This window comes from Thalassophryne amazonica, chromosome 6 (assembly GCF_902500255.1).
Source record: "Thalassophryne amazonica chromosome 6, fThaAma1.1, whole genome shotgun sequence".
Lineage (NCBI taxonomy): Eukaryota > Metazoa > Chordata > Actinopteri > Batrachoidiformes > Batrachoididae > Thalassophryne > Thalassophryne amazonica.
In genome coordinates this window covers 115,708,940-116,252,442 of record NC_047108.1, presented here as the reverse complement: position 1 = coordinate 116,252,442, position 543,503 = coordinate 115,708,940, and the positions used below count along the sequence as shown (strand labels likewise).

The 543,503-nt window shown below is 42.6% G+C and overlaps 11 protein-coding genes across 16 annotated transcripts; 6 read left to right on the top strand and 5 right to left on the bottom strand.

Moving 5' to 3' along the window:
- Positions 1 to 1,942: 1,942 nt before the first annotated feature.
- On the top strand, positions 1,943 to 4,810 carry LOC117512963 (5-aminolevulinate synthase, erythroid-specific, mitochondrial-like). Its single transcript, XM_034173213.1, has 4 exons — positions 1,943 to 2,189; positions 2,961 to 3,229; positions 4,316 to 4,478; positions 4,639 to 4,810. Exons 1-4 carry the CDS (start codon positions 1,982 to 1,984, stop codon positions 4,800 to 4,802), a joined length of 804 nt encoding a protein of 267 aa, XP_034029104.1. The 5' UTR covers positions 1,943 to 1,981; the 3' UTR covers positions 4,803 to 4,810.
- Positions 4,811 to 8,925: 4,115 nt separating this feature from the next.
- Positions 8,926 to 16,336, bottom strand: LOC117511533 (tetratricopeptide repeat protein 34-like). The gene is made up of 7 exons (XM_034171540.1): positions 15,029 to 16,336; positions 12,784 to 12,919; positions 10,872 to 11,038; positions 10,148 to 10,338; positions 10,067 to 10,103; positions 9,688 to 9,900; positions 8,926 to 9,503 (listed from the first exon to the last, which is right to left on the bottom strand). The coding sequence occupies exons 1-7, from the start codon at positions 16,334 to 16,336 to the stop codon at positions 8,958 to 8,960; spliced, it is 2,598 nt and encodes an 865-aa protein (XP_034027431.1). The 3' UTR covers positions 8,926 to 8,957.
- A 14,551-nt stretch (positions 16,337 to 30,887) lies between these two features.
- si:ch211-112c15.8 (tumor necrosis factor receptor superfamily member 25) lies at positions 30,888 to 51,639 on the bottom strand. The gene is made up of 4 exons (XM_034171633.1): positions 51,079 to 51,639; positions 50,374 to 50,411; positions 50,144 to 50,246; positions 30,888 to 31,433 (listed from the first exon to the last, which is right to left on the bottom strand). The coding sequence occupies exons 1-4, from the start codon at positions 51,194 to 51,196 to the stop codon at positions 31,045 to 31,047; spliced, it is 648 nt and encodes a 215-aa protein (XP_034027524.1). The 5' UTR covers positions 51,197 to 51,639; the 3' UTR covers positions 30,888 to 31,044.
- Positions 51,640 to 52,561: 922 nt separating this feature from the next.
- Positions 52,562 to 69,633, bottom strand: LOC117511721 (tumor necrosis factor receptor superfamily member 1A-like). The gene is made up of 5 exons (XM_034171632.1): positions 69,408 to 69,633; positions 64,732 to 64,828; positions 64,505 to 64,630; positions 52,805 to 52,918; positions 52,562 to 52,700 (listed from the first exon to the last, which is right to left on the bottom strand). The coding sequence occupies exons 1-5, from the start codon at positions 69,420 to 69,422 to the stop codon at positions 52,663 to 52,665; spliced, it is 390 nt and encodes a 129-aa protein (XP_034027523.1). The 5' UTR covers positions 69,423 to 69,633; the 3' UTR covers positions 52,562 to 52,662.
- A 1,387-nt stretch (positions 69,634 to 71,020) lies between these two features.
- On the top strand, positions 71,021 to 99,167 carry znf362b (zinc finger protein 362b). 2 transcript variants are annotated; one of them, XM_034173212.1, is made up of 9 exons: positions 71,021 to 71,167; positions 74,374 to 74,437; positions 74,726 to 74,960; positions 75,890 to 75,994; positions 78,525 to 78,843; positions 78,953 to 79,177; positions 80,118 to 80,196; positions 80,274 to 80,432; positions 96,539 to 99,167. In XM_034173212.1, the coding sequence occupies exons 2-9, from the start codon at positions 74,375 to 74,377 to the stop codon at positions 96,653 to 96,655; spliced, it is 1,302 nt and encodes a 433-aa protein (XP_034029103.1). In that variant the 5' UTR covers positions 71,021 to 71,167; position 74,374; the 3' UTR covers positions 96,656 to 99,167. The 2 variants fall into 2 exon arrangements, with proteins under 2 accessions (XP_034029103.1, XP_034029102.1); XM_034173211.1 differs by having other exon boundaries at positions 74,699 to 74,960.
- Positions 99,168 to 105,578: 6,411 nt separating this feature from the next.
- Positions 105,579 to 137,501, bottom strand: ccdc30 (coiled-coil domain containing 30). Of its 4 annotated transcripts, XM_034173208.1 has the most exons (28): positions 137,412 to 137,501; positions 135,104 to 135,338; positions 132,931 to 133,113; positions 132,710 to 132,830; positions 131,681 to 131,871; positions 131,283 to 131,372; positions 130,993 to 131,067; positions 130,352 to 130,505; positions 127,223 to 127,294; positions 126,309 to 126,421; positions 126,081 to 126,202; positions 125,819 to 126,011; positions 125,526 to 125,624; positions 118,049 to 118,177; positions 117,712 to 117,849; positions 117,102 to 117,280; positions 116,694 to 116,961; positions 115,583 to 115,702; positions 112,811 to 112,981; positions 112,477 to 112,686; positions 112,227 to 112,384; positions 111,985 to 112,150; positions 108,687 to 108,808; positions 108,201 to 108,342; positions 107,479 to 107,615; positions 106,901 to 107,018; positions 106,598 to 106,662; positions 105,580 to 106,445 (listed from the first exon to the last, which is right to left on the bottom strand). In XM_034173208.1, exons 2-28 carry the CDS (start codon positions 135,116 to 135,118, stop codon positions 106,232 to 106,234), a joined length of 3,765 nt encoding a protein of 1,254 aa, XP_034029099.1. In that variant the 5' UTR covers positions 135,119 to 135,338; positions 137,412 to 137,501; the 3' UTR covers positions 105,580 to 106,231. The 4 variants fall into 4 exon arrangements, 3 of the variants coding, with proteins under 3 accessions (XP_034029100.1, XP_034029099.1, XP_034029101.1); XM_034173209.1 differs by lacking the exon at positions 127,223 to 127,294 and having other exon boundaries at positions 105,579 to 106,445; XM_034173210.1 differs by lacking the exon at positions 130,993 to 131,067 and having other exon boundaries at positions 105,582 to 106,445; positions 137,412 to 137,500.
- A 2,210-nt stretch (positions 137,502 to 139,711) lies between these two features.
- Positions 139,712 to 146,248, top strand: emp3b (epithelial membrane protein 3b). Its single transcript, XM_034173207.1, has 5 exons — positions 139,712 to 139,895; positions 142,092 to 142,179; positions 142,258 to 142,360; positions 142,495 to 142,635; positions 145,257 to 146,248. The coding sequence occupies exons 2-5, from the start codon at positions 142,102 to 142,104 to the stop codon at positions 145,430 to 145,432; spliced, it is 498 nt and encodes a 165-aa protein (XP_034029098.1). The 5' UTR covers positions 139,712 to 139,895; positions 142,092 to 142,101; the 3' UTR covers positions 145,433 to 146,248.
- Positions 146,249 to 152,204: 5,956 nt separating this feature from the next.
- zmynd12 (zinc finger, MYND-type containing 12) lies at positions 152,205 to 183,587 on the top strand. The gene is made up of 8 exons (XM_034173206.1): positions 152,205 to 152,391; positions 162,599 to 162,722; positions 165,141 to 165,312; positions 165,402 to 165,571; positions 165,752 to 165,874; positions 165,984 to 166,062; positions 168,796 to 168,941; positions 183,433 to 183,587. The coding sequence occupies exons 1-8, from the start codon at positions 152,252 to 152,254 to the stop codon at positions 183,553 to 183,555; spliced, it is 1,077 nt and encodes a 358-aa protein (XP_034029097.1). The 5' UTR covers positions 152,205 to 152,251; the 3' UTR covers positions 183,556 to 183,587.
- Positions 183,588 to 183,736: 149 nt separating this feature from the next.
- rimkla (ribosomal modification protein rimK-like family member A) lies at positions 183,737 to 234,065 on the bottom strand. 2 transcript variants are annotated; one of them, XM_034173203.1, is made up of 6 exons: positions 233,863 to 234,065; positions 214,314 to 214,544; positions 204,571 to 204,657; positions 201,542 to 201,745; positions 200,440 to 200,941; positions 183,737 to 183,860 (listed from the first exon to the last, which is right to left on the bottom strand). In XM_034173203.1, exons 1-6 carry the CDS (start codon positions 234,023 to 234,025, stop codon positions 183,836 to 183,838), a joined length of 1,212 nt encoding a protein of 403 aa, XP_034029094.1. In that variant the 5' UTR covers positions 234,026 to 234,065; the 3' UTR covers positions 183,737 to 183,835. The 2 variants fall into 2 exon arrangements, with proteins under 2 accessions (XP_034029094.1, XP_034029095.1); XM_034173204.1 differs by lacking the exon at positions 183,737 to 183,860 and having other exon boundaries at positions 200,300 to 200,941.
- A 33,482-nt stretch (positions 234,066 to 267,547) lies between these two features.
- Positions 267,548 to 499,183, top strand: LOC117512957 (forkhead box protein J3-like). Its single transcript, XM_034173202.1, has 12 exons — positions 267,548 to 267,751; positions 306,564 to 307,065; positions 359,078 to 359,152; positions 383,831 to 383,914; positions 437,532 to 437,633; positions 459,582 to 459,725; positions 468,688 to 468,904; positions 484,472 to 484,747; positions 485,780 to 485,869; positions 489,754 to 490,017; positions 494,438 to 494,521; positions 498,190 to 499,183. Exons 2-12 carry the CDS (start codon positions 306,709 to 306,711, stop codon positions 498,312 to 498,314), a joined length of 1,818 nt encoding a protein of 605 aa, XP_034029093.1. The 5' UTR covers positions 267,548 to 267,751; positions 306,564 to 306,708; the 3' UTR covers positions 498,315 to 499,183.
- Positions 499,184 to 515,059: 15,876 nt separating this feature from the next.
- On the top strand, positions 515,060 to 542,931 carry si:ch211-156j16.1 (uncharacterized protein LOC564557 homolog). Its single transcript, XM_034173201.1, has 4 exons — positions 515,060 to 515,439; positions 531,309 to 531,695; positions 535,031 to 535,139; positions 538,708 to 542,931. The coding sequence occupies exons 1-4, from the start codon at positions 515,376 to 515,378 to the stop codon at positions 538,712 to 538,714; spliced, it is 567 nt and encodes a 188-aa protein (XP_034029092.1). The 5' UTR covers positions 515,060 to 515,375; the 3' UTR covers positions 538,715 to 542,931.
- Positions 542,932 to 543,503: the final 572 nt, after the last annotated feature.

The window sequence follows — 543,503 nt, the reverse complement described above, 5'->3', positions numbered from 1 at the left end:
TTACTGATAGTGATTGTGTTGTACCTTTATAAGTTTACCCCATACCTCTGCACAGTACTGTAATATGGTAAAACCAGTGAGGCAGTAAGAATGCGGAGTGAGTTGTGTCCAGAATATGTTTCGCTTTGTTTAGACTGAAATGCTTCTTGACAGTTTACTTTGTATATGTTTTACATGAGTCTTCCAGTTATCTTATCATCTATTATCACCCCCAGAAACTTATTTTCATGTACCCTTTCAATATCTACCCCCTCGACTTGTAACTGAACCTGTATGTCTGTATTACAATAGCCAAATAACATGTATTTTGTTTTACTTAAGTTTAATGATAATTTGTTTCTGTCAAACCATATTTCAATTTTCCCATTTCTATACTGATCCTCCTCAGTAACTCCTGCAAATCCCCCCCTGAACAAAAAAATGCTTGTGTCATCTGCAAATAATACTAATTTTAAATTTTGGAAACATTGACAATATCATTTATATAAATTAGAAACAGTTTTGGACCAAATACTGACCCTGTGGGACGCCACAAGCATTGTCCAAGCATGATGATGTATATTCCCCCAACTTCATAAACTGTTTTCTGTTACTTAAGTAGCTTCTCACCCAGTGCAACACCAACCCCCTAATCCCATACTGTTCAAGTTTACTGATTAATATGTCATGATTGATTGTATCAAAAGCCTTTTTAAGGTCTATAAATATTCCAACTGAATGTAATTTGTGGTCTATGGCGTTTGTAATCTCCTCAACTGATTCTATTAATGCAAGTGATGTTGAACTATGTGCTCTGAATCCATATTGACTATCAGTAAGTAATTTAGTTTATTTATGAATTTGTCTAATCTATTATTGAATAGCCTTTCTAATAATTTGGAAATTGTGGAAGCAAAGAACAGGTCTATAATTTGTGAAGTGGTGTCTATCCCCAGTCTTATACCTGTCTGAGTTATTTTCATTAGTTACTTCATCAAAACCACTGTCTGGGTTTTTGATTAATTAATAAGCTGGAATGGAAGATTGCTGATAATCCTCCGCCTCGGCCCGTGCTACGAGCATTCTGACAGTTAGTGTGACTCGGGGGTGTTTGACTCATTTAAACTAACATATTCATCCTGCTGTAACCAGGTTTCTGTAAGGTAGAATAAATCAATATGTTGATCAATTATTATATCATTTACCAACAACTTAGGGACTTAGAAGAGAGAGACCTAATGTTTAATAGACCACATTTAACTGTTTTAGTCGTGGTGCAGTTGAAGGTGCCATATTATTTTTTCTTTTTGAATTTTTATGCTTAAATAGATTTTTGCTGGTTATTGGTGGTCTGGGAGCAGACACCGTCTCTACGGGGATGGGGTAATGAGGGGAGGCAGGGGGGAGAGAAGCTGCAGAGAGGTGTGTAAGACTACAACTCTGCTTCCTGGTCCCAACCCTGGATAGTCACGGTTTGGAGGATTTAAGAAAATTGGCCAGATTTCTAGAAATGAGAGCTGCTCCATCCAAAGTGGGATGGATGCCGCCTCTCCTAACAAGACCAGGTTTTCCCCAGAAGCTTTGCCAATTATCTATGAAGCCCACCTCATTTTTTGGACACCACTCTATGACATAGTAATTATGTTATAGAGAAATTTACTGACTATTATCATTATCATTATTATTAACATTATCATCAAAGATGAACTTGAAAAGAACATGAGTAATTAGTTGTTTTAATTGGTTCATACACACCAGTCAAACGTTCGAAACAAATTCAAGGATTTGACAGACATTTTGCAGTAATATGAAATATTGTACCTTTATTTCCAGCCGACTGTGGCAGATGTTTTCTTTATATTGCAGTTTATTTATTTATATTACCTCCAACACCCACAAAATGTCATTTAGTTTTAGTCGTGATTTAGTCGTCTGTTGTTTTTCATTTTAGAATAAATATCACACGATTCATTTTGAAACTAAACCAAGATCTGCTGTGAAGATGAACACTGAGCCGTCCGCGGTTGGTTTTCTGTGGTTTTCAGGTGCTATCTGTCCTCTGGAGGAGCTGTGTGACGTCGCTCACCGACATGGAGCTCTGACCTTTGTGGACGAAGTCCACGCTGTGGGACTGTACGGAGCCCACGGAGCCGGCGTGGGAGAAAGAGACAATGTTATGCACAAGATTGACATCGTCTCTGGGACCTTAGGTGAGTGTGTAAATATGCATTTCCTTTTTAAAAATGTCTGCACATAAAGTCTGCTGTTGTTTGTTTCCATTTGCTCGCTGAGTTCATGATGAGACATCCTTCTTATCAAAGAGAGCAGAAGTCACGCCCTCTCTGATAAGCTCCCATCAGACACAGCCTCGTGTGTGTGTGTGTGTGTGTGTGTGTGTGTGTGTGTGTGTGTGTGTGTGTGTGTGTGTGTGTGTGTGTGTGTGTGTGTGTGTGTGTGTGTGTGAGATGACCCAGAGTGAAGGTTTCATGACATCAATTGCAACATCAATGTTCTCCAACCATTTTTGGGTTCTGAAGTAGCTATTATGTTGCAACCAATCAATATTCTAATTAATGTCAGTAATGTGATGAATGCAACTTTCCATAAATGTGTCTGTCTCCAGATTCTTAGTCAGATAAGAATTATTTATCAAATAATTATGTCAATGGCAGGAACAATTGCACTGAGACTTAACTCGCTGGCAAAAAATCTTTAAGAATCTTTAAATAAACTCATATTCACAGAAAGAGGAATTAGTGACAATACTGGCAATTAATTTGCTCGGGGTCCTCACAGTGTATCCGGTTTTACACCGGATGCTCTTCCTGACCCAACTCCAGGTGCACATGGAGAATGTGGCACATGGGGAGCACTGAACCGGGAACCTTCTGTCTTTGTGCACACAACAGCAAGACTTTTAATATTTATTCCTTTGTCAGGATGTCTTCTTACCTTTCTCACTGTGTCTTTGGGTGCTCCAGGAAAAGCTTTTGGCTGTGTGGGGGGCTACATTGCCAGCAGCGCCGCCCTGGTGGACACAGTTCGCTCCTACGCAGCAGGCTTCATCTTCACCACCTCTTTGCCTCCGATGATCCTGGCTGGAGCGCTGGAGTCCGTGAGGGTCCTGAAGAGTCCCGAGGGACAGCTGCTTCGCAGAGCCCACCAGAGGAATGTCAAATACATGAGGCAGCTGCTGATGGATAAGGGCCTGCCGGTGCTCAACTGCCCCAGCCACATCATCCCCATACGGGTACCTCATCACACGACACTTATCCTTCAGATCAGAAACTGTCGGCAGGGTCAGGAGAGTGCAGGAAACATCATTTTAAAAAAATAAATACTGCATCTGCATCCATACTACACATCAGGAATCTAACCAGGATAACTTCAAAACAAAAAGGTCAAATAATGAGGATAAACTGATTAAGCATCTGTTCACTTTGCAGCAGCAGATCAATACAAAAACAATGTCTATTTTGCTTATGTTATATATTATACACATATAAATGTCTGCCATCTCTTGGACATATCTGGACTTGGTGCAGAGAGTCATCTTATCATTACATCCATGATGGGAATTAGGAGCAAGTGTGGTTGAAGTTGCTGAAATGAGCATGTTTGACTGTTGTTGTTTTTTTCCAATGCCTCAATGGGTCCCCAAGGCCACCGTTCCTTGTACATCGTAGTGATGGAAGTGAATACAGACAAAAGGCAGTTAAAATACTCTAGGCTACCTTAGAAGTAAAACTGATTAAACTACATTGAAAAGCATTAATTTAATTAATATTTGTAATCCATATTACACAAGTAGTAGTAATGCTAGTCTGTACTTTTAAAAACAAGTTAATTATTTTGTAGTCCAGAAATTGTGGTTTTGGTTGAACTGGGTCAGGATTATTTTTAAAAAAGGGGGTTGAGGTTTCCTTTTCTTTTTGTAAATTAATTAGTTAATTAATTTGTTTATTTATATCTTTATTTATGATTATTATTATTATCATCATAATGACTAATTATTTATTTATTTAGTTAGTTAGTTAAACGTAGACACAAGATTTGATGTGGCCTGAAATTGAATTAACACAATTTTGGTGCAAATCCAAATAAAGGAAGTGGGAAATTTAACAAACAAGCCAAGTAATTTAAATGATGTCATTAGATGGTTTAGTTCTCAAGTGGACGTATGAATTCTAAGGTGTGTCTGCTAGTTTGTTATTCATTCATTTGAATTAAAGTGTAATTTTAAGTGGTGACAAAAAGTACTACCTGCAGAAACAGGTTTGATTCCTTTTGTGTAAAAGCGTCCACCAAAGGCCTCGTCTGGTTCATCATTTTCTAGGTGGGCAACGCTGAACTCAACACTAAAGTGTGCGACACGCTGCTGGAAAAACACAACATTTACGTCCAGGCCATCAATTACCCCACAGTGCCGCGGGGCGAGGAGCTGCTGCGTCTGGCTCCGTCTCCTCATCACCACCCTGCCATGATGGAGTACTTTGTGGGTGAGTGTGGAGTTTGCAAGAGTGACAGGTCAAAGTTCATCTCAGTCAGGTTCACTGGGGACTATATCGTTGTGCTGAAGCGCACACTGGATCTGTCTGCACACCACGTCCACACAAAACCCTGCTTGGCATCTAATTCGGAATTCTGTTTCCTTCACAGACAAACTGGTGGAGGTGTGGCAGGAGGCAGGGCTCTTGCTGAATGGACCAGCCACAGTCTCCTGCACCTTCTGCGATCGCCCGCTGCACTTTGACCTGATGAGCGAGTGGGAGAAATCCTACTTCGGCAACATGGAACCACAATACATTACTGTGTCTGCCTAAAGCCAAAGTGCATCCAAACACACAGCACGCTTTAAAAAATAATAATGATCTGTTTGAGCTCATTTCTAATGCGAATGGGTTCTGATGTGTGCACATCCTGCTTGGTAGAGAAACTTGAATCTTCGACTGGACTGGGTTGCTTGACTCGAGGACGTTTCGCTTCAAATCGCAGAAACTTCCTCAGCTAAAATTCTTGCTCTGGTAGTCTGACTTCTGTCTTGACTCTTGTAGAGAAGAATAAACAGAAGCCAACAAAAGCTGGAGTTTTTTTTTTTAAACCTAACCAGACCCCTCCTACCGAGAGGCCGACTGCTATAGGCTAGTGACTAAACAATAGCTCTAATTAGCATCTATTGTGCTCTAGTTAGCACCCTCCTAATGTCAGGGCAGCTGTCCCCCCTAATGATGGGACGGAAGCCTCCCCTGATGGCTCCCTTGACGACTCTCCTGATGACGTGAATGACTCATTACCATGAACATAAGACTGAAACTGCTTTGACCTGAGTACCCCATTGTAAACAGGGGATAAAGCGTGTCTCAGACACCCTCCCGGTTAAGGCTGTGTTTCAACTGTTTCACATAGAATGCTTCCTTGACACCTCTCTCAAGGAAGGAAGGAAGCATTCTATGTGAAACAGTTGAAACCCAGCCATAACTGGGGAGGGGGTCTGAGACACGCTTTGTCCCTGTTTACAATGGGGTACTCAGGTCAAAGCAGTTTCAGTCTTATGTTCATGGTAATGAGTCATTCACGTCATCAGGAGAGTCATCAAGGGAGCCATCAGGGGAGGCTTCCGTCCCATCATTAGGGGGACAGCTGCCCTGTCATTAGGAGGGTGCTAACTAGAGCACAATAGGTGCTAAGTAGAGCTATTGTTTAGTCACTAGCCTATAGCAGTCAGCCTCTCGGTAGGAGGGGGTCTGGTTAGGTTTAAAAAAAAAAACTCCAGCTTTTGTTGGCTTCTGTTTATTCTTCTACAAGAGTCAAGACAGAAGTCAGACTACCAGAGCAAGAATTTTAGCTGAGGAAGTTTCTGCGATTTGAAGCGAAACGTCCTCGCGTCAAGCAACCCAGTCCAGTCGAAGATTCAAGCTTCTCTACTATGGAAACCACCTGGACAACTGAGAGCCTACACAGAAACACATCCTGCTTGGTTTTAAAAGACATGATTCCATATGAATGATCTGCACTAAAACAGTATTTACTGATCATTTATGTATTTTATTGGCATAACTTTGAATTTGTGGTTGATGGATATAATCAGGCAGTATTTCTGGTAAACATATTTAAAATGCTTATTCTAAGTACAAAATAGTAATTTGTATTTGATGGAGGTGTTGGAATTGCATTGTAATGGCCGTGGTATTCTGTATTTTTGCATTTTAAAACTACTGAAATGGCTTTCCCCTGTCAGTCCTTTATTAAAAAAGTGGAAATTATAGGTTATACAATTTTGTCATTATTTAATAAGTAAATTGGCCATAAGGGCAGAGACACAACTACAAGTTGATTATTGTCAAAGTTAACTTCTCAAATGAATAAACAGCCAAGACTTGCTGCACATTTGAGCAGCTTTTTGTCTCCGCGGGCGATGAGAGCAATTCAGGGCTTCTGTATACTTCCTACTTGAAACCCAAACTTAATAAAAAATGCATTTATAAATGTAATAATGCACATTTTAAAATTTTTGGCAGGCAGATTTTTGACCTCCCAGTATAAATGTATAAAAATTTCAATTTTGAGAGGTTTTATGGTTCTTGAGTTTTAGGACGTGGAAAGTTTTGCCGTATGGACAAACGAAAGGACATTCAATTCCTCTTGACAAGTACACTTACAGTTGTGAATATTTAGTATGATGACAAACATAATGTGTTAAACCAGCACAAAACATTTGTTCATTTTTTTGATGTGCTGAGGAGAGAAACACTGCAGTTTTCATGCATTTTTGGATTTCATGGAACTTTTTTTTAACTCAGTGCACTGATGAATTATACAACCCCTGGCAAAAATTATGGAATCACCGGCCTCAGAGGCATGTTCATTCAGTTGTTTAATTTTGTAGAAAAAGCAGATCACAGACATGACACAAAACTAAAGTCATTTCAAATGGCAACTTCTGGCTTTAAGAAACACTATAAGAAATCAAGAAAAAAGATTGTGGCAGTCAGTAACGGTTACTTTTTTAGACCAAGCAGGGAAAAATATGGAATCACTCAATTCTGAGGAAAGAATTATGGAATCACCCTGTAAATTTCATCCCCCAAATTAACACCTGCATCAAATCAGATCTGCTCGTAGTCTGCATCTAAAAGGAGTGAACACACTTGGAGAGCTGTTGCACCAAGTGGACTACATGAATCATGGCTCCAACACGAGAGATGTCAATTGAAACAAGGAGAGGATTATCAAACTCTTAAAAGAGAGTAAATCATCACGCAATGTTGCAAAAGATGTTGGTTGTTCACAGTCAGCTGTGTCTAAACTCTGGACCAAATACAAACAACATGGGAAGGTTGTTAAAGGCAAACATACTGATAGACCAAGGAAGACATCAAAGCGTCAAGACAGAAAACTTAAAGCAATATGTCTCAAAAATCGAAAAATGTACAACAAAACAAATGAGGAACGAATGGGAGGAAACTGGAGACAACGTCTGTGACCGAACTGTAAGAAACCGCCTAAAGGAAATGGGATTTACATACAGAAAAGCTAAACGAAAGGCATCATTAATACCTAAACAGAAAAAAACAAGGTTACAATGGGCTAAGGAAAAGCAATTGTGGACTGTGGATGACTGGGAATGAAAGTCATATTCAGTGATGAATCTCGAATCTGCATTGGCAAGGTGATGATGCTGGAACTTTTGTTTGGTGCCTTTCAATGAGATTTATAAAGATGACTGCCTGAAGAGAACATGTAAATTTCCACAGTCATTGATGATATGGGGCTGCATGTCAGGTAAAGGCACTGGGGAGATGGCTGTCATTATATCATCAATAAATGCACAAGTTTATGTTGATATTTTGGACAATTGAAAGGATGTTTGAGGATGATGAAATCATTTTTCAAGATGATAATGCAGCTTGCCGTAGAGCAAAACTGCAAAACATTCCTTGCAAAAGACACATAGGTCAATGTCATGGCATAGGGTCAATGTCAATGAGCAGATTGATTTGATGCAGGTGTTAATTTGGGGGGGATGAAAATTTACAGGGTGATTCCATAATTAATTCCTCAGAATTGAGTGATTTCCATATTTTTTTCCTCTGCTTGGTCTAAAAAGTAACCGTTACTGACTGCCACAATCTTTTTTTCTTGATTTCTTATAGTGTTTCTTAAAGCCAGAAAGTTGCCATTTGAAATGACTTTAGTTTTGTGTCATGTCTGTGATCTGCTTTTTTCTACAAATTAAACAACTGAATGAACATCCTCCGAGGCCGGTGATTCCATAATTTTTGCCAGGGGTTGTACAATCAAAAACTGCTTTTTGCAGACAAACAGGTTTTGGATTGTTTTAAAATACAAAATACACTATTTTACTTAAACATATTTGATGGAACTGGTCTTTTGTGGTTTATTTTAGTATACACTTGTATTTTGTTGTATTTTTGCCTGTCTGTGGACATGATTTAAGAAAATTGTGCCTCTTCTTCATTGAAACCATCAAACCTGCACGTTGGGCACTTTCTTAGATTTGTTATCTTCAGTAGGTGTGATCTGAATTATGCTACTTTATGCCGCATGATTTATTTCATATCATATTGTGATTGTTCACAACAATTAGACCGTTACATTACAGATGTGAAACAAAATCCAGCTTTAATCCAGAAGGTGTGATGTGCAGAAGTGGTTCATAAAATAAAGCCGGAATGAAAAAAAATGTTCCTAAATTTCACCATATTTCAAATTTATTGTGAAAATATTAAATACTACAAACACAAATGTTAATACTATGAACTTAATTTGAACATCAAACATTCTGTAACCCTGCATAAAGTCCTCATCGTAAAATTATCAGCACACTACATGTTCTGAAAAGTTTGTAAAAGATTTTTAAATTCTAGATTAGATTCACATTCATTTAATCCTGTTAAACAGGAACCAGAGGTGACATATTATTCTGTGCTGTTTAAGATCCTGTGCAAATGTCAGCACTAGCCAACAATGCAGGGGCTGGAGACCTCTCGTTTGACCTTTGCCCTCAGTCCACGGAGTTCTGTGTTCTCACCGTCCACCAGCAGTCCGGATTCAATCATTGCCCAGGCTTTACTGAGCTGCTGCTCCCCGTACTGCTGCAGCGCCCCCCGCAGGAAGCATTCGGACACATGCTGCCTCCCTAGTCCAGCTTCTATGCATCGGATGGCCTGGTCCCTGTGGAGCTCCAGGGCTCGGCTAAAGTCCTCCACAGCCAGACCTTGTCTGCTACAGAGCACGTGGCTGCGACCTCGCCGACACAGATCCTCGGCCTGGATGCATGCGTCTTCTGAGCAACTGGACTCACAGCGACTGTGTTTCTGGATCACTCTGTCCAGGTCGGCGACAGCCTGCTCATGTAAGCCCAGCTGGGCGAGGCAGGCGGCTCGCTGGCGTAAGTACTGGAGTTTATGGTTACCTGTTACTTGGACTGCCACAGTCAGCAGGGGCAGAGCCAGGTCCCACTGACCCCCTGAGGACATGCTGCTCGCCTCCTGTGCTGCAGCCTGTTGGAACATAAACACACAGCAGTGAAACGGAACATGTAAATGTACATGTGTCAGTTTACAGTGCAAATTACTGAAATAAACAGCAGCAAATTATAAAAGTTAATCCAGAAAAAAGCGACAGTCTGTACCAATAAATTTGTCCTGGCGTGTACTCGGACTGGGGTCCACGGTCACTGCTTACCTGTGCCACGCGTTTTTGCTGATTTAAGGGGATCAAATCCAGCAAAAACTCCAGACTCGAGGGGTCTTTCTCAATCAGTTTGCTGAACCTGTGAGCTGCACTGTGGTAGTTCTGCTGCCACGCCTCCACCACGCCCACCCGGCCTGGGCCGCGCCATCCCTGGGCTCCTGGCCAAACACCTGTACCAGGTGAGCAGCTGCTGCTTTCATTCTCCTTGGAGCAGAACAACCAGAACAACAGGAATAAGACAAACTGCACTCAGGAGTTCAGTGGTCCATTTTTTCATCAAATAGAAATGTCTCACAGCTCCATCCATAACCAGAATTCAGGATCACACTAAGGATTAAAGAGGAAATGTTTGGCCCCGTTCCCATCTCACCTTGGCTAAGAGTATGTCAACATGGAGGAGATGCCATCTAGGATCTCTGCAGTCAGTCGTCATTAGAGCTGTGCTGATTACAAAGTCTCTCTGAGCTGCTCCTCCTGACAGGGGACAGCATTTGCAACAAGGACATCTGACAGTTTGGACCGACACAACTGATGCATCCAATCACAAACCAGCTTCTGAGCCTTGTCCTTGAGCGACAGGATGTCCTTAGTGACCGTGTTGCTGTTAATGTGAAGAGCCACCAGGATGTCCTCAGTGCACTCCTGTGGAAAAACTCCATTTAAACATTAGCTCGTTATAGATGCAACAAACAGGTGACAGAAGAATATCTGAAGTGGAAAGTCTATAAGACAGTAGTGAAGATGTAGCGAATTTTTGAGAAGAGTAATGAGGATGGACAAGATTGGGAATGAACGTATCAGAGGACAGCTCACTTAAGACGGTTTGGAAACAAAGTTAGAGAGGTGAGATTGAGATGATTTGGACATGTGCAGAGTTACCCAGGGTATATAGGGAGAAGGATGCTGAGGATGGAGCCACCAGGCAGGAGGAGAAGAGAGAGGCCAAAGAGAAGGTTTATGGAGGTGCTGAGGGAGGACATGCAGGTGGTTGGTGGGACAGGGGAAGATGTAGAGGACAGGGTGAGATGTAAACGGCTGACCTGCTATGGCGCCCCCTAATGGAGCAGCCCGAAAGTAGATTAAAAAAAAGAAAAGTTATAAGAATGCAAAAGAAAGGTGAATTTTTTCCTTTAAAATGTTTTATAAAATTTACAAAATTTTATTTCCGAAGTTACCTTTTGTTGGTTGAGCATGAGATAGGTGAAGCCTCTTCCACACAAGGCCTGCACATGTTTCGGGTTCTCTTTCAGAATAGTGCTGAAATCAAAGATGGCAGTTTTTCGTTGGCCCAGCAAGGCGTAACACCTCGCTCTCTCCAGCAAGGAGTCAGCAGCCTCACCACCTTTAACAGTACATTCAGTTGATTTAATTCACATAATCTTCAGTGTATTCTGTCTTCTATTCTGAGCTACATGTCTCCATTTAATATATGCACACAAGTATTTTACCAAAGCCATTGTTTAGCAGCAAATAAAAGTTATCTGATGTCATATGCACTCATATTTACAACTGTCATGTGTCAGTATATTTAAAGCTCTATGGCTCTTCAAATTTTACAAAAACTGACAAAATTGAGTTTTACAAAAATCCATGCATTACTATGTTGGTTTATTTTTGTAATATGTTGCAAAATTACAGCTCATTTTAAGAGAACATATTTTTCTGTGGGAAATTCCATTGTGAATATTGTCTTCCTACTGTCCTTCTAATGCCTTCGTGCAGACAAAATGTAGGCGCGTGAGGATTTGAAGTTACTTTGGACCTGACCCACTTGTTATTAATTCTTGTATTATTCCTTGTTATTACTTGCTAACTTTTACTAAATATATGAGAAACAGATTTATACAGAAATAAGCTGTTGCAGAGCGTATTCTGCCATCTTGGTTTATTTTGTTCGAGCAAGCAGCCAGCTGTCTTTCTTTACTCTAACTGGCTCTCACTCAGTCCTTCCCAGGATTCCTCACGCGTATCAGTGGAAGCCCCCATGTGATCTATGATGTCACTACCAAATGTAGATCATGCAGTCTGATTGCTCGAATTCTACCCATCAGGGGTCATAATTCTATGTTGTTTCCAGACAGCACAATTTTTTATCATATTGGTGATAATATATTATGAATCCCTTAACCAAATGCTATGTGGTTCCTCTCCAGAAACCATCACTCATCATGGTGGAGAGGTTCGTCTATCCCTATGAGCCGTCATGCTCCTGGTAGGTTCTCCCAGGTCAAATGTGGTCTCAGGCAAGGGGCCTGGACTAGATGATTCACAAAGACTCCATGAAAAAATGAGGCAGAGGACACATGACCCGGTCCAGAGGAAGCCTGCTGGCTGGGCTTGCCATGGAGCCTGGCCGGGCACAGACTGATAAGGCAACGTGGACTTCAGCTCCCCAGCTGAAGGGAGAAACGCTGGCGTCGGGTGCACTGTCCCCATGGGTGGGCAGTGAAAGTCGAGGGCCTCAATGGACCAGATCAGGGTGGGAGAGGTAGCTGTGGGGGCGGCATCCCTCGATGCATCTTTTTTCTAAACAGAATTTCTTTTGTCTCACGTCTTTAATTAATCCCATAGCAGGCCAGAGGAGTGCCAAATGGTTAGTGCACTTGGTTTCAGTACGAAAGGTTCCCGGTTCAAACCCCACCCCTGCTGCATATCTCCATGTAATGTGGAGATCCATCAGGAAGGGCATCCAGTGTAAAATTTGTGCCAAATCAACATGCAGATCCAAACTGGATCTGATGTGAAACCAAGGGGGACAGCTAAAAGTTTTAGTTTTTATTAATAAGACAGAGTAAAATTCAATGAACATATTCAGTTGATAATTGCTTGTAAATGTTTACTTGAGTTATTGTTTTAGATAAACTAATATATGCAAGTAAAATTTACTTGGAATTTCTGAGTGGAAAAACTTGCCTAGGTTTTTTCAAGTAAATATCACTCCAAAATTTTTTCAGTGTAATGAAAGCTGAAAACTTAAAGCCAGGCCTAGAAAAGTATCTAATTTCCCAGATCAAGATTCCAGTAATGACTCACTGTTAATTAAAGCAGCTCACAGATTCACACCAAAACAATCAATTGAATCTTCACCAGAAGCCATGATCGCAATGGACAGATACGCCACCCGCCTCCCTGACAGCGCTCTCTTCCACTGTGCCATCCAGGATGCGTTTTGCAGCAGAGTGACAGTGTCCCTGCAGAAGGGCCCGGTCCTTCTGTTGTGCCACTGCCAACAGGGGGCACAAGCAGCTGGTATCGCCACACTGATGAGCTTTTTCAGAAGCTGCACTGAGAAAGAATTAATCTTTGATACCTTTGCTCTGAAACACTATCTGATCCAACACCACAGTGGTGGCTCCAGGGTTTGTTTTTTTTTGTCTCTTGGTGGGCTACATGGGGAGTACGCATGATGATTTGTGGTTCTATAATCTGTAGCAAATGTACAAAATGCATTTTAAGGTATATTCCAGTGCCGACCAATTTTTTTGGTCATGTGGCACATTTCTCTGGACATGATCCTGCATGCAGATGTCTTATGCTACACTCACATTAGCAACAAATGACAGCGATATGCAGTTGGTTTTGCCGCTTGATGGGCCTTCTTGGGGCGTGCCCACTACAGCTCCATAAGATGTCCTGTAAATCACTTCAGAGATGTTATCTGGTTACAGTGTTTTAACATTTAGAAGTGTTTATGGCTTGCTAACTTTACAGAACATATAAGAAACAGATTATACACAAGCACAGCTGTTTCAGAGGGCATGCTGCGATCAAGGATTATTTTGTTCGAGTGAACACCTAGCTGACATCACCCTGCCTATTCACTCAGACTGGCAGTCGCCGTGTGGCGTCGCTCAGTACTAGCATAAAATAGACTTCTGGTCTATTTTGGCCCCACCTAGCAGGCGGCAGAGCAACCCATGTCTCTTGCTGCTACAAAACACCCACTCAGACTGAAAATGAATACTAAGTTGCCGCTCTGTCGCTTTCTGTCACTTGTAGCTAATGTGACCGTAGCTTTCGTGTGAGGACCCCGACGGCTGGAAGAGGTCAAGGAGATGCCCACGGTTCACCTGGCTGCAGTAGATTTAGACTTTCAAGATATGAGGCCTGTCTTTTGTTGATTTTGAGCAACTGTAATTTGAAACAACTACCATATTTTTTGGAGTGTAACTCACATTTTGTTTTGTTTTTGTTTGTTTTATGTTGTTGTTTTTTGCTCATTTTTTGAGGGTCTGCGACTTATACTCCAGTGTGACCTATATACCAAAAAAAAAACACGTGTTATTAAAATAATAATTGGAATGACTATTTATATCGGACTTATATCGTCCCATCCTGTCTATGGCTGTTGCTGAGACTTTGATTCATGCATTTGTCTCTTCTAGATTGGACTATTGTAATGCTCTATTTTCTGGCTTACCGCAGTCCAGGATTAGGGGTCTTCAACTGGTTCAAAACGCTGCTGCCAGACTTTTGACACAAAGTAGAAAGTTTGACCACATTATGCCCGTTTTGGCGTCCCTGCACTGGCTTCCTGTTTCTGCAAGTTCAGATTTTAAAGTACTGTTATTAGTTTATAAAATTGTTCATGGACTTGCACCTCCCTATCTGGCTGACCTGGTAAGCCCCTATGTACCGCCCTCGGGCCCTGCGTTCTCAGGGTGCAGGACTTCTGTGTGTTCCCAGGGTGAATAAAAAGTCTGCCAGTCACACAGCTTTCTCCTACCGTGCCCCAATCTCCCGGCACACATTCGGCAGTCTGATACTGTGGAGACTTTAAGTCATGTTTAAAGACTCATTTGTTTTCCCTGTTTTATCATTAGTGTTATGATGTGTTTTTATTCTTGTATTCTTTTATGGTTGTCTTTCTTTTATGGTCGTCTTTTTATTGTGTTTTAAATTTTTTATTGTTTTTTTTATGTTGTGTGAAGCAGCTTGAGACAATTTCATCGTGAATTGGCGCTATATAAATTAATAAATTTGATTTGATTTGAAATGTTGACTTTCACAGGAATCAAATAATAAACAGTACGCTTCAAGAATGCATAAAAATCCAAATTTAAGAGCTGAAAATACAGGAAGAAAAGGTGCGACTTACACTCTAGTGTGAGTTATATATGGGTTTTTCCTCTTTAAGGAGCATTTTGTTTCCGCCCCTTCATGTGGGTCTACATGGCACAGACTGAACAGTCCAGAAATGCAGGACGGTGTCGAGTTTATTTGGAGAGATGGCAAGAACAGAATATGAAAAATGTCATGAAATCTTGACAGGAAATAAAAACGTATTTTCAATTTCCATATTCGGAACAACGTTATCTCAAATGTCTTAGACCGTGTTAGCATCTCTGGGTTCCACGTTCAGGCTCTCCAGCCTACATTTACATACCTGGTTGGTGTCATAAAGGAAGCCTCTGTGTAGCTGCAGCAGTGTGAGGCGCGCCAGGATGGGTGCTCGGGGGCTGGTGGGCCCAACAGCAAGCAGCAGCCGGTATGCTTCCTCCACTCGGCCAAGCTGATACAAGGCATCTGCTGCCAGGATTTGAGCTCCATCAGCACTGGGCTGGAGCTCCATCAGAAGTGCTGCCAGTGACTGGACTCCAGCAGGTGTCCTAAGATGGAAAGAAAGCAACTTCGCACATGACCAGGGACAAAATCTTTCAATAAAATCTGGTTTGGCTGCGTGCGTGTACGCTGGTGCTCCATCATACCCAGTTCTGTTGGTGTCTCTCTTAGATGGGGGCTGGAGCTGATCTTCTCCCAGGTGCAGATGGGAGTGCTCATCAGTGCTGCAGGTGGGTTGCTTCTCCTTCATTCCCTCCAGCATCACTCTTCCTTGCTCCAGTAAACAGGTAAACAGCAGCCCTCGGCAGTTCCATGGCACCAAGCAGCGCACCGTCAGTGCAGCTTCCCGAGGCTGCAGCCTGCTGGCTGTCACATAGTCCAACGCCGCAAGGTAGTACGAGCTGCTCAGCATGCGCAGGAGACCCCTGCCACAGAGCGCCCGCACACAGCTGGAAGGATGCGGGGCGCTGTGTCCAATCACAGCCTGAAAATCCTCTAGCGCTCCTTTGTGGTCATCGGAGAGAAGTCGCGCATACCCGCGAAGGACCCGCACTGTGTTCTGGTAGCTCTGCTGACCTTTGGAAGCAGCAAGCTGACCACATATGGAGAGGGCCTCTTTGTGCTCCCCTCTGAGAAGGAGACAATCAGTCAGACGAACCCGCAGCTCTCTGCCTCCACCGTCTGGCTCCAAATGGCACAGAGTCCGTAACTGAGTTATGACAGGGTCCAGAAGCTCTACTCCATCAGTGGACCGAAGGTCTGGACGACTAGTGACCCTCTCCCTGTAGCCAGACAGGCCCCGCTCCGCCTGCTGGCACAGGTGGTTGCGTGCGGCCATCCCTGTGCCCTTATCGGTAAAGAGCTTTTGGAAATAAACTTGAGTAGTGGCGGGATTGATCTGGAATGCCTTGCCAAGATCTTGGCAGGCTTCCAGTGTGCGGTCTCCTGCTGAGAAGCAGGCAGCTGCTCGAGCTGTTAAGAGTCTGGCTCTCCTCTCAAGTGTCTCTTTGATGGACTTTTCTGCACTGCTGCCTGTTTCTTGCTGACTATGACTTTGCTGTAGGATAACAGAGTACATCTCTATACTCTCCCCAAACCTGCCTGACAAAACAAATGTGCTGCTTGAAGTTCCTGCGTGACTACATTACCTGGTGAATAGCCAACACAAACTCCAACATTTCAGCCGTATTCATGTCTAATTCCTCCTTTGTCGCTGTGGAATGTTTGCTTTCAAACACCAGAGAGGGATTCAAATGTAGGATTTGATCTGTAAAGGCCTTCAAGATTATGGAAAGGTGCTGAGCTTGTCTGCTCTTGACCAGTGTGATGGTTTCAGTCTTGTTATTGTGGAAAGCTTTGAGGTACAAGTTCAGCCCCTTAACGCTCTGAGGCTCTGAGAACAAACATGCAAGGGCCCGAGTTATCTCCAACACCACACGAGTCGAACCTTCTGGATAAGGGTTTCGCTTCCCATCAAGCAGGGCAGTGCAGCGAGCGGAAATCTCCTCGCAACCATGACCACCACTCAAAAGCAGAGACTCCATTTTGAAAATGGTGGCAGATATATTGTTCGGGGCAGAGCGTGGACAAAAACACAGCCACCAGGCCTCTATTAAGACCCTCGGGGAGATGGACTTCCCCGTCACTGTCGAGCCAGCATTCCAGGGTAGAGATTACCCCATCCAGGCTCAATCTCGCCAGGTTTCGCATGTGAGATACAGTGGATGCTGCGTGAGTTCTAAAGGCACACATGTAGAGAGACGTGGCCCTCCCCAGCTCTCCGGCCTCCAGGAACTTGTCTGCATCCTGGCACAGCTCTATAATGGTGGCCCCGGGTCGAACAACAGCCGTCATGGTCAGGCAGCGGTCAGCTGGGAGTGAAACAAAAACAGTGAGAAGATCTGTGTTAATTCTGTCTGCATATTATCACAAACATTTCAAACAGCTGTTGAAAATATGAACACAGCTTTAGTAATCGGGTCCATAAGTATTTGGACAATCACAATTTTTTTTTAATTTTGTCTATGTACACCTCTGTTGTCATGGCAATCTTTCGGTGGCGAGGAAGCTTGTCTCTTGTTTGATTCCTGAACAAGATGGTGGAATTTTTTATCCAGGGTCAATCAAGAGATGTCTGTGCATGTGTGTGTTCAATGTGGAAATGTCGACAAACACACGGTCCTTGGCAGATCCTTAACCTGGTCTGATGGCTGGGAAATCTCAGATGATCAGGGTCTGAGGACCTGCTGCAGCCTTCATCTGCCTTCACAAACATTGGGTTACAAACCATCACCTCCTTTGCCTGATCCACAGTTGAGGACTTCCTGTTTCATCAGAGACCCGTTAGCCGTCTTCTGTTCAGAGTTGTTGTTGGGCCTTCATGGTTGCTGTAACGGTCACAGGGCACACAAGGTCTCCATCATATTTTACCGCAACAGGCAATCCCCTACTTGATCCAATACTTTGGTGTTATGACACGGGCAAGGGGCTGGATTTTGACACCGAATTTTGCCTCCGTATACCACCAGAATGGAGTTGGAATGAAACAATCCAGATGTTTTTGTAGTGTCGACGTACATCTTTAATTCCAGGAATTTAACTAGAATACTACCATTTAGGAATTACAGCCATTTCTACATACTGTACCTTCATATTCAAAGACCATAAGTAATTGAACAAACTAAATATATTGTTTCAATAAAATCAACACATTTACAGTCGAATTTCTTTCCACAAGTCATTGGATGGATACATGAATATCTTAGAGTTCATTTACATCCATCACAACTGTACAGTAAACCTGGAGCAGGCATTTCTCAAAAATGGACTGACTAGTGAGGGAAGCCACCACACCAATGACAACTCTAAAGGGATTATAGACCTCTGCAGCTGTGATTACAGAAACCTTTGTCTGTTGCACCATCAGTCGCAGATTCAGGTTGGAGTGGAACAGAGAATGATTTTCATACCAGGAATCAAATCAAAGGCTTGAGCGTCTAATAGTCCTTATGGCAAATGGGATGAAATTTCATGTCTTCTTTATAAGAAAATCCTTTCTGAATATCACAATCCTTCACAGACATACACACAGACTGCGCCTCTATTGGCCAGCACTCAGAGAAGATGTGTTAACCAACGATAAAATCATATCTAATCCTATGGCCAAAACAGCCTCTTTCTTTCTTATATCATTGTCCCCATTACTCTTTCAAAATTCTGCCACAAAATAGAAAACAATTTTCCACAATATTCTGGCCATTACTGCCCGTAAGTACAGCTAAATGCCTGGTTTCAGCTCATGAGGAGTGAGTCTTTTCTGCCTTCTTGCCACATGACAGATGAATTCATTGAAGACTGTAATTTTTGTTATCTTAAACTATAAAGTGTGGGTAGTATTGGTTAGTCAAGGAGTGAAAGCATGCTAACAGCATGCTAACATAGCTCTCTGTCTAGCTAACTGATCGTTAGCTAGCTGCTGAGAAACGGCATTTTCTTCATACAGTCCAAATATGTTTGCTGAAAATGTCCTGCCCTACTGTGACTTAATAAAACAAGTGTTAAGTTTAGCCTGCACATAAACTGTGAAATGTAGAATGATAAAATTAGCTAATCATGAAAAGGCAGTTGTAGCAGTTAGTGGGTGTCAAAATCTAACCCTTCATCCATGTGGTGACACCTGGGTAACAGATCAGATGGAGGAGGTGATGGTAACCCAATAACTGTGAAGGCAGATGAAGGCTGCAACAGGTCCTCAGACCCTGATCGTCTGGGATTTTATTTCCCAGACATCAGACCAGGCTAAGGATCTGCCAACGACCGTGTTTGTCAGCGTGCAACAAGAAACCCATGCAGAGGCATGATCTAGATCCACCTGGATATAGATTCCCACCATCCCATCCAGGAACTGACCAAGAGGTGGTCTTCCTCGCCACAACGATGCACAATGAGCCATATTTATTTGTTGTTATTTGTTGTGCCTTTCATCCGGTCTTGATAGAATGTCCAAAACAGATGGCCACCCCACTGAGTCTGGGGTGCTTGAGATTTATTCCTGTAAAATAACAACAAAGTGAGTTTTTTCCTTACCATTGTTCACAGTGTGCTTGCTTCTTAGGTTGGGGGGGAGGGTGAGAGCAGAGGTTCTCAAATTCTTTCCTTTGAAAGGTCCTAAATTAATCTGAATGAAGAGCCACAGGCCAAAAATTTATATATACACACACACACACACACACACGCACACACATTGTGCATCCGGAAAGTATTCACAGCGCCTCTCTTTTTCCGCATTTTGTTATGTTACAGCCTTATCCAATCTTCCCGCTGTGAGGCAACAGTGCTAACCACTAAGCCACCGTGCTGCCCGCCTTATTCCAAAATGGAATAAATTAATTTTTTCCCCCAAAATTCTACTCAACACTCCATAATGACAACATAAAAAATGTTTTTAGGATTTTTTTTTTTTTTTGCAAATTTATTAAAAATAAAAAACTAAGAAATCACATGTACATACTGTATGTATTCTCACCCTTTGCTCAAAACTTTGTTGATGCACCTTTGGCAGCAATTACAGCCTTGTGTCATCTTGAATATGATGCCACAAGCTTAGTGCTCCTATCTTTGAGCAGTTTGGTCCATTCCTCTTTGCAGCACCTCTCAAGCTCCATCAGGTTGGTTACGGAGCATCGGTGCACAGACCTTTTCAAATCTCTCCAGAGATGCTCAATTGGGCCACTCAAGGACATTCACAGAGTTGTCGTGAAGCCACTTTGATATCTTGGCTGTGTGCTTAGGGTCACTGTCCTGCTGAAAGATGAACCGTCGCTCCAGTCTGAGGTCAAGAGCGCTCTGGAGCAGGTTTTCATCCAGGATGTCTCTGTACATTGCTGCATTCATCTTTCCCTCAATCCTGACTAGTCTCCCAGTTCCTGATGCTGAAAAACATCCCCACAGCATGATGCTGCCACCACCACGCTTCACTGTAGGGATGGTGCCTGGTTTCCTCCAAACATGACACCTGACATTCATGCCAAAGAGTTCAATCTTTGTCTCATCAGACCAGAGAATTTTGTTTCTCATAGTCTGCGAGTCCTTCAGGTGCCTTTTGTCAAACTCCAGGTGGGCTGCCATGTGCCTTTTACTAAGGAGTGGCTTCTGTCTGGCCACTCTACCATACAGGCCTGATTGGAGGATTGCTGCAGAGATGGTTGTCCTTCTGGAAGGTTCTCCTCTCTCCACAGAGGAATGCTGGAGCTCTGACAGAGTGACCATCAGTTCTTGGTCACCTCCCTGACTAAGGCCCTTCTCTCCCGATCGCTCAGTTTAGATGGGCGGCCAGCTCTAGGAAGAGTCCTGGTGGATCTGAACTTCATCCATTTATGGATGACGGAGGCCACTGTGCTCATTGGGACCTTCAAAGCAGCAGAAATGTTTCTGTACCCTTCCCCTGTCTCTGAGGTCTACAGACAATTCCTCTGACTTCATGCTTGGTTTGTGCTCTGACTGTCAACTGTGGGACCTTCTATGTAGACATAGTGTGTGTGTCTTTCCAAATCACGCCCAATCAACTGAATTTACCCCAGGTGGACTCCAATTAAGCTGTAGAAACATCTCAAAGATGATCAGTGGAAACAGGAGGCACTTGAGGTCAATTTTGAGCTTCATGGCAAATTCTGTGAATACTTACGTGCATGTGATTCCTTAGCTTTTTATTTTTAATAAATTTGCAAAAAAAAAAAAAAAAATGCATTGTCATTATGGGGTATTGTGTCTGGAGTTTTGAGGGGAAAATCATTTACTCTATTGTGGAATAAGGCTGTAATTTAACAAAATTTTGAAAAACTGTAACAATGTGAATACGTTCCGGATGCACATTACATATATTATGTTGCATGGTGGTTGTCCTCTTTTCTCACAGCAAGAAGGTCAAGGGTTCAAAGGTTACCCATTCTTCAGTATCTTTTGAGCAAAATGGCAACATCTGAAAGAATCACAATTATATCAAAAATTAACATTACAAATCTAAAATAACACATCAAAATAATAAAACACTGGCCTTTAATCTACTCAATGGTAATTTCTACATTTGCAGAGCTCGTCATTGGCCAAGGTCACCATCATTAGGTCCAGACCACTGGGCCTCTTGCTCCCCATGGTGCACCTCAACCACCTATTCAGTCTATCTTCAACATCAATCTATACAACACTAAAGAGCAAAAGTGAGGAAAATACTTAAGTACTCAAAATAATTACCCTCATATATTGCAAACATTTTAATAAATTTCTCCAGTACATCAGCAATGTATGTTACCTTATTAATATAGAATATACAATCGAAAATTCGGCCACAAATTTAATAAAAGGGGGGAAAATACAGGTAACTTTTTTGTCCATCAGAACATGCCTATTTTGTTGCTAGATTCCACCATTTAAATTCCTGTATTTTTAATTTCAAGGCCCTCACCTGTACCCCCCACCCCACCACTTTCTTCATGCTCTGGATACGGCCCTGACATAGGTAGCTATTTTTCCACTTTAATACAGTAAAATCTAACGTCTTTTCTTTGATTTTCGTTAGCTCTCTGCCACAAAAGTAGACCGAGCTTCGGTATTTTAAGACTCACCCAGGGACTCGGTGTCGGTGGTTTTGTTACTGTTGTACGTCCTAAAAGCACAAAACTTTTAGGCCTCATTCTTGCAATTCAATAGCTGTAGCTTCCACGTTGCCATGACAACACAGTGTGTCCACTGGTACAACAAGGTGGGTGCAAGCGGAGCCTTCTTCAAAAAAAAAAAAAAAATTTAAATAAATACAGACCGACTGAGAAAGAAAAGTACGAAGACAAAGAAGAACTGTCCAGGAGTTTGATCGTGACAGTAAAGTTTTGTTAAAACTCCACCTGTCTGAGCAGACCGCTGCGACTGGTTACCATGGAAACCGCTCATGTTGGCTCCTCCTCAAAATGAGACTACGGTTTAAACAAGGACAATAATAATAATATCTGTTACAATTCCTCTAATTATGATTATAGTTAGTTATTACTGAGCAGTATATTTTGGTAGCTATTCTTTTTTATTTTCACCTAAAATGTATCAACTCCAGCGCCCCCTGTAACGTCGTTTGTTTCTTCATGAAATCCGAAACGTGTTCAGTGACTTGAAAATGTTCATGTATGAATGAATGAATGAATCAAAATGAATGAAAACTGTTTATTTCGAACATCTGATACAACAACAATTACAAGATAGATCAGTAAAGACAACAACAAAAAAGTTCCTACTGTGTACCCAACATGTCCGAAAAGGGGTAGGGTGAAGCATCAGCTTATTTATCCCTACCCCTTCTTCCCCACAACCAGTAATACCCTTTGCCACATATACACATAGATTCCTACACACCTAAACCGATATCAATATATATATATATATATATATGTATATATATATATATATATATATATATATATATATATATATCAACATACATACACACATATACACACATATATACATATATATATACATATACACATATATATACACAAACATAAATATACACCTACACATACCTACTTACATACAAAATACTATATATTTACAAGCCGAAGCAAAAAACAAAAACACCCTAACCCTCATTACCCTTCCTCTTCCCTATACCTAGAAAAAAACATATTTTTGTACTGCTGTTTGAACTGGTTCATGCTTGGACATTGCTTGAGCCCCACTCCCAATCTGTTCCACATCCTCACCCCACAGACAGAAATACAGAAACCTTTTAATGTTGTTCGTGCCCACTGATGCTTTAAATTAAATTTCCCCCTCAGACTGCAATCCCCTGATTTGTTAAAAAACATATTTTTTAATATTTGCTGGAAGTAAATTGTTTATTGCTTTATACACGATTTGTACTGTTTGAAAATGAACCAAGTCTGTGAATTTTAAGAATTTGGATTGTAAAAATAGTGGATTTGTATGATCTCTATAGCCAGTATTATGAATAATTCTTATAGCTCTTTTCTGCATTACTGATAGTGATTGTGTTGTACCTTTATAAGTATTACCCCATACCTCTGCACAGTACTGTAAATATGGTAAAACCAGTGAGCAGTAAAGAATGCGGAGTGAGTTGTGGTCCAGAATATGTTTCGCTTTGTTTAGAACTGAAATGCTTCTTGACAGTTTACTTTGTATATGTTTTACATGAGTCTTCCAGTTTATCTTATCATCTATTATCACCCCCAGAAACTTATTTTCATGTACCCTTTCAATATCTACCCCCTCGACTTGTAACTGAACCTGTATGTCTGTATTACAATAGCCAAATAACATGTATTTTGTTTTACTTAAGTTTAATGATAATTTGTTTCTGTCAAACCATATTTTCAATTTTCCCATTTCTATACTGATCCTCCTCAGTAACTCCTGCAAATCCCCCCCTGAACAAAAAAATGCTTGTGTCATCTGCAAATAATACTAATTTTAATATTTTGGAAACATTGACAATATCATTTATATAAATTAGAAACAGTTTTGGACCAAATACTGACCCCTGTGGGACGCCACAAGCATTGTCCAAGCATGATGATGTATATTCCCCCAACTTCATAAACTGTTTTCTGTTACTTAAGTAGCTTCTCACCCAGTGCAACACCAACCCCCTAATCCCATACTGTTCAAGTTTACTGATTAATATGTCATGATTGATTGTATCAAAAGCCTTTTTAAGGTCTATAAATATTCCAACTGAATGTAATTTGTGGTCTATGGCGTTTGTAATCTCCTCAACTGATTCTATTAATGCAAGTGATGTTGAACTATGTGCTCTGAATCCATATTGACTATCAGTAAGTAATTTATGTTTATTTATGAATTTGTCTAATCTATTATTGAATAGCCTTTCTAATAATTTGGAAAATTGTGGAAGCAAAGAAACAGGTCTATAATTTGTGAAGTGGTGTCTATCCCCAGTCTTATACCTGTCTGAGTTATTTTCATTAGTTACTTCATCAAAACCATCAACATGTTTATTAGACCCCATTCCTGCCAGGCTGCTCAAGGAAGTCCTACCATTATTTAATGCTTCAATCTTAAATATGATCAACTTATCTTTGTTAGTTGGCTATGTACCACAGGCTTTTAAGGTGGCAGTAATTAAACCATTACTTAAAAAGCCATCACTTGACCCAGCTATCTTAGCTAATTATAGGCCAATCTCCAACCTTCCTTTTCTCTCAAAGATTCTTGAGAGGGTAGTTGTAAAACAGCTAACTGATCACCTGCAGAGGAATGGTCTATTTGAAGAGGTTCAGTCAGGTTTTAGAATTCATCATAGTACAGAAACAGCATTAGTGAAGGTTACAAATGATCTTCTTATGGCTTCGGACAGTGGACTTATCTCTGTGCTTGTTCTGTTGGACCTCAGTGCTGCTTTTGATACTGTTGACCATAAAATTTTATTACAGAGATTAGAGCATGTCATAGGTATTAAAGGCACTGCGCTGCGGTGGTTTGAATCGTATTTGTCTAATAGATTACAGTTTGTTCATGTAAATGGGGAATCTTCTTCACAGACTAAAGTTAATTATGGAGTTCCACAAGGTTCTGTGCTAGGACCAATTTTATTCACTTTATACATGCTTCCCATAGGCAGTATTATTAGACGGTATTGCTTAAATTTTCATTGTTACGCAGATGATACCCAGCTTTATCTATCCATGAAGCCAGAGGACACACACCAATTAGCTAAACTGCAGGATTGTCTTACAGACATAAAGACATGGATGACCTCTAATTTCCTGCTTTTAAACTCAGATAAAACTGAAGTTATTGTACTTGGCCCCACAAATCTTAGAAGCATGGTGTCTAACCAGATCTTTACTCTGGATGGCATTTCCCTGACCTCTAGTGATACTGTGAGAAATCTTGGAGTCATTTTTGATCAGGATATGTCATTCAAAGCGCATATTAAACAAATATGTAGGACTGCCTTTTTGCATTTACGCAATATCTCTAAAATTAGAAAGGTCTTGTCTCAGAGTGATGCTGAAAAACTAATTCATGCATTTATTTCCTCTAGGCTGGACTATTGTAATTCATTATTATCAGGTTGTCCTAAAAGTTCCCTAAAAAGCCTTCAGTTAATTCAAAATGCTGCAGCTAGAGTACTGACGGGGACTAGCAGGAGAGAGCATATCTCACCCATATTGGCCTCTCTTCATTGGCTTCCTGTTAATTCTAGAATAGAATTTAAAATTCTTCTTCTTACTTATAAGGTTTTGAATAATGAGGTCCCATCTTATCTTAGGGACCTCGTAGTACCATATTACCCCATTAGAGCGCTTCGCTCTCAGACTGCAAGCTTACTTGTAGTTCCTAGGGTTTGTAAGAGTAGAATGGGAGGCAGAGCCTTCAGCTTTCAGGCTCCTCTCCTGTGGAACCAGCTCCCAATTCAGATCAGGGAGACAGATACCCTCTCTACTTTTAAGATTAGGCTTAAAACTTTCCTTTTTGCTAAAGCTTATAGTTAGGGTTGGATCAGGTCACCCTGGACTATCCCTTAGTTATGCTGCTTTAGACGTAGACTGTGGGGGGTTCCCATGGTGCACTGTTTCTTTCTCTTTTTGCTCTGTATGCATCACTCCGCATTTAATCATTAGTGATCGATCTCTGCCCCCCTCCACAGCATGTCTTTTTCCTGGTTCTCTCCCTCAGCCCCAACCAGTCTCAGCAGAAGACTGCCCCTCCCTGAGCCTGGTTCTGCTGGAGGTTTCTTCCTGTTAAAAGGGAGTTTTTCCTTCCCACTGTAGCCAAGTGCTTGCTCACAGGGGGTCGTTTTGACCGTTGGGGTTTTTCATAATTATTGTATGGTCTTGCCTTACAATATAAAGCGCCTTGGGGCAACTGTTTGTTGTGATTTGGCGCTATATAAAAAAAAAGTTGATTGATTGATTGATTATACAGCGGCACAACCTTAGCTATTTTCATTTGATTGGGAAATTTACCGGTTTGAAATGATAAGTTACAGATGTATGTTAATGGTTCTACAATCCATTCAATGACCTGTTTTACCACCACCATATCAATTTCATTTAAATCGGTAGATGTTTTATATTTACAATTATTCACAATGTCTATAATTTCTTTTCCATCCACTGCTGTGACGAACATTGAACAGGGATTTCTTTCTATGAGATTATTATCCCAATCCTCAGGTTGGGAATTGGGAACTTTTTCTGCCAAGCTTGGTCCAATATTTACAAAAAAATTATTAAAACCGTTGACTACCTCATCCTTATTTTCCTTCTTGACATTATTATCAATGAAATACTGAGGGTAACTCTGTTTTTTATTACCATTTTTGATAATGCTATTTAATATATCCCATATTCCATCCAATGTGATATCTCAAAGTCCTGGAATTAAAAGCTGAAAGTCGACAGACAATCGTATCGCTAATATTCTATTTCCATTCAGAAACAAAACTGTATAAAAATTGTGTCACTGTCAAAATACTTATTTCTCACTGTAAATGCAGCACAACCTGCGTAACGTCTCCGGCAAACACAAAAACAAGTAAATGCGTCACGTACTTTACAGATTGTGGATTTAATGCCAGGAATAGAAACACTGCCACCTTGCGGCAAAGAGTGTTTTACACGTCAGTCATCAGGGGGTGTTTATTGTACTTAATTAAATCCTTTACATTTGTACTGGGAGGCAGCAACTCACTGAGCAAAACAAAATATACATTCATCTGGGAATGATGAAAATAAAATATTAATACAATATACAAACATGTATAAAGCAAAAAAAAATTACCAAGATGGAATTCCGGTGCTTGGAAGGACAAGTCTGTCTTTTTCTGTTCTGTCCATGAGTGAATTTAACCAAAAAAATTCTCAAAGTAAGATATATCAACATCACAACAGGAATCCATTAAGTCTGGATCAAGCGTGAGTGGAACTGAACCCCACATCCAGTCACTGGACATTGGGGATTTCAGATTGTTTTTCTTTGTGTGAGGGTTTGCTCGGCTGAGATGTGACGATAGGCTTTTGTCATTATTGAGAATTCTCCAAAAGAAGCTTGAGGGCTTCCTGTCAGTTCCTGTGTATCATTTATAATCATGCACATTATTTTACAAGGCAACTGAGACTCCTGCTCAGGTTGTATCATCCTCTGGTGCCACTTGTTGCTGCATCCACCACACCAACCTAGATCCTGGAGGCAAACAATTGGTCCATTCCCACCTCTTGAAAGTAATAGTCTAGCTATTTGCCATAACCAGGTCATACATGGGCCTCCCCTTGGCCTTTTGCAGCTGTTGGGGTCCTCAACACCGAGCCACCTGTATGCTGGGTCATGGGCAGAGCAACACACCACATGGACAAAATGTTGTAGCTGATGCTCCCTCACAATGCAAGTACAACTCTTCATCTTAGTCTCTTTAGGTAACCCTTTGCTTGAAACAAAATAATTCCAGTGGTACTCAAGAATCCTTTGAAGAGACCTCATACCAAAGACATGCAGTCGTAGTCTTACGTCACAGGTTAGTGTCCAAGTCTCACCAACCATACAGTGAGAGGAAGAAGCACCAAGACCCTAAACGCCTCTATCCAGAGATCTTCCTGAATTTCTCCTGATAACAAAAGCCGAAGATACAGAAACATGAACATCACTGCCAAATGAACATTTGTACAAGTTCAACGCTTTCACTGCATGCAGATACACTTCTGATAGCCAAGACCAGAAAGTCATTGAAAGCCTGGATCTTAGTCTTGATGCAGGACTATTGCAAATCCAGACCTTGTGATTCCTCGCTCAGATTGTCGAGTGCTCCAATCAGGGTATCCGCTGATTCCACAAAGATTACAGCATTCACACCCACACAGCACCCATGGCACAAATGAGACATTTCAAGGGCATCTGTGTGACCTTAACTGTGCGATCAAGGAAACAAACAGAAGACTCGATCACAATTACACAACACCTTTCTAAATCTCTCTCACACAAACTTCAAGACTCTCTGAAAAAAAATTAATAAAAGCATTTTTAGAACACTTCAACCACCAAACAATGGCAGTATAACTCCTAAGACAAGTGCAGTTTAGCACTTAGATGAGGTTCCTTCTACAAATCATTCACATTTGACATTTTTTGTCTTTTTGCACGCGTGTATTAAATATACAAACAAATAAACAAGACATTAGTAAACAAGTGTAAACTCTGACATCTGGATGACACGTATGTACAGATCAGCGGCGCGTGGAAAACCCACAACTGACCTTTATGAAAGGTCACAACAGAAGCTGCAGGTTAACTGGCATTTTAACGGCTACTTTGATTGTATTACTGATGAAAGGTATTTTCCCATAACCACCCTTCTTTTTTTCTTCTCACAGCTGAATTCTTTTCCTCCAAAATGATCAGATTTTCACATTACAGTTGAACGTTAACAAGCAAAAGTTCCATAAGAGTCACACTGTTTTATATAGAGGTACTCGGCTTCGTGCAGGTGAAGAACAAATAAGCACATTCAATATTTCACTGGTAAACTCTGTAGAAGAGAAGGCTTTTGTTTTCTATAGCCTTTAATTGCTGTGAGCTTAGATTTTTACATTTAAATGTTTTTCTTTGACAGAGATATGAACTGTATGTGTGCTGTAGTTTATTTACAGCCCCAATTGACCACGCTGGTGTATATAATGTTTTTCTACTCCCTGTAGGTCCAGAATTATAAGTGTTTTTCCGTGTCGACGGTATGGACTCTGTGAGTGCTATGTAGTTTGTTTATAACCTAAAACCACAAAAAAGGGGGAGAAGATTCTCATAGAAGCATATGTTAAAATGTTCAACTTTACATGGAGCAGAAATAAACATGTACAGACTGGTGCAACTTCACGACAATGGTATGATGGGGTTCTACAGCCTCAGTTTTAGACAGTTTAAGCCATAAAGTTATGCACATTTAGGGGCATGGTTGCTTTGAGTGGCAACCCATGGGGTCTTGCTCATGCTCCACCTCTTTGCCCACATAAGGAATAGCAGTTGAGGTTTTTGTGGCTACAGCATGCCTGCCCATGGATTGAGCAGTACAGAAGAACATTTACAGTGGGGAAAATAAGTATTTGACCCACTGTCAGTTTTGCAGGTTTACCCACCTACAATGAATGGAGAGGTCTGTAATTTTTATCGTAGGTACACTTCAAGTGTGAGAGGCAGAATCTAAAAAAAAAAAAAAAAAAAAAAAAATCCAGTGAATCACATTGTATAATTTTTAAATAATTAATTTGCATTTGACCAACTTGACCAAGTTTTCACACACCACAGCAGGCATTTTGGTCCACTCCTCCATACAGATCTTCTCCAAATCTTTCAGGTTTGGAGTTTCAGCTCCCGCCAAAGATTTTCTATTGAGTTCAGGTCTAGAGACTGGCCAGGCCACTCCAGGACCTTGAAATGCTTCTTACGGAGCCCCTCCTTAGTTGCCCTGGCTGTGTGTTTGGGTCATTGTCATGCTGGAAGACCCAGCCATGACCCATCTTCAATGCTCTTACTGAGGGAAGGAGGTTGTTTGCCAAAATCTCGCAATACATGACCCATCCATCCTCCCTTCAATACGGTGCAGTCGTCCTGTCCCCTTTGTAGAAGAGCACCCCCAGAGTATGATGTTTCCACCCCCATGCTTCACGGTTGGGATGGTTTTCTTGGGGTTGTTCTCATCCTCTAAACATGGTAAGTGGAGTTGATTCCAAAAAGCTCTATTCTGGTCTCATCTGACCACATGACCTTCTCCCATGCCTCCTCTGGATCATCCAGATGGTCACTGGTGAACTTCAAACAAGCCTGGACATGTGCTGGCTTGAGCAGGGGGACCTTGCTGCCCTGCAGGATTTTAAACCATGACAGCATCATGTGTTACTAATGTAATCTTTGTGACTGTGGTCCCTGCTCTTTTCAGGTCATTGACCAGGTCCTCCTGTGTAGTTCTGAGCTTTCTCAGAATCATCCTTACCCCACAAAGTGAGATCTTGCATGGACTCTCAGACTGAGGGAGATTGACAGTCATCTTGTGTTTCTTCCACTTTCTAATAAATGATCATAACAGTCGTCTTCTACCAAGCTGCTTGCCTGTTGTCCTGTAGTCCATCCCAGCCTTGTGCAGGTCTACAGTTTTGTCCCTGGTGCCCTTAGACAGCTGTTTGGTCTTGGCTATGGTGGACAGGTTGGAGTGTGATTGATTGAGTGTGTGAACAGGTGTCTTTTATACAGGTAACAAGTTCAAACAGGTGCAATTAATACAAGTAAAGAGTGCAGAATAAGAGGGCTTCTTAAAGAAAAATTAACAGGTCTGTTTGAGCCAGAATTCTTGCTGATTGGTAGGGGGTCAAATACTTATTTTATGTAATAAAATGCAAATTAATTATTTAAAAATCATACATTGTGATTTTCTGGATTTTTTTTTTTTAGATTCTGTCTCTCACAGTTGAAGTGTACCTACGATAACAATTACAGACCTCTCCATTCTTTGTAGGTGGGAAAACCTGCAAAACTGTCAGGGATCAAATACTTATTTTCCCCACTGTGTGTGTGTGTATGTGTATATATATATATATATATATATATATACCGGTTAGTGCGCATAAATTCGCTCTGAGTCAAAATCTATGATGGCACCAAATAACGACAGAAAACGTTTGAGTTCCATTCTGGACAGATGGATATAGGGTCATTTTCAAGTTTCTGGTTTTGTGCATTGACTGTTGGGACATTAAGAAGCCCCCGTCGTCCTCAGATGTCCTGCTTTGTCCCTATGAAACCCCGCCCTGCATAATGTCTGCATCCTGTGAAGTCCTGCATCTGTTCAGTGGTCCACTGTAGCTTCTCCAGGTCTTCCTGCAGCAGCTGGGCACAGCCGGATAAATCCATGTGGTGCAAAGCAGAGTAGACTTCGTCCAGACTGGCAGAGGGGCGTTGGCTCCACAGCCGGAGCATCTGGTACTGCTTCTCACCCAGGCCCAGGCCGACCTCCATGTCCACCTGATCCAGCTGCTGGTCCGTCAACTTGAGCAGCCGCAAGAACTCCTTCCACCTACGCAAGGGCACTTCTTTAATAATTGCGTAGAGAAGGATGGCAGGCCAGCGCTCCGGCGGCCCCGAGTGCTCCTCTTGTCTGGCAGCTGTGAGGAGAAAATCACAGGCAGAGATTAAAAAAAGAGAGAATGATGCAACACCCCTTAAATTCACACTTTTGGGTCAAAATTTAACACATCTGCAGTAAATGCAAAATGCAGCCACTAAAGGTTTGACTGGAAAACCACCAGTGTTAAATTAACACTTGTGCTCACAGGATGCAGACGGATGAAGATGGTAAATAATATATGGGATAAATGGGGAAACGTGACTGGGATTCAAACCCAGATCCACAGACTGGTAGGCAAGTGTCTTTACCATTCTACTGACCTACCTAGTAAGTACCACAGCAGATCTGAGGTGGATCTGCATGTTGATTTGGCAGAAGTTTTAAACCGGATGCCCTTCCTGATGCAACCCCACATTACATGGAGAATGTGGCAGGGCTGGGGTTTGAACCAGGAACCTTCCTCACTGAAACCAAGCACGCTAACCATTTGTCCACCACCCCCGATGGCACGCACTGTAACGTATTCAGTTCTTGTTTGGAATCTCAAGCTGACTGATTAAAACAAAATGGAAAATGAACCAGAGCCGCACGGTGCAAACTACAAAGGACAACTTTTCCTTTAACGAGATGTGCGTTTTTGATCATTTCAGCATAGAATTTCCCCAGTAAACAGGAAAAGCAAAGTGAAAACCGCAGTCAGTGACCTCAAAGGTGAACACAGTCCTCAGTGCTAAACTACTGCAGGGAGCGTTTGACACTGCCACAACAGAAAAACAAAACCGTGTGTCACCACATCTGTCGGGAAATCCTGTTTAAGAACTCGCAACACCTTTCTGCTGAAATGGAGCATCACATGCTGTTACATCCTTTTCCTATTGGTGGCGCACTACTCAAATTTCTTTCAAAATTTAATTTGTGTGTGTGTCTGCGTGTGTACGTGTGTTTCCGGCACTAGAATACTTGCATCTCATTTTAAATTAGCAAGACTGTTAGGCTATATGAATACATTTACCATTAAAACCGCAAACAGAAAAGTGACAGCGTAATTCTGATGTGTAATTTATGCAGGGTTTTCAAACTTAATTCCCCGGCTCATCCCATACTTCCCTATCTTGACTCAATAGGGAAGCGTGGAATGAATTGATTCGTATACTGCCACCATGACCTGGACCCAGATAAGTGGCAGAAAATTAATTAATGAATTTTCAAACTAAAATCAGGTTTAAATTCATGAAATATTTCAAATTTTGTGAATACATAGGTTTGAATTACAGCAGACTCATTGCAGATGGCGCTTACTACAGGTCTGGACTAACTTTGTTCATACCTACAAATAAATACATAAAGGAAAATTGGTGAACGCAGGAAGTTCTCTAAAATCACTCATACAATCCACTCATAGAAAAATCCACTCTTAGTGATAATAGCAAATTACATTAATCAATCAATCAATCAATCAATTTTTTTTATATAGCGCCAAATCACAACAAACAGTTGCCCCAAGGCGCTTTATATTGTAAGGCAAGGCCATACAATAATTATGTAAAACCCCAACGGACAAGACGACCCCCTGTGAGCAAGCACTTGGCTACAGTGGGAAGGAAAAACTCCCTTTTAACAGGAAGAAACCTCCAGCAGAACCAGGCTCAGGGAGGGGCAGTCTTCTGCTGGGACTGGTTGGGGCTGAGGGAGAGAACCAGGAAAAAGACATGCTGTGGAGGTGAGCAGAGATCGATCACTAATGATTAAATGCAGAGTGGTGCATACAGAGCAAAAAGAGAAAGAAACACTCAGTGCATCATGGGAACCCCCCAGCAGTCTACGTCTATAGCAGCATAACTAAGGGATGGTTCAGGGTCACCTGATCCAGCCCTAACTATAAGCTTTAGCAAAAAGGAAAGTTTTAAGCCTAATCTTAAAAGTAGAGAGGGTGTCTGTCTCCCTGATCTGAATTGGGAGCTGGTTCCACAGGAGAGGAGCCTGAAAGCTGAAGGCTCTGCCTCCCATTCTACTCTTACAAACCCTAGGAACTACAAGTAAGCCTGCAGTCTGAGAGCGAAGCGATCTATTGGGGTGATATGGTACTACGAAGTCCCTAAGATAAGATGGGACCTGATTATTCAAAACCTTATAAGTAAGAAGAAGAATTTTAAATTCTATTCTAGAATTAACAGGAAGCCAATGAAGAGAGGCCAATATGGGTGAGATATGCTCTCTCCTTCTAGTCCTCGTCAGTACTCTAGCTGCAGCATTTTGAATTAACTGAAGGCTTTTTAGGGAACTTTTAGGACAACCTGATAATAATGAATTACAATAGTCCAGCCTAGAGGAAATAAATGCATGAATTAGTTTTTCAGCATCACTCTGAGACAAGACCTTTCTGATTTTAGAGATATTGCGTAAATGCAAAAAAGCAGTCCTACATATTTGTTTAATATGCGCTTTGAATGACATATCCTGATCAAAAATGACTCCAAGATTTCTCACAGTATTACTAGAGGTCAGGGTAATGCCATCCAGAGTAAGGATCTGGTTAGCACAGAACCTTGTGGAACTCCATAATTAACTTTAGTCTGTGAAGAAGATTCCCCATTTACATGAACAAATTGTAATCTATTAGACAAATATGATTCAAACGACCGCAGCGCAGTGCCTTTAATACCTATGGCATGCTCTAATCTCTGTAATAAAATTTTATGGTCAACAGTATCAAAAGCAGCACTGAGGTCTAACAGAACAAGCACAGAGATGAGTCCACTGTCCGAGGCCATAAGAAGATCATTTGTAACCTTCACTAATGCTGTTTCTGTACTATGATGAATTCTAAAACCTGACTGAAACTCTTCAAATAGACCATTCCTCTGCAGATCAGTTAGCTGTTTTACAACTACCCTTTCAAGAATTTTTGAGAGAAAAGGAAGGTTGGAGATTGGCCTATAATTAGCTAAGATAGCTGGGTCAAGTGATGGCTTTTTAAGTAATGCCTGTGGTACATAGCCAACTAACAAAGATAGATTGATTATATTTAAGATCGAAGCATTAAATAATGGTAGGGCTTCCTTGAGCAGCCTGGTAGGAATGGGGTCTAATAAACATGTTGATGGTTTGGATGAAGTAACTAATGAAAATAACTCAGACAGAACAATCGGAGAGAAAGAGTCTAACCAAATACCGGCATCACTGAAAGCAGCCAAAGATAATGATACGTCTTTGGGATGGTTATGAGTAATTTTTTCTCTAATAGTTAAACTTTTGTTAGCAAAGAAAGTCATGAAGTCATTACTAGTTAAAGTTAATGGAATACTCAGCTCAATAGAGCTCTGACTCTTTGTCAGCCTGGCTACAGTGCTGAAAAGAAACCTGGGGTTGTTCTTATTTTCTTCAATTAGTGATGAGTAGAAAGATGTCCTAGCTTTACGGAGGGCTTTTTTATAGAGCAACAGACTCTTTTTCCAGGCTAAGTGAAGATCTTCTAAATTAGTGAGACGCCATTTCCTCTCCAACTTACGGGTTATCTGCTTTAAGCTACGAGTTTGTGAGTTATACCACGGAGTCAGGCACTTCTGATTTAAAGCTCTCTTTTTCAGAGGAGCTACAGCATCCAAAGTTGTCTTCAATGAGGATGTAAAACTATTGACGAGATACTCTATCTCACTTACAGAGTTTAGGTAGCTACTCTGCACTGTGTTGGTATATGGCATTAGAGAACATAAAGAAGGAATCATATCCTTAAACCTAGTTACAGCGCTTTCTGAAAGACTTCTAGTGTAATGAAACTTATTCCCCACTGCTGGGTAGTCCATCAGAGTAAATGTAAATGTTATAAAGAAATGATCAGACAGAAGGGAGTTTTCAGGGAATACTGTTAAGTCTTCTATTTCCATACCATAAGTCAGAACTAAGATATGATTAAAGTGGTGGGTGTACTCATTTACTTTTTGAGCAAAGCCAATAGAGTCTAATAATAGATTAAATGCAGTGTTGAGGCTGTCATTCTCAGCATCTGTGTGGATGTTAAAATCGCCCACTATAATTATCTTATCTGAGCTAAGCACTAAGTCAGACAAAAGGTCTGAAAATTCACAGAGAAACTCACAGTAACGACCAGGTGGACAATAGATAATAACAAATAAAACTGGTTTTTGGGACTTCCAATTTGGATGGACAAGACTAAGAGTCAAGCTTTCAAATGAATTAAAGCTCTGTCTGGGTTTTTGATTAATTAATAAGCTGGAATGGAAGATTGCTGCTAATCCTCCGCCTCGGCCCGTGCTACGAGCATTCTGACAGTTAGTGTGACTCGGGGGTGTTGACTCATTTAAACTAACATATTCATCCTGCTGTAACCAAGTTTCTGTAAGGCAGAATAAATCAATATGTTGATCAATTATTATATCATTTACCAACAGGGACTTAGAAGAGAGAGACCTAATGTTTAATAGACCACATTTAACTGTTTTAGTCTGTGGTGCAGTTGAAGGTGCCATATTATTTTTTCTTTTTGAATTTTTATGCTTAAATAGATTTTTGCTGGTTATTGGTGGTCTGGGAGCAGACACCGTCTCTACGGGGATGGGGTAATGAGGGGATGGCAGGGGGAGAGAAGCTGCAGAGAGGTGTGTAAGACTACAACTCTGCTTCCTGGTCCCAACCCTGGATAGTCACGGTTTGGAGGATTTAAGAAAATTGGCCAGATTTCTAGAAATGAGAGCTGCTCCATCCAAAGTGGGATGGATGCCGTCTCTCCTAACAAGACCAGGTTTTCCCCAGAAGCTTTGCCAATTATCTATGAAACCTACCTCATTTTTTGGACACCACTCAGACAGCCAGCAATTCAGGGAGAACATGCGGCTAAACATGTCACTCCCGGTCTGATTGGGGAGGGTCCCAGAGAAAACTACAGAGTCCGACATTGTTTTTGCAAAGTTACACACCGATTTAATGTTAATTTTAGTGACCTCCGATTGGCGTAACCGGGTGTCATTACTGCCGACGTGAATTACAATCTTACCAAATTTATGCTTAGCCTTAGCCAGCAGTTTCAAATTTCCTTCAATGTCGCCTGCTCTGGCCCCCGGAAGACAATTTACTATGGCTGCTGGTGTCGCTAACTTCACATTTCGCAAAACAGAGTCGCCAATAACCAGAGTTTGATCCTCGGCGGGGAAAAACGGTTAGAATTGTGTATGGGTTGGCGGTGTACACGGGGCTTCTGTTTAGAACTACGGTTCCTCCTCACAGTCACCCAGTCGGCCTGCTTTCCCGGCTGCTCGGGATCTACCAGGGGGGAACTAACGGCGGCTAAGCCACCTTGGTCCGCACCGACTACAGGGGCCTGGCTAGCTGTAGAATTTTCCACAGTGCGGAGCCGAGTCTCCAATTCGCCCAACCTGGCCTCCAAAGCTATGAATAAGCTACACTTATTACAAGTATCATTACTGTTAAAGGAGGCCGAGGAATAACTAAACATTTCACACCCAGAGCAGAAAAGTGCGGGAGAGACAGGAGAAGCCGCCATGCTAAATCGGCTAAGAGCTAGTAGCTACGCTAAGCTAGCGGATTCCTAAAAACACGCAAAGTGAATAATGTGTAAATAATTTAGAGGTGATTCAGCAGGAGTGCTTTAGTTAAGGCACGTAAAGATTACACTGGGAAACAAATCGTAATCTAGATAACTAGATCAATCTAACTGCGCAGATTAAACAGCTAACAGATACAGAAAAACACCGCTGTGCTCCGGAACAGGAAGTGATACAATACCGCAGTGAGAGCCAACCACCAATAGAGGCAAGCAAGAGCCATTAGCTAGCAATATAATCTCACACAACTTAATTCTTCCCAAAAAAGTATAAACTGTTGTAAAAACAGATCACTATAGCCTGCAGACAAGCGTGAACACCATACAGTACAAACACAGTACTTTCAATTCATGTACAACCCCAATTCCAATAAAGTTGGGACATTGTGTGAAATGTAAATAAAAAGAGAATACAATGATTTGCAAATCCTCTTCAACCTATATTCAATTTAATACACCACAAAGACAAGATATTTAATTTTCAAACTGATAAACTTCATTGTTTTTGTGCAAATATTTTCTCATTTTGAAATGGATGCCTGCAACACGTTTCAAAAAAGCTGGGACAGTGGTATGTTTACCACTGTGTTACATCACCTTTCCTTCTAACAACACTCAATAAGTGTTTGGTAACTGAGGACACTAATTGTGAGGGTCATGATTGGATATAAAAGGAGCTTCCCCAAAAGGCTCAGCTGTTCACAAGCAAAGATGGGGCAAGGATCACCACTTTGTGAACAACTGCGTGAAAAATAGTCCAACAGTTTAAGAACAATGTTTCTCAACGTTCAATTGCAAGGAATTTAGGGATTCCATCATCTACAGTCCATAATACAATCAGAAGATTCAGAGAATCTGGAGAACTTTCTACACAAAAGTAGCAAGTCCAAAAACCAACATTGAATGCCCATGACCTTCGATCCTTCAGGCGGCACTGCATTAAAAACCGACATCATTGTGTAAAGGATCTTACCGCCTGGGCTCAGGAACACTTCAGAAAACCATTGTCAGTTAACACAGTTCGTCGCTACATCTACAAGTGCAAGTTAAAACTCTACCATGTAAAGCTAAAGCCATACATCAACAACATGCAGAAACACAGCCACCTTCTCTGGGCCCAAGGTCATTTGAAATGACTCAAAGTGGAAAAGTGTGCTGTGATCTGATGAGTCCACATTTCAAATTGTTTTTGGAAATCCTGTATGTTGTGTCCTTTGGACAAAAGAGGTAAAAGACCATTCAGATTTGTACCAGCGTGTGATTTTGATGGGTGTGTTAGTGGCCATGGCATGGGCAACTTACACATCTGTGATGGCACCATCAATACTGAAAGGTACATCCAGGTTTTGGAGCAACACATGCTGCCATCCAAGCAACGTCTTTTTCAGGGACGTCCCTGCTTATTTCAGCAAGACAATGCCAAGCCACATTCTGCACATGTTACAACAGCGTGGCTTCGTAGTAAAAGAGTGCGGGTACTAGACTGGCCTGTCTGTAGTCCAGACCTGTCACCCATTCAAAAAAAGGTGGGGCGCATTATGTACCGCAAAATAAGACAATGGAGTCCCCGGACTGTTGAACAACTGAAGTCGTACATCAAGCAAGAATGGGAAAGAATTCTACCTACAAAGCTTCAACAATTAGTGTCCTCAGTTCCCAAATGCTTATTGAGTGTTGTTAGAAGGAAAGGTGATGTAAGACAGTGGTAAACATACCACTGTCCCAGCTTTTTTGAAATGTGTTGCAGGCATCCATTTCAAAATTAGCAAATATTTGCACAAAAACAATAAAGTTTATCAGTTTGAACATTAAATATTTTGTCGTTGTGGTGTATTCAATTGAATATAGGTTAAAGATGATTTTCAACTCATTGTATTCTGTTTTATTTACATTTTACACAATGTCTCAACTTCATTACATCAGTGGTGTCTGAACACTCACTTAAGTTTACAGTTTCGCTGCCGTGTTTAGTGGAACAACAACCTTATATATCATTACGGCGAAGCATCAACTCCTCAACTAAGACTGAACTCGAAGCTAGACTGCCTGATGTCTTAGCTTCACATTTGACAAATACCCAGTCAGTAGACAGACTTGTGGATAGTTTAAACTCAGTGCTCAAAACTACACTCGACATGATTGCACCACCTGTGTTAAAACCGCGCTCCCCCAAATCACAGTCACCTTGGTTCAATGATTATCTGCGTGACCTCAAGCATAAAGCAAGAAGTCTAGAAATGGCGTCGTTCAAAAATAGAAGTATTTCACCTTGCGTGGCGTGATGCTATCTTAGACTATAAGCATGCATTATTGGCTACAAAACGGACCTACTACTCTGATTTGATCAACAAAAACAAGCATAACTCAAAGTTCTTGTTCGACACGGTGGCAACACTTTTGCATGGACAACCACCTGTAGTTTGCTCTCCTTTTACAGCACAAGATTTCCTGGATTACTTTGGGAAGAAAATAGAAGGTTAAACATATCCTGGCATGCCTTAATCCAGCCACTACACCCTGCTATTGAGGTGGGCGCCACTACTGAGGTATTACCTAGATTTACAAAATTTTATAGTATCTCACTAGGCATGCTGACAAAACACGTAATGTCAACAAAAAGCACAACCTGTTTATTTGATCCTATACCAACAAAACTGTTTAAGGACCTGTGGCCCACTCTTGGGCTGACTGTGCTGGAAATTATTAATTTTTCTTTAACTTCTGGATCTGTTCCTAAATGTTTCAAATCTGCAGTGATTAAACCATTACTTAAGAAACTTAATCTTGACCCTAATGTATTAACAAATTACCGGCCGATATCAAATCTTTCATTTTGCTCTAAAATTCTGGAAAAAGTGATGTCACGGCAGCTCGTGTTATGTGTCGGACGCAGCTCGGAGAACCGACCAGCGTTTGAAGGACCCAGTATGAAATAAGCAGAGCACGGTACAAAGGCTAACTGAATTTAATACATAACAGTGATAATATAATAACAAAAGGTGCGGCCTGGCGTGGTGCGCTCCCAGCAGCGCTAACGGTCCGGAGCCAGAAGCTGTTTCGGACCCAAGGACCCCGCTGACACCCCCCAGGTGGCCGCAACAACCGAGTCTGTGAAAGAAGGAACCATTATGTGAGTCCACACTCTACACACAGAACACTTAAAGGTGTACAAACAGCAAACACTTCCTGGCTTGATTACTGATCAGCTTCCCAACCTGCAGGCATGGAACATCCAGTTCACAAAACTCCACTGCAGTGGAAGCTGATACATGACTAACAAACAGCTCAATACAATAAGGTGTGAGGGACACCACATTTACTGACTGTATAACTGTTAGTCACAAAATCTAACGTACCTCAGGAAGTGTGCTGACGAGCGTGAGACCTCACCCCCTCCTCTTTCACAGACTGTGCATCAAACCTGGACGTTCTCAGCATCCGCTGCTGATGAGATGGCTCCCGAGACGACGATCTCACCCGTCTGGTCACAAGGTCGAGTCTCTGGCAAATACATACTGTGCACTCCAGTCTTAAATGCCAACATGTTCCAATCCATCCAGATGCACCACAGCTGTGAGTCCTGACGAGTCGCAGGTGATCAGGGTGAGGTCCTGACAGCCTCAGCAACACAGCCACTCAGTCCCAAATGCACGCCACCTGGGAGGAAAACCAAAAGACAGAAACAAACCGGCAGCCAGGCCCCCCCAGCCATATAACAGCTCGTACACTATTTTACTGAGAATAATCTCTTTGAGCCACTGCAGTCTGCTTTTAGAAAATATCATTCCACAGAGACGGCGCTCACTAAAGTGGTGAATGACCTTCTTCTTACAATGGATTCGGACACCACTACGGTTCTGTTGCTGTTAGATCTCAGTGCTGCATTTGATACAGTGGATCATCATATTCTACTTGATAGGCTGGAAAATCATTTTGGGATTACTGGGAGTGCCCTTGCATGGCTGACGTCATACTTGACCAGTCGTTCTCACTGTGTTTTGTACAGTAACACTACCTCTAACCTTAGTGACATGAAATTTGGGGTTCCACAGGGGTCTGTCTTAGGCCCCCTGCTTTTCTCCTTTATATAGCACCCCTTGGGCACATATTGTGGTGTTTTGGGATTACCTTTCACTGCTATGCAGATGATACTCAGTTATACATGCCAATAACTGCTGGTAATCTCGTTCACATAAAATCCTTAGAAGATTGCCTTGCAGCAGTGAGAAGTTGGATGTCTAGAAACTTGCTACTTTTAAACTCTGATAAGACTGAAGTGATGGTTCTTGGTCCAGTAGGACATCGGCATCAATTTGACCAGTTAACGCTCAGCCTCGGCTCGTGTGTCATACATCACACTGACAAAGTGAGGAACCTTGGGGTAATTTTTGATCCTTCGTTGTCCTTTGGCCTCCACATTAGAAATATTACTAGGACTGCTTTCTTCCACCTGCGAAATATAGCGAAGATTTGTCCCATCCTGTCTATGGCTGATGCTGAGACCCTGATCCATGCATTTATCTCTTCTAGATTGGACTACTGCAATGTTCTATTTTCTGGTTTACCGCAGTCTAGCATTAGGGGTCTCCAATTGGTTCAAAATGCTGCAGCCAGACTTTTGACATGAAGCAGAAAGTTCGACCACATTACAGCCATTTTGGCATCTCTTCACTGGCTTCCTGTCCCAGTGAGATCAGATTTTAAGGTTCTGCTACTAACCTATAAAATTATTCATGGACTGGCACCTCCCTACCTAGCTGACCTAATTAAACCTTAAGTACCGGCCCGGGCTTTACGTTCTCAGGGTGCAGGACTACTTTGTGTCCCTAAGGTGAATAAGAAGTCTGCGGGTCATAGAGCTTTCTCTTATTGTGCCCCTGTTCTGTGGAATGATCTCCCTGCGTCAATAAAACAGTCAGATTCAGTGGAGATTTTCAAGTCCAGACTTAAGATGCACTTATTTTCCCTTTCATATGGCTAGCATACTGGTACAGTTTTGTTTTACGCTTTTTACTCTTTTAATTCATTTATTAGTAATTGGAGCGGGCTGCGGCCTCAACTTTACCTAAATTCAATCAATCAATCAATCAATCAACTTTTTTTTTATATAGCGCCAAATCACAACAAACAGGGTCAGGGTCTTTTAGTGAAATTTAGGGCTAGTGGCCGGCGATCACCTTAGTATTTCTCTGTTTTTCTTGTTGCTTAACGCTGGCAAATTATACAGTATTCTTTTGTCTTTCTGATGCCTGATTCTGTTTTTTCTCTCTGTTTAAGGTGCAGCTCCATACAGAGATGGGAGTTGTATTTGTGTTGGTGATCCTCCTGTCCTGTGTGCCAATAGCATTTCTTCTATATTCATCCATGAATTGTTCTGTAATTTATGTTTGTAGCATGGCCCAAGCAGAGGGTCACCCCTTTGAGTCTGGTCTGCTTGAGGTTTCTTCCTCAGAGGGAGTTTTTCCTTACCACTGTTGCTCTGGGGGTTGGTAAGGTTAGACCTTACCTGTGTGAAGTGCTCTCAGGCAACTCTGTTGTGATTTGGCGCTATATAAATGAAAATAAATTGAAATTGAAATTGAAAATTCATTGGAATTGGCATTGAATTTTTTGAATTTGTGACCTCACTAGTGAGCTAGCTAACCTAGCCCATGCGCTATAATCACTTTCCATGCTAGCGGTTCAGAAGACTGATGAACTCTATATTCTGCTCATGTGTGTTTATCTGTAATTATATAATGGCTGAGTCATTTGATTGGTCATGGCCTGTCATTTGATTGGTGCTTTGTATGTCACGTGACATGGATTATGCGTCCCATTTGTGTTGCATTGCATTTAGTGTGCAAATTTTGGTCCATTTACCATGCAAATTGGTTCCATACATTTTGTACCATTGCACGCTGCGACCACCCCCCCCCCCCCCCCCCCCCCCCCACACACACACACACACACATACACACACTAGCGTGGGCGACATTTAGCTAAACATGCCAGTTTGTTTTGCTGACGGACAACGATTTGATTGAGCTAATTGATGGTGCTAATTACTCTAACACACACACAAACACACAAAACAAATCCACGACACCGTAAGATGTCTGGAGGCATTAAGAGCTGTTAGGATGAAGAGGATGAAAAGCTGGACAAATTTCTGATGTGATTTTTCACTGGAGTGAGGAAGTACACAAAGTCTTTTTGGGGGGCGGGGGATAAGTACACGAAGTCAGTGCACGGCATCATGGATTACATCTTCAGATTTATGTTTGAACTCCTATTTAAAGTTCATGGACTGTTGACGTTGTGACGAACACCAAAATGTAAGTCCATTTTCTGTTGTTTATAAATTAATAAAATTTGGCGCTTCCACACCCTAAAACGCAAGAATCTTAAATCTCTCACAACTGAAATTTTTGTACAATACTAGGAGGCCAAATTTCTGCCTGCCAAAAAAATCATGCATCTCTGACATTTATAAATGCCTTTTTTTTTCTTTTTTTTTTTACTGAATTTTGGATTTCAAGTAGGAAATGTACAGAGGCCCTGAAATGCTCAAATCGCTCACTAGATGGTATCAAAAGCTGCTCAAATGTTTATTCATTTGGAAGTAAACTTTTGGTGAAAATACGATGGGCTGACAGTCCTTACAGGCAACTTAGTTTTGTACTATAAGTAACAACATGAATAACTTTAACAAACAAGGTAACTCTTGAAGATACTTATTGAATGTGCGGTTTTCATGGTATAAAGACAAGTCAAGTCAAGTTGAACCATTCCCAAAATCTCTAAAATAACCCTCTATCTGCTGCAGTGAGGTTCAAGCATATTACTCAAAGCATGTTTCTGTGTAGGCTCTCAGTTGTCCAGGTGGTTTCCATAGTAGAGAAGCTTGAATCTTTGACTGGACTGGGTTGCTTGACGCGAGGACGTTTCACTTCAAATCGCAGAAGCTTCCTCAGCTAAAATTCTTCCTCTGGTAGTCTGACTTCTGTCTTGACTCTTGTAGAGAAGAATAAACAGAAGCCACAAAAGCTGGAGTTTGAAACCTAACCAGACCCCTCCTACCGAGAGGCAGACTGCTGTAGGCTAGTGACTAAGCAATAGCTCGAATTAGCACCTATTGTGCTCTAGTTAGCACCCTCCTAATGACAGGGCAGCTGTCCCTCCTAATGATGGGATGGACGCCTCTCCTGCCGGCTTCCTTGACGATTCTCCTGATGATGTGAATGACTCATTACCATGAACAAAAGACTGAAACTGCTTTGACCTGAGTACCCCATTGTAAACAGGGGACAAAGCGTGTCTCAGACCCCCTCCCCGGTTAAGGCTGGGTTTCAACTGTTTCACATAGAATGCCTCCTTGACCCCTCTCTCAAACCATTTCTTCTCTCTGGCTAAGATTTTAACTTCCTTGTCCTCAAACGTGTGGCTAGTGTCTGTAAGGTGGAGATGAACTGCAGACTGAGGTCCACTGGCGCCCTCTCTGCGGTGCTGGTATAGCCTTTTGTGTAAAAGCTGCTTAGTCTCACCTATGTAGTGTTTGTTACAGTTTTCCTGACATCTGATAGAATACACTACATTGCTCTGTTTGTAACTAGGGATCCTGTCCTTAGAGTGAACTAATTTCTGTCTCAAGGTGTTAACCGGTTTAAAGTAAACCGGGATTTTGTGCTGTCTGAAGATCCTCTGTAGTTTTTCCCCTACTCCTGCTAAATAAGGGAGAGACACTCTTTTTCTTGTCTCTGTCTCCTGTCTATCTGGTCTCTTTGTTCCCTGGGACTTCTGCACGTTGTCCAGGGACCATCGTGGGTACCCACATACTGTGAGGGCTTTCCGGACAAGTTGTTGTTCTTTAGCCCTTCCCTCTGCAGTTGTGGGCACCTGTAGGGCTCTGTGTTGAAGAGTCCTGATCACCCCGAGCTTGTGTTCAAGGGGGTGGTTTGAGTCAAAGAACAGATATTGGTCAGTGTGCGTGGGTTTTCTGTAAACCCCTGTCTGGAGTTGCCTGTTCTCTCCAATCATAACATCACAGTCCAAGAAGGCTAAATGGTCGTTTCTGGCATCCTCATGTGTGAACTTGATATTGGAGTCCACCGAGTTGATGTGTTCTGTAAAGTCCTCAACCTCCTGTTGCTTGATTTTAAGCCATGTGTCATCAACATATCTGAACCAGTGACTGGGAGGGATGCCCGTGAAAGACGTCAAGGCTGTCTTCTCCACTCGCTCCATGTACAGACTGGCCACAATGGGGGATATCGGAGACCCCATCACACAACCATGGATCTGCCTGTAGTAATTCCCCCTAAACAGGAAATATGTGGTGTTAAGACAGATCTCCAAGAGTTGGCAGATGTGGTCTGGTGTGAGTTTGGTCCTTTCAAGTAGAGACACATCCTCCAGCAGTTTCTGCCTCACAGCAGAGACAGCCTCAGCAGTGGGGATGCAGGTAAACAACGATGTCACATCAAATGACACCATAGATTCATCTGCCTCCAGCTGCAGGTCCTTGATCTTGTTCACAAAATCTTGTGTTCTCCACATGGTGGTCTGAGTTACCCACTAGAGGAGCCAAAATCCACTTGAGGTGTTTGGCCAAATTGTACGTGATGGAATCTGTGCTACATACAATAGGCCTGAGTGGCACGTCCTGTTTGTGGATTTTGGGCAGTCCATAGATGCATGGAGTGGCGTCCCCAGGGTACAGTCTGTAGTATGCCAATCTGAGGCAGGCATATTGTATGTAGCACAGATCTCATCACCTACAATTTGGAGAACACACAAGATTTTGTGAACAAGATCAAGGACCTGCAGCTGGAGGCAGATGAAACTACACACATGAGAATGCCAGAAACAACCATTTAGCCTTCTTGGACTGTGATGTTACGACTGGAGAGTACAGGCAGCTCCAGACAGGGGTTTACAGAAAACCCACACACACTGACCAATATCTGTTCTTTGACTCAAACCACCCCGTTGAACACAAGCTCGGGGTGATCAGGACTCTTCAACACAGAGCCCTACAGGTGCCCACAACTGCAGAGGGAAGGGCTGAAGAACAACAACTTGTCCGGAAAGCCCTCACAGTATGTGGGTACCCACGATGGTCCCTGGACAAAGTGCAGAAGTCCCAAGAAACAAAGAGACCAGATAGACAGGAGACAGAGACAAGAAGAAGAGGAGTGTCTCTCCCTTATTTAGCAGGAGTAGGGGAAAAACTACAGAGGATCTCCAGACAGCACAAAATCCCAGTTTACTTTAAACCGGTTTACACCTTGAGACAGAAATTAGTTCACCCTAAGGACAGGATCCCTAGTGGATCTCCTTAGGATCCCTACAAACAAAGCAATGTAGTGTATTCTATCAGATGTCAGGAAAACTGTAACGAACACTACATAGGTGAGACTAAGCAAACTTTACACAAAAGGCTTTACCAGCACCGCAGAGAGGGCACCAGTGGACCTCAGTCTGCGGTTCATCTCCACCTTACAGACACTAAGCACACGTTTGAGGACAAGGAAGTTAAAATCTTAGCCAGAGAAAAGAAATGGTTTGAGAGAGGGGTCAAGGAGGCATTCTATGTGAAACAGTTGAAATCCAGCTTTAACTGGGGAGGGGGTCTGAGACACACTTTGTCCCCTGTTTACAATGGGGTACTCAGGTCAAAGCAGTTTTAGTCTTTTGTTCATGGTAATGAGTCATTCACATCATCAGGAGAATCGTCAAGGAAGCCGGCAGGAGAAGCGTCCGTCCCATCATTAGGAGGGACAGCTGCCCTGTCATTAGGAGGGTGCTAACTAAAGCACAATAGGTGCTAATTAGAGCTATTGTTTAGTCACTAGCCTATAGCAGTCTGCCTCTCGGTAGGAGGGGTCTGGTTAGGTTTAAAACTCCAGCTTTTGTGGCTTCTGTTTATTCTTCTCTACAAGAGTCAAGACAGAAGTCAGACTACCAGAGCAAGAATTTTTGCTGAGGAAGCTTCTGCGATTTGAAGCGAAACATCCTCGCGTCAAGCAACCCAGTCCAGTTGAAGATTCAAGCTTCTCTACTATTACTCAAAGCACAAAATTTTTATCTGATTTGCCATTTCCCCTGAAAGTCAAAGTCATCAGTGACAACAAAAAGCGAGGCTGGCTGCCCCACTTTTCCACTCAATGCTGCAGAAGCCACGCAACTGATTAATGATAAGCTACGTGCTCAGAGATTAAAGGTCGACTGTTCTCATTTTGAACGCCACGCATGAAACAGATATGGAACTGTGGCCTTGTGATGTTTTCAGTTCTGAAAGTTGCAAGTTGTTGTGTGGAGTAACTGGGATCCCAAACCAGACCTTACTGTATGAAGCATACATGCTTCATACAGTAAGGTCCTTGGTAACTTGCTCAAGTATATCTGAGCAAGATACTGAGGACCCTATTTTGTACCAGTGACGCACACCAAAATGGATCTATTTTAGGCGTTATATAAAACAAATAATGGATTTTTTTTTTTCATTTGTGCAATGGTAAGAATATTTCATTTGGTGAAAGATGAAGCATTCCATTCAACGAGGCGCAAGTCAACATTCAAGCAACTGAAATGAAAGTGCTAGCTTGTTAGCTTTCCAAAACGTATTAGCTTTCCAATGTTCATGTCCTGGCACACAGCGCATTTGTAATACGAGGCAAAAGTAAAAACAAAAATTCAACACACTTGAAACATGTATAAGAAAATTCTTCCAGAATCCGTGTCAAAAGAAGACATGCTGAATGCTGCCACCTGCTGGATTGTTCACAAATGTGCATCCATATTAAAATATGCATTTCATTTTTAAAGGCTACATTCAAACCAGGTTTTCTATGAGCATTAGCATGCTTGTCACATGACACTGGTGATATTTTACAGTAAACTAGTGGCAGGTTGGGTTTCCAGCATTATACTGTTATTCTACAATACTGTTTGTCATGATATTGTGTTACTTTATTTTTACTCTACAGTGTGCCTACTGTAACACACAACAGCTTATTACTGTAAAACGATTACAGTACTGCCCCACTGACCAGACTAGTTCTGCAAAAAAAAAAAAAAAAAAAGAATAGAAAAATACAATAAAACTATTCAATGAAATTTTATCGCAGTTCTTCGGTTTTGCTCTGGCTCACCACAGGAGGTTCAGTTTTGGATCCACATATTGATTTGTCATTTCTAACATAATTCCAGCTGCACAAGTAGGCACGTGCACAAACTGCATGTGCCATGCTATAACCAACTCAATTCTAAACAGACATGATATTTTTCATAATTCTAGTTTGCATATTGTACATTGCACAGTGCACACATATATTTTATGGAATTTATTGAGCCTTATGTGCCTTCTCGCACCCTGGAGTCTCAGCATGTGGGCTTACTTTGTGTAGCAAGGATTAGAGAAGTTGGCCTTTGTGAAAGCCCAGAACTACATGGGAGGACCTGGTCAATGACCTGAAGAGAGCTGGGACCACAGTCACAAAGATTACATTAGTAACACATGATGCTGTCATGGTTTAAAATCCTGCAGGGCACCCAAGGTCCCCCTGTTCATGCCAGCACATGTGCAGGCCCATTTGAAGTTCACCAGTGACCATCTGGATGAACCAGAGGAGGCATGGGAGAAGGTCATGTGGTCAGATGAGACCAAAACAGAGCTTTTTGGAATCAACTCCACTCGCCATCTTTTGAGGATGAGAACAACCCCAAGAACACTGTCCCAAACATGAAGCATGGGGGTGGAAACATAATTTTTGGGGGTGCTTTCCTGCAAAGGGGACAGGAAGGATGGATGGGGTCATATATTGCAAGATTTTGGCAAACAACCTCCTTCCCTCAGTAAGAACACTGAAGATGGGTCATGGCTGGGTTTTCCAGGATAACAATGACCCCAAACACACAGCCAGGGCAAATACTCCGTAAGAAGCATTTCAAGGTCCTGGAGTGGCTGAGCCAGTCTCCAGACCTGAACTGAAACTCCAAAACTGAAAGATCTGGAGAAGTGGACCAAAATCCCTCCTGCAGCATGTGCAAACTTGGTCATGGAAATAGAAACGTCTGACCTCTGTAATTGCAGCATGGTGGCTTAGTGATTAACACTGTTGCCTCACAGCAGGAAGGTCATGGGATCGATTCCCACCTGTGACCTTTCTGTGTGGAGTTTGGATGTTGTTTGTGTGGATTTGCTCCAGTTCTGTCTCACATTTAAAGACATGCAGGTTTGGTGAATTGGAAACTTTATTAATTGTCCAGCCCTCCCTTGCAAAAGAGATCTCGAGCTCAATGAGACTAACCTGGTTAAATTAAATAAAGGTTAAATTAAATTTCAAAGGTTTCTGTACCAAATATTAAGGTCTGTTTTTCTATTGTATTAAATACTTATTTAATGCAATAAAATGCTAATTAATTATTTAGAAATCACACAATGTGACTGATTTTCTGATTTTTTTTTTTTTTTTTTTTTTAGTTTCTGTCTCTCACATTTGAAGTGTAACTAACTATGATAAAAATTACAGACCTCTCCATTCTTTGTAGGTGGGAAAATTGACAGTGGATCAAACACATATTTGCCTGACTGTATATGACCTATATTGGTTGACGATCTATATGGGTGGTATTGAACTGTATAGGAATAATGATGACTAGATGAAAAAGCGTAGCATCAAATAAGGGAAAACTTCTTCAAGGTCCTTTTTGAACATGTAATTTTTACTATTTAAATAGTTCATTTTTGCTATTATTATTTTTTATGTTTTTGTTCAATTTTATATTTTATGTGTTCAAAATAAAGAAATATCCATCCATCCATCCATTTTCTTCCGCTTTATCTGGAGTCGGGTTGCGGGGGCAGCAGCTCAAGCAAAGCCGCCCAGACCTCCCGATCCACACACACCTCCCCCAGCAAATCCAGGGGAACCCCAAGGCGTTCCCAAGCCAGCCGAGAGACGTAGTCCCTCCAGCGTGTCCTGGGTCTTCCCTGGGGCCTCCTCCCAATGGGACGTGCCCGGAATACCTCTCCAGCGAGGCGTCCAGGGGGCATCCGGAAAAATATCCATTAATTCATATTATTATTATTATTATTATTATAATTGCCCTGCAATATACTGGTACCCTTAACCCTTAACTAGAGTAACTGCAAAAATGGATGGAACTCAAACACAGAATCTCACCTTTGTATTTTGGCACTAGAGGAGTGATGTGGGTTGGATGGTCTGGTGTTTGCAGACACTGAAGGAGGGCCATGTTGGGCTGGTCTTGGTATATAGTAAATGCCTTTAAAAAAAAGGGGGAGGGGGGGTAGTCAGAATCCTTGTGCATTAGACATGATTGAAAGTTTTTGGTTTGATATATTTTTTGCTAAAGTCAAATTTTTTATCTCAGCACAAAAATAAGCACAAACCAGTGTGGGTGGGCTGTTGGACCGATGACTGTGTTCTTCTGTAAAAAAAAAAAAAAAAAAGGAGAAGACAGAGAGGAAAACTGATATTATCAAGAACAGCTTGAGCTAAGATCTAACATCCGCTTTTCTAAAGCCTTTTGAAAAACAGCACATTTTGCACATGAAAGTTCATCTTTACCATCGTCTCCTACAAACATATAATGTCTTAACTTCACACTGTAAGAAATTTAAAAGGGGAAAAAACTTCAAAAACATGGCAATCAGCTGCAAAACTTCCTCCTTATTGCTCATTGCTTATTTTCATTCTATTAAATATTAACTTTAATCAAATTAAGTTAATCAATCAAATCAGCTCGGACCAAAGGTTAAAGTTACCCAACATGACAAAGTTTCCGTGGATCAAAGAGTGCGTATGGGTTTGGGTTTTGGGGTGTGTGTGCTAACATTTATAACAAATATTTTCATTATTACCAAAAGAAACAACTGAACATTTCTGAGCTTAGCACAAATTTCCATCATGCAACACTTTCATACAGGTTAATCCAACTCTTTCATTAACTAAATTTAATGACTTTAGTTGGAATAACATGAATGAATTTGGTCAGCTCCTATTTTAAAGTTGGTGTACTTTGATCATTTAAGCCTTTGAGGTGAAAAGAGCTTTGAAAGTATTCTGCTGTGCAAGTCAACTTGCAAACATGATACCGTTGAGTTCGGGGTCATCAGCAGGAATCCCAGCATCATTGTCTGTTGTCCAGTGAGGCCAACAGCAATGGCTGAAAAAGGACAGAAGGACCACCAGCAGAAGCAGCAGAACCATCATCCCCACGGCCAGCGGGATCAGTTCAGGCTCATGGGTCTCTGCGTGAAGATCAAGAAAAACATTTATCTATCAATACCAACATTTCATTTTTCCACTTGGAATACATAAATAAATAAAATAAAAAGATAATACTTGTTGAAATATGGAACACAGTATTTGTAACTAACGGCTCTGAGTCACTGGCTCAGACACAGGATTTGATGTGGTGGTGTTCGGCGTGATAGATGTTCGAACCGGAGTACTCGTCTTCACAGGAGGGCTACTGGAAGGGGCTTCTGGACAGTACTTCCGACAATCAGGGGCATCCTGACATTCTTTTCTGAAAAGTAAATAAACCAATATAGACAAAGTGCAACACAGATGACCAACTGAAATCCTGAAAAATATGCATGTGCTTTACACATTCACCGGCCAGTTTATTAGGTACATCTGTTCAATTGCTTGTTAACACAAATACCTAATCAGCCACTCACATGGCAGCAACTCAACACATTTTGTCATCTAGACGTGGTGAAGACGACTTACTGAAGTTCAAACCGAGAATCAGGAAAGAAAGAGGAAAAGAAAGAAGATCTAAGTGACTTTGAACATGGCATGGTTGTTGGTACCAGACGGGCAGGTCTGAGTATTTCAGAAACTGCTGATCTACTGGGATTTTCACATTCAACCACCTCTAGGGTTTACAGAGAATGGTTCGAAAAAGAGAAGGTGTCCAGTGAACGGCAGTTGTATGGATGAAAATGGCTTGTTGATGTCAGAGGTTAGACTGGACAGACTGGTTGAATGAGCGACTGTGTGATGCCATCTTGTCAATATGGACCAACATCTCTGAGGAATGTTTCCAACACCTTGTTGAATGTATGCCACAAAGAATTAAGGCAGTTCTGAAGACAAAAGCGGGTGCAAACTGGTACTAGCAAGATGTACAGTGGGTGCACATTTATGTATAGCTATAGAAGGAGTACAATAAGCAATATTTTATGTAAGTGAGGTCTGCAACATTGATTATGATTTACATTATCATCTTCAGGTCTTTGTTGTATAGTTGTGGTCAGAAATGTGCATACACTCATCATAGGTATCAATTTCATGGTGATTTTAAGCTTTTAATGATGTCTTTGAACTGTTCTTTTGCCAGGATGTACAACAATTGTACAAGATACACCATTACTGACTTTAAAAACAACAACTAGATGCACAGGTTTTTGCATCTTGGATTTTGGATCTTCTCTAACCCCCCCCCCCCCAACACACACACACACACACACACACACACACACACACACACACACACACACACACACACACACACACACACACACACACACACACACACACACACACACACACACACACACACACACACACAACCTGCACAGGGAGCCTGTCTATCACAGGATCTGATGTGGATCAATTTAAAATAATTATGAATCTGACTGCTCATGAGGAAAAAGAAACACAATCTCCTACTTTTTGCAGTTTTTACACTTCTTGCTGAGGACACCTGAAAAAAAAAGATTACAATGTTAATGTTAAAACGAGACATCGGTTATTAACCAATTTAACACCTGCAAGCTCTGAAAACTTGATGCGTTTAAGTTCACTTACTGAAGCATTTTGTGCACATCAATTCTTCTGGCCTGCCCATGTTGTAGTATCCCTTTTCACAGCCACATAGAGTGTTTCTGTTATGGACACAGGGCTGTAATTCAATCCCATGCTCTGGGGAAGAAATCAGAGCGCATAACGCTCAGTCCACAGCATTAACAGAGCCTCAGATTTCCTACTGTGTCATTTACAAATCAATGGCATTCAGGCATAAAAATGAAAACCCAGATATGAATCTGTTGTGGCCGACCGAATGGTCCCCCCTAAAAATCAGTCCGCCCTGCCTTCACTGCGCATGCGTCATTAGCTGTGGTTCACGGATTATCACCTCATTTCTGCTTAAAACTGCACTCGAGTCCTCAACTATCTCAGTGACAGATATCTGAAGCTTTTTGTACAACAATAATTTACACATAAATTCAGCATTATTTCATCATAAATGACAGATGAAGTGATCAGAGCACAGCGGCTAACAAGCTGATGCGTTTACTGCGCGTTGTTCATTTCAAAGCGTCACCGAGTTTCCCCTCGTTTCTGCTTAAAACAGCCTTGTTTCGGCTTAAAATTGATTTTAGAATGATTTAAGAGGTTTTACTTTGTCATCTGATGGTTAATAATCACATTATTCTCTTTGATCGCTTTGGGTGAAGAGAGTCAGACTCAGATGAACTGCTGTGGTCCCAAATGATGCATGCGCAGTGAAGGTAGGTGGACCAATTTGTGGGGGGGGGGGGCGTTCACACCAGGCGCGATCAGACGCTACTAATTCGCGGGGGTCGCGTGGCGACGGACGCGCCTCCTTCGCCCAGTGTGTCGCTCTGCTTTTGCTGCAAAAATCCGCCCCGGTGCATCATCAAATAGGAGGAGCTTCCATTCCGCTTGCCGGCTCCAGTTGTTAAGTCAAGTTAACATGACGGACCTTGATCACACGGAGCGAGTTGTTGTGGAAAGCTCCCAATTCAGGGAGTATCATTATTTGCTGCAGGAGCTGCGTCTGGATGACTGCTGCTTTCAGCGGTGCTTCCACCTCTGCGGGACCCAGTTTGAGGACCTCCTGTCCCATTCATGCGCACACATGGAAACAATAAAAAAAAAAAAAAGAAACTCTGCTGCTTGCTGCAGCTCGCTGTTCTCCCCCAAAACCTCTGTCATAATTGTGTTTAGAAACCAGTCACCATTTGTTTTATTATACATCTGTGTAGTTAATTAATAAAATATTCTCCACAGAGGATTCGCTCGCGCGCGCACGTAAAAAAAGAGGAAAGAAACTCCGCTGCTTGCTGTGGGGCTGCTCCTCGCTCTTTCCCAAAAAACTCTGTCATAATTGTGTTTAGAAACCAGTCACCATTTGTTTTATTATACATCTGTGTAGTTAATAAGTAAAATAATCTCCACGGACGATTCACTCGCACACGCACGTAAAATACAAAGAGAAAGAAACTCCGCTCCACTGCTGTGGGGCTGCTGCTTACTCCAAAAACTCTATTGTGAAATAAAGGACAAAAGAGACATAAGTCCGGCTCAAAGGCTGCTACCAGATACAGGACATGTTCACATCTTCAGTCAAACTCCAAACATCTCTACGTGACTACATATTCAGTCCCTGATTGGTCATCGCAGCGCGACGAGACGAAAAAGTTCAGATTTTTCAACTTGGGGAGGAGGGCAACGCGACGTTATGCGACGCAATATCGTGCCACAAACGCGCCAATCGCATCACTTCACTTGCGTCCATCGCGTCGCGCTGCGTGACTTGGCGCCAAAACGCGTCATTCCATAGGGATTACATGGCAACCTGTCGCTGCTGTCGCTCGATTCGCACCCGGTGTGAACGCGGCATTATGTTCATCCCTAACACTGTAATTAAGAACAGCATACAGAATCCCCATGTATCCGCCGTGATCTTATCCTTTATGACATCGTGTATGCCACCGATGTTGAAAATAGTGTTTGAGCTCAGAAATACAGTCCGCAATGGTTCATCATTTACTTTATTTGATGAAATGAAACATGTTATCACCTCAAACAGAAGTCATTTCAATTCAATTTATTTATATAGCAATAAATCACAACATAACTCACCACAAGGCACTTCACAAGAGTAAAGTCTAACCTTACCACCCCCCACCCCCACCCCACCCCCAAGCAAGCACATAGACAACTATGGTCACTGTGACAGCACCACACCATCATCATGTTGTTCAGTCATGTTGAATTTCCTATTTGAGGTTCATGTTGATTTTTTTTTCATAATGTTTCATTAAAGGCCGGGATTTTCAGTCTTGATCCTGGACAATCACAAACCCAGATGCTTCAACTATTCACTCAGTGCTGCAAATGTGGCATCCAATGATTCCACAAAAATCCCACCATCAGCCAAGTCAAACTCAGTAAACATTTCAAAGGCACTAAAACCATGCAAGGACTGAAGGTGCAGTGATCCCAGAACACATCCCTGAGGTATGCCAGAATTAACTGGGAGAAGTCAGAAGTGAACAAATAATTTGTTGTTGTTTTGTTTTGTTTTTAATACAGTGAAATGTATATTAAAGGTTGCCCAAGAAGCAATTGCCTTTGCCTGTGTAGTTTTACTATCATACCTCCACCAGGCATGTTAAGTTTGATGATGTTTTATACAGGATTACTGTTGTGTGGGCCGCCGAAGAGGAGGTACTGCTGGCCCACTACCAAAGGACGCCCAGCCTGAAGTGCGGGCTTCAGGCACGAGAGGGCGCTGCCGCCTCACAAGAACAGCCGGGGGTGACAGCTGTCACTCATCAACTATGACAGCTGTCACCAATCACCAGGTCGTCTACCTACAAGGTAAATTCTCAGCCGTTGTTATGCTGACGCACGTTACTTGTTTTCGTGTTTGTTGAACTGTTTGCAGGTGTCTTGCTCGCTACTTTCAGCTGGAGGCTGGGTTCGCGGATGGTGGAGGAGTGACGCACTTCACTCCTCACTCCGAACTTCAATAAGTAGGAATACAGACTCTGCATAAACTGTGTACTTGAGGTGGAGGTGTCTTTCCCACCGTACCAGAAACTATTGTTCCAGCTGACTGTTTACTGGGTGTGTTTCCACACACTCATTACATCTGTTCTCTGCTTCCTGCCAGCAGTACCAGATCCGACAGTCGGAGACGGTGACCACCTGGGGACTCAGGACTTGGCGGCTCCAGTATCCTTCAGGTTCGGTGTCAGTGGAAATCGTGTGGGATCCGGTTCTTCTCGGGACAGACGTCTCCTACTCTCGAGCCTGCCCACACGTCACCTTGTACATTTTGATTGTAACCCAAATTCTGTGTTTGTCTGTATTCTCGTTGTGCACATTTCACAACAGTAAAGTGTTGTATTTTGGCTCATCTATTGTCCGTTCATTTACGCCCCCTGTTTTGGGTCCTTGTCACTACACTTTCCCAACAGGATATCTGGCCAACGTCATGGATTCCGAGGGGCGTCAACCATCTGTTGAACAACCAATGGAAGAGCAGGGTGCACAGGCACCAGCAGGAGGCGTGTTAGGTGAGTTGCAGCGCATCTTAACCGCCTTCACTGCTCGGATGGACTTAGTGACCGAGCAGAGCAATATACTCAACCGCAGGATGGAGGCTCTCACCACGGAGGTAAAAGCGCGCGCACAGGGCGCGGCTGCCGTTCCTCCTCCTGCTGTCCTGGTGCCGAATATAGACATTCCACTGGGCGTTCAATGAACCCCCCCACCGTCCCCTGAAGCATACATAAGTCCCCCGGAACTGTACGGAGGTTGTGTAGAGACGTGCGCAGACTTCTTAATGCAGTGTTTGCTTGTCTTTGCACAGCGTCCCGTCATGTACGCGTCAGACTCAAGCCAGGTGGCTTATGTGATTAATTTCCTTTGAGGTGAGGCACGCGCCTGGGCTACGGCACTTTGGGAGCAGAATTCACGGCTCCTAACGGTGTATACTGAGTTTGTGAGGGAGTTCAGACTGGTGTTTGATCACCCACATAGAGGCGAGACCGCTTCAACGGTGCTGCTGTCTATGAGTCAAAAAAAAATGAGGTGGGCTTCATAGATAATTGGCAAAGCTTCTGGGGAAAACCTGGTCTTGTTAGGAGAGACGGCATCCATCCCACTTTGGATGGAGCAGCTCTCATTTCTAGAAATCTGGCCAATTTTCTTAAATCCTCCAAACCGTGACTATCCAGGGTTGGGACCAGGAAGCAGAGTTGTAGTCTTACACACCTCTCTGCAGCTTCTCTCCCCCTGCCATCCCCTCATTACCCCATCCCTGTAGAGACGGTGCCTGCTCCCAGACCACCAATAACCAGCAAAAATCTATTTAAGCATAAAAATTCAAAAAGAAAAAATAATATAGCACCTTCAACTGCACCACAGACCAAAACATTTAAATGTGGTCTATTAAACATTAGGTTTCTCTCTTCTAAGTCCCTGTTAGTAAATGATATAATAATTGATCAACATATTGATTTATTCTGCCTTACAGAAACCTGGTTACAGCAGGATGAATATGTTAGTTTAAATGAGTCAACACCCCCGAGTCACACTAACTGCCAGAACGCTCGTAGCACGGGCCGAGGCGGAGGATCTTCCATTCCAGTTTATTAATTAATCCAAAACCCAGACAGAGCTTTAATTCATTTGAAAGCTTGACTCTTAGTCTTGTCCATCCAAATTGGAAGTCCCAAAAACCAATTTTATTTGTTATTATCTATCGTCCACCTGGTCGTTACTGTGAGTTTCTCTGTGAATTTTCAGACCTTTTGTCTGACTTAGTGCTTAGCTCAGATAAGATAATTATAGTGGGCGATTTTAACATCCACACAGATGCTGAGAATGACAGCCTCAACACTGCATTTAATCTATTATTAGACTCAATTGGCTTTGCTCAAAATGTAAATGAGTCCACCCACCACTTTAATCATATCTTAGATCTTGTTCTGACTTATGGTATGGAAATTGAAGACTTAACAGTATTCCCTGAAAACTCCCTTCTGTCTGATCATTTCTTAATAACATTTACATTTACTCTGATGGACTACCCAGCAGTGGGGAATAAGTTTCATTACACTAGAAGTCTTTCAGAAAGTGCTGTAACTAGGTTTAAGGATATGATTCCTTCTTTATGTTCTCCAATGCCATATACCAACACAGGGCAGAGTAGCTACCTAAACTCTGTGAGTGAGATAGATTATCTCATCAATTGTTTTATATCCTCATTGAGAACAACTTTGGATGGTGTAGCTCCTCTAAAAAAGAGAGCCTTAAATCAGAAGTGCCTGACTCCGTGGTATAACTCACAAACTCGCAGCTTAAAGCAGATAACCCGTAAGTTGGAGAGGAAATGGCGTCTCACTAATTTAGAAGATCTTCACTTAGCCTGGAAAAAGAGTCTGTTGCTCGATAAAAAAGTCCTCCGTAAAGCTAGGACATCTTACTACTCATCACTAATTGAAGAAAATAAGAACAACCCCAGGTTTCTTTTCAGCACTGTAGCCAGGCTGACAAAGAGTCAGAGCTCTATTGAGCCGAGTATTCCTTTAACTTTAACTAGTAATGACTTCATGACTTTCTTTGCTAATAAAATTCTAACTATTAGAGAAAAAATTACTCAGAACCATCCCAAAGACATATCGTTATCTTTGGCTGCTTTCAGTGATGCGGGTATTTGGTTAGACTCTTTCTCTCCAATTGTTCTGTCTGAGTTATTTTCATTAGTTACTTCCTCCAAACCATCAACATGTCTATTAGACCCCATTCCTACTAGGCTGCTCAAGGAAGCCCTACCATTAATTAATGCTTCGATCTTAAATATGATCAATCTATCTTTATTAGTTGGCTATGTACCACAGGCATTTAAGGTGGCAGTAATTAAACCATTACTTAAAAAGCCATCACTTGACCCAGCTATCTTAGCTAATTATAGGCCAATCTCCAACCTTCCTTTTCTCTCAAAAATTCTTGAAAAGGTAGTGGTAAAACAGCTAACTGATCATCTGCAGAGGAATGGTCTATTTGAAGAGTTTGAGTCTGTGCTTGTTCTGTTAGACCTCAGTGCTGCTTTTGATACTGTTGACCATAAAATTTTATTACAGAGATTAGAGCATGCCATAGGTATTAAAGGCACTGCGCTGCAGTAGTTTGAATCATATTTATCTAATAGATTACAATTTGTTCATGTAAATGGGGAATCATCTTCACAGACTAAGGTTAATTATGGAGTTCCACAAGGTTCTGTGCTAGGACCAATTTTATTCACTTTATACATGTTTCCCTTAGGCAGTATTATTAGACAGCATTACTTAAATGTTCATTGTTACGCAGATGATACCCAGCTTTATCTATCCATGAAGCCAGAGGACACACACCAATTAGCTAAACTGCAGGATTGTCTTACAGACATAAAGACATGGATGACCTCTAATTTCCTGCTTTTAAACTCAGATAAAACTGAAGTTATTGTACTTGGCCCCACAAATCTTAGAAACATGGTGTCTAACCAGATCCTTACTCTGGATGGCATTACCCTGACCTCTAGTAATACTGTGAGAAATCTTGGAGTCATTTTTGATCAGGATATGTCATTCAATGCGCATATTAAACAAATATGTAGGACTGCTTTTTTGCATTTGCGCAATATCTCTAAAATTAGAAAGGTCTTGTCTCAGAGTGATGCTGAAAAACTAATTCATGCATTTATTTCCTCTAGGCTGGACTATTGTAATTCATTATTATCAGGTTGTCCTAAAAGTTCCCTGAAAAGCCTTCAGTTAATTCAAAATGCTGCAGCTAGAGTACTGACAGGGTCTAGAAGGAGAGAGCATATCTCACCCATATTGGCCTCTCTTCATTGGCTTCCTGTTAATTCTAGAACACAATTTAAAATTCTTCTTCTTACTTATAAGGTTTTGAATAATCAGGTCCCATCTTATTTTAGGGACCTCATAGTACCATATCACCCCAATAGAGCGCTTCGCTCTCAGACTGCAGGCTTACTTGTAGTTCCTAGGGTTTGTAAGAGTAGAATGGGAGGCAGAGCCTTCAGCTTTCAGGCTCTGCTCCTCTGGAACCAGCTCCCAATTCAGATCAGGGAGACAGACACCCTCTCTACTTTTAAGATTAGGCTTAAAACCTTCCTTTTTGCTAAAGCTTATAGTTAGGGCTGGATCAGGTGACCCTGAACCATCCCTTAGTTATGCTGTTATAGACTTAGACTGCTGGGGGGTTCCCATGATGCACTGAGTGTTTCTTTCTCTTTTTGCTCTGTATGCACCACTCTGCATTTAATCATTACTGATTGATCTCTGCTCTCTTCCACAGCATGTCTTTTTCCTGGTTCTCTCCCTCAGTCCCAACCAGTCCCAGCAGAAGACTGCCCCTCCCTGAGCCCAGTTCTGCTGAAGGTTTCTTCCTGTTAAAAGGGAGATTTTCCTTCCCACTGTCGCCAAGTGCTTGCTCACAGGGGGTCGTTTTGACTGTTGGGGTTTTTCCGTAATTATTGAATGGCCTTGCCTTAAAATATAAAGTGCCTTGGGGCAGCTGTTTGTTGTGATTTGGCGCTATATAAATAAAATTGATTTGATTTGATTTGAGACAGGGGCGTCGGAGTGCAGCCGAGTATGCAGTCGACTTCCGCATCGCGGCTGTGAGGTACGGCTGGAATACTGCTGCACTCCGCGCCGCCTTTGTAAACGGACTGTCTCTGGTCCTAAAGGAGCATCTGGTGGCTAAGGACGAGCCGCCGGATTTGGACGGGCTTGTTGATCTAGTCATACGATTAGACAATCGGTTAGAACAACGCCGTCGGGAGCGAGACGAAGGGCGTGGCCGGGCACACGCCGTCCCTCTCCCTTCCGGGTCCGAAAAGGTTCCGCCCTCCCCATGCTCCACAGCCTCAGCACTCCGTGTGGCAACAGCTCCCCCTGCTGACGTTGCTAGTGAGACGAGCAGGGCCAAAAGGAGATCAGATGACAGAATGAGGAGGCTGGCCCACGGGGAGTGTTTTATCTGCAGCTCAAAAGAGCATGTACAGAAACTGCCCCAAATGGCCAAAACGACAACACTCACCTTTAGAGACTGGGCTAAGGGTGGGTCATAACATTCATGTGGGACATACACGCCTATCTGCACGTCTCCCAGTCACGATCCTGAGTGGGGATCTAACCCTTCAGGCCCCAGCACTGGTGAACATGGGGTCAGAAGGGAATCTGCTGGACAGCAGATGGGCAAGGGAAGTACGGCTCCCTCTAGTTGCGCTCCCTTCACCATTGAAGGCGCGGGCACTAGATGGCACCCTTCTCCCTTTAATCACACACAAGACACTGCCAGTAACTCTGGTAGTGTCTGGGAATCATCGGGAGGAGATTGAGTTTTATGTGACTCCTTCTACCTCCCGCGTGATTTTGGGCTTCCCGTGGATGATTAAACACAATCCCCAGATTGATTGGCCGTCTGGGGTTGTGGCTCAGTGGAGTGGAGGGAAACCTGCACCGGGAGTGTTTAGGATCCTCGGTTCCCCCCGGTGTGACGGCTAATGAGGAGGCTAAAGTCCCCCCCAATCTGACGGTGGTGCCCGAGGAGTACCATGATCTTGCTGACGTCTTCAGCAAAGATATGGTACTCACTCTTCCCCCGCACCGTCCGTATGATTGCGCCATTGATTTGATCCCGGGCGTTGAGTACCAGTCCAGCAGGCTGTACAATCTCTCACGCCCAGAGCGCGAATCAATGGAGACCTACATCTGGGACTCGTTAGCTGCCGGGCTGATCCGGAACTCCACCTCCCCGATGGGAGCAGGTTTCTTTTTTGTGGGTAAGAAAGACAGGTGGCCTCCGTCCATGCATCGACTACAGGGGACTGAACGAGATTACGGTTCGCAACTGATACCCTCTCCCCCTGTTAGATTCGGTGTTCACGCCCCTGCATGGAGCCCAAATATTCACAAAACTCGATCTTAGGAATGCGAAGCACCTGGTTCGGATCCGGAAGGGAGACGAGTGGAAGACGGCATTCAATACCCCATTAGGTCACTTTGAGTACCTGGTCATGCCGTTCGGCCTCACCAACGCCCCCGCGATATTTCAAGCCTTGGTGAATGACGTCTTGCGGGACTTCCTGCACCGATTCTTCTTCGTATATCTGGACGATATTCTCATCTTTTCCCCAGATCCTGAGACCCATGTCCAGCATGTACGTCAGGTCCTACAGCAGTTGTTGGAGAACCGGCTGTTTGTGAAGGGCGAGAAGTGCGAGTTCCACCGCACTTCTTTGTCCTTCCTGGGGTTTATAATCTCCTCCAACTCCGTCGCCCCTGATCCGGCCAAGGTTGCGGCGGTGAGAGATTGGCCCCAACCTACAAGCCGCAGGAAACTGCAACAGTTTCTCGGCTTTGCAAATTTCTACAGGAGGTTTATTAAGGGCTATAGTCAGGTAGTTAGCCCCCTGACCACTCTGACCTCCCCCAAAGTACCATTTACCTGGTCGGATTGGTGCGAGGCCGCGTTTAGGGAGTTGAAACGCCGGTTTTCGACTGCACCAGTTCTGGTGCAGCCCGATCCTAGCCACCAGTTTGTGGTTGAAGTGGATGCCTCGGACTCAGGGATAGGAGCCGTGCTGTCCCAGAGCAGGGAGTCCAATCAGATTCTCCATCCTTGTGCCTATTTTTCACGCAGGTTGACCCCGGCTGAACAGAACTATGACGTGGGCAATCGGGAACTCCTCGCGGTGAAGGAGGCTCTTGAGGAGTGGAGACATCTGTTAGAGGGAGCCGCGGTACCATTTACGGTTTTCACGGACCACCGGAACCTGGAGTATATCAGGACCGCCAAGCGGCTGAACCCCAGGCAAGCCCCCTGGTCATTGTTCTTCGGGCGTTTTGACTTCCGGATCACCTACCGCCCCGGGACCAAGAACCAAAGATCGGATGCCCCGTCTCGGGTTCACGAAGTCAAAGTCAAAACAGAGCTGTCGGATCCGCCGGAATCCATCATCCCCGAGTCCACTATCGTGGCCACCCTCACCTGGGACGTGGAGAAGACCGTCCGGGAGGCCCTGGCACGGAACCCGGACCCGGGGACGGGCCCAAGGAACAAACTTTACGTCCCACCTTTACGGCCCACCTGCGGAGATGCCGTCAGGTGTGGCACACCGCCCGTTGAAAGCCCGGATGAGGGCTAAAGCCCATGCAGACCGCTGGCGTTCCCTGGCCCCTGCATACCAGCCCGGGCAGGAGGTATGGCTATCCACGAAAGACGTTCCTCTGCAAGTGGACTCGCCAAAACTCAAGGACAGATACATTGGACCGTTCAAGATCCTTAAAGTCCTCAGTCCTGCCGCAGTGAAGCTCCAGCTCCCAGCTTCACTGCGGATCCACCCGGTTTTTAATGTTTCCAGAGTTAAACCATATCACACCTCACCCCTCTGTGCTCCCGGACCGGCGCCGCCTCCTGCCCGGATCATCGACGGAGAGCCAGCTTGGACTGTGCGTCGGCTCCTGGACGTCCGCCGGAAGGGCCGGGGTTTCCAGTACTTGGTGGACTGGGAGGGATATGGACCTGAAGAACGCTCCTGGGTGAAGAGGAGCTTCATCCTGGACCCGGCCCTCCTGGCCGATTTCTACCACCGCCATCCCGACAAGCCTGGTCGGGCGACAGGAGGTGCCCGTTGAGGGGGGGTCCTGTTGTGTGGGCCGCTGAAGAGGAGGTACTACTGGCCCACTACCAAAGGGCGCCCGGCCTGAAGTGCAGACTTCAGGCACGAGAGGGCGCTGCCGCCTCACAAGAACAGCCGGGGGTGACAGATGTCACTCATCAACTATGACAGCTGTCACCAATCACCAGGTCATCTACCTACAAGGTAAATTCTCAGCCGTTGTTGTGCTGACGCACGTTACTTGTTTTCGTGTTTGTTGAACTGTTTGCAGGTGTCTTGCTCACTACTTTCAGCTGGAGGCTGGGTTCGCGGATGGTGGAGGAGTGATGCACTTCACTCCTCACTCCGAACTTCAATAAGTAGGAATACAGACTCTGCATAAACTGTGTACTTCAGGTGGAGGTGTCTTTCCCACCGTAACAGAAACTATTGTTCCAGCTGACTGTTTACTGGGTGTGTTTCCACACACTCATTATATCTGTTCTCTGCTTCCTGCCAGCAGTACCAGATCCGACAGTCGGAGACGGTGACCACCTGGGGACTCAGGACTTGGCGGCTCCAGTATCCTTCAGGTTCGGTGTCAGTGGAAATCGTGTGGGATCCGGTTCTTCTCGGGACAGACGTCTCCTACTCTCGAGCCTGCCCACACGTCACCTTGTACATTTTGATTGTAACCCAAATTCTGTGTTTGTCTGTATTCTCGTTGTGCACATTTCACAACAGTAAAGTGTTGTATTTTGGCTCATCTATTGTCTGTTCATTTACGCCCCCTGTTGTGGGTCCGTGTCACTACACTTTCCCAACAATTACTTTAATATTCCTGGACCTTCAGTGTGCATGGCAGAGCAGTGGGTCAAGGAAAACCCTTTATATTTTAGAACAGACTGAGAAAATTAAAAACTAATTAGGTGCATGGTCTTATTCCCAACCATGATAACACAAAAGGAATGATAACTTCTTTAAAAATGCTGATTTCTCTACAAAATTCAGTTAAAAAATGTAAAAAAAATAAAATAAAAATACCCCTCAATTTTCTGTAAGATACATACTGTCAGAGTTGCAGGCTGTGCACGTCAGGCAACTACCATGCGTGTTGTAAATCTCTGTGAATGTTCCCTTTTGACAGATTTTGCATGTGTACTTTTCATCATCACATTTTCTCGAGCTCCTATATCCTGAGAAAGACCACAGAAAGAGAATGTGTTTACAAAAAGTTTTGCCAGAACCAGGACAATCTCTGTTTTGGCACTTCACTCAGTTCATAGTTACAACTTACCAGCTGGGCAGGCCGAATAACAGTTTTCGTTGTCTTGTGGTGTCGTTATCTCAGCGTAACACCAGTCAATGAGAAAGGAGGCAGTTAACAGGGAAACCTGTCGGATGGGAAAAACTTTGGTTTGCATGTGTGAGTAAAGCATGCGGCTGCAAGAGCTATTTAACAAATACATAAATAATTCATAAAATTTTAATTGTGCATTTATTTTATCTATTTGTTTATTTTCAAATTTAAAGAGCGGAAGAAAATGGATGGATGGATGGATGGATGGATGGATGGATGGATGGATGGATGGATGGATGGATGGATGGATGGATGGATGGATGGATGACAGTTCACAAGTAAGAAGACAAAATAAGCAGAGGTGGCCTTGGTGGTCACTAGACCAAGTCTTTGGAAATGAAAGAAAACTAACAGGCTCATTTCAAGCTGCATGCAATTTGAAATCTCCACAGGTGTTGAGAACAGAGGTGCCCAAATGATTTCCTTCGAAGGGCCATAAATTAATTAGGGTGTCAAAATCCAACCCCTCGTCTCCGTCGTTACACCTGGATGACGAATCAAGTAGGGGATTGCATGTTGGGGTTACATACAGTGGGGACCTTGTGTGCCCCATGGCTGCTACGGTAAACATGAAAGTCCAATAAGAACCCTGAACATGAGATGGTTAACATGGCTCTGGTGAAACAAGAAGTCCTCAATGGCAGATCAGGTGGAGAAGGTGATGGTTTGTCCTCCGATCCTGTTCGCCTGGGATTTCCTCGCCGTCGGACCAGGCAAAGGATCTGTCAAGGACCGTATGTTTGCCGGCATGCAAGGACATTCAGTATGCCATCTGAGAATCGATCTAGAGACAACCGTCCTCGCCATTGAGGGAATGCCTCAGAGGTAGGAGTAAGTCACTGTCAAGTCATTCTCAAGTCATGAATCAGCAAGTCCCAAGTCAAGTCTCAAGTCAGCTTGCAAACTGGTCATTATAACTTGAGACTTGACTTGGGACTTGCTGATTCATGACTTGAGAGTGACTTTATGGTGACTTACTCCCACCTCTGGATTGCCCTGATGACGATAAATTAATCTGTCTGGAAAGTCATAAAGGAAAAGTAAAGCAATTACAAGCGATTACAAGCAAATAAATTATAACAAATATAAAAAGTAACATTCATTTTCTAAACCTGCTTCATCTAATTAAGGGGATGGCGGAAGGGGGGGAGAGGAAATCCCAGAGGTCATTAATTGAGAGGTGGAGTATAGAACACCAATCTGTTCAGATACGCACATTCACATCTACGGCCAATTAAAAACTTCCAGTTCACCCAGAGGTGTCAAGTAACGAAGTACAAATACTTCGTTACTGTACTTAAGTACACTTTTTAGGTATCTATACTTTACTCCATTACTTATTTTTCTGCCTACTTCTGACTTCTACTCATTACATTTTCACACAAGTATCTGTACTTTCTATTCCTTACATTTTTAAAACAAACAGCCTCGTTACTCTTGCCTTCAGTTTAGTGTTTTATATATATATATATTTCACGTCATGTGCGCCTGTAATCAACTTTTCTGCAGCACGGCTTTGCTTTGAACCGTGAACCAATCCAGGCAGTGGTTCGCGACTGAAGCAATGCTTCGACCTATTGCTTCGTTTATTCTTTCTTTCGCTTAATTTCCCCCCGCTAAAACCCTAAAGAGCATACTTCTGTGAGTATTATTTATCTTTTCTATGTTAAACCGACCTGTTATGGTCTTCTGAAACAGTTGATAGATGTATTTTATAACTTAAAAACGGGAGCGACGCTAACCCGTTAGCATGTCTATGGCATTTTCAATGTTAAAAGTTAGCATTAAGCAGCTCTCATCACGTTCGGGTGCATTTGTTTTCAAATTGTAATATTTCTTAAATTTATTTTTGTTTATATATTAATAATCTAATGATTATTATATACAATTTTAGAGAAAGAGGCAAAAAGAACCTGAATAGAAAAACAAAATATAAACGCAACTAACAATGAACATACATATATAAATACATACATAAATAAGTGTTTCCTGTGAACACCTAGTGACTCTTACACCTCCACTTCATCCCTGTCTTATTTAATGACAATTTGTTTTGGTCAAACCATATTTTCAATGTGTTAATTTCTTCAGTGATTTCCTCCAGAACTATCTGACAAACTAGAAAACTGCTGCATCCTTGTAAGAGCAGAATACTACTGGAATAAATTTGAATGAATTTCTTCACTAAATGGATGCTGCACTCACTCCAGTTTATTGTCTGGAATAGTCCCAGATTGCATTTCAGAGCTTCTAGAATTGAAACATTTTCGTGCAGGTGGTGTTGGGGGGTAATTTTGGGTCTTGGGCCACATGTAGAAGGAATCAGTTTTTAAATTAAGCTTTCAATTCATATAGTGGCATCTACCTTTTTTTTTAAAGGTTACTTTATACTTTTATACTTTAAGTAGGTTTTGGGGCACATACTTTTTCACTTTTACTTGAGTAAAGAAGTCAAGTTGATACTTCAACTTTTACCAGAGTGTTTTTAAACTGCAGTATCTATACTTCTACTTAAGTAACAAATGTGTGTACTTTGGACACCACTGAGTTCACCTAACACCTGCATGATTCTGTAGGAAGCCGGAGCACCCAGAGGGGAACCCATGTGAACACGGGGAGCACAAGCAAACTCCACACAGAAAGGACAAAAGTCAGATTTGAACACAGGACCTTCTTGCTGCGAGGCAACAGTGCTAACCACTAATCCACCGTGCTGCACAAACTGGCCAAATGTGGAGAGTGAACTGCACAAGCCCTGGTTGAGTACAAGACAGGGAAGAAAGGCTTCAGCTACAAAATCTTTCCTGCGCAGAAAGTTTGTTTTTGAATGATGAGTAAACCTGCAATTAATCAATCACCAAGCCAACATGATGATGGAACAACACACACACAATGACAAAATTGAAATCCTGACATACCTTTACCTGAATATATATGTAACGTACTTCAGGACAATATTTGGGTAAAGACTTTTCAGCTGCTGACAAACTCTTCTGATACTCTTCACATGTTGTCGAAACATGGCTCACTATGATTCAAGTGTTTTTAGTTGACACATATTCAAGTCAGGTGTGTGAGTATGTGCTGGTGCCGTCCACACTAAAGAACCGCCTTGGATCCTGAATGGCAACCATCCATGCAGAGAACCGGTCCATCCATGTTTTAAATTTTATTGTATATGTTTTATTTTTGTGAATTTGTGTTTTTAATAAGTGCTTTGGACACCAGTTGGTGTTGTAAAGTGCTCTATAAATAAATGTTGATTGATTGATTGATCCATCACCTCTTGAAAGAAACCACATCTGTTGTAACCAGCTGAAAGGTGAGCGTGCCCTTTGTGTCTACCAACCGCTGGGGCTCTCAACACTGCAATACCTGTGGTTGGTAGATACCATCATAATATCAGAGGGCCAGCACAGGTAGGACAGTTTGGAGACAAAGTCAGGGAGGCAAAAATGACATTGTTTGGACATGTGCAAAAGAGGGACCCAGGGTATACAGGGAGAAGGATGCTGAGGATGGAGCCACCAGGCAGGCGGAGGGGAGGAGGACAAAAAGTAGGTTTATGGATGTGCTGAGGGAGGACATGCAGGTGGTTGGTGTGACGGAGGAAGAGACAAGAGTACAGGGAGAGATGGAAATGACTGATCTGCTGTGGTGCCCCCTAAGGGGAGCAACTGAAAGAGGAAGAGCGATGATCAATCACTGGATTGCCTCCACCAAGGAAGTTGGGCAGAGGTTATGTTTTTGCCCATTTGTTTGTTTGTCTGTTAGTGAACAGCCTAAAAGCCCAAAATTTTTCATATATTGATATGAAATTTTTTACAGAAGATTCATATCCTGATAGGCAAGAACTGATTAAATTTTCAAAGTGAAAGGTCAAAGTCAGAAAGACATCTTGGAAAAATGGAACAATCCTGATCTTTAACATTGAACAAATTTTCTAAAATTCATAACTCTGTCACAAAAGACTGAATTACTTTCATATTTGTTATGTAAGATGGTATCCTTTATTGATGGACAAAGTTTGATCCAGATCTGATCAAGATTAGATTTTGTGGTCATTTAAATTTAACATTGAAAACCCCATTTAATGAAGATTTTTTTTTTATATCTTATATATTATATCTTAATCAAATGTGCCCCAGTCACTCTCATTTTTCTGTTATGGATTTACCTACACCACAAAACTGGATGGAGGTTCCAATTTGATGTCTGTTTATCTTCCAGTTATCAGTCGGAAACCAAGTGCCAAAAAGCAAAGACAAATTGTGGATGGCAAAGATAATCAACGTTCTGTGAAAATCATCTGAAATCTGAGGTAAAAATTTATGGAATTGGAAACTAGTGTTGGCAGAGGTTTGGGCTCTACGAGTGCGGTGCTCTAGTTTTCCTTGTAACATGACAAACAGTCAAGGACATACAAATAAAGTCTTGAAATGGAAACAACTATTTAAAGAGTGGTCTAAATATTGGTGGTGTAATTAACTGCTTTCATACCAATATCTTGAAGAAAGATCTCACAACGAGTGAATAACTATTAAACAACACTCACTCATACCAGAAATAAAACATAGAGACATTTAAAATGACCCGTGGACTGGTGTACTCACCAAGACAAAGTCCATTCTGGAAGTAGTCCTTCACGTGAGTCACCGGGCAGTGTGAGGGGACTGTTGGCTTCTCTCATTTGAAAAGTCAGATTATCATAATGTATTGTTTGATCATCAGGATAATAATAATAATAAGAAAATACAAGAGGATTATGTCTATTAAATTTTAAGCCATCACCCTGATTTTTTTTCTTAAAGTGACTTTGGCGAAGTGTTTGACGAGTTAAAGGAAGTATCTGTCTGTCTGTCTGATTTTGAGGTCTGAGCTGTCAGTCCTGTAGTCTTCACAGAAACGGTTCCAGAAACAGGAAGCAGGTGGCGTCATGTAAACCCACACAGCCCACCGCCCACAGCCATTGGTGGATAAGGACATGATGTCAGCATGAGTTCCTTTGACAGCTCGTTTCTCTGAATCCAGTGTAGATGTTGGACGTAGGAGGAGGCAATGTACCAGTGTATATTTTCCTTGGTAACATCTGATTATTTGTGGTATTTTAGTGACAAATGTTTCACTTTGTCACCTTTTTAATCATTAGTAATAGGCAGTGGCTATCAGTGAACTTGTCCAAGTTACGTTCATTTAGAACAGGGGTGGCCACCAGAGCCACCTTCCTGACTTTTAATGAACAGGGAGACAACTAAGAGTGTCAGGAAGGTGGCTCTCGAGGACCGAACTTGGCCACCCCTGATTTAGAGTGTCCAATTCAAATGTGGTGAAAATCAAACAGCGATCAGCACCAAGGGGATTTGTCTCTTATGAACCAGGTGACAGGTTCAGTTATAAAGGGTTTAATATGACTGGAGGTTTTTTTTTTCCTGTTTTTTTGGTGGGGGGAGGGGGGGGTTGTGATTCTTTGGTGGATCCTAAAACCAAGAGACATCTCAGAAACATTACTAATTATGCAGATTCATGCATTTTATGATATTTCTGTCTATAATTAAAAGTAATTGGCAACAAAGGTGTAGGAGGTGGGGTCTATTTGGGGGGGGCGACACCAAATTTGCCCGAATTTCAGAAACCCCCATGACTCTTTAAATTACCATATATTTATATACCCACAGTTATATTTATATTAGTGACCAAATAGCAGTTTGATTATTTACATTAATAGCGAAAATAAGTCTGACATTTTAGGTCATTCTATTCTGTATTCAGAGTCTACATGGCCCATGCCCAAATTTCCCAGCCCATCTGCCCGAATTTCAGCATTTTGCAGAGCCCAGGGAGGGCAGTCCCCCCCCCCCCCCCCCCCCCACCTCCTACGCCTATGATTGGCAAAGATATTTCAAATGGGAATCTAGTGCAGTTTTGGCCATTTTTGTTTCGTTTTAGACACAAAACAATTTCTCTATAAATCGTTCCCCAAACTGCATTATATTACCCCATTTAAAACGTCTTCTGCAATATTACCTTTAATTATAGACAGATATATCATATTCATCTACACAAGTCTCCGAATGTTTCCGGGTTTTAGGATCTACCTTATTTATTTATTTATTTTTAAGGCATTCCCAACCGAACGCACTTTCATAAAACCGTACGACATTAAAGCTCCGCGCTGTGGAGACGTCATAAAGCGGGCCGACATTGTGCGCGTGCAGCAGCGGCACCCAGAAGTGAACAAAGCGACCCGGAAGCGGTGTTCCGACTGGAGGCAGGCAGAAAGAGCATCAAGCTTTTTATATACATATATAGATATATATATATATATATATTACAGCTCAACTCCCAAGACGAGCATCGGCACTCGGGACGCAAGGTAATTTGTGCGTGCGTGTTCTGGTGTCGTGCGTGGGTCGAAGAAGCGGGATGAAAACGCGCGCGTCGCGCAGCCGCTGCCCTTTGATTCGTCCAGAAGTTGCACAATGTGGGAAGGAAAAAAAAGAAAAGCCGACTAAAAGTGGGGGTTTGGGTCGAGCTGGCCGAGCGGGGTTCGGGGAGTCCGGGCGGGTTCTGACCACGTTGCGTCGCGGTGCGGAGTGCGAGCGGAGACCTGCTCCTTTTCTTTTTTCTTTTCTTGCAGAGGGTTCGGGTTGTTGTAGGAAGTGTCAGGGTTTTTTTTTTTTAAGGAGGTGGAGGCCGGGCTATTCAAACCTGCAGTAAACAATCATTCATGCCTTTGTGGCCGTAAACACGCCTTTTGTGTTCGCATCCCGATTCGGCCTCCTCGCGACACAACATGTTCCGAAAATAAATTTTTTTGTGCTCTGCAGAATATGGCGTCCCGCCTTATAAAAATAAGGCTGCCATTTTTGTTTCTCTTTTGTCTGCAAAGTGTTATTATTAGTATTTTTTTTTTTTTTTTTTTTAAGAAACTGTGATGAGGAGGTTCAGAGGAGCAGCAGGAGGTTCGAACCCCCTCAGCGGCTCCCTCACACCGAGAAGTGACTGAAGTTATTCACCTTTTAAAATCTAATTTTTCTGGAATTCAGTCCCCAACAAAAGAGAAGCTAAATGCCTTGAGCTAACCGGCTAAAGAGCTTCATTAACTTTACAGGATCACTGGTTTATTTAATAATAACTACAAAAATTAACCCTCTCAAATCTTTATTCAGTGGCAGATATTATTATTACTGTTATTGTTATTATTATGTTTACTATAAAACTTAAGGTTCTTAAAATGTCCAACATTCAGTTCTATTTTTACCTCTACAACCAAGTTATTATCATTAATAATTAACTGATTAAACTGTTAATTATTTTAGTATTATTATAAATCACTTAGTCTGTAAATGCTTATTGCAAAAAAAAAAAAAAAGATATCTCAAAGCGCCTTTTTTTTTTTTAGTACGTGGATATCATTACGTTAACCATTACTGTGTGTTGGTAGGTTGTTATTACAGCAGTGGTGATGTGACATCCTAACCCTTAACCCTAATAGTCCAAATCTTACAGATATATGAACGCAAAGAATATAATAGCTGAAACAAAATGTTGGTTGATATGAAGTCTTCAGTCAGAAAATCGAACCCATATCCTGCATGACAGCAATTTAAGGCAGCTGTTGTAAGAATCAGTCACAAGAATCGGCTGCAGTAACTGTAACCACTTCGTTTTTTGTTTTGTTTTGTTTTTTTACCCGGTTATGGAATTGGACCTGGATCTTATCAGTGTGCAAAGTTGTGGTCTTGTAGCAATTCACTTTCAATTTATTTTATTTCTACATCACCAAATCACAAAAAACCTGCCTCGAGGTGCTTCACATGAGTGAGATCTAACCTTACCAACCCCTAGAGCAAGCACACTAATGACAGTGGCAAGGAAAAACTCTGATGTTGAGGAAGAAAACTCAAGCAGACCAGACTCAGAAAGGTGACCCTCTGCTTGGGCCATTCTAAAAGTTACAAGGTTTTTACAAAGTTTTTAACAAGCTGAAGAAACAGAAAAACCAGAACAACATGAAAAATTAAGTGCATTATCGAGAAGAGCATGCAGTCATTGGCGCCACAGGCAGGGCGGCGTGAGGCGTTGTAGCAAAAGTATTCTTCAGATTTAAAAACTTTATGTATTTCACAAACACTTAACTGTTTTGAACCTTAATCCAAACCCTTATCTGAACCATAACTCTTATCATCTTAACACTTATTCAAACCCTACCTCCTGACCCTGGATAAACAGTTATCCAAACCCTAACATGTATCCAAACAATAACCCTAATACCTAACCCTTATCCTAATGGTTTGTGGAGTGGTGTGGACTCAACAACCTGCAGCTCAATGTATCTAAGACGAAGGAGCTGATGGTGGACTTCAGAAGACAGAAGACTTGTCCGAACCCAGTTACCATCAATGGAACTGAGGTGGACATTGTGGACTACCTTGGTGTCCACATAGACAACAAACTGTACTGGACATGTAAACACAGGTGCTGTGTATAAGAAGGGTCAGAACTGACTGTACCTGACTGTACTTCCTCAGGAGGCTCAGATCTTTCAGTGTCAGTTCAGTGCAAGAAATATGTTGCAGATGTTTTACCAGTCAGTGGTCTCCAGCATCATCTTCTATGCTGTAGTGTGATGGGGCAGTAGGCTGAAGGCAGCTCACACAAACAGCTGGCTGTGTCCTGGGGCCTGAGCTAGAATCTGTGGTGGAGGTGTCTGAGAGCAGGATGTTGAGGAAACTGCTCAGCGTCTGGGACAGCACCTCCCACCCCCCTGCATGCCACACTGATGTCCTGTCAGAGCGCCTTCAGTCGTATACTGAAACCACCAAGGTCCACCACAGAGCACCAAGAGGTCTTTCCTACCTGTGGCAGTCAGACTGTATAATTTCTCCCCCTTCTGCAGGATGAGTACGTAACGAACAGAGTTATTCAGTTATTCAAAGTAAATTTGTTGTACTTGTTTTAAGAAAAAAAAACATTATTCACCATTTACTGTTTCTGTGCTCTGGTGAAATAATTGACTTCGGGATAAATAAAGTTGATCTTAGCTTATCTTATGCTAATGGTTATCCAGACAGGAGTGATGGTTAGTGCACTTGGTTGAAGTGTAGAAGGTTTCCGGTTGGGTCCTTGATGGCAACCACCAAGGCAGACAACCGGTCCATTCCCACATCTCGTAGCAATGTGCCATTATTGAATTCCTCAGAGCAGCGGGTTGGGCACCTGTTGACCAATTCCCCTGATGGTGAGTCTAGGGGGACACCTGTGTTGACGTCAGTACAGTCAGGAGGTGGGCAAAAAGGCAAAAATCCAGCCACACAGTGTCTGCACCATAAGGCTTGTAGGAGGCGCCCCATAACAGCCACATATGCACAGCATCAAGTGTGGGTGTGATGGCATAGTCCTCACAGAATTATGCTATGAGACCTCTGTTTTTGACAGTTGACGTCTGACCCTTATCCGTCGATTTAGGTATTAACCAAATGTCTTGGAAGAACATCCACTTCATCAGGTGTTTGGTCTTCTGCGGAATTACTTGCAGTTTGAATGCCACTAAAATGGGTGTTTATTTTTTCATTCCAGGATGGCAGAGCCTCGATTTAACAACCCGTATTTCTGGCCTCCACCTCCATCCATGCCGGGCCAGGTACGTCTCTTCTAACACACGCGACGTCTCCGTCTGCCGCTGCCATTTGTTTCCATGTGTGAATGTCTTTTTCAGCCATTCGGTGCCAGCTTAACAAATTCTCAGAATGAATTCTTCACAGTCCCCTCAGTAGAAGGAACATGGTGTAACGTGTAGTGTGCTGGTCGGCGTTTTCCGACGTAAGATGTGTCTTTGGGGGCGTGAATGATATTCACACACGGTGGCCGTTTTCTGTTGAGCATGACCCGTTAACCCTTACAGCTGGATAACCTGGTGCTCATTAACAAGATCAAGGAGCAGCTGATGGCTGAGAAGATCCGACCACTGCACCTGCCGCCTACCTCCAGCCCTTCCCAGCAGCCCTTGCTGTTGCCCTCCTCCTCACCGGACAGCAGTGCACAGCACGGCATGCCAGTGTCAAAGCCACAGCCGCAACAGGTGTCGGGTCACCACCCGCAGCAACAGGGCTCAGGCCAGCCGGACATCGCCCTGCATGCCCGCCCCGCCTCCAGCTCTGGACCAGGTACAGACTCACCTGTGGTCGTTGGCTGCACATCGGACCTCAGTATGTTCTGAGTACACACCAAAAGTGTCTGCATAAGATCAGATAAACAAAACTCTATTGAAGCATTGTTTTTTTGTTGGTGTTGATCAGGTGCTACTCTTTGATCAGGTGGTAACTGATATAAATCAGGGACTTTGCTGATTTTGTGTTATAATGTTTAAAGTTGTAAGCAGTAGAGCCTCACTGATATTGGTTGGCCAATAATATTGGCTGATGTGAGCCTATCACAAACATTTTGCAGTTATGATTTTTTTTTTTCCCCCTTAATAAACAATGCGGAAAAACACATTGGCTGTTGGGAATGGTGCCATTACATAATTTGTCTGATGGCACAGTTTACAAGCATAGTTGGGACCCCATCACCCCTTGGTCATATTAGCTACAAGAGCCAGAGGCAAAGTGATCAGCTGCCAAACATTTTCAATCAGAGTCTGCATTTTCCAGCGACAATGGCACCAGTTAGGATGGACCAAAATGGATGGGAAGTCTATCTTATGCAAATGCTAAGTTATGTGGCATGGCAAATGCCAGTCTGAATGAAGGCAGTGTGACGTACAATTAGTTGATTGTTGGTTATATTTATAGTGATTAATGATAAAGTTCATGTTTAAATTGTGAAACATCAAGCCTCAATTACATTTCTTTGTCATAAGGATTTGATAATGAAATGTTAAGAATTATTTCCAATTTTAATGTATACGTATAATGACTGATATCGGTAAATTTATTTTATTCTCGAATATGGGTCAGCTGTAAATCCACAAGTCTGTTTGCATTAACATGTATGGAGAATGTTCAGATCCACCTCATAGGAGACATAAGTGTACGTTAGCAAACGATAAATGTTTCTCTGCATAAAGAAACTTTTTATTCTGCACTGATCTCAGATGTTAATATGGATGACAAGTCGGCAGTGAAGACCAAAGGACTGTGGGAAGACTGGCACATGAGACAGCTCAGCGAGCAAGCTGGTCGAGTCAACCATCGCTCAGGTACTTCATCTCGGTGCCGACTGTCCGAGCAGTGGGTGGGGTGGGTTCTGATTTTAAACGACGTCCAGCATCACATTTCAATGAATCAGTCACATCATCAAATTTACAAACCAACTCATCGATAACTTGAGCTCTTGGCGAAATTCTGTTGTACCCGCATTAATGGTAAATCTCCAGCAGGTGTAGAAATTCAATTTCAAGAACCTTGGTATATACTGATAGAGTAGATGAGTGCAGTTCAGCGTTCTGACAGTAGACTAAGCATCGACTTCAAGATGTCAGTTTTCAAAAAGCTTAAGATCATGACAAAAAAAGGGGGGGGGGGGCTCATGTAGGAACCACTCAAATTCATTTGTAATTCATACGTAGGAGTGATTTAAGAGAACTCACATTTGCAAATTTTCTCATTTTGAGTTTTTGTAGGTCTGAATAAAATTTTATGAGCGGTTTAGATCTGCAGCAGGAGTCATGTACAGTTAGTTTGCTGCCTTCCAGACCTGTTGTAAATTATTGTTTTGTATGTTTCATGACTTTGAAGCAGTTTTAGCTTGAAAATCCTACCCAGGATACACATCATAATCACGTCAATGGTACAGTTCGAATTGTAGTATAATTCTAAGTGGATTCGTATAGCCTAATTAAATTTAAGGTAAAATGCTCCTTTTTTAGTCCCGCAACGGGGGAGGAATAAAGTTCGCTCTGCAGGAGTAAGCCTCCGCCAGCAGGATCTCTTTGACTTTGATACCTGGAGGGGTCCAGGGCAGGTGGGTTGTAGTTGGAACTATCCAACCTGAATGGATGCCTTGGAGTGACACCCCATCACCGATCCCAGTGTCCTTATTAGACACCTCTGACATATGTGGTGGGGCGTGTAGCATTACATGGTTGTTTTGTAGTGTTATTTATGTGAACTCATTCTTCTTGTGAACTGCTGTATTAGACAGATGATTTACAACATTATCTACACAAGCTTTTCCTGAGTCTGACGCAGGCACTCATGCAGGCTACCCAACTAAAAACGTTTCCGACAGTGTTCTTACAGCAGGTCTACTCTTTGCTTCAGATGTGTAGAAACTTGTCTGCATCTCAGAATTGTGACTTCTAAGATCTATGCTTCGATCTGAAAAGGTAGAGACTTTATATAGTAAAAGTAAAAACCTTTTTTTGATCATAGATTAACTTCCAGGTAAATACTGGATTTCTGGATCTGGAGTGTGCCACCATGTACAGGATGGGCCAATAAAATGTTACCGCTTTTTTAATTCGTACAATTTCCAAAATAACAAAGATTTATTTTTCATTTTCAGGAATATTAATTCCTGAAAATGAAAAAGAAATTCGGAGAATCCCTCTTGAGATGTGTGGCAATGTCATCACAAACTTCAATGTGTGTGTTGCAGCTGTAATCCAAAGAAGAGTGTGGATTGAACATGTCATCAATGATTGAACTGTGCGGAAAATGAGAGAGAAAGTGGGAAAACGTTGGTATCAAATGTTAAGTTTATGCTTCTGTTACAAGTCTGTAAATAAAGTTTTCCAATAGGTTCTCATTTCAAAAACTTGTGTACGATCAAAAAGTGGTAACATTTTATTGGCCCACCCTGTGTATTGGACAGTGTCACGTTGTGGTGTGTTTGACAGGCCATATTACTTGCTCGACCCCCTGTGCTTGCTCACAGGGGGTCATTTTGACCATTGGGGTTTTTACGTAATTATTGTATGGCCTTGCCTTACAATATAAAGCGCCTTGGGGCAACTGTTTGTTGTGATTTGGCGCTATATAAATAAAATTGATTGATTTGATATTAAGATATGGCCGTGTGTTCATGCTAATGACTGTTGATGCTAACATTACCATTAACAGCGGTGAGCATACGAAGACATGCTAACAGCAGCTGACAATTATAGTTAGCCTTTTCTTACGGAGCAGGTAGCTGCCAATATATAGACCTTGGTTCAAATCCCACTTATGCTGCTGTTTATGTATGTCCTTGGACAAAACACTTAACATGCATTGTTTCAGTGCACCCCGTGGGAAAATGGGTATTGGCCTTGGCTGGGGAGTAACCTGCGATGGACTGATGTCTCGTCTGGGGTGGGGCTGAGGGGGCATGTACTCTTGTATGCTTCACACAGGAATCAGACAAATACTGGCCTGATGGGCCTACAAGGACTTGCTGCCTGCTGGTATCCAAATGCACCATGTTAACGTAGCATTTGATAAAATGGTGGAACACTCCACATTCAGAAATCCAGTCATTCCTGGAAAACTTTCATCACTGTTGTCAAGTGACTGCTTATTAAGAATAATTGAAAATTAAGACTCATTGTTTTCTGCCAGACAAAAGCTGGTTTCACTTAATTTGTGTATGTTGTACAAATCAGTTTGCAAAATCTTGATTTCTGGAATACATGAGTACAAAAAGTTATTTGTGCTACATTATTGTTATTCATTAATAAATATGCAGGTTTATGTGATGCACTACAGCAGGTGTTAGAACTCTTGTTGTTTTGGTTGCTACCACCACAGCTCTTGCTCCTTCATCCCGACCCGACAGCCACAACATTTCAGAGGCCCTGACGCCTACAACTCCAACCTCCAGCGCCCAGAACCGCCTGGGCGGAGCTCCATCTGTGAACCTCATCTCCGGACTGGCTAGCGGCCCTGGCATGGACCACATGAAAGTTGGAGGCCTGGCCGGACTTTTGGGCCCTCCCCCCAAGGCACCCAGAGGACGAAAGAAGATCAAAGCTGAAAACCCATCTGGTCCTCTGCTGGTGGTGCCCTACCCCATGCTGGCCGACCAAGGCTGTGTCACTGTTGCACCCAAAGAGGGAAAAACCTACAGGTTAGACACAAGGGAGTCATAAAAACAATTCATTTACCCGATTGCATTGCAGAGTTAAATACATATATTTAAGTTTCTTTTCTTTTTTGCTTCCCCTCTCATCATCTAGATGCAAAGTGTGCCCGCTTACCTTCTTAAGCAAGTCAGAGATGCAGATACACTCAAAGTCCCACACAGAGGCTAAACCCCACAAGTGTCCCCACTGCTCCAAGACGTTCGCCAACGCCTCCTACCTGTCGCAGCATTTGCGGATCCACCTGGGGATCAAACCATACCACTGCTCCTACTGTGAGAACTCCTTCCGTCAGCTCTCACACCTGCAGCAGCACACCAGGTAGGCCCAGTTATTCCACCAAGTCCAGCTACACGTTTCTGATGTTGAATAAATGAGATACGGCAAGATCTAATCCCAGTATATGAACATACAAAGTGGCAGTGTGGTCAACTTTGGTTTGGTTCCTGCTCAGTCGATGGTGATGTCAGCTTGGAAGATTAGAAAATCCCATCTTTGGACTGACTCTGGGGAAAGTACTGCTGACAGCTGGGAAAGACGGCATGCTGGGATCCTTTTTGGGGCATGTAAGACCAACAGGCCATTTCTGAGCTTGTTCAGTGTCAGTGGGTGGTAACTCTCTTGCTTAGCTAGGTTTTTTTTTTCCCAGTAGGTTGTCTCTTTTTGACTTAGTGAGGGGTGGGCGGGGTGCCCCACGTGCTTGCACGGTGTAACACGTCAGGGTCGCAGAGTGGAGCAGAGCTGCTGAAGCTGGTGGGTGACCTCAGATGGTATTGCTCTTTAGTCCCGCTCCACTGCAAAGTGTATTTGAAGATTTCTACCAGTGTTCTGTGGCATTGCAAAAAACCGTCAGAAAAAGTGGGGCAGTGGCAGCTGCAAAGCCGAACATGCACCTAGCCTAGCCTAATGAACGCCTTGTTTTGGCCAAGTAATGAACTGATTATGAAAATAGTTAACGGCTGTTTTTGTTGAACTAATAATGGTCATTTAAGCTTGAGTACGTGCTCCTGTCGGGCCAGAACGGCTTTTCTTGCAATGCTAGCTTGTTATTTAATATTGTGGCTCCACCCCTTTTCTAGAGCTGCTCTAAAAAAAGTACTCTCTGATCTTGGCCACAACAAAACCTTTCACCAACTTCTCTGAAACCCTCTTTATTCCTCTTTGAGTTGTCAAACCAGACAAACGTAACCTTTTTTACTCAGGTAGCTTGTAAAATTCAACAACTTTCTTTACTTTCATTCATCCACTCATTCTTCCACAGAATCCACACGGGGGACAGGCCTTATAAATGTGCTCACCCTGGATGTGAAAAGGCTTTTACCCAGCTGTCCAACCTCCAGGTAGGTGCACACGGTCACCCCGCTGTGGCGCTAACCGTTTCTCATCACATTTTGCTGCCTGTGTTCCTTTTCGACAGTCTCACCAGAGGCAGCACAATAAAGACAAGCCGTACAAATGTCCCAACTGCTACCGTGCCTACTCAGACTCCGCATCACTGCAGATCCACTTGTCAGCGCACGCCATCAAAAATGCTAAGGCCTACTGCTGTAGCATGTGTGGCCGGGCTTACACCTCTGTGAGTAAACGTTATCTCAGGCTTTCCCCAAACATGTTTCTGCTTTGTAAGATGACCTTTGATATGTGTGTGTTTTTAACTGAAACCTGTAGTGTTCTGTTTGATATTCAGCTTTCTGGCCTGGTCTTGCTCTTCTTCAAAAAGAAAGTAAGTGCAGTCAGGCAAAATTGGGGTCATGCAATATTCTTCGAGCATCAGCGTGATGTGAGCGTACGCAGTCGTCACACCAAGAGACCTGCGACATCAACTAAGACAAATCAAACACGTGACCTGACAACTGTTTTGTTGCTCGGTGCACTGTTCTCATCTTCAGTGTATAATCTACAAGAGACATCTGATCTGTTACAACTGACTCAGACTTATGGGGTGTTGGATACCTGGAGTTTATTACTCATGACTGACACACAGGCTCCGCAGATCAACTTGACAACAAGCAGTTGATGGAATATCTTTTGTTAGGGGTTTCGTGGTAACTTAACCTAGTGTGCAAAGCTGCCATCTACTGGCCTGTCATGAGTATCCCAAGTATTCTCAGCCAATTGTAACATTCACAGATGAAGAGTGCAGAGAAACGTAGCCTAAAGCAGGTTCCGTTTAATTTACCACCCCGTCATATGCAGCACAAATGGGTGAAAACACACCCAAATATGGCAACACTGGTCAGCAGTGACTTAAATTGCGTTACCTATTGTAATTCCAACAGTGTTCACCTGAAGTGGATGTAATTACAGTAAAACTCGCATATGCAGTGGGGGAAATAAGTATTTGATCCACTGTGTTTTGCAGGTTTTCCCACCGACAAAGAATGGAGAGGTCTGTAATTTTTATCGTAGGTACACTTTAACTGTGAGACAGAATCTAAAAAAAATCCAGAAAACTCACATTGTATGATTTTTAAATAATTAATTTGCATTTTATTGCATGAAATAAGTATTTGAACACCTACCAACCAGCAAGAATTCTGGCTCTCACAGACCTGTTAATTTTTCTTTAAGAAGCCCTCTTATTCTGCACTCTTTACCTGTATTAACTGCACCTGTTTGAACTTGTTACCTGTATAAAAGACACCTGTTCACACACTCAATCAATCACACTCCAGCCTGTCCACCATAGCCAAGACCAAAGAGCTGTCTAATGACACCAGGGACAAAACTGTAGACCTGCACAAGGCTGGGATGGACTACAGGACAACAGGCAAGCAGCTTGGTAGAAGACAACAACTGTTATGATTATTTATTAGAAAGTGGAAGAAACACAAGATGACTGTCAATCTCCCTCGCTCTGGGATTCCATGCAAGATCTCACATGCAACAAGATCAACACATGATGCTGTCATGGTTTAAAATCCTGCAGGGCAGCAAGGTCCCCCTGCTCAAGCCAGCACATGTCCAGGCCCATTTGATGTTCACCAGTGACCATCTGGATGAACCAGAGGAGGCATGGGAGAAGGTCATGTGGTCAGATGAGACCAAAATAGAGCTTTTTGGAATCAACTCCACTTGCCATGTTTAGAGGATGAGAACAACCCCAAGAAAACCATCCCAACTTGAAGCATGGGGGTGGAAACGTCATACTCTGGGGGCGCTTTTCTGCAAAGGAGACAGGACGACTGCACCGTATTCAAGGGAGGATGGATGGGGTCATGTATTGCGAGATTTTGGCAAACAACCTCCTTCCCTCAGTAAGAGCATTGAAGATGGGTCATGGCTGGGTCTTCCAGCATGACAATGACCCAAACACACAGCCAGGGCAACTAAGGAGGGGCTCCGTAAGAAGCATTTCAAGGTTCTGGAGTGGCCTGGCCAGTCTCCAGACCTGAACTCAATAGAAAATCTTTGGAGGAAGCTGAAACTCCAAACCTGAAAGATCTAGAGAAGATCCATTTCTGCTTCCTGTTTGGCGCTGCTCTGCTGGCGACTCGGGCTCTCGCTGTTGTGACCGAAACAAAATTGTTTGTCTATCGTTTATTGTCTTTTGTTCCTTTTTGTCATATATTGTTTTGTTTTTGGGACTGAGTGGCTTGTTGGTGCTCCAAGCAGTGGTTCTCCAGGAACTGCCAGCGTTTTTCTGCGCAGGGATTGGCGTTGCCAGTGTCGACCTACAGGGCACGACATGGCACCCAGTTCCGTATTCTTCCTCCTCACTTTGCTTCTGATATATCTGGTAACTTCTTGTCAACAGTTAGTATGTGGCACAACTGCAGTATCACGCTAACATACGTACACGAGAGATATCCTTTTGTCCCTGCGGTTCTCAAATATCTCCGCTGGTTCGGACCTGCCTAATGAAATTAGAGCCCAGTTCACAGGCGGACGCCAACGGAGGAGAGGCCGCAGAGGAGGCGTCAGACAGCGGGTTCACCGGCGTCGATACAAACCACCCTTGCCGTCAATGATCCTGTCTAACATAAGGTCACTGCAGCACAAAATCACCGAACTTCGGATTAACGCCAAAGCCTACTATGAGTACCGTGAAGCAGGCGTTATGGTGTTTACTGAGACCTGGTTGCTTTCGGAAATCGCGGATTCCCTGGTTGAAGTGGATGGATTTTCACTTTTTCGGGCGGACAGAACATCAGCCTCAGGAAAGAGCAGAGGCGGAGGCATTGTGGTCTACGTGAATGACAAATGGTGTCGACAGGTTACGGCGAGAGCAATGGTATGTACTCCTGACGCTGAACTCCTTTGCTTATCTTTGAGGCCCTGGTATTTACCTAGGGAGTTTGGGAATATTATCCTGTGTGCAGCATACGTCCCCCCCAGCGCGAACACAGCAAGGGCTGCGCGTCTTACAGCTGACTGTATACACGATCAACTGCAACGCACACCGGGTGCGCCGGTTTTTATTCTGGGTGACTTTAATCACTGTAAATTGGAACTATTGCTACCGGATTATGAACAATATGTGAGATGTGCTACACGAAATAACAGCATATTAGACAAATGCTACGGAAATGTTAAAAATGCCTATACTGCCCCCTGTAGCCAACTCGGACCATAGCACTGTTCACTTATTATCTTCATACAGGACTGTATTAAAGAGCTCTAAGCCAGAGACAAAACGGGTAACATTATGGTCTAATGACAGCATTGAGACTCTAAAAGGTTGTTTTCTCAGTACAGACTGGAACATATTTCACAGCCAGGACCTTGACTCTGCTACAGAGGCAATTACAGACTATATTCATTTCTGTATTGAAAGTGTTGTCATAAAAAAGGATGTTGTTATATATCCAAATAACAAACCCTTCATTACTAAGCAAATCAAAGACTGTATTAACAGAAAGAAAATTGCTTTTAAAACTCATGATAAGGCTGCACTGATATCAGCACAAAAAGAACTTAATCAGCAATTGCGTGTAGCAAGGAGAAAACAGAAAGAGCTTTTAGAACTTAATTTTAATATTTCAGACACCAAGAGAGTGTGGGATTCTATGAAGGCTATCACAAACATGAACCCTTATAAAAAGCATTTTATATCACTTGATGACTCCAAAATGGCCAATGAGTTAAATTATTTTTATTTGAGATTTGAGACGCATGATTTCTCTGAAAAGTGTAACAAGGAGCTGGACTCCCTACCCCCCTCTGATAATGCGTCACATAGACTGTGGATTGATCCACAACAGGTCGAATGTCTCTTTCGGCATGCTCCGTTAAAAAAGGCTGCAGGGCCAGATGGGATTTCATCATTTTTGTTAAAAACATTTGCACAGGAGCTTACTGCAGCTTGGTGTCCTGTTTTTCAACAGTCTATAGACACCCATACAGTCCCTGCCCTGTGGAAATGTTCTATGATCATCCCGGTGCCCAAGAAGGCAAACCCCAGCGAAGACAATGATTTTAGGCCTATAGCATTGACATCAGTTGTGATGAAATGTTTCGAGAAATACATTGTGAGCAGGCTGAAAATAGATGTAGATGGCAAATTAGATCCATTTCAGTTTGCTTACAGACGAGGGCGATGAACAGATGATGCGATTTCCACCATCATGCATCTTGTTTTAAAACATCTTGATGACAAGTCATCATATGCCCGATTACTTTTTATTGACTTCAGCTCCGCCTTTAATACGCTTCAGCCATACTTACTAATTCAGAAACTTAAAGCGTTGGATGTCAACCCGTCACTTATACGGTGGTTTCACTCTTTTTTGACAAACAGAACACAGCAGGTTAAGGTAAATTCTAGCCTGTCCCAAATCAAAGACATCAGTACTGGAGCACCACAGGGATGTGTGAGCTCACCTGTCCTTTTTACTTTATATACTAATGAGTGTTCAGCCAAGCACCCTGGGAACTATATATTTAAATATTCAGATGACTCAGCACTTCTGTGCTTACTTCAACAGAATGATGATTTGAATATCTATCATTCAGAGGTGAGGCAGTTTGTTGAGTGGTGTGATTCCAGTTACCTTACTTTAAATGTTAAAAAGACAGAGGAAGTCATTTTTGACCCAAAGTTAGTTGGCAATCACAACCCTGTAATTATACACCAGCAACCAATCACACAGGTGCAATCGTACAAATATCTTGGTGTCTGTATAGACAGTTCCCTTACATGGAACACTCATGTTGACTGGTTATGTTCCCGCTTGAATCAACGACTCTATTTTCTATGGCGTTTGCGTTTTCATGGAGTCGACCAAAAAATTATGTTACTGTTTTATCAGGCAGTTCTTGAAAGCATTCTAAGATATGGCATAACCACTTGGTTTGGGAACCTTCCTGTGTCCCTAAGATCAAAATTAAACTACCTTGTTCTCACAGCAATGAAAATCATTGGTTTGAAACAGTATAACAATCCTCAGTCAATTTTTGATCAGTGCGTGATGAAGCAAGCGGACAGAATTCTTTCTGACTCCTCCCATGTTCTGCACACGCAATACGAGTTGCTACCATCGGGCCGGCGTTTCAGAGTCCCCCATTGCAGACTGAATAGATATAGGAACTCTTTTGTTCCTATATCAATCATAGCCCTTAACAAATATCATAATAAACACCGCTAACAATCAGGCACATTAGGAGGTTTTAGTACTTGTATGTTTTTTTAAATTTTATTTTTATTCTTTATTTATGTATTTATTTATTTATTGTTATGAACTGTTTGTCTTGTTCTGTATCTTTGTATGGGTCATGATTTTTGAGAAGTCCAAGACACATTTCCCCATGGGGACATTAAAAGTATCTATCTATCTGTCTGTCTGTCTGTCTGTACCAAAATCCCTGCTGCAGTGTGTGAAAACTTGGTCAAGAACTACAGGAAACATCTGACCTCTGTAATGGCAGACAAAAGTTTCTGTACCAATTGTTAAGCTCTGTTTTTCTAGGGGATCAAATACTTATTTCATGCAATAAAATGCAAATTAATTATTTAAAAATATACAATGTGATTTTTGATTTATTTTTAATTTTTTTTAGATTCTGTCTCTCACAGCTGATGTGTACCTACGATAAAAATTACAGACCTCTCCATTTTTTATAGGTGGGGAAACCTGCAAAATTGACAGTGGATCAAATACTTATTTCCCTCACTGTAATGGATTCAGGTAGACCAGTGAATTTTGTTCGTTATAATTGAAATCCGCTATACATACAGTAGTGTTCAGAATAATAGTAGTGCTATGTGACTAAAAAGATTAATCCAGGTTTTGAGTATATTTCTTATTGTTACATGGGAAACAAGGTACCAGTAGATTCTCACAAATCCAACAAGACCAAACATTCATGATATGCACACTCTTAAGGCTATGAAATTGGGCTATTAGTAAAAAAAAAAAAAGAAAAGGGGGTGTTCACAATAATAGTAGCATCTGCTGTTGACGCTACAAACTCAAAACTACACTCAACAAAAATATAAACGCAACACTTTTGGTTTTGCTCCCATTTTGTATGAGATGAACTCAAAGATCTAAAACTTTTTCCACATACACAATATCACCATTTCCGTCAAATATTGTTCACAAACCAGTCTAAATCTGTGATAGTGAGCACTTCTCCTTTGCTGAGATAATCCATCCCACCTCACAGGTGTGCCATACCAAGATGCTGATTAGACACCATGATTAGTGCACAGGTGTGCCTTAGACTGCCCACAATAAAAGGCCACTCTGAAAGGTGCAGTTTTGTTTCATGGGGGGGGGATACCAGTCAGTATCTGGTGTGACCACCATTTGCCTCATGCAGTGCAACACATCTCCTTTGCATCATCCGTGAAGAGAACACCTCTCCAATGTGCCAAACACCAGCGAATGTGAGCATTTGCCCACTCAAGTCGGTTACAACGATGAACTGGAGTCAGGTCGAGACCCCGATGAGGATGACGAGCATGCAGATGAGCTTCCCTGAGATGGTTTCTGACAGTTTGTGCAGAAATTCTTTGGTTATGCAAACCGATTGTTTCAGCAGCTGTCCGAGTGGCTGGTCTCAGACGATCTTGGAGGTGAATATGCTGGATGTGGAGGTCCTGGGCTGGTGTGGTTACACGTGGTCTGCGGTTGTGAGGCTGGTTGGATGTACTGCCAAATTCTCTGAAACGCCTTTGGAGACGGCTTATGGTAGAGAAATGAACATTCAATACACGAGCAACAGCTCTGGTTGACATTCCTGCTGTCAGCATGCCAATTGCACGCTCCCTCAAATCTTGCGACATCTGTGGCATTGTGCTGTGTGATAAAACTGCACCTTTCAGAGTGGCCTTTTATTGTGGGCAGTCTAAGGCACACCTGTGCACTAATCATGGTGTCTAATCAGCATCTTGATATGGCACACCTGTGAGGTGGGATGGATTATCTCAGCAAAGGAGAAGTGCTCACTATCACAGATTTAGACTGGTTTGTGAACAATATTTGAGGGAAATGGTGATATTGTGTATGTGGAAAAAGTTTTAGATCTTTGAGTTCATCTCATACAAAATGGGAGCAAAACCAAAAGTGTTGCGTTTATATTTTTGTTGAGTATATTATGTTCAAACTGCATTTTTAGCAATCCTGTGAATCACTAAACTAGTATTTAGTTGTATAACCACACGTTTTCATGATTTCTTCACATCTGTGAGGCATTAATTTTGTTGGTTTGGAACCATGATTTTGCTTATTTACTAGTGTGCTTGAGGTCATTGTCTTGTTGAAACTCCCATTTCAAGGGCATGTCCTCTTCAGCATAAGGCAACATGACCTCTTCAAGTATTGAAGTACCTGGTATGCGATATATAGGCCTAACACCATAGTAGGAGAAACATGCCCATATCATGATGTTTGCACCACCATGCTTCACTGTCTTCACTGTGAACTGTGGCTTGAATTCAGATTTTGGGAGTCATCTCAAACTGTCTGCGGCCCTTGGACCCAAAAAGAACAATTTTACTATCATCAGTCCACAAAATATTCCTCCATTTCTCTTTAGGCCAGTTGATGTGTTCTTTGGCAAATTGTAACCTCTTCTGCACGTCTTTTATTTAACAGAGGGACTTTGCGGGGGATTCTTGCAAATAAATTAGCTTCACACAGGCGTGTTCTAACTGTCACAGCACTTACAGGTAACTCCAGACTGTCTTTGATCATCCTGGAGCTGATCAATGGGTGAGCCTTTGCCATTCTGGTTATTCTTCTATCCATTTTGATAGATGTTTTCCATTTTCTTCCACGAGTCTCTGTTTTTTTTTTTGTCCATTTTAAAGCATTGGAGATCATTGTAGATGAACAGCCTATAATTTTTTGCACCTGCGTATACGTTTTCCCCTCTCCAATCAACTTTTTAATCAAACTGCGCTGTTCTTCTGAACAATGTCTTGAACATCCCATTTTCCTCAGGCTTTCAAAGAGAAAAGCATGTTCAACAGGTGCTGGCTTCATCCTTAAATAGGGGACACCTGATTCACACCTGTTTGTTCTACAAAATTGACACTCACTGACTGAATGCCACACTACTATTATTGTGAACACCCCCTTTTCTACTTTTTTTTTTTTTTTTTACTAACAGACCAATTTCATAGCCTTAAGAGTGTGCATATCATGAATGCTTGGTCTTGTTAGATTTGTGAGAATCTACTGAATCTACTGGTACCTTGTTTCCCATGTAACAATAAGAAATACACTCAAAACCTGGATTAATCTTTTAGTCACATAGCACTACTATTATTCTGAACACTACTGTATAAAGGGACAAAATCTATTATATGTATGTAACCGGTTTAGTTACAGTCAGGAGGCGCCGAACAATCTACAGGGAATCCTCAGCACCAATTAGGCTTACGTATTTCCTTGATTAAACACCTGACCTTGAATCGGGACCTGCCTCATTTAACAATCGGGTCATAACCTCATCTGATAAGTGTCAGACATCATGTGCATTAAAAAGGATTACATTTATTCGAGTCACTTTTTTTTTCCTCTTTTCTCTAAGTGAGCTGCGGGGTGGTACCTTAAAATCCTAAAGCCCCTTTCACATTGGGCCTATGTAGAGTTGCACAGTTCTGTGTATCGAGTATGCTGGAATGGCTGCATCATGAAAAAAATGTTATGTGCAGGGTGCAGCTTGGTCTGCCGCCTCTTCTGTGGTTTTGAAACTTCACTGCCAACAAAGTTCAGCGGGATGAATAAATCTAACAATGTAGATATGTACTGATTTAAAAAAAAAAAAAATAAAAATTTTCGCTGGACTAGCGTAGGGTAGCCTACAATTGAGTCGGCATGGTGTACAGTAGTGTAGTATTGCACAGACTTGCCAAATGTCTGTGGAAAAATTCAACATGTTTAATTTTTTGCGGCCATTTTGCTTGGCATAGTCTGTACGCCGCATTACAGCCCGGTGTGAAAGGGGCTTACAGCGTGATTTATGCTTCTCCATCTCCGTAATTCCATTACCATGCAATGATGTTTCAGACTCCGTGTTGTGAAGTTGGTCATACGAGTATTTGTGGACTTTTCTGCCAAACATATTTGATCCATGATCGAAAAGTAATCGGTGGGCGCACTGCAAATTAAAATATGATGGGAGAGGAAGGAGTGAAAACGTAAAAGTGACAAATCGCAGCCTTTTTCAGACTCGGTCATTTAGCAGGTGTACGTCACGGGGAAGGTTTGCAGCAATGCAGAGGGCTGTGATCTAAAGCAGTTTGGTTCGTCACACCCAGAGATGTGTGTGAAACAACACCATATTACAGTGCAGGCAGCAAACTGCATTTTGTTAATAATCACTGACCTTGAATTACGCCCAGCCTCGTTTAGGTCCTGTGTCTGAGCAGTTTTAAAAAAATAAGCAGCTGTCTTTTAATAACAGAAATACAATAACGCTGAACTTCATTTCATACCTCTGGCATGGCTAGACTGCTCTCTCCGGTAAATATGAGGGGTTTTTAATGGAAATGCATTATGATGGGACGGGACGTGTTGTACGACGCGAGTGAAAATCTGGTATATACGGGGTTTATTACATGGAAAATCATACAGAAGCATTGGGACTTTTGCTTTTAGATTAGATTAGACTAGTGAGAACTTTATTGATCCTTTGGGAAGACTCCTTCAGGGAAATTGAGGTTCCAGCAGCATTGTATACCAGCACACAGGGTAAGAAGCACACAGAGTATCAAAAGTGAAAGTAAAAAAGAAAACAGTTTGCAAATATAAATATAAATATCAGACATACTGATCACTAGTGGTTTACTGGCTACTACTGGTCCCCTCCTTCCCGTCCTCTGTCTTCCTGTTACTCCTCCTCCCCCTGAGTGAGGAGTTGTACAGTCTGATGGCCTGAGGGACAAAGAGTTTTTCCAGTCTGTTGGTCCTGCACTTGGGAAGGAGCAGTCTGTGGCTTAAGAGGCTCCTCTGGTTGCTGATGATGTTGTGCAGAGTTTGACTGGCGTCATCCATAATGTCCAGTATTCTCTTCTCTACCACCATCACCAGAGTATTCAGCTTCAGAAAGTACAGCCTGCTCTGTCCCTTCCTGTACAGGTGATTGGTGTGGGTTGTCCAGCCTGAGGTACTTGTAGGGATCGACCAGTGGTGGGCACAGCTAACCAAAAAGGTAGCTTCGATAACTGGTAATCAGCTAACTGAAATTTTTTATTATTTTTTTTTTTTTTACGCTAAACTGATAAACTGCCTGAAAACTTAACGGAAGCTACAGATAACCGATAACTTTAAATTTTGCCTCCCATACGCTCTCAGAAGAAGCTGATTTTGAGTTTAAACACCACAAAGCTTCTGATAGAACCAACAGTGATCAAACAGCCAAACAGCCAATGAGCAGCGCTTCTGTCATTGTGCGCTCTGCCCCCTGCTGTAGGAAAGCATCTTTTACCCTGACAGGATACAGTGATCCTGTGATGAGGCAGAGGTCTTGAAATGGAAAGCAGGTTTGAATTATGGTTTTATTTGAAAAATAAAATTATTCCGGATAGAATAACTACATTAATGTAACCTCTTAAAATGTACAAAAGTGATATATAACACATATCTGTTCATTTTAAAATAATGCACTAATTCTGAAGATTTTAACATTAACACACAGAGCAAAGGGGATTATGGGTAAACTTATCCTCTGCTCATACTGATTGGTTGACTAATTCATTCTATGTAAAAACCAACACGTGAATCAGTGTAACGTGTTGGTGTTTACAAATAAATGTGCTTTTGTAAAATGTAATATTTTTTCATTTGTATATAAAAAAGAACGAAATTTAAGATCCTGCTAGACAGCGCCTAAGCGCATGCGTGATGACATCATGACTATCTGGTTAGGGACACAAGGTTTCTTTCAATAACAAGAACTCAAAAAACTTTGTGTGTTGGAATTGTGTGGTGATAGGAATCACCTTTTGAATGCTTGAATAATGATGTCAGTCGCACAAGGAAATCAAATAATAGTGAAAACATGTTTGGTGCGGTGTTATAACAGATCAGTCAGTCGCTCCATGAGGCGTCATAACATCAAGCCTGGTTCACATGGCAAGATAATTAGGCCGATATCGGGCCCGATCTTCCCACAATCTTAAGGATGCCAGACAATCGTGATGATGTAAATGTAATCTTATCAGATATTCCTGCTGTGTGTGGTTTGTAAGAGCGCTCTGATCTGCTCAGAAAGACGTGAGGAGCTAAATGTGACATGCAGCCAATCAAAAAGTGAGGTCTGACCTGGGAATGTTAGTGTGTGAAGTCTGTTTGTGTGTGTTGTTTTTACCGTGTGGCTGACACCACACACTGTACAACTAAACCTGTCAGATCTATGATTTTTTTGTTTTGTTTTTGGTTTTTTATCTCCACATGTGGGGTCTCTCAGGTTTTGGAAACCTACACATAATTTTAAAATCCTGCGGTCAACAACACTGTGATATAACCGGTTGCCAGTAGATGGCAGTGTTCTATGCATTTTGACGCCGGTTATATCACACGGCCTAAATCACAATTTCGGCTTTTGGAAAAGCAACCTGGGCTTCTTCTGGCATTTTTACATAAAACAAACACAATAATAACATCTGTAAACCCAGAGAATATATTCACGAAAGTTTTAGGCACAATATACAAAGAGTTTAATGCTGTTGTCCGTGTGGAGCCTGATCAGAGCGTCTCAAATGCATTTCTCATATCGTGAACTGTTAGCCATAATGCACTGCGCACACGCCATGTCCACACTAAAACCTTCAAAATTAGTACATTACTTTAAAACTTAAACATGTATCTGATGTTTTCACTTTATAAAACTTCAGACGTGACGTTAATTTAAATAACTTGTCCGAAATTAGTTTGGTTAAAATTCTAACCATAAGTTAAAACTCTATGCCTCTGGATGACTTGGGTGCTATTGCCAGCGTATTAGTATGGGGTCAAAAGAAATTAGTTTTTTCTTTTCTATGACCAGTTCTCCTTTGCCTGCAGAGGATAGAGCAGTTTATTCTGGAACCAGCTCTTCTCTGTTTGTAGAAGATAGAACTGGGCCTCTACTACAAAAAACTACGTCTGCAAAAATGTTAGCGGTCTAAAAATTATCGGACCAAAACTTATCGGAAGATAATTGGTCCGATGATGGTTTTCAAAGTTATCTGAAAAGTTAATCCAACAGTGGTGGGCACAGATAAACAAAAAATTAACTTCGATAACAGATAATGATTGATTGGCCTCTCTTCATTGGCTTCCTGTTAATTCTAGAATAGAATTTAAAATTCTTCTTCTTACTTATAAGGTTTTGAATAATCAGGTCCCATCTTATCTTAGGGACCTCATAGTACCATATCATCCCAATAGAGGGCTTCGCTCTCAGACTGCAGGCTTACTTGTAGTTCCTAGGGTTTGTAAGAGTAGAATGGGAGGCAGAGCCTTCAGCTTTCAGGCTCCTCTCCTGTGGAACCAGCTCCCAATTCAGATCAGGGAGACAGACACCCTCTCTACTTTTAAGATTAGGCTTAAAACTTTCCTTTTTGCTAAAGCTTATAGTTAGGGCTGGATCAGGTGACCCTGAACCATCCCTTAGTTATGCTGCTATAGACTTAGACTACTGGGGGGTTCCCATAATGCACTGAGTGTTTCTTTCTCTTTTTGCTCTGTATGCACCACTCTGCATTTAATCATTAGTGATTGATCTCTGCTCCCCTCCACAGCATGTCTTTTTCCTGGTTCTCTCCCTCAGCCCCAACCAGTCCCAGCAGAAGACTGCCCCTCCCTGAGCCTGGTTCTGCTGGAGGTTTCTTCCTGTTAAAAGGGAGTTTTTCCTTCCCACTGTCGCCAAGTGTTTGCTCACAGGGGGTCGTTTTGACCGTTGGGGTTTTTACGTAATTATTGTATGGCCTTGCCTTACAATATAAAGCGCCTTGGGGCAACTGTTTGTTGTGATTTGGTGCTATATAAATAAAATTGATTGATTGATAATCAGATAACTGAAAAGTTATTTTTGATAAAGACAAAACGATAAACCACCCATTAATGTATTGGAAGTTACAGATAACCAATAAATTCCAGTGTTTTCTCTGGTACATTTGCAACTACTAATCAACTGAATTTGAGTTTTAACGCCACGATCGCTTCTGGTAGCATCAAAAGCGACAACAAACCCAAACAATGAGCCCACACTTCTGTCTTTGAACATCTTGCCCCCTGCTGGAAGCTCTTGTTTACTACATGGCTTCCAGCACAGAAGCAAGCTGAGAGCAGCCACAAAACCCAGCTCTCTACCCAATCACAACACTCCGGTCAGGCGGAGGTCTTGGAAAATAAAGCAGTGCTGACTTATGGTTTTGATTTATAAATAACATTAATACTGATAGAATAACTCCATTAATGTCAATTCTGTCATTTGTACAAAGTTAAAATATAACATATATATTTTAATAATGCACTAATTGTGAGGTTTTGTAACAAACACAGACAGATCGCAAAGGATTCTGGATAAAATGTGCCTCTGCTAAACACTGGTTGAGTCATTCATTATGTAAACCAACATGTTAATGTGACGTGTGTCATGTGTTGGTGTTTACAGATAAATGTGCTTTTGTAAAATATTCCTTTTTTTATTTGTAAAAACAGACATTTTTATGGAGCCCTGGAAGTGTCATCGCAAAATGTTTTGCATGTGGAGAGAATGTGCGCTCATTTTATTATGTTGGGCGCACGTTTTATTATATTGTGCACATTTTATTATATTGTAAAACGTGCACTCAATATTGTCTTGACACATAAATGTTGGCTTTACACTGTGTGAGTTTTGGCCCTTTTTCAGCTGATTTTTCATTCGTGCGAGAATTTTTTTGGACAGAGTTTCAGGTTAATCGCGCGTCCTGCATCGTGTAGTGTACATGGAGTAACAAGCTGCGTTTAACATCTCACGACCACCTCCTGATCGCCGATCGTATGGTTGAATGAAAATCAAACCCGTTTGATATTATTCTGGTCGGCCATCGTGAGGGTATCCTGCTGCTGAAGAGCTACAAGCATCCAACCGCTCGCACTGTGCAAGTGCAAACACCACAGAGCTGTCTTGTAATGGTTTTTTTGTTGTTTTTTTGTTTTTTTTAATTTGATGTCTCCCATCGAGAGTTTATGTAAATTACGTCTGGAAAAAAAAGGCTTATGTTTTCTTCTGGAAACACAAGTCCGACGTGTGGTTTTTGAACGTACAATGTGTGTGAGAACATAAATCGGGCGCTCTGAACCTTTACACCGTGCGGTTCTCTGGTACAGTTTGAACTGAAACCGAGTACAGTGATTAAAAATATCATACAGTGTCTGCCCAGCTTCAGGACGAATACTGCCATGAACACTACTGGCCAGTAGATGGCAGTAGAGACTGTGAAAACTTGCCAAAACGAAATTCCAGATAATCCGTGTCTGCTACATTTAAGATGCATGGAATTTAACAAACGCAAATACAGTAACGTCTATAAACCCAGAGAATATATTCACGAGAGTTTTAGGCACTAGAGTTTAATGCTGTTGTCCGTGGAGCCTGAACAGAGTGTCTGAAATGCATTCGTCCTGTCGTGAACGTACTGAGATTACCCTGTCCTACCCATAATGCACTGCTGGGCACAGCATGTGGTCACTAAGACCTTAAAAAATTAGCGCATTACTTTAAAACTAAAACATATATCTTATATTTTCACTTTATAAAACTTCAGACGTGACAGTAATTTTAAATAACTTGTCCAAAATTAGTTTGGTTAAAATTTGAACCATAAGTTAAAAATGTATGCCTCTGGATGACTTGGGTGATATTGCCAGCCTATCAGTATGGTGTTAAAGAAATTTTTTTTTTTTTTGTGACCAGTTCTCCTTTGCCTGCAGAGGATAGAGTGGTTTCTCATAGAAGCAGCTCTCTTCTGTTTGCAGAGGATAGAACTATACATCTGTTAGGAAACGTTTAACAGATAGGTGCTCAACTGATTTTAAAAATTGTCGTTGTTCAGCTTTGTTTACTACTTTATCGGTCTAAAAGCTAGACAAAAATTTATGGGACGATAATTATGTTATCGGAACTGTGCCCACCACTGTAATCCAATAATGAAAACATTATCTTCGATAATTAGCAGTTAGCGGAACTGTGCCCACCACTGGATGGACAGCCTCCACCTCAGCTCCCTCGATCTGAACTGGTCGCGGACTTGGTCTGGACTTCACAAAGCCATACAAAGCCCAACACATGCTTCGAGGTGTTGAGCTGTAGATGGTTTGTGTGGCACCAGGCAGTAAAAGTCCTTCACTAGGCTCCTGTACTCTTGGACATTCGCACTCACTGGACAAGTCGAATGTCCAGTTTACACGATGACTGTTTAGGAGTGTTTTACTGTACTCTCAAATTGAAACTGACAGTCACACTAAGAATTTAAATTCATGATCGGATTTTGACTAATATGCCATTATTAATGGTAAATATAACAACACTGTGAGCCTCCAGAATCCAGACATATTTAGAACCGACTCTGTAATTCAAACCGCTTCACTGAGAGGAACAGGAAATGTCTCATTTACAAATTTGTATCTGCCCAGACCAACTGAAAGAGATGACAAATTGAGATATGTAATTATTTATAGGCTGTCCCCCCGCCCCCTGTGACCTTTATTTGGAGCAAGCGAGTATAGAAAATGGATAGATATATAATTATTTATTAATTTGTGAGAATCCCACATGTACACTGATAAAATATTTAGTATTTCGGAATATAAAAGTATTAATAAGTTAAATATGTGATCACTTTTTACTGCGATTTTTTTTTTTTTTTAAGTCTGCATTTAATCAAGTTTTTAAGTCATCTTATTCTTCAGGAAACACTGACACCTCCTGCACCTACAGAGAAATGGAAGTATGATTTGGTTTATTTAAAATTTGATAATTAAGATTGTAAAAATTTTGTTAAATTCTAACTTTTACCAATGCAGCGCCACGGTGTTGCGGTGCGCTAAAGATTAAGATTGTAACATTTTTTAGTTTTTTCTCTCTCCTTTAGTGATATTTTGGCTCTTATTTGCAGCGCACACCTCAGTGAAATAAATCCACAAAAAAAAAAAAAAAAAAAATCTGGTTCAAATCGGAATCTCGTGGCATGGGCATTGATGTTTTACTGGCAGGCTGTCGATGTTGATTGTGGATGTTTTTATGTGTGTGTGTTTGTAGGAGACGTACCTTATGAAGCACATGTCCAAACACACAGTGGTGGAGCACCTGGTGAGCCACCAGTCACCCCAGAGAACCGAGTCCCCCGGCATCCCCATACGCATCTCCCTCATCTGAGCCCCTCAGCTGCTCGGCAGCAGGTCACGTCCAGAGTCCGGATGAAGCCGGAGCTTCGCGGGTGCTGCACCTACAGCCATCTACATAAGGCTTACATTAGCATTACCACAGCTGACATAAGCATTCGGCGCTCGATCACACGCACGGGCCGCCTCCATCCGTCTCCACGCAGGCTGCCTGTCAAAGTGAGCACAGCGTTATTTCCTGAATGTAACGTTAAACTACATGTTGCCCCGGACGATCAAACGGCAAAGAATGTCTTGCGTCAGGTTTTAATAAGCACTTTCGTAAGCGTCACGTAAACCGCCAGATGCGTCGGCCATCTGGGTTTTTTTTGTTTTGTTTTGGTCCCCTAATTTTTTTTTGTCCCTCTTCCATGAAATGGTTTTCTAAAATGTGCCAGATGACATTGGTGAACCCTTGTAAGGAATAAAAAAAAAAAAAATTAAATTAAATTTCTGCTGGGTGTATCGTGGAGGCATCCAAAGATAATCTTTTAAAGCACTTTTTTATGCCTTGTGGTTTTGGCTCAAATGACTTCAATCTTGGACGGAAAATGCCAAAGGGGCATTAACGTGTGGCAGCTACGAGTAGCGACTGTGTACAAGCGACTGTTTTTACTGTTACCTTCTTTGTTCTAAGAAAAAGAGGGGAAAAAATTTGGTGCACAAGTACAGGGTCATCTGAATTTTAATGAAGGCAATCGATAAATAGCAAATTTAAGAATACAGCCGTGTTGACAAAAAAAAAAAATTAAAAACAAGAGGGAAGGAAGATGAATGTTTCACTCCATAGTTGGTTTTTAACGTTACCCTTGTGTCTCATTTCTAACGAGTGCCATACTGACCTTACTGAGATTTTTAAGACAGCGTAAGCGCCATTTGAGTATTTGAATTTAAATAGATTAAAGACATTGCACACATACAGTCTGGTCCATAATTATTTGGACAGGGGTGCGATCTGCGTAATTTTGCCTCTGTTACACCACAACAGAGTTAAAATGAAACATGGTTGTAGTGTAGAATTTTTAGCTTTCATAAAGTTTTGGTAACCATTCAGTAAAAGTTTTTTTTGTGATGAAAAACTTAACAAACTAATCGATGTCTGTACTTGTAATTGATAAAACATAATGGTTTTTTTGTTTGTTTTTTTGTAAGACAACAAAAGTCCAGTTTTCTCTCCATGAAGACATCAGACCAATTAATTTAACTTTATTTGTATAGGGCCAAATAACAACACTGCCTCATGGCGCTTCACGTGAGTGAGATCTAACTGTGTACCCCCCACCCCCTATAAGCATACAGGCAACAGTGGTGTGAGGGGGAAAAAAAAACTGTCTTGAGTAACTGTGCAAGGAGACAAGTGAGGGTAGCCACCAAGACACCCAGGCTAACTTGGTTAACATCAGTTGTTAACAGTGAAGACATCTTTTTGACATGCTTTGAAATAAAGATGAAATCCTACACTAAAATCACATCTTGTTTAATTTCAGCTCCACTGTGGTGGTTTACAGAGGCAAAATTAGAAAAAACAAAAGTCACTGTCTAAATGTTTATGCACCGAACTGTGCTTCAGAATTTCTTTTATGTGTATGTGTTAATCCTTACTTTTGGACCAAAATGTGAAATTGTTGTACAGCTACTCTGACCCTGTATTTCTTTTAAATAATTGATGAGCTTTACCCTTTTTAACTGCAGTATGTCATATTCCTTATAGGCCTATATATCATGTGGAGATGATGCTTTTCCTTTCATTTGTCTTGTCCTTAGTTTTTTGTTTTATTTTTCTAAATTGTACGCAGTATTTTTATTTTTTTATAACTAACTTTAGCATCTGGACGGTACTAACAGGCTCTCCTGTATTTTTCACGGCACTTGAGATAAAAGGTGCTAGAGTTAGATCTTACATTTGAGATGGGACTGAGAACAGTGTAAAATACAGTATACAGTGTGTTTTCAAAAGAAGTAAAAAAAATTTACTCAAGCCACTGGCCCGAAAACAGACATTTAAGCCAACAACACACCCTGCCTCCTCAACTCTGCTTTCCGTTTTTGAGATGATGGGAAAATGTACATGTTGCTGTACTGTAAAACATGTAACTCGTTTATAGTTCCTATTTTAAGTTTTCATAAACATGTTCTATTTGTTTATGTATAAAACTTTAGTCTACCTTTTGTTAATATTGTTTTATATTTACATGTAAGCCTTAACGGTTTTTATCATCCCATTTCCATTATTATGTTCTGCAGTATTCAGTCGTGTAAACATTTTTTTTTTCCTTCCGCATGGAGTATCTGAGCTGTAATCTGTATAACTGTTTAACCCATGTTCTCTATGAAAAGATATTGCGTAGATTTATTACTTTTTCTTGTCCTGCATTGTGGTTTCATATAGTTTCTAGACAACTAAATATGCACAGCAAAGACTGAGAAGTAAAACTAAGGATATTGATGTTAAAAAAAAGGACAAAAAGCTTTGTATCTACCTTGTTTAATAAACAGACTGTTAAAAATGCATCAGAATGTTTTTGTACATAGATGTTTTTTTTTTCAGTAGTTCTCAAACAGTGCCTGGTGGTACTCCAAATCTATCAGAAATGTCTGAACAAATACACCAGTAAGTATAATTACATTAGAAAGTGGGGCGGGGGTTACAATACTACATAAAACTTCAGTATGTGCCAACAGTTTTGCAGATCTTAAAAATAAATGTAACTCAATGCTAAAATACCCTCGGCCATGAGCATAAAAATGGGACTGACCTTTTGACCTCTTAAAATAAGTCAAGGTTAGCCATCTTTGAACTTGTCCAAGGTCTGTGTCCCAAGAATGGTCCCTGTGAATTTGAAGACCCTGGCAGTAACAGGACTGGACTTATGCTGAGCACAGACGGACAGAGGCAAAGCCTTCTCCATACCTGATGGCCATATTTTGGCCTCAGGTAAAAACTTGTCAGTGGGCAATTCCTTGGTTGGTGAGGAAAGGGTTTTGATTCGATTCTTAGACAGGATGGTGAAAGCAAAGGAAAATCTACATCCAGGGTCAATCCAGACACGCTTGTGTGTGGGTTTGTTTAATGGAGGAATGTCTTTGCATGCTGACAAACACACAGTCCTTGACAGATCCTAAGCCTGGTCTGATGGCTGGTAAATCCCAGATGATCAGGGTCTGAGGACCTGCTGCAACCATCATTCATCATTTCACAGTTGTTGGGTTATAAAACATCATCTCCTCTACTTGATCCACTGTTTTGAGGACTTATTTCACCAGACCCCATTAGTCATCTCATGTTCAGGGTTCCTTTTTGGGTCTTCACGGTTACTGTAGTGGTCACGGGACACACAAGGTTCCCACTGTGGCAATCCTCTACTTGATCCCTTACACAGGTGTCACAGTGCGGATGACGGGTTGGATTTTAACTGATGTTATCGGCAGGATTAACTGATACTTTTGGGAATGATCATATACAGACTGAAGTTTATGTTTATGACCTTTGTAGAATTTAAATTTTTATGTGTTGGTTTTTTTGTTTGTTTGTTTTTTGGTCACCCTTTACCTTTCAAATTTCTCCCAAAATGTCTTTGCCAAGGGCGTGTTTTACGATGAACTAAAGACAATGTTAAACTCACTTAACCCTTAACTCAAACACAGAATTAATTATACTTGGTGATTTTAACATCAACTGGGATGACAAGAAAGTAAAAAATTTAAACAACAGAAAATTTTAGCTTCGAACAGTTAATAGACTTACCAACCAGAATGACTACTAAATCACAAACAAGAATAGACCTTTTGTTTACAAAAAAGCCTGATAGAATTGCAAAGACATAACTTTCTTACTGGCATTTCAGATCACAATTGCATATTTTTGTCTAGGAAGCTCACCAACTCAAGATTTTCAAGATGACTTAAAACCACCTCTCCCACCTATGTTAATGTGATACCAAAAAGCCAAATGCAAAATTTTAGTGAAGCAATAAACAGAATTAATTGGGAAGAAACTCACATGTACCATAGAAACAAGTAGTGAATTTTTTATTAAGAAAATCAAAGATGTAGTATCTGCTTTTACTATGAAGTTTAACTTCAGGGTCAAGAAAGGTCAAAAACAATTGGTTAGATCAAACCTGTAAAGATCTGATGAGATCTAGAGACATGCAGCTTAAGCTCTATTTGAAAACTCGATTGCTTACAGATAGGTTAAAATTCACTCATTTGCGGAACAAAGTTACTCAAACTTTAAGGAAAGCCAAAGCCAATTTTTTTTTTTATCTCAGTTACTGAAGATTCAAAGGGTAATGGGAAGAAAGTTTGGTAGACACTAAATAGATTACTTGGTAAAAATAGCAAATTGACAATAACACTTTTGAGTTAGATATTGATAATGCTCTGGAGAAAGATCCTAAAAAAATAGCGAATACTTTGAAATAGTGTGCTCAATATAACAAATCAGTTTTCCCCCACCTCTATTGCACCTTGTTTTCTAAACTGTGACCAACCCATTTTTCAACTGGACAAAATAACTGAAGACGAAGTATTAAAAATTACTAAAGGATTTAAATGTTCCAAAGCTAAAGATGTATACGGTATGGATACAAACTTTATAAAAACACACGCTAATGCCTTAGTACAACCTATCACTCATTTGGTTAATTTGTCAATTCATCATAAAACAGTCCCAACAGCCTGGAAAGTTCCCTCAGGGACTCCCATTTTTAAATCGGGCTGTAAAACTCAAAGTAGCCAATTACAGGCCAATCAGTATTCTTCCAGTTATCGCCAAGGTAGCTGAAAAATGGGTTGGAAATCAGCTGATCAAACACCTTGATAAAGGGTTCACACCACTACATCAAATGCAGTTTTGGTTTCGGTGACACTGTTGTTGTTCATTCGGCTGCTCCCAGTTTCGTTCGGGGTCGCCACAGCAGATACAACCAGATCCGCATTAGTAATTGGCACAAGTTTTACGCTGGATGCCCTTCCTGACGCAACTCCAGTTTTACCTGGAGAAACACACACAGTCACTGGTGTTCCAAAGAGATCTCCCATCCAAGTACTAACCAGATCCTGCCCTGCTTAGCTTCTGAGATCTGACGGGATCAGGGTGACACAGAGCAGACACCACTCAACTGAAACAGCCAACAACTGTATGTTAACTGAAAAGGTTAAGTGTTTATTAGATAAGTATTCCTATGTAGGTGCAGTGTTTCTTGACTTCAGGAAGGCATTTGACACTGTCAATCACAAAGTTTTGTTAATAAACTCATACTTTAATTTAAACGCATACTTTAATTTCTCACCTGGTGCAGTTCAGTGGTTTGAATTGTATCTTTTAAATAGAACTCAATGTGTTACAGTTGATGGAGTCAAATCCTCCTTTTGCAGCTGTCCTGTAGGTGTCCCACAGGGGTCAATCCTGGTGCCCTTATTATTTTCATTATGCATAAATGACCTTCCAGAGGTATGCTGTGATCTCAATACTCAAATGTATGCAGACGATGCAGTCATTTACACCTATGGTTCAACAACTGATATAATATCTCACAAACTTACCAATATTTTAAACAAGGTACAAGACTGGCAAGACTGGCAACTGCCTGATGCTTAACACAATTAAAACAGTTTGTATGGCATTTTCAAAAATGGGAGTAGAGAACAGTCTCAAAGTGTCGATAGGTGGAGAGGTACTTGAAACGGTATCCCATTTCAAGTAACTTGGAATCATCTTGAACTCTAATCTTTCCTTCAAAAAACATGTGAAAAAAGTTGTCAACACTGTAAAATTTAACCTTCAAAACTTTAAACAAATCAGGCTTTGTATTTCGACTGATGCTGATAGATCGTACCTTCACTGTATGATCCTGTCTCATATTGAATATTGCTGCACAACATGGTCATTTGCTGGTATGACGGTACTAAAACCTTTAGAGCAACTTTATAAAAAGCCATCAAAGTGTTTGCTAAAAAGCCATATTCCACTCATTACTGTGAAATTCTGGAGAAATACCATCTTTTAAGTTTTAAACAACTTTATAATGTTTAAGTGTGCTTGTCTCATCTACAAAACTCTCCATGGCCTAGACCCTCCTCTGGAGGATTTTATTAGACATAAAGACTGGAACCTCAGGACTCGGTCTGCTTCTAGAGGGGACTGTGAGGTGCCCCTCAGACGAACTGCCACAGGACAAAACACCATCTTTGTGAAGGGTTGTACAAACTGGAACAGCCTTCCAACAATTATATGAGACAGTCCCACCCTGAGTGCTTTTAAAAATGAGCTTAAAAATGGCTCAAAAACAATCAAACCTGTCAACACAGGTGAGATGCATTGTTTTAATTTATTCATTGTAATTACTGTTTGTTGTTGTGTGTCTAAGGACTACAGATGGAAAGTAGCTTTTAGCTAAATCTGGCATATTTACACTAAGGCATGAAAATGTACAAAGTGTTCATTAATGTGCATTGTCCTCATCAAATAAACAATAGAGAAAGAAAGGGTAGAGTTCATCATTTTTCATTATCAGCACGTGGGTGAAGTAAGTTTACGCTTACTTAGATGACAGCTTTAACTGAAGTTGTTACTATATATATATAATGTGTATCTAAACAGTAGAATGGCAGAGGCAAAAACAAATATCAAGTAATGCCTTTGCGATTCATCACTTTTTATTTATGAAAATAGTCTTTTTTTTATGCATTTACATGGTTACAAAAATACTGTTTTCTTCTGCCCTTACAGAGTCTTTCCACGCAGCAGCAAGACAAAACTTCAGGCACTTTATCAACAGTAGTTTCTACGGTATACTTAAAAAAATAATAACAGTGGCATTAAATAATTAGTGTGTATTTGATCAAATCTCTAACTGTCGCTGTTTTATCTCATTTATCTGGAATATACTGCACGTACATCGGTTTAAGGCTTTATCGGAGTATAAATGTCGCCAAACATTTCATAAAGTACCAAATACATGGATTTACGCAGAGTAAACAAAACAAGTGACTACTGCATGTGAATTATATCCACACCATTATTCATAACTTGTGAAATAAGAAATTTGTAGCTGTTTAAAACAATTGCAGATGTGTGTGAAGGACCCAACAAAACCATAAAATTACAGTCCAGACAGCTTTAAAAATAATAATAAAAACACAGAATACATTTTGACTCAAAGAAAATACAATTTTTTTTTCCTACTGCTACTTTTCCCAATATGTAAACAAGCCACAAGTACAACCCCTGGCAATAATTATGGAACCACCGGCCTCGGAGGATGTTCATTCAGTTGTTTAATTTTGTAGAAAAAAAGCAGATCACAGACATGACACAAAACTAAAGTCATTTCAAATGGCAACTTTCTGGCTTTAAAAAAACACTATAAGAAATCAGGAAAAATAATTGTGGCAGTCAGTAACGGTTACTTTTTAGACCAAGCAGAGGGAAAAAAATATGGACTCACTCAATTCTGAGGAATAAATTATGGAATCACCCTGTAAATTTTCATCCCCAAAACTAACACCTGCATCAAATCAGATCTGCTTGTTAGTCTGCATCTAAAAAGGAGTGATCACACCTTGGAGAGCTGTTGCACCAAGTGGACTGACATGAATCATGGCTCCAACACGAGAGATGTCAATTGAAACAAAGGAGAGGATTATCAAACTCTTAAAAGAGGGTAAATCATCACGCAATGTTGCAAAAGATGTTTGTTGTTCACAGTCAGCTGTGTCTAAATTCTGGACCAAATACAAACAACATGGGAAGGTTGTTAAAGGCAAACATACTGGTAGACCAAGGAAGACATCAAAGCGTCAAGACAGAAAACTTAAAGCAATATGTCTCAAAAATCGAAAATGCACAACAAAACAAATGAGGAATGAATGGGAGGAAACTGGAGTCAACGTCTGTGACTGAACTGTAAGAAACCGCCTAAAGGAAATGGGATTTACATACAGAAAAGCTAAACGAAAGCCATCATCAACACCTAAACAGAAAAAAAACAAGGTTACAATGGGCTAAGGAAAAGCAATCGTGGACTGTAGATGACTGGATGAAAGTCATATTCAGTGATGAATCTCAAATCTGCATTGGGCAAGGTGATGATGCTGGAACTTTTGTTTGGTGCTGTTCCAATGAGATTTATAAAGATGACTGCCTGAAGAGAACATGTAAATTTCCACAGTCATTGATGATATGGGGCTGCATGTCAGGTAACCCTTACCAAAAAGTAGTATATGCAAGTATGTTTCAAGTATACTTCTAGTTTACTTTTTATATACTTATAAGTACTATTTTTTGGTAAGGGAAAGGCACTGGGGAGATGGCTGTCATTACATCATCAATAATTGCACAAGTTTACGTTGATATTTTGGACACTTTTCTTATCCCATCAATTGAAAGGATATTTGGGGATGATGAAATAATTTTTCAAGATGATAATGCATCTTGCCATAGAGCAAAAACTGTGAATACATTCCTTGCAAAAAGACACATAGGGTCAATGTCATGGCCTGCAAATAGTCCAGATCTTAATCCAATTGAAAATCTTTGGTGGAAGTTGAAGAAAATGGTCCATGACAAGGCTCCAACCTGCAAAGCTGATCTGGCAACAGCAATCAGAGAAAGTTGGAGCCAGATTGATGAAGAGTACTGTTTGTCACTCATTAAGTCCATGCCTCAGAGACTGCAAGCTGTTACAAAAGCCAGAGGTGGTGCAACAAAATACTAGTGATGTGTTGGAGCGTTCTTTTGTTTTTCATGATTCCATAATTTTTTCCTCAGAATTGAGTGATTCCATATTTTTTCCCCTCTGCTTGGTCTAAAAAAGTAACCGTTACTGACTGCCACAATTTTTTTCCTGATTTCTTATAGTGTTTCTTAAAGCCAGAAAGTTGCCCTTTGAAATGACTTTAGTTTTGTGTCATGTCTGTGATCTGCTTTTTTCTACAAAATTAAACAACTGAATGAACATCCTCCGAGGCCAGTGATTCCATAATTTTTGCCAGGGGTTGTAAAATATTTATAAAGTGCTTCTTTTAAACTGGTCTCATTAAGTTGTCCCTCCTGCAATATCTTTGACATTTCTAGTACTCTAAGAGTACAATGCTGAAGATGTACTATTAAAAAAGAAAAAAAAAAAGTAGAAGGGCACTTATTTGAGTACATACCTACAATACACCATGTTCTAGTGTAAAAAATATTTTTGGATAATTTTCTGGCTCTGTGCCTTTATCTTGATAATTTTGTGGATTCTCGTATTTCAGGTTCGGCCTTGTTCACTGAGAATCAGAACACATTAAGTTCTGAAGTAATTATCTGTTTCTCCAACAAACAAACTAATGACTACGTCCATCAAAGAGATTCTCTACCCACACGCATTCTGATTGGTTGCAGCGTGCTCATTCAAATTAGTTACTTGGTGAATTGGAGCATCTGTGCACGAGTTGCACTTCCAAATGTAACCTCGAGTGTCTGTTGAAGACAACTCCTTTGTTATGATTTTTTGTCAAACATGAGAGTGCTGACTGAATTCGTTTGGTTCACTTTGCAGTTGTCCTCCTCACACTAATTAAGCTCCTCTCATACCTCGTCACCATTACCCATACTCTCCTCTGTGCGTCTGGTACCTGGAGGAACCGCAGGGGAGGTTAGGTTCAGGTAGCCCTGCTCTAATGGCTGAGGGGGAGGTGTGGCAATAGACGCTCGGACGCTCTCCGCCGTCGTGGAATCTTCTGCCTTCACATGGTAGATGGCATCCAGGATGTCCAGCGCATCACAGGATCCTAACGTGAGACTGGTGACACAGACATAATGTAAAAGAGCTGAAAACCAGCATGCGAGCGTGTACTTCCTGCACAGCAGACATTCCAAAGATCTTCCACGTGAGTAAGGTTCTTCATAAATTAAAAATGGGTTCAAAATTAGGAAGCCTCTAAAAATCCAAACCTTAGCGAGGACGCATGCAGGACGCCATCACACAGGCTTGCAGAGGGAACCGCCATTTTGGCATTCTGGTGAGAAATTGATCCAAAAATCAACTCACCAAACTTTACCTTTGCAAGAAATGGACTTAAAAAAAAAAGACCTTTAACTGCTTTTTCCTTACCTTTGAAACATTTTTGCACCATTTTCAGTCAGTGTAAACTAGTATTTTCCCATCCACTAATGCTGCTTTACAAAGCCGAGAAACCCTTTGTGAATGTTTGTGTTTCATTAACACCTCAGGGATGAAGAAGCGTGTCGTTTTACCTCTTGGCCATATAATGACTGGGCGTTCCTCAGGGCACGCTCTAGTGAGCTGACCTGATTGGAGAGCTTCAGGGTACGCTCCTGCAGCTGTCTGTTCTCCATTTCTAAGACGCTGACCCTAAAAAAAGACAGTATTTTTTCAGTTGAAGTTAAAATCAGCACTTTTTTTAAATACTACTGTAGAATTCCTTTATCAGCCATTTCCTTCCTGCTTCTCCATCAGTGGCTAATATATCAACCAATTGGCTGCCAGCTGATGAGACATTTTGTCAGCCAGTATGCAAAACAAATAATAATCATTTTTTAAAAAACTACACAGTCACCCAGTGAAAAATACAAATGCAGCATAATCTAGATTCTAGATTACACTAGATTCTAGACCTAATGGGCCTGTCGTACCTTGGCAATTTACCCAGCGTGTGCCAACATCCCTGTTTCCACCGAGTGGTCCGGGTCAGTATGGAACGGGTTGGAATGGTTAAGTCTGGCTTGACTTGCATTTCCGCCACCAGTAGAACGCTTTTGTTTGGCAGGCGGAGCATGTAAGGAGCGTGTAAGGAGTACTGTTAGTGCAATACCTGTGTTGGACGGCGGAGGCAGTCCTCATGCCACTGCTGCCCATTTCTTCAGCCTCACTTATCTTATGTAACAGCTCCCTCCTCTCTTCCAGAAGCTTCTCATTCTCCTCTGTAACTGTATGGATCCACTCCTTCTCCTGGACACCATCAAGGAGGAGGTAAAAAAAGTATTGAGGGGGAGGAAACACAAATAACCTTTACAAAAGCCACGATAGTGGGGCGTCACAGTGAACATAATTTGCTCTTTGAATAGTTTGTATTTGTAATGCTCAAACCCCTGTCTTAGCTACACAAACCACTACATGTTTCTTTGTGTGCAGTAGGTTCCTGTTCAGTTTAAACCCTTTACAATGGATGTTTTTATTTTATGTATATGTAAATATGTATGTGTACATGCACTGAATGGAGAGATAAACTGACTGTACACCTGTCAACAATTCTTTGGTCAACAATGAAAACAAACAAAAAACAAAAATCAGTAAAGTAAATAAACTAACAGATATGACACTTCTCCAGCATAAATGCCTGCAGGACATACAGAAATAAAGAGATCAAAGCAACACTGTAATCTATTATTACAGCAAGACAGAGACTGGGTAGTGACCTGTTTTGTGTGTGTGTGTGTGTGTGTGTGTGTGTGTGTGTGTGTGTGTGTGTGTGTGTGTGTGTGTGTGTGTGTGAGTGAGTGAGTGAGAGAGAGAGAGAGAGAGAGAGAGAGAGACCTTCTGTGCGAGGCTGGAGGTCAGTACCAGATCATTCTCCAGTTTCTGGATGGTGCGGTCCCGCTGTGCCATGGCCTTCAGAAAGACCTGCTTGGCCTGACGCAGCTTCGACTTGTGCTGATTCTGCTTCTCGTTGTATTTCCTGGCAAAATAAGCACCAGAACTAAATAAATAAATTGAATAGAAATCTGTGCCTCAGACAGATCAGTACCACAGTATACAAGCAGAGTTACTGCAACCTGCTAGTGTTGATAATGCATGAGAGCTGAAAATAAGTAATTTATTGAATGTTTTATCAAAAAACGCTAATAAAACAGTGACTGTTTATTTCCTCTTTACTGATCAAGGAAGTAACTGCAAAAATCACACTGGCTGATGCTTCATTAGTGACACAGAGATGAAAAGGAAACTGCACATCTTAATTCTTGTATTGACTGTAAACAGGTCATGACGTACTGCACAAATGTGCAGCTGTGATTATGTCACCTGATGTGCGTGTCCAGTTGGAGGAGAACCTGCTGCAGCTCCTCCTGTAGTCCGCTGGACTCCTGCTGACTGGCTGACAGCTCCTCCTGCAGCCACTGGCTCAACGTCTGGCTCTCTCTGCCCTGGAAGGAACAACAAGGAAAAGAATAGATAAATAAACATTAAGATGAAATGCACTTGTGTTCAGGTACTGTTGGGGTGTCGTTTTGAGCTTCAACGATTATGAAGCAAAAAACAGAAATCAAATTATGTCTAAATTGTGTGGAAGTGAGACACAAATATTCTGGAAGACTAGCAGATTACAGCAGACAATGTTTGAAAAACCATAATTTATCGGGGGTTTAGGGGTGTTTCCGTTTCTTTTTCCTGTTTTTGTCAGAATTTGCTGGTTTGTAGTGTCTGATTTAAATCTGAACATAATTAAAATAACTGAGTTTATACTCTGCTAAACATCATTTTGGATGTGAGCTTTCAGCACAATGCCCCATGAAAAATATAAATCAGGAACTGTTGAATTCTTTTTACAACTTCTACATTTTACGTATCACCAGCAGCAGAAGACAAACAACAAAACAATGCAACAAGTAAAATAAATAAATAAATAAACTCTAGTCTTGATCATCCAGCACTTCTCCTCTGTCTGCAGCTGGAGGGAAGGTCGTTCAACAACATGTGACAAGGCCCTGGATTTGTAAATATAATCAATGGGTGCTGACTGGCTGAGAGCCTCAACGTCATCACTCACACAGCTCTAATACAGACCGCAGCGCCTTCTAGTGGTCACAACCAACTGTTCCTGATTCCTGTGGTGGAGGTTTCACAGACAGGAGGAGACGGCAATAAAATTAAAAAATTACAGTCTGGACCAGAGTGATCTTTGAGACAAAACTGACTCATGGTGACACCACTCCTTGTTGAATATTTTGAAATAAATTAAAGGTATAGCATTAGAAATGCAGGCAAGGAACAGGCTACTAGATATATCAGTTTTTATATAACAGCTGAGTGGATTCTTGCCATTTGATTGGTGCTTTGTATGTCACATGACATGGATTAATTCATCCCATTTGTGTTGCATTGCATTCAGCGTGCGGCTTGGTTCCATTTAGAGTGCAAATTTGGTTCCATACGTTTAGTACCATTGCACTCTCACATGCACGCAAGCATGCATACGCAAGTCCTCGGGGGACACGACTCTCCTGAGACATAACTTGAGCTAACTGACACTGCTAATGCTTGTAAAATACACACACACACACACACACACACACACACACACACTGTGCTGTTAACAGGAAGAGAAAGAAAACCTGGTCTCATTTCTGACATGACTTTTTTTCACTGCACTGAGGAGGTACACAGCTCAACCGAACCAACTGTGTGTGCGCACGCGCGCGTGGGACAGCGGCATGATGACTTGATTGAGTTAACTGATGCTGCTACACACACACACACAAAATCCACTCCGCTGTAAGCCGTCTGGATGCACGAAGAGCTGCTCACATGAAACACTCGTGATTTTTGGCTGGACTGAGGAACTACACAGTCTTTTTTTTAATGGAAGTTCGAAGTCAGTGCACAGCATCACTGGACTAGACGTCACAGTGGAACACCAAAATGTAAGTAAGTCCCGTTTCTGTTGTTTATAAATTAATAAAATATCAAATGACAATGATCTATTTTAGCCATTATATAAAACAAATAATGAATGTTTTTACATTCTTTCAATGGTATGAATATTTAATTTGGTGAAAGCTGGAACATATCATTCAACGAGGCGAAGTATTTGAAATATTGTACCATCGAACTCATAAACATTCATTATTTGTATAATACAGTGTTTCTAAAGACAGCATGGAAACTGTTCAAAATATCATACAAAAGGCATTCTTCACAGGACACCGACTAATTCAATTCAATTTATTTATATAGCACCAAATCACAACGCAAGTCGCCCCATGGCAGGGTAGAATCTGACCTTGCAAAACTAAATACTAATTCTTACACAGGGTGAATAAAATATCAGAACATTTGTGTGTTTGTGTTTTTTCCAGTACCATTCTGAGGTATATCCATCCATCCATTTTCTATACCTGCTTACTCTAGTTAAAGGTCACGGGGGGGCTATCCCAGCAATCATAGGGCATGAAGCGGGGTTCACACCTGGACAGGACTCCAGTCTGTCACAGGGCCACAAAGAGACAAACAAACACATTCACACCTGCAGGTACATCTACAGTCAATTTAGAGTTTCCTATTCACCTAACCTGCATGTCTTTGTATGTGGGAGGAAGCTGGAGCACCCAGAGGGAACCCACACAAACATGGAACATCATGCGAACTCCACACAGAAAAGCCCCAGGTGGGAATCAAACCCATAACCTTCTTGCTGTGAGGCAAAAGTGCAAACCACCAAGACACTGTGCTGCCACCCCCCCAGGTGTTTGGGCCAATTTCCACAAAAACTGCTGCATGTAGGTTGACCCCAGAATAACCCTCAGGGCTTTTTCGTTGTTGTTTGTTTTTGTTTTTTGGAGGGGGGAGGGGGATTGAGCTCATTGGGTCAAACACCAAAACAGGGATTTATCTGTGTCTGCCCCCTACCTTTCCAAGGTCCTGTGACCAATTTCCATCAGCTTGATATTTAGCTGACAGAACTGCCCTGAAAAGGATTTGGTTGTGGAAAAAGTCAAGGTCATTGGTGTCAAATGTCAAAATTATAACCATGTAGAGTTGTGTCAGGAAGGGCATCCAGTGTAAAATTTGTGCCAAATCAAAATACAAAGCCATATCAGATCTGCTGTGGTGACCACAAATGAAAAACAGAGAAGCTACAAGAACTTACTTTATTCTGATGTCCATCAAACGTCGCACACATTTGTTGGTGGGTTCTGGAATTGTCCAGGAGAGATCAAAATCTTTGGAGTCAAAGATCAGGTGCGTCTGTTTGTTTCTTGCTTTACTCCTATCAATGGCCATATGTCCATGAAGACTGGACCCAAAATTGATGTCAAAAATTTGGTTGACAAAGGTTCAGGAGTTTGCTTTTCAACCCCATTTGGACCAAATATGGCACACACTTAGGTGGATTCCAGAACTGCTCTAAAAAAGTCAGTCAGAGGTCAAACCTATGGGTAAAGGTCAAGGTCACAGAGGTCAAATGTCAGATTGTCATAGCCCCTACTGTCTTCTTGCCCATGGTACTATTACTTAGGAACTAAAAAGTAAAAATAAACCATCGTAGGATGTTTTTACTGCAGTATTAAAATGTCTGATGATTATTTATCATCTTCCTAACCTGCTCTCTGGCCTTGCTGAGCTCAGCCTCCTGCATGGTCAGACGTGTGTCCAGCTGCTGGACACGGTGACTGAGCTCAGAGTTTGTCCTGGTCAAGGAGACCTCCTTCAGCCTGAAGGAGCGTACTTGCTGCTGGAGCTCCTCTTCCCGCTGCTCCAGCAGCTTCCTGAAAGGAGGGGAAATATGACTCAAAACCTAAAGCAGGTCCAGGCTTATGCGATCATTCGGAGTGTGTGTGAGACCTAGCAATGTGCTCCTCCTGTTGCTGGGCTCTCAGGGCTGACAGGGTGTCAGATAGGTCCCTGCTGTCTCTCTCCAGGCGGCTGCTCTCCTCAGCTCGAGCCTCCTCCACTCGCAGCTGATGCTGGGTGCTCTTCAGCTGCTGCTGGAGCTCCAAAACCTGCCATTAGAACAGAACCACAGGACTCACACGTCTCCATTCTCCAAAATGAGGAAAATGGGCAATTCTGCATTTCTGGCTTCAGCACTGACCTTCTTGTCAGCAGCTATGAGTCGAGCCCTCTCAGCCTGCAGCTCCTCCTGCAGACTGGTGGTGGAGCTGCGGGTTGTGGAGCTGCGCACCAGTTCCAGCTCCAGATCCCTGATCCTGTGTTGTTGGCGTTCAATATCAGCCACCTGAGTCTGAACACGCTGCTCCGCTTGGGCCAGCTTCGTCTGCACCTGCTTCAGCTCTGCAGACAGCTGAGGGATGTGCATGTGCACGAACACACACATATAGCAGAAACGGAACGCAAAAAAACAGACAGACGATCTGTCAATAAATCAACTGGGACTTTCAAACAAACATGCTGTGGTTGGACACAACCTTCAGTTTCTCCTGTTCCAGCAGCGTGTTGTGTCTCTTCAGGTCCGTGTTCTTCTCCTTCTCGTAGCGCAGCTCTCTCTCAGCCGAGGTGAACAGGCTCTGTGCCCTCTGCACGTCCTGCTTCAGCTGTTTGGCTTCCTCTGCCTTCTGACTCAGCACCGAATCCTGCAACTGAACACGGGCACGAGACGGCGCTATGTAATATTTACACTGGACCAAAAGCAGCTCAAAAAGTAAAATGAGATGTAGCCGTTTATGAAACCATCAGGCTAAAGACTGAAGAACAGGATGGCTGTACATGATCTGCAATAATTATCAATGTCTACTGTGGAATGAGAGCAGCCAGATACACAGTTAGATCCATATATATTTGGACAAGTCGCAAATAATGAAAATGTGCTTATAATCCAGTGTCGGCTATAAACTGAGGACAATTTCTCCAAATCTGGGGTACAATGTCAGAATTATATCGCTTTGTGTGTTTGTGTCCCCATTATATGACCAAAGGTAATTAGACAATTGGCTTGGCTGCTTCATGTTTAATTTCCTCATTACTGCATTGTCAAGACAAAAGATTAAACACCGAGAGTTAATTTCAAGTGTAAATCCATCCCCTATCTTGCCACCCTCAAAACCTGAGTAACTGTGCATGTGCACAGGAAGCAACCAAGGCACCAAAACAACTCAAGCATTGTGTGGTTTCACTTGCAGTTATCTGAGAGACCGGCCGCGCCTTCACGGGAGAGTGGCAGCAGAAAAGTCAATGTTATAAAAGAAGACATGAAATCAAGGCTACTGTGTTCCACATGGCATCTTACAAACACCAGCTTAAATTTTACAAGCCAGGAAACAGGTCAGCAGCCAACTGGCCGAATAAGCCCCGGTCACAACCCACCGCGCGTTTTTTATTTCGCCATACGTTTTCTGCGGATGCCACAGCCACTACATTTTTGTGAAAACGTACGGAGGCAGTAGCAAGAGGAGGGAGGGAGTACGTTCAACGCACGTCTCTAGGAGCGTAACGATAAAGAGAGATGACAATAAAGCAGTGTGTGTGTGTGTGTGTGTGTGTGTGTGTGTGTGTGTGTGTTGGGGGGGGGTCGCTTTTCTTTTTTTATGAGCGGGACCGGAGCGGCAGGTGTTTTTCGGCGTCGGCGATGCATGAGCATGTCCAGCCTGCAGCGGTCAGTTGTACGAGTGTTTACTTGCCTCGAAAAGTTAAAGCTAGTTATCAGACTGAAGCTGTGGAGTGTGTGTTGCTGACGTTTGGAAATAAAGTCCAAGTTCAAGTGAGAAGCTGCGTTGTGCATGCAAGTCTGTCGGCCTCCAAATCCGTACTGCCTATGTACGGATTTGGTTAATTCGATAGTAACTGAATGAAAATGTGCTGCTTTGAATCCATACTGAGGCAGTACTCACAACGTGCGTCATCTGTACTGCTGGTGAATCCGCAGCCTGACCGCAGCGAAAGTTCTGCATGCACTAAAACCTCTACAGCGTGTCTGCATGCTCCTAAATTCGTACTGAGGCAGTACTTACGACGTACGGATCTCCAAATTTAGCCCACGTTTTTGCAAGTAGACTGCACGCACAAGTACGGCGGGTTGCGACCACGGCTATACATTTGGTCCATTTAAAATGCCCACCCCCAAAAACAAAAAAACATGTACTTTCCTACACTGTTCAGTCAGTTTGGAAGCAGCTGCTCTCATATTAACAGCCTGAGCTCATACTACATATTTGTATTCAGCTGTAATATGTGAGCATAAGTGAAAACAATACACTTGCTGATGTCCAAATATATATGTGGACCTACCATAAACACAGGGTTGGCTACGGGGAAGTAAAAAAAAAAAAAAAAAAAAAAAAAAAATGCCTTTGATTCCTCACAAATACCCATTCAGACCAATAACTTTCTGTGAGAGGACACAATGAAACTGCTTGTGTTTAAAAAATAAAAGTCTGGTCACAAAATATCAAACCCAAAGGTTAAAGCTGTACCACCTTTGTTTTTTTGTTTTCTTTCAGATTTAAGTTATAAAAAGAATTTTCTTTGGCACCACTATAATTTTATTCCTTAGCATTTAAATAAAGGATTCATAATATGATATTGCCAATATTATCAAAATTCACACCAACTGGAAACATTTTAGAATTCTGACCCGTGATGGGGCGAAATTCAAACAATCAGATGCTATGATTTGCATTTGGTAGTGATGTCATAGATCACATGATCTGCGTGAGGATGCCGGGAAGCACATGGTGACTGACAATTGGAGTAAAGAGACGAAGTAAATCAAGATGGCGGAAAACACTCTAAAACAGCTTATTTCTGTGTAAATTGTTTCTCATATATTTTGTAAAGGTTAGCAAGAAATGAACACTTCCACATCTAAAAACGCTGTTTTTTGTAACCAGATAACACCTCTGAAGCGATTTTCAAGACATTTTACAGATGTTAGGGTATCAAGCAAGTAGGTCAGGTCAAAGGTCATCTCAAAACCTCACACATGCGCTTCTTCCTGACAGTATTCGCCATGGAGTTCCCCACAGATAAATATGTTCTGTTCATTAAAATGAGCTGTATTTTGTAGCATGTTACAAAGATAAACTGATATTATAATGCTTGGATTTCTTTAGAAACTAATTTTGTCTGTTCTACAAAAAAGGCCATACAGCTTTTATTATAAGGGGTTGTTTTTTGTGTTTTTTTTTGTTTGTTTTTTTTTAACCATAAGAAAGAACACTGGTATGCGTCTGAATCTTATGTACCTTGATGCGTGCCTGGGCTTCATTGACCTGTGCCTGCAGAGCGAGCTGGTGCTGAGACGCCAGCTGTCGCTCCTCCAGCGTCATCTGAAGGTGGCTCAGCTCCTGCTTCACACATGAAAGCTACAAAATACAAAAGCAGATTTTAAATGTAAAGAACAACAAACATATGGTAAGTAAATCCAACACCTGCTCAATAGATGGTAAAGGTGATGTTTGACAGCAGTCGCCTCTGTCACTGTGCTGTGTATGAGAAGTATCAGCAGGGTACAGTTCTGCCACTGCAGCTATAAACCCCATTCGTTTAATGGTTTTCCAAGTATCAATATTCCATGATGGAAAACACCAAACTTTGCGAAATAGGAGAACATCTGATGCACAAAACGTATAAATTTATATCCACTCAACTATATAACATTATGCCACGGCATCCAGAGTGGTACTGGTAGTGATACAAGTTCTGTACAGGTTTGAAATGCCCCCTGGTGGCGATTGCATGAAGTAACGTACCTAAAGTAATTCACACAATTGCCACCAGGGGGTATTCATGTCATGCAAAAGTAGAGACCATTGTCTAGAAAAGTATATGAATTTGATCTTTATTAAATTATTCTCAAATCATGAACATAACCAATGTATTCCAAATATTTTGGAATAAAATAATGTGCCTTTAGTTGCACTTTGACAGGCGTGAAAGTTTTTCCTATAGGATCATTAGGTCAAGACATTCAGATGCTAGCACAATCTATCAAGATTGCATCTGGTTCCTTAAGTTGCAACACGTGAAGCCACAATGAAAAGCTGAGCAACTGTGATCTGGCAAAATGATGCTCATGTTTTGTTTCGTTTTTTTTGAACTGGTGCCTACTGCCACACTTAGATTCAAAGGGATGAAGGGGGCACCATATCGGTGCGTGGAAGTGCCTTAAAGAAGTTAGAAACCATTTTTGAAACTATTTTGCCTGAGTCTTTCTCCTCTCCAGCGTGGTCAGGTATCATCAGCTCGTCCACCGCCTGAATAAAGTCTTGGAGCCTGAACTTCATGCAGCCCTTGCTGCAATTGTTTTTATGTACTTATGTGTATCATAGGACACCTCTAAATGCATGTGTTTACCTGATCCAAGCTTTCATCGCTTGTCTGGCCTACTGCGCCAAGCGTGGATTGTGACTGAGCTTTCTGAAGGTCCAAGCTGTGGCTCCTATCAAGTGCTTGTTTTGTAGCGGTGTTCTGCTCCTGCTGCAACAGGAGCTGCTGACGGAGGTGCTGCACCTCCAAACTCAGTCTCTCTCTCTCTCCCTCAGCCGCCAGCTTCGCCTGAACACTTGAGCTGAGCTTGGCCTGGAGCTCGACGCTCTGCTGTCGCTCTGCAGCCATCTCTTCCCTAGAAGAGACACACACTGTCTCGTCCTACTATAAACAAAGATCTGATTCTCACAGAACTCCTCTAATCACCATTTCAACCACTTATGATGCTACACTGCACAAACCTGTGTGTGCTGTGAACTCTGGATGAACACCAACCTCAGTGTGCTGTGCGCCGCCTGGAGGGCAGTCAGTTCAGCAGTCAGCTGGTCCACTTGTTCCTGCAGCTGGTTTACCTGCAACTTGTTTTCCTTCAGATCATCATGGGTTTGATCAGCGTTCTTGTAATGTTCCAGTTCAGTCTGCAGACGACTGTGGGCGCGCTCCAACTGGGCCATCTCAGAGAAGAACAGACAGACCAAGATAATATTGTAAAGACACACACACACGTGCACATATGAGCCTTACAGTTTCACTGTGTGTGGAAGTATACACATTTGAATAAATGTACAAACCTGTGTTTAGCACTGAAAAATTAATGCGATTAAAATTCTGATTGGCAGGTAAAAAATATACTGTTTTAACTTTTTGTTTACCAAGCAAAAGCACAGAGGAAAAAAGTTCCAAAGTCACTTGTGTGAGACACAAAAATCTGCTTTATAAATATGGCAGAAAAAGTGTTCTCGTTGAACCCAGTCACTTATGGTATAAAGCTGCAAGAATGAGGAAATCAGAAAAGCCACGCAAAAAACAAATCTATTTCCCCATTTTCACCACATTTAACTATGAAAAGTGACAGTTAAGCAGAATCAGACATAATCTGACAAACCTTTTCCTCCAGAACAGCCTTTTCCCCCTTGACCTGGGTCAGGCTCTTGATGAGCGTTTTTCCTTGTTGGCATTCTGTTTGAAGACTTTTAACCTCAAGTCTCAGTTTCTTCAACTCTCTCTCGCCTATCTGCAAAGCCTTTGTTGTGCAGAGAATTACTTTCAGTTCAAGAAAGTGCATAATTTTAAAACAGGATTAATGAACAACACACACACACGCCAAAGTTTCACGTTTTGGCTGTAATTATGACATATGGCCTTTTAATAAACATCTTTAAAAAAAAACTTATTTTTATTTTTAGCAGCTGGTATTGTTGTGGGATGTGTGTCATCTTTACCTCTTTGTCTTTTTTTAAAGCAGTCTGAGCAGCACCAAGGTCGACCTCCAGCTGTTTTCTCCAGTCCTTCTCCTCAGTCAGACGAGCCTCTAACAGAGCCAGTCTCTCCTGACTACTGTCCCTTAGGTGCTGAAAACAAGCCAAAATAAATACACAAATCAAACAGGAAAAAAAACCTGTACAAATACAAGTTTAAAAAAAAAATACATGTTCTGCAATTTAAAAGTAAAAATAAATCTCATGTATCTGCTGTCAAAACAAAATGACTGCAAAACTATGGATTCCCTTTCATGCAAGACACCCAAGAGCATAATTTTTGTAAACATTGTATAAATAAATTTGAATTTTGTTTTAACCTCCATCACTGTGTCAACATTGAATCTCTGAAAGGTGATTAAAAAACACAGGATTACATTCTTGTGTCCAACATGTTACTCAAGTATGGTTTAAAAAAAGTGACTGTAAATCCTGAATGACAATACAACTTTTGACCAAATTTCTATATTTATAATAGACACTAATTCTGGTGGAACTGGAGATGACTAAGCAAAAATAACCTGTATTTTTGTACAGGGAGTACTTTCCCATTTTGATCAAAAACATTATCCTGGCAGAATTCATACTATTGAAATAATAATAATAATCTCATACACTTCAATTTCAATTTATTTTCATTTATATAGCGCCAAATCACAACAGAGTTGCCTCAACGCGCTTCACACAGGTAAGGTCTAACCTTACCAAACCCCAGAGCAAGAGTGGTAAGGAAAAACTCTCTCTGAGGAAGAAACCTCAAGCAGACCAGACTCAAAGGGGTGACCCTCTGCTTGGGTCATGCTACAAACATAAATTACAGAACAATTCACAGAACAATTCACGGACGAATATACAAAAAATGCTATTGGCGCACAGGACAGGAGGCTCGCCAACACGAATACAACTCCCATCTCTGGATGGAGCTGCACCTTAAACAGAGAGAAAAAACAGAATCAGGCATCAGAAAGACAAAAAAATACTGTATAATTTGCCAGCATTAAACAACAAGAAAAACAGAAATGCTAAGGTGATCGCCGGCCACTAGCCCTAAACTTCACTAAAAGACCCAGAATTTAGGTAAAGCTGAGGCCGCGGCCCGCTCCAATTACTAATAAATGAATTAAAAGAGTAAAAAGCTTAAAACAAAACTGTACCAGTATGCTAGCCATATGAAAGGGAAAATAAGTGCGCCTTAAGTCTGGACTTGAAAGTCTCCACAGAATCTGTTTTATTGACGCAGGGAGATCATTCCACAGAAAAGGGGCACGATAAGAGAAAGCTCTGTGACCCGCAGACTTCTTACTCACCTTAGGGACACAGAGTAGTCCTGCACCCTGAGAACGTAAAGCCCGGGCCGGTACATAAGGTTTAATTACGTCAGCTAGGTAGGCAGGTGCCAGTCCATGAATAGTTTTATAGGTTAGTAGCAGAATCTTAAAATCTGATCTCACTGGGACAGGAAGCCAGTGAAGGGATGCCAAAATGGGTGTAATGTGGTCGAACTTACTGCTTCATGTCAAAGGTCTGGCTGCAGCATTTTGAACCAATTGGAGACCCCTAATGCTAGACTGCGGTAAACCAGAAAATAGAACATTGCAGTAGTCCAATCGAGAAGCAATAAATGCATGGATCAGGGTCTCAGCATCAGCCATAGACAGGATGGGACGAATCCTCGCTATATTGTGGAATGATATTTTCTAAAAGCAGACTGCAGTGGCTCAAAGAGATTATTCTCAGTAAGATAGTGTACGAGCTGCCGTGACACCACTTTTTCCAGAATTTTAGAGCAAAATGATAGATTTGATATCGGCCGATAGTTTGTCAATACACTAGGGTCAAGATTAGGTTTCTTAAGTAATGGTTTAATCACTGCAGATTTGAAACATTTAGGAACAGATCCAGAAGTTAAAGAAAGATTAATAATTTCCAGCACAGTCGGCCCAAAAGTGGGCCACAGGTCCTTAAACAGTTTTGTTGGTATAGGATCAAATAAGCAGGTTGTGCTTTTTGTTGACATTACGAGTTTTGTCAGCATGCCTAGTGAGATACTATCAAATTCTGTAAATCTAGGTAATACCTCAGAAGTGGCGCCCACATCAATAGCAGGGTGTAGTGGCTGGATTAAGGCATGCCAGGATATGTTTAACCTGATGTCTTCTATTTTCTTCCCAAAGTAATCCAGGAAATCTTGTGCTGTAAAAGGACAGCGAACTACAGGTGCTTGTCCATGCATAAGTGTTGCCACCGTGTCGAACAAGAACTGAGTTATGCTTGTTTTTGTTGATCAAATCAGAGTAGTAAGTCCGCTTTGTAGCCAACAGTGCATGCTTATAGTCGAAGATAGCATCACGCCACGCAAGGTGAAATACTTCTAATTTTGAACTACGCCATTTCCGTTCTAGACCTCTTGCTTTATGCTTGAGGTCACGCAGATAATCAGGTGGTGCAATCATGTCGAGTGTAGTTTTGAGCACTGAGTTTAAACTATCCACACGTCTGTCTCCTGACTGGGTATTTGTCAAATGTGAAGCTAAGACATCAGGCAGTCTAGCTTCGAGTTCAGTCTTAGTTGAGGAGTTGATGCATCGCCGTAATGATATATAAGGTTGCTGTTCCACTAAACACGGCAGCGAAACTGTAAACTTAATAAGTGAGTGATCAGACACCACTGATGTAAGAGGCATGATGTCAATATTCATGACAGCAATACCACATGCGAGAACCAGATCCAGGGTATTTCCACTAATGTGCGTCGAATCACGAATGCACTGCTGAAATAAAAAAAAAAAAGTAAAAAAAATCAAGGACGAGACATCGCCCGGTATGGCAGAGCCGGGGCCCCACCCTGGAGCCAGGCCTGGGGTTGGGGCTCGCGAGCGAGCGCCTGGTGGTCGGGCCTTAGCCCATGGGGCCCGGCCGAGCTCAGCCCGAAAAAGCAACATGGGCCCGCCCTCCTGTGGGTTCACCACCTGCAGAGGGGGCCATGGGGGTCGGGTGCAGAGAGAATTGGGTGGCGGTCGAGGGCGGGTGGCCCAGTGGCCCGGTCCATGCTCACAGCCCCTGGCTGTTGGGACGTGGAATGTCACCTCGCTGGGGGGGAAGGAGCCTGAGCTTGTGTGGGAGGTTGAGAGATACCGACTAGAGATAGTCGGGCTCACCTCCAAGCACAGCTTGGGCTCTGGTACCCAACTCCTGGAGAGGGGCTAGACGCTTCATTATTCTGGCGTCGCCCACGGGGAGAGGCGGAGAGCTGGGGTCACATTGCTTATTGCTCCCCAGCTCAGTCGCCATGTGTTGGAGTTCACTCCGGTGAACGAGAGGGTCGCGTCCCTACGCCTTCGGGTCGGGGACAGGTCTCTCACCGTTGTCTCGGCCTACGGGCCGAGCAGCAGTGCAGAGTACCCTACCTTCCTGGAGTCCCTGGGAGGGGTACTAGATAGCGCTCCGACTGGGGACTACATTGTTCTCCTGGGGGATTTCAACGCCCACATGGGCGGCGACAATGAGACCTGGAGGGGGTGATCGGGAAGCACGGCCTCCCCGATCTGAACCCAAGTGGTGTTCAGTTGTTGGACTTCTGTGCTAGTCACAGTTTGTCCATCACGAACACCATGTTCGAGCACAAGGGTGTCCATAAGTGCACGTGGCACCAGGACACCCTTCGGCCACGTGTCTCGGTCACTCGAGTGAAGAGAGGGGCAAAGCTGTCAACCGATCACCACCTGGTGGTGAGTTGGATCCGCTGGGAGGGGAGGAAGCCGGTCAGACCTGGCAGGCCCAAACATATCGTGAGGGTCTGCTGGGAACGACTGCCGGAACCCTCTGTCAGCGAGGTCTTCAACTCCCACCTCCAGGAGAGCTTCTCCTAGATCCCGGAGGAGGTTGGAGACATGGAGTCCGAGTGGACCATGTTCTCCACCTCCATTGTCGATGCGGCCGCTCGTAGCTGTGGTCACAAGGTCTCTGGTGCCTGTCGCGGCGGCAATCCCCGAACCCGGTGGTGGACACCGGAAGTAAGGGATGCCGTCAAGCTGAAGAAGGAGTCCTACTTATCTTTGTTGGTAGGTGGGACCCCAGAGGCAGCTGACAGGTACTGGCAGGCCAAGCATGCCACAGCCCGTGCGGTCGCAGAGGCAAAAACTCGGGTCTGGGAGGAGTTCGGGGAGGCCATGGAGGAGGACTATCGGTCGGCCTTGAAGAGATTCTGGCAAACTGTCTGACGCCTCAGGAGGCGGAAGCAGCTCTCCACCAGCACTGTTTACGGTGCAGGTGGGGAGCTGCTGACCCTGACTGGGGATGTTGTCGGGCGGTGGAAGGAGTACTTCGAGGATCTCCTCAATCCCATCGTCACGTCTTCCGAAGAGGAAGCAGAGACTGGGGACTCAGAGGCGGACTCATCCATTACCCAGGCAGAAGTCACCGAGGTGGTTAGAAAGCTCCTCGGTGGCAAGGCTCCTGGGGTGGATGAAATCCGTCCTGAGTACCTTAAGTCTCTGGATGTTGTGGGACTGTCTTGGCTGACACGCCTCTGCAGCATCGCATGGCGATCAGGGACAGTGCCTCTCGATTGGCAGACCGGGGTGGTGGTCCCTCTGTTTAAGAAGGGGGACCGGAGGGTGTGTTCCAACTATAGGGGGATCACACTCCTCAGCCTCCCTGGTAAGGTCTATTCCAGAGTACTGGAGAGGAGAATTCGACCGACGGTCGAACCTCGGATTCAGGAGGAGCAGTGTGGTTTTCGTCCTGGTCGCAGCACACTGGACCAGCTCTACACGCCTATATATGGGCCTATATACAGTGACAAAGTAATACGACTGTTTTTTTTATTCTTCTGACCTTGGCAATGTGTAATATCCTGAGCAGAGAATCAAATGCTCAAACGAGTGATATTTGTAACCCCCAACAGCTAATAAGCTAAACCTAGATTTATAAATAAGAGCAGCACCCCCGCCTTGCTTTGCATCACGAGGGACGTGACTAAATGTATATGCTGGTGGGCAGGCCTCATTTAAGGGGAGGACAGATGTAGGTCTAAGCCAGGTTTCACATAGCCCAATTATATCTAAGTGATGATCAATAATTAGATCATTGATCAATAATGATTTTGAGGACAGTGATCTTATGTTAATGAGACCCAGTCTAAGGACCTCAGTGGGGTTGACGGTTAAACTGTTTGGGTTTAGGGGTTGTTCCAGAGTAGCATATATAAGATGCCTAGAAGTAGGTTTAGGTTTAAGACATTCCACGCGCGTTGTAGGTAGCAGACACGAAATCTTTGCTATTGCTGGAACAACCACTGGGCCATCCTCAATTTCAACATCATCCAATATAGTAATGGGTATTAAGTTTGGAAAGCATATCCCTCTATGATTTTTATGGACACGACTACGGAAGCAGGCCATAGTCTCAACTTGTTGAAATTCCCTCCCTGGCAAATAAACTGCACTATCACCATAGTGGATATTCTGCACTAAATTCTCCACTAAGCTAATGGATTCACACCCACATCTGTCATAAGCCTTGCAGGGTCTCTAATCACCTGCTCCGTGGCCTGTTGTAGATTCCTAATGTTACCCTCCCTGTAGAGCTCTATCTATGTTCGCAGACAAGATGGCGGTGCCTTCCCCAGTAGGGTGGAGGCCGTCCGGCATCAGCAAGCCACGGCGGCCCCAGAACGAAGGCCAGTTATCAATAAAGCTAAAGCCTTGTTGTCTACAAAACTGCGCCAGCCACCTATTTAACGATGTCAGCCTGCTAAACGCCCCATCAGTACCCCGGGAGGGGAGGGGACCAGAGACTATTAATCAATGCCGACATCTTTCTGGCAAGGTCACAAGTCCTCTCTATGTCCATTTTTGTGACCTCTGAGTGCTTCATCCTGATATCATTGGTGCCAACGTGAATAACTATGTGACTATATCTCATGTCATGTTCCTTCGTCTGTCTTCCCTTCTGCAGCGTCAGCACCCTAAGATGAGATGCAATGTCGGGAGCTCTGGCCCCAGGAATACATTTAACGTCAGCCGGCGTCTGTAACCTGACTTTGCGGGTGACAGAATCCCCTATCAATAAAGTCCGGTGTTTCGGCCTGGAGACAGGAGTGGAAGTCATTGTGGGCTCAGAGAATTCACATCTGGCAAATCCAAGGGGGAGAACCGATTCACATTTCGCACTGGCGAGTGTGATCGGGGTGCCACAACCGGGCACCAAGCCCTACGGAACTTCCTCCACCTAGCCACAGTCCGAAAGCCGTCCTCCACAGCCGGCATTTCTAAGCTGATGCTAATGGGCTCGATAGCAGGCCCAACACTAACCTCATCTGGAGTGCCCGTAACATCTAACTCCACTGCGCTAAGAAGCTGCTCTAACATACGGACACGGCTCTCTAAGAGAGCCACCCTATCTTCCAACATCACACAGGATTTACAGAGGGTGTAAAGTAGAATTAGTAGTGTACTCTGTGCACTAAGAAATTCAAGAATGTAGCTAAGCAAACACGAGCTAACCAATAATGGATAAGCTAACTACTGCTAAGGCTCACACAGACGCAAATAAATTTATTAAAATTCACAGCAGTTACACTGAAAAACTAACAGAAGTTTTAAACAGGTAAAAAAGCAACAGCTATAAAATACACTAAACAGTTAATTAACTAACAGGAGTGTAAAACAAATTAAATGAAAAAATGATGATGGAGTCCGAAATAGCTAACGCAAGCTAACCACTAGCGAAAATGCTAGCCGCTCCTAAGATTTTACACAGGAGTAAAATAATTACTTAAAATTCACAGCAGTTCAACTGAAAAACGAACAGAAGTATTAAACGGGTAGAAAAGAAACAGCTATAAAAAGTAACAATGGAGAGGGGAGGTGTCGACCTAGCTAGCGAAAGCTAACAGCTAGCGAGTGCTAACTGCTAGCGATTCACAACAGGACTGTTGTTAAATAACGTTCAGAGTAAATACAATTAATAACCAGAAGAGTGCTAAACAGAAATAAAAGAAGTGCATACAACCGTGTGAAGTTCAGAGTGGCGTCACAGCAACAAACAATCCGTCAGAAGCACTATTACACTATTTTATTGTACACAAAATATAATCTGCAAATAACAGTCATGTTTTGCCTTTTGTGTTATAGTTCTTTTTCACAAAAAAGATTCACAAATTAAAAAAAAAAAAACACCTTGGACATATGTCTGTACATTGTGAAAAATAAACATTCCTGAAGGTGTAACGTTAAGAAAAAAACACATTTCAGTGGAGCTTTAATTTCAATTACACATCTTCATACTGCATAAGGACTTTTGGCAAAATCACTAGCTAATTGCTATTTTGTGTCACTGTCTTGCTTTGGTGTAGTTTTTGTGTTCTTCCTAGTTTGACACAGCACTGTGGAATGAACTGAGGAAAAATTAAGACATTCAACAGTGAATGATTTATTACCAGCTGCAGGTATGATTCAGTTGTTTTCACCTCTTCTCCATTCTTCAGTAGTTTACCCTGTATATCATGTTTCTTCAGCTCCCCCTCCAGGTTTTTGATCTGCATAAAAATACTTCTCAATAAGGACTGGATCAATAAATGTTCAAACTTCAAACTTCTCATGGATACATATCCTTTATAATCCTTAAGTCTGAACTAAAAAAATAGGATAATTAAATAATGCATCAATTATTTTACTGCGCTACAAATATTCATGCAGACTTTCTGAGCAACACTTCATGGCAGCTGCTTACCCTCCTGTGCAGTCCCTCCAGTTCCCCCTCATGGCGATGCCTCTCCTCCTTGCTGGCATTCTGGGTCTCCCCAAGCAGAGCCTCCAGCTCCTCGTTACGCTCCTCCAGCTCCTCCTTTTCCTTACGCTGTCTCTGGAGTTGCCTTTGCAGCTCCTTCACCTGTACAAGGCCGTCTTCCATTGCCTCGCGACACCTGAGAGACAACAATAGCGAATCAGGCTGGTGGGAGTTCACCGAACTCAAACGATTTCAAGAAAGGTACCGTTTATGGATTTGATCCTTTTCTTCAGATGACAAATCAGACACATTGTTTGCCCGGTCACTCCCACTGTTCTTTTGATCATCTTTGCCTGAAGGATCTTGGACGGAATCTTTCTTTGCTGACTAGAGAGAAGAGATTAAAAAAAAAAACAATAACATTTTTGTTTTTAAACTGGAGTTGCTGTCACGTTCATCATCTTACTCCTACATTCGGTAAACTAGCACCCACCTCCAGAACACTTTTCTTCTCACACTCCAAAGTGCGCACTCTGTCCCTCAGAACTCTGTTTTCAGCATGTAATATCTCATTCTCCTCTTTAGCTCTCTGAAGCTTCATCATGTCTAAGGAGAGACAAAAAACTTGGCCATGACATCATCAGTCACACGTGTATTGCTTTATACTGCACAACTACAGATTCAAATAATGTGTTATAAAGAGAAGCAGGGTTCTCACCAGGATTTTTTCACAGCATAGGGGTGAACTTAGTGGGGCATAGCCACGTGACAAACGTTGCAGGCATGAGTATTATAGGAGAGTCCAGGGGCATCCACCCCTCCACTTCCAAGAAACTTTTTACATTTTTAACCCTTTGAAACACTATTTCCTGTATTTTGAGGGCCACTTTGTGTTGCTAATTGGGACTTTAAATAACATGCAACATGTCCTTTAAAAAAAAAAAACAGAAAAGCCCCCTATGTTGGTTAAGTCACAGCATAGGGGATCCAAATCACAGCATAGGGGCTCCCTATACTCAGCTGCGCTGGTGAGAACCCTGGGAAGTATCTGCAAACACAACCACTATATAAAGATATAAGACCATTAAAAACACATTATACATGCAGCTTGTCACAGCACTTCACAGCTGATGGTCCCTCAAAGTGCAGACTAATAATGGCAGATCATCGCCTTTATGATCAAATGTCAGTGAGGGGTACTATATAAATAAAGTTTCAAAATTACTGTGATTGGTGGGCAAGGACACAAGTGAAATTTTCAAACTGAACTCTTCAGTTTCCTCAAAACTACCATAATTAACACATGTAAGATTTAACACCAACATAATTCAGAAATCAGACTGCACTGGTTCCATCATTCAGCTGGGTGTCACTTTTTTCTGAAATTCATACCCAAGTCTGTCTCACCACAGTGTTTTAGTTTGTCCACTTCTTCTCTCAAGTTCTCTACTTCTTGGAACGTCCCTTGAAGGTCAGATCCTAAGATTATGAGCATATATATACAGTAGTGTTCAGAATAATAGTAGTGCTATGTGACTAAAAAGATTAATCCAGGTTTTGAGTATATTTCTTATTATTACATGGGAAACAAGGTCCCAGTAGATTCAGCAGATTCTAATAAATCCAACAAGACCAAGCATTCATGATATGCACACTCTTAAGGCTATGAAATTGGGCTATTAGTAAAAAAAAAAGTAGAAAAGGGGTGTTCACAATTAATAGTAGTGTGGCATTCAGTCAGTGAGTTCGTCAATTTTGTGGAACAAACAGGTGTGAATCAGGTGTCCCCTATGTAAGGATGAAGCCAGCACCTGTTGAACATGCTGTTTTCTTTGAAAGCCTGAGGAAAATGGGACGTTCAAGACATTGTTCAGAAGAACAGCATAGTTTGATTAAAAAGTTGATTGGAGAGGGGAAAACTTATACGCAGGTGCAAAAAAATTATAGGCTGTTCATCCACAATGATCTCCAATGCTTTAAAATGGACAAAAAAAACAGAGACGCATGGAAGAAAATGGGAAACAACCATCAAAATGGATAGAAGAATAACCAGAATGGCAAAGGCTCACCCATTGATCAGCTCCAGGATGATCAAAGACAGTCTGGAGTTACCTTTAAGTGCTGTGACAGAAGACGCCTGTGCGAAGCTAATTTATTTGCAAGAATCTCCCGCAAAGTCCCTCTGTTAAATAAAAGACATGTGCAGAAGAGGTTACAATTTGCCAAAGAACACATCAACTGGCCTAAAGAGAAATGGAGGAATATTTCGTGGACTGATGAGAGTAAAATTGTTATTTTTGGGTCCAAGGGCCGCAGACAGTTTGTGAGATGACCCCCAAACTCTGAATTCAATGGTGGTGCAAGCATCATGATATGGGCATGTTTCTCCTACTATGGTGTTGGGCCTATATATCACATACCAGGTATCATGGATCAAAATACTTGAAGAGGTCACACTGCCTTATGCTGAAGAGGACATGCACTTGAAATGGGTGTTTCAACAAGACAATGACCCCAAGCACACTAGTAAACGAGCAAAATCTTGGTTTCAAACCAACAAAATTAATGCCTCGCAGATGTGAAGAAATCATGAAAACTTGTGGTTATACAACTAAATACTAGTTTAGTGATTCACAGGATTGCTAAAAATGCAGTTTGAACATAATAGTTTTGAGTTTGTAGCGTCAACAGCAGATGCTACTATTATTGTGAACACCCCCCTTTTCTACTTTTTTTTTACTAATAGCCCAAATTCATAGCATTAAGAGGGTGCATATCATGAATGCTTGGTCTTGTTGGATTTGTGAGAATCTACTGATACCTTGTTTCCCATGTAACAATAAGAAATACGAGGTCTGTTAGAAAAGTATCCGACCTTTTTATTTTTTTTCAAAAACCATATGGATTTGAATCACGTGTGATTGCATCAGCCAAGCTTGAACCTTTGTGCGCATGCGTGAGTTTTTTCACGCCTGTCGGTTGTGTCATTCGCCTGTGAGCAGGCTTCGCGTGAGCAGTGGTCCACGATTTGGAGCTTTGCTGCATCAATTTTTTCCAGAAACTGTGAGAGACCTCCAGGTGGTAACCATTCGGAAAATTCAAATGGCTTTGAGGGATGATTTTATGGGGATTACACAGATTAAGGAGTGCTCCAGCCGGTTTAAAGACCGCCCACAGCTGCTGAGAGCGCACCGCACTCCGAGCGCCGATCGACAGGCTGAAACCCCACTGAAACAACCAGATCATTTCCAACGTGAAGGCTTTGTTGATCCGGGACGTCGTCTGACTTACCCAAAAATGGCAGGAGACGTGAACATCAGTACTTTTTCGGCACATTCCACTACACAGGAGTTTTTTTCATGGAAAGAAAAGCGGACAGATGTGCCACCGTGCCACTCACAGTGTTGGTCTCACAGGACGGCTTTGAGATGGCTTTCAGACGGCTGTCGGTGAGTTTTCAGTCATGTGACTAACCGAGAAATTGTGGATGAGCCTGGACATGCCAGAACATGTCCTGTGAGGCTTCATCAAGGCATTGCTTTACGCCATGCGGCTCCACCGCGACGCATGGAGTTCCTCCGCTCCGACGAGAAGGGTGGACCACTGCTCACACAAAGCCTGCTCACAGGCGAATGACGCAACCGACAGGCGTAAAAACACTCACGCATGCGCACGAAGGTTCAAGCTTGGCTGATGCAATCACATGTGATTCAAATCCATATGGTTTTTGAAAAAACAAATAAAAAGGTCGGATACTTTTCTAACAGACCTCGTATACTCAAAATCTGGATTAATGTTTTTCGTCACATCGCACTACTATATTACTACTGTATGCACCACTCTGCATTTAATCATTAGTAATTGATCTCTGCTCCCCTCCACAGCATGTCTTTTTCCTGGTTCTCTCCCTCAGCCCCAACCAGTCCAAGCAGAAGACTGCCCCTCCCTGAGCCTGGTTCTTCTGGAGGTTTCTTCCTATTAAAAGGGAGTTTTTCCTTCCCACTGTTGCCAAGTGCTTGCTCACAGGGGGTCGTTTTGACCGTTGGGGTTTTTCCGTAATTATTGTATGGCCTTGCCTTACAATATAAAGCGCCTTGGGGCAACTGTTTGTTGTGATTTGGCGCTATATAAATGAAATTGATTTGATTTGATTTACTATTATTCTGAACACTACTGTATATTTTTTATATATATATATATATATATATATATATATATATATATATATATATATATATATATATATATGTGTGTGTGTGTGTGTGTGTGTGTGTGTGTGTATAATTTTAATTCTGTAATCTCATTTTATACATTTTTCCCCTTTGGTTGTTAACTGATTCTAAGAAAAAATGTCCTTACAAAATGAACTGATTAGAAATGTGGTTTGAAGGTAAGCAGAAGCAAAAGTGGAAAAAAAAAAAAAAACGACTGAGCTTTATCAACTGAGACAACAGAAAAAGAGCATTTGTTTGCAGTTTAGCACCACCTTCTTGGTATAAATTGCTGACTCTAAATCACTGTATCATTGTAGCATACCGCTCCGTTCCAGGTTGTTGCGTCTGGCAGCATCCAGTTCATTGGTGAGTCTGCGGATGTCCTGATGCGCCATCCCCAGCCTCCTTGATGCTTCCTCCAGGTCTCGCTCCAGCCGCTGCTGCTCGATCCTCTCCCGGGAAATCTCAGTGTGGGCCTGACGGGAAAATAACAAGAATGTAATATTGGAGACGGGAGGTCGCAAAAGGAGGTCAAACTTGCTGTTCTCAGGAACATGCATTCTGTAGCAGAGACTCAACATTGCCGCAAGCCTGGAATGAAAGAAACGTTGAAATTTCATGTTTCAACTTTTACACCTGCAGAGGGAAATAAGTGTGGAGGCGAGTGAGTACGCATGCTGTTGTCTGACATGCCACCACCGTTCCTCCCATATAAACCACACTGAGCACACATCAGATGTTAGAACACCTCATTCATAGTCGTGTTAGCGAGGCGACCGGTGCGGTCTTGGTCGTACGATTCATGCAGGCGTCACAGAAGCGTGAACAGTTTTAAGGCGTCACTGTGAAAATAAAAATAAAATTAAATAAAAAAAAAAAAAAAAACATTGCTAACATAATTTGGCCTTTCGTCACCATTCTGATGTTAGTTGACAGACGGGACATTTTACAGTGGGAACCTACAGGAGTGACACTGTGTTTGCTCTGAGCAGACCTGTGCAGCCCAAACAGCTTCTTCCACGCACTCTGGGATGAACTCTGCTGAGACGAAAAATCAACAAGTGCAAAGCCGCAGCAGACAAAATTAAACCATCAATTAGGTCCAAGTATTGAGACAAGAAAAATAAGCAAACAAAAACAAATAAATATTCCCTTTGCAAAGGTTTTTCAAACTGAAAAGATGAACTTGCAGAGACCTTTTCCTCACCTGGGGGGGTGGGGGGGGGTGGGGGGGGGGGTTTGCTTGACCTCACCTTGTTTATATCATCAGTCGTCTTCTGTATATCTTCCCTCTTGTGACGCAGTTCCTCCCCCATTGTCCGACGGATGTGTTCCAGTTCCTCCTGTTCAAGTGACAAAGGCCTATTTTAGGGTGATGATGTCATCTCTGAATTTGCTTTGACAAAATGTAATTTTATTCTGTCATGAAGCTTTGAGAAAAATGAATTAAAAATATTAATGTAAGCAGTCATTTTTCTTCTATGGTATCACAGATTACCGGAATCCTAATATTCAATAGTGCCAAAATTTAAAAATGAAGTACACAACTGCACACATTAGTTTGGCTGTTATAAAACATACTAAAGCAAACCAGTTAATCGCAGGACCCTTCTGATACAAAACGGCCCACAGATATAAGTCAGAGGTGTACCTGGAGGTGGATCTCTGTTAAGTTGTCGGTTAGACTCCGACTGTCCAGCCTCCGCTCAGCAGCTTCCAGTCTTTCCAGCAGAGTGGCCCGTTCCACCAGTAAATAAGCCACCTGCTCACTGGGGCTGCTCAAGCCCATCTCTCCCAAGTCCTCCTGGGCCAAAAGCTCTTCCATCTCCTTGCTCTGGCTCTCTGAGAGAAAGGAGTGTGTGTGTGTGTGTGTGGGGGGGGGGGGGGGGGGGGGGGGGGGGTGCTTGGTCCATCAGAACTCCAACATGAATACTTCACACAAGAAAGAATCACAAACCTATGTTGCTTTTGCTAATGTAGCAACAAATGAACAAACATCCACAATCACATTAACTATGTGTGGTGAAATAAATCAGATTTGGTTAAGAGATGTGGACACATGAGGAGAGAAATACAGGAGTCATCAGGAGCTGGAAAGAAGTGCAATGGAGACGTTCTAACATCAACAACCACTGTTCAGGACTTCGTGATATTAAACAGTACTACTGCTGACAGCAAAATAAAAATAAAATAAAAAAATAAATACAAAAGAGATTAAGATAATGCATGTGTTGATAATATCCTGGTGACAAGGATTCAGGGGGCAGGTCAAGCTCCTATCCAAAGGAAATATGGCCAGTCTCCCATTTAAGACATATATATATATATATATATATATATATATATATATATATATATATATATATATATATATATATATATATATATATATATATATATATATATATATATATATCTTTTTTGGAAAAGTATTGGTAAAACACAGAAGTAGTGTTGTGCGCATGTGTCGGTATAAAAACAACTGTGTAATGGGAATCATATATATTTGTGTGTATTCAGCAGATAAACGGATATAAAATAGTAAGTAATACAAATTTTTTCCTCTATTTAAAATAAATAACTAAATAAATATCCGGCCTGATTTCCTCAATTTTGAAACTGGGACAAAAAATTGGGGCTTCCTCAGGGTAACATTTGACAGCAGTGCCAGTGAACTCACCTTGCTGTTGTCTAAGCTGGTGGAGTTCCAGGCGGAGCTGTTCATTGTCTCTCTCGTAATCTGCAGTCAGACACTCTCGCTCCTCCAGAAGCTCACGGATGTGCGCAACATAGCTCTCCACCTCAGACAAAAAAAAAAAAACAAAAAAAAAAACACAGATAACTAATTGACCAGGATAACTGAGTGTTAGCAAATACAGCAAAGGCACCAAAGTGTCTCACCTCCTTCATCTCGCTTGTCTGCTGAGTGCGTATGACCTGCAGCTCCTCTTTGGCTGTTTTAAACTGGGCCTCACATTGGAGCAGCTTCCGCCACAAGTGGCACTGGCGTTCCTCTGCGGTGGCACCCGCGGATACACCATCCTCCTGAAGACGCACAGAAATCTGGGCCAGCTGTGTGCACACCTGAAGTCCCAGAATGGGAGCAGAATAGAGTGCAGATAAGAGTTTTATTACTGCACTGTTGTGTTCAGCTGTACCGCGTAGTATCTTCTAGCAGTGAAACATTCCAAACTAGAGGGACACTCAGAGTGCTTACTGGGTACCGCAACCAAGGCTGAACAATCACAGAGCTCAGTTCAATTCAAATTTATTTATACAGCACCAAATCACAACATAACTCACCCCAAGCCGGGTCTACCCTTGCTTCCAAATTTTATAAACATGATGAATATTCTCTGAAGCTTCACTGTGTGTCTGAGCGAGGGAGATGTAACCTTCAACGCAAATTTGGTATGAACTTCAAAGCCTTCTTCGACAACAAGAATCATTCAGCAATTTGATCTCTGTAGAGCAGCAATGTTACTGCTGCAGAATGTTAACTAGATTATAAAAAAATATCAGAATCAAAACATAAATTTAATGCCTTCTTAATAAGTACAGTCCTGCAACACACACAACTAGCCCACACCTAAACACCTTCTTAAGGACGATTCCACTATGTCTCCTGGAGATGTGCAAGAATCATTCCCAGTAATTCAGCTAATCAACCAACACAGGGAAAATCCTAACCTCCTCTGCAGGAGTTAACAATACACTGAATCTACTAGAAAAAGCAAAACATTATTACTGCAGTTTCTGGAGTATAATCAGTTTTTTTTTTTTTTACTAGTGTGGGAGATCCAGTGACTTATACTCTAGTGTAATTGATATACCAACAAATAACACATTAGATATCAATTAGAATAATTATAATGGTTATTTATAAAAGGACCTTCCCAGGAATTAAAGCAAAAAACAAAATAAACTCTAATAACACGATGTAACACAATTTTTGTTCCTGGCTTCTAAGCGTTATATTTCAACTGCTTATGTCTAAAGTCTATGGAAAAATGACTACATTCAGCACAAACTTTGATTTTATCTTTTTTAACGTTCTAGAAAGTTCTAAAAGTTTCTTGAAATTTCTAGATAATTCTGGAAACTTCTAGAAAATTCTGGACAGTTCTAGCAGTTAAAGAATATTCTAGAAGACTACTCAGTAGTAGTGAAGGCGAATCGAGAATATTCGTGAAAACAGACAAATTTCAAAATATCATTGTCCTGATCACAGAAGCAAAGTTTCTGTGGAATAACAGCTATTTTCTATTTATTTAAGGCATAACAGGTTAGGAAAACATACTGCGTACCCAGGAACAAAACAAAAATAAAAATTTGTTACATAGTGTAATAAAAGAATAAATGCCAATAATAAGTACATCACAACAATACACAAAAGCCCCAAATTAAAGAGCTGATACTACAGAAAAAGGGTGCGACTTATACTCCAGTGGATATTATACACAAGTTTTTTCCTCTTCAAGAGGTATTTTTTAAGAGATGCAACTTGTACCCCGGAAAATATGGTACTTGGAAATCATTTTAAAAAAACAAGTAATGAAAGCTTCCAGACTGTAAACTGGTGTAAATACAAGTGTCTAACATTAAAGCTGTCAGCACAGCTGCAAACCGAGCCCTTGTGTGGCTCACATCATCACGTCAGTGCTGAACACCTGTCACTGAATACAATACTGTACTCTGCAGGTTCTGTAATATGAGCAGCAACACCATTTAGCAATTAGACTGGACATTGTCCCAGACAGAACCAGAGCATCAGGTCTTGTATGTCTGTATTTAAATGTCATAGTAACATTTCTGCACTGTTGGCTATTGTGGACTATACCACAAACTGACAAATATGGACTTGAGGGTGAATTTTAGGAAAAACTTCGCCATCTACATGATCCTTTATTTTTATTTATTTATTTACAGTAAATTAAGTGGCAACAGGCAGCAAGCCATTTACAAAAATTCAATTACTATATTTCTACTTCCCGGGAGATGTCCTCTAATGCCTAACACTGGCAATGAAAGTAAACATTGACTGGCACTGTGGTGAGGAAGCTGTGAATGTTACCTCTTCGTAATCCATGGTCACACATTAGCTTGATAGAGCTCCATCTGAGAGCGATGCTTTTTTTGATCCTTGGAGGTCAAAGTACTGTCGTAATTTCAGACAGCACGTCAGCCTACAATATGTCTCACAGGCCACAATATTATTTGACAAAAAAGTGTCAGAGCTCAGTAGCTGCTCAAACTTCAAAAGTCCCATTGTTGGTCATCCATGGCAACACCTCCTGCCCTTGAGCTCCCTGAAAAGGATGAGATACTTTTTAGAACAACACTATTCATGCATGTTGGGACTTGCAGTAATAACTTTCCTTTTAAACGTAGCCTTCATCACTAAACTATACTTCAGAAAATAATATAGTCTTTGATTACAGTCTGTATTCAGCTAAATTTTTTTCTTTTTTAAATCAAAGTTCTACCATGTTTTAAATAACCTGACCTGTCAGATAGATATTTTAGATGAAACATAAGAAATTAGAACTTTCTTTAAAAAAAAGAAAAAAAAAAGACATGTCTTTCAATCTATCAAAAAGTAGATATCTGTATACCTGTACCACTCAGAATACTCTTGGATTGACCAAAGCATTGTTTTATGTGTGTATTTGTTTATGAACCAAACCTCCCATGAACACTTGGAAAACCAGAACTGTCGTATTTTGCAGTTTGACAAATATTCAACACTTTCCACTCACTATGGGAAATATGGATGGAAATTCAAAATTCCAATTCCATTCACGTGTGACCCTCTGAATCTAGTTGTAATGGTTGAAATTTCTGACTGGTCCAACAAGAAGCTTTGGAGGAGTAGCAATTTGAAGTTTTGATCTGATTTCCTCTATTTCCACTTCTGTAAGTAATTGTGGATGAAAATGAGCAATTTTAGCCAGACTGGTTTGTACCTCTAATGGTGTAAAATACATGACAGACATTTCAGACTGTTTCAATATGAAGAACAGAAGCAGCAATTTGAAGTTTGATTTGACTTCCACTTCATGTGATAATTAAAAATGGAAATTCATAAAAGACACAAGACATCACCAATTAAAATGTATTACAAATATGAGAAACAGGTTGAACTTCTGCCACCAGTATGTTTGTACGAGGGTACTTCAAAAGTTCTCGGCCTCACCTAGAAATCATCACAGAAGAATGATTGTTCTTGCATTATTTTCAACAAAGACTTCCTCAACGTCAATACACTTGGTCCACTGAGGTTCAAGCATCGTAGCAATCACTTGGTGGTGAGGAAGCTGGTCTCTTAGTCGATTTGCAGATGGGATGGTGGACCTCCAGGGTCTATCTAGACAACTGTGCATGTTGGTCCAATGGCTGGGAAATCAAAGACGATCAGGGTCTGAGGACCTGCCGCAGCCTTCATCCGCTTTCACAGCCGTTGAGTTACAAACCATCACTTCGTCCGCCTGATCCGCCGTTGAGGACTTCTTGTCAAACCAGAGCCCTGTTAGCTGTCTCCTGTTCAGGGTTTCTGTTGGACCTTCATGGGTACCATATTCACCCAAACAGGCAATCCCCTACTCCAACTGTTACCAAGCTGTTATGACATGGACGAGGGGTTGAATTTTGACATCGTAAAAAAAAAAAAATTTAACAGTTTGTTGAAACATAACATGACAGATGTCTTCAGCATCACTTGTCTCCTCTCTTCCTCTTAGAGACATTTAGGAACAAAAGAACCCACAGCCCTACAATATGAGCTCTTCCCAGACTTGAAGTCTTAAGTTTGACCTTAAATGCAAAACTTTATGGCAATAAACTGGTTGCTGTTGTTCTCAGGACATATTTCACAAAGGTCATGCGACTGCTCGGAATAGGGACGCTCAGTCATAAAATCATATACAGTAATTCACCGAAATATACACATCACATTTGCCTTTCATCGACACAAATGACGATTTTGTTCTCAAATCATAAGTTTCTCACAAGCCCCAAAATGTCTGACGAGGAGGAGCAACAGTATTTTTGTGGCTCAGCGGCCACTTTATTCCTTTTTTGGCCACACAAGTTCACTCACTCGCCGCTCCAAACGATGCTGTTATTGAAACTAGCTGTAAACGGGCTGATGCTGGTACACAAGTAAACAAGCAAAACAGACAAATGTCTTAGTCGCCAGATAGTAAAGTTAGCTGCAAACTTAGCGGGATTCACCGTCAGCTAGCGCGCTAACTGTTAGCCACCAGTCGATTAGCAACAAACACGGATTGCTGTTCCGTTTTCCGTTCCAGTAACATTTGTAAAATGCAAAACACACCAGTTTACGCTAACAGTGAAGCAGCCGTAGCTTTTTTTTTTCTCACCCTCCAAACGACAGAAGCAGTAACAAAAGTCAGTAGCTGAAGAAAGCAGGCGTGGTGGAGCCAACTGGCTTCTGTAAGTATCCAGGCAACGGACCGTACCATCTAACAAGTGGGGGGGGGGGGGGGGGGGGGGGGGGTCAGCGAGGCGAGCAATGTAAATGTCCAACATTACAACTCAGATTAATGCACTTTATCCTTCTTGGACTGGATATTTTGACATTTCATAGATGTATATGTAAACAGTTCCTCAAAGTATACATGTCAAGTTGAGTCAGGTCTGACAGCATTCATGGATGCTGAGCATAGTCGTATCCACAACACTGTGGAACTGCCCCAGGTCATGGATGGTAACCACCAAGGCAGAGTACAAGGTCCTTCTTCAAATTGCAAAAGTAATCATCTAGCTGCCACAGCCAGATCAGATGTCTCGATGTTTTCCCATTCCTTGGGTCCTCAGCACTGAGGTACCTGTGAAACAGACTCCGGGTCATTCCAGTGGTACCTAAGGATACTCTGAAGAGACCTGGAACCACAGACATCCAGTTGTTGCTTTATAGGTCACTGGTAAGCATCCACATCTCACAACCATACTAAAAGACAGGAAGCACCTGGACTTTCATTCTCTTGTAAAGATATTGGCTTCGCCAAACACTTTATGAGTCCATAAGATCATCCCCGTGTTCTTTCAATCGCAAAGACTTTCACCAAATATAGATCAGAGATTAGATAGAACTTTATTAATCCCTTGGGAAGACTCCCTCAGGGAAATTGAGGTTCCAGCAGCATTGTATAGCAGTACACAGGGTAAGAAGCACACAGAACAGCAAAAATGTAAGTAAAAACAAAAATATTGCAAAAATATAAATATAAATACCAGACATACTGATCACTACTGGTTTACTGGCTGCAACTGCTCCTCTCCTTCCCGTCCCCTGTCTTCCTGTTACTCCTCCTCCCCCTGAGTGAGGAGTTGTACAGTCTGATGGCCTGAGGGACAAAGGAGTTTTTCAGTCTGTTGGTCCTGCACTTGGGAAGGAGCAGTCTGTGGCTGAAGAGGCTCCTGTGGTTGCTGACGACGGAGTGCAGAGGGTGACTGGTATTGTCCATAATGTCCAGCAGTTTGTCCAGTGTTCTCTTCTCTGCCACCGTCACCAGAGAGTCCAGCTTCTTGCCAACCACAGAGTCCAGATAGATACACTGTCTGTACGTCTTGATCCAGGACCAAAGCAAACTCAGACATTCTGACTCTTACACTGCAAAAACTGAAATCTAAGAAAGTAAAAAAAAAAAGACTTGTTTAAAGAAAAATTGACTTAGTTTTTATCTAAATAAAAAAAATCTTGTCAAGCATTTTTTACATAAGAAAAAATGTCTTATTTTGGGAAAATGTATCTCACTTTTTCTTAATAAGTTTTTCCAGCTAATATCAAGCTGTATTTAACCAGTAACAAGGAAAGGCGATGGATTTCAAATCATCCAAGCAAATGAACAAGATTGTTTTCCTTTAAGACAGCAGCTAATCTTAAAATAGGAATTCTGTCTAGTTTTAAGGCACATTTTGACTATTCAGTGCCCTAGACATTTTGCCAATTCTAACCAAGTAAATTTTTCTTACCCCATTATAGCAGATTTTTTTTAACTTAATACAAGACAATTTGGCTAAATTTCAGCTTATTTGTCTTATTTTGAGAGGGACAGTTTTTGCAGTGTATATAGACACTTAACCCAAAGTTGGACTTTTGTCTGTGAGGTTGACTGATAACAGATTTATTCTAAAATTATATGACTTTGTCCGTGGCTGATCCTTACTCACTCCTGTAAGTCTGGTCGAAACAGAATCAAAACTCTTTGAGGTATTGTGTTCAGAGACAGATGGATGGACACAGAAGACAATACCTCAGCACACGTGCAGGGTGTAAAAATAGAAGAAATCTCGAAGGGTTTGTTTTTATCTTTGTTTATCACGACACCGTATTTAGATTGTCACGTATTCAATGCCTGGAAACTAATTTCTCCACTGACCCTCCTGCATAAACCCTGTGCACGGTTTGTCCCACCCAGATGTGTCACCCATAGAAAACCATACATACTGTATCCTGCAGCAGAAAGTCAAACTGTGTGTTTATTTTTCCTGCCTGCTCCATTAAGAAGTGGATAACAGATGTGTGTGAGGTGTGGTGGAGGGTTTTCTCCGTATCTCCAAGTGGGCTCTGTTTACAGAATGCATCTTTTCATGTGGTTTCATGGGTGGGTCTCGCTGGAGACGCTTTTGGATGGTATAATGTAGTACTGAGGGACTGTGAGGCAGCAGCCAAAGGCGGCTCTGTTCCGTGCAGGGGAAATGGGCGTGCTGGCTGGAATCTTTGGATGGACTGATTCAGAAAACAAAGTAGGTGTGGCTGGAAAAGGAGAAGACCATCAGAAGTGAACGAGTGCTGTAGAGTTTATAGCACGGCAGCTCTGAAGAACAAGCAAAACATCAGGGTGAGTGAAGACTGAATTCATTTTTCTAATAAGTTTGATGAATTGTTTCAGATGTTGTAAATATAGGTTGTACAGAGTTAAATTAAAAACAGATCCTGTTGTTGTGCCTCATCCCATCTCCTCACTAGAAGGGCACACACAGTCCATCTGCTGTGTTCTGGATACACGTACTTGCGAGCTTTACGTACTACATGTACTACAAACACCAAATCACAGTATCGTGGAAATGTTGGGACAGTTTGGATTCAGACAGAATGTGACACATTGCACAACATCAGTGTTCACACAACCATATAAACAAAGTAGCTGTAGAAAATTATGAACTTTATGATGTCAGATGTGAAAGAACATAATCAAAGAGATTAAAAGGCACCTACAGTACTATGTAAATGTGATGGCTGCATTTACTGTGATTTTGAAAACTATTTAAAAACTATATATAAATATACAAAATATATGTAAATGATGAATATAATCTCTTATGGCCAGTAATTTTATTTATTTCCTATTTATTCTTCTTTTTAATCAGTGTGATCCATATGTTGCTATTTATTGTCTTTTTTACGGTACTTAGTTGTGTGCAGCACTTTGTATACACACTTGAGAGCACTGAATTAATTAATGTATTTATTATTATTATTATTATTATTATTATTATTATTATTATTATTACTGAGTAGTTACCTTTCTATAAATTTATTTAGATGACACTTTTTTAGGTTACAAATTTGAGGACACTGCCTGAAGGCACACCTGATCCCATCAGATATGTGAAGCAGAGCAGCTCCAGCTTAGGTTGTGGCTTGGAAACCACTTGGGAACATCGGGAACATCAGGTGCTGTATGCGCCTTTCTCTGTGTTGAACTGGAGTTCTGCAAAATCGTCTTGTAGATTTCTACCGGATATGCTGTAGAGTAATTGTACGGTAACGGAAATATAGTCAGAGCAAAAATTTAATGGTATGCTAACATATGGCCATATTTTGTTGTGAATAAAATTCTGCTATAGTTGATTTGCCCTGTAACAACCTCAAACAACCTCAACATTTTAAAAAAATAAAGAAAGAAATAGAAATTGATGAAGCTACAGAGATATGATGCTAAACAGTTTCTGGAATCAAATATATCTTTCATGTAAGGTTCTGGGGTAGCACGGTGGCTTAGTGGTTAGCACTGTTGCCTCACAGCGAGAAGGTCATGGGTTTGATCCCCACATGTGCTCTTTCTGTGTGGAGTTTGCATGTTCTCCCCATGTTTGTGTGGGTTCCCTCCGGGTGCTCCAGCTTCCTCCCACATCCAAAGACATGCAGGTTTGGTGGATTGGAAACTTTAAATTGTCCGTAGGTGTGCGCACAGAGGTGGATGTGTTTGTTTGTCTATATGTGGCCCTGAGACAGACTGGTGTCCTGTCCAGGGTGTACCCCGCCTTGCGCTCTATGACTGCTGGGATAGGCCCCAGCCTCCCGCGTCCCTTGATTGGACTAAGTGGTTGAAGATGAGTGTGTGTGAATGTGCAAGGTTCTGTTGGAAGAAACCAGACTACACAACTGGAAACACTTTCATTAAATATGTACATAAACTGAAAACATTTTCGATTTATTTAGCAAACTATAGGCTGAATTCTGTGAGAACATTATTCCTCCCCACTGAAATGGGCTGGAGCCGCCCATGGTTAAAGGCAGCATATCATTTTTGGGGGTTTGTCTGAGCACTAACACTGTGCACAATGTGAAACCTGTGGGGTTTTTTTCCTCAAACTTCAATTTCCTCAAGGTTTACAAGTAGAGCAACCTTAATGAAATCCAAATGGTTGATGAATCACAGACTGTTTATCCCCTAAAATGGGGAGAAAAAAGGTGAAGACATTCACCAGTGTAGAGATTTTGAGTAAATATTTTGCCCTGTTTGGATTTTTTGCGGGCCCGCCCGGGTTTTCTCGCACTTGTACAGCCTCACACAGGCTTATTAATAACTTCTCACACTGAGTTTTGAAGTCTTACATAACAGAGGGTGTTCTGTTCAGCTGCTCACTTTTTCCACTTTATGTTGCAAGTCAGTCAAGTTCCTGAATTTCAATGTGCAACCGACAGTTAAAGTGTTAAAGTGCTGACATTTTATTTATGCAGGAACTGTTGTGCTGGATGCAGTTACTAGGGAAACTTAGTTTGAAATGTTTTTTGTTTGTTTGTTTTGCAGGGGATTAAAAATGCCTTACTTGCTTATGTTTGTGATGCTGTTGCATCTGATCACACTGGCCATGCTCTTCATTGCAACCATGGAGAAGGTAGAGTCACCTTCACAAATACACTTTTCCCTCATGTTTTCTGTGTTATTTTTATTATTACTTTTGCTCTGGCTGCAGTCCTGGTGGGTGTGGGACGGGCTGGAGAACTCTGACCTCTGGTACAACTGCATGTTTGACAATTCTTCAGGAACCTGGTTGTGTGCATCCTCCAAAGAAAACGGTCAGTAATTTCGTTTTAGTGAATTGTGCCTCCTTAACGGTAGGTTTATAGTGGAGCTACGGCTCTTTGTCACAGCTCAAACCTGAGGAAAAATTACAGTGGTGTCTGAATTTAGGATTGTTTTGTTTTCTCAGAGTGGCTTCAGGCAGTGCAGGTCCTCATGGTCCTCGCCGTAGTCTTCTCCTCCATCTCCTTCTTGGTCTTCCTGGGTCAGCTGTTCACCATGTCCAAAGGGGGACTCTTCTACTTCACCGGCCTGTGTCAAATCTTTGCAGGTATGGTGCGTTGAAACAACAGTGTGTGTGTGTGTGTGTGTGTGTGTTAAGACCGCTGCAGTGTGTAGGATGTAGCAGTGCTTTTTTATAAAGTAGAAATGCAATTTAGCATTCACAATCAACTGTTCATTAGTGCACAATTAACTGCCGCAGTAGATCAGTGTATTTTCAAAAGTTTAGAATGAGCCCTTCATATGTGTATGTGAGTGCGCCCCCTAATGGAGGCTGCAATATTGCATCACTATGTTAATACAGAAGGAACACACAGTTACTCCATCTTTCACATTTTGCAGCACCACCAAAAGATGAAGAAGCAAGATGAATCAGTGGCTTCTCCCCCTTCAGGATATCTACAAGTTGCTAGCGCAGGCTAACAAGTAAAATAGAGGATTGCACATATCACTTATCGCAAGGGAGCATGAATCTCTGTTGCAAAAGAAGTGAAAACATGAAGGGAAACTAAATCATGAACAGTGATGACATAATGCAATCTGCAACCTCTCACCACAAGATGATGCTAAATCCAACACACTGCAGCTTTAAATTTAAATAAGTGTCCTCTGTAGCCTCACTTTTCCTCAATGCTGATGCACATTCATGCATGATTATCTGTACATAAACAGCATTGATGACCCCAGTGGCTGCAGAAGGTCAAGGGGACGCCCACGTTGCCCCCAGCTGTGGCAGATAGATGGTCATTTTAAGAGATGGGAATGGGCCGGTGGTCTGCCTGGGTGGTTCCCATTCAGGAACCAAGGCGATACCATGGTGTCGTGAATGCAGCAAAGCATGGCACCAGCGCATGCTCACAGATTTGACATGTCCTTTGTGATAGTCACGATAAGCATCAGAAAATTGTTGGACCACGCACTTGATGTTTGAGCTTCATTCAGTCTTTAATGGGTCAGTGTCCATTGGGATCGGCTCCAACCCACCAATAACACTCAGTCAAGAATGCAGCTGACTGTTTGAGGCATTCACATGACCAGAAACCAGATTCATGTCAGATCTCAGACCAGATATTGAAGGTTACGTTCACATTCGCAGCTAAACTGACTGAACCTTTTTTTGTGTGTGTTTTGTTTTGTTGTGTTTTACATGCATGTGACAGATTTATTTTTTGTCATCTGAAGCTTTTCCCCTCCCAAATATTTATTTATTTTACCATTGCTGCCTTCACATTACTGGCTGAAATAACCTAAAACTGTCTTTTTGTTTGTTTTTTGTCAGATTTGATCCTTTGTTTCTGGACATTTCCATGCATGTTTATGACTAAAGTCTTGTTTACATTACCACTCAAAATCAAATTATTTGTTGTGTGGGCCGCTGAAGAGGAGGTACTGCTGGCCCACCACCACCAGAGGGCGCCCTGCTTGGAGTGCGGGCTCCAAGCACAAGAGGGCGCCAGACCCAGAGGAGGTGACAGCTGTCACCCATTACTCCAGCTGTCACTCATCTACACCACCATATAAGCCGGACTGCAACTCCACCTCCCCGCCGAGAAATCGACTACCAGTACTAAGGTAAACTTCTCTGCTGTGATTATTGCGAATAATAATCTGATCTGTTTTGCAGCTGTTTTTCCTGTTGGTATTCCTTATCTGGGATTTTTGGCGTTTGGTGTGACTGCGACGACTTCGCCTCACACCCCAAAACCGATAAGTGGTAAACAGGAGCTGCACGTGTGTATGATTGGAGGTGGAGGTGCTCCCTCCTAACGGTGTCTGGACTGTTAATCACTGAGTGTGCGGACTCACACTCACACATCATCTTTCTGTTTTCTGCCAGCAGTACCAGGGTCGACAGCCGAAGACAGAGGCCACCTGGGGACTCGGGACTTGGCGGCTCCGGTGTTCTTCAGGCCGTTGGTGGTGGGAGCCGTGTGGGACGCGGCTTCTCTCTCGTCGGGCGTCTTCTATCTTCGAGCCTGCCCACACGTCACCTGGTGTTTATTGACTGTGAACATTAAGACACGTTTCGTTGTGTAATATCACAACATTAAATTGTTACCTTTTGGCTTACTCATTGTCCGTTCATTTGCGCCCCCTGTTGTGGGTCCGTGCTACGACACCTTCACAACATTATTAGCATATTCAGATTGGATTTAGTTCGGTTTTTCTTGTCAGTCTGAACACCAAAAAATAAAAAAAACGCACATGAGATTTGATTTTTCTAAAGAGGATTCAAACCACATACAGAGGTGGTTTGAAATGTAATTCCAATCACATTTTTGCAAATCTGTTTCAATCTGAATGCTTCAGTCACTCAAACAGGATTTTAAAGTGTCCTCTGAGTCACGCGTACCACAACACGAACAACAGTGACATAGTTCTTGATGGACAGAAGTTGGTTAGAGGAATCTTACCTGTGAAGTCGGAGTAAATGGGGAAAAAAGTGGAAGAAAACAGTCAAAATCAATATGGATAAGACTGTCAATGAGGGCACAGATCAGACCTAGTCACTTGGGATTTTATATATATATATATATTTTATAATATATATTTTAGTCACTTCATGTGTTAATGTGAACGCAGCCTTTGGTAATGTAGGGTAGAAATGGTTACTGCCATTTCTGCAGCTTGGAGATATAACATGTTTTCTGCATTCTTAATTTGTTTCAGCTCTGATGGCGTTTTCAGCAGCCCTCATCTACACGCTGCACAGAGAAAAAATCCTTCAGCACAACAAAGATCTAATCACGGGTCACTACGGCTACTGTTTCATCTTGGCCTGGGTGTGCGTCCCGCTGCTGCTGTGCAGTGGCGTCCTGTACATCCACCTGCGTAAGAAGGAGTGAACACAAAACAAACAAACAAAAAAAAACCCAACAACCAAAAACTGTCAGCACTGAAGGAAACAGCGCCACCTTGACTTCGGTGTCACCACACGTTATAATTGTTTTGTCATATGTCACTGTTATTGTTGAATATTTCAGCATTATTGCCCAAGTTTGATGTCATTTTGCAAAACTGCACTTATATTGCAAAAAATATCATCAAGCGTATGATGAATTATCACTAAATAGACAATACTATCCATGCATAGTAAGGGCTACAACAAGCTGACATTTGACCCCATTGACCTTCACAAAACTGACTGACCCCTGGCTTACCTTGCCAGGGTAATTCTGAAATCCACCCAAGTGTGTGCAACATTTTGACCAAATCAGGTTGAAAAAATAAAAATCAATTTTCCTTGACTTTTGCTCAAATTAATTCCAGAACACACTTCTGTATGTGAGTCACGTTTGTTGAAAATCAAAGTAAACAGACACCAATGACCTTGACCCTACTGACTGACTTGTGGCAAATCTGATCTCCTCTTATTAATTCTACCTGCACATGTGTGCCAAGGTTGGTGCAAATGAGAGTGAAAAATTATCATTTTAACCTTTGACTCCAATGATCTTTATCTTTTGCCTTTAAAAAATATTTCTGGGCTTGACTGTCAGCCCCATGTCAAGTTTAGTGGAAATTGGCCTAACGACCTGGGAGAAGCAGGGGAATAAAAAGATAAGCCAAAATTTTGACCTTTGACTCCAATGACCTTGCCCTTTGCCAAAAAAAAAACCTCTTAAAGTCAGTTCTGTTTGCTGTAAATTTCCCCTAAGACCTCAAATTATACAACCTTAATTCCAATGAAGTTGGGACGTTGTGTGAGATGTGAATAGAAACAGAATACAATGATTTGCAAATCCTCTTCAACCTATATTCAACTGAATACACCACAAAGACAAGATATTTAATGTTCAAACTGAAAAACTTTATTGTTTTTGTGCAAATATTTGCTCCTTTCGAAATGGATGCCTGCAACACGTTTCAATGTGTTACATCACCTTTATTTCTAACAACACTCAATAAGCGTTTGGGAACTGAGGACACTAATTGTAAGTGTCATAATTGGGTAGAAAAGGACCATCCCCAAAAGGCTCAGCTGTTCACAAGCAAAGATGGGGTGAGGATCACCACTTTGTCAACAACTGCATGAAAAAATAGCCCAACAGTTTAAGAACAATGCTTCTCAACATTCAATTGCAAGGAATTTAGGGATTCCATCATCTACAGTCCATAATATAATCAGAAGATTCAGTGAATCTGGAGAACTTTCTACACAAAAGTAGCAAGGCCAAAAACCAACATTGAATGCCCATGACCTTCGATCCCTCAGGCGGCACTGCATTAAAAACCGACATCATTGTACTGGATACTTCTTTATCTCCAGGGCAGTCAAATATTGGATACCTCTGCCAAGGCCCTGCAGCACTGTCCTTTACCATCCTTAATGGGGTTGAATTACAGTAGGAGGTGCTGTTTCTTTAGGATAAATTCTAAAAATACAAATTACAAATGAGTGTTTATTTGTTTATTTATTTGGATCCCCATTAGCATCTGCAGTATAACTGCATCAGTTACTCTTCCTTGGGTCCATTCATGTTTTAATCACAGTTTCAGTACAATAACATAATACGTAGATTTCCATTAAGACCTATAAATCATAATGAAAATTCATAATATATTCAGAATAAATTCATTCATAATCAATTCATAATACATCACAATACTTCAACCATTTGCCTCAGATAATACTTTTTAGTTCCTTTTTAAAACCCAGTCCACTGCTCAGTTCCCTTAACTTTAGTGGTAAATGATTCCATTCTCTCATGGCTCGAAACATCACTGTCCGTTGACTCTGGTTTGTTTTACATTTAGGCAAAATGAAACACAGTCCTTTGGCATGCCTGGTTGGATAAAAATGAGTATCCTTACTAAAAGGCAGTTGTTAGTAAAGGACAGACAGTATCTGAGTTGTAATAATATTTCTTAAAAAGTTTGCTTTTGCATATAGCCACCTGTCCCTCACCAAAAGCCAAGAGAGGCGCTTATGCATTGTATCCACACTCGTCCTAAAACCACATTTTAACACCACACGTGCAGCTTTATTTTGCACAAGCTGTAATTTTTTTACATTATTTACTGAAGTATTTGACCAGACAGCTGCACAATAATCCAACTGAGACAACACCAAACTTTGAATGACATATGGTATCACTGGTTTAGTTAAATATCTTGAACATCTTCTTATCACTGCCAAAGTCCGTCCCATTTTAGAGACTACATTATTTATTTGTTTGTCCCAGGACAGTTGGCTGTCAATACAGACTCCAAGGAGTTTGACTTCTTCCACTTGTTTAACAACTGTATTTTTCATTACAAGATTTAGTTGTGGTTCGGCTCTTAAAGAATGTTTAGTTCCAATAACAATGCTTACTGTTTTTCCTACATTCAGAATGAGTTTGTTGTCTTCAATCCAATTTTCAATCTTTTTAATTTCCTGCTCAAGTTTTGTTTTAACTTCCTCAATTGATTTCCCAGCCATATAGACTGTTGTGTCATCTGCAAACATTGAAATGCTTGCTGTATCAAGCACTAATGGTAGATCATTTGTGAAGATAGAATATAAAAGCGGACCAAGACAACCGCCCTGTGGCACACCATGTTTCACAGTTAAAACATTTGAAAAACATCCATTATAATACACTAATTGTTTTCTGTCACATAAATAATCACTAATAAATTGCACAGCAGATTTGGAGAAGCCATAACATTCAAGTTTTTTTTTGAAGAATTTTGTGATCAATGAGATCAAAAGCAGCGGAGAAGTCCAATAATACTGTCCCAATAATGTTACCTTTGTCCATTTCCCATAACCAGTCATCAGTCATTTGGGTCAGTGCAGTCGCTGTTGAATGCTTTTCTCTATAAGCATGCTGATAATTTGTTATTAAATTATTCTCTCTAAAATAAGCGTTAATCTGATCATACGTATTTTTTTCCATTAATTTACTCAATACTGGAAGTAAACTGATAGGTCTACTATTCGTTGCAGAAAATGACACTTTTTTATTTTTTGGCAATGCTATAATTTTTGATATTTTCCAAGCTGACAAAAATTTATTTTCATTAAAACATTGATTAATTATATGGGTTATGGCTGGTGCAGTTATTGAGGCTACAGGTTTTAGGAGGCACCCATCTAGTTCATCTACTCCTGGAGGTTTGTCTTTTAGTGTCTTGAAATATTGTTCAACTTCATTTATACTTAGAACCTTAAGGCAAAAATTACACTTTTTTGATTTCATATTTTCTTTTATGATCTCAAATGACTGATTTTCATTTTTTGATTTTAACTTATTTCTGAATGCGTCTATCTTTTCTATAAAATAATTATTTAAATAATTTGCAATTTCGTCAGATTTAGTTAAAAATCCCTCATTTGTTTCCAAGACCAGTGGAGTTGATGTATTACCATACAGGAGGGAATTGAGACTTCTCCATAACTGTTTACTGTCCGTAAAAGTTTTAAATTTCTCATAATAGTATAATCTTTTCTTGTTTTCTTTCACCACAAAGTTTCTAAGTTTACTATATACTTTCCAGTCAAACTCCCTTCCAGATATTATTGCAGTCTGCTTGGCTTTATCTCTTTCCTTCATTTGTGCTTTCAAGTTGACATCCAGCCATGGACTGTTTGAGTTGGATACAATACATTTCTTAATAGGTGCATATTTGTTGACAATTTTTGTTAATAGACCGTCAAATATTTGAAAAACTTTCTCTGGATCTTTTTCAGTCATTACTTCAGACCAATTTACATGTATGATTTCATGCACATACTTGTCAAGATTAAAATATTTAAAAAATCCCTTCCTTATAATTTTAGGACCAGCTTTGGGAACTTTTGTTCTCCTGACAATGCCTATTAGGTTGTGATCAGTAAATCCTACAGATGTAGAAGAGGCATTCAAACAGAGATTTGGTCTCTTTGTAAATATATGGTCAATACATGTTGCCACCTCAGTTCCATCAATTTTGAGACTCACTCTGGTCGGTTCAGATATCATTTGTGTCAGACCATATGCCATTGCTAGTGTCATCAGTCTAGATTTCATTGGACAATTCATAGTCCAGTCAATGTTCAGGTCACCGAGCAAAAACACCTCAATCTGTGCTAGTGGCATGATCAAGCATCTGATCAATTTTATCTAAATAATCTTTACATGAATTTGGAGGTCTATAACAACATCCTATGAGAATTGGCTTGAGATTTTTTAAATATACCTGTATCCAAATGGATTCAATAGAATTTGGCATTAGATCATATCTCACTTTTACTGACAAGTGACTTTGAACATAAATTGCCACTCCACCTCCATGTGCATCTCTGTCTCAACGGAATATATTGTACCCATTGACTGTAACATTGATTATAACCATTGAGTGTGAAGCTGGAATTGGTTCTGAGTCTATATTCATTCTTCCTTGAACCAAGGTGTATCACCTCATCAAATTTCATGAAAGTTTATGTGTTTTTGAGATATTCTATGAACAAATAGGCAGAAAAAGAGGGCAGAAAATATTTGCAGACAATAATTTAGCTTTACTAACACTGATCAACAGGAACAACAAAATAAAGTTAAGAAGAAAACAGATTTCAAAATTTTTAAAAATGTTCATTGTGTAATTATTCACCATTGTCAAGTCAGTATTTAGTACAGTTTAAAAACTGTTTCATTTGGAGAAATATTTTTACAGACTAACAAATGTTCAACCAATAAATTTCTTGTTTCACTGATATTTGTGTGTTTTTGTTTTTTTATTATTTGTGCCTATTTTCACTGTTATTGAATATGTCTGGGTTTAGGTCAAACTGCTGCACTATCATTAATAACAAAAACGACAACAGTAAGTTGCACATAAGAACAAGGAGCACAACTGCACGTTGATTTTTGGCTGTCAGCTCATATTATTTTTGGCAAAAGTTAATTTCTCAACAGTCAATACCTTGGCGCACATTTGAGCAGCTTTTGTCGCCATCTAGAGGGCAAGGTGAGCATTTCAGGGCTTCCGCTACATACCCTACTTGAAAAGCAAAATACAGCAAAAAAAAAAAGAAAAGGCATTTATGAATGTCAAAAGTGCAAGATGTTTGGCAGGCAGAGCTTTGACCCCCCACCCCAAGGATGAATGTATAAAAATTTGGATTTTGAGAGTTTTATGGTTCCTGAGTTTTAGGACATGGAAGGTATAGTGTACAGACAAATGGAAGGCCGGACAGAACAACTATAAATTGTGTTTGTCAGGAGAAATTCTGTCCTACTGGCAAACTTTCATTTAAACTCAAGAACCATGAAACTCTCAAAATCAAAATTTTAATACTTTAATACTAGTTATCAAGCCGTACACCACACTCACAAACACTAAGGAGCCATAAAAAGTAACAATAAATAATAAGAATTTTGAACACACTTAATCTAAGTTGTTTTTTAATATGTCTTTAAAAAAACACCATCAGGGCATTTTACATCAAGAGAAGTCAGTTTGTCTTAACTGGTTACACCTATATGAGGTCACCAGTCTCTAGTTGGGAATTGTAGTTCTCTAGGTACACAAGTACACCTATACAACACACGCCAATAAACAAATTAGGCACAAGAACAAAACACAACGTAAGCCCCCATCATGCAATGCAATGAATAGAAATCATATCACTGTTGCCTCACAGCAAGAAGGTTAAGGGCTCGATTCCCACCTGTGGCCTTTCTGTATGGAGTTTGCATGTTCTCTCCGTGTTTGCGTGGGTTCCTTCCAGGTGCTCCAGCTTCCTCCCACATCCAAAGACACGTGGTAGGTGGACTGGGAACTTTAAATTGTCTGTAGGTGTGTGTGCGGGTGTGAATGTGTTTGTCTGTCTGTATGTGTCCCTGTGACAGACTGGCGGCCTGTCAGGGCTGAACCCCTCCTCACACCCTATGACTGCTGGGATAGGCTCCATCCCCTGCAACCCGATCTTGGATAAGCAGTTGAAGGTGTGTGTGTGTGTGTGTGTGTGTGTGTGTGTGTGTGTGTGTGTGTGTGTGTGTGTGTGTGTACGTAGGAAATGTACAGAAGCCCTGAAATGCTCACATTACCCACTAGAGGGCGAGAAAAGCTGCTCATTTGCAGCAAGATCTTGACTTTTTAATCATTTAAGTTAACTTTTGTTGAAGATAAGATTCGTTTGACATCCAAAAACCAACTTACAGTTGTGTCCATTGTCCTTAAGGTCAATTTACATGTACTACTACTACTACTACTACTACTACTACTACTAATAATAATAATAATAATAATACCCCTTTAAACTTTTTTGTATGAAAACCTAGTAAACAAGCTATTCTATAAATATCTGCTGTCTGTAGTGAGGATGACAGAAAACAAATCCCTGTGAATCTTTTACATCATTTGATTATTTGTTGTCATGATTTACTCTGTCTGTAACTCCGCCCCCAAACATGGCGTCGTTGCCATGAAGGATTGTTGCCATGGTGACGGCGGAAAGGGTAACCGTCGCAGATCAATTCATTTATGCAGATTTTTTGCGTTTCAGGCTTTTATTTTCTTAAGTGTTTGGATTCTTGTGTTACATTTAAACACGGCTTAGTTCTTAAAATGTAATATATAACGACAATAAGGACGGAAGCGCTTTATGAGGCGTTTGAGACGAAACCGAAATCTGAGCTTCTGCCTCTCAGCGTGAAGTACTGCGTTTCACTTTGCGGAGAAAAGTGTTTTTAACGATGGAAGAAAAACCTGAAGATCGGCAGACGACGTCGGAGATTTTTCCTCTCGCTTTGCCCAAAGGAACCAAAAAGTTGTGTGAACTTTGTCAAAGAAGAGCGAAGCTGCAGTGCGTCAACTGTCGGGTGACTTTTTACTGGTGAGCTTTGTTCTGTGTGTCAGTGAAAATAAAGAAAGAAATCAAATCTCACAGATTCTCAACACGAACACAAATACAGGGTACTAACATGGGAATTAATATAGGCTGCGATTTTTTTTTTTTAAAGATCAGTCATCATTAGGAATTTAAAACACAAAATGAAGTAAAACACATCAGCAGCACGCAGTTATGAAACTTTTTTTTTTTTTTTTTAACAAAAAAACAAAAAGTACAGCTGAGGGCAATTAAATTTTACAACAAAAGAAAAAGTAGGCACTGAGCTGCAAATACATTATTATTATTATTATTATTATTATTATTATTATCTAGAGATAAATACAGGCCATAAATTAGAGACACAAAACTCTTGCTACAATACAATGCACTTGTTGTTGTCATGGAGACCCAAGGACACGCCTCCACACCTACATCCAAAATGGTGTCAGGTCAGTTCCCCCCTGGATAACTGGATAACAGACATTTGCCCCTGACAGCTGCCCCTTGGGCAACTCCCACCTAATGCAATTGCCAGCAGTGATAATTGCCACCCAGTCAACTGCCCCCTTGGGACAACTGCCCCCAGACAATTGCCAAGATGCTATATCACTCACTCACTCATCTTCAATCACTTACTCCAATTAAGGGTCACAGGGGGCTGGAGCTTATCCCAGCAGTCACAGGGTGTGAGGTGGGGTTCACCCGGGACAGGACGCCAGTCTGTCACAGGGCTGCATATGGACAAACAAACACATTCACATCCGTACGCACAACTACGGACAATTTGAAGTGTCCAATCCACCTAACCTGCGTGTCTTTGGAGGTGGGAGGAAGCCGGAGCACCCGGAGAGAACCCACACAGACACGGGGAGAACATGAAAACTCCACACAGAAAGGCCACAGGTGGGAATTGATCCCATGACCTTCTTCTTGTGAGGCAACCGTGCTAATCCACCATGCTGCCCCAGATGCTATATCAGCGAGTTATTATTATGGGTATTATGTTATTCCACCTCAAAATTGAAGAAACCATAATAGCGACAAACTTAAAACACTCTACAACTCTGCATCTATAAATGATCTTAGCAGCTACAAAGGCTGGTCCCTCCTCAGTCTGATCACTGGTCATAATTGTAAGGCCAAATGCAATTTGGGACTGTAAAAAATGATCCTAAAAGTGAATTCTAAGGTGGTTGTATTTCTGAAACTTTAAATGCATGAAAACATAGACATAATTTTGGGATTGCTGAAAAATGGTGGTATTTTTGAGGTGTTCTTAGTTCTGAGCTGGTTGTTAGGTTGCACTGTATGTGCACTTATAGTGTCAGCAGTTGTCCAGGAGACAATTTTCCTGGGGGCTAATTGTCCCAAGGGGGCAGTTGACTGGGTGGCAAGTTTCCTAGTTTGCAATTGTTCTAGGTGACCGTTGTCTGAGGGCAGTTTTCCTAGAACCGCCCAAACTATTGTGTGGGTCAGTGATAATACACGTCAACCTGATTGCATTACTGTAACATCCATTAATATTTTATTTTTACAATTTATTAATTATTTTATTCTTAGGAAAATAGAGACACAACATTTCCCCATGCGTGTGTGTGTGTGTGTGTGTGTGTCCGTGCGTGCGTGTGTGTGTGTGTGTGTGTGTGGTCCACATTTATAGTCATATGCACATTTCCCCATTTAAGTGAAAAGTCATCACAAATTCTTGATGCTGCTGTTATAGATTTTTTTGATTTAGATTTTTTTTGTGTGTGTGTCGTTACCTCACAGAAACACATTTAATGTTCTGTAAATTCTGTGAGGTAAAGTATTCATGTAATAGAATGTTTTCTGTTTTATTGTGGTGTTTTTCTTGACTAATATTCAAAGCGTTTGCAGCACAGATTAGATATTGTGGTGAATTAGTGGGAACTGTCTTTTGGACGCTAGGGGGCAGTGTTCACTATTTATTTTTAAATGGCAAAACAACAGAACACGTCAGCATGAAGCTTTCATGTGACTGTGGAACAGCTGGAAATGAAATTACCACAAAGCGTTTTTTTGTTTGTTTGTTTGTTTGTTTGTTTTTTGTCTGTTCATGTGACTGTCAGAGAATTGTTTCCTGTAGCTCTTCAATACGTTGGACAACAACAGACTTTTTCAAATTAGTTTTTGTATAATAGGATAGGATCACAGAGATTGCAAATCCTGAAGGTGGCTGGTTGGGTTACTTCCTCCCTGGAACAATGTAGGGGTGAACAAGAGCACGTGGTGACATAGTTCCCTTTGAGATTTAAAGGAATGAACTTTTCAAACTGGCCTCTGAAGTTTACAGTCACTTATTTTAGACTTTAATATGTATAAGATGTGAAAATAACAAACAGCAGCAGCGTAGATGTCCATGGGGGGGGCGCACCTGAAGCCTGCTGAAGACGCTGGATCTCAATGTATTCTGAGCCTCTGTAACTCATTAGTAACACATGGAAGACACTGGATACTTACACCACAGGTACACCCTGGTCATAGATGAGCCCATTACAGTTTAGAGTGTAAGCTGCATACATTTCTATATTAATGAGGATGAATACATTTTTCTTGAGGTTTCTTCGTCAAACCATCAGAGGGAGTTTTTTTCTTACCACTGTCGTCTGTGCTCTTGCTCTAGGGGTTGGTAAGGTTCAACCTTACTTATGTGAAGCACCTTGAGGCAGCTTTGTTGGGATTTGGTGCTATATAAATGAAATAAATTGAAATTCTTGTGGATTAATGAAATAGTTCATTCACATTTCATGGTAGACACTTCATGCTTACTCCACAGGTATACCCTGGTTGGAGCTGACCTGATTGGATTTTACAATTGTTTTGAATGTTTCCATTTTAACAAAAGTAAGTGATTTTGGGAGGTGGTTTTCATGAAGAATACACAGTCAAGACATGATACTGGCACCATGGGTATGTATTCCCTGGGGAGTAGATGATGTGATGAGAGTTTGGACTTGTTTGGTACATATATTTCCATATTAATGAATATTACATAAGTGTTTTTTTTTCTTGTAAACAATAATTCATAAACAATGTGTGATGGTACTTCATACTTGCACCATAGATAGACAATGGAGAAAACATAAATTGATATAGATTTTAGAGTTGTTGGGTATGTATACATCCCCTGGCAAAAATTATGGAATCACCGGCCTCGGAGGATGTTCATTCAGTTGTTTAATTTTGTAGAAAAAAAGCAGATCACAGACATGACACAAAACTAAAGTAATTTCAAATGGCAACTTTCTGGCTTTAAGAAACACTATAAGAAATCAGGAAAAAAAAATTTGTGGCAGTCAGTAACGGTTACGTTTTTAGACCAAGCAGAGGGAAAAAAATATGGAATCACTCAGTTCAGAGGAATTAATTATGGAATCACCCTGTAAATTTTCATCCCCCAAACTAACACCTGCATCAGATCAGATCTGCTCGTTAGTCTGCATCTTAAAAGGAGTGATCACACCTTGGAGAGCTGTTGCACCAAGTGGACTGACATGAATCATGGCTCCAACACGAGAGATGTCAATTGAAACAAAGGAGAGGATTATCAAACTCTTAAAAGAGGGTAAATCATCACGCAATGTTGCAAAAGATGTTGGTTGTTCACAGTCAGCTGTGTCTAAACTCTGGACAAAATACAAACAACATGGGAAGGTTGTTAAAGGCAAACATACTGGTAGACCAAGGAAGACATCGAAGCGTTAAGACAGAAAACTTAAAGCAATATGTCTCAAAAATCGAAAATGCACAACAAAACAAATGAGGAACGAATGGGAGGAAACTGGAGTCAACGTCTGTGACCGAACTGTAAGAAACCGCCTAAAGGCAATGGGATTTACATACAGAAAAGCTAAACAAAAGCCGTCATTAACACCTAAACAGAAAAAAACAAGGTTACAATGGGCTAAAGAAAAGCAATCGTGGACTGTAGATGACTGGATGAAAGTCATATTCAGTGATGAATCTCGAATCTGCATTGGGCAAGGTGATGATGCTGGAACTTTTGTTTTGTGCCGTTCCAATGAGATTTATAAAGATGACTGCCTGAAGAGAACATGTAAATTTCCACAGTCATTGATGATATGGGGCTGCATGTCAGGTAAAGGCACTGGGGAGATGGCTGTCATTACATCATCAATAAATGCACAAGTTTACGTTGATATTTTGGACACTTTTCTTATCCCATCAATTGAAAGGATGTTTGGGGATGATGAAATCATTTTTCAAGATGATAATGCATCTTGCCATAGAGCAAAAACTGTGAAAACATTCCTTGCAAAAAGACACATAGGGTCAATGTCATGGCCTGCAAATAGTCCGGATCTTAATCCAATTGAAAATCTTTGGTGGAAGTTGAAGAAAATGGTCCATGACAAGGCTCCAACCTGCAAAGCTGATCTGGCAACAGCAATCAGAGAAAGTTGGAGCCAGACTGATGAAGAGTACTGTTTGTCACTCATTAAGTCCATGCCTCAGAGACTGCAAGCTGTTATAAAAGCCAGAGGTGGTGCAACAAAATACTAGTGATGTGTTGGAGCGTTCTTTGTTTTTCATGATTCCATAATTTTTTCCTCAGAATTGAATGATTCCATATTTTTTTCCCTCTGCTTGGTCTAAAAAAGTAACCGTTACTGACTGACACGTTTTTTTTTTCCTGATTTCTTATAGTGTTTCTTAAAGCCAGAAAGTTGCCATTTCAAATGACTAGTTTTGTGTCATGTCTGTGATTAGCTTTTTTTCTACAAAATTAAACAACTGAATGAACATCCTCCGAGGCCGATGATTCCATAATTTTTGCCAGGGGTTGTATTGCCAAATTAATGAGAATGAAGTGATGTTTGTGTTGGAAATGCTTTAGTTTATATTTAAAATACATCATATTCATAATATCTGTCTGAATGTGAAATGATGCCTCAAGTCAGTTAAAATAACGTTTTAAAAAGTCTCTTAAAAGCCACACTGCAGCATGTTGAACAGGTTGTTAAGTGGTTTGCATTCAGGTTATGTGTGTTTGCAAAGAAAGAGCTTCAGCAGGACCCTTCTGGCCCTTTGTCCTGAGAAGAGCCACTGATGTGCACGTGGAGAAGCTGTGTCTGTTGGGAAAGTGTAAGTACACGGACCCACAACAGGGGGCGCAAATGAACGGACAATGGAATAGGTCAGATAACACACTTTACTGTTGTGAAAATGCACAACAAGAACAACAGATTACAATAATGGACAAAGTCAAATTCACACAGGTGTCGTGTGGGCAGGCTCGAAGATAGGAGACGCCTCTCCAAAGTAGAACCGGAACCACACGGTTTCCTCCGCCACCAGACCCCGGGAATACTGGAGCCGCCAAGTCCCGAACTCCCAGGTGGCCACTGCCTCCGCGTGTCGGACCTGGCACTGCTGGCGAGGAACAAAGGACAATTAAATGAGGGCGCGTTCGCACCCAGGAATCCGAACGGCAGGTAAGTTACCTCCACCTCTCGTTGGAAAATACTCTCAGAGCAATGCACAAAAGTCACAAAGATCACTGTTAAACAGTCAGCTGAGCACGTTACCTTCTCGGTAGAAACGATATCTCGGCAAAGAGGTGGAGACGTCGTCCTGCTGATATACTCCTGCCGATCAGATGATTGGTAACAGCTGTTGCAGGTAATGCGTGACAGCTGTCACCCTGGCTGCTCCTGTGAGGCGGCTGCGCCCTCTGGTGCCTGGAGCCCGCACTCCAGACAGGGCGCCCTCTGGTGGTGGGCCAGCAGTACCTCCTCTTCTGGCGACCAGGCTTGTCCGGGTGGCGGCGGTAGAAATCGGCCAGGAGGGCCGGGTCCAGGATGAAGCTCCTCTTCACCCAGGAGCGTTCTTCAGGTCCGTACCCCTCCCAGTCCACCAAATACTGGAAGCCCCGGCCCATCCTACGGACATCTAAGAGCCGGCGCACAGTCCAAGCCGGCTCGCCATCGATGATCCGGGCAGGAGGTGGTGCCGGACCGGGAGTACAGAGGGGTGAGGTGTGATGGGGCTTGATCCGGGACACGTGGAAAACGGGATGGATTCGCAGTGAGGCCGGAAGCTGAAGCCTCACTGCGGCTGGACTGATGACCTTGATGATTTTGAACGGACCGATATACCGGTCCTGCAGCTTAGGGGAGTCCACTTGAAGAGGTATGTCCTTGGTAGACAACCACACTGCCTGCCCTGGCCGGTACGTAGGGGCCGGGGTCTGCCGACGGTCTGCATGGGCCTTTGTCCTCATCCGGGCCCTCAGCAAGGCAGAACGGGCGGCACGCCACACCCGACGGCACTTCCGTAGGTGGGCCTGGACCGAGGGCACACCGACCTCTCCCTCAACCACCGGAAACAACGGGGGCTGATACCCCAGACACACCTCAAAAGGGGAGAGGCCAGTGGCTGAAGACACCTGGCTGTTATGGGCATACTCGATCCAGGCCAGATGGGTACTCCAGGCCGCCGGGTGCGCGGCTGTCACGCAACGCAGGGCCTGCTCCATCTCCTGATTGGCCCGTTCTGCTTGCCCGTTGGTCTGGGGATGATACCCGGATGAGAGACTCACCGTGGCCCCCAGTTCCCGGCAGAAGCTCCTCCAGACGTGCGAGGAGAACTGGGGACCGCGATCGGAGACGATGTCTGTTGGGATCCCATGCAGCCGGACGACGTGGTGAACCAGGAGGTCCGCTGTCTCCTGGGCCGTCGGGAGCTTCGGGAGGGCCACGAAGTGGGCCGCCTTGGAGAATCGGTCCACTATCGTGAGGATGGTGGTGTTGCCCTGGGACGGCGGGAGGCCCGTGACAAAATCCAGGCCGATGTGGGACCAGGGGCGATGGGGCACGGGCAGCGGCTGGAGCAGTCCCGAAGCCCTACGATGGTCAGCCTTGCCCCTGGCGCAGGTGGTGCAGGCCTGGATATAGTCCCGGACGTCGGCCTCTAGGGACGCCCACCAGAAGCGCTGCCGGACAACTGCCACGGTTCTTCGCACCCCTGGATGACAGGAGAGCTTAGAGCCGTGACAGAAGTCCAAGACTGCAGCCCTAGCTTCTGGTGGGACGTAGAGTCTGCTCTTCGGCCCAGTTCCGGGGTCCGGGCTTCGTGCCAGGGCCTCCCGGACGGTTCGCTCTACGTCCCAGGTGAGGGTGGCCACGATAGTGGACTCCGGGATGATGGGTTCCGGTGGATCCGACAACTCCATTTTGACTTCATCTTCATGTACCCGGGACAAGGCATCCGATTTCTGGTTCTTGGTCCCGGGACGGTAGGTGATCCGGAAGTCAAAACGGCCGAAGAACAGTGACCAGCGGGCTTGCCTGGGGTTCAGCCGCTTGGCGGTCCTGATATACTCCAGGTTCCGGTGGTCAGTGAAAACCGTGAATGGCACGGACGTTCCCTCCAACAGGTGTCTCCACTCTTCAAGGGCCTCTTTCACCGCAAGGAGTTCTCGATTGCCGACGTCATAGTTCCGTTCGGCCGGGGTCAACCTGCGGGAAAAATAGGCACACGGGTGAAGGACCTTATCGGTCTTCCCGCTCTGGGAAAGCACAGCTCCTATCCCTGAGTCCGAGGCATCCACTTCAACCACTAACTGGCGACTAGGATCGGGCTGCACCAGAACGGGTGCAGACGAGAAGCGCCGTTTCAACTCCTTGAACGCGGCATCGCAACGATCCGACCAGGTGAAGGGGACTTTTGGTGAGGTCAGGGCTGTCAGGGGGCTAACTACCTGACTGTAGCCCTTAATGAACCTCCTGTAGAAATTTGCAAAGCCGAGGAACTGTTGCAGCTTCCTACGGCTAGTGGGTTGGGGCCAGTCTCTCACCGCCGCAACCTTGGCCGGATCAGGAGCGACGGAGTTTGGGGAGATGATAAACCCCAGGAAGGACAAAGATGTGCGGTGGAACTCACACTTCTCGCCTTTCACAAACAGCCGGTTCTCCAACAACCGCTGCAGGACCTGACGTACATGCCGGACATGAGTCTCAGGATCCGGAGAAAAGATGAGTATATCATCTAGATATACGAAGACGAATCGGTGCAGGAAATCCCGCAAGACATCATTAACTAATGCTTGGAACGTCGCGGGGGCGTTTGTGAGGCCGAACGGCATGACCAGGTACTCAAAGTGACCTAATGGGGTGTTGAATGCCGTCTTCCATTCGTCTCCCTTCCGGATCCGAACCAGGTGATACGCATTTCTAAGATCCAGCTTAGTAAAGATTTTGGCTCCATGCAGGGGGGTGAACACGGAATCTAATAATGGCAACGGGTATCGGTTGCGAACCGTAATCTCATTCAGCCCCCTGTAATCAATACATGGACGAAGTCCGCCATCTTTCTTGCCCACAAAAAAGAAACCTGCCCCCATCGGGGAGGTGGAGTTCCGGATCAGCCCGGCAGCTAATGAGTCCCGGATGTAGGTCTCCATTGATTCGCGCTCAGGTCGTGAGAGGTTGTACAGCCTGCTGGACGGGAACTCAGCGCCTGGAACCAAATCAATGGCACAATCGTACGGACGGTGCGGGGGAAGGGTGAGTGCCAGATCCTTGCTGAAGATGTCAGCAAGATCGTGGTACTCAACCGGCACTGCCGTCAGATTGGGAGGGACTTTGACCTCCTCCTTAGCCTGGGAACCGGGAGGAACCGAGGATCCTAAACACACCCGATGGCAGGTTTCGCTCCACTGAACCACCACCCCAGACGGCCAATCGATCCGGGGATTGTGCTTTAACATCCATGGGATGCCCAAAATCACGCGGGAGGTAGAAGGAGTTACAAAAAACTCAATCTCCTCCCGGTGGTTTCCAGACACCACCAGAGTTACTGGTTGTGTCTTGTGTGTGAGTAAAGGGAGGAGGGTGCCATCTAGTGCCCGCACCTGCAATGGCGAAGGAAGCGCCACCAGAGGGAGCCCTACCTCCTTTGCCCATCCGCTGTCTAGCAGATTCCCTTCTGACCCCGTGTCCACCAGTGCTCGGGCTTAAAGGGTTAAATCCCCGCTCAGGATCGTGACTGAGAGTCGTGTGGCAATTTGTGTGTGTCTCACTTGAATGTCTTGACCCCCCCTTAGCCCAGTCTCTAAGGGCGAGTGTTGACGTCTTGGCCGTTCAACAGCCGGTTGACGCCCCTCGGGATCCATGATGTTGGCCGAGATATCCTGTTGGGAAAGTGTAAGTACACGGACCCACAACAGGGGGCGCAAATGAATGGACAATGGAATAGGTCAAATAACACACTTTACTGTTGTGAAAATGCACAACAAGAACAACAGATTACAATAATGGACAAAGTCAAATTGACACAGGTGTCGTGTGGGCAGGCTCGAAGATAGGAGACGCCTCTCCAAAGTAGAACCGGAACCACACGGTTTCCTCCGCCACCAGACCCCGGGAATACTGGAGCCGCCATGTCCCGAACTCCCAGGTGGCCACTGCCTCCGCGTGTCGGACCTGGTACTGCTGGCGAGGAACAAAGGACAATTAAAGGAGGGCGCGTTCGCACCCAGGAATCCGAACGGCAGGTAAGTTACCTCCACCTCTCGTTGGAAAATACTCTCAGAGCAATGCACAAAAGTCACAAAGATCACTGTTAAACAGTCAGCTGAGCACGTTACCTTCTCGGTAGAAACGATATCTCGGCAAAGAGGTGGAGACGTCGTCCTGCTGATATACTCCTGCTGATCAGATGATTGGTAACAGCTGTTGCAGGTAATGCGTGACAGCTGTCACCCTGGCTGCTCCTGTGAGGCGGCTGCGCCCTCTGGTGCCTGGAGCCCGCACTCCAGACAGGGCGCCCTCTGGTGGTGGGCCAGCAGTACCTCCTCTTCTGGCGGCCCACACAACAGTGTCAGTGCTGCTGTTGATGTGACATGGCCGGTCCACGCCGGCTCATTCTCCTCAAGACTTCAAACACAAACAAACTGCAGCGAGCACATGTCCTCGGTGCAAAAGAAAGAAAGCAAGAAAAAATCCAGGAAACTCCAGACAGTTTCCACAGAAGAGAAGAGCCAGATGAGCAAAATTATAGACCTGTTATGTAATGGTATACAATTTAATGTGTCCTCTGTGAACTCGCAAGATATAGTGCATACTGTGGAATGAAAGCAAGAATCACATAAGGATGGAGGTGAATGTGATTACAAACTGCAACTGCAAAATATAAATAGGATTTTTTTTTTCTTTGATTTTATCAGCAATCAAGAGCATCAGCAAGTTGACTGGTCTGGAATCCACGAGAGGGTCTGTGAGCTGCTTGTTCCTGTTCGCAGCACGTCACCGACCGACTGTTTGGATGACACTCAAATACGGCTTAAACAGGTGCGAATAGGAGCACGACGTAATGTGGAACGAAGCCAACAGCAGACTTTCTGTCAGAGTTTCATTTTTGTCAATTCTGCAGTTTTGTTTAGAAGAAGTTCACAACTCCACTGGGTACAGATTTTTCTTGTAACCGCAACGTAATATAAGTAAATGTCAGGTTAGTTCTGGGTGCATGTGCTGGTGCCATGCCTGCCATGGTTCGTCTGGGTGGCAGCCACCCAGGCAGATAATCAGTCTGTCCCCAACTCCCCAAGGTAGACCCCCGTGTGCTCCAGCCAGGTGAAATGTGGACCTTTTGCAGTTGCTGCACATGCTGGATCATGCTCAGAGGATCATGCCACATAGCCAAAATCTCACAGCCGCCGTACCCTCACAATGTGAACAGTATGACTCATCTGCGTGTCCCGAGGTAACCACTTGTTTGACAACAAGTCATTCCAGTGGTACCCAAGGAACCTCCAAAGAGACCTAACATGAAAGACATCTTGCTATCACCTTAGGTCATTGGTAATGATTAGCATTCAAGTCTCACAACCATACAGTAAGACAGGAAACAGCAGAAGCCTTCTGGGTCTTTTCATCTTTGTAGGCAGGCCTATAGCAGTGATCTGATAGTCCTGCAGTTTTCATCAGCTACTCTGCAAGGTCGTGGCTGAGCAGCGACCCTCATGGTTGATGTGTCTGATGTTAGCTCGACAGGCTTTCCCACAGAAGACGCAGCACATCGGCAGTCCTGCTCTCCTTGGCAGCTCTGTCCCAGTGTTTATTGCTGGCCTCTGCCTGCTTCTGTCCATACCTCTCTGTTCTCAGCTAACTTTGCTGATGGAGAACTCCTGAAGGGTAGATTTGCATATATCCTTGTATCTCAGCTTTGGCCTTCCTCTGCATCGCCTCCCAGTCGAAATCTCACTGTGCAACACTCTCTTTGGCAGCCTGGTGTCGTCCATCCTACTCACATGACCCAGCCAATGTAACCTGTTTCCTGTAGAATTTGGAAAAGCGATGGTATGCCTTCTCACTGCAGCACCACCTCACTGATGATCTGATCCTGCCATCTTATATGTGGTATCTTCTGCAGGCAGCTGAGGTGGAAACTGTTTAGTCTTTTACTTGTCCTGAGTACAGTAGCAGGACCATAATAATAATAAGAAGAACAAGAATAATAATTGGCTAATTACAAATTCATATGTAATAAAATATTTACCATTACATTAAATTTAAGTAAAAAGGTAAAAGGTTTCTAATCCTGATGGATCATATGGTTTTGGAGATCAACACTTGTGCATTTATTTTCCTCTTTTAGCAGATGAAGCAACCACATATATGACAGTAGGTGACACACTGAGGTAAAATCCATCTTAATATTCAGCAACAGGAATGAGCGAGAACCTTCTACTGATAGACGTCACATACTAATAAAAGAAATCAAATTCAAACAGTCACTTTTTTGAACAAGAACTTTACCTGTGGGCCAGACTGATGGACAGTGAGGGCCGTGTGCAGCTCCCGGGCTGTCAGTTGTCCACCTCTCATGTACAGTCCCATGTAGACATCTAGCCCCTCCCTGAGCCTGGTTCTGCTGGAGGTTTCTTCCTGTTAAAAGGGAGTTTTTCCTTCCCACTGTCGCCAAGTGCTTGCTCATAGGGGGTCGTTTTGACCGTTGGGGTTTTTACGTAATTATTGTATAGCCTTGCCTTACAATATAAAGCACCTTGGGGCAACTGTTTGTTGTGATTTGGCGCTATATAAATAAAATTGATTGATTGATTGATTGATAGTTCGGAGGATGAGTCATATAAACCTAAATAAGAGTTTTACTTCCAGCTACAAAAGCTTTAGAAAATGGTCCGTTCCTTAGGGAGAACTACTTTAGTTTCCAGTCACTGTCACTTATGTAACTCAAAGGAAAAGCTTGAAAAAACTGTCCTGTTCTGCAAATGGGAAGACTTGTAAAAACCCGTGCAAAAATATTTGGTTGAAAAATCCTGGAGGAATGTGATGGAGGAATGTTCATTTCTACAAGCTTCACTCTCAGTGTCACCCGATATACTGTAACATATATATATATATATATATATATATATATATATATATATATATATATATATATATATATATATATATATATATATATATATATATATATAATACTGAATAAGGATTTAATGAGAAAAAGGAGAAAATAAAACTCTCTTTGCTTATTGCTGATAATAAAATTGCAGAAATGCAGCAGATTTGAATGCAAACCCAGTTCAGTGTTTTTGAAGTGATCCGACTGACGTGGCACTGGATCCTTTGTGAAGTGGGAGGGGTTCAGCCCTTTTTGCCGTTATGTAATCTTCTGAGAAGAGCAGTTTTTTAGTGGCTTTGTGTAATTTAAGGAAACAGTGACCTTCCTACTGGTTTTTGACTTAGGTGGAGCTGATTGAGATTTCCAGGTCGGTGGCTGAGAGCAAACTGGCGGAGGGGAGACACAAGGAGGCGCTCTCTGCTGCACACTTCTGTCTGCGCTGCACCCTAGACGTCCACGGCCCCAGAACGGTTCAGCTGGTTCCGGCCTACAGGCTTCTAGCTGAAGTTAACATGGGTCAGATGAATGTCCATGGTGACCCCTTGGCTCTGCTCAATAACGTCTTACACATGAAATCTGTCTGGATTTGTAATTTCAAATTCCAGGTTTGGATAATTTGGCAATGGCGGGGGAGTTCTTGTCTCAGGCGGAGTGGGTGGTACTACAGAGCCCGGAATGTGGTCCAGTATTCCAGCACCAGCTGCACAGGAGTCTGGGTCACCTCAACATGGCGATGGGAAATCTGGAAGCAGCTCTGCTCCACTTTGCTAATGACGTGGGTATCTAAACTCATCTAAAACCTCTTCATGTGCTCCTCAAGTGGGGCTTTGAATATGTCTCCTGATTTGTAGTCACTGCACGGTGAACAGTGCACAGGTGCAGCTGCAGGAGTTCAGACATGTTTATAATATCTCTGGTTGTATGAATACAATAAAAACTGCGCTTGTGTCTGTAGATCTACTACGCCTGTGAGGAGTTTGGATTGGACAGCAGCGTCACATGTGGAGGTTACTTCTTCATGGCCAACGTGTTTGTCCAACAGGAAAAGCTCCTCGTTGCTTCTTCTTTGTACTCTAAGGTAAACATCACACAACTACCCTGGAAGAAGTTGCACCATGCTTCTTTTTGGCAAAATCTATTTTTGTATTTGTAGTCTAAGATTTTTATTATTATTTTTTAAATCATAGGTAGCATGTACTTGGCATTCCCGTCTGACCAGACTCATCAAGACCCACCTTGAAGATGTCCAAACTCCAACCTGCTTGGGTGCGTCTTACAAACTTGGGGAGTGACGTGATGCAGTTACAGTCAGATCTGGTGTGGGAACATTTGCTGGTGTTCATCAACCACTCGACAGAACCACACTGGGTCCTGGTGGACACCAGTGACCCCTATACACCTACTGAATGTAGCCATCTACCTTCTGCAGCCAGCTGATATGTGGGCGTCCCTTTACATTTTCCAGTGGTGTGGTTCCTCTGCGCTGAGGCACCTGCCTGCTGGATTGTGCAGAGGGAAGAGCGTCACACGACCGTAGTGTCGGTGTTGGCATTCCCTCACAGTTGATGTGATGTGCCTCTTCTTGAGAGCCATTACAGTCAGAGAGGAGAACAAACCATGTCCGCAATTCAGACTGTAACAGAAACACCAGAGGTGGCGCTGCAGGCAGATGTTTGATTTCACAATTCCTTGATGCACTCCCTTTTTCTCTGAATTCACAGTTCGTCTTAGCCCGACAGCTGGCCATGAATTGGTCCAGATACTGGCCTCTGTCTCCTAGCCTGTGATTGGTTGGCGGCCGAGGCACTGACGTCAGCCTCACTTTGATAGGGCGCAAGCGCTGCTCTCCTATTGGTCATTTGGGAGTGGGAAATGGAGGTGGGCGATACCGGAAATTTTGGTATTGATCCGATACCAAGTAAATACAGGCCCAGTATTACCAATATCAATACTGATACTGATACTTTTTCATATTTAAGCTTCATAGATCCAAAGGATCCAAAAGTCCTAGGATAGAATTTTGCCAAATGTTGTACATGACAACAAAATACTTTATTATCACAATCAACATTTTTGTTTAAAAAAATATTACTCAAAACAACTTAAAACAAAATCTCCTGAGGTAGAGGGCTGACAAATCACAATACAAGGGTGCGCTGCTCCGTGTTGTGTGACACAGCGCAGCACTGCTCTTACAGTCAGAGAGTAGACTTTGATGAATCTGCGTGTGCAGCAGTTAGTGTGTGCGGGAGAGAAAAAAAGCTTGAGTATCAATCTTTTTACAAGAGGATCATTCAATATCAGTACCAGCATTGGTATTGATATTATCGATATTAGGATCGATCCGCCCACCTCTAGTGGGAAATCTCACTCCAAGATGGAGGCCAGTATCTGGCCCAAATCATAGCCGGGCCGGTCATCAGGCTAGATTCATCTGTAACTGGATGGTTTCGTTACTTTGTGAAGGAACCTCTTCTCCACCTGAAAACCAATCATCAGAGTATCACCTTCTTTCAGTGCATTTAGACATTAAAGGCTTTACTGCTGCGGTTTTCTGCAAAAACACACATTGCTACATGGTTATAGCAAAACATGAGCTATGCAAATGACATAGTAATGACACATATTGAATGTTTACTGACATTTTATTTATTAATTTATTTTTTAAAAATTGGAAGTAGTAGTGGTGGTGTACAGACATATCTCTTGATCACATTGAGCTCTCGAACATTTCAAAATAAAAAATAGAAAAAACTTCTAAAAGCAAAATAAGTGAATGTCACGGTGCAGATTAGCTCTTCATTTCGTTTTCTGAGGTTGTAGTACATTTTTCTGTTGTGCTGAAGAAAAAATATGTACAAAAAGTAATCTCTCTTGCCTGTATTTGCTATTTCCCATTGAAAGAAGGTGATTAAACTGTTACAAATTGTGAAATGATGTCACAGACTCCATTTTTAGCAGGTAATATAATATATTCTCAAAATAACTTTTCCTACCAAATATCTGTAGAATAAACTACTTGGCTGAAGTTGTTTTAGTACATTTAATCTGTATATAAAAAAGGTGAAAAATAATGAAAGCCACCTTTTGAACGAGTATTTTATATATACCGTGTTGATAAGTAAAATATTACTTTAATATGACGTTTAACCTGCTGTTTGATAGTTTTTAACTCACATAGCTAGTTATTTTTTAAAAGTGGCCTGTAAAGGAAAATGTAAAGGAAAATTGTGTTAAATCAGGTTTTTGCTAACATTTCATTGTTGAACATTGATCAGATGTCGTGTATGATAGGCTACTCCTGAACAAAGTTTGTGGCTTGATTTATTAGCTAATTAATAGGCAGTTAATTGGTAACATCAATGAAATAAAATTAAATGAGATTTTTGAGATTTCAAATTTGATTTGGATGTAAATGTAGGGTGTCTAAAACTATCGTATGGTTGTGCATATGGTGCATAAATCTGAATGATTTGAAAAATTCAGATTTGAAAAGTCCTGAGTGATTTCAAAAAACATTATTAGTGATTTAAATGTATTATTATTTATTATTAGTGATTTTTTTTTTTTTGAAATTCTTTATTGATATATCTCATTCTGTACTATTTCAACACTTCTCTCAAAATGTGATGTCGTCAGAGTCTCCATTGCTCCTCCTTCTTATCTGTAGAGGGCTTCATTGGTGTATTGCTGAAAAAACAAACAAACAAAATGAAGGTCAACAGTCCTATATTTAGCTGAGCTGTTTTAAAGCCCAGATTTACGCTAACGTGCTTATGGCTGAATGGAGACCACCGCTGGCACGACTCTGCTGCCCCACGACACCTGCACTACACCGTAACCGTGTTTTCTGCATCATTTTCTGGGGGAAACTGGTGTCTGACACAAAATACAGATTTCATTTCATCTTCAAACTTCTTCTGTCTGAATGTCAGGTTAATGAAATGCACAGCTGAAATGTATATTTATTTATTGACATATTACATCTGCGTCCATCAGATAAGGCCGAGCAAACTCAGGCTGACGAGATGTTAAGAACCATCTTGCAGTTTGAGGAAAATGACTCCAGAAGAGATTTGGGTCAGATTGCACTGGCGGCCCATTGTCTGGCCACGCTGTGGTTCCTCGGAGGAGACTCCCTAAAGGTGAGGTTACTGACACATTTATCCAGGATTATGCGCTCAGTTTGACACAATTCCCATTTCCTGTTGTGTGCCTGTTTTAAACTGCTGTCTCGAAATGGGATTATCCCTAACTGGTAAAGCCTTATCAACAAGGTGACGATTAGTAAGAGATGATGTAAGTGACGTTTTCCTTTGTTGTTTAGTTTCTAATGTGAGAAACCTCTCAGAGGATCCTTGGGTACAGCTTTGTATCTAATGGGTGGTTACTTGGATGCCACTTGAAATGTGAGGGTGCATCAGCTTCGGCATTTTGGCCACGTGGAGCATTTCTCTGGGCATGATCCAGTGTGTAGGTGCCTGTAGGACCCCACTGGCTGGAGAAGGCCAAGGGGACGCCCACACGCCACCCGACTGTGGCAGATAGATGGTTACTTTTGAGACGTGGGGATGCACTGGTTATCTGCCGAGGTGGTTGCCATCCAGGACTCAAGGCGGATCCGTGGTGTTGTGGATGTGACGAAGCATGACACCAGCTCATGCTCTCAGACTTGACTTTAGTTGTGAGAAAGAAATTGAAAGCACTGAAAGACCTCTCCAAAAAAGCAACAGACCTTTCTACTGGATTAACCCAAACCCATAATCCAGCAATTTGACCTCTAAGCCTTTAAACTACCCATAACCACTTGTCTAACTTAGTGGATCTGCATGTATCACTCCAGCCAATTAATAATCAACAGATGTGGATCAAACGTGTAGCCTCCATTATTGAAGTCATTGGTTTATTTAAAGAGACACTCCCAAAATTAGATTTTGGCTCCACAAGTTTTAGCGTAATACTGGTGACAAATAAACCAAACAAACACATTATCTCCTTGGCAGAGGCAGAAATCACAATAATTGAGAGCAGAGTGTGATGTTGCTCCCTAAACAAAGATCAGCCTTTAATCTGGGACTCTACTTGTGCTGTCTTTGAGTGTGATGAAGGTGATCACTGTTGCAATCGCGACATTCCACCTTTCTTTCCCCTCTCTTGGGGAAGATTGTGCATTCAGGATGGAGTGAACAGCATTGTAGTCCCCAGGGTAGAGAAGCTTGAATCTTCGACTGGACTGGGTTGCTTGACGCGAGGACGTTTCGCTTCAAATCGCAGAAGCTTCCCCAGGCTGGATGAGTAGCTCTGTAGGGCTTTGGGCCAACTCACATGGCAAGGCATCAAGGGTTTATGTGAATGGATCTGTGTACCAAACAGGTGACGGGCGCAGACTTAAAACCTTGTCTGAATTAGGGTTACTAAGTCTCTACTGGGGTGTTGGGTAATGTCTTCTGGCTAAGTCCATTATGATGTGCAGTTGGTGATCAAGATTCAGCTCTAGGCTTTCAGTGACTTCCTGAACTCAGCCATCAGAAGAGTTTGTGTTTGTGATAAAAGTGTCATACTTGTAGAGACATTCAGTTATATCTCTGCAGTGACTTTCATGTCTCTGGGTCCTCTGCCTTTGAGGTAGACTCCAGAGGCGCATCATAATAGGTGGTTTAGTCATGAGGTCACGGCACAGAGGTTTTTGGCAATGTCAATATTTTGGCAAGAGAAAGGATAAAGTCTTTAGAGTCCTGGTGCTTATTGTCTTACTGTACTGAGACTTGGATGCTGACCAGTGATGCAACAACTAGATGTCTTTGGCACTAGTTCTCATTGGATGGCCCTTGGCTGCTGCTGAAATAAGCATTTACTTTGGGAAACATAGATGGGAGTAAAAGTTGCATTGTGAGGGAATGTCACCAATGTCTGGAACCCAAGACCAACAACCGTTGCTGAGTTTCCTCTCTTGAGTTGTTTTGCCAGGCCTTTATTAGAGCCTCCTCCTACCTTTAGTCATGTCTTCAGTAAATTAAATCCTTGCTCTATTGGGTTGCGGTCAGATGAATATTCCATTTCATTGCCTTAAGTAGATCTTGTGTTGTTTTTACAGTATGTTTTAGGTCATTATCTTTTTGCACTGTGAAGCTCCATCCTATTGGTTTGGCAGCGTTTGACTGGATCAGAGCAGACAGCGTAGACCTCAACACTTCAGAATTCATTCTCATCAGCACCTACATCAACAAACAATGATACAGAACAAACGTCAGTTCCAAAATTCTGGTTTCATGGAGTGCTTTTATGGCCATGACCCTTGCAGGATCCAAGCAACTGGAGACACCCACCTTTCACCTGGCTGAGGAGATTGATGGCTATTTTTGAGAAGTAACGATGGACCAGTTGTCTGCCTGCATGGTCACTGTCCAGGACCAAGGGCGGCTCTGTGGTGTTGTGGCATCAGAGCACATTCCTAGACCTGACCTGTCCCAGTTCTTTGATTTGATCATTTATTTAGTCCCCATGGGGGCAATTCAGGTGCAGTCAGCAGTAAAAATTACATTACATTCATAAAACCACATCATACAAATTCATAAAAAACATAAAAACACAGCAGAATAAATATATAAAACAAGAGCCCAGAAATAAGGTGCGAGTCAGTATAGACTTAAGTGCAACAGTGAGTCCTTAGGTGTTATTTAAGAGAGCAATGGCTGTGGGAATAAAAGAGTTTTTTAGTCTGTTGGTTCTGCATCTGGGCATTACCAGGCGTCTGCCCGAGGGCAGAAACTTAAATTGTGGGTGCAGAGGGTGTGGCGAATTGGCCATAATTTTCCTGGCTTTTGACACAACCCTTGTTTTAAAAAGGTCCATAATGTCCGTGCACTGAGTTCCCATAATTTTACCACATTCCTTGACAATATTACAAAGACGATTGCGATTCTTAAGGTTCAATAGGTTAAGCCAACACAGGAAGGAAAAGGTTAACGCAGACACCATCTACATTATAATTCCTAAGTTTTCGCAGAAAGTACATTCTCTGATGAGCCTTACTGCACACTGCATTAACCTGCATTTCAAAAGATAATTTATTGTCAATTTGGGTGCCCAGATACTTATAATTCTCAACAATATCTATGGGCTTCCCATCAATGGACATATGATTCAGAACAGGTGGTGTTTTCCTGAAATCAGTGTGCATTTCTTTGGTTTTATCCACATTTATATGTAGAAAAGATGAATGGCACCACTCTAAAAAGTCCAGCAAGACCAAACTATGGTCTGTGGAGTCATCACCGTGCAAAAGGGACAGGATGACTGAATCATCTGGATATTTTATGATGTGATGATTATCATGTTGGCTTTTACAGAGATTAGTATAAAAAACAAACAACAAAGGGGATAAAATGCAGCCCTGAGGGACTCCAGTGGATCCACTGGCAAGCTTACATGTCCATGCCATACTACTGTCTCCACCATGTTTGACTGATGTAGTATAATTTGGATCACATCCCATTTCTTCTCCACACTCTTCCAGTCATTTTAGTACAAGTTGCTTTTGGTTTGAACTATTCAAGGGATCTTGCCTCAGAAGTGAGCAGGATGTATTTTATTTTTTTAGATGTTTTCTGGCAAAGTCTCATCTGGCATTCCTCACTCACTCTCACTCATCTTCACCCGCTGACGGGGGCGGCTGGATCCTATCCCAGCAGTCACAGGGCGTGAGGCAAGGTACGTCCTGGACAGGACATCAGTCTGTCTCAGGGCCAATCTGGCATTCCTGTTCTTGAGTATTACCAGCGGGTTTGCATGTTGTCCTACAGGCACTGGATTTATGTTTCTGAAGGTTTCTCTTGATTGCAGATTCTGACGATGATTCGCTGACCTCCAGTGTTGTTCGCTTGGAGAGATTTTGTGAACTAGGTTTTCCTCACAAGTAAAGAATTCTGCCATCATGCACCTCAGGTGTCATCCAGGTTTTTTTTGTGTTGTTTAGTTCATCAGCGCATTCCTTCATTTTAGGAATGTGGTGACTCTTCACCTCCTCCTTGCCAGATTGTCTCGTGCTTCTAGTGGTTAAAGTGGTACGCTTGAGACCAGAGGATGCTTGGTTCAAATCCCAGCCTGACCGGAAAATCACTAAGGGCCCTTGGGCAAGGTCCTTAATCCCCTAGTTGCTCCCGGTATGTAGCAAGTACCTTGCATGGCAGCACCCTCACATCGGGGTGAATGTAAGGCAGTAGTTGTAAAGCGCTTTGAGCATCTGATGCAGATGGAAAAGCGCTATATAAATGCAGTCCATTTTTTCTGTGTTGACCTTTACCGCCTCTCCAGTTTTCTTGCTTTACTGTTGCTGGCATTTGCTGTCTCTCTTGGCCTGATCCCTCAGATCCTGGTGTCTGTGATGCTTGGTCTGACCACCTACAGTACCTGTTCAGTAGACTTTTCCTAGTGTAGTGATTTGACTCCTTCGCCCCAATTGATTATTTTGTGCTTTTTGACCCATGCCTGTTTTTCAACTGAGAATAAAGAACTTTTTATTCACTATCCTGTGTCACTCTCCGGAAAGGGGTCCTGGGATGTCCTTTTCCTGTTACACAAAGGTGCAATAAAATATGGAAAAAAATCTTGCACAAGTAGTTTTATTGATGAATGCTGCTGCTTACAGAATTAGATTTCCCATGTTTAAAATAAAACTTGTGCATTAAAAAGGGTGACAAGAGTAAATATTTAGCTCCCTGGCAGACATATGGCAGGAAAAAGGCTATAGATCGTAGAATTTTGGAGCTAGACCTGCCCCTGATGGCTTACAGAGTGATGAGACCCTGAAGCATGTCTTCCAGATTCACGCTGATGTGACACTGTATTGATACAGCGGATTCAGATTCTGCCGGGCCTTCGGTGGAGTTGGAGGAACTTCACTTCTGTCACATTTGCGTCAGTAAAGTCTGGTGTGTGAAGGGTGATTCACTCACTGCACAATGGCAGTGAATCAGCAGCCACGTCGACTCGTCTGCTTTGTTTTTCCATCACACTGAACCGTTAAAACAGTAAAATAGGCGTGGAGTGGTAATACCAGCTTCCATTGCTTTTATGTCACAGTGTGTGAGGGTAACCTTGGTGTGACTTCAATGTCTGCCTATTGTTGTTGAAATTATGGCCTCATAGTGGGTTATAGTGCAGCAAGTCTTCCTTAAAAACATATCCCGGCATGCCTTAATCCAGCTGCTACACCCTGTTATTGATGTGAGCGTGACTACTGAGGTATTACCTAGATTTACAGAATTTGACAGTATCTCACTAGGCATGCTAACAAAACTTGTAATGTCAACAAAAAGCACAACCTGTTTATTTGATCCTATACTAACAAAACGGTTTAAGGACCTGTGGCCCACTGTTGGGCCGACTGTGCTGGAAATGATTAATCTTTCTTTAACTTCTGGATCTGTTCCTAAATGTTTCAAATCTGCAGTGATTAAACCATTACTTAAGAAACCTAATATTGACCCTAGTGTATTCAATCAAATTCAAATTTTATTTCTATAGCACTTTACAACAGTTTTCACTGAACCAAAGTGCTTTCCAATAGCACCAGCTAGAGATAAAATAAAAAGAAAAGTACGAAAAACACAATAAAACACAATAAGAGCATCCAAAATAGAATAAAAATAGACAAAAAAGTGTCAAAGCAATTATGTGCAAAAAGCTGCCCTGAACAAGTATGTTTTCAACTTAGCTTTAAACAGAGGCAAGCTATTAATGAACCTCAGTTCAGGAGGTAATGCATTCCACAACTTAGGACCTGCTACTGCAAAAGAACGGTCACCCCATTGTTTGGACCTGGACCTGGGAACCTCAAGAAAGTTTTGGTCAGCAGACCGAAGTGCTCTGACAGGGTTGTGTGTTTTTAACAGGTCACATAAATAAGAAGGTGCAATGCCATTTACAGCTTTAAAAACAAACATTAACAGTTTAAAATCAACTCTAAAACGGACTGGAAGCCAGTGCAGGGAGTAAAGTACAGGAGTGATGTGGCTGTGCTTCCTGGTATTGGTCAACAGGCGAGCAGCATCATTCTGGGCCAGTTGGAGTCGGTTTAGAGAGCCTTGAGTGATACCAACATAAAGTGCATTGCAATAGTCAATCCGGGAGCTGATAAAAGCATGCATAGCCTTTTCAAGGTCCTTTTGGCTTAGAAAGGGTTTGACTTTTGCCAGGAGTCTCAGCTGGAAAAAAAAAACTGCCTCTATTGATAAACTATCGGCCGATATCAAATCTATCATTTTTCTCTAAAATTCTGGAAAAAGTGGTGTCACGGCAGCTCGTAGACTATCTTACTGAGAATAATCTCTTTGAGCCACTGCAGTCTGCTTTTAGAAAATATCATTCCACAGACACGCTCTCACTAAAGTGGTGAATGATCTTCTGCTTACAATGGATTTGGACACAACTACGGTTCTGTTGCTGTTAGATCTCAGTGCTGCATTTGATACAGTGGATCATCATATTCTACTTGATAGGCTGGAAAATCATTTTGGGATTACTGGGAGTGCCCTTGCATGGCTGACGTCATACTTGACCAGTCGTTCTCACTGTGTTTTGTACAGTAACACTACCTCTAACCTTAGTGACATGAAATTTGGGGTTCCACAGGGGTCTGTCTTAGGCCCCCTGCTTTTCTCCCTTTACATAGCACCCCTTGGGCACATATTGCGGCATTTTGGGACTACCTTTCACTGCTATTCAGAAGATACTCAGTTATACATCAATCAACTCAATCAACTTTTTTCTTGTATAGCGCCAAATCACAACAAACAGTTGCCCCAAGGCGCTCCACATTGCAAGGCAAGGCCATACAATAATTATGAAACACAGTCTACGTCTAAAGCAACATAACCAAGGGATGGTCCAGGGTCACCCGATCCAGCCCTAACTATAAGCCTTAGCGAAAAGGAAAGTTTTAAGCCTAATCTTAAAAGTAGAGAGGGTATCTGTCTCCCTGATCTGAATTGGGAGCTGGTTCCACAGGAGAGGAGCCTGAAAGCTGAAGGCTCTGCCTCCCATTCTACTCTTACAAACCCTAGGAACTACAAGTAAGCCCGCAGTCTGAGAGCGAAGCGCTCTAATGGGGTAATATGGTACTATGAGGTCCCTAAGATAAGATGGGACCTGATTATTCAAAACCTTATAAGTAAGAAGAAGAATTTTAAATTCTATTCTAGCATTAACAGGAAGCCAATGAAGGGAGGCCAACACGGGTGAGATATGCTCTCTCCTGCTAGTCCCCGTCAGTACTCTAGCTGCAGCATTCTGAACCAACTGAAGGCTTTTTAGGGAACTTTTAGGACAACCTGATAATAATGAATTACAATAGTCCAGCCTAGAGGAAACAAATGCATGAATTAGTTTTTCAGCATCACTCTGAGACAAGACCTTTCTGATTTTAGAGATATTGCGTAAATGCAAAAAGGCAGTCCTACATATTTGTTTAATATGCGCTTTGAATGACATATCCTGATCAAAAATAACTCCAAGATTTCTCACAGTATTACTAGAGATCAGGGAAATGCCATCCAGAGTAACGATCTGGTTAGACACCATGCTTCTAAGATTTGTGGGGCCAAGTACAATAACTTCAGTTTTATCTGAGTTTAAAAGCAGGAAATTAGAGGTCATCCATGTCTTTATGTCTGTAAGACAATCCTGCAGTTTAGCTAATTGGTGCGTATCCTCTGGCTTCATGGATAGATAAAGCTGGGTATCATCTGCGTAACAATGAAAATTTAAGCAATACCGTCTAATAATACTGCCCAAGGGAAGCATGTATAAAGTGAATAAAATTGGTCCTAGCACAGAACCTTGTGGAACTCCATAATTAACTTTAGTCTGTGAAGAAGATTCCCCATTTACATGAACAAATTGTAATCTATTAGACAAATATGATTCAAACCACCGCAGCGCAATGCCTTTAATACCTATGACATGCTCTAATCTCTGTAATAAAATTTTATGGTCAACAGTATCAAAAGCAGCACTGAGGTCCAACAGAACAAGCACAGAGATAAGTCCACTGTCCGAAGCCATAAGAAGATCATTTGTAACCTTCACTAATGCTGTTTCTGTACTATGATGAATTCTAAAACCTGACTGAAACTCTTCAAATAGACCATTCCTCTGCAGGTGATCAGTTAGCTGTTTTACAACTACCCTCTCAAGAATCTTTGAGAGAAAAGGAAGGTTGGAGATTGGCCTATAATTAGCTAAGATAGCTGGGTCAAGTGATGGCTTTTTAAGTAATGGTTTAATTACTGCCACCTTAAAGGCCTGTGGTACATAACCAACTAACAAAGATAGATTGATCATATTTAAGATTGAAGCATTAAATAATGGTAGGACTTCCTTGAGCAGCCTGGCAGGAATGGGGTCTAATAAGCATGTTGATGGTTTGGATGAAGTAACTAATGAAAATAACTCAGACAGAACAATCGGAGAGAAAGAGTCTAACCAAATACCGGCATCACTGAAAGCAGCCAAAGATAACGATACATCTTTGGGATGGTTATGAGTAATTTTTTCTCTAATAGTCAAAATTTTGTTAGCAAAGAAAGTCATGAAGTCATTACTAGTTAAAGTTAATGGAATACTCAGCTCAATAGAGCTCTGACTCTTTGTCAGCCTGGCTACAGTGCTGAAAAGAAACCTGGGGTTGTTCTTATTTTCTTCAATTAGTGATGAGTAGAAAGATGTCCTAGCTTCACGAAGGGCTTTCTTATAGAGCAACAAACTCTTTTTCCAGGCTAAGTGAAGATCTTCTAAATTAGTGAGACGCCATTTCCTCTCCAACTTACGGGTTATCTGCTTTAAGCTACGAGTTTGTGAGTTATACCACGGAGTCAGACACTTCTGATTTAAAGCTCTCTTTTTCAGAGGAGCTACAGCATCCAAAGTTGTCTTCAATGAGGATGTAAAACTATTGACAAGATACTCTAACTCCCTTACAGAGTTTAGGTAGCTACTCTGCTCTGTGTTGGTATATGACATTAGAGAACATAAAGAAGGAATCATATCCTTAAACCTAGTTACAGCGCTTTCTGAAAGACTTCTAGTGTAATGAAACTTATTCCCCACTGCAGGGTAGTCCATCAGGGTAAATGTAAATGTTATTAAAAATGATCAGACAAAAGGGAGTTTTCAGGGAATACTGTTAAGTCTTCTATTTCCATACCATAAGTCAGAACAAGATCTAAAATATGATTAAAGTGGTGGGTGGACTCATTTACTTTTTGAGCAAAGCCGATAGAGTCTAATAATAGATTAAATGCAGTGTTGAGGCTGTCATTTTCAGCATCTGTGTGGATGTTAAAATCGCCCACTATAATTATCTTATCTGAGCTAAGCACTAAGTCAGACAAAAGGTCTGAAAATTCACAGAGAAACTCACAGTAACGACCAGGTGGACGATAGATAATAACAAATAAAACTGGTTTTTGGGACTTCCAATTTGGATGGACAAGACTAAGAGACAAGCTTTCAAATGAATTAAAGCTCTGTCTAGGTTTTTGATTAATTAATAAGCTGGAATGGAAGATTGCTGCTAATCCTCCGCCCCGGCCCGTGCTACGAGCATTCTGACAGTTAGTGTGACTCGGGGGTGTTGACTCATTTAAACTAACATATTCATCCTGCTGTAACCAAGTTTCTGTTAGGCAGAATAAATCAATACGTTGATCAATTATTATATCATTTACCAACAGGGACTTAGAAGAAAGAGACCTAATGTTTAATAGACCACATTTAACTGTTTTAGTCTGTGGTGCAATTGAAGGTGCTATATTATTTTTTCTTTTTGAATTTTTATGCTTAAATAGATTTTTGCTAGTTATTGGTGGTCTGGGAGCAGGCACCGTCTCTACGGGGATGGGGTAATAGGGGGATGGCAGGGGGAGAGAAGCTGCAGAGAGGTGTATAAGACCACAGCTCTGCCTCCTGGTCCCAACGCTAGACAGTCACAGTTTGGAGGATCCCAAAAAATTGGCCAGATTTCTAGAAATGAGAGCTGCTCCCTCTAAAGTGGGATGGATGCCGTCTCTCCTAACAAGACCAGGTTTTCCCCAGAAGCTTTGCCAATTATCAATGAAGCCCACCTCATTTTTGGACACCACTCAGACAGCCAGCAATTCAAGGAGAACATGCGGCTAAACATGTCACTCCCGGTCTGATTGGGGAGGGGCCCAGAGAAAACAACAGAGTCCGACATTGTTTTTGCAAAGTTACACACCGATTCAATGTTAATTTTAGTGACCTCCGATTGGCGTAACCGAGTGTCATTACTGCCGACGTGAATTACAATCTTACCAAATTTACGCTTAGCCTTAGCCAGCAATTTCAAATGTCCTTCGATGTCGCCTGCTCTGGCCCCCGGAAGACAATTGACAATGGTTGCTGGTGTCGCTAACTTCACATTTCTCAAAACAGAGTCGCCAATAACCAGAGTTTGATCCTCGGCGAGTGTATCGTCGAGTGGGGAAAAACGGTTAGAGATGTGAACGGGTTGACGGTGTACACGGGGCTTCTGTTTAGGGCTACGCTTCCTCCTCACAGTCACCCAGTCAGCCTGCCTTCCCGACTGCACGGGGTCTGCCAGGGGGGAACTAACGGCGGCTAAGCTACCTTGGTCCGCACCGACTACAGGGGCCTGGCTAGCTGTAGAATTTTCCACGGTGCGGAGCCGAGCCTCCAATTCGCCCAGCCTGGCCTCCAAAGCTACGAATAAGCTGCACTTATTACATGTACCGTTACTGCTAAAAGAGGCCGAGGAATAACTAAACATTTCACACCCAGAGCAGAAAAGTACGGGAGAGACAGGAGAAGCCGCCATGCTAAAACGGCTAAGAGCTAGTAGCTACGCTAAGCTAGCGGATTCCCAAACAGGGAATCCGACACTAGACAGGCTGTGGAGCAGCACAGGTAACGCACGACAACAGTGCTAAAATAAAATAAAAATCCACTGGACAGGCTGTGGAGCAGCACAGGTAACGCACAACAACAGTGCTAAAAAATAAAATAAAATAAAAATAAAAATCCACTGGACAGGCTGTGGAGCAGCACAGGCAACGCACGACAACAGTGCTAAAACAAAATAAAAATCCACTAGACAGGCTGTGGAGCAGCACAGGTAACGCACGACAACAGTGCTAAAATAAAATAAAAATCCACTAGACAGGCTGTGGAGCAGCACAGGTAACGCACAACAACAGTGCTAAAAAATAAAATAAAATAAAAATAAAAATCCACTAGACAGGCTGTGGAGCAGCACAGGTAACGCACAACAACAGTGCTAAAACAAAATAAAAATCCACTAGACAGGCTGTGGAGCAGCACAGGTAACGCACGACAACAGTGCTAAAACAAAACAAAAATCCACTAGACAGGCTGTGGAGCAGCACAGGTAACGCACAACAACAGTGCTAAAACAAAATAAAAATCCACTGGACAGGCTGTGGAGCAGCACAGGTAACGCACAACAACAGTGCTAAAAATAAAATAAAATAAAAATAAAAATCCACTGGACAGGCTGTGGAGCAGCACAGGCAACGCACGACAACAGTGCTAAAACAAAATAAAAATCCACTAGACAGGCTGTGGAGCAGCACAGGTAACGCACGACAACAGCGCTAAATAAAAATCCACTGGACAGGCTGTGGAGCAGCACAGGTAACGCACGACAACAGCGCCCAAAAAAATAAAATCAAAATCAAAATCCACTGGACAGGCTGTGGAGCAGCACAGGTAACGCACGACAACAGTGGTAAAAAATAAAATAAAAATCCACTGGACAGGCTGTGGAGCAGCACAGGTAACGCACGACAACAGTGCTAATAAATAAAATAAAAATCCACTGGACAGGCTGTGGAGCAGCACAGGTAACGCACGACAACAGTGCTAAAAAAAAAAAAAAAAAAAAAATAAATAAATAAATAAATAAATAAATAAATAAAATAATAAAATAAAAATCCACTGGACAGGCTGCGGAGCAGCACAGGTAACACACGACAACAGTGGTAAAAAATAAAATAAAAATCCACTAGACAGGCTGTGGAGCAGCACAGGTAACACACGACAACAGTGCCAAAAAAAATAAAATCAAAATCAAAATCCACTGGACAGGCTGTGGAGCAGCACAGGCAACGCACGACAACAGTGCTAAAACAAAATAAAAATCCACTAGACAGGCTGTGGAGCAGCACAGGTAACGCACGACAACAGTGCTAAAATAAAATAAAAATCCACTAGACAGGCTGTGGAGCAGCACAGGTAACGCACAACAACAGTGCTAAAAATAAAATAAAATAAAAATAAAAATCCACTGGACAGGCTGTGGAGCAGCACAGGTAACGCACAACAACAGTGCTAAAAAATAAAATAAAATAAAATAAAATCCACTGGACAGGCTGTGGAGCAGCACAGGCAACGCACGACAACAGTGCTAAAACAAAATAAAAATCCACTAGACAGGCTGTGGAGCAGCACAGGTAACGCACGACAACAGCGCTAAATAAAAATCCACTGGACAGGCTGTGGAGCAGCACAGGTAACGCACGACAACAGCGCCCAAAAAAATAAAATAAAATCAAAATCCACTGGACAGGCTGTGGAGCAGCACAGGTAACGCACGACAACAGTGGTAAAAAATAAAATAAAAATCCACTGGACAGGCTGTGGAGCAGCACAGGTAACGCACGACAACAGTGCTAAAAAAAACAAAAAAAAAAAACATGCTGATAACTGCTGGTAATCTCGTTCACATAAAATCCTTAGAAGATTGCCTTGCAGCAGTGAGAAGTTGGATGTCTAGAAACTTGCTACTTTTAAACTCTGATAAGACTGAAATGATGGTTCTTGGTCCAGTGAGACATCGGCATCAATTTGACCAGTTAATGCTCAGCCTCGGCTCATGTGTCATACATCACACTGACAAAGTGAGGAACCTTGGGGTAATTTTTGATCCTTCGTTGTCCTTTGGCCTCCACATTAGAAATATTACTAGGACTGCTTTCTTCCACCTGCGAAATTTAGTGAAGATTCGTACCATCCTGTTTGTGGCTGATGCTGAGACCCTGATCCATGCATTTATCTCTTCTAGATTGGACTACTGCAATGTTCTATTTTCTGGTTTACCGCAGTCTAGCATTAGGGCTCTCCAATTGGTTCAGAATGCTGCAGCCAGACTTTTGACACGAAGCAGAAAGTTCGACCACATTACACCCATTTTGGCATCCCTTCACTGGCTTCCTGTCCCAGTGAGATCAGATTTTAAGATTCTGCTACTAACCTATAAAATTATTCATGGACTGGCACCTCCCTACCTAGCTGACCTAATTAAACCTTACGTACCGGCCCGGGCTTTACGTTCTCAGGGTGCAGGACTACTTTGTGTTCCTAAGGTGAATATGAAGTCTGCGGGTCACAGAGCTTTCTCTTATCGTGCCCTTGTTCTGTGGAACGATCTCCCTGCATCAATAAAACAGTCAGATTCTGTGGAGACTTTCAAGTCCAGACTTAAGACGCACTTATTTTCCCTTTCATATGGCTAGCATACTGATACAGTTTTGTTTTATGCTTTTTACTTTTAATTCATTTATTAGTAATTGGAGCGGGCCGCGGCCTCAACTTTACCTAAATTCTGGGTCTTTTATTGAAGTTCAGGGCTAGTGGCCGGCGATCACCTTAGTATTTCTGTTTTTCTTGTTGCTTAATGCTGGCAAATTATACAGTATTTTTTTGTCCTTCTGATGCCTGATTCTGGTTTTTTCTCTCTGTTTAAGGTGCAGCTCCATCCAGAGATGGGAGTTGTATTCGTGTTAGCGATCCTCCTGTCCTGTGCGCCAATTTCTTGTATATTCGTCCGTGAATTGTTCTGTAATTTATGTTTGTAGCATGGCCCAAGCAGAGGGTCACCCCTTTAAGTCTGGTCTGCTTCAGGTTTCTTCCTCAGAGGGAGTTTTTCCTTACCACTGTTGCTCTGGGGGTTGGTAAGGTTAGACCTTACCTGTGTGAAGTGCTCTCAGGCAACTCTGTTGTGATTTGGCGCTATATAAATGAAAATAAACTGAAATTGAAAATTAAAAAGTCATAAACACTCCACTTGTTGTACTCCCCCCCCGGCCAGGGAAGCGGCTTTTACATGGACAGTATCAGACATGGGTTCCTTCCTACTTACACGCGTTCCTCTGGAGTGGATCTGGATTTCCTCCACATTTGGTACAATGTGTATCAAACCTTGCATGATGCCGGTCTTACCAGAATTTAGTTTGCAGTGCGTGTTTGTGCATGTGAGGCATCATTGTAAAGCACCTTGAGCATCTCCAATGGATGGAAAAGTGCTTTTACCATTCTTCATGTTTAAGTGAAGGCATGTTTGATTGGGGGGCACATCGATACCATTCAGGGTGCTAAAGAGGACTTTAGGATTATCCTGGAGTTTAGATATTAACTGGTCAGTTTGTGCCACTTTAAGAGTCTTGGTATGATGACAAACATCTTAGAATTTCAAGTGAAACATTTCTTTTTTTTCTGTTTGCACTGTTTCTTATAAACTGGCTTTACTCAGCCTGTAGTCGAACAGCTGCAGCTACTCTGTTTCCGTTTGTGTTCCAGGCACTGGGATTTGTCAAAGCGGCCCTGGAGGCCATCCAGATGATACCACATCACGACCTGACAGAGCCCATCCACAACCTGCTGCAGATTATAAGCACAGACCCGCATCCTGGCTCGGAGTAGCCACCATACCCTGCCTGGACACGGGGAATTATCAGTAGAGTTGGTGAATGTGATTCTCCTTTTTTTGTTTTATCCAGATGTTGTGAGTTAGTATCAGACAGATAATTTTACAATGCCGGAGAAACATCCATATTAGACTGCTCAACTGCTTCAAGGAAATAACCCTACGAGCCACTGACAGTCCTTCAGTGTCACCCTGCTGTTATTTAATCCTCGTCTCTCTCTGCGACACTCAAAAACATCACCGGATGTGCCAGACACCTCCAGAGTCCAGTTCTGCTTAAAGTTTCTTCTCGTTATCAACACTGACTTGATGAAATTTTGAAGAACAAGTAAAACATACAAGAAGGTGATCACGTACAACAACAGGAGAATAAGATGGGAAATGTCAGATTTTGGGGGAGAAAGTGCACATCTGTAGCCTGCTTTATGCCCTCTGGTGGACCACCTGTCTGAGCACTGTTATCCACTAGATGTGGATCGCCAACTGTGAAGACAGTCATGGGATTCTGGACACTCACCTTTGATCCTGGTTGTGCACCTGTGATCCCGAGTCTTGTTCATGATTGAGCATCTTTGATCCTGATATGCTTACATTTTTCTCCTGACTACTCAAGTTGCACCGTGATCACTGACCTTTGAGCCTGACTTTTGTTTCTGATCTCTTAACTTGTATCTTTGTCACTTATAATTGATCATATTCCTCATCTTTCATCCTGAACCTTGCTCCTGATCACACGATCCAGAATGCTGACATTTGTCCCTGATTACTGACCTTTGATCCTGATCCCTGACATTTGTTCCCGATTCATGAATTTGCATCCTGATCACTCATCTCTGTTCCTAATTGCTGATATTTAAACCTGTTTGCTGACCTTTGATCTTGATTGCTGACGTTATTTATCTCTGAACTTGGATTTGATCACTCATTGTTGATGCTGATTTTTGATCATGTTCTTGATTTATGAACTTGCATCCTGATCACTCATCTCTGATAGGAATTGCTGATATTAAATCCTGCTTGCTGGGCTTTGATCCCGATTGCTGACATTTGCTCCTGATCTCTGAACTTGCATCCTGATCAATGCTCTTACATGTTCCAGACCTTTGAGTCTGATGACTGAATTTCAAACATGACTTTTGATCCAGATTGCTGAACTTTGATTCTCTAATCAGGATCAGGGATCAAAACTCAAAGGCATAGCAGCCAAGTTCAAACGTATAAAGCAGGACCCAACCTTTGATCCAGCTGTGCACCAACATTTAATGGGTTCATCCTTTATCTGAGTTCTGCCTCTGCAACAAATCTCACTGAGTGTGAGAGACCGAAACCGGTGTGTCTGTAGATTGGAACAGTGCGGCTGTCAGGCAACAGAAGAAGGAATAAACAGTGAGCTCAATGACGGTGGGAAACCAGGGTACAGATTGTAACATGTTTTATTTTAATCTATGATGATAATAATAATAATAATAATAATAATAAAGTGGTTGTGGGAGGATTTCCAAATTTGGATATTTGTAAATGAGAAATAATTCTGGGATCCATGTAGTAACACTGTCAGAGAGTTATTAACAGAGTAAAGATGGAGTAATTGCTAAAATATATATTATTTTGTTACTGTTTTGAGCATACAGTGGATTTTTAACTCCTAGGCCGGTGTCCTCATTGGGTCTGACACCAACTGGATGACTCCTTTCAAGAGCTGGGGATCTACTGGTTAACTATCTGAGTGGTTGCCATCCAGGACCCAAGGTGGGTTTCATCGTATTGTGGCTGGACTGAAGTGCGACACCAACACGTTCTCCCAACTTGAATACTTGATGGCTACCTCGTTCACTCCAGTGATTTAACTTCCTGAACTAAGTTTTCTTTAAAAGAAAATAAAATGAAAGAAAACAGATTTCTCATAAATGAATTGTCAAACGTGGGTCTTGTATTCAGAGGATCCAGATTATGTACTAACAATTTTGCGTGACTACTACTCAGCCTTTAACTGATCCTGGGATGCCACGGCCATGAATAGGTTTTGTTTCCCTCATCTGACACAATCAACTTTTGGTTAGCTAATAACAACAATCATTCATTTTCTGCTGCTTATCCAGGTCTGGGTCATGGTGAAACCAGACAAAGCAGCTCACCCCACACTTCCCTATCCACAGTAAAGCCCTGTAACTCTTCCCGGGGATCCTGAGGTGTTCCCAAGACAGTTGGGAAATATAATCCCATCAGCATGTCCTGGGTCTTTCCAGGGCATCCTCCCATTTTGTTGTGCCTGGAAGACCTCCTTAGGGAAACAACCAGGGAGAATCAGGTGTCTGAACCACCTCAGCTGGCCCCTTTTGATGCAAAGAAGCAGCGGCTCTATTCCGAGCCTCTCCTGGATAGTTGAGCTTCTCACCCTGTCCAGTAGTGTGAGCCCAGATACCTGACAGAGGAATCTTATTTCCACTGTTGGGTTTCATGACCTTATTCTTTCATTATTATTTCATATTCTTTACCCAAAGCACGTGACCACAGGTGAGGATAGGAAGGAGTGTAAATTGCGAGCTCCCCGACACTGCGACGGTCCGGTACAGATTCCGTAAAACTTAAGATGCCGCCCCAATCCGTCTGTCAATCTCACATTCCAATCCTCTTTCGTGATGAAGACCCCGAGATACTTAAACTCCTCCACTTGGGGTAGTGACTCTCCCAGGAATAATCCCCCCTTTTTTGACAGAGGACCATGGTCTCAGATTTGGAGGTGTTGATTTTCATCCCGGTTGGTTTACACTCGGCCTCACACCTGCTCAATTTGTATCGGAGGTCACCATGTGATGAAGCCAACAGAACCACATCATCCGCAAAAAGCAGAGATGGAACTCTGAGGTCACCAAACTGGACACACTCCAGTCCCTGACTGCACCCTGAAATCCCATCCATGAACATCACAAACAGGATTTGTAACAGGAGACAGCCCTGGTGGAATCCAACACCCATTGGGACCAGGTCTGATGCAATGCAGAGAATGCAGACATAGCTCCTGCTTTAGTAATTTACACACAGGCTCGCACGTTGCAGCAAATCCAGTACTCCATACTGCCGCAGTGCCCCCCCCACAGGATACCCAGAAGGACCCGGTCATGCACCTATTCCAATTCTACAAAACACATGTAGACTGGCTGGTCATACTTCAAAGACCTCTCTAATATCCTTTCGAGGGCAAAGAGCAAGTCCAGTGATCCACGACCAGGGCAAAACCAACTTGGCTCCTCCTGCATCTGAGGTTCGACTAACGGTCTAAGTCTCCTCTCTAGTACCCCGGCATAGACTTTCCTAGGGTGGCTCAGTAGTCTGATTCCTCTATAATTGGAACACACTGTCCGCCCCCCTTTTTTCAAGATAGGGGCCACCACCCCAGGTTGCTAACACAGAGGTACGGTGCCCAACTTCCATGCAACATTGTATAAGCATGTCAGCCACGACAGCGCAACATCCAGACTTCAGCAACTCAGGACAAATCTCGTCCCAGGTTTTTGACTACTTCAGTGACTTCTGCAATGGTGAAGACACCAGATTTGCCCAAGTCTTCCATCCCTGCCTCCTCAACAGAGGGCATGTTAGTTGACTTGAGATCCTCAAAATGTTCTTTCTACTGCCTGATGATATCCTAAGTCCAGTTTAACACTTCTCCCATCTTGCTGAACACAGCCTGGGCTAAGAAATGGCTCCTCTTCCTGAGACACCTGAGAGTGTGTCAGAACCGCTTTGAGACTGATCAGAAGTCATTTCCCATGGCCTCTCCAAACTCCTTCCATGCCTGAGTTTTTGCTTCAGCCACCACTGAGGCTGCAGTCCTTCTGGCCTGCCAGTACCTGTCCGCTGATTCCGGAGATGCCTGTACCAACTAGTCACCAAAGGCCTCCTTCAGCCTGACGGCATCCCTTACCACCAGTGTCCACCAGCATGTTCTTGGGTTGCCACTACAACAAGCACCGACAACCTTCTGACCACAGCTCAAAGCAGGTGCCTCAGCAGTGGAGGCCTTGAACATGGAGCACTCTACTTCCATGTCCCTGACCTCCCTCGAGATGTGGGAGAAGTTTCTTTGGAGGTGTGCATTAAAGGCCGTCCAGACAGGCTCTTCCACCAAATGTTACCAGAAAACCCTCACAGCATGTTTAGACCTTCCAGATCAGCTCAGTGGCTTACCCCACCATGTGAGCCTACTCATCACCAGGTAATGATCAGTTGACAGCTCCACCCCTCTCTTTACCCGAGTGTCCAAGACACACGGTCTCAGGTCACATCACATTACAAAACCGATCAACCTTTGAGCTCAGATGTTCTGGTACCATGTATACTTATGAACACCCTTGTGCTCAAACAAGGTGTTTGTTATGGACAATCCGTGACCAGCACAGAAGTCCAGTAACAAAACACCACTTGAATTCAGATGGGGGGGCCATCCCTCACAATCACTCCTCTGCAAGTTTCTCCATTGTTGCACACGTGAGCACTAAAGTCCCCCAGTAGAACTAAGTAGTCTCCAACAGGAACCTTTTCCAGGATCCCACTGAGAGTCTCCAAGAAGGCTGGATACTCTGAATTGCTGTTTGGTCCATCTGGACAAACAATAATCAGATTCCTCTTTGCAACACGAAGTCGCACTGAGGCAGCCCTCGTGTTCACCGAGGAATACTCCAAAATAACAACACTCAGTTGGAGACTTGTGAGTATCCTCACACCCACCTGGCACCTCTCACCCTGGACAACTCCGGAGGAGAGAGTCCAGCCCCTCTCCAGGAGTTTGGTTCCGGATCCTGTGCTGTGCGTGGAGATAAGCCCAACTATTTCTAGTTAGTATCGCTCAGCCTCTAGCACAGGGGTGGGCAGTCATGTGCCATGAAGGGCCGAGACAGTGCAGGTTTTCCTTGCTACCAATCACCTCAGCAGATGATTTCATTGACGACCAGGTGTTTATGATCAGGGGAGAAGCTCATCAGAAACCCACCTGCTGAGGTGACTGGCTGCAAGGAAAACCTGCAGTATCTCTGCCCTCATTGCCCACCCCTGCTCTAGCAGAAGCTCAGGCTCCTTCCCCTCCAGAGAGGTATCGTTACATGTTCCAGGAGTCAAGTCCCATAACTGGACCCTTTGACAACACAGGTCTCAAACTGATTCCAGAAAGAGACAAGAGGATGCAAGGTTTCTTTACAATCACCCTCTGCACCAGCTGATTTCACTGATTAACATTACTTTGAGCAGGTGGAATCAGTTAATCAGTGGGTGGTTGTCAAGAAAACCTGCACCCTCTTGGCTCTTTCTGGAATCAGTTTGAGACCTCTGCTTTACAGTCCACACGGAGGATGTGACCTCCACTGTCAATCAATCAATCAATCAATCAATTTTATTTAAATCACATCACAACAAACAGTTGCCCCAAGGCGCTTTATATTGTAAGGCAAGGCCATACAATAATTATAATTACATAAAAATTACATAAAAACCCCAATGGTCAAAACGACCCCCTGTGAGCAAGCACTTGGCGACAGTGGGAAGGAAAAACTCCCTTTTAACAGGAAGAAACCTCCAGCAGAACCAGGCTCAGGCAGGGGCAGTCTTCTGCTGGGACTGGTTGGGGCTGAGGGAGAGAACCAGGAAAAAGACATGCTGTGGAGGGGAGCAGAGATCAATCACTAATGATTAAATGCAGAGTGGTGCATACAGAGCAAAAAGAGAAAGAAACACTCAGTGCATCATGGGAACCCCCCAGCAGTCTAAGTCTATAGCAGCATAACTAAGGGATTGTTCAGGGTCACCAGATCCAGCCCTAACTATAAGCTTTAGCAAAAAGGAAAGTTTTAAGCCTAATCTTAAAAGTAGAGAGGGTGTCTGTCTCCCTGATCCGAATTGGGAGCTGGTTCCACAGGAGAGGAGCCTGAAAGCTGAAGGCTCTGCCTCCCATTCTACTCTTACAAACCCTAGGAACTACAAGTAAGCCTGCAGTCTGAGAGCGAAGCGCTCTATTGGGGTGATATGGTACTATGAGGTCCCTAAGATAAGATGGGACCTGATTATTCAAAACCTTATAAGTAAGAAGAAGAATTTTAAATTCTATTCTAGAATTAACAGGAAGCCAATGAAGAGAGGCCAATATGGGTGAGATATGCTCTCTCCTTCTAGTCCCCGTCAGTACTCTAGCTGCAGCATTTTGAATTAACTGAAGGCTTTTCAGGGAACTTTTAGGACAACCTGATAATAATGAATTACAGTAGTCCAGCCTAGAGGAAATAAATGCATGAATTAGTTTTTCAGCATCACTCTGAGACAAGACCTTTCTAATTTTAGAGATATTGCGTAAATGCAAAAAAGCAGTCCTACATATTTGTTTAATATGTGCTTTGAATGACATATCCTGATCAAAAATGACTCCAAGATTTCTCACAGTATTACTAGAGGTCAGGGTAATGCCATCCAGAGTAAGGATCTGGTTAGACACCATGTTTCTAAGATTTGTGGGGCCAAGTACAATAACTTCAGTTTTATCTGAGTTTAAAAGCAGGAAATTAGAGGTCATCCATGTCCTTATGTCTGTAAGACAATCCTGCAGTTTAGCTAATTGATGTGTGTCCTCTGGCTTTATGGATAGATAAAGCTGGGTATCATCTGCGTAACAATGAAAATTTAAGCAATGCCGTCTAATAATACTGCCTAAGGGAAGCATGTATAAAGTGACTAAAATTGGTCCTAGCACAGAACCTTGTGGAACTCCATAATTAACCTTAGTCTGTGAAGAAGATTCCCCATTTACATGAACAAATTGTAATCTATTAGATAAATATGATTCAAACCACCGCAGCGCAGTGCCTTTAATACCTATGGCATGCTCTAATCTCTGTAATAAAATTTTATGGTCAACAGTATCAAAAGCAGCACTGAGGTCTAACAGAACAAGCACAGAGATGAGTCCACTGTCTGAGGCCATAAGAAGATCATTTGTAACCTTCACTAATGCTGTTTCTGTACTATGATGAATTCTAAAACCTGACTGAAACTCTTCAAATAGACCATCCCTCTGCAGATGATCAGTTAGCTGTTTTACAACTACCCTTTCAAGAATTTTTGAGAGAAAAGGAAGGTTGGAGATTGGCCTATAATTAGCTAAGATAGCTGGGTCAAGTGATGGCTTTTTAAGTAATGGTTTAATTACTGCCACCTTAAAAGCCTGTGGTACATAGCCAACTAATAAAGATAGATTGATCATATTTAAGATCGAAGCATTAAATAATGGTAGGGCTTCCTTGAGCAGCCTAGTAGGAATGGGGTCTAATAGACATGCTGATGGTTTGGATGAAGTAACTAATGAAAATAACTCAGACAGAACAATCTGAGAGAAAGAGTCTAACCAAATACCGGCATCACTGAAAGCAGCCAAAGATAACAATACGTCTTTGGGATGGTTATGAGTAATTTTTTTCTAATAGTTAAAATTTTATTAGCAAAGAAAGTCATGAAGTCATTACTAGTTAAAGTTAAAGGAATACTCGGCTCAATAGAGCTCTGACTCTTTGTCAGCCTGGCTACAGTGCTGAAAAGAAACCTGGGGTTGTTCTTATTTCCTTCAATTAGTGATGAGTAGTAAGATGTCCTAGCTTTACGGAGGGCTTTTTTATAGAGCAACAGACTCTTTTTCCAGGTTAAGTGAAGATCTTCTAAATTAGTGAGACGCCATTTCCTCTCCAACTTACGGGTTATCTGCTTTAAGCTGCGAGTTTGTGAGTTATACCACGGAGTCAGGCACTTCTGATTTAAAGCTCTCTTTTTCAGAGGAGCTACAGCATCCAAAGTTGTCTTCAATGAGGATGTAAAACTATTGACAAGATACTCTATCTCACTTACAGAGTTTAGGTAGCTACTCTGCACTGTGTTGGTATATGGCATTAGAGAACATAAAGAAGGAATCATATCCTTAAACCTAGTTACAGCACTTTCTGAAAGACCTCTAGTGTAATGAAACTTATTCCCCACTGCTGGGTAGTCCATCAGAGTAAATGTTATTACGAAATGATCAGACAGAAGGGAGTTTTCAGGGAATACTGTTAAGTCTTCAATTTCCATACCATAAGTCAGAACAAGATCTAAGATATGATTCAAGTGGTGGGTGGACTCATTTACATTTTGAGCAAAGCCAACTGAGTCTAATAATAGATTAAATTCAGTGTTGAGGCTGTCATTCTCAGCATCTGTGTGGATGTTAAAATCGCCCACTATAATTATCTTATCTGAGCTAAGCACTAAGTCAGACAAAAGTTCTGAAAATTCACAGAGAAACTCACAGTAACGACCAGGAGGACGATAGATAACAAATAAAACTGTTTTTTGGGACTTCCAATTTGGATGGACAAGACTAAGAGTCAAGCTTTCAAATGAATTAAAGCTCTGTCTGGGTTTTTGATTAATAAATAAGCTGGAATGGAAGATTGCTGCTAATGCTCCGCCTCGGCCCGTGCTACGAGTGTTCTGGCAGTTAGTGTGACTCGGGGGTGTTGACTCATTTAAACTAACATATTCATCCTGCTGTAACCAGGTTTCTGTAAGGCAGAATAAATCAATATGTTGATCAATTATTATATCATTTACTAACAGGGACTTAGAAGAGAGAGACCTAATGTTTAATAGACCACATTTAACTGTTTTAGTCTGTGGTGCAGTTTAAGGTGCGATATTATTCTTTTTGAATTTTTATGCTTAAATAGATTTTTGCTGGTTATTGGTGGTCTGGGAGCAGGCACCGTCTCTACGGGGATGGGGTAATGAGGGGATGGCAGGGGGAGAGCAGCTGCAGAGGGGCGTGTAAGACTACAACTCTGCTTCCTGGTCCCAACCCTGGATAGTCACGGTTTGGAGGATTTAAGAAAATTGGCCAGATTTCTAGAAATGAGAGCTGTTCCATCCAAAGTGGGATGGATGCCGTCTCTCCTAACAAGACCAGGTTTTCCCCAGAAGCTTTGCCAATTATCTATGAAGCCCACCTCATTTTTTGGACACCACTCAGACAGCCAGCAATTCAAGGAGAACATGCGGCTAAACATGTCACTCCCGGTCCGATTGGGGAGGGGCCCAGAGAAAACTACAGAGTCCGACATTGTTTTTGCAAAGTTACACACCGATTCAATGTTAATTTTAGTGACCTCCGACTGGCGTAACTGGGTGTCATTACTGCCGACGTGAATTACAATCTTACCAAATTTACGCTTAGCCTTAGCCAGCAGTGTCAAATTTCCTTCAATGTCGCCTGCTCTGGCCCCCGGAAGACAATTGACTATGGTTGCTGGTGTCGCTAACTTCACATTTCTCAAAACAGAGTCGCCAATAACCAGAGTTTGATCCTCGGCGGGTGTGTCGCCGAGTGGGGAAAAACGGTTAGAAATGTGAACGGGTTGGCGGTGTACATGGGGCTTCTGTTTAGAACTACGCTTCCTCCTCACAGTCACCCAGTCGGCCTGCTTTCCCGGCTGCTCGGGATCTGCCAGGGGGAAACTAACGGCGGCTAAGCTACCTTGGTCCGCACCGACTACAGGGGCCTGGCTAGCTGTAGAATTTTCCACGGTGCGGAGCCGAGTCTCCAATTCGCCCAGCCTGGCCTCCAAAGCTACGAATAAGCTACACTTATTACAAGTACCATTACTGCTAAAGGAGGCCGAGGAATAACTAAACATTTCACACCCAGAGCAGAAAAGTGCGGGAGAGACAGGAGAAGCCGCCATGCTAAACCGGCTAAGAGCTAGTAGCTGCGCTAAGCTAGCGGATTCCTAAAAACACACAAAGTGAATAATGTGTAAATAATTTAGAGGTGATTCAGCAGAGGGAGTGCTTTAGTTAAGGCACATGAAGATTACACTGGGAAACAAATCGTTATCTAGGTAACTAGATCAATCTAACTGCGCAGATTAAACAGCTAACAGATACAGCAAAACACCGCTGTGCTCTGGAACAGGAAGTGATACAATACCGCAGTGAGAGCCAACCACCAGTAGAGGCAAGCAAGCAACAGGAAACACGTGAGGACCTCACTCAAAATGAGGAAGTAGCAAAGCTGAAACACTCAAAACCAGGTAGAATGTGTGTGTCCTCTGTCACGGTTCCCAATGAAAATACGTCATCTTTCAAGAAATGCTCTGGAAATTTCCGAGTGTAGGTCAGGCGTTTCCCATCTCCAGTGGAGCTGTCAACAGGCTTGCCTTTCTTGGGAGACACAGAAAATAACCAGGGCAAAACAAACAAGCTAAACTAACCAGCAAGCAAATCAGTTACTAAAATAAGCTTTTGTTTTTGCTGTTTGTGCAGGTTTTAGCAGGAGTGCATTTTAAGGACACGCTGAACAAAGTTAGCATGTTAATTGAATGAGTCAGAGCACGAATCAAATGAAACATCAGCTTTTATTGGACCATTTGTGTCCAGTTATGTAGCGGGAACACAATGGATGCAATTCCTAATTTTGACTTCTCACTTCTGAGGTAAGACCAAGGCTGTAGTAAGAGAAGCGGTAACGGTGTGGTTAACTCGCCATGCTGCGATATTTCACCTCGTGGCTAAACAAACCCCAGAACAGCAACTACGAAAAACAACCAGTTTTTTTTTTTTTTTTTGCAAATAAGGCCGACTGTTATTATTCTTACTATGAAATGGTACATTATAAATACTTTTATACTTCTCAGAACTGAGACAAACTATGTGAGTGACATCTCCTGGTTTAGTGGGCGGGGCCTGTGACAGATGCAAATGCCAACTCCAACCAGGAAGTGAAAACCCCTTTATGGCTTATGGAGACACTTTATGATCCCGTGTCCACTTCTCTTAATACATCCATGGATCCACGGAAAAGGCAATTGCAACACGGGATGTTAGCTCTCTGACAGTTCTGATTTTTGTTTTCAAATCAACATTCTTAAAAAGAAAGAAAAAAAAAAACTGGACAAGAACAAGGCATTCTGACAGTTGTTATGACAGTTATATGAACCTTAAAAAAACGCAGGTGAAATGTGTTGTGTCTGCACGTGGACCCCGTACAAGTGACGGCAGGACAGAAGTAAACATTTTGTCCTTTTTTATGTTTTTGTTTTTTAAAGGATATGTGTTCTATGATTTACATTTATGTACAAAACATGAAATGACACAGGCTTTGAAACGACGACTTGAAAAGTGGTGGAACAGCAACGACGGGAGACATGAAATGTTTGTTTGTCCTGTAATGACTCAATGTTGGTGTCCTGTGACGCTCGCGTGGCATGTGGAATGTCAGGGTGTCACAGTTTGCCAGATACTTTACTGGATGACATAACAGTAGTGTAAACGGCGTCATTCGCACAGTGGAACCCGCTGTGATTACTTGACTTTACACAAAAAAAAAAAATAAAATTCCATTTTCCTCTTACACTTTTTTTGGCACTCTTCAAACAGGCCTGTTACTTTACAGACAAGTTCCATGCACAAAACTGGGAAAATAAAATCAAGGTTCACAGCGGTCTCACTTTGACACATTAGTGCACACAAACCATTTCTCTTTTTTTTCTCGTTAAAATACCATAAATTAGGAAGAAGAAAAAAAAAACCTGGAACAATATAAAACAAGGAAAAAAGTGCATGTTCATCTCAGTATACACGCCTTCTCATACTGTAGTTTACAACCTTTATTCAATTGTTTGTTTGCCAATGGACGCTGCATAATTTTGATGTTTCTCGCGCTCAGGTGGATACGTCACGTTTTTGGGGTCGGACTGAGATCAAGGCTGCTTCCCTGAGTTGTATTTACAGTGCATCCGGAAAGTATTCACAGCGCTTCCACAGTTTATGTTACAGCCTTATTCGAAAATGGATGAAACTGATTTTTCTTCCCCTCAAAATTCCACAGACAATACCCCATAATGACAATGTGAATAAACTTTTTTTTATTAAAAATAAAAATGAAGAAATCACATGTACATAATTATTCACAGCCTTGGCAGTGAATCTTGAAAATTGAACTCAGGTGTCTCCTGTTTCCACTGACCATCCTTGAGATGTTTCTACAGCTTAACTGAAGTCCACCTGGGGTGACAGTGCATGTCAGAGCACAAACCAAGCATGAAGTCAAAGGAATTGTCTGTAGACCTCTGACACAGGATTGTCTCGAGGCACAAATCTGGGGAAGGGTACAGAAACATTTCTGCTGCTTTGAAGGTCCCAATGAGCACAGTGGCCTCCATCATCTGTAAATAGAAGCAGTTCAGATCCACCAGGACTCTTCCTAGAGCTGGCCACCCATTTAAACTGAGCGATCGGGGGAGAAGGACCTTAGTCAGGGAGGTGACCAAGAACCTGATGGTCACTCTGTCAGAGCTCAAGCACTCCTCTGTGGAGAGAGAAGAACCTTCCAGAAGGACAACCATCCCTGCAGAAATCCACCAATCAGGGCTGTATGGCAGAGTGACCAGTGACGGAAGCCACTCCCTAGTAAAAGGCACATGACAGCCCACATGGAGTTTGCCAAAAGGCACCTGAATGACTCCCAGACCAGGAGTAACAAAATTCTTTGGTCTTTTGTGTGAATGCCAGACGCCATGTTTGGAGGAAACCAGGCACCATCCCTACAGTGAAGCATGGTGGTGGCAGCATCATGCTGTGGGGATGTTTTTCAGCAGCAGGAACTGGGAGACTAGTCAGGATTGAGGGAAAGATGAATGCAGCAATGTACAGAGACATCCTGGATGAAAACCTGCTCTATCTGTTCATCTTTCAGCAGGAAAATGACCCTAAACACACAGCCAAGATATCAAAGGAGTGGCTTCACGACAACTCTGTGAATGTCGTTGAGTGGCCCAGCCAGAGCGCAGACCTGAATCTGATTGAACATCTCTGGAGAGATCTGAAAATGTCTGTGCACTGACACTCTTCATCCAACCTGATGGAGCTTGAGAGGTGCTGCAAAGAGGAATGGACCAAACTGCCCAAAGATAGGAGCACCAAGCTTGTGGCATCATATTCAAGAAGACTTGAGGCTGTAATTGCTGCCAAAGGTGCATCAACAAATTATTGAGCAAAGGGTGTGAATACTTATGTACGCATGATTTCTTAGTTTTTTATTTTTAATAAATTTGCATATATATATATATATATTCATTCATGTTATTATGGGGTATTGTGAGTAGAATTTTGAGGGGAAAAATAATTTACTCCATTTTGGAAAAAGGCTGTAACCTAACAAAATGAATACTTTCTGGATGCACGGTGTGCGTATATTTTTAAACACAGACATTGTCTCCACTAAGCTGGCTGGGTTTGTGCTTCAGATAAATACTGTAAATTATTGGTGAATGGAAACTATAAGTAATGTGCATTTGGCCATTAAAATCCCTGGAAAAGTGTTTTTTCTCTCTCTCTCTCTCTCTGAAGTTGAGAAAACAACATTCTGTTCAAACAGACTGCAAAAATATAATTTCTTTTTTAATTTATACATCATACGAACAGTTTGGAAATTAAACCATTTCATTTTTATTATTAAAAAAAAAAAAAGCTAAGTGTCATCTACAACTCATTTGTCTACAAAAAAGAAAGAATAACAAAATTTAATGAAACCCACAAATATTATCACCAAATTTTAGTTTCAACCTTTCATAACAGTTCTGTACAAACATATTTGTCCAAGTTAGCTTAAAAAATGTTAAAGTAAAGCTATTCCAGTTCCATCAGCTCGAAACTAAATTCACTACATAAATATTTACAAAAATATATATAAAATAGAAAAAAAATTAAAAACAATTAAAAATATTCACAGCCACCATTTCAGCTCCGAGACATTAAAAAAATGGAGCGGCTGGTATGTCGGGCACAATGATATGTCTGAAATATTGTCTGACAGCAGTGTGACGTCAGTATTCTGAGTTTGCTTGTTTTTTTTTTTAAGATAAAACACTTTGCTAAAGATGTCCAAAAATGTATTTGTCATAAAATGCTCTATAAATTTTAAAGAGCAGCAGCTGCTGGTAAGGCTAATGGCTAAGCTAAAACAAACAGCAGTGCTAGGTTAATTTTTGTTTATTTTTTATTTATTCCTGATGGTGACTTTTGAACAGAACTACTGTCTGTCCAAACTTCACACTTTACAGTAAAGACGGCAAACACCCGACCTGTGAGTGTTCGAGACATGCTTTATTCACAGTGAACTAAAAAATAGTTTCAAATTACAGAATTTTGTGCATGAAATCCAAATAACTGACATTTAGTGCAGGCGCGTCAGGTGGGATTACTTAACATGGTTAACCAGAATACTCGGGACTACTCATTGTATAAAATCAAAAAAAAAAAAAAAAAATACAGGACTTTGTGCACACAGAATGGGCCGAACCCTATGGTCACGTTAGCTAAAAGCGAAAGAGGCAACGTGATGACGTGCCGTTCATTTTCAATCAGAGTGGGAGTTCTGCAGCAACATGAGATAACCGGCGCTACACCACTAGCAAGGCTAGGCCAAACTAGATGAGAAGTCTATTTTATGCTAAGGGATGCAACACTGCGACTGCCAATACGAGTAAAAAGGCACATTACACCAGCTGGCTGTTCGTACGAACAAAATAAACCAAGATGGCGAAAAATGCTCCAAAACAGCTCATGTCTGTATAAATCTAACAGGTTTCTCATATATTTTGTAAACATTAGCGAGGAATAAATACTGGCGAACCCTGTTAACTCACGCATGCGTAAGTCGCGATTTGGTTTTACTCGCAGTTGATTCGTGGACCCCAAAAATTTAGATTTTATTTTTGTATAATATACTGTATATATATATATAGGTCAACTTCATTAAATTGCAGTTTCAGATAACTCACGGCCCGATTTTGTGGACCCTAATTTATGTGAGTTAACGGGACTCAAGTGTACTTCTAAATCTAAAAATGCTGTTTTTGAAAACAGACAACACCTCTGAAGTGATATACAAGACATTTTTTGGATGTTAGCATGCTAACTAGCGATACAGGAATGTCACTGTGAAAGCCGTTGGACTGAAACAAATCAAGTCAACTTTAGTTATGTTAAGCAGTCAAGCATAATGTTAAAACTCGCAGTGACCGTGTCGGGCTTTCCCGTCCTTTATAATCTATTATTAATCATTGTGCACGTTAACGCCAAGTACCCACGAGTTGGCCACGCCAAGAGAACACTCATCAACTGACAAATGCCAAGGGCTTGTCGCCCTCATTTGTAGGTAATGGGACCATAGGGTAAAGCTTCTGTCCACGGGCGCGGTTTCACGTACAGGAAAATATCTCAGAGACCTACGTGTTTGTATTGGTGCCCATTTTGAATTTATCTCCGTATTTTATTTTCAAACAACTAATCTTACTAATCTTGGCTGCTGGGATAGGCTCCAGACGCCCGCGACCCTTAATTGGACTAAGCGGTAGAAGATGAATGAATGAATAATCTTCTTATGCTGTAACAGACTGGTGTCCTGTCCAGGGTGTACCCTGCCTCACGCCCTATGACTGCTGGGATAGGCCCCAGCCCCCGCGATCCGATCTTGGGTAAGCGGTTGAAGATATGTGTGTGTGTAAAATCTTCTTATAAGTCAAAGAAACTCATTAAAATCCGCAATCGGTCAACACGAACAAGTTTGCTGGGACCAGCGGCGATCTGATACCTGGAGTGCAACCGTTCATAATTCACCATTCACAAACACTGTACATTAATTTAGTGTTGATTTAAGAGTAAATTTATTTCCAGTTTGAAATTAGAAACCTGAATGTGATCTCAGTAGGAAACCATTTTGGCCAACTTATCCCCTCTGGCCACTGTGTGGCAGTGTAGAGCTAAAATGATCAGATCAACTGACAATCAGTAAAATCATCAGCTATTTGAGGAGAGGTGATGTCTATGGTTGTCTATGTCTATTTCTGTGGTTAAAGCGTTGGGCTTAAGACCAGGGGATCCTCGGTTCAAATCCCAGCCTGTCTGGAAAATCACTAAGGGCCCTTGGGCAACGTCTTTAATCCCCTAGTTGCTTCCGGTGTGTAGTGAGCGCTTTGTATGACAGCACCCTGACATCGGGGTGAATGTGAGGCATTATTGTAAAGCGCCTTGAGTGTTTGATGCAGATGGAAAAGCGCTATATAAATGCAGTCCACTTACCATTTATTTTGAAAATTCATGAAAAAAAAATGTAAATTCCTCGATTGATATCTGTATCATTACAGTTACGAAGGTTTTAAACAGCCAGACACGAGCGACTTCTGTCTTTAAACGGGTTTAAACTAAATAATTTGTACTGGTTTTCACAGCACCAGGAAAACAGATTAAACTCATTTCAAGACTGCAAAATTAGAGCTAATGAATTTTGGGATAGGATGCTAATCTGTCTCATCAGACAGATTAACTTTATTGTACAATAATTTAAACTGGATGCTTAATCTAACCAAATCTGACAGGTTATAAAAAAAAAAAATTCTTTGGAATTTGGACCTTTGGTTGAATGAAACAAGCAATTAGAAAATGTCTCACTAATGGTATTTTTGTCGCTCGTCTAACATTTGACATGCTGAAGAGTTCATTGGATGATCACGAGTTATTCTCTAGTGTAAGAAGACAGTTTTGGACAGTTTTGCTGATTTGCAATGCGAGAGTGGAGGCGGAGTCAGGGGAGCAGCCTCAGATCTTCATGAACGGCGGTATGAGGAGAAGGCCTGTGTTTCTGTGGTCTTCTGGGTTTTTTTGTTTATTTGCTTTTAAAACCTTACATCCTAAAGTTGAATCATTTTTGGACTGATAACGCGTTTTGTTAAAGGAATGTCTGTTGCCAGGTGTGTGTGTGTGTGTGTGTGTGTGTGTGTGTGTGTGTGTGTGTGACAGAGACGCTGCTTCAGTCTCACTCAGTCAATAGGTTGATCTCACTGGTGAGGAGGGCATTGAAGTTGTACGCTGGATCAGGAAGGTCGGGCAAGGCCGGGGCCTGTCGGGGTGAGGACTGGGGGGGTTCAGCCAGCTCGGGGTCGCTCTCGCTGGACGTGGAGCCCACGCTCATATTGCAGACAACCTCGGGCAGTGAGCCGCCCCCTCCAGGAACAGGACAAACCTCGGGCTCACTGCTGGTCTCACTGGTGCTGGACACCACGGACAGCAGGGACATCTTGCGGGTGAGGCGGTTCGGCAGCATGGACAGGGCGTAGTCTGCAACGATGCCGGCGACGTCCATGCCGCAGGCCTGGTCGAAGGCGATGAAACCCACGTTGGCATTTGCCTCACAGACAACGAAGGAGCCGTCGTTGAGCTGCAGGAGGTCGATGCCGCAAACGTCCATGCCGAGAATGTTCGACACCTCTGTGGCCAGCTGCTTTCCCTGCTCGCTGAGCGGACACATCATACCGACACCGCCTGGAGAGCCAACAAACACAAAGAGAGGCAGCCAGCATGTCAAGAACCACCACAAACTACGATCAACCACGTTAGCACGAACCAGGAGCTGTCACACACGGTGCATCTGTTACTACACTAATCTAGTCTCAGGGTCAAACTAAACGATCCGCTTACAACGGAAATGGGACTTGAAGCAGAGTGTTGAAGGACATCTCAAGCTAGTAAAAAAATTAACCAACCAACTAACCAAACAAAAAAACGACTAAGTAAAATATAGAAATTAGATTACTGTTGACTCCTAGTGTGACCTTAAGGTAATCATAACATGCTGTTTACATGTTGACAGTTCAACAGATCTGTCTGCCACCTGCTAATCCTGTAATTCTCTGGTTTTCTGGTGCTTGTTGGTAAAAACTGTGATCTCTGTGGAATAATCCACAGACAACCAACAACTGCAGGTACCACATCCTCCACTATGTATTTGCTAGAAATATCTAAATTAAACCTTCAGTCTACAATCTGGTGGTCATTTAAGGCACAACAGGAGTAGAAAGACAAAGAGGGTTCATGGGTTTAAGAACCCGTCGTGTCATCTTTGACGCTCTGAAGTCTGCCTACCCAGCGAGCAGTTGCTCTGCATGCGTCCATCAGTTGAGCAGCGTAACATGGAGCCGATGACGCGACCACCAACGAGCACCACACGCACATCACGGCCGTGAGACTCCTTCACGTACTCCTGAAACAGGTAGGGAGTTTCGTGCCGGATCAAGTGGCACAGATCTGTCAGGTGGTGTTTGTCCCGTGCCAGGAAGACAGCTTTACCTGGGAAAAGAAATTAAAAAACACAACCAAATAGCTGTAACCAAATGTGACGTGAAATAACTTTTTTTTTGACATCCACCTCTTTTACACATGCAGAGCAACCCCAAACGAGGACCCCCAGAAGTCTGTAAGTGAGGATGCAACGTCTGAATCTCTTGGACGAGACATTAAATAGACTTTAAAGTGCCAGGTTCAGAGTGCAGGCCAGTGTGTGAACAGCACAGGTCATCGTTCAGAGGATTCACAGTGAGTGTGTGGGAGTGTTGGTGTCGGTTTCACCATCTGTTGCGAAACTGTAAGAATACAAACATCTAATGCTGAATAAGAAAGAGCCAATTACATGAAGACGTGTGAAAATGAAAAGATGAGATTCGAAATAGTCAAGACAAGTGGTGCAATGGATCACAGCTAACCAGTGATCTGTACGACACGCCCCCCCCCGTTCCATTCACGTTTGAATAAGTTGAGGACAAAGTGTCTGTCGTCTCTTCTCTGCAGCCATGAGCCCACTGAACTGAGTGTCACACTCAAAGTGTGTGCACAGCCGAGTTGCCTGAAAGTCCACAGCTAAGGAAAAACAACAAGTATTCCCGACTGTTTCTGAATGTCAGCTTGCCATCAGTGGGGAAGATGAATGTATTTACACAGAAAGAGTAATAAATAAAATTATTATTGTTACCTTCTCATCAGACAAACATATTGATCTCTTGTGGGGGAAAAAAGAAGCTGAAGTTATAAACTCACATCAGGTTTGCGCCTTTTCTCTTTTTTGTACTTTTCTTCAACAAAGTATTTTATTTTAAAATATTACGTAAAACATTGGACGCCTTGTTTTTATCTGAGACAAAAGTTCCTTATTTTCATTACTCAAGTTATTTTTAAAACTAAATTTTAAGTAGCATTTGTGTGTGTGTGTTTTCTGTTGCTGATCCAAAAAATGATCCGAGCTGAAACATGGCATGACTGAACATGTGTGGAATTGCAGAAGCGCTTCTCACACAGGCTAGAAAACGCCTGATTGAACTGCTTGTCAAACCTGCTGACAAATTGAATGTGTCCATAAGTAACAAGATGACTAGGCCGCTTCTTCACAACTCAACGCACATCAAGAAAACCTCTGCAGGGTGGCTTGGCGCTCCCTTAGAGATAGGGTGAGGAGCTCGGTCACTCGGGAGGAGCTCGGAGTCGAGCCGCTGCTCCTCCACGTCGAAAGGAGTCAGTTGAGGTGGCTCGGGCATCTTTTCCGGATGCCTCCTGGACGCCTCGCTGGAGAGGTGTTCCGGGCACGTCCCACTGGGAGGAGGCCCCGGGGAAGACCCAGGACATGCTGGAGGGACTACATCTCTCGGCTGGCTTGGGAACGCCTTGGGGTTCCCCCGGAGGAGCTGGGGGAGGTGTGTGTAGTTTGGGAGGTCTGGGCAGCTTTGCTTGAGCTGCTGCCCCCGCGACCCGATTCCAGATAAAGCGGAAGAAAATGGATGGATGGATGGATGGATGGATGGATGAAAAAAAAATGCTTCAAATCTAAAAAGCAGCTGTTACAGAATTTTTTTTTAAGAGAGTAAGTCAAATTTTGTGTATTCTGGTGAATTTTAATGGGTATGAAGCCCTCTGAAACATAAAAGTCACTTCAAACTGTGAAATAAAAACACAGTATTTATTCTGGGGGGTCTGGAGGTGCTCTTTAAAAGAGCAAGTCAAATTTTGCATGCGCACTGAGAAACTTGAAACTGAAAATGTTCTCACTTGTAAAACAAACTTAACATACCGCAAATTAAACTTCATCAAAGCCATTTGAAGATATCAATCGTGATTCAGCTTTTTTGTCGATTAAAGTCACTAACCAGGACTTTGGTGCGATCAATAAACGAGGCTCGTCCGCTGTGTCCCACCAGACTTTTTATTTGTTCCTCGTTAACGTGGCTTTTCCGAGGGGCAGCCAACCCTCAGACCAGGACTGGATCATTAATATCTGCCACTTCACCACTTCATCAACTGAAGTTACAGATAATGTCCTCCCTTATGTGAAACATGACTAGTTCCTTCAAATGCGCGCAGTGTTACCGGTGTCACGTGGGCTCACCGACAAGCTGAAGTTACGGCCCCTCGTGTAAAAAGGAAAGAAAAAAAAAATTACATCTTTTATGTGTGGTTTTTGTGGAACTTCACTGATTAAGCACTTTTCTTCCAAGTTACTCATTCTCTGCTGCTGCCACCGTCTGTTAGCAGCTGGGTGTCGGTCCTCCGGGCCGCAGGTCAGACAGATAAAGACGTTTTGTCGCAACTTATGAACTGGGATAGTGATGCAGAGGAAGAGATTTCAGAGACGGAGGATCCATCAGAGCCAGAGGACAATGCTACTGATGATCCAGATTGTCAATTTTCCCACGATGAGGAGGATTCAGAGGATGAGTCTGCCGGTGTCCCTTCGTAAGCAGCGGCACGTGAGGGCGCTGAATTGGGGCTGTAACTGTGCCCTGGTGCAACCACAGCAACAAGAACAGCATTCTTGTTGCTGTGGTTTAATGTTATGTTCTCACTTTTGCTCACAGCTGTAAAAAAAAAAAAAAAAAAACCCAAACAGGTGCCACAAATAGAACAGCAGACGGACTCGAGGTCACAGATATTTGGACGCTGACTACAGCTGTAATTTGAGTTCAGTACAAACAAATGTTAATAAACAGAGAGCAGCAGAGTTTGGTCAATCTGTCTGAAACACAACATCGTTAAAAAAAAAAAAAAAAAAAAAAAAAAAAAAAAAAAAAGCTCCTCTCAGAAGGGGCTGAGACATGTTTGGGATCTGGAGTCTGGAGTTGGTGTCGTACCTCTGTGGCCGCGTGCATTCTTCACCACCACGGGGTATCCTAGCGGCTCTGCCTCGTCAATCATCTTACGGAAGTTGTCATGGCCTCCTGGGAAATGATCCAACACACAAAACACACAAATATCACTTTAAAAGCAGCAATCACACGTTGCTGTCCACAAATACAATTGGGGTGGAGGTGTAGTTCATCACTATGGTAACAGAGGGGTTGGGGTCAGGACCGTTGTCCCGTGGCTGTACTTATTTTCCCGCCTGATCCGTGACAGTGGAAATGAAGAGCAGCTGAAGGAGGCATTCATTCGAACCAGCTGACCGTGTCCGACACTGATTCACAGCAGCAGCTCGCAGCAACAGATGTGCCTCAGCTTTTTCTGACGTGGCTCGCTTGGGATCTTAATTATTCTTCTGCTTTGCTCGACTTTTGCGGTTCGCCGCAGTGGATCCGCTGTGGGTCTGTACCTTGACTTGGCACAAGATTTATGGCGGATGCTTCAGATCTACAAGGAGAAAGAACCGAGTGTGCATGTTTTTGATGGCGGGAGGAAAACCACACACACACACACACACACACACACACACACACACACACACACACACACACACACACACACACACACACACACACACACACAGAAAGGAACTGATGGGGTTGAACACGGGACCTTCTTGCTACCTGGCAGGGGACCTCATGCTGCCTCCAATATGCAGGTTGAGAGACTATTGAAAAAGGCTACAAAATATTAACCACATAAACTCTGTCTTGCGCCCCCCCAATCTGGTCTAAACTGGATTTTCAGTCAGGGGAACAGATGTGAGCTACGCTGTCACATGGGCTTTTTTTATTTTTGCAGACACACACACACACACACACACACACACAGACTCATGTTTTTTTAGTAAAAGGGGAAAAGATCGCGACAGAGACAACACCAAACCTTCAACTGAGCTCGACAGCGCCACAGGCTGCAGAGGTTGGGGGAGTTTTATTGTGAAAAACCACCGGGGGCCACATGGTGGGGGTGGTGTTACATAAGCAGCTCTCCTGCTGCTCTGCATGCATCGCCTGGCCTACTGTGCAGACACAAATGGAATGTAGGACAAACACCCCCTTCTTTCTCTCCGTCTGTAGCTTGCACAGGATTTTTTTTGGGGACTATGTGGTGTTAGCTGTCAGCATTTGTCTTGTCTTAAATGGTAAATGGACTGCATTTATATAACGCTTTTCCATCTGCATCAGATGCTCAAAGCACTTTACAATTATGCCTCACATTCACCCCGATGTCAGGGTGCTGCCATACAAGGCGCTCACTACACACCGGGAGCAATAGGGGATTAAGGACCTTGCCCAAGGGCCCTTAGTGATTTTCCAGTCAGGCTGGGATTTGAACCAAGGATCTTCTGGTCTCGACCATCACCACAATAAAACCAGCAATCTGCTCTGTCTTAGGAAGCCTGTATCTGCGCATGTGCTGCTCTATCAGCAGAGCGCCAGTGAAGGTGTTGGAATTGTAAGTGGCGCTGGTTTAGTGGACAGATACCGGGATTTAATCTGGGACGAAAATGGGATTTTCTGAGGAGGGCGGAGTTGATAATCTCATTATTCTGGGCTGCAGTACATGTGGAATAAAGACTGTGATGTGAATCAAACATCAAAGTCACACGAGGCTTGTGCCAACGCCAAGGTGAAAACAGAATTGTGACAGTTCACAAAATGTTCTGTGGATTCTCATGAAAAATTCAGAGCAGACCAGTAGTGCACAAACATACGTGCATATTTGTACATACTTCATACGTAATGCATATTTGTACGTAATTGGCAGATCAAGAAAGCAAAAAATAAAAACTAGTGGTGTTTTACTTATTATAACCCTCGATTTGCAGTTCATCTGGAAAGTATTCACAGCGCTGCACTTTTTCCACATTTTATGGGAAAATAGGTTAAATTAATTTTTTTCCCTTAAAATTCTGCTCACAACACCAACATAAGGACAACATGATTTCTTTTTACATTTTTGTACATGTATTAAAACAAAACAAAACAAAAAACTAATCACATTTACATATGTACGAGGTCTGCGAGAAAAGAAACCGGCAATTTTATTTTTTTTAAAAACTATATGGATTTGAATCACGTGTGATTACATCAGCCAAGCTTGAACCTTCGTGCGCATGCATGAGACGGATTGGCGTGTTGGCTCGCAGCCGGTGCGGCGTGCACGCCACAGGAAAAACACCTCCGTGTTGATAACCATTTGTAAAATCCAGATGGCTTTTGGTGGCTTTCAGTTGAGTGAGTATCTGAGAAATTGTTTAACAGCAGGGCATGTTCCAACTTGTCCTTAAGGCTTCCAATGGAGGTGTTTTTCCTGTGGCGGGTGTGCCGCGCCAGCTGCAAGCTGATGCGCCAATCCGTCCGCACGTCTTTCATTAAAAAAAATCTCCTTTAACAGTGGAATGTCCGGATAAACTGCTGATTCTGACCTCTTCTGAAAGTTCTCTGTTCTCTCACGACATCCTGGGTCAACAGAGGCTTAAATTTGGAGGTTTTCAGCTTGAAAGGATGACGACGTCGCCTCGGAGCGCTGCGCGACATCCCGCTCCGTGGGAAGTCCTTAAAGCGATAGAAACAATCCAAAATCTCTCATCAGCCCTTAAAATTTTCACCGAAAACCAGCTGAATTTCTCGAATGGTGTCCACTTGGCTGTGCCTCACAGTTTTTGAAAAAATTTTGATCAAGCACAGCGCCAGTCTCTCAGTAACTTCTCAGACAAAGGAATTCCGACGAGTGGGCTGGATCACTCCTTCCACAAAGCCTGCTCACAGGCGAATGACGTCACCGACAGGCGTGAAAAAACTCTCGCATGCCCACGAGGGTTCAAGCTTGGCTGATGTAATCACACGTGATTCAAATCCATATGGTTTTTTTAAAAAATAATGTCGGATACTTTTCTCACAGACCTCGTATTCACATCCTTTGCTCAGAACTTTGTTGATGCACCGTTGGCAGCAATTACAGCCTCAAGTCTTATTGAATATGATGCCACAAGCTCAATGCACTTATCTTTGGGCAGTTTTTCCCATTCCTCTTTACCCCAGGTGGACTCCAATTAAGCTGAAGAAACATCTCAAGGATGATCGGTGGAGACAGGAGGCACCTGAGCTCAATTTTGAGCTTCATGGCAAAAGCTGTAAATACTTAATGTACATGTGATTTCTTAGATTTTTATTAATAAATTTGCAAAAATCTTAAAAAAAAAAATCCCATTATAATTATGGGGTATTGTGTGTAGACTTTTGAGAGGGAGGGGGATGTTATCCATTTTTGAATAAGGCTGTAACATAACAAAATGTGGAAAAAGTGAAGCACTGTGTTTCCTTTCCGGATGCAAACTAAATCTGACCAAAGTGCTAACATGCTTTGAATTCATGTCAGAAAAAGCCAAATGAATTTTACCAGCACGTTATTCATTTATAAAACAGAAACCAACCATTTATTAATGTTATTGTGTGAGGCACAAAGAACTGATGCGTAAACAGCTTCTTTTCACCTTTTCCCCCCTCTTATTGCACATTTTATTTTACTTGCACATTTCATTTGCACATTTTTTCCTGTGAATTATTCATTATTTAGTGTATATTTATTCATGCTGTACAGTGAGAGTGCAGCTCACACTTAAGTCAAATTCCTTGTATTCTTGTGGATGCTTGGTGAATAAAGGCTATTCTGATTGTGAACAGATGAAAATGTCAACGTGGAGCTACATGTCTGCACATTTACCTCACTAAATGTAAATACATTTTTGAAAACAACTATATATTTTTAAAAACTGTTACAGTTATTAGCCCTACCTTAGCCTAGCTGTAATCCTTATTGCAGTTCTGACTATCCAGAAAGTGCAAAAAGTCAAGTGTTGAGTAGTATAAAGGCTACTCCCTATGACTATTCAAGAGCATATGAAGGTTATTCCTTGTCTTGATTCAAGAGCATGGTCTTTCACTTTGAGACCATAATTTACTAATTTCACTCATCCTCTAAGTCCCAGCATTTCCTCCTCTTTCAGATCTTCTTTTAGTTTAACAGTGGTTGGCATCCAGCTTAATGGTGTCAAAGAACCAGCGAAACAAGTAATATAAGTATGACTTGCTGTTGGCATAAACATGGCATTTAAATTATTATACTTTCTATTGGCTGGTCCCCTTTTGCTCAAGGGCTGCCTTCACATATCTAGTAAGGAGACACATGCTGATTACACCAGATATCCTTCTTGGAGCAACTTTATTTGTACACAGAGAATTGTGCACAGGTGGCCTTGAACATTTGTTTTCTTTTACTAACAAATTTCTAAAATTACATCAAAATATCATTTGCATTATTTTGTCTTGCTTTTTGTTGTTTGGTTCCATGTCTTGTATGCAACAGCAGGTAGAATCAGTATCCCCTTTGTCTCACACTATTAGATTGTGATACTGTCATGAAATGTAGTAGATTTTCTTGATGGGATTGTCTTAACCACCTAAACGCCCCAAGGTAGGCCCCGCAAAACACTCCCATTCCTCAGCCAATACTTTGTGTAATTCATGAAACTGCCACAAAAATGTATGAGGGGTGATTGAGAAGTTTTGAGCCTGACCCAGAAATAGTTGGACGTGGTTCTCCATCTTTTGCAATCTGAGAAACCACCGTTTCTCAGAATAGCACCCAGTGAGTCAAAAGGTTACATGTTCTCGAGAAATGTCAAAGCCAAAACAAGAGTGTTTATAAGTATGTGCCCCCATTAAGATCATTCATTCATTCATTTCATTCATCTTCTACCGCTTAGTCCAATTAAGGGTCACGGGGGGCTGGAGCGTATCCCAGCAGTCATAGAGCGCGAGGCGGGGTACACACTGGTAGGGCTGCAACAAATGATTATTTGAGTAATCGATTAATCTGATGGGGTTTCGACACGATTAATCGGATTAGTGGGGAATTTTTTAAAAATGTGCCAGGGAAACAATTTTTCTCTCCTTCCATCTCTTATTTAACAGTAAGTCCCTTCGGCTGCTCCCTTGTTTGCATTTGGGGTCACCACAGCAAATCCAAGGTGGACCTGCATGTTGAACTGGCACAGGTTTTACGCCGGATGCCCTTCCTGACGCAACTACACATTACATGGAGAAAGGTGGTGGGGGTGGGATTTGAACCCGGAACCTTCTGCACTGAAACCAAGCACATTAACTACTTGGCCACCACCCCCTTCATCACTTTATTTAACAACAGAACATTATTTGAAAACTTAAAATACTTGAAAATCAACAAATTGCAAAATGTCCCTTGGCTGTTGAAATATAAAATAATAAAGAATAAAACAGTTTATAATAAAGAACAAAAATAATTATTTCAAATGACATTGCTTTATCAAAGTGCTGAGTTGCCATAAAACAACATTGAAACATATCAATGTTATAAAATATATGGTGAAAAAAAGAGTTTTTATTGCTGCAAATGAGCAATTAGCATAACCAGTTAACCATAAAACCTAAATCAAAAACTGTAGCCTGACTCATTATATGTGAAACAGTCTCTGTATAACTTGTAAACGATGTGCTCATTTCACAATGACACACGTGACTCATCCCACTTATACGTATTTCTCCTTCTCCTCCTCTCTCTCTCTCTTTCTCCCTCTCTCCTTCTCCTTCTCCTCCTCCTCTCTCTTCTCCTCTCTCCTTCTCCTTCTCCTCTCTCTCTCTCCCTCTCTCCCTCTCTCCTCCTCCTCTCTCTCTCCCTCTCTCCCTCTCCTCTCTCTCTCTCTCTCCTTCTCCTCTCTCTCTCTCTCCCTCTCTCCTTCTCCTCCTCCTCTCTCTCTCTCTCTCTCCTCCTCCTCTCTCTCTCTCTCTCTCCTTCTCCTCCTCCTCTCTCTCTCTCCTTCTCCTCCTCCTCTCTCTCTCTCCCTCTCTCCTTCTCCTCCTCCTCTGTCTCTCCTTCTCCTCCTCCTCTCTCTCTCTCTCTCCTTCTCCTCCTCCTCTGTCTCTCCTTCTCCTCCTCCTCTCTCTCCTCTCTCTCCTTCTCCTCCTCCTCTCTCTCTCCTTCTCCTCCTCCTCTCTCTCTCTCTCTCTCCTTCTCCTCCTCCTCTGTCTCTCCTTCTCCTCCTCCTCTCTCTCTCTCTCTCCTTCTCCTCCTCCTCTCTCTCTCCTTCTCCTCCTCCTCTCTCTCTCTCTCTCCTTCTCCTCCTCCTCTCTCTCTCTCTCCCTCTCCTCTCTCTCTCTCTCTCCTTCTCTCCTTCTCCTCCTCCTCTTTCTCCCTCCCTCTCTCCTTCTCCTCCTCCTCCTCTTTCTCCCTCCCTCTCTCCTTCTCCTCCTCCTCCTCTCTCTCTCTCCTTCTCCTCCTCTCTCTCTCCTCCTCCTCTCTCTCTCTCCTCTCTCTCCTCCTCCTCTCTCCCTCTCTCTCCCTCCTCTCCCTCCTCTCTCGCTCCCTCTCTCTGCCCTCTCTCCTCCTCCTCTCTCTCCCTCCTCTCGCTCTCTTCTACTCCTCTCTCTCTCCTTACCCTCCTATCTCCTCTCTCCTCCTGACTCACCTCCCTAGCTATCTCTCTCCTCCTCCTCCTCTTTCTCCTCTCTCTCTCTCCGCTCATCCTCCATCCTCCTTTCGCCCTCTCTCTCCCTCTCTCTCCCTCCTCCTCCTCTTACATGTCTACTTTCGCCCTCTCTCGCTCTCTCTCCCTCCTCTCTCTTTCGTCCCCTCTCTCGCTCGCTCCTCCTCCCTCCAGCTTTCCCCCTCTCTCTCCTCTCCTCCTCCTCTTCTCCATCTCTTCTTCTCCTCCTCCTCCTATTCTCCCTCTCATCTACTCCTCACTTCTCCTCCCTCCTCTCCCCTCCCTCTCTCTCCTTCCTCCATCCTACTCCTTTCGCTTCTCTCCCTCCCTCTCTCCCTTCTCTCTACCCACATCCACCTCTCTCCTTCTCTTTCTCCCTCTCTCCTTCTCTCCTCTCTTCTCTCTCCCTCCCTCCTCTCCCTCTCCCTCCCTCTCTCCTTCTCTCTCCCTCCCTCTCTCCCTCCCTCGCCCTCCCTCTCTCCTTCTCTTTCTCCCCCCCTCTCTCCTTCTCTTTCTCCCCCTTCTCTTTCTCCCTCTCTCCTTCTCTCCCTCCCTCTCTCCCTCCCTCTCTCCTCTCTCTCCCTCCCTCTCTCCTCTCTTTCTCCCCCCCCTCTCCCTCCCTCTCCCTCTCTCCTTCCCTTTCTCCCTCTCTCCTTCTCTTTCTCCCTCTCTCCTTCTCTCTCCCCCTCCCTCTCTCCTTCTCTTTCTCCCCATCCCTCTCTCCTCTCTTTCTCCCTCTCTCCTTCTCTTCTCCCTCCTCTCTCTCTTTCCTTCTCCCTCTCCTTCTCTTTCTCCCCCTTCTCTTTCTCCCCTCCTCTCCTCCTTCTCTCCCTCCCTCTCTCCTTCTCTCTCCCTCCCTCTCTCCTTCTCTCTCCCTCCCTCTCTCCTCCCTCTCCCTCCCTCTCTCCTTCTCTTTCTCCCCCTTCTCTTTCTCCCTCCCTCTCTCCTTCTCTTTCTCCCCCTTCTCTTTCTCCCTCTCTCCTTCTCTCCCTCCCTCTCTCCTTCTCTCTCCCTCCCTCTCTCCTTCTCTCTCCCTCCCTCTCTCCCTCCCTCTCTCCTTCTCTTTCTCCCCCCCTCTCTCCCTCCCTCTCTCCTTCTCTTTCTCCCCCCCTCTCTCCCTCCCTCTCTCCTTCTCTTTCTCCCCCTTCTCTTCTCTCCCTCCCTCTCTCCTTCTCTTTCTCCCCCCCTCTCTCCCTCCCTCTCTCCTTCTCTTTCTCCCCCCCTCTCTCCCTCCCTCTCTCCTTCTCTTTCTCCCTCTCTCCTTCTCTTTCTCCCCCTTCTCTTTCTCCCTCTCTCCTTCTCTTTCTCCCTCTCTCCTTCTCTCTCCCTCCCTCTCTCCTTCTCTTTCTCCCTCTCTCCTTCTCTTTCTCCCTCTCTCCTTCTCTCTCCCTCCCTCTCTCCTTCTCTTTCTCCCTCTCTCCTTCTCTTTCTCCCTCTCTCCTTCTCTTTCTCCCTCTCTCCTTCTCTTTCTCCCCCTTCTCTTTCTCCCTCTCTCCTTCTCTTTCTCCCCCTTCTCTTTCTCCCTCTCTCCTTCTCTTTCTCCCCCTTCTCTTTCTCCCTCTCTCCTTCTCTTTCTCCCTCTCTCTCTCTCCCTCACACACACACACACATCATATTTGAGCAAATTTTGGAAACAAGAAGACTTTCAACAGTAAAATAAAGCCTACAAATGAATTTCTGGAGCTATACATCCAGAAGGAGCTCGTTTTATGTGAACACTTTGACAGAGTTTTTTTACGCTGCAGCGTCTGCGGGGGAGGGGGGGCGGCCACTTTTGCACAAACAGCCTGGCTGAATTTTTAAAAACTACCTGAGCACGGCAGAGTGTGACGGCGCTGTCAGAACACTGATGGCGCAGCGTCGTTGTTCCACTGTCTGGGGAGAACTCGGTGTTATCATGTTTTCTGATTGTCCACTGCGTAAAGTGTGGCAGGAAAAACCGAAGACGGAAGGAAAAAAAAATAAAAATGCCACTTGTCCGGTCGGACAATGATTTAGAGTTATTACTTGTCCGATCACATTTTACACTTGTCCCGGACAATCGGACAAGCGTTAATGTCGATGGTAGGACTTTGACAACATTAATAAAAAACTGTTGGTGCTGTTAATGTTCTTTCTTTTTCTCTCCCTCTCTGCCCCTCACCTTGCTGCTCTGGGAGACGTGCAGACAGCCTGAGCCTCCCGTGCCATGCGAGGTCTGACTTGCAAATGTTGCAGTTAACAAACGTCTTTGCATTGTTTAACGTAAAGTGCTCCCACACTTTTGAAGTCTTAACTTTCTTTCGTCTACTTGCATCTGCCATATTCTAACTGTGTAGTTCTACGAAACAGCGTCTGATCTGCTCTGTGCACTGGTCACTACTGGCATCAGAAGCGGCCAGCAGCTTCTGGCGCCATAATCGCTCGACACAACGCATCGATGACGCAATGTGTTGCCAACGCCTGTTGTAATCGATTTTTATCGATTTTATCGATTCGTTGTTGCAGCCCTACACCCTGGACAGGACGCCAGTCTGTCGCAGGGCCACAAATAGACAAACAAACACAGACACACCCACACACACACCCACAGACAATTTAAAGATTCCAATCCAACTAACCTGCATGTCTTTGGATGTGGGAGGAAACCGGAGCACCTGGAGGAAACCCATGCAAACACGGGGAGAACATGCAAACTCCACACAGAAAGGCCACGGAAACTGAACCCACAACCTTCTCACTGTGAGGCAACCGTGCTAACCACTAAGCCACCGTGCTGCCCCCCCCATTAGGATAATGTACCTAAATAATCACGTTTACAGCCACTTTGGATACATGAACATAAACTGAGGCGAGTTGTTTTTTATCCCCCAAATAGGTTAGTCCACTCAGGAAATTACCGTCTGCATTGTGTAGCTGGTACAAACACCCTCCAGCCACATATAAGAGAGACAATGTAGAGTGCACACATGCACTACGCTTCATCCAACTTGAAGCTATCATCAACACACTGAAAAGACGCCGACACACTGGGCGTCAGGGATTCACAGCATCCCGAGGAAAAAAACACGTGCCTCATTATCACAGATAAGTACCTTTCTTAAAACACAACTCTCCTCTCGCTTCCTTCTGTGCCAATACGTGTAATAAAAGCATTCAAAATGACAAAGAACTCAGTGGTCAGTTTACCGTAGGAGAAGGTGTCAGGAAGAGGAACCCCGTGGCCGGCCAGCTCCTGAAAGGTCCAGAACTTGTTGACGCAGTTGAGTATGGCTTGAGGCCGGTTGATCAGCCGACACCCCATCTTCTCCAGGTGGCGCAGCACAGTGATGTCACTGTCTGATTGCACCCAGGGTGTGGGCACCCTCACCACCACCACCTGTGGATAAGACGTCACTACCTCCTGCTCTACCCGCAGACCTGCCGGCGGAGGATGGACGGGTGAGAAAACAGAAGGTAGAAAAAAAAGCATTAGACAAAAACTCTCTTTCACAGTGGGTGAGTTTACCCAAATAATCGCATCAATTTGTCTACTCTTCCCTGTTCGCCACATTATCATGCGAAGCGCCACCATTTATAGCTCCAGTCCGTAATAAAAATTATATACCCACAGCAGCTGGAAAATCGTGAAACTGGCTGGTACATTTTGAAATCCACCAACCACTGGTGGAAATGTTTAGTGTTCTCGTGGATACTGTCTTTGTAAACACGGCTCCAGTCACCACTGGGCAGCACTGACACAGAACTGGCTGGGTTACAGAGTCAGACAGAGACTCGGCTGAAGCTGGCACCAAGGCTTCGCATCAAGGAGGCTCGGGAACCAATGGGCAAAAACACGGACACAAGTTTAGCAACTCAAAATGGCTTTATTTAAACCAAAAATCTAGACTGACTGATGAACAAAAGCAGATGAATTCAGGTGCAAATTCTGATAAAAAAAAAAAAAAATGCAGCTCTGTAGTGCGACTGATGAGCCACCAGAGGGCGATAGTTAATCAGCAGTTGACTTGGGAACTCAAGGGGATTAGAGGCAGTCAAAAAGTATGCAGTTCTGCAGAGGAAAAACAGGAAACCGGTTCCAAAAATCAAATGGACTCTTCCAAAATGGGAGAAAGGAGTTAAGGTGGATAACTAGGATTCACCTGTTTCACACTCGGAATAACCCAAACAATCACCAAGATACGATTACCAAGGTACGAGAGGCCAGGTCACGACGACGGAAGGCAGCAGAGGTCGAACAACGAAATATCAGAATCTAAGAAAAATGAGCTTGTGGGAAAACTCAAATAGGACACTCAACGAGAGCGGCAGGTAAGCACTGAAAAAGGTGACATTCTGGCACGCAGTAAAAAAAAACTTGAATAGAACACTACGAGAACGGTGGGGAAGCGATGCGCATGTCAAAAAACTTAAATGCAACGCCACAAACTGCAGCGCTCCACAAACAGTGGCCACACTCAGAACATGGCGATGTTCCAGTGTAGTATGGCATATGGGCCCCTTCAAAATGGACCACATTCTGCAGCAAATGCACATAAAGTTTAATCTTCTTGACTAGAAAGTCAACCAAACCATTTATTATTAATAAAAGTAATATTAACAAACCCTGAACCATCCCTTAATTATGCTGCTATAGACTTAGACTGCTGGGGGGTTCCCATGATGCACTGAGTGTTTCTTTCTCTTTTTGCTCTGTATGCACCACTCTGCATTTAATCATTAGTGATTGATCTCTGCTCCCCTCCACAGCATGTCTTTTTCCTGGTTCTCTCCCTCAGCCCCAACCAGTCCCAGCAGAAGACTGCCCCTCCCTGAACCTGGTTCTGCTGGAGGTTTCTTCCTGTTAAAAGGGAGTTTTTCCTTCCCAGTCGCCAAGTGCTTGCTCACAGGGGGTCGTTTTGACCGTTGGGGTTTTTACGTAATTATTGTATGGCCTTGCCTTACAATATAAGGCGCCTTGGGGCAACTGTTTGTTGTGATTTGGCGCTATATAAATAAAATTGATTGAAATTGATATATAGACTATAGGATATGCCCCCCTACAGCAACAATCTGGACCTTATCAACGTTTGGACAGAGATACGTCTGGCAGTGCTACTCCCCTCTAGCAGATGTGCCATCACTATGTTCTCCTTCTGGCAAACCCATGCTTTTGAAGAACATGCATGAGCAGCATTCTGAACCTGTTGATACTGTTTAATAGTTCATCTTCAATAAAACATTGATGATATCTGAACGGATCGAACTGAACGTGACTCGTCCACGTGTGGGACGAAAAGCAACGTTGTCATACAGAAACAATAGCGGCAAGAACATTTGATCAACTACTTTAACTATTTATGCATGTTCCAGCTGTCTCTGGATCACAGCATCAACGTCGCCGTTCACTTAGTTTTTCTTTTGTTAGTTTCGGTTTCGTTTCGATCTTTTATGTGCTGTGTACTTGCAGGCTTTTCGATAATGGGAGACGTGCCCGCTCATTCGTCCACTTTTTCTTGACGATTTGTGGTTTCGTGACTTTTTTCCTTTGTTCAGCAAATGCTGTGTGCCGTGTGACTGGGCCACAAGATGACAGGAGAACAAGGGAGTCGTAAGAGAACAAACTGAATGTTGCACAAACTGAATGTTGCAAGTGTGCACAATGCAAAAGTATCCCAAGGGACACCTGTTCGCTGTGCCACGCACGCATGGACTACCCCCCCCCACAACACACACACACATATATACACACATTAGAACAATAACTGACAGCCAGCCAGAATATCACAAGAGATGAAATATACAGCCATGAATAATACCAAGAGGTTTGAGGGGAATAGAGAGGCGGAACGAAGGGCATTAAAAGAGACACCTGTTCACTGCCCTCCCTGCACCAGGAGGAGGTGCTTGCAGAAGAACCCGAAGGGACACCACCTGGCTGTTCTGTGTGCAGAAGCTGTAAAAAAAAAAAATGCAGGGGTGAAATAAAAGCAAATACAGAGAGAAGCTCTGAGAGAATGAAGAGAAAAACACCGCAACCCTCCAGGCTCATGACACTTTGCAGCTCTGATGTATGTACATGTTCCTCGTTGGTCCAAGAAAGCTGCAGTTACTGAGCCACCATCGGTTATTATCACACACCCTGGACAGGCCACCAGTCTATCACAGGGCTGACGCGCATCAACACATTCACGCTCTCATTCACAACTACGGCCAGTTTAGAGTAGCCATTTTCAAAGCGTGGTCCGCTGACCACCGGTTGTCTGTGAGTGCCCCCTCGTGGTGGGTGAGTATATCTGTCAAACTGTTTAAGCACAACTCCAAAAGTTAACAGATAATACTATATTTAATACTATATTTGTGACTGATTCAACAAAGCTATTTGTAAAAAACGGTCAATACTCGGTTATAACCTGTAATGCACTGTTAAGTGGTGCAGTGGTAAGCCGACCTCTTGTATATATTTGGAGAGTTAGGTAGTCCTCCAATTTTTTTAATTATCTCTGCCAATTACCACCGGAGTTTGTCTGCATTTTCTGTTTGATAACTCAAAACGTTTTGAACGCATTTGAACCAAATTTGGTGGAAGGAAGGGAAATATGTCCAGGATCAATCGTTTAAAATTTGGTGATGATCCAGATTAAACTCTGGATATATACACTCAACAAAAATATAAACGCAACACTTTTGGTTTTGCTCCCATTTTGTGAGATGAACTCAAAGATCTAAAACTTTTTCCACATACACAATATCACCATTTCCCTCAAATATTGTTCACAAACCAGTCTAAATCTGTGATAGTGAGCACTTCTCCTTTGCTGAGATAATCCATCCCACCTCACAGGTGTGCCATACCAAGATTCTGATTAGACACCATGATTAGTGCACAGGTGTGCCTTAGACTGTCCACAATAAAAGGCCACTCTGAAAGGTGCAGTTTTGTTTTATTTGGGGGGGGGATACCAGTCAGTATCTGGTGTGACCACCATTTGCCTCATGCAGTGCAACACATCTCCTTCGCAGTTGATCAGGTTGTCAATTGTGGCCTGTGGAATGTTGGTCCACTCCTCTTCAATGGCTGTGCGAAGTTGCTGGATATTGGCAGGAACTGGTACACGCTGTCGTATACGCTGGTCCAGAGCATCCCAAACATGCTCAATGGGTGACATGTCCGGTGAGTATGCCGGCCATGCAAGAACTGGGACATTTTCAGCTTCCAAGAATTGAGTACAGATCCTTGCAACATGGGGCCGTGCATTATCCTGCTGCAACATAAGGTGATGTTCTTGGATGGCACAACAATGGGCCTCAGGATCTCGTCACGGTATCTCTGTGCATTCAAAATGCCATCAATAAAATGCACCTGTGTTCTTCGTCCATAACAGATGCCTGCCCATACCATAACCCCACCGCCACCATGGGCCACTCGATCCACAACACTGACATCAGAAAACCGCTCACCCACACGACGCCACACACGCTGTCTGCCATCTGCCCTGGACAGTGTGAACTGGGATTCATCCGTGAAGAGAACACCTCTCCAACGTGCCAAACGCCAGTGAATGTGAGCATTTGCCCACTCTAGTCGGTTACGGCGACGAACTGGAGTCAGGTCGAGACCCCGATGAGGACGACGAGCATGCAGATGAGCTTCCCTGAGACGGTTTCTGACAGTTTGTGCAGAAATTCAGGAGTTACAGTCAGAGGAGGGAGAGGAGCAGGCCAAGGAGGAAGAGCAAGGCAAATTCACACCATCACACCTGCGACGTAGATGAGGTCCTGTGGCCTGACCCAGCTCGACGACGTGATGCTGCACAATGGTGTGTGTGGTATAGTTCAATAAATGAAAAAACCATCAGACCCTGAACATTGTGTCTTCAATGAATACTGTGTGTAATAGATCCTCTGTAGTGTTTGCATTGAGTTGTGATACAGTAGTGTACATACTGTAGATTTACATACTGTTCATATGAAACACACAAATCTATGAATGCTACATACTCTACAGTAATATATTTTGAGAACAGATACTGTTCAGATACAGATACTATGCTTTGGCAGTTGCGAACAAATGTAAAAAGGACATTCTCACACACTGAACATTGTGTTTTCAGTTGTTTTGTTGTAGTGTGTAATGATGCATATAGTGTCTACATTTTTGCAGGCTTTGAGCAGCTGTTTTGGTGTGACAGTTTGTGTTTTGAAAAGAGGTGTGGTTTTGTGTATGTAGCTTTAGAAAAGTGTTGTGTTTAGCGTTTTGAGAAAATGGGGGAGAGTTTTGTGAAATGTGTTTTAGCAATTTAAAAAACTGTAATATATTGTGCACTCGTTTTATTATATTGTGTGCTCATTTTATTATATTGTGCGCACGTTTTAAGCATCGTTTGAGTAAAACAAAGGCACGATCTACTTAAACATGGCCACAATTTATAAAACGTGCATTCAATATTGTCGTGACACATAAGTGTTGGCTATTAGTCAACAAACCAGCAGACAGTGTAATACATTTCCCCATTAGAAATGGATCTGGTCAGGGTATATCATGGTTTGGGCGCAAAAGGACATACAGAGAACTCTGACTACCCAGCATGGCATCATCTGGAGTCTGTGAATTAAAAAGGATGCTGAAGGTGAAGCGTCTCCCCGTCGTGAGGATGGCAATTTAGGTCATATTATGTTCATTTTGAACAAAAGGAAAACGTGTGCACGTTTTATTAATTTGAGGGCTCGAATAAAGGAAAACGTGTGCACAAATTATCATGGCCAACGTGCCAAATGCCAGCGAATGTGAGCATTTGCCCACTCAAGTCGGTTAGGACGACGAACTGGAGTCAGGTCGAGACCCCAATGAGGACGACGAGCATGTAGATGAACTTCCCTGAGACGGTTTCTGACAGTTTGTGCAGAAATTCTTTGGTTATGCAAACCGATTGTTTCAGCAGCTGTCCGAGTGGCTGGTCTCAGACGATCTTGGAGGTGAACATGCTGGATGTGGAGGTCCTGGGCTGGTGTGGTTACACGTGGTCTGCGGTTGTGAGGCTGGTTGGATATACTGCCAAATTCTCTGAAACGCCTTTGGAGACGGCTTATGGTAGAGAAATGACCATTCACTACACGAGCAACAGCTCTGGTTGACATTCCTGCAGTCAGCATGCCAACTGCACGCTCCCTCAAATCTTGCGACATCTGTGGCATTGTGCTGTGTGATAAAACTGCACCTTTCAGAGTGGCCTTTTATTGTGGGCAGTCTAAGGCACACCTGTGCACTAATCATGGTGTCTAATCAGCATCTTGGTATGGCACACCTGTGAGGTGGGATGGATTATCTCAGCAAAGGAGAAGTGCTCACTATCACAGATTTAGACTGGTTTGTGAACAATATTTGAGGGAAATGGTGATATTGTGTATGTGGAAAAAGTTTTAGATCTTTGAGTTCATCTCATACAAAATGGGAGCAAAACCAAACGTGTTGCGTTTATATTTTTGTTTAGTGTATATAGCATAATGTATTAGTTAGCTCTTTTGTGAATCCACATCCTTCGATATCGATATGTGGTGTGGTGGAAGAATGCGCTCTACCGAGTGCCCTTCTAGTTGGTTAAGTAATGGAAACTTAATTACCACAAACTGTGGGTCTGACCATATATCTGGACGACACTGGGCACTAATAAATGGCGGATGGCAAAGCTGGAAAAGCTTCAAAATTGTCACTGAGTTTCTTGTACATCTGCACTTTAGTTTGCATCCTTTCTGGGTAAACTGTGTCCAAAATATTGTTTATTAACTCCTACACCCTGATAATAATGACTGTTTTATTGTGAGTCTTCTTGTGTTTCAGCGTGACACTCTTTCAGATTGTATTATGTAATTGTGGCCTCTGTAAACACAAAAGACATGTGACTTTGTCATTGCTCAGCAACTTTAAATCACAAGCAACTCAGAGTCAGGACCAGACTTCAGCAAAAGCACAACGTCTGCTCATAGCTATCACCATCTGCAAAACGCAAAAAGAAATTTAAAAAGCACTCAGTCGTCCACACATTGCAAATTAAAGGTAAATTCACATCTCCGGGCAGAGATTTGGCAGCATTTTTCTGGCAAATCTTGTTTTTTTTGTCACTTTGTCTAAGAAAAGAAAACACACTGTAAGATATGTGAGTTGGAGCTGTAAATCCACAGGAGGGCCAGATTGGGCGAGAACGGAATGTGTGTGTGTGTGTGTGTTTGTTCCCAAATATATATCTAGCAACAAGAGTGAAGGACGAGGACACATTTTCTGCAGACACAGAAACGTCACCGCGATCCTGAAGTGAATTTCAGCCATCTTAAATTCTTCAGGCTCAAAACAATATCAACAGCAGCACTGCTTCCTGAGATCAACAGCCAACGCGGGAAGCTTGATATCTGTCAAAAATGTCGTAGCCACGTTTAACAAATCCGCCTCATAGCGGGAGCTGTATGTATGGTGGAAGGGTGGGCGGGGCGATGACACAAAGACAAAGGCAGCCAACAGAAAAGGTCAAAAATGTCTTCAATATAGAGCTAAGGCAGCAGCAAGGGGAAAAAAGGCAGACAAGAACAAAGCATGAATCCATGGAAAGCACGCCGCCCACCCCCCTCCTTTTCTCCTCTGCCTCGCAGTCTTGAAGACCCGGAGAATCCGCTGTCTCCCGATGCCCGTTTGACGCTTGCAAACACTGCTCTGATTGTGAAGCCACTGAGAGCACTTTGAGTCGTGTTACAGTGGGAAGTGTCCGGGGATGCGGTCTCATGGTTCTTGACAGACAGTATTCACTGTTCACGGCGCTCGTCTCCATCTCCAGAGGAACGGAGACCAGCCAGGCCGCATGATGAATCAGGCCCATTTATGTGTCTCTGCGCTCCGTAAATCTTGCAGAAACAGATAAATCAAGTGATCAATAGAGTTAATTTACACAACCAAACAGGACCACATGCACTTGCTGCAGTGTTAATTTAACACAGACAAATTTATGGTGCATGGGCAGTCACGTGCAAAAACGATCGCAGAAGCCTCATGACCGCGTCAATCTAAGAAATGAAGGAGCTAACATGGTCGACTGTGGAAAAGTCATGAAACCTGTTAAAAAATAATCTGCAGTTCATATGCAAGCCAAACCGTGGGAAGCCGTCCGTATGGGTCACGAATCAGTTATCATCTGTCATGGTAATCGCTCAAAGGCAAGGAAGACTGTCTCTAGGTAGATTCTGGGACAGGATGGTGGAATTCTACAACCAACCTGTGCCTGAGTTTAATGTGGGAATGTTGCTGCACACCAACAAACACTCGGTCCTTGACAGATCCTTAGACAGTTCCAATAGTTGAAAAGTCCCAGATGATCGGGTCTGAGGACCTTTATCCGCATCACAGGCGTTGGGTTACAAGCCATCACCTCCTCCACCTGATCTGCCATTGAGACCTTATTAGCCGTTTTGTGTTCAGGGTTCTTTTTGGGCCTTCATGGTTTATGTAGTGGCCAAGGGGCACACATCGTCCTCACCGTAATTCACCCAAACAGGTAAAACCCTACATGATCCATTTCCTAGGTGTCACAATGCGGACTATGGTCCATTACACCACTAAATGCAATACAAAAATAAAGTATACCTTTTTGGGTATTTTTGGAAAAATGCATCTTCAGAGGATCTCACTTGTATGGTGTATATGAAGTCATGATTTTCATATTTTTTTACTCCTGATTAGTTAAGGTTGAAGTCACAGTTATTGTTCTTGAAAATTTCACTTTCACCATAATAAAATGTACATTTCGACAACAGGGAAGGCAAAATACCCAACAATGACAAAACGTCAGAAACGTTGTGAGGCTGAACCCCTTCGATGATGTCCAGAATGACGACATTCAATTTCACAGGGTGACAAGACTTTTTTTTTTTTTAATTATGACAAAGATCACACACAATGAATCGCAGTGATGGATTAATGTCGTTGTCTCTGCAATAGTTTTGGCAGCATTCACACCAAAAGAAACCGATGCACACAGAGATGTGTAGTCAACAATCTCTTTCTGGTCCTCGCACCGCGTCCTGGATTGCAGGAGACAGCTGAAGCAAAGTTCACCCGCAGCCTAACTGCCAGGCTTTAAAGGTTTGTATTTGTCAGTTTACTGAAATAAAGTTAGACTTTGTGTTTTGAAAAATCGCGTCCTGCCAACATGGCAGTTCTTCTGGTGGCTCCGGCTCCAACTTTACAAAGATATTTTATGTTGTTTTTTTCTTTAATTGATCATTTGTCTTTATGTTTTCTGTGCAGAAGCCTTTCCTATATGCAGAAGCAGCATTTTTTGGAGGTGACTTCAGGTCACCAAACGTTATAATTTGCAAGTCCAGGCTACTAGCAAAGAAACTGGAATCACAGGCCGACGATGGTCAACAATCACCCATATCCAGGGCCGTACTGCCCAGCTGGCCTCCACACATTTTGCCTCCCTTCTAAATTTGACACATTCCTTATGACTAAGTCCAATTTATCTAACCGCAAATCTCTAAACCCTCACCCCCTAAAAAGTGCACCAAAACGGGTAGTCGATTAAAAATGCTCAGAGAGAACAGCAACGCCACAACCACATTGGAAAGTATCAGGCAGGTGAGGAAAATCTTACATGGGCTTTTAAACCCATATAAGATTTTCACAAACAATAAAATATCTGAGCTTCTATCGAGGTCTGTCCAAGTTTAACCTTGACCTTTGACCTTGATCACTGACTGATCTGAACCAAAATCAAATCACTTTGACCTTGATCACTGACTGATCTGAACCAAAATCAAATCACTTCTCCATAGTCCCAATGAATCTGCCATGTGTGATCACAATCACATTGAGTGCTCTTAAGATATCTTGATAATATACAAAACACACACACACACACACACACACACACACACACACACACACACACACACACACACACACACACACACACACACCAAATGCCTCCAGCGGAATCACTAAAATAAATAAAACTAAAAAAGGGAATTTTTACCAAATTGGAATGGCAGCAAATCAAATGGGAAGTTATAACTGAGCTGCATCTACAATGCGGACCTTTGTTGAGCAAGAACACACTCTGCTGGTTTCACAACACAAAGGGTTTTACTTCAAAAATCAAAACAACATGCCCTGATATTAACCCAACAGTGACAACAGATACACTGCAATCATCTACTCTTTACATATACTATTATTTTCACTGGAAAACCTAAGTTCTGACATGAAACATCTTATTGGTTTTAAATTTTGTGTCTGTTTTTTTTATTAATTATCTGATATTGTGCTGGGTTTTGTATATGTTGTTAAAGTGCTATATGAATAAAATTAAACCAATCACATATTAAAAACTGATCTATATTTTCTTTCCGTTTATGAAAATTAACCATGATTATGAGATCCATAAAGTATGGTGACAGATTCATGAGAAATATAATTAACAGGACAATCAAAGCAGCTACGCCCACGCCGCTGTGTTCTCGCCGATTTCACTCACATGTCTGATGATAAACGTGGTGGTACTGCCTCAGTGTTTCCTTTGCAGCAGCACAGAGGTGTTGCATTTATTATCTTTGGGTCAAAAGTGCAGCCTGTGGGATACACGGGGATCAGTATGGAATGTGCTGTCATCTCATATCCGGTCGTCGGTCCAAACATCTCCCAGCTGGTAAAAATGAAGGGTTGTTAAATGGTTCTAGTGCTGAATTTGGCTTTCTTATGTGAGGACCATCACTGGTCATATTAGGACAATATTTCACGGGTACAGTGGTACGTCCTTCTGCTGCACCGTTAGCATATACGTTAATGTGGACACATTAATGGTGAATGTGTTAATGTTGATGTGAAAAGTGAAACTCGGCCCAACGTGAGTCACAAAATAAAGAAAGGGAATGACAAACCTTTGAATTATCGAGCTGCTGTTAACAATCTCACGTTTATGACTGAGTTTTGAACTATAAATATTACATTAGGCGCTTCTTAGTTTTGGTGATGAGACTGGCTGTGGAAACGCCTCAAATGTTATCAACTGGTCTTATCATTGCTGCCATGTTTTTGACAGTTTTTTGCTGCAAAAAACTCATATGTCACAATGCCAATCTCAAAGGAAAACGGCTGCACTGACACACAAAACCAGAGGAGATCTACAGTTTTCTACACACACAAAACTGACAAGGAACTGAGAAAGAATTGGACCCATAATCAATCAATAATGGCATTGACAGATAAAATCTCATCCTTACATGAGATGTTAGTCACAACAAAGAGAAGTGTGATTTTTATTTGGTACTTGTGTGACACTCCCCCTTTCTAATCTTCTTTTAGTTTGCATTTTACGTCAGAGAAATGTTGCACATTGAATCAGCACAAACCTCACTTCCTGTTACAAGTTTCTGTTGTATTTTTTGGCGAAGCATTTTCTTAACCAGCGTATTGCTGAATCAGCAGACAGCAGAGACGGACAGGAGTTCAGTTTAGGGCTGAAACAATTAGTCGAGTAACTGGAATAATTCGATTAAAAAAAATGTTCGAGGCAAATTCTGTGCCTCGAAGCTTCGTTTAACATTGTAGTACATGTGCCAGGCCTGTGTGTGGCACTGCAACGTCCCCAGAACCCCCCCCCCCCCAAAAAAAACAGAAGAAGACTGGAGCATAGCAGCTTATCAAATTAGCAATGATAGCTACAGCTTCCCAATGCAACACAGAGAGTAAAATTAAGCCTTTTAAGAGAAAGAGGGTGCACGCTGATCATCTGAAATAGATTGATTCAGCATTCAGTGAAGCAGTGTGTTTGTCTATTTTTAAAAAACACATGGTCCGCTCGATGTTAGGGATGGGTATTGATAAGATTTTATCGATATCGATACCATTATCTATTCCGCTTATCGATCTGATTCCTTATCGATTCCGTTTGTGAATTTTCTGTGTACTAAATGTAGGCTTTACAGGTTTTCTATGTCAACAACATTTTATTCAGCCTTAAAATAAATAAATGTGCAATTGGTCACTGGACCCTTAAACTCTGGACATAATAAACTCTACATGGCAGATCATTGATCTCTGGACATAAATAGAAATAAATAAAATCTGTAGTTTTTTCAAAAGCATTTCCTTTCAGACATTACTGGCATGAATGTCTTTCCATACATCTGAGCTGAGCTCTTGCAGCTGGCTGTGCTGCACGTCAGGATGCAATTCATAAAGAATGCAGGACGTCTCATTTAGGGAGGAAAAAAACATTTTAATCGATTGTAGTTTATTGTTTGCATGACAGCATTTGGAAAGAGGTGTCATTTTATTTAAAGCGGCGATTCATTTTGAAGACATCAATTCCGACTGGACTCTGTCTCGGCAGAGAACCATGCAGCATTTGGAACTGTGCCAACAGAACGGAGGACGATTATCGTTTCTTGACTGCAACAAGACAAGAGTCCCAGTTAGTGACTTTAATCCACACAAAAGTGACTCACGATTGACATATTTTAATGGCTCTGAGAGGGGTTAAGAAGTGAACTTGCCGCTTCTGAAGAGCAGTGGATCAAAGCACTGCTTCATTGGTTCACACTTCAAAGTGGAGTTGCGCTGCAGAAACAGTTGATTACAGACCCACTGCAGGGTCTGCAGGCAACGTAAAGAAATTATCATTTTCCCGAAAAACACCCTCAAAAACAACGGCTGCTCTGAAGGACCGATAAGAGAATTGTTAAGCTGATACACAAAAAGAACCGGTTCTCGATACCCAACCCTATTCAATGTGGGGAGTGACTATTGACCCGGCGGCCGGCTCCTGTCTCTCTCTGCGAGTCACAGCTCTGTCCCCGGCTACACTGACAAACGGCAGAAGTCCAGTCTTTCTTCTGTGTGTTTGCGTTTTAATTTTCGCTTTTTTGGGCAACACACAAGACTTCATAAACACGGTAACTTCAATAAAATAATAATAATCAAAAAACTGCAAGGCTTGCATGTTCAACCTCCAGCTGAAATGTATCTGCTGAATAGCAGAGAAAGAGGGATAAAAAAAAATAAATAAAAAAAATCACGTAGGGACCCAGTCCACAAACCTTAAAAAAAAAAAAACTTAAAAATGGTTAAATTTTACAACTTGGAGAAAAAACAAAACAAAACAGAGGGCCACATCCCATCAACATTTCAGTGACATGTCAACACTTTGGCGCAGCGATATTGTGCCACTGCTTAGTAGGGAGAGCCCTGGACAATTGACGATGTTTAAAAATGCAAAAGTACTTTTTATCCGATTACACAATTAATCATCAGAATAATCGATAGAATACTCGATTACTAAAATAATCGATAGCTGCAGCCCCAGTTCAGTTACCAATATGTAAACTCGGGTTTAAGTCTCGGCCATGCTACCTGTTTCTGTCCTTGCACAATAAACGTCACCTGCATGGTCTTGGTCCACACAGCTGAAAATGGGTACCAGCCTTGGTTAGGGGGATGAACCTTCAATGTCCTGGTGTCCCGTTAAGGGGTTTGCCCCAGATTCTCATTTGCCAGTGTACCTCAGGGCCAATATAACATTTAATTATTGGAGTTATTACATTTATAAAACTATATATCACTGATTTGTAAATCTCTACCAGCGGTAATTCATACTGCTGTACATTTTACACAGTACAAATGTATTAATCTGAGCTAATCACTTAACCACAAACCACAGGGAGAAACACAATGTCTACTATGTCATCAAATAGGGAGGTGTTCCAAGGACATCCAGCTGGGAGAAGACTCCAGGGAAGACCCAGGACTAGGTGGAGAGATTATATGTCTACAATGGCCTGGGAACACCTCAGAATCTGCCAGTCAGTGGTTGTTAATGTGGCTCGGGAAAGGGAAGTTCGGGGTCCCCTGCTGGAGCTGTTGCCCCCGCAACCCGGCCCTGTATAAGCGGAAGAAGATGAGTGACAGAGCAAGTAGTGACTGTACGGTCTGCACGTGCACGAGCACGAACCTTTGTCGTGAATTAAGTACAGATCATTTTTAGCTGGATACAACCTGCATGCTTTACATGTAGGGGGAGCAACATATCACAAAACCCGCCATTCAGAATAGATCACAATTTCAAGGATCATTTTTCTGATCAGCAAATAATGAGGAGACAAATATAGGCTCTGCCCTTAAGTCCTGATGTTTAGCAGTGAGTCTTTCTGTGTTTAGACCCTGATGTGTGTCAAGCCTACACCAGGCTCATCTCAAGGTGGCAGAGGCTGTTTTTATCATGTTCTCTTCTCGTGAATGCACAACCACTTTTCCCCTGCTCACGCAAACACAGATCTACTTTGATTTCATTGCAACTCTGTGTTGAGAATTTTGACAATAAATTTGTATTCCACGCTATTACGTAAACTTTGCAAATAATATGTAGCTTATAAGCATGCCGAACCGTGAGGGGCAGTCCGTACGGGTCACAGATCAACTATGTGCTCTTGCTTACGATACATACCGATATTCCTAATCTTTGGAAAAACCTACACATTTGACCTATAAAATACAGTGAGTGATTAGATACGGCCAACTCCCCAAACTGTGAACACAATAACAAAAACAACATCTGGTATCATTTTGTAAATCTCCATATTTAGGTTAAACTGATAAACATTTGTTAACTTTAATGCACCAGATCAAGACACAAAAGCAAGTTTGTTTTATTTTTTAAATATATCATGTACTCATTTGTCACCTGCTGGATTTGTCTGTGATTGTTGCTGAGAAGAATCTTATTATCATCACATGCATTTGATATTAATGTGGCTGAGGTTACATGTAGCATGAAATGAGCCTGTCTGTTTCTGCTGACTACAAGGCCATCACTGCCGAAAAATATACTCTGAGGGTTCCCGTGAAATAAACTACTGGAAACATTTATGGAGATTTGGGATCAGCATGGATTACTAATCCTGCTAAGTTTTTTATTCCAGTGACATCTCTTGCCAAATTACACAACTACACAGCAGTCGACTGACCTGGCTGCATCCGTCAGCGTGCTCTCCTGTTCCACGCGACTCCACGGTGTAGTAAGCCACTTATGTTTTGACACATTAGCCCACGCCTTAAGGTGGATTATGCAGTCATGTTTAGGGATGAGTATTGATAAGATTTTATCAATATCGATACCATTATCGATCCGATTCCTTATCGATTCTCCCTGTGAATTATCTGTGTACTATAAATAGGCTTTACAAGTTTTCTATGTAAACAACATTTTATTGAGTCTTAAAGTAAACAGATATGAAATTGTTCACTGGATCCTTAACCTCTGGACATAAATAGAAATAAACTAAATCTGTAGTTGTCAAATGCATTTCCTTTCAAACATTAAGCGGAATTGATAATGGTATCAATATCGATAAAATCTTATCAATACCCATCCCTACTTACAACTGACATATTTTAATGGCTTTGCGAGGGGTTAAGAAGCGGAGTTGCTGCTTCTGAAGAGGAGCGAAGCAAAGAACCTATGAAGCAGCAGATTGAAGCACTGCTTCATTGGTTCAAGGTTCAAAACAGAGCCGAGCTGCAGAAACAGTTGATTACAGACCCGCTGCAGGGTCTGTAATTGACGCCGAGAAACAATCATTTTCCTGATCAACACCCTCAAAAACAACGGCCACTCTGAAGGACCGATAAGGGTATCGTTAAGCAAAAAGGCTATTGATATCGGTGGATCCAAACATTTCTTAACGATTCCCGAACAGAACCGGTTCTCGATACCCAACCCTAGTCACGTTAGCAAATCACCTTAAATGTACACAACCTGAAGAACTGCAAATGTTTAATTCTGCTGTAATATGGCACATAAACAATATGTGACTTCCTAACTGGCCCACGCTAACAGTACGTTGTTGGCTTTAGAATCTACATGCTAAAATGGAATTTTTGCCATAACTGAACTGCACAGTGGATAGAAATGCCCACTCTCACTCCCGTTCACACTACCCCACCCTCCACATCCTGCTGACTATTTGTCCTTTGCCAACGCCAGCCTCTACACTTATGTGTTAACTGAGACTGACTTGCTCTGATTTGGTGCCCTGGCCTCATTTCCCTCCACTCTTACAAATTACACTGCTTGCTGACAATTTCTAATATTATCGTCAGCCCATCAAGTTTCTTCTATGAATGCCATGAAATATTTGTCCTTTAAATAACAAGCAAAAATCACTAGTAGCATGATTTGGAATTATGAAAGCAGCAACAAAATGACACACAAAAAAATGACTGATGGCACTTTATCATCACTGGCAACATGCAAAGCACGACACTGTGCAGTGAAACCACACCAGCACAGATTGTCTGGACAAATGTCACAATGCACTGATCGGCTGACAAAAGCATACAATTAAATTTATAAGGATGTTGTTTGTAATAACTTTGCGATTACATTCACCCCACATTTCTCCCGTTTCAGTTCAACTCAGTTTGATTAACTCAGTTTATGTAGTAATGTGTCAAATGTGCTTCATTGTGCCGGTCACACTTTTTATTAAGCCCACGTTGTGTAGACCTTATTTCTAGCATGACAAACTTTCATTCACTGCTAAGAGGTTGAAACATTCAGATTCACTGGTTGTCCAGAAGGGTTCTGGCTATTACTGCTGTTCACCATTAACTCTCTGGGGCCGACGCCATTGTTTATGACGACTAGGACCAAGCTTTACTAAAGTGTAAATAACTTTTTATTGATATGAGATAGAAACTTACTTTTTTTTTTTTTGCTGAGAAGTTAACTCTGCGGACTTTCGATCCACCATCGGCCATCTTGGTACTCCTCATAGAAGATGTGTGATGACGTGTGCAATGTGAGTGTCCAATCGGAATTGGTTCTCCGTCACATGGTTTTCCAAAATCCAATCGTAGGGCAGATTTACCTCACGTGATATGGCAAAGATCGTTTTCAGGAGTTTTCAGTTTGTGTATATAAACACACAAACTTACAGTATCGCCTATATATGAAAGCTGCTGCTGACGGTATTTGGCTCGTAGTCAAACCCGTTCACGTTCTTCACCTCCATTAGCTTAACAGATGCTCCAGTCCTTTGATTTTCTCTGCAAGGATTTTCATTGCAAGGAAAATGGCGGAATGACTGAAGCAGCGCTACTGCATCAAATTTTGCCAGAAACCGGGCAACAGCCAGGTGAAAACCATTCGTGTTGACAGGTGTGAAAAAAATGCATGCAGGTTCGAGGTTGGCTCATGCAAGCACGCTTGATTCAAATCCATCAGGTTTTTGGAAAAAAAAAAAAAAAAAGGTCCAATACTTTTCTAACAGACCTCGTATATGTATTAAAAATGAGCGATTCCAAACAAGAAAAAAAAGTATGCAGTGATGATGTATGGTGATGAAAAATAAACAACTGAAAGAAATAGGAGGGACCACAAAAACTCCAGTTGTTAGTTTCTTCTGTATGTTTCAAATGAGTATTTATGAACTGCGTCTTTGGTGTGGCACTAAGTCAAAGTCAAAGCTGTTTTATTGTCAATTCTTACACGTTTACCACATAGAGAGAACTAAAACTGTGTTTCTCTCTAACCTTAACACTAAGGTAAAATGTGAATATAAATATAGAAAAACCTAAAGTCATCATAAAAAAAGAGCATTAAGTACAACAGGCAAATACAACAGACACGTTCCATGTCACAAAAAGCCAGTGCAAAATGCTTATACTGAGGTGGTGGTAAATAGGTGCATGAAGTAGTCTGGTTTCTGCATAAAGTGGCTGGTGCAGTCCCTGACAAGCACACCTCGTTCAGAAGCACCTACACACAACCAACCTACTGTGCAGTGTTAGTTAGCACAAACAGTGGCAACTCAATGGCAAAGTGGCGAAATACTGGCAGCTGCCGTGGCAGCTCTTTTGGCAGCTATATTTGCCACACTGCCACAAAATACATCAGCCCCGAGTGGATCAAGCTGCCACAGTGGAGTTTGTTGCAGGTCACACAAACTGCCAGAGGAGAGAGTTAAGTTATTCACTTGTAGTTTAAAATAGGTGAAATAATGAAGATCTAAATAGTACTACTGCATTGCTCATCCTTGAATATGTAGGATTAGCCACCGAAATCAAGAGCCTTGATGGTCTATAGAGCCTGAGCAAATGATAAAACAACCTGTGGCAGCCATCTTGGAAAATGGCCACCTCTGCAATGCCCCTATAACCAAAAATTTACTGGTTGGTATCCTCTGACTGTGTGTTAAATTTCATGCTTTCATTGTCAAAGTCACGATTCATATTGCGCATATCTGCTCCACTATTAGTACAAACAGTGGCAACTCACTGGCAAGTGGCGAAATAGCTAAAGTTGCTGTGGCAAGTGGCAAAATACTGGCAGCTGCAGTTGTCACCGGAAGTGCCGAGACAACCTGCCACTGCCACAAAACTCCCTTGCCCTCGCTGGGGATTGAAATTAGAGGTGGGCGATACCAGGAATTTTGGTATTCATCCGATACCAAATAAATACAGGCCCAGTATCGCCGATATTGATACAGATACTTTTTCATATTTAAGCTTCATACATCCAAAGGATCCAAAAGACCAAGGATAGAATTTCGCCAAACATTGTACATGACAACAAAATACTTTATCATCGCAATCAACATTTTTGTTTAAAAAAAATATCACTCAACACAACTTAAAACCTCCTGAGGTAGAGGGCTGACAAACCACAATATACAATATACAATACAAGGGTGCGCTGCTCCGTGTTGTGTGACACAGAGCTGCGGTGCTCTTACAGACAGAAAGTAGACTTTGATGAATCTGCGTGCGGGAGAGGAAAAAAGCTTGAGTATCAATCTTTTTACACGAGAATCATTCAATATCAATACCAGCGTTGGTATCGATATTAGGCTCGATCCGCCCACCTCTAACTGAAATAGTTTGGGCATGTACAGAGGAGAGACCCAGGGTATACAGGGAGATGGATGCTGAGGATGGGTAGGAGAAAGCCAACCAAAGAGGAGTTTTATGGAACTGGTGAAGGAGGACATGAAGGTGGTTAAAGATACAGAGGACAGGGTGAGATGCATCCAGAAGAACTATAATGACAGACGGAGAGCGAGCAGGTGTCCCGTCGAGATGAGGTGCATTGCTCTACTGCGCATGCGCACATCGCTCTACCCCGGACTTGAAGACGTCACCCGTCGAGATGAGGTGCCTCGCGCAACTGCACATGCGGAGATGATGTAACTCGCTCCACGTGCAACTGCGCATGCGCATTTTGGTTTTTGGTTTTTCCGTCAAAGTTTTTTTTATTATTAATTGCATTCAGTGTATTTATAGCCTAGTAAGTAAACCATTTTCTGTATTTTACGTTAGGAGCATAAATGTATGTATATTTTGCCTGTCGAAATAAGGTAACTCCAGGTTAAAAATACTTATCGTTTTATAGTGAGTACATTTTATACATTACTACGTTCGGATGAACAATTTATACATTTACTTGCCCATCAAAATAAGCGAACTCCGTCAAGTTTTTTTTTTTTCAGTGCACACATATGCAGTTACGCGACGCACCTCATCTCCACAGAACACCGTTTTCACGTGGACTCAGTCTGAAAGTGGGTTAGACGGTCACGGTTAGCATCCCCCCCCCCCACCGTGTAGCCCCCAAACAATAGCCAGGAGCTAGCAGCTGCAGCTTGCTCTACTACTACCACAACAACACTCACTCACTTACACACACAAACCCACACAGTGTGTCTTTATTTTACTTGCCTAATTGTCCTTCGCAGATGGTCAGAACGATCTGATCCATGAGCAGCGAGCGGAACTCCACCTCGTCCTCGGCGCAGCGCTGCTTCAGCGCCCGCAGGATCTGGACCTGCGGGTACTCCTGGCTGATCCGCCGGTCGGTCACGAACCAAACCCGGGCGCACATGTCGGATATGTGGAGAATAAAAAACCCCAAAAAAGAAAAAAAAAAAAAAAAAAAAAGGAAAACCCGAGCAGGGTTTAGCAGGTGTGTGGCGGCTCACACAAAGAGGCTTTAGCGGCTAGCTAGCGGCACTGCGATGCAATAAAAACACAACCAACTGCCGTCCGCGCCCAAACAGTTAGGATAAAGAATCTCTGTCTCCTCTGCTTCCCTTCATTTGCAGTCATTTACTCCTCCCGACGGGGCGCACAGACCGCGAAAATTCAGCACAAAAAGTTGCCTCTTGGAGAGTTTGTCCGCCCGCCGAGCGAACGCGGCTCAGGCTGCACCACCGCGCGGAGTCTTTTTTTTTTCCTTTTTTCTTCTTCCGATCGTCGTGTCGAACCTATCAATAAAGTTCCGTCGTGTTAAAATTTTAAAAAAATTACGATTCGCACAATCCACGTCCGCACGATCCCGTGGTTCGTTTGGCTGCTATCCACGAGGTGTTGGTGCTGAAAACTGCACGGTGGTTTTTGGGGAGATAGATATTTTTTTTTTCCCACCCACTTCATCCTGATGCCGCGTTGCCAGATCTGTTACTGTACAATAAACAAGCAACCAAGCCAAAGAAGAACATAAAGCATAAGAAGAAAAGCAACAACTCTCAAATTCAATTTCAATTTATTTTCATATAGTGCCAAATCACAACAAAGTTGCATCATGGCACTTTACACAAGTAAGCTGTGCCTTACCAACCCCCAGAGCAAGAACAGAGGTGACAGTGGTGAGGAAAAACTCCCTCTGAGGAAGAAACCTCAAGCAGACCAGACTCAAAGGGGTGACCCTCTGCTTGGGCCATGCTACAAACATAAATTACACAACAGTTCACAATACAATATCCAGGAAATGTTGCCGGTGCACAGGGCATCAGGTTTTCCAAAGCCGATACCATACCCACCCATCTCTGGATGAAGCTGCACCTCAAACAGAGAGAAAAAATAGAATCAGGCATCAGAACGACAAGAAATACTGTATAATTTGTCAGCATTAATTAAACAAGAAAAACACTAAAAGACCCAGAATTTAGATAAAGTTGAGGCCGCGGCACGCTCCGTTTACTAATAAAATTAATTTAAAAGAGTACAAAGCATAGTAACATACTATACCAGTATGCTAGTCATACAAAAGGGAAAATAAGTGCGTCTTAAGTCTGGACTTGAAAGTCTCCACAGAATCTTACTGTTTTATTGACGCAGGGAGATCATTCCACAGAACAGGGGCACGATAAGAGAAAGTTCTGTGATCTGCAGACTTCATATTCACCGTAGGGACACAAAGGAGTCCTGCATCCTGAGAACGCAGAACTCAAATTATTATTATTTATGCTACACTGTGTGATTTGCAATTTATCCATTTACTGAACTGTGCAACTTGCCTCCATTAACTCAACACACATCATCAAGAAAAACATAAGATAAACTTTATTGATCCCACAGCAGGGAAAAAAAATCACTTGTTGCAGCAGCAAGAGTCATATAGTAGTAAAGAAATAAAAAATATTTACATTAAAGAAAGGTGACAAAAGTATTTTGCTGTGTTTGCTGGTGGGTGCATAAATACTAATATGAATAGATTATCTGAAAAATAGTGTGTGTATGTATGTGTATGTAGTATAGTATGTATAGATATGGTAAAATTATTTCACAGGATAAATAGCACAGTTGTGCATGTAATAAAGCACAAAAGATGGAAGAAAATGTAGTTAATAGTGCAAAATCAGCAGATGTAAAGACGTTAAGATTAACATTAAGCGATATTTGCCACTTGTGCTCCACCAGGTGTATTAATTTTTTATGGTGTGTTGTGTGTGGTGTGTGTGTGTGTGTGTGTGTGTGTGTGTGTGTGTGTGGGTGTGTGTGTGGTGTGTGTTGTGTGTGTGTGTGTGTGTGTGTGTGTGTGTGTGTGTGTGTTGTGTGTGCAAAGCGCTTAAAGTCAGTCATACAAAATAGATGAGAATCAGAATAAAAAATAAAATAATAGGAAAGAAAATAATAAAGAAACAACACAAAACGTAAAAAGAAACAGCATCCTGTGCATTAACGTTCCTATATAAAGATATAATGAAATGAGACTGTAACGTTGTAAAACCAGTTACCCACCTTTCAGGATATTGCACGTTTGCATATTGCACATTTCAAATAAAATACCCTGACATGACATCACACTACTCAGCCTCCCTGGTAAAGTTTACTCCAGGGTGCTGGAAAGGAGGTACGGCCAGTAGTCGAACCACTGATTGAAGAGGAACAATGCAGGTTCCGTCCTGGTCGTGGAACAACAGACCAGCTCTTCACTCTCACAAGGATCCTGGAGAGGGCCTGGGAGTATGCCCATCCAGTCTATATGTGTTTTGTGGACTTGGAGAAGGCGTATGACTGGGTACCCCAGGAGATACTGTGGGAGTATAGAGTGAGGGGGTCCTTTCTCAAGGCCATCCAATCTCTGTACTCATACCGCAAGAGCTGTGTTTGGTTCCTTGACAGTAAGTCGGACTCATTTCTGGTGAAGGAGTTCAAGTACCTCAGGGTCTTGTTCACAAATGAGGGGACAACGGAGCATGAGATTGGCTGGAGAATTGCCGCAGCAGAGACGGTATTGCATTACCATACTGTTGTGACGTAAAGGGAGTTAGATTATATCTTCACACTGGCGTGGGAACACCTTGGGATCCCCCAGTCAGTTTGGGGTCACCCGCTGAAGCTGTTGCCCCCACAACCTGATCCCGGACAAGCATTTGAAGATGTGTGGTACCCACCGTTACTTCAAAGACTGGCTGAACATGTGCATATTGCACATTTAAAATGAAAGACCCCCAGATTTCTCATTGTTAATATAAGTGATACCAATCCATCCATCCATCCATCCATCCATCCATCCATCCATCCATCCATCCATCCATCCATCCATCCATCCATCCATCCATCATCACAGTGCTGCCCCTGGATCCAGATCCACGCCCCAGTATAATGGGTTATTTTAACCCACACCCACCCATCCAGTTTAATAATAAAAACGCAGTTTTACAGTAATATAATTGTTATGATAACGTTATTGTAGGTTTATGCATAAATGGCAGTACATGTAGATATTCAACAAACACCACAATGAACTCAAAATAAGCCATTACAAAAAATAACAAACAAACAAAACAACTGCTAAATTTCCAAACTGGTATTTCGAAAATATTTACAAGTACTAAATTCGCTTATATAGAAACCTGGCAACACGATTTCACCTCAACTCAGCCGCGTCCCCGTGAAGTCCACGCGCCTTCTTCCAGTGACGCTCGGAGTCAGGGAGCGTGTTTTTTGCGTCGGCATCCACCAATCCGCTGTCTCATCGACGCTGCTCTGCGCATGCTCGCTGCTCATTCCAGAGATGCTGGGGGATGTGGGCGAGACGTACCAGTGACAGCCAATGAGAAAGGACCTAAACGGAAGCAGAGGGTGGTGCCCTCTGGGGGCGGGGCGGGAATTTTCAGTGCGTGTTTTTGTCTTTGCGCGCGAGTCCGCCACGCATTTTCCGAACCGGTTTAGACCGGACGGCGCGGGAAGGTTCGGCGAAGCTCGGCGCTGCTGCTGTGTGTCTCCATGCGAAGAGGCAGGAAATGAAACAACGTCACCGTAAACACACACACCCCGTGTTTTCCATCTTGACTTTTCTTCTCTTTCCGGCGTGGAATGCGAAGTTTGAACGGCGGAGACGGTTTTCATTTGCGCTGTTTCACGGTGTCGTTTGGGGGGAAGAAAAAGTGTGTCGAACGGATCGAATCTTTCATCAAAATGAAAAAAATCCTTCATCAGCTTTGAACACAAAGTTTCCACCACAGCCGCAGATAAATGTGGAGTTTAAGTCCAGAAATAACACAATGCTCTCAACAAAATTAACACACACACACATATATATATCTTATGACTACAACCCTAAATGAACCATTTGTTTTTCCATTTCCCTGATCTCTAGTAATACTGTGAGAAATCTTGGAGTCATTTTTGATCAGGATATGTCATTCAAAGCGCATATTAACAAATATGTAGGACTTGCCTTTTTGCATTTACGCAATATGCTCTAAAATCAGAAAGGTCTTGTCTCAGAGTGATGCTGAAAAACTAATTCATGCATTTATTTCCTCTAGGCTGGACTATTGTAATTCATTATTATCAGGTGTCCTAAAAGTTCCCTAAAAAGCCTTCAGTTGGTTCAGAATGCTGCAGCTAGAGTACTGACGGGGACTAGAAGGAGAGAGCATATCTCACCCATATTGGCCTCTCTTCATTGGCTTCCTGTTAATTCTAGAATAGAATTTAAAATTCTTCTTCTTACTTATAAGGTTTTGAATAATCAGGTCCCATCTTATCTTAGGGACCTCGTAGTACCATATTACCCCCATTAGAGCGCTTCGCTCTCAGACTGCGGGCTTACTTGTAGTTCCTAGGGTTTGTAAGAGTAGAATGGGAGGCAGAGCCTTCAGCTTTCAGGCTGCTCTCCTGTGGAACCAGCTCCCAATTCAGATCAGGGAGACAGATACCCTCTCTACTTTTAAGATTAGGCTTAAAACTTCCTTTTCGCTAAGGCTTATAGTTAGGGCTGGATCGGGTGACCCTGGACCATCCCTTGGTTATGTTGCTTTAGACGTAGACTGTGGGGGGGTTCCATGATGCACTGTTTCTTTCTCTTTTTTGCTCCGTATGCATCACTCTGCATTTAATCATTAGTGATCGATCTCTGCCCCCCTTCTCGGCATGTCTTTTTCCTGGTTCTTTCCCTCAGCCCCAACCAGTCTCAGCAGAAGACTGCCCCTCCCTGAGCCTGGTTCTGCTGGAGGTTTCTTCCTGTTAAAGGGAGTTTTTCCTTCCCACTGTGGCCAAGTGCCTTGCTCATAGGGGGTCGTTTTGACCGTTGGGGGTTTTTCATAATTATTGTATGGCCTTGCCTTACAATATGGAGCGCCTTGGGGCAACTGTTTGTTGTGATTTGGCGCTATATAAGAAAAAAAGTTGATTGATTGATTGTTTCAGGAAATTTCTCAATTTTAAGACACAATGCTCCGATGAGTAGATGATACAGTTGCTTTTAAAATATGTTATAAAAGCTAAAAAAAATAAATAAATAAATAAAATAAATAGCGGTCATTTATTGATATGGTATGATAACAAACAGTGAATATTACAGCACCCATTGTTATTAAATCAGCCCCCCAGTCTCACACTTTTTTCGTGCCCTCCTCATAAAATGAGTCACATTTGTGATGTTTTTTTTATTATTATTATTTTACTATTTCTAATCTTTCTCCTAACCATAACATAATGTCATTAAGTCTCCCTTCCCCTAATCCTAACCATAACTCCTGACCCCCCCCCCCATGTCACCCTGCATTTCATGCCCCCACAGGGGCGCCACCAGGGATTTTGGGCCCCATAAAAATAAATCTTACTGGGCCACCCCCCCCCTCATATTATTTTGTCAGTATTATAATTGTATTAGGGGCCTCTCTGGCTCCTGTCAATCATGGGCCCCTAGAATCCTTCTTATTCTCCCCTTTTCGGCACCCCTGTGCCCCCGTCACAAAAAGACCCTCATTTTCATGACTATCACAAACTGTAGATTAATTTGCTTTTCATAATGCCATCACAAACTGCTGTGGGTTTTATTAAATCAGCCAACAACTCTCAGTTCATGCACAAACTCTAAAATTTGTTCAGCTTCAACACCGTGATGTCCTTCTTTATCTCATGATAATTATGGCAGTTTGTTTTTGGATGCTTTTGGTGTTTTAGGACATACAAAGTGGCTGAATACGGTATCGTATCAATAACCAGTTTGTAAGAAAAAAAAAAATGCTCCACACAGTGACTTACTGTTTTCCAAAGTCTCAACCTGATTTGGTGTTTTGAAATGTTCAAAGCCCAAATAAAGTAGTTGCTTCAGAAAATAATTCACTCTTTTGAAATGTTAAAAAAAAAAAAAACGTGGAGCTCAAAACACTAGGTGAAACAGTTGTATATTTCAGTCTGTATTTTCCCACATATCAGCCTTCCTGTTTCTTCAAAGCGGTAAACTTCTTGTCTCACACCTTCCTGGAAGTCCAAAATCTTGCAGTTCCTTGACTGGCCACTTGAGGTTGGCTCCAAAATAGAGCACATTCCCATAGAACTCTGTGTTAAAATGTAATATTTTATATTTTAGAGCAGAAATAAACATGTTTACAGTCTGGTACAAAAGCGATTTTGATCTCTGTAGATAGTTTCCTCCTCCATGACAAACTGTACGGGGTTAAATTTTTTGGGGACTTCTAGTTTTAGATGTTTTAAGCTATAAAGTTCTGTATAATTGTGGGTGTGTTGTTTTGAGTGACAGCTGCTGAGCCCAGTGTCTCCTCCTCTCGTAGGGTCTTTAGCTCAGAGGCCTCTGGATGCGGTGGCCCACTTGCTTTTTGGAGCTTGTGTTTGTCTTTTTGAGTGTTTTATGGTAAACAACTGGAATAATCAGCTTGTTGTGTGGTGAAACATCCTAACGGATCATCTTAAGATGTCTTTGTTGTGATATTTGCACTGAGTGAAATTCTTGTTGCATTTAATGTTGAATGCTAGCCATGTTAGCACTTTTAGCAGCTATTGGTAGCTTCATTTGTTAGGTCCATTTAATGCACAATTACTAAGAATTGTGTAATTGCATTGCTCATCATTTTTTATGTCCACACCTACAGAATCATATTGCATTCACTGGATAAAAAAATTAGACCCTGATCTCATAATTATGAAATCTTTTCTCGTAATTACGAGATCAGGGGTCTAATTCTTTTATCCAGTGAATGCAATATGCTTCTGTCACACCAAGCAAATTGTTAGGAAAACCACCGCACCATCCCCAAAAATACACTCAACAAAAATATAAACGCAACACTTTGGTTTTGCTCCCATTTTGTATGAGATGAACTCAAAGATCTAAAACTTTTTCCACATACACAATATCACCATTTCCCTCAAATATTGTTCACAAACCAGTCTAAATCTGTGATAGTGAGCACTTCTCCTTTGCTGAGATAATCCTCCCACCTCACAGGTGTGCCATATCAAGATGCTGATTAGACACCATGATTAGTGCACAGGTGTGCCTTAGACTGTCCACAATAAAAGGCCACTCTGAAGGTGCAGTTTTTTTTATTGGGGGGGGGGGGGGGTACCAGTCAGTATCTGGTGTGACCACCATTTGCCTCATGCAGTGCAACACATCTCCTTCGCAGTTGATCAGGTTGTCAATTGTGGCCTGTGGAATGTTGGTCCACTCCTCTTCAATGGCTGTGCGAAGTTGCTGGATATTGGCAGGAACTGGTACACGCTGTCGTATAGGCCGGTCCAGAGCATCCCAAACATGCTCAATGGGTGACATGTCCGGTGAGTATGCCGGCCATGCAAGAACTGGGACATTTTCAGCTTCCAAGAATTGTGTACAGATCCTTGCAACATGGCGCCGTGCATTATCCTGCTGCAACATGAGGTGATGTTCTTGGATGTATGGCACAACAATGGGCCTCAGGATCTCGTCACGGTATCTCTGTGCATTCAAAATGCCATCAATAAAATGCACCTGTGTTCTTCGTCCATAACAGACGCCTGCCCATACCATAACCCCACCGCCACCATGGGCCACTCGATCCACAACATTGACATCAGAAAACCGCTCACCCACACAATGCCACACACGCTGTCTGCCATCTGCCCTGAACAGTGTGAACCGGGATTCATCCGTAAAGAGAACACCTCTCCAACGTGCCAAACGCCAGCGAATGTGAGCATTTGCCCACTCAAGTCGGTTACGACGACGAACTGGAGTCAGGTCGAGACCCCGATGAGGACGACGAGCGAGCATGCAGATGAGCTTCCCTGAGACGGTTTCTGACAGTTTGTGCAGAAATTCTTTGGTTATGCAAACCGATTGTTTCAGCAGCTGTCTGAGTGGCTGGTCTCAAACGATCTTGGAGGTGAACATGCTGGATGTGGAGGTCCTGGGCTGGTGTGGTTACACGTGGTCTGCGGTTGTGAGGCTGGTTGGATGTACTGCCAAATTCTCTGAAACGCCTTTGGAGATGGCTTATGGTAGAGAAATGAACATTCAATACACAAGCAACAGCTCTGGTTGACATTCCTGCTGTCAACATGCCAATTGCACGCTCCCTCAAATCTTGCGACATCTGTGGCATTGTGCTGTGTGATAAAACTGCACCTTTCAGAGTGGCCTTTTATTGTGGGCAGTCTAAGGCACACCTGTGCACTAATCATGGTGTCTAATCAGCATCTTGATATGGCACACCTGTGAGGTGGGATGGATTATCTCAGCAAAGGAGAAGTGCTCACTATCACAGATTTAGACTGGTTTGTGAACAATATTTGAGGGAAATGGTGATATTGTGTATGTGGAAAAAGTTTTAGATCTTTGAGTTCATCTCATACAAAATGGGAGCAAAACCAAAAGTGTTGCGTTTATATTTTTGTTGAGTGTATGATTTAATGGGGCAGCACAGTGTCTCCTTTAAACCCCTGCATGATATTGTGGGATTTGACCACTTCTGGGGACAGCCTGCGCAAACACAGCATCACTTCACACAAGAAAAATGGTGTACTGTTTTGTTTTTGGCTGCAATCACCGAAGCAGTTGTAAAAAATACATTTTTTTTTCGGTTCCCAGTGGAGAAGGCAAGACAAGGTAAATGGGAGATGTCATGTCACTAAGTTTTAGTTTAGTAGCTGCAGTCTCTCTCCTGCACAACCACCTCGACATGTTTGAGCTCTGGGTCATAAACAAACCGCGACACATGACCGCTTTCCACCACATTGTTCTTTGCATTTTCACTTTGTTTGCTGTGTAATTTCCACAAGAACTCAGAGAAAGTGCAATGTTTCTGATGGGGACAGACAAGGGCTGTCTCTGGAATTAAAAGTATTGCGTAAAATGCATCATATTTTAACCCTTTAGCGCCCACCCTCAAACGAAACTATGGTGTCCAATAAATACCCGAACTAATGCTAGCCTGTAAGCTGATTCAAACTTGAAGAGGGGGGCGTGTTCAGGCTTATTTCATGACACACTGAGCCACCCACACTCCACCCCTTTATGCATTAATGAGTTCATTGTGAATCAGTGCGGGAGGGGCTCTCAATATAGAAAATCAATGGTGACATCACACAGGCTCTGTCCAGTATATATACAGTCTATAGTTTCTCCCCAAGGGTGTTGGTTTGTCAGCTGACTCTCACGTGAAAGTGGTTGCTCGCATGAAGGTGGTTGCTAACTGATGCTCACATGGAGGCGATTGCCATTGGCTGCTCATGCAAAGGTGGATGCTAGCTGATGTTAACGTGAAGGCAGTTCCTCATGGAGAGGCAGTTGCTAGCTGAAACTCATGTGCAGGTGGTTACTAGCTGATGCTCACAGTGAGGCGGTTGCTATTGGTTGGTCACGTAGAGGCAGTTTGTACGAGTTGCTGACATGGAGGTGGTTGCTAGCTGACGGTCACAACATGAAGGCAGCTGCTATTGGGTACCACAGTCTCATTTGAGGGTGGGCTCTAAAGGGGTAAAGAGTTTAGAGTATAGAGTTTTTGGGCAAATTACAAGCAAATAAAATGAAAATGCAAAGAAAAAGTGACGATGCGGACATGTGTTGCAGTTTGTTTATGACCCGGAGCACAAACATGTCAAGGCGGTTTTGCAGGTGAGAAAACATAGCTACTCTGGTTAGCTGTGTAGGTTAACACTTACCGACACGACGTTTCCCACTTGCGTCGTCTTCCCTCCACTGGGAACCGAAAAAAACACTTTTCGCGACTGTTTCAGTGATTGCAGCTGGAAACAAAACAATACACCATTTGTCCGTGTGAAGTTAAACTGTGTATATGTTGCACAGCGGGAGAATAACTCCCCATAAGTGGTCAAATCCCACAATATCACACAGACTGCGGTGCCCTATTGGTTGGACATGTGGAGGTGGTTGTTACCTGACACTTACCTGGAGGTGGTTGCTAGCTGATGCTCACATGACGGCAGTTGCTAGCTGAAACTCATACAAAGGCAGTTGCTAGCTGATGCTCACATGAAGGCAGTTGTTACCTAAAGTTCGCATGAAGGCAGTTGCTACCTAAAGCTCATGCGAAAACAGTTGCTAGCTGATACCCTCATGAAGACAGTTGCTAGCTAAGGCTCATGTGAAGGCGGTTGCTAGCTGATGCTCACGTGAAGGCAGTTGCTAGCTGAAGCTCATGTGAAGGTGGCTACTAGCTGATGCTAACACTGAGACGGTTACTATTCGTTGCTTATGTGGAGGCAGTTTTATGAGTTGCTGACATGGAGGCGGTTGCTAGCAGACCCTCACGTGGAGGGGGGCAGGTATTTCTAATTTTCCACAATCGATCCAGTGTCCACTAACAAACCAGCAGGTGGCACACACATCTATGTGATATTATATAAAACAAAAGGAAAAACAAAGTTGTTTTTGGCATTGGGTCTAATGCTTCAAGTTACCCACCAACTAATCACCTCATCCTCATTATGTGCTCTTCTGACTTGCTGAGTTACAAAATAAAAACAGTTACTGTTTTTGAGTTATTGTCTACACACCCGGCCGGGAAGTGCTAATCCACCCACGCACGCCAAGATCTCAACTGTTACCAGCGCAGGGAAATATTTGACTTTTAGTGTAAAAATGTTGAGAGAAAACTTAAAATGTTTGGTTCTGTTTACAACAAACACTAAGCTAGAGTCGCCTTTGAGTCCATCCAAGCTGCTTTAAATCAAACCCAGAATTGTTTCTAAATGGGCAGTTTGCTAAAATACTCACAAGCCTGGCTGCTGAACTGAATATGACTGGTCAGAAAATGAGTTATAAAACCTATCTTTTCCCCTGAAGGCCTGGATGAAGTGGATGAAGAACAATTACGGAGGGTCGCCGGGGTCATCCAGCTGGGGGGAGCCGTCAAAGCGCACACACATTCCTGCTGTGAAACATCTTTATTTTCTCTTACAACGCTGACGTCCCTTTCTTATTTCTGTTGCGTTTACAACCAGCTGGAGCTGTACATTTAATAATAATAATAATAATAATGATGTTATTACTTCAGGATTAGTACTTAATTTACAGAATAGAAACCCAATAGTGTTTGTATTAAAGACAATAAAAATTCACATTTTGTCATCACAAGTTGAACATTCCATTGTTTGTTTCTGAGGTCTATTTTGTATTTGATGCGAAGGAGATCAAGCCATGAGACGCTCGTACAACCACCTAAAATCCAAGAGCCTCTCTCTTTTTTAAAGAATTATTCACAGTTTCCAGTTTGTTTTATTAAACCCATTTGATCGACTAATTTAAAACATGTCAACGGAAACATAACATCTTAGACAAGAGTGCAAGCGTGCCCTCTGGTGGTGGCTTCTTAGACTACAACAGTTGGCCTTGCAGAAATTCCAATAAGTTTTCGATTTTTTTTTTTTTTTGTGTGTGTGTGTGTGTGTGTTTTCACTTTTCATTCTGCAACATACTTTAAAATAATTATTTGGCACCTTTCAGGAAAAAATGAATGCAGTCATTGAAAATGTAACAGAGCTTTTCCATGCACTTGTATTGAAGCAAAGTAATTTACACCAAATATATTATTGCTGCAAAACACGTGCGCTTACCTGTTATTTGATAAGTTCGTTGCAAACACCACTAATATCCAGTAGAGGGGAGCACTGAACTGTCTGTGGGCCAAAAAGTGGACAGAAACGCACACTTTCAGACAAAAACACATCATTTTGATCCATCCAAGTCAAACTGCAGTGGTCATGCGGGATCTGGTGAGAAGGTTTTTACTGTAATAATACGCAAGAGTTATTCATCACAAGAAAGGAAAAAAATAAACAAATAAACATTGCAGAGCTGGTGTTTGCAGGAAGCCAAAATTAGTCCCATCTACAAAACATCTAACATTCTTCTTCCTGGGGAAGATCACCGCCTTCACTGTCATCAAACGGCATCATCCTTCTGATGCTCCAGCAGATCCAGTGGATGGCAGGATGCAGTCTAAGAGGCTGGAGGTGAAGACAGGCAGCGTGTTTCTGGTGTATCACCTTTCTGCCTCTGTGCAGTCTACCGAAACCCAGACTTCACACAGGAAGATGGTCCTAATCACTGAGGGTAGGTGACCCATCGGTTACTGTCAGCCTAGTTTAACCGACCAGTTGAAGCCGCTGCCTGTGGTGTGGCCACTGTGTGTGCTAAAGTTAAAGGTCACTGGATCAGTTAGTGGCTGCTCCTGTGTCAGAGTGTTCCTAATAGGGGTGCACCAAGACTGAAAAATCACACTATTTTACATACACCAATCTGTGGGCTGTGTAACACTTAAAAACCAAAACACAAAGCTGAAGCCTGCCAGAGTGTGAATTATGTGGTCATGTTCAGATGTTTGTATTTCATACGATTACACAAAATGCAGCATAAAAACTTCATGCAAAATATTCAGGATGTGGCAGCTGTGAACCCTCAAGTCAGCGGTTGAACATGTCAGGTGATATTATTCCATCTTTTTAATTTTGTGTCATGCTCTTACTTTGGACCTGTATGAGGAAATCTGCCAGTAATGTACTAGGACGTGAACTGTACTGTGACCATGAAACTGTGATTTATGCAGAACCTTGAGGGAGATCTATTGATGTTCTTCTAGTTCCATTGTAATAACATTCAGAGGTTTTTCTTCAAGAAATGTTTCTGGCTATACAAACATAGGAAAGCCCATATTGTCTTAATTGTTTGTTATATCTGGGCGATATGTTTTAAAGGTTTTTGTAATATTTTGGACTTAGCCATTCATGGTGGAACTTGTAATCTTGTCATCCTAAGTGCTAATGTTGTGCTTCTTCTCTGTTTTATATATATTGCCTGAGCACCAATAAATTCACAGAGCTAGCTAGCACTTAAACCTTTACAACAGATGACTGTGAAATCTGTTTGTAAGGAAAGTATCAAGAAATGCAGCATAGCATAAGTTCTGCCAGAGGACTCAGACCTTTAAGTAGTCACTCACTGGCAACAATTGTTGCCGAAGTGTATCACTGTCATTTTCTACTCACAATAAAGAATCTCAAAGGGACTAATGCAACTTTTTCCGCTTATATGCTAGCTTCAAAACAAAGTACAAAATGGAAAAAATGAATACATAACATGATTCAGAGGGACTCAACTGACAAAATTATAACATCAGCTTTAATCTCTAAACTAAGCAGGTGTTTGCTATAACTCATCAGCTCTCGACTAATAGGAACTGTGCACATTGTTTAAAACATCAGTGTTCTTGCTCACATCTCGCTGTTTACAGATCACTGGCAAGATGTCCCCTCCTCCACTCCACTGCCACCAGTTGGTCCTATTCCTCTGCCTGGAGGCAGGCTTCGGCTGCAGGATTTGTGATCATCTCGAGACAACTCTCTGCCATAATGGAGACCGTAGACTACAACTTTCTGTGCTTTATCTTGTCATATTAAAATGATCAACTTTAAGTAGACTTCTGATTCCTTCTGGTAGAACTAGGGTACAGGATAAAACTGTGGTTCTTGCTTAACCATCTCAGAATGGACCGTGGACTCCATTCTCTGGAGGATTCCTGTGCATTTGACTGAAATATTAAATAAGGTCCTATCTCTCAATGCAAAAGAAGAAGAAATAAGCCCATAGTGTGAAGAGCCCCCATTTACTTCTCCCTCCAAAATACAGCCTCCACAAACAAATACGCTACATTAAAGAGGGAGGTGATGGTCTAGTGGTTAAGGTGTTGGGCTTGAGTCCAGAAGATCATGGGTTCAAATCCCCGCCTGACTGGAAAATCACTAAGGGCCCCTATGGGCAAGGCCTGTAATCCCCTATTGCTCCCGGTGTGTAGCGAGCGCCTTGTGTGGCAGCAACCTGACATCGGGGTGAATGTGAGGCATAATTGTAAAGCACTTTGAGCATCTGATGCAGATGGAAAAGCGCTATATAAATGCAGTCCATTTACCATTTAAAGAATTAAACCATTATTTTCTGATTGCTTCAGAGGAGTTATACATTCTAAAATTCAAATAGCATGTTCATACATCACACAAACCTCAGAGAAAGGATTCTGCATGAATTTAGCCACTAAAGAAGAAAAAAAGCAATAGAGATGGTTGAGGGACGTATGCAGTGAATGGGGTCAGAGAGAGAGATTCCATGTAGAAATATACTAAATCAGAGATGTATGCTGTTGTTTTCTGATTAAAACTGCTGGTGTTCTTTAAATCAAATAACACTATAATAGGTCCATACAACCCCGCAAAAAGGATTTTTAATGAATGTTGCTGCAAAAGAAACAAAGTGAGGAAGATGGATGGACAAGGTTCAAACAACTTTATTGATCCCTAAAAGGGCAATTCATATCACACCCAATTACCTCAGACAAAAAATACAGCATTTAACCCACAATTATTACTAGTTGAACGAAATAATAGCACATATCAGAATTAAAACACTGCACACAATGAGAAGAGAGCGAGAGATTCCACAAAGAAATGTATTATCAGAGCTGGAAACCATTATTTTACATTTCTGATCTTAAATAACAGTCACAAGTCCTCACAACTCTGCAGAAAAGATTTGTTTGAATAGCCCTCTGTCTCTGTTAACATATGTGTAGCTTTGAAATAATGCATAGTTTGAAATTAGCTTTTTGTGAGTTTCTTTCATTAACAAAGCTTAGATCTGGTGGTCATGAAGACCACTTCTGCTTGTGCTCTCTGTTCTTCTGCTTGATAAAACTGACCATTTCACCAAACTGCATCGAGACGTTTTCTGAAACAATATTCCCCTCTTGTAAAGTATCCAACGATATGGAATCTATATCCAATCACAATCAACATCTGAAAATTGCCCTGTCTTATTTATAAAGGAAGTTGGAGGTAGAAGTCATCCAGAACCAATTCTGGGTTTCAATCAAACGTCCATAGTGATTAGCTGAAAAACTTGTTTTTTTTAAAAAGCACGTGGAAAATGGTCCTATTATAAAACAGTAAAAGCAAACAAACAAATCCATGATCTAATCCTGCATCCTGATTACAAACAAAATGTAATGGTTTCATCATCTCGATGAGATCGAGTGTTCCACAAACGCTCACGCAACGGAAATTATTTGATTATTTGAAACCTCAAACCTCATGTCATTCCTAGGTTTTTGGAAGAGCATGGGATGCACTCTGTAAAATGCAGTGAGTGAATAAACAGATAAATGGCTGGGTGGGGGGGGGGGGGGGATCCCTTCCTGGTTGTTAACACAATAACGCAGAAACAATAAATGTTTCCATCTTCTCCATCTCTGCATTAAACGGGCATACGTATAATCAGGATGAACTGATTAAAAGTCCATTTTCTGTATTTTACGTTAGGAGCATAAATGTATGTATTTTTGCCTGTCGAAATAAGGTAACTCCAGGTTAAAAATACTTATCGTTTTATAGTGAGTACATTTTATACATTACTACGTTCGGATGAACAATTTATACATTTACTTGCCCATCAAAATAAGCGAACTCCGTCAAGTTTTTTTTTTTTCAGTGCACACATATGCAGTTACGCGACGCACCTCATCTCCACAGAACACCGTTTTCACGTGGACTCAGTCTGAAAGTGGGTTAGACGGTCACGGTTAGCATCCCCCCCCCCCCCACCGTGTAGCCCCCAAACAATAGCCAGGAGCTAGCAGCTGCAGCTTGCTCTACTACTACCACAACAACACTCACTCACTTACACACACAAACCCACACAGTGTGTCTTTATTTTACTTGCCTAATTGTCCTTCGCAGATGGTCAGAACGATCTGATCCATGAGCAGCGAGCGGAACTCCACCTCGTCCTCGGCGCAGCGCTGCTTCAGCGCCCGCAGGATCTGGACCTGCGGGTACTCCTGGCTGATCCGCCGGTCGGTCACGAACCAAACCCGGGCGCACATGTCGGATATGTGGAGAATAAAAAACCCCAAAAAAGAAAAAAAAAAAAAAAAAAAGGAAAACCCGAGCAGGGTTTAGCAGGTGTGTGGCGGCTCACACAAAGAGCTTTAGCGGCTAGCTAGCGGCACTGCGATGCAATAAAAACACAACCAACTGCCGTCCGCGCCCAAACAGTTAGGATAAAGAATCTCTGTCTCCTCTGCTTCCCTTCATTTGCAGTCATTTACTCCTCCCGACGGGGCGCACAGACCGCGAAAATTCAGCACAAAAAGTTGCCTCTTGGAGAGTTTGTCCGCCCGCCGAGCGAACGCGGCTCAGGCTGCACCACCGCGCGGAGTCTTTTTTTTTTCCTTTTTTCTTCTTCCGATCGTCGTGTCGAACCTATCAATAAAGTTCCGTCGTGTTTAAAATTTTAAAAAAAATTACGATTCGCACAATCCACGTCCGCACGATCCCCGTGGTTCGTTTGGCTGCTATCCACGAGGTGTTGGTGCTGAAAACTGCACGGTGGTTTTTGGGGAGATAGATATTTTTTTTTTCCCACCCACTTCATCCTGATGCCGCGTTGCCAGATCTGTTACTGTACAATAAACAAGCAACCAAGCCAAAGAAGAACATAAAGCATAAGAAGAAAAGCAACAACTCTCAAATTCAATTTCAATTTATTTTCATATAGTGCCAAATCACAACAAAGTTGCATCATGGCACTTTACACAAGTAAGCTGTGCCTTACCAACCCCCAGAGCAAGAACAGAGGTGACAGTGGTGAGGAAAAACTCCCTCTGAGGAAGAAACCTCAAGCAGACCAGACTCAAAGGGGTGACCCTCTGCTTGGGCCATGCTACAAACATAAATTACACAACAGTTCACAATACAATATCCAGGAAATGTTGCCGGTGCACAGGGCATCAGGTTTTCCAAAGCCGATACCATACCCACCCATCTCTGGATGAAGCTGCACCTCAAACAGAGAGAAAAAATAGAATCAGGCATCAGAACGACAAGAAATACTGTATAATTTGTCAGCATTAATTAAACAAGAAAAACACTAAAAGACCCAGAATTTAGATAAAGTTGAGGCCGCGGCACGCTCCGTTTACTAATAAATTAATTTAAAAGAGTACAAAGCATAGTAACACTATACCAGTATGCTAGTCATACAAAAGGGAAAATAAGTGCGTCTTAAGTCTGGACTTGAAAGTCTCCACAGAATCTTACTGTTTTATTGACGCAGGGAGATCATTCCACAGAACAGGGGCACGATAAGAGAAAGTTCTGTGATCTGCAGACTTCATATTCACCGTAGGGACACAAAGGAGTCCTGCATCCTGAGAACGCAGAACTCAAATTATTATTATTTATGCTACACTGTGTGATTTGCAATTTATCCATTTACTGAACTGTGCAACTTGCCTCCATTAACTCAACACACATCATCAAGAAAACATAAGATAAACTTTATTGATCCCACAGCAGGGAAAAAAAATCACTTGTTGCAGCAGCAAGAGTCATATAGTAGTAAAGAAATAAAAAATATTTACATTAAAGAAAGGTGACAAAAGTATTTTGCTGTGTTTGCTGGTGGGTGCATAAATACTAATATGAATAGATTATCTGAAAAATAGTGTGTGTATGTATGTGTATGTAGTATAGTATGTATAGATATGGTAAAATTATTTCACAGGATAATAGCACAGTTGTGCATGTAAGCACAAAAGATGGAAGAAAATGTAGTTAATAGTGCAAAATCAGCAGATGTAAAGACGTTAAGATTAACATTAAGCGATATTTGCCACTTGTGCTCCACCAGGTGTATTGAATTTTTTATGGTGTGTGTGTGTGTGTGTGTGTGTGTGTGTGGTGTGTGTGTGTGTGGTGTGTGTGTGTGTGTGTGTGTGTGTGTGTGTGTGTGTGTGTGTGTGTGTGCAAAGCGCTTAAAGTCAGTCATACAAAATAGATGAGAATCAGAATAAAAAATAAAATAATAAGGAAAGAAAATAATAAAGAAACAAACAAAAACGTAAAAAGAAACAGCATCCTGTGCATTAACGTTCCTATATAAAGATATAATGAAATGAGACTGTAACGCTGTAAAACCAGTTACCCACCTTTCAGGATATTGCACGTTGCATATTGCACATTTCAAATAAATACCCTGACATGACATCACACTACTCAGCCTCCCTGGTAAAGTTACTCCAGGGTGCTGGAAAGGAGGTACGGCCAGTAGTCGAACCACTGATTGAAGAGGAACAATGCAGGTTCCGTCCTGGTCGTGGAACAACAGACCAGCTCTTCACTCTCACAAGGATCCTGGAGAGGGCCTGGGAGTATGCCCATCCAGTCTATATGTGTTTTGTGGACTTGGAGAAGGCGTATGACTGGGTACCCCAGGAGATACTGTGGGAGTATAGAGTGAGGGGGTCCTTTCTCAAGGCCATCCAATCTCTGTACTCATACCGCAAGAGCTGTGTTTGGTTCCTTGACAGTAAGTCGGACTCATTTCTGGTGAAGGTTCAGTACCTCGGGGTCTTGTTCACAAATGAGGGGACAACGGAGCATGAGATTGGCTGGAGAATTGCCGCAGCAGAGACGGTATTGCATTACCATACTGTTTGACGTAAAGGGAGTTAGATTATATCTTCACACTGGCGTGGGAACACCTTGGGATCCCCCAGTCAGTTTGGGGTCACCCGCTGAAGCTGTTGCCCCCACAACCTGATCCCGGACAAGCATTTGAAGATGTGTGGTACCCACCGTTACTTCAAAGACTGGCTGAACATGTGCATATTGCACATTTAAAATGAAAGACCCCCAGATTTCTCATTGTTAATATAAGTGATACCAATCCATCCATCCATCCATCCATCCATCCATCCATCCATCATCACAGTGCTGCCCCTGGATCCAGATCCACGCCCCAGTATAATGGGTTATTTTAACCCACACCCACCCATCCAGTTTAATAATAAAAACGCAGTTTTACAGTAATATAATTGTTATGATAACGTTATTGTAGGTTTATGCATAAATGGCAGTACATGTAGATATTCAACAAACACCACAATGAACTCAAAATAAGCCATTACAAAAACAACAAACAAAACAACTGCTAAATTTCCAAACTGGTATTTCGAAAATATTTACAAGTACTAAATTCGCTTATATAGAAACCTGGCAACACGATTTCACCTCAACTCAGCCGCGTCCCCGTGAAGTCCACGCGCCTTCTTCCAGTGACGCTCGGAGTCAGGGAGCGTGTTTTTTGCGTCGGCATCCACCAATCCGCTGTCTCATCGACGCTGCTCTGCGCATGCTCGCTGCTCATTCCAGAGATGCTGGGGGATGTGGGCGAGACGTACCAGTGACAGCCAATGAGAAAGGACTAAACGGAAGCAGAGGGGTGGTGCCCTCTGGGGGCGGGGCGGGAATTTTCAGTGCGTGTTTTTGTCTTTGCGCGCGAGTCCGCCACGCATTTTCCGAACCGGTTTAGACCGGACGGCGCGGGAAGGTTCGGCGAAGCTCGGCGCTGCTGCTGTGTGTCTCCATGCCGAAGAGGCAGGAAATGAAACAACGTCACCGTAAACACACACACCCCGTGTTTTCCATCTTGACTTTTCTTCTCTTTCCGGCGTGGAATGCGAAGTTTGAACGGCGGAGACGGTTTTCATTTGCGCTGTTTCACGGTGTCGTTTGGGGGGAAGAAAAAGTGTGTCGAACGGATCGAATCTTTCATCAAAATGAAAAAATCCTTCATCAGCTTTGAACACAAAGTTTCCACCACAGCCGCAGATAAATGTGGAGTTTAAGTCCAGAAATAACACAATGCTCTCAACAAAATTAACACACACACACATATATATATCTTATGACTACAACCCTAAATGAACCATTTGTTTTTCCATTTCCCTGATCTCTAGTAATACTGTGAGAAATCTTGGAGTCATTTTTGATCAGGATATGTCATTCAAAGCGCATATTAAACAAATATGTAGGACTGCCTTTTTGCATTTACGCAATATCTCTAAAATCAGAAAGGTCTTGCTCAGAGTGATGCTGAAAAACTAATTCATGCATTTATTTCCTCTAGGCTGGACTATTGTAATTCATTATTATCAGGTTGTCCTAAAAGTTCCCTAAAAAGCCTTCAGTTGGTTCAGAATGCTGCAGCTAGAGTACTGACGGGGACTAGAAGGAGAGAGCATATCTCACGCATATTGGCCTCTCTTCATTGGCTTCCTGTTAATTCTAGAATAGAATTTAAAATTCTTCTTCTTACTTATAAGGTTTTGAATAATCAGGTCCCATCTTATCTTAGGGACCTCGTAGTACCATATTACCCCATTAGAGCGCTTCGCTCTCAGACTGCGGGCTTACTTGTAGTTCCTAGGGTTTGTAAGAGTAGAATGGGAGGCAGAGCCTTCAGCTTTCAGGCTGCTCTCCTGTGGAACCAGCTCCCAATTCAGATCAGGGAGACAGATACCCTCTCTACTTTTAAGATTAGGCTTAAAACTTTCCTTTTCGCTAAGGCTTATAGTTAGGGCTGGATCGGGTGACCCTGGACCATCCCTTGGTTATGTTGCTTTAGACGTAGACTGTGGGGGGGTTCCCATGATGCACTGTTTCTTTCTCTTTTGCTCCGTATGCATCACTCTGCATTTAATCATTAGTGATCGATCTCTGCCCCCCTTCTCGGCATGTCTTTTTCCTGGTTCTTTCCCTCAGCCCCAACCAGTCTCAGCAGAAGACTGCCCCTCCCTGAGCCTGGTTCTGCTGGAGGTTTCTTCCTGTTAAAAGGGAGTTTTTCCTTCCCACTGTGGCCAAGTGCTTGCTCATAGGGGGTCGTTTTGACCGTTGGGGTTTTTCATAATTATTGTATGGCCTTGCCTTACAATATGGAGCGCCTTGGGGCAACTGTTTGTTGTGATTTGGCGCTATATAAGAAAAAAAGTTGATTGATTGATTGTTTCAGGAAATTTCTCAATTTTAAGACACAATGCTCCGATGAGTAGATGATACAGTTGCTTTTAAAATATGTTATAAAAGCTAAATAAATAAATAAATAAATAAAATAAATAGCAGTCATTTATTGATATGGTATGATAACAAACAGTGAATATTACAGCACCCATTGTTATTAAATCAGCCCCCCAGTCTCACACTTTTTTCGTGCCCTCCTCATAAAATGAGTCACATTTGTGATGTTTTTTTTATTATTATTATTTTACTATTTCTAATCTTTCTCCTAACCATAACATAATGTCATTAAGTCTCCCTTCCCCTAATCCTAACCATAACTCCTGACCCCCCCCCCATGTCACCCTGCATTTCATGCCCCCACAGGGGCGCCACCAGGGATTTTGGGCCCCATAAAAATAAATCTTACTGGGCCACCCCCCCCCCCCCCTCATATTATTTTGTCAGTATTATAATTGTATTAGGGGCCTCTCTGGCTCCTGTCAATCATGGGCCCTAGAATCCTTCTTATTCTCCCCTTTTCGGCACCCCTGTGCCCCCGTCACAAAAAGACCCTCATTTTCATGACTATCACAAACTGTAGATTAATTTGCTTTTCATAATGCCATCACAAACTGCTGTGGGTTTTATTAAATCAGCCAACAACTCTCAGTTCATGCACAAACTCTAAAATTTGTTCAGCTTCAACACCGTGATGTCCTTCTTTATCTCATGATAATTATGGCAGTTTGTTTTTGGATGCTTTTGGTGTTTTAGGACATACAAAGTGGCTGAATACGGTATCGTATCAATAACCAGTTTGTAAGAAAAAAAAAAATGCTCCACACAGTGACTTACTGTTTTCCAAAGTCTCAACCTGATTTGGTGTTTTGAAATGTTCAAAAGCCCAAATAAAGTAGTTGCTTCAGAAAATAATTCACTCTTTTGAAATGTTAAAAAAAAAAAAAAACGTGGAGCTCAAAACACTAGGTGAAACAGTTGTATATTTCAGTCTGTATTTTCCCACATATCAGCCTTCCTGTTTCTTCAAAGCGGTAAACTTCTTGTCTCACACCTTCCTGGAAGTCCAAAATCTTGCAGTTCCTTGACTGGCCACTTGAGGTTGGCTCCAAAATAGAGCACATTCCCATAGAACTCTGTGTTAAAATGTAATATTTTATATTTTAGAGCAGAAATAAACATGTTTACAGTCTGGTACAAAAAGCGATTTTGATCTCTGTAGATAGTTTCCTCCTCCATGACAACTGTACGGGGTTAAATTTTTTGGGGACTTCTTAGTTTTAGATGTTTTAAGCTATAAAGTTCTGTATAATTGTGGGTGTGGTTGTTTTGAGTGACAGCTGCTGAGCCCAGTGTCTCCTCCTCTCGTAGGGTCTTTAGCTCAGAGGCCTCTGGATGCGGTGGCCACTTGCTTTTTTGGAGCTTGTGTTTGTCTTTTTTGAGTGTTTTATGGTAAACAACTGGAATAATCCAGCTTGTTGTGTGGTGAAACATCCTAACGGATCATCTTAAGATGTCTTTGTTGTGATATTTGCACTGAGTGAAATTCTTGTTGCATTTAATGTTGAATGCTAGCCATGTTAGCACTTTTAGCAGCTATTGGTAGCTTCATTTGTTAGGTCCATTTAATGCACAATTACTAAGAATTGTGTAATTGCATTGCTCATCATTTTTTATGTCCACACCTACAGAAGCATATTGCATTCACTGGATAAAAAAATTAGACCCCTGATCTCATAATTATGAAATCTTTTCTCGTAATTACGAGATCAGGGGTCTAATTCTTTTATCCAGTGAATGCAATATGCTTCTGTACACACCAAGCAAATTGTTAGGAAAACCACCGCACCATCCCCAAAAATACACTCAACAAAAATATAAACGCAACACTTTTGGTTTTGCTCCCATTTTGTATGAGATGAACTCAAAGATCTAAAACTTTTTCCACATACACAATATCACCATTTCCCTCAAATATTGTTCACAAACCAGTCTAAATCTGTGATAGTGAGCACTTCTCCTTTGCTGAGATAATCCATCCCACCTCACAGGTGTGCCATATCAAGATGCTGATTAGACACCATGATTAGTGCACAGGTGTGCCTTAACTGTCCACAATAAAGGCCACTCTGAAAGGTGCAGTTTTGTTTTATTGGGGGGGGGGGGGGGGGTAACAGTCAGTATCTGGTGTGACCACCATTTGCCTCATGCAGTGCAACACATCTCCTTCGCAGTTGATCAGGGTTTCCAATTGTGGCCTGTGGAATGTTGGTCCACCTCCTCTTCAATGGCTGTGCGAGGTTGCTGGATATTGGCAGGAACTGGTACACGCTGTCGTATAGGCCGGTCCAGAGCATCCCAAACATGCTCATGGGTGACATGTCCGGTGAGTATGCCGGCCATGCAAGAACTGGACATTTTCAGCTTCCAAGAATTGTGTACAGATCCTTGCCAACATGGCGCCGTGCATTATCCTGCTGCAACATGAGGTGATGTTCTTGGATGTATGGCACAACAATGGGCCTCAGGATCTCGTCACGGTATCTCTGTGCATTCAAAAATGCCATCAATAAAATGCACCTGTGTTCTTTCGTCCATAACAACGCCTGCCCATACCATAACCCCACCCGCCACCATGGGCCACTCGATCCACAACATTGACATCAGAAAACCTCTCACACCACACAATGCCACACACGCTGTCTGCCATCTGCCCTGAACAGTGTGAACCGGGATTCATCCGTAAAGGAACACCTCTCCAACGTGCCAAACGCCAGCGAATGTGAGCATTTGCCCACTCAAGTCGGTTACGAACGACGAACTGGAGTCAGGTCGAGACCCCGATGAGGACTACGAGCGAGCATGCAGATGAGCTTCCCTGAGACGGTTTCTGACAGTTTGGTGCAGAAATTCTTTGGTTATGCAACCGATTGTTTTCAGCAGCTGTCTGAGTGGCTGGTCTCAAACGATCTTGGAGGTGAACATGCTGGATGTGGAGGTCCTGGGCTGGTGTGGTTACCGTGGTCTGCGGTTGTGGGCTGGTTGGATGTACTGCCAAATTCTCTGAAACGCCTTTGAGATGGCTTATGGTAGAGAAATGAACATTCAATACACAAGCAACAGCTCTGGTTGACATTCCTGCTGTCAACATGCCAATTGCACGCTCCCTCAAATCTTGCGACATCTGTGGCATTGTGCTGTGTGATAAAACTGCACCTTTCAGAGTGGCCTTTTATTTGTGGGCAGTCTAAGGCACACCTGTGCACTAATCATGGTGTCTAATCAGCATCTTGATATGGCACACCTGTGAGGTGGATGGATTATCTCAGCAAAGGAGAAGTGCTCACTATCACAGATTTAGACTGGTTTGTGAACAATATTTGAGGGAAATGGTGATATTGTGTATGTGGAAAAAGTTTTAGATCTTTGAGTTCATCTCATACAAATGGGAGCAAAACCAAAAGTGTTGCGTTTATATTTTTGTTGAGTGTATGATTTAATGTGGCAGCACAGTGTCTCCTTTAAACCCCTGCATGATATTGTGGGATTTGACCACTTCTGGGGACAGCCTGCGCAAACACAGCATCACTTCACACAAGAAAAATGGTGTACTGTTTTTTTTTTTGGCTGCAATCACCGAAGCAGTTGTAAAAATACATTTTTTTTTTCGGTTCCCAGTGGAGAAGGCAAGACAAGGTAAATGGAGATGTCATGTCACTAAGTTTTAGTTTAGTAGCTGCAGTCTCTCTCCTGCACAACCACCTCGACATGTTTGAGCTCTGGGTCATAAACAAACCGCGACACATGACCGCTTTCCACCACATTGTTCTTTGCATTTTCACTTTGTTTGCTGGTAATTTCCACAAGAACTCAGAGAAAGTGAAATGTTTCTGATGGGGACAGACAAGGCTGTCTCTGGAATTAAAGTATTGCGTAAAATGCATCATATTTACCCCTTTAGCGCCCACCCTCAAACGAACTATGGTGTCCAATAAATACCCGAACTAATGCTAGCCTGTAAGCTGATTCAACTTGAAGAGGGGGGCGTTTCAGGCTTATTTCATGACACACTGAGCCACCCACACTCCACCCCTTTAATCATTAATGAGTTCATTGTGAATCAGTGCGGGAGGGGCTCTCAATATAGAAAATCAATGGTGACATCACACAGGCTCTGTCCAGTATATATACAGTCTATAGTTTCTCCCCAAGGGTGTTGGTTTGTCAGCTGACTCTCACGTGAAAGTGGTTGCCTCGCATGAAGGTGGTTGCCTAACTGATGCTCACATGGAGGCGATTGCCATTGGCTGCTCATTCAAAGGTGGATGCTAGCTGATGTTAACGTGAAGGCAGTTCCTCATGGAGAGGCAGTTGCTAGCTGAACTCATGTGCAGGTGGTTACTATCTGATCTCACAGTGAGGCGGTTGCTATTGGTTGGTCACGTAGAGGCAGTTGTACGAGTTGCTGACATGGAGGTGGTTGCTAGCTGACGGTCACAACATGAAGGCAGCTGCTATTGGGTACCACAGTCTCATTTGAGGGGTGGCTCTAAAGGGGTAAAGAGTTTAGAGTATAAGAGTTTTTGGGCAAATTACAAGCAAATAAAATGAAAATGCAAAGAAAAAGTGACGATGCGACATGTGTTCAGTTGTTTATGACCCGGAGCACAAACATGTCAAGGCGGTTTTGCAGGTGAGAAAACATAGCTACTCTGGTTAGCTGTGTAGGTTAACACTTACCGACAACGACTTTCCCACTTGCGTCGGCTTCCCTCCACTGGGAACCGAAAAAAAACACTTTTCCGCGACTGTTTCAGTGATTGCAGCTGGAACAAAACAATACAACACCATTTGCCCGTGTGAAGTTAAACTGTGTATATGTTGCACAGCGGGAGAATAACTCCCATAAGTGGTCAAATCCCACAATATCACACAGACTGTTGCGGTGCCCTATTGGTTGGACATGTGGAGGTGGTTGTTACCTGACACTTACCTGGAGGTGGTTGCTAGCTGATGCTCACATGACGGCAGTTGCTAGCTGAAACTCATACAAGGCAGTTGCTAGCTGATCTCACATAAGGGCAGTTGTTACCTAAAAGTTCGCATGAAGGCAGTTGCTACCTAAAGCTCATGCGAAAACAGTTGCTAGCTGATACCCTCAATGAAGACAGTTGCTAGCTAAGGCTCATGTGAAGGCGGTTGCTAGCTGATGCTCACGTGAAGGCAGTTGCTAGCTGAAGCTCATGTGAAGGTGGCTACTAGCTGATGCTAACACTGAGACGGTTACTATTCGTTGCTTATGTGGAGGCAGTTTTATGAATTGCTGACATGGAGGCGGTTGCTAGCAGACCCTCACGTGGAGGGGGGCAGGTATTTCTAATTTTCCACAATCGATCCAGTGTCCACTAACAAACCAGCAGATGGCACACACATCTATGTGATATTATATAAAACAAAGAAAAACAAAAGTTGTTTTGGCATTGGGTCTAATGCTTCAAGTTACCCACCAACTAATCACCTCATCCTCAGTATGTGCTCTTGCTGACTTGCTGATTACAAAATAAAAACAGTTACTGTTTTTGAGTTAGTGTCTACACACCCGGCCGGGAAGTGCTAATCCACCCACGCACGCCAAGATCTCAACTGTTCCAGCGCAGGGAAATATTGACTTTTAGTGTAAAAATGTTGAGAGAAAACTTAAAAATGTTTGGTTCTGTTTACAACAACACTAAGCTAGAGTCGCCTTTGAGTCATCCAAGCTGCTTTAAATCAAACCCAGAATTGTTTCTAAATGGGCAGTTGCTAAAATACTCACAAGCCTGGCTGCTGAACTGAATATGACTGGTCAGAAAATGAGTTATAAAACCTATCTTTTCCCCTGAAGGCCTGGATGACGTGGATGAAGAACAATTACGGAGGTCGCCGGGGTCATCCAGCTGGGTGGAGCCGTCAAAGCGCACACACATTCCTGCTGTGAAACATCTTATTTTCTCTTACAACGCTGACGTCCCTTTCTTATTTCTGTGCGTTTACAACCAGCTGGAGCTGTACATTTAATAATAATAATAATAATAATGATGTTATTACTTCAGGATTAGTACTTAATTTACAGGAAGGAAACCCAATAGTGTTTGTATTAAAGACAATAAAAATTACACATTTTGTCATCACAAGTTGAACATTCCATTGTTTTTTCTGAGGTCTAATTTTGGTATTTGATGGCGAAGGAGATCAAGCCATGAGACGCTCGTACAACCACCTAAAATCCAAGAGCCTCTCTCTTTTTTAAAGAATTATTCACAGTTTCAGTTTGTTTTATTAAACCCATTTGATCGACTAATTTAAAACATGTCAACGGAAACATAACATCTTAGACAAGAGTGCAAGCGTGCCCTCTGGTGGTGGCTTCTTAGACTACAACAGTTGGCCTTGCAGAAATTCCAATAGTTTCGATTTTTTTTTTTTTTGTGTGGTGTGTGTGTGTGTGTGTGTTTTTCACTTTTCATTCTGCAACATACTTTAAAATAATTATTGGCACCTTTCAGGAAAAAAATGAATGCAGTCATTGAAAAATGTAAACAGAGCTTTTCCATGCACTTTATTGAAGCAAGTAATTTACACCAATATATTATTGCTGCAAAACACGTGCGCTTACCTGTTATTTGATAAGTTCGTTGCAAACACCACTAATATCCAGTAGAGGGGAGCACTGAACTGTCTGTGGGCCAAAAAGTGGACAGAAACGCACACTTTCAGACAAAAACACATCATTTTGAATCCATCCAAGTCAAACTGCAGTGTCATGCGGGATCTGGTGAGAAGGTTTTTTACTGTAATAATACGCAAGAGTTATTCATCACAAGAAAGGAAAAAAATAAACAAATAAACATTGCAGAGCTGGTGTTTGCAGGAAGCCAAAATTAGTCCCATCTACAAAACATCTAACATTCTTCTTCCTGGGGAAGATCACCGCCTTCACTGTCATCAAACGGCATCATCCTTCTGATGCTCCAGCAGATCCAGTGGATGGCAGATGCAGTCTAAGAGGCTGGAGGTGAAGACAGGCACGTATTTCTGGTGTATCACCTTCTGCCTCTGTGCAGTCTACCGAAAACCCAGACTTCACACAGGAAGATGGTCCTAATCACTGAGGGTAGGTGACCCATCGGTTACTGTCAGCCTAGTTTAAAAACCGACCGATTGAAGCCGCTGCCTGGGTGTTGCCACTGTGTGTGCTAAAGTTAAAGGTCACTGGATCAGTTAGTGAGCTGCTCCTTGTGTCAGAGTGTTCCTAATAGGGGTGCACCAAGACTGAAAAATCACACTATTTTACATACACCAATCTGTGGGCTGTGTAACACTTAAAAAACCAAACACAAAGCTGAAAGCCGGCCAGAGTGTGAATTATGTGGTCATGTTCAGATGTTTGGTATTTCATACGATTACACAAAATGCAGCATAAAAACTTCATGCAAAATATTCAGGATGTGGCAGCTGTGAACCCTCAAGTCAGCGGTTGAACATGTCAGGTGATATTATTCCATCTTTTTAATTTTGTGTCATGCTCTTACTTTGGACCGTATGAGGAAAATCTGCCAGTAATGTACTAGGGACGTGAACTGTACTGTGACCATGAAACTGTGATTTATGCAGAACCTTGAGGGAGATCTATTGATGTTCTTCTAGTTTCCATTGTAATAACATTCAGATGTAAGGTTTTCTTCAAGAAATGTTTCTGGCTATACAAAATAGGAAAGCCCATATTGTCTTAAGTGTTTGTTATATCTGTCGATATGTTTTAAAGGTTTTTTGTAAGATTTTGGACTTAGCCATTCATGGTGAACTTGTAATCTTGTCATCCTAAGTGCTAATGTTGTGCTTCTTCTCTGTTTATATATATTGCCTGAGCACCAATAAATGCACAGAGCTAGCTAGCACTTAAACCTTTACAACAGAATGACTGTGAAATCTGTTTGTAAGGAAAAGTATCAAGAAATGCAGCATAGCATAGTTCTGCAGAGGACTCAGACCTTTAAGTAGTCACTCACTGGCAACAATTGTTGCCGAAGTGTATCACTGTCATTTTCTAACTCACAATAAAGAATCTCAAAGGGACTAATGCAACTTTTTCCGCTTATATGCTAGCTTCAAAACAAAGTACAAAATGGAAAAAATGAATACATAACATGATTCAGAGGGACTCAACTGACAAAATTATAACATCAGCTTTAATCTCTAAACTAAGCAGGTGTTTGCTATAACTCATCAGCTCTCGACTAATAGGAACTGTGCACATTGTTTAAAACATCAGTGTTCTTGCTCACATCTCGCTGTTTACAGATCACTGGCAAGATGTCCCCTCCTCCACTCCACTGCCACCAGTTGGTCCTATTCCTCTGCCTGGAGGCAGGCTTCGGCTGCAGGATTTGTGATCATCTCGAGACAACTCTCTGCCATAATGGAGACCGTAGACTACAACTTTCTGTGCTTTATCTTGTCATATTAAAATGATCAACTTTAAGTAGACTTCTGATTCCTTCTGGTAGAACTAGGGTACAGGATAAAACTGTGGTTCTTGCTTAACCATCTCAGAATGGACCGTGGACTCCATTCTCTGGAGGATTCCTGTGCATTTGACTGAAATATTAAATAAGGTCCTATCTCTCAATGCAAAAGAAGAAGAATAAGCCCATAGTGTGGAAGAGCCCCCATTTACTTCTCCCTCCAAAATACAGCCTCCACAAACAAATACGCTACATTAAAGAGGGAGGTGATGGTCTAGTGGTTAAGGTGTTGGGCTTGAGTCCAGAAGATCATGGGTTCAAATCCCCGCCTGACTGGAAAATCACTAAGGGCCCCTATGGGCAAGGCCTGTAATCCCCTATTGCTCCCGTGTGTAGCGAGCGCCTTGTGTGGCAGCAACCTGACACGGGGTGAATGTGAGGCATAATTGTAAAGCACTTTGAGCATCTGATGCAGATGGAAAAGCGCTATATAAATGCAGTCCATTTACCATTTAAAGAATTAAACCATTATTTTCTGATTGCTTCAGAGGAGTTATACATTCTAAAATTCACATAGCATGTTCATACATCACACAAACCTCAGAGAAAGGATTCTGCATGAATTAGCCCACTAAAGAAGAAAAAAAGCAATAGGAGATGGTTGAGGGACGTATGCAGTGAATGGGGTCAAGAGAGAGAGTTCCATGTAGAAATATACTAATCAGAGATGTATGCTGTTGTTTTCTGATTAAAACTGCTGGTGTTCTTTAAATCAAATAACACTATAATAGGTCCATACAACCCCGCAAAAAGGATTTTTAATGAATGTTGCTGCAAAAGAAACAAAGTGAGGAAGATGGATGGACAAGGTTCGAAACAACTTTATTGATCCCTAAAAGGGCAATTCATATCACACCCAATTACCTCAGACCAAAATACAGCATTTAACCCACAATTATTACTAGTTGAACGAAATAATAGCACATATCAGAATTAAAACACTGCACACAATGAGAAGAGAGCGAGAGATTCCACAAAGAAATGTATTATCAGAGCTGGAAACCATTATTTTACATTTCTGATCTTAAATAACAGTCACAAGTCCTCACAACTCTGCAGAAAAGATTTGTTTGAATAGCCCTCTGTCTCTGTTAACATATGTGTAGCTTTGAAATAATGCATAGTTTGAAATTAGCTTTTTGTGAGTTTCTTTCATTAACAAAGCTTAGATCTGGTGGTCATGAAGACCACTTCTGCTTGTGCTCTCTGTTCTTCTGCTTGATAAAACTGACCATTTCACCAAACTGCATCGAGACGTTTTCTGAAACAAATATTCCCCTCTTGTAAAAGTATCCAACGATATGGAATCTATATCCAATCACAATGAACATCTGAAAATTGCCCTGTCTTATTATATAAAGGAAGTTGGAGGTAGAAGTCATCCAGAAACCAATTCTGGGTTTCAATCAAACGTCCATAGTGATTAGCTGAAAAACTTGTTTTTTTTAAAAAGACACGTGGAAAATGGTCCTATTATATAAAACAGTAAAAGCAAACAAACAAATCCATGATCTAATCCTGCATCCTGATTACAAACAAAATGTAATGGTTTCATCATCTCGATGAGATCGAGTGTTCCACAAACGCTCACGCAACGGAAATTATTGATTATTTGAAAACCTCAAACCTCATGTCATTCCTAGGTTTTTGGAAGAGCATGGGATGCACTCTGTAAAATGCAGTGAGTGAATAAACAGATAAATGGCTGGGTGGGGGTGGGGGGGGGGATCCCTTCCTGGTTGTTAACACAATAACGCAGAAACAATAAATGTTTCCATCTTCTCCATCTCTGCATTAAACGGGCATACGTATAATCAGGATGAACTGATTAAAAGTTGGCCAACTTTGATGCATCACATCAATCCAAAAATCAACTCTTTATTTCTGTAATAACCCATAAACCTATCTGCCACCTGCTGAACACGACCACGTTGGTGTTTTTGTGGGTGTCGGATGCCACCTAGTGGCTTTAACTGAGGAAACAGTCTCGTGTATGACGAGTCAAGTTCAACACAAGACAATTTATTGCCTTAAAAACCATTAATTTTAGTAAAGTTAAATAATTCATACATTCTAAATTATTTTATTTGAAGTAAAATGAACTTGAATTACTTATGATTGCATAATGTTGTTGGTGTTATTTTATTATTATTATTATTACCAACACGGAGGAGGTTTTGTTGTCATTTGTGGTTGTTGGTTTGTTTATTAGCAGGATTAAAAAAATGAAAGAAACACCGTGGATTGGTTGGGTGTGATCCGAGGAGGAAAACAACAACTTTGTGGAGATGGGCAGATCCGGGAATTTGTTTTCACTTTCGTGAATGGTTTGAGATAGGGAATTGTCTAATCAAAGGTCAGCAATCACGATTAAAGTAAAAAATTCAGGGTGAAAGTTCAAACTGCAATTAAAAATCAAAGTGATCAAAGGTCAGGGATATAATCAAAGGTGAGCAAGCAAGATGAAAGGTCAGGATCAAAGATAAGTGCTCAGTCAGCAATCAGAAACAAAGGAGGGATCCGGGTCAAAGTTCAGGGACATTATCAAAGATCAGTGAGCAGGAGGAAAGATCAGGATCAAAGAGGAGCAATGAGCAACACACTTCTGGAATGTGATCACTGAAATGAATGTGAGAGAACAAGGTCAGGATCAGAGGCCAGGGACAAAGGAGCAGGGTGAAATATAAGGATCAAAGAGGAGTGGTCAGGAGTACATTCCAGAACTGGGATCACAGGAACAAAGGTGTGAGATCAGGATCGGAGAGCAGGATGAAGGACGAGGTTCAAGGCAGAGTGATCAGGTACACATTTCAGGGTTGGGATCACAGAAATGAAACTGAGTGGTCAGAGTCAAGATTAAAGGTTAGGACATAATCAAATGTGCGAATATGATCAAGACAACAATCAGGATCAGAAAGCTGAATGAAAGATAACGAATACATTTGTATTAGGATCACAGAAACCAAGATGATAGATCAGGATCAAGGTCATGATGATGATCAAAGGTCAGAGACAAAGATGAGTGAGCATGATAAAAGACCATGATCAAAGAGGAGTACATTTCACAGGAACTGGGATCACAGGAACAAAGATGAAAGATCAGAATCAGAGAGCAGGATGAAAGCTCAGGATCAAAGTGGAGCAATCAGGAACACATTTGAGGATTGGGATCACAGAAATGAAGATGAGGATCAAAGATTAGCAACAATCAAAGATGAATGAACATGATCAAGAGCACCACAGGATCAAAGCTCAGAGACAATCAGAGAGGAATGAGCAGTATGAAAGACAAGGATCAAAGAGGACTGATCAGGAGCACACTTCCAGGATTGTGATGACAGAAACGAAGGTAAGAGATCAGGATCAAGGTCACGATCAGGATCAAAGGTCAGGGACATAATCAAAGATGAATGAGCATCATGAAAGACCATGATCAAAGAGGAGTGATCAGGAACACACTTCAGAATTGGGATTACAGAAAGGAAGGCGTGAGATCAGGATCAAGGTCACGATCATGAGTGTTTAGATTGTTGATCCAATTGTAAATTGATCTGGCTCTGGTGGACAAAAAAGTATGCTCGCAGAGGGTTGGTCCCAGAGAGTGAATTCACATTTGAAATTTGGTTTGAATTCCACGGGACTGTGCAAGCTTGGGGATGCATGCGCTCCACCGAGTGCTGCTGTAGTTAATATAGTAGTAATCATCATTATCAGTCTTATTTGCATTAGTATCCTATTATGTGTTCTAATTACGGCAGGTAAATCAAATCCCGTTCACAGTGACACGGGGAACTATTTAAACGGAGCTGATTTCATTTTTTCCTATTGTGGTGCATGAATTCATCTTCTTCGTGCTCCGGCTGCTGTTGGAAGTAGTTCCGGCGGTTTCGCCGCCGTGCAGCGGAGCCGTGCGCACAGCTGCTGGGTTCTTGGTCTGGCGGAGCGCGAACGCGGACAGCGGGGTCGAGTCCCGGTGCGCCCCCAGGACAGTCTGATGACCGGAGCCGCGGTCACTTTAACGCCCGCAGCGCCGCGCGTGGAGCCGCAGCGGCAGCAGCAGCAGCGGGGCACCGCCGGAGCGTTTTTGTCTGCGAGGGGACCTTTCGTCTGGAGCTCCAGAAGGAGCGCGGACTGAGTCCCGGTCCGGTTCCGCCGACGCGGTGAGTGTTCCGAGAAGAAGTGCAGCTCGTACACAGGGATTTGCGATTAAATACTAATTTACCGGGTCCGCCTGCTGGTGTATTTTTATTGTGCATTCTGATTTAAAAGACGTTTTTCTTCATTAGCGGGTCGCGTGAAGTCAACTTCTACAAGTTCTGCACGCATCCGTGCAAGAAAGTGCAATTTAAGGAAAAAAAAAGAGGCCGGGATGTTCACGCACACAGGTCAGCGTGCACGCTCGTCTCTCACGCATTTGGCCCACAGTGTTAAAATGACACCCCGCAGAGTTAAATTCCACTTCTCTCTCTCTTCTCTTTTTTTTTTTTTGGTGGCCGGCCAGGAAACCAAAAACCGAGACGAACCAGTGTTCATGTTCGGGGCTGCAACATCTGGAAATGCAAAATTTGAGGAAAAGTAAAAAAAAAGTTGATTTGTTGCTGAGAGCAGGAGTGATTCACCAGAAGGCGGCAACTGGTGGTGGAGGAGAGAGAGAGAGAGAGAGAGAGAGAGAGAGAGAGAGAGAGAGAGAGAGAGAGAGAGAGAGAGAGAGAGAGAGAGAGAGAGAGAGAGAGAGAGAGAGAGAGAGAGAGAGAGAGAGAGAGAGAGAGAGAGAGAGAGAGAGAGAGAGAGAGAGAGAGAGAGAGAGAGAGAGAGAGAGAGAGAGAGAGAGAGAGAGAGGAGAGAGAGAGAGAGAGAGAGAGAGAGAGAGGAGAGAGAGAGAGAGAGAGAGAGAGAGAGAGAGAGAGAGAGAGAGAGAGAGAGAGAGAGAGAGAGAGAGAGAGAGGAGAGAGAGAGAGAGAGAGAGAGAGAGAGAGAGAGAGAGAGAGAGAGAGAGAGAGAGAGAGAGAGAGAGAGAGAGAGAGAGAGAGAGAGAGAGAGAGAGAGAGAGAGAGAGAGAGAGAGAGAGAGAGAGAGCATCCTTCCATCACATCCCGACATTCAGTCAAACCTCCTCCTGACTACAAAAAAAAAGCAAAGCGGTTCAGGTTGGAGATGATGTTCTTACAATGAATTTTACATCAAGGTCTTCACAGAAATATGAACTGAAGCTTTAATATGTATGAACATAACTGCAAACAGGAATGAGGCGGGACGAACAGCGCCCCCTGGAGGTCACTACATTTTGTTACACCTCCTAACAAATGGTTCATATGACCTCACGTCTTATTTGATGGCTTCAACACTGAATTCGGTTGACGGTGACAGATGATCGTTTTGAGTAATTGTGCTGTCATGGAGATGGAATTTTGAATCTTGGTCTCAAGATCAACTGTCTAATTATTGTGGGAATATTAAGAATCCAAAATATCCAGTATAGTCATAAATGACTTTGCAGGGTTTATTGATCTGAGGAAACCAAACGTGTATGTTTTTTGGTCATGGGGTTCATACGTTACGCACACCTGCATAAACACACCTCCACATTTGACCCATTGGTGGTGGTAGACTGCTGGAGGTGCTGCAGACTGAAGCTTGATGGGAAGAATGATGGGACTATTCCCACTAAGTTTTCCAAACTTGAGAACTTCTTAGCATAAAAACAGTGGAATGAAATGAACAGCGAAATGCGACAAATTGACACATGTACACTGATGGACAGAGTGCGATTCTGTATCTCTGGTCTATCAGATGGCAGGGAAAAACGAGGGGAAGGAACTGAGGTCTCGTGGAATTTGGGAAATCACCAGCTTCCTTTTGCATATTCCTGTTGTTAAGGTCTGACGTAAAGCATCACGTGATGAATCTGTTTCCGGGTCCAAACAAAACAATGTAGACAATTGTAGTGGAACCTCAATCAATCAATCAATCAATTTTTTTTATATAGCGCCAAATCACAACAAACAGTTGCCCCAAGGCGCTTTATATTGTAAGGCAAGGCCATACAATAATTATGTAAAACCCCAACGGTCAAAACGACCCCCTGTGAGCAAGCACTTGGCTACAGTGGGAAGGAAAAACTCCCTTTTAAACAGGAAGAAACCTCCAGCAGAACCAGGCTCAGGGAGGGGCAGTCTTCTGCTGGGACTGGTTGGGGCTGAGGGAGAGAACCAGGAAAAAGACATGCTGTGGAGGGGAGCAGAGATCGATCACTAATGATTAAATGCAGAGTGGTGCATACAGAGCAAAAAGAGAAAGAAACAGTGCATCATAGGAACCCCCCAGCAGTCTACGTCTATAGCAGCATAACTAAGGGATGGTTCAGGGTCACCTGATCCAGCCCTAACTATAAGCTTTAGCAAAAAGGAAAGTTTTAAGCCTAATCTTAAAAGTAGAGAGGGTGTCTGTCTCCCTGATCTGAATTGGGAGCTGGTTCCACAGGAGAGGAGCCTGAAAGCTGAAGGCTCTGCCTCCCATTCTACTCTTACAAACCCTAGGAACTACAAGTAAGCCTGCAGTCTGAGAGCGAAGCGCTCTATTGGGGTGATATGGTACTACGAGGTCCCTAAGATAAGATGGGACCTGATTATTCAAAACCTTATAAGTAAGAAGAAGAATTTTAAATTCTATTCTAGAATTAACAGGAAGCCAATGAAGAGAGGCCAATATGGGTGAGATATGCTCTCTCCTTCTAGTCCCCGTCAGTACTCTAGCTGCAGCATTTTGAATTAACTGAAGGCTTTTTAGGGAACTTTTAGGACAACCTGATAATAATGAATTACAATAGTCCAGCCTAGAGGAAATAAATGCATGAATTAGTTTTTCAGCATCACTCTGAGACAAGACCTTTCTGATTTTAGAGATATTGCGTAAATGCAAAAAAGCAGTCCTACATATTTGTTTAATATGCGCTTTGAATGACATATCCTGATCAAAAATGACTCCAAGATTTCTCACAGTATTACTAGAGGTCAGGGTAATGCCATCCAGAGTAAGGATCTGGTTAGACACCATGTTTCTAAGATTTGTGGGGCCAAGTACAATAACTTCAGTTTTATCTGAGTTTAAAAGCAGGAAATTAGAGGTCATCCATGTCTTTATGTCTGTAAGACAATCCTGCAGTTTAGCTAATTGGTGTGTGTCCTCTGGCTTCATGGATAGATAAAGCTGGGTATCATCTGCGTAACAATGAAAATTTAAGCAATACCGTCTAATAATACTGCCCAAGGGAAGCATGTACAAAGTGAATAAAATTGGTCCTAGCACAGAACCTTGTGGAACTCCATAATTAACTTTAGTCTGTGAAGAAGATTCCCCATTTACATGAACAAATTGTAATCTATTAGACAAATATGATTCAAACCACCGCAGCGCAGTGCCTTTAATACCTATGGCATGCTCTAATCTCTGTAATAAAATTTTATGGTCAACAGTATCAAAAGCAGCACTGAGGTCTAACAGAACAAGCGCAGAGATGAGTCCACTGTCCGAGGCCATAAGAAGATCATTTGTAACCTTCACTAATGCTGTTTCTGTACTATGATGAATTCTAAAACCTGACTGAAACTCTTCAAATAGACCATTCCTCTGCAGATGATCAGTTAGCTGTTTTACAACTACCCTTTCAAGAATTTTTGAGAGAAAAGGAAGGTTGGAGATTGGCCTATAGTTAGCTAAGATAGCTGGGTCAAGTGATGGCTTTTAAGTAATGGTTTAATTACTGCCACCTTAAAAGCCTGTGGTACATAGCCAACTAACAAAGATAGATTGATCATATTTAAGATCGAAGCATTAAATAATGGTAGGGCTTCCTTGAGCAGCCTGGTAGGAATGGGGTCTAATAAACATGTTGATGGTTTGGATGAAGTAACTAATGAGAATAACTCAGACAGAACAATCGGAGAGAAAGAGTCTAACCAAATACCGGCATCACTGAAAGCAGCCAAAGATAACGATACGTCTTTGGGATGGTTATGAGTAATTTTTTCTCTAATAGTTAAAATTTTGTTAGCAAAGAAAGTCATGAAGTCATTACTAGTTAAAGTTAATGGAATACTCAGCTCAATAGAGCTCTGACTCTTGTCAGCCTGGCTACAGTGCTGAAAAGAAACCTGGGGTTGTTCTTATTTTCTTCAATTAGTGATGAGTAGAAAGATGTCCTAGCTTTACGGAGGGCTTTTTTATAGAGCAACAGACTCTTTTTCCAGGCTAAGTGAAGATCTTCTAAATTAGTGAGACGCCATTTCCTCTCCAACTTACGGGTTAACTGCGTTAAGCTACGAGTTTGTGAGTTATACCACGGAGTCAGACACTTCTGATTTAAAGCTCTCTTTTTCAGAGGAGCTACAGCATCCAAAGTTGTCTTCAATGAGGATGTAAAACTATTGACGAGATACTCTATCTCCCTTACAGAGTTTAGGTAGCTACTCTGCACTGTGTTGGTATATGGCATTAGAGAACATAAAGAAGGAATCATATCCTTAAACCTAGTTACAGCGCTTTCTGAAAGACTTCTAGTGTAATGAAACTTATTCCCCACTGCTGGGTAGTCCATCAGAGTAAATGTAAATGTTATTAAGAAATGATCAGACAGAAGGGAGTTTTCAGGGAATACTGTTAAGTCTTCTATTTCCATACCATAAGTCAGAACAAGATCTAAGATATGATTAAAGTGGTGGGTGGACTCATTTACTTTTGAGCAAAGCCAATAGAGTCTAATAATAGATTAAATGCAGTGTTGAGGCTGTCATTCTCAGCATCTGTGTGGATGTTAAAATCGCCCACTATAATTATCTTATCTGAGCTAAGCACTAAGTCAGTCAAAAGGTCTGAAAATTCACAGAAAAACTCACAGTAACGACCAGGTGGACGATAGATAATAACAAATAAAACTGGTTTTTGGGACTTCCAATTTGGATGGACAAGACTAAGAGACAAGCTTTCAAATGAATTAAAGCTCTGTCTGGGTTTTGGATTAATTAATAAGCTGGAATGGAAGATTGCTGCTAATCCTCCACCCCGGCCCGTGCTACGAGCATTCTGACAGTTAGTGTGACTCGGGGGTGTTGACTCATTTAAACTAACATATTCATCCTGCTGTAACCAGGTTTCTGTTAGGCAGAATAAATCAATATGTTGATCAATTATTATATCATTTACCAACAGGGACTTAGAAGAGAGAGACCTAATGTTTAATAGACCACATTTAACTGTTTTAGTCTGTGGTGCAGTTGAAGGTGCTATATTATTTTTTCTTTTTGAATTTTTATGCTTAAATAGATTTTTGCTGGTTATTGGTAGTCTGGGAGCAGGCACCGTCTCTACGGGGATGGGGTAATGAGGGGATGGCAGGGGGAGAGAAGCTGCAGAGAGGTGTGTAAGACTACAACTCTGCTTCCTGGTCCCAACCCTGGATAGTCACGGTTTGGAGGATTTAAGAAAATTGGCCAGATTTCTAGAAATGAGAGCTGCTCCATCCAAAGTGGGATGGATGCCGTCTCTCCTAACAAGACCAGGTTTTCCCCAGAAGCTTTGCCAATTATCTATGAAGCCCACCTCATTTTTGGACACCACTCAGACAGCCAGCAATTCAAGGAGAACATGCGGCTAAACATGTCACTCCCGGTCCGATTGGGGAGGGGTCCAGAGAAACTACAGAGTCCGACATTGTTTTTGCAAAGTTACACACCGATTTAATGTTAATTTTAGTGACCTCCGATTGGCGTAACCGGGTGTCATTACTGCCGACGTGAATTACAATCTTACCAAATTTACGCTTAGCCTTAGCCAGCAGTTTCAAATTTCCTTCAATGTCGCCTGCTCTGGCCCCCGGAAGACAATTGACTATGGTTGCTGGTGTCGCTAACTTCACATTTCTCAAAACAGAGTCGCCAATAACCAGAGTTTGATCCTCGGCGGGTGTGTCGTCGAGTGGGGAAAAACGGTTAGAGATGTGAACGGGTTGGCGGTGTACACGGGGCTTCTGTTTAGGGCTACGCTTCCTCCTCACAGTCACCCAGTCGGCCTGCTTTCCCGGCTGCTCGGGAATCTGCCAGGGGGGAACTAACGGCGGCTAAGCTACCTTGGTCCGCACCGACTACAGGGGCCTGGCTAGCTGTAGAATTTTCCACGGTGCGGAGCCGAGTCTCCAATTCGCCCAGCCTGGCCTCCAAAGCTACGAATAAGCTACACTTATTACAAGTACCATTACTGCTAAAGGAGGCCGAGGAATAACTAAACATTTCACACCCAGAGCAGAAAAGTGCGGGAGAGACAGGAGAAGCCGCCATGCTAAATCGGCTAAGAGCTAGTAGCTACGCTAAGCTAGCGGATTCCTAAAAACACGCAAAGTGAATAATGTGTAAATAATTTAGAGGTGATTCAGCAGAAGGAGTGCTTTAGTTAAGGCACGTAAAGGTTACACTGGGAAACAAATCGTAATCTAGATAACTAGACCAATCTAACTGCGCAGATTAAACAGCTAACAGATACAGAAAAACACCGCTGTGCTCCGGAACAGCAAGAACAGAAACTCAACATGCAAGTTTTTTGAAATTCCATATTTTTGAGTTGGAATACAAGCGGAAATCTGAGTTCGAGGTCACGCTTCAGAGAGAAGAAGGGGGAGAAGCTTCTAGTGTGAATGTTAAGGCAGCAGATTTTAACCTGCATGGAATTTAATAAATGCAAACTGAATTTCAGACATCTTATACATATTACTCTGGAACAGAGAGGACAAACAGTGTTGTAAAGGACAATTAACAGGATGTTAAAGTGCAAACTTCACTTTTCCTCCGAACGACATGAACAGGAAGCGATCGCAGCTCACAGCAACTCCCATTGAAAATAACGGAGAAATGACCTGAGCTTCTGGCATTTTTACATAAAACAAATACAATAACAATGTCTAAAAACCCAGTTAATATATCCAGGAGAGTTTTAGGTGCAATATACAAAGAGTTTTATGTTGCGATGTTAATGCTGTTGTCCGTGTGCAACGGTTTAAGTGCAGCCTGATCAGAGCGTCTCAGTGCAGTTCTCAATGTTAATGACAGCACGCCTTTTTTGTTTGGACTCAGAAGTTGAAAATCAAATGATGCGTTACATCACACTTAACAACCGGATTTGCCCAGGTCCAAAAGGAGGAAGCCCTAGGTTGGGGTTGGAAACCTGAACCTTCTTGGTATGAGGTGACTGTATTAAAGGGGAAATCTGACAGTTTTCTGCCCAAAACTGAGCCCAATAACAACCTGCGGTATGTTTTTGGGCTCAGTTTTTCACTCAAGTCAACAACTTGGGCTGGTACAGTTTTGATGCTAGAATGTAAACATCGTCACGGGCTGAAGGCCTTTATATGCTTCAGCTACTCCATAACTCCGTGGTCATGCAATCGCTTCAACCCAGTCGTGAACCTTTCAAAGTTCTCCATCGGGATTAATGCACTGGTGAGTGTTGCAATGCAATTCATCACCAGAACAGTAGGAGGCATGCCATTTTTTTGTGGACCCTGGCTTACTATCACATGACATCTGTGGCCGGGAAAGTCATTCTGGGAATAAGTTAGATAGCAGACCAATCACAGCCTGTGTCTTCTCAACATGTAGTTATACTTTTTTGGAGGTGCACATCAGGTTATGGAAAGGGGCTCAGTGGGGTTTCACAATGGCACAGAGGGCTCTGTGTGGCTACGGAGTGGCTGATACAGAGTAGCATAAATTGGGCTTAACCTGCTACATAATGTGATTGTATGAGAAATACTTAAAACAGTAAACAGCTTCTTGTCAGGACCACTGCAGAGGTGCAAGTACATGCTTCGCTTATGAAATTTAAAGAAGCCTTTTAAAACAACCAGTTATATGGTTAGCTGCTTACCTTAGCCTTCTCGACATCAAGGCAGTGCTGGTCTCCACTGAGACAGATTGTTGTTGTGGTGTTTTGTCTTTTTTCCTTACAACAGGAATATAAATGGAGATGAACTATGTTTAATCAAAGGGTTTTCAAAGGTTGTCATGTAAATACATCTCCATCTGAATGGTCCAAAAAGACAGAAAAACACAAGAAGTCCTTTACAAAAGTGGTTGAAAAGCTCAAGTCAGTACATGGATACAGTTAAAAGCCCAAGTGACTGAGTATCTCCCAAAGCCCTGTTATGTCAATCATTAAGAAATGGAAGAACGATGGTATAATATCTACTTAGCAGGCCGCCATCCAAACCACTGCTGGTGTTCTTCACCAGATGCAGCTTTATAGTAGCGCAGCAAAACCCATGTTATCCAGCCAGAAGGCACTCGAGACACTTGGATGTTCTACGTTCGATGATAATGAAACCAAACTCTCCAAGTGTCCAAACACGGTGTTTGATATCAACGCAACATTGTAGGTGCACCATCCTTAATAGATTGGTGTATCAAATCACAAACTTTAACAGCCACTATTTAATGATGGGTAAACATTGAAATCATTTTTTTTGGCACAAATTGTGTCTCTTCTTTGGCTCCAGCTTTTCATTTTGAGAAATTCCTGTTGCTCTCATTTAGATCCAGTGATGTTGAATTTTAGACGGTTGATTGGACCAAGTGAAATGTGAAGGCGTTGCTTTGGATCAGGAAATTTTGAGGGGAAGTTGTTATGATATTCTATCATTTTAGGGTTTAACCCTAAAGATAGATGTACGTAGAGTATGTAGAGTGACTGATTCCTCATCAACATTCTCTTGTGTAGTCGATCCATTGTGACCCCAAGCAGAAGTTTGTCTTCGTATGTGCATGCTCCACATCTTCTCCCTTTTTTGTGGGAACCTTACAGCACCACATGCAGGCCTTGCATATCTACTGCAGTGTTTTCAGTTGTTTTTCCGTGGCTTCTTGTGGATGCGGATATTTCTGGAATCCGTGACATTTTTCTGGGACACCTTTTGAAAATGACAAAGAAAAAGATCGTATGGGGAAAGTTTGGTTGCCATGTGGTCAAGGTGTGAGAAAACGCATTCTGAGACAGTTCCTTTGCCCCCCCTGCTGGATGGAATGGTTCCATCATACATGCAGTGGAGCCCTGAACTTTTCCAGATGTTACCTGGAGGAGCTTCCCTGTGAGAATTCAAATGTCCAATTCAGTTGGATCGGACCCTAAACGGACTCTAACCTGGCAGCTCTCTGTTACAAACTGCGTGTGCCGTCTGACTGAGCAGACGTATGAATAATGCACGTTGATGTCTGGAGATTCAAAGCAAGTGAGAATGTGTGTTGATGACGATTATATCACGCAGCTGGCATGAAATTAGAGCAGTCAGTCATTCGAGAGTGAAGAAGTAACGCTAACTGGCGATACAACAAATTCATCTCTGTAAGGTCCAATGTCAAAGTAATCAGACATTCTCCAGGAACAGCTAGAGATACTCCCACAGTGCACCTTCTGCATTTTGTTCTATCTCCTGTATGCTCTACCTCGGGTGCCACCCCTTGCCAAAACTAGATGGAGTATTTCCAGTTGGCAAGATCGCGCGTTTGACCCGGACAAGGTTTGCCATGTTTGGGGAGAAAAGGAGACTTCAAACAAAGTCCAACATAATGCTTGGATCATTCAGAACAGAACCAACAGTGAACTGAGTCATATCTTATTCTTTCAGCTGGGGCAAAGTATAAATAGTCACCATAATGTTTGTGTATTATGTGGTTTTTGATGTTTTATGTTTCTTAGTTCAATTAGTTAGTTTCTGAATTTAAATTTTTGAAAAGAACAACCCTGAAATGTTAGATATTTTTCCCGTTTTTGTTGGAATAAATGCTGTATCAGCCTGAATATAAGATACCGTATTTTCCGGACTATAAGTCGCACCGGAGTATAAGTCGCACCAGCCACTTTATCCATTATAAAGAAAAACAAACCATAAATAAGTCGCACCGGAGTATAAGTCGCACCAGCCACTTTATCCATTATAAAGAAAAATAAACCATAAATAAGGTCCACTGGACTATAAGTCCCATGGACATACAGGTATGTTAACATGAAAAGTTCAGATGATAATATTGTGACCGCTACCGTTTTCGGATGCATATTTCACCAGTCGCAACTTGTAATCTGCAGAGTATGATTTTCTTTTTGGTGGCATTTTTTCGGGCCTTCTCCGTTGTCTTGTTATGTTATCAGTAACATTAAAATTTTTATTTTTCTATGGTAGTCAGAAGTCGCAGGAACAGTCACACAAGCCTCGAGTGCCCTCTCGTGAGCTGCATTTTACCTACGGATATGTTTGTATTTTGCGGACCACATTGCGAGCCGAACCATGCAGCACCTACCTGCGCAGCTCATGACCTCCCAGCGGTGTCGATCCAGCTCCTTCCAAGTGCAGACGCTAATCCTCCGCCGTCGCTCAGTGCTCCCATGCAGCTCTCAGCGTCAACTCTGCTCACACTGATATCCAAGGGTTGAAGCTGTCTTGTTAGCCGTCCCGGAATAACACCATGTTCGTCTGCTTCAAACGCTTTTCACAATCATCGACGCCAGCTCCTTCCAAGTGCACACGCTAATCCTCCGCCGTCGCTCACCCAATGCTGCCACGCAGCTCTCAGCGTCAACTTAAACACTCTGCTCACATTGATATCCAAGGGTTGAAGCTGTTCTGTTCGCCATGCCGGAATAACAGCAAGCACCGTGTTCGTCAGCTTCACACGCTGTGGGTGAGGTGAGGAATACGCATCCAAAGTTCTGTTCTCTGATTGGTTATCGCGACCAGCGTGAACTATAGGATGGCCGTCATACTACAGTGTCCATGATGCATTGCATTTCCTTTTCTGGTGGCCATTTTAAAACATAGATCGACTTTGTCACGTAAAATTGTTTTGTTACAGTAAATTAATTGAGATCCTACCGGTATATTTTTCATTTATAAGTCGCACCGGAGTATAGGTCGCACCCCCGGCCAAAACATGTAAAAAAGTGCGACTTATAGTCCGGAAAATACGGTAACCAAGATTATAAGACAACTCTCCCTTTTTTCCTAAGACATTAAAAACATTGGGAAAAAAATCTGTTTAAAGGCTGTTTGAAAAGAGTACTGCATTGTAGTATAGTCATCTCAGTCAATTTGCCACAGTTGGGACGTTGTACACATGCTCACGACTTGCTTAATTCATAATATCAGAGGCATACTCTGAAAATTTTTCAGGCGGTTAAGTGTCCAAAATGTCCTCACAGATTTGTGTGAAGGGATTTTAAAAGGCTTTAATAAAATGTTGAGTATGTTAATGGCCCTAAACAAACCCAATGAAGAGTTTTTGTGTAATGTGCATGAATGGCCATTGTTTCAGAGTCTAGTCTAAAACAGAAACAGGTGTAAGCAAAAGGTGCACGATGTGGTGTGATTCTGATGTTCTCGTTATGAACTGTAAAATGTTTCTCTTTCATCTGCATCTGGTTGTTCTGGGTCACCATAGCTGATTGATTACCAATCTGCATTGGGATTTGGCACAAGTTTTACACCGCTTGGGCCCTTTCTTTCTGGCACAACTCCAGTTCTACATGGAGGAGCACACATGGCTCCTGGTCTTCACAGGCGGTCTCCCTGCCAAGTACTCATCAGGACCTACTCCGCTCCACTTCTGAGATCTGATGGGTTCAGGTGTACACAAAGCAGGATGGCTGTACCCTGGGTGAACTGTAAACAATCAGGGTTTTCACCAGGATTTTTTCACAGCATAGGGGGGAACTTAGCGGGGCAAAGCCATGTGACTGGTGTTGTAGGGATGAGTATTTATTGTAGGAGAGTCCAGGGACATCCCCCCCCAGAATTTTTTTTTTTTTAATTTTTAACCCTTTGAAACACTATTTCCTGCATTTTGAGCGCCACTTTATGGTGTTAACTGGGATGTTAAATAACATGCGACATGTCCTTTAACAAAGGAGAGAAAAAAACATAAAAGCCTAGGGGATCCAAATCACAGCATAGGGGCCCCCTATGCTCAACTGCGCTGGTGAGAACCCTGAGGATGATTTATTGTAGGTGAATGTTATCTTGTGGTTCTTGTGTTGATGTTGTTAAAGTTCAGTAGATAAGTGATTATGGTATTAAAATGCAGAGAATCATTTGGGACCATGAGTGTAAATTGTAGCTGGCAAGAAGTCAAAGACACACAGAGGGGCTCACTTATTTGATGGGTGTTTGGAGCCACCTGCTGTTGTGGATGACATATCTGCAAATATAAGACATATTATTAAAGGTCTAGGGCCACTAAGCTTTTACAGATTTAAAGCAGAAAATAATTTTCTTTGGCACCAGTAGAGTTTTATTTATTATCCTTTAAATAGGGGATTCATCATATGATATTGCCAGTGCAATCAAAATTTGTGTTGATTAAAAAAAGTAATAAAAAGTTCCCCTGAAGGGTCAATTTTCAAAAGAATAGCCGACTTTGAGCTACAGTCTACAGATGACAGTGACATCATAGATCACGTGAGGGCTTTCACAGATTGTGCGAGGGATCCTGGGAAGGACACGATGACAGCCAGTCAGAATAGGGTGTCAGGGTTTGAGTTTTGTTTGGTTATCTGTTTTTATTTCTTTCTTTTGATATGTTTGTTATTTTTCATATTTCATTGGGTTTTGTTTGTTTATTATCTTGCTCGGTTTTTCTGCTTGGGTCTGTCTGTCTCTGCTTCTCTTGTCTTTCTCTTGGTTCTTGGTGATGGGTGTGTCCCTCTCTTTGGCCATGCCCCTGTTCTGGTGCTTTTGAATCCACACCTGTTTCTGATTTGCTGATTATCACCTGGGGTTATATAAGCTCACTGAGTGTGTTAGTCCCTTGCCACTTTGTCGTGCCTTGTCCCTTCATTTCAGCTCTGTACCTGCGTTCCATAGTCCTGCCTGCCTCCTTGTGTGTTCCTGACCTCCAGCCTGTTGCCTCGACCAAGCCTTTTTGCCTGATGATTTTTGTACTGCTGTTTTTCTTTGACTGCCTACTTGTGTACTGACCTCTGCTATCCACGACAGTAAAGTCTTCTAAAAACCAGAGCTGTTTGTTCGAGCCGTACATTTGTGTCCAGCAATTTCTGACCATCCAGCCTGATGTAGAGAGGCACTGTGATGTCACTGGCTGGTCTCTCTCTGGCTGCTAATCCAGCATGCCAGAAAACGCTCCAAAACCACTGCGTTTTTGTGTAAATCTAACATATGTCTCATATATTGTGTAAAAAAAAAAAACACTTCTAAAACTAAAACACTGTTTTTGTAATCAGATAACACCTCTGAAGTGATTTACAGGACATCTCAAGGACATCACCGTGCACACTACATGCGTTCGCATCAGCTGAGGTCAAATGTAACTTCTGGTCTTTTCAAAAGCTCATGGCAGCACACACACGCATGTCCTTCTGCAGGTGGCCTTTAAAAGACAATATACATTATGGAATTCCCCCCAGATAAATATGTTCTCTTAATTAAACTGAGCTGTAGCAGGGGTGGTGGCCAAGTGGTTAATGCGCTTGGTTTCAGTTCAGAAGGTTCCGGGTTCAAATCCCACCCCTGCCACATTTGTCCATGTAATGTGGAGTTGCGTCAGGAAGGGCATCCGGCGTAAAACTTGTGCCAATTCAACATGCAGATCCACCTTGGATTTGCTGTGGCGACCCCAAGTGCAAACAAGGGAGCAGCCGAAGGGACTTTCTTTTCAATTAAACTGAGCTGTAGTTTTACAAGACGTTTCTAAAATAAACTGACATTACAATGCTTGGATTTCAGTAGAAACTAAATTTTGCCAGTTTAGTGAAATTGTTGTGGCCCTCTGGCTTTAAGGTGTAGTTCCAAGAATAGAACACTGTGCTATATTTAGGTCAGTATGGTAACACACCAGCGGTAAACTTCGATGGTCTCAGATGAAGCCCTACAGGAAGAAGAAAAAGTTGCAGTTCCTTGACTGGCCAGCGGAGGCTGGCTCAAAAAGTGAACATGTTCCCATTGAACTCCATGTTAAAATGTCCAACTTTGCAGTGCGGTAGAAAAAAAAAAGCTGTTTTGGTTTCTGTAAAATCTGTTCATGTCAGAATCACGATATCCTGAACGATTCAAAATCGATTCAAAACTTTAAAATTCATTTTTTAAAAATAACATCTCTTTTGCTTCAGTTTCTCCTCACTGCCCTAAATGTCATTGCTGTTGTGTGATATTCTAGGCTTCCATAGGGCAGTTTGGAAGAATAAATAGAATGGGTTATTTTACCTTTTTCTTCCAAAATAAGAACCTAAAAAGTAAAAGCCTACCGATCCACATTTGTGTTGCATCATCATCCCCGACTGTGCTGCATGCGTGTTGAGGAAGACAACGCCACCAATTTATTACAAACACTCATGTTTTACGAGGTCTGTCAATAAAGTATAGGTCCTTTTTATTTTTTTCAAAAACTATATGGATTTCATTCATATGTTTTTACGTCAGACATGCTTGAACCCTCGTGCGCATGCGTGAGTTTTTCCACACCTGTCAGTGACGTCATTCGCCTGTGAGCACTCCTTGTGGGAGGAGTCGTCCAGCCCCTCGTCGGAATTCCTTTGTCTGAGAAGTTGCTGAGAGACTGGCGCTTTGTTTGATCAAAATTTTTTCTAAACCTGTGAGACACATCGAAGTGGACACGGTTCGAAAAATTAAGCTGGTTTTCGGTGAAAATTTTAACAGCTGATGAGAGATTTTGAGGTGATACTGTCGCTTTAAGGACTTCCCACGGAGCGAGACATCGTGCAGCGCTCTCAGGCGCCGTCGTCAGCCTGTTTCAAGCTGAAAACCTCCACATTTCAGGCTCTATTGATCCAGGATGTCGTGAGAGAACAGAGAAGTTTCAGAAGAAGTCGGTTTCAGCATTTTATCCGGATATTCCACTGTTAAAGGAGATTTTTTTTTAATGCAAGACGTGCGGACGGATTGCAGCGTCGGCTCGCAGCCGCCGCGACGCTCCGCCACAGGAAAAACACCTCCGTTGGAAGCCTTAAGGACAAGTTGGAACATGTCCAGCTGTTAAACAATTTCTCATATACTCACTCACTTTCTTCTTCTTCTTTGTCTTTCGGCTGTTCCCGTTAGGGGGCGCCACAGCAGATCAATCGTTTCCATCTCACCCTGTCCTCTGTATCTTCCTCTGTCACACCAACCACCTGCACGTCCTCTCTCAGCACATCCATAAACCTCCTCTTTGGCCTCCCTCTTCTCCTCCTGCCTGGTGGCTCCATCCTCAGCATCCTTCTCCCTATATACCCTGGGTCCCTCCTCTGCACATGTCCAAACCATCTCAATGTCACCTCTCTGACTTTGTCTCCAAACCGTCCCACCTGAGCTGTTCCTCTGATATGTTCATTCCTAATCTTGTCCATTCTTGTCACTCCCAAAGAGAATTTCAGCATCTTCAGCTCTGCCACCTCCAGCTCTGCCTCCTGCCTTTTTGTTAGTGACACCGTCTCTAAACCGTACAACATAGCTGGTCTCACTACTGTTTTCTAAACTTTCCCCTTCACTCTTGCTGATATTCTTCGGTCACAAATCATTCCTGCCACCTTTCTCCACCCACTCCACCCTGCCTGCACTCTCTTCTTCACCTCTTTGCTGCACTCTCCATTACTTTGAACAGTTGACCCCAAATATTTAAACTCATCTACTTTCACCACTGCAATGTTCTATTTTCTGGTTTACCACAGTCTAGCATTAGGGGTCTCCAGTTGGTTCAGAATGCTGCTGCCAGACTTTTGACAGGAAGCAGAAAGTTTGACAACATTACACCCATTTTGGCGCCTCTTCACTTGCTTCCTGTCCCAGTGAGATCAGATTTTAAGGTTCTCCTACTATCCTATAAAATTATTCATGGACCGGCACCTCCTTACTTAGATGACCTAATTAAACCCTACGTACTGGCCCGGATTTGCCGTCTCAACATGCAGGATTACTTTGTGTCCCTAGGGTGAATAAAAAGTCTGTGGGTCATAGAGCTTTCTCTTATCGTGTCCCTGTTCTGTGGAATGATCTCTCTGCATCAATAAAACAGTCAGATTCTGTAGAGACTTTCAAATCCAGACTTAAGACGCACTTATTTTCCCTTTCGTATGGCTAGCATACTGGCATAGTATGTTGTTATGCTTTTTACCCTTTAATATTAATTTAATTATTAAACAGAGTGGGTCTCGGCCTCATCTTTATCTCAAGTCTGGGTCTGCTAGCAAAGCTTAGGGCTAGTGTCCGGCGATCACCTTAGTGTTTCTTCTACTTTCCTGTTGCTTAATGCTGAAGAATTATACTTTAAGTGCAATTTTTCTGACCATCTGATTCTGTTTTCTTTTTCTCTCTGTCCGAGATGTGGCTAGATCCACGTGCTGGATTAGATGGTTTCTGTAACGGATGCAGAACAAACTCTACTGCAGGAACAGATCCACTGAGTATCTCAATGACCCCCCCCCCCCCCCCCCCCCCGACAGTGGACTGGGAGCCTGCATGGACACTTATCAATTGTTCTTGCTGTTATGTTCTGTATTGTAAACCTTTTTGGTAGCATGGCCCAAGCAGAGGGTCACCCCTTTGAGTCTGGTCTGCTTGAGGTTTCTTCCTCAATATCATCAGAGGGATTTTTTTTTCTTACCACTGTCACCCGTGTTCTTGCTCTGGGGGTTGGTAAGGTTAGGTCTTACCTGTGTAATGCGCCTTGAGGCAGCTTCGTTGTGGTTTGGCGCTATATAAACTAAATACTAACTCGAATTGTGAGATATTGAAATATTCTCACCTTTACTCAGTAGTTTCCTACTTCATGACAACTGTGTAGGAGTGTAATTTTTTTTCTAACTTTCTAGTTTAATATGTTTTAAAACAGAAATTTATGTATATTTGTGGGTGTGGTCACTTTGAGTGACAGATGCTGAGCCTAGTGTCTCCACCTCTCTGAATACTCAACTTGTCCACTCGATGTTGCCGCTAGCTGTTGTGGGGGAGTTGTGTGTCTGTTGTGTTTAACATGTTATTACAAACACCTGGAATAATCTGGTTTGTTGTGTGGTGAAACATACTAACACAACATCTAAGACATCCTCCTGCAATATTTGCATGTAGTGAAACTCGTGTCTTACAAGAGAAATAAACATGTCTAAAACTAAAAACACTGTTTTTGTAACCAGATAACACCTGTCAGAAGCTTCATCTATTAGGTCCTTTTTAATTTAACCTTTATTTAACCAGGTTAGTCCCTTTGAGATCGAAATCTCTTTTGCAAGGGAGACCTGGACAATTATAAAGTTTCCAATCCACCGCGCCTGCATGCCTTTAAATGTGGGAGGAAGCCAGAGCACCCGGAGGAACCCCACGCAAACACTGGGAGAACATGCAAACTCTACACAGAAAGGCCTCAGGTGGGAATCAAACCCATGAACTTCTTGCTGTGAGGCAACAGTGCTAACCACTAAGTCCCTGTGCTGCCAAATGCACAATCAGTGAGAAAATAAGCGGCAACAACCCCCATGCAATCTCCAAAAACTATATATTAAAAGCCAAGTTTTCTCTGTGTGCATGTATGCCTGCATGTATCTTTGATCACGGAGAAACTGGGGAGAGCTGACATTTACTGTTTGGTATGATTATGTATTTTGGGTCAAGGATGAACACCGCCAAAACAGAATGTTGGTAGGACTAATATTTTTGTAGAAATTATGGCTATTACGTAACAACACTGGACAATGGCCGTTGGTAATTACATTCTGGACTCAGACATCATTCCAAATCATTATAGAAACTTTGCATAATTTATTACTGCAGTTGAAAAATGTCAGCTACCCACTCAACGCACTAGTATAATTTAATAATCAACCAGAACTAGGTTAGCCTGTTGGCTTAGGTGGTTAGGTTTCTTTTATCACGCATTGAACCATCCACAGGCCACCTCTTTATGCATGAATGAGGTCACCGTGACATAGCCAGAATCTGTGCTTCCACTGACATCAACATGGCAACGACGAGCTATAGGCTGTTCTGGATCTCTGTCGAAAACATACGGGTGACATCACATAGGCTTTGTCTGGTATATGTACAGTCTATGGTCTAGTTAGCTGAATTGAATAATGGAGCAGATATGTTCGGCCATTGTGGATTTCATCCACAGGCTGCTTCAAGTGGACCAAATGAATATCGTCTGTTTCTGTCAAAAGACCACATCTGCCCGGGGGTGGAGTGGGGTGGGGTGGGGGGTGTGTGTGGATGAGAGCGGTGACTATCTTGCGCTGTAAAGCCGTCATTACCTTTCATCATGTGTCTGTAAAAAGGCCCAGACAAGGGGAGGTGGGTGTTTGTGGGCAACGGCGAGGCGTTTTTTTTTTTTTTTTCGAGCGAACCCTTCTCCTGATTTGGATGCGCCTCTAATTTCTATCAAGATGAGAGCTGTCTGAACAGATTTCTCTCATCATTATTTGCTCTGAGATTTACTTGCGCTTGTAAATGGTGTTGATTGAGGGTAATTTAGCTTTTTAATTGCTCAACAGCTGCCACACTCGCTGCTGATTGCCATTGTAGACTTTCTCAGTAGATCACTCATAGACCCCTAAATACCTCATTAAAACGTTATGCAGAATCACATGAAACGCCAGGAGAAGGAACCCTCATAACGTTTTACTGATTTGTGTTTTATCATCGAAAAGGTCGTTGTAATTATCGTCAATGTCAGCAAATGCGCTGCAAAGGAACGAGCGGCGTAATGGCTTTTTGAAAGTTGAATTAAGGGCTATTTATGGATCAGCTGCGCGGATTTCAGCTTCTTTGAGGAAGATGAACGCCGTGCATGAATCTGTCATGGATGTTGTATCCTTGTGTGTTTTTATCACAGTTTCTAACGTAGTGTTTGTCAGCGACTTCATGTGGAGCGGCGGCCAGGCAGTTTTTCTTCTCGGTGTTTGCCAAGAATTATTTGTCACCTCATTAAAGCAAAAATGCAAGTTAATGCACCGAACTTGTCACAAGTTACAATTAAAAAATGTGTGTTTCTCTCAAGACAGTTCAGTTGTAAACAAGCATCTGCTTTTTTTTCCCTCCTCCCTTCCTTAACCGCTTGTCTAAATATTGGCCGCAGCGTTATTGTCATTATTAGTGCACATCTGTTTGTCAGTTGACCTGTGCTGTTGATCACCAGGCTGTTGATCGCCAGGCTGCGGCCCTATTAAACACACACATATAGATAGATAGAGACTGTTTTTATATAGCACTTTTCCATCTGATGCAGATGCTCAAAGTACTTTAAAATGGTTGCTTACATTCACGCACACACACTGATATCAGTGTGTTGCTGTGCACGGCACTCAGTGGCAACTTAAGAATTAAGGGCCTTGCCCAAGGGACCGTCATGATTTATTTCTTTATTTATTTCTTGTCTGAACGGAATTCAAAATGGTCAAAAGGCCATTTCTCTGGAGTTTCCATTTGTTTTCTAAATCTGCTTAGTCGCGGTAATGGTTACAGGGACGGGGGGCGGAGTCTATCCCAGTGGTCGCTGGGCGAGAGGCGGGGCACACTCAAGACAGACCGCCAGTCTATTGGAGATCATTAGAAATTTTTATTGATAAATTCCAATAAATATACAATACAAACAATACAATAATTTACAAATGGACCTTTTTTGTGGATTTGGCTACTTGTTGAATTGAAGTGCTTTGGCATCATTATTTTCAGCCAACATTATTTTATGTTTGAGGTACTTTTACAAATAATCCCCAACAGAATCAACATCTTGGAATAAATGATGGTCCTGTGTTTGACCCAGTATGGTATATTGAATTTATTACATTTTAATTTTATTATTTTTGTATTTATTAATAACTAAATAAAAATGAATTATAAAATAAAAATGAATTGCACTCAAAAATCGATTTTATTGTGATTTTCTGTCCTGGGGGTTCAAGAAGTGCATTTTTCAAAAGTGGAGCACTGAAATATGTGGATTCATTTTTAGCAGCATTTTTCATGGGGGGAAAAATAGCATGTGAATGTATCAAGATCATAATGGTGATCTATGGATCATGACGTTACAAATATTGCAAATATATTAGGCGCTGTCAGTGTTAATTTATGTATGCTTTTAAGTACTGTAAATCCCTGCATCCTGATTGTAATGAGTAACACACAGCATTACTGAAACCATTACTGAAGTGTTTTGGGCGGAGCGCATCGTGTCTCTCTGTGTAGTTGCTAGCTCATTAACTGGGCCGAGGGCGTTGTGTCTTTCCCCCTAGTTGCTAGCTTGTTGACTGGGTGACAGACATTGCATCTCTCCTTGTAATTGCTAACTTGTTAACTGGGCAGAGGGGATCGCGTCTCTCCTTGTAGCTGCTAGCTTGTTGACTGGGTGGAGGGCATCATGTCTCTACGCATAGTTACTAGCTTGCTAACTGGGTGGAGGGCATCGTGTCTCTCTGCGTAGTTACTAGCTTGCTAACTGGGTGGAGGGCATCGCATCTCTCTGCGTAGTTGCTATCTTGTTAACTGGCTGGAGGGAATCGCGTCTCTGCTCGTAGTTACTAGCTTGTTAACTGGGTAGAGGGCATCGCATCTCTCCACGTAGCTGCTAGTTCGTTAACTGGGCAGAGGGCATTACGTCTCTCCTCGTAGTTGCTAGCTCATTAACTGGGCAGAGGGCATCGCGTCTCTCCTCGTAGCTGCTAGCTTGTTAACTGGGCAGAGGGAATCGCGTCTCTCCTCGTAGTTGCTAGCTTGCTGACTGGGTGGAGGGCATCATGTCTCTCCGCATAGTTACTAGCTTGCTAACTGGGTGGAGGGCATCGTGTCTCTCTGTGTAGTTACTAGCTTGCTAGCTGGGTGGAGGGCATCGTGTCTCTCTGCGTAGTTGCTAGCTTGTTAACTGGATGGAGGGAATTGTGTCTCTCCTCGTAGTTACTAGCTCGTTAACTGGGTAGAGGGCATCGCATCTCTCTGCGTAGCTGCTAGTTCGTTAACTGGGCTGAGGGCATCACATCTCTCCTCGTAGTTGCTAGCTTGTTAACTGGGCAGAGGGCATCACGTTTCTACTCGTAGTTGCTAGCTTGTTGACTGGGTGGAGGGCATCATGTCTCTCTGCATAGTTACTAGCTTGGTAACTGGGTGGAGGGCATCGCATCTCTATGCGTAGTTGCTAGCTTGTTAACTGGATGGAGGGAATCGTGTCTCTCCTCGTAGTTACTAGCTTGTTAACTGGGTAGAGGGCATCGCATCTCTCCGCGTAGTTGCTAGCTCGTTAACTGGGCAGAGGGCATCACGTCTCTCCTCGTAGCTGCTAGCTTGTTAACTGGGCAGAGGGCATCACGTCTCTCCCCATGTTGGTTAACTGGGTGGAGGGCATCGTGTCTCTCCCAGTGGCTGCTAGCTCGTTAACTGGGTGACAGACATTGCATCTCTCCTTGTAATTACTAACTTGTTAACTGGGCAGAGCGCATCGTGTCTCTCCCCATGTTTGTTAACTGGGCAGAGGGCATCGCGTCTCTCTTCGTAGCTGGTAGCTCGTTAACTGGGTGGAGTGCATCGTGTCTCTCCTTGTAGCTGCTAGCTTGTTAACTGGGCAGAGGGGATCGTGTCTCTCCTTGTAGCTGCTAGCTTGTTAACTGGGCGGAGGGCATCATGTCTCTCCTTGTAGCTGCTAGCTTGTTAACTGGGCGGAGGGCATCGCGTCTCTCTTTGTAACTGCTAGCTTGTTAACAGGGCAGAGGGCATCGCGTCTGTCCTCGTAGTTGCTAGCTCGTTAACTGGGCGGAACGCATCGTGTCTCTCCCCATGTTGGTTAACTGGGTGGAGGGCATTGTGTCTCTCCCAGTGGCTGCTAGCTCGTTAACTGGGTGACATACATTGCGTCTCTCCTTGTAATTGCTAACTTGTTAACTGGGCAGAGCGCATTCTGTCTCTCCCCATGTTTGTTATCTGGTCAGAGGGCATCGCGTCTCTCTTCGTAGCTGGTAGCTCGTTAACTGGGTGGAGGGCATCGCGTCTCTCAGTGTAGCTGCTAGCTTGTTAACTGGGCGAGGGCATTGCGTCTGTCCTTGTAGCTGCTAGCTTGTTAACTGGGCGAGGGCATCGCGTCTCTCTTTGTAGCTGCTAGCTTGTTAACTGGGCAGAGGGCATCGCGTCTCTGCTCGTAGTTGCTAGCTCGTTAACTGGGCAGAGCGTGTCTCTCCCCATGTTGGTTAACTGGGTGGAGGGCATCGTGTCTCTCCCAGTGGCTGCTAGCTCGTTAACTAGGTAACAGACATTGCATCTCTCCTTGTAATTGCCAACTTGTTAACTGGGCAGAGGGCATCGCGTCTCTCCTTGTAGCTGCTAGCTTGTTAACTGGGCAGAGGGCATCGCGTCTCTCCTCGTAGCTGCTAGCTTGTTAACTGGGCAGAGGGCATCGCGTCTCTCCCAGTGGCTGCTAGTTAAATGTTTAGAGGAAAAAATTATATGAGTTCCACAGTTCTTTGTAGGTTTTTGATAATTTATCCAGCATCCACTAACTGTCCAGTAGGTGGCAGACTTTTACATTCATTGTTGCAACCATCATGCTCCTTTAATTGTAATCCCCCCCAAGCTGTTTGTTAATGTCGGGACGACTCCGTGTACTTCACCCGTCTGTCATGTGGTTGAAAAGAAGAAGAGTTTGACAGATGTCCTCTGTTTTTAAGTACCTTTAACTTGTCTGAGTGCTTCCAGTCACTTTAATTTGTGCGGCGTCCTTAATGCAGAAAATCATTTTATCTTGTCAAAATCCACTTTGATCCTGTTAGGAAAACACAGCTATGATATGAAAGAGGGTAAGATGTAAAAGATAAAATTGTGGGTGATCATTTTTAAAGGGCTGGGGCACAGTGGCGGCGGCGGCGGCGAGCGTTCACTGCAGAGTATCTGCTGTGAAGCTGGTGTCTTGCACAAGCTGCGAGCATTGTTGCACCGCGCTGGTTACGTTTTAATGAGCTGCAATTGTTCGCCATTTTGCATACAAAACAATGCAATTATAAACAACCATCAAAAAACTGTGCTACTTCTAAAAAATGTAAATTACTCTCCATTATAAAGCGCCACAAAGCCGGAGTGGCGCCTCCCAGGCGGGGCCTCGAGGTTTTGGAGCCTCACTTCCATTATTAATGCTTTCCACAAGCCAAACTTTTTAGCTCGGTGCAGTTGGGTGCTTTAATCTATTTTCGCTGTAAATTAATGAATTTTTAAAGAGTCGTCGTCCGCGCTGAAGAGGGCTGGATGTGGGGATATAGCTGGATTCGTGGTGACTCAGTGCTATAGCCCCGCTCCAACTGTGCAGAGCGCGAGTTCACAAACAGCATCCCGTCTCTCCCTCTTGGGATCTGTCATTGTGGGAGTTTGCCGAAATGCCGCACTCCTATGTTTTATTTATGACAAAAAAACCCCCCAAAAAACGCCTTTTTAACTTTGCAGTTGTCAGAGTCTGGAATTGCGATTGCTTTTTTCCTCTTCTGCAGCGGGCGGTAAGTCTGCAGGGTTGCGAACTCCCTCATCCTTGGCAGCTGTTTGCAGGTGTTGTGTTCCGTGTGGGGGTTAGTGAGGTAAATATTTCATCCAAGACGTTGAGGGGATTCACGGCTTTTGCTTTTCTCTCCGATCCATCTTTCAACAAGCTTTTCTTTCATACCTGAGAAAAATGGTGGAATTCGATGCTTTTCTGATTCCGCTGAGATTCCGGTGAGCTACCAGATAGCAGCTGCTGAAAGTGTTGGTCAGTCGTGGATAAGTTATTATTCCCCACGTCTTATTTTCCCTTTGAAGCATTATTCTGCCTGATGCTTGGCTTTAAAAAGAAAAAAAAAAAGAAGAAAAAAGTCAAAGGCCACAAAACACTTCTCAGTTTGAGATGCCAAACACCATTGATGTGGCTCCAGGTTGCCTTTGAGAGCAAGTAAACGGTATCTGACGATAATTGCTTAACCCCTCGCCATTGAGGGATGAGCGAGCAGATGCCATAAGGGCAGCTGATTTGCCTTGATATCTAATAATTGGACCTTTTCAGGGGTATGTTTGCTCAGAGTGAAGCAGAAAGTAATTAAGATATTCAGTGCTTCTTTTTGGACCTTTTCCTCCTTCTCTTTGAAAGGCCCACTCTCTATAGACGTGTTGACGCTCAGCGTGCCTACAGACTTTCTTTTGACACATTAGCCTTACCCTTGCCAGACAGTCCTTGACGCTCCGGGTGGGTATTTTGTCATTACTTCATTTTCCTCTGAAAATATTTTGATGCCCATTTCCTTGGGCTCCCTCCTCCCCCCCGTCACTCCATTCAAAGTTGTCTATTAAAATGCAGAACTGTAAAGCCTCTCTCGGTCTAAAAACCTTCTAGCAGCGGGAGGCTGTTAGCTGTTAGTGATGCATACAGCTGAGTGAGAGCATCACAGCTACAAAGTCTAATGGGTGAATGCATTCAATCACTCACAAGCCGCTCACACTCCAAGAGCGATAGATGTGGAATGTTTGGAATTATTTTTTTTTCATCGTTGTTCGTAAGTGTGCCTTACCCTTTGCTCTTCTTTTTTTTATTATTATTATTATTATTATTCAGTTTTTAAACCACAAATTTTAAAGGTGTAATTCCTTTTTTGAATATTAACACTTAAAGCTGCCCGGCCTTTGAGATTTCACAAAATGGACAAATGTTAGTTTCTACCAAAATCCAAACATTGTGATGTCTATTTATTTTTGTAACATGTTGCAGAATTACAGCTCATTTTTTAGCTGGGAGGAATTCCACGATGAATATCGTCTTTTCCTTCTAACGGCGTCTACAGGAGGAAGTGCGTGTGGTTTAGAGATCACCTGTGACTTGACCCACGTGCTTGTTGCGTGTTCCTGGGATGTGCACTCTGAAGGCACCTTGACACTTGGCACAAATTTGATCCCCGCACTGGCACACAGTCTGGCGTGCTGATGAGTAAACCCGTTATAAACTGGGCATGAACTGTGTGCGGCAGTGTGCCAGTGCGCAAAGAAAATTTTGAAATGTTCAAAATTTCTGGCACGCATTAATTTGGGCCACTTGCTTGAACTAGCCGTGCACATTGCGCAACCTATTCCAAAACATTGCGTGTCATTGCATGTCATTGTGTGCAGGGCATCTGAACAATTATTACATCTATAATAAACATAAATTTACAGATACACAGTGGTGGGCACAGCGAACCAAAAAGTTATCTTCGATAACCATTAATCCGATAACTGAAAAGTTATCTTTTATGACACTAAACTGATAAAGTGCTAAAAAAATGTATCGTTATTACAGATAGCCAATAACTTTTAGTACTGATTTGGACGCGGCCACATCAGAATACAGTGTCAGATTATGATAAACCAGTTTCACTTTAAGCGCCGCAGGGGCTGCTGGGTAAATTCAAGGATCACAAACACATAAAGAATGCATGAAAAATGAGTGAATAAAAAAAATCTATTTCAGTTTTCAATTTATTTTCCTTTACGAGGGCTGTCAATAAAGTAACAGTCCTTTTTATTTTTTTCAAAAACTATATGGATTTCATTCATATGTTTTTACGTCAGACATGCTTGAACCCTCGTGCGCATGCGTGAGTTTTTCCACGCCTGTCGGTGACGTCATTCGCCTGTGAGCACTCCTTGTGGGAGGAGTCGTCCAGCCCCTCGTCGGAATTCCTTTGTCTGAGAAGTTGCTGAGAGACTGGCGCGTTGTTTGATCAAACTTTTTTCTAAACCTGTGAGACACATCGAAGTGGACACGGTACGAAAAATTAATCTGGTTTTCAGTGAAAATTTTAACGGCTGATGAGAGATTTTGAGGTGATTCTGTCGCTTTAAGGACATCCCACGGTGCGAGACGTCGTGCAGCGCTCTCAGCCGCCGTCGTCAGCCTGTTCAAGCTGAAAACCTCCACATTTCAGGTTCTATTGATCCAGGACGTCGTGAGAGAACAGAGAAGTTTCAAAAGAAGTCGGTTTCAGCATTTTATCCGGATATTCCACTGTTAAAGGAGATTTTTTTAATGAAAGACGTGCGGACGGGTCCGCGCGTCGGGACGCAGCCGACGCGGTGCGGCGGCACAGGAAAAACACCTCCGTGTTGATAACCATTTGTAAAATCCAGGCGGCTTTTGATGGCTTTCAGTGGAGTGAGTATATGAGAAATTGTTTAACAGGCAGGACATGTTCCAACTTGTCCTTAAGGCTTTCAACAGAGGTGTTTTTCCTGTGGCGGAGCGTCGCGTCGGCTGCGTCCCGACACGCGGACCCGTCCGCACGTCTTTCATTAAAAAAATCTCCTTTAACAGTGGAATATCCGGATAAAATGCTGAAACCGACTTCTTCTGAAACTTCTCTGTTCTCTCACGACGTCCTGGATCAATAGAACCTGAAATGTGGAGGTTTTCAGCTTGAACAGGCTGACGACGGCGGCTGAGAGCGCTGAGCGACGTCTCGCACCGTGGGAAGTCCTTAAAGCGACAGAATCACCTCAAAATCTCTCATCAGCCGTTAAAATTTTCACTGAAAACCAGCTTAATTTTTCGAACCGTGTCCACTTCGATGTGTCTCACAGGTTTAGAAAAAATTTTGATCAAACAACGCGCCAGTCTCTCAGCAACTTCTCAGACAAAGGAATTCCGACGAGGGGCTGGACGACTCCTCCCACAAGGAGTGCTCACAGGCGAATGACGTCACCGACAGGCGTGGAAAAACTCACGCATGCGCACGAGGGTTCAAGCATGTCTGACGTAAAAACATATGAATGAAATCCATATAGTTTTTGAAAAAATAAAAAGGACCGTTACTTTATTGACAGCCCTCGTATATAGCGCCAAATCACAACAGAGTTGCCTCAAGGCGCTTCACACAGGTAAGGTCTAACCTTAGTAACCCCCAGAGCAACAGTGGTAAGGAAACACTCCCTCTGAGGAAGAAACATCAAGCAGACCAGACTCAAAGGGGTGACCCTCTGCTTGGGCCATGATACAGACATAAATTACAGAAATAATTCACAGAACAATTCACAGACGAATATACAAGAATTGCTGTTGGTGCACAGGACAGGAGGGTCGCCAACACGAACACAACTCCCATCTCTGGATGGAGCTGCACCTTAAACAGAGAAAAAAACAGAATCAGGCATCAGAAAGACAAAAAATACTGTATAATTTGCCAGCATTAATCAACAAGAAAAACAGAAGAAATACTAAGGTGATCACCTTAATCAAACCCCAAACACTGTGATCATCTTTCAAAAGCAGTAAAACACAGTATTAGAAGTCACAGTTTATCTCGGTATTAGATACACCGTCATTTGCAAACTAAAAGCTACTGCTTTTTTCACACGCTTTGAACCCTGCGGCTTACACAACCGAAATACCTCCATTAATACATTGATTGGCATTAATGTGGTAAAAATAAATTCTTACCTGTGAGTTTCAGTGGGATTCATTAAATTCTGAAGAAAATATTCCACATGAAGCGTCCTGATTATCCAAAACGGTGTGTAAACGGGGAAGAAAAGTCTCTCACAGCTGTGGTGTGAGATCTCCTCTCTCCCACCGAGTCTTGGCGATTAAATTATCCCGTGCCACAAAGAAATAAAATTAAATAATGTTTAAATTAGTCTGTTTTGTTTGTGTTGAGAGAACAGTAACAGTGTAACGTCCAAAGTGAACCTGAACTACACTACCCACAATGCTACCTGCGTCGACCGGCCAATCACTCCTTGTGCTTAATGATGATGTCATCAGCAAGCGACAGCCAGTCTGCCATAATCCACTGAGCTACACACGACAGGGATTAAAATGTTTGATTTTAGGGTTTACAAATGTTTTTGACCGTTAAACTTTGCTCACTTTAACCAGCAAAAAAATGTCAGTGGACTGAAAGTTATCAGAACTAAATTTATTGGAAGATAATTGGTCCGATGATGGTTTTAAAACTTATCTGAAAAGCTAATCCACTAACAAAAACATTAGCTTTGATAATTGTTGGTTATCGGATTATCTGAACAGTGCCCACCACTCTAAATACATTATCTAACTTATAAGAAGAAATGAAAATGCAACTGTTTTACCAATCCACTACAATATCTATCTATCTATCTATCTATCTATCTATCTATCTATCTATCTATCTATCTATCTATCTATCTATCTATCTATCTATCTATCTATCTATCTATCTATCTATCTATCTATCTATCTATCTATCTATCTATCTATCTATCTATCTATCTATCTATCTATCTATCTATCTATCTATCTATCTATCTATCTATCTATCTATCTATATAAATGTATTATAAATAATTACCTTTGACACAAGATTCCAAATGTGTTCTCCACCACACGACGTGCACAAGACAACCTGTAGTTGTCGATAATTTCTCTGTGATTCTGGCAGCGATGTGAGAATGGTTTCATCAGCCAACTTCTGAGAGCAAATCCATCATCTGCAATGAAATTGTATGGCACCGGCTTTATTTTATATAGTGTGGCATCAAGCGGGAGAAAGAGGGACTCACTGGCACAACGATTTGCGCGGCAGTGCAGGGATCAGATTCGTGCAGGTGTCAAGGTGGATTAACAAATGTAACAAGGCTTTTCCATAGGGTGCTGTTTCACTGCGATCACCCACAATCCAAATACGGGGTGAAACAGCCTAATCTGACTTTCATCTTAACAGGCTGCCTTATAAAATGCAGACCTGGCAACTCGCTGGCTTATAAAGGGCAGACCTGGCAATCCACCCAACAACTAAAAAAAAAAAGAGCAGCAAACGCTGCTTTGGCTTCACATTTTTACCCTGATGGAGCACAATCAAACAAGTTTCAAGACGTAGTCACTATGAATACTCCATTTAAAGGCGTTTGAACATGATTGCAGTTGTTAAGATGACGCATCGAAGTTACTACGGTACTATCAGTGAGTTTGAGAATTGGAATGACATTTGTGAACAGTTCAAAAATTTGATCCCAATTTCAAATCTGGTGCTGATGATGGCCATAACTACTATGTATTCAAGAAGACTTGAGGCTGTAATTGCTGCCAAAAGGTGCATCAGTGTTGTGAATATTTATGTACATGTGATTTCTTAGTTTTTTATTTATATATATTTTTTATTTGTAATAAATTAGCAAAAATGTCAAAACTTTTTTTATGGTGTCATTATGGGCTGTGGTGAGTAGAATTTTGAGTGGAAAAAATTTATTTACTCCATTTTGGAATAAGGGTGTAACATAATAAAATGTGGAAAAAATGAAGCGCTGTGAATACTTTCCGGATGTAGTGTGTGTGTGTATTAGTGCCAATAATCTGTCGACCCCCAGAATGAATTGCGCTTAAAAATTTAGTGATTTTTAAATTTAGTTATCTTTAAAAAAAAAAACAAAAAAAAAACATTTCTCTGTTTCTTCATGTGGTTACTTCTAATTAATTTTGTTTGAATGCATCTGTTTTTTTATTTGTCAAATGGAATGTTAGCCTTTGCAGTTTTTTTTTTTTTTTTTTAATTGTGATGTAACTAAAAAGTTTATCACTCACATGCACCATTTTGCATAAATAAGTCACAGAGTTTTGTGGTCGACTATCAACTTTAATCATTTAAAGACATCTAATCTTGACACTGCTGTCATCGTTTTGCCACGTTGATGCCTCTGAGGTTCAGGTGAACTTTAGCCAGCAGGCCCTCAGCAGCATCAGCTTCGGTGCTGAATCCAGCCCGGTCACCGTTGGACCAGCTGAGTGAGTCGACTGGGTAATCAGTTGTTTCTACCCGCCTGCCTCCCCAGAAGCTAAATCCTACCCCGTCTTCCTCCTATATTACTCATCAGCTCAACGCTTCGCCAAGCTAGCGATGCCACGCTACACCGTGCCGCCGGCCCACGCTTCTAAACTTCTCAGCAACGACGGCCACGGCAGCACAGCAGGTCGGGACTTGTGTCAGGCTGATTTGCAGTTCCAGCCTGCTTTTTAATGAGGGGAAAATAAGTACTTGTTGTTGTGTGTTACCACCCCCTCATCCCCATCCACCCGCCACCGCTACAGCTACAACCTTCAGCTGAAAAAAAGAAAGGTGCACTAATTAAGATGGCTTCCTGGGATTAAGAAGAAGGGCTTGCTGTGGCTTCTCCCACAGTGGCAGGGCCTTGAGGAGGAGATGGCGGTGGCGGCGTACAGTAGCTCTTCTCTCTTTTTCCCCGAGACTCAGAGTGTTTGGCTTGATGAGTCTTTGCTAAACATTTGTTTTTCTGCTGGTAATTAAGATTTTTTTTTCTCTTCTTCTTCTTCCTCCTCCTGCAGTGTTGTCCTCTCTGGGGGGACTGGTGGAAAGAGAGACGAGGGGTTGTGCTGCTCCCAACAGGCAAGTTCATTGATGTTCTTCTGCCTTGATTACATACAGTGAGCATGAATGGACCAGTAGGTGTTTTTTGTTGTTGAAGGACATGTGAAGGTTACTGTAGTGGATGCAGACTTAAAGTGGAGATGAGGAGTTTTTAATTTATATATATTTTAAAATCTGGAATCCATCCTTCTGGTATCCATGCTTTGATGCTGTTCAAAGACCATACCACCAAAATATTTGCACAAACCGCTTTTATAGCTTTATTTTCACTGTCAGAACTTGACCTACTTTTCAGATGTTGTAAATATTTACAGGAATGACTCCATAGCTGTTCTTCTTGCCCGTTGTGTCTCCATTGTGGTGAAGACCACAGATTATATATATATACCGGACAAAGCCTGTGTGATGTCTCCCACTGATCTCTATATAACACTGGATTGCTCATTGGCCAATATTTTTGAAGCAAACCGGCCGCCATATTACCACTCGGATGTCTCACTCCTGAACGCTCTTTTCTGTTGATCTTTAATGAGGCGCACGCAACTTTATTCTTTGTAATTTTGTATAAAAAAATACCTTCATGTGCAGCTATAAACTGCGCAAATCACCAGATCAAAGGCTGTGGACGAACATTTCACCTGTGAGTCTGGTTGAAATGGAAAGTAGTGAACAATAATTTGAAGAGTTCTATCCCTTATTCCATCATATCGGCAAATATTATAATAATAAGTGGCTTATTAACTCAACATGTGCAGCCACATGTTATATTTTGTGTTGGATGAACTATTTTAAGACATTTATTAGGTCTCTTTGTGTATAGTTTTGGAGCTTTAGGTGTTGTTGCTACAAGCTTTATTACTTATGTTAGGTTGAAGCTCATAGAGCTGTGTGTAATAAATGTTGTCATTGCAGGGAAAACTAACTCTCCTGTAGCTAGTTAAGTGGTGTTTTATTCTTTTAAGTGCAACTATTTTAAAAAAATCCACTATTTCTGTATTATCCATCATGACTTTTATTATCCATCCACTTTTGTTCATGATATGGTACCAATACACACACACACACACACACACACACACACACACACACACACACACACACACACACACACACACACACACACACACACACACACACACACACACATATATATATGTGTATATATATATATATATAAAAGCTTGCTGATAATTCCACAACACTTGTATAAACTTTGATTAAAGAATGATCATTTTTAGAATTATTTGTCCCAGTGAGATATGAGTAATTAAGAATAGAAGGGAAGAAAGTGTCAAAGTAATAAAAGAAGGAAAGAAAATAAATAGCTAATCATGGCAGAAATAGATTAGGAGGGATCAATCTTACATTATCCAAAGAACAAAAATATGTAAATGAGAGAATCAACCCAGTTTTTACTTGAAATTGTTGATGTTCTAAGAAGATGTCTATGTGTGGTCTGCATAAGTTGGGAGTGGCAAGATGGCCGCCAGTTTGCTTCAGCAGATTGTACGGAGTGTGTGGGCCAGTGAGCTATCCAGTAATATATACAGATCAGTGACGCCACCATTAGCTTTTTTTTTTTTTTTTTTTTTTTTTTTTATAGAGACCAAGTTAAATCAAGTCCGGGAGCATGCGCTGCTGCTGTGCTTTGCCACATCCACAACACCACTCAAACACCTTGGGCCCTTAATGGCAGCCAACGAGGCAGGCAACTGGTCCATTTCCACATCTCTAAAATAACCATCTACAACCCCTGGCAAAAGGTATGGAATCACCGGCCTCGGAGGATGTTCATTCAGTTGTTTAATTTTGTAGAAAAAAAGCAGATCACAGACATGACACAAAACTAAAGTCATTTCAAATGGCAACTTTCTGGCTTTAAGAAACACTATAAGAAATCAAGAAAAAAAATTGTGGCAGTCAGTAACGGTTACTTTTTTAGACCAAGCAGAGGAAAAAAAAATATGGAATCACTCAATTCTGAGGAATAAATGATGGAATCATGAAAAACAAAAGAACGCTCCAACACATCACTAGTATTTTGTTGCACCACCTCTGGCTTTTATAACAGCTTGCAGTCTCTGAGGCATGGACTTAATGAGTGACAAACAGTACTCTTCATCAATCTGGCTCCAACTTTCTCTGATTGCTGTTGCCAGATCAGCTTTGCAGGTTGGAGCCTTGTCATGGACCATTTTCTTCAACTTCCACCAAAGATTTTCAATTGGATTAAGATCCGGACTATTTGCAGGCCATGACATTGACCCTATGTGTCTTTTTGCAAGGAATGTTTTCACAGTTTTTGCTCTATGGCAAGATGCATTATCATCTTGAAAAATGATTTCATCATCCCCAAACATCCTTTCAATTGATGGGATAAGAAAAGTGTCCAAAATATCATCGTAAACTTGTGCATTTATTGATGATGTAATGACAGCCATCTCCCCAGTGCCTTTACCTGACATGCAGCCCCATATCATCAATGACTGTGGAAATTTACATGTTCTCTTCAGGCAGTCATCTTTATAAATCTCATTGGAACGGCACCAAACAAAAGTTCCAGCATCATCACCTTGCCCAATGCAGATTCGAGATTCATCACTGAATATGACTTTCATCCAGTCATCCACAGTCCACGATTGCTTTTCCTTAGCCCATTGTAACCTTGTTTTTTTCTGTTTATGTGTTAATGATGGCTTTCGTTTAGCTTTTTCTGTATGTAAATCCCATTTCCTTTAGGCGGTTTCTTACAGTTCGGTCACAACATCTGCTTTTTTTCGACAAAATTAAACAACTGAATGAACATCCTCCGAGGCCGGTGATTCCATAATTATTGCCAGGGGTTGTATTTGCTGCAGCCAGGTAAAATGTGAGTGTCCCCTTGGCCTTCTCTAGCTACTGGGGTCTTCAACACTCAGGCACCTACGTGCTGGATCATACACAGAGAAACGGATCACATGGTCAAAATGTTGTAGCTGACGCTTCCTCACAATGCAAACGATCCTCCTCATCTTAGTGTCTTAGTAACCATTTGTTTGATACACAGTCATTCCAGTGGTACCCAAGGATCCTTCGAAGACAACTAGTACCAAAGACGTACGGTTGTCACCTTAGGTTACTGGTTAGCATCTAAGACTCACAACTGTATAGCAAAACAGGCAGCACAAGGATATATATACAGTGAGGAAAATAAGTATTTGAACACCCTGCGATTTTGCAAGTTCTCCCACTTAGAAATCATGGAGGGGTCTGAAATGTTCATCTTAGGTGCATGTTCACTGTGAGAGACATAATCTAAAAAAAAAAATCTGGAAATCACAATGTATGATTTTTTTTTTTTATTTATTTGTATGTTACTGCTGCAAATAAGTATTTGAACACCTGTGAAAATCAATGTTAGTATTTTGTACAGTAGCCTTTGTTTGCAATTACAGAGGTCAAACATTTCCTGTAGTTCTTGACCAGGTTTGCACACATTGCAGCAGGGATTTTGGTCCACTCCTCCATACAGATCAGGCCAAGCCACTCCAGGACCTTGAAATGCTTCTTACAGAGCCCCTCCTTAGTTGCCCTGGCTGTGTGTTTGGGGTCACTGTCATGCTGGAAGACCCAGCCATGACCCTCTTTAGTGCTCTTATTGAGGGAATCAATCAATCAATCAATTTTTTTATATAGCGCCAAATCACAACAAACAGTTGCCCCAAGGCGCTTTATATTGTAAGGCAAGGCCATACAATAATTATGTAAAACCCCAACGGTCAAAACGACCCCCTGTGAGCAAGCACTTGGCTACAGTGGGAAGGAAAAAAAGGAAGGAGGTTGTTTGCCAAAATCTCACAATACAACCCCTGGCAAAAATTATGGAATCACCGGCCTCGGAGGATGTTCATTCAGTTGTTTAATTTTGTAGAAAAAAAGCAGATCACAGACATGACACAAAACTAAAGTCATTTCAAATGGCAACTATCTGGCTTTAAGAAACACTATAAGAAATCAGGAAAAAAAAATTGTGGCAGTCAGTAACGGTTATTTTTTTAGACCAAGCAGAGGGAAAAAAAATATGGACTCACTCAATTCTGAGGAATAAATTATGGAATCACCCTGTAAATTTTCATCCCTAAAACTAACACCTGCATCAAATCAGATCTGCTCGTTAGTCTGCATCTAAAAAGGAGTGATCGCACCTTGGAGAGCTGTTGCACCAAGTGGACTGACATGAATCATGGCTCCAACACGAGAGATGTCAATTGAAACAAAGGAGAAGATTATCAAACTCTTAAAAGAGGGTAAATCATCACGCAATGTTGCAAAAGATGTTGGTTGTTCACAGTCAGTTGTGTCTAAACTCTGGACCAAATACAAACAACATGGGAAGGTTGTTAAAGGCAAACATACTGGTAGACCAAGGAAGACATCAAAGCGTCAAGACAGAAAACTTAAAGCAATATGGGAGGAAACTAGAGTCAACATCTGTGACCGAACTGTAAGAAACCGCCTAAAAGAAATGGGATTTACATACAGAAAAGCTAAACGAAAGCCATCATTAACACCTAAACAGTAAAAAACAAGGTTACAATGGGCTAAGGAAAAGCAATCGTGGACTGTGGATGACTGGATGAAAGTCATATTCAGTGATGAATCTCGAATCTGCATTGGGCAAGGTGATGATGCTGGAACTTTTGTTTGGTGCCGTTCCAATGAGATTTATAAAGATGACTGCCTGAAGAGAACATGTAAATTTCTACAGTCATTGATGATATGGGGCTGCATGTCAGGTAAAGGCACTGGGGAGATGGCTGTCATTACATCATCAATAAATGCACAAGTTAACGTTGATATTTTGGACGCTTTTCTTATCCCATCAATTGAAAGGATGTTTGGGGATGATGAAATCATTTTTCAAGATGATAATGCATCTTGCCATAGAGCAAAAACTGTGAAAACATTCCTTGCAAAAAGACACATAGGATCAATGTCATGGCCTGCAAATAGTCCGGATCATAATCCAATTGAAAATCTTTGGTGGAAGTTGAAGAAAATGGTCCATGACAAGGCTCCAACCTGCAAAGCTGATCTGGCAACAGCAATCAGAGAAAGTTGGAGCCAGATTGATGAAGAGTACTGTTTGTCACTCATTAAGTCCATGCCTCAGAGACTGCAAGCTGTTATAAAAGCCAGAGGTGGTGCAACAAAATACTAGTGATGTGTTGGAGCGTTCTTTTTGTTTTTTCTTGATTTCTTATAGTGTTTCTTAAAGCCAGAAAGTTGCCATTTGAAATGACTTTAGTTTTGTGTCATGTCTGTGATCTGCTTTTTTTCTACAAAATTAAACAACTGAATGAACATCCTCCGAGGCCGGTGATTCCATAATTTTTGCCAGGGGTGTACATGACCCCATCCATCCTCCCTTCAATACGGTGCAGTCGTCCTGTCCCCTTTGCAGAAGAGCACCCCAGAGTATGATGTTTCCACCCACATGCTTCACGGTTGGGATGGTTTTCTTGGGGTTGTTCTTAGTGCTGGGAGGTATACGTGTTCATACCGAATACTGGTGTTTTTTTTTTTCTATGATATGAATTTTAGAAATACCTCCATACCGGTGAGTGCGTTGCGCAGAGCGGTGGAACGCCGTGCCCGCAGGGCATTATTTGAGTGGGGACAGTTTAGAGGTTGCACCAAGCAAGCAGCATGAGTACAGCCCGTGTAGAGTGAACAGATGTTTAGCGGTGAGCATAATGGCAAAACAGGGGGAACGTTCTGAAACTGAACAACCAGAACGAGAAACTGAAACGGTAGAACTTGTACCGAAACGAGGAACTGTGTCCGTTGTTTGGAAGTACTTTGGGTTTAAAAAGTCCAACGTCGACCAAACTACAATACTATGCAAATGCTGTCACGCTAAAGTTGTAGCAGGAGGAGGAAACACGAGCAATTTACTCCACCACCTCAGCCGCAAACATGTCCTGGAATATCAGGAATGTAAACTACGAGCTTCGTCCTCCTCGTCTGCAGGTAAAGTTAAAGCAAGCTGCACACCTTTTCTGTTTATGTTATTTATTTATTTATGGATGATTCCAAGCCATTTTATTGCAGTAATTATTCTCTAAATCATTAGAAAATAAGGCAAACACCCAGTTGTGCTTGAAAAGAAAAAATACTGTCAAATACCGTGAAACCGATATAATTTAGAAAAATACCGTGATATACATTTTTGGTCATACTGCCCAGCACAAGTTGTTCTCATCCTCTAAACATGGTAAGTGGAGTTGATTCCAAAAAGCTCTATTCTGGTCTCATCTGACCACATGACCTTCTCCCATGCCTCCTCTGGATCATCTAGATGGTCACTGGTGAACTTCAAATGGGCCTGGACATGTGCTGGCTTCAGCAGGGGGACCTTGCTGCCCTGCAGGATTTTAAACCATGACAGCATCATGTATTACTAATGTAATCTTTGTGACTGTGGTCCCAGCTCTCTTCAGGTCATTGACCAGGTCCTCCTGTGTAGTTCTGAGCTTTCTCAGAATCATCCTTACCCCACAAAGTGAGATCTTGCATGGAATCCCAGACTGAGGGAGACTGACAGTCATCTTGTGTTTCTTCTACTTTCTAATAAATAATCATAACAGTTGTTGTCTTCTACCAAGCTGCTTGCCTGTTGTCCTGTAGTCCATCCCAGCCTTGTGCAGGTCTACAGTTTTGTCCCTGGTGTCCTTAGACAGCTCTTTGGTCTTGGCTATGGTGGACAGGTTGGAGTGTGATTGACTGAGTGTGTGAACAGGTGTCTTTTATACAGGTAACAAGTTCAAACAGGTGCAGTTAATACAGGTAAAGAGTGCAGAATAAGAGGGCTTCTTAAAGAAAAATTAATAGGTCTGTGTGAGCCAGAATTCTTGCTGGTTGGTAGGTGTTCAAATACTTATTTGAAGCAGTAACATACAAATAAATTATTTAAAAAAAATCATACATTGTGATTTCCAGATTATATATATTTTTTTAGATTATGTCTCTCACAGAGACCCCTCCATGATTTCTAAGTGGAAGAACTTGCAAAATCGCAGGGTGTTCAAATACTTATTTTCCTCACTATTTATAATGCAGTTATTCTACGGAGATCGGAGCAGCTGATCTGAAGCTCATGTCTGGGTGTCGCCATATTGACAGTGGTGGCTGTGCTGATTTTGGCTATACCCCAATGAACTCATAAAGAGGTGGAGCTCAGTGTGTGACAAAAAAAAAGCCTGAACCCATACCTGTCTCTTCAGGTCCGAACCAGCTAAGCTAACAGGCTAACCTTGGTTAAGGTGTTTATTAAATTATATTTTTGAGGACCATACGGAAGTTGTCATAATGGTTTGCTTTGTTGTGGACATTAAAAATTATGAGCCACTTATTTTCTCATTAAGTGTGCATTAAAGGGCTGGGGGTGACTCTTGCTAAAGTTGGTCTACAATTGCAAACTGGCCAGTTTCTTGTGTTTTTTGGAAAAGCTGAAACTTTGACCTTTATAGAATGCAGAGGGATAACTTTAATTTCAAGAAACGAAAGAGAAAATTTCCTTTGTTGAATGAGATTGTTGTCTGAAGGTAGAACTGATGAGTCACATGACATTCTCAGTCCAGAAGTGACAAATCTGTAACTGATTGAAGTCCAGAACAGTTGGTGAGTAATTCTCGCACATATATCAAACGGTTTGCTTTGTTTCGTTGTGAATCATTACACAAGTATTTGAGAACAAAACAACAAAACAAAAAACTCAGACTCCAACTCCTCTGACACGGGACACATTTTTCAAGTTCAGCGTCGCTGTAAAAATAGCCCCCAAATTAAGATGTTGAGGCTTTGTCTTTTTTCTTTTTTCCTCATTGTTCATGTCTGTCGTCCTCTGAGGAGGATGTGTGACGTTAGCTTGGTGGTGGGGGCGAAGGTTGGGGGGGTAAAGACTTGACAGGAGAGTGAGGCACGTTGAGAGTCAGAGAATGGGAACATGTGTGTGTGTGTGTGTGTGTGTGTTGGGAACGGACTGAAAGGGGACGAGTCTTTCAGCTCCTCTCGAGGGTTGAAATTCCTCCCAAGCTGCCCCCCCCTAACCATTTGGCATGCACTTGTGAAAACAATTCCCCAGCTTTTAGTCACTCTGCAGATCCAATTACCATTTCCACTTTGGAAGCAGCAAGAGTGAGAGGCAGCACAGACACAACACGGCGAGAGGAAAAGAGAAGAGTTTTAATCGAGTTGGACAGATGCCGAAGCCATTTGAGTGCTTGTGTGATATTAATATCTTATGAACGCTGCGTGGCACCGCGAGCTCACCGTCTCGTGTGGTTGTGTGTCTGTGCGTTGCAGCAGCAGAGCATTGCAGGGGATAAATGAAGAACTTGTGAGCATGCACGAGGGAAGGACCCTACCTTTCTCTTCTGTGACTGCCACAGATGCTTTGGCCCAAAGAAAGATGGAAAGGAATAGGAAGAGTAAGACACTTAACTCTTACCTCGTCCCCGTATCTGTCAGTGCACGTTTTTGGATAGCAGTTGGAATTTCGTGCCACTATATGGTGATAATATTTGGAGAATATGTAACATGTTGGCTGACTAGTAAACAAACCTTTTACTCTTCCAGACTCGAGCCAACACCGCTGCACAGCATCCATTCAGTGAGCCAGCAGAGATCATCCAAACGCCACGTCGCCAAGCTGCTCCCCCCCCCCCCCCCCACTCTCCCCCCGGCACGCTTCCCCTTTCACCCCTTTTGACCTACAAGCACCATGACGTCCGAACTTGAGAGCAGTCTGACCTCAATGGACTGGCTCCCCCAGCTCAGCATGAGGGCGGCCATCCAGAAGGCGGACACGGGACACCACCACGGACACCTCCACGGACAGTACCACGGTCACATTCACGGACACGGCCTGGGCAAGAAAATCTCCCATCTGGACCGAGGAACAACACTGGACCAGGAGGAGGCTGCACAGCACAGGGACGGCAAACCACCGTACAGCTACGCCAGCCTGATCACCTTCGCCATCAATGGTTCGCCGCGCAAAAGGATGACTCTCAGCGAGATTTACCAGTGGATCTGCGATAACTTCCCGTATTATCGAGAGGCGGGCAGCGGCTGGAAGGTAGGAAGACACAGGAAAAAAGTTCCTAATTTGGGACAACACACAAAATGAACAAGTTCAACTAAATGTTGTTAAATTAAATTGGCTAAACCCAACTCAAGTGTGACCAGTTGAAGCTTTTTTTAAAAGTTGGTCCAACAGTTCTCTTTTTTTTCCACTGTTTGGGTCTTACTTGTGCACCATGAAAAACAAATTCTGCGGTTTGCAGTGAAGCGCACATAAAGGTAGACCTGTTTGGCGTCGTCAAAGTCGCTACCACTTCCTTCTAACGACACAAATTTATGTTCAAATCGATTGGACGCGTGCATACGTGGACTTCCTGGCATGCACTCTTGCAGAAAGCAGTTCAAGATGGTTGCCAATTTGTAGTCCAGTCACTTCAGATGTGAATTTTTTTTGGTTTGTGGATTACCAGCCGATTGGCCGCTAACCCCATGTTTCAGTGCGATGTCTTAGTCGCCGTCTTTGTCCGTTTATTGTGATATCTCAAAAGCTGTCTGATAACTTTTTTCTAATTTGTCAAGGGCATAGTGTGTGTCTTTGACATATTTCACATCAAAACATTTATAGTCATAGATTTGTTCGTTTGGAAGTGGTGGCGATTTTTATGCCGAAAACAATTTGGGTATATGGACCCAATTTTCTAAAAACTGTCCGATAACATTTCTTTTAATTTAGCAAGGGCACAATATTGGTCATTCACAGTGTTCCATCCCAAAATTATTTGTGCAGATTCATTGCTTTGGAAATGGCGGCCATTTTTATACTGAAAATAGCCATTTTGCCTTTGGCTTTAATTGAGCCGGTAACCCACAGGGCCCTTGGCAGTCTTTGTTTTTTTTGTTTTGTTTTTTTGTCTTTTTTTTTGTCTTTTTTGTCGAAATGCAGCATAAACACAGCAACAAGAAGATAAATGGAGGTTTTCTGTGATCATTTATTGAAGTTTTGGGCACACTTGCAGAGGATTGAGCACATTGAACTTAAATAAAAGTCTGTAGGAAAGATTGTTGGTTACAGCATGGCGTTGTCCGAAGAAAGCGGCAACATCGACAACGCCAAGTAGGGCGAAAACAAAGGCTTCAGTAAGAAAGCTTGATGGATGTGTTTCTCATTCAGGTGACATTATTAAGTCCTTATGCAGGTGATTCTCATGAAATCCAGGTTTAAAAAGAATCCAACTTGAAAATTTTCAATTTGAAGACAAGTGCCCTTTTTGAGCATTTAAGATTAAGCTCTGAACTTATTCAAAACATTTTCAGATTTTTTTTTATGGAGGATGTTCTCTGTATATTTACCAGCATTTTAGGATAGAGTCTAGAAAAAGAAATTCCCGCAACATGACATTAAATCAAATAAATGGTTTAAAACTCAGGAGATGTGACATTTTTATATTTACTTTTATAATTTTCTTAATTTCTCTTATTACCGCAACATACATTTTTTTTGGATCTTTTATTGAAAACTGACAGGTATATATTTTGTCTGTCGCAGATATTATTTAAGAAGTGCTAGAAATTGCATAAATACAATTACAAACCAAATGTAATTAAATTATTTGCAAATAATCACATATTGCCGTAATGAGAATGGTCTTTCAGAGATTTAGTAATGCCAGTTGCAAACACAGAAAACCCAAATACATTGCTTTAACTGGTTAACACTCACTTGACCTGGACGCTAACCAGTGACTTAAAGTGATGGCTGGATCTCTTTGGTAGAAGGTGCCTTTGAAGGATCCTTGGGTACTGCTGGAATGACTTTGTGTCACGTGCGCAATTACTAAGAGAGACTAGGGTGAGGGAGCGTTAGCGACGGCATTTTGGTCATGTCGTCCGTTTCTCTGTGCATGATCCAGCACACAGGTGCCCGAGTGTCGAGGCCCTCAGCAGCTGGAGAAGACCAAGGAGGCGTCCACGCTTCACCTGGCTTTGACGGACAGACACTTATTTTAGAGATGTGGGAGTGGACCAGTTGTCTGCTTGGGTGGTTTCCATCCAGTCCAGGACCAAAGGCGGCTCCATGGTCTTGTAGATGCTGCAAAGCGCAGCACCAGCACATGCTCCCAGACTGGACTTGGTAACGCTCAAATGAATTGGGAGTTGGCTAAAATATTACTCATTAAATTAACTTGTATCATCTTAATTCATTTGAGTGTTTTCAACTGAAGTCTGTTTTTAAGTTGGTCCAACAATTCTGTTTTTTTTTTCCCCCTTGTGTTTGAGTCTAGCTTGTGCTCGTGATGCAGAAATCAGATTCAGAAGCTTGCACTGAAGTGTGCACAGAGGCTTTGGTGAAGCGGGCTTGATTGACAGCCGTGATGACATTATTAAATCCTTATGTAAATGTTGCGATGCAGATCCTGGCTAATACGAGCCGAAAGGTGGCTGTCTGATTGGAGATGAATGAATACGTCTCTGCGGCTGTCTCTTGGGGTTGTCTCTGCCTTATTAGTGAATATGTGGATGGATATAGTCCTGCTGCTGACATACTGAAGATTTCTTCAGACTAACAACCGTTTCAGCTTTTTGAGAGCAGCAACATTTTTCTTCTAGTTTTTTTTATTGCTCTTTCCCCAATTTTGCTTTCCATCTTCATCACCAAAAACACCCTTCTCTTCTTCAGACTCTCAGCCCCCCCTCCCCCCCCCCCCCGGTCTCCCTCTTTCTTTTGCTTTCGCGAGCCGGCGTTTGTTCCCTTCCTCTAATCTTCAGCACATTGTTCCCCGAGCTGAGAGACCTGCCAGAAACCGAGACAAAAAGGTTACGATACAAGCCAGGTTGTGTTTGGCAGCGCTTCTTACCAGCACGGAGGATTCAATCAATTAGTTTTCTGTTCAGAGACGATATGGAGACTATTCAGTCTGTCTTTTGACTGCAGCTCCTGACTGACATCACTTAGTGATGTGTTCGGATGCCAGGACGTTTCTGCGTTTTGTAATTACGCCTGTAGAGTCACTGATTCATGTGTGTGGCCGCATTCTTGCAGCATCATTAAAGCGCCATGCTGATCTCGTGGGGTTTTTGTTTTCAGTGTTTCCTGCAGGATTTTCTTGGAGACTGGGTGGTCAGCCCCGTGAGGGCCCCCCCCAGTGCGCTGTCAAAACACGTTTCCAACAAAGCGTGCTGATGACGTTAAAATCTATTACGTTTTTAGCACTGTGGGATTTTCTGTGACTGTTGATAGAAACTAGAGGTGTCAGTCATCACCAGTGTGATGAGTGCACCACAATTAGGGCTGCAAGATAATATCGTTTGAGTCTCACCGTCGCGATGTGCACATGTGCAATAGTTACATCTCCAGGACTTGCAATGTGTCCTAATTAATTTAAGCATGCCCCTTTACATTGCCTAGTGATCAGGGTAAAAATACAAAAAAATGCTGAAGACGTTGAATTTACATGAATAAAGAACGCTGGTAGTGCGAGTGTGTGACATGCGCCTTCCCCCTCGCTGTGCTGCACGCATCAGTCACGTTCTCAGCAGAGGAATTAAAAAAAGAAAAGAAAAAGCAGGTTGCTCCCTCACAACTTGTCTCGTCTTCAGTTGCCTGAAAACAGGTCCCAGAGTGGATAAATCTGAAAACGCTGGATTTGCGTCTCCTAGCTAGGGCTGAAACGATTAGTCAAATAATTTGAATAATTTGATTACAAAAAAATGTTTGAGGCAAATTCAGTGCATTGAAGCGTCGTTCAACATTGTAGTACATACGCCAGGCCTGTGTGTGGCACTGTGATGTACCCAGGAAACAAAAACAGAAGAAGACTAGCTAATCAAATTAGCACCTAAAGCTACTGTTTTCCAGCGTGACATACAGAGTAAAATTAAGCCTTTTAAGAGAAAGAGGGTCCACACTGATCATCTGAAATAGACTGACTGCACATTTAAAGCAAAGCTGTGTGTTTGTCTAGTTAAAAAAAAAATCACATGTCCACTCGACGTGGGGAGTGACTATCCAGTTGTTCTGACGTAACGCATCACGTGATAAATCTGTTTCTGGGTCCAAAGACTTGCAAGTTTACAATTAAAGTTACGTCTGTATGATTCTTTTAAGGATCTACAGTTTAAGTTTAGTTTATGTTTACAGTGTGCGCAACCCTCCGTCCCTCCGTTAACCGCATTCGTCTGTTTCTAAGATAAGAACACTTAATAAAACTTTTTTCTTTTACTTTATATATTTTATTATGCACAGGTAAAATATACATGTCTGTTAATAAAAAAAAAATTTAGAGTGATTTGGGGATGTTTTACAAGGCTGGAACAGATTAAAATATTAAAATATTTTAGTTATTTTCAATGGGGGAAATTTTTTGATATATGAGCAGATTGGCTTATGAGCTTGGTCACGGAACAATTTAAACTTGTAAAATCAAGGTTCCACTGTACTACTAAAATGTAATATTTTAAAATGCTTTTCATCACGTTAATAAGAGACTGCATCCATGAGACCTTGAAAACTTGCTAAAACAAATATTACCAATAATCTGCGTCTGCTACGTTTAACCTGCGTGGAATTTAATAAACGCAAACCGAATTTCAGACATCTTACACACACACACACACACACACACACACACATATATATATATACTCGTATATATATTACTCTGGAACAAAGAGGACAAACAGTGTTGTAAAGGACAATTAACAGGACGTTAAAGTGCAAACTTTGCTTCCCCCTCGAACGACATGAACAGGAAGCGATCGCAGCACACAGCAACTCCCACTGAAAATAACGGAGGAACAACCTGAACGTCTGACATTTTTACATAAAACAAACACAATAACAACGTCTGAATATACAGTTAATATATCCAGGAGAGTTTTAGGCGCAATATACAAAGAGTTTTATGTTGCGATTTTAATGCTGTTGTCTGTGTGCAACGGTTTAAGTACAGCCTGATCAGAGCGTCTCAGTGCAGTTCTCAATGTTAATGACAGCGTGCATTTTTTGTTTGGACCCAGAAGTTGAAAATCACATGATGCGTTACATCACACTTAAAAACTGGATTGACTGGATGGCCGTCTGCTGTCTCTCTCTCTGCCCAGTGTGAGAGGCCGGGCGAGTCACAGCTCCATCCCTGGCTACACTGATAAACAGTTTCTGAAAGATCCTCTCAGCAAAAGTCCACTCTTTCTTCTTTGTTTTGCTGACTCGCACTGTTTCACTTTTTAATTTTCGCTTTTGCTTCATAAACATGGTAACAAATAAAATAACAATAATAATAAAAAAAAATGACTGTGAGGCTTGCATGTTCAACCTCCAGCTGAAATGCATCTGCTGAATTGCAGAGAAAGAGGGATAAAAAAAAAAAACGCAGGGACCCAGTCCACAACCTTAAAAAAAAAAAAAAAAGGTTAAATTTTACAAGTTGGGGAAAAAACAAAACAGAAACCACATCCCATCGCAATTTCAACAAAATGTCACAAGTTTGGCGCAACTATTTTGCTATTTGTGTCCAAATAAAGCTTTTATTGTTTTGATATGTCTCTTTTTGATCCAGCACGCCTTTTTTACACATCTTGGATGTGTGTGTCTCTTCTGATTTACTAAGATTTTGGCAGAGACATTGTGCCATTGCTTAGGGAGAGCCCTGGGCTGTTGATGTTGTTTAAAATGCAAAAGTACTTTTTATCTGATTACTTTATTAATCACCAGAATAATCGATAGAATACTCAATTACTAAAATAATTGATAGCTGCAGCCCTACTCCTAGCCCCACCTCTGCAACCTCAGCCTCTCATTATGAATGACTTGCTGTTAACAGTGTAATTTTAACATACTTTTTTTTTTGTCTTTGAGAATCATTAATGGGATTTATTTTCATTGCAAGCACAAAGCTGAAGAGACTACGGATGGCTGTGGTGAACGCTTGTTGTTTCTAAATGGAGTGCTGTGGCACTGATAAAACAAATGCAGAAAGGACTTTCATCTTTTAAAATAAGTTATTTTTCTTCTTGCTGGTGGCTTCCTTCACCTCAGGCTGAGAAACACACCCAGAGCATCATATTATAACATGGACGGGCTTCTTTAAGAGCACTGTTTATTCACAAGCAGTTTCCACGATAAGGAATTATTTCCAAACGACAAGGGGTGTCTTCTATTCGTAAAGGTTTTCCACAGGCTGTGATGATTAATCCATCTGAGAGCACAAAACTGATCAGATAAAGACTTTATTTACTCAGTTTGCTGCTTTGAAAGATTTTAACCTTCTGCTCCAACATGGATTACACCGGTTATGCGCATGCTCCTGCCTTCATCTCTGTTTTTGTGGAAGTGTTACAGCACCACATACAGGCTTGGCATATGTACTACCACGTTTTCAGTAGTTTCGTGTGGACAGAGATATTGCTGGAAACAAGCATATATCGTTGTGGCCAAAAAAATATTGCAATGTCAATTTTTTCTAATGTTGTGCAGCTCCAGCTACAATATGTACTGGGCGACATACCAGTGAAACCTTCCACCAGGCCAGAAAATTACATTTATTTTTTTTTAACGAAGCCTACGAAAAATAATGCGGGAAAAATAATGCCAAATTTCCATTTATTTGGAAATCAGTAATCATTTCAGCACATCTGCAGCTCTCATCAGCACGGCGGCTCTGAGGCTGTGATGATCAGAGTTGTGTTAATGTCCTGATCTACAGATCTCCAACCGTCAGTCCTGTTCAGTCTTTTTCTTATAGATGTAACTGGCTAGAAAGTCATTTTCACATGAAGACATAAAAGTTAACATTCATGGAAAAGCATTTATATTTATAGTTTCACTTTATTTATCCTTAAAAAGGAAATTTATTGTGCAACAGGATGTCCAAAACACATGTACAACAAAGCACCACCAGACGCCCACAACAAATTGGTGGGGAGGTGATGGTCTAGTGGTTAAGCGTTGGGCTTCAGATCAGAGGATCCTCAGTTCAAAACCCAGCCAGACCGGAAAATCACTAAGGGCCCTTGTGCAAGGTCCTTAATCCTCAGTTGCTCCTGGTGTGTAGTGAGCATGTTGCATGGCAGCACCCTGACATCGGTGTGTGAATGGGTGAATGTGAGGCAGTGAGGGTGAACGTGAGCTTCTGATGCAGATGGAAAAGCGCTATATGAATGCAGTCCATTTACCATTTAATACAGCTGCGGGTTTCCAACCGTGAAAATCTTAGGTTCATGAAGCTTTTCATCCAGGATTTAGTTCCGTTAAACTCTTGTTCAAATAAGATAATTATTAAAGGAATCTTACAGTGGAAAATACATATATAATGGCATCAAAAAGTGAAAAAAATAATTAATTTTATGTCATATCACCCACCCCCAGCTGCAGCTGATGATTATTTGCATTATTGATTAATGTGATTATTTTCTGGATTAGTTATGTGCATAAAATGGTGAAAAATGTTGATTGGTGTTTCTCAAAGGTTAGTTTATGTTGTCAAATGTCCTGTTTTGTCCATAACACACAGATGTCCAGTTTACTTATCAGAGAGGAATAAACAAACCAGAAAATATTCTCATTTAATTTAATGTTAAACAGAGAATTTGGATGTGTGTGTATATACACACACATACTTCACTTTCAGGGTGTACAAAGACATGAGAATGTGTATGTGGGAAGCTAACTGGCTTCAAGTCAGGTTGCATATCCAATCTGAGTAAATGATCTGATGCAATGTTTGACTCTTACATTCGCCAAACCAGATTGTGCTAGTACCAACTTGCACCTGTGGTGTAGCCATGGACAGATAGCAGCACCAGTATACAGTTGTTGTTGTTTAAAGCAAAGGGAAAGTTGGCTGAAGGAATAAAAAGCTGTCGCAGGCTACGATGAGATGAAATGTCAAGGTTTTGAGCTTCCCAGCCAATTGCTTCACCAAAAGCTTCATTACTTGAACCCTCATTTAACAGGTAATTAGAGACTACTGACATCTACTATTTAATTAATGATGGTAGACTGACTATGATATTCCATGTTGGAGGCTATTTTACAGAATTTCTGTGCACATCATCAAGCAGTATTATAATCATAATCGACACAATAAATAGAAAGAAAAACAAACATTTTAAAACAAATTCAAGTTAATTTCATGTCATTGAGATTTTTTTAATGTTTAATGTTTTATTCTATGTATTTCATAAATGCTGCTATTTATGAATTTTCAGGTGACACTTTAAAGAATAAAGATATTTTTGGTGTCTCAGTTTTTGGAAGCGAAGTGAAGCATCCATAAGTGGGATCTGTAAGAAACAAACACCCAACCCTACAAAGAGGATGAAAACACCCCTTAAAACGAAAAACCAAATGCACTCATACCTCTGAGAGCATCAAAACAGGGAGCTGTGATGTCAGAGAGTTGGCCCAGAATGACCTTTGATGACCCTTCAGCAGTTATAAGGTTAATTAGCATAAATCTGATTCCCTCCAGTTGAGGGGATTGCCAGAGACACGCACGCGTTCAGCAGACGCCCTCGTCTTAATGCTTTTGAACTGGGTCTTTACTTCACACGTGACATGCGGCGAACACGACGGTGTTCACAAACGTCTCATATGTGGTTTGCTCGCGGTCTCCTTTATCCTCTACCACATGGGCCAAACTTGTACGCACTGTGAGAGAGTCCCGCTCAGGTAGGCAGTGTATGTGTGCAGTCTACAGATTACACCCGGCGAACTCAGCAGGGGAGGAGACGTGTGTGTGGGGGGTGGGGGGGAGGAGAAGGAGAAGAGAGGAGTTTTTACTACCCAGCACACGCACGCCGTCTGCTCTGTATGATAATGTGAGAGCGCCGGAGCGGCAGAGTTGAAACCAGGACAACGCGCATTCAAACGCAATCACCGCAAAAATCACATTGATACCGCCGGTGGGGCGAACACCAGCGCTGTCGCACGCATGAAGCGTCTACACACACACAGATGCACACACGCACAATCATTCACACATAATCACGTGGCTTCTCAAGGTCATGAAATTCCACAGTGGAAATGAATATGGAGAAGTCTTTTCATCTGAGCAGTAACGGTGAGGCGGCTCCTCCGGAGCTGCAGAGGAGGATTTTTATCTGGAACAACAACAAAAATGACAACATTAAACGACACACGTATGCACAAGGCATTTGTTTGTGGAGCGCTTTGACACACCTGAATTTATCATGTGCGGCGGGAATACAACGCTTTTCTTTGTCCTTTTTTTTTATTTAAGGTGGTGGAGGTACAGTAAGCACGAGCGGAATACAAACAGATTTTTCCAGGCCGCGTCGTTCCCGTTTTACGTTACCGTCGCTGGTGTCGTTTGATGTTCCCGCGGCCTCTGCAGCCTTTTCACGCCCACGTGTCCCTCCCCTCTGGCGGCCTGAGGCACCACCTTTACCTCCCGTAATGACTACAGAGAGAGAGAGAGAGAGACACACCAAAGCTCTTCTGCTTTCTCAGTGCCTTTTTACGAGTGGCTTTGTAACAGTAATGAAATCTGTTATTAGTGTTTTGAAGATGTTTTCCAGAATTCCAGGTGCAGTCAGCGTTTTAAAGTCTATAAAGTGACCTGACAGACCTGAGCTGCAGTATTAAATGATCTGTGTTTAATGTGTTGTTTTAATTAGTTTTTATTTGATGCAGTTTTATAGTGTTTTATTATTTTTTTAAGGTTGAGCCATATTTCCATTTAACAGCGTGACATGCATGCAGACTATGCGTGTCACGAGCGTACTTGTTTGCATGCATCTTTTGCGTATGTGGCTCATGTTAAAGACGGGATTCACATCCTCGCTGGCCAACAGCAGAATATTGGGGTTTTTTTTAGCAGTCTGTTCTGGAATATATGTCAGAGTGGAGCAGCATGGTGACATAATTGCTCACAGAGTTCCTCTTCAGACTTTCTGCCGTTGTTGTTTTCCATCTCTGTGTCTTGTGTGCTTATGCTACCCCTGACAAACACAGGGTTGCCAGTAGAAGATATCAGACATTCGGGGTGGGAGGAACTCTGGCATCATCGTCATCACTCGAGTGGTAATGCACCATGACATGGAGTGTGCAATACCAAAATCCAACCCCACGTCTGCGTCATGGCGCTTGGGTAACGGCTCAAGTAGGGGATTGCCTGTTGGCATGCAAATGCAATGGGGACCTTGTGTGCCCCGTTGCTGCCATGGTTACCATGAACGCTCAACAGGAACTGTGAATACGAGACAGCTAATGAGGCTCTGATTAAATAAGAAGTCCTCAGTAGTCGATCACGTGGAGAAGGTGATGGTTAGTAACCCATGAAGGCTAGAGCAGGTCCTCAGACCTCCATCGTCTGGGATTTCTCTGCAGTCGGACCAGACTAAGGATCTGTCAGTGACCATGTGTTTGTCAGCATGCAGCGACATTCCCAGGTAAAACAAACCCACGCACAGGTGTCTCTAGATCGACACCTGGATGTAGATATCCCATCCGGGAATCGATCAAGAGATGATCTTCCTTGCCGCACAGGGATTGCCGGTACAGAGTACAGAACATACGCTGGGTCAATAATAATTATAATAACAATAATAATTATTTTATTTTTTATATGTCAAGGAAAAATAATGCATACAAAATGATGAAAACTATATATATTTTTTTGAGATCAATAAATATTTTAGTGCTGAGTAGATCAGCGAAAGTGAAGTGCTCACTAACATGGAAATTAATAATAATAATAATAATTATTATTATTATTATAATATATATATATATATATATATATATATATATATATATATATATATATATATATATATATATTTTTTTTTTATTTTTTTTTTATTTTTTTTTTTTTTGGATCTTCAATTTGTGAAAAATGAGAGCAAAAATTAGTGTTGCATTTATATCTTGCAGATGTATTTTTGTCCTGCGGACTTCTTTATTTATGAAATGCTCCATCAGGCGATACAGCGTAAGGTTCTGATCCATTACCTGAAACTCCTCTAAAATCGAGCAGCACCTGTAAATCTTGTTGCACAAAAGATGTGCATGTGTGGCAGCTGGGGAACATCTTGGATTATCATTTCGGAGCACATTACCAGGTTACAGCATGAACACTGCGTGAACACTGCATGCACGCGACGTACGGATCCACCCCAACATCTGTTAGACTCCAGGTGTGTTGCGTAAGTGAGACAGCTGTGGACTGTTTTGTTATTTCCACTTCAGCCCACATGCTCCCAGGTTATAGCTTGCACTCTGTGCACGTGAGATGCATGGCTTGCACACTGTGAACTCAAGACGCGTGCTTTGCACACCTCCAGTCACGTGTCTCGTGCCCGGTGTTCAAGTTATAACCTGGGAGCATGTGGGCTGAAGTGGAAAAACAAGATACTCTTCAGCTGTCCTGTACACATAGCGCATCTGGTGTGCAATAGGTGGCATGACTCACAAAAGGCCGGGACGCCGGGGCTGCGCGTCTCGTGCGTGCAGTGTTCAAGCCCTGAAATGAAAACCGAGGGTGCTCTCCAGCCATCGTAACGGGATTTACAGACGCTGCAAGGCTGGAACGTGTCACCACATGTTGCACACCAGATGAGTTGCGTGTGTATGATGCTTGTGTTGCTGAATGCGGCTCACATGAGTATATGTGTTTAGACTGCAAGCTTTTCTGCTGTGGCTTACTGCTTTTCAGAAGGAGAGAGAGCGAGCAATCGTACCCGATGCAGTTGGAGTTAAATTAAACTCTTGAATTCTGCCAGTTGGGGACGGTGAGCTTTCTGCCAGTAAATGCTTTATGCGCATTAAATTTTGCTGAGACCGAAATGTATTGTTTGCACCGATGCAGCAGGGTCAGTGGGTTCGTGTTGCTGAAACTGAGATGCCATCGTATGTGGGTGTTCTGTGACATGTTCATGTTTTTTATTTTTTCCCATGTGATGTCATATGAGGACTCTGTTGTGGTGCATACTCAATAATAAATGACCCCAACTGAGATCACGTCCTAAAAATCCTGTTAGGGACATCCCTGCTGTTTGCTGTTGTGTTTTTTTTTTTCCATCCTTATTTGCTACTCGGTGAGGCTACCGCAAACAATTATTTTGATAATTGACTTGTCGGTGATTATTTTTGCGATTAGTCGGCTAATCGGTTCATACGTAAATTGCATCTTATCGCACCAGCATGCAGCTGTTATTTGTCTTTGAATGTTGCTATTGTTTATTACATCATTTAATTAATTATTTATTTTACTTTGTGTTGTTGTTGGCAATATTGTTTTAATACATTCATACCAATAAAGCAACTTGAAATTGAGACAGCAAGCGAAAGAGACAGACTGACCTTCTCAAAGGTTGTATCATATTTCTTTTCTGTCATTGTGGTGAAGTGAAATCGGCCTGGTAGGTAGTTTTCATGGTATTCTGGGTTGAACTGCTTGATCATCTCTTTGAAACCTTGATGGCCAACCATGGACGGGGGTCTCATATCAGTCACCAACATGTTCAAGATTTGTTCAGTCAGGATATTTCCTGGCTGAGGTGGGCATGTTGTTGGTTTGGTAACAAGGTCATCCATTGAAGAGGAACATATTATTTTTTTACCACTGTAGCGTTATAAAACATTATCGTTATCACATTTCCTACACAAACTTGATGTCGCTGTTATACGTTACAGCAAGCACATAACATATGTGTGCTAAGGCCAATGAAATCATCATTGTTAACCCTCTCTGGAGTCCAGGGTATAATTGGACGTTTTTGACTACGTTTGGTTTTAACATCATAATTTACCTTACAAAACTGTTTTTGCCTTGTTTTGTGGCATTTTTGTTTCAGCACCTCACTTGTGTGACTTTACAGTTTTTCTTTCATTTTGACATAAAAATCTAAAATCCAAATGTATTATTTTTTTTTACTGTGAAAACCACAAACGTTCAACAAACCATTTTATAACTCAGAATGCAAATATAAATTGTAATTTTCAAAAACACATGTACAAATGTAGCAAACAACAAAGTTATATACAATTATTTACATTAAAATGCAGGAAATGCTTCATGCGGTTTTTGTACAGCTATTTCCAAAACCATAATCAATCAATCAGTCAACTTTTTTCTTATATAGCGCCAAATCACAACAAACAGTTGCCCCAAGGCGCTCCATATTGTAAGGCAAGGCCATACAATAATTATGAAAAACCCCAACGGTCAAAACGACCCCCTATGAGCAAGCACTTGGCCACAGTGGGAAGGAAAAACTCCCTTTTAACAGGAAGAAACCTCCAGCAGAACCAGGCTCAGGGAGGGGGCAGTCTTCTGCTGAGACTGGTTGGGGCTGAGGGAAAAAACCAGGAAAAAGACATGCCGTGAAGGGGGGCAGAGATCGATCACTAATGATTAAATGCAGAGTGATGCATACGGAGCAAAAGGAGAAAGAAACAGTGCATCATGGGAACCCCCCCACAATCTACGTCTAAAGCAGCATAACCAAGGGATGGTCCAGGGTCACCCGATCCAGCCCTAACTATAAGCCTTAGCGAAAAGGAAAGTTTTAAGCCTAATCTTAAAAGTAGAGAGGGTATCTGTCTCCCTGATCTGAATTGGGAGCTGGTTCCACAGGAGAGGAGCCTGAAAGCTGAAGGCTCTGCCTCCCATTCTACTCTTACAAACCCTAAGATGCCACATAAATTATTTGTGCCCCTCAAAAAACAATTCCTGTTCAAAACAAGACAGATTGGACACAGCCTCACCCACAGGAGTGTCACTCCTCCTGTTGTCCACCTGGAGACAGTGTTGGTATGTTTGTCTGTTTTTGGTGGTGTTTGACCAGAATGTCCTACGGGGACTGGTGATCAACCCACGTGGGGTTGGTGATTTTTGATTGCCTTAGCTTGTGCGTTTCCAGCAATGATTAAGGAGAAGGCGTGATTTATTTTTTTCCTCTGCTTCTCCTGCCCCGAGTCTGAGCTGAACCAGGAAATGAGACTGTTTATGAGACCATTTGCTGCACCTTTCTGCAAATACACACACCAAAAATGACCATAATATTCAGGAAAAACATTGCGGAAATTATTAATCATAATTAAAGTTATACTAGACCTATTAACATAATTTAAAAACTGGTATGTAGTTTGAAGTCAGCACTTTCAACACACATTCAAATGGACACTCAGACTGGTGAATTTGATGGGAGGAGTCCTTAATTCGATCATGTAACTTTTACGTACTGTGTGTCAGACGACTGCAGAGGGTTAATGTTAATGTTTACAGCTATCAATATAAGTAAGTAACTCACAATAGACATTAATGTTAGCGGCTAACTAGCCAATTAGCTTACCGAGATGACTGTCCCTTGCATCAGAATCAGTCACAACGTGTTTCCTTCTCAGATGCTCCTGCATCACCGTTGTATTGCTGTGGAAGACAAGTTCTGCCTTGCAGATTTTGCATTGCATGTTTTTCTCTTTAATTTGGTTAAAATGCTCTCAAACATTTGAACTCCATTGCCTGCTAGCCATGATGTTATTTGGGGATAACTTTTCTGGTGACATCACGTCTGTCCAGGAATACCACAACTGCGCATGTACGTCAAGGACAGAAAGGCAGCAGAAGGTACAGCGGCAGTTTTGAGAGGAAAAACTGAGATTAAAAAATAAACAATGACGTTGATTATTAAATTAGTCACAGCCGATTTTGATAGCCGAATGACAAAACGTGACTAGTCGTGGCAGCGCCGCTACTCAGCCAATTGTTGAATGACTGGACATTAGCTGCAGCCTTAGCATAAATTTGAAACAAAGTTCATATTAATCACCTCATTGTTTGTCAAAACGTGTCATGATGACATCACTAAACCACACCAGGAAATCATGTCGCCATCGTCCGAAGAGCACATTTATTATGTGTCCATGCACCGTGTCCGTCGCCACTCTGATGCCTTTTATTTGTCCTTATTTTATGTTTTCTCCAGTTAGACAGGTTTCAACCTCGCTGCACAGAAATATTTTATTCTCTTCAGGCTGGAGTGAAACAGTGGAATTCCGTTCTTCAATCTGGATCAATTTCAATCAATCAATCAGTTTATTTAATAGCGCCAAATCACAACAAACAGTTGCCCCAAGGCGCTTTATATTGTAAGGCAAGGCCATACAATAATTACGTAAAAACCCCAACGGTCAAAACGACCCCCTGTGAGCAAGCACTTGGCGACAGTGGGAAGGAAAAACTCTGTTATGTGCTGACGCGGGTCAGAGAACCGAACCAGCATCTGACAATGGCCCAGCGCTAAATAACCAGAAAGCGGTTCCAAGAAACAAATTTATTCCCCCTCATGTGCAATAATCTGTGTACAACATAATAGTCAGCTGTCTTGGCAGGTGAAGGACGGCGCGCTCTCCAGCGCCCAGATGGATCAAAGCCCGGCACTTCTGGACTCAGATTCACAGGCGAACACCCCCAGGTGAACACGACAAACTGACTCTGTGAAGGACGGAAAAGGTGAGGTAAGTCAACAGAGCTACAACAAATATCCTTCAGAGGCACACACTATCAGCAGCACATTCAGGTCTGAATTTAAGCCTTATGTAAATGAGCAGCTTCTCACAACAGGTGGAGGATCATCAATCCGTACGCCACGGCAGTGAGAAGCAAACTGCACAATTCTCATCAATGTTCAAATATACTGCGTAACAAAACGCCAAATTACTATTAACGATTATTCAGACGATAATCACCTCTGATGTGTGCTGACAGCATGTGTCCCTCACCCGTCCTCCTTCACAGGCACGATGTGTCAAACCCTGGCGCGGTCCTCAGCGTCTCACAACCGAACTTCACAAGGTCGAGTTCCTGGCAATTCTGCTCAAATCACTCATGGCTTAAATGCAGAACGCCATCTCATTATCTGCTTCAGCTGAAAGTCTTTAAGTCTGCACGTGAGCATCATCCACAGGTGCTGCAAGTTGTTAGGCCTGCACGTGAACATCCTCCACAGGTGCAGCCAATAGTTCTGATGAGGGTGAAGGACTCTTCCGCCAGCACCTTCTCCACAGAAAAAAACAGTTTGCATACCACCTGGAGAGCAAAGAAAAGAAAACAGCACCCAAATGTCCAGCCAAACCCCCCAACACACAACAAACTCCCTTTTAACAGGAAGAAACCTCCAGTAGAACCAGGCTCAGGGAGGGGCAGTCTTCTGCTGGGACTGGTTGGGGCTGAGGGAGAGAACCAGGAAAAAGACATGCTGTGGAGGGGAGCAGAGATCAATCACTAATGATTAATGCAGAGTGGTGCATACAGAGCAAAAAGAGAAAGAAACACTCAGTGCATCATGGGAACCCCCCAGCAGTCTAAGTCTATAGCAGCATAACTAAGGGATGGTTCAGGGTCACCTGATCCAGCCCTAACTATAAGCTTTAGCAAAAAGGAAAGTGTTAAGCCTAATCTTAAAAGTAGAGAGGGGTCTGTCTCCCTGATCTGAATTGGGAGCTGGTTCCACAGGAGAGGAGCCTGAAAGCTGAAGGCTCTGCCTCCCATTCTACTCTTACAACCCTAGGAACTACAAGTAAGCCTGCATCTGAGAGCGAAGCACTCTATTGGGGTGATATGGTACTATGAGGTCCCTAAGATAAGATGGGACCTGATTATTCAAACCTTATAAGTAAGAAGAAGAATTTTAAATTCTATTCTAGAATTAACAGGAAGCCAATGAAGAGAGGCCAATATGGGTGAGATATGCTCTCTCCTTCTAGTCCCCGTCAGTACTCTAGCTGCAGCATTTTGAATTAACTGAAGGCTTTTCAGGGAACTTTTAGGACAACCTGATAATAATGAATTACAATAGTCCAGCCTAGAGGAAATAAATGCATGAGTTAGTTTTTCAGCATCACTCTGAGACAAGACCTTTCTAATTTTAGAGATATTGCGTAAATGCAAAAAAGCAGTCCTACATATTTGTTTAATATGCGCATCGAATGACATATCCTGATCAAAAATGACTCCAAGATTTCTCACAGTATTACTAGAGGTCAGGGTAATGCCATCCAGAGTAAGGATCTGGTTAGACACCATGTTTCTAAGATTTGTGGGGCCAAGTACAATAACTTCAGTTTTATTTGAGTTTAAAAGCAGGAAATTAGAGGTCATCCATGTCTTTATGTCTGTAAGACAATCCTGCAGTTTAGCTAATTGGTGTGTGTCCTCTGGCTTCATGGATAGATAAAGCTGGGTATCATCTGCGTAACAATGAAAATTTAAGCAATGCTGTATAATAATACTGCCTAAGGGAAACGCTGCCGAGGATCAAAGTGAATAATGTGTAAATAATTTAGAGGTGATTCAGCAGAGGGAGTGCTTTAGTTAAGGCACGTGAAGATTACACTGTGAAACAAATCGTTATCTAGGTAACTAGATCAATCTAATTGCGCAGATTAAACAGCTAACAGATACAGCAAAACACCGCTGTGCTCCGGAACAGGAAGTGATACAATACCGCAGTGAGAGCCAACCACCAGTAGAGGCAAGGCAATTTGTGATGCTTTTCCCATCATGCAGCAGCAGCCAGGTCGTGTACCTTTTATCAAATGGCTTGTGCACTCCGTGCAGACTAATCTGCTCTCTTGCGAACCCCGTCGCCTCAGGCTCACTCCCTTCAACCAGACTAATTGCCTCCGAATTAGCAAGGCCTAATGTGTCGTTGTAAAGGGCAGCACTGCCGCAGTGGCCTTTGGCCTTTGGCTGAACGCTACATGTCACAGGCAATCACCTGACATGAGTCAGCGCTGGGCCATTACTCTGGCTTCTGTCCTCTCCTACCTTCTCTGTGGGAGAGCTGAGATAGAGCGGTGCAGTGGATGTTGGTGCACAGTGTCAAGTGTAATCATGTATGTGGATAAGAGCTGCTGTCTTTGGCTGCTGGAAGTTGTTATGCGTCTGTAGCTGCACAAAGGCTCCTGAGCTTCTGTCTCACGAGCACATCTGAAGTTGTGTCGCTGTAATGTGCTTATTGTGATTCAGCTTTGGAACAAATCTGTGGGAAACTGTTTTCAACTGTCTGCTGCAGCTGTGGTTTGCACAACAGGGTTTTTGCACATGTAGGTGGAGTGCATCTCTGTGTGGAAACCAGTGCTGCTGTTTCTGTTTGCACGCACCACAGCGTAGATATGCATTTGGCGGCACAGTGGATTAGTGGTTAGTACCGATGCCTCACAGAAGGAAGGTCATGGGATCGCTTCCTGCGATCATGCAAATGTTCTCCCTGTCTCTGTGTGGGTTTCCTCTTGGCACTTTGGTTTCCTCCCACAATCAAAACCATGCGTATTTAAGGTCTGCTCCTTTCTCTGCTCCTGACCAAGGCAGTATCTCCACATCTGGAGTTGGTTGCCGGGTGCCGGACTGTGGCTGCCCACTGCTCCTAGTGGCTGGATTGTGTCTAACTGTAATTAGGATGGTTAAATTTGTATGTATGTACAATGACAATAAAGGAAATTCTTTTTCTTATTATTATTCTGTGCCACTGCACAAGTTTGTGTTTGCATGCGCTGCTGCACAGTCGTTTGCTGCTGCACAGGTACACAGTTGTCATGTGCCACTGCAGAGGCGTGCACCTGTGTGAGGTGATGAACAGCCCCCAGCACGTCGGGATCGGATTTTAATCTATTGATAACATTATTGATCCTGCCTTTAGGTCTGATTATTTTTCAAGAATCAACGCTGAATCAGTCTGTGTGGGGAAAATGAAAGCCATCTTCACTTCTGCCAAACTGACACCGGAACTTTCAGAAGCCCAGAATGAACCATCAGCTGCAGGAAAAGTAGAAGACAAAACTCTCCACCTGATCACTGCTGAAAGTTTTAAACACACGAAAAAGTTTGAGAAACTCAGCAGACATTAGCTGACAGGGAACTCCATTTTGCGCTTTTTAACAGCACTTTATAAAATGAACTTTATTCATCAAAATCACGGCAAACGGCCCCAATCCTTGTGAGTTCATTCAGCATCCATTGGGTGGTCATGGTGTTGTTTGTGTGTGGCCTGTGTATCATTTGAGTGTCCTCCAGCTTTGGAGTCTCTTCTACACTCAACAAAAATATGCAGATGAGCTTCCCTGAGACGGTTTCTGACAGTTTGTGCAGAAATTCTTTGGTTATGCAAACCGATTGTTTCAGCATCTGTCCGAGTGGCTGGTCTCAGACGATCTTGGAGGTGAACATGCTGGATGTGGAGGTCCTGGGCTGGTGTGGTTACACGTGGTCTGCGGTTGTGAGGCTGGTTGGATGTACTGCCAAATTCTCTGAAAAGCCTTTGGAGGCGGCTTATGGTAGAGAAATGAACATTCAATACACGAGCAACAGCTCTGGTTGACATTCCTGCTGTCAGCATGACAATTGCACGCTTGCGACATCTGTGGCATTGTGCTGTGTGATAAAACTGCACCTTTCAGAGTGGCCTTTTATTGTGGGCAGTCTAAGGCACACCTTTGCACTAATCATGGTGTCTAATCAGCACCTTGATATGGCACACCTGTGAGGTGGGATGGATTATCTCAGCAAAGGAGAAGTGCTCACTATCACAGATTTAGACTGGTTTGTGAACAATATTTGAGGGAAATGGTGATATTGTGTATGTGGAAAAAGTTTTAGATCTTTGAGTTCATCTCATACAAAATGGGAGCAAAACCAAAAGTGTTGCGTTTATATTTTTGTTGAGTGTATGTGTCAGTTGCAGCTCTGTGCTTCTTAGTGGCCACGGCGACCATAGTGTGTAGTGTGCATCTACCAAGCGTGCCATGTAGGGTTCTGGTGTGTGCTGTGCATTTCTATGGCATATTGTGGTATTCTCAGCAATTTCCTGCTCACACAAGAGACGCGGAAAGGCTTCCTTCCCTGTGTAATGGGGGTATTAACTTGTCACTCACTGGTCCTACGACGTGTCTAATGCATATGAGCGCATAGCGACGGTGATGCTCTTACGATTTATCTTACAGCCAGAGTGCAAAGCGTTGTTGAAAAGATGTTATTTAGATTTTTTAATACCTAATCATCTGGTAGTGCAGCAGATAACTGAAACAATCATGCAAATGCTGATAAAACCATAAAATTCCGCAGAAATAGTCCTTAGACACTCATCTTTTGAAAAAAACGATTGGCCACTTGACTTTTTAATGTGTGGTCAGGTAGGGGTCAATTGAAGAATTACATAGAGGTCAAAATTAAAAGATGCTCCAATCATATTGAAACATATTCCACATTATTTGCCTGATCATAAAGATTCCAAAAAAAAGTATAGTTTGGACAATCTGTGACTGAATTCTATGGAGTTACAGGATAAAAACAGCAAGAATGGTGACAGCTCAGTTTCATTTTTGTACAGGGGTCAAAAGTTAAAGTTGCTGCAATTTTGGTAAAAGTGATGCAAATTATTGGTTGAGCTAATAGTATTAATAAATTAAATAGTTTTGACAGTGTTGAATGCTTGGTCTCCAAAGTAAAGGTCAAACAAGGTCTACATCTATTGGATTCTATGACATGTGACATATGTTACCCTGTAACGTGATAAGTAAGGATGATACATGGTCCAAACTATTCCTTTTTAAAACTGTGTTAACTCAACTAGTAATTTGCATCACTTACCAAAATTGGAGCAACTTTAACTTTTGACCCCTGTACAAACTGACCCTGACCTTTGTCACCATTCTTGCTGTTTTAATCCCATTACTCCATAGAATTCAGTCACAGATTGTCCAAACTATACCTTTTTGCACTCTTTATGATCAGGCAAATAATGTGGCATAGGTTTCAATATGATTGGAGCATCTTTTAATTTTGACCTCTATATAATTCTTCAAATGACCTCTACCTGAACGCCAACTGAAAATTCAATTGGCCAATCAGTTTTTTCAAAAGAGGATTGTCTGAGGACTATTTCTACTGAGTTTGATGCTTTTATCACCATTTGCAGGATTCCGCTCTAAATATTCTCTTATCTGCTGCACTATGGGCTGCAGGTGTGAGTCCAAGGACTGGCTGATGATTTCTGGTAGATTTGTTGACGAGAACAGGAGAGAGAGGTGGTTTCTCTCCTCTGGTGCTCTCAGGCCAGCTGGGGAATCGAGCTACCATATTTTCTCGACTGTTAAGTCGTGGCAGAATATACGGTGCATCTGTCAAAAAATGCTTGATGAAGAGGGGAGGAAAAAAAACCTGTGTATGTCACACGGGAGTATTTTTGAAACGTATATTTCACAAAAATTTAACAAAAAAAATAAAATTGTAACAAACTGGAAAGACTATGTAGTCACACAATAAACAAACAGAACATCGGCTAAAATCTTTAATGTTGTGTTTCTTCTTTCCACTGTACTGAAAATGTACAGAATTGTGATTTTTTTTTTTTCCGTTACACCCCTATTTCTTTTATATAAGTTGCACCACAGTGTTATGGCCCATTCACACTCTGACAATTAGCCGGACGTTTACCACTGAAGAGTGTGAATGTACTTACCGTTGACCAGTACCGAGGTCCGCCAGGCTCCGCAGGAGCTAAGCTGACGTGAGTTGGGCAACGCTGAAAATTTGGGAAAAACGTGCTTAAAATCTTCGACGTTCATGCGAAAACACCAGCAAGAGTTGAGCTCTGCTACCGCTGCGTCACCTCCCCTAATAGCGCCATTGTTGTTCCATCCTCCTCCCCCCCCCAGCCTCCATTGGCTGACGTCGGAGGCGTGACTGGAGGTTCTTGCTAGTAGACTCTCTGGTGGCCTTTGTTCACTCGCTCTGTCCGTCACTATGTTTCATGTTTCTACTTCAAGTTTTCTGTGACCTTTTTGGACTTTCAGCCACAGTTGAAGGTCTGCTGCTCCATGATACTGACCAGGTTTGCTGTTAAGAAGGTCCAAAAAGCCCTCACATCATCTATGGCCTCATTTCTGCTCAACGTTACACACTCATACAAACAGAGCCTTCTGTCCAAATTCTGCGTTCATTTCATCCGTATTTGTCTTTTTACTGACGTCTTGCAGATATGGACTGAACGAAGCAATACCACATGGTAACTGTGGGGGCAGTGTAAGCAACATTCTACCAAGTCACAACCTCAAAGCAAAAGGACATAAAGAAGACATTCAACACTTGTATAATATTTTTATGAGAGTTTTACATACGTAATTTTGTGAAGTATTTAATGGCCCACAGTCCACCATCTACACCTTTATTTTACTGTTTTGTTTTGTGGTAGAAACATTATGACTTTTTCAGATGTTGCCGTATTTGATGTCAGAACCCTTGAAGAGGGTCTGCAGTTTCATCAAGTGGACATTTTTCTGAACGTCTGTGTCCAAGTTAAGGACATACAGAAATTTGTGGGCTGCAACTGATAGTTGCATAAATAAGTAGAGCATAAATGAGCCTTAATCCAGATTCCTTTGATCCTCAGGACTGTTTACTCGGTGCAATCAGGATAAAACGGCAGAATGTGCTCCTTGATGTTGAGTTTTATCGTGATTAAAGCAAGACCCTCTGACAGACAACAAAGACCCCTCATTCAAAGATCAGGATGCAGGATCAAAGATGAATGATCAAGATCAAAGATCAGGATAATCGATGAATGATCAGGAACAGACATCAGGATCAAAGTTCAGCAATCCATGTGAAAGCTCAGGATCAAAAATAGATTCACGTTCATAAATGGAGCAGAAATGATCCTTTTGAAGTCGCTACATATTTATGACCCATGTGGGTCATAAATTGTTTTCAGACAAGAAATGATGATATTAAACTTGTGAATATTTTATTTAAATACAAAGGAACAAAATTATAGTGGAGCCAATGAAATATTTATGATTTATTTTAAATAAATGGAAAAAATTCAAAAAGGGCTCCACCTTTAATGAGCGACTCCACATATTTTGAGGTTTTGCACGTGGTGCTGTGGTTTAATATCTTTGAATTATAAGCTGTGTGTCTTTCCTTACGGACTGTTCCACAGAGTTCCGCTCCTTCCTGTTTAATCCAGACTAGGAAATCAGGGAGCGTTTGAAGCATCACAGTAACTTCTTGATCCATCTTTGTCAGTCTTGAACAAACTTGGTGTACGTAGTAGTTACGACCATCATCGGTACCAGATTTGAAATCGGGATCCAATTTTTTTAACTGCTCAAAAGTTTCATCCCGTTTCTCAAAATCGTTGATAATATGTGGTAACTTCTGGATATTCGTAGTCTTAATGGCTTCAGTCATGTTCAAACTTCTTTAAATGGTGTATTCGTAGTGACTACGGCTTGAAACGTCTTTGATCGTGTTCCACCGGGGTAAAAATTTTAAGCCAAAGCAGCGTTTGTTGCTCCGTTTCTCTTGTTTTTGGTGGGTTGCCAGGTCTGCATTTGATAAGGCAGCCAGTTGCCAGGTCTGCATTTGATAAGGCAGCCTGTCAGGAGGTAAGCTGGATTGAGCCATTTAACCTTGTCGTTGCACTTTTTTGAATCGTGTGCGATCGTAGTAAAACGCGCACTATTATAAAGATTGTTTTGAGATGATAACAGTGTACTTTATGAAAAATCAGATGTGTGTGTAAGAACAAAATAAGATGTGGAGTTTAATGATTTTTGCCTTATTCTTTTTTTTAAAGAAGAAATAAAAAACCTGCCCACATCTTGATAAAGGACACTTCTTGCAAGTTTTCTTCTTGTGTGTGTGTGTGTGTGTGTGTGTGTGTGTGTGTGTGTGTGTGTGTGTGTGTGTGTGTGTGTGTGTGTAAATCACTGATGCAGTATGAAGACTAAGTTTATACCAACACAGTGTCATTTTCCGGCCCCTCCTCCCTCCATACGCATACACACCTACATGTGAAAACGTTCCACATAGATTCAGCAATTAAAGTTGTATAAGTAACGCTGCTAGGGCTTTTAATTACATACTAATCACCAGTATTAAATTCTTAATTAAAAGCGGGGAATTTTAACTTGGTATCTCCTTGAGGATTTGGCGCGCATCCAGCACCACATTCCCATCTCTAACCACCAAGACCTGTAGTGCGCTCCATATGGCTAATAATAGGCTGAAGGATGGTTTCTCCAGCACTCTGGAATGCAACAATTATACCGCAAAATGAGCTTATTTGATCTGCCCTGGTTTACTATCCAAAAAGAGGCACGGGCCTGTCTTTTGTCAAACTCCTATGTTACAGCCTTATTCCAAAATGGAGTAAATAGTTTTCCCTCAAAGTTCTACTCACAATACCCCATAATGACAATGTGGAAAAAGTTTTTTTTTGAGATTTTTGCAAATTTCTTAAAAAAAAAAAATCAAAAGAATCACATGTACATTTGTATTCACAGCCTTTACCATGAAGCTCAACATTGAGTTCAGATGCATCCTGTTTCCACTGATCATCCTTGAGGTGTTTTTACAGCTCAGTCCAACTGGGGTAAATTCATTTGACTGGACATGATTTGGAAAGACACACACCTGTCTACATATAAGGTCCCACAATTGACAGTCAGAGCATAAACCAAGCATGAAGTCAAAGGAATTGTCTGTAGACCTCTGAGACAGGATTGTTTAGAGGCACAAATCTGGAGAACAGGACAGAAGCATTTCTGCTGCTTTGAAGGTCCCAATGAGCACAGTGGCCTCCATCATCTGTAAATGGAAGAAGTTCAGATCTACCAGGACTCTTCCTAGAGCTGGCCACCCGTCTAAAGTGAGTGATCGGGGGAGAAGAACCTTAGTCAGAGAGTTGACCAAGAACCAGATGGTCACTCTGTCAGAGCTCCAGCATTCCTCCAGCAGGAACTGGGGGACTAGTCAAAAACCCAGACAGAGCTTTAATTCATTTGAAAGCTTGTCTCTTAGTCTTGTCCATCCAAATTGGAAGTCCCAAAAGCCAGTTTTATTTGTTATTATCTATCGTCCACCTGGTCGTTACTGTGAGTTTCTCTGTGAATTTTCAGACCTTTTGTCTGACTTAGTGCTTAGCTCAGATAAGATAATTATAGTGGGCGATTTTAACATCCACACAGATGCTGAGAATGACAGCCTCAACACTGCATTTAATCTATTATTTGACTCTATTGGCTTTGCTCAAAAAGTAAATGAGTTCACCCACCACTTTAATCATATCTTAGATCTTGTTCTGACTTATGGTATGGAAATAGAAGACTTAACAGTATTCCCTGAAAACTCCCTTCTGTCTGATCATTTCTTAATAACATTTACATTTACTCTGATGGACTACCCAGCAGTGGGGAATAAGTTTCATTACACTAGAAGTCTTTCAGAAAGCGCTGTAACTAGGTTTAAGGATATGATTCCTTTATGTTCTCTAATGCCATATACCAACACAGTGCAGAGTAGCTACCTAAACTCTGTAAGGGAGATAGAGTATCTCGTCAATAGTTTTACATCCTCATTGAAGACAACTTTGGATGCTGTAGCTCCTCTGAAAAAGAGAGCTTTAAATCAGAAGTGTCTGACTCCGTGGTATAACTCACAAACTCGTAGCTTAAAGCAGATAACCCGTAAGTTGGAGAGGAAATGGCGTCTCACTAATTTAGAAGATCTTCACTTAGCCTGGAAAAAGAGTCTGTTGCTCTATAAAAAAGCCCTCCGTAAAGCTAGGACATCTTTCTACTCATCACTAATTGAAGAAAATAAGAACAACCCCAGGTTTCTTTTCAGCACTGTAGCCAGGCTGACAAAGAGTCAGAGCTCTATTGAGCTGAGTATTCCATTAACTTTAACTAGTAATGACTTCATGACTTTCTTTACTAACAAAATTTTAACTATTAGAGAAAAATTACTCATAACCATCCCAAAGACGTATCGTTATCTTGGCTGCTCTCAGTGATGCCGGTATTTGGTTAGACTCTTTCTCTCCGATTGTTCTGTCTGAGTTATTTTCATTAGTTACTTCATCCAAACCATCAACATGTTTATTAGACCCCATTCCTGCCAGGCTGCTCAAGGAAGCCCTACCATTATTTAATGCTTCGATCTTAAATATGATCAATCTATCTTTGTTAGTTGGCTATGTACCACAGGCTTTTAAGGTGGCAGTAATTAAACCATTACTTAAAAAGCCATCACTTGACCCAGCTATCTTAGCTAATTATAGGCCAATCTCCAACCTTCCTTTTCTCTCAAAAATTCTTGAAAGGGTAGTTGTAAAACAGCTAACTGATCATCTGCAGAGGAATGGTCTATTTGAAGAGTTTCAGTCAGGTTTTAGAATTCATCATAGTACAGAAACAGCATTAGTGAAGGTTACAAATGATCTTCTTATGGCCTCGGACAGTGGACTCATCTCTGTGCTTGTTCTGTTAGACCTCAGTGCTGCTTTTGATACTGTTGACCATAAAATTTTATTACAGAGATTAGAGCATGCCATAGGTATTAAAGGCACTGCGCTGCGGTGGTTTGAATCATATTTGTCTAATAGATTACAGTTTGTTCATGTAAATGGGAAATCTTCTTCACAGACTAAAGTTAATTATGGAGTTCCACAAGGTTCTGTGCTAGGACCAATTTTATTCACTTTATACATGCTTCCCTTAGGCAGTATTATTAGACGGTATTGCTTAAATTTTCATTGTTACGCAGATGATACCCAGCTTTATCTATCCATGAAGCCAGAGGACACACACCAATTAGCTAAACTGCAGGATTGTCTTACAGACATAAAGACATGGATGACCTCTAATTTCCTGCTTTTAAACTCAGATAAAACTGAAGTTATTGTACTTGGCCCCACAAATCTTAGAAACATGGTGTCTAACCAGATCCTTACTCTGGATGGCATTACCCTGACCTCTAGTAATACTGTGAGAAATCTTGGAGTCATTTTTGATCAGGATATGTCATTCAAAGCGCATATTAAACAAATATGTAGGACTGCTTTTTTGCATTTACGCAATATCTCTAAAATCAGAAAGGTCTTGTCTCAGAGTGATGCTGAAAAACTAATTCATGCATTTATTTCCTCTAGGCTGGACTATTGTAATTCATTATTATCAGGTTGTCCTAAAAGTTCCCTAAAAAGCCTTCAGTTAATTCAAAATGCTGCAGCTAGAGTACTGACGGGGACTAGCAGGAGAGAGCATATCTCACCCATATTGGCCTCTCTTCATTGGCTTCCTGTTAATTCTAGAATAGAATTTAAATTCTTCTTCTTACTTATAAGGTTTTGAATAATCAGGTCCCATCTTATCTTAGGGACCTCGTAGTACCATATCACCCCATTAGAGCGCTTCGCTCTCAGACTGCAGGCTTACTTGTAGTTCCTAGGGTTTGTAAGAGTAGAATGGGAGGCAGAGCCTTCAGCTTTCAGGCTCCTCTCCTGTGGAACCAGCTCCCAATTCAGATCAGGGAGACAGACACCCTCTCTACTTTTAAGATTAGGCTTAAAACTTTCCTTTTTGCTAAAGCTTATAGTTAGGGCTGGATCAGGTGACCCTGAACCATCCCTTAGTTATGCTGCTATAGACGTAGACTGCTGGGGGGTTCCCATGATGCACTGTTTCTTTCTCTTTTGCTCTGTATGCACCACTCTGCATTTAATCATTGGTGATCGATCTCTGCTCCCCTCCACAGCATGTCTTTTTCCCGGTTTTCTCCCTCAGCCCCAACCAGTCCCAGCAGAAGACTGCCCCTCCCTGAGCCTGGTTCTGCTGGAGGTTTCTTCCTGTTAAAAGGGAGTTTTTCCTTCCCACTGTAGCCAAGTGCTTGCTCACAGGGGGTCGTTTTGACCGTTGGGGTTTTACATAATTGTTGTATGGCCTTGCCTTACAATGTAGAGCGCCTTGGGGCAACTGTTTGTTGTGATTTGGCGCTATATAAAAAAAAAAAAAATTGATTGATTGATTGATTAGTCAGGATTGAGGGAAAGATGAATGCAGCAATGTACAGAGACATCCTGGATGAAAACCTGCTCCAGAGCGCTCTTGACCTCAGACTGGGCTGACAGTTCATCTTTCAGCAGGACAATGACCCTAAGCGTACAGCCAAGATATTAAAGGAGTGGCTTCATGACAACTCTGTGAATGTCCTTGAGTGGCCCAGTCAGAGCCCAGACCTGAATCTGATTGAACATCACTGGAGAGATGTTGTGTGGGCCGCTGAAGAGGAGGTACTGCTGGCCCACCACCACCAGATGGCGCCCTGCTTGGAGTGCGGGCTTCAAGCACGAGAGGGCGCCGAAAACCGTGGAGTGACAGCTGTCACATCATCACCACCAGCTGTCACTCATCTACGTCAACCTCCATAAAAGCCGGACTGCAACTCCACCTTCCTGCTGAGAAATCATCTACCATACAGGTAATTCTCTGCTGAATCTTAATCGAGCATTAGTCTGATCTCTTTTGCAGCCGTTTTCCTGGGACGGATTCCTTGTCTGCTGTGTTGGCGTTTGGTGTGGACTGCGACGGCTTCGCCTCCCACCCCACCCAGATAAGTGGTTGTATCAGGAGCTGTCCGAGTGTGTTATTGGAGGTGGAGGTTCTCCCTCCTAACTGAACACAGACTGTGGGATTACTGAGTGTGCGTACTCACACTCATCAAACTGTTTCTGTTCTCTGCCAGCAGTACCGGGTCTGACTGTTGAAGACAGTGGCCACCTGGGGCGCAGGGCTTGGCGGCTCCGGTGTTCTTCAGATCCGTTGGTGGTGGAAGCTGTGTGGGATCCGGCTCTTCTATCACCAGACGTCTTCTATCTTCGAGCCTGCCACACGCCACCTTGTGTATGATTGACATTCCGCAATATTGTTATTGTCTGTACTTCGTTGTGCGCTTCACAACATTAAATTGTTACTTTTTGGCTTATCCATTGTCCGTTCATTTAACGCCCACTGTTGTGGGTCCGTGTCACGACACCTTCCCAACAAGAGATCTGTAAATGTCTGTGCACTTACGCTCCACAGCCAACCTGATGGTGCTTGAGAGGTGCTGCAAAGAGGAATGGACCAAACTACCCAAAGATAGGAGCACCAATCTTTTGGCATCATATTCAAGGCTCTAATTGCTGTCAACGTTGCAGCAACAAAGTATTGAGCAAAGGGTGAGAATATTTATGTACATGTGCTTTCTTAGTTTTCTATTTTTAATAAATTTGCAAAAAGAAAAACAACCTTTTTTCATTTCATTATGGGGTATTGTGAGTAGAATTTTGAGGGGGAAAAAAAAAAAACTTACTCCATTTTGGAATAAGGGTGTGACATAACAAAATGTGGAAAAAGTGAAGCACTGTGAATACTTTCTGGATGCTCTGTACCAACATTTTCAGAATACAGTTGAGAAACATGAGATTTATGCTTTTTTTTCTGTCACACTTGAACTGTTTACGTGTATTTGGGGCTTTTCAGAGTAAAGCTAAGAAGATAAATATGGCATTAGAAGTTGGCATGGGGGGGGGTCTTTCTTTTTGCTTGGACTGTTATTGGACTGATATTTGTTTTTGTCCTTTTTATGGAATTCATGAGTAAAAACTATTTGTGTGAATGATCAATATGATAGTCATCTCTGCCAAAGCCAAATATTTTTTTTTCTTTTTAGTTAACTTACTGCATCACTCCTTGTTTGCAGACAGAAAAGGATCCTGATCAGCAAACTGATTTGGGGAGGGTCAGCTTGTTGAAAAAAACAAAAATTCACCAGTGAGCAGGTTTTATTCAGTCCACCGTTCTGCACATCCTGCAGAGTTTGCAGCCCTGTTAAAACATCTGTTAGCACCTGTTATCCCATCCATTCTGTCATCATTTGTGTAGCAATTGAATTGACAAGCCAAGGTTGACCAGTTGGTGCAGTTTATTGCACCGCTGTCTGTTGTACTTCTGCTTTATGCAGTCTTGACTGTTTTTCTTTTCTTCTGTCAATGTGAGTTGATTAACATTTAATTTTTTTCAAAAAAATGTCTTCTGTTTCAATAACAAGATTTTGTCTTCAGAAAGTATTTTTCAAAACATGCGCCTTGAAAAAGAGGAATAGTCGTATAATCAGGGCCGTCTTCTATTCAGGCCAATGCAGTAATTAAAATTAAATGTTTGATTCTGAAAGAATCTTGATTAGGAGACACTTTTGGCTTGAGTGGAAGGGAAGTTTTCTGGCAAATAGAGTACTAGAAGAAATACCTGTTGGAGAGAATTCATAATTCAGAAGTAAAAAACTAAAATGCATTGACCATATTATATAAAACCCAATAAACTAAGTACTCTGTCATCAGCATAATGAGAAAGCGTACAGTAATGGTAGTCCCAGGCAAGATCATAGTGGTTGCTGAATTGGCCAACGCTGAGGGTATCTCTGCAAATTCCGGCATTCTCATCGCTATCAAACACGCACAGTCTGCAGTATACCTTTGACGTCAAGACAGTCCAGAGTTCCTCCACACAAACTGATGAACAAGTGCATTTCCATCTGTCATTAAGAACTCGTGAACCTCTGTGAAGTTAATAAGTCAGATACTTGCTCTAATGTGGCCAAGTTGGTCTTCGTTACATATGAGCCAGAACAAGTAAAAGGAGTCTGTCAAACATTGTAAGTACGCAGAGTAGAAACAGGACTCTGCTTCCTCCCTCCCTTTCTTCCTTCTTGCCCGCTGCCGGAAAGTCGCTGACAGAAGCTGTCACTTCACCGCAGCGCTGCACTCCACACAGGCGGCAATAACACCTACTTTGGTCTTTCGTGGGATTTTTTTTTTTTTTTTTTGAAAACATGAGATTAAAATAGATTTATAAGTAGAAAATCTACAAATGATTTGAAAAGATATATATGCAAAGTGAAATACATATACTGTGTATTGATTATTATTATTGAATTAAAACATTTCCTCTCATACTGTGGTTCTAAACCCTGCTGCTCTGGACTGCACGCGCTGCAAATGAAATGTGTTGCATTGTTGAACTACTTCTTGAATGATTGTGTGCATCGTAGAGAAATGTAAAATCTGCAGGAGGTATGATGGTACTGGCGTACTGGCTCTGCAGCGGTCTGGAACAAGGCCGTTCTGGACCCCTGCCATTACAGCTGGAGATAACTTCCAGATGTGGGTCACTGTCAAGCCACTCTCAAGTCTTGGCAGTGCAAGTTACAAGTTACCAAATCATCACAAGCAAGTTGACTTGGGACTTGGGAAAATTACTTTACTGTGACTTTGTCTCCACCAGTCTCGATTGCTCATGAGTACTCATGCAAGTCATGATTGCTTTGATCTTTCTTGGATGTATGAATAAATGCATGTACTTTATTCCCTTCCTTCATCCAGCCTGAAGCCACCAATCCCTCCAGTAGGTCGGAGTAGGAGTAGATCGATGGGGGATTTCCAGTGAACGGACTGAGAAGCTGACTGTTATTGCTATAAACCTGTTACTCTGATCCGATCCCAAACGTGTTCTAACGGTACGCCTTGACATGAATTAACTCTTATGCAGACTGAGTGCAGGCTGCCTTGGTGCACGTGCTTATCTCCGGGTTCCATAGTGTGAAGAAGAGTAGCATCTACAACTTTCTCTGCACAGGGAATCAGTCTAATGTCTAATGCAGGGTAATTCCGCTGCCAAAGGCGGTATCCATTTATAGCTGGATGGACTAGAACAATGCAGATGGTGTCTTGACCAAGAACACAGACAGGTGTGACTGGGAATCGAACCCAAGTTTACACATTGGTAATCACTGTGGTCCAACCCCCATTTGGTTGTACCTAAGTGGAGGTAGTCCTTAACTGACCCTGTGCTGACTCCAAGGACTATGATGTACCCTTGTTTAGCAACACAAAATAACTACTGGCCCAATCATGTGGCAGAAACTCATTGAATTTAGGTATGTGGTCAAAGGATCTGCTAAAGTTCAAGCCAAGCATTGAAATAGGGAGTAAATTTGATTTCAGTGACTTTGATGGTTGTTTGGTATGTGGGCCAGTTTGAGTATTTCCCAAACTGCTGATAATTATCAAATTAGGATTTCACCCACAACTATCTCCTGGGTCTGCAGATAATGGTCTAAAACAGAAGAAACTTGGTGTTGGTTGAAAATGTGTTGTTGAGGGCAGAGGTTCGAAAAGAATGACCAAAGTGGTTTGAGCTGATACACCATGATGGCACCATTATCTCAAATAACCACAACCACAATATGCAGAAATCTCTGAGCACCTCTTGAAACTTGAAGCAGATGTGCTACACCAGCAGAAGACCACACAGAGTGCCATTTCCCATCAGCTAAGAACAGTAAACTGAGGTTACAGTGGGCTCACCAAAATTGAAAAATGGAAGGTTGAAAAAAAATACCCTCAGAAGGCAGAGTAAGAACATGTTGTGGATCCATCCTGGTTTGTATCAACTGTTCAGACTGCTGGTGGTGTGATGATCTGGCAACTTTGTGCTGCTATCGTGTCAATATGAAGCAAAATCTATGGGGAATATTTCCAGCATCTTCTTGAACCAATGCTATAAAGAATTAAGGTACTTCAGGTAGTCCTTCATGGAAAAGTGAGTCCAACTAACTGTCAGATTGTAAATGGACCTCCATTAGATTGGAATATGGACCACTCCTATGTGGAGTATTGATCTGTATGATAAATGGGATTTCGATGACCAGTGAGAAATGTATTTTGGTCAAAATGATTTGGACAGAAGTTTATTATTTCTGTAATTCCACAAAATGAAAATACCCACCACCAGCCTTGTTGGTGTTGGGGGTGGAGTTGGTCTGGGGGTTCCAGTTTGTTTTGTTGGTATGATCATCAGTAGCTGTATTCAGCTGGGGAGCATCATTAGTGAACCTTTGTAACAGCTCCTTATTGTGCAAACAGATGGGCCCATATTCCACTGTGGAAAATGTCCGCGGGTACATATTTCACAGGGTCCATATTCAATACGACACCTGTCCTTGCAAGATGTGCCTAATGAAGTGGCCGGTGAGCGTGCACGTGTGGATCAGTGTGTGCACAAACAAAAAACTAGTGTGTATAATACACACTTGTGCAGATGCTTGCATAAACAACTGCACGTGAACACCAAAATGCACACACGGCTGCGCACTCTTGTGCACACGTCTCATCTTATAGATGACTTTTGTGGATTAGTTGAGCGAGGCAGAGCATGAAGAGGGTGGGGGAGGGGTCCATCAAATGAAATGAATATGTATCAGCCAGGGTTTGAAGGAGTGACTTGTATTCAGCGGTGCATTCTCGCGGCGCGTCTGTCACTCTCTCACCATCAGGATATAATAAGGCGTCGCAGCACTCAGGAGAGTTTGACTTCTAAGACACCTGTCCGTATGAGCGCGCACCCCCACGCTCCCTCTCTCTGTCAACTTTGCGTCTTTGGTGTCTTTGTGCCTCTTGCACCCTCCCGTTCTCCCTCTTTGTCCTCTGCCTTACTTTCACACCTTGCCACCTTTCTGCATCTTTTTATGCACTGTATGAGTTGAGATGAAAGTTAATAAAATCTCTTCCGTCTGCCTTCTCTCCAAATATCCTTTCTTCTGCTACAGTGCTTCTTACTTCCTTTTCTCTTTCTCTACCTCTGCTTCCATCTGTTAGTGGGCGCACAAGGACTGCGTCTCTGACGCCGCAGTGCATTATGGTGAAGGGCACGGCAGAGACTCCTGAATACTTACAGTGTGGGTGTGTTATTCGTGTGGAGGCGCTGCTGAGGTTACTTACCTTTGCCAACAAACCTTGTGCCCATTGACTAAACTTTCATAGCAGATCCACATAGGCACAGCTTAAAGCTGTACGGCCTTTGGGTTTTTAAGATTTAAGCCACAGAAAGAATCTTCTTTGCCACCACTACAATTTTATTCCTTAACATTTAAATAAGAGATTCATAATATTATATTGTCAGTATGACTAAACTTTGCGAAGTCTGGAAACAATTTGTAATTTTGACCCCTGATGGGGAAAATTCAAGCGATCAGACGGCATCAACTAAGACTAACTATCATAGATCATGAGGGGGCTTCTCCCAATCTGTGCAAGGATGCTGGAAAGGACACAGCGACTGCCAGTCAGAGTAAAAAAAAAGAAAAAAGAAGCAGCGTGACATCAGCTGGCAGCTCACGTGAAATAAATAAACCAGGATGACAGAAAACGCTATAGAAATGTCTTATTTCTGTATAAATCTGTTTCTCATATATTTTGTAAAAGTGAATGATAAACACTTGTAAATCTAATGCTGTCTTTGTAATTAGATAACACCTCTGAAGTGATTTACAAGACATCTTGTAGATGTTAGCGTGTACATCCTGAAAATGCACAACAAGCAAGTGGGTCAGGTCAAAGGTCAGTTCAAAACCTCATGCATGCACACATGCACTTCCTCCATTAGAAGTAAAATAAAATATCTGTTATGGACACCCCCCCCCCCCAAAAAAAAAATGTGCTCTTAATTAAAGTGAGCAGTAATTGTGAAACGCGTTATCAATCAATCAACTTTCAATCAACTTTTTTCTTGTATAGCGCCAAATCACAACAAACAGTTGCCCCAAGGCGCTCCACATTGCAAGGCAAGGCCATACAATAATTATGAAACACAGTCTACGTCTAAAGCAACATAACCAAGGGATGGTCCAGGGTCACCCGATCCAGCCCTAACTATAAGCCTTAGCGAAAAGGAAAGTTTTAAGCCTAATCTTAAAAGTAGAGAGGGTATCTGTCTCCCTGATCTGAATTGGGAGCTGGTTCCACAGGAGAGGAGCCTGAAAGCTGAAGGCTCTGCCTCCCATTCTACTCTTACAAACCCTAGGAACTACAAGTAAGCCTGCAGTCTGAGAGCGAAGCGCTCTAATGGGTTACAATGGTTACAAAAACAAATCAACATTATAATGCTTGGATTTTGGTAGAAACAACAGTTTGTCAGTTTTTCAAAATATGAAAGGCCATACAGCTTAATTAACCACAGATATGAATTATTTAAAAACAAATAAGACTGTTACGTGTGTTACTGGTGGAATTGACATACAAAAAAACCTATCTTCTTCACTAATTTTAAGGCATCAAATTAAACACACACAAAATGGAATGAACACATCTTCTACCACATGTGTGCTGTGTTGTCTTTCAAAGCATATTTGTTTGTGTTTGCTAATTATATTTACTGTGGTGTATATTTCTGACTGATTTAATTAAATTTGAATGAATATACAGTAAATTTACAATTCAGTGACCATAGAAACAATTCAAAACCAAAAATCAAGTATTTTTCTATTTTCAATTGTTAATATGTTCGTTGTTAGTTTATTACTGAATGCTCAGTAGGTTTTAACTTATTTAAAAAATGTTTGTGTAGCTTTTACACATTTGAATTTTGTTGTTTTTATTGCTGCTGCTCCTGTTTTTTTTTTTTTTTTGTTCGGGGTCGCTACAGCAGATACAGCCACATCCACATTAGTATTTGGCACAAGTTTTACGCCAGATGCTCTTCCTGACACAACTCGAGTGTAACCTGGAGAAACACACACAGCTGCTGGTGTTCCAAAGAGGTCTCCCATCCAAGTACTAACCAGGTCCCACACCGCTTAGCTTCTGAGATCTGACGGGATCAGGCTGACACAGAGCAAACCGGCTGCACACATTTGAATTGTTTAATGACTAATAATAATAAATTAAGGGTTCTTCATATTCAAATCTCTACAGCATGACAAATTAAATAAAAACATATAAAAACCAAAACAATGGCATGCATAAGTATACATACCTTTTAAATATAACAAATAAATCATTACTTTTATAGCCAGTTTTCTTGAGACAAGTCAGAGTATGAACACATGAACATTTCCACATCACTGAATGTCTTGTACTTGATTTCCATCAATCATTAAGAAATACAAACAGTATGGTACAGTTTGGTGATAAAACCCTGTGGAGGAGGCATTTCTCAAAAAAAAAAAAAAAAAAAAAAAAAAAAAAGACAGAACGTGCAAGAACAAGACTAGTGAGGGAAAGCCACCAAGACACACATGACAATTCTGAAGGAGTTATAGGCTTCAATTGACTTCATGACTGTGTGGAACAAAGTAGGAGTTTCTCCTAAAGATATGAAATTTCAGCAAGTTTGCCAGAAGCCACATGAGAGGTGTGAGCCTAGATCATGTGATCTCTTTTCTTGTATAAAACTCCTCAAAAGTTCCATTTTTGCAGCAGTAATTTAATCAGAACACCAACAACTGTACCCCCCCCCCCCCTTTTTAAAAGAGAAATATTGTTCTTGATCCCTGATTAATTCCAATCAATTCTGCTTTGTTGTACTTTCAGAATGTCAGGCTGCTGCTGATTGATCCCAAAACTCAGTGGAGATTTTTTTCACAGTAAAGGAACACGTGTCAGGAGAGAGACCCCACTGTGGGGTGTGCAGAACAGGTTAAATAGGAAATAGACAAGAAGGTTTTGAGGTTACATTGAGGAGGGACAGCCAAAAATGGGGTAGTTTTCTACTTAGAATCATTAAGCAGTACCTGTTTTACACCAGATGCGTAGTCTGCACTTTGTGGCTGAACTGTTGCACTACAGCTGCTCAAGTGCGTACATGTATTTACACCGGCAGGACTTTGGCTGCATTTCTGTTGTGTTGCTTGAGCCAGCTCAATCTTTTCACCTCATTTGTCTTTGGTTATGGCTTTCCCCCACACGCTTGATATTCTGTGATGTAGCCATTTGTTGGAAATGATTTTACTGGGTGCTAATTGGCTTGTTTTTGTTTGTTTTTTTCTTCAAACCGCACACAGCAGATTTTAGCGGCAGTCAGCTGACATCCCCTCCCTGAGGGTGCATGCTGTGTGGAATGTGTTATAATGTGTACCAAATATATGCACGTGGACTCACCATCTGAACCAACAGCTTTTCCTCTTTTTTTGTTTGTTTTTAGATTATCTTTATAAAATGGATCCTGTCAATGACCTCTTTCCTATGCACAGAAACACCAGTAGGAGAGGTTGAGTACGTAATGCTTTCACTTTGATGTAATAATTTCTTCATACAGTTTATTTTTATTCCCCCAGTGTAAAATACGGGGATTATAATGATCAGCATATCCGTCCGTCTGTCTGTTGTCACTCATTAGCATGATATCTCAAGAACCAGTTTGGCAATTTCATTCATATTTAGCATAAGGGTGTACTTGGATGATCCCCCGACACTTTGTATTACTAATAACCTTTGTTCTGCTTTTGCCGCTTGCATCGTGTTTGACAAATAAGAGCAGAATCTTGAGAGAGGTGTGACAGTGGTGACCTGAGGTGTGCCTGGGATGCTTCTGTCACGCAGGCAGCGTTCACTGCTGTAACCTGTTAACAACGCTGGCAAAATGAAAATCAACATGTTACAAGCTGCCGTGCACCCGCAGCTCATCGAGTGAAAAACAGTCCTCAGGAACTAAGTCCTGCCTCAAATGTCAGTCTGTAGCCCCTTAAATAACGGAGCCTCCTGCAGCAGAAGAAAGTAAAATGTTCAAAACTGAAAAGAAAATCAGTAATCCCATTAGATAAAGTTCTGTTCAATTAGTTACAGTAGCAGTAGTGTTTGTTTTTGGTGATCTAAACTTCACCAAACAGCATCATCATCATCACCATCATCACCATCACCAGCACCACCATCATCCGTTTGCAGGGTTAAGAGCAGCACATTTCATGTTGCCTCTTCAGCTGCTGTGACCCAGATTTTAACAAAAGATGATCACTTAATGCAACTTCAGTCTTCACCACGTGACGGTTTCACACACACACACACACACACACACACACACACACACACACACACACACGCACACACACACAGAGCGTCCATGGTGATCCTGTGTTTAACCTTTTTAAACATTTCTCTCGACCGTCTCTTTCATTGATCACTTTTTCTTCCTTCACTCCATCCCTCCTTTTCTCTTCTCCGCCCATAAGCATGTTTCCAAAACCTGACTTGTTTTAATCACACGTCTTACTGTGTCACATCACATTTCATCAGAACGTAACCAAACCTCAACACGGGCTCGTGCAACTAATCGCTTCATCTCGCTGCCCCCCCACCCAGAATATGTACAGTACAGTATGTGCATGTGTGTTCATACAGCAGTATTTCACCCACGTTGATTGCAACTGCACTTTTTTTTTACCCCATTTTTCTGTAACACAGCTTTTAATCTCCAGTCTCTAAAACTGGAAAACATAATGCAAACACATAAATTAAGTTTAGAACACAGAAACAAGCTTGGCAGATTTATGTGCACTTTCAGTTAGATATTAAAAAAATAACCCTTTCTCTGTAATTTTCTTTCATTAATGTTTATATTTTTGCTTCACTGTATTAAAAAACTGAAACATAAAATACAGTATTTGCTCTACTTTATTGACAGGTACAGTAGTGTTCAGAATAATAGTAGTGCTATGTGACTAAAAAGAGTAATCCAGGTTTTGAGTATATTTCTTATTGTTACATGGGAAACAAGGTCCCAGTAGATTCAGTAGATTCTCACAAATCCAACAAGACCAAGCATTCATGATATGCACACTCTTAAGGCTATGAAATTGGGCTATTAGTAAAAAAAAGTAGAAAAGGGGGTGTTCATAATAATAGTAGTGTGGCATTCAGTCAGTGAGTTCATCAATTTTGTGGAACAAACAGGTGTGAATCAGGTGTACCCTATTTAAGGATGAAGCCAGCACCTGTTGAACATGCTTTTCTCTCTGAAAGCCTGAGGAAAATGGGACGTTCAAGACATTGTTCAGAAGAACAGCGTAGTTTGATTAAAAAGTTGATTGGAGAGGGAAAAACCTATACGCAGGTGCAAAAAGTTATAGGTTGTTCATCTACAATGATCTCCAATGCTTTAAAATGGAAAAAAAAAAAAAAAAAAAACCAGACGTGTGGAAGAAAACAGAAAACAACCATCAAAATGGATAGAAGAATAACCAGAATGGTAAAGACTCACCCGTTGATCAGCTCCAGGATGATCAAAGACAGTCCTGTTAATTCTAGAATAGAATTTAAAATTCTTCTTCTTACTTATAAGGTTTTGAATAATCAGGTCCCATCTTATCTTAGGGACCTCATAGTACCATATCACCCCAATAGAGCGCATCGCTCTCAGACTGCAGGCTTACTTGTAGTTCCTAGGGTTTGTAAGAGTAGAATGGGAGGCAGAGCCTTCAGCTTTCAGGCTCCTCTCCTGTGGAACCAGCTCCCAATTCAGATCAGGGAGACAGACACCCTCTCTACTTTTAAGATTAGGCTTAAAACTTTCCTTCTTGCTAAAGCTTATAGTTAGGGCTGGATCAGGTGACCCTGAACCATCCCTTAGTTATGCTGCTATAGACGTAGACTGCTGGGGGGTTCCCATGATGCACTGTTTCTTTCTCTTTTTGCTCTGTATGCACCACTCTGCATTTAATCATTAGTGATTGATCGCTGCTCCCCTCCACAGCATGTCTTTTTCCTGGTTCTCTCCCTCAGCCCCAACCAGTCCCAGCAGAAGACTGCCCCTCCCTGAGCCTGGTTCTGCTGGAGGTTTCTTCCTGTTAAAAGGGAGTTTTTCCTTCCCACTGTCGCCAAGTGCTTGCTCACAGGGGGTCGTTTTGACCGTTGGGGTTTTTCCGTAATTATTGTATGGCCTTGCCTTACAATATAAAGCACCTTGGGGCAACTGTTTGTTGTGATTTGGCGCTATATAAATAAAATTGATTGAATTGATTGATTGATTCTTGGATTTGTGAGAATCTACTGAATCTACTGGTACCTTGTTTCCATGTAACAATAAGAAATATACTCAAAACCTGTATTAATCTTTTTAGCCACATAGCACTACTATTATTCTGAACACTACTGTATACAGTTTTGCCTGCATTTGTAAATTAAGTTGTTGGCAAGTTTTTTCCAGACTACTCTGATCACTCCTTTGATGTCAAAAGGTTTATATAAATCACCTAAATGGATCCTTGTCATTTGATTTGTGGATCCTGTATCACCTGACATTTGTTGTTTTTTTCTCATTGTATGAATGACGTCACTACCGTGCACTTTTCTACTGTGTACCATGTACTTTTTTACTATTTACCCTGCATTTTTCTACTACAGTGTAACCCCCCACCCCTAAAGAAAAAAAATACAAAAAACACAACCCATAGAAATTGTAATAAATCCTACAAAGGTCAAGCATATTTCTCTCAAAATTAGGCTCCACATGGTTTGAGGTTCTGGCAAAAGACATGTTGGGGAAGACGATTGGAACAACGTCTTGATCAATCAAGGAAAAGACATTTTGCCTGGAGGTCTATTTTGCCAACACATCATACTATTTGGAGCATAATTTTGAGAGAACATGACTTTTATGTAAAGCGACCAAGATAACTGAAAGTTTGGGGAATGATCGTACAGACTGAAGTTTAAGTCCAGCAAATTTTTAGGATTTATTACAATTTTTATGGGTTCTGGTTTTTTTTTGTTTGTTTGTTTGTTTGTTTGTTGAGGGGGGGTGTCACCCTGTATTTATCGTGCACTTTTCTCCCATCTGGTTCGCTCTATTGCATGTTCATTAGCTTTTTGTAAAAGTGCTTCCATGATGTAAGGAAGTGAAATCCAGTAGCCACAGTGTTTGTGAGGATATCTTTAGCGACTGTAGCGGCTGGGCGCTTTTTCGCATCTTGGCTTGCCTGCAGGCCAGGGTGAGTGCACTGCTGCTCAGGCACAGAGCCTGCTCTGCCCCCTGCTGTCATCTTCCTGTTCCTACAAAACACACCTTTCTAATTTTAAGCCAAATTTCAAATACGGTGCATCTGTTTATGTTTCATATAAAACAAATAATGAATGTTTTCCATTTGTGCGATGGAAAGAATATTTGCTGATGCCATGTTGAATGGAACGTTCATCTTTCAACAAATTAGAATATAATGTGAAATACTCAACGTTCTATTCAGTAAGGCCTCATTGAAGGAGAAGAGCATATCTCACCCATATTGGCCTCTCTTCATTGGCTTCCTGTTAATTCAAGAATAGAATTTAAAATTCTTCTTCTTACTTATAAGGTTTTGAATAATCAGGTCCCATCTTATCTTAGGGACCTCGTAGTACCATATCACCCCAATAGAGCGCTTCGCTCTCAGACTGCAGGCTTACTTGTAGTTCCTAGGGTTGGTAAGAGTAGAATGGGAGGCAGAGCCTTCAGCTTTCAGGCTCCTCTCCTGTGGAACCAGCTCCCAATTCAGATCAGGGAGACAGACACCCTCTCTACTTTTAAGATTAGGCTTAAAACTTTCCTTTTTGCTAAAGCTTATAGTTAGGGCTGGATCGGGTGACCCTGAACCATCCCTTAGTTATGCTGCTATAGACATAGACTGCTGGGGGGTTCCCATGATGCACTGTTTCTTTCTCTTTTTGCTCTGTATGCACCACTCTGCATTTAATCATTAGTGATCGATCTCTGCTCCCCTCCACAGCATGTCTTTTTCCTGGTTCTCTCCCTCAGCCCCAACCAGTCCCAGCAGAAGACTGCCCCTCCCTGAGCCTGGTTCTGCTGGAGGTTTCTTCCTGTTAAAAGGGAGTTTTTCCTTCCCACTGTAGCCAAGTGCTTGCTCATAGGGGGTCGTTTTGACCGTTGGGGTTTTACATAATTATTGTATGGCCTTGCCTTGCAATATGGGGTGCCTTGGGGCAACTGTTTGTTGTGATTTGGTGCTATATAAAAAAAAAAAATTGAATTGATTGAATTGATTGAATCTATCAGTGAATGAAAACACTCTTTCTGTTGCCTTCAAACATTCTTTATTTGTATACTATCCTATAAAAGCATCCATTAGGATTTGGAACAGATCCTAATAAATGGGTGGAGCCAGGACATTTTAAAAAATATTTTTAGCAAAGCAAAATTAGTAATTTTACAAGTGATTTTTTTTTTTTTTTTTTTTTTTTTTTTACGAAACATTTTATGAAACGTCCACCCTGGAGAGGATGCCAGACACATAATTGTAATTGGCATTTTATTTTATTTTATGTCTTGTTCATTATTTTGTGAACACGGTCATAAATCTGACATACTATTTGGTGTCTTTAAGGATCGTTTTCTCCTCCAAAACTTTCTTGAAGCCTTTTTTGGGGCATTTGTGAACACATCACTAAAGATGGGCCACTGTTGTCTTCAAAATCTAACAGATTATAGTCTATTTTATAGATTTATAGTCTATTAAAAAATGTACAAGTAAACACCTGCATATTTTTATAAGTTGCGATTAAAACTACCTACATTCCTCAATTGGAAACCATCAGCGTTAATGTGTATATAACTGTATTGGAGGACAGAAGCAGCAGTCCTCAGTGTCCTTCCAGCGTTTTCACACAAACACGCAGACACACGTACGTACGGATCATTCGACTGTGTGATCCATCACCTACTGGGCAGGAATGGCATGGCCCCGGCCTGGTCCGATACGCTCATTAATCAGGCCGGGTGAGGAGGCGTGGATGGAGGAGGTCATAGCAGCGAATCTCATTATCTTACTCTGCGGCACCGCTAATCAGTTCAGTTATTGATGATAACCATTCCCATTCAGTGAGCTGCGCTTTCTGCTTCCGTAACATAAAACACAGACTGTTTCACACCGTGCATTTGTACATATACCTGCCCGTTGCAAGCTGCCTTGCAACAGGCAAGGCAGCTACCATCCGTGTCCATCTTCTACCATATCTCTGGATCTGGATCACATTGGTAGCAAGGTAAGAGACCTCAGACGTCGTATCCACAGTCTGTTCTGGTCACTGCCTGGTGTTCTTGAAACCTTCCTCAGGTTTGGAACTTGCGTTGGCAGGAACATTGAGTGTTTCATATTCTGACACAGGTTTCCCTGCAGCCCAGGTGGTCTGACACAGTAAATCAAATCATTAAATCAATTTTATTTATATAGTGCCAAATCACAACAAACAGTTGCCCCAAAATGACGTTAAGCAGCCCAACATTCACACTACACGCTGCACACCGTCGTGGTCTGAATTACTGCAGTTGTCTACTCTTAAATAGAGTCTGTTTAAGTAACTGTGCTCATTCAGCTTCTCTTGAAAACCCTTAAAGAAAGCTCTGATCAGGGATCCTTGTCAGGGTCATTCATGTCACAGTGTAGTTTAGGTACTCCATATGGAAACCGGAATTAGGCTGATAAGATTTTGTTTGTTGTTTGATTGTTTGTGTCAGGTACACCACCCGTTCCCACTTGAGCACCGGTGAACAAGTGTTCCTGGAAGTGGAAGGTGCCAGCGTGTGCACGGCCTGAAATATACAGGGTTATGCAGGCATTGCAGATTGTGCACAGGTGTTGAAAAATTGCTTGGGTTCTAAAAACACAAGGTAAATAAATGGTTGGTAAAGTTAACCAGACCGGCTGAAACCGGAGTGACTGGCGGAATCTGTTTTAATGATTGGTACTTTCGGATACTTTCAGGTATTTCTTTGGTGGACCACCAATGACTCCCCCCCACTTCCCCAAGCAGAGCAAGTTAACATTTCTGAAGCTTTTCCCCCCACCTACAGGATGTGGCGTAGGTGGAGTAGAGTTTTGTATGAAGAGAAAGAAGTTGGTTTTGTGCGAGACACAAAGCTGTTGGTGCTCTGCTGCAAGCGATGTCAACGTTGACGTCCCAGTTTGGCTGAAAACAGACTCACAGTCCAGCGTTGCTCTCAGTCCATTTAAAGTTTCTAAATATTTGTCGGTGAACTTTCTCAGTTCAAGTAGACAATGTTTCAAGTGCACTTTTTGTTTCATCTTCAGAAAGGTTGAATGTAATGCTCCTCTAATCCCACTAAGCAAACATTCCAGCAGTACCCAAGGATGATCTGAAGAAACTGAGCACCAAAGACATCTAGTCATTGCCTTGGGTCACTGGTTAGCATCCAAGTCTCACAACCATACAGCAAGATTGGAAGCACAGGACCCTAAACATTTGCTCCATTATTCTCCTGTCAAGATATCCGTATTGCGAAACGGGGCCGCCCAGTGACCTTGTGACTCCATAAGCTCTCCTCTGTCACCTCTCGACCTCAAGGCGATCTGTGGGCCGAGGACCCAGAAACATCAGTGCCACTGTCAAGACAAGTGAATCTCTCTACATGTTTATCACTTTAACCACATAGAGATATAGTTCTAATGGCAGAGTCCAAGAAGTCCTTTAAAGCCTAGATCTGAGTTTCGATCCAGGACAATCACAAACTCAGACACTCTGATACCTCACTCAGCTCCTCAAGTGCTGCAATCAAGGTATCCACACAGCATTCATGCATGAAGTTGAGGTAGTGTAAACATGTCCTCTCCAACCATACGCAATTTCCAATCCTTGCAAGCATCGAAGAGTGTCTGAACAAGAACGCGTAATTACCTGCAACAGTGAATCCATGCATCTTCATGCTCTTAGAATATATGTACATGGGAACGGGCCTCCTCATGGAAGCCCCCATGCAGAACCGCCATGTTGATACCGTAGCCCAAAAGAGACTGTGCCTTTTGTATGTTGCAGTGGTTGCTAGAGGCTAGGCTAACAGGTTTGAGAGTCCCCATTTTTGTGAAATGGGGGATTATACATATGACTTACTTGTCACAAGAGAAGGCAAGGAAGCATAAACCAAAGAGGCAAAAAAAAAAAAAATAAAGAGAATAAAATTGTAGCTGGTGAGGGTATAGTGCAGTCTACAGTTAAATGTGGTCTATTAAACATTAGGTCTCTCTCTTCTAAGTCCCTGTTGGTAAATGATATAATAATTGATCAACATATTGATTTATTCTGCCTTACAGAAACCTGGTTACAGCAGGATGAATATGTTAGTTTAAATGAGTCAACACCCCCGAGTCACACTAACTGTCAGAATGCTCGTAGCACGGGCCGGGGCGGAGGATTAGCAGCAATCTTCCATTCCAGCTTATTAATTAATCAAAAGCCCAGACAGAGCTTTAATTCATTTGAAAGCTTGACTCTTAGTCTTGTCCATCCAAATTGGAAGTCCCAAAAACCAGTTTTATTTGTTATTATCTATCGTCCACCTGGTCGTTACTGTGAGTTTCTCTGTGAATTTTCAGACCTTTTGTCTGACTTAGTGCTTAGCTCAGATAAGATAATTATAGTGGGCGATTTTAACATCCACGCAGATGCTGAGAATGACAGCCTCAACACTGCATTTAATCTATTATTCGACTCTATTGGCTTTGCTCAAAAAGTAAATGAGTCCACCCACCACTTTAATCATATCTTAGATCTTGTTCTGACTTATGGTATGGAAATAGAAGACTTAACAGTATTCCCTGAAAACTCCCTTCTGTCTGATCATTTCTTAATAACATTTACATTTACTCTGATGGACTACCCAGCAGTAGGGAATAAGTTTCATTACACTAGAAGTCTTTCAGAAAGCGCTGTAACTAGGTTTAAGGATATGATTCCTTCTTTATGTTCTCTAATGCCATATACCAACACAGTGCAGAGTAGCTACCTAAACTCTGTGAGTGAGATAGAGTATCTCGTCAATAGTTTTACATCCTCATTGAAGACAACTTTGGATGCTGTAGCTCCTCTAAAAAAGAGAGCTTTAAATCAGAAGTGCCTGACTCCGTGGTATAACTCACAAACTCGTAGCTTAAAGCAGATAACCCGTAAGTTGGAGAGGAAATGGCGTCTCACTAATTTAGAAGATCTTTACTTAGCCTGGAAAAAGAGTCTGTTGCTCTATAAAAAAGCCCTCCGTAAAGCTAGGACATCTTTCTACTCATCACTAATTGAAGAAAATAAGAACAACCCCAGGTTTCTTTTCAGCACTGTAGCCAGGCTGACAAAGAGTCAGTGCTCTATTGAGCTGAGTATTCCATTAACTTTAACTAGTAATGACTTCATGACTTTCTTTGCTAACAAAATTTTAACTATTAGAGAAAAAATTACTCATAACCATCCAAAAGACATATTGTTATCTTTGGCTGCTTTCAGTGATGCCGGTATTTGGTTAGACTCTTTCTCTCCGATTGTTCTGTCTGAGTTATTTTCATTAGTTACTTCATCCAAACCATCAACATGTTTATTAGACCCCATTCCTACCAGGCTGCTCAAGGAAGCCCTACCATTATTTAATGCTTTGATCTTAAATATGATCAATCTATCTTTGTTAGTTGGCTATGTACCACAGGCTTTTAAGGTGGCAGTAATTAAACCATTACTTAAAAAGCCATCACTTGACCCAGCTATCTTAGCTAATTATAGGCCAATCTCCAACCTTCCTTTTCTCTCAAAAATTCTTGAAAGGGTAGTTGTAAAACAGCTAACTGATCATCTGCAGAGGAATGGTCTATTTGAAGAGTTTCAGTCAGGTTTTAGAATTCATCATAGTACAGAAACAGCATTAGTGAAGGTTACAAATGATCTTCTTATGGCCTCGGACAGTGGACTCATCTCTGTGCTTGTTCTGTTAGACCTCAGTGCTGCTTTTGATACTGTTGACCATAAAATTTTATTACAGAGATTAGAGCATGCCATAGGTATTAAAGGCACTGCGCTGCGGTGGTTTGAATCATATTTGTCTAATAGATTACAATTTGTTCATGTAAATGGGGAATCTTCTTCACAGACTAAAGTTAATTATGGAGTTTCTCAAGGTTCTGTGCTAGGACCAATTTTATTCACTTTATACATGCTTCCCTTAGGCAGTATTATTAGACGGTATTGCTTAAATTTTCATTGTTACGCAGATGATACCCAGCTTTATCTATCCATGAAGCCAGAGGACACACACCAATTAGCTAAACTGCAGGATTGTCTTACAGACATAAAGACATGGATGACCTTTAATGTCCTGCTTTTAAACTCAGATAAAACTGAAGTTATTGTACTTGGCCCCACAAATCTTAGAAACATGGTGTCTAACCAGATCCTTACTCTGGATGGCATTACCCTGACCTCTAGTAATACTGTGAGAAATCTTGGAGTCATTTTTGATCAGGATATGTCATTCAAAGTGCATATTAAACAAATATGTAGGACTGCTTTTTTGCATTTACGCAATATCTCTAAAATCAGAAAGGTCTTGTCTCAGAGTGATGCTGAAAAACTAATTCATGCATTTATTTCCTCTAGGCTGGACTATTGTAATTCATTATTATCAGGTTGTCCTAAAAGTTCCCTAAAAAGCCTTCAGTTAATTCAAAATGCTGCAGCTAGAGTACTGACGGGGACTAGAAGGAGAGAGCATATCTCACCCATATTGGCCTCTCTTCATTGGCTTCCTTTTAATTCTAGAATAGAATTTAAAATTCTTCTTCTTACTTATAAGGTTTTGAATAATCAGGTCCCATCTTATCTTAGGGACCTCGTAGTACCATATCACCCCAATAGAGCGCTTCGCTCTCAGACTGCAGGCTTACTTGTAGTTCCTAGGGTTTGTAAGAGTAGAATGGGAGGCAGAGCCTTCAGCTTTCAGGCTCCTCTCCTGTGGAACCAGCTCCCAATTCAGATCAGGGAGACAGACACCCTCTCTACTTTTAAGATTAGGCTTAAAACTTTCCTTTTTGCTAAAGCTTATAGTTAGGGCTGGATCAGGTGACCCTGAACCATCCCTTAGTTATGCTGCTATAGACGTAGACTGCTGGGGGGTTCCCATGATGCACTGTTTCTTTCTCTTTTTGCTCTGTATGCACCACTCTGCATTTAATCATTAGTGATCGATCTCTGCTCCCCTCCACAGCATGTCTTTTTCCTGGTTCTCTCCCTCAGCCCCAACCAGTCCCAGCAGAAGACTGCCCCTCCCTGAGCCTGGTTCTGCTGGAGGTTTCTTCCTGTTAAAAGGGAGTTTTTCCTTCCCACTGTAGCCAAGTGCTTGCTCACAGGGGGTCGTTTTGACCGTTGGGGTTTTACATAATTATTGTATGGCCTTGCCTTACAATATAAAGCGCCTTGGGGCAACTGTTTGTTGTGATTTGGCGCTATATAAAAAAAATTGATTGAAAAATTGATTGATTGATACCTCACCACTAGATGACACTAAATTCAACACAGTGTAGCTTTAAGAACAATTATTTGTTGTAAAATTGTCCACTAGAAGAAAACGGCACAATTTTACAAGACTGCCAACAACTTTATCACAGATTATCATGTCTGGTGTGCCACTTCACTGCCATTTCATTGGCGTGTTGGCAGCGTGCACCATAATTCCAGACTGTCTCTGAATGCTGTGGTGAACGAGATGAAATCTTGCCTGTTAGTTCATTCTCAAACACATTTTATTTTGCACTTTTTTTGTGCAGCCTTTGGAAAGTCTGGCTGATGTCACCTCAGTTGGATCAACAGGTTGTTGCCACTGTATTGTACAGTTTACACCTGCCTTCTTGGTTTAACCCAGTTCATCTTTGACCAACATCCATAATGGGTCCTGAAATCAACTTAGTTGTGCCAGATTTGCAGAACTGATTTTTTTTTTTTTCTCCCCCATTGTAGTTTTAGTTAAACAGGCATAGAGCCATCTGCAGATCTGGATTGCACCGCAACTCTACAAGTACTCACTGAGAAACAACATTGATTCTGACATCATTGTTGGAATCTTGAGATTTGGTATTCAGCTGCAAGTCCAGATTAAGAGAAAAATTGATATTTATACACATCCCTAGTGACACGCCTGGAAAATGGGTGCAGCCGCTCCCATTCCTCTGTGTTCCTCCTGCTCCCCAGTGGTATTAATTAGCAGCAGCAGATGAGTGGAGAATGGGAGCCTGAAGGGAGAACGGGTTCATTCCAGGTTAGCAAACAATGATCTGGTCTCTCTCTCGCTCTTGCTTTTATTAGCTGTTTTCACGAGAGCACAGCAACCCTGAACTTGTCTAGACATTACCTGAAGGAGCTCTAGGGGAGAACACAAATGTCTGAATCTGTTGCAGCTGGCGTTAAATGGACTTTAACTGGCCAGGTCCTTTGTACGTAGTCTGTGTAATGACTGATAGAGCACATTGTTATCTGGAGGATTCACAGTGATTGAGTGGGTGTATTGACATTTTAGAGGGGAAGACAGTGGCATTTTTGCGGAGATACCCACATAAATGCAGAACTGGGGATAGAACAAGATTCGAGAACTTCTGCTGGAAAGTTGGCAATGACAAAATTATCAAATTCAAGGAAAGATGAAAGCAATTTCCGTAGCGTGTTTTTGATGCCATATCCTTATACACAGGCTCTGCCCCTTGCCAAAACCAAATGGTGTGCTTCCAATGGGTGAGTAGGCATCTCTGCCGTAGACAACCTACTGGTGTGTGCTGCGTGTGTAAAGGAACAACTCTGATGTCCAAATGTACTTCTGCCGGAAAGGCCGAAGACATAAATTGCCAAAATCAAGGAAAGTCTAGTGTTATTTCTACATCATGGTTTTGCATCATGTCATCAGGGGAGGTGATGGTCCAGTGGTTAAGCGTTGGACTTGAGACCAGGGGATCCTTGGTTCAAGTCCCAGTCTGACTGGAAAATCACTAAGGGCCCTTGGGCAAGGTCCTTAATCCGGTGTGTAGTGAGCGCCTTGTATGGCAGCACCCTCACATTGGGGTGAATGATTGCATTGTTTGCAAAGTGCCTGATGCAGATAGACAAGCGCTATATAAATGCAGTCCATTTATCATTTACCATGTCCTCCTTGCTGCATGTTCTAAATAGTGACCAGCTATCAAATAAACCAGAGTATTTCCTGTGGGTGTGAACATCTGATATGGACTATGTCCGGTTGTGTGCTACGTGTGTGGACTCTTCTTGGCAATGTCTGAACTAGAGTTGTAAGAGTTAATTGATTATTAAGCAACTACTAAAGTAATAAACTATTTTGCTGACCAAGTAATCATTTTGAGTCTTATTTTTTTTGTTTTAAATGTCTGAATTCTTTGATTTCAGCTTCCTAAATGTGAAAATTTTCCAGTTTCTTTCCTCCTGCCTGACAGTGAACTGAGTATCTTTGGGTTGTGGACAAAGCAAGACATTTGTGTCCATCGTCCTGGGTTTTGAGGAACACTGATGGATGTTTTTTAAGGTTGGGATGACTAGTCATAATTGTCACTAGCTGGTATGCTACTAATATTCTATTTTTATCCCCCCCGGGGGGGGGATATAGCAGTTGACATGCAAGTCCGTCTGTCCTTCCATCTCAAGATCCAGTTGACCAGTTTCATTCGTGTTTAGCATAAGCGTGTACTTGGGTGATCCCCCGACACTTTGTATTGCTGGTTTGTGTGGACCGGGGCTTATATGTCATCTCCTGAGGACTCTTGTTCTACTACTCAACTAGTCAGGGCTGCTGGATCTTGCCCCAGCAGTCATTTTGCATTTACGCAATATCTCTAAAATCAGAAAGGTCTTGTCTCAGAGTGATGCTGAAAAACTAATTCATGCATTTATTTCCTCTAGGCTGGACTATTGTAATTCATTATTATCAGGTTGTCCTAAAAGTTCCCTAAAAAGCCTTCAGTTAATTCAAAATGCTGCAGCTAGAGTACTGACGGGGACTAGCAGGAGAGAGCATATCTCACCCATATTGGCCTCTCTTCATTGGCTTCCTGTTAATTCTAGAATAGAATTTAAAATTCTTCTTCTTACTTATAAGGTTTTGAATAATCAGGTCCCATCTTATCTTAGGGACCTCGTAGTACCATATCACCCCAATAGAGCGCTTCGCTCTCAGACTGCAGGCTTACTTGTAGTTCCTAGGGTTTGTAAGAGTAGAATGGGAGGCAGAGCTTTCAGCTTTCAGGCTCCTCTCCTGTGGAACCAGCTCCCAATTCAGATCAGGAAGACAGACACCCTCTCTACTTTTAAGATTAGGCTTAAAACTTTCCTTTTTGCTAAAGCTTATAGTTAGGGCTGGATCAGGTGACCCTGAACCATCCCTTAGTTATGCTGCTATAGACGTAGACTGCTGGGGGGTTCCCATGATGCACTGTTTCTTTCTCTTTTTGCTCTGTATGCACCACTCTGCATTTAATCATTAGTGATCGATCTCTGCTCCCCTCCACAGCATGTCTTTTTCCTGGTTCTCTCCCTCAGCCCCAACCAGTCCCAGCAGAAGACTGCCCCTCCCTGAGCCTGGTTCTGCTGGAGGTTTCTTCCTGTTAAAAGGGAGTTTTTCCTTCCCACTGTAGCCAAGTGCTTGCTCACAGGGGGTCGTTTTGACCGTTGGGGTTTTACATAATTATTGTATGGCCTTGCCTTACAATATAAAGCGCCTTGGGGCAACTGTTTGTTGTGATTTGGCGCTATATAAAAAAATTGATTGAATTGATTGAATTTGGCAAGAGGCAGGTCCACCCTGGAGAGGACGCTGGTCTATCACAGGGCCAGAGACGAGTTGATATAAACCTTTCCGTTGTGCGATTGATTTATGATGCTTCCTGACTTGAAAATGATTAATTGGACTCTGATACAGTGGATGAACTTCTGTTCCCACACAGTTACCAGAAAGACTGATACTTTGCAGCATTTTCTTACATTTTTTCCATGACTGCTTGTTTAATTTTTGGCATAATTTCCATTAATATGTTGGGGTTTTTAAATATGTGTAAAATAAGTAATTTTTATGACAAACTAAAGTTGAAACTTACTGGTAGAATTCTTGGTCAGGCAGCACTTTAAAATACAGTGATCCGTGTTTTTATTTTGTCTCGTTATGATTACTGGAATTCACTTTATGTGGGAGTCAATCAGTCGCTACTTTAGTGTCAGCAGTGGTTGTGTTAAAGCGTTTCATAAAGAAAGTTGGTATGTTATGGTTAGACTTTACTGTAAATTAACCACAGGATAATTGAGTAACCCAAAAATAATAAATAGAAACATAAAAAATAACTATTAGAATCATCAGTTAATTGCTAAAATCCTCTTTAGTTGAGGCCCTCGTCCAGAGAATTCGGTCTGGATGTTGTCCAGCATTCACATGAGAGAAATGTTTTTTTTTTTTTTTTATCTCTCACTCTCATCCAGAGCACGCACACACAGTGATCGTCGACATGGGAAAATACTGCAAAAATGTCAGTTTTCCTCATTATGGCCCAAAGTAAGGATTTGTTAGATGCTTCAAAAATGGTAAACCATTTCCTTTTGTTTCTTCTTTCCTCCTGCTTTCCCTTCCCTTCACTGTGCCTCTCTCCCTGCAGAATTCGATACGACACAACCTGTCCTTGAACAAGTGTTTTCTCAAAGTGCCTCGCTCCAAAGACGACCCTGGAAAAGTAAGTATTTCCCCCACAATGTAATGCAACTGAAAAGCTCCAGCTTGAATTACGGTGAAACACACACAAGGAAAATGAAAGTCTATTTCAGCGGTCTTACAAAAAAGGCAACGGCAATTAATTTTTGCATGTTTAGTATGCTCCCACATGCTGTATGTGCGTGTGCACGGCGCTGCGCCGTAGAAACATAGCCACTGGTTCCCTTGTTTGTCACGCAAATCAACACAAGCAGACTTTTTGTACTTAGCAGCAATTTGTAAGTGTGTAACCGGCTGTGCTGAATGCATAATGTTGCTTTCTCTGTTTGTGCTGCTCTTCTGATATTGATTCTGCCAAGTAATAATGTGGTACAGGGAGTAATGAATAATAAGTATATGTAGGTACACTCCTTCAAATGCAAGACTGTTCATGCATCCGTTATGCTTTATTAGCCGCCGTGGCGCTCACTTTCTCTCTCTATTTATCTCACACAAATATATTCCTGTTCATCTGGTCTTGTGAGGACTCTTTTTGCTGATATGGCCACACACTGTGTATAAGATGGACAACACGTCAGCTACAGAGACGTGAAGCCAAAAGTTTACTATCGCCCCTTCTGGCTGGATGCTGGACCTCTGCTTCCTCCAATAATATTCATTTTTATATAACAGCTGAGTGCATCCTTGTCATTTGATTGGTGCTTTGTATGTCACATGACATGGATTAATTCATCCTATTTGTGTTGCATTGCATTTTGAGTGTAGCTTGGTTCCATTTAGAGTGCAAATTGGGTTCCATACGTTTGGTACCATTGCACTCTGCGCACACACACATGCATGTGCGCACGTCTTCATGCACGCACACATGTGCTCGCGCATGCACATGTATGCGCACACGTGCTCGTGCACGCACATACACGCGCGCACAGACAACACGCGCGTGCACGCACACACAAAACAAATCCACTGTGCTGTCTGGAGGCTGTTAGGAAGAAAGAATGAAAAGCTGGACTCATTTCTGACATTCTTTTTTTTTTTTGCTGCGCTGAGGACGTACACAGTCTACCGACCCGATTGCATGTGTGTGTGCGCGCACACGTTGGGGACAACAACACGATGATTTGATTGAGCTAATTGACGCTGCTAATTCTTGTAACATATACACACACATGATGAGGTCTAGTTAGACACAGCTCTGTACGTTGCTTTTGTGAAGAAGCAGAAAGCCATTGTACCATAGGCCAAAAATCTGGTCTGAAGTCAAGTATAGGCCCTTTATATTTACATGGTGCAGTATTCAGATCTGCCGTCATCCAGCGGGTCCACAATGGAAATTCACAAGGGGATGCACATCAGTGTAAACACTAGTCTAAAAATACAAAGGTTCACATCACTGCTTCACCTCAGGGAGCTGTGGTGGCCACTCCCTGCTTCCTGGCTTTTAAATGGACGTCAATGGAAATAAGTGTTTTCCCTTTTGTGTGTCATCCATGTATTTTTAACGTATTTACAATTATATTATGTACTTACATTGAACTTAAAATCACACACCACACTCACAAATTTCAAAATCAAATCAAATTTGTTAATTTATATAGTGCCAGTTCATGATAAAATCGCCTCAAGGCCCTTCACACAACCCAGAAAACACAACAAAATAATTAAAAGATTAAAACACGAGAAAATGCAACCCATAAAAAAGTACAAAAAATAAAAATCTAATATACATAATAACATACATAAAATACTAATGAATACACATGTTGATTAGGCTCAAATTCCACACCGGATGTCCTTCTTGACACAGCTCCAGATGTATGTGGAGAATGAGTCGAGTGTGACCTAAAATCTGTGACTTTCTGTTTGGGAGGAAAACTTGCTAAGCACTTGTACCAACCAGAGTAGCATAGAGAAATGATGACCGCTAATTACTAGCACAGCATGTTTGACTACTGTTAAACTGTTTTAAAGAAATCACCAACCGCAGCTAGCATTAGCATATGCAGTCACACATCAGCAATTACCCTTGTTAAGCCCCTTTCACACCGGGTCCTCTTCGAGTTGCGTTGTGCGGCATCATGACGCCGCCGTCATGTTCAATGTTGGTTTTCAACCTTGCCGCTTACATGTAGAAAATTCTCCAGAGTCTATGAATTTTCTGATTCAATTTCAATTCAGTTTATTTTCTTTATATAGCTCCAAATCACAGCAGAATTGCCTCAAGGCGCTTCACACAGGTAAGGTCTAACCTTACTAACCCCCAGAGCAACAGTGGTAAGGAAAAACTCCCTCTGAGGAAGAAACCTTAAGCAGACCAGACTCAAAGGGGTGACCCTCTGCTTGGGCCATGCTACAAACATAGATTACAGAAATAATTCACAGAACAATTCACGGACGAATATACAAGAATTGCTGTTGGTGCACAGGACAGGAGGGTCGCCAACACGAACACAACTCCCATCTCTGGATGGAGCTGCACCTTAAACAGAGAAAAAACAGAATCAGGCATCAGAAAGACAAAAAATACTGTATAATTTGCCAGCATTAATCAACAAAATCAAATCAAATGAAATCAATTTTATTTATATAGCGCCAAATCACAACAAACAGCTGCCCCAAGGCGCTTTATATCGTAAGGCAAGGCCATACAATAATTACGGAAAAACCCCAACGGTCAAAACGACCCCCTGTGAGCAAGCACTTGGCGACAGTGGGAAAGGAAAAACTCCCTTTTAACAGGAAGAAACCTCCAGCAAAACCAGGCTCAGGGAGGGGCAGTCTTCTGCTGGGACTGGTTGGGGCTGAGGGAGAGAACCAGGAAAAAGACATGCTGTGGAAGAGAGCAGAGATCAATCACTAATGATTAAATGCAGAGTGGTGCATACAGAGCAAAAAGAGAAAGAAACACTCAGTGCATCATGGGAACCCCCCAGCAGTCTAGTCTATAGCAGCATAACTAAGGGATGGTTCAGGGTCACCTGATCCAGCCCTAACTATAAGCTTTAGCAAAAAGGAAAGTTTTAAGCCTAATCTTAAAAGTAGAGAGGGTGTCTGTCTCCCTGATCTGAATTGGGAGCTGGTTCCAGAGGAGAGGAGCCTGAAAGCTGAAGGCTCTGCCTCCCATTCTACTCTTACAAACCCTAGGAATTACAAGTAAGCCTGCAGTCTGAGAGCGAAGCGCTCTGTTGGGGTGATATGGTACTATGAGGTCCCTAAGATAAGATGGGACCTGATTATTCAAAACATTATAAGTAAGAAGAAGAATTTTAAATTCTATTCTAGAATTAACAGGAAGCCAATGAAGAGAGGCCAATATGGGTGAGATATGCTCTCTCCTTCTAGTCCCTGTCAGTACTCTAGCTGCAGCATTTTGAATTAACTGAAGGCTTTTCAGGGAACTTTTAGGACAACCTGATAATAATGAATTACAATAGTCCAGCCTAGAGGAAATAAATGCATGAATTAGTTTTTCAGCATCACTCTGAGACAAGACCTTTCTAATTTTAGAGATATTGCGCAAATGCAAAAAAGCAGTCCTACATATTTGTTTAATATGCGCATTGAATGACATATCCTGATCAAAAATGACTCCAAGATTTCTCACAGTATTACTAGAGGTCAGGGTAATGCCATCCAGAGTAAGGATCTGGTTAGACACCATGTTTCTAAGATTTGTGGGGCCAAGTACAATAACTTCAGTTTTATCTGAGTTTAAAAGCAGGAAATTAGAGGTCATCCATGTCTTTATGTCTGAAAGACAATCCTGCAGTTTAGCTAATTGGTGTGTGTCCTCTGGCTTCATGGATAGATAAAGCTGGGTGTCATCTGCGTAACAATGAAAATTTAAGCAATGCTGTCTAATAATACTGCCTAAGGGAAACATGTATAAAGTGAATAAAATTGGTCCTAGCACAGAACCTTGTGGAACTCCATAATTAACCTTAGTCTGTGAAGAAGATTCCCCATTTACATGAACAAATTGTAATCTATTAGATAAGTATTATTCAAACCACCGCAGCGCAGTGCCTTTAATACCTATGGCATGCTCTAATCTCTGTAATAAAATTTTATGGTCAACAGTATCAAAAGCAGCACTGACGTCTAACAGAACAAGCACAGAGATGAGTCCACTGTCTGAGGCCTTAAGAAGATCATTTGTAACCTTCACTAATGCTGTTTCTGTACTATGATGGATTCTAAAACCTGACTGAAACTCTTCAAATAGACCATTCCTCTGCAGATGATCAGTTAGCTGTTTTACAACTACCCTTTCAAGAATTTTTGAGAGAAAAGGAAGGTTGGAGATTGGCCTATAATTAGCTAAGATAGCTGGGTCAAGTGATGGCTTTTTAAGTAATGGTTTAATTACTGCCACCTTAAAAGCCTGTGGTACATAGCCAACTAATAAAGATAGATTGATCATATTTAAGATCGAAGCATTAATTAATGGTAGGGCTTCCTTGAGTAGCCTGGTAGGAATGGGGTCTAATAGACATGTTGATGGTTTGGATGAAGTAACTAATGAAAATAACTCAGATAGAACAATCGGAGAGAAAGAGTCTAACCAAATACCAGCATCACTGAAAGCAGCCAAAGATAACGATATGTCTTTGGGATGGTTATGAGTAATTTTTTTCTCTAATAGTTAGAATTTTATTAGCAAAGAAAGTCATGAAGATATTACTAGTTAAAGTTAAAGGAATACTCGGCTCAATAGAGCTCTGACTCTTTGTCAGCCTGGCTACAGTGCTGAAAAGAAACCTGGGGTTATTCTTATTTTCTTCAATTAGTGATGAGTAGTAAGATGTCCTAGCTTTACGGAGGGCTTTTTTATAGAGCAACAGACTCTTTTTCCAGGCTAAGTGAAGATCTTCTAAATTAGTGAGACGCCATTTCCTCTCCAACTTATGGGTTATCTGCTTTAAGCTGCAAGTTTGTGAGTTATACCACGGAGTCAGGCACTTCTGATTTAAGACTGTCTTTTTCAGAGGAGCTACAGCATCCAAAGTTGTCTTCAATGAGGATGTAAAACCATTGATGAGATACTCTATCTCACTCACAGAGTTTAGGTAGCTACTCTGCACTGTGTTGGTATATGGCATTAGAGAACATAAAGAAGGAATCATATCCTTAAACCTAGTTACAGTGCTTTCTGAAAGACTTCTAGTGTAATGAAACTTATTCCCCACTGCTGGGTAGTCCATCAGAGTAAATGTAAATGTTATTAAGAAATGATCAGACAGAAGGGAGTTTTCAAGGAATACTGTTAAGTCTTCAATTTCCATACCATAAGTCAGAACAAGATCTAAGATATGATTAAAGTGGTGGGTGGACTCATTTACATTTTGAGCAAAGCCAATTGAGTCTAATAATAGATTAAATGCAGTGTTGAGGCTGTCATTCTCAGCATCTGTGTGGATGTTAAAATCGCCCACTATAATTATCTGAGCTAAGCACTAAGTCAGATATAGGTCTGAAAATTCACAGAGAAACTCACAGTAACGACCAGGTGGATGATAGATAATAACAAATAAAACTGTTTTTTGGGACTTCCAATTTGGATGGACAAGACTAAGAGTCAAGCTTTCAAATGAATTAAAGCTCTGTCTGGGTTTTTGATTAATTAATAAGCTGGAATGGAAGATTGCTGCTAATCCTCCACCTCGGCCCGTGCTACGAGCGTTCTGGCAGTTAGTGTGACTCGGGGGTGTTGAGTCATTTAAACTAACATATTCATCCTGCTGTAACCAGGTTTCTGTAAGGCAGAATAAATCAATATGTTGATCAATTATTATATCATTTACTAACAGGGACTTAGAAGAGAGAGACCTAATGTTTAATAGACCACATTTAACTGTTTTAGTCTGTGGTGCAGTTGAAGGTGCTATATTATTTTTTCTTTTTGAATTTTTATGCTTAAATAGATTTTTGCTGGTTATTGGTGGTCTGGGAGCAGGCACCGTCTTTACGGGGATGGGGTAATGAGGGGATGGCAGGGGGAGAGAAGCTGCAGAGAGGTGTGTAAGACTACAACTCTGCTTCCTGGTCCCAACCCTGGATAGTCACGGTTTGGAGGATTTAACAAAATTGGCCAGATTTCTAGAAATGAGAGCTGCTCCATCCAAAGTGGGATGGATGCCGTCTCTCCTAACAAGACCAGGTTTTCCCTAGAAGCTTTGCCAATTATCTATGAAGCCCACCTCATTTTTTGGACACCACTCAGACAGCCAGCAATTCAGGGAGAACATGCAGCTAAACATGTCACTCCCAGTCCGATTGGGGAGGGGCCCAGAGAAAACTACAGAGTCTGACATTGTTTTTGCAAAGTTACACACCGATTCAATGTTAATTTTAGTGACCTCCGATTGGCGTAACCGGGTGTCATTACTGCCGACGTGAATTACAATCTTACCAAATTTACGCTTAGCCTTAGCCAGCAGTTTCAAATTTCCTTCAATGTCGCCTGCTCTGGCCCCCGGAAGACAATTGACTATGATTGCTGGTGTCGCTAACTTCACATTTCTCAAAACAGAGTCGCCAATAACCAGAGTTTGATCCTCGGCGGGTGTGTTGCCGAGTGGGGAAAAACGGTTAGAAATGTGAACGGGTTGGCGGTGTACACGGGGCTTCTGTTTAGGGCTACGCTTCCTCCTCACAGTCACCCAGTCGGACTGCTTTCCCGGCTGCTCGGGATCTGCTGGAAGGGAACTAACGGCGGCTAAGCTACCTTGGTCCGCACCGACTACAGGGGCCTGGCTAGCTGTAGAATTTTCCACAGTGCAGAGCCGAGTCTCCAATTCGCCCAGCCTGGCCTCCAAAGCTACGAATAAGCTACACTTATTACAAGTACCATTACTGCTAAAGGAGGCCAAGGAATAACTAAACATTTCACACCCAGAGCAGAAAAGTGCGGGAGAGACAGGAGAAGCCGCCATGCTAAACCGGCTAAGAGCTAGTAGCTGCGCTAAGCTAGCGGATTCCTAAAAACACACAAAGTGAATAATGTGTAAATAATTTAGAGGTGATTCAGCAGAGGGAGTGCTTTAGTTAAGGCACGTGAAGATTACACTGTGAAACAAATCGTTATCTAGATCAATCTAACTGCGCAGATTAAACAGCTAACAGATACAGCAAAACACTGCTGTGCTCCGGAACAGGAAGTGATACAATACCGCAGTGAGAGCCAACCACCAGTCGAACAAGAAAACAGAAGAAATACTAAGGTGATCGCCGGCCACTAGTCCTAAGCTTCACTAAAAGATCCAGAATTTAGGTGAAGTTGAGGTCGCGGCCCGCTCCAATTACTAATAACATGAATTAAAAGAGTAAAAAACGTAAAACAAAATTGTACCAGTATGCTAGCCATATGAAAGGGAAAATAAGTGCGTCTTAAGTCTGGACTTGAAAAGCTCCACAGAATCTGATTATTTTATTGATGCAGGGAGATCATTCCACAGAACAGGGGCATGATAAGAGAAAGCTCTATGACCCGCAGACTTCTTATTCACCCTAGGGAGACAAAGTAGTCCTGCACCCTGAGAACGTAAAGCCCGGACCGGTACATAAGGTTTAATTAGGTCAGCTAGGTAGGGAGGTGCCAGTGCATGAGTAATTTTATAGGTGAGTAGCAGAACCTTAAAATCTGATCTCACTGGGACAGGAAGCCAGTGAAGAGATGCCAAAATGGGTGTAATGTGGTTGAACTTTCTGCTTCGTGTCAAAAGTCTGGCTGCAGCATTTTGAACCAATTGGAGACCCCTAATGCTAGACTGCGGTAAACCAGAAAATAGAACATTGCAGTAGTCCAATCTCGAAGAGATGAACGCATGGATCAGGGTCTCAGCATCAGCCATAGAAAGGATGGGACGAACCTTTGCTATATTTCGCAGGTGGAAGAAAGCAGTCCTAGTAATATTTGTAATATGCAGGCCAAAGGACAATGAAGGATCAAAAATTACCCCAAGGTTCCTCACTTTGTCAGTGTGATGTATGACACACGAGCCGAGGCTGAGTGTTAACTGGTCAAATTGATGCCGATGTCTCACTGGACCAAGAACCATCATTTCAGTCTTTTCAGAGTTTAAAATTAGGAAGTTTCTAGACATCCAACTTCTCACTGCTGCAAGGCAATCTTCTAAGGATTTTATGTGAATGAGATTACCAGCAGTTATTGGCATATATAACTGAGTATCATCTGCATAGCAGTGAAAGGTAATCCCAAAATGTCGCAATACGAGGGCTGTCAATAAAGTAACGGTCCTTTTTATTTTTTTCAAAAACTATATGGATTTCATTCATGTGTTTTTACGTCAGACATGCTTGAACCCTCGTGCGCATGCGTGAGTTTTTCCACGCCTGTCGGTGATGTCATTCGCCTGTGAGCACTCCTTGTGGGAGGAGTCGTCCAGCCCCTCGTCGGAATTCCTTTGTCTGAGAAGTTGCTGAGAGACTGGCGCTTTGTTTGATCAAAATTTTTTCTAAACCTGTGAGACACATCGAAGTGGACACGGTTCGAAAAATTAAGCTGGTTTTCAGTGAAAATTTTAACGGCTGATGAGAGATTTTGAGGTGATTCTGTCGCTTTAAGGACTTCCCACGGTGCGAGACGTCGCTCAGCGCTCTCAGCCGCCGTCGTCAGCCTATTCAAGCTGAAAACCTCCACATTTCAGGCTCTATTGATCCAGGACATCGTGAGAGAACAGAGAAGTTTCAGAAGAAGTCAGTTTCAGCATTTTATCTGGATATTCCACTGTTAAAGGAGATTTTTTTAATGAAAGACGTGCAGACGGATCCGCGCATCGGGACGCAGCCGACGCGGTGCGGCGGCACAGGAAAAACACCTCCGTGTTGATAACCATTTGTAAAATCCAGGCGGCTTTTGATGGCTTTCAGTGGAGTGAGTATATGAGAAATTGTTTAACAGCAGGACATGTTCCAACATGTCCTTAAGGCTTCCAACAGAGGTGTTTTTCCTGTGGTGGAGCGTCGCGGCGGCTGCGTCCCGACGCGCGGACCCGTCCGCACGTCTTTCATTTAAAAAAATCTCCTTTAACAGTGGAATATCCGGATAAAATGCTGAAACCGACTTCTTCTGAAACTTCTCTGTTCTCTCACGACGTCCTGGATCAATAGAACCTGAAATGTGGAGGTTTTCACCTTGAACAGGCTGACGACGGCGGCTGAGAGCGCTGAGCGACGTCTCGCACCGTGGGAAGTCCTTAAAGCGACAGAATCACCTCAAAATCTCTCATCAGCCGTTAAAATTTTCACTGAAAACCAGCTTAATTTTTCGAACCGTGTCCACTTCGATGTGTCTCACAGGTTTAGAAAAAATTTTGATCAAACAAAGCGCCAGTCTCTCAGCAACTTCTCAGACAAAGGAATTCCGACGAGGGGCTGGACAACTCCTCCCACAAGGAGTGCTCACAGGCGAATGACGTCACCGACAGGCGTGGAAAAACTCACGCATGCGCACAAGGGTTCAAGCATGTCTGACGTAAAAACATATGAATGAAATCCATATAGTTTTTGAAAAAAATAAAAAGGACCATTACTTTATTGACAGCCCTCGTATGTGCCCAAGGGGTGCTATATAAAGGGAGAAAAGCAGGGGGCCTAAGACAGACCCCTGAGGAACCCCAAATTTCATGTCACTAAGGTTAGAGGTAGTGTTACTGTACAAAACACAGTGAGAACAACTGGTCAAGTATGACGTCAGCCGTGCAAGGGCACTCCCAGTAATCCCAAAATGATTTTCCAGCCTATCAAGTAGAATATGATGATCCACTGTATCAAATGCAGCACTGAGATCTAACAGCAGCAGAACCGTAGTGGTGTCCGAGTCCATTGTAAGCAGAAGATCATTCACCACTTTAGTGAGAGCCGTCTCAGTGGAATGATATTTTCTAAATGCAGACTGCAGTGGCTCAGAGATTATTCTCAGTAAGATAGTCTACGAGCTGTCGTGACACCACTTTTTCCAGAATTTTAGAGCAAAATGATAGATTTGATATCGGCCGATAGTTTTTCAATACACTAGGGTCAAGATTAGGTTTCTTAAGTAATGGTTTAATTACTGCAGATTTGAAACATTTAGGAACAGATCCAGAAGTTAAAGAAAGATTAATAATTTCCAGCACAATCGGCCCAAGAGTGGGCCACAGGTCCTTAAACAGTTTTGTTGGTGTAGGATCAAATAAACAGGTTGTGCTTTTTGTTGACGTTACGAGTTTCATCATCATGTCTAGAGAGATACTATCAAATTCTGTAAATCTAGGTAATACCTCAGTAGTGGCGCCCACCTAAATAGCAGGGTGTAGTGATGGGTTAAGGCATGCTGGGATATGTTCAACCTAATGTCATCTATTTTCTTTTCAAAGTAATCTAGGAAATCTTGTGCTGTAAAAGGAGAGCGAGCTACAGGTGATTGTCCATGAATAAGTGTTGCCAGCGTGTTGAACAAGAACTTTGAGTTATGCTTGTTTTTGTTGATCAAATCAGAGTAGTTGGTCCGCTTTGTAGCCAATAATGCATGCTTATAGTCTAAGATAGCATCACGCCACGCAAGGTGGAATACTTCTAATTTAGAACAACGGCATTTCCGTTCTAGACCTCTTGCTTTATGCTTGAGGTCACGCAGGTAATCATTGAACTAAGGTGACTGCGATTTGGGGGAGTGTGGTTTCAACACAGGTGGTGCAATCATGTCGAGTGTCGTTTTGAGCACTGAGTTTAAACTATCCACAAGTCTGTCTACTGACTGGGTATTTGTCAAAAGTGAGGCTAAGACATCAGGCAGTCTAGCTTCTAGTTCAGTCTTAGTTGAGGAGTTGATGCGTCGCTGCAATGATAAATAAGGTTGTTGTTCCACTAAACACGGCAGCGACACTTTAAACTTAATAAGTGAGTGATCAGACACCACTGATGTAAGAGGCATGATGTCAATATTCGTGACAGCAATACCACGTGCGAGAACCAGATCCAGGGTATTTCCACTAATGTACGTTGAATCCTTAATGCATTGCCGAAATCCTAATGCATCCACAATTTCCATAAATGATTTGTAGAGGGGATCAGAAGGCTTATTTATATGAACGTTAAAGTCACCAATGATCAGGATGTTATCTGCACTAGTTGACAAGTTAGAGATGAACGCACCAAATTCATCTAAGAATTCAGAATATGGGCCAGGAGGCCTAAATACAGTGACAAAGTAATACGGCTGATTTTTATTCTTCTGACCTTGGCAATGCGTAATATCCTGAGCGGAGCAGAGAATCAGATGCTCAAACGAGTTATATTTGTGTCCCCCAACAGCTAATAAGCTAAACCTAGATTTATAAATAAGAGCAACACACCTGCCTTGCTTCGCATCACGAGGGACGTGACTAAATGTATATGCTGCTGGGCAGCCTTCATTTAAGGGGAGGACAGCTGTAGGTTTAAGCCAGGATTCACATAATCCAATCATATCTAAGTGTTGATCAATAATTAAATCATTAATCAACAATGATTTTGAGGACAGTGATCTTATGTTAATGAGACCCAGTCTAAGGACCTCAGTGGGGTTGACAGTTGAACTGTTTTGGGTTTAGGGGTGGTTCCAGACTAGCATATATAAGATGCCTAGAAGTAGGTTTAGGTTTCAGACATTCCACGCACGTTGTAGGTAGCAGACACAAAATCTTTGCTATTGCTGGAACAACCACTGGGCCATCCTCAATTTCAACATGATCCAATATAGTAATGGATATTAAGTTTGGAAAGCATATCCCTCTATGATTTTTATGGATACGTCTACGGGAGCAGGCCACAATTTCAACTTGTTGAATTTCCCTCCCTGGCTGAATTCCTTTGTTTCACACGCTGCTCCAGACGGCGCGCGTTGCTTTATCAAAATTTTTTCTGGATCTGTGAGGAATATCCGAGTGGATACTATTCGAGAAATTAAGCTGGTTTTCGGTGAAAAGGTTAATGGCTGATGAGAGATTATGGGCTGTTTCTTTCGGTGTAAGGACTTCCCACGGACCGGGACGTCCTGCAGCGCTTTCAGGCGCCGTCGTCGGCCTTTTTCGACCTGAAAACAACTTAATTCACCCAGGACGTCGTGAGAGAACAGAGAAGATTCAGAAGAGGCCGGCATGAGGACTTTATGCGGACATTCCACTGTTTAAGGACATTTTTTAATGAAAGACGTGCGTGCAAATTCGCTGAGTCGTTTCTGTGACGACTCGGCGAATCTGTGTGCGCCGCGACAGGAAAAACACCTCCGTGTTGAAAACCATTTGTAAAATTCAGGCGGCTTTTGATGGCTTTCAACAAGTGAGTAACTGAGAAATTGTTTAACAGCTTGGGCATGTTCCAACTTGCCCGTTAAGGTTTCCAACGGAGGTGTTTTTCCTGTCGCGATCCCCCGCGGTCGGGTCCGGCCCAACATGCGACTCTGCCCGCACGTTCTTTCATTACAAAATGTCCGTTAACAATGGAATGTCCGAATAAACTCCTCATGCCGACTTCTTCTGAAAGTTCTCTGTTCTCTGACGACTTCCTGAGTTAACAGAGCCTGAAATGTGGAAGTTTTCAACTTGAAACCACGAGACGCTGCCGCCTCGAAGCGCAGATCACCGTCAGGCACCGTGGGTCGTCCTTAAAGCGACAGTTACAGACCAAAATCTCTCATCAGCCGTTAAAATTTTTACCGAAAACCAGCTGAATTTATCGAATGGTGTCCACTCAGTTGTGCCTTACAGTTTTGAAAAAATTTTGATCAAACAAAGCAGCAGTCTCTGAGCCATTTCTAAACAATGAAAAAAATTGACGAGAGGGTGGGCGACTCCTCCCTCAAAGACTGCCCACAGGCGAATGACGTAACCGACAGGCGTGAAAAAACTCTCGCATGCCCGCGAGGGTTCAAGCATGTCTGATGTAATCACACGTGATTCAAATCCATATGGTTTTTGAAAAAAATAATAAGGTCGGATACTTTTCTAATAGACCTCGTATTTAATGATGTCAGCCTGCTAAATGCCTCATCAGTACCTGGGAGGGGAGGGTACCAGAGACTATTAATCAGTGCCGACACATCTTTCTGGCACAAGTCCTCTCTATGTCCATTTTTGTGACCTCTGAGTGCTTCATCCTGATATCATTGGTGCCGACGTGAATAACTATGTGACTATATCTCATGTCATTGTCCTTCGTCTGTCTTCCCTTCTGCAGCGTCAGCACCCTAAGATGGGATGCAATGTCGGGAGCTCTGGCCCCAGGAATACATTTAACGTCAGCCGGCGTCTGTAACCTGACATTGCGGGTGAGAGAATCCCCTATCACTAAAGTCCGGTGTTTCGGCTTGGAGATAGGAGTGGAAGTCACTTGTGGGCTCTGAGAAGTCACATCAGGTAAATCCAATGGGGAGAACCAATTCACAGTTCGCAGTGGCGAGTGTGATCGGGGTGCCACAATCGGGCACGAAGCCCTATGGGGCTTCCTCCGCCTTGCCACAGTCCGAAAACCGTCCTCTACAGCCGGCGTTTCTAGGCTGATGCTAATGGGCTTGCTAGCCGGCCCAGCACTGACCTCATCTGGAGTGTCTGTAACATCTAACTCCACTGCGCTAAGAAGCTGCTCTAACTTACGGACACGGCTCTCTAAGAGAGCCACCCTATCTTCCAAAATCACGTAGGATTTATGGAGGGTGTAAAGTAGGTAAAGTAGTGTACTTTGTACACTAGGAAATTCAAGATTATAGCCAAGCAAGCACGAGCTAACCAATAATGGATAAGCTAACCACTGCTAAGGCTCACACAGATGCAAATGAATTAAAGCTCACAGCAGTTACATTGAAAGAGTAGCAGAAGTATTCAAAATGTAGGAACAGTAAATATATATACGAGGTCTATTAGAAAAGTATCCAACCTTATTATTTTTTTTAAAAAACCATATGGATTTGAATCACCTGTGATTACATTAGCCAAGCTTGAACCCTCGTGGACATGCGAGAGTTTTTTCACGCCTGTCGGTGACGTCATTCGCCTGTGAGCACGCCTTGTGGGAGGAGTGGTCCAGCCCCCTCGTCGGAATTCCTTTGTCTGAGAAGTTGCTGAGAGACTGGTGCTGTGCTTCATCAAAATTTTTTCAAAACTGTGAGGCACATCCAAGTGGACACCAATTGACAAATTAACCTGGTTTTCGGTGAAAATTTTAACGGCTGATGAGAGATTTTGGATTGTTTCTATCGCTGTAAGGACTTTCCACGGAGCGGGACGTTGCGCAGCGCTCCGAGGCAACGTCGTCATCCTGTTTCAAGCTGAAAACCTCCAAATTTAAGCCTCTGTTGACCCAGGACGTCGTGAGAGAACAGAGAACTTTCAGAAGAGGTCGGAATCAGCAGTTTATCCGGACATTCCACTGTTAAAGGAGATTTTTTTAATGAAAGACGTGCGGACGGATTGGCGCGTCAGCTCGCAGCCGGGCTGGCACGCCCGCCACAGGAAAAACACCTCCGTTGGAAGCCTTAAGGACAAGTTGGAACATGCCCTGCTGTTAAACAATTTCTCAGATACTCACTCAACTGAAAGCCACCAAAAGCCACCTGGATTTTTACAAATGGTTATCAACACCAGTCTCTCAGCAACTTCTCAGACAAAGGAATTCCGACGAGGGGGCTGGACCACTCCTCCCACAAGGCGTGCTCACAGGTGAATGACGTCACCGACAGGCGTGGAAAAACTCACGCATTCGCATGAAGGTTCAAGCTTGGCTGTCATAAAAACATATGAATCAAATCCATATAGTTTTTTTCTTAAATAAAACGGTCGGTTTCTTTTCTAATGGACCTCGTATACCACTCCTAAGATCACCACAAGAGTAAAGTACTAAGCTATAGTTCACAACAGTTACACTAACAGTTAACTAACAGAAGTATATAAAAAAACGAAATGAAAAAAATGAAAACGAGGGTCCAAAGTCGCTAACGCAAGCTAACCGCTAGCGAAAATGCTAGCTGCTCCTAAGATTTACACAGGAGTAAATTAATTACTTAAAATTCACAGCAGTTCGACTGAAAAACTAACAGAAGTATTAACCAGGTAAAAAGAACCAGCTATAAAAATAACGACGGGTGGGAAGGGAGGAGTTGAACTAGCTAGCGAAAGCTAAATGCTAGCAAATGCTAACTGCTAGCGAATGCTAAGTGCTAGCGAATTACAACAGGACTATAGTTAAATAACGTTCAAAGTAGATACAATTAATCACCAGAAGAGTGCTAAACAGAAATAAAAGAAACGTATACAACCGTGTGAAGTTCAGAATAGCGTCACAACAACAAGCAATCCGTCGGAAACAAGTTTCTGATTATATTATGGACTGTAGATGATAGAATCCCTAAATTCCTTGCAATTGAACATTGAGAAACATTGTTCTTAAACTGTTGGACTATTTTTTCACACAGTTGTTCACAAAGTGGTGATCCTCGCCCCATCTTTGCTTGTGAACGGCTGAATCTTTTGGGGATGTTCCTTTTATACCCAATCATGACAGTCACCTGTTTCCATTTAACCTGTTCACCTGTGGAATGTTCCAAACAGGTCTTTGAGCATTCATCAACTTTCCCAGTCTTTTTTTGCTACTGTCCCAGCTTTTTTGAAATGTGTTGCAGGCATCCATTTCAAAATGAGCAACTATTTGCACAAAACAATAAAGTTTATCAGTTTGAACATTAAATATCTTGTCTTTGTGGTGTTTTCAATTGAATATAGGTTGAAAAGGATTTGCAAATCATTGTATTCTGTTTTGATTTACATTTCACACAATGTCCCAACTTCATTGGAATTGGGGTTGTATAGCAATGCAGTAAAAAAAAAATATCTGATTGCAGCCTGACTGCAATCAGCTGCTTGCTCCTTAAATTAAATAAAGTCCAAAGTCCTGCTCACAGACTGATTGCCAGAGACAGGACATGTCCACAGAATACAGCATAACTCCAGACATCTCCACATTTTCTCACAGATGGTTCGTTCGCGTGCGCAGCTCGCAGTCAGAGAAGATAAACTATGACAGAACTCAGATCACAGACCTGCAGCTCAGCACAAGACATACAAACTAGGAGATAAATCAGAGCGCACACAGACTGGCTGCAGCGGAGTCTGATTGCAGGTTCTCCTCTACGTTCTCACCTCCTCTCTGCCCCCCTGCTGCGCGCACCTGACGCAGACATTCCTGCGTCATCATGATGCCACATTAAGCAACCCGAACCAGGCCCGGTGTGAAAGGGGCTTTAGGGTTGACTGGTCATCATTAGCATAAAGTGAAGTTCGCTTCAATCAGCAACCATTAGTGTCACCCGCGATTAGTGTTAAATGCTAACAGTCAACATTAACCGCAACTAGTGTGAAGTTTGCTAATCTTGCTAAGAGCTAGTGTCATATGCGGTTAGCGTGATTGTATCTGGCATTAAATACAAAATAATGCTAACCGCTACTGTGTGGTCGCAGTTGCCAACAACAACAGCGGCCAGCGTCTTCCTCAATGTGGTGCATCAGTCGTCAAACACAAAGTATCATCGTCCAGTAAGAATGCAGGAAACAACACTTCTGGAAGATTATGTGAGTATAATACGTGTCTGTCTTGGATGTGGTGGGCTGCGTGAACGCAGGCGTTGCTCAAGAGGTTATTGTAGTGACTCGATGACCTGATGAGCACGCTGAACACTTAAGTGGCACCGAAGCGTAGCTTCTCTACTCAAATATTTTGAAGTTACACAAAACACTGAAACATTTAAATGCCTCAAAAGAGAGAGAGAGGGAGAGAGACTTTTAATACTCAAAAACTCACACTTTTCATATAAAGATGACTTATCTCCCCCAACTGGAATGGCGTGTGAGTCCAGAAAGTAGTTAACAGCAACATCCATTGTTCCGTTTTGGCGGCGTTCATCCTCGACCCAAAATACGTAAGCAGACCAAATGGCAAAGATCAGCTGTCCACAGATTCTCTGTGTTCGAAGTTGCATGCACACACGCACACAATGCGTTGACTCATTGGCACTTCAAGATTGTGTGTGTGGAACAAATTTGTGCAAGTGTCAAGGTGCCTTTACTGTTTTCTCAAACAACATTACAAGTAAACAGCAAAATGGAGTTGGACACACACAGAATGCACCTGCGCTATGCACTGTAGATTAAGTTACAGTAGTGTTCAGAATAATAGTAGTGCTATGTGACTAAAAAGACTAATCCAGGTTTTGAGTATATTTCTTATTGTTACATGGGAAACAAGGTGCCAGTAGATTCAGTAGTTTCTCACAAATCCAACAAGACCAAGCATTCATGATATGCACAAGCTTGAGGCTATGAAATTGGGCAATTAGTAATTGTGGGTGTTCACAATAATAGCAGTGTGGCATTCATGTAGAATGTGCCATTGGAGTTCATCAATTTTTGTGGAACAAACAGGTGTGAATCAGGTGTCCCCTATTTAAGGATGAAGCCAGCACCTGTTGAACATGCTTTTCTCTTTGAAAGCCTGAGGATAATGCGATGTTCAAGACATTGTTCAGAAGAACAGCGTAGTTTGATTAAAAAGTTGATTGGAGAGGGGAAAACTTATACGCAGGTGCAAAAAATTATAGGCTGTTCATCTACAATGATCTCCAATGCTTTAACATGGACAAAAAAAAAAAAAAAAAAAAACCAGAGACGCGTGGAAGAAAACGGAAAACAACCATCAAAATGGATAGAAGAATAACCAGAATGGCAAAGGCTCACCCATTGATCAGCTCCAGGATGATCAAAGACAGTCTGGAGTTACCTGTAAGTGCTGTGACAGTTAGAACACGCCTGTGTGAAGCTAATTTATTTGCAAGAATCCCCCGCAAAGCCCCTCTGTTAAATAAAAGACATGTGCAGAAGAGGTTACAATTTGTCAAAGAACACATCAACTGGCCTAAAGAGAAATGGAGGAATATTTGTGGACTGATGAGAGTAAAATTGTTCTTTTTGGGTCCAAGGGCCGCAGACAGTTTGTGAGACGACTCCCAAACTCTGAATTCAAGCCACAGTTCACAGTGAAGACAGTGAAGCATGGTAGTGCAAGCATCATGATATGGGCATGTTTCTCCTACTATGGTGTTGGGCCTATACGAATATCACATACCAGGTATCATGGATCAGTTTGGATATGTCAAAATAATTGAAGAGGTCATGTTACCTTATGCTGAAGACGACATGCCCTTGAAATGGGTGTTTCAACAAGACAATGACCCCAAGCACACTAGTAAACGAGCAAAATCTTGATTCCAAACCAACAAAATTAATGCCTCGCAGATGTGAAGAAATCATGAAAAACTGTGGCTATACAACTAAATACTAGTATAGTGATTCACAGGATTGCTAAAAAAGCAGTTTGAACATAATAGTTTTGAGTTTGTAGCGTCAACAGCAGATGCTACTATTATTGTGAACACCCCCTTTTCTAGTTTTTTTTTACTAATAGCCCAATTTTAGAGCCTTAAGAGTGTGCATATCATAAATGCTTGGTCTTGTTGGATTTGTGAGAATCTACTGGTACCTTGTTTCCCATGTAACAATAAGAAATATACTCAAAACCTTGATTAATCTTTTTAGTCCATAGCACTACTATTATTCTGAACAATACTGTATGTCCCACAGTTCCACAAATGTTGATTCATTTTCGCAACTGGAAGTCCTCCAGATACACGCGAGTTTGCTGTGACCCAGTGACCGTCAGTTCCTAAGTGTCCAGATGATGTAACCATGACTAAAACTAGTCGGAGCGCTCACAAAGGCCTTCACGCTAGTCCACAAATGTGCAGTCAGAAGACCCTTTACTCTGTATTTGTTTTCCTCCTACTGCTGTTTGTCAAGTTCTTGTTTGTGCTGAATCAAAATGAATTGCTCAGACAAAGAAACTATATAATTACAGCAGCTCCTTGAAGCATTTCTTTACAAAAATTTTTAAATAACTGTTATAGAAGGTCTGCACTTCGACTCATCAGGGGGTTAAGCATGATGTATTGCACCAATTTTGCAAAACCGACAAGTTTAAACTTTGCATTCAGGCTTTTATTTTTTTTTTTTAGGGGAGGAATTTTCTCTCTGCTGTGGGGATTTTGGAGCCATTGAAAAATGAAGCAAGAGGGAAGAAGATTTAAATAATTCAAACGTAATCCTTGGGTCCAAGCGTAGGGCGGTAGTTGCAGAGACAGAAAGAAAAGCCCCCTCTCCACGATTGACCCAACTCAGACATGACCAGCACCTTAATTCATAAGACTGATCGATGCAGTCAATAGATACGTTAGCGTTCAGGGAGGTCGTGTGTGGAGCGTAGCTGAAGGTGCACGCTCAGTTTCAAGCCAAAGAGAGAGGGGAGATGCTAAATCATGCATGTGCTAACGTTAATTGGCTGTGTACTGCTCAGTGATGTGGGACTGAGAGACGGGAGGAAGAGGAGGGGAGCGGAGAGAGGAGCTGTGTGTGGCCTACATCAGCCTCTTGTATTCTGTCTGCAGCAGCTCTGGACCTCCTTGGGAAGCAAAGAACATTGGAAGGGAAAAATAACCAGACCGGGAGGAAATCAAAGCCCTAAAAGCAATTGATTTCTCCCCCTCTCATTGTGCGCGTCTGTCTTGGAGGCTGCTGCGCTTTAGCATCGTGTAGCAAAAGGATTTCAGTGGATTTTCTACAGAAAGCAAGTGGGATCGCGAACCACAGGGCAATTAAACGTGGAGAAATCTGATTGGTAACTGGAATAACAGCAAAGGCGTTGTTTATTTCTGACGAGAGGGAGTGCTGTTTTCTGCACTTTTTGTTTGCTGGAAGTGCAGGAGATCCACACTTAATTATACCCACAATGAATTGATAAAATGATCTTGTGCATAATCAGTTTGTCTGCCTTTTTATACTTAAATGTGGTTGTCAAGTCTCACATTGAGCATCCTCAGCATCCATCAAGCCCCCTGTTATAAGCAAAAGTTTGACCTGAGAGGACCTATTTTAGATCTTTGCCCTTAATGCCACACAAACGTGTGGAGTTTTTTTTTTTTTTTTTTAAGAGACCTGAAAGTTGTTTTTTAGCCCTGCTGCAAAGCAGTTTAATTAAATTTATTTATATAGTGCTAAATCACAACAAAGTCATTGCAAGGGACTTCACATGGGCATCTGACCAGCCCCCCTGAACAAGAACATAGGCAACATTCGTAAGGGAAAAATTCCGTCTGGGATTTTTTTGAGGAAGAAACCTCAGTCAGACCAGACTCAGGGGGGTGGCCCACTGTTTGGCCATTCTAACTGGTCGAATGGGGAAAACACAGTCAGTGTGAGTTGATACACAAAAACCCATGTCTTCATTTGTGTTGGATGATTGGCAATGCCATCAGCATAATGCAAGTTAGTCCATGTCCAGTTTATCAGGATGCAGCACCAGACTCCCGGATCCCGTGTCCCCGCATCTTGCAGTAGCACATCAGACAGAAAAGAAGAATCAATTGGCCAAAAATAACAGCACCTGAGCCATTAGTTCACTAGTGGTAAATCAGTAGAGAAACAGGGAGATTACTAAAGTGGTTGCCGGTGGCTAGAAGTGTGCTTCGCTAACAAACCCAGAATTTAGATGTAATGAGGCTGAGACCTGTTCATAACACAATTACAGAAGACAAATATAATGGCAGAGTCTGTCTGTAAACTCAGTGAACTGTCCTCTAATGAAAAAATCAAGGTCACAGGTCTAGGGTCATGGTCAAATAAAGGGGTTATTGTCTAAAACTAGCAGAAATTCCTGTTGGTTAGAATGGGTCATAGTCTATGAGCCAGTCATCAGTTTTGACCTAATTGGTACCACGTAAGGTAACGAAACAACACTTAGAATCCAGCACAGTGTAGCATGGCCTACACAAAAATGTATGATAACCATCCCAGGGTGGCAGCTGTAGCCAGCTAGGGGTCAATGAAGAATTACACAGAGATCAAAATGTTATTCCAAAAAGGTATAGTTTGGACTGTCTACAACTGAATGTTCTGGAGTTATGGGGTAAAAATGGCAAAAATGGTGACAAAGCTCAGTTTCAGTTTGTACAGGGGTCTAAAATGTTGCAGTTGCTCCAATTTCAGTAAAAAATGATGCAAGTTATTGGTTGAAATAAAAGGATGAATAAATATAATATTTTGGACTGTGTTGAATGTTTGGTCTCCAAAGTAAAGGTCAAACAAGGTCGGCGTCCGTTGGATTCTATGACCTGTGACATATGTTACCCTGTAACATGATAACTAAGCATGACAGATGGTGAAAACTATTCATTTATAAAACCCTATTAACCCAAACAATGATTATTGGTTTCATCTTTGCTCAAGAAAGTTGAAGAAATGAAAACAACTTGGAACAAAATGCATGCCAGAACAAAACCCGTGATATAATTAAGTATGCATTTATTGTCTATCAGACATCATCATCATCATCCTGTTCATGCTCATGTTCACTAAAGCCCAGTTGTCCAAAGACATTAGGGGCGTGGCTGCTTTGAATGACAGTTTGTGTGTTGTCGCTGTGGAAAAGCGGGTTGCATTGGCATGACAAATTGCACAATCAATCAATCAATCAACTTTTTTCTTATATAGCGCCAAATCACAACAAACAGTTGCCCCAAGGCGCTCCACATTGTAAGGCAAGGCCATACAATAATTATGAAAAACCCCAACGGTCAAAACGACCCCCTATGAGCAAGCACTTGGCCACAGTGGGAAGGAAAAACTCCCTTTTAACAGGAAGAAACCTCCAGCAGAACCAGGCTCAGGGAGGGGCAGTCTTCTGCTGAGACTGGTTGGGGCTGAGGGAAAGAACCAGGAAAAAGACATGCCGAGAAGGGGGGCAGAGATCGATCACTAATGATTAAATGCAGAGTGATGCATACGGAGCAAAAAGAGAAAGAAACAGTGCATCATGGGAACCCCCCCACAGTCTACGTCTAAAGCAACATAACCAAGGGATGGTCCAGGGTCACCCGATCCAGCCCTAACTATAAGCCTTAGCGAAAAGGAAAGTTTTAAGCCTAATCTTAAAAGTAGAGAGGGTATCTGTCTCCCTGATCTGAATTGGGAGCTGGTTCCACAGGAGAGGAGCCTGAAAGCTGAAGGCTCTGCCTCCCATTCTACTCTTACAAACCCTAGGAACCACAAGTAAGCCCGCAGTCTGAGAGCGAAGCGCTCTAATGGGGTAATATGGTACTACGAGGTCCCTAAGATAAGATGGGACCTGATTATTCAAAACCTTATAAGTAAGAAGAAGAATTTTAAATTCTATTCTAGAATTAACAGGAAGCCAATGAAGAGAGGCCAACACGGGTGAGATATGCTCTCTCCTGCTAGTCCCCGTCAGTACTCTAGCTGCAGCATTCTGAACCAACTGAAGGCTTTTTAGGGAACTTTTAGGACAACCTGATAATAATGAATTACAATAGTCCAGCCTAGAGGAAATAAATGCATGAATTAGTTTTTCAGCATCACTCTGAGACAAGACCTTTCTGATTTTAGAGATATTGCGTAAATGCAAAAAGGCAGTCCTACATATTTGTTTAATATGCGCTTTGAATGACATATCCTGATCAAAAATGACTCCAAGATTTCTCACAGTATTACTAGAGATCAGGGAAATGCCATCCAGAGTAACGATCTGGTTAGACACCATGCTTCTAAGATTTGTGGGGCCAAGTACAATAACTTCAGTTTTATCTGAGTTTAAAAGCAGGAAATTAGAGGTCATCCATGTCTTTATGTCTGTAAGACAATCCTGCAGTTTAGCTAATTGGTGTGTATCCTCTGGCTTCATGGATAGATAAAGCTGGGTATCATCTGCGTAACAATGAAAATTTAAGCAATACCGTCTAATAATACTGCCCAAGGGAAGCATGTACAAAGTGAACAAAATTGGTCCTAGCACAGAACCTTGTGGAACTCCATAATTAACTTCAGTCTGTGAAGAAGATTCCCCATTTACATGAACAAACTGTAATCTATTAGACAAATATGATTCAAACCACAGCAGCGCAGTGCCCTTAATACCTATGACATGCTCTAATCTCTGTAATAAAATTTATGGTCAACAGTATCAAAAGCAGCACTGAGGTCCAACAGAACAAGCACAGAGATAAGTCCACTGTCCGAAGCCATAAGAAGATCATTTGTAACCTTCACTAATGCTGTTTCTGTACTATGATGAATTCTAAAACCTGACTGAAACTCTTCAAATAGACCATTCCTCTGTAGGTGATCAGTTAGCTGTTTACAACTACCCTCTCAAGAATCTTTGAGAGAAAAGGAAGGTTGGAGATTGGCCTATAATTAGCTAAGATAGCTGGGTCAAGTGATGGCTTTTTAAGTAATGGTTTAATTACTGCCACCTAAAGGCCTGTGGTACATAACCAACTAACAAAGATAGATTGATCATATTTAAGATTGAAGCATTAAATAATGGTAGGACTTCCTTGAGCAGCCTGGCAGGAATGGGGTCTAATAAACATGTTGATGGTTTGGATGAAGTAACTAATGAAAATAACTCAGACAGAACAATCGGAGAGAAAGAGTCTAACCAAATACCGGCATCACTGAAAGCAGCCAAAGATAACGATACATCTTTGGGATGGTTATGAGTAATTTTTCTCTAATAGTCAAAATTCTGTTAGCAAAGAAAGTCATGAAGTCATTACTAGTTAAAGTTAATGGAATACTCAGCTCAATAGAGCTCTGACTCTTTGTCAGCCTGGCTACAGTGCTGAAAAGAAACCTGGGGTTGTTCTTATTTTCTTCAATTAGTGATGAGTAGAAAGATGTCCTAGCTTTACGGAGGGCTTTTTTATAGAGCAACAAACTCTTTTTCCAGGCTAAGTGAAGATCTTCTAAATTAGTGAGACGCCATTTCCTCTCCAACTTACGGGTTATCTGCTTTAAGCTACGAGTTTGTGAGTTATACCACGGAGTCAGACACTTCTGATTTAAAGCTCTCTTTTCAGAGGAGCTACAGCATCCAAAGTTGTCTTCAATGAGGATGTAAAACTATTGACGAGATACTCTAACTCCCTTACAGAGTTTAGGTAGCTACTCTGCTCTGTGTTGGTATATGACATTAGAGAACATAAAGAAGGAATCATATCCTTATGCATTTAACCCCACAACAGTGTGGGGTTAAATGCATAAAGTGTCAAGGTGCCTTTAGAAGGTCCGTGAGGTTGTCCGTGGGCAACCTTTTTCAGTGTTCTGCTGTGGCCAAATTTTCAAGATGGTTGAAAATGCCTGTTTTTTTTTTCCTGTGGCAACCCTTGATATACTTTCTTAATTCCTTGCCTTTGGTGGAGGCGTTAATGTTGTCGTACTTGCTGGAGCACCACTGGGAGGTTTTCCATGGAAGGTTTCCCATGGTTGTGCTGAAGTTGTACTCCACCTTACTGTTGGTGTTGCACATATCGCATCATCGCACCGCGCACAAGACCATCACGTCACGCCATCAGACTACGGGGTCGATCATACCGATGATCAACTGTGATCCTCACAAGCCGGTTTGTCACGGTTATTGATGGGGACCTTTTTGGGTTTCATTTTCCTGAAAGAGAGAACGGGGCTGTGCGGGGATTTTGCCTGCTTATTAAAAAAAGGTGAACAGATTTAAATATGCATCTAAAGTTGTCAGTGTTTCCATCCAGGGTTCCTATTGGGCCATAGACACCAACCCTAAAGAGGACACGGTACCCAGCAGGCCAAAGAAGAGACCGCGATCCGGAGAAAGGGTAAGAGTTTGACATAAAACCCATTTTGACACATTACAATGAAATGTGGCAACAAATAGGCCTTTATCATGTGATGGCACATCAGTTGATCCTTTTTCCTGTGCAGTGCAGTTTTCCCCAGATGTCTGAGGTCAACTAAGGTGCTTGTCAAAGTTTCCTTGTAGCTAAAGTTCTTTTTGTGCTTGCTGTACACAGAAATGTAAAAGCTTTGATTTTTGCTGACTGTTCTGAAGAAATGTGCATTACGTAGCACTGTGTAAAGGCCAGTGAATAAGAAAAAAATAAGCCTGAGAGAAGGTGATCTCTGCACCTGCAAGTTTGCAGAAGTGTTTGAAACAAGAAGAGAACAGTGGAGCAGATCAGGATGACTGCATCCAACCAAGTTACACAACAAATGCATGTGACAGAATCAGAAATGCTGAAAGTACTTATTTGACATTGTATAAAATCACAGGTTTTTGTTTTAACTAGTTTGGGAGGTCCTGCAAATTCTATATACAATAATAATACGCGTAATAACAATAATAATAATAAAAAACTCCATTAATAACAGTATGCACACCAATAATAATAGTACACTATAACATGTACAAAAATTCAAAATTAAAGAGCTGATTAAAATAAAAACACACATTTTTTATTGTCGTGTTCCCAGCACTGTCCATTTGCATTATTATCACTTTTTACTGAGATACACAACACGTAAAGCGTACATAAAAAGTTGGCTCACTTTTGTCGTGTCTCGCGCTGTCTGGCACACGCTGCTCTCCCTCATCAAGCTGGCTGCTTTAGCTGCTGTACATTGTCGTGCTATCCATGAGAAAAATCATCCGGAATATCCATATTGGGACCAAAACACACTTCTCGCCTTTTCATCTTTTCCTCTGCGGACTTCTTTTTTTTCCTCTGTGGACAGTTCTTGGGCTGCGGGCGCTATGTCATTGTTTTACGCACAGCGGGCGAGTATAGCCAGATACCATTGACGGTAAATCTACGATACCGGCCCAGCAATGCCCCAGTAAAGTGATAATAATTAGTGAATATCATTGGGTTGATATAAATAATACATAAAGGGGGACACAATACAGAACCCCGTGGTTAAAAGGGATTTGAACCCACACATCCTAATTACCAGACAGCAACTCTATCACTGCGCCACAATCACTGTCTTGTAAAAGGAGCATGCATGCGACACATGCATGCGACACACACACAAACACACACACGTGTTGTGGGGGAGCCGACAGCACGTCACGTCTCGGCAACTCCACAGTTGTGTGGAACTTAGACAAATTTCACTCCCAGTACGACAGTGGTTGTCTGCAGTCTGTTGTCGTACCAACAATGCGACTGGCCACACATTTTCTAAGTGCCATGGCAGTGGTGTTAGGTGTTCGTGTGTATCACCTTTGGCCGACACCTGCCACAAGAGGGTGCGATGGGTTCGCACAGTGCACACTTTGTCTTTCAGCCGCTTGTGTGGGCAAATAGTTGTAGCAACAGGTGTACGAGGCGTTGGTGACAGGGACGACATTGCACGGTTGTGCACTATTCCTGTGTCATGTGCACTAAGTGTGCACTTCGTCCAAACTTTGCACTATGTGTGAAGGGGCCCTTAGACACCTGCATGCTCAGTTCGTGCACACAGAAAACTTGCTGTATGGCCAAAATGTTGCAGCTGATATGCACTCATAGTGTAAGCAGTACACCTTATCTCCAGAAGTTACTGCTTCTTAAACACAGAGTCACTCCAAAGGTGCCCAAGGATTCTCTGAAGAAACCTTGTACCAAAGACATCAGTCATTGTCTTAGATCACTGTTGTGTGCCCCCCAAGTCATACAACCATATAAAAAGACAAAAACACCAAGACCTCAAAGACTTGGACTTTTGTTGTCCAGCAAAGACATCAGCATCACGAAACACCTCTGTCCAATGATATCACGACTCCATCAGCTCCTCCCAGGTATACATTTTTCCCCTCTGTCGAGCCTGCAGCAGTGCGAGGAATTCACTCTGGTCAGTTTCTTCACTATGTAAACAATTCCAACCAAAAGTTAATATCACCAGCAGTATATGGGATGGCACAACATCACTTTTTCACATATGCTGCATATCGATATTGGAACCTTCATTGTCTTTGGGTACAGATACCGTAGTGTTTTGTGTTGGGAAAGTGTCAGTACACGGACCCACAAACAGGGGGCGCAAATGAACGGACAATGAAGAAAGTCAAATAACAAGGCTTTACTGTTGTGAACACGCACAACAAATACAACAAATCACAATTTCAGGTCTCAAGTTAAATTCCATGGTGTCGTGTGGGCAGGCTCGACGATAGGAGACGTCTGTCCAAGACGAACCGGAACCACCCGATTTCCTCTGCCACCGAACCCCGGGAATACCGGAACCGCCAAGTCCCGAACTCCCAGTGGTCTCTGCCTCCGCTCGTCGGATCCGGTACTGCTGGCGAGGAACAGACACAGTCAGACGTGGGTGCGGCTGCACCCAACAACACGTGGGGTGGAAAACACCACCTCCACCTCTAATCAGAAAACAACACTGTCTAGTAACTAGGATACTTATCAAATACGTTTCCTTTCACAAATGATGAAGGGCTGGCTGAGTTCGTTACCTCCTTGGTAGAGCGATATCTCGGCAAATGAGGTGGAGATGCCGTCCTGCTGATATACCTCCTCAGTGATTGGGATCAGCTGTCTCCAGTGATAGATGACAGCTGTCATCCTGGCTGCTCCCGTAGGCGGCAGCGCCCTCCGGTGCCTGGAGCCCGCACTCCAGGCAGGGCGCCCTCTAGTGGTGGTGGGCCAGCAGTACCTCCTCTTCAGCGGCCCACACAACAGTTTTGCTTGTCTTGTCTTAAAATAATTAATCTGTTAAATACACTTGTCTGGAAGTGTGTTGCTAACTGCACCAACCCAAATGGTCAGTGGTAAATGGACTGCATTTATATAGCACTTTTCCATCTGCATCAGATGCTCAAAGCGCTTTCACATCAATGCCTCACATTCACCCCGATGTCAGGCTGCTGCCATGCAAGTTGCCCACACACACACCGGGAGCAACTAGGGGATTAAGGACCTTGTCCAAGGGCCCTTAGTGATTTTTCCAGTCGAGTTGGGATTTGAACCGAGGATCCTCTGGTCTCAAGACCAACACGTTAACCACTCGACCATCACCATCATCAATTTTTTTTTAAATATAAGTTGCAGGGCCTCCAAAAATAACAGGACTGTTTATTCTGCAGAGGGCACCATTACTTCCCGTTTAATCCTGAATAGCAAATTGGGGCATGATCAAATTTATGAACTGTTCAAACAAATTTCATCCCGATTCTCGAAATCGTTGATAGTATACGGCAGGGGTGGGCAACGAGGGCCGAGATAGTGCAGGTTTTTCTTGCAACCAGTCACCTCAACAGGTGGGTTGCTGATGAGCTTCTCCCCTGAACATAAACACCTGATCTTTAATGAAATCACCTGCTGAAGTGATTGGTAGATAGGAAAACCTGCAGTGTTTCGGCCCTTCATGGCACATGATTGCCCACCCCTGGTATACGGTAACTTCAGAGTATTCATAGACTTAACAGCTTCATTCATGTTTGAACTTGTTGAAACGTGGTATTAGTAGTGAGTATGGCTTGTTTGATCATGCTCCATCGGGGTAACAATTTGAAGTCGAACAGCGTTTGTTGGGTTTTTGATCACGTCTGGCCGAAGGTGCAGCACCTTTCTCTTGTTTTCGGGTGGGTTGCCAGGTCTTCACTTTGTAAAGCCAGTCTATTAGGAGGCGAGTCAAATTAAGCCAGTTTATCCAATTTTTGCAGTTTTTTTGACTCGTGGGCGATTGTAGTAGAAGAGTGTCCTGTGGAATAGGAGTGTAATAAAAAAGCGACAATTTATAGTCTGGAAAATACTGTTGTTTGGTCGGTGAATTGTTTGAGTTGGCACGACATATCAGGACCTTAATAATCTGAAAGTATCGTCCAATTTATTGGACTGTCAGATTACGTACCGCCAATTCCTCGTGTCGTTAAACCTGCAGATTCTTAGAATTCACACTGCAGCACAAGTTTTCTCTCTCTCTCTCTCTATCTCGCTCTCTCTCTCATCATTATCTTTTCACTTGTTTATCTGTTTGCCTCTGACTCTCTCTGTGTCTCTCGCTACCCTTTCTCCTCTCCTGGGAGCCTCGGCGGGCGCCATGCGACACAGTGCACAATCACCACTGGAGTCGCTGCCGGAGGAATAATTGAGGGATAAGAGGGGGATAGAAGAGTAAATAGGAAAAGAAAAGGATGCAGAAAGGAAAAAAAGACATCATGTTAGAGGAGCAGAGGAGGAAAAGTGGAGCTGTGAGAAGGAGGAGGAGGAGTAAAACGGAGGGAGAGTATTCTAGGCTTGTGTTCCAGTTAATTACCACAGAAGGCCCCGGGGCTGCCGTTAGACATATTTTTCTTCACCAACAATTTTTTTTAATTACAAACATTAACTAATTCAGAGCCTTGTCATCTTGTCTTACATGGATGGGCCCTTCGACCCCCCGTTCTTACGCCTCACTTACGGCGCTGGCAGGCACACTGTGGGCTGTCACATGGGTGAAGGAGACACGGGGAGGTTTAAAGTGCCAGAATTTATAGCCGTGTTACCACGTGGAGAGAAGCGGCTAAATATGTGGTGGGGTTTGGGTGACGTTTTGTTGCAGCGAGGACTCTTTCAAGTCATCTGATGACAAAACACCCCTGCAAATGAAATAATATGTTGGCAACGAGGCTGAAAGCTCACTACACGTTAAGCACCTGCTTCTCCGGGCGTCTGTGAGCATAATCGCCATCTTTCTGTCTGCACGTCTATCCGTCCATCACCACTCAGGTTTTCTCCACCTTCTTTTTTTTTTGTTTTTTTTGTTCCTCCTCTCTCTTCCTCTCCTGCTTCGTCCAGCTTTCCTCGCTCCTCTTCACCTCGCCGCGTCTCCTTTTTAAGTGCCTCCGCTGGGGAACCGACAACCCGTTTCCCCGGAGTTTATCATAAATTAAAGATTGCATTGTTACCAACCAATCCGCTTACTGTAAGCAGTTTGGGAAGGCAGGCAAGCTGTCATGAACTCTGAAAAGAGTCAGACAGGAAAAGAAAGAAAGAAAGCATCCTCATTTCTTTTTGCGGGCGTCAATTTAGGCCCCATCGATTTTTAGTTTTTCTACATCCTCACACTCACTTAACCCTGCTGCAGCTCTGTGTGGGGACAACAGGAATCCACTGCTGCCAACTATGGTTTGAATATTTAAATAATGTATGAGGACGGCTTGATTTATCTTATCAAGTGCACGTGATGTGTCCACTTTCCAGGCTATTTAAATGAACCGAGTCTCGGCTCGTTCACAGAGACGGAAGCCGGGGACATTCTGCTGTTTCGGACAGAATCATGAACTTGCAGCTTCCAATTTATTCTCATAATCATTGCCACATTTTATTGCCTTTCTAATTTTTGCCGCCTAGCTCCCGCATGTCCTTCCATCAAGCAGAGAGGATATTTGTCACATCACATAATAATGTGAGGCAGGACTTAAAGGTTGGGGTTGATGATGTGTTGTCGTCTGAGCAGGTTCACTATGAAGACAGTGTGTATACGAGGGCTGTCAGTAAAGTAACGGTCCTTTTTATTTTTTTCAAAAACTATATGGATTTCATTCATATGTTTTTCGTCAGACATGCTTGAACCCTCGTGCGCATGCGTGAGTTTTTCCACGCCTGTCGGTGACGTCATTCGCCTGTGAGCACTCCTTGTGGGAGGAGTCGTCCAGCCCCTCGTCGGAATTCCTTTGTCTGAGAAGTTGCTGAGAGACTGGCGCGTTGTTTGATCAAAATTTTTTCTAAACCTGTGAGACACACATCGAAGTGGACACGGTTCGAAAAATTAAGCTGGTTTTCAGTGAAAATTTTAACAGCTGATGAGAGATTTTGAGGTATTCTGTCGCGCTTTAAGGACTTTTCACGGTGCGAGACGTCGTGCAGCGCTCTCAGTCTCAGCGGCGTCATCAGCCTGTTCAAGCTGAAAACCTCCACATTCAGGCTCTATTGATCCAGGACGTCGTGAGAGAACAGAGAATTTTCAGAGAAGTCGGTTTCAGCATTTTATCCGGATATTCCACTGTTAAAGGAGATTTTTTTAATGAAAGACGTGCGGCCAGATCCGCGCGTCGGGACGCAGCCGACGCGGTGCGGCGGCACAGGAAAAACACCTCCGTGTTGATAACCATTTGTAAAATCCAGGCGGCTTTTGATGGCTTTCAGTGGAGTGAGTATATGAGAAATTGTTTAACAGGCAGGACATGTTCCAACTTGTCCTTAAGGCTTTCAACAGAGGTGTTTTTCCCTGTGGCGGAGCGTCGCGGCGGCTGCGTCCCGACGCGCGGACCCGTCCGCACGTCTTTCATTAAAAAAATCTCCTTTAACAGTGGAATATCCGGATAAAATGCTGAAACCGACTTCTTCTGAAACTTCTCTGTTCTCTCACGACGTCCTGGGTCAATAGAGCCTGAAATGTGGAGGTTTTCAGCTTGAACAGGCTGATGACGCCGCCTGAGAGCGCTGCGCGATGTCTCGCACCGTGAAAAGCCCTTAAAGCGACAGAATCACCTCAAAATCTCTCATCAGCCGTTAAAATTTTCACTGAAAACCAGCTTAATTTTTCGAACCGTGTCCACTTCGATGTGTCTCACAGGTTTAGAAAAAATTTTGATCAAACAACGCGCCAGTCTCTCAGCAACTTCTCAGACAAAGGAATTCCGACGAGGGGCTGGACGACTCCTCCCACAAGGCGTGCTCACAGGCGAATGACATCACCGACAGGCGTGGAAAAACTCACGCATGCGCACGAGGGTTCAAGCATGTCTGACGTAAAAACATATGAATGAAATCCATATAGTTTTTGAAAAAAAAAAAAGGACCGTAACTTTATTGACAGCCCTCGTATACCATGATTTCCAGACTATGTTGTTTTTTCTGTGAAGGCTCTCAGTTGTCCAGGTGGTTTCCATAGTAGAGAAGCTTGAATCTTCGTCTGGACTGGGTTGCTTGACACGAGGACTTTTTGCTTCAAATCGCAAAAGCTTCCTCAGCTAAAATTCTTGCTCTGGTAGTCTGACTTCTGTCTTGACTCTTGTAGAGAAGAATAAACAGAAGTCACAAAAGCTGGAGTTTTAAACCTAACCAGACCCCTCTTACCGAGAGGCAGACTGCTATAGGCTAGTGACTAAACAATAGCTCTAATTAGCACCTATTGTGCTCTAGTTAGCACCCTCCTAATGACAGGGCAGCTGTCCCTCCTAATGATGGGACGGATGCCTCTCCTGACGGCTCCCCTGACGACTCTCCTGATGACGTGAATGACTCATTACCATGAACAAAAGACTGAAACTGCTTTGACCTGAGTACCCCATTGTAAATAGGGGACAAAGCATGTCTCAGAAACCCAGCCTTAACCTGGAAGGGGGTCTGAGACACGCATGCAGAAAAGGCTTCCTCTGCATTACAGCATCATACAGCATCTCTTTGTGCAAAGTGCGCTGATACACAGAGACACTATCTGCAGCAAGATCATGTTGTAGGTCTTTGGAGCAGGTCTGTGGGTTGACTATGACTGTTCTCATCCATTGCTTCAGCTTACAAGATTTTTCTTGGCCTGCCACTTCGGGCCTTAACTAGTACTGTGTCTGTGGTCTTCCATTTCCTCACTATGTTCCTCACAGTGGAAACTGACAGCTGAAATCTCTGAGATAGCTTTTTGTATCCTTCCCCTAAACCATGATGTTGAACAATCTTTGTTTTCAGGTCATTTGAGAGTTGTTTAGAGGGTCCCATGTTGCCACTCATTAGAAGAGATGCAAAGAGGGAAACATTTGTAAATGGCCACCTTAAATACCCTTTCTTATGATTGGATTCACCTGTGTAAGGAGGTCAAGGGTCAGTGAGATTACCAAACCAATTTTGTGTTCCAATATTTAGTGCTAAATGTAATCAGATCAATAAAATGACAAGGGTGCCCAAATTTATGCACCTGCATAATTTGGTTAAATAAGTATTGCACTTCTTCTTCTTCTTCTTTGTCTTTCGGCTGTTCCCGTTAGGGGTCGCCACAGCAGATCAATCGTTTCCATCTCACCCTGTCCTTTGTATCTTCCTCTGTCACACCAACCACCTGCATGTCCTCTCAGCACATCCATGAACCTCCTCTTTGGTCTCCCTCTTCTCCTCCTGCCTGGTGGCTCCATCCTCAGCATCCTTCTCCCTATATACCCTGGGTCCCTCCTCTGCACATGTCTAAACCATCTCAATCTCGCCTCTCTGACTTTGTTTCCAAACCGTCCCACCTGAGCTGTCCCTCTGATATGTTCATTCCTAATCTTGTCCATTCGTGTCACTCCCAAAGAGAATCTCAACATCTTCAGCTCTGCCACCTCCAGCTCTGCCTCCTGTCTTTTTGTTAGTGCCACTGTCTCTAAACCATACAACATAGCTGGTCTCACTACTGTTTTGTAAACTTTCCCCTTCACTCTTGCTGATATTCTTCGGTCACAAATCACTCCTGCCACCTTTCTCCACCACTCCACCCTGCTTGCACTCTCTTCTCTCTCTACCACACTCCATTACTTTGAACAGTTGACCCCAAATTTAAACTCATCTACTTTCAACACTTCTACTCCTTGTAACTGCACTATTCCACTGGGCTCCCTCTCATTCACACACATGTACTCAGTCTTGCTTCTACTGACTTTCATTCCCCTTCTCTCCAAAGCATATCTCCACTTCTCCAGACTAGACTCAACTTGCTCTCTACTCTCACTACAGATCACAATGTCATCTGCAAACATCATAGTCCATGGGGACTCCTGTCTGATCTCATCTGTCAACCTGTCCATCACCACTGCAAACAAGAAGGACTCAGAGCTGATCCTTGGTGTAATCCCACCTCTACCTTGAATGAGTCTGTCATTCCGACTGCGCATCTCACCGCTGTCACACTATTCTTGTACATGTCCTGCATACCCTAACATATTTCTCTGCCACTCCAGACTTCCTCATACAATGCCACAACTCTTCTCTTGGCACCCTATCATAAGCTTTTTCTAAGTCCCAAAAAACAGTGTAACTCTTTCTGTCCTTCTCTGTACTTTTCCAACAGTATTCTCAGAGCAAACATTGCATCTGTAGTGTTCTTTCTCGGCGTGAAACCATATTGCTGCTCACAGATCTTCACCTGTTTTCTAAGCCTAGCTTCTACTACTCTTTCCCATAACTTCATGCTGTGGCTGATCAGCTTTATGCCTCTGTAGTTACTGCAGCTCTGCACATCACCCTTGTTCTTGAAAATAGGAACCAGCACACTTCGTCTCCACTCTCAGGCATCCTCTCACTTTCCAAGATTTTATTAAACATCTGGTTAGAAACTCTACTGCCATCTCTCCTAGACATTTCCATGCCTCCATTGGAATGTCATCTGGACCAACTGCCTTTCCACTCTTCATCCTCTTCATAGCAGCCCTCACTTCTTCCTTGCTAATCTTTTACTTCCTGATTTACTCTCGGCACATCATCCAGCCTTTTCTCTCGCTCATTTTCTTTATTCATCAACTCTTCAAAATATTCCCCCCACCTTCTCAGCACACACTCCTCACTTGTCAGCACATTACCATGTGCATCTTTTACACACCTAACCACCCTAACCTGCTGCACATCCTTTCCAGCTCTGTCCTTTGTCTGGCCAATCGGTACAAGTCCTTTTCTCCTTCCTTACTATTCAACTTCTTGTACAGCTCGCAATATGCCTTTTCCTTTGCTTTTGCCACTTCTCTTCTCGCCTACGCCGCATCTCCTTGTACTCCTGTCTACTTTCTTCATCTCTAGACTATCCCAAAACTTTTTCGCCAACCTCTTTTCCTTATGCTTTCCTGGACCTCTTCATCCCACCACCAAGTCTCCTTGTCTTCCTTCCACTGTCCAGATGTCATACCCAGTACTGCCCTAGCGTCTCCCTCACCACATCTGCAGTACTTATCCAGTTGTCCAAAATGCTTCCCCTCCAACTAGTGCGTTCTCTCACCTGCTCGCTAAATTTCACACAACAGTGGCCGGCATGAGGACTTTATGCGGACATTCCACTGTTTAAGGACATTTTTTAATGAAAGACGTGCGTGCAAATTCGCTGAGTCGTTTCTGTGACGACTCGGCGAATCGTGTGCGCCGCGACAGGAAAAACACCTCCGTGTTGAAAACCATTTGTAAAATTCAGGCGGCTTTTGATGGCTTTCAACAAGTGAGTAACTGAGAAATTGTTTAACAGCTTGGGCATGTTCCAACTTGCCCGTTAAGGTTTCCAACGGAGGTGTTTTTCCTGTCGCGATCCCCCGCGGTCGGGTCCGGCCCAACATGCGACTCTGCCCGCACGTTCTTTCATTACAAAATGTCCGTTAACAATGGAATGTCCGAATAAACTCCTCATGCCGACTTCTTCTGAAAGTTCTCTGTTCTCTGACGACTTCCTGAGTTAACAGAGCCTGAAATGTGGAAGTTTTCAACTTGAAACCACGAGACGCTGCCGCCTCGAAGCGCAGATCACCGTCAGGCACCGTGGGTCGTCCTTAAAGCGACAGTTACAGACCAAAATCTCTCATCAGCCGTTAAAATTTTTACCGAAAACCAGCTGAATTTATCGAATGGTGTCCACTCAGTTGTGCCTTACAGTTTTGAAAAAATTTTGATCAAACAAAGCAGCAGTCTCTGAGCCATTTCTAAACAATGAAAAAAATTGACGAGAGGGTGGGCGACTCCTCCCTCAAAGACTGCCCACAGGCGAATGACGTAACCGACAGGCGTGAAAAAACTCTCGCATGCCCGCGAGGGTTCAAGCATGTCTGATGTAATCACACGTGATTCAAATCCATATGGTTTTTGAAAAAAATAATAAGGTCGGATACTTTTCTAATAGACCTCGTATTTAATGATGTCAGCCTGCTAAATGCCTCATCAGTACCTGGGAGGGGAGGGTACCAGAGACTATTAATCAGTGCCGACACATCTTTCTGGCACAAGTCCTCTCTATGTCCATTTTTGTGACCTCTGAGTGCTTCATCCTGATATCATTGGTGCCGACGTGAATAACTATGTGACTATATCTCATGTCATTGTCCTTCGTCTGTCTTCCCTTCTGCAGCGTCAGCACCCTAAGATGGGATGCAATGTCGGGAGCTCTGGCCCCAGGAATACATTTAACGTCAGCCGGCGTCTGTAACCTGACATTGCGGGTGAGAGAATCCCCTATCACTAAAGTCCGGTGTTTCGGCTTGGAGATAGGAGTGGAAGTCACTTGTGGGCTCTGAGAAGTCACATCAGGTAAATCCAATGGGGAGAACCAATTCACAGTTCGCAGTGGCGAGTGTGATCGGGGTGCCACAACCGGGCACGAAGCCCTATGGGGCTTCCTCCGCCTTGCCACAGTCCGAAAACCGTCCTCTACAGCCGGCGTTTCTAGGCTGATGCTAATGGGCTTGCTAGCCGGCCCAGCACTGACCTCATCTGGAGTGTCTGTAACATCTAACTCCACTGCGCTAAGAAGCTGCTCTAACTTACGGACACGGCTCTCTAAGAGAGCCACCCTATCTTCCAAAATCACGTAGGATTTATGGAGGGTGTAAAGTAGGTAAAGTAGTGTACTTTGTACACTAGGAAATTCAAGATTATAGCCAAGCAAGCACGAGCTAACCAATAATGGATAAGCTAACCACTGCTAAGGCTCACACAGATGCAAATGAATTAAAGCTCACAGCAGTTACATTGAAAGAGTAGCAGAAGTATTCAAAATGTAGGAACAGTAATATATATACGAGGTCTATTAGAAAAGTATCCAACCTTATTATTTTTTTTAAAAAACCATATGGATTTGAATCACCTGTGATTACATTAGCCAAGCTTGAACCCTCGTGGACATGCGAGAGTTTTTTCACGCCTGTCGGTGACGTCATTCGCCTGTGAGCACGCCTTGTGGGAGGAGTGGTCCAGCCCCCTCGTCGGAATTCCTTTGTCTGAGAAGTTGCTGAGAGACTGGTGCTGTGCTTCATCAAAATTTTTTCAAAACTGTGAGGCACATCCAAGTGGACACCAATTGACAAATTAACCTGGTTTTCGGTGAAAATTTTAACGGCTGATGAGAGATTTTGGATTGTTTCTATCGCTGTAAGGACTTTCCACGGAGCGGGACGTTGCGCAGCGCTCCGAGGCAACGTCGTCATCCTGTTTCAAGCTGAAAACCTCCAAATTTAAGCCTCTGTTGACCCAGGACGTCGTGAGAGAACAGAGAACTTTCAGAAGAGGTCGGAATCAGCAGTTTATCCGGACATTCCACTGTTAAAGGAGATTTTTTTAATGAAAGACGTGCGGACGGATTGGCGCGTCAGCTCGCAGCCGGGCTGGCACGCCCGCCACAGGAAAAACACCTCCGTTGGAAGCCTTAAGGACAAGTTGGAACATGCCCTGCTGTTAAACAATTTCTCAGATACTCACTCAACTGAAAGCCACCAAAAGCCACCTGGATTTTTACAAATGGTTATCAACACCAGTCTCTCAGCAACTTCTCAGACAACGGAATTCCGACGAGGGGCTGACCACTCCTCCCACAAGGCGTGCTCACAGGTGAATGACGTCACCGACAGGCGTGGAAAAACTCACGCATTCGCATGAAAGGTTCAAAGCTTGGCTGTCATAAAAACATATGAATCAAATCCATATAGTTTTTTTCTTAAATAAAACGGTCGGTTTCTTTTCTAATGGACCTCGTATACCACTCCTAAGATCACACAAGAGTAAAGTACTAAGCTATAGTTCACAACAGTTACACTAACAGTTAACTAACAGAAGTATATAAAAAAAACGAAATGAAAAAAAATGAAAACGAGGGTCCAAAGTCGCTAACGCAAGCTAACCGCTAGCGAAAATGCTAGCTGCTCCTAAGATTTACACAGGAGGTAAAATTAATTACTTAAAATTCACAGCAGTTCGACTGAAAAACTAACAGAAGTATTAACCAGGTAAAAAGAACCAGCTATAAAAATAACGACGGGTGGGAAGGGAGGAGTTGAACTAGCTAGCGAAGCTAAATGCTAGCAAATGCTAACTGCTAGCGAATGCTAAGTGCTAGCGAATTACAACAGGACTATAGTTAAATAACGTTCAAAGTAGATACAATTAATCACCAGAAGAGTGCTAAACAGAAATAAAAGAAACGTATACAACCGTGATGAAGTTCAGAATAGCGTCACAACAACAAGCAATCCGTCGGGAAACAAGTTTCTGATTATATTATGGACTGTAGATGATAGATCCCTAAATTCCTTGCAATTGAACATTGAGAAACATGTTCTTAAACTGTTGGACTATTTTTCACACAGTTGTTCACAAAGTGGTGATCCTCGCCCCATCTTTGCTTGTGAACGGCTGAATCTTTGGGGATGTTCCTTTTATACCCATTCATGACAGTCACCTGTTTTCCATTTAACCTGTTCACCTGTGGAATGTTCCAAACAGGTCTTTGAGCATTCATCAACTTTCCCAGTCTTTTTTTGCTACTGTCCCAGCTTTTTTGAAATGTGTTGCAGGCATCCATTTCAAAATGAGCAACTATTTGCACAAAACAATAAAGTTTATCAGTTTGAACATTAAATATCTTGTCTTTGTGGTGTTTTCAATTGAATATAGGTTGAAAAGGATTTGCAAATCATTGTATTCTGTTTTGATTTACATTTCACACAATGTCCCAACTTCATTGGAATTGGGGTTGTATAGCAATGCAGTAAAAAAAAAATATCTGATTGCAGCCTGACTGCAATCAGCTGCTTGCTCCTTAAATTCTTTCACAATTTTTTTTGAATAAAGTCCAAAGTCCTGCTCACAGACTGATTGCCAGAGACAGGACATGTCCACAGAATACAGCATAACTCCAGACATCTCCACATTTTCTCACAGATGGTTCGTTCGCGTGCGCAGCTCGCAGTCAGAGAAGATAAACTATGACAGAACTCAGATCACAGACCTGCAGCTCAGCACAAGACATACAAACTAGGAGATAAATCAGAGCGCACACAGACTGGCTGCAGCGGAGTCTGATTGCAGGTTCTCCTCTACGTTCTCACCTCCTCTCTGCCCCCCCGCTGCGCGCACCTGACGCAGACATTCCTGCGTCATCATGATGCCACATTAAGCAACCCGAACCAGGCCCGGTGTGAAAGGGGCTTTAGGGTTGACTGGGTCCTCATTAGCATAAAGTGAAGTTCGCTTCAATCAGCAAACCTTAGTGTCACCCGCGATTAGTGTTAAATGCTAACAGTCAACATCAACCGCAACTAGTGTGAAGTTTGCTAATCTTGCTAAGAGCTAGTGTCATATGCGGTTAGCGTGATTGTATCTGCATTAAATACAAAATAATGCTAACCGCTACTGTGTGGTCGCAGTTGCCAACAACAACAGCGGCCAGCGTCTTCCTCAATGTGGTGCATTCAGTCGTCAAACACAAAGTATCATCGTCCCAGTAAGAATGCAGGAAACAAACACTTCTGGAAGATTATGTGAGTATAATACGTGTCTGTCTTGGATGTGGTGGGCTGCGTGAACGCAGGCGTTGCTCAAGAGGTTATTGTAGTGACTCGATGACCTGATGAGCACGCTGAACACTTAAGTGGCACCGAAGCGTAGCTTCTCTACTCAAATATTTTGAAGTTACACAAAACACCTGAAACATTTAAATGCCTCAAAAGAGAGAGAGAGGGAGAGAGACTTTTAATACTCAAAACTCACACTTTTCATATAAAGATGACTTATCTCCCCCAACTGGAATGGCGTGTGAGTCCAGAAAGTAGTTAACAGCAACATCCATTGTTCCGTTTTGGCGGGCGTTCATCCTCGGACCCAAAATACGTAAGCAGACCAAATGCAAAGATCAGCTGTCCACAGATTCTCTGTGTTCGAAGTTGCATGCACACACGCACACAATGCGTTGACTCATTGGCACTTCAAGATTGTGTGTGTGGAACAAATTTGTGCAAGTGTCAAGGTGCCTTTACTGTTTTCTCAAACAACATTACAAGTAAACAGCAAAATGGAGTTGGACACACACAGAATGCACCTGCGCTATGCACTGTAGATTAAGTTACAGTAGTGTTCAGAATATATAGTAGTGCTATGTGACTAAAAAGACTAATCCAGGTTTTGAGTATATTTCTTATTGTTACATGGGAAACAAGGTGCCAGTAGATTCAGTAGTTTCTCACAAATCCAACAAGACCAAGCATTCATGATATGCACAAGCTTGAGGCTATGAAATTGGGCAATTAGTAACTTGTGGGTGTTCACAATAATAGCAGTGTGGCATTCATGTAGAATGTGCCATTGGAGTTCATCAATTTTTGTGGAACAACAGGTGTGAATCAGGTGTCCCCTATTTAAGGATGAAGCCAGCACCGGTTGAACATGCTTTTCTCTTTGAAAGCCTGAGGATAATGCGATGTTCAAGACATTGTTCAGAAGAACAGCGTAGTTTGATTAAAAAGTTGATTGGAGAGGGGAAAACTTATACGCAGGTGCAAAAAATTATAGGCTGTTCATCTACAATGATCTCCAATGCTTAACATGGACAAAAAAAAAAAAAAAAAAAAAACCAGAGGACGCGTGGAAGAAAACGGAAAACAACCATCAAAATGGATAGAAGAATAACCAGAATGGCAAAGGCTCACCCATTGATCAGCTCCAGGATGATCAAAGACAGTCTGGAGTTACCTGTAAGTGCTGTGACAGTTAGAACACGCCTGTGTGAAGCTAATTTATTTGCAAGAATCCCCCGCAAAGCCCCTCTGTTAAATAAAAGACATGTGCAGAAGAGGTTACAATTTGTCAAAGAACACATCAACTGGCCTAAAGAGAAATGGAGGAATATTTTGTGGACTGATGAGAGTAAAATTGTTCTTTTTGGGTCCAAGGGCCGCAGACAGTTTGTGAGACGACTCCCAAACTCTGAATTCAAGCCACAGTTCACAGTGAAGACAGTGAAGCATGGTAGTGCAAGCATCATGATATGGGCATGTTTCTCCTACTATGGTGTTGGGCCTATACGAATATCACATACCAGGTATCATGGATCAGTTTGGATATGTCAAAATAATTGAAGAGGTCATGTTACCTTATGCTGAAGACGACATGCCCTTGAAATGGGTGTTTCAACAAGACAATGACCCCAAGCACACTAGTAAACGAGCAAAATCTTGATTCCAAACCAACAAAATTAATGCCTCGCAGATGTGAAGAAATCATGAAAAACTGTGGCTATACAACTAAATACTAGTATAGTGATTCACAGGATTGCTAAAAAAGCAGTTTGAACATAATAGTTTTGAGTTTGTAGCGTCAACAGCAGATGCTACTATTATTGTGAACACCCCCTTTTCTAGTTTTTTTTTACTAATAGCCCAATTTTAGAGCCTTAAGAGTGTGCATATCATAAATGCTTGGTCTTGTTGGATTTGTGAGAATCTACTGGTACCTTGTTTCCCATGTAACAATAAGAAATATACTCAAAACCTGGATTAATCTTTTTAGTCCATAGCACTACTATTATTCTGAACAATACTGTATGTCCCACAGTTCCACAATGTTGATTCATTTTCGCAACTGGAAGTCCTCCAGATACACGCGAGTTTGCTGTGACCCAGTGACCGTCAGTTCCTAAGTGTCCAGATGATGTAACCATGACTAAAACTAGTCGGAGCGCTCACAAAGGCCTTCACGCTAGTCCACAAATGTGCAGTCAGAAGACCCTTTACTCTGTATTGTTTTCCTCCTACTGCTGTTGTCAAGTTCTTGTTTGTGCTGAATCAAAATGAATTGCTCAGACAAAGAAACTATATAATTACAGCAGCTCCTTGAAGCATTTCTTTACAAAAATTTTTAAATAACTGTTATAGAAGGTCTGCACTTCGACTCATCAGGGGGTTAAGCATGATGTATTGCACCAATTTTGCAAAACCGACAAGTTTAAACTTTGCATTCAGGCTTTTATTTTTTTTTTTTTTAGGGGAGGAATTTTCTCTCTGCTGTGGGGATTTTGGAGCCATTGAAAAATGAAGCAAGAGGGAAGAAGATTTAAATAATTCAAACGTAATCCTTGGGTCCAAGCGTAGGGCGGTAGTTGCAGAGACAGAAGAAAAGCCCCCTCTCCACGATTGACCCAACTCAGACATGACCAGCACCTTAATTCATAAGACTGATCGATGCAGTCAATAGATACGTTAGCGTTCAGGGAGGTCGTGTGTGGAGCGTAGCTGAAGGTGCACGCTCAGTTTCAAGCCAAAGAGAGAGGGGAGATGCTAAATCATGCATGTGCTAACGTTAATTGGCTGTGTACTGCTCAGTGATGTGGGACTGAGAGACGGGAGGAAGAGGAGGGGAGCGGAGAGAGGAGCTGTGTGTGGCCTACATCACCTCTGTATTCTGTCTGCAGCAGCTCTGGACCTCCTTGGGAAGCAAAGAACATTGGAAGGGAAAAATAACCAGACCGGGAGGAAATCAAGCCCTAAAAGCAATTGATTTCTCCCCCTCTCATTGTGCGCGTCTGTCTTGGAGGCTGCTGCGCTTTAGCATCGTGTAGCAAAAGGATTTCAGTGGATTTTCTACAGAAAGCAAGTGGGATCGCGAACCACAGGGCAATTAAACGTGGAGAAATCTGATTGGTAACTGGAATAACAGCAAAGGCGTTGTTATTTCTGACGAGAGGGAGTGCTGTTTTCTGCACTTTTGTTTGCTGGAAGTGCAGGAGATCCACACTTAATTATACCCACAATGAATTGATAAAATGATCTTGTGCATAATCAGTTTGTCTGCCTTTTTATACTTAAATGTGGTTGTCAAGTCTCACATTGAGCATCCTCAGCATCCATCAAGCCCCCTGTTATAAGCAAAAGTTTGACCTGAGAGGACCTATTTTAGATCTTTGCCCTTAATGCCACACAAACGTGTGGAGTTTTTTTTTTTTTTTTTTAAGAGACCTGAAAGTTGTTTTTTAGCCCTGCTGCAAAGCAGTTTAATTAAATTTATTTATATAGTGCTAAATCACAACAAAGTCATTGCAAGGGACTTCACATGGGCATCTGACCAGCCCCCCTGAACAAGAACATAGGCAACATTCGTAAGGGAAAAATTCCGTCTGGGATTTTTTTTGAGGAAGAAACCTCAGTCAGACCAGACCTCAGGGGGGTGGCCCACTGTTTGGCCATTCTAACTGGTCGAATGGGGAAAACACAGTCAGTGTGAGTTGATACACAAAACCCATGTCTTCATTTGTGTTGGATGATTGGCAATGCCATCAGCATAATGCAAGTTAGTCCATGTCCAGTTTATCAGGATGCAGCACCAGACTCCCGGATCCCGTGTCCCCGCATCTTGCAGTAGCACATCAGACAGAAAAGAAGAATCAATTGGCCAAAAATAACAGCACCTGAGCCATTAGTTCACTAGTGGTAAATCAGTAGAGAAACAGGGAGATTACTAAAGTGGTTGCCGGTGGCTAGAAGTGTGCTTCGCTAACAAACCCAGAATTTAGATGTAATGAGGCTGAGACCTGTTCATAACACAATTACAGAAGACAAATATAATGGCAGAGTCTGTCTGTAAACTCAGTGAACTGTCCTCTAATGAAAAAATCAAGGTCACAGGTCTAGGGTCATGGTCAAATAAAGGGGTTATTGTCTAAACTAGCAGAAATTCCTGTTGGTTAGAATGGGTCATAGTCTATGAGCCAGTCATCAGTTTTGACCTAATTGGTACCACGTAAGGTAACGAAACAACACTTAGAATCCAGCACAGTGTAGCATGGCCTACACAAAAATGTATGATAACCATCCCAGGGTGGCAGCTGTAGCCAGCTAGGGGTCAATGAAGAATTACACAGAGATCAAAATGTTATTCCAAAAAGGTATAGTTTGGACTGTCTACAACTGAATGTTCTGGAGTTATGGGGTAAAAATGGCAAAAATGGTGACAAAGCTCAGTTTCAGTTTGTACAGGGGTCTAAAATGTTGCAGTTGCTCCAATTTCAGTAAAAAATGATGCAAGTTATTGGTTGAAATAAAAGGATGAATAAATATAATATTTTGGACTGTGTTGAATGTTTGGTCTCCAAAGTAAAGGTCAAACAAGGTCGGCGTCCGTTGGATTCTATGACCTGTGACATATGTTACCCTGTAACATGATAACTAAGCATGACAGATGGTGAAAACTATTCATTTATAAAACCCTATTAACCCAAACAATGATTATTGGTTTCATCTTTGCTCAAGAAAGTTGAAGAAATGAAAACAACTTGGAACAAAATGCATGCCAGAACAAAACCCGTGATATAATTAAGTATGCATTTATTGTCTATCAGACATCATCATCATCATCCTGTTCATGCTCATGTTCACTAAAGCCCAGTTGTCCAAAGACATTAGGGGCGTGGCTGCTTTGAATGACAGTTTGTGTGTTGTCGCTGTGGAAAAGCGGGTTGCATTGGCATGACAAATTGCACAATCAATCAATCAATCAACTTTTTTCTTATATAGCGCCAAATCACAACAAACAGTTGCCCCAAGGCGCTCCACATTGTAAGGCAAGGCCATACAATAATTATGAAAAACCCCAACGGTCAAAACGACCCCCTATGAGCAAGCACTTGGCCACAGTGGGAAGGAAAACTCCCTTTTAACAGGAAGAAACCTCCAGCAGAACCAGGCTCAGGGAGGGGCAGTCTTCTGCTGAGACTGGTTGGGGCTGAGGGAAAGAACCAGGAAAAAGACATGCCGAGAAGGGGGGCAGAGATCGATCACTAATGATTAAATGCAGAGTGATGCATACGGAGCAAAAAGAGAAAGAAACAGTGCATCATGGGAACCCCCCCACAGTCTACGTCTAAAGCAACATAACCAAGGGATGGTCCAGGGTCACCCGATCCAGCCCTAACTATAAGCCTTAGCGAAAAGGAAAGTTTTAAGCCTAATCTTAAAAGTAGAGAGGGTATCTGTCTCCCTGATCTGAATTGGGAGCTGGTTCCACAGGAGAGGAGCCTGAAAGCTGAAGGCTCTGCCTCCCATTCTACTCTTACAAACCCTAGGAACCACAAGTAAGCCCGCAGTCTGAGAGCGAAGCGCTCTAATGGGGTAATATGGTACTACGAGGTCCCTAAGATAAGATGGGACCTGATTATTCAAAACCTTATAAGTAAGAAGAAGAATTTTAAATTCTATTCTAGAATTAACAGGAAGCCAATGAAGAGAGGCCAACACGGGTGAGATATGCTCTCTCCTGCTAGTCCCCGTCAGTACTCTAGCTGCAGCATTCTGAACCAACTGAAGGCTTTTTAGGGAACTTTTAGGACAACCTGATAATAATGAATTACAATAGTCCAGCCTAGAGGAAATAAATGCATGAATTAGTTTTTCAGCATCACTCTGAGACAAGACCTTTCTGATTTTAGAGATATTGCGTAAATGCAAAAAGGCAGTCCTACATATTTGTTTAATATGCGCTTTGAATGACATATCCTGATCAAAAATGACTCCAAGATTTCTCACAGTATTACTAGAGATCAGGGAAATGCCATCCAGAGTAACGATCTGGTTAGACACCATGCTTCTAAGATTTGTGGGGCCAAGTACAATAACTTCAGTTTTATCTGAGTTTAAAAGCAGGAAATTAGAGGTCATCCATGTCTTTATGTCTGTAAGACAATCCTGCAGTTTAGCTAATTGGTGTGTATCCTCTGGCTTCATGGATAGATAAAGCTGGGTATCATCTGCGTAACAATGAAAATTTAAGCAATACCGTCTAATAATACTGCCCAAGGGAAGCATGTACAAAGTGAACAAAATTGGTCCTAGCACAGAACCTTGTGGAACTCCATAATTAACTTCAGTCTGTGAAGAAGATTCCCCATTTACATGAACAAACTGTAATCTATTAGACAAATATGATTCAAACCACAGCAGCGCAGTGCCCTTAATACCTATGACATGCTCTAATCTCTGTAATAAAATTTTATGGTCAACAGTATCAAAAGCAGCACTGAGGTCCAACAGAACAAGCACAGAGATAAGTCCACTGTCCGAAGCCATAAGAAGATCATTTGTAACCTTCACTAATGCTGTTTCTGTACTATGATGAATTCTAAAACCTGACTGAAACTCTTCAAATAGACCATTCCTCTGTAGGTGATCAGTTAGCTGTTTTACAACTACCCTCTCAAGAATCTTTGAGAGAAAAGGAAGGTTGGAGATTGGCCTATAATTAGCTAAGATAGCTGGGTCAAGTGATGGCTTTTTAAGTAATGGTTTAATTACTGCCACCTTAAAGGCCTGTGGTACATAACCAACTAACAAAGATAGATTGATCATATTTAAGATTGAAGCATTAAATAATGGTAGGACTTCCTTGAGCAGCCTGGCAGGAATGGGGTCTAATAAACATGTTGATGGTTTGGATGAAGTAACTAATGAAAATAACTCAGACAGAACAATCGGAGAGAAAGAGTCTAACCAAATACCAGCATCACTGAAAGCAGCCAAAGATAACGATACATCTTTGGGATGGTTATGAGTAATTTTTTCTCTAATAGTCAAAATTCTGTTAGCAAAGAAAGTCATGAAGTCATTACTAGTTAAAGTTAATGGAATACTCAGCTCAATAGAGCTCTGACTCTTTGTCAGCCTGGCTACAGTGCTGAAAAGAAACCTGGGGTTGTTCTTATTTTCTTCAATTAGTGATGAGTAGAAAGATGTCCTAGCTTTACGGAGGGCTTTTTTATAGAGCAACAAACTCTTTTTCCAGGCTAAGTGAAGATCTTCTAAATTAGTGAGACGCCATTTCCTCTCCAACTTACGGGTTATCTGCTTTAAGCTACGAGTTTGTGAGTTATACCACGGAGTCAGACACTTCTGATTTAAAGCTCTCTTTTTCAGAGGAGCTACAGCATCCAAAGTTGTCTTCAATGAGGATGTAAAACTATTGACGAGATACTCTAACTCCCTTACAGAGTTTAGGTAGCTACTCTGCTCTGTGTTGGTATATGACATTAGAGAACATAAAGAAGGAATCATATCCTTATGCATTTAACCCCACAACAGTGTGGGGTTAAATGCATAAAGTGTCAAGGTGCCTTTAGAAGGTCCGTGAGGTTGTCCGTGGGCAACCTTTTTCAGTGTTCTGCTGTGGCCAAATTTTCAAGATGGTTGAAAATGCCTGTTTTTTTTTTCCTGTGGCAACCCTTGATATACTTTCTTAATTCCTTGCCTTTGGTGGAGGCGTTAATGTTGTCGTACTTGCTGGAGCACCACTGGGAGGTTTTCCATGGAAGGTTTCCCATGGTTGTGCTGAAGTTGTACTCCACCTTACTGTTGGTGTTGCACATATCGCATCATCGCACCGCGCACAAGACCATCACGTCACGCCATCAGACTACGGGGTCGATCATACCGATGATCAACTGTGATCCTCACAAGCCGGTTTGTCACGGTTATTGATGGGGACCTTTTTGGGTTTCATTTTCCTGAAAGAGAGAACGGGGCTGTGCGGGGATTTTGCCTGCTTATTAAAAAAAGGTGAACAGATTTAAATATGCATCTAAAGTTGTCAGTGTTTCCATCCAGGGTTCCTATTGGGCCATAGACACCAACCCTAAAGAGGACACGGTACCCAGCAGGCCAAAGAAGAGACCGCGATCCGGAGAAAGGGTAAGAGTTTGACATAAAACCCATTTTGACACATTACAATGAAATGTGGCAACAAATAGGCCTTTATCATGTGATGGCACATCAGTTGATCCTTTTTCCTGTGCAGTGCAGTTTTCCCCAGATGTCTGAGGTCAACTAAGGTGCTTGTCAAAGTTTCCTTGTAGCTAAAGTTCTTTTTGTGCTTGCTGTACACAGAAATGTAAAAGCTTTGATTTTTGCTGACTGTTCTGAAGAAATGTGCATTACGTAGCACTGTGTAAAGGCCAGTGAATAAGAAAAAAATAAGCCTGAGAGAAGGTGATCTCTGCACCTGCAAGTTTGCAGAAGTGTTTGAAACAAGAAGAGAACAGTGGAGCAGATCAGGATGACTGCATCCCAACCAAGTTACACAACAAATGCATGTGACAGAATCAGAAATGCTTGAAAGTACCTTATTTTGACATTGTATAAAATCACAGGTTTTTTGTTTTAACTAGTTTGGGAGGTCCTGCAAATTCTATATACAATAATAATACGCGTAATAACAATAATAATAATAAAAAAACTCCATTAATAACAGTATGCACACCAATAATAATAGTACACTATAACAATGTACAAAAATTCAAAATTAAAGAGCTGATTAAAATAAAAACACACATTTTTTATTGTCGTGTTCCCAGCACTGTCATTTGCATTATTATCACTTTTTACTGAGATACACAACACGTAAAGCGTACATAAAAAGTTGGCTCACTTTTGTCGTGTCTCGCGCTGTCTGGCACACGCTGCTCTCCCTCATCAAGCTGGCTGCTTTAGCTGCTGTACATTGTCGTGCTATCCATGAGAAAAATCATCCGGAATATCCATATTGGGACCAAAACACACTTCTCGCCTTTTCATCTTTTCCTCTGCGGACTTCTTTTTTTTCCTCTGTGGACAGTTCTTGGGCTGCGGGCGCTATGTCATTTGTTTACGCACAGCGGGCGAGTATAGCCAGATACCATTGACGTAAATCTACGATACCGGCCCAGCAATGCCCCAGTAAAGTGATAATAATTAGTGAATATCATTGGGTTGATATAAATAATACATAAAGGGGGACACAATACAGAACCCCGTGGTTAAAAGGGATTTGAACCCACACATCCTAATTACCAGACAGCAACTCTATCACTGCGCCACAATCACTGTCTTGTAAAAGGAGCATGCATGCGACACATGCATGCGACACACACACAAACACACACACGTGTTGTGGGGGGAGCCGACAGCACGTCACGTCTCGGCAACTCCACAGTTGTGTGGAACTTAGACAAATTTCACTCCCAGTACGACAGTGGTTGTCTGCAGTCTGTTGTCGTACCAACAATGCGACTGGCCACACATTTTCTAAGTGCCATGGCAGTGGTGTTAGGTGTTCGTGTGTATCACCTTTGGCCGACACCTGCCACAAGAGGGTGCGATGGGTTCGCACAGTGCACACTTTGTCTTTCAGCCGCTTGTGTGGGCAAATAGTTGTAGCAACAGGTGTACGAGGCGTTGGTGACAGGGACGACATTGCACGGTTTGTGCACTATTCCTGTGTCATGTGCACTAAGTGTGCACTTCGTCCAAACTTTGCACTATGTGTGAAGGGGCCCTTAGACACCTGCATGCTCAGTCGTGCACACAGAAACTTGCTGTATGGCCAAAATGTTGCAGCTGATATGCACTCATAGTGTAAGCAGTACACCTTATCTCCAGAAGTTACTGCTTCTTAAACACAGAGTCACTCCAAAGGTGCCCAAGGATTCTCTGAAGAAACCTTGTACCAAAGACATCCAGTCATTGTCTTAGATCACTGTTGTGTGCCCCCCAAGTCATACAACCATATAAAAAGACAAAAACACCAAGACCTCAAAGACTTGGACTTTTGTTGTCCAGCAAAGACATCAGCATCACGAAACACCTCTGTCCAATGATATCACGACTCCATCAGCTCCTCCCAGGTATACATTTTTCCCCTCTGTCGAGCCTGCAGCAGTGCGAGGAATTCACTCTGGTCAGTTTCTTCACTATGTAAACAATTCCAACCAAAAGTTAATATCACCAGCAGTATATGGGATGGCACAACATCACTTTTTCACATATGCTGCATATCGATATTGGAACCTTCATTGTCTTTGGGTACAGATACCGGTAGTGTTTTGTGTTGGGAAAGTGTCAGTACACGGACCCACAACAGGGGGCGCAAATGAACGGACAATGAAGAAAGTCAAATAACAAGGCTTTACTGTTGTGAACACGCACAACAAATACAACAAATCACAATTTCGGTCTCAAGTTAAATTCCAATGGTGTCGTGTGGGCAGGCTCGACGATAGGAGACGTCTGTCCAAGACGAACCGGAACCACCCGATTTCCTCTGCCACCGAACCCCGGGAATACCGGAACCGCCAAGTCCCGAACTCCCAGGTGGTCTCTGCCTCCGCTCGTCGGATCCGGTACTGCTGGCGAGGAACAGACACAGTCAGACGTGGGTGCGGCTGCACCCAACAACACGTGGGGTGGAAAACACCACCTCCACCTCTAATCAGAAAACAACACTGTCTAGTAACTAGGATACTTATCAAATACGTTCCTTTCACAAATGATGAAGGGCTGGCTGAGTTCGTTACCTCCTTGGTAGAGCGATATCTCGGCAAATGAGGTGGAGATGCCGTCCTGCTGATATACCTCCTCAGTGATTGGGATCAGCTGTCTCCAGTGATAGATGACAGCTGTCATCCTGGCTGCTCCCGTAAGGCGGCAGCGCCCTCCGGTGCCTGGAGCCCGCACTCCAGGCAGGGCGCCCTCTAGTGGTGGTGGGCCAGCAGTACCTCCTCTTCAGCGGCCCACACAACAGTTTTGCTTGTCTTGTCTTAAAATAATTAATCTGTTAAATACACTTGTCTGGAAGTGTGTTGCTAACTGCACCAACCCAAATGGTCAGTGGTAAATGGACTGCATTTATATAGCACTTTTCCATCTGCATCAGATGCTCAAAGCGCTTTACACATCAATGCCTCACATTCACCCCGATGTCAGGCTGCTGCCATGCAAGTTGCCCACTACACACCGGGAGCAACTAGGGGATTAAGGACCTTGTCCAAGGGCCCTTAGTGATTTTTCCAGTCGAGTTGGGATTTGAACCGAGGATCCTCTGGTCTCAAGACCAACACGTTAACCACTCGACCATCACCATCATCAATTTTTTTTTAAATATAAGTTGCAGGGCCTCCAAAAATAACAGGACTGTTTATTCTGCAGAGGGCACCATTACTTCCCGTTTAATCCTGAATAGCAAATTGGGGCATGATCAAATTTATGAACTGTTCAAACAAATTTCATCCCGATTCTCGAAATCGTTGATAGTATACGGCAGGGGTGGGCAACGAGGGCCGAGATAGTGCAGGTTTTTCTTGCAACCAGTCACCTCAACAGGTGGGTTGCTGATGAGCTTCTCCCCTGAACATAAACACCTGATCTTTAATGAAATCACCTGCTGAAGTGATTGGTAGATAGGAAAACCTGCAGTGTTTCGGCCCTTCATGGCACATGATTGCCCACCCCTGGTATACGGTAACTTCAGAGTATTCATAGACTTAACAGCTTCATTCATGTTTGAACTTGTTGAAACGTGGTATTAGTAGTGAGTATGGCTTGTTTGATCATGCTCCATCGGGGTAACAATTTGAAGTCGAAGCAGCGTTTGTTGGGGTTTTTGATCACGTCTGGCCGAAGGTGCAGCACCTTTCTCTTGTTTTCGGGTGGGTTGCCAGGTCTTCACTTTGTAAAGCCAGTCTATTAGGAGGCGAGTCAAATTAAGCCAGTTTATCCAATTTTTGCAGTTTTTTTGACTCGTGGGCGATTGTAGTAGAAGAGTGTCCTGTGGAATAGGAGTGTAATAAAAAAGCGACAATTTATAGTCTGGAAAATACTGTTGTTTGGTCGGTGAATTGTTTGAGTTGGCACGACATATCAGGACCTTAATAATCTGAAAGTATCGTCCAATTTATTGGACTGTCAGATTACGTACCGCCAATTCCTCGTGTCGTTAAACCTGCAGATTCTTAGAATTCACACTGCAGCACAAGTTTTCTCTCTCTCTCTCTCTATCTCGCTCTCTCTCTCATCATTATCTTTTCACTTGTTTATCTGTTTGCCTCTGACTCCTCTCTCTGTGTCTCTCGCTACCCTTTCTCCTCTCCTGGGAGCCTCGGCGGGCGCCATGCGACACAGTGCACAATCACCACTGGAGTCGCTGCCGGAGGAATAATTGAGGGATAAGAGGGGGGATAGAAGAGTAAATAGGAAAAGAAAAGGATGCAGAAAGGAAAAAAAGACATCATGTTAGAGGAAGCAGAGGAGGAAAAGTGGAGCTGTGAGAAGGAGGAGGAGGAGGAGTAAACGGAGGGAGAGTATTCTAGGCTTGTGTTCCAGTTAATTACCACAGAAGGCCCCGGGGCTGCCGTTAGACATATTTTTCTTCACCAACAATTTTTTTTAATTACAAACATTAACTAATTCAGAGCCTTGTCATCTTGTCTTACATGGATGGGCCCTTCGACCCCCCGTTCTTACGCCTCACTTACGGCGCTGGCAGGCACACTGTGGGCTGTCACATGGGTGAAGGAGACACGGGGAGGTTTAAAGTGCCAGAATTTATAGCCGTGTTACCACGTGGAGAGAAGCGGCATAAATATGTGGTGGGGTTTGGGTGACGTTTTGTTGCAGCGAGGACTCTTTCAAGTCATCTGATGACAAAACACCCCTGCAAATGAAATAATATGAAGTTGGCAACGAGGCTGAAAGCTCACTACACGTTAAGCACCTGCTTCTCCGGGCGTCTGTGAGCATAATCGCCATCTTTCTGTCTGCACGTCTATCCGTCCATCACCACTCAGGTTTTTCTCCACCTTCTTTTTTTTTTGTTTTTTTTTGTTCCTCCTCTCTCTTCCTCTCCTGCTTCGTCCAGCTTTCCTCGCTCCACTCTTCACCTCGCCGCGTCTCCTTTTTAAGTGCCTCCGCTGGGGAACCGACAACCCGTTTCCCCGGAGTTTATCATAAATTAAAGATTGCATTGTTACCAACCAATCCGCTTACTGTAAGCAGTTTGGGAAGGCAGGCAAGCTGTCATGAACTCTGAAAAGAGTCAGACAGGAAAAAGAAAGAAAGAAAGCATCCTCATTTCTTTTTGCGGGCGTCAATTTAGGCCCCATCGATTTTTAGTTTTTCTACATCCTCACACTCACTTAACCCTGCTGCAGCTCTGTGTGGGGACAACAGGAATCCACTGCTGCCAACTATGGTTTGAATATTTAAATAATGTATGAGGACGGCTTGATTTATCTTATCAAGTGCACGTGATGTGTCCACTTTCCAGGCTATTTAAATGAACCGAGTCTCGGCTCGTTCACAGAGACGGAAGCCGGGGGACATTCTGCTGTTTCGGACAGAATCATGAACTTGCAGCTTCCAATTTATTCTCATAATCATTGCCACATTTTATTGCCTTTCTAATTTTTGCCGCCTAGCTCCCGCATGTCCTTCCATCAAGCAGAGAGGATATTTGTCACATCACATAATAAATGTGAGGCAGGACTTAAAGGTTGGGGTTGATGATGTGTTGTCGTCTGAGCAGGTTCACTATGAAGACAGTGTGTATACGAGGGCTGTCAATAAAGTAACGGTCCTTTTTATTTTTTTCAAAAACTATATGGATTTCATTCATATGTTTTTACGTCAGACATGCTTGAACCCTCGTGCGCATGCGTGAGTTTTTCCACGCCTGTCGGTGACGTCATTCGCCTGTGAGCACTCCTTGTGGGAGGAGTCGTCCAGCCCCTCGTCGGAATTCCTTTGTCTGAGAAGTTGCTGAGAGACTGGCGCGTTGTTTGATCAAAATTTTTTCTAAACCTGTGAGACACATCGAAGTGGACACGGTTCGAAAAATTAAGCTGGTTTTCAGTGAAAATTTTAACAGCTGATGAGAGATTTTGAGGTGATTCTGTCGCTTTAAGGACTTTTCACGGTGCGAGACGTCGTGCAGCGCTCTCAGGCGGCGTCATCAGCCTGTTCAAGCTGAAAACCTCCACATTTCAGGCTCTATTGATCCAGGACGTCGTGAGAGAACAGAGAAGTTTCAGAAGAAGTCGGTTTCAGCATTTTATCCGGATATTCCACTGTTAAAGGAGATTTTTTTAATGAAAGACGTGCGGCCAGATCCGCGCGTCGGGACGCAGCCGACGCGGTGCGGCGGCACAGGAAAAACACCTCCGTGTTGATAACCATTTGTAAAATCCAGGCGGCTTTTGATGGCTTTCAGTGGAGTGAGTATATGAGAAATTGTTTAACAGGCAGGACATGTTCCAACTTGTCCTTAAGGCTTTCAACAGAGGTGTTTTTCCCTGTGGCGGAGCGTCGCGGCGGCTGCGTCCCGACGCGCGGACCCGTCCGCACGTCTTTCATTAAAAAAATCTCCTTTAACAGTGGAATATCCGGATAAAATGCTGAAACCGACTTCTTCTGAAACTTCTCTGTTCTCTCACGACGTCCTGGGTCAATAGAGCCTGAAATGTGGAGGTTTTCAGCTTGAACAGGCTGATGACGCCGCCTGAGAGCGCTGCGCGATGTCTCGCACCGTGAAAAGCCCTTAAAGCGACAGAATCACCTCAAAATCTCTCATCAGCCGTTAAAATTTTCACTGAAAACCAGCTTAATTTTTCGAACCGTGTCCACTTCGATGTGTCTCACAGGTTTAGAAAAAATTTTGATCAAACAACGCGCCAGTCTCTCAGCAACTTCTCAGACAAAGGAATTCCGACGAGGGGCTGGACGACTCCTCCCACAAGGCGTGCTCACAGGCGAATGACATCACCGACAGGCGTGGAAAAACTCACGCATGCGCACGAGGGTTCAAGCATGTCTGACGTAAAAACATATGAATGAAATCCATATAGTTTTTGAAAAAAATAAAAAGGACCGTAACTTTATTGACAGCCCTCGTATACCATGATTTCCAGACTATGTTGTTTTTTCTGTGAAGGCTCTCAGTTGTCCAGGTGGTTTCCATAGTAGAGAAGCTTGAATCTTCGTCTGGACTGGGTTGCTTGACACGAGGACTTTTTGCTTCAAATCGCAAAAGCTTCCTCAGCTAAAATTCTTGCTCTGGTAGTCTGACTTCTGTCTTGACTCTTGTAGAGAAGAATAAACAGAAGTCACAAAAGCTGGAGTTTTAAACCTAACCAGACCCCTCTTACCGAGAGGCAGACTGCTATAGGCTAGTGACTAAACAATAGCTCTAATTAGCACCTATTGTGCTCTAGTTAGCACCCTCCTAATGACAGGGCAGCTGTCCCTCCTAATGATGGGACGGATGCCTCTCCTGACGGCTCCCCTGACGACTCTCCTGATGACGTGAATGACTCATTACCATGAACAAAAGACTGAAACTGCTTTGACCTGAGTACCCCATTGTAAATAGGGGACAAAGCATGTCTCAGAAACCCAGCCTTAACCTGGAAGGGGGTCTGAGACACGCATGCAGAAAAGGCTTCCTCTGCATTACAGCATCATACAGCATCTCTTTGTGCAAAGTGCGCTGATACACAGAGACACTATCTGCAGCAAGATCATGTTGTAGGTCTTTGGAGCAGGTCTGTGGGTTGACTATGACTGTTCTCATCATCCATTGCTTCAGCTTACAAGATTTTTCTTGGCCTGCCACTTCGGGCCTTAACTAGTACTGTGTCTGTGGTCTTCCATTTCCTCACTATGTTCCTCACAGTGGAAACTGACAGCTGAAATCTCTGAGATAGCTTTTTGTATCCTTCCCCTAAACCATGATGTTGAACAATCTTTGTTTTCAGGTCATTTGAGAGTTGTTTAGAGGGTCCCATGTTGCCACTCATTAGAAGAGATGCAAAGAGGGGAAACATTTGTAAATGGCCACCTTAAATACCCTTTCTTATGATTGGATTCACCTGTGTAAGGAGGTCAAGGGTCAGTGAGATTACCAAACCAATTTTGTGTTCCAATATTTAGTGCTAAATGTAATCAGATCAATAAAATGACAAGGGTGCCCAAATTTATGCACCTGCATAATTTGGTTAAATAAGTATTGCACTTCTTCTTCTTCTTCTTCTTTGTCTTTCGGCTGTTCCCGTTAGGGGTCGCCACAGCAGATCAATCGTTTCCATCTCACCCTGTCCTTTGTATCTTCCTCTGTCACACCAACCACCTGCATGTCCTCTCTCAGCACATCCATGAACCTCCTCTTTGGTCTCCCTCTTCTCCTCCTGCCTGGTGGCTCCATCCTCAGCATCCTTCTCCCTATATACCCTGGGTCCCTCCTCTGCACATGTCTAAACCATCTCAATCTCGCCTCTCTGACTTTGTTTCCAAACCGTCCCACCTGAGCTGTCCCTCTGATATGTTCATTCCTAATCTTGTCCATTCGTGTCACTCCCAAAGAGAATCTCAACATCTTCAGCTCTGCCACCTCCAGCTCTGCCTCCTGTCTTTTTGTTAGTGCCACTGTCTCTAAACCATACAACATAGCTGGTCTCACTACTGTTTTGTAAACTTTCCCCTTCACTCTTGCTGATATTCTTCGGTCACAAATCACTCCTGCCACCTTTCTCCACCCACTCCACCCTGCTTGCACTCTCTTCTTCACCTCTCTACCACACTCTCCATTACTTTGAACAGTTGACCCCAAATTTAAACTCATCTACTTTCAACACTTCTACTCCTTGTAACTGCACTATTCCACTGGGCTCCCTCTCATTCACACACATGTACTCAGTCTTGCTTCTACTGACTTTCATTCCCCTTCTCTCCAAAGCATATCTCCACTTCTCCAGACTAGACTCAACTTGCTCTCTACTCTCACTACAGATCACAATGTCATCTGCAAACATCATAGTCCATGGGGACTCCTGTCTGATCTCATCTGTCAACCTGTCCATCACCACTGCAAACAAGAAAGGACTCAGAGCTGATCCTTGGTGTAATCCCACCTCTACCTTGAATGAGTCTGTCATTCCGACTGCGCATCTCACCGCTGTCACACTATTCTTGTACATGTCCTGCACTACCCTAACATATTTCTCTGCCACTCCAGACTTCCTCATACAATGCCACAACTCTTCTCTTGGCACCCTATCATAAGCTTTTTCTAAGTCCACAAAAACACAGTGTAACTCTTTCTGTCCTTCTCTGTACTTTTCCAACAGTATTCTCAGAGCAAACATTGCATCTGTAGTGTTCTTTCTCGGCGTGAAACCATATTGCTGCTCACAGATCTTCACCTGTTTTCTAAGCCTAGCTTCTACTACTCTTTCCCATAACTTCATGCTGTGGCTGATCAGCTTTATGCCTCTGTAGTTACTGCAGCTCTGCACATCACCCTTGTTCTTGAAAATAGGAACCAGCACACTTCGTCTCCACTCCTCAGGCATCCTCTCACTTTCCAAGATTTTATTAAACAATCTGGTTAGAAACTCTACTGCCATCTCTCCTAGACATTTCCATGCCTCCATTGGAATGTCATCTGGACCAACTGCCTTTCCACTCTTCATCCTCTTCATAGCAGCCCTCACTTCTTCCTTGCTAATCTCTTTTACTTCCTGATTTACTCTCGGCACATCATCCAGCCTTTTCTCTCGCTCATTTTCTTTATTCATCAACTCTTCAAAATATTCCCCCCACCTTCTCAGCACACACTCCTCACTTGTCAGCACATTACCATGTGCATCTTTTACACACCTAACCACCCTAACCTGCTGCACATCCTTTCCAGCTCTGTCCCTTTGTCTGGCCAATCGGTACAAGTCCTTTTCTCCTTCCTTACTATTCAACTTCTTGTACAGCTCGCAATATGCCTTTTCCTTTGCTTTTGCCACTTCTCTTCTCGCCTTATGCCGCATCTCCTTGTACTCCTGTCTACTTTCTTCATCTCTCCGACTATCCCAAAACTTTTTCGCCAACCTCTTTCTCCTTATGCTTTCCTGGACCTCTTCATCCCACCACCAAGTCTCCTTGTCTTCCTTCCACTGTCCAGATGTCATACCCAGTACTGCCCTAGCTGTCTCCCTCACCACATCTGCAGTACTTATCCAGTTGTCCAAAATTGCTTCCCCTCCAACTAGTGCGTCTCTCACCTGCTCGCTAAATTTCACACAACAGTCTTCCTCCTTCAGCTTCCACCATCTGATCCTTTGTTGAGCTCTCACTCTCTTCTTCTTCTTTACCTCTAAAGTCATCCTACAAACAGCCATCCTATGCTGTCTAGTGACACTCTCTCCTGCTACCACCTTACAGTCTGTGATTTCTTTTAGCTTGCATCTCCTATAAAGAATGTAGTCCACCTGTGTGCACCTTCCTCCACTCTTATATGTTACCCTGTGCTCCTCCCTTTTCTTAAAGTAGGTATTCACCACAGCCATTTCCATCCTTTTTGCAAAATCAACTACCATCTGTCCTTCCCCATTCCTATCCTTGATACCATATCTACCCATTACTTCCTCATCACCTCTGTTCCCTTCACCAACATGCCCATTGAAGTCTGCTCCTATCACCACTCTTTCATGCTTGGGCACACTCTCCACCACCTCATCTAATACACTCCAGAAATCTTCTTTCTCCTTCATCTCACAACCTACCTGTGGGGCATATGCGCTGATGATATTCATCATCACCCCTTCAATTTCCAACTTCACACTCATCACCCTGTCAGACACTCGCTTAACCTCCAACACACTTTTAACATACTCTTCCTTTAAAATGACCCCAACACCATTTCTCTTCCTGTCCTCACCATGGTACAACAACTTGTACCCACCACCGATGCTCCTGCTCTTACTTCCCTTCCACTTGGTCTCTTGCACACACAATATGTCTACCTTTCTCCTCTCCATCATATCAGCCAGCTCTCTCCCTTTACCAGTCATACTACCAACATTCAAAGTCCCCACTCTCATTTCCACCCTTCTAGTTTTCCTCTTCTCCCGCTGTTCGTGGCAACGTTTTCCTCCTCTTCTTCATCGTCTTCGCCCAGCAGTAGCCCAATTTCCACCGGCACCCTGCTGGGCAACAGCACCGGTGGCGGACGTTGTTAACCCGGGCCGCGACCGATCCGGTATGGGAATTCGATTCTGAGTCTGCATAGTTGGGTTGGCTTGTTTTACGCCGGATGCCCTTCCTGACGCAACCCTCCTCATTTATCTGGGCTTGGGACCGGCACTCAGAATGTACTGGCTGCACACCCCATGTGGCTGAGTTTAAATAAGTATTGCACACTTTCTGTAAATCCTATAAACTTCATTTCACTTCTCAAATATCAGTGTGTTTGTCTGCTAAATGTTATGTTTAACTGAAACTTCTGATCCAGACAACCAATGACTTATGAAGGAAAATCATGAAAATTATCAGGGGTGCCCAAACTTTTGCATATACACTCAACAAAAATATAAACGCAACACTTTTGGTTTTGCTCCCATTTTGTATGAGATGAACTCAAAGATCTAAAACTTTTTCCACATACACAATATCACCATTTCCCTCAAATATTGTTCACAAACCAGTCTAAATCTGTGATAGTGAGCACTTCTCCTTTGCTGAGATAATCCATCCCACCTCACAGGTGTGCCATACCAAGATGCTGATTAGACACCATGATTAGTGCACAGGTGTGCCTTAGACTGCCCACAATAAAAGGCCACTCTGAAAGGTGCAGTTTTATCACACAGCACAATGCCACAGATGTCACAAGATTTGAGGGAGTGTGCAATTGGCATGCTGACAGCAGGAATGTCAACCAGAGCTGTTGCTCGTGTATTGAATGTTCATGTCTCTACCATAAGCCGTCTCCAAAGTCGTTTCAGAGAATTTGGCAGTACATCCAACCAGCCTCACAACCGCAGACCACGTGTAACCACACCAGCCCAGGACCTCCACATCCAGCATGTTCACCTCCAAGATCGTCTGAGACCAGCCACTCGGACAGCTGCTGAAACAATCGGTTTGCATAACCAAAGAATTTCTGCACAAACTGTCAGAAACCGTCTCAGGGAAGCTCATCTGCATGCTCGTCGTCCTCATCGGGGTCTCGACCTGACTCCAGTTCATCGTCGTGACCGACTTGAGTGGGCAAATGCTCACATTCGCTGGTGTTTGGCAAGTTGGAGAGGTGTTCTCTTCACGAATGATGCGAAGGAGATGTGTTGCACTGCATGAGGCAAATGGTGGTCCCACCAGATACTGACTGGTATCCCCCCCAGTAAAACAAAACTGCACCTTTCAGAGTGGCCTTTTATTGTGGACAGTCTAAGGCACACCTGTGCACTAATCATGGTGTCTAATCAGCATCTTGATATGGCACACCTGTGAGGTGGGATGGATTATCACAGCAAAGGAGAAGTGCTCACTATCACAGATTCAGACTGGTTTGTGAACAATATTTGAGGGAAATGGTGATATTGTGTATGTGGAAAAAGTTTTAGATCTTTGAGTTCATCTCATACAAAATGGGAGCAAAACCAAAAGTGTTGCGTTTATATTTTTGTTGAGTATATATATATATATATATATACACACACACACACACACTTTGCACTGGGATACTAATTAAACTGCAATGCAAATTATAAAGAAGACGATGCTCATATGGTCGAGGGTATTTTAGCATTGCGTTATATTTCTATATTATTTTGGCACCAAAACACAACATACAACTGTTTATGTATTTTTTCATGTCTTTTCACAAATAATTAACTTGTCTGTCTGTCTCTCTCCTCTCTCTCTCTCTCTCTCCTCTCTCTCTCTCTCCTCTCTCTCTCTCTCTCTCTCTCTCTCTCTCTCTGTCTGTCTATATATGTACATGTATATTTGCTGAATTCTTTGTTGAATTAATTGTTGAAATTCTGATATGACACATTTCTGGATGATGTTGGGTGGTGGAAGGAATACTTAGAGGATCTCCTCAGTCCCATCGTCACATCTTCCGAAGAGGAAACAGAGACTGGGGACTGAGAGGCGGACTCGTCCATCACCCAGGCTGAAGTCACCGAGGTGGTCAGAAAGCTTCTCGGTGGCAAGGCTCCTGGGGTGGACGAAATCCATCCTGAGTACCTTAAGTCTCTGGATGTTGTGGGACTGTCCTGGTTGACACGTCTCTGCATCATCGCGTGGCGGTCAGGGACAGTACCCCTGGATTGACAGAACGGGGTGGTGGTCCCTCTGTTTAAGAAGGGGGACTGGAGGGTGTGTTCCAGCTACAGGGAGATCACACTCCTCAACCTCCCCGGTAAGGTCTATTCCAGGGTGCTGGAGAGGAGAATTCGACCGATAATCGAACCTCAGATTCAGGTGGAACAGTGTGGTTTTCGTCCTGGTTGCGGCACACTGGACCAGCTCTACACCCTCCATCGGGTGCTCGAGGGTACAAGGGAGTTCGCCCAACCAGTCCACATGTGCTTTGTGGATCTGTAGAAGGCGTTTTTACCGTGTCCCTCGAGGCGCCCTGTGGGGGTTGCTCCGGGAGTACGGGGTCCAGGGTCCTTTGCTAAGGGCTATCCGGTCCCTGTATGACCGCAGCAGGAGCTTGGTTTGCATTGCCAGTAGTAAGTCAAACCTGTTTCCAGTGCACATTGGCCTCCGCCAGGGCTGCCCTTTGTCGCTGGTTCTGTTACTTACTTACTTATTACTTTTATGGACAGAATTTCTAGGCGCAGCCAGGGTGTAGAGGGGGTCTGGTTTGGGAACCACAGAATCTCATCTCTGCTGTTTGCGGATGATGTGGTCCTGTTGGCTTCGTCAAACCAGGACCTTCAGCATGCACTGGGGCGGTTTGCAGCTGAGTGTGAAGCGTCCGGTATGAAGATCAGCACCTCCAAATCCGAGGCCATGGTTCTCGACCGGAAAAAGGTGCCTTGCCCTCTTCAGGTCGGTGGGGTGTCCTTGCCTCAGGTGGAGTTTAAGTATCTCGCGGTCTTGTTCACGAGTGAGGGACGGATGGAGCATGAGATCGATAGACAGATCGGTGCAGCGTCTGCAGTGATGCGCTCGCTGTATCGGACCGTTGTGGTGAAGAGAGAGCTGAGCAGAGGGGCAAAGCTCTCGATTTACCGATCGATCTATATTCCGACCCTCACCTATGGTCATGAGATTTGGCTCATGACCTAAAGAACAAGATCGTGAGTACAAGCGGCCCAAGATGAGTTTCCTCCGCAGGGTGGTTGGGCGCTCCCTTAGAGATAGGGTGAGGAGCTCTGTCACTTTTGAGGAGCTCAGAGTCGAGCCGCTGCTCCTCCACATCGAAAGGGGCCAGCTGAGGTGGCTCCGGCATCTTTTCCGGATGCCCCCTGGACGCCTCGCTGGAGAGGTGTTCTGGGCACGTCCCATTGGGAGGAGGCCCCAGGGAAGACTCAGATCACGCTGGAGGGACTACGTCTCTCAGGTTGCTTGGGAACGCCTTGGGGATCCCCCGGAGGAGCTGGTGGAGGTGTGTGTGGATCAGGAGGTCTGGGCGGCTTTGCTTGAGCTGCTGCCCCCGCAAAACGACCGCGGGGGCAGCGAGAATTCTGGTCAAGAATTCTGGTCAAATTGTTCAAGAATTCTGGTCAAATTGTTGCACACAAAGCACGTGTGTGCTCTGTGTGGGGGTGGGGGTGCTGTCGATACGGGCAACAAGTCTGTGATCGTGCCATTAATGCAGAAAAATGTTTGTCTTTTTTTTTTTTTACATTTTAGAGCAGGGGTGCCCAAGTTCGGTCCTTGAGATCTACCTTCCTGACACTTTTAGTTGTCTCCTTGTTGCAACACACCTGAATCCAATGAAAGACTCGTTAGGCAAGGCAAATTTATTTGTAGAGCACATTTCATACATCAAGCATTTCAGTGTGCTTTACAGATAATAAGGAACAGTGCAAAATATAAAAAGAAAATACAGAAAAAAGTAAAAGAATAATAATAAAAATATTTAAAAAATCAAATGCAAGATAAAACAGAATATGGTATAAAACAAGATAAGAAATAGAAGGTACAAGCTAAAAATATAACACACACACAAAAAAAGAAAATTTTAAAATATGCTTCATTAAAAAGCTTTGTCTTGAGTTTGTTTTTAACAACAAAAACAGTTGGGGCATCTTTAACTTCATCTGGTAGCCTGTTCCAAAGTTTAGCTGCATACACACTAAAAGCAGTTTCACCACATTTAGTTTTAATGGTGGGTTCCACTAGAAGATTTTTTATTTTGAGACCTGACTGATTTACGTGGGAGATACTGTTTGAACATGTCGTGTATATATTTTGGGCGACTGCCATGAAATGCTTTAAAAACAATTAGCAAAGCTTTAAAATCAATTCTATAGCTTACTGGAAGCCAGTGTAAGGACCTTAGAACAGGGGCAATGTGTTCACTTCTTTTTGTTTTAGTCAACACTCTAGCAGCTGCATTTTGTATGACTTGTAACTGCTTTATAGTCTTTTTTGGAAGTCCAGTTAAGAGGGCATTGCAGTAATCCACCCGACTTGTAATAAAATCAATCAATCAATTTTTTTTATATAGCGCCAAATCACAACAAACAGTTGCCCCAAGGCGCTTTATATTGTAAGGCAAGGCCATACAATAATTATGTACTGAGTTTAAAAGCAGGAAATTAGAGGTCATCCATGTCTTTATGTCTGTAAGACAATCCTGCAGTTTAGCTAATTGGTGTGTGTCCTCTGGCTTCATGGATAGATAAAGCTGGGTATCATCTGCGTAACAATGAAAATTTAAGCAATACCGTCTAATAATACTGCCTAAGGGAAGCATGTATAAAGTGAATAAAATTGGTCCTAGCACAGAACCTTGTGGAACTCCATAATTAACCTTAGTCTGGGAAGAAGATTCCCCATTTACATGAACAAATTGTAATCTATTAGACAAATATGATTCAAACCACCGCAGCGCAGTGCCTTTAATACCTATGGCATGCTCTAATCTCTGTAATAAAATTTTATGGTCAACAGTATCAAAAGCAGCACTGAGGTCTAACAGAACAAGCACAGAGATGAGTCCACTGTCTGAGGCCATAAGAAGATCATTTGTAACCTTCACTAATGCTGTTTCTGTACTATGATGAATTCATAGTACAGAAAAGCATGGATAAGTTTTTCTAAGTCTGTTGCTGAGATGAGATCCCTTAATTTTCCAATATTCTTCAAATGAAAGAAAGCCAATTTAGTGACTGATTTCACATGACTGTCAAATTTGGGATTGCTATCAATAATGACACCAGTATTTGTAACAACATCCTTTGCCTTCAGTCCCTTTGTCTCAAGCAGATTTGCAATCTTGAATTTTTGTTCCTCCTTACCAAATATGATGACTTCAGTTTTATCAGAGTTCAGCTGAAGGACGTTTTGTGATATCCAGCTGGTAATCTGATTTAGACACTGATAGGCTGAAGTCACCGAGGTGGTCAGAAAGCTTCTCGGTGGCAAGGCTCCTGGGGTGGACGAAATCCATCCTGAGTACCTTAAGTCTCTGGATGTTGTGGGACTGTCCTGGTTGACACGTCTCTGCATCATCGCGTGGCGGTCAGGGACAGTACCCCTGGATTGACAGAACGGGGTGGTGGTCCCTCTGTTTAAGAAGGGGGACTGGAGGGTGTGTTCCAGCTACAGGGAGATCACACTCCTCAACCTCCCCGGTAAGGTCTATTCCAGGGTGCTGGAGAGGAGAATTCGACCGATAATCGAACCTCAGATTCAGGTGGAACAGTGTGGTTTTCGTCCTGGTTGCGGCACACTGGACCAGCTCTACACCCTCCATCGGGTGCTCGAGGGTACAAGGGAGTTCGCCCAACCAGTCCACATGTGCTTTGTGGATCTGTAGAAGGCGTTTTTACCGTGTCCCTCGAGGCGCCCTGTGGGGGTTGCTCCGGGAGTACGGGGTCCAGGGTCCTTTGCTAAGGGCTATCCGGTCCCTGTATGACCGCAGCAGGAGCTTGGTTTGCATTGCCAGTAGTAAGTCAAACCTGTTTCCAGTGCACATTGGCCTCCGCCAGGGCTGCCCTTTGTCGCTGGTTCTGTTACTTACTTACTTATTACTTTTATGGACAGAATTTCTAGGCGCAGCCAGGGTGTAGAGGGGGTCTGGTTTGGGAACCACAGAATCTCATCTCTGCTGTTTGCGGATGATGTGGTCCTGTTGGCTTCGTCAAACCAGGACCTTCAGCATGCACTGGGGCGGTTTGCAGCTGAGTGTGAAGCGTCCGGTATGAAGATCAGCACCTCCAAATCCGAGGCCATGGTTCTCGACCGGAAAAAGGTGCCTTGCCCTCTTCAGGTCGGTGGGGTGTCCTTGCCTCAGGTGGAGTTTAAGTATCTCGCGGTCTTGTTCACGAGTGAGGGACGGATGGAGCATGAGATCGATAGACAGATCGGTGCAGCGTCTGCAGTGATGCGCTCGCTGTATCGGACCGTTGTGGTGAAGAGAGAGCTGAGCAGGGGGGCAAAGCTCTCGATTTACCGATCGATCTATATTCCGACCCTCACCTATGGTCATGAGATTTGGCTCATGACCTAAAGAACAAGATCGTGAGTACAAGCGGCCCAAGATGAGTTTCCTCCGCAGGGTGGTTGGGCGCTCCCTTAGAGATAGGGTGAGGAGCTCTGTCACTTTTGAGGAGCTCAGAGTCGAGCCGCTGCTCCTCCACATCGAAAGGGGCCAGCTGAGGTGGCTCCGGCATCTTTTCCGGATGCCCCCTGGACGCCTCGCTGGAGAGGTGTTCTGGGCACGTCCCATTGGGAGGAGGCCCCAGGGAAGACTCAGATCACGCTGGAGGGACTACGTCTCTCAGGTTGCTTGGGAACGCCTTGGGGATCCCCCGGAGGAGCTGGTGGAGGTGTGTGTGGATCAGGAGGTCTGGGCGGCTTTGCTTGAGCTGCTGCCCCCGCAAAACGACCGCGGGGGCAGCGAGAATTCTGGTCAAGAATTCTGGTCAAATTGTTCAAGAATTCTGGTCAAATTGTTGCACACAAAGCACGTGTGTGCTCTGTGTGGGGGTGGGGGTGCTGTCGATACGGGCAACAAGTCTGTGATCGTGCCATTAATGCAGAAAAATGTTTGTCTTTTTTTTTTTTTACATTTTAGAGCAGGGGTGCCCAAGTTCGGTCCTTGAGATCTACCTTCCTGACACTTTTAGTTGTCTCCTTGTTGCAACACACCTGAATCCAATGAAAGACTCGTTAGGCAAGGCAAATTTATTTGTAGAGCACATTTCATACATCAAGCATTTCAGTGTGCTTTACAGATAATAAGGAACAGTGCAAAATATAAAAGAAAATACAGAAAAAAGTAAAAGAATAATAATAAAAATATTTAAAAAATCAAATGCAAGATAAAACAGAATATGGTATAAAACAAGATAAGAAATAGAAGGTACAAGCTAAAAATATAACACACACACAAAAAAAGAAAATTTTAAAATATGCTTCATTAAAAAGCTTTGTCTTGAGTTTGTTTTTAACAACAAAAACAGTTGGGGCATCTTTAACTTCATCTGGTAGCCTGTTCCAAAGTTTAGCTGCATACACACTAAAAGCAGTTTCACCACATTTAGTTTTAATGGTGGGTTCCACTAGAAGATTTTTTATTTTGAGACCTGACTGATTTACGTGGGAGATACTGTTTGAACATGTCGTGTATATATTTTGGGCGACTGCCATGAAATGCTTTAAAAACAATTAGCAAAGCTTTAAAATCAATTCTATAGCTTACTGGAAGCCAGTGTAAGGACCTTAGAACAGGGGCAATGTGTTCACTTCTTTTTGTTTTAGTCAACACTCTAGCAGCTGCATTTTGTATGACTTGTAACTGCTTTATAGTCTTTTTTGGAAGTCCAGTTAAGAGGGCATTGCAGTAATCCACCCGACTTGTAATAAAATCAATCAATCAATTTTTTTTATATAGCGCCAAATCACAACAAACAGTTGCCCCAAGGCGCTTTATATTGTAAGGCAAGGCCATACAATAATTATGTACTGAGTTTAAAAGCAGGAAATTAGAGGTCATCCATGTCTTTATGTCTGTAAGACAATCCTGCAGTTTAGCTAATTGGTGTGTGTCCTCTGGCTTCATGGATAGATAAAGCTGGGTATCATCTGCGTAACAATGAAAATTTAAGCAATACCGTCTAATAATACTGCCTAAGGGAAGCATGTATAAAGTGAATAAAATTGGTCCTAGCACAGAACCTTGTGGAACTCCATAATTAACCTTAGTCTGGGAAGAAGATTCCCCATTTACATGAACAAATTGTAATCTATTAGACAAATATGATTCAAACCACCGCAGCGCAGTGCCTTTAATACCTATGGCATGCTCTAATCTCTGTAATAAAATTTTATGGTCAACAGTATCAAAAGCAGCACTGAGGTCTAACAGAACAAGCACAGAGATGAGTCCACTGTCTGAGGCCATAAGAAGATCATTTGTAACCTTCACTAATGCTGTTTCTGTACTATGATGAATTCATAGTACAGAAAAGCATGGATAAGTTTTTCTAAGTCTGTTGCTGAGATGAGATCCCTTAATTTTCCAATATTCTTCAAATGAAAGAAAGCCAATTTAGTGACTGATTTCACATGACTGTCAAATTTGGGATTGCTATCAATAATGACACCAGTATTTGTAACAACATCCTTTGCCTTCAGTCCCTTTGTCTCAAGCAGATTTGCAATCTTGAATTTTTGTTCCTCCTTACCAAATATGATGACTTCAGTTTTATCAGAGTTCAGCTGAAGGACGTTTTGTGATATCCAGCTGGTAATCTGATTTAGACACTGATAGAGTCAATCAATCAATCAATTTTTTTATATAGCGCCAAATCACAACAAACAGTTGCCCCAAGGCGCTTTATATTGTAAGGCAAGGCCATACAATAATTATGTAAAACCCCAACGGTCAAAACGACCCCCTGTGAGCAAGCACTTGGCTACAGTGGGAAGGAAAAACTCCCCCCCAACAGGAAGAAACCTCCAGCAGAACCAGGCCCAGGGAGGGGCAGTCCTCCGCTGGGACTGGTTGGGGCTGAGGGAGAGAACCAGGAAAAAGACATGCTGTGGAGGGGAGCAGAGATCGATCACTAATGATTAAATGCAGAGTGGTGCATACAGAGCAAAAAGAGAAAGAAACAGTGCATCATGGGAACCCCCCAGCAGTCTACGTCTATAGCAGCATAACTAAGGGATGGTTCAGGGTCACCTGATCCAGCCCTAACTATAAGCTTTAGCAAAAAGGAAAGTTTTAAGCTTAATCTTAAAAGTAGAGAGGGTGTCTGTCTCCCTGATCTGAATTGGGAGCTGGTTCCACAGGAGAGGAGCCTGAAAGCTGAAGGCTCTGTCTCCCATTCTACTCTTACAAACCCTAGGAACTACAAGTAAGCCTGCAGTCTGAGAGCGAAGCGCTCTATTGGGGTGATATGGTACTACGAGGTCCCTAAGATAAGATGGGACCTGATTATTCAAAACCTTATAAGTAAGAAGAAGAATTTTAAATTCTATTCTAGAATTAACAGGAAGCCAATGAAGAGAGGCCAATATGGGTGAGATATGCTCTCTCCTTCTAGTCCCCGTCAGTACTCTAGCTGCAGCATTTTGAATTAACTGAAGGCTTTTTAGGGAACTTTTAGGACAACCTGATAATAATGAATTACAATAGTCCAGCCTAGAGGAAATAAATGCATGAATTAGTTTTTCAGCATCACTCTGAGACAAGACCTTTCTGATTTTAGAGATATTGCGTAAATGCAAAAAAGCAGTCCTACATATTTGTTTAATATGCGCTTTGAATGACATATCCTGATCAAAAATGACTCCAAGATTTCTCACAGTATTACTAGAGGTCAGGGTAATGCCATCCAGAGTAAGGATCTGGTTAGACACCATGTTTCTAAGATTTGTGGGGCCAAGTACAATAACTTCAGTTTTATCTGAGTTTAAAAGCAGGAAATTAGAGGTCATCCATGTCTTTATGTCTGTAAGACAATCCTGCAGTTTAGCTAATTGGTGTGTGTCCTCTGGCTTCATGGATAGATAAAGCTGGGTATCATCTGCGTAACAATGAAAATTTAAGCAATACCGTCTAATAATACTGCCTAAGGGAAGCATGTATAAAGTGAATAAAATTGGTCCTAGCACAGAACCTTGTGGAACTCCATAATTAACTTTAGTCTGTGAAGTGAGTCAAGGGGCGCATAATCATTTGGAGCCAGAGCAAGGTAGATTTGGCTGTCATCTGCATAGCTATGATAACACATTGCATTCTTCCTGATGATCTGGCTAAGTGGGAGCATGTAGAGATTGAACAGTAAAGGGCATAGGATTGATCCCTGAGGGACACCACAGGTCAAGGATGCTGGTGCTGAAGAATAGTTTCCTATGGCAACAAAATAGGTCCTGTCTTGTACGTAAGATTGTAGCCATTTTATGACAACACCTGAAAAACCAACCCAGTGCTCCAGTCGATGGAGTAGTATCTGGTGGTCGACTGTATCAAAAGCCGCACTGAGGTCCAGCAGCACCAGAACAGATGTTTTCCCTGCATCAGTGTTTAGACGCATGTCATTTATTACCTTAACAAGGGCTGTTTCAGTGCTATGATTAGGACCAAAGCCCGATTGATACTCATCATAATAATTATTTGACGATAGAAATGCAGTTAATTGGTTAAATGCAGTTTCCAATACAAGGAAGATTGTAACTAGGTCTGTAGTTACTCAGTACTGATGGATCCAAGTTATTCTTTTTGAGCAGAAGCTTTACAACTGCAGTTTTAAGGGACCTAGGAAAAGTGCCAGTTTGTAATAATGTGTTTATAATCAGAAGCACATCTGCTGCGATGAGATGAAACACATTTTTGAAAAAACTAGTGGGCAATGTGTCCAGTTGGGAAGTGGCAGAGCTGAGATTTTTAACAGTTTTAATAAGTGTTTCATGGTTGATCGGGTTCAATTCTGACATAATGTGTCATAAGAGGCCCTCTTTCAATAGCTGACAGTTCCAAAAGATGAGTTGTTTGTAATTTTGATGTTATGTTCAATCCTATTTTCTCAATTTTATTATGGAAAAAGGATGCAAACTCATTGCATTTGTGTACAGAGAGAAGCTCGGGTACTACTTCATTTGGGGGATTTGTTAATCTCTCAACAGTAGAGAATAGAACATGAGCATTATTTATGTTTCTCTTGATAATATCAGAGAAGAAGGCCTGTCTTGCCTTCAAATTTCACAGTTATAGAGCCGTAGCATATCCTTATGGATTTGGTAGTCAATATGAAGCTCAGACTTTCGTCATTTTCTCTCAGTTTTCCTGCAGTTTCTCTTTGCTAACTTAACTATTGAATTTTGTCTCCATGGTGCACTTTGATTAGTGTTGATTCTTTTCATTTTCAGAGGAGCAATGTCATCCATAATTTGTGTCATCTTTAAGGTGAAATTAGTCATCATATTATCTACAGAGTGTGATGTCCGGGGCTCTGAGCGATTGCTTGCTCAAAAAGAACAATGGTGTTCTCATTTATGACTCTCTTTCTTACAGTCCCAGACCAATTCTGAAGAAGAGGGGACATGCACATATCAAAAACACACAAAAATGATCAGACAGCCAAGTCCATAACATTTGTACAAACATTTAGGCCCTTGGACAATACCAGGTCAAGAGTATGACCATGTAAATGGGTTGGCCCCTGTACATGCTGTGTTAAGCTAAAAGTGTCCATGAGCATAAAAAAAAAAAATCCCTTGCATCTGTGTTTTCAGAATTATCTACATGCAGATTAAAATCCCCTGTGATGGTAACAGAGTCAAACTCAATGCAATAGTTGACAGCAGTTCACTAAATCCTTCAAGAAATACTTTTACAGAGAGTCTTGGGGGCCTGTAAATCGTTAATAACAGAATGTTGGGAGAACTCTTAATAAGTGAACATAAGTATTCAAAAGATGGGAAGTCTCCAAAGAACAACTGCTTGCACTGAAATGATGCTCTAAATATTAGGGCAATTCCACCCCCTCTCTTCTTGTCACGGGTAGTGCTCATAAAATTAAAATTTGGGGGAGCAGATTCAATAAGGACACTCGCTGTCTTAACATGATCAAGCCATGTTTCAGTCAAAAGCATAAAATCAAGAGAGTGTGTACAGATTAGATCATTAATTAAAAATGACTTATTTGAAAGTGACCTGACATTCATCAGAACTCGTCTTACAGTGGTTGGTGTAAGGGTCATTTCCACTGATGCACACAAAGTATGTTTTGGAACTGGCTTTAAATTTGACTCATTTACCTCTTGTAGTTGTCGTCTTTTATGCCTAGACGATACATGACATATCAATACAGTAATAGGGAATTGTGAAGTGTGTGTGTGAATCCTTAGCAGGCTTTTAATGAGCCTTTCATCGGATTCAGGTGTGTTGGAGCAGGGAGAGTGTCAGGAAGGTATAACTCAAGGACCGAACTTGGGCACCCCTGTTTTAGAGCAGAATCAGAATCGCCTTTATTGTCATTGTAATTTACATTACAACGAGATTTGAGTGCAACTCCAAAAGGTGCTTTCCGTGGTGCAAGTAATTTTTAGCCAAAATAAAAGATAGTGAAATTTAACAGTAAATTATTCAGAGTATATGTACAACTAATATAAACACAAGTTAAATAAAATAAAATGAAATGAAATGTGGACCAAGTAAAATGTAAAATGAGAATTATATACAACTGTGGAATCATACTGCATGTGAATATTGCACATGGTTTACAGATATTGCACAAGAAACTTAAAAAGTGCAGATTAGAGTGATTTGTTTTTGTTCAGTGCAGTGATCGCTCTGGGGAGAAAGCTGTCCCTGAGTCTGTTTGTCCTAGTTTTGATTGACCTATACTGTCGGCCGGAGGGTAGTAGGTCAAACAGGTGGTTGCTGGGGTGGGATGTGTCTTTGCAGATGCTGGCAGCTCTGCTGAGGTAGCAAGAGCTGGCAATGTCTTCCAGGCTAGGCAGAGAGCAGCCAGTGATCCCCTGGGCCGTTTTGATCACCCTCTGCAGCGCTTTCCTGTCTGCTGCTGAGCACCCCCTGTACCACGCTGTGATGCAGTATGTCAGGATGCTCTCGATGGAGGCTCTGTAGAACAACACCAATAGCTTCTCCTCCAGATTGTTTCTCCTGAGCACCCTCAGGAAGTGGAGTCGCTGCTGGGCTTTCTTCACCACCACTGTGGTGTTGGCAGTCCAGGAGAGGCTGTCAGAGAGCTGCACTCCCAGGAACCTGATGGAGCTGACCCTTTCCACACAGTCCCCTTGGATGTAGAGCAGGGCTGGCTCAGTCCTGTTCTTCCTGAAGTCCAGGATTATTTCTTTTGTTTTTGTGTGTTCAGCGGCAGGTTGTTAGCCGAACACCACGCTGTCAGTCGATTGACCTCGTCTCTGTAGTCGGTTTCATCCCCCCGAGATGAGCCCAATCACAGTGGGTATCATCTGCAAACATTATGATGGTGTTTGTGGGATGGGTCGGAGAGCAGTTGTGTGTGTAAAGGGTGAACAGGAGGGGGCTCGGTATACAGCCTTGAGGGGAACCATTGCTGAGTGTGATGGTGGAGGAAAGGTGGGGGCCAAGTTTCAAGGACTGTGGGCGGTTTGTGAGGAAGTCCTTGATCCACTGGCAGATGGGGGTGGAGATGCCCAGATGTGTCAGTTTCTGGACCAGGATCTCCGGGGTGATGTGGTGGAAGGCAGAGTTGAAGTCCAGGAAGAGCATCCTCACATAGCTCCCCTGGTGCTCCAGGTGGCTCAGCGTGGTATGGAGAGCTGTGGTGATAGCGTTTCTATAGAGCGGTTTGCCCTGTAGGCAAACTGGTGGGGGTCCAGAGTGGGAGGCAGACAGGCTCTGATGTGCTGAGAGACCAGTCTTTGAAAGCACTTCATGACCACAGGCGTAAGTGCAACAGGCCTGTAGTCATTTATGCTCTCCACTGCTGACTTCTTGGGGACTGGAATGATGGTGGAGGATTTGAGGCAGAGTGGAATGACGGCCTGCGACAGGGACAGGTTGAAGATGCAGGTGAAAACTCCAGCCAGTTGGTCAGCACACTCTTTCAGTACCTTTCCAGGTACACCATCGGGGCCGGCCGCCTTCCTGGGGTTCACCGCCTTCAGCACACGTCTCACTTCGTGTTCCTGGAGTGTTAGCGTGCTCGTGCTGGAGGGTGGTGGGTGTGGAGTTGCTGCTGGACTGTTTGCGTTGAAGCGGGCAAAGAAGCGGTTCAGCTCCTCTGCCAGCGAGGCGTCAGACCTAGCATTTCCTGGGTTGCTGCTTCTGTAGTTGGTTATATAATTTATTCCCTGCCACATTCAAGATTCAAAGATTCAAAGAAATTTATTGTCATATGCATAGTACAGAAGAACATCTTCCCTGCACAATGAAATGTGGCTACTGCATTTAACCCAATCCTATTTGCCAGTAGGAGCAGAAGTCGCCATTAGGCGCCCGGGGACCAGCTCCAGATGTACATCCCTGCCTTGGTCAACAGCAGGGCTGAGCAAACCAACACCGACCCATAACAAACAACACACACACAACACATAGGCCGGCCCGGTACATAAAACATATATATGAAAGCAAAACACGAGGGAAAAGGAGAAGAAAAAAAAAACCCTCATAGCTGCTGCATTACACAGCGGCAATGAGGAAAAAAAAAAATCCCCATCAGCACAGAAAAAACAATAATCACAGAGACAAAAACAAGGACACAGGACGACAACCGAGATTTGAAAGGACCAGTTTATCAGAACACTCCGGAGGCAGCCTGTTCGGCGCCGTCAACGGCCTTGTCCGACAATCTGTAGGGGGGAGGGAACAGCCCTGCGCTGAGCAGTCCTGGACAGTTCTAACACAGTTACATCAGAGCTGGAGAAGCTGAGGGGAGGGGGGAAGACCAGGGAGCGAGGCTTAAGTGTTGATCTTCTGAGGAGGTTTTTATCACAGCGACCTTGAAGTGCAGCTGTATTTGGGGAAGCCAAATGAATAGCCAGATTAGCAGACGCCTGAAAGGTTCCACAGTTCTGAAAACAGAGTGGCTCTCAATGCATCTGAATGTAGAATGTGGTCTTCACAGACGGTCATAGCGGGTTTCCAGGGCTGCAATCTTGCTCGAGATGTTGTCCAACGCGCGGTTAACCCCCGCCGACTGCGCAGCCACTGCCTTCCCAATCATATAGGGCAGCCGGGAAGGACCAATCAAAGCTGCTTCCACTTTCTTGATTTTCCGGTAAACCAGCAGAGTGCCCGCACCACACATCACAAAGCCGGTCACCACCAAGCCGAATATGTACACATCTTCGACGTCCTCCACAGAAAGCATGTAAAGGCACATGACGTGCCATCTCCTCCACGAGTCCATCACGTAACCCATCACATGCGTCCCAGCAGGACAGGTCGGGTCCTCCGCTCCCGAATGTCTTGTAGAAAAAATAGTGTCAATTGCGTTCAGAGACCACTTTAACAGATCCATTTTTGTCGTTTCCAGAAGAGCAAAGCTGCAGCCTCACAGACAACACGCCACAGAAGCAGGAAAGATAAGGAGGGAGGGAGAAGAGAAAATTGCGTCCGTCTCGGTCGAGTGCAAGCTGGCAAAAAAAAAAAAAAGCCACATCCTTCTGGGATCATTTACAGTGATCATTTACAGTGGTCTATCTTTTTCTTGTAGGCAGCCTTGGCTTCTCTGATGCCTCTTTTCAGATTGGACCTGGCCGCGCTGTACAGGGCCCTGTCCCCTGATTTAAAGGTGGTGTTGTGGCTTTTTAATAGGGACTGCACTGTTCATCCAGGGCTTCTGGTTTGGAAAAACCCTGACCCTTTTGTTGGCAGTGACAGTGTCAACACCGTTCTTAATGTGGGAGAGTACGGTGTCAGTGTACTCCTGCAGGTTTTGGCTGGAGAATAAATCCCATACAGTCCGTGAGAAGCAGTCCTGTAGCTGGGAGAGTGCTCCCTCAGGCCAGGTTTGGATAGTTTTTTGTTGTGGCTTTGTTCGCCTCAGCAGGGGGTTGTAGGTGGGGGTGAGGGACAGGCAGAGATGGATGGAGAAGGAGATTAAACACACTTGGTTGAAGTCACCAGCAACAATACAAACGCCATCCGGGTGGGCCAGCTGCTGTTTATTTACACAGGCGAGCAAGAGGCTAAGGGCCGTGCTAACGTTAGCATTGGATGGGATGTAAACAGCAAACACAACGACTACTGTGAACTCCCTTGGGAGATGAAAAGGTCTGCACGACACTGCCAGCACCTCTAAATCAGGAGAACAGTGAGGGTCAATGACCCTGCTGCTACAGCACCACTCGCATTTCACATAAACACAAAGCCCTCCACCTCTGCACTTACCCGAATCACTGGTTCTGTCCTGCCGGTGTAGCGTGCGGCCTGCTAGCTCGACTGCAGTGTCGGGGATCAGTGGGTGAAGCCATGTCTCCGTGATGAAAATAACACTGCAGTTCCGCACAAAGCTGTTTGTGGCCATCTGTAGCTCCAGTTCATCCATTTTGTGGGTGATGGATCTGGCGTTTGAGAGGAAGAGGCTCGGTAATGCTGGCCTGTGTGGTCGTTTATGTAGCCTAGCATCAGAGCCGGACCGACATCCTCACTTCTGCTTCCTGTCTCTATGCTGCCTACACCGCCTGCTGGGCAGGCTGGTAATCCATGGAGAGCCCTGTGTTCTCTCCGGAATGTTGTGGTACTAGTGGAACTCGCTCGTAACCGACAGTTTGTACCTCAGACCGAGGTCGATAAGGTTCTGGTGGCTAAAGCTGTGGGTCGCTTTACAAAACTTGAAGAATATACATGCAAGAAGTAAGAAAAACAAGCGCCAAATTGGAGAGCTAACATGTCGTTTTCATATCCTGCTAACAGTCACATCTCTCTTTACTTGTTTCCGATTCTGGGAACATGTTTGGGCTATTTTAGTTTGTGTTGTTGTTTTTGTATTTGTTTTGTGAACTGTTCTGTAGTTTCTGTCCGTATCATGGCCCAAGCAGAGGGTCACCCCATTTGAGTCTGGTCTGCTTGAGGTGTCTTCCTCAGAGGGAGTTTTTCCTTACCACTGTTGCTCTGGGGGTTAGTAAGGTTAGACCTGACTTGTGTGAAGCGCCTTGATGCAACTCTGTTGTGATTTGGAGTTATATAAATGGAAATAAATTGAAATTGAATTGAAAGTCTTAGTCAAGGCCACAAACCATTTGGGATGTTTCCCAACTGAGAATGAAGCAGTTGTGATGTGAATCAACTCTTCCATATCCACTGGTGGGCACAGCTAACCAAAAAGTTAGCTTTGATAACCATTAATCCAACAACTGAAAAGTTATTTTTTATGATGATAAACCGATAAACTGCAAAAAAATTTATCTTAGATGAAATACGAGGTCTATTAGAAAAGTATCGGACCTTATTATTTTTTTCAAAAACCATATGGATTTGAATCACGTGTGATTACTTCAGACATGCTTGAACCCTTGTGGGCATGCGAGAGTTTTTTCACGCCTGTCGGTTACGTCATTCGCCTGTGGGCAGTCTTTGAGTGAGGAGTGGCCCACCCTCTCATCGATTTTTTCATTGTTTAGGAATGGCTCAGAGACTGCTGCTTTGTTTGATCAAAATTTTTTCAAAAACTGTAAGGCACAACTGAGTGGACACCATTCGATAAATTCAGCTGGTTTTCGGTAAAAATTTTAACGGCTGATGAGAGATTTTGGTCTGGTAGTGTCGCCGTAAGGACGGCCCACGGTGCCTGATGGCGATCTGCGTTCCGAGGCGGCGTCGTCTCACTGTTTCAAGCTGAAAACTTCCACATTTCAGGCTCTGTTCACCCAGGTCGTTGTCAGAGAACAGAGAAGTTTCAGAAGAGGTCGGCATGAGGAGTTTATCCAGACATTCCATTGTTAACGGACATTTTGTAATGAAAGAACGTGCAGGCAGATTCGCATGTCGGGCCGGACAGGAAAAACACCTCCATTGGAAACCTTAACGGACAAGTTGGAACATGCCCAAGCTGTTAAACAATTTCTCAGATACTCACTTGTTGAAAGCCATCAAAAGCCGCCTGAATTTTACAAATGGTTTTCAACACGGAGGTGTTTTTCCTGTCGCGGCGCAGACGGATTTGCGGCGGCGTCATGGAACCGACTCGGCGAATTTGCCCGCACGTTCTTTCATTACAAAATCTCCTTTAACAGTGGAATGTCCGCATAAACTCCTCATGCCGGCCTCTTCTGAAACTTCTGTTCTCTGACGACGTCCTGGGTGAACAGAGCCGTAAATTAGGATGTTTTCAGCTCGAAACAGCCAGACGGACACCACCTCCGACCGCGCCGCGTCGATCCACTTTGTGAGCTGTCCTTAAAGCGAAAGAAACTCCACAATCTCTCATCAGCCGTTAAACGTTTCACCGAGAACCAGCTGAATTTCTCGAATAGTGTCCACTCGGATATCCTTCACAGGTCCTGAAAAAATTTTGATAAAGCAACGCGCGCCGTCTCCCTGCAGCGTCTCAGACAAAGGATTTCAGCCGACAGGGCTGGACCAGTGCTCACTCAAAGCCTGCCCACACCGACGCGCGTGAAAAAACTCACGCATGCGCACGAGGGTTCAAGCATGTCTGGTGTAATCGCACGTGATTCAAATCCATATAGTTTTTTTTTTTTTTTTATAAAACTGCCGGTTAGTTTTCTAATAAACCTCGTAAATGAAAATAAATTGAAATTGAAATTGAAAATTTACTAGTACATTGACCTGCAGGGAACCACTGGTTCTAGATGTGGTTGTTTGTACTATATGTATACAGAGGTCAGCTGACTTGGGGAAAATCCGCATACAGTTATGCTACATTTTTAAAGTATTGACATAGAAAAATTTCTTTGCTTTTATGAAAGTCTTTATTAAAGGTTTAATCTGTTTCAAGGGTTTGATTTTCTAAAATGAATTTTTATTGTCAATAAGCTTTTCTGAAGCTGCTTAACCAGTAAGCAGGACAATATTCCATGTAAAAAAATTATGGATAACTTAAGTTTTATATTTGCACTGTGGCAGTTTTCACATTCAATCAAATTTCTTTTTTTTTTTTTTTTTGGCCTTTTTGAGACACTGTTGAGACACAGTTCTGCTGTTTTGTCCAGAGTGTGAACATGTTAATTCTGGGTTTAGGGGGTCACATGCACACAGAAAATGTCCAGGTTTGAATTGTTCTCTGGGATGTTCGAGGACGGACAGACTGATGAATTCTGTCAGGTCTGCAGCAACCTCACAGACTTTTATTTTGAAATGCAGGCTGTTATTATGGAAGTGCGACATAAACAGGCTTATCGTTTTAAAAAATTATTGATTTCTCAAAATATTAGTCCAATCACCTTGCTGTTTTCACGACTTGAATCCATATGAAAAAATACATAAGTTTGCCAAAGGACGAAAGTCGGCTCTTTCTGGATTTCACCTGATTTCTCTGGATACACAAACACACACAGGCCACTCCCCTTTTAATATATGGATACTCTGTCTGGTCTGACTGATATTGAACTTTTCCTTCAATTTAAATCCCATAAGTGACCTTTAATTACAGATCATCTTAGCAATAGTAATACTAATATAATGATAATGATGGACACTAAACTGTGCTGTATTACTTCACATTCTATCAGTTTCTGTTTTAATTCAGGATTTTACTGTGGAATCACTTCATTGTCATACTGACACATTTTTTACTTTTTTTTTTTTGCAGGCATCGACGCCATACAGCCTGGAGTCAGAGTCCCTGAGGATGGACTGCATCATGTCGGGAGGAGCGTCTCCCACCCTGGCAATCAACGCTGTAACCAACAAGGTGGGAAATGTTTTAATCCTCATTCAGGTGTAAATCAAGCAGAATTGAAAAGAGCTTCTTGTATGTGTGTCATGCACAGTCGTACTGTACAGAGAGACTCGTTGTTTTGAGCTGTTGCTGATGAAAACGAAACAAACTGCAACATGCAAAAGAGCTCAGTTGCCAAGACCACCGATACAGAACTGACAGAAGCTGAACCGGGACAAAAATGTCAAGAGTTTGTGTGCACAAGGCGTTTTGGACATTTCGAGAGCAAGATTAATTGTTTTCTAAATCTTTTAGTTGCTGAGAGGGGTGCCTTTGGATTTTAAACCATGAATTGATGGATGAATTACTTTCCCAAAATGAATGAGGAACAAAATGGCTTTTTATTTATTTTATTTATTTGTTATCTATGTTGTATAATAATAAGAATAAGAACTATGATGAGAAGAAACACAAGAACAACAAAAACATTATTTATTGTTTAAAACATGTAAAGCTGAAAAAAGTATCCATGGATCATAATTTTTATTTAATATGAAGAGGGAGGTGATAAAAGAAAAGAAGAAATTTAACATGTAAAGCTGAAAATAGTATGCATGTAGCATAATAATAAGAAGAAGAAAGACAAGTATATCAAGACATTATTGAATATTTAAAAATAATGATTAAAATGGTATGCGTGGATAATTCATTTGATAATAATTACCATTTTTACTTATACAGTGGTCCCTCGTTTTTCGCGGGAGTTACGTTCTAAAAAGAACCCGCAATAGGCGAAATCCGCAAAGTTGTCAGTGTTATTTTTTACAATTATTATAGATGTTTTAAGGCTGTAAAACCCTTCACTACACCTTTCTCAAACAGGCATTAACATTTTCTCACTTTTCTCTCATGTGTAAACACTCAAAGTTCAAACCTTAGTAGAAAAATAAGACCAACCTGTTTTCAGGCCCAAACATTTGTTTGAGAAATAACACATACTTCTCATTCAGATCTTACTGTTGTTTTACAGTAGTTCACATCCAGCTTAATGGTGCTTTACTGCCACCTGCTGCTCAGGAGTGTGAGTCACAATACCTCATTGAGATCCGCATACAGGAGCGGCTTGTCAAGTGTGTCGATGGTGTCATCATGTGCCCATAGATGACTATGCAGAAATTTTTCCACGTAGAAGTTGCTCAGAAATATAAGTCACAGGACCAGTCAAAAGAAAAGAGGGGCGGAGCCACATTCAGGGCTGTTTTCCTTAATTGGAAGCAGAAAATCACACCATAAAGTTAAAACGTAGTAGTAGTTGTTGGTGGTCTGTGATTTTAGACATTTAAAAATGTTGCTCAAAAACAGTGATTATATTTAATTTTCTCCTTGACTGGTCTGTCAGAGAATCTCATACACAGCATTCCCCCCTCCAACACGCACACACACGCACACTCGTGGATCTGGGTTTAACCATCTGTGTGTGGGTCAGGGGTCATGTCACTTGAACCTCTGATGTCTCTGAAGTGGCACACGCACACATGCTGTACACAGAATGACGGTGAGTGGTACTTGACCCTTTCACGTGAGCCGACTAAAGAACATATTTGTATGACTGCAGCGGCACTCGTGACTCTGAACCTGATGGGAAGGTTCAGACTTGACAGCTTACTCCACATTTCTGTTCCGCTCTTTTCTCTCACTTGGTGTTTCAAAGACTGTTGGTTTAAAACAGTTTGATCTCATCTGTTAAGGATTGTGAAATTCTGCAGGATTTTGATTGTTGTATAAAAAACAAGCCACGTGCATGCTAATGCACGTTCAGGCCCTCCGCTGACTGTCGCCTTTAAATATACAATGCAAAGCCATTGCAGTTGAATCCCTTGCAGATGTATGGAGGCCTCAGTTTTCACAGTGGATTCCAGACTCCAGAACAGTGCATAGAACTAATGCTCTGGAGCAGTCTTTCGAGTTAGTGTCAGTATTTGATGGAACTGATAAAAAGGTTCTCCAGCCACACATGGCAGTGAATCCTAAGAAAGCCGCCGGCCCAGACAGAGTACCTGGCAAGGTGCTCAGAGCGTGCGCCTACCAGCTTGCCCCCACCTTCACCAGGATCTTCAACTTCTCTCTGGACCAGGCAGTTATCCCGTCCTGCATCAAAGCAACCACAATAATACCTGTGCCGAAGAAGTCTCCCATCACCAGCCTGAATGATTACTGTTCGGTGGCCCTTACTCCGGTAGTCGTGAAGTGCTTCGAGAGACTAGTTCTCCAGCACATCAAGGTCTATCTTCCTCCAGACTTTGACCCTCACCAGTTCGCACACCGTGCGAACAGATCCACGGAGGATGCCATTGCCGTAGCTCTCCACTCTGTGCTGAGCCACCTGGAGCAGCAGCAGAGTTACGTTCGGATGCTCTTTGTGGATTACAGTTCAGCCTTCAATACAATAATCCCAGACATTCTCACTACAAAACTGGCCATTCTCGGCCTCCCCCCTCTCACATGTGCCTGGATCAAGGACTTTCTGACCAACCAGCCCCAGACTGTGAGACTTGGCCCCCACCTCTCCTCCACCCGCATGCTGAGCATCGGCTCCCCACAGGGCTGTGTGCTAAGCCCCCTCCTATACTGCCTCTACACCTACAACTGCAGTTCGGCCCACCAAAACAACCTGGTCGTCAAGTTTGCTGATGACACCACTGTGGTCAGACTCATCTCTAAGGGTGATGAGACAGCTTATAGAGAGGAGGTCCTTAAGCTGGCAGCCTGGTGTCCAGAGAATAACCTCGTACTGAACACCAAGAAAACCAAGGAAATCATCATTGACTACAGGAAGCACCCCGAAAGACCCCAGGGCCCTCCCAGAGCCCCTCGGCGGCTAAATTTTGGCGAACGGCTCAAAACATTAAGCCGGGGAAGGGAATAGGAAAAACTAACCCAGCCCCAACCCCAAGGCGCAGCGGAAAACCGGAAATACGTCCGGTGCCCCAACTCGACCATACCCCAGCCTCTCGGGAGGGGTGGAACTACCGAAATGGCGAACGGCAACAGATCGGCCCACCCCTCCGACTGAGGTATGTTCCCGCTGCACCACACCCCGGCAACACCAATGACGAACGGTACAAAGGCTCACCGAGGCTGGAGTGGAACCGGGCCCTAACCAAACCAAGAAAAACGCCCCTAACACCCCCCCCCCCCCCCCAGGTGCAGAGGTCTTCTGAGAACGCTCAGCGTGACCAACCTGCACCACCCCACAACCCACAAGACGAATGGTCTTGGGGCAAGTGAGGTTGGGGTTAGGGATGTAGGGAAATAAAAAACAACAAAATAAAACGACCCAAAAACCCAAACAGAAAATACCTAAAAACACATAAAAATAACGATCAAGTGGCTTCTAACCGCATAACGTTCACTCCACCAGACACGCCTCTGACTCCCCAAACAAATTATAACCCCTATTCAAAGAAACAAAACATTAACCCCTACAAGTTTTTTTTGTTTTTTTTTGTGTGTGTGTGTTATTTTGCCTGTCCCAGAACACCTGGAGATACATCACCAGAGAACATTGCATCAAAAATGAAGCACAGGCTTCAACGTCTCCCGCATAAGGCTCAGGATGACAAACAATCAGTTCGGACGCCGAATCTCTGGGAGACGGAGTTATCTGCACCAGTATCGATGGTGCCGATGGGCGTCCTCTCTCGCGTCCACGCTCCTTCATCCGATCATCTAGACGAATCACCAACGATATTAGCTCATCTAAATCGTTTGGCTCGTCACGGACTGCCGGCTCGTCTTAATGACTCATTTATCAATCAATCAATCAACTTTTTTCTTATATAGCGCCAAATCACAACAAACAGTTGCCCCAAGGCACTCCATATTGTAAGGCAAGGCCATACAATAATTATGAAAAACCCCAACGGTCAAAACGACCCCCTATGAGCAAGCACTTGGCCACAGTGGGAAGGAAAAACTCCCTTTTAACAGGAAGAAACCTCCAGCAGAACCAGGCTCAGGGAGGGGCAGTCTTCTGCTGAGACTGGTTGGGGCTGAGGGAAAAAACCAGGAAAAAGACATGCCGTGAAGGGGGGCAGAGATCGATCACTAATGATTAAATGCAGAGTGATGCATACGGAGCAAAAAGAGAAAGAAACAGTGCATCATGGGAACCCCCCCACAATCTACGTCTAAAGCAGCATAACCAAGGGATGGTCCAGGGTCACCCGATCCAGCCCTAACTATAAGCCTTAGCGAAAAGGAAAGTTTTAAGCCTAATCTTAAAAGTAGAGAGGGTATCTGTCTCCCTGATCTGAATTGGGAGCTGGTTCCACAGGAGAGGAGCCTGAAAGCTGAAGGCTCTGCCTCCCATTCTACTCTTACAAACCCTAGGAACTACAAGTAAGCCCGCAGTCTGAGAGCGAAGCGCTCTAATGGGATAATATGGTACTACGAGGTCCCTAAGATAAGATGGGACCTGATTATTCAAAACCTTATAAGTAAGAAGAAGAATTTTAAATTCTATTCTAGAATTAACAGGAAGCCAATGAAGAGAGGCCAACACGGGTGAGATATGCTCTCTCCTGCTAGTCCCCGTCAGTACTCTAGCTGCAGCATTCTGAACCAACTGAAGGCTTTTTAGGGAACTTTTAGGACAACCTGATAATAATGAATTACAATAGTCCAGCCTAGAGGAAATAAATGCATGAATTAGTTTTTCAGCATCACTCTGAGACAAGACCTTTCTGATTTTAGAGATATTGCGTAAATGCAAAAAGGCAGTCCTACATATTTGTTTAATATGCGCTTTGAATGACATATCCTGATCAAAAATGACTCCAAGATTTCTCACAGTATTACTAGAGATCAGGGAAATGCCATCCAGAGTAACGATCTGGTTAGACACCATGCTTCTAAGATTTGTGGGGCCAAGTACAATAACTTCAGTTTTATCTGAGTTTAAAAGCAGGAAATTAGAGGTCATCCATGTCTTTATGTCTGTAAGACAATCCTGCAGTTTAGCTAATTGGTGTGTATCCTCTGGCTTCATGGATAGATAAAGCTGGGTATCATCTGCGTAACAATGAAAATTTAAGCAATACCGTCTAATAATACTGCCTAAGGGAAGCATGTATAAAGTGAATAAAATTGGTCCTAGCACAGAACCTTGTGGAACTCCATAATTAACTTTAGTCTGTGAAGAAGATTCCCCATTTACATGAACAAACTGTAATCTATTAGACAAATATGATTCAAACCACCGCAGCGCAGTGCCTTTAATACCTATGACATGCTCTAATCTCTGTAATAAAATTTTATGGTCAACAGTATCAAAAGCAGCACTGAGGTCCAACAGAACAAGCACAGAGATAAGTCCACTGTCCGAAGCCATAAGAAGATCATTTGTAACCTTCACTAATGCTGTTTCTGTACTATGATGAATTCTAAAACCTGACTGAAACTCTTCAAATAGACCATTCCTCTGCAGGTGATCAGTTAGCTGTTTTACAACTACCCTCTCAAGAATCTTTGAGAGAAAAGGAAGGTTGGAGATTGGCCTATAATTAGCTAAGATAGCTGGGTCAAGTGATGGCTTTTTAAGCAATGGTTTAATTACTGCCACCTTAAAGGCCTGTGGTACATAACCAACTAACAAAGATAGATTGATCATATTTAAGATTGAAGCATTAAATAATGGTAGGACTTCCTTGAGCAGCCTGGCAGGAATGGGGTCTAATAAACATGTTGATGGTTTGGATGAAGTAACTAATGAAAATAACTCAGACAGAACAATCGGAGAAAAAGAGTCTAACCAAATACCGGCATCACTGAAAGCAGCCAAAGATAACGATACATCTTTGGGATGGTTATGAGTAATTTTTTCTCTAATAGTCAAAATTTTGTTAGCAAAGAAAGTCATGAAGTCATTACTAGTTAAAGTTAATGGAATACTCAGCTCAATAGAGCTCTGACTCTTTGTCAGCCTGGCTACAATGCTGAAAAGAAACCTGGGGTTATTCTTATTTTCTTCAATTAGTGATGAGTAGAAAGATGTCCTAGCTTTACGGAGGGCTTTTTTATAGAGCAACAAACTCTTTTTCCATGCTAAGTGAAGATCTTCTAAATTAGTGAGACGCCATTTCCTCTCCAACTTACGGGTTATCTGCTTTAAGCTACGAGTTTGTGAGTTATACCACGGAGTCAGACACTTCTGATTTAAAGCTCTCTTTTTCAGAGGAGCTACAGCATCCAAAGTTGTCTTCAAAGAGGATGTAAAACTATTGACGAGATACTCTAACTCCCTTACAGAGTTTAGGTAGCTACTCTGCTCTGTGTTGGTATATGACATTAGAGAACATAAAGAAGGAATCATATCCTTAAACCTAGTTACAGCGCTTTCTGAAAGACTTCTAGTGTAATGAAACTTATTCCCCACTGCAGGGTAGTCCATCAGGGTAAATGTAAATGTTATTAAAAAATGATCAGACAGAAGGGAGTTTTCAGGGAATACTGTTAAGTCTTCTATTTCCATACCATAAGTCAGAACAAGATCTAAGATATGATTAAAGTGGTGGGTGGACTCATTTACTTTTTGAGCAAAGCCGATAGAGTCTAATAATAGATTAAATGCAGTGTTGCGGCTGTCATTCTCAGCATCTGTGTGGATGTTAAAATCGCCCACTATAATTATCTTATCTGAGCTAAGCACTAAGTCAGACAAAAGGTCTGAAAATTCACAGACAAACTCACAGTAACGACCAGGTGGACGATAGATAATAACAAATAAAACTGTTTTTTTTTTTGCTGGTTATTGGTGGTCTGGGAGCAGGCACCATCTGTACGGGGATGGGGTAATGAGGGGATGGCAGAGGGAGAGAAGCTGCAGAGAGGTGTATAAGACAACAGCTCTGCCTCCTGGTCCCAACGCTGGACAGTCACGGTTTGGAGGATCCAAGAAAATTGGCCAGATTTCTAGAAATGAGAGCTGCTCCATCTAAAGTGGGATGGATGCCGTCTCTCCTAACAAGACCAGGTTTTCCCCAGAAGCTTTGCCAATTATCAATGAAGCCCACCTCATTTTTTGGACACCACTCAGACAGCCAGCAATTCAAGGAGAACATGCGGCTAAACATGTCACTCCCGGTCTGATTGGGGAGGGGCCCAGAGAAAACAACAGAGTCCGACATTGTTTTTGCAAAGTTACACACCGATTTAATGTTAATTTTAGTGACCTCCGATTGGCGTAACCGAGTGTCATTACTGCCGACGTGAATTACAATCTTACCAAATTTACGCTTAGCCTTAGCCAGCAATTTCAAATGTCCTTCGATGTCGCCTGCTCTGGCCCCCGGAAGACAATTGACAATGGTTGCTGGTGTCGCTAACTTCACATTTCTCAAAACAGAGTCGCCAGTAACCAGAGTTTGATCCTCGGCGAGTGTATCGTTGAGTGGGGAAAAACGGTTAGAGATGTGAACGGGTTGACGGTGTACACGGGGCTTCTGTTTAGGGCTACGCTTCCTCCTCACAGTCACCCAGTCAGCCTGCTTTCCCGACTGCCCGGGATCTGCCAGGGGGGAACTAACGGCGGCTAAGCTACCTTGGTCCGCACCGACTACAGGTGCCTGGCTAGCTGTAGAATTTTCCACGGTGCGGAGCCGAGTCTCCAATTCGCCCAGCCTGGCCTCCAAAGCTACGAATAAGCTGCACTTATTACAAGTACCGTTACTGCTAAAGGAGGCCGAGGAATAACTAAACATTTCACACCCAGAGCAGAAAAGTACGGGAGAGACAGGAGAAGCCGCCATGCTAAATCGGCTAAGAGCTAGTAGCTACGCAACCTAGCGGATTCCTAAAAACACACAAAGTGAATGTGTAAATAATTTAGAGGTGATTCAGCAGAAGGAGTGCCCCAATCAAGGCACCAAACAGGCCATGAAGCAGCACAGGCAACGCACGACAACAGCGAACGCACAACAACGGTGCTAAAATAAAATAAAAATCGACTAAACACGCTGTGGAGCAGCACAGATAACGCACGACAACAGTGCTAAAAAATAAATAAATAAATAAAAACGAAAGCGTTAGCAAGCTAGTTAGCTTGCCAACGCTGATGAAAGTTAGCTGATAAAAGTGCTCCGTCGCGATGTTTCGACCGTTAGAGGTCTTCCTTAGGCGTTGGAGCACAGTAAAAAAGTAAAAAAAAAAAGTAAAAAGTAAAAAAGTAAAAAAGTCTTGAAAAAGACTGTTAGTTCAAGTCCAAAGCAGCAGGTAGCAGTCTCTGTGTAAACAGTCCCAACAGAGAGCCAAAATTCTGATGCAATCTCACTCCGAAGACCAAGTCGGCAATGCTAAATCCCATCTACAAACATTCCTCGTAAAGCTGCGGCACTCCAACCTGACTGAGCAGAAACCAGAGAACATTGCATCACCGCACAAGGCTCCGGACGACAAACAATCGGTTCGGACGCCGAATCTCTGGGTGACGGAGTTATCTGCACTAGTATCGATGATGCCGCAGCTGGAGCAGCAGGAAGTGGAACGGCTTGCGCTGCAAGCTCTGTAACACGGGCGTCTGTTTGTTTAATTTGGTTTGCGAGAAGCTGTAATTGCTCCCATATTTTCTCCAACTGTTCTAGAACTTTTTCGGCAAAAGGAACCGCCTCTGCCGCTGGGTCCATTATGGAATGGCCGGGAACTACTGTTATGTGTCGACGCGGGTTGAGGAGCGGACCTGCGTCAGACGGAACCCAGCGCTAAAAATAACCAGAAAGCGGTTCCAATAACAAAAACAATTTATTTATTCCACCCGCTGGTGCATAATAAAGTGTAAAAACTAAAATAGCGTCCTTCTGGTGGAGTGAAGGCTGGCACGCTCTCCAGCGCCCAAAGGATCGAAGCCCGGCGCCTCTGGACTCACTGTTCCGCCAAACACCCCCCAGGTGGACACGACAAACCGACTCTCTGCGAAGGATAGAAGAGGTGAGGTAAGTCAGCAGCTACAACCAATATCCTTCAAAAGACACACACCATCAGCAACACATTCAGGTTTGTATTTTAAACTTTATGTAAATGAGCAGCTTCTCACAACAGGTGGAGGATCACCTGTCCGCACGCCACGGCAGTGAGAGGCGAGCTGCACAATTCTCATCACAATTCAAATATACTGCGTAACAAAATACCAAGTTACTATCAACAATTAGTCAAACAATTAATCACCTCTGATGTGTGCTGACAGCATGTGTCCCTCACCCTTCTTCCTTCAGAGGCACGATGTGTCAAACCCAGGCTCGGTCCTCAGCATCTCACAAACGAACATCACAAGGTCGAGTTCCCGGCAATTCTGCTTGAATCACACATGACTTAAATGCAGAATGCCATCCAATTATCTGCTTCAGCTGAAAGTCTTTAAGGCTGCACCTGAGCACCATTCACAGGTGCTGCACATGATGTTGATGAGGGTGAAGGACTCTTCAGCCAGCACCTTCTCCACAGACAAATCAGCTTTCATGCCACCTGGAGAGCAAAGAAAAGAAAATAACACCAAAATGTCCAGCCACACCCCCCAACACACAACACAGAGAGTCATAAAGACAGCCCAAAAGATAATTTGCTGCCCTTTCCCCTCCCTGATGGACATTTACAGCTCCCGCTGCCTTAGCAGAGCCCTAAACATCACTAAAGACAGCTCCCACCCTGGCTTTGAACTGTTTGACCTGATGCCCTCAGGGAAGCGCTATACGTGTATTAAGACCAGAACAAACAGACTCAAAAACAGTTTCTTTCCCAAAGCAGTAACCATCCTCAATTCCCGCATACATCGACGATAATGTGCAACATTCCAACCCATAATGTGCAATATTTATAATTTTTAACAATGTATATAATAACATACTTATTCTGCAGAGTACATACCATCCAGGACCGTGCACCTTACCTTCTAATGTCTACATCGTATATATATTTTTGATACTTATTATTTGATTTTGCTGCTTTTCTTCTTACTTGCCTGCACTGATTTTGGAGTTGGCTTTTAATCTTGTTGTACATTGTATAATGACAATACAAGGCATTCTTCTTCTTCTTCTTCAAACCAAACAAGTCTTAAAGTTGTGATAGCGTTCAATGTACATAATGTGGACATTCTACTTAAGTCTTAATTCTACTGCATTGAAAAAAACTGTAGTTGATCTGTACTAATTGGTAACTATTTAGTATGTCATCAGTACTTTGGAATTTCTCCACCGTCATAGTTTGAACAATGCTTTTAATTACAATCAATCAATCAATCAATCAATCAATTTTTTTATATAGCGCCAAATCACAACAAACAGTTGCCCCAAGGCGCTTTATATTGTAAGGCAAGGCCATACAATAATTATGTAAAACCCCAACGGTCAAAACGACCCCCTGTGAGCAAGCACTTGGCTACAGTGGGAAGGAAAAACTCCCTTTTAACAGGAAGAAACCTCCAGCAGAACCAGGCTCAGGGAGGGGCAGTCTTCTGCTGGGACTGGTTGGGGCTGAGGGAGAGAACCAGGAAAAAGACATGCTGTGGAGGGCAGCAGAGATCGATCACTAATGATTAAATGCAGAGTGGTGCATACAGAGCAAAAAGAGAAAGAAACAGTGCATCATGGGAACCCCCCAGCAGTCTACGTCTATAGCAGCATAACTAAGGGATGGTTCAGGGTCACCTGATCCAGCCCTAACTATAAGCTTTAGCAAAAAGGAAAGTTTTAAGCCTAATCTTAAAGTAGAGAGGGTGTCTGTCTCCCTGATCTGAATTGGGAGCTGGTTCCACAGGAGAGGAGCCTGAAAGCTGAAGGCTCTGCCTCCCATTCTACTCTTACAAACCCTAGGAACTACAAGTAAGCCTGCAGTCTGAGAGCGAAGCGCTCTATTGGGGTGATATGGTACTACGAGGTCCCTAAGATAAGATGGGACCTGATTATTCAAAACCTTATAAGTAAGAAGAAGAATTTTAAATTCTATTCTAGAATTAACAGGAAGCCAATGAAGAGAGGCCAATATGGGTGAGATATGCTCTCTCCTTCTAGTCCCCGTCAGTACTCTAGCTGCAGCATTTTGAATTAACTGAAGGCTTTTTAGGGAACTTTTAGGACAACCTGATAATAATGAATTACAATAGTCCAGCCTAGAGGAAATAAATGCATGAATTAGTTTTTCAGCATCACTCTGAGACAAGACCTTTCTGATTTTAGAGATATTGCGTAAATGCAAAAAAGCAGTCCTACATATTTGTTTAATATGCACTTTGAATGACATATCCTGATCAAAATGACTCCAAGATTTCTCACAGTATTACTAGAGGTCAGGGTAATGCCATCCAGAGTAAGGATCTGGTTAGACACCATGTTTCTAAGATTTGTGGGGCCAAGTACAATAACTTCAGTTTTATCTGAGTTTAAAAGCAGAAAATTAGAGGTCATCCATGTCTTATGTCTGTAAGACAATCCTGCAGTTTAGCTAATTGGTGTGTGTCCTCTGGCTTCATGGATAGATAAAGCTGGGTATCATCTGCGTAACAATGAAAATTTAAGCAATACCGTCTAATAATACTGCCTAAGGGAAGCATATATAAAGTGAATAAATTGGTCCTAGCACAGAACCTTGTGGAACTCCATAATTAACTTTAGTCTGTGAAGAAGATTCCCCATTTACATGAACAAATTGTAATCTATTAGACAAATATGATTCAAACCACCGCAGCGCAGTGCCTTTAATACCTATGGCATGCTCTAATCTCTGTAATAAAATTTTATGGTCAACAGTATCAAAAGCAGCACTGAGGTCTAACAGAACAAGCACAGAGATGAGTCCACTGTCCGAGGCCATAAGAAGATCATTTGTAACCTTCACTAATGCTGTTTCTGTACTATGATGAATTCTAAAACAAGAATTTTTGAGAGAAAAGGAAGGTTGGAGATTGGCCTATAATTAGCTAAGATAGCTGGGTCAAGTAATGGCTTTTTAAGTAATGGTTTAATTACTGCCACCTTAAAAGCCTGTGGTACATAGCCAACTAACAAAGATAGATTGATCATATTTAAGATCGAAGCATTAAATAATGGTAGGGCTTCCTTGAGCAGCCTGGTAGGAATGGGGTCTAATAAACATGTTGATGGTTTGGATGAAGTAACTAATGAAAATAACTCAGACAGAACAATCGGAGAGAAAGAGTCTAACCAAATACCGGCATCACTGAAAGCAGCCAAAGATAACGATACGTCTTTGGGATGGTTATGAGTAATTTTTTCTCTAATAGTTAAAATTTGTTAGCAAAGAAAGTCATGAAGTCATTACTAGTTAAAGTTAATGGAATACTCAGCTCAATAGAGCTCTGACTCTTTGTCAGCCTGGCTACAGTGCTGAAAAGAAACCTGGGGTTGTTCTTATTTTCTTCAATTAGTGATGAGTAGAAAGATGTCCTAGCTTTACGGAGGGCTTTTTTATAGAGCAACAGACTCTTTTTCCAGGCTAAGTGAAGATCTTCTAAATTAGTGAGACGCCATTTCCTCTCCAACTTACGGGTTATCTGCTTTAAGCTACGAGTTTGTGAGTTATACCACGGAGTCAGACACTTCTGATTTAAAGCTCTCTTTTTCAGAGGAGCTACAGCATCCAAAGTTGTCTTCAATGAGGATGTAAAACTATTGACGAGATACTCTATCTCCCTTACATAGTTTAGGTAGCTACTCTGCACTGTGTTGTTATATGGCATTAGAGAACATAAAGAAGGAATCATATCCTTAAACCTAGTTACAGCGCTTTCTGAAAGACTTCTAGTGTAATGAAACTTATTCCCTACTGCTGGGTAGTCCATCAGAGTAAATGTAAATGTTATTAAGAAATGATCAGACAGAAGGGAGTTTTCAGGGAATACTGTTAAGTCTTCTATTTCCATACCATAAGTCAGAACAAGATCTAAGATATGATTAAAGTGGTGGGTGGACTCATTTACTTTTTGAGCAAAGCCAATAGAGTCTAATAATAGATTAAATGCAGTGTTAAGGCTGTCATTCTCAGCATCTGTGTGGATGTTAAAATCGCCCACTATAATTATCTTATCTGAGCTAAGCACTAAGTCAGACAAAAGGTCTGAAAATTCACAGACAAACTCACAGTAACGACCAGGTGGACGATAGATAATAACAAATAAAACTGGTTTTTGGGACTTCCAATTTGGATGGACAAGACTAAGAGACAAGCTTTCAAATGAATTAAAGCTCTGTCTGGGTTTTTGATTAATTAATAAGCTGGAATGGAAGATTGCTGCTAATCCTCCGCCCCGGCCCGTGCTACGAGCATTCTGACAGTTAGTGTGACTCGGGGGTGTTGACTCATTTAAACTAACATATTCATCCTGCTGTAACCAGGTTTCTGTTAGGCAGAATAAATCAATATGTTGATCAATTATTATATCATTTACCAACAGGGACTTAGAAGAGACAGACCTAATGTTTAATAGACCACATTTAACTGTTTTAGTCTGTGGTGCAGTTGAAGGTGCTATATTATTTTTTCTTTTTGAATTTTTATGCTTAAATAGATTTTTGCTGGTTATTGGTAGTCTGGGAGCAGGCACCGTCTCTACGGGGATGGGGTAATGAGGGGATGGCAGGGGAAGAGAAGCTGCAGAGAGGTGTGTAAGACTACAGCTCTGCTTCCTGGTCCCAACCCTGGATAGTCACGGTTTGGAGGATTTAAGAAAATTGGCCAGATTTCTAGAAATGAGAGCTGCTCCATCCAAAGTGGGATGGATGCCGTCTCTCCTAACAAGACCAGGTTTTCCCCAGAAGCTTTGCCAATTATCTATGAAGCCCACCTCATTTTTTGGACACCACTCAGACAGCCAGCAATTCAAGGAGAACATGCGGCTAAACATGTCACTCCCGGTCCGATTGGGGAGGGGCCCAGAGAAAACTACAGAGTCCGACATTGTTTTTGCAAAGTTACACACCAATTTAATGTTAATTTTAGTGACCTCCGATTGGCGTAACCGGGTGTCATTACTGCCGACGTGAATTACAATCTTACCAAATTTACGCTTAGCCTTAGCCAGCAGTTTCAAATTTCCTTCAATGTCGCCTGCTCTGGCCCCCGGAAGACAATTGACTATGGTTGCTGGTGTCGCTAACTTCACATTTCTCAAAACAGAGTCGCCAATAACCAGAGTTTGATCCTCGGCGGGTGTGTCGTCGAGTGGGGAAAAACGGTTAGAGATGTGAACGGGTTGGCGGTGTACACGGGGCTTCTGTTTAGGGCTACGCTTCCTCCTCACAGTCACCCAGTCAGCCTGCTTTCCCGGCTGCTCGGGATCTGCCAGGGGGGAACTAACGGTGGCTAAGCTACCTTGGTCTGCACCGACTACAGGGGCCTGGCGAACTGTAGAATTTTCCACGGTGCGGAGCCGAGTCTCCAATTCGCCCAGCCTGGCCTCCAAAGCTACGAATAAGCTACACTTATTACAAGTACCGTTACTGCTAAAGGAGGCCGAGGAATAACTAAACATTTCACACCCAGAGCAGAAAAGTGCGGGAGAGACAGGAGAAGCCGCCATGCTAAATCGGCTAAGAGCTAGTAGCTACGCTAAGCTAGCGGATTCCTAAAAACACGCAAAGTGAATAATGTGTAAATAATTTAGAGGTGATTCAGCAGAAGGAGTGCTTTAGTTAAGGCACGTAAAGATTACACTGGGAAACAAATCGTAATCTAGATAACTAGATCAATCTAACTGCGCAGATTAAACAGCTAACAGATACAGAAAAACACCGCTGTGCTCCGGAACAGGAAGTGATACAATACCGCAGTGAGAGCCAACCACCAGTAGAGGCAAGCAAGAGCTCAAGCAAGAGGCAAGTGTATGTAATAATTACATTATTGAGCAATTCTGTCAAGGTTAATCCATCCTAATTAGAGAAACAGTTCAATGAGTCAACTGAAAAGCAACAAGCAAAAGATGTGTAGGGCGTTGTCGAACAACTTTGGGAATCAACGCACACTTACTGCAAGTGACTATTGATTTAAAAACCTCCTGGATGTGATTAAATGTGGCTTCTCTACAGGTTTGAGCCTCTTGGAACATTCAGTGGCGTCTCATCGATTTGTTCAAATAGTCCCTGAAGTTACATATCTGAGCTGATTTTACATCTTAAGTTTACATTTTGTGAATGTTAAGATATAGATTTGTACAGATGCCCAATCACAAGCCGTCTTCTTGTTGTTGACCTTTGATGTGACTGAAGTAAAGCAGCTCTCAGAAATTTTGGCTGACTTTGACGCTGTTTTGTGCCGTCACATGTCAAGCTGTACAATTCTGTGCTCTTGGGCCTGATGTTCATAGAGTCTTCTCAAGCTGACACACTGCTCCACAACATACAAGTCTTAAAAAGCTGTTTCTTTTGGGGTTTTTTTTCCACCCAACTTGTTCCAACTCCCAACCTCCTCGGTCCAATGCACAGTCAACTAAGGACAGCCTGGGGCAAGCCCGGTGCAACTTGGTGAAATCAGGCCGAACTTGTACTCTCCTCAAGATAGCGCGGGGTAACATTCCGTGCTCAAACCGTGTTGAGTCAAGACGAATTTGCCTGGCTTCTAACAAATTCCTGAATAAACCGGTACGACATTCCCAACTTTTGCAGCGCCAAGCTGATCCCACCCACCCCAATCACAAATGGTGGGTGCCATGTAGCCACTTGGGAAGACTGTGCCAATGTTCTCCAGATGTGAGCTCCTTAAAACTGCTGTTGCTCTGTTAGTAATATCCTCCACCACCAGAGTTTGTACTGCTTTGTTTTTTTTTCTGGTTTCTAGTTATGGATGTCCTTTGGAGCAGTGGTGGGCACAGTTCCGGTAATCCGATAACCAATAATTATCGAAGATAATGTTTTCATTATCGGATTATCTTTTTAGATAACTTTAAAAACCATTATCAGACTAATTATCTTGTGATAAATTTTTGTCCGATAATTTTTAGACCAATAACGTGGTAAATAAAGCTGAACAGCTACAAATATTTATAAAACTTAAAATCAGTTGAGCACCTACCTGTTAAATGTTTCGTAGCTGATGTGTAGTTCTACCCTCTGCAAAACAGAGAAGAGCTGGTTTAAGAAGAAGAAAAAAAACTAATTTCTTTTAACCCCATACTGATCCACGGGCAATATCACCCAAGTCATCCAGAGGCATACATTTTTAACTTATGGTTCAACTTTTAACCAAACTAATTTTGGACATGTTATTTAAATTAATGTCATGTCTGAAGCTTTATAAAGTGAAAATATCAGATATATGTTTTAGTTGTAAAGTAATGCGCTAATTTTTAAGTTTTTTGTGTGGCTATATGATGTGTCCAGCAGTGCATTATGGGTAGGATAGGGTAATCTCAGTATGTTCATGACATGAGAAATGCATTTCAGAAACTCTGATTTGGCTCTACGGACAACAGCATTAAACTCTAGTGCCTCTATTCTCTTGGCTTATAGACGTAGTTATTGTGTCTGCGTTTATTAAATTTCATGCACCTTAAATGTAGCAGATGGATTATCTGGAATTTTGTTTTGGCAGGTTTTCAAGGTCTTTACTGCCATCTACTGGCCAGTAGTGTTCATTCGCCCAGAGTCGCTGCAGTCAACAACATATAGAGAATCAACACGATGACAGTTGTAAATGACTATTATACTACAAAAATATAATTTTTTTATGCTTTTCATCACGTTAATAAGAGACTGCTGCATGATACCCTGAAAACTTGCTAAAACAATTATAACAAATAATCCGTGTCTGTCACGTTTAATTTGCATGGAATTTAATAAACGCAAACCGAATTTCAAACATATTATATATATTAGTCTGGAACAAAGAGGACAAACAGTGTTGTAAAGAACAATAATCAACACGTTAATGGTGTTGTCTGTGTGCAGCGGTTAGTGCAGCGTGATCAGAGCGTCTCAGTACAGTTCTCAATGTTACTGAGATCTTGCAGTGCTGCGAGTGCATGTTTTACAATATAATAAAACGTTCAAAATATAATAAAACGTGCACACAATATAATAAAATGTGCGCACAACGTCATAAAACGTGTGCACAATATAATAAAATGAGCGCACATTCTCTCTACATGCAAAACATTTTGCAATGACACTTCCCGTAAAAATGCCTGTTTTTACAAATAAAAAAATGGAATATTTTACAAAAGCACATTTATCTGTAAACACCAACACACGACACACGTCACATTAACGTGTTGGTTTACATAATGAATGACTCATCCAATCAGTGTTTAGCAGAAGAGGCACATTTTACCCAGAATCCTTTGCGATCTGTGTTTTTTACAAAACTTCAGAATTAGTGCATTATTCAACATTAAAATATATATGTTATATTTTAACTTTGTACAAATGGCAGAATTGGCATTAATGGAGTTTTTCTATCAGTATTCATTTTATTTATACACCAAACCATACACCAACCACGTGGCTTTATTTTCCAAGATATCCGCCTGACCGGAGCATTGTGATTGGGTAGAGAGTTGGGCTTTGCGCCTGCTCTCTGCTTGCTTCTGTGCTGGAAGCCATGTAGAGCTTCCAGCAGGGGGCAAGATGTTGAAAGACAGAAGTGTTGGCTCATTGTTTGGGTCTGTTGTCGCTTCTGATGCTACCAGAAGCCATCGTGGTGTTAAAACTCTAATTCAGTTTGTTAGTAGTTGCAAATGTACCAGAGACAATACTGGAATTTATCGGTTATCTGTAACTTCCGATACATTTTGGGTGGTTTATCTTTTTATCTTTATCAAAGATAACTTTTCAGTTATATGATTATCTGTTATCGAAGTTAATTTTTTGGTTATCTGTGCCCCCCACTGTTCTGGAGTAGCAACCAGACTCTTCTTCAAGAACTAAAACAAGCCTTAGTATTTTGATGCAACCCAACAGACGAGTTCCTGAACCATTTCCTTCAGTGGGAATGACCCCTCAAAGATAAAGGGCTTTATATATGTGTATATATATAGCACTTCCTGCCTGTTGAGCCTGTTTTTGTGGTCCAAATGGAGTGCTGTGATAAAAATGTATTAAGAATGAACACTTTTTAAAAAACTCACCTTCTGAAAACAAGTTATTTATTTATTTATTTATTTTATCTATAAAACAGTAGCGCACAGCCACCAGAGAGCCTTTAGTGTTGTATCACCCGAAGGCTGCGTTTTCACATTTGTCTGTACAATTAAATGTAGCCTGGAGGTGATGTTGGCGCGCCGCTTCACAACTACTGACAGCTAAACACAACACAAGATTCCCGATTCACCCTCATCCTGAGGCATCATCTTGAAATGCTCTGTGATCTCCACCAAAAATATGATATTCCTTCCATCTAACAGATCATCGTGCTTTTCTTCTGTGTTGGTATCAGACTCTCTGGGGTGTGGGGTGGGGGGGTAATTTTAATGTTACCCGAAGGTTTGGACATGGAAACAGTATTTGTTGTTTCAAGACTTTCAATTAAAAGATAAACATCAAGCAACCATGTAAATGTTGAGGTTCTGTGTTGTTACACTTTACCCAAAGTTCTATGTTTTGTATGTCAGTTAGATGATCCAAGATAAGCGGGCTGATCCAGGATTTTCTGATCCTGGTCACGCCAGACCTGTTTTGTTCAGTTGTTCGAACCCACACTTTAATATAGAGAAAACTTAATTCCATAACTTAAATGGTAAATGGACTGCATTTATAAAGTGCTTTTCCATCTGCATCAGATGTTCAAAGCACTTTACAATTATGCCTCACATTCACCCCAGTGTCAGGGTGCTGCCATACAAGGCGCTCACTACACACCGGGGATTAAAGGCCTTGCCCAAGGGCCCTTAGTGATTTTCCAGTCAGGCAGGGATTTGAACCGAGGATCTTCTGGTCTCAAGCCCAACACCTTAACCACTAGACCATCACCTCCCCTTCAACTTCAACTGGTAACACTCAAATTAATTAAATGTGTTCAAATTAAGTTAACAACTTGGCCTCACTATTATAAAAGTTAAATTTGTATAAACCAAATTCATTTGGGTACTTTATTACGTTGGTCCATTTTTTTTCTTCAGTCTTTCTGAGGATTTGATTTGACAATCTGAAGACAGTCTTCTGAGATGATCGATGGTATTGACTAAGCTCCCAAACTGGGATTTGAGCCTCCCAGAAGGGTGCACCAAAGATCACAGCGGTGCCCGAGGTTTTGTCTGCTCTCAAGTTATCAAAATTAGAAGTACATGCTAAATGAAGTCATGATAATCATTGACAATCAAAACTACTGTATTTTTTTGCAGTACAAGTCAAGGTTTTTTTTTTTTACTAGTTTGGGAAACCCTGCAACTTATACTCTGGCACAACTTTTATACTGAAATATCACACATTCGCATATTGTTGAAGTGTACTTTTTATTGTTGTGATTTATTATTTTATTATTACCATTTATTTTGTTTCATGCTTTGACTTGTGGGAAAGTCCTAAATAAATAATATTAATAATGCGTACCACCTGGTTCGGATCCGGAAGGGAGACGAGTGGAAGATGACATTTAACACCCCCTTAGGTCATTTTGAGTACCTGGTCATGCCGTTCGGCCTCACAAATGCCCCTGCGACGTTCCAAGCTTTGGTTAATGACGTCTTGCGGGACTTCCTGCACCGGTTTGTCTTCGTCTATCTAGACGACATCCTCATCTTTTCTCCGGACCCTGAGACTCATGTTAAGCATGTACGTCAGGTCCTACAGCGGTTGTTGGAGAACCGGCTGTTTGTGAAGGGCAAGAAGTGCGAGTTCCACCGCACTTCTTTGTCCTTCCTGGGGTTCATAATCTCCTCCAACTCCGTCGCCCCTGATCCGGCCAAGGTTGCAGCGGTGAGAGATTGGCCCCACCCAACAAGCCTTAGGAAACTGCAACAGTTCCTCGGCTTTGCAAATTTCTACAGGAGGTTCATTAAAGGCTACAGTCAGGTAGTTAGCCCCCTGACAGCCCTGACCTCCACTAAAGTCCCCTTCACCTGGTCGGATCAGTGCAAAGCCGCGTTTAGGGAGTTGAAACGCCGGTTCTCGACTGCACCAGTTCTGGTGCAGCCCGATCCTACTCGCCAGTTCACAGTGGAAGTGGATGCCTCTGACTCAGGGATAGGAGCCGTGCTGTCCCAGAGCGGGGAGTCCGGTAAGGTCCTCCACCCTTGTGCTTATTTTTCCCGCAGGTTGACCCCGGCTGAGAGGAATTATGACGTCGGCAATCGGGAACTCTTGGCGGTGAAGGAGGCTCTTGAGGAGTGGAGACACCTGTTGGAGGGAGTGACAGTGCCGTTCACGGTTTTCACGGACCACCCCCAGACGAACGGACAGGCAGAGCGGGCCAACCAGGAGTTGGAGCAGGCCCTCCGTTGCGTTACCTCCGCGCACCCGACGGCCTGGAGCACCCATCTGGCCTGGATCGAGTACGCCCACAACAGCCAAGTGTCGTCTGCCACCGGCCTCTCCCCGTTCGAGGTGTGTTTGGGGTACCAGCCCCCATTGTTCCCGCTTGTGGAGGGTGAGGTCGGTGTGCCCTCGGTCCAGGCCCACCTCAGGAGGTGCCGCCGGGTGTGGCGGACCACCCGTTCTGCCCTGTTGAAGGCCCGGACGAGGGCCAAGGCCCATGCAGACCGCCGGCGTTCCCCGGCCCCTGCATACCAGCCTGGGCAGGAGGTATGGTTGTCAACGAAGGACATCCCACTTCAAGTGGAATCACAGAAACTGAAAGACAGATATATCGGACCCTTTCCCATCACCAAGGTCCTCAGCCCGGCCGCAGTGAAGCTACGGCTGCCAGCTTCACTGCGGATCCATCCTGTTTTTCATGTGTCACGGATTAAACCATACCACACCTCACCGCTCTGCACCCCTGGACCTGCGCTGCCTCTTGCCCGGATCATCGACGGGGAGCCGGCGTGGACCGTGCGTCGGCTTCTGGACGTCCGTCGCATGGGTCGGGCTTCCAGTATCTGGTGGACTGGGAGGGGTGTGGTCCAGAGGAACGCTCCTGGGTGAAAAGGAGCTTCATCCTGGACCCGGCCCTCCTGGCCGACTTCTACACCCGGCACCCGGATAAACCTGGTCGGGCGCCAGGAGGCGCCCGTTGAGAGGAGGGTCCTGTTGTGTGGGCCGCTGAAGAGGAGGTACTGCTGGCCCACCACCACCAGATGGCGCCCTGCTTGGAGTGCGGGCTCCAAGCACGAGAGGGCGTCGGAGCCACTGGAGGTGACAGCTGTCATCTATCAACACCAGCTGTCACCCATCACCACCACTATAAAGACCGGACTGCAACTCCACCTCCTCGCCGAGAAATCGTCTACCTTACAGGTAATTTTCTCTGCTGAACAAACCATTGTGTAATAGTCTGAACTTCTTTTGCAGCCGTTATCCTGTGGTGTTTGCCTTATCTGTGGGATTGGCGTTTGGTGTGATCAGCGACGGCTTCGCTTCACACTCCAACTAGATAAGTGGTTAGACTGGAGCTGCACGAGTGTGTGATTGGAGGTGGAGGTTCTCCCTCCTTACTGAACACAGACTGTGGGATTACTGAGTGTGCAAATTAACATTTTTACGAGGGGTGATTTTGAGCCTGACCCAGAAAAAGTAGGGCGCTGTTCTCCATCTTTTACATTTTGAGAAACCAACATTTCTCGAGAAGGTGTAAAGTTTTGACTCACTGGGTCCAATGTTGAGAAATGTTGATTTACCAGAATGCAAAAGATGGAGAACCACACCCTATTTTTTTCTTGGCCCTGCAATTAAAAGATTGAGGAAAGACAGGGTGCCATTTTTCACCCCAGTGGCGCAGCAAGTTTTGTTCGAGGGCTGTGAGAAAACGGGTGAGATGGTTGGGTTTTTCGATGACAATTCTTGAACATTGTTGTCCTTTTTGACATGGTCCTGGTGTTCTTGTGTGCAGGTGTCCTTGTACAACCCAGAGGCAGAAGGCAGCGAGAGTCCGGGGAGTCTGGGCAGCAGCCTGAGCAACAGTCTCTCGGAGCAGAGTTTGGCCTCCGTCAACCTCAACACGGCCGGCGGCGGTGGCGTTCACAGCTACACACCAGTAAGAGTTCCTCATTATTTCAAGTCTGTCTGATGACGGCGGAAGGAAAACATCATCTTTCAACAGCAGATGTGAAGCTGATAGAGATTTGGCAAGAATAACAATAATAAAAAAGGGTTTGTGACCCTTATTTCTGTGCTAAATAATCAGTTTGTGTGACTCGCATGTGCTAAGTGGCGGCACAGACTTGAGGTATCCCTGTTTCTGCCTGCGCTTGTGTGGGGAAGTCCCAAAGATTAATTCCCTTTTTTCCCCCCTGCGGCCATTTTTAAACATTTCTAATCTGCCCTCTGTGTCTGATGTAATGATGGAATATTACTGGTGCGCTCCGTCTGGAGGATCCATGTGTTACAGCCCCTCACCTCGAGGATTGTGGGAACTCACATTGTGGCGTTCTATAATAAGGCCAATTCATTATAGTTTTCAGTGCACACTGATGAAGACGGCTGATAGACGGAAGAGTTCTATGATGTATTTAATTAATGCGGTCGAAGCCGAACCCATAAGCGCTTTTGTTTTTATTATCATTGGAAATCCACATCGTGCCTGAAATCGATTTCTTCACCAACACTCACTAAAGACATTTATTCAGTAGTAGAAGAAATTCAAGTGTTTAATGTGTGGAGAAGGCGAGGTAACATTCACATTACTGTCTTTTTTTTTTAATCCTTTCTGTCCTCCAGTCAAACAATCCCAGGAGACATAGAGAGAATTAGAACATTCTTTTTTGCTTGTCTACTATTTACAGTAATGATGGTGAAAACACTACTGAAACACCACAAACTTTTTAAAATGAATAGAAAAGGTGAACAAGGGCAGATGATTTTTCATAATATTTGGTGATGAGATTGGATCTGTGCTGGTAATAACGGAAGATCGACTTTTTCAGATTTTAACGTTACAAGGTGTCGGATATACTGCTGATTATCTACTAGTTAAAACACTCAATTGTTTAATCAGAGGAGACTTTTTAAGATTTTTCATCAGTGTACAGAGCTTTTTCCCATTGTGTTTGGACTGTCTGCTGTGTCTGTACTAGGGAGTAGAGTAGTTGTAGTAGTATTCGCCATCGTGGTAATCTCTCTGTGGTAAGGAAGATTATCTCTCATGCCGTGTTCACACCGGGCGCGACATGAGCGACAACAGCGACAAGTTGCCATGTAATTCCTATGGAACGACGCGTTTTGGCGCCAAGTCACGCAGCGCGATGCGATGGACGCGAATGAATTTTGAGCGAGTGGCGCGTTTGTGGCGTGATATTACGTCACATCACATCGCGTTACCCTCCTCTCCAAGTTGAAAAATGTGAACTTTTTCGTCTCGTCGCGCCGCGATGACCAATCAGGGACTGAATATGTAGTGATGTGGAGATGTTTGGAGTTTGACTGAAGATGTGAACATGTCCTGTATCTCTTAGCAGCCTGTCAGCAGGACTTATGTCTCTTTTGTCCTTTATTTCACAATTATGACAGAGTTTTTGGAGCGAGCAGCAGCCCCACAGCAGCGGGAGCAGAGTTTCTTTTTCCTTTCATTTTACGTGCGAGCGAGCGAGCGAATCATCTGTGGAGAATATTTTACTTATTAACTACACAGATGTATAATAAAACAAATGGTGACTGGTTTCTAAACACAATTATGACAGTTTTTTGGGAAAGAGCGAGGAGCAGCCCTGCAGCAAACAGCTGAGTTTCTTTTTTTTTCTTTCTATGTGCGCGTGCGAGCGAATTGTCCGTGGAGATTATTTTATTATTAACTACACAGATGTATAATAAAGCAAATGGTGACTGGTTTCTAAACACAATTAGTTTTTGGAGCGAGCAGCAGCCCTACAGCAGGCAGCAGAGTTTCTTTCTTTTTTTTTTTTTCTTTTTTTTTACGTGCGTGCGCGAATCGTCTGTGGAGAATATTTTATTAACTACACAGATGTATAATAAAACAAATGGTGACTGGTTTCTAAACACAATTATGACAGTTTTTGGAGCGAGCAGCAGCCCTACAGCAGGCAGCAGAGTTTCTTTTTTTTTTTAATTGTTTACATGTGCGCACGTGAACGGGACAGGAGATCTTCAAACTGGGTCCCGCAGAGGTGGAATGACCGCTGAAAGCAGCCGTCATCCAGACGCAGCTCCTGCAGCAAATAATGATACTCCCTGTATTGGGAGCTTTCCACAACAACTTGCTCCGTGTGATCAAGGTCCGTCATGTTAACTTGACTGACAACCGGAGCTGGCGAGTGGAATGGAAGCTCCTCCTATTTGATGACGCGCCGGGGTGAATTTTCGCAGCAAAAGCAGAGCGACACACCGGGCGAAGGAGGCGACCCCCGTGAATTTGTAGAGTCTGATCTCGCCCGGTGTGAATGCGGCATTAGTCAATTCCTGAAGGGGGTGGTGTAATTCTACATCCAGGGTCACTCTAGAGATGCCTGTGTGTGGGTTTGTCTAACATGGGAATGTTGTTGCACACTGACAAACATATCTTTTTAGCCTGGTCTGATGGCTTTGAAATCCTAGATGATCGGGGTTTGAGGACCTGCTGCAGCTTTCATCTGCCTTTACAGCAGGTGGATAACACTTCATCAAAACTGATTGACCGCTGCAGACTTTTTTTCACCAGAGCACCGTTATCAGACTTGTGTTCAGGGTTCCTGATGGGCCTCTGTGGTTACCGTCGAGGCCACGGGGCACACCAAGGTCTCTACCTTATCAAAACAGATGATTATTTAGGGTCTGTGCCTTTTTCTTCTGCTGACTAAGGTAGTGTCTCTACATCAGGAGTTAATCCTTGGGCGCAGGACTGTGGCTGCCCACTGCTCCTAGTGGTTGGATTGTTTTTAACGGTAATTAAGATGGTTAAATGCAGAGGACAGATTTCATTGTATGTATGTATATAATTCAGCCACAACGGGTGTGCAGCCAGTACATTCTGAGTGCCGGTCCCAAGCCTGGATAAATGACGGTAGAAGGAGGCGGGGCATAACCTTAAGTTTGTCAAATGAATTCAATGGAATTCAGTTGGCAACCGGAACAGAAGCGATGAGGAAGCATGAAGTTATGGTAAAGAGCAGTATAAACTAGACTTATAAAACAGGAGAAGATCTGTGGGCAGTAATATGGTTTCCTGCCATGAAAAAGCACTACAGATGCAATGTTTGCTCTGAGAATAATGATGAAGTATAGAGGAGGTCAGAAGGAGTTACATTGTGTGTTTGTTGATTTAGAGAAAGCTTATGGCAGGGTGCCAAGAGGAGTTGTGGTATTGTATGAGGAAGTCTGGAGTAGCAGAAAAGTATGTGAGGGTAGTGCAGGACATGTACAAGGATAGTATGACAGCGGTGAGATGCACAGTAGGAATTCATTGAAGGTAGAGGTGGGATCACAACAAGGATCAGTTCTGAGTCCTTTCTTGTTTGCAATGGTGATGAACAGGTTGACGGATGAGATCAGACAGGAGTCTCCATGGACTTTGATGTTTGCAGATGACATTGTGATCTGTGGTGAGAGTAGAGAGCAGGTTGAGTGTAGCCTGGAAATGTGAAGATGCGCCCTGGAGAGAAGGGGAATGAAAATCAGTATGAGCAAGACTGAGTACATGTGCGTGAATGAGATGGAGTCTAGTGGAATAGTGAGGTTACAAGAAGTAGAAGTGGTGAAAGTAGATGAGTTTAAATACTTGGGGTCAACTGTCCAAAGTAATGGAGAGTGCAGGCAGGATGGAGCGGGTGGAGAAAGGTGGCAGGAGTGATTTGTGATAGAAGAACATCTGCAAGAGTGAAGGGGAAAGTCTAGAAGACAGTAGTGAGACCAGATATGTTGTACAGTTTAGAGATGGTGGCACTAACAAAAAGACAGGAGGCAGAGCTGAAGATGTTGAGATTCTCTTTGGGAGTGACAAGAATGGACAAGATTAGGAATGAACATATCAGAGGGACAACTCAGGTGGGACAATTTGGAGACAAAGTCAGAGAGGAGAGATAGAGATGGTTTGGACATGTGCAGAGGAGGGACCCAGGGTATATAGAGAGAAGGATGCTGAGGATGGAAGAGGGAGGTCAAAGAGGAGGTTTTTCGATGTGCTGATGGAGGACATGCAGGTGGTTAACGTGACAGAGGAAGATACAGAGGACAGGGAGAGATGGAGACAACTGATCTGCTGTGGCGCCCCCTAACGGGAACAGCTAAAAGAAGGAGTATGTATGTATGTATGTATGCATATGAGCAATGAAAATAAAGGTTATATTATTTTTGTTATGTTTCACCACAACAGGCAATCCCCTAGTTAATACTTTATCCATATATCATGACGCAGATCAGGGGTTGGATTTTGACACCACCTTGGACAGTAGTGGTAGTGGCAATTGTAGTAGCAGACATAGTACTGTAGTACCTGTGTGCATGAAGTCACTAGGGCAGTTAGGCCGTGCCAGTACAGCATCAACAAGGATGTAGACACCTTGTTTAGGATAGAATTTCCAGATAAAGGGCACATTTCACTGCCTAGTGGAAATCTCATTTTTCAGCTCAGTGGTCTGAAGCCAGATTTGTCTGCCTGTCTTGCCAGGGCCGTCCCAGAACCCACCTACACGTGTACCAAATTGATCCCAGTCTGGTTTAAAATCACATTTGTTGACCTTGATCTCAGTGACCCTGACTTGCTGAAATTAATTTGTTAAGCACAAAGATGGGGTGAACATTAACCAACATACAAGTTTGGTAGAAATTGGCCAAAATGCCTGGGAAGAGTTGGCCTTATCCTGAACCCCGAAGACTGACATTTGGCAAATTTTACTTTGGTACTTTTGGGAACCACAACATGTATGCCAAATTTGTTGCAAATTGGGAGTGAATATCAAAAATTCTGAGATTGACTTTCATCCACAAACCAGGTTTGGCTGATATTGGACAAACGAGTTCGGCGAAGAAGGATAACAGATAAACAAGCATTGCTGAAGTTACAGTATGCTGCACTTGTTGCTAACTCACTCTAAAATTGAAGACCAAAATCTGTGCTGTAGGATTGGTCCTGGTATTAAGTACCATTAGTTCATTAGGTCAGTGCTGTTTGTTTTTACAGGTTGTCCAGTGTATTTTGAGCCTTTTGAGTGCCTTTCTAATTTGTCTGAGGTTTGAGCTCACTTGCACTAATCATGACCTTTTGCTTGGCCACACATATTTAAATCGAGACTTTACCGTGCTGTCTAATATGCCTGCTGTCTTGGCCAGTGTAAAGTACACCACTAACTTGGCAGGCCCCAGAACACACTGAGATATATTTTTGCCAGATTTTATATCCGCTGTTAAAATGAATTCTCATCATTTTCAAAATCACATCCTTGGGCTGTTTGGATTGGTGTGTGTGTGTGTGTGTGTGTGTGTGTGTGTGTGTGTGTGTGTGTGTGTGTGTGTGTGTGTGTGTGTGTGTGTGTGTGTGTGTGTGTGTGTGTGTGTGTGTGTGTGTGTGTGAGATGATAATAAGGGGCCATCTTCTGAAGTGTGGAGGAGATGAGCCAACCCATCTGTCAACACGTAAACTGTCCCAAGCTGAGCAGTTTAGTTTGAGACTCAAATATTTACTGGAAGTGTCAAAAATTAAATCATAATATGATCAAAAGAAGAGGAGGTGTCTGAAACAGTCGTCTTTGATCTTTAAAACAAGCAAACAAACAAATCTCTGTAAAGTTCAGTCCAACTGGAGGATATTAGGTTGATCAGGTTTCGCCAAGACTCTCTAACGACTACCCACTTGACCTTTTGATTATTATTTTTTATGATTATTAACTAATAATCATAAAAACATGAGTAGTGTAGTTTCTGGCATATAAGTCGCATCTGGTAAATTGGTGCCGATTATCGCCACCAATTATCGGTATCCATAATCGGTCGACCCCTAATTGTGAGGACTTATGATCTGTACTTATGGCTTTTTGGCTTTTCTGATCAAATCTAATATTTTAACAGCCAGCCTCCCACTTCCTTATTTTTCCCTTGTTGAAAACATGGGTTCAAAGCTCCTCACCTTTTTTTTTTCGCTATCAGTTGCTGTTCCCTGTTCACCTCCCACCCACATTAGCGAAGGTCAGTGCGATCTTATCTCATTAACCTCTCGTTTCTTGAGGTTATCCTTTCCCCTCATCCCTGTGCGTTGTTTCAGAGCTGGACTGCTGTGCGCTCCGACGGGATCCGGGTTAGTTCTACCTCATTAGCTGGTTCAGGTTGTAACCTCTTGACTGACGGTGATTACTGGTGACATCACCGGCAGAAATCTAAGACACACTAAGGTTGTTGATTGGAAGGCTGCCGTTTCTGGGTGAAGGTAGACGTGTCAGAGCTAAGTTGGCCTATATTTGTGGAGGGATGCTGATAGCTACAAATTGTTGACGTTTTGACGTTTACCTGGTAGATGGTGATGAAGGTGACAGCTGTAATGAGAGATTGGAAGGTGGAGGAGAAGAGGCAGAATTTGAAAGATGAGAATGAACTGTACCTTGTTTTTGTGAGTTTACATGAAAATCAGAAGAAAGCAACCACTTTTTTTTAACACAATTTCTAATTGATGGCTTTTCACTATTTGAGCGACAGGGCCATGCAAACACTCCAACAGTGCGTCATCTCTGGTCTCTATAATAATGTTTGTTTAGTGAAGTCAAGGTCACATTCGGGGGAACCACCAGAAGTGTTTGATTTTGTCCGTTGGGGTGCTTTGGCAAACGTATCACTGCTGGACATCATAGCCAGAAACAGAGACTCTGACTTCTGTCCAGAAATGGCTACCACTCTGTTGAGTTCTGCTATGGGCTGAGTGTTTGGCAGGGTACTGGAGTCCAGCAATTTAGCTGCCTTTGTAACCCATGGGCCACGCAGGGTTTCTGTACCACTTAAGGGGACTAAACACTTACAATGCAGCTTCAGTATACCATGAGCTACCCAAAAATATATAACACCGATGTGGTAGCAGGTAGACAGAGGGCTCAAGTTTCAAAAATGCTCCAGTCTTAAGGCATATCATTTGTCTCATCATAAAGATTCCAAATGGGGAGTTACAGGGTAAACAGCAGCAAAAATGGTGATTTCAATTTCGATTCTCAGCTTGTGCAGGGTCGAAGGTTAAAGTTGCTTCAGTTATGGTAAAACGTGATGCAAATTATTGGTTGAGCTAATAGGGTTTTAAAAAGTATCGGTTTGCTCTACCTGTTATGCTTAGTTATCATGTTACAGGGTAACATGTTGTAGAATCCAGTGGATGTCGGCCTTATTTGACCCTTAGTTGGAGACCAAACATTCAACAGGTTAAAACTGTTCCATTTATTAATCATATTAGCTCAACTGTGCTAATAGGTTTTGTTTCTCAGACCATGAGAAACAAAATTCTCTGGTCTCATGAGACAACGATTGAACTCGTTGGTGTGAATACCAGGCGTCATGTTTGGAGGGAACCAGGCACCATCTCTACAGTGAAGCATGGTGGTGGCAGCATCATGCTGTGGGGATGTTTTTCAGCAACAGGAACTGGGAGACTAGTTGCATTGAGGGAAAGATGAATGCAGCAATGTACAGAGACATCCTGGATGAAAACCTGCTCCAGAGCGCTCTTGACCTCAGACTGGGGTGACTGTTCATCTTTCAGCAGGACAGTGACCCTAAAAACACAGCCAAGATATCAAAGGAGTGGCTTCAGGACAACTCTGTGAATGTCCTTGAGTGGTCTATCCAGAGCCCAGACCTGAATCTGATTGAACATCTCTGGGGAGATCTGAAAATGGCTGTGTACCGACACTCCCCATCCAACCTGATGGAGCTTGAGAGGTGATGCAAAGAGGAATGGGACAAAACTGCCCAAAAATAGGTGCACTAAGCTTGTGGCATCATATTCAAGAAGACCTGAGACTATAATAGCTGCCAAAGGTACATCAACAAAGTATTGAGCAAAGGGTGTGAATACTTATGTACATGTGATTTCTTAGTTATTTATTTTTAATGACTTTTCAGAAATCCCCCCCCCCCCCCTCCCAAAAAAAAGTTTTTCATGTTGTCATTATTGGGTGTTGTGATTAGAAAAAAATGAATTTACTCCATTTTGGAATAAGGCTGGAAAAAATGGGAATACTTTCCGGATGCACTGTATAATCAAAAACAGTTCTGCGAGGTTGGAGTATTGTGGTGGGAAGAGCTCATGGAGTCATGAGATCACCAGACAGGCAACTTCCAAAAGTCTTGATAATGAATTGGTATGTTGGGAATTAGAGACAATTTCAGACCACCTCTCCAAGCCAAGCTGTCATGGTTTTTAGCAAGGCATCACCAGAGCTACAGGATTGGGGTCGGTCTGTCATTCTGTCACAAAATCTCACTAACACCTTACATTTCTTTTTGACCTTGACTGTCAAAATGACCTTTGTGTGGGACCTTGAGATGTGTGATTTTAAGGAAAAGGAATGGTATGATGAGCTCAACTCTTTCAAAGTTAGAAGAGATACAAAAATGATATGGAGTCCAAAGAACAAGAGGAGGTCTGAAGACTTGGATTTGACCTTTTTCTTCTGACCTTGGCCCTCAAATGACTTTGACATCAAAATAGTTACTTATATCTTGAAAAGGTCTTGTGATATCAACATCAAACCAAAACTAAACTGAACATTTTGGAGTGTTTTCACAGTGGCAGCCATCTTGGCAGCCATTGTGGATTTAAACATCTTTTTTAAATGTGTTGGATCTCCTGTGGCGCCACTTGTTGCTCATCTGTCGATCAAAATGTCTCAGAAACATTGAATATCAGCACGGAACCAGAAGCACATGGTAGATTTAAAGGAGATCTGTTTTGTAACTGGTAATACACACACACACACACACACACACACACATATATATATATATATATATATATATATATATATTCCTGACAGGTGGAAAGGCCAGTTTTATCCTTTCATATCTCTCACAGTCTGTTTCTTCTTTGTGTTTATGAGGTGAGCAGCCACTCGGAGCTGTCGCCTCAGTCCTTGAACCTCCAGCAGCAGCCCGCCCAGCCTCCACCGCCTCCCCCTCCTCCCCCGCAGCCCCAGTACGGATTGTCGGTTTCAGAATCTCGAGACAAGCAGCTCTGTTTCTCTGACTTTGAGGACCTCAGTGCTTCTTTCCGCAGCCTCTATAAGTGCGTCTTTGAGCAGTCCTTCTCTCAGCAAGGTGGGTGCCAGTACCGTTATTTCTCTGTGTTCATGTGTGAATTTTCTAACATCTACTCCAAGTACACCAACACGGTTCGCACTACAAAAAAAGAAAGTGTGTGTAAACCTTTACGTCAGACTTCATGGACGTAATTAACTGTCAAGCTTAGGAGATAACTCCTTGTAGAATTGCTTCACACAGAATTTAACATCACTTTTATAGCTGCAAAAACGTTCCAGTTTGCCTCTCTAACGTATCCAGACCCAACGCTATTGTGTTTTAATAAACAAACAAGCTGTTGTTCCGCATATCTGCATTTTACAGCTCGTTCAGTCAAATGAGTAAAGGCAATTAGGAAGAAGAATTCAACAGAAGCAGGAGAAAAAAATTAAGACCCTCAAAAACAGGTCTGCAGTCGAGCAGAGCAAAGGCTGCTGCAGCTTTGATAGCAGCTAATTAGATCGCTTCTAAAGTTTGTGAAGCATCCCGCTAATTGCTTCCGGAAGCTTTCAGGTCAGTAGACCGCCTCCCATTTGGACTGCTACTGCACCTCCTTTGACCTTCTTTCTCCTTCTTGCTTCCCATCGTGCACATCAACGTGTGTTGTCGACCCGTCGAGATTGATGCTGCCGCCGCCTGGATTCAGCCACAGTGTGTTTCCCACTCGGCGGTGCACCCGGAGAAAGATTAGACATCAAAATACTATTTGTTAAAATGTAACAACTGAGACAAAGTGTGAAAGTGAAGGAGAGGGTGGATTCAGGGAACGCTTGAAAAGTTTATTGAAGAAATGGTGCCTGCAGGTATTCTGTTTGAGTCATCATGAGTCATCAAGACTGTCGACAGTCGTTATCTCCTTTAAGAAATAACAGCACGTCCCACGTTGCACATATATTAACTGCAACTGACCCACGAGATGTTAATATTTTATGCCCCTAATAAATTACAGCAAACAAAATAAAGATTAAAAATGACCTTTAAATGTGGCCTTTAAAGGAATAGTTCACCCATTGTACCAATCTTTGAATTCAAGGGTTCTGTGAAAATACCAAGTGCAGTACGTGTCGATATTTTTACTACAGTTCAACTTTACTAAATACCAGTATTTTTATTCCAAATTCCAAACTGAAGCGTGCCAAAGGACCAGATGTGTTCCCCATGGTGTTGGGATCACATGGTTAAATACAAGATGCAAAATGCCAGAAATCATGCCATACGCCTACATTGTTGAATTGTTGGATTTTACATTTATTTCTTCATCTGTTAACTGTTGTAATTGTGCCACATTGCACCACAACATGTCGCCACATGTCGAACAGGCAAATGCTAATGTCTGCACTCTTTTTTTCCCATTGTCGTCGAAGTTCACAGCATTGCATATTAATAACTTGCGGTTTGTGAAATAACCGAGACTTACAACATGTTTAGCTTGTTAAGGGCCCCTTCACACTTCACACGAATAAGTACAAATCAGGGAGACTCACGGCGGAATGGGTCGTATGAGTGAACCATGAAAACATTGAGCCGACGGCCAGGCGTGCACGATCCCGGTGCAGCGGTGTCGTAGAAGCAGAAACAGTGCGAGCAGCTGCACCACATTGCACCGCTGATGTGGAGGAAAGTAAAATAAAAACCAGCTGTATAATTAGTGAATATCACTTGGTTGATATAAATAAAAGGGGAGGCAATACAGAACCCCGCGGCTAAATAACCCTGGTTAATTAAAAAATAAATGCAACTCACAGGATTCGAACCCGTAACCTCTGATTACCAGATGGAAACTTTACCACTGTGCTACAATCACTGTCTTATAACAGGAGCGTGAAATGGCTAAAATCAACAAGCAGATAAATGTTTTTTTTAAAAAAGAGAAAAAAGCACTGTGATAACTGACCAGATGCCATTTGGTATGCTGTATTTCTGCTGATACGTGACTGAAAGTGGCGTATTTGTCGCACTGTTGGCTTGTCCCACAGTGCGTCACTCACAGCCCTCACACCCTGACACGCGTGTCCTGTCAGACACACGTGACATTCAGATTGCCTGCTGTGTGTCCACATGAACTGACGGTCCGTTTCCCCAGCCTGTCGCAAAAGCGATATATGTTTTTATGTATTTCCACATGATGACAGCGAGCACACACACGTGTATGTCTGTCAAAACACAGGGCATGTTCTGCAGCTGTGACATCCAGGACCAGAGATGTCTCAACAGCTGTTGGCAGCCAGCCATACCCCATGTCCTGTCAGCACACAGACCAAGATGTCACTCGTGAACCACATGCACACATGCTAGGGGGGAGCGCGCGAAACACACGCACGTGTTATGGGGGGAGCCAACACTCTGGCACTCCACATGTGCACTTGGCAACTCCACAGTCGTGGGACACTGACATATTTCACATCCAGCTTGACAGTGATTGTTGCTGACTGTTTTTGTGATGATAGCACGAATGGCCACACATTTTCTTAAGTGCCAAACGAGTGGTGTTAGATGTTCGTGCGGGTCACCTGGAATTTGGCCAACACCTGCCACGACAGGGTTCGATGGGCTCTCAGAGCTTACACTCTTTCTTCCAGGCACTGGTGTGCGCAGATAGTTATAGCAACAGGTCTACAAGGCATTGGATGCAGCTACGATTTTACACGTATTGCATATGATTCCTTCTTCATGCGCACTTCACGCGCAGTTCAACCACATTTGTACTATGTGTGAAGGGGCCCTAATGTTTGGCAATGTAAACACTGTAACACTTAAACATATATGCGATGTCTTTGAGGGCTGGGTCTGAAGAAGACAGCCAGCAATAAAATTTGTTTATTGGAGATTCAAGCAGATAACGACAAATGTCACTGTTGTTCCAAATCCTTTCTTTGGTCCATCTAAAGCTAAAAGGCAACCAACCATTTAACTGTTAAGAAGGTCTTCAGGAAGGTATTTTGCACCCTGGAGTTTTTTTTTTTTCTCCTCAGTCTGTTTAAATCTCTTGTTTTGGTCCATCATCGTTGCTTGTAATAAGATTCTTATAGGGCAGATTGTTAGATAAACTAAGAGTTCAACAGTGTTATAGTCAAGACCACCAAAATTTAGACAAAATCATACTGTATCAAGACAGAGACGATGCCAAGACTTTGAGGAGTTGAGACCAAGTCACAACCAAGAGCAAAGCAGGGAAAGACGGAGTCAATACCAGGACTGGATCCATGTGAGTCCCACACTGCTTGACACATCCACAAAACAAGTAGATGAAGCCAACCACAGTCACAGTTAATCTGAAAGAGCCACGTTTTCATAAAAACTTCACACAGAAATACAAATGAAAGAAATCATCTTTATTCAACATTCCAGATCATCTTTCAATAACAAAAACGATATAGTTATAAGTTAATAAATCAAGCAATGCACAGGAAACTTAGTGGTATCTATAATTTCAACTCTTGTGGTCTTGACTGGTCTTGAAATGTAATCCAGATGTCAGTCATATGTCTGAAATTAAGACCAGACAGAGTAAAACAAGACTGATCTTGAGTACTACAACACTAAAGTCAAGTGTGGTCATGTACTGTGGCTGTGTACTGCTGTGTCCACCACACCACTGAATCGCCCCAGGTCCTAGATGGCAACTTCCCGGTAGACAACCGATCTGTACCAGCCACTACTCAAAAGTAACCATCTATCTGCGACAGCCAGGAAGAAGGGGCTTTATTGTCTTTGTACATGCGTACAATGAAATTTGTCCTCTGCATTTAACCATCCTAATTACAGTTGGGCACAATTCAACCACTAGGGGCAGTGGGCAGCCAGAGTCCAACACCCGGGGATCAACTCCACATGTAGAGACGCTGCCTTGGTCAGAGGCAGAGAATGGAGCAGGCCCTAAACAGCCATGATATTGTCTCGGGACCTGTTGTCATTGTGTCTAGATTGGTAGACTGGAACCTTCTTGCGATTGTCATGGAACTGATTTTGGAGTTCTTCAGTCATTTTGTCATTTCTGTCCTTGGACAGAGTTACTATCAGTCTGTCCCACGTGGCCTTTCTCCAGTTTTCAGGCATGCAGGTTTGATTTAGCCTTAGCACTTAATAGCAAACACTCAAACGACGCCTCCATGGCTCCGTATAAATCACTGCCTGCTGTCTAAAATCCTTTTCTGATGTCTGTGGATCTTTTTTGTCTGTGCCAACGGTTTTTTGCTCTCCAAATAATCCCTGATCTCCACCAGTCGTTTCCTGATGGTGTTGTGTCATTTCGCTTGACTTCATGCTGTCGTTAGCGATCGTGTCACCACAAATGTAACACGTTCTGGCCAAATCCTTCAAGAAAACCACAGTTACGGTAACACTTTAGATTTAGCTTTACTTTCTTTTTTATATATTGATGAGTCATCAGCACTAGTTTCTCACTTTTTGTTTGAGTCATAAAATAGTGATACTGTGACTGCAGGAGAAACACTCTAGCTGCTAGCTAACTTAGCAAAACTGAGATAGAACGTCACAGAGGTGTGGCCTATTGTGTAGCCTACTTAATATTTTAATTGAATACAATCAAACTTGTCTTTTTAATTAGTTTTCATCATCCATCCAGTAAGTGTGTTATGGTTTTATTTAACTTGTGCACATACCCTCTGTGATCTTGGTGCCCCCTTGAGGCGGGCATGGATCCAGATCGGGAAACATGCATTTAAAAGAACGGTTGATAAATGAGATGACACAAAATTAAGCATTAGAAAAGGCTCACACAGAAACTAAAGTAAATTTTAGGTCTCTGCAATTGGATCATTGCTTCTTGCTTTAATTAGAAAGTTACTGTTTGTTAATAAGGTCCTTCGAATGTGTCGAGGGTCTGTTGCATTGTGGGTAGGGCTGCAGCTAACAGTTATTTTTCAGAGATTTCATTATAGTAGAAATTGGAATGAAAAAAGTAACAGTTGTAGACTTTTCTTTTTTTACAGCCACTGCGAATGCTAAAGGTGTCTGTGGTAGAAAAGTCAGAATTTCTACAAGTCTATAGATGGCTTTTGGTGCCCTTTCAGGACAAAAATAAGAATGAATTGTGTCATTATAATTCATTCATGAATTACAGTAATATTGTTTATTAATTTGTTGTATAATTTTATTATTAGTAAGAATCTAATCCTGTAATTTTAGCTGTTTTACTGCAACATGTTCTTTAAATCCCCTCCAATCAGGATTTTGTAGTGACTTTACTTCTGGGGCTGCGTGACTGAAGTAGTTTAAAAAATATTTCTGGAAGGTTTGCATGTGAAACATCTAATTATGGCCTAAAGTAAAACAAGGCGATTCATTAATGGCTTTAATCTGCTCAGAAAGGACACAAATAAATCTAACATCAGTGCGTCATTGTTTTGCATTTGAATTAAAGAATTGTGTAAAACATCTGAAGTACTTAAAAACATGCTGAACACAGTCCGTTTTCTTATTTTTTTTTAATGCCTCAAAAATTCTCTTTAATAACTTCAAACATTCATAAACTACAGCTTTTAGATTTATTGCTGATTATTAGATTAACCATATTTTCATATGTTTTGTTTTTCTTTCTTACTAGTTTGGGAGGCCCTGCAATTTATATACTGAAAATTCACAAGTTTGCTATTAATAATAGTAATTATGACTCATTATATAGACCTTTCCCAGGAATCAAAGCACTGAAGGAAATCAACTCCAATAATAAAATAATAAATGAAAATAATATAAAATACACAACAGTGCAGAAAAATTCCACAGTAAAGGGTTGATAATACAGATTTATATGCCAGAAAATAAGGTATATTGTTTTAAAGCTGCACTTTTCCCTAAAATCACTCTGATGTCGTCTGATGGATTTCCAGCTGCTCTCGGCCCGTAGCACAGAGAGACATACAGAAGACATGCTGCGCTCTCAGTGCACACACCCTGTTCTCAGCTCCTGATATGTCAGGGTCAGTATTTTTGTGCTCAGACCCCGACATTAGTCGAGCCTCAGGCTGCTTCGAGTGGAGCACCGAGTGGAGCACAAAGCGGAACATGCAACTTTTTCTCTGCACACACCTGCTTTAACATCACTGCTCTGCATTGAGATTTACACATGTTCACATGTGAACATCCGTGACTTTTGTCACAGACGTCTCAAAACTAGTGTTTCTGGTCTAAATTTTCCAAAGAGTAGGCAAGCTTTTCCGTGCACAGACTCAAAATTGTTGGACTTTCAGGATGCTTAACTTTAAATTCTGGCAATCTGTAACTCTTACCTCCATCGCCTGACAGAGGACGTTAAACAATGCCGTCTGAGCCTCAGTATACTGCAGAAAGACACGGACAGATTTTCGACAGAGGTTTTTTGGAAAGAAGGGCCAGAAAAGAGTTGATTACATTTTGAACAGTAATCCCGATAAGTCTCAGAATTTTACGATTTTGTCATTTCTTTGTCATTTGGGACGTTGTAACATCCATACTGTGGGATTTTAAAAAAGGCTGGGAAACAGAAAATCCAATAAAAGATAAGTAGAAATACAGCCGTGGGAATAAAGGGATTGAGATCAAGAAATACTTTTACAAGGAGGTAATCCAGTCCAGCTCCCTGATGGCAGTGGCGTGAAGTCTGTGAAGCTTTCCTCTTCACACAAAGATGTCGCTCAGTTTTGCTGTAATTATTTCTAAACCGATCTGAACTGCACTGTTGAGGACGTAACTCTTTACTGATAATCTGTGGAAAAGAAAAAACTCACCACCCAAAGGTTGATACAGACAAAGAAAAAATATACTGAAGTATATTTGCGAGGATGCTGCAAGTCGCACTTAATGATCGCACTGTGTTTGCATTCCACCTTTGAAGATTGAGCACACGAGTGGCTGAAGAGGAACATCACAAACTTTAACAACGAAGCGGTCTTCATTACAGCTTTTGCAGCTTTACTGTGCATGATGGGGAAAATAACGAGATAAAACACGCTGCCTGGTCTGAACTTGTGTGTTTGTTAATCAACACAATCTAAAGCACCGACGAGAGTCTGATAATGGTGACTACAGTTGACCCTCGACCTCAGCACTTAGGGCCCAAAATCTCACCAAGTTTATTTGTCTTCATTTCTACTCAAGATATCTAATCTCCAGTAAATATAAGATACACTCACTTAACAAGTACGATGTCTGTAAGATATAACGACTTCATTTTTAGTTAATTTCTTTGTTCAGCTCTTTGTTTCAAAATACTTTGAGTCAGATTGAAGTTTTTTTTTTTGACTGACCATAAGATTTTTTTTTTAAGATGGTGTGTTATTTTTAAAAGATGTCAAGATTCACTTGTTGAATTAAAATTATGTTAAAAATTCATTGACGATTTCTTGGAACAAGTAGTATACCGTATTTTCTGAAGTCTCAACTTTTTCTGTGTTATGAGCTCTTTAATTTGGGATTTTTGTGCATTGTTGTAGTGTAAGTTTTATTACAAGTATTTATTCTTTTATTATTGGACTTTGTCTTGTTTAGTGCTTTAATTCCTGGGAAAGTCTTATATGAATAGTCATTATAATTACTAATATTAATAACCATCTTATTTTTGGTATGTAAGTCACACCAGAGTTAAGTCGCAGGGCCTCCCAAACTAGTGACAAAAAAACGCACGTTGTACTTTGGAAAATACAGTAATAAATACTAATTATAGCCTGAGATGTGACCCAGAACAAGATACTTTCAAGACTGTCACTTAAAATAGTTATATTATTAATATATTTATTTTGCTTTCAGAAGAAGAGATATGAAACAAAAATACAAATATATTTAAAAAAAATCACATTTTAAAATTCAAACATTGCAAATAAGAATACATCAGATAAAAATGGCATCAATAAGTTTTAAAATGTGTATAAATCACATATAAAATTGATTTGAATTGAAAATGGATTTATACATTAATCAAAACAGTCTTTATATCTTCCTGAAATTTTACTTTAGGCTTCTTTAAATTTTCTGAAAAACTCATTTTGAGCTATATTTTACTTGCATTAATAAATGTTACATCTTTTACAAATATTACGGCGGTGTTGTGTGGGCCGCCAGAAGAGGAGGTACTGCTGGCCCACCACCAGAGGGCGCCCTGCCTGAAGTGCGGGCTTCAGGCACGAGAGGGCGCTGCCACCACGGACACAGCCGGGGGTGACAGCTGTCACTCATTATTTTATGCCAGCTGTCATCCATCTTCACTACATCATTCCACTCCATAAAAACTGGACGTCATCTCCACCTCATTGCCGAGATATCATCTACCTGTGAAGGTAATATTCTCTGCCGTAATCTAAACTGTGTCTTAGTCTGAACTCTTTTTGCAGCCGCTTTCCTGTGGTGTGCCTTATCTGTGAGATTGGCGTTTGGTGTAATCAGCGACGGCTTCGCTTCACACCCCAACCAGATAAGTGGTTAGACAGGAGCTGCACGAGTGTGTGTGAGAGGTGGAGGTGGAATCCCCACCATTTTTTTTACTGGGTGTGCACGCACCCACATCTTACTGTTTTTGCTCCTCGCCAGCAGTACCAGATCCGACATTCGGAGACGGTGGCCACCTGGGGACTCGGGACTTGGCGGCTCCAGTATTCTCCAGGTTCGGTGGCGGAGGAAATCGTGTGGTTCCGGTTCTTCTCAGGACAGATGTCTTCTATCCTCGAGCCTGCCCACACGTCACCTTTGTGGATTGACTGTTTTCATAAATTCTGTAATCCTCTGTGTTTTGGTTGTGCTCTTTCACAACAGTAAAGTGTTCATATTCGACTCTTTCATTGTCTGTTCATTTACGCCCCCTGTTGTGGGTCCGTGTCACTACACTTTCCCAACAGGATATCTCGGCCAGCGTCATGGATCCCGAGGGGCGTCAACCACCTGTTGGACAACCAATGGAAGAGCAGGGTGCACAGGCGTCTACAGGAGGCATGATTGGTGAGTTGCAGCAAATCCTCACCGCCTTTACCGCTCGGTTGGATCTGATGACCGAGCAAAACGTCATCCTTAATCGCAGGATGGAGGCTCTCACCGCACAGGTGGAAGTACGCGCTCAGGACGCTGCTGCAGCTCCTCCTCCTGCCGACCCAGTGCAGAATATAGACGTTCCACTGGTCATTCAACGACCCCCCCACATCCCCTGAAGCATACATAAGTCCCCCACAGCCGTACGGAGGTTGTGTGGAGACGTGCGCAGACTATCTTATGCAGTGTTCGCTCGTCTTTGCACAACGTCCCGTAATGTACGCGTCTGACGCCAGTAAGGTGGCTTATGTAATTAACTTGCTTCGTGGTGAGGCACACGCTTGGGCTATGGCGCTTTGGGAGCAAAATTCACGGCTCCTTACCACTTATACTGGGTTTGTGAGGGAGTTCAAAACGGTTTTTGATCACCCTAACAGAGGAGAGACTGCTTCAACAGTGCTGCTGTCAATGAGACAGGGGCGCTGGAGCGCAGCTGAATATGTAGTCGACTTCCGCATCGCGGCTGCGAGGTCCGGCTGGAATAACGTGGCGCTCCGCGCCGCCTTCATAAGCGGACTGTTGTCGGTCCTGAAGGAGCACCTGGTAGCCAAGGAAGAACCGCGGGATTTAGATGAGCTTATTGATATCGTTATACGGTTAGACAATCGGTTGGAGGAACGCCGTCGGGAGCAAGACGAAGGACGTGGCCGGGCACGCGCCGTCCCTCTCCCTTCTGGGTTCGAAAAGGTTCCGCCCTCCCCATGCTCCACAGCCTCAACGCTCCGTGTGGCTACAGCTCCCCCTGCTGACGAAGCTATGAACACGAGCAGGGCCACATTTAGACCACCTAACAGACAGAGGAGGCTGGCCTGCGGGGAGTGCTTTGTCTGCAGCTTGAGTGAGCATCAGTTAAGAGACTGCCCCAATCGGTTAAACACCAACGCCCGCCCCTAGAAACTGGGCTTAGGGTGGGCCAAGACATTCACGTGGGACATACACATATTTCCACATGACTCCCAGTTACAATCCTGAGCAGGGATTTAACCCTTCAAGCCCCAGCACTGGTGGACACGGGGTCAGAAGGGAATCTGCTAGACAGCAGATGGGCTAGGGAGGTAGGGCTCCCTCTGGTGGCGCTCCCTTCGCCATTGCAGGTGCGGGCACTAGATGGCAGCCTTCTCCCTTTAATCACGCACAAGACACAACCTGTAACTCTGGTGGTGTCTGGAAATCATCGGGAGGAGATCAAGTTTTTTGTGACTCCTTCTACCTCCCGCATGATTTTGGGCTTCCCGTGGATGTTGAAACACAATCCCCGGATTGATTGGCCGTCTGGGGTGGTGGTTCAGTCGAGCGAAACCTGCCATCGGGTGTGTTTAGGATCCTCGGTTCCTCCCGGTTTACATGCTAAGGAGGAGGTCAAAGTCCCTCCCAATCTGACGGCAGTGCCAGTTGAGTACCACAATCTTGCTGACGTCTTCAGCAAGGATCTGGCACTCACCCTTCCCCCGCACCGTCCGTACGATTGTGCCATTGATTTGATTCCAGTCGTTGAGTTCCCGTCCAGCAGGCTGTACAACCTCTCACGACCTGAGCGCGAATCAATGGAGACCTACATGTTGTGTGGGCCGCCAGAAGAGGAGGTACTGCTGGCCCACCACCAGAGGGCGCCCTGCCTGAAGTGTGGGCTTCAGGCACGAGAGGGCGCTGCTGCCACGGACACAGCCGGGGGTGACAGCTGTCACTCATTATCTCATGACAGCTGTCACCCATCTACACTTCATCATACCACTCCATAAAAACCGGACGTCATCTCCACCTCGTTGCCGAGATATCATCGACCTGTGAAGGTAATATTCTCAGCCTTAAAACTAACTGTGTCTTAGTCTGAACTCGTTTTACAGCTGTTTTCCTGTGGAGTGCCTTATCTGGGAGATTGGCATAATCAGCGACGGCTTCGCTTCACACCCCAGCCAGATAAGTGTTTGAGACAGGAGCTGTACGAGTGTGTGTGAGAGGTGGAGGTGGACTCTCCACCATTGTTGCTACTGGGTGTGCACACACCCAAATCTTATTGTTTCTGCTCCTCGCCAGCAGTACCAGATCCGACATTCGGAGACGGTGGCCACCTGGGGACTCGGGACTTGGCAGCTCCAGTATTCTCCAGGTTCGGTGGCGGAGGAAATCATGTGGTTCCGGTTCTTCTCAGGACAGACGTCTTCTATCCTCGAGCCTGCCCACACGTCACCTTTGTGGATTGACTGTTTGCAAAATTCTGTATTCCTCTGTATTGTGGTTGTGCTCATTCACAACAGTAAAGTGTTCATATTTGACTCTTTCATTGTCCGTTCATTTACGCCCCCTGTTGTGGGTCCGTGTCACTACACTCTCCCAACACTACATCCGGGACTCATTAGCTGCCGGGCTGATCCGGAATTCCACCTCCCCGATGGGTGCAGGTTTCTTTTTTGTGGGCAAGAAAGACGGTGGACTCCGTCCATGCATTGATTACAGGGGGCTGAATGAGATTACGGTTCGCAATCAATACCCGTTGCCCTTGTTAGATTCAGTGTTCACCCCCTGCATGGAGCCAGAATCTTCACCAAGTTGGATCTTAGGAATGCGTACCACCTGGTTCGGGTCCGGAAGGGAGACGAGTGGAAGACGGCATTTAACACCCCATTAGGTCATTTTGAGTACCTGGTCATGCCGTTCGGCCTCACTAACGCCCCCGCGACATTCCAAGCTTTGGTTAATGACGTCTTGCGGGACTTCCTGCACCGATTCGTCTTCGTATATCTGGACGATATACTCATCTTTTCTCCGGACCCTGAGACTCATGTCCAGCATGTACGTCAGGTCCTGCAGCGGTTGTTGGAGAACCGGCTGTTTGTGAAGGGCGAGAAGTGTGAGTTTCACCACACCTCTTTGTCCTTCCTGGGGTTTATCATCTCCTCCAACTCCGTCGCCCCTGATCCGGCCAAGGTTGCGGCGGTGAGAGATTGGCCCCAACCAACAAGCCGTAGGAAGCTGCAACAGTTCCTCGGCTTTGCAAATTTCTACAGGAGGTTCATTAAGGGCTACAGTCAGGTAGTTAGCCCCCTGACAGCCCTGACCTCTCCAAAAGTCCCCTTCACCTGGTCGGATCGGTGCGAAGCCGCGTTCAGGGAGTTGAAACGACGGTTCTCGACTGCACCAGTTCTGGGCAGGAGGTGTGGTTATCAACCAAGGACATTCCCCTGCAGGTGGACTCCCCCAAACTGATGGACAGGTTCATTGGACCATTGAAGATCATCAAAATCCTCAGTCCTGCTGCAGTGAAGCTCCAGCTCCCGGCTTCACGGCGGATCCACCCTGTTTTTCATGTCTCCCGGATTAAACCACACCTCACCTCACCCCTCTGTGCTCCCGGTCCGGCTCCGCCTCCTGCCCGGATCATCGACGGGGAGCTGGCTTGGACAGTGCGCCGGCTCCTGGACGTCCGTCGAATGGGCCGGGGGTTCCAGTATTTGGTGGACTGGGAGGGGTATGGACCCGAAGAACGCTCCTGGGTAAAGAGGAGTTTCATCCTGGACCCGGCCCTCCTGGCCGATTTCTACCGCCGTCACCCGGACAAGCCTGGTCGGGCGCCAGGTGGTGCCCGTTGAGGGGGGGGGTCCTGTTGTGTGGGCCGCCAGAAGAGGAGGTACTGCTGACCCACCACCAGAGGGCGCCCTGCCTGAAGTGCGGGCTTCAGGCACGAGAGGGCGCTGCCGCCACGGACACAGCCGGGGGTGACAGCTGTCACTCATTATCTCATGCCAGCTGTCATCCATCTTCACTACATCATTCCACTCCATAAAAACCGGACGTCATCTCCACCTCGTTGCCGAGATATCATCTACCTGTGAAGGTAATATTCTCTGCCGTAATCTAAACTGTGTCTTAGTCTGAACTCTTTTTGCAGCCGCTTTCCTGTGGTGTGCCTTATCTGTGAGATTGGCGTTTGGTGTAATCAGCGACGGCTTCGCTTCACACCCCAACCAGTCTTACTGTTTTTGCTCCTCGCAGCAGTACCAGATCCGACATTCAGAGACGGTGGCCACCTGGGGACTCGGGACTTGGCGGCTCCAGTATTCTCCAGGTTCGGTGGTGGAGGAAATCGTGTGGTTCCGGTTCTTCTCAGGACAGACGTCTTCTATCCTCAAGCCTGCCCACACGTCACCTTTGTGGATTGACTGTTTTCATAAATTCTGTAATCCTCTGTGTTTTGGTTGTGCTCTTTCACAACAGTAAAGTGTTCATATTCGACTCTTTCATTGTCCGTTCATTTACGCCCCCTGTTGTGGGTCCGTGTCACTACACTTTCCCAACAGGCGGCTTCGAAAAAGCTTGTTTCATCTCAGAAGTGGGTACTTCAAAGATGCTTTTTAAGATATTATCTTAAAACAAATCATCATATTTTAATGTAATTGTAAATTTTTAAGTGTACATTAGATATTTTGAATGCAAATTAGGAAAATGTACTTGGTACGATTTTGCGTTTGTTCAGTTTATTCTGAGAAACTGCGGTGCACAGTCTGAAAGGCAGATGACAAATATATTTGGCATGAGTTCAAACCGTCGTCATGATCGTGTGGGTGTATCAGACTGAAGGTGAAAGTGGGCGTTGATTTTATCCAGGTTATTATTCATGGGTGTGCATAATGTACATTGTCCTCAGCACAGAACTATGATTCACCTGTTATTCCTCTTATAGAGACATTTATTCTTAAAGAAACTCTTTAAATATGCCCCACATTTAAAATGAATGATTTTATTTTATTTTTTTAAATTCTGTGTATGAGGAGGTGAGTCAGTCTCTCTGCTGCTGGACCAAGAGTTTAAGCGCAGTAAGTGAACGCCAAGGTTTCACTCACAAAATACAGACGTTATCAGCACCTTGTGAAATTTGCTATGGACCTTGATAAATCATCAAGATCTTCCATTTGCAAGTTGTCTCCCACAATTGCTGCATTTGAAGATACTAGGGGGTGCTGAAGTAGGTCGCTTACCACCATTCATGCTACAAGCCTGGCCGGGCACAGCAAACCGCGATGCCTGTTGGAATCTATGTTTAGGTACTCAAAGTAACGCCATGGTTGAGAGACGGATGATTAAAAGCATCAGAGTGTATTTAAAAGATAGGAATGTTTCGACCACAGTGTTACCAAAAGCAGGAGCTGTTAGATTTGGCGGAGAGAGTGGACGGGATTGGCCCGCCGGTTTGAGAAGACGACAATCACGAATGGGAATACCAACAACATAGAACTGTTGCTGCATAGCCAGATGCCCAACAGTTCTACTCAGGGATGTCTACAGTCTAATTCTTTCAAAAGATTGATCAAATTTAAGCATAATCTGCAATTTCAGATGCAGAAATGTCCCACAGCAACGACACTGACTTCTGAGCTCTGGATAGCCAAAAACTGCCCGGGTCTCCACTTTTTCATCCGGGTATCGCAGAAGCTGCACATGCGCAGAGGACCTACCTCAGCGCCCCATGGATCTTCGAAGGCGTATGAGAACAAACCCAAATTGCATATTCATGAAGGTAAAAGGGTGGCACAGTGGCTTAGTGGTTAGCACTGTTGCCTCACAGCAAGAAGGTTGTGCTTCCCGCCTGGGCCTTTCTGTGTGGAGTGTGCATGTTCTTCCTGTGTTTGCATGGGTTCCCCCTGGTGCTTCGACTTCCTTCCACTTCCAAAGAATGCAGGCTAGATGAATTGGCAACTTTATAAAAATTGACTGTAGGTGTGCGTGTGAGTGAGAATGTGTTTGTTTGTCTGTATGTGGCCCTGCGACTGGTGTCCTGTCCAGGGTGAACCCTGCCTCACGCCCTATGACTGTTGGGATAGGCTCCAGCCCCCACATGACGCTTGGTTGGAGTACGCTGGTATAGAAAATAACTAAATAAATGAAAGCAAAAGCCCTAAATGGACAATATGCACCACACAAGCATGCATAATTGTGGGAGAAAACGTGAATATGTACACTTGGGTGGACAATCTCCTAATTGCATATTCATGATGGCAAAAGCCTTAAATGGACAATACGTACTATTCTGTGCATTTGAAAGATGTGCACTCATCGTGCACTACTCACAAATCAGCATGCACATTTTATTTTATTTTTGTGTGATAGCTCTGCTGTTTGCACACATTTTAACACATGCAAAACCTTTAGTAAATCAGGTGCTTAATGTTTTATTTGATGTCTTTATCAAATACTTTATTTTCTTGACTGTCCCCTTGATCACTGTGAACATAGTGCCGATGTGTCTTCACACATTAAATAAGTTTTCACATAAAATGTTGTTCAGCATATAAACCTGAACTCAGCCGTGTCTGTTAATTCCTATCACATACTGTAAAATAGTGCAAGCGTCCACAATGGTAACGCCGTCCTCTACAGCAGTTGTATTTGTCTTGAAGATGCTTTCATGCATCTACTATCTAAAATCTAAAATCCACAAGAATAAACCTGAAATTGAGGAGACAGCTACACCCTGTGGTGCTGATGGAAGTCAAGGACTTGGAGGAGTACATTTGTTGACGCGTTTAAGAAAATAACACAAGGATTGAGATGCTGACAGTGACCCCCTCGCGCCTGTAGGTTTGTTGGCCATGCCCGGTGATTCCAGCCAGCATGCCCGGACCGCCTGTTCCTACCAACACTCTCCTGGGACGGGAGGCGGCGGCGGGCACCACCATCAGCACAACCACAGCCGGGCATTGCACCACGCCCACCACCCTCAGCAGCACCTCCCACCTCACTCCGCCCACGGCCAGCATCAGCCGCACAGTCAGCACCCACAGCACACCGCCCACTCTCAGCCTCACCCGGCCCTCGCCCACCAGAGTCACAGCGGGCCGTCCTGCCTAACAACAGGTGAGGACACGTCAGTACAGGTCAGAAGAACAGGTCAGTTTTTGTTCTGCTGGAGGTTTCTTCCTGTTAAAAGGGAGTTTTTCCTTCCCACTGTAGCCAAGTGCTTGCTCACAGGGGTCGTTTTGACCATTGGGGTTTTACATAATTATTGTATGGCCTTGCCTTACAATATAAAGCGCCTTGGGGCAACTGTTTGTTGTGATTTGGCGCTATATAAAAAAATTGATTGATTGATTGATTGAAGAACTGGGAGGGACCACAGTGACTCATTTTCCTCATGCTGTAGATCAGTGTGTGTGTGCAATATCTCCAAACTAGAGGTCAGGTTTTCCTGGAAAGGTGCATTGAGATGGTTTCAGGAGGAATTCGTTACATTTTAAGCCAAATCTGGATCTCAGACAAGATCTTCCTATGATCTGTTTTTGTTCCATTTTTCTCATTTCTAACATTTCATGAATCCCCTGGTGGTTGGTGAAGGTATTGTGCTGCTGTTTGAGTGCACCTTCACGTTTTGATTGAAGTTCATTGCAGACCTATGATCCTTTTCCCTCCATAAGGTCCCACAGCGTTTGATATTATGATTCTGACTAATACCTGATACGTGCTAAGGTCTCCTCAGCTTCTTTGCAGCATTTCCCCCAAAATATTCCCTGATTTTTATTTATTTAAGTTCTTCCTGCAGTGCTGTCTGGCCTGAGTGAAAGGCTCTCCAGGCATTATTTATCTTGTTTAACATTCTCCACCACCCAGCTGAGGGTCAGTAAAAGCAATCCGTCTGTCTTTGATCTTCAGCCTCAGCACACTTTCTGCTTTACTTTATGGTTGTGAAGCCTGTGATAAGAATCTGTTTCTCTCTTATTAAGCAGAGCTGTGACTAGACCTTTTCCTCCGTGAAGTACCACCACCTTGTGGTTGATTGCAAAACTTCAGCAAGGGCATATTTCTCTTTCTAACCCTGTTTGGTTCACTTTTCACCTGTGTGGTTGTTGCTCGGTTTAAATTTGCTTTGGACGTTCCCAGGTTTGCCGTCAGACTGGTACCCCAACATTGACTGGCTGAAGGAGAGCTGCCGCATCGCTACCAGCTACAACTGGGCCGACGTAGACCTCTCCCCATTTCAAGGTATGCGGTACATGCCCTCCTGTTTAGATATTCATGCACGAGTAGGTTCAGTGCAGTTGGGCTCTTCTGAGATCCCAATTCCAAAGGATGAATGTGAGGCATAATTGTCCAGCTGGCATTCTGGAATATGGCGTGCAAGTGGGAAAAGTTGAAAATGTTAAACTTTTGTACTGCTGCAGCTCACTGTGTCTTTACATATTTGCAGTGTGCGGCTGCTGCTCTCACTGCTAGTGGTGGTGCAAGTTTCCGTCCTTGGGATTATGTATCGTTGAGCAGAGCAGGTATCTTAGTGTTACAGGACTTCCAGTATCTCGGAATGGATTAGATTCCCAGCCACACTCCCTGTATTGTTTGGACAAGACACTCTATCTACATTGTCCCAGTCCACCTGTGATGGACGGGCGTCTCATTAAGTGGGATTTATAGACTCTAAACCACTTCACGCCACAGTGTGCATCAGCACCATTGGACCTCAGGACCCATATAGGACTTTTCTGTATTAATGAATACAATGGATCATCCCAACTGCAGTTTGCCGCGTAACGCTAATGTATGAATGCAGTATCAGAAGTACTCTTTGGGGCTGTGGTATTTGTGAAGAGTAGAACTATTTGAATAGGCGAATGAGATGTAACAGTGACACTGAGCAGGGTGGAAGTAAAGTGCGAACATGATTCCCATTCTCCATGCACATCTGGAATTGTGTCAGGAAGGACATCCAGCATAAAACTTACTCCAAATTAACAAATGGCTCAACAACGGATCCATTTTGGTAACCCTGAACAAACAGTATTACCCACAAGAAATTACTTTTAGATTGCCCCAAATAAACATCATGCACCACCTACTGCTGGCATTTAAACAAATAAAACTAAAAGTCTATTTGAACCCAGTGGTCTGATCCCAGAAGAGCCCAATTCCACTTCTGCAGACTTTGCATAATGTATATAAAGTACTTGCTCACTCCTCTTTGCATAATGTTTGTTTGCCAGTCAAAGGATTGGTGAGTGAATGATTGGAATGGTGTTATTTGGGAGCCAAAGAATTTAATTAGTATTTATTCTACCTGCATTCTATTCAGAAATGTGCAAATTCTAAACTTTTGTAGTTTTTGAGCTTATTTGACTAAAGTAAACAAAAAAAGATTGCAATTCCAGTTTCACAATCAAATTGGTTAAAACAATTTCCAGCTGATACCCAACTGTTTTTTTAATTACGAACAATTTTGCACCAACATCTTGTAAGTTATGAGCTTAATAAAATCTGAACATGTAGAAAACTTTTTGTTTAATGCTATAAAACCTCTTAAATTTATGTTACGCAAACACACCACATGAAGCATTTTTTAGAGTGCAGGTGCATGATGCACGTCCACGTCAGTCACACGTACAATAGGAATAATCAGCTGCATGTAACTGTGCCCCAGCAGCACCTTACGCACCTCCAGTGTCAACCACATCACTTCCGCACGAACTAGAGGACATCACAAAAATAGTTCAGTCGGCGAGTTGTTGGTTTGGCTGCTTCAGAGGGACACTTTCAGTTTGCAGCTGTGAAAACGATAAGATAAGATTTGTGTTTGCAAATTAACTGCACCAAAGTGTGCACAATAGGTAAGAACATCGTATCTGTAACGATTCCATCAGAATTTTGTGTTTTAACTTTTGTTCATTGTATAAACAAGTGTTCATCGTCACGGTGTCTGAAATGTTCATTGATTAAGCTGCAGCCTGTTTGATTGATTAAATGCTTCCGAGTCTGATCAGTTGCTTTAATTAAGTGATTCTAACTCCTTTTTGTGCTCCCTCACAGATGTGTCCTTCAGGCTCGGTATTATAACACCGAGCGTCATAATAGTACGCCTTTAATAAAAGCCATTCTGAATCTGAGGGGTTGCTTCTCTTCCCCCCAATTGTATGATGCGAATAATCCAATTAAGCCTCAGCTCGGTAATGGCCTCTTATTACGGTCAGCGCACAGAGCCAACAACATCCACGCACGATGGATGATGACGGCTGGTCTTCAAGCACAGCATCTTATTCGTCTCTCTCCCTCCTTCTGCAGCACTTGACCTTGCGTGCACCTCAGCAGCGCATCCATCCATCCATCCATGCATCCGTCCGTCCGTCAGTCTCCGGCGTGCCTCTAAAGATAATCCAATAAACTCATCGGTGTTGCTGCCCTATAAATAAGATTTGAGAATTTTCACAGGGGCAGATGTGAAGCAGCAGTTTGATTATGTGTGCATTACTTGGAAATAACCTGAGATGTTGTATGGTTCAGGGACTCGTTGTCAGCAGAATGATGCACTTAGCGGTAAAAATATAGAACATATGCAGACTGCCTGCAACCTTGTAAAAAGCAGTGTTTGGTTAGTTGCTTTCTGAAAGTGCTTTTCATTTGATTTAAAGGTGTTCAGCAGGTTTGGACACTATTTCTGTATTCTTGGGGCATTTATAATGTTTAATAAAATAAAGGTAAATCTCAGCAGTGATGCACCATGTCATTCGTCGTGGAAACGTGGAGAGCATCTTCCTCCGTGAAATAATCCACGAGCCACTCATCAATTTTGACCTAATCTGTATTCTGTACCACTTAAAGGGACTTAAGGGGATCCAGCCTCAGTGTACCATGACCTACCCCCAAAAATGTATGGTATTGGTTAAAATAAAAGGATTTAATAAATGAAATAATTTTGACTGTGTTGAATGTTTGGTCAAATAAGGTCAAGGTCCGTTGGTTTCTAGGACATATGTTACCCTGCAACATGATAACAAATGCTGAAAACTATTTCTTTTAAAAACCTATTAATTCAACCAATAATTTGCATCACTTCTTACCAGAATTGGAGGAACTTTAACTTTTGACCACTGTACAAACTGAAACTAACTTTTGCCACTTTTTTTTGTGATTTTACCCCATAATTCTATAGAATTCAATCATAGATAGTCCAAACTAGTTATGATCAGACAAATAATGCAGTTTATTTCTCAATATAATTGAAGCATTTTAAAATTTTGACCTCTGTGTAATTCTTCATTGACCCCTACCTGGCCATAACTACCACCCTGGGATGGCATACATACATAGGCCATGGTACACTGAGGCTGGATTCTAAGTCTAGTTTAGTCCCCTTAAATGGTACAGAAAACCTGCTTGGCCCATAGACTTGTTAATTCTACCCGGTTCTTATTGTAATACTGCTCCTTACAAAGTACAAAGTTCAAATTATTCCTCAGTTTGAATTTATTCAAAGTCACGTTGAAAAACAGGCCTGGGTCCCCAGAGATGTAGCCCACACAGGGGCTCCATCTTGTGAGAGACCTGAAGAAAACCAACAAGTGCTTTTTAGAAAAGACTGTGGGCGGTACAGTGGGGGGGGTTTATTCCCGCAGCACCTAACCTTATTGGCTCGTGTAGATAGAGGGGAAACCCCGCCCCTTTGTCTTCAGCACAGTTGTTCGGTACCTGGTGGAACCTAAGTCCTTTGTTTGTGATCAGATAAAACAAGTTCAGACCAGTTGACGTGCATACTCAAACAGATAACTACAGCTCACTAAAAAAAAAAAAACAATTTAAGCATAGCAAATACTTGATATAGTAAAAAATAAAATATAACAGCAAATAAACAGATATATCCAACAGACTAAAAGTCAGGGAAGGTGAATATGTTGCGTTTTTTTTTTTTTTTTTCAAATGCAGCATATTCATTAAAATCTCTGCTGCAGGATTCCACAGGCTACTGTAGAAGGCTGATAGTGATCCACACTGATGTCACAGTGTGTGTGAAATGTTTAGCTGTGACAGAAACATGGCGTTCCTGTTGTGAATTTTTGGTAATAAAAGATTAACCGTGACTTTTCCTTCCCATCTGCCTGAACCAGGTCTAAAGGAGAGCATGCGGCAGGCTGAGCTCAGCAACTGGTCTCTGGATGCCGCCCAGATGGCCGACATGTGTTCCTCCATCAACCAGTTCTTCACAGCCACAGGGGTCATCCCCCCTCAAGGCGCCGCCCACCAACAACCTCAGGTCCAACACCCGATACCGCCAGGGGCGCCCCAACATCCGGCTCAGCCGCACGGGGCGATGCACCCAAAAGCCAGCCAGCACAATCACCACAGACAACACAGCCAACATGTCAGCACGGGTCAGTCGTTGGACACGTCAGACACAGACTTAAAGACACAGTATGTAGGATTTAGGGGCATTCGTTCACAGAAACAGACCATAGTCATTCATACAGTGGCTTGCAAAAGTATTTGGCCCCTTTGTATTTTTTTTTTTCCTTTTGAAATTCTTTTGTATTATGCTTGTCCATACAGTCCATGAATATACATAACATACTCCTCATTTAGTCATCTATAGTTGTATCACTGTAACCTACAGTCAAATGTCCTAGACTTCATAAGCAGTACAAAAACAAGTAGGGACCTATTAGGCAATCAGACATCCAGTAATATCTACCTATAACCATTTTTTTAACATAATAACATAAGAACAAAAATATTAATAAACAAACAAATGTGTAAAATGTTGGGGTAAACCACAATGACACATAAAACCCTCTAGAGGGAGAATCAAAAAATAAAACAGAAAAGGAACCCAAAGATCCACTTTTAAACAAATGATGGTCATGTTGGCGTGACATACATTATGCATCTTTCCCATCTTTTCAACAAAGTTTCTTGTTGCAGGCTTAACGCAAAGGTAATCCTCTCCATCTTAAACATGTCATAGGTTATGTTGATCCATTCTTCTACAGTAGGTACTATTTCAAGGTTTAACCATCTTCTGGTAATAGCTTTTCTGCTAGCAGCACTTAGGATCCGAAATAAGTATTTGACATTAGAAGAAGCATTTTTTGTTGTAATGGCCCCCAAGTACAACGACTCAAATTTAAATTGAATGTCCAAATGAAGTACACGTTGCAAAACTGTATATACTTCCCGCCAAAATGGAACCAATGATGCATAGGACCAAAATATGTGAAAATGGTTTGTTTCAAGGCATCTACACTGTCGCCAGCATGCAGAAGAATTTGTGTAGTGCCTCTTTTGAACTGGAGTGATAAAAAACCTTATAAGGGTCTTCCAAGAAAACTCTCGCCATAAAGTTGAACTGGAAGTTTTCCATTGTATCTCACATAAATTCTCCCAATCTTCTTCCTTTAAAACAAGGTTACCTTCTTGTTCCCACTTTTGTTTTATATATAGATGATATGAAGTACGCTTTATTTGTTGTTTTTGAAATGAGTTTCTGGTTAGGGTGAACACAATAAGCATCCATAAACACCTTTAACAGAATATTGTCAGCCCCTTGGTATTTCACACATTTTAATTTGTTTGAGTAAATCAAGCTTCTCAATATAAAAATTTCTAAAATTATCTTCCTTAAACTCAAACTCAAAGCAAATCTCCACAACTTGATATAAATGAATTAAAATATAAAAGCCAAGATGATGGGTTGCATAAGTAAAGGAATGCTTTGGTATAATACCTGTAAATAATCAGTTTTATTGCCAGTTTTCTTCAGACAAGTCAGGAGATGGATACATGAACATTGCCAAGTCACTGAATATGTCTTGGACTTTATTTACATCAGTTATGAAGAAATACAAACAGTATGGCACTCTATGGTAAATATGTGTGGAATAGACAGTTCTCAAAGACTGAGTGACTGTGCAAGAAGGAGAAGAGTGAGGAAAGCCACCCAGACAACCCAGAAGAAGTTACAGGCTTCTGTGGCTGTGATTGGAGAAATTGTGCACAATGCATGTTTTGCATTTTGTATCCTCAGTATCACCATCTGATCTGCCCGCACTCTGTTGGGCAACGGCACCGGTGGCGGTCGTTGTTATCCCGAGCCTCAACCGATCCAGTGTGGAAATTTGATTTGTACTCTGCATCTTTAATTTGGCTGGTTTTATGCTGGATGCCCGTCCCAACACAATCCTGCTCTTTTATCCGGGCTTGGGATGGGCACTCAAGAGTGTACTGGCTGCACACCACATGTGGGTGAGTTCTACCTTTGTAATAACATCTCGTTATAACCACAGACATTAGTGTGTGGACCGCACACAGTGCCGTTGTAAGTATGCGCAGTCGCTCCTGTGCATTGGGGCTGCGTTCAGTGTTGTTTGTAACCTGGTGTATAATCGTGTACATTAGAGCCCGACCAATATTATTGGCCGATATAAGCCCTTTTCATAGTACTCACTATCGGCCGAAATTCCTCCGATAGAACGCCGATAATTTCTCATAAACAGAACAGTTACTGAAATAATGTTTGTGTCAGCAATGTAAAATGTCCTTGCACTGTTTGTCCAGTAGATGGAGCTTTGACTCCATTCAGCTGAGAGCTGCTTACACCCCTGCTTAAATGTGTTCATCACTGGCCCCCATAGTTCGCTGTCACGCTGCACTGATCGGCTGACAAAAGCATACAAGTAAGTTTATAAGGATGTTGTTTGTAATAACTTTGCGATTACATTCACCCCACATTTCTCCCGTTTCAGTTCAACTCAGTTTGATTAACTCAGTTTATGTAGTAATGTGTCAAATGTGCTTCATTGCGTCGGTCACGCTTTTTATTAAGCCCACGTTGTGTAGACCTTATTTCTAGCATGAAAAACTTTTGTTTACTGCTAAGAGGTTGAAACATTCAGATTCACTGGCCGTCCAGAAGGCTTCTGGGAATTACTGCCGTTCGCCATTAACTCTCTGGGGCTAACGCCGTCATATACGACAGTTGGGACCAAGCTTTACTAAATTGTAAATAACTTTTTAATGATATGAGATAGAAACGTACTTTTTTTTTTGCAAAAAACGTTCGTCGGCCATCTTGGTACTCCTCATAGAAGCTGTGTGATGACATGCACAATGTGAGTGTCCTATCGGAATTGGTTCTCCATCACATGGTTTTCCAAAATCTAATCGTAGTGCAGATTTACCTCATGTGATATGGCAAAGATCATTTTCAGGAGTGATATCTTACTAGTTGGCCCGTTTGAATAGCAATAATAATATCAGCTGATTTATCGTCTATCGGCAAATCAGCCGATTTATCGATTATCTGCATTTTTTTCATCCAAATATCGTTATCGGCATCGGCCTCAAAAAATCCATTTCGGTCGGGCTTTAGTGTACATATCACTATGAAACGCAACTTTAGACAATCAGGCTGAAAAACCTCATTTGTGGAATCAGGGCAGCAATCAGGACCAAAAATGAGAAATGGGAAGCCACCTTTATTATGAGCCCGCCTTGAGAGCAAACACCGTCATGGAGGCTGCCATGTTGCACTGCCATGTTGATAAAGTAGCCCAAAAGGGACACATGTACGCCATCTTTCGCATTTTGCAGCACAGGTGGAAAACTGAGGAAAAACGAGGAGGAATCAGTCGTCTCTCCTTTTGACACTGTTTACTGGTTGCTAGTCCAAGCTAGCAAGTTTGAGAACCCTCATTTTTTTAAAAATGGAGGATCAAACATATTGTTTATGACAAGAGAAGGCGGGGGAGCACGAATGTTCATTGCCCAAAAAGTGAAAACATAAAGGGAGCCTAAAATCGTAACTAGCAATGGCATAATGTCGCCTGCAACCTGACCACTAGATGACCCTAAATCCTACAGAGTGTAGCTTTAATGATCTCACAGGTGAGAGCAGAGTAAATGTTTAATTTTATACCAAATTAAAGTGCTAATAGCACTGTAATAACTAGAAGGTGCCATTGTCAGTGAACCAAGACAATGATGATGGAAATCTTTAGTTATAGTCACAATGGAAACCCAACAAGTTGCAATTAGATCCTTCAGAATTTCTGAAATTGTTTGATTTTTTTGGGCAGAGTCTAGTAGAGTGGGTCGAGTGGTTTTTCCATAAACTCAAAAGTTGAGGGTTTGAGTCCTGTTTGGACACCTTTAGGAGATACTTCAGTACCTATTCACTGTTGATGGATTGTCAACGTCCAACCCCTTGTCCGCATTGTGACACCTAGAGAACGGATCAAGTAGGAGTGAAATACAGTGGGGACTTTGTGTGCGCTGTGGCTGCTACGGTAACCATGAAGGTCCTACAGGAACCCTAAACAAGAGATGGCAAATGGTGCACTAGTGAATCAAGAAGTCCTCAAAAGTGGGTCAGGTGGAGGAGGTGATGGTTTGTGGAAACAGATGAATGCTGCGACAGACCCTGACCATCTGGGCTTTCCCAGCCATTGGACCAGGCTGGAGATCTGTCAGGACCGTGTGTTTGTCAGCATGCAATGACATGCCCATGTTAAAAGAACTCAAGCATAGATTTCTCTAGCTCATTTCTGGATGTAGATTTTCTCTGCATCCACCATCCTGACGAGGAATCGATCAAGAGATGATCTTCTTTGCCACAAAGGGGTTGCCACAACTGTTGATGGTCCATTGTTGATCCAGTTAAGAATCATAGACGTATTCTCCATAACAGCTGCATCAAAGACAGAAATGTGTGAAAAGTGCTATGATTCCTGTGTTTCACCAGAAGGTGGCAGCACTGGCTGGAGGTGCTGATCTTCCCTTTTGTCTGTTCTCTCACAGGGAACATGTACATCGATTCCAGTCAGAACATTTCCACCATGATGGGTCCACCAGCATACCCTCACATGCCTCCCACCATGACAGGTACGTTCCTCCATTTCAACCCTCAGCCGGCCACGAGGAGCAGGTGGAGGTGCACTGTGCATGTGTGCACGTGGCAGAAGTGCTTATTTCAGTTATAACTGAAAAATCACAGCAACTCTGATCCTTTGGTCAAATAAAAAGTTATGAGTCCGTGTCACCAAACAAACAATCAAATAAAACATCAGTTTTTAGCATTAGGAGGTAACTTTAAAACCACTTATTTTCATTCAGTGCACATTTTCTCCTGGATAATATTTTTCAACCGATATTTTTAAAGGGGTCTTTCAAAAATGCTATATGGATTTATGTATGTATGCATGTGTGTGTATATATATACAGTGAGGAAAATAAGTATTTAAACACCCTGCAATTTTGCAAGATCTCCCGCTTAGAAATCATGGAGGGGTCTGAAATTTTCATCTTAGGTGCATGTCCACTGTGAGAGACATAATCTAAAAAAAAAAATCTGGAAATCACAATGTATGATTTTTTAAAATCATTTATTTGTATGTTACTGCTGCAAATAAGTATTTGAACACCTGTGAAAATCAATGTTAATATTTGGTATAGTAGCCTTTGTTTGCAATTACAGAGGTCAAACGTTTCCTGTAGTTTTTCACCAGGTTTGCACACACTGCAGCAGGGATTTTGGTCCACTCCTCCATACAGATCTTCTCTAGATCTTTCAGGTTTGGAGTTTCAGCTCCCTCCAAAGATTTTCTATTGAGTTCAGGTCTGGAGACTGGCCAGGCCACTCCAGGACCTTGAAATGCTTCTTACGGAGCCCCTCCTTAGTTGCCCTGGCTGTGTGTTTGGGGTCATTGTCATGCTGGAAGACCCAGCCATGACCCATCTTCAATGCTCTTACTGAGGGAAGGAGGTTGTTTGCCAAAATCTCACAATACATGACCCCATCCATCCTCCCTTCAATATGGTGCAGTCGTCCTGTCCCCTTTGCAGAAGAGCACCCCCAGAGTATGATGTTTCCACCCTCATGCTTCACGGTTGGGATGGTTTTCTTGGGGTTGTTCTCATCCTCTAAACATGGTAAGTGGAGTTGATTCCAAAAAGCTCTATTCTGGTCTCATCTGACCACATGACCTTCTCCCATGCCTCATCCAGATGGTCACTGGTGAACTTCAAACGGGCCTGGACATGTGCTGGCTTGAGCAGGGGGACCTTGCTGCCCTGCAGGATTTTAAACCATGACAGCATCATGTGTTACTAATGTAATCTTTGTGACTGTGGTCCCAGCTCTCTTCAGGTCATTGACCAGGTCCTCCTGTGTAGTTTTGAGCTTTCTCAGAATCATCCTTACCCCACAAAGTGAGATCTTGCATGGAATCCCAGACCGAAGGAGATTGACAGTCATTTTTGTTTCTTCCACTTTCTAATAAATAATCATAACAGTTGTTGTCTTCTACCAAGCTGCTTGCCTGTTGTCCTGTAGTCCATCCCAGCCTTGTGCAGGTCTACAGTTTTGTCCCTGGTGTTCTTAGACAGCTCTTTGTTCTTGGCTATAGTGGACAGGTTGGAGTGTGATTGATTGAGTGTGTGAACAGGTGTCTTTTATACAGGTAACAAGTTCAAACAGGTGCAATTAATACAGGTAAAGAGTGCAGAATAAGAGGGCTTCTTACAGAAAAATTAACAGGTCTGTGTGAGATTAAATAAAAGAAATATCCAAATAATGGGGAGCACAAGTAACACAAAGAAATCATCAGTTTTACATCCAGTTTTCTTGAGAGAAGTCAGGGGATGGATACATGAACATTTCCAAATCAATATGTCATTATGTCTTGGACTCCATTTAGACTAATGGTTTGGTAGTGTGTGGTAAATCTGTCTGGCATAGGCAGTTCTCAAAGACTGAGTGATTGTGCAAGAGGGAAGTGAGTAAAGGAAGCCACCAAGACACCTGTGCATACTGCTACCACCAGTCACAGCTACAAGGCAGAGTGCAAGAGAGAAGAATTTTCGTACAAGAAAACAGATTAAATCTATGCTTGAGTCTCCCATGTGCCTTCTGGCAAACTGTCTTCTTCCTTTCTCCTTCTTCTTTAAGTTAGTCCTAGAACTCTTGAAATGAGCAGTCCTTGTTAATCCGAGTAATAAAATGTTATATTCCTCTTTTTGTCCCAGAGCATGGTGTTTCAGTTTGAAAGCATTATTTCACAAATTTACTTGTTTTCTAAAACGAAGAACATTTTTGTTCATCTGCTGCTGCTTCTTCTTCTACTCCAGAGTGTGAATGACACAACCACATTCGTTATACAGGAGCAGCTTGTCGTGCATGTAGACAGCACCACGCAGGTCTCACTAGCGTTATAACAGTAACGGCCTGTTATGCTGCTGCCTGAAAAAAATTATGCTGCAGTTGGGCCGTTACGTTGTTTTTGAGGGTATGTAACAGGAAAATGATCATTTCTCTACTTTGATTGTGGACCCGCTGGTTCTGATTTAGAAGCAACACATCCACAATTTGTTCATCAACCTCTGTCAAAGGCATTTAAAGATGTCAGTCGTGACAAACCTTTTCTGCAGAATAAAGTTGCTAAACGGGACTCTCTTCTGTTGTTGTGGGCAGAAGTGAGAATCGTCCACCTGTTTCACACAGACAGTTATTAATGTGCTTTTTTTTTGTGGCAGCCAACGACGCAGTTCTCTGCCGTGGCCTGTAACATTAATATCTCCTGCTCCGCTGCTTTGTGAATTGAAGTTACTGTCCCTCATGTAAAGGAAAACAATAATAATAATATCTTCTGGTTCGTGTGGGTGTTGTGGGATTGTCTGCGGCTCTCTGGCAAGTAAAGTTTGAAAGAGGGATCATTCCAAAATCAGTAACTTCAAAGTGAATCACCATTTTAAATCAAATGATGCCTCTTTCCAAACAATACAGACTACAAACTACAATTGGCCAAAACTGTTTTTTCCCTAAATGAGACGTCCTCCATTCCGTAACGGAGAACTTAAACACTTTGGCTGCATTTTTTAGGGCGAAATTGTGTGAAGTAATGCCATAGTTTTTTAAAATTTTTGTTACAGCCTTACTTTAAAGCCGCAGTTTACGAAAGAAAAGCCTTAGAGATTGTTTTTTAACTTCAAGATTAATTTCTGATTATTCTACATTTTGAAGTTAAAAAACATGCCGTGAGCGAAGCCTAAGCAGGAAAATATGCTGAAAAATACGATACATCTGGTGTTGTGTCAGGAACGGCATCAACATAAAACCTATGCCGTATAAACACGTGGATCCAAACTGAATCGGCTGTGTCAACCCCGAGCGTGTAATTACAGCGCAGGTAGCTTTGTGGGTTAGCGGTTGGACGACCAATATACAGAGTGGGCTTCGAGTCCAGATCTGTGCTTCGTGCTACCTGTCTCTGTCCTCGGATAAGACACTTTGTTTGCACTGTCCCGGTCCACCCAGCTGTAATAGGGTGCCAGCCTTGGCTGGTGAAGTAACCTGTGATGGACTGGCATCCTGTCCAGTCCTTGCAGTCTTATCCTCTTCACGTTATGATATCTAAAGTCTAATGGTCCTCAGGGCCTGTGTTGGACTTAACTCTTATTCTACATAACTACATAACCAGAAAATGAAATAATAAAATAAAGTGAGACAGGAGACGTCACCTGCGTATACTGTTCTTGTGTCCGTCTGTGTTCAGGCCACCACAGCCAGCTGAGCCGGCAGCAGCAGCAACACCCGCTTCCAGCGGGACACTTCCAGGTGAGACGCATGCTCGCTACAGACGACATCCAGGATGACTTCGACTGGGACTCTATCGTCTAACCAGAGCACGTCGGCTCGTCTGAACAGAGAGCTAAAGACTGGCAGTGACACGTGATGCCAGGTGAGGTATCAAACCGGACAACCCAATTCACCTGAAACACAGAAGACAATCCAAGACAAAGTCGTTTCTCTGGTCTTGTTGGCATTTTTATCACGTGGACGATGAATCTAAAGACAATCATTAAAAAAAAAGAGAGATGGACAGAGTTGGACCAAGCTGAGATGTAGACGTCGCACGTACAGCTGAAGGACATATGAAGCTCTGAATTTCCTTCTGTTCCATCCCCCAGTGCCAACAGGGTTACAAGACACCAAAGTATTGTCCAAATGTCCAAAAACAACTTTGTTTTAGAGAAGAAAAAAACAGCCTGTTGTGTTGTCTGCTACAGCTTCTGTCTCATATGTGCAAAGTTTCACCACCCATGAAAAAAGTTGCACCTGTTCTTTGCATACAGATCCAAGGATTTGATCCTTTGTAACCGGGCGTCAGTGTGGCTGCCAGCGATTTCCACAACAGTCAGCAGGAGCGTTTTCTGAGGCGGTCCTGCTCCATATTGCTAAAAAGGTTTGATGCACCACTTTCAGGTTTTTTGCGCTCAAATTGCTGCACAGGATTGGAACATAATCAATTTGTTTTGTTCGTCTGTGGACATGACAGGAGGTCAGAACGTTTGATTTCTGGTATGGGAACAAGTTATTGTCACCTCACCACAAATCTTGAATTTGTAATTCTGAATTCTGTAGTATCTGGTTCTTTGGCTCAGTGGTACAGAAAAATGTACTTGGGTTTAACCTTCAGAAATGACCTGACCCATAGTTCAGGCTGTAGGCTGTTCAGGATCTGTAGTGTTCAAACAAAAAACACAAAATGTTTTCCGCATTTTTCCCCATTTTTTATCACTTCAAAGTTGAAGATCTGAAGAAAATATCTCTTTACCGTGGAAATTAAACAACTGCATGCAGAAGGTTTGAATCCCCGGCGTGAACGTGCAGATACAAGCTTTGGACTTGAGGACAACTTGGACATTCTCTTGAGGTTGAGAACTCAATTTCTTTCTTTCTTTTTTTTTAATATATTTTAGCCAGTGTTTCAGTGATAACACCTGATTAACATGATTTTTTTTAAAAATAAAAGTTAAGTTCTTCAGCACTGCTCCAGGATCAGCTGGATCTGGATTGTAGAACTTCTTGAAGGACAATCCCTCTCTACAATCTAAATCCTCTCTGATGTGTCCCAGACTTCACTGAAAGATTACGTTTGTTTCCAGTTCAAATCGGATTTACTTCAAATCTGATTCAAATCAGATCTCATTGATTAACTGTCCACATTATATATAGAACGTGAGCAGATCTGATCTGTGTGTCCACATTGACAGAGTCTGATCCATGTTGATTGCTATGGTAACAGTCTACACCCAGGAAGAATATGGAGGACGGCGAACTGTGCCTGTTTCTCTCCAGAATGATTATGTGGATAACTGGCACTTTATTTCCTCGTCCGTCCACAGTTTGTTATTTTTGCTTCATTGTTTTTCACCATTTTCTTTGACTTATTCAAAGAAAAAAATTCTTTGACTTATTCCAACTCCACAGATAAGGCGCCTTGATTCAACTTGAGTCTCTCTGGAATTATGTCATTGTTGTTCGTGTCGCATTGCAAGTGATGCAGAGGACTCGTTGAAATCTTATTTGCGTGACCAAGATGTTAAGAATTAAACAGATTTGCACAAATGCTATTTGAATCGCATTTCAAACCAACTCCGTATGAGGTCTGTCAATAAAGTATAGGTCCTTTTTATTTTTTTCAAAAACTATATGGATTTCATTCATATGTTTTTACGTCAGACATGCTTGAACCCTCGTGCGCATGCGTGAGTTTTTCCACGCCTGTCGGTGACGTCATTCGCCTGTGAGCACTCCTTGTGGGAGGAGTCGTCCAGCCCCTCGTCGGAATTCCTTTATCTGAGAAGTTGCTGAGAGACTGGCGCTTTGTTTGATCAAATTTTTTTCTAAACCTGTGAGACACATCGAAGTGGACATGGTTCGAAAAATTAAGCTGGTTTTCAGTGAAAATTTTAACGGCTGATGAGAGATTTTGAGGTGATACTGTCGCTTTAAGGACTTCCCACGGTGCGACACATCGCGCAGCGCTCTCAGGCGCCGTCGTCAGCCTGTTTCAAGCTGAAAACCTCCACATTTCAGGCTCTATTGATCCAGGACGTCGTGAGAGAACAGAGAAGTTTCAGAAGAAGTCGGTTTTAGCATTTTATCCGGATATTCCACTGTTAAAGGAGATTTTTTTAATGAAAGACGTGCGGACGGATTGCAGCGTCGGCTCGCAGCCGCTGCGATGCTCCGCCACAGGAAAAACACCTCCGTTGAAAGCCTTAAGGACAAGTTGGAACATGTCCAGCTGTTAAACAATTTCTCATATACTCACTCCACTGAAAGCCATCAAAAGCCGCCTGGATTTTACAAATGGTTATCAACACGGAGGTGTTTTTCCTGTGCCGCCGCACCGCGGCAGCTACGAGCCAACGCGCGGACCCGTCTGCACGTCTTTCATAAAAAAAATCTCCTTTAACAGTGGAATATCCAGATAAAATGCTGAAACCGACTTCTTCTGAAACTTCTCTGTTCTCTCACGACGTCCTGGATCAATAGAGCCTGAAATGTGGCGGTTTTCAGCTTGAAACAGGCTGACGACGGCGCCTGAGAGCGCTGCGCGACGTCTCGCACCATGGGAAGTCCTTAAAGCGACAGTATCACCTCAAAATCTCTCATCAGCCGTTAAAATTTTCACTGAAAACCAGCTTAATTTTTCGAACCGTGTCCACTTCAATGTGTCTCACAGGTTTAGAAAAAATTTTGATCAAACAAAGCGCCAGTCTCTCAGCAACTTCTCAGACAAAGGAATTCCGACGACAGGCTGGACGACTCCTCCCACAAGGAGTGCTCACAGGCAGATGACGTCACCGACAGGCGTGGAAAAACTCACGCATGCGCACAAGGGTTCAAGCATGTCTGACGTAAAAACATATGAATGAAATCCATATAGTTTTTGAAAAAAATTAAAAGGACCTATACTTTATTGACAGCCCTCGTATGTACTTTGAATCCACTTTAGAAGAATCTAATCTCATGTGATTTTTCATTTTCCAGACTGCCAAAAAATGAAGCTAGATACAATCTAGATAAGCGTAAAAATCCAATTTTGAATAGTAATGTGAACAAGGTCTGTGATTCTTCTGGAACTGTTTGATAGATATAATTGCGACTTTGAAAACTGGCGAATCAGTTTTGCAAGTGATGGCAAGTTTTATTCTTGGGAGACTTACAAAGGGCACATTGCCAGGATGCGACACACCTTTCCATGTGATGTCACATGACCGCTGAAAGTGCCCAAACATAGTTTAGCTTCACGTGATAAGCAGCGTGCAGACGTCACATTTCCTCCTACTGCAAACTACCATCTGTGATACTAACCCAACGAGTCGGTGGTGTAAAAGTCATAGTTTGGACTCTGAATCAGACGGCGTGGGTTCACTTCTTGATGAAATTTAAATTTCTTGTTTTGTCGTGTTTGCTTCAGCCTCTTTTGTACGTTCATGATAAATGTTTGCTTTTTATTTATGCCCCGTTCAACAAAGTTGGGGGCATGTATTATGTTTGCAGACTGTCTGAGTGGCTGCCTGTAAACGTTTTGTTACCGCAGAGTAACTAAAGAACACCTCGTCTGATTGAAACCATTTCTTGGTGGTGTACTGGGGGAGACTCAAGGCAGGTTCCTTTCAAAAATGGCTGTCGTCTGTTGTCTAGCATGACCACTACAGACGCATCTTCATTTTAGTTTCCACTGGATAATGAAAGAAGACCTCATGTGTTTGAAACCATCTCTTAGTTGTGTATTGGGAGAAGTATCCTTTTGAAAGTACAGGTCAGTAGTACACCACATACCAATTGCAAAGCAGTAATCTTTCACGATGCAAACAGACTCCAGACCGTATAACACAAAGGTCTCAAACTGATTCCGGAAAAGACCAAGAGGGTGCAGGTTTTCTTTCCATCCGTGCACTTCACCTGGTGATTTCACTGATTAATATCCTCTGTTATACTGTCTTTAAAGGGCAAATCTCACTCCAGTTAATGTTCTTTTAAAAAAAAAAATTATATTCCAAATCATAAATCATTTCTGTTGTTGCTCTGGTTGTCACAGACACATTTATGGCATTGGACATTAAGCTCTACAGATGTCTGTCATTTCACAACAATGATAATCATTATTAATTAATATATAAGTAAATAAACTTCTGACAGCAGGGACACCGCAGTGTGCGGCTGCTGGTCTCACTGCCAGCTGTGGCAACATTTTCTGTCTTCTCATTGAAATGATGAACTGTCCAAATTACCGTCTGCTACACACACCAACAGGATCAGAAGTACTTTATTTGGGGGTCTTCTATGTCATATTTAAAGAGAATACAACTACTTGAATCAGCTATCGAGCTGTAACAATGGCGTTGAGCAGTATGCAAGGTGATTCCCGAAAATAGGTTATGCCCACCGATAGCATTTTTTGTACCTCTGCATGAACCCGCAGGAAGAATCTCAGAACAGTCTAATTGAGGGAGGTCCGCTAGCCACGTTGCGTTAGGTGATATTTTCAACAACCTTTAGCAGTCATGTGACTTTCTCTGGAAATGACAGTGTCCTTTGTGAATCGTCCAACAAACTTTGTTTTGAAAATGTTTTGAAATGGCTTCAAAATGTGCGATCTTGAAGTTAGTGCACAGCCTACTGTCAGAACATGGTATTGCAGCTGTTGTAAATGAGCTACACCAAAAGTCTGTCAAGCCTGAGATGTTTGAAATGCAGACTAAACCCTGAGTCAAAGACTGTAGCTTTGATTGTGTTTGGTAGATTGTACGTCACATTGAGCTTTACTTTTCAATTGAATTTTCTCAGTGCGGTTACTTTATAAGCTACGTGGTGCCATGTTCTCAGGGCGTAACAATCTTCACACAAACATCTACACCAGTGTATGTCAGGTTACTTTGTTTGTTCTGCACGATGCTGTCGGCGTTCCTTTATTGTTGGTGGACACGGAGCAGCCCAACGACTGGCGTCCCAAAGTTTAAAGTCGTTTGTCAGCTTATAAGCTAATACTGTGGAATAAGCTTTTCTTCAGCCTGTGTAACAACCATTATTGCAAGAATCAGACTCATGAATTGGACTTTTTTCAGCAATGGTGTATTGTTTTCTGAAATAAACTTAATTATTTAGTGCATTTGAATTGTAAACATGACCAAACAGGAAATGGAAGAAGTGGTTTCGGGAGGTCTCGTTAATTAAAGATGAGCCGTTTTTGGGCAAAAGACAGTCAAAAAATAAACTAAAACTAAGCATTCTGCAGCGGAGCGAAGACTACAACTTTCAAATACTAAACTTTTTTTTAACTGTGATGTTTGTTTAGTTTTGTCTGTGTGTAGAAGTGTTTATAGTCAAATTTTGTTCAGCATACAGCTCAAAGATACTCATATGGATACTTCATAGAATGGATATATATATATATATATATATATATATATATATATATATATATATATATATATATATATATATCTATATATATATATCTATATATATATATATATCCATCAGATGGCTATAGAGTGAAATATGGGACCGAAAGTGCTCTTTGGTTTGGAAGAACTCAGTGATTTTTAAAATGGTTCAAACAAGGTCTCACTGTAGAAAAAAGTCTCATTATTATTGCCATTAAATGCTGTATTACAATGACCAGCATTTATTTATATATATATCTATACAGATATATATCGTGTATGTTTGTTCGTCATCGTTCTTGTAAATATCAGTACGTACATTTCTGTTTGCCATCAAAAAAAAAAAAAACAGACTGGTGGAAAAAGTAAACAGCAAATGGAAACAAAGTATTTTGTTATTCAGGAGATACAATATGTATATACCTTCAGTATACTGTAAATAAGTGTTTAAAGAACTGGTGTTGGCATTTTGTGTGTCATGTATATGTGTGTGGCGGTTAAACATGTTTCAGTGTTTATTAAAATGTCATTGGCCATTTTTACGGCACTAAACCTGCATCTGCTGTTGTCATTTTAACTTAACATTTGGCCAAATTTGGGCATTTAGTTTCGGCCACCAGTTACTGTGCTACCATGGTCCAATGGTCATTTAAACAGCTGGAATAGTAACCATGTGCACGAAGACCGTAACTGTTATATTTGATCCCAATGATTTTGACCTTCATCCAAATTATTGACCTCTGGCCAACCTTGTTAGGGTAGTTCTGAAATCCATGCAAGTGTGTGACACGTTTGTGGCAAATTGGGTTGAAATTAAATTTCTTGACTTTTGCCAAAAATTACTTTATTTTTTACGGAGGTCTTAGATCCAGCCTTCATTGACGTACCATGTTTGGTAGAAATCAGCAAAAAGACTTGATCAATACTCAAAGTCTTGATCTTGTTGGGCAATTCCAGAACCACTCCATATGTATGCCAAGTTCGATGCAAATTGGAGTGAACAACTGAAAATTTGACCGTTTACCCAAATAACCTTGACGCCAGTGATTGCCCTTTGGCAAATTTGATCTTGTTGGGCAATTTTACCACTGAATGAGGAGACAAAAAAGGTTAAAGATTTAATCCATAGTGATACTGTACAGAATGTTCCAACAGTGTTTTGGGGAGGTCCTGGTCTTAATGGTAACAGGGTACATTGATCTCGAATCCTGTCGTTGGAAGAAGGCAGGGGCAGAGCCCACACCAGGTATCAGAGAGAGGGACCAACTGGTGGTGGGGATGGAGGGGGGTAGTGTTTCAGGCTGGTCACTGCGAGCAGCAGAGAGGTGAGTTAGAACTGATATTTTTAATGAATGTATGTTTCCTGTTGGCCGTGAGTTGATGGTTAAAACGGGACCAGCTGCTAATGAGTATTTATACCTTGGATGAATCTGTCAATGCACTCAGGAGTGCCCGCTGCACTGTGGGTCCACTGAACTGGACAGTAGTTGTAGTACCGTACAGTACTGTACAAGATCAAATACAGTAGTAGTAGTTGAGATGATTTTAATGCCCTTAATGTCTCCACCAGATACTTTGAAATGATGGAGTCACATGTACAAATGAAAATCGCCCTTTGATGTTGAGAGAGAGAGAAACAAATTTTTTTTTTGGCATTTCCTTGTGATGTTTTGCCTGTCATCTTGTTGTCCAGCAGGTGTCAGCATCGTGCCAAACAACAGTTTCTCTGATCTCCATCACAGGTAACTCAGCAGACCACCAACGCTTTCCTACATGAACATTACCACACCACGTGTCCTCACTGTATTTAGGGCTCATTTTCTTTGGGAGAGTCCGATTTAAACACCCCGTGTTGCTTCAAAGGTGCTTTTCTTCACGGCGATGTTAATGTTTTGCAAAGTCGTTTAACACTAAGTGAAGCTCCAGTTACTCGCTGCTGTTGTCGGATGTGTGGAAGTTGCATAGTTAAATGAGGCTATAAGAATTTTTAGCATTGTGGCACAAAACAAAGATGTTTAACTGTTTCGCAACATTGGAAATGAGATAAATGTCACTAGTTGATTGTGGTCAGATCTTTGTAGAATTTTCACACATTTTCTTTTTAAAAAGTTGCTTTGCTGTTTTGCCTTTAAAAAAATCTTGTCCAGGTGGAAAAAGCTTTTTGTCCGTTAACCAATGGCTTGTTTGTTTGAATCCCATTTATTCCTGTAATGTTGTCATTTAATCAATCGTTGCATTTACCGCGCAATGTTACAGGAGCACCATACTGTTTAGAGGTTAGTTGGGTCAGGGAGCTTCTGTTGGTGGCGCCGCTTCCACCATACTATAGGACCATCTTGAGTCCTGGATAGCAACCACTCAGTTGGACAACCGGTGTATCCCCACCTCCTGAAAGTAACCATCCATCCTCAACACTGAAGGACCTGTGTGCTGGATCACGCCAAAAACGCGCACCACATAGCTAAAATGTTGTAGCTGAAGTTCCCTTCTCCATCAATAACGATTTACTCACTAGATGGAGAACCGGGCTGATTTGCTCATGCACCGCCATCTTGGTTAGCGTCTAACAATCAGGCATAAATAGAAATCAGTGGACATGATCAATGTTTTCAATGCATTTTCCATGCTGTTACATTTATTCGAACTCAGTCCCACATTTGTACAGCCAATATTTGTCAAAACAAATACAGAAGAGGATCAGACTGTTTAGATAATAGACTTGAATGAATTTGTTCATCCAAATAAGATAAAATAATACCATCAGTTTGTCAAACACACTATGTCTGCCATGACATGACATCTAGTGGATTAAATAGAAATCAATGGACTCCTCAGCAGAGTCTCAAAAAAGTACCATATTCAGTGCTGAGCATCAGCCCACCCCTCTTTTTTGAAGAAAGTTGGCTAAATGCCCACCCGAAATTAAAATAAATTACAAGGAACACATTTATTGAATGAGAAAAGGACAAAGTGTTGTAGTCAAGGTCCAGACCTTCAAGGCAAAGAGTCACACAATGACTGTGACAGGTCTGAAGGGCGGAATAGGCTGGACGCAAATGCAGGACTCTGACAACAAGCTCTGTAAGATACAGCAGTTTACTGAAACAGTAAACGAGGTTCGGTACACGGAAAGGCAGTCCAGCAAGAGTGATACAAACAGAAACATCAGGCAGTAGGCGTGGTCGAGGATACAGGCAGGTAGTCATAACATATGTGAAGCAGGCAGGACAAGAATACAATACAGAGCTGGAGAGTAGGCACAAGGCACAACAATCTGGTGAAGAAATGAGGCAAACAAAGGAGCTTATGTACACCCAGGTGATGAGGTACAGATTGAGAGCAGGTGTGTGTGGAACGCCCCAGAAAGAAGGAGTGGCCAGGGAGAAGGACACACCCACAACCAGAAAACACAGACAGACAACAGAGAAAGCAACAGATAGATCCAGACAGGAAAAAACCCCCAGCAAGAGACAAAACAATATAAGCAAACCAAAACCAGCAAACAAGACCCAAGCCTGACAGTACCCCCCCTCAAGGGCCGACCCCAGACGGCCCAGGAGCCGCAGGATGAGCCGCATGAAAGGCACGAATAAGACCGGGGTCCAACACAAAACGGGAGGAAACCCAGGATCGCTCCTCGGGACCGTAACCCTCCCAGTCCACCAAATACTGGAGACCGCGACCCCGGTGGCGCGAAGCAAGCAACCGGCGAACCGTAAAAACCGGACCCCCGTCCACCCACCAGGCGGCAGGAGGGGGAACAGCCGGAGGGCACAGCAGACTGGACCGATAAGGCTTAACCTGGCTAACATGAAACGTGGGGTGGATGTGCATGGCAGCAGGTAACCGAAGACGAACCGAAACAGGATTGATGACTTTAGTTATGGGGAAGGGACCAACGAACCTGGGCGCTAATTTACGAGGAACCCCACGGAGCGGGAGGTGACGCGTCGACAACCACACCTTCTGACCAACAGTATAGGCCGGAGCGTCCGTCCGCCTGCAGTCGGCAGCCGCTTTATGAAGAGCCGAAGAACGGAGGAGCGCCCGCCGAGCCCGCTTCCAGGTCCGTTGGCACCGAACGATCAAACTGAGGGCAGACGGGACCGGAGATTGCAGATCAGCAGGGGTAAACAAAGAAGGTTGATGACCGAAAACCACGTGAAAAGGCGAATACCCAGAAGAAACTGACGGTAAACTGTTATGTGCTAATTCAATCCATGACAATTGTAAGGACCAAGTGGATGGATGTTGTGAGCACAAAATACGCAAACCTTTCTCCAATTCCTGATTACACCGTTCTGACTGACCGCTTGCCTGCGGATGGTACCCGGAAGTGAGACTGGAGGTGGCCCCTAGGAGACGGCAGAATTCCCTCCAAAATCCAGAGATGAACTGTGGACTGTGGACAGGACACAGTCTCTGACCGGAGACTGTGTCCTGTGGAAACCCATGGAGACGAAAAACATGTTGGAGCATTAGTTCTGCTAACTCCTTGGCAGAAGGCAATTTCGGCAAAGGTACAAAATGACACATTTTGGAAAACCTATCAACAACAGTGAGAATTACTGTGTGTCCCCTTGAAGTGGGTAGTCCAGTAACAAAGTCCAGGGATGTCTAGGAATTGACAGAGGCAGTAATGACCCAGAAGGAGGACGAGTGGAGGACTTGTGCATGGCACAAGCCTGACAGGCATTAACAAATTCAATAACATCCCTACTCATGCAAGGCCACCAGAACCGCTGTTGGAGAATAAACATAGTCTTTTTAATACCTGGATGGCAGGAAAAGTGACTGCTATGGCCCCACTCGATAACTGCCCCCCTAAGAGGAACCGGAACAAACAATCGATCGGCAGGACATTCGGTAGGTATGGTTTCATTCTCAAGTGAGGCCTTTATGCGTGATTCAATGTCCCAAGTGATCGCAGAAACAAAGCATGTGGATGGCAAAATATTACCGGGATCTGTTGGAGCATTGGGGTCATCAAACTGTCTGGACAAGGCATCAGGTTTACCATTCTTTGACCCGGGCCAGTAAGTGATCACGAAGTTGAATCGGCTGAAAAATATTGCCCAGCAAGCCTGGCGAGCATTTAGTCGCTTTGCGGAACGTAAATAAGCCAAATTCTTATGATCAGTGTAGACTAAGAATGGTATCTGTGCCCCCTCAAGCCAGTGTCGCCACTCCTCCAAGGCCACCTTGACCGCAAGCAGCTCCCGATCGCCGATGCAATAATTACATTCTGTGGCAGACAACTTACGGGAAAGAAAGGCACGCGGATGTAATCCTGTGGGACACATCTGAGACAGAATTGCTCCCAGGCCTACATTGGATGCATCAACCTCAACAACGAACTGCCGTGCGGGGTCAGGAAGGAGTAGCACTGGGGCGGTAGTGAACCGTTGCTTTAGGATCTTAAAGGCCTCGTCACATTCCGGTGTCCACTTGCACACACGTAGCGATGACGTTACCTTATGAAGTGGCACAGCGACCGAACTGAAATTTCGGATGAACCTGCGATAGAAATTTGCAAATCCCAAAAACCTTTGAACTTCTTTACGGCAACTGGGCACCGCCCAATCACGTACTGCAGCCACCTTTTCAGGATCCATCTGAATCTTGCCCTCCGAAATAACAAAACCCAGAAAGGATACGGTAGGCTTATGGAATTCACATTTCTCCGCTTTGACATACAATCCGTTCCTTAAAAGGGTTTGTAACACGGTCCGTACATGCCGGGTGTGCGTTTCTAGGTCAGGGGAGAAAATCAGTATATCATCCAAATATACGAACACGAACTTATTCAAGAACTCCCGAAGTACATCGTTAACTAGGTTCTGGAAGACAGCCGGCGCGTTAGTAAGCCCAAATGGCATCATCAAGTACTCATAGTGACCGGAGGGGGTGTTAAACGCCGTCTTCCATTCGTCCCCCTCTCTAATCCTGACCAAATGATAAGCATTACGGAGATCTAATTTGGTGAATACTTTAGCCCCCTCCAGTGATTCAAACGCGGACGACATCAACGGTAAGGGATAACGATTCTTCACAGTTATGTCGTTTAACCCTCGATAATCTATGCAAGGCCGAAGCGTCTTATCCTTTTTCTCCACAAAGAAAAATCCTGCCCCTGCAGGAGACGATGAGGGCCGTATTAATCCTGCGTCCAACGATTCCTGTATGTATGCCTGCATGGCAGTACGTTCAGGGGTGGACAGCGAGTATAATTTCCCTCGGGGAGGACTGGCCCCAGGCAACCAGTCAATGGCGCAATCGTACATACGATGAGGTGGGAGTGATTTAGCGTTAGATTTACTAAACACTGTTGCAAGGTCATGATAACAAGGCGGGACCCCGGCCAGGTCCATCTGAACGAGCGTAGGCATTAGCTTATGGCTGATTAAACATTTTCTGGGGCACGAAGGCCCCCATCCAGTTATCGTACCCTTAGCCCAATCGAAATTGGGACTGTGCCGTTGCAGCCAGGGATGCCCCAGAATGATGGAGTGAGTCATTTTATCCAGCACTAAAAAACTGATTGTTTCCACATGGTTCTCATTGATAATTAGTTGGACGGACTGAGTGCGATGAGTGATTCTCCCAAGCCTGTCCGTCCACCGCCCTGACTGCCAGAGGTCGTGAGATGGAAAACAATTTAAGGTGCAAGGACTTGGCGAGGGAGAGTAATATTAAATTGGCATCAGACCCAGAATCTACGAGGGCATGCACCATTTCTGAATTGTGATCAGATTGCAATTGAGCAGGAATATTGTTCTGCGAATTAGAAGAAAAAATAGAGCTGTGACTCACCCGTATTAAGGCCTGACGTCTTGCAGAAGCACCCCTGAATGGACAACAAGCATTCAAATGACCTGATTTACCGCAATAGAAACACAGTCCCTCGTCACGTCTCCGCTGTCGTTCCTCCTGCGACAGATGCATGCGGCCGTGCTGCGTCAGCTCATTAGTCCCAGGCCATTTGACGTTGGAGTGAAGAGCCGTGGTGGGATTTGGGTGCGAGGCGAAGGCGCGCCGGGGCAGACGAGGCAGTTCACGGCGAGATCGTTCCGCCAAACGTCAGTCGATCTGGATTGCCAGTGCGATCAACTCGTCCAACTCCTCGGGTAATTCGGCGGCGATCAGCTTATCACGAATCTCGGCGGACAGTCCCTGGAAGAACACATCCTGAAGTGCAGCTGGATTCCACTCGCTCTTGGTGGCCAGGATGCGGAAGTCCACAGCGTAATCCGCCACTTGGCGAGTGCCCTGCTTGAGCCTCAGTAGGGAGCGCGCCGCCTCGCGTCCCGGCGGTGTGTGCTGGAATATCTGTTCGAGCGCCGCGGTGAAAGCTTGAAGGGAGGAGCAAGATGGCGACTGACGGCTCCACTCCGCAGTAGCCCACGCCGCAGCCCGACCCGACAAATGGGAGATCAAGTATGCTATCTTCGTCCGATCGGACGGGACCATACAGGGCATCAGTTCAAAATGCAACTCACATTGCGTGATAAAGGGCATGACGTCACCAGTTTCCCCGGAGAATTGTTCAGGGCGGGAAAGATGAGTACAGATGGCTGCTTCCGGTGCAATGGCCGTCATGGCGGCGGTCGGAAGTGGCGCCGGGGAGCAGGTGTTGCTTCTTGCTGGGTCCGGGCTGGCCTGAATAGGAAGTTTTGACAGGAGCTGTTCCAACTGGGAGCTCACGGACGTCATGAAAGCATCCTGTCGCTGAGCTAACTCACCAAGACCGGTGCTAAGAGCGGTGAGCTGATCCTCTTGCTGGGCAAGTTGCTTACTGTGGTGACGTACTGCAAGCTGGAAAGTCGTAGAGTCCGCTGCGTCCATTGTTGGCCAGATTGTTCTGACAGGTCTGAAGGGCGGAATAGGCTGGACACAAATGCAGGACTCTGACAACAAGCTCTGTAAGATACAGCAGTTTACTGAAACAGTAAACGAGGTTCAGTACACGGAAAGGCAGTCCAACAAGAGTGATACAAACAGAAACATCAGGCAGTAGGCGTGGTCGAGGATACAGGCAGGTAGTCGTAACATACGTGACGCAGGCAGGACAAGAATACAATACAGAGCTGGAGAGTAGGCACAAGGCGCAACAATCTGGCGAAGAAATGAGGCAAACAAAGGAGCTTGTGTACACCCAGGTGATGAGGTACAGATTGAGAGCAGGTGTGTGTGGAACGCCCCAGAAAGAAGGAGTGGCCAGGGAGAAGGACACACCCACAACCAGAAAACACAGACAGACAACAGGGAAAGCGACAGATAGATCCAAACAGGAAAAAACCCCCAGCAAGAGACAAAACAATATAAGCAAACCAAAACCAGCAAACAGGACCCAAGCCTGACAGACTGAGGTTAATACAGAAAAGAGACTTCATGAACAGCAGATGTTTCCAGTAAAAGCAGGATTCTGGGTTGTACAGATTGCTCACGCACCAAATTTGTATTTAAAAGTCGCAAAATTCCACATGCCTTGAAAATTTTCCTCCCAAATTTTCTTGAGATGACCAAGACTTTGAACGCTTGAGGAGGGCAGTCGGGAGAAAATGGACTCCTTATGTCATCATCAAGGCACTACTGCACTAGTCCAGGGACCTCGTGACTCCATAATCTCTTCCTAGCCATCTCCCGACCCCAGAGAAATGACTTTCACTGCTGAGATCAAAGAGCATGTAAGCAAGTTCAACACTTTCACTGCATACAGATACATTTCTGATTGCTGAACCACTGAAAGGCATGGATCCTAGTCACAAACCCAGACACTCTGATTCATCACATAGCTTCTCAAGCGTTGCAGTCAGGGTATCCATTGAGTCTACAAAGATCACAGCATCGCACGTGAAGTCAAGGTCCGTAATCCTTTCCTGGCAAAGACAACTAAGCCGCTGGTTTTGACAACATGACCCAACACCCAGATCGTGCACTCATTGAACTGAGAAGGAACCACAACACATCCTTGAGGAACTACAGAATTCGGTCTGCATCCCAAATCAACTTATGTAAAATGAGATGTAAAAGAATCCTTGCTGTTTGGAAGCCATGAAGTCAAAATGTTATTTTTCCTTAAATAATGATTATTAACGTATGTAATGATTTCTGAGGCGTTTCATTTCTTTACGTTCTGGATACTCCGGAGCAATGTTTGCCCAGCATTCTATCAGGAATCATTAAAAACAGCTTCATTAACTGCTAGCTGAGCCTGTTCCCAGCATTTGGTCTTCATTTAGGGCTGTGACACTTGCTGATATTTCGGCATTGGTGAGCAAGATGAAACCTTCCTCTTGCTCATCGGACATCCTTCCCTACAGGCTCTTTATTAAAGTATTTGAGGTAATTGGTCCATGTGTTACTAGAATGGTAAATCTTTCTTTGTCCACCGGTGTGTTTCCCAGTGCTTTCAAGCATGCCATAGTGTTGCCTCTACTGAAAAAAAAACAGGTTTAAATCAAATGGAGCTAAGTAGTTTTAGACCTATTTCTAAGCTCCCATTCCTGTCTAAGATCCTCGAGAGGGTGGTTTCAGACCAACTGACACTCTTCCTGGATCAGAATAACATTCATGACAGGTTTCAGTCCGGTTTTCACAGAAATGGCTCTTTTGAAAGTGTCCAGCGACATTATGATGTCTGCTGATGCTGGGAAATCCACCGTGTTGGTTCTTTTGGATTTGTCCTCTGCCTTTGATACTGTTGACCACTAGGTCCTGCTGAATAGATTGAGGGATCATGTCGGACTGTCGGGGTCAGTTCTTCGGTGGTTTTTCTCATATCTGTCCGGGCGTAGCTTTAGCGTTTTTGCTAACCAGATAAGGTCAGAGTCTGCGGACCTGTTATGCGGAGTCCCTCAGGGTTCTGTATTGGGCCCCATTTTGTTTTTATTGTACTTGATCCCTTTAGGTAGGATCATTCAAAGATTTACTGATGTCTCTTACCAGTTATTTGTGGATGACATCCAGCTTTACTGCTCCTTTAAGCCATCTGAGATTAAGAGGCTTGATTCCTTCCTCCATTGTTTGGCGGAAATAAAACAATGGCTAACGAATAACTTTCTTCAGCTCAACGCAGACAAAACAGAGACATTGGTTTTTGCCCCTGATGCCCATATTCCAGGTATTCATTCAGCAGTACTTGGGAGACCTGGGCCAGTCTGCTAAATCATGTCTTCGAAACTTGGGTGTCATCTTTGACAAAGACATGTCTTTGGTACAGCATTGTAAACAGCTGACGAGGAATTGCTTCTTTCAATTAAGAAACATCTCTAAGCTCAGGAAAATGGTGTCTCGAAATGATTTAGAGCTTATTATTCATGCTTTTGTGTCAACACGTTTAGACTATTGTAACAGTTTGTTTTCATGTCTAAACAAGAAGGAGTTGTGTCGACTGCAGTTAGTACAGAACTCTGCAGCGAGAATTCTGACACAAGCTAACAGGAGGACTCATATTTCCCCAATTTTAAAGGAGCTTCATTGGCTGCCAGTGTCCTTCAGGATCAATTTTAAAATTTTGGTTTTAACCTTTAGAGCTCTACATGGCCAGGCGCCTCCCTATATCTGTGACCTCATCCAGCCTTATGCACTTGCCAGGGCGTTGAGGTCTGTGGACCAAAATTTGTTGATGGTTCCTCGCACCTGTTTTGCAACCAGAGGAGAGCGATCCTTCCAGGCTGTTGCTCCCAGGCTTTGGAATGGTCTCCCGCTCTCTCTGCGCTCACAGGACTCTGTCGACACTTTTAAAAGCCAACTTAAGACCTTCTTTTTTACACAAGCTTTTGCTTAGCTATTGGGCTGCTTTGCTATCCTATGTTATGTTTTTAAATGTCTCGGCCATTGTCTGATGTATTGTGTGGTGTACTGTGCTTTTATGTTGTGAAGCACCTTGTGGCTCTTGTCTGTGAAAGGTGCTATATAAATAAAATTTACTTACTTACTTACTAGCTAGAAGTTTGTGCGTCAGAGTTTATCACTGTTTCCACGCGTGTGTTTTTGTGCTGATAATGTTTTTGGCTTTCACACAGGAATGGCTGGTAATGACTCTGAGACCAACTCAGAGGTCTCCTGCCACAGCCCAACCCACCCGGCCCACCACCAGGACCAGCTCCCCTCCTCCATTCACTGCTCTTTGTCTCTCTCTCTCTCTCTCTCTCTCTCTCTCTCTCTCTCTCTCTCTCTCTCTCTCTCTCTCTCTTTCTCTCCAGTGACCAGACCTCCTTTACTTTCTGCTGCCCTCTTCACATCCCTCCACTTCCCTCTTTATTCCTCCTCCACCTCTGACAGTTGACGAAACAACTCAGCTTAAACTTCCAACAACTTTATAGCGGATCTGCAGCTTTTCCAGCCTCTCTAAAGACTTTATTTTTGTTCCTGACCTTTTTTGGTGCTCCACGCAGGCTGCTGTGTGTCTGGCGTGCGCGCCGGATCCAGTGTCGTGCTCTGTGCCCTGAGGGACTCCCTGACGGTTGATTGGAGGTGACTGACTGAAGTGAGAATGGAAGTTCAGCTGCTGCTGCTCCTGGCCCTGCTCGGACTTTTCTCTACCTGCACAGTTGCAAGTAAGTGATTTGCACGCGTGGCTGATGTGGTGCTGCCGGAGCAAACCGCATCACGTCCATGCTTCCATCTTCCGACACCGCACCACCCTTTGTCTGCTTGCTCACTGTTGAACTTGAGATAAATGGGTCCAGATTTATTTTGGTTTTCATGATCACATTTCATGATCATATTTGGCACATGAAATCATTTTAAGTTCTTTTGATGTTTCTATGATAATGGAATATTTTTTACCATTATGTCATTATTGGCGCCACCAAATGAAAAAGGAAGGCGGAGGTTACATGAGCACACGTCTTTGTCTGTATGGGCACAAGATGTTGCACATTCAGTACTGTGCAAAAGTTTTAGTCAGCCAAGATTTTTTTTTTTTCTTCATCAGTGAACACAAAAAAGGTGCAGTTGTTCCCATTCCAATTTCTCAAAAAATAAATAATAATAAAAAAAACTACATAAATAAAAAATTGTGTGTGTGCCTAAAACCTTTGCACAGAGGTGCATTTTCACGGCACTTCATGAACAGATGATCCTTGGCTGAAAGACGTGGTTAAATTTTTGTGGTGATCCACATCTGCCTTCATAACTTTCCTTTTAAAGAAAATTTTTTATGACATCATAAAGAGCTACAATCTGCACCCCCCCAAAAAAATGACCAAAATGAGCAGAGATCATGTGATTGGCCCTGTCTGTTTATGTACCCTGTAAGTGAAAGAGTCAACAGATTGTAATGATTTTTTTTTTTAAGAGATGTTCTTTGGGAGTTGATGATTAAGAGCTGCCTCTGAATTATTTCTTTGATCTCAGTTGATGTTTTCTTTTCCTGTCCTCTGTAACATTCCTGGCTGATGACATAAAGCTCTGTATTAGTCACACCCACAGTCATTTGGTGCTCACGTAGACAGTAGTCAGATTTGCTGTCACCACATTTCCACTGCACGTGCAATTAATCAACATTAAAGTCCAAAAAATACAAATGCACAGCCGAGAGGCGATGAAAAAACCTGACTCGGACTGTCTGCAGCAGCAGTGCGTTCTCGGAGCTGTTCTAGCTACACCACACCTTCAAACACATTAAAAAAATTTTATTTACACAAAACAGCATGAACTTTTTATATTTTTGCCATTTTTTAGTTTCCTAAATTCCAAATTCATTTTATAGTCTGTGGCTAGCACAATAACTCAGAAACAAGAAATGACATCCTGTTGTATGTGTGTTAAAATGTCATGTAACGAGGAAAAAAATGTTAAGAATTGGTTCAGTTTGATACGCAAGTTCAGTTTGTTTTTCTTATATAAACTATACTATAATTTTGTAACTATACTATAATTCTGTAAGGCTCAAATACGTGTAACGCTAGACCATTAGCATCGCGTTATAAGATGCTAGTAAGTTTTCATGCTAACATTAGCCTGTTAGCACATTTTCATGGTAACTGTATAACATTGGCCCATTAGCACCATGTTATATGATGCTAGGGAGTTTTTATGCTAACATTGGCCTGTGAGCAGGTTTCCATGGTAACAGTATTATTTTAAGCACATTATAAATCTCATTGCTCACACTGATCAGGATGTGTTCATCTTAACATTTCACCTAACTAAGCTAGCACCAAGCCAATTATACAACACAGGCAGGCTGTAACTTTACGCTGAAATAAGGAAATAGTCAATAACAGTATTAACCATTTCTGAATTCCACTTGGATTAAATATGATTTAGAAGTGCTTTGGAACATTTCCCATTATTAACCCAATAATTGCACTAAAGAAAGACTGATTCAACAGATTACAGCCAAATTTATTGGTTGTAATCAAAGTGATTATTTTATTTATCAGCTCATATTTCAAAAATATTATGAAAAAGAAAATTACTAAAATTCTTAGCTACTGTTATTTGTGAGAATTTATATACTTTATTCATTTAATAAAATGACTAAAATGTAGATTTTCTTTTGCGGGATTTCGGCTCGAGTGGATTTGTTGACTGGAATTTGAGCGAGGACACTGTGTACCGGTCTGCCACCTGCTGGACATATCTGGGATTGCTGAGGGAGCAGGTGCAGTTGAAGTTAAACGTTAACATTTGTTTAACAAAAGCACAATTTAAAACCTTGAAAAGTAAGAATGGTTATACATGCGGTTCGTGAATGGTTTTCTTGACAAAATAAATTTTGTCCGTTTAAACGCTCTCGATGGTAATCCGACATTTTTTGCAAAACGTGTGTGATGGAAAAGCGTGACTTTAACAAACGGAGGATTGTGTGTCCCTCGGAGACGTTCTCCTCCTCGTTTTCACCTCCTGCCTGATGAGGAACCTGTGGATTTGGAAACATGATGCAACAGTGAGCGTTTGTGTAAATTCTGAGCAGAAGGAAGGAATCTCCTCTGGACTGCTGCCAATCCCGCTTGTGCATATTAACACACCTCATGCTCATTTATCTGAAAGCTTATCCACCCCCCACTTCTTCTCTTCACATCTCCTCCTGCACGCTTTGCCCTCACCGGCACGGGTTTGCAGCAGGCGTCGTGGGCGTGACTGAGGCCTGAGGGCTCTGCAGGGTGGGGCGGCGCCAGGTCCCGTGGTGTATTTGAAGACAGAAGCTCTATGTTTACGAGGGCTACACTGAGGCGGGCACAGCGAGTGAGGAGCTGGAGGCGCACCACTCTCTTTCACATGGTTGTTAGGTGTGTGGAGCCCCGCCCCTTGGCGCTTGCCCTGTTTGGTTCCACCATCCAGTCCACCGCCATCTTTCTCACATTGTTTGCACTGTTTCCCCTGTTGATGACTTGGACCCCGGCGAGTGAGTTGGGTGGGGGCAGCGTCTATTTTTAAATGACAGCTTTTACCGGTCTTGTGTGGCCTTCCCGCCCCAAACCCACAGAGGGTTACTCTGTGGGGAAAAACACCCAAAGACCCCTAAAAATCAGGAGGGTGCTCATTAAAGTGTGCACCTCCACCAAGACCCAAAATGCCCCATCTTGTAAAACGGTTTTTACGATTTCCTGGATCAACCTCTGCTCCAGTGGCTTCAGGATGCTCTGAACCGTGTCATTAGGTTCCATGAAAACTGGTGCATTTCTAACATGGTCTTCATCACAGTGAGTAGAAATCCCTTGGTGCCACCCCTTTATTTGGATCTAACGCAAACGTTTAAAGGAGTCAAACACCTTTTCAGCAAGGTAATGTTGTTCACTAGCAAGAGGCATCCTCCGGTGCTGACAAATGAAGCCAACGTGGAAATGCCCAAACCTGCAGTTCCTCAAATGGCCACTTGAGGCTAGGTCAAAAAAAAAATCAGTCACCTCAAAAAAACACATGGTAAGATTTCCAAATATACAGCAAAAATAAACATGTTTACCACGTCTTACAAAAACAAAACAAAAAAACAGTTTGGAGGCTATAGCTAGCTTTCGCATTTATAACAGTATTTGGGGAGATTTTTTAAAATACATCTAATCAGTTTTAGCTATCTTAACTCACAAACCTATAAATAATTAGTGGCGTGATCACTTGAGCGACAGCTAGTGTGTACTGGGTCTAGGCAGAGTTGATTGGCTCTGCTAGCTGGTGCTGCTAGCTGCTGTGGACACAACTGTGTTTGTACTTTTTGAATGTTTTAATACAAATATCTTAGATAATATCTTTGCTGTGGGGGTAATTGTATTAACGGATTATTTAAGAAGTTGGTGGGCCAGTGTTTCCACTGAGTGAAATTTTAGCATTACTTAATTTGAATGTTAGCACCATTAGTGTTAATTAGATAGCTTGGTGATATTAGCTACACTGATGGTGCCAGGGTCATTGAAGCTATATGGTGGTCATACATTTTAATACGAGTACCCAAGCCACCTATTATAAGAACTACTACCCAATCCACAAATCACCTGAACACAAGTTACCTAATCTGCTGTCATCAGCTAGCTTGTAAACTGCCAAGATGCAGACATCCAAAACCAACCCACTTAAGCTTCAAACGCTTTCTTCACCGAGGTGTTTCCTCCACAAAAAAACACCAAAAATATTTTCTGCCTCTGGGAAGAAAACAAGCCTGGTGCTTTAAATGGCAAGGAGCTGCTTCTGGCCACACCCCCCTCCCTTCAAAGGCATAAACCATTTTTTCTTACAGAGGACTGTGTGTGTCTCACAGTGTGCACCCGCTCAGTGGGCATGTCTCACATTGCAAGCAGCGTTCCAGATAAGGATGTCTGTGACATATGTCACATAAGTTTCAAATGAACTGTTTCAGGCTGAAATTGTCACTAAAGCAGAATTTATACATGTACAGTCACAGAATTGTGGCACTTTGGAGGATGTGTAACATAAAATCAGAGCTAAATGTAGGTACACGTAGATGACAGCAGACTTTGCACAGTATGACCCCTTTAAAAATACTCCAAAATTAAAAAGTTTTAGGGTTCCGACATTTTCACCAACTTTTATGAAAATTGTCTGATTGGTTCTTCAGAGTAATTCTGTTAAACAAATGCATAAAATATATGTGAACATAAACCTCAGCGGTTTAAAAAATGAGACTAAAGGACACAAATGTCATCAAACTGTCAGCAGCAGCAGGATCGCCGTTGGGCTTCTCTCAGCCGCTAACATCTGGCAGCTGAAGATAAAGGTGCCCATGCCCGCTTCCAGAAGTGACTCAGAGGCTGTGCTCATTCTACAAATATTCAGACACTCCGGTGAGCCAGGAGGAGCGAGCGCTTCTCACGTCAGGCTCTTTAAAAAAAAAAAAAAGAGGAGGAGGAACTGAGTCATGCGTCCAGACGTTAGTGTGAGGACAAGGAATCTGTTTATGGAAAGCCGGCATTTGGACTGAAGACTGTCTTGAAATTTTCTACCAAACATGATGACGGTTGAAGATGGCGTTGGTGGCGGTGTGGACGTTGGTGCTTTGTGTTAATGTGTAACACGTCATGACAACAAAACTATTCATATCAAACTCTTGTCAAAATATTCTACCGTGGTTAACGGGATTCTTTTTAGTCCATAGGACGAACAACATTGAGATTCCCGCACGATGTGCCGTCTGATGATTCATTCATTCATTTTTCTACTGCGTGTTCGAGTTGAGGTGGCCGCAGTCCGAGCAGCTCATCCCACACTTCCCTATGATGATTTTCTGTGAAACCACTCAGTGAATTTTTCTGATCCTTGGGGTAAGTTGGACATTCTGATTGAATCCATGTGGACACCCCAGGGCCCCCAAGAAGAGCAAAAAAAGGGGACAATTTCTCCAATTATGATTTATTGCAGAAAAAACATTCAATAACTTTTTCTTTAATTTTGCATTTTGGTTGTGAGGTATATATATATATATATATATATATATATATATATATATATATATATATGTGTGTGTGTGTGTGTGTATATATGTATGTGTGTGTGTGTGTGTTTAGTCACAAGACCTCCCAAACTAGCAAAAAATAAAATAATAAAAAAAAAAAGAACCCTGACTTGGAATTTAAAGTAGGTGTTTGTGTAACCTGCGTCACTATGTCCTACTCTTGGGTGTGAACTCATAACCTCCAGGATTGGAGGCAGGCACTCTAACCCACAGCTCCTAGCGCCTGTCGCCAGAGTGGCTATTGGCCTTGTGGAGTGAGGTTACTAACTTCTTCTGCACAGCGCCACCTGCTGGCCTCATTACATGTGGAAATTTTCACATTCCAAGTTTCCTGAATTGCAGCTTTATGCTGACATGTGATCAGTTCATTTTTCCTTTTCTTCATTGAATATCTTTATTTTTAATGATGTCATTCCCACTCTGCTTTGTTACGTTTCAGGAATTTAATTCGACTCGTCTGTTAGGAGACTGAGTCCAATTTGATCTGATGCTGGATTTGGATCTTTTCTCTGGATGGGAACTGCTGAATGTTTTTGTATCTTTTCCAAACCGGCACAGGAAAATCTTTGTGGGAGATCGTGTTGTGTCTGTGATTATTCCACATCCACTTTGCTTGAAGTGGGTGTGGAATGAAGTGTCCGTGTCCCGCCCACAGGCTACTGTGGGTTAGTGGGGGGGGGGGGTTATGCTTTGTCAAGCCGTTTATCTCTCGTACGCTTCACTCCTCTGGTGCAGTAAAAACATTCCTTGGCTCCAAATGTGGACGCACTCCCCAATGCCGTCTACTTGGACACCGTCCCTCCCACCTGCAGCTGTCAGCTAGTGGCGCTCACACGCGCACGCGTGTGCACCCAAACGGGCGGCTGGTGACAGCTGATTGTGACTAATGGATGGACACAGACCCTCACTGTTTTCCCGTCTCTGTGCACGTCGTGCTTCTTCCCGGTGGGATTTAAACCCATTATGGAGCTTCTCTTATATCCCCTCCCCGCTCCACGCCCATCCTCCTGGTGTTTCTACATCCTGCCATGAGGACAGTGTTTGTGGGACATTTTGGAGCCGGTGCCCTTCAGAGTCGTAGATCATAGCCGGAATTATTTTGTAGAACCCGTTTTTCCTCCCGCTTGTATCTATAGATCAGGCTTTTCTTCCTTCTTTGGCATGTGGTAGTTTTTTCCTCTCTTTGTTATTGTTGTACCCTGAGGTGTAAGTTCAGATCTTGTTTCTGTGCCCGCTGCTTTAAATAGAAATGTGCTGCTGCTGGCCACGCCCTCTCCCAAAAGACAAACGGTTGACCTTTCCATCTGTCCTTCCTGGACCATGTGCTTCCTGGACAATGTCCACTGGTTGAGTCCAGGTGTGGATGTCTGTGACATATGTCACAGAAGCCTAGAACGAGCCATTTCAGGCTGATGTTTTGCTGGTACCAGTGTAATTTCTATATATCTGTGAGGATTTTTAACGTGAAACCTCAGACAAATCGAGCTGTAAAAGGTGAACGAAGATGAAAGTAGATTTTACACAATATGCCCCCTTAAATAGAGACATAAAAGCAGTGGTGGGCACAGCTAACCAAAAAGCTAGCTTCGATAGCCGCTAATCTGCTAACTGAAATGTTAACCTTTATAACACTAAACCAATAAACCACTAAAAAATTTAGCGGAAATTACAGTGAATCGCTAACTTTTTGTATTGCCTCAGTACACAGTCAGCTAAGCTAGTCTCGAGTTTAAGCACCGCAAGTGCTGCTTGGTAAATTCAAAGGCGCTCACAAACCAGAAACAAACAAAGAGCCAGAACTTCTCTCTTTATGCACCCGGCCTGCCACTGCCAGTACTACTACAAAAGCATCATTTATTTTCAACATGCTTCCACTCAGACAGTGGATAGAATACATGAAGTGCAAAGCACCTTTCACTCATGGTTTAATTTAAAACCAACTAATTTTGGACAGTTTATCGACATTAACGGCAACTCTGTCATTTTTACAAAGTGAAAATATAATAAAATATTTTTTAAAGTAATGCACTAATTCTGAAGGATTGATCGTTAAACAGACACGTGCCGAAAGGCATTATGGGAAATTTAGATGATCTGCTCTCATTACTCCCCCCCCACCCCGGTCAAAATGCATAGAACACTGCCATATGCTGGATGTGAATGTAATTTGTGTATGGAGGTTTCAAATCCTGCAAAATGTTGCATAATTTTGGGGAGTTCACATTGAGTCTGATCAGGCTGCAATTTAACCGCCGCACACGAACAACAGCATTAACATCCCAACATAAAACTCTTTGTTTATTATGCCTAAAACTCTCTTGAATATATGATCTGTGTTTATATACGTTGTTATTGTGTTTGTTTTATGTAAACCTGCGAGAAGTTCAGGTTGTTTCACCATTATTTTCAATGGGCAGGGAATCGTTCATGTTCCTGTTCATGTCATTCTGGAGGAAGCAGAAGTTTGCTCTTTAACATCCTGCTTATTGTCCTTTACAGCACTGTTTGTTCCAGAGTAATATATATCTATATCTATATCTATATCTATATATATATATATATATATATATATATATATATATATATATATATTATATATATATATATAGATATATATATATATATATATATATATATATATATATATATATATATATATATATATATATATATAAAAGCTAAACGTAGCAGACACAGAATATTTGGAATATTTGTTTTAGTAAGTTTTCAGGGTCTCATGCAGCAATCTCTTAAAAATGTTATGAAAGGCATAAAATTACATTTTGGTTGTCTAATGTGATTTCTCAGTCTTATTTTGACTGCAGCAACTCTCTGGTGCACAGGAGATTACGTGATATATCAGTAGGGTGAATTGTGGTACTTTAAAATGACATTACTGTTGTAAAACTGAAATAAACAAAAAACATGACAATTTTGACACCCCCTGTAAAGTTATTGTAACTTGTGTGTTGGATTTTAGAATGTGTGTGATCTGTGATCCAGTTATATTGAGACATTCTGAGCGTAAAACTGCATTTGAGAATCACAAGTATGTTGGTCTTTGTCACACCCCCATCCAGTAGATGGCAGTGTTCTCTTTAATTTTGACTGGGGGGGGGGGCGGGGGGAGTGATGAGAGCAGATCATTTGAATATAATTTGAATATTATTAATATAATAATAAAACTTTTTGGCGGATGTGTCTGTTTAACGCTCAAACCTTCAGGAATTAGCGCATTACTTAGCGCAATATGTGTGATATCATATTTGCCATTAATTTTAATAAACTGCCTGGAATTAGTTGGTTTAAATGAAACCATGAGTGAAAGGTGCTTTGCGCTTCATGTATCCTGCCCACTGTCTAAGTCGATGGCATGTTGAAAGTAAATAATTTTTTTTCTCTTCTTTGCAAGACCACCTGGCAGCTGGTTTGCCCCCATCTGCTGGGTGGAGAATTGAGCTTCTCATAGCGGCCTGATTATTGCAGAAATACGGCAGGAATTAACATGTAGGATTTTAGGTTTTACAGATGTTTCTGGCCGTTAAGCTTTACTCACTATGCCAGCAAAAAAAAAAAAATGTTAGCAGAAGTAAATTTAGCGGAAGCTAATTGGTCCACTGATGGTTTTCAGTTAGCTGAAAATCTAATCCGCTAATGAAAAGGTTAGCTTTGCTAAGTAGCTGTTAGTGGATTAGTGGAACTGCTCCCACCGGTGTGTAAATGTAAGCACAATTTTTTTTTTATTTTTTTTTTTATCTTTGAGATCTCATGAGGCAAGAATGTAGAATAAAGATAAAAATAAAAAGTTGTAGACAGAAAAATCCATCACTGTTCCCAAGTACCATTTTGACAGTTAAGACACAGGGACCCATCATACACCCGGCGCACAGCAGTGCAAAGTGCGGCGCAGCTGTCATTGCTCCAGTAATTTCCACCTGACTAATTTCTCCCCAAAACCAGTAAAATCCTGTCCTGTGGGCATAAAAGATGACACGTTTAATATCTTCTATTATCAGAGAGTTTTTGCACTTTGACCCCCATAAACCTGTTCTAAAGTTCAGCCCTGTTTAGTTTCACACAACCAGCCCAACAGGGAGATGCAATAATATAATATTATTATGATGGTATATTATGGCCAAAAAAAACTCATTTTCTGAGAGCAGTCTCTCTCTCTCTCTTTCTCTCTCTCTCTCCTGTTCTCATGAGATAGGTGAAATTAGATGCATAAAATACACAAGCAAAGGACAATTAAATGAAAAGCAGTAAGTGCAAACATTCTGTGGAAAAAAAATTGCTGCAAACTTCACCTCAGGGATCATTGGTGGGCCCCAAATCCGCTGTGTGCTGTGATAGGTTGGAGTTAATTCGTTAATGAGCCACAGATCCTTTCAGTTGCATCTGCTTCCCTGATAGAGTTGTGCACTTTGTGTACAGCATTTTAAAGGGAAGGACAAGAAACACTGACTGGTTGACATTATGTTTGGCGCACAAAACGCCGGTTAATAACGAGCACATGCAACCCAATCCTTCTGTGTATAGCTTCAAATTTGTAATGGCACACCCCAAATGGGCTAGTACTCTGTGCACGTCAAGAGGCTTGTCAAGAGAAATTGTCATTCATCCGTACAACAAAATCTTACACGTCCTAAAACTCAAGAACCATAAAACTCTCAAAATCTAAATTTTTAGACATTAATACTGGGAGGTCAAAGATCGGCCTGCCAAAAAATCATGCATTTCTGACATTTATAAATGGTGTTTTTAATGAATTTTTGTGTTTCAAGTAGGAAATATACCAGAAGCCCTGAAATGCTCACATTGTCCACTAGATGGCGACAAAAAGCTGTTCAAATTTGCAGCGGAGTCTTGACTGTTTATTCATTTGAGAAGCTAACTTCTGGGGAAAATAAGATAAACTGACAACCAAAAATCAACTTACAGTTGTGTCCATTGCAGGTAAAATGATTCTCCTCTGCAAAACCATGTTTGAGTCAGAGGATAAAACAGTAGAAGGTACATTTTGCATCTTAACTAGCAGTAATAATCACCCACACACATGCATACTTGATTAACTTTGCTGAGCCGCCAGGTGAACTCAGGCTGCTTCCGGCTTCACGTGGGTGCAAGTGAGCACCTGCGGACAAAATGATCCAGTGTGGAGTGCAATGACCCGTGCACAGCACCAAAAACAGCGAGGATGGCACAACTCTTAACGAAACCTGTGGGAAACCGAAAAGAAACCACGTCGACAGAATCCTGGACGCTCCCTCAGAGCATCTTCCACATACGTACGTATCTTCAGGGTGTGGCAGCGCGAGGATGACAGATTAAAGGAGAGGAAGGAGGCCACAGCTCTCTTACTCACTGCTGCAGCTGCGTTGGCGCAGCGGGAAGGAAACGCTCGTCACAGCTAATTGTTGGAAGTGTACACATAATGAAACAATCGTTTGCCGCCATCGGAGGCCAACTGCATGTAGCCTTAAGGTCAGAGTCTGCGACGCTCAGACCACTTTGTCATCACACTTACACAGTCCAAACGAACCGTCTGAGTCGCCAAGCAATTCCCCCCCCCCCATGCTGGCAGCCAGAGAATGAACAAATGTTTTGTTCTATTTACGCCGTCTGTTGCTAATGACCGGCGCTCACCAGCGCGGGACTGGGAATAACTGCAGCGGGTGTGACACAGCACCAAGCATTCAGAGTTATTTTTACCTGACTTAAGTATTATTGCAAGTATTTACAACAATTGAAGCAGAGTGAGAGCATGATGTCAGAGGATATGTTTAGACGCTCGCTCTCGGCCTGTGCAGCCAGATACGTTTGCAGAGACGTGGATGGTGGAACGAATTTCAGGCCAACATCCTCCGAGTGGAAAATCTAACCATAATTTTAGTGCCACGCTGAGTTCTACCACCTTAATTTTCGAGCAGCAGTATCCAGCTCTGAGTGGTGGTCACCAGAAGGTTGAAGATGGTGAGTCTGGAAGGAAAAGAAACCAGGCCTGGATGAAAAACACGAGGATAAATACAGCACATGTAATAATACGCTTGCTTAGCACAAACTCAAAGCCTCCATTTTTGCTGTAAGCGCTTAATCTGTGAGATATCAATGTTCATCAGTTCAAACCCACTGAGGGAAAGAACCTAAAAACTCATGATGTCTCCTCAAAGTTTTCACCGGAGGTGTCAGATTTTTACAAAGATGTAGTGAAGATATTGGAGATGTTGTTCAGTTATTGCAGTTTTAAATATGTTTTATTTGGGGGAAAATGACATTTCCAGGGGCGGTCTAATGCTTTGGCTGCCTAGGCTGACGCAAGGGGCCCCATGTGATATAGGGGCACCACATTTTTCTCCAGCGAAATAATTTGGCAGTGCTCACCACAAGAGTGGCCAACACAAACCTGTGCCACATAGACCACACAAACCAAAGAATTTTATTCAACAACTCAGCCAACAACAAAGGGTGACTGTCACCAGTTTAGGGATTATCCACATGTATGGCGGCAAACAGCACTGCCCTGCGTTTGAGGAAGAATTGGGGAAGTCCTTTTGTTGCTGCTCCAATATTGTGGTGAACACACATAACGACACAAACACGAAGAACGCAGATGACAAAAAAAAAAATACAACCACTAAACAGGTAAGAGCACATACCAGTGATTGCTACCATTATACAGACCCATTGCACGATGAGAACTGACTCATCTCAGAGTACTAAAATAGTTTTTTATTTATTAAACTGACAACTGAAATGTGTGTAAAAAGTTTCATTAAAATAGGTATTTTCACATACAGTGTTCATTTTTTTTTTATAAGTGGCAGGAAATGCCATTTGCTATATCCTCTCTTTTTCTTGTGTGTTCCTCAAATTCAGGTCCTCCACCAGAGGTCTGGGAGTTTGAGGGTTTGGTGCAGTATCTTAGCTGTTTCTACGACTGCACTCCTCTGGACAGAGATGTCTGATGTTGTGCCTGGAATCTGCTGAAGCCACTCTTCCAATCTGTGTGTTACAGCCCCCAGTACTCCTATTCCTACTGGGACCACTTTTGACTTTCCCTTCCACATCTGCTCCTGTTGCTCCTTTAGCCCTTGGAACTTCACTATTTTCTCCTATCTGCTCCTTCTTTCTGATGTTGCCATCAGCTGGGATTTCCACATCGATCACAACTGTGGTCTCCTTTCTCTTGTCAACCACCACTATGTCTGGTTGGTAGCCAGCTGCTTGTTTGTCTGGAATTTGAAGTCCCACAGGACCTTAGTCCTGTCTTCTCAACTTCCTTCGGCAGTGTCTCCCATTGGGACTTGGGGACTTCTAATCTGTATGCAGCACAGATGTTCCGGTACATGATTCCCCACACTTGGTTGTGTCTCTCAGTGTACAAGGTCTATTAGACAATAAACCGACCCTTTTATTTTTTTTTTAACTATATGGATTTGAATGACGTGCGATTCCACCAATCATGCTTGAACCCTCGTGCGCATGCGTGAGTTTTTTCACGCGTGTCGGTGATGTCATTTCCCTGTGGACAGGCCTTGAGTGAGATGTGGTCCCGTCTTCTCGGCTGAATTCCTTTGTTTCACACGCTGCTCGAGACGGCGCGCGTTGCTTTATCAAAATTTTTTCTGGACCTGTGAGGAATATCCGAGTGGACACTATTCGAGAAATTAAGCTGGTTTTCGGTGAAAAGTTTAACGGCTGATGAGAGATTATGGGGTGTTTCTGTCGCTGTAAGGACTTCCCACAGAGCGGGACGTCCTGCAGCGCTTCCAGGCACCGTCGTCGGCCTGTTTCGAGCTGAAAACATCCTAATTTAAGGCTTAATTCACCCAGGACGTCGTGAGAGAACAGAGAAGATTCATAAGAGGCCGGCATGAGGACTTTATGCGGACATTCCACTGTTTAAGGACATTTTTTAATGAAAGACGTGCGTGCAAATCTGTGTGCGCCGCGACAGGAAAAACACCTCAGTGTTGAAAACCATTTGTAAAATTCAGGCGGCTTTTGATGGCTTTCAACAAGTGAGTAACTGAGAAATTGTTTAACAGCTTGGGCATGTTCCAACTTGCCCGTTAAGGTTTCCAACGGAGGTGTTTTTCCTGTCGCGACCCCCCGCGGTCGGGTCCTGCCCGACATGCGACTCTGCCCGCACGTTCTTTCATTACAAAATGTCCGTTAACAATGGAATGTCCGAATAAACTCCTCATGCCGACTTCTTCTGAAAGTTCTCTGTTCTCTGACGACTTACTGGGTCAACAGAGCCTGAAATGTGGAAGTTTTCAACTTGAAACGGCGAGACGCTGCCACCTCGAAGCGCAGATCACCGCCAGGCACCATGGGCTGTTCTTACGGCGACACTTACAGACCAAAATCTCTCATCAGCCGTTAAAATTTTTACCGAAAACCAGCTGAATTTATCGAATGGTGTCCACTCAGTTGTGCCTTCCAGCTTTGAAAAAATTTTGATCAAACAAAGCAGCAGTCTCTGAGCCATTCCTAAACAATGAAAAAATCGACGAGAGGGTGGACGACTCCTCACTCAAAGACTGCCCACAGGCGAATGACGTAACCGACAGGCGTGAAAAAACTCTCGCATGCCCACGAGGGTTCAAGCATGTCTGATGTAATCACACGTGATTCAAATTCATATGGGTTTTGAAAAAAATAATAAGGTCAGATACTTTTCTAATAGACCTCGTATGCTGTCCCAGTGTGCATCTTGCATCCTGCCACTATGTGCTGGACTGTCTCTGGGGCACATTTGCACAGCCTGAAAGTTGGGTCCTGTCGGCTGTGGTGGACTCCTGCCTCTATGGATCTGGTGCTTAAGGCTTGTTCTTGTGCTGCCATGATCAGAGACTCTGTGCTGTCCTTTAGGTCAGCCTTTTCTAGCCACTGGTAGGTCTTATTGATCTCAGCCACTCCCTCTATCTGTTGATGGTACATCCCATGGAGGGGCCTGGTCTTCCATGATATCTCCTCCTCCTGTTCCTTATCACGTCTGTCTTCAGCTGTTTGAAGGTAGCAGGTGATCTCAGGGGGGCCATCTTCTAATGTATTCATGGATGATCCTTATCTCATCCTGGATTATGGCTCTGACACTCACTTGTCCTCGCCCTTCCTCCTTGCGTTGCTCATAGAGCCTCAGGGTGCTGGACTTTGGGTGGAAACCTCCGTGCTTTGTGAGGAGTTTTCGTGTCTTGACATCAGTGGCATCTAACACCCCCTGAGGTCAACTTATTATCCCAGCTGGGTATCTAATGACTGTTACGGTGCATGTATTGATGGCTCAGATCTTATTCCTACCATTGCGCTGACTTCTCAGCACCTGTCTTATCATCTGAAAGTATTTGGTTGTGGCTGACCTTCTTGCATCTTCATCATGGTCCCCATTGGCTTGGGGCATTCCCAGGTACTTGTAGCTGTACTTTGAATCCTGCCTTCTCTCTCTCTCTCTCTCTCTCTCTCTCTCTCTCTCTCTCTCTCTCTCTCTCTCTCTCTCATATATATATATGTGTGTGTGTGTGTGTGTGTGTGTGTATGTGTTTATTTGACTGAAAACAAAGCAATAATGAAAAATCAAAGACTAAAACTTCAAATGCTAAACTTGTCATTGTATTTATATTCTTGGCCCTTGAGGTCTGTGATTTCTTGAGCGAACGCCTACTGTAGATATCAACATGAGAAACAACTCAAAAAACACAAACAACAGAATTAAAATGAATTCAGAGGTGAAAACCCAAAACTCAGCACAGCTTCCAGCGACTGCTGCGACAGCGTCTTACTCCACAGGAAATGAGACAGAGGATCTGGTGCATAATTAAGCAGACATAGAACCCTGAAAGCCCTTAAAGGCATGATGTAGGAGTGATGGGGGGCGGGGGGAGGTATGGATGTATCTTTATGAGGTCACTGGGTGTGGTCGCCCTGTTAGTCATGATCTGTGTAAGAAACAAAAGTCATGATTTTGCACGATGATGTCAGAAAGGAGAGTCAACTTTGACTCTTAGCATTTCCCCTTTGTTTCTTAACACCTTCTAACATTATGATGAAATAAATATAAAACTTAAATGCTTAATCCAGTAGTTCATCAGTAATTAAAGTTGTCCAAAATTTGCCACTGTGATTGTCTGCGATTGACTGCGGTTAAAACATGTTAGCATTAGCTTTGGTGTGCTAACATGTTAATGGCAGTTTATTGTGTGTTTATTTGGTTGTTTGGGCCACATTATTTGTGAATTTATCAAAATCTCTTCCTGGAGTTCAGCAGTGACATTAATTTGTTAAAATATATACATTTTGTTTTGTCTACGTCGTATTCCGTAGACCTGTGGTTGGCAGATCTATGGAATACGACATAAATAAAGCAAATTACTGTTTGCATTGAGCTGGTGATCAAAGATGTTAGAATTTGTGTTTTTTTATATATATTTAATCAACACATTTTACAGTGTCAAAGCCGAGGTTTTTCCAAAGCCTTATTTTTATCTTCTCCTCCCCCAACATCTGCAGGCCCAACAGGGATCCCAGAAGATGACTATGTTACCCTCAAAGAGGCCACGTCTGCAACCACGGAGATCGTGGTAGAGGAAGTGACTGATGTCACGTGGTCTCCATCTACCAACCTGGTGTCAGTATCTGATGTTGCCATGACGGTACAAGTGACAGAAGCTGGCACGGAGGAGACACTTGTTGACCTGACAGCTGCCCCTGAGAAAACCACCTATGAGACAGAAACTCTTGCCGATGCTGGTATGACACCAGAGCCTGTTGACACAGAGGGACCCACTGTGGAGACAGAAGGCCCCACTGAGGCCCCAACAGAGGGTGAGATCGAACCCATGTCGACAGAAGCCAATAAAGCAGGTGATGAGGTGATCATAGAAGATGGCACAGTGGGTGAGCAAAGATACTTATACACTCTGACAGATAACGTTAACTGCTATGATTTTCAGTGTACTGACAACTTTGGAACTATATGAATTACAGAACAAACTATGCAAATCTTGATAAAAGCGCTAAATTTGGCATAAGCGACATTTATGGCAATTTTGCAAATCTGCCACTCAAGATGGCTGCCATTTTTTCAAGATGGCCACCATAATGATGCGGCATATTATAGGGTTCCCCTGTAACAGTACTGCCAATGTGGCTAACGGCACCAAAATAGGCCAATTTATTTTTGATGGCATATTTTGCAAATCTGATTTAATTAGACATTCAAAATTCAAAGATGATGGCCTTTTTCAAGACGGCACCATAGTAGCCTGTCAAATTATGAGGTCCTCTTATTTAAAAATGTAATTTTCTTGTACAAGTCTTTATAATGAACTAATTGGTATTATTTGGATTGAAAGTGAGTTCACATCATAGCTTTAAGAATAGATTTACCTTTGCTATAAGACCTTGTGAGGTTATATCAGAGCAAACACAGACTGAAGTAAAACGTGACAAACATTCACCGTCAATAATAGGAAAGAAACACATGATAGAATATTCAACTTTTTAGTACTTTGTGTGTATCCTATTTTTTCTTGAATGTCCAACATCATGGAAAACCAGCTCCCAAGATGTGGCTTTGGCAGCCACCTTGAAAAATGGCCACCATGATGGAATTTCATGTGGCAAGTAGATCAGTATTGTTAAAAACACCCTTGGGAACACGTCTGCATATTTTGGTGCTTTTATCCTAATTTGCATGATTCTAGCATGACATGGTTTTTCTGTTCCACTACTAAAGCAATTTTCTTTCAAACCTTAAGTTGATGCATTGCAATACATCAACTTATTTAAACGTTTATTTGTGTTTGTGATGGAGGGTGGGATGTTCAGTTAGAATTCCACTATTTCTTTTGAAGGATACGTTTGCCCCTGTACATTTTCAGTTGTTGTCCAAGTGGAACTGGAGTTGTATTGGGGCATCCAGTGTAAAATTTGTGTCAAATTCTAATGCAGATCTCTCCCGGGTCCACTGTGGCAAATTGAGCAACTGGGAGCAATTGAAAGAAAATAAAAATTGACTTTAAATACTCAAACATAAGAATCCATTTTTATGAACCTTGGTTCAACAGTAGAGCACAGGTCAAGAGAGAACCCTTTAAGTATGGGTGCTGATCCTGATCCAGAGGGGGGTCCAGAGAGTTGTTTTTGCTTTGGCAACATTGTGAGTTTGTCAATTTCTCATCAAACTGCCTGAAATTGCATTTTGCAGCACTCAACAGTCCCTTCAGCTATATGAGCCCCAAAACCATATGCCAAGCCTTCAATGATATGTGTAAAAAAAAAGTTGACGAACATGGGAACAAAATGTTGCTGGATCCGCCTTTTGTTTCAGAATCACACCTAAAGTGAACGGTTTCTTCATTGGTCAATGCCCCCTCGGTTTTATAAAAATTTGTGAACAAGTTCTTCAGTACTCTTATAACTTTTCAGAGATCTGCAATTTACCAAGTGCTCGTCTAGTGTGAAAAAACCTGTGTAACATACAGTAGTGTTCAGAATAATAGTAGTGCTATGTGACTAAAAAGATTAATCCAGGTTTTGAGTATATTTCTTATTGTTACATGGGAAACAAGGTACCAGTAGATTCAGTAGATTCTCACAAATCCAACAAGACCAAGCATTCATAATATGCACACTCTTAAGGCTATGAAATTGGGCTATTAGTAAAAAAAAAAGTAGAAAAGCGGGTGTTCACAATAATAGTAGCATCTGCTGTTGAGGCTACAAACTCAAAACTATTATGTTCAAACTGCTTTTTTTTAGCAATCATGTGAATCACTAAACTAGTATTTAGTTGTATAACCACAGTTTTTCATGATTTCTTCACATCTGCGAGGCATGGAGTGAACCAACTTGTGGCACCTTTCAGCTGTTATTCCACTCCAAGATTCTTTAACAACATTCCACAATTCATTCACATTTCTTGGTTTTGCTTCAGAAACAGCTTTTTTGATGTCGTCCCACAAGTTCTCAATTGGCTTTAGGTCCGGGGATTGGGCAGGCCACTCCAAAACATTAATTTTGTTGGTTTGGATCCAAGAGTTTGCTGGTTTACTAGTGTGCTTGGGGTCATTGTCTTGTTGAAACACCCATTTCAAGGGCATGTCCTCTTCAGCATAAAGCAACATGACCTCTTCATGTATTTTGACACATCCAAACTGATCCATGATACCTGGTATGCGATATATAGGCCCAACACCATAGTAGGAGAAACATGCCCATATCATGATGCTTGCACCATCATGCTTCACTGTCTTCACTGTGAACTGTGGCTTGAATTCAGAGTTTGGGGGTCATCTTACAAACTGTCTGCGGCCCTTGGACCCAAAAAGAACAATTTTACTCTCATCAGTCCACAAAATATTCCTCCATTTCTCTTTAGGCCAGTTGATGTGTTCTTTGGCAAATAGTAACTTCTTCTGCACGTCTTTTATTTAAAGAGGGACTTTGTGGGGGATTCTTGCAAATAAATTAGCTTCACACAGGCATCTTCTAACTGTCACAGCACTTACAGGTAACTCCAGACTGTCTTTGATCATCCTGGAGCTGATCAATGGGTGAGCCTTTGCCATTCTGGTTATTCTTCTATCCATTTTGATGGTTGTTTTCCATTTTCTTCCACACATCTCTGTTTTTTTTGTCCATTTTAAAGCATTGGAGATCATTGTAGATGAACAGCCTATAATGTTTTGCACCTGCGTATAAGTTTTCCCCTCTCCAATCAACTTTTTAATCAAACTACGCTGTTCTTCTGAACAATGTCTTGAACATCCCATTTTCCTCAGGCTTTCAAAGAGAAAAGCATGTTCAACAGGTGCTGGCTTCATCCTTAAATAGGGGACACCTGATTCACACCTGTTTGTTCAACAAAATTGACGAACTCACTGACTGAATGCCATACTACTATTATTGTGAACACCCCCTTTTCTACTTTTTTTTTTTTTTTACTAATAGCCCAATTTCATAGCCTTAAGAGTGTGCATATCATGAATACTTGGTCTTGTTGGATTTGTGAGAATCTACGGAATCTACTGGTACCCTGTTTCCCATGTAACAATAAGAAATATACTCAAAACCTGGATTAATCTTTTTAGTCACATAGCACTACTATTATTCTGAACACTACTGTATGTGTAAAACTGCAGTTCTGTCACTTGTTTTCATAATAATATACATTTCCTTTATTTTTGGATTTTACCTTATATGCATTTTTTTACCTTCATGTCTCACAGAGAGCTTGAGTTCCGCTCAGGTTTTCGGCATTGTGATCGGCATTTTGTTGGGGGTGGCGTTCCTCATCGGTGTGGTGGTTGCTGTGGTGAGGAGGAGGGGAAAATACTCGTAAGTCCCTCACTTCTGCAAGAAAACACACAAACCTTCACTTCGTGTGAATGCAGGCAGCTGACCTATAAATGGACTTAAAATTCAGGAGGTTTTAGTCATCGATGATGTAAACGGTGATGAAGTATCTCAGGCAGTGATGGAATGTCTCTTGTACTGAATGTTGTTCCCCGGAGATAAGAGAAGGTCTCATTCCACCCTAATCGATCTCCAGTGGAGCCTGACAGATATGGATTTTTTGAGGCCGATGCCAATAACAATATTTGGATGAAAAAAAATGCAGATAATCGATAAATCGGCTGATTTGCCGATAGCCGATAAATCAGCCGATATTTTTTTTTTATTCTTTTTTGGACCCTTAACAAAAAAGGTATGAGCTAAAAGCTGAAGCTTTGTCCTCATATTTGATTACCTTTATAACAGAGAAGAATTTTCAAGTTCAAAAAATGCAATCAAGAATTAAACCTTTGTGAAATTAGCAAATACATATCCTTAAAAAGAGTTGTGAAATACATCTGATCTTGTACCTCTTGTTGTTGCAACTTAGATATAGGTTCAGGATAAGGATATACATCCTTATAAACTTACTTGTATGCTTTTGTCAGCCGATCAGTGCAGTGTGATGGCGAACTACGGGGGCTGGTGTTGAACACATTTAAGCAGGGGTGTAAGCAGCTCTCAGTTGAATATAGTCAGAGCTCCATCTGCTGGACAAATGGTGCAAGGACATTTTACATTGCCGACACAAACATTATTTCAGTAACTGTTCTGTTTATGAGAAATTATCGACATTCTATCGGCAAAATTTCGGCCGATAGTGAGTACTTTGAAAAGGGCTTATATCAGCCGATAATAACGGCTGGGCTCTAATCTCCAGTACTGAAAATGTCCCACCACTGTGCTTCGCTCCTAAAAGTCATAGATGAGTGTGTTCCTGCTAAGCTCCGCTGACATCAGTGTCGGGGTTCTCATCACCACGTAATGATCTGATCTGGACCTGCAGAATCCTGAAACAATTTTAAATATCATTTATAACATTTTTGTCTTATGGCCATGGGCTTGTCCAGGGGTGCCCTTGAATGGCATGGGCCACCCCTGCAACCTCACCCCGGGTCCCACCCCATTATTGTAACCTGTGACTGGCTCTCTACCTCGTCAGTGGCAGGACCATATGACACCATCATAAAACCCAGCTCCACAGTGCCCCTTCCATGCACCACTGTGATGACGCTGTTCTCGTCACAACATCACGACCATCATTTTGCACCACCATTTTTAATCTTCCTATTGCATAGCGTTCAGTGTCATGTTTTATCTGCACACCGTGCACTATGTTCTGTAACTCTGTTTTTACTCTTAGCACTGCAAATACATTCTTAGTGCAGTTCATTTCTTTGCACAATTTTGTATCCTGTTCATTTTTGTATTTTATTTAAACTGTAATGTTTTAGGGTGGCATGGTGGCTTAGTGGTTAGCACTGTTGCTCACAGCAAGAAAGTAATGGGATCGCATCCCACCTGGTCATTAATGTGTGGAGTTTGCATGTCCTCTGCGTGGTCACGTGAGTTCCCTCTGGGAGCTCCTGCCACATTTCCAAATAAATGTCTCTTAGGTGAATTTGTGACTCTAAATTGACCTTAGGTGTCTGAGTCACTGCGTTCTTCCAGCCATATGTGGCCCTATGATAGGATGTTTGTAGCATGGCCCAAGCAGAGGGTCACCCCTTTGAGTCTGGTCTGCTTGAGATTTCTTCCTCAGAAGGAGTTTTTCCTTACCACTGTTGCTCTGGGGGTTGGTAAGGTTAGACCTTACCTGTGTGAAGCGCTTTGAGGCAACTCTGTTGTGATTTGGAACTATATAAATGGAAAAAAATTTGAAATTGAAATAGACCAGTGGCCTGTCCAGGGTGTACCCCGCCTCTCTCCCAGTGATCGCTATGATAGCCTCCAGCTATCCCATGACCCTTAACTGGAGTAAGCGAGTACAGAAAATGAATGAATACAATGTTTATATCCATATGCCATATTTGCCAGAGTACAAGTTGCTTGTTATTTCGTACTTTGAGAGGTCCTGCAACTTCTACTCAGATGCGACTTGTATCCTAAAAAATATCACACTTTCATTATTGATAATAATCATTATAATGACTCTATTTTGGACTTTCACCTGGAATTAAAGCACCAAGCAAAATAAACTCTAATAATAAAATGATAAATGCCAATAATAAAAATAACAGTCCAACGATGCATAAAAATAATACAGAAAAAAGGCACGACTTATACTCCAGTGTAACCTATATATGGGGTTTCCTCTTCAAGATGAATTTTTTAATAGGTGGAGAATCATATACTCCAGAAAATACTTTATACAAACTTTACCATTTTGCATGTATTCCGGACATGGCTTTTTTTTTAGGTTTTTAATTATTATTATTTTCTTGTGTGGGCTAAATGCAGTTAAAACACTAGAGGAAAGCTTGTTTTTGGAATATTTTTGCTTGCCGTCTTGTATAATGAATTGTCTTGGCATGTTCAGGTAAAAATGGTTATTTGTGAATGGAGTCCAGTACTCTCTTTAAATAACTATAATAATTGAGTCAGTGACTTCATTAACTGTTATTTTGCGTTGAAATTGAATATTTAAAGCTTTCAGTTGACTCTCTTATCACCCAGGTAATGGTTGTGGCATTGTTCTGATTTTGAATCTGAATGTGAAGCATTCAGTAGTTGGCCCGTAGACTGGACAGCCTTCTGTCCCCCTCCTCAAACGTTTGTCATGTTTGCGGTAAGCGCGTTGCTTTGTTTAGATTCTGACGTCATTCAGTTCCTTCACCAAGATGGCAGCTGAAACTGCTCATTCAGTGAATGATGATGTCCGCTTGAGTCTTTGGGTTTTTTTGTGTTTTTTCATGTCTTTGGCGGGGTGGGGGTGGGGTGGGGGGCATGATTTAGATTGAACACTTTGAAATATCATTTATGTGCCACGGTACAATACTTCTTCTATGCATTTGTGTCTGTACATCATGCCACCGCTGCATCAGCACCCCCCCCCTTCCCAACAGGGGCACCCCAATCAAATATGTTTGGCTTATAATGTGACACAGATATGTCGTATTCAAATTTCCTTTTGAAGCTGCCTGAAAATCTTCAGTCTAGTGAAATATCTATAAATGTCACCAGTTTCTTTCATGCTGTTGGCTGATATTAATGGCTTTCTCTGAAGTGATGGATTATAAATAGATTTATAAATATTAAATAGGTCACAGTATATCCAAATTTTGGAGAAAATACTTCCTTTTATCTATTCAATCATTTTCTTCAACTTTGTGAAATGGCTTTTTTTTTTATCTAATTCTTTACCAAACTATGATGTTATAAAGTTCTTATGGCAACAAAAAGCCACAAATTGTACGTTTGATTTGCAAAACCCAAACCATGTTTTTTCCCCCCATTAATCAAGATCCTTGTGTGTTACAGTGACTTCACATAAAAACCATTTCAACTTAGTAGTCGCTGTAACTAGAAAGTCATGATTATTTGTGTTAACCGTTTGATTTTCTCTCCACAGCCCTTGAGGGAAACGTGGGTGAAGCAGCAGGAGCGTCTGAAGTTCTGGAAATTCTGAACTACTGAACCGTGATACCAGTTCCGGTCATTAAAACAAACAGAACACCAGCGTTAAATCTCACCAGGACTCTGAACTGTTGCAAAAAAAGGTGGTGGGGGGAGGTGTGTGTGGGTGTGGGTGGGTGGGTGTGTGTGTGTGTGTGTGTGTGTATAACGTGGACACACGGGGCCCGTGAACCTTGAAGTCTCTGGTACAAAAGGCTCCGACTTCCCCAACTCCAAAATCATTCAGAGGGAACAAAACACGATGGGCACCGGATCTTCAAAGGGCTTTTCCAAGTGTTTTTTTTAAAGACACCAGGACATACACAGTGACAGGCACAGATATGAATGTGGGTTTGTCAAAGCTCTGCAAAATCATAAAAAAATCTAGAGACAAAAGTCCATGAAAGGGATGTTAGCGGGTGAAAAATCACAAAGCAGATTTGGATTCCACAGGGTGTACGTATCACAAAAAACTCCTTAAATTAATTTTTCAGTTGTTTGATATTATTGGGTTCACGGTAGCCTTACGCTGCGGTCACATGACAGATTGCCAACAGCAATATTGTCAACTCAGACGACTGAAGCAGGAAGTGCTGGAAACTTGGTGACCTGCCGTGGCTGCTGTGTTAGCATTGTGGAGCTAAGCATCACACAGATATTTACCATCAAAACTGTTTTGATAAAGTTTTGCAAATTCACAAACTGTTTATAACCCCAACCTTACCTGCTGGATCTACACCAGCAGAATAAATCATTAGCAGATGAGCTCAACCAGTCTCATTACAGTCTAGCTACATGCTAACTAGCTTGCTAATGGTGTGTTTGCATTATTGTGTGTCTGTGAGGTGTTGCTGCATTGCATCAAAAGTTCAAGTTTGTTGACCCTTGACCATGCAAATGCACTGACCTTGTAAGTGTAGAGCGGTGACTGTGCTAAGAGGCTAATGCTAATTGCCATTTTGTCATCACCCATAATGCAATGCAGTGCTACATGACACAGCGTGCATGTAAGATTTTTGGAAGAGTTCCAGTTTATGGTTTCTTTCTATGAATAGAAATATATTCACATTTTCAACGCTAGTATTGCAAGATTTTTCCCATTAAGGGCAAATAAGAGAAAGGACAAATAATTTGGAGTGAAGAGGTCAGTTTCCAACTGTAACTTTTACAGCAACTTCGCAGGACCGGATGTGTTGGAATTTCTAGAATTGCACAACAACAAATTAATTTTCTGCCAAGACCAAAGTCCGGGAAGAGGTGCGGGGCCGTACAAAACTGCAGCAGGGCGTACAAATGCAGCTAGTGCATGCTAATGACATAGCTAATAGTAGCAATGATAGCAATATCCTGCCACCAGCACTAAGACAAGCAAAACATAAACTAATACATTTGCAACTAATTCTTCTCCACACGAGTCAAGACAGAAGTCAGACTACCAGAGCAAGAATTTTAGCTGAGGAAGCTTCTGCGATTAGAAGCGAAACGTCCTTGCGTCAAGCAACCCAGTCCAGTCGAAGATTCAAGTTTCTCTACTACTTGCAACTAAGCTAGCAAAGTTGCAAGTAGTAGAGAAACTTTGCAACTAAGCTTAGCTAGCTAGCTTAGTTGCAAATGAATGATAATTGTTTGAAAGGAACATATTTCAGGATCCAGTCTTAAAAGTGACTGCAGAGTCGATTAATCTGTAATTTTGAAACAGTTACTGTTCCAGGACGGTAGAATTTTACAAATTGTGTGTCATGACACAGAAAGCTAGCAGAGCCGCTGTTTTCATCTCCACAAATGTCAGTATTCTCACAATGCCTTGTGACTGGGCAATCATGGCCTTTTGCCCGTGAAAGGTCACCAAGTTTTCCAAAACTGCAGCTGAATGGATTTGATATTTGGTCAGATGCTAACTGTGACTGTAACATCAGGCTACTGTTGCGCCTAACAGACTGTTACAACCCCTGAGCACCAGCTGAAGTATTTTATCACAGCACCACTAAAATACAGCAATTGCTGAACTAGTGGAAGTATTAAGTGATGAACTTGTCCTAACAAAAAAAAAATAATAATAATATAAAAACACCTTCCCGCGCACCCTCAAAATGTCTGTGTGAACTTTAGCAGAAGGGTTTGTGCCACTGTCTCTGGGATTCTGAAACTCCTTTAAACTTCTGAAGTGCATTATTATGAAAGAGTATTTATTGCATTCACTAGATTAAAAAAAGTTTGACTGCTGATCTCTTAATTTACGTGAAATGATCTCATAATTATGAGAAATAATAATTACATAATTATGAGATCCCGATCTCAATTACGAGATTGGGCTATTCTTTATTTTATTAATTATTGCTATTATTTATTTATTTACTTATTTATTTTTGGCAATCGCATCAGTACTAGTGGCTTCCGTACTTCCAGACCCTCAGTAAAGACAAGCGTGAGAATTCCCGAGTCATAATCGAAACTCGGCAAATTTGTAACCGCAGATGCTGCACTGTGATCGCACACCACTTCCATGCGGACAAAAAGTGTGGATTTTCCCCTAAACTGTTCCTGGATGAATGAAACTCCTCCCACGAGGTGGGGCATGGGGCACCCAGACTGGCATACGCCGGGCTGGCAGTAGCCCCTCACTGTCCCTCAGTGTTCGGTGGGACTGTGTGAATGAAAGATGGACATCTGTAGGGGGGCGAGATGTCTCATTTTGGTGAGACGCCCTGTGCTCCTGCCTGGACATTCATCCAGGAGCACCTGAGGGGAAAATCCACACTTTGTGTCTGATCATGTGTTATCATCATTCTAACCTCAGCCTGCTTCTTTACTGAGAGACTGGAAGTACAGAAGCTATTTATATAAACAATTTAGACACCGGAGCTTTTCTCGTAATTTTGAGATCAGCTGCCAATTTTTTTTTAATCCAGTGAATGCAATACGTTTGCGTACATTATTAATGTGAATCGACTTATTTTATTTTTTAACTGCCACCCATTCCAAAGGACCAGCTTAAGTCATTTCTGGCTTCTTTGTACCACATTCAAGTCAAAACCAGACGACAACAACATTCTTGTGACAATGTGTTCATAGTACTTCAGTGAATATTTTGTGTTGATACCAGAGCAGTCGGCCACTGTTGCGTCACAGACGTGACGCTTCATAGGTGCACTTAGATCAGAGCACGATCAAAGAGAGCAAAGTACCAAGAGGAGACACTCAATAGAACGCCGCATAGCAACGGATTCCCCCAGGGCTTCGTTCTGCCGCTGCCATGTTGGACTGTTTTAAACACGTTAGACCCACAGAGTCTGTGGTCAGAACCCATACAGTCTTTGAATAAGTACATCAATACATGAGTAGCCTTAACGTGTTCATAACGTGTTCATTCAGAGGCGACACCACAACCGTACAGTCACTTTAACTCATGGTGTCAAATCTGATGTGTCAGAATAATATAGTTTGACATCACAAATATAAACAGCATATTACAGATAACTGAATATCCACCGCAGATAAACCAAACTGTTTGTGCAAACTGTCCACATCCATAAAATGATGATCTGATGACTGACAGCACTGTGACTCTTCCTCAACAATCACAGCTGACGTCGGAATATTACGCTTTACATGTCCGTCGCTGCGCGTTGGTCATTAGAGTGCGAGTTATCTGAACTGAGGTTCATATTTGTGCCTGAACTCAACGCTGTTAACGTCTCCGTTTCCATTCTAAACCAATGAGCAGCCAGCGAACAGGGAGAGCTGCTGTTAGATCATTTTTAAGGAGACGCAGCGCACACAGTAAATGAAGTTTTTTTTAACCTGTTGGTGTCGCCTCTTGCTGCTCTATTCTCTTTGGTGTGGTGTTAGAGGCAACAATGTACTTTTTTTCCCTCCCTCTTACTGTTTGCATTTGTAAGTATGCATAAATGGGTGTATAAATGACTGAGTCTCCACTTGGCTCTTTTTGCTTTACGTGCATCTTTAGCATTTGCACTGAATGAGTGATGTTACGCTGGAAAAGCTTTTAGACACTGCAGACGTTTGCAACGACTTTTTTGCCTGTTTCCTCCCTTCTGCGTTGCCAGATATTATCACCTGTAGGGCTTTCAATTTTGCCATTTCATTTGTTTTGACCCTTTTATTTAATTGCAGTGTTTTTGTTCATACTATTTCAATAAAAAAATAACTGAAAACACCAGAAATATTTTTTTAATTTGAGCTTTTTTCCTGTTATTTTTGTATCTGTGGGTGATTACTTTCATGTGCGTGCGTGCATGCACGTGTGTGTGTGTGTGTGAGACATTATTGTGTGTAAACACATTTTTTGTAGCATTGAAACAATGTATAGCACACACACTTCATACTTACACTATAGGTACCCCCTCTGTAGGGGACAGGTGTGTCAAATTTTGGGGACATTCTTTGCATAAAATTGCATTTTAATGATGAAAATGGGGCATTACTATCCTTGTGCTTATCTGTGTGTGTGAACACAGTAACTCAAACAAAACCGCATTTTCTGAAGTCACATTTTCTTTAACTACTTTGGGAGGTCCTGCAACTTCTATAAAGAAAAATCACGCATTTGTTATTAATAATTAGAAAGACTATAATGTCAAAATTCACTCTAATATGAAAAGAATAAATTCCAATAATAAAAAGTACACTTCAACAATTTGCAAAAATCCTTAATTAAAGAGCTGGTAATACAGAAATGCAACTTATATTCCAGTGCAACTTTCCACAAGAGGCATTTTTAACAGGTGTGAT

Excerpts from the sequence above, each read along its gene's own strand:
- rimkla (XM_034173203.1), bottom strand. The coding sequence starts at position 234,025 with ATGTGCGCCCGGGTTTGGTTCGTGACCGACCGGCGGATCAGCCAGGAG. Across the intron at positions 214,545-233,862 it reads CATCTGCGAAGGACAATTAG|GTCTGCGGGTAGAGCAGGAG; the intron begins GCAAGTAAAATA and ends CTCCGCCGGCAG. Across the intron at positions 204,658-214,313 it reads TCCTGACACCTTCTCCTACG|GAGGCCATGACAACTTCCGT; the intron begins GTAAACTGACCA and ends ATCATTTCCCAG.
- LOC117511533 (XM_034171540.1), bottom strand. The coding sequence starts at position 16,336 with ATGTACTCTGTTATCCTACAGCAAAGTCATAGTCAGCAAGAAACAGGC. Across the intron at positions 12,920-15,028 it reads AACCCAGAGATGCTAACACG|TGGCACAACAGAAGGACCGG; the intron begins GTCTAAGACATT and ends CCCTGTTGGCAG. Across the intron at positions 9,901-10,066 it reads TTGACATACTCTTAGCCAAG|GAGAATGAAAGCAGCAGCTG; the intron begins GTGAGATGGGAA and ends TTCTGCTCCAAG.
- emp3b (XM_034173207.1), top strand. The coding sequence starts at position 142,102 with ATGCCTTACTTGCTTATGTTTGTGATGCTGTTGCATCTGATCACACTG. Across the intron at positions 142,361-142,494 it reads TGCATCCTCCAAAGAAAACG|AGTGGCTTCAGGCAGTGCAG; the intron begins GTCAGTAATTTC and ends TTGTTTTCTCAG. Across the intron at positions 142,636-145,256 it reads CCTGTGTCAAATCTTTGCAG|CTCTGATGGCGTTTTCAGCA; the intron begins GTATGGTGCGTT and ends AATTTGTTTCAG.
- LOC117512963 (XM_034173213.1), top strand. The coding sequence starts at position 1,982 with ATGAACACTGAGCCGTCCGCGGTTGGTTTTCTGTGGTTTTCAGGTGCT. Across the intron at positions 2,190-2,960 it reads CATCGTCTCTGGGACCTTAG|GAAAAGCTTTTGGCTGTGTG; the intron begins GTGAGTGTGTAA and ends TGGGTGCTCCAG. Across the intron at positions 4,479-4,638 it reads CATGATGGAGTACTTTGTGG|ACAAACTGGTGGAGGTGTGG; the intron begins GTGAGTGTGGAG and ends TTTCCTTCACAG.
- znf362b (XM_034173211.1), top strand. The coding sequence starts at position 74,375 with ATGGCAGAGCCTCGATTTAACAACCCGTATTTCTGGCCTCCACCTCCA. Across the intron at positions 75,995-78,524 it reads TCGAGTCAACCATCGCTCAG|CTCTTGCTCCTTCATCCCGA; the intron begins GTACTTCATCTC and ends CTACCACCACAG. Across the intron at positions 78,844-78,952 it reads AAAGAGGGAAAAACCTACAG|ATGCAAAGTGTGCCCGCTTA; the intron begins GTTAGACACAAG and ends CTCATCATCTAG.
- LOC117512957 (XM_034173202.1), top strand. The coding sequence starts at position 306,709 with ATGACGTCCGAACTTGAGAGCAGTCTGACCTCAATGGACTGGCTCCCC. Across the intron at positions 437,634-459,581 it reads TCAACGCTGTAACCAACAAG|GTGTCCTTGTACAACCCAGA; the intron begins GTGGGAAATGTT and ends TCTTGTGTGCAG. Across the intron at positions 459,726-468,687 it reads GCGTTCACAGCTACACACCA|GTGAGCAGCCACTCGGAGCT; the intron begins GTAAGAGTTCCT and ends TGTGTTTATGAG.
- zmynd12 (XM_034173206.1), top strand. The coding sequence starts at position 152,252 with ATGGAAGAAAAACCTGAAGATCGGCAGACGACGTCGGAGATTTTTCCT. Across the intron at positions 162,723-165,140 it reads CTCAAATACGGCTTAAACAG|GTGGAGCTGATTGAGATTTC; the intron begins GTGCGAATAGGA and ends TTTTTGACTTAG. Across the intron at positions 165,313-165,401 it reads TCTAGCTGAAGTTAACATGG|GTTTGGATAATTTGGCAATG; the intron begins GTCAGATGAATG and ends TTCAAATTCCAG.
- si:ch211-112c15.8 (XM_034171633.1), bottom strand. The coding sequence starts at position 51,196 with ATGATGGTTCTGCTGCTTCTGCTGGTGGTCCTTCTGTCCTTTTTCAGC. Across the intron at positions 50,412-51,078 it reads TGATGACCCCGAACTCAACG|AAGAACACAGTCATCGGTCC; the intron begins GTATCATGTTTG and ends TTTTTTTTACAG. Across the intron at positions 50,247-50,373 it reads CCAACAGCCCACCCACACTG|GCATTTACTATATACCAAGA; the intron begins GTTTGTGCTTAT and ends TTTTTTTTAAAG.
- si:ch211-156j16.1 (XM_034173201.1), top strand. The coding sequence starts at position 515,376 with ATGGAAGTTCAGCTGCTGCTGCTCCTGGCCCTGCTCGGACTTTTCTCT. Across the intron at positions 515,440-531,308 it reads CTCTACCTGCACAGTTGCAA|GCCCAACAGGGATCCCAGAA; the intron begins GTAAGTGATTTG and ends CAACATCTGCAG. Across the intron at positions 531,696-535,030 it reads CATAGAAGATGGCACAGTGG|AGAGCTTGAGTTCCGCTCAG; the intron begins GTGAGCAAAGAT and ends CATGTCTCACAG.
- ccdc30 (XM_034173208.1), bottom strand. Across the intron at positions 126,012-126,080 it reads AAGGATCAAATCCATAAACG|GTGTCGCGAGGCAATGGAAG; the intron begins GTACCTTTCTTG and ends GTTGTCTCTCAG. Across the intron at positions 107,019-107,478 it reads GCCTCCGCCGTCCAACACAG|GGTCAGCGTCTTAGAAATGG; the intron begins GTATTGCACTAA and ends GTCTTTTTTTAG.
- LOC117511721 (XM_034171632.1), bottom strand. Across the intron at positions 52,919-64,504 it reads CACAGCCTGCAACTCTGACA|AGCATGGGATTGAATTACAG; the intron begins GTATGTATCTTA and ends TTTCTTCCCCAG. Across the intron at positions 52,701-52,804 it reads GATGTGCACAAAATGCTTCA|GTGTCCTCAGCAAGAAGTGT; the intron begins GTAAGTGAACTT and ends TTTTTTTTTCAG.